The 435,522-nt window shown below is 42.2% G+C and overlaps 13 protein-coding genes and 3 long non-coding RNA genes across 33 annotated transcripts; 7 read left to right on the top strand and 9 right to left on the bottom strand.

Annotated features, from left to right (window-relative positions):
• Nucleotides 1-21,038: 21,038 nt before the first annotated feature.
• Nucleotides 21,039-40,278, top strand: stk35 (serine/threonine kinase 35). Its single transcript, XM_071475102.1, has 3 exons — nt 21,039-21,761; nt 25,221-26,034; nt 37,115-40,278. Exons 1-2 carry the CDS (start codon nt 21,215-21,217, stop codon nt 25,961-25,963), a joined length of 1,290 nt encoding a protein of 429 aa, XP_071331203.1. The 5' UTR covers nt 21,039-21,214; the 3' UTR covers nt 25,964-26,034; nt 37,115-40,278.
• Nucleotides 40,279-45,011: 4,733 nt separating this feature from the next.
• LOC139619907 (uncharacterized) lies at nt 45,012-55,323 on the top strand. Of its 2 annotated transcripts, XR_011690682.1 has the most exons (4): nt 45,012-45,717; nt 46,695-46,786; nt 52,577-53,121; nt 53,290-55,323. It is a non-coding gene; the product is annotated as an uncharacterized lncRNA (long non-coding RNA). The 2 variants fall into 2 exon arrangements; XR_011690680.1 differs by lacking the exons at nt 52,577-53,121; nt 53,290-55,323 and adding an exon at nt 51,346-51,578.
• On the bottom strand, nt 45,658-47,912 carry LOC139619908 (uncharacterized). Its single transcript, XR_011690683.1, has 4 exons — nt 47,546-47,912; nt 47,348-47,407; nt 46,059-46,154; nt 45,658-45,787 (listed from the first exon to the last, which is right to left on the bottom strand). It is a non-coding gene; the product is annotated as an uncharacterized lncRNA (long non-coding RNA).
• A 7,423-nt stretch (nt 55,324-62,746) lies between the features above and the next one.
• Nucleotides 62,747-71,332, top strand: LOC139619996 (mitochondrial carrier homolog 1-like). 5 transcript variants are annotated; one of them, XM_071475098.1, is made up of 12 exons: nt 62,747-63,235; nt 64,454-64,538; nt 64,624-64,730; nt 64,927-64,986; nt 65,559-65,616; nt 65,941-65,992; nt 67,102-67,161; nt 67,266-67,359; nt 68,516-68,563; nt 68,645-68,712; nt 69,016-69,091; nt 69,445-71,332. In XM_071475098.1, exons 1-12 carry the CDS (start codon nt 63,083-63,085, stop codon nt 69,517-69,519), a joined length of 936 nt encoding a protein of 311 aa, XP_071331199.1. In that variant the 5' UTR covers nt 62,747-63,082; the 3' UTR covers nt 69,520-71,332. The 5 variants fall into 5 exon arrangements, with proteins under 5 accessions (XP_071331199.1, XP_071331197.1, XP_071331198.1 ...); XM_071475096.1 differs by having other exon boundaries at nt 64,912-64,986; XM_071475097.1 differs by having other exon boundaries at nt 62,754-63,235; nt 64,924-64,986.
• A 1,717-nt stretch (nt 71,333-73,049) lies between these two features.
• Nucleotides 73,050-86,939, bottom strand: LOC139619993 (serine/threonine-protein kinase 38). 4 transcript variants are annotated; one of them, XM_071475092.1, is made up of 14 exons: nt 86,769-86,939; nt 83,753-83,890; nt 82,711-82,762; nt 81,872-81,994; nt 81,275-81,358; nt 80,572-80,695; nt 80,267-80,421; nt 78,955-79,066; nt 78,663-78,724; nt 78,070-78,187; nt 77,530-77,653; nt 77,293-77,388; nt 76,957-77,051; nt 73,050-76,868 (listed from the first exon to the last, which is right to left on the bottom strand). In XM_071475092.1, exons 2-14 carry the CDS (start codon nt 83,881-83,883, stop codon nt 76,732-76,734), a joined length of 1,413 nt encoding a protein of 470 aa, XP_071331193.1. In that variant the 5' UTR covers nt 83,884-83,890; nt 86,769-86,939; the 3' UTR covers nt 73,050-76,731. The 4 variants fall into 4 exon arrangements, with proteins under 4 accessions (XP_071331193.1, XP_071331196.1, XP_071331194.1 ...); XM_071475095.1 differs by having other exon boundaries at nt 78,964-79,066; nt 86,769-86,891; XM_071475093.1 differs by having other exon boundaries at nt 86,714-86,785.
• Nucleotides 86,940-88,287: 1,348 nt separating this feature from the next.
• Nucleotides 88,288-119,787, bottom strand: LOC139619992 (DENN domain-containing protein 2D-like). 4 transcript variants are annotated; one of them, XM_071475088.1, is made up of 17 exons: nt 119,563-119,787; nt 111,003-111,063; nt 110,816-110,899; nt 110,646-110,711; nt 103,143-103,187; nt 102,601-102,696; nt 99,653-99,828; nt 98,456-98,568; nt 96,820-96,889; nt 96,655-96,732; nt 93,701-93,841; nt 91,227-91,375; nt 89,782-89,953; nt 89,574-89,624; nt 89,364-89,445; nt 89,022-89,270; nt 88,288-88,615 (listed from the first exon to the last, which is right to left on the bottom strand). In XM_071475088.1, exons 1-17 carry the CDS (start codon nt 119,578-119,580, stop codon nt 88,548-88,550), a joined length of 1,719 nt encoding a protein of 572 aa, XP_071331189.1. In that variant the 5' UTR covers nt 119,581-119,787; the 3' UTR covers nt 88,288-88,547. The 4 variants fall into 4 exon arrangements, with proteins under 4 accessions (XP_071331189.1, XP_071331190.1, XP_071331191.1 ...); XM_071475089.1 differs by lacking the exon at nt 103,143-103,187 and having other exon boundaries at nt 119,563-119,782; XM_071475090.1 differs by lacking the exons at nt 110,646-110,711; nt 110,816-110,899; nt 111,003-111,063; nt 119,563-119,787 and adding an exon at nt 108,021-108,236.
• Nucleotides 119,788-129,440: 9,653 nt separating this feature from the next.
• On the bottom strand, nt 129,441-133,242 carry LOC139619991 (uncharacterized). Its single transcript, XR_011690713.1, has 3 exons — nt 132,457-133,242; nt 131,077-131,247; nt 129,441-130,113 (listed from the first exon to the last, which is right to left on the bottom strand). It is a non-coding gene; the product is annotated as an uncharacterized lncRNA (long non-coding RNA).
• A 2,032-nt stretch (nt 133,243-135,274) lies between these two features.
• On the bottom strand, nt 135,275-142,594 carry igf3 (insulin-like growth factor 3). The gene is made up of 4 exons (XM_071475087.1): nt 142,445-142,594; nt 141,313-141,454; nt 138,631-138,821; nt 135,275-137,087 (listed from the first exon to the last, which is right to left on the bottom strand). Exons 1-4 carry the CDS (start codon nt 142,478-142,480, stop codon nt 136,872-136,874), a joined length of 585 nt encoding a protein of 194 aa, XP_071331188.1. The 5' UTR covers nt 142,481-142,594; the 3' UTR covers nt 135,275-136,871.
• A 2,752-nt stretch (nt 142,595-145,346) lies between these two features.
• Nucleotides 145,347-148,774, bottom strand: LOC139619988 (uncharacterized). The gene is made up of 3 exons (XM_071475086.1): nt 148,684-148,774; nt 147,516-148,067; nt 145,347-147,143 (listed from the first exon to the last, which is right to left on the bottom strand). The coding sequence occupies exons 1-3, from the start codon at nt 148,705-148,707 to the stop codon at nt 146,760-146,762; spliced, it is 960 nt and encodes a 319-aa protein (XP_071331187.1). The 5' UTR covers nt 148,708-148,774; the 3' UTR covers nt 145,347-146,759.
• Nucleotides 148,775-150,545: 1,771 nt separating this feature from the next.
• On the bottom strand, nt 150,546-162,800 carry lrif1 (ligand dependent nuclear receptor interacting factor 1). Its single transcript, XM_071474955.1, has 5 exons — nt 162,243-162,800; nt 158,542-160,162; nt 156,069-156,876; nt 152,574-153,154; nt 150,546-152,014 (listed from the first exon to the last, which is right to left on the bottom strand). The coding sequence occupies exons 1-5, from the start codon at nt 162,257-162,259 to the stop codon at nt 151,481-151,483; spliced, it is 3,561 nt and encodes a 1,186-aa protein (XP_071331056.1). The 5' UTR covers nt 162,260-162,800; the 3' UTR covers nt 150,546-151,480.
• Nucleotides 162,801-165,744: 2,944 nt separating this feature from the next.
• Nucleotides 165,745-176,237, bottom strand: renbp (renin binding protein). Of its 3 annotated transcripts, none has more exons than XM_071475081.1 (11): nt 176,079-176,237; nt 172,879-172,983; nt 172,686-172,761; nt 172,528-172,603; nt 171,476-171,654; nt 169,029-169,256; nt 168,747-168,828; nt 168,418-168,593; nt 168,126-168,257; nt 167,715-167,802; nt 165,745-166,657 (listed from the first exon to the last, which is right to left on the bottom strand). In XM_071475081.1, exons 2-11 carry the CDS (start codon nt 172,977-172,979, stop codon nt 166,584-166,586), a joined length of 1,212 nt encoding a protein of 403 aa, XP_071331182.1. In that variant the 5' UTR covers nt 172,980-172,983; nt 176,079-176,237; the 3' UTR covers nt 165,745-166,583. The 3 variants fall into 3 exon arrangements, with proteins under 3 accessions (XP_071331182.1, XP_071331183.1, XP_071331184.1); XM_071475082.1 differs by having other exon boundaries at nt 172,879-173,027; nt 176,079-176,230; XM_071475083.1 differs by lacking the exon at nt 176,079-176,237 and adding an exon at nt 175,889-176,072.
• A 986-nt stretch (nt 176,238-177,223) lies between these two features.
• Nucleotides 177,224-181,944, top strand: LOC139619987 (uncharacterized). Of its 2 annotated transcripts, XR_011690712.1 has the most exons (6): nt 177,224-177,586; nt 177,694-177,785; nt 177,870-177,920; nt 178,797-178,991; nt 179,072-180,092; nt 181,845-181,944. XR_011690712.1 is itself a non-coding variant. In XM_071475085.1 (5 exons), the coding sequence occupies exons 2-5, from the start codon at nt 177,722-177,724 to the stop codon at nt 179,677-179,679; spliced, it is 918 nt and encodes a 305-aa protein (XP_071331186.1). In that variant the 5' UTR covers nt 177,224-177,586; nt 177,694-177,721; the 3' UTR covers nt 179,680-180,160. The 2 variants fall into 2 exon arrangements, 1 of the variants encoding a protein (XP_071331186.1); XM_071475085.1 differs by lacking the exon at nt 181,845-181,944 and having other exon boundaries at nt 179,072-180,160.
• Nucleotides 181,945-186,069: 4,125 nt separating this feature from the next.
• Nucleotides 186,070-190,398, bottom strand: pex10 (peroxisomal biogenesis factor 10). The gene is made up of 6 exons (XM_071475084.1): nt 190,199-190,398; nt 189,719-189,799; nt 189,222-189,634; nt 187,720-187,889; nt 187,151-187,286; nt 186,070-186,447 (listed from the first exon to the last, which is right to left on the bottom strand). Exons 1-6 carry the CDS (start codon nt 190,308-190,310, stop codon nt 186,379-186,381), a joined length of 981 nt encoding a protein of 326 aa, XP_071331185.1. The 5' UTR covers nt 190,311-190,398; the 3' UTR covers nt 186,070-186,378.
• Nucleotides 190,399-191,115: 717 nt separating this feature from the next.
• Nucleotides 191,116-380,398, top strand: plch2a (phospholipase C, eta 2a). The gene is made up of 23 exons (XM_071475080.1): nt 191,116-191,471; nt 210,899-211,646; nt 330,539-330,685; nt 334,814-335,059; nt 335,820-335,947; nt 344,953-345,123; nt 348,267-348,360; nt 349,976-350,179; nt 352,279-352,399; nt 355,787-355,958; nt 358,456-358,563; nt 361,597-361,752; nt 363,697-363,795; nt 364,292-364,392; nt 364,659-364,747; nt 365,133-365,315; nt 365,412-365,519; nt 366,019-366,143; nt 366,495-366,579; nt 367,223-367,369; nt 368,274-368,353; nt 372,467-372,851; nt 377,561-380,398. The coding sequence occupies exons 2-23, from the start codon at nt 211,493-211,495 to the stop codon at nt 379,219-379,221; spliced, it is 4,764 nt and encodes a 1,587-aa protein (XP_071331181.1). The 5' UTR covers nt 191,116-191,471; nt 210,899-211,492; the 3' UTR covers nt 379,222-380,398.
• A 1,964-nt stretch (nt 380,399-382,362) lies between these two features.
• LOC139619983 (probable glutamate receptor) lies at nt 382,363-392,009 on the top strand. Of its 2 annotated transcripts, none has more exons than XM_071475077.1 (10): nt 382,363-382,494; nt 382,916-382,990; nt 385,337-385,368; nt 386,370-386,549; nt 387,833-388,056; nt 388,526-388,623; nt 389,742-389,959; nt 390,073-390,292; nt 391,245-391,495; nt 391,573-392,009. In XM_071475077.1, the coding sequence occupies exons 2-10, from the start codon at nt 382,927-382,929 to the stop codon at nt 391,669-391,671; spliced, it is 1,386 nt and encodes a 461-aa protein (XP_071331178.1). In that variant the 5' UTR covers nt 382,363-382,494; nt 382,916-382,926; the 3' UTR covers nt 391,672-392,009. The 2 variants fall into 2 exon arrangements, with proteins under 2 accessions (XP_071331178.1, XP_071331179.1); XM_071475078.1 differs by having other exon boundaries at nt 382,369-382,494; nt 382,904-382,990.
• Nucleotides 392,010-399,509: 7,500 nt separating this feature from the next.
• Nucleotides 399,510-421,245, top strand: LOC139619979 (homeodomain-interacting protein kinase 1-like). 3 transcript variants are annotated; one of them, XM_071475070.1, is made up of 10 exons: nt 399,510-399,765; nt 400,299-400,379; nt 405,296-405,432; nt 419,012-419,203; nt 419,362-419,543; nt 419,665-419,788; nt 419,880-419,999; nt 420,094-420,186; nt 420,300-420,469; nt 420,560-421,245. In XM_071475070.1, the coding sequence occupies exons 4-10, from the start codon at nt 419,090-419,092 to the stop codon at nt 421,035-421,037; spliced, it is 1,281 nt and encodes a 426-aa protein (XP_071331171.1). In that variant the 5' UTR covers nt 399,510-399,765; nt 400,299-400,379; nt 405,296-405,432; nt 419,012-419,089; the 3' UTR covers nt 421,038-421,245. The 3 variants fall into 3 exon arrangements, with proteins under 3 accessions (XP_071331171.1, XP_071331170.1, XP_071331169.1); XM_071475069.1 differs by lacking the exons at nt 399,510-399,765; nt 400,299-400,379; nt 405,296-405,432 and adding exons at nt 418,057-418,352; nt 418,460-418,514; nt 418,697-418,890; XM_071475068.1 differs by lacking the exons at nt 399,510-399,765; nt 400,299-400,379; nt 405,296-405,432 and adding exons at nt 418,058-418,352; nt 418,697-418,890.
• Nucleotides 421,246-435,522: the final 14,277 nt, after the last annotated feature.

Raw genomic sequence — 435,522 nt, 5'->3', positions numbered from 1 at the left:
CACAGAAATATAACATACGACAAATGCTGTATGTTCCTATATGAGGGTTTATGACATATATGAAATACCCATCGTAACATTTGTATATGTGCATATATTAAAAATATCTATATGATGATTTTTTATAAGATATACCATGTTGCAACCATATTTGTTAACAATATAATTATATTGAATTTTAATTTTGTTTCAACAAAAACTTCATTACAACAAAATACATATAAAAATTCTATATATTTATATATGTTTTTCTTCCCATTCTGGACACTGGTGTCAGACCCACTGTATGTTATAGCAACATATATTAACAGACTTTGGATGTATGTTTATTTACATATGTCTAGAATATAAGCATATGTATATAAACATACATATTTGTATATATTGTTCCAATTTCTAATGGGTTTTTAATTTCACTTATGTTTTTATTTTATATGTACATATATTTAATATATGGAAAGTCAATTTATGTACATATAACATTTGTGTATGTGTCTGCAGATATGTCCAGACATCCACCACTCACTGTGTCCAAGAGTCTGATCATAAACTTTCCACCATGTTCCATGATGAAAATAATAAATAATTTCTCTGTGGGGCTGTGAGGTGACACAAACCTGCGATGGGAAATGGTGAAACATCACGGCTAAACTGCTCAATTGTCCAAGGTCATGATGATAATGATGATACTGAAGTGGTGAAGTCACAGCTTTCTAGTCAAAACTTCCATTTGTCGATTGTGATCAAACCTGTGTAACATTAATGACGGCCTTGGTTGTCGGCTACTTGTGTATTTGAGGCTGAGAAATGTGTCCTTTCCTGGGCAGCAAGTGCTCCAACGTGGGGGTCCTCCATTGCCCAAGATTCATTGCACGCTGGTGATGAAAATAATATGGCAGCAGCCTAATAAACTACACTTTTAAAAGTTCAGATTGGGTTTCAGCTCAGTTGAACACTATTATTTGATTAATTGCCGTTAAGATTTTAACTGATTAAAAATGTCTTTATCAATTAACCGACATTACTTTTTAAAAATAGGTTTCATTTAATTTCTCTATTATTTCTCTAGAGCTCACATGCTGTGTAATTAACTTTAATGCAGATTTTATACACATTTTATATATATATCTTATAATGTACTTCACTCAAAATAATAACGTAACAGAGGAGGAGGGTCAAAGGTCAGGACAACAGAAATCTGAGGCAAGATGAAGCGGGCAAAACGTGGCGCAGTGCGGGAGCATTTTACAGCAGAAGAGGACAATGCAAAATGCAAATATTTCCACGTTTATCTCAAATACAGCTCCAGAACATCATCAGTGTTACACCACCTGACGGCTGCAGTGCAAGGAGAGAGAGGAATGTCCCAACAAACTATCCCCTCTGTGTTAGCTCAGAGAAGCTGCAGAGATGCATTCAGAGACAATAACTCAGACCATTAGCTTTTTGGTGGAAAAGGACATGATGCCAACAAACCTGATGGAAGGGGAGAGATTTCCTGAGCTACTGAACTTCACTGAACCATCGCCTCCCCTCAAGAAGTACAGTTATTAACCACATCGAGAGGGTGGCTACAACAACGGACTGTTAACTGCAGAGAGTTACATCACAGTTACATCACAGTTACATCACAGTTACATCACAGTTACATCACATCGACGAAAACTGGCATTTTATTTATTTATTTATTTATTTATTTATTCATTTATTTATTTATTGGGTTAACGTCTTAACAATTAACCGACTATTGATTGTTAACGTGCTCAACTATTGGTTAAGATAAATTCATAAAATTTGCATCTATACTGAAGTGTTTGCAAACAAAAAAAAGTTCAGTGTTGTCAGTGTTGCCAGGCAACAGGAGCCCTGCTTTGTGACACAGCTGAGGAGGCAAAGCGCAGATCCTTAGCAGGCCAGGCCGTCTCGTTTCAGTTTGGCAGCCTTCACAGCTGCGAAGGGAAGCTCCTGACTCAGCTGGTATCAGAGAGGCTGGCCTGACCGGGGCTAGCTGGTTAGCACGCTAACTTCAGAGGTAAAACAAGAGTTAATATTGCTGTTTTTTCCCACTGCTGGCAGCTCATTTAAGCTAAGATCAGAATCAGAATCAGAATCAGAATCAGTTTTATTGCCAAGTATGTTTTCACATACAAGGAATTTTTTCTGGTGATTGGTGCAATTGATCAGCAACAGTGGGGCTCTCTAGCCTTGTTGATGAGGCTAATAGCAGATGGGAAGAAGCTGTTTTTGTGGCGAGAGGTTTTGGTCCTGAAGGACCGCAGCCTCCTGCCAGAGGGGAGTGTCTCAAAGAGTTTGTGTCCAGGGTGGGAGGAGTCAGCTACAATCTTCCCTGCACGCCTCAGAGCCCTTGAGGTGTACAGGTCCTGGAGGGATGGGAGATTGCAGCCAATCACCTTCTCAGCAGAGTGGATGATACGCTGGTATCATCTTTTTATCATCCATCATCATGGATGGTAAAAACATAGGATACACACCTGTTCATCATGTTAGCATTGTCATTGTGATCATGTCACTATGGCTACATATCAGAATAAGACCAATAAATTCAATCAAAGCCTGAACATCTCCATGTCAAAAACGTTTTCAGTTCTTCTTCTTTTGTTAAAGTAAAAGACTGAAACACAATAATCAAAACACATAAAGAGTGTGTGGAAATAAATCAATGTTTGATTGGTATCATTTCAGATTAAGAGTTTTATAGAGATAGTAATGATCCATTTTTGTCTGTAATCAATCCCATGGCAGCCCGTTTTAAAAAAAAAAATATAATATATATGTAATACACATGCATAAAGTGTGATTTATCATTGAAGCACACACTCTGCTTCATTTATCCATCTGACATTTTTATTGTCTTAAAATAAAGACATTAAAATGAATTCATAGTGACAGATACCTAATAGAGTGGAAAGGGAATTATTTCCTGAATATGACTTGATGTATAAAATCCTAAATGAATTGAAATCTGACGGAGACTTTCTTCATTAAGCACAGGCACACGTACATACAAATCTGTCGTTACCAGGAGACCTCATTCTTTTCAGTTTCTTTGAAGCTCAAGGTCATTTTACAGCAGGGTAAATTTCATCGTGTGAATGTGAGCCTCCTGAGTCAGAGACACTGGAAACAGGAAAACAGGATGAAACAGGATAAAGATATAAAGGATGTGATACGATGGTGCAGTAAACGTTCAGGTGACTTCATGGTTCGGTCTCCTAGAAATTCAATTCACACTGTTTTCCCAAATATGTTGTGGTGGCTAATCATTTCTATTTTTATCATTATTATTAATCTTAATGAATGAGTGGGTGAAGAGTTATATTTATTCAAGGCAGCAGAGACGTTGCAAAACTGTCACAGCAGAGACCAGACTCCGCGTCCACAGTCCGGTCTGTGCTTTAGGCAACAGAAGCTCATATTAGTTGTATAAAAACATCCACATGCAAAGAGACATTAATCTCTGTATTATTCCTCCTTATATTCACCTGTGTGGATAATTTCATGTTCTGAATGATGACGCCTCAGACTGATTTCAGTTCAGCTGGTGAGCTCAGGTGTCTCCATCACTGCTGAGCTCCAGAAAACTCCAGCCAGGAAGTGTGTTGTGTTACTATGACAACTTGTATCTGTGAGTTGTTGAAACAACTACAACTATGAAACATATAGTGATTTTGATATTTATTGCTTTTTTTCTTCTGAAACTTAAAAGTCGTGACGGTTAATGTTGCGCAGTAAATTTACATCAGTGGTCACAGGGAGATTTGAACTGTTTGGTAAAATAATAAAGGCAGCAGAGACGGGGGATAAGGTCAGTGACAGAGATTTATGATTAAATGATTATTGATTAAGAGCTTAATTAACAGCTTTGTGGACTGTTGTTAACTTGCTAACCATGCTAACTCCAATGCTTTGTTTTTAACTCTACCCAAGCTACTTCCTGCTTCGCCTCACCATACAGGTACATTTCTCCAGGCAGGTTTCAGTCTGGATTTCAGACTGCAGCTTGCGGCTCTTGAATCTCTCAGGTTATGTTCAAATAGAAAAACGCAGCAGAGTTTCAGAGTTGAAGATGCTGAGGTCCTCCTCAGTTGACCAGTGGGGAGTCCCAGGCATTTAACTGGTTTTTGATTCTCCTATAAATAAATCAGGTGATTTGTTGCTTGTACATGTTAAACATCATCAAACATCCAAAACCTGAGGTGAATGTCCTGAGGAATGAGTCAAAAGCCTGGATCCTAAATTGTCCTGAAGGCCTAATTTTACATTTGCCCTTCGCTTCTGTTCTGTCAGACATGGTCCTCAGGTGCAGGACTAGTGAAGGTTAGAGTTAACTTTAAACCTGCACTAACCCTGAACCCCCCGGGTCCCTAATACTTAAATCGATGTAATTATCCCCTGCAGCCCTGACCAGCTATTTCACTTTAACCTGAACCATAAATTATTTATTATGACCCGGGTCTTTCCCCAACAGTCATCCTCTAGTTGTGATCTACGCAAACTGTAAAAAATGAGAACTTTATAAATATTGGACATTGATGTAGAGAAATGTTGTCATTGAATATATTCTGGGGTTTTGCAGAATTTTCCAATACCAGCCTCATTGATCCTTAACACGAGTTCACATCTTGTTTTGTGTAAAAACCACACGACTGCAAAGAGACCTCACAGTGATAGTCGTGGTTATTTGAGGTGGGGTTGTGTGAGGTTGTCATGTATAATCAGTGTGTTCCCTGCAGTAGATTCAGATCAGCTCCAGTTTAGAGAAGCTGCAGGAAGCTGAGTGATGAGCTGCTGAGGACGAGGTCATCAGAGAAAACATGTTTTAGACTCTTTTAAAGGACGAGCAACCTAAACGTCCAGCATCTGTTTAAATGTACGTTTCCTTTAGAATATTTTCAGAGCTTTATCTTCCTGTCAAAACAGCACTTTCCTTTAGTGCTACATTTGGTGAACTACCTTCACCTACGCACAAGCTCATCTACGACGTGAAGGTAAAGCACTGAAAATATTCTAAATATTAGGAATTATAATTATCATATTAAATATTCTCCTAACTGCTGACGTGTAGCTGCCCTCGGTGTGACCCCGCCGTGTCCTATCACCTGTCTTCCACACCCATCATGCTCTGGTCACACTGGTTTATTAACTGTGACGAACACACGCTCCTGATAGCTTCATCAGCACAACTGGGCTCGAAGGCTAACCTGAGGCTAATTAATTTACTGGCTAATTAGCGAGTTAACGTGCTATATAACGAGCCAGGTATGGTGAATGCAGACCCCAGCACTTGCTAATTAGCTGGTGCTAACATATGAATGAAATAACTCAGGGGCACAGACAGCCTCATGTTCTGTTAGTCAATGAACCAACAAGAAGTCAGATTATCTGATATCTGCAGAAAAATCTCCAAAAGGACCAACACCACAGACAGACAGCTAGCAGTCTAAAATTAAGCCATTTCAGTTCATTTTTTCCATGTAGTCAGAGTTAATATAAGGAAGGGAAGAAAAAAAGTGCAGTTCAGTGCAGCCTTTGTTTACAGCACACTGTGGAAATCAGTTCATTGAATCCACTCCTGTAGAAGTCAGGGTTCATCCTAATCCAGGGACGCTCTCCATCACAGGTGGTGCTTTCAGTCAAAAGCATCCAGATAATAGGATCTAAAAAAAAAACCCTGACCACTGAGTGCAGCCAGCATGGAGTGAGAGGAGGAGAGGAGGTCACCTGGTCTAACCTGGATATTTGTAAATGTGCTGACTGTCTGTTGTCCTCTGACCTGCCTACCTGTTTATGCTGTTGTGGTTTGTGTGTGTGAGGATGGAAGGACTGGTGGAGGAGAGATTTCCCACCAGTTACCAGACCTGAAGAAACCTCCTGTCTTCATCTCCTCAGGTCCAGTCCAGACCTGTATGAATGACATGAACCTGCTCAGACACAGGACTTCACCAATGAGAAAAATCAGAAAGTCAGATAGAAATGTAACTTTAGAGATAATATACAGATCTGAATTGTTTAGTTTTTGTTGGATTACTTGGAGCTTTTAAGCCCAAAAAAGAAACTGACAACTCATTTGCCTCCAGGACTTCATTCATCAAAACAGTCTGGAAAAAAACACGAGACCTTTCACTCTGAAGACACAAATAAACTTAAACCACAAAAAGTAAACAATATAGACTTAATTATGTAACCACAGAAGCCTGTATATGGAATATTTAAAGATGCTTGATCATGACAGAGGGCGGACGTGTTACTGATGCCACTCAGCTCTATAAAGACAGTTCACTCTCTAATTCTCCTCCAGCACATCGGCTGACACGAGGTGGAAATCCCCTTTTGGCATCCACCTCCCCTGTTGTATGTTTGAAGGAGATAACAGTGACTTTCCATTGTTGTGAGACTCACTAATAAATGATGCATCAGACAGTCACCTGCTTGACTTCCCACGTTTCCTTTGTGCAGCTTTGACGCAGCGTGTTGCTCGGACTTCCTGCAAGGCACCTAAAAGCATTTTGCCATTTCCTCTCCTGCTACATGGACCAGTTTTACCCGCTCACTCAATCCCAACAAGATCACTCAGAAATCCCTGCCGGATGCTGAACAGCAGGCCTTCACTTCTGCTGCATGCTATTGTGGCTATTTTAGTGTGTGACCCCACCTGACAAAGGTCGCTGTCAAACACATCCCACCATGTAAAAGTGAGAGATTCTGACGTTGTTGTGGATGTTACTGGTGTCATCCTCCGCACTCTCAGGAAGACCTGCACCCCTGGTTTAGACATCTTCTCAGGTTCCTTTAAAGGCCCCATATACAGTAATCTAAAGGCAGATGTCCATGTGTTTGTGATTATAAAGCAGGTCTAGGTTCTATATTAATACTGTGAAAGTATCAAAGCCTCAGTCCACAGAGAAATGCACACAGCCTGTATTCAGAAACTGAGCCTTAAAACCAGCCGTGGTGCAATCAAGTCATGTAATAATATAACATATAGATGTAGGTGGATCAAACATGGCCAATCCTGAACCAGGCCGTGGTTATCTCCTCTGACAGGCCTCCCTTCAAACACAGATGGTCCAGAGTGAAGGGCTAATGTCCCTGCACCGCTGGCTAAACATGGCCGCCTGAACCACAGTCAAGTCCCTAATGCTGCCGTCAGAGCAACTTCTTGGTCTGCACTGTCCTTGAACCAAGGAACGTCATCTGTCGTCACCATCCCTGCACACAGACAGTCTCAGGCTCCTGAAGTCTGTCAGAGCAGGGAGGTCTCTCACTATCTTCAAGAATCTGTTGAAGACTCCTCTCCTCTGGGAGCACCTCCTCTCCTGACACCTCTAGCTGGACGTGTGTGTGTGTTCTCACCAGCTGCTTCTGTCAGCTTTGTCTGTCCACACAGAGTCGGCAGGATACTTGAATGTTGGATTTCTTTTCATTTTTAATTAGTTTCTGATTTATTTTTGACAGAAATGCAGTTGCTCTCTAACCAGCACTAACCTGATCTCCTGTCGTTTATTGAAAACTGCACTGAGGCTTTAGTGATGTCTCTCACTGTGAGTCGCTTTGGATAAAAGCTTCTGGCAAATTAGTAAATAATGTAAAATCTTTAATGTTTAATGAGAAAACTAGAGATCATTAAGTCTTTTCATTACACGGTAAGAAGTGTATGGGCTGTAATATAATGTGAGGCTGTTCTCCCGTTTTTCCTCTTTAATTACTCAGTAAGAAACAAACAGACTCAGACACAGACAGTAGCTTTGAGTCACACCCCTGGTACTCAGGGCCGTGACTCAGCCCTCAGTACGTACAAACTGCCGCTAATACATATTATTGTGATTATTATTACACAGTTGAAACACTGCAGGGTGCAGCTGGAGCTGAGCAGAGACTCTGTCTGATCTTTAACAGTATTTTGGAGCAGCTGCCTTTGTTTTGGGCTCTGTTTCTGTATTTGCTTTATTAATTAATATTGTACATGTCTTGGTTGTTGAGTCCTTCCTCTCCCTCCTCTGCGGTGATCTGTTCCCTCTCATGTGCTCTGATCTCTGCCACTGTGTGTGATCTTTACCTTCTCACTGATAAGTCACATTTTGTTCAAGGTCGTTTCATTTGAATTTTAAAATCATAAAAAAATGTAATGAATCATTGATACAGTTGAACAAAGACAGTGTAACCCCTCCCCCTGCGTCCTGCTCAGACAGAGCCCTATTCCTGTTCTATTATTACTGTTCCACGTTTATAATCAGTCGATTCATTAAACAAATATTTATACATATGAATACATTCAATATGACAACTAATGCAGGTGAGACAAAAGGAAAACATAAATAGATATTAAATAAATGAAAATAAAAGTAAGTAAATGCATAGTAGATAAATAAAAATAAGAACCAAAATTGATCAATGTAAAAGTTGCAAACAGATAAATAAGTAATTCTAAATAGCATGGGGTCAGTTTACAAAGCTGAAGTCACATTTTCACCACAGTAAAAGAGTTGATATTGAAACCAGCTTCCTGCTGCGTCTCCTCCTCCGGTTAAAGACAGTAGCTGCTCTCTGCTGTGCGTGTTTGAGTTCTTCCTCTCAAACAGCAGGGGGCAGCGGTTGTTGACAAGTTGTCTCCGCATCTGTTCTCAGGGGAAACTATCTCCTATTACTGGCCTGGTGTCAGTCACCTTTTCCTCCAGCAGTTGACAGCCTGTTATCCTGCAGCTTCCTGTCTGGGTGCAGATGTGTTGGTTTCTCACCAGCTGTTGGTCTGTTTGCTTCAGTGAAACCTGTGAAGTCCTGTGTCAGGATTCAACACCTCTGATTTCCTCCTGGATGATTCATGTGGCGTCAGTCACAGAGGAGAGCAGAGTTACTGCAGCAGGCCCAAACACTCACATTCAGAAAAATACATTCCTTACATTTCTTCTTACAAGAAAAGTGTTTTACTGCACAAAGACAAATATCCATCGTGACAATAAGAAAGTTTTCTCATGGTAAAGACATGTTATTGAACCAAACAGGTTCAAATGTTGTTAAAACATAAAATATATTTGATGAAATACAACAGAGATTTTTAATCTCAGTGAGACCCCCCTGTTTTCTTTCTGGTCCCTCTCCTGGTTTTCCTCAGTATAGACTGACTGGAATTAAATACCAACAATAAATTAAAGAGGATGGAGCACAGACTTTATAAAGTTCAGATTTATTACTGCACAAATGGCCTCTGAAGCTGTTTCTTATTTCAATAAATCAGATGCTTGCAGCCCCTTGGTAAATATTCTGAGGCCCAGTAGCAGTTTGTGACCTGTGGACCTCTGCATTAAAGATCCCATAACTTTACACTTTGACTGCATTTTACTAAAGATACCAGATTTACCTGTGGTTTATCTGAAGTGTTGATATCATAAGAAGATATATTTGTGGTTTTAAGAACCAAAAACCATCTCAGTGTAGTTTTACATCTCCTCTCTCAGGCTTCTCTCTGGAGCTCTGGTAACAACAGGTCAGTCAGCCAATCAGAGGAGAGGATCTGAACCTCTCTTCTGATTGGATGACTGTTTTCTGAGTGATCCAATAAAAAATATAGCAGATTTCAGGTAAACACTCTTGTTGTGACATCACAAAGTTCCAGAAGTCCTGACGGCTGGTTTTAAGGCTCAGTTTCTGAATACAGGCTGTGTGCATTTCTCTGTGGACTGAGGCTTTGATACTTTCACAGTATTAATATAGAACCTAGACCTGCTTTATAATCACAAACACATGGACACCTACCTTTAGACTAAAGGGACCTATATGTGGTTTTCTTTGCAGCCCCTCACATGCTTCCAGCATCATACATGTTTAGCTGCTCCCTTCACTTTTCCCTGGGCCCTATTCCTCACTGTATTATGACTTATATCATCAGTATTTCAGTTAAATGTTTCCATGAATTTCTCAGGTTGCTCAGTCAGGAAGAGGTGAAGAACTGAGGTCCTCTCAGTAGAGAGATGTGGAGAGATAAAGGTAAAACTGTTGTGTAGGAATTTGATTAAACTTTGTGCACTTATGAATAATTAGTGTGCTTATAATAGATTGTTATTGTCAGCAGTAACAGACAAATGGTGTGTTTACACTCAGTTTGGTTGAGTTTGTGTGTGTGCCCCCCCCCCCCCCCCCCCACTTACCTGAGGAGGTGGTATGTTCCTGTAGGTGAGGAGAAGGTAAGAAGCCATTCAGTGGTCAGTGGGGAGGAGCGGAGGTGGCAGCTTCCTGTGAGGCTGCAGTTTTTATTGAGGTTATTAGGGCTTACATTTTTTCAGAATTCACTTTTCCTCAGTTTGTTAATATTTTTGTAATAAATATAATATTTTTTGAGGGATCTTATCTTATCTTATCTTATCTTATCTTGCACACAAGCTTCCTACAAGCTGCTCTAACTTCATATGAAAACAACAGTATTCGACCTGCCGATCTAACTTATGAGCCTTATTGTGCCTTCGGCCTGTTTATTAAAGTCATGAAAACTGAACAGCCTCCTTGGATAAATCAGTAGTACTGTGTGTGTTTTAGTGTTTTTCTCCCTGTGGAGAAATTAAGGGCTACGCATAAGTCGTGAGAACGACTTCATGGAGGTAGGCGCCAACTCTCACTTCATTGCCTCCACCCACTGTCAGCACCCGAGGGTTACATCACATTCATGTGATATAAACAACCGAAAGAAGCAGGAGATCTATGGCATAGACTTTACTGTTGTATCTTATCGCCGAGCTGGTCACAGTGTGGACTGATGGAGACCAGGGAGTGTGAGAGCACATGAAGACAAAGAAAAGGTTTGCTTGCTGGCAGAGACACACACTGATTAAAAGAATTGTATAAAGTCTGAAAAAGAAAAATCTGATGGTGTGGACTTAGATAGAAGTGAGTTTAGCAGACGTCCTGCAAGTCACTGCCATAGAAGTGTATTTTGGTGGAGTATTTTGGTTCAGTCTCCCAGATGCTAATATATGTAGATATATGTACAAATAAAATAAAAATATGTATGTAAAAATTACAATGCAACCTTTTAGAAATTTGAATAATTGATATATATATGTCTTGTCCATTCAAATATGTATGTTAATGTGTGTATGTTTAGAATTGTAGACATATGTTACATAAATGTATTGATATAATATACAGTGACAAGTCTTGTCCAGAATGAGAAGCTAGACATGTTTAAAATTAATCATAAATTCATGAGATGGACATATATAAGATTTATAGATTTTAGAAAAATGTATAAAGATTTTTTGTATGTTGTTTTAATAATTTTGCATATATAAATTAACATATATTAACTGCTATTTGGTTGCAACATATTATTCCATATAAAAATCCATCATGTATGTGCATGTACTAATTTTTCATATATGTTATAAACTTATATCCTCATGTATCCAGAGGATCTCTATATGTGATAATAACATATCCCCTTATAGGTGACAGGGCAACATTACTCTTGATATAGAAACATATATGTCATAGATTATATTTCTGTATCTCAACAGCCTTGTTTACAGCAGCAGGAGCTGTTTAAGTGAAAAATCCTCCCACTGCTGACTTAAATGTATCGGGTGGGCAGGAGCACATATGCATGCTAATGTTTCTCTGTTGGGTGTGTAAATAAACAGTTTTGTTTTTTTTAACACATTTGTCATAAAAACAAGAGGGTGATAATATCTCAGTGTTGTGTTTATAGCTTGTTGCGCTGCTGCCAATTAATTCTGCTTTAAATGCACATCAGATACAACCTTCAAGGCCTAAAGGTGCTGTATGAAAGTTTTTGGGGTCTTTTTGCTACGTGTTAGCATTAACAGCTGTTAACTCACCAGCATCAAGCTATAGCTCAGCCATAGCTGAAAAAAAACAAAAACAAATCCAGACCCCGCCTTCCAATGAATTATAGACCAATATCCAAGCTGCCTGTTGTGTCCAAACCAACACAGAGCCTGTATGAGTCCTTTCAGTTTGGTCTTCCTGACCTGCATTCAACAGAAACACCTCTTCTCAAAGTCACTAATGACACTATGATGGCTGCAGATGAAGGGAAGTGCTCATTATTGGTGTTTCTTCACCTCAGCTCTGCTGCTCACACGGTCCACCATGGTGTTCTATTAAGAAGGAAAAACCAATAGGTTGGTGTTTCTGTCTCTGTGGGTCAGTTCATGTCAGACCCACCTCCTCTGTGGTGGTGTCCCACAGGGTTCTGCTCTGGATCCTCTGTATATATCCTGCCTCTAGGACAGATTATTAGCAGCATCGCTTATCATTTTTATGCTGATGACATTCAGTTGTGTTGTTCTTTTAAAACTAACGATAGCAACCAACTTTCCATTTTAAATGAATTTCTGGACACTGTGAGTTAAATGCACATAAGACAGAAGCTCCTTAATTGCTCCTGAAAATTTAATTCCAAATTTCAAGCACTTTATGGGGTCGTAAGTGTATGTGTTCAGTGTAACCTTCAGAGTTTAGGTGGCGTCTCTGACCAGTCTCTGTCTTTTGATAATCGTGCTCTCATCTTTTTCCAGATGAGTACCGTTGCCTTGATTTCTTCTCGTTTAGATGATTGTAATTCTTTCTTTGCTCCTTCAAACTGTCTCCAAACTGCAGCTGTTCTGCTTTTTTAACAGAAATAACATATCACACCAGTTTTATTTCCTCTGTTCTGGCTTCCAATTAAAAACCTAAAACGCTTGGAGCCCTGCATGGTCACACAGCCCAGTATATTACTGACCTCCTGCTCCATTATACAGCCAATCCGGGCCTCAGGTCTTCTGAACACACTCATTATAAAACCAGAGGTGACTGTACTTTTCAAGCTGCTTATGAAAAGCTCTTCCCTCATGTTTGCCATCGCTTGACTCCTGTGACATCTTTATGAAGCAGCTGAAAATGTTTTCATTCAGACAGGCTGTTTGTTAGTGTGTCTGAAGAGCTGCTCCTCTATATTTATTGATTTTTATTGGCGAGTTTCCCCCTTTTGTGTTCGTACATCTGTGCTTGTTTATGTGTTTCGGTCCTAATTTGTTTGTTGTTGCTGTGATTTTACCTTGTCAGCCCTGTGCTGTATGGGATTTTGCATTTGTGAAAGGTGCTATACAAATAAACTTTATTTGTATAGCAGCCAGTGAACAGAGGGCTTTTAGAGCTTTTCTCTGCTGCTGGTGGAAATGAGGCTGATAAGAACAATGAGAGTGAAACAAAACAGTGAAGTTGTGTCGTAAAAACCCGAATAATGAGCTGAAAGATGCTAAAAGTTAAAGCATAAAGCTGAGTGGAGCTGCAGAGGTGGTGATAATTCTCTGTGGATTACGAGTGTGACACCATTTGTTCCACTTTGTTCAGTGGCAGCTTTAATAGTTGGGGTGAGGAGATCAGTCTCAAGTCTGGTGAGCAGCTGTTCTGGATCATTTTCACTATTTTCTTGTAAAAATTAAATCACTATAGAGTAAAAAAACCTCATAACCATATACATGAAAATATAAAATAAAGATAATATAAAAGATGGATGAAATAATTTAATCTCAAATTGACTTCAGTTGCTCTCTGTGCTGCATTCAATGACCTGTATCACCTGTTTTTTTAATTACCCAGGAAACTCAAGACAAAAGACAAGCATCTCCATATCTCTGTCCATGTAGTTCTACCTCAGTGGTGTCGGCCTTCACGTTACCGTGGTAACACCAGGCATTGAGATGTAGTTGTGAGCACATCTGAGTCAGAAGCTAAAGTGAGTGTCCCTGAAACTTGTGAAAGATAGCCTCTTTATCCAGGAGCAGAGCAGGCAAAATAATACAGCCAGAACATGGCTCCAACACAAAACCTCTGCAGGCAAACAGAGGAGCGGAGAGACGACAAGGTCAGAGCCACACACACACACACACACACACACACACACACAGACAGCTGTACCACGAGTGTGAATGAAGGATGAATATCCACCTCCACATGATCACGATGTTTCTCTCTCTGAACACACACACATACACACACACACACACACACCTCTTCCTGTGCGATATCATTGTGAATTTAGACTTCAGTCGGACGTTGGATGTTTGATGTTATAATGTTTAAGTCGGATCATTTTCATGTTTAAAGTATTTCAGTTTATCATCAGCAGGCCAGAGCCCCACTTTGTTTTTACATCATCGTTCAACTTACACTCACTCTTCTTCTGATGCTTTTATCTCAGTGTGTCGACTTTTCCCAGCAGGTGAAGCATGAATCTGATATATTTACATGACGGGAGCAGTTCCCATCATGTTATTCCAGCTCAGCCACTAGAGGTCAGGAGTGGATGCTTTTCAGGAGCTCGCAGCCTCTGTCAGTCTAAGCTCATTTCAGTATGATGCATCACATTATGTGTAGTGGTCCAAAAGAGGATTACTGCATTAAATGAGCTTATTGTATCTTTGAAAGAGAGGTGGTTTGTTTTTTTCGTCAGATAATCTTCTATTGTTTCATATTGTTCCACCTCTACATTTGTATTTATCTGTTATCAGTGATGAAACGTCAATAAGTACAATCACTCAAGTCCTGCAGTTCAAAACAAATTTAACTTTAGTCTTTCTATTTCCTGCTACACCAAACTTCAGAGGGAGATATTTTACTTTCTACTCAACTGTATTTATTTTACAGCTGAAGTCAGTGGTATTTTGACAAATCAGGGTTTTATATTTTAAAACTAGAATTATCGCTTTGTCTGCCTCCACCACTCAGACTAGTTTCAGATTACACCCCTGTTTATCCACAGTCATAGAAAATTTTAACCATTTGTGTTAGATTTTTTGGAGTTATGGCTAAAACGTGTTTTGTGAGGTCACACTGACCTTGACCTTTGACCTTTGACCACCAAAATCAAATAAGTTCATCCTTGGGTCCAAGTGAATGTTTGTACCAAATTTGAAGAATTTCCCTCAAGGTGTTAACAGAGATATCGTGTTCAAAAGGCTAAAACCGTGTTTTGTGAGGTCACCGTGAACTTTACCTTTGACCTTTGACCTTTAGCCACTTAAACCTAATCAGTTTGTCCTTGAGTCCAGGTGACCGTTTTTACCAAATATCACGAAATTCCATCAAGGTGTTACAGAGATACTGTGTTCACGAGGCCAGCACTGCATTTTGTGAGGTCACCTTGACCTTTAACCTCTGACCACCAAAATCTCATCAGTTTCAAGTGACTGTTTGTACTGAGTTTAAAGACGTTCCATCAAGTTACTGAGATGTTGTGTCCACGACACTGGGACGGACGGACATGATTAAACAATCCAACAAAATATCAAATAATTAACATCAGCTTCACCTCAACCGGCCGCAGCAGTAAAATGTTACTTACATATTAATACATCAGTAATAATCATCTGATAATAATGTTGTAATAATATGTTGTAACATGTTAAGTTTTCTGCCTTGAGTTAATTAATCAATTATTAATTTACACTTGAAGTAAAATTTGCTGATGATATTTTTATACTTAAATAACAGAAGGTTACAGACAATAGGAGGAACTGAAAACAGGACCGTTACAAAAGTTTTTTCTGAGAATAACAGTTGTAGAGGTCGTCTAATGTTGTGTGTTAGTGTACGTGTGTGTGTGTGTGTGTGTGTGTGTGTGTGTGTGTGTGTGTGTATCGGGGAGTGATAGGAAAGGAAAGGAGGCAATAAGCTCTGAGAGTAGAACAAAATTCAGTGACGTTGTCAGTGCAAGACTTTAACTTAAGTAAAGGAAATTAATGCTCCTCCCACACTGTCTATTATACATTTAATTGTTGTTAATTTCTCCTTTTACTTGCCACTGGAAATATCAAAGATCACAGAGAAGAAAATAAACTGAAAACACAAAGTCACAGCAGCTTTTGCAGAATAACTTAAACTGCATCACAGAGTTGCAGCTGCAGGTTATGTCTCTCTGCTGTGTGCAGACTGTACCTGTGATCACTACAGTTCAGCATTTAAACAACAGAAATCAGAGAAAACAAAAACAACAGCAAAACACATCAGCACTGCATTGTCCAATATTATCTAGCAAATGACAATGACGTCACTCTGAGAATGAACAAACACTACATCACTGCACAGATTCTTTCTTTCCTGTAGTCACTGACCAGCTCACATCAGATAAGCCCCGCCTTCTTGACAGCTGATAACCAATCAACAGGACAAATGACAACCTGTGGCTGTGACAGTTCTGAGCCGTGTACAAACCTACTTTTGCAGTATTGGACTTAGTTTTAGTTTTACCACTGAAGCAGGCTGAAGTGAGACAGAGAAGAAGCTGTTGCTGCCCACACAGTAGATGATACCGTTCATCTGTCTGCCTCCAGAAGTTTGCATTTCATTACTGAATATGTCAGAGCGGAGAGAGGAGGCCAAGGCTGAAATGGTCTTCAGGTCCTACTCTGTTCATCCTGTGCAGGATCTGGACCCTCACAGGCTGGTGTTACTCCAGTATCCTGCCCCTGCTGTTTTCTGAGCAGCATCTCTTCCTGCCTTCTCCTGAAAACGCCTCAGCTCTCAAAGTGTCACACAGAGTTCACTGTGTGAAAAAACACACACGGTGTGAAATGTGTTTGTTGCAGCATGTTGACATTATTGTTAACCAGAGGGGGCGTGAAGCAGAGCACGTAGAACCAGTCACGGTGCTGTGTTTATGAGATTTGTCCTGATTAGGAGCAAGTGAAGTAAATTTCAAATTGCATCGAGTCACATCTGGATCGAGACTGACTGGTGACGATAATCAGGAGCCTGATGAGACCAGAATCAGAGACTAGCAGACGTTTCAGAATGGTTAGCGTAGTTAGCTTCTTTTATTTGTTTATGTTGTTTGTTAGCTTGTAACTGGCAGTGGCTGACACAGTGTTAGTTGTTGTGCTAATGCTAACTCTGGCTCTCTGCACTGACAAGGTTTATTTAGCCCCGCCCCCACAAGTTGTATCCTCTTCTTCTCTCTTGTGTTGTACATCAAGGTCCCAGTTTAGGCCCCTTCATATTCTTCTTCTTCTTATTATATCCACAGGAGTCTGTTTTCAAATTTTTATCTCTATTACAATGTTTCTCATCGCTGTATTTTCCAACTCTACAGAAGTATTTTATTAGCTCGACATTCAATGCTGTGCAAATCATTTTTAAAATAATTTTGACACTATGTTTTGACAGAATAAGAAAACAATCTCTCATCTCCCTTTTATTAGCTGAAGCAGCTCATTATTTTACTTCCTCCATCTTTCCGAAAGCAGCCTCAGATGTCCTTGGCTCTTGGCTCTTTTTCTGTCTCCTCTCCTTGTTCTCTCACTATCGTGTGTGGTCCTGATTTCTCTCAAATGAAAGCAGTAATAGAGGTGAGAGCTGTGGAGTGAGTCCAGCACCACGACAGAAAACCAGGGCTGAGCAACTTTTGATGAAGAAATTTTTATATAAAAACATATAATTTTCTTATAATATAGAAACACACTGATTTAATATAAATGACTGTATGAGGCCAAAAGACATTGTAAAATACCTTGAGCTATACAAATAAAATTGAATTGATTTGAATTGAATTACAAAAATGAATACACGTGTGTAGAAGACCTTTTATTCTTCTCTCTCATTAATCATCTGATGATCCGTTTATTATTCGAGCCTGACCCCAGTTTAGGAATCACTGAACCAAACTACAGAGCTGTAACTAAACTAATTAAAACTGCTCCATCGTGACCAGCTACATCAGGAAAATGCTACATATACATTAATTCATCAGAACCAACATTTGAATAATGTTATAATGAAGATGATTTGATATATTAAAGCTGCAGTGTGGGACTTTTACATTTAAGTGAACATCTGCTGCACAAAGTGCTAATTAATCCTGTCAGCGTCATGTAAATCTCTCTGTATGTTGCAGGATACTGGAGTTTTAAGTCTGGTATCTGTGGTGAGATCTGCATCAGTAGAAATGCATTTCACATCAACCAGCAGTGACTGGTTTGCCAGAGACGGAGAAGGCTCCTGGTTTGGATTCCTGCAGTGTCAGTGGTTCAGGAGGTTTTTACTTGGAGCAGAATTATCCGGATGTCTCCTCCTCTACATAACAAACAGACCAAGGGATTAAAACCAGAAGAATCCCAGTTTCACTTTGTCAATAAAAGTCCATTTTGAGCCTCTGTCAGACAAACACAACACTGACACATGCACATAGAGGATATGATGTCATTGTCAGACGGCCAATAAAACAGAGCGTTACCATGATTAAAATCACAGATTTCTCTCGTTTGAGAATTAGTGAAAACATGTGGGATTATGTAAGAACACAACTCAACAACATATAGAACACAGGCCTTGTTGTTTTTAAGCATTTTAATGTGGGCAGTTTAAATTACTTACTCTATGCTCTACATTCATGGAAATAACAAAGCACTAAGTTGCATAATCACATAATCTATAAAACCCTGTGTTGTGGAGGGAGTGGTTTTGAAGTCTGCATTATTTGATTTTGTGTTGTTTATGTTGTGAGAAATAAACTCGTGAGGAGTGTATGGTGCTGCGTCCTCAGTTAGATTCCCGCTGATGGCTGTGCAGCGGCCTAAGCCTCAGTAAATTCCCCTTTTGATTAGAGCCACAAATAAAGCTTTATTGGCCACTGAGCTGTGACAATAGACGGTCTGCTCTCTAAATTCAGCCAGTCTGGTATGCAGGGTAATGAATGCTACAATGGTATGGCTTAATACAAAAGCAGGACTTGTTTTTATCTGACAGTAGTGGGTTTTTAGCTCTGCTACCAAAAGCACAGGGCTGTCAGGACGGCTGATCACTCTGATGGTCAGCTCCAACAACGTCAGGCCCGGTAGTGTCTTTATGGATTTATGGATGTCAGCTCTTCAGAAAACCACCAATATTATTACATTTGCACATTGACTCAAATACTTAAATACTTTTTCTTTTTCTGTCCAGTGTTTGCAGGTGATTCAATGTTCTGTGATGCAGCTGGTGTGAACTTGAAATCTGGTGTGTTTGCACCAGCATGTCCTCCAGCCTAAACAACCACATATGAACCATAGAAGAAGAAGAAGGGGATGTTGGGGTTATATACTGTGGATATCATAAAGCATAAAGTTGTTTTTCCTTTTGTCTCTTATGGAGACATAAGTACTGTAAGGGATGCAATTTAACAAATAAAGACTATAAAAAAACAAACTTTTATTTATGTTCTCATAAAGCAGCCCAGCACAACCACAGTGTGATCTTCTGACCACTGAGCAGCTCCACTGGCTCATAGAAACTGGTGCTAAACAAATCAGCTACAGGCAGCGAGAACCGTTCACAAGGTTAATGCTTCTTTTTGAAGCAGTGAAGTCGTCTATACAAGCCGGAGCAGTGACAACACACAAACTACATCGTTTTCCCACCACATGGTACCGACTCGGCTCTACTGGCTTGTGGAAACTGATGTACCTCTTTTATCATTGCAGATAGTATCAGTAGAGTAGCAGTTGGATTTAATAACAGGTTGAACTTCATTTGGCTCCAATAATCTGAATCCAGCTCCGATGATCAGACCAGCTCAACGTGACACTGATCGTCTGTGTTGAACTTTTGGAGTCATCTCAGCTGGACGCTCTCTTCCAGCGAGAGTAGCCACAAAACTGATTTCACTCATCTATGGACAGTTTGTCTCCCCTGTGGACGGATGAAGATCTAAACTCTGTGATGACTCTCTGACTCTTTCAGCTTCGTGCTCATCAACTACTCTTCATCCTCAGTCTCTGAGATCTTTGTTGTGAGGCCTGGCTCACATCAGCTGATGTTTCCAGGTCTGATGACTCCTGACTCCAGTGAGAATGTTTAAATAAGAACAACAAAATGATGTTGTGTGTTAAAAGTAAAAATATATTGTTTGTTTTTCATTTCATTTATTTATTTAAGTATTTGAGATCACTGAAGTTTCCCTCATTTGCAACGATGTTAAAATACATAATAAGATATATAACACTAGAGGCAGATTTTCCAAGTTCAGGGTAAACCTGCAGGACCTGATGCATAAGACACTAGGTTGCTCTGGTCCAGTCCAGCATAGATGTTATATAAGGTGGTGAATGTCCAATAAGGGTTTTATGGATGAAAGATACAGGTGTTTATCACACCTCTGCACTGGAGAGAACCAACCAACTTTGTTATACAGAATGCAGTGGTAAGGAATCACCAGGAGTGAATCTGTATGACCGTGATCCAGCTCTTTTTCCACAATGCAAGTTTTTGTTGTGATGAGGTTTTAATATGATTTTTAAATATAAATAATTCATCAAGCTAAATACCCAGACATCCATACTGAAATTCTTCATTATTGTACCTTGATGAAGATCTGATCATATTTGAAGATAAAATTATACATAAATGCAGATAACTCCAAAGGTTTTATTTACTTCCTCAGTACATCTCACATTAGATCATCACAGTAATTAATTATTCTGTTGACCTGCTTCAGAGTGAGTCCGCAATGTGGTTTAAAATAAAAATCAAAAATTAAATAAATATAAAGAAAAATAGAATAATATAAAACGTGTAACAGCAAAAATCTAAATTCAGTATATTACAATATTAACAATAGAAGACAATTCCTTCTTTTATCAGTTTTATTTTTATTGTCATCGTCATAATAGCCTCGGTATTTTAACCCCGGCTGCGGGTGCTGCGTGTTCCCGGGCCTGTGCTTGGTGCTGTGGGTAAACTGGTGGCTCCGTCCACGCCTGCGAACATGTGACCCGCCTCCCTCCTGCCGGTCCACGCCGCCACGGACCGGCCCAGCGCGGCTGGATGCAGCGCTTCAGGTCGGTCCCGTCGGAGCTTCCTCACGACCAGTCCCCGCTTTCGGAATCAAAACAAACGGAGCGTGTTCGCGTCTCGCTCCTCCTCTTTGCCCAAAGCGGGATGTCCGGGAGCCGCTTTTCTTCTCCGCCAATCACGGCGAGCCGCTGAGGAGGCCACGCCCCCTGTTCCCTGCCTGCACGAAGCTGGAACATCGTGTTTCCGAAGCCGCCCGAGCCGCCGCAGCTGGTCCAGCCCCGCGGCGCGCCACCGGCTCCGTCCTCCCACACGGCCCGACCTCCGCACCCCGGGCGGACGCTTCACCTTCCGAGCGGCAGGCAGGTAGACGTCAGGGCGTCAAACTTTATTAGTCTAGAGCTAAAGTGATGAAAGAGAAACACGTCCTCCCTTCATGCTTACTTTCAACAAAAAAGAAGTTATGGATATTTGCAACGGGAAGAAGAGGAGAAAGGTAAGCGGCGGTGTGCGGGGCTGCCGGCGGAGTGCGGCCGGGAAGATGAAGCGGGAGGCTTGCAAAGTCCTCCGCTCCCTGACGGTGGAGGACAACAACCACACCGAGCCCATGGAGGAGGAAGAGGACGACGACTGCTTCTCCATCAGCTTCCTCCGACACGATCGACTGGAGCCCCCGATGGTGATGTCGCCTCGGTACAGTCTGCTCCGCGAAGTCGGCCGGGGAAGCTACGGGGTGGTGTTCGAGGCTATCGCCAGGAAAACAGGGGCCAGGGTGGCGGTGAAGAGGCTCCAGTGCGACGCCCCGGAAAACGTAGAGCTGGCTCTGGCCGAGTTCTGGGCCTTGACCAGCCTGGAGAACCGGCACCAGAACGTGGTCCAGCTGGAGGAGTGCGTCCTGCAGAGGAACGGCCTGGCCCAGAAGATGAGTCACGGGAACAAGAGGTCCAAGCAGTACCTGCGCCTGGTGGAGACCTCCCTCAAAGGTACGCAAGCTTCCTGCATGCTTCCTGCACAGCTGTTAGCAGCACACAAACAATACAGGCACACAGGAGGGCTCCGCAAACTTCTGCACGTCTTTAAATCCGTCTCAGTCAGAAGTTCACAGGGCGATTGTGACTTTTCCAGCTTTAGACCCAAATACAAGCTGTTTTATTAAAGGCCCAGATGAGTCATGTTTTAATAAAATCACATTAAAGGGGTTAAAGATCTTTTCAGCTCATGCAATCTGTCACTATGAGTCTGTACCTGATAACAGTAAGTAATGCATAACATGATTCAATTTAAATTTAGAAAAAGTACAGTTTTTACAGTCATTCACAGTTATACCTCATCAATGTACTGTAATATAAAGATGATTTACATTAATGGTTTGAATGACATGTGGCTGACTATAAGCTGTTTGTGTGATGTAAGGCTCATTCTCTCAAAAAGGATTTTGTGAATGAAAAGTAAGTTTGTTTTTTCGCTGTCTGTTGGTGACGCCTCTATAGATTACCTATAGTGGGCACAGAGAGTACACTGTGTTGCCCTCAGCTCATGAGAGAACACAGTGTACTACTTGGAAACATGTTAACCCAGGGCTTGTTGAATGAAATCTCACACACTAAACAATGATGTTACAGTTTAATATGGGATATTTTTAATGAAATACTGCAGCTTTACATCTTATCACAGCTCTATTTTTACTATTCACTTCTATTTGTGTCATTGTTGTCATGAATCCAGTTTGACCTACTTATCACTTCCTTTGTTATTGCTCAGTAGCCTCACAGAAATAGACAGTAACTGTTAAATTTATCATATAAAATTGAAATTTCTAATGGAAATAGCACTGCTGACTTGTTCTGTTAAAAATCCATGGTTACATCTGAATCAGTGTTAACAATGTCAGTGTCTTTTCTTTTAATAGCCTGGCTGTTATGTAAGTGTCACCATTCAGGCTTTTGAAATGAAATATTAATCTTGAGCTGACATCTTGTGCAGCCATCAAGTGCAAACAGTGAAAACAGTCCAAATGACCTGCAGTTTTTCTCTATGCCCACTTAGCTTTTGTCTTAGTTTTTAAAGTGTAAAGGCAGCCAGAGACTTTGGGATGTTGTTATATTGAACACATCTGATCAGGTGGTGGACTGGATGAAGTGATATGTGAAAAAATTCACAAGGAAAGTCCAGTTTATTTATATAGCACCATTCAGACACAAGGCAAGTCAAAGTGCTTGGATATATAAAATATATTATAAATAGAACAATAAAAACTCATTTGCATTAATAAAGGCATTTAAATAAGTCATATCCATAAAACCAGGTAAGAAACTTTAAAAGAAGTGATAAAAAACATAAAAAACAAATCTAGAGATCTAATGTTTTCCAGAGATAAATCAGCAGGTAACAGATACAGATACAATATGTTGGTCTGGGCCTGTTTGTCAGCTGCTGAACAGTAGCTCCTTCGACGTGTTTGAGGTCGTCTGTAAACAGAGAGCACTCACAGGTTCACAACACTTCTTGGTCACAGTTGTTTGGATCCTTATGAAAATGTGTCTTTACTTAACAAAACACATATGAGCCCTGAGCTGCCTCGGCAGACTGAGCGTGACGAAGTTCGTGTGCCGCTGGTGTTGTGTACAGAGAAGGTTTGAGGTTTGAAATCTCACACGAGATTATCTTTGAAGTGGCATGACACAGCTGAAAGTATGAAATCGTGACACTAGTGGTTGCGTGCAATCACAAACCACAGAGAGTGGTGTCACTTCCTCAGGAGGAAAACCTCCGGTCTTGAAGCCGTCCCAGAACAGACCTGTGAAAAACCCATCGCTGATTTATTCTGTTTCTGAAAAGCCATCGAGTCACGAAGAGCAAGTGTCACGAACCTCAGACAGAAAATAATTAACCTGTCAATACTGTGATGAAACGAGTGAAAGCGGCGCTGTACCTGTGCAACCTTCACTTGTGCGTGATTCATTGTTGTGGTCTTGATGTATGGAGTGAGTGTTTTTACACTGGTGTCGAACCAGGACCTTAATGAACTAAGTTCCTGTTCAGACCTGCGTTAACATCCATGATCCGAACACCAGCGCACAGCTCAGCATACGTCAGTTCACACCTGGTGGCAAAACAGGTTTCTGCATGTGACGGGTAGAATCTCAGCGATTTTACTGTTTCAAATGAATAAAAACCTGATTTCACTGCAGAGCTGTGAACACAGCAATGATTCAGTTCAGTTGTATGTGTATAGAGCCAAATCATGATACATATTACCTCAAGGGTCTTTACAGGGTAAGGTGAAGACCTTCAATTAAAATAGAGAGAAACCCAACAGTTCCCACAAAGAGCAGCACTTGGTGACAAGGGGGTGGAAAAGCTCCCTTTCAACAGGAAGAAACCCCCACAGAACTGGGCTCAGGGTGGGGGTTGGGGATCTGCCTTGCCTGTTTGGGTTGGAGAGCAGAAAGAGGGCGTAGGGTGGGGGAGGAGAGAGCAGGAACAGTGGTATATACTGATGATTGTTAATTGTTAACAGTGAAAATAATAGTAGCAATACCCCCAGGTGATGGTGTTATTAATAATAATAGTAATAAATAACAGTAATAATAATATTAATGAGTGTTGTAGAGGCAGATCTGGATCCTTCTGCTCTAGAAACACAGATACCTGCAGAATGAGGACAGAGAGAGAGAGAGAGAGAGACAGAGACAGACAGAGAGAGAGGCACAAACTTTGAGTGAGAAAAAAAAATACAAAGTTAATGCAGAGAGAGAAAGTGCTATCAAACTCATATGAGTTTATTTGCACATATAGTAGGGAAGTCAGGTCAGATCACAGAGGTGACGCACTCTGAAGACGCCTCTGAATGTGGTTGAAGGGATCGGATTCAGATGCGTCCTCATCAGAATCGGAATCAGAATCAGTTTTATTGCCAAGTATGTTTTCATATACAAGGAATTTGTGCTGGTGTTTGGTGCAAAACAGTAACATAGGAAGAAGGAAAGAGCATAAACGAGTGAGAACAAGACACTTGAATATAAATAGAAGAATAAACTTAGAATAAAATTAAAGGTAAAATTAAAAGTTAAGAATTCAAATGAAATATTTACAACAAAGATATGGAATATTTACAATAATAATAAAGACGTGGGGAATGTAGTGCAAAATATAGAAAATATAAAGAATATATAACAATGTGTCTTGGGTGTGTTCACACCTGAACTTAGAGCTGTCCACCTGTGATCGGGTCACCTCAGACAGATGTTGATACCAGGACCGAACAGATCTGAACCAGTCTGAACAGATCTGAACAGGACTGAACAGATCTGAACCAGTCTGAACAGGACTGAACAGGACCGAACAGATCTGAACCAGTCTGAACAGGACCTAAATGCCACAGTTTGAATGCTTTTATCTCACTAATCAGGTCGTATCTTTCCCTCCTCAATCTGCTGCAGGGGAGCGGATCCTGGGTTACCCAGAGGAGCCGTGCTACCTCTGGTTTGTCATGGAGTTTTGCGAGGGTGGGGACCTCAACCAGTACGTCCTGTCTCGCCGGCCCGACCCCCAGACCAACAGGAGCTTTATGCGGCAGTTGACGAGTGCGGTGGCTTTCCTGCACAAGAACAACATCGTCCATCGTGACCTGAAGCCGGACAACATTCTCATCTCACAGAAATCTGGTTCTCCTGTTCTCAAAGTTGCCGACTTTGGCCTCAGTAAAGTTTGTGCCGGCCTGAACTCCAAGAACAGTGAAGAGCACCCTGCAGCCGGAGCGGGCGGCAGAGGCAGCAACCAGAACAACATCATCAACATCAACAAGTTCTGGTTGTCGTCAGCTTGTGGCTCAGACTTCTACATGGCCCCCGAGGTGTGGGAGGGCCACTACACAGCCAAGGCTGACATCTTCGCCCTGGGCATCATCATCTGGGCGATGATCGAGCGGATCACTTTCATCGACGCAGAGTCCAAGCGTGAATTGCTGGGCACCTACATACGGCAGGGCACGGAGATCGTACCTGTCGGGGAGGCTCTGCTGGAGAACCCCAAGATGGTTCTCCACATCCCTCAGAAGGCCAGGAGCTCCATGTCTGAGGGGGTGAAGAAACTCCTCCAGGACATGCTCGCAGTAAACCCTCAGGACCGACCGGATGCCTTCCAGCTGGAGGTGCGGATGGACCAAGTCACGTGTGCTGCATGACAGCCCCCACCTTTACAGAACCTCCCCTTTTTACCTTAACCAATCAAAGAAGGGACCTCTTTCCTTCCCAGGTAAGCTCCACTACCGTCCTACTTTATTTTCTTTAAATTGGTTGAGTTCAACAGAAGGAGCTGCAGGTTTTTAATGCAGACAAACCTTACAACAGGTAATTTTATTGATTGACCCGACTGTAACCAGGGAGGAGGAGCAGGCAGTGAAGCTGCTGCAGCGATTAGAGGGAATTAAAACCTGCAGGCTCCTTTGTGACTCAGGACTAACCACCACTGGCTTAAAGGGAACACTGGCCTTTGGTAACTCCGGGCTGAACGCCGGTAATCTTCCTTTCAGCTGACACCATTAGCCCTTCCTGTCCTGGTCAGCGGCTGGGTTAGGGTTAGGGTCCCTCATCAAGAGCTACCCACAGTGTGAAGTCACTGGTTGTTGTGGTTTACCACTTCTTAGTGTGTGTTTCACAAATTTCCTTCCCCTGCTCTGTTTTACAATCAAGAGGAGCTTCAGTAGCATCAGTCCAGGTCGACTGACAGACTCCAGGAATAAAACAAAGAAAACAAAACCAGTTCATCAGGAGGCGAAGCTGAACATCAGCCCACCTGAAACGCTGCTAATGACCCTCAGCTGTGTGCACCACTGCAGGTCAAAGCTGAACCTGAAAGTGGGTCAACAAACTGTGGGGGTCAGTTTTACATACGGCGCCAAATCATAACAGAAGTTACGTCTAGACTGTTTCTTCTGTGTCTAATGTTATTTACAGAGACACAACGTTTCCCTGTCAGACAGTGACAGACAGGTTGTGTTCAGATTGTTGTTCACTCACCTGCTTTATTATCTGTCACACAAACACCAGAGCAGCTGCAATGCAAAATATATTAAAATACATGTGATCTTATAAGACGTGCATGTTTTACACATCTTTCATGTATTGTTATATGATAGTTTTAGTTTGTGTCTACAGAGCAGTCTTCACTCTGTTTTTGTCAGTTTGTGTTGTTTTTTTAAATAATAACTTTTGAATCCTGCTGTTGAGGCAGAGGAGGAGATGACTCACTGCACAGCCGAGGCGTCTGAGGAGCGTTATTCTCCCCAGGTGGTCTCAGCAGGTAGTAAAATCACATTAGCAAGCAGCTAACGTTAGCACCTAGCCGAGATTACTGCTTCTTCTACAGCACTTTCATGAGACAGGCTGCAATGCATGATGGTCTAGCTCGATCGATGCAGCTTATATACTCTGTACAATACATGTTCATGTGTCTAGTGACGATTTTGCAGAGAAATATAAAGTGAGAGAGTGGGTGATCTGAACAGGGCCATAGAGAGAGAGAGAGAGAGAGGAGATAATAATAATAATAGTAATAATAATAATGATCATTGTAGACATTTGAAGATGTTAGATTGGGCTGATGGAAGTTTTAACAGGCATGGTCACTATTTCCTGATATTTTCTGGACTAAACTATTTTCTATTAATGGAGCAAATAATCTGCAGATTCATCAATCATGAAAGTCATAGATACGACAGACAGACTGAGAGATCATTTCACTGTTTAGCTTTTGTGTTCTCTTGCTTCTTGGGTAAAGAGTCCTTAAATCTTGACCTTTAGGAAAACTGCAGAGAAATGAACTGAACCTCCGTCAGTGAATCTGACAGGACGTCAGACGACCTAGTCCCTTCACTTCCTAAACTCGGCTGCTGCTGCTGATTTCTGCCAAAGCTTCCCACGTCACTGTCAGAGACTCAGGATTAAGGAGAGAGAAAGTGTCAGCTGCAGGGCACTGACGTCAAGACACAAACCTGAGCCACTGATATGGCTGACAGGACGAGTGAGGAGCGCACACGTTGTTCACAGCGACTGTTGTTCACTGCGACTGTTGTTCACAAATACAACAGTGTGCGTGAAGGTGGAGGAGGGTAACAGGAGGTGTGTCACGGCCTCAGAGGGTGGGGGGGAGGGTGGTGTGAGTGCACAGCTTTGTGAGCAGGAGGGAGGACAACTTTTAGATTGGTACACTCTGGACCTGAGGGCAAACAGCCTGGCTTTGATTAAACACACACAGTCGGGTGTGTGTGTGTGTGTGTGAGAGAGAGAGAGAGTAAGAGAGAGAGAGAGAAAGTTATCAGTTATTGCCAGAGATTCTCCAATAGTCAAAAGTTTTTTGGCATTAACCTGACATGTGTACGGGACATGTGATGTATCTGGTTCATATTCGCTCCTGGCTCTCTTCTGATGTCACTTCCTGTTGTGATATTTACCTCACTGACAGTGAACATTTATTCTGACAGCTGCATCACTACCTGCTGTTTGTTCACTCAGTCATTTGCATGTTTCCTGCTGAATGAAGCCTCTTAATTCTCCACCACTTTGCATTGTTGCTGTTTCTTTTTTAAGAATGAAGGAAGAAGATCGACTGTAACACACAGGGCTGAAACTTAATATTATCGAAATCTCAACATGGTCAAGTGCAATATCCAGATCTGCAGTTTTTTGATAAAATGTGTGTAAATTAAGCATTTGTTGTGCTACTGAGACGCCTTGTCTTACAGATCATATTCTCCAGATGTAAAGGATCATAGTTGTTTAGTACAGATGCAACAAAAATCATATTGTCATCAGTTTTTATATTTTCTTCAGTGAAACTGAAATATGAAAAGAACCAGTCCAACTGAAATCATGACTCATTGCATTATGATTGTTTTGCATATCATTCAGTCGTAGCTGGAACGAAACTTTCAGCCACAAAGGCTCAAACCGCCGTCTAAACGCAGATGATAAAGCAGCTGTATTATTGTTATTATTATTATTATTATTATTATTATTCCTGTTAGATCCAGAAACACAGACTAAAACTGTGTGGGATGAAAGTGTCTTTTAAAAATGAGACTAAAACTGGAGGAGTTATTATATGTTAGTTCTTCCCCACACTTTAATTCCTTCCTGCTCATCCTTCTACGAACATAATCATATTAAAAATCATATGGTGTTGAGTGTGGTGTTTACATTCTCCTTACTACCCACATTATGATCGGATCATTGGTGTGTATTTTAACACAGACAGTTATACAGTTAAATTACCAAAGCAACAAAGAGTTTCCCACTGCAATTTAAATTCTCATCACCTTGTCTTTATGTAAATATAAAGATTTTATTCACTCTGCCTGCACTAGTACTTTTTAATGTGATACTTCAGATCACGACAGAGCTTTTGGAAATGTTCCAACAGAACTCAGCTGACACTTTATACGGGAAAATTAATCTTAGCTTTTACTTTAAAGCTCCACACAGTCTAAAGGCAGATGTCCATGTGTTTGTGATTATAAAGCAGGTCTAGGTTCTATATTAATACTGTGAAAGTATCAAAGCCTCAGTCCACAGAGAAATGCACACAGCCTGTATTCAGAAACTGAGCCTTAAAACCAGCCGTCAGGACTTCTGGAACTTTGTGATGTCACAACAAAGCAGTCACTGCTCTCAGCCACGCCCCAAGCCCCGCCCACCTGGACCCACCATTCAACCTTGTGGATGGGGTTTAACTGAGTGTTTACCTGAAGTCTGCTGTATTTTTATTGGATCACTCAGAAAACAGTCAGACAATAAGAAGAGAGGATCTGAGCCTCTTTTCTGATTGTGTAAAACTACACTGAGATGGTTTTTGTTCTTAAACCACAGATATATCTTCTGATGGAGATCAACACTTCAGATAAAACACTGAGCCTTTAAGAATCATGACTCAACCTCACTGATTTCACTACATTCAACCCCCCCCCCCCCAAACAAACATGTAGACTCAGGAGGAAATAACTTAGTGTCTCTTCAAGATGTTAATTGTGTCTCTTTGCTATTTAGAGCAGAAACTCCTTGTAGCACATCAATCAGCCAGCGAGTAGATGCTCAGTGACCCAAACCATCGTCTGTTTGTTTGAACTTGACCCCTCCAATGACCAGTACTAATCCCAGCGATTGTTTGACAATTAGCTGTCCCATCCTGCAACCATCCTCTGTTAACTCCTCATTGTAAGAGAGGCCCCGCCCCCTCGACCTGTGACGTAATACCTCTCGGCTGTCAGCGGGGTCGGCGACAGATTGCTGCAGATTGGCCTCGTTCTCTCATGGCATGATGGGATAGCATGTTACGCAACAGGCCCACAGCACTGCACTGGTTCAATGGGAAAACCTGTCATCTGTTGGAGAGAGGGATTAAACGGGGGGGGGGGCAGTGGTTTCTGCTGCAGGAGAGTATTTATGTCAAGAGCTGTTGAGGTCGTGGGGAGGGACATGTTTCAGTTTTGTTTATTGTTGATTAATGCACCGCTGCTAATTAATTGATCATGTAATCTATAAAATACCCAAAGATGCTGATCAGCAGTTGGTCGTGGTGATGTTTTTAATTTGTTCAGTCTGACCAACATTACAACACCCACAGCTGTTAAACAGCTGCAGGGATGAGCTGTTTTTATAGGCCAGCCCTGATGTTAGCGCCACAAAAAGCCAGTGGGATTTTCACGTTGTCTTTTGGATTATTACAGAAAATAAACTGTGACAAACAACAGTTTCTGATCCTGACGGGTTTTGTTCAGCAGGATAACATCCACCCCTGAACTTCAACCTGTAGTCTGATTCAGCTCTGAGCTCTTCTACAGAAGCCTTTCCTCTGACAGAGTTAGTGACAGTTTGTAGAAACACAGCGAGGCTGTAAAGGTGGACTGGTGAGGAGATCGGTTTTCATGTTGGACTGATGACACTTAACGTCCCCGACAACCTCTGTCGTCTCATTTAGACTCTTGTTAGCAACCGGCCTTTTTAACAACCGGAGAAGCTTCAAGAATCAGGACTGAGGGATTTACTGACGGATCTGAAGTCAGAGAATCAAACCTGAAAATGTCTGAGCTGCTGTTAAACACAGACCTGATTTCAGACATCAACCAGAAACCAGAGGCTCAGGACCAGGGAATGAAATTCAAACTAATGTCCGGGTCTTTTTAAGCTGCTGTTCCTTAACGTCGGACATGTCTGAATTACTGTCATTTTACTTGATAAGTGGTTGTAATTATAAGTTTCTCACCACTCATTTGAACTGAACCGTGCACATGATAATGCGTATGAATCTGGTTTATTCCTAATAGACTGATCTAATGTAATGATTGGACCTGAGGCTATAACAGCACAGTTATAGTGATAATGATGATAAAAGACTTAATGGAAGTTTTTTCTTTGTATAACTTTTTCATATAAATCTATAACATAAATAAATGATTTTCAGATTTGCTTTTCAAAGTTACTTTTGTGACCAAGTTATGTTGAGCAGGTCATTTTACACTGTGGGTCCTCACTGATCATCAGGGCTGCAGCTGGTGTTTGTTTTCATGACTTAACTGCTGATTATTTTGTTGATAAATCAATAAATCGTTTAATCTATAAAATCTCAGAAAGCATCAAAAAGAACCCATCACAGATCCCGAGAGTTTAATTTGACGTCTTCAGTGCATCTTGTTTTCTGGAAGTTTCTCCATCTCCACACAGGATCTCTGCTGCTCAGTCTCCTCTCTCACCTACACCCTTCTCCCTGAGGGCTCAGTTAGTCCTGGTCCAGCTCTAAAGAGTCCTGGTTGTTCCAGACTTCTTCATGAAAGAGTGAAGGAGGCCACCGAGCTCCTGAGCCTTCAGTGCAGCAGAAATGTTCTGTGATCCTGTCTCTGAGCTCTGCAGCAGCAGAACCTCATGGTTTCTGCTCTGATCTGCATCGTCAGCTGAGACCTGATCTAGACAGGTGTGTGTCTTTCCACATCCTGTCCAATCAGCTGAGTTTACCCCAGGTGGACTCGTATCAAGGTGTAGAAACATCTCAGAGATGATCAGGAGAGATGGAGGAACCTGAGTTAAATTTCATGTGTCAATGTGATATCTCAGTTTTTACTTTTTAATACATTTGAAATAAATTTGATGCATTAACTGAAACACTGAAACATTAATGTGAGACTGTGAAATACTGGATGTTTGATAACATGGATCAGGACTGATCAACATCATATCATGTGTATCTCTGCACGTCGCCCTGCCCGTCGGTCACACCCATCCTCCCTGTCCACCCCTCCCTCCCTCACTCCCTCCCTCTCCTCCTCCTCCGCTGGACAATGAGAGTGCTGCTCCTGCTTCGGGGCTTACGAAGGCTTCCATCGGGAACATTTTGTCCTCTTGCTGCCTGACAGCATGTGTCGCCTCAGTCTAAACCGGACCGGAGCGCCGTAAACCCCGACCCTCCTCACATCTACTGTCTTCACTTCAGGAATCCTTTTTGATCCCGTTGATCAGGCTTTGACAAGTTGAGGCATTTTCAGGGTGTTGCCTTGTACTTCACCCACGAACACCTCCTAATGAGTTTAGAGATGGCTCTAAGCAGGTTTCTCTCTTTACATGTTTTCCCTTTATCTTAATGCTCCCGTGCAGTGTAGATTTTAAACCCAGACAGTGGGCTCTGAGCGAATACTGGTCTTGCTCCTCTAAGGGAAATGTGATTGTTTGGACAGTGGTTTGAAGCCAGGGTACGGTATGTTCTGCGTCGGCTCAGTCAGTGGGGGGTATTATTGAGGGCCTGAGAAATGCCAGAGGGGGGCTACCTTTATGAGATTTTGGGAGAGGGTGTGATGAGCGCATTGGTGCTCTTATGCAACATGGTTGTAAAAGTGAGCGTTCAGCGGCTGCGCTGGTAGTAAATATTTCCTCAGGGCCCTCAGGGCTCAGAGCGAGAACTGCAAAAACAAGTTCCTACACAAATGATCGTGGGTGAGGGAACCACCTCTTTATGTTGTGTTTATTGAGAGGTTGAAAACTGGAGAGCGAGAGGAAAAGTCTGAGTTCTGTAATCTGACCATTTTCTTTCTATTTTTGAGACATTTGTCCATAAAAATCTGCAGTTAATGATGAACCTCCCAGCGCCCCTACAGTCCTGGACATCCTGCGATCCCACAGTGCTCTGTAATAACATGGATCCACATTTCTTCCACTCCCCTGTTCCCATTCATGGTGACTGTGTTGGATCTAATGGGTTGTAAGCTCTTTACACTGTGCTAATCTCATCACAGTCTGTGCAGCAATCGCAGCCTCGCAGCTCCCTGCAGCTGCTGTGTGCCGTCTGGCCTCTTGGTGGATTCTCTCTGGTGCTTCTGTGGCTTCACTGTTGTGTTGACGGTTCGTTTTGTTTGTGTGGCTCTAACAAAGCTGACAGAGTTGGTTTTCACACATGAATAATAGATGAAACGAGGTGTGGTCGGCATCTGTTGCAGAGCAGAGATTTTGATTTGCTCTGTCACTGCTGTTATCGACCGTGCAAACTTCAAGATGGCAGAATCACCTGAGGGACCCACATAATGAGACAAACCTTTAACCAATATGAGGCTTGGCCTTGGAAAATATGAGTCACCTTTCCAGCTCCTGTTTTTGAAACTGCAGAAACTCTGGAGATATTTGTCTGAAGAACGTTTTCAGAATTTGGTGAAATTAATTTTTGGGCTCCAAGATTATTCTCGGAAAAATATCTGTCGAGTTTTTGTTTGCTTTATCGATAGACTTGATTATCACAATATTATGATACCGAATTGATTCTCTACTCTAATTTTTAATTGATAGTTTACATGCAAAGGTAAGAGGCAGACAGTGGTTCATTTAGTGTTGTGTTTAAAAATGTGCCTGCAAGATGTCAGTGTTGTAATCTCCAGCTGTTTGACTGACACAGTGACAGGAAGTAGCGTAAGCGTGTACCGCTAATGTTAGCACCACCACTGACGGCTGAATCTTAAAGAGTTGGACCGGCTCCTGCAGTGAACAGAGCTGGAGAGAAAGAAGAAAAGACCTGTTGAAGTCTTACCTGCAGCACTGACACCTTCCAGTGTAGTTTCGGCGTCGAGGCTGAATCTGAATATAACACATGAAAAAATATAAATATATTTATTATGAGAAACAGACATTTTATTGACCAAACCAACAGTCATTGATTACAGTGTTTTCCATATGGATTTATGTGTGACAGCTCGCCACAACATCGACACTGACCTCCATATATCGAGTTTCTATTCTTCTTTTTTTTACTTTTTCAAATGGGTGAAATCTTATTTCATTGCAGAGCTGTGTGCGCTCAGACCCTCCTCGGCCCACTTTCTCTATTGTTCTCTCACAAACACACTCGCAACAGTCCCGTCTGTAATTGTTTGACTGGACGTTGGGAGCGGCCGGAGAAAACCCTCCACATCAGAGGGCCGTCTGTCTCTTCACTGACCCTCCCTGTGCCCATCAGTCAGGGTGCGCAGAGCGAGCTGCATGTGTTTGCCAGGACTGGGTTGTTATTAGTTTGACACAATGTGAAGCAGTAGATGTATATATTGGAAGGTCGGTGGTCTGATTCCTGGTTCCTCCAGTCCACGTTTGTGTCCTTGGGCCAGATACTGAACCCCAAGTTGCCTCTGATGTATCTTTGTGATGTAAATGTGTGTGAATGGGTGAATCTAGTCTCCATAAAGTGCTTTTGAATAACACCCAAAACACTGGAGTAATTGAAAAACTGACTGACAGATTAACAGATGCTCTTAGTGGCAGCTCTGATCCCACTTTGTGGCGTCCAGGCTGCAGGTTTTCCTTATGTCAGCCTTGCTTGTCTCCTCATTTTCACCCCCCTCTGTCTCTCTTGACATTTATTTACAGGACTTTAGTAATAGCAACACCCGCAGTCAGACAGTGGTTATTCTAGACACCTGATCACTATAAATGACACCACACCTGTTTTAATGGCAGCTTTGTTTTATTAGAAAGCATAAAAACTGTTTGACTAAATGTTGTTGAATTTGCTCACTGGTCATCAACACTAACTGTCATCCTGCCCTTTGTCCTGCCTCTGCATTTTCTGGAAAAGCTTTGTCAGTTTTGCATCAGGGGGAACTTGGTGGTACACACCTAAACATACATAATGAGCAGTTCTTGTGAAATGCCAGCCGTGTGGAATGCGTTGCTTTGCATGCCACGCAGCCACAAAACCACCCCGAGCTCGTAAAAAGCCAACACTCCCTCTCCAACTGGTAATCATACAGAGCTGCCACAGTGTCCCAGGCTCACAATAAACCAGCCCCCATCACTTCCCCACAGATACCGGTCTCTGCTGGTTTTTAACAAGTCAGTCTGCTTTGTGTTATGTAAGAACAAAAGGCTGGGGGGGTGGCTGAGGAGGCTGCAGGCCCGAGTCAGTCCACTATTTGCTGGGCTTCGACCTTTGTCTTGTTTCCCTAATGTTGCTTATTTATGCAGCAGTAATAACTTCAACAGAGAAATGATTCGCTGACTTCAGCAAGAGTCTGACGAGACGTTAATATGTCGGAGCGTGTTAGTTTGATCAGGGTTCAGTATTCAGAAGAACAGACTCTGACTGACTGTCTCTGCTAAAACAAAATATTAATCTGAATCAACAAGAGGCACAAGCACATTTCTACAGTCTGAACACATTTATACACTTTTCTTTAAAGGTCCAGATTTTACTCTTCTTCTGTGTTTTATTTTAAGTGTTGATCTCCATCAGAAGATATATTTGTGGTTTTAAGAACCATCTCAGTGTAGTTTTACATCTCCTGTCTCAGGCTTCTCTCTGGAGCTCTAGTAACAACAGGTCAGTCAGCCAATCAGAAGAGAGGCTCTGAGCCTGTCTTGACTGCTTTGTTGTGACATCACAAAGTTCCAGAAGTCCTGACAGCTGGTTTTAAGGCTCAGTGTCTGAATACAGGCTGTGTGCATTTCTCTGTGGACTGAGGCTTTGATACTTTCACAGTGTTAATATAGAACCTAGACCTGCTTTATAATCACAAACACATGGACATCTACCTTTAGACTGGATGGAGCTTTAAAAACACTGACAACTGAAATCCAGAACAGACAGAAGTCTGGTCTCTGCACAGGTGAACACGTTCACACACATACTTTCATAAATCTTTGTCTGTGTGGGCCCCTGTGGTCGTTTCAGTGGGATCAGCAGGATGCCAATTTAGGTCTGGCAAGTAATATGATTCTTTACTGCTGTGTAGAGGTCAGAGGTCAGAGGTCAGGGTCCTCTACAGAACAGCACTAATGGAACTGACAGGGATTCAGTGTATTTTTGTAGGACAGGGTTTGGGACTTTAAACCATGTCCCCTATGTCTCTCGCTCTCTGCTGACACCCAAACAAAGTGGTCGTCCCACAGATCGTCCTGACTGTGGGTCCATCATGGCCACACACTTTCTGTTTGCAACCAAATACAGCGAGTTGTGTAACGTATCTGTGGCGGGGTGTGTACTCAGGTATGAGAGGCATGCTTGTAAAACGTGTGCCTCAGGTCACGGAGTTCAGAAAGTTCACACAGCAGGTACGACAGTGTCTCAGAGGGGACGCTCAGAGCTGCTTCTGTAAAAACATGGATCACTGAGCCCGAGCAGCTGCAACATCAGCCGGACCTGCCAACCACAGGAAAACAGGAAAACAGAGTTCACATCAGAAACTTTTGTTGTCCCAAAGCTCGGAGACGAAGAGAGGAGGTTAAACACAGGAGGACGGTGCCTGGTTTTCAACAGGACAAGCTCTGACCTGAGTGATGAGTTTTATGTTTTCAGAGCCAGTATCTGCTTCCATCTTTATTTCCTTTAGGGCACATTTCCCCAGTAGCACCACATTGTGAGTAGTAAACTATATTTATGTACATACGTATTCCTCAACAGTGACATAAGCACTTTCCACTTCTCCATTCAGCACATCATCTCTAACATGCGTGCATCCTGAGCTGAGCTAAGCTGACCCACTTGTGTTTGTACCATGTGCTGTGAGGTTATGCAACCTGTGAAAAGAGGAACACGCTGCTGCTGGTCAGAGCCATGGCGTGTCAGCCGCTGGGCTGTGGAGCGCAGCGCTCAACTAGACCTGGACACATCCACAGGCGGGAAACGCACTCAGGTGTCAGGAGGATGTGGAAACGCTGTCACTACTGTCAACCAGCTCCAGGCTTTGTTTTGTTTTTCTGATTGTGACGCTGCAGAAATCACATTATATCCAAACTGTTTTTAATCAGCTGTGACAATAAAAGCTTTATAGTCGTTTTCTCCTTTTCTGACCTGTTTTCTTTGTGTGTCTCTGCAGCTTTGTTTACGACATGGACTCCAGTGGAAAAAGGGACTCTGACAAACTGAACTGTGAAGAATCCACAATCACAATTTTAGCAGGAAGTGATGTTTCGCAACAGAACGAACAACGGGCCATGGCAGTGAACCTCCAGAGCTGTGCAGTTACAGTCAGTGGCCCCTTTTATATCACCCTGAAGAAGACCCCTCGTCACGCTGCCTTTGCTTAAACACTGAACCAAGCAAAGCCGTCATGATGCCCCTGCCCTGCCCCCCATGACACCACCAAACCTCGATCTGGCTCTGTGACTACCTCCACATCTCCACACCTCACCGTCCTCCCCCCGATTCCATGCTCATACAGGATGGTGAGGGTGAACACAGGCTGTGTAAAAGGGGCTACAGTCACGTTAGAGCAGGATCTGCAGGACCTGCTTTATGACGTCTGTTATTTTATATTCACTAACTCTTGTTCCCAGCAGCCCCAGTATGAGGCTGCCCCCCCCCCCCCCGAAAAACATCTGTACTGTGCTGGGCTGTGGCACGGGTCACTGGACTGTATCAGTGTTAAAACAGGGGCCAGCCAATGTTTTACTGATGATGGTATGTGAATGCGTGTGAACAACGTCACGCTGCCCCGAACGTCCTCGTGCCTTCAAGATGATTCACACCAAGTGCGATTGGATTTTTAAATGAGATGATTTTTGTGGGAAACTGTGAGAAGATCGTAAACAAAGACAAACTTCTTGCAGCTTTCTGTCTGCAGGAACGCGCAATCAACCAATAGACTCTTTTGCTTTCAGTGATGTCACAGACTTAAACAACACCCCAGGCTGCGGTGACGTGGCGTCGGACTGTGGTCACTCGGTTTCCTTCCTCTGCCCAGAAGCTCCAGTGGAATCATGATGCTGAAGATCCAAACGTTTCTCTGTCAGTGTCACGTGTTTGCTCCTGTGAAGGAGGTTTACAAGGTCAGGCAGAACAAATGTGAATATGGTTGTTACGTTGTTGTGAAGGTGTATTGTATAATTCACAACTGCACTCAGTACTGTGCAACTGTTACCAAACAATGTCCAGCAGGAAAGTCCGACTGGTTTTATTGGGCACCAGTTCCTGTCGAATCCAAAGAGCATCTGTTGGACAAATACTGTACGTCTGTGCATCATCACTGCAAAGATTAGTATTAACATATTTGCTGAATTAGATCATGTATCTAACTTTGTACTGAACTGAGTGTGACTCGACCCTGTGATCACGTGTCACTAAGAAATACTGAGCGTTGTTCTACCTGTCGAAGGTGTTGGGTGGTTGTGGTGCGAGCGCGGGGTCGGTCTGACACCTGAGCAGCGTGGAGCTGTCTGTGGCTGCATCTGACTTGAGGACTGTCACAGGAAATTTGAAGATTTCCCATCTGGAAATAATCCCCAGAAGCAGCCACAGGATGCCCATCCTCACTGTCCCCCTCCCTCCACCTCTTTGCTGAAGAGCTTCAGACTTGTTGCAGTGGTGTGTAGCTGTAGAGCACATTCAGGCAGTGGTTGGTTGTCGCCTGCTGTCTGTGTTGGGAGAACAGCCGGTGCTTCCTTGGTGAGATGGTAGTTAAAGGACGAGTTTAAATGCACAGACCAGCACAGACCAGAGGAATGACCAACGCCTGCCTGTGGTTTCATAGCACTGTGTAGCATTCAGGTTGAGTTCAGTGACTCTGCAGTAGATGTAGATTTTGGTCCTGAATCTTCTTCCCTCAGTCTCATTGGTAAGTTTGTCTTATTTTCTGATACTTTGCTGGAGTGGGATAGATGTTTACCTCAGACCTGTGACTGACTTCTCTGTGCGCTGTTCGGCTTTACTACAGTAACAAAGAGCTTTTTTCTTTTATGTCCACATCACATCTGCAGCATCTGTTAACATCTGCATTTCAGAACCACAACCAGACTACATTCATGTTGTTTCATTTCTACAACTACAGCTCCCATAAGGCCATAGAAGCGTCTACACCTGAAGGCCTCAGTGTGTTTAAACAAATTAGTATGACAGACAGTACGACCATTAGGCTTGGGCCGATATTCAGTAATATTGAATAAATGTGATATTTTTCATAAGACTGAAAAATACAAACATTGAATTTATTTATTTATTTTGCAGTTTTGCACACTCTGCCCTGCTGCCCAGTCCCACCCTCATTTCACTGCTTTCAATACTGTGCATTGTACCTGTGCATGTGACAAATACAACTCTGAACTGCTGTTTAGTGACAGCATCACTTACACCTGGAGCATAAAATGCAATAATATAATTATATAATAAGAAAAAAATAAAAACATGCAATAATTTCATATATTGTGATATTTGGGCTGGACTGTATTGAGATATTATATTTTGGATGTGGCCCAGGCCTAATGACCATATCTTAGCTTCCCTGTGTCCCACTGCCTCCCCAGTGGACCAGTGTGTGAATTTAGTGAGTTTTTGAATTTTTTTCAGTTTGATTAAATAAATTTGACACTGATCCTGGAGGTGTCAGTGCAGGAGCAGTTATAATTACAGCACAACAAAGAATTAGCATGTTAATGATCAGTGTAATTGCAGCCTGACTCTCACAGGAGCTGTAGTTGTTGAATGAAGGTGGTTGATTTTTGTCTTTGTGCTGAAGGTCTAGTGTTGCACATAGAGAGTCTGTTATTTACCCTTTGGGATGTTGAATCTCAGCAGTGTTCAGTCTTCATGTGTCTTTAGGCGTTAAACTAACGTGGTTGAAAGACAGTATGTGACGTTGGTGTGTTGATAGATCGTAAGATAACAGAGGATCTTTACAGTCATCACTAACCCGTGTTGTCCGCTTCCCCTGTTCTCTGTGTTTTTGTATGAGCTGCGGTGTAGCTCTCTTCCACTTGAAAACACTTTACACTATGCAAAATGTTTCACTGCCTCACTAAACGCCGTGCAGAGCCACGCCCCTCTCAAACAGCTGTGTGTAACATGTGGGACTTTATTCTTTTAGTGCATATTTTTCAGTGTGTACAGAGATGCTGATTTCAAATGATGTGTTTAATAAGAACTGTTTTTGTTAATGAAGCTGTCAGGAGCCATTAGATGTTTGAGTAAGCATCGCACAATCTTGTTTTGTTTTTTTTGCTGTAAATATGTTTGTCAATTTTTCTTGGAATAAAATGATCAAAACTATGACTGTCTGGATTATGGATTATTCTGTATGAATGTGTGTGTGTGTGTGTGTGTGTGTGTGTGTGTGTGTTGGGGGGGGGGGGGGGGGGGGTCAGTGAGAGCAAGTGGTTCTCAAGGAATTATTTTTCGTGATAAAAAATTTCCCCTTAGTGTGTGTAAAATAATCAATAAAAACGAAACCAAACAACAACAAAACAAAATGAAACAAAAACAAACCAAACAGTGGCATTATGTAAAATAAAACAACCCAAAACAAGACATTTAAAGGTTAAAATCATGACAGTTATTGAATATTAAGTGTCAGGAATGCTGTTGATTTAAATAATGAATTCAGTGGAAAATAATAATATCCAATATTTTATTGCTTTTATTTATTTATTTATTTAGATGCAGCCATTTTTGTCCTCTAAGGTCATGAGTTTGACTTTTCTTTTAAATCTGACACTGCCTCAAAAAAATGTATCAAAATCAGTGTGTTTGCTTTTCCATTTAGCATTCAGTACATGGAAAACAGTTCATTCCTTTTTTTTATTAGAACAAAAGAGGCATTGCGTAAACAAACTGGCAAACAAATGAATAGTTGGTAGTTATGATCAGGACTGATTCAAATACGAATTCAGTGTAAGTGTAAAAAAATATGAATATATTTTTATAGCAGTTTTTTGCTTTTAGATGGATGCACACGGTTTGAGAACGATAGGCTACTTGAGTAAATATAGTTGAGGTGGAGAGCAGTAAATCTCCATCTGTCACTTATTGAAATTTTTAGTTTTAAAAGAGAATTTTCTGTCCATGATTTGTGCCTTAAACCACAGTGACGAGGTCGGGTCTGATATACTGAGAGGACAGGTAACCAAAGAGAGAGAGAGAGGGATGGGAAATCAGATGAAAAAAGATCAAGAGCCAGATGTTCTGTACTTCTAAGCCTGGATCACTGAATACTGAAGTAAACAGATGATTTTAAAATATTTTTTTAAAACAGAAATTCCTCAGCGCCGACCTTACAGTGGAAGTGGAAGGTGTATTTTCAGATTTGAGCTCAGCTGCACCGCGAATTTCCTCCTGTTCTCAGTTTTTATGCTAAGCTAAGCTAAACATGTCTCAGGCCTGTGTCTGTACAGGACACAGAGACTAAACTGACATTGATTTTCCATCTGGCAGCAAACCAGTGTTTTTCTGAGAGGAAACTGATGATGTACAAGCTGCTGAGTCGTTTTATGATCAGCTGTTACCGACCTCTCATCTCTTTTGACTGACATTCAGTTAAACAAGCTGACTGTAACTGTTTGATTTGTGTGACCACAGCATCTCTGTCAATCAAGGAGATCCTATCAAGTTGCATTATGGGAAGTATAGGATACAGTTTAAACTCATACTAGGGACTGAAAGTGAGGAGGTCTGCTTCAAAGTCTTTGTCTTTTTGCCAGTGGTTCTCAAAGTGGGGTCTTTGGACCCACAAGGGTCCTTAAAGAGTTTCCTGGGGGTCCCCAGCGAAAAAGGGGAATAATTTATCTTCACCATAATCCCATCCATAAATAACACAATGACAGAATGTATGACTATTTTATTCATAGGTTTCAAACACTTTCTATAATAAAACATCTCAAATCAAAAATCTTATCAGATGGAATCTGTGGTTTAATTTGTGTCAGTTTTGGGTCGATGTGAGAAAGTTTGAGAACCTTTGCTTTATGTGAATAAGTGTCTGCTGTGTGAGACGTCTCCTCTGCAGACCTCAGGAAGAGCAGCAGCTGATGAGACTGAGACAGAACGAACAACAGCAGCACTGATCCTATTGACTGAGAAAGTGGGATACCCCCCGCCATGATAAGTAAGTATGAAGCTGTAAACATCTCTACGGGAGATCAGCGCTCGCTCACAGTCCTCGTTAGAAACAAAACCCAGCTCCGGTCTGATTAGCCTGGTGGATTAACTGGAATGTGTAGATTAATGGTGAGTGGGGGCCAGGGAAACCCCAGCGACACCTCCTACAGTGTAGAGATGCTCATACAATCCCTCACACACATGCACAGCAGACAACAATATGTCAGTGTTGTGTTCTCCTCATGTTCAGCTGGGTACACAGTGTACTGAGAGCAGAGGAGCAGGGAGGGGGCGGGGGGGAGGATGGGAGCAGCAGCTATAGAGTAATGCTGCTAAGAGATGGGGGAAGTCAGGGAAGATGGAAACAGCTGTGACACGGGCAACAAGCAGCCAATCAGAGCGCAAGAACTCTCGAATACCAGACAAGACAGACAAGGATCAAGAGTCAGTACTCTAATATTTATGATGACTCTTTTATTATCATTCATATTATTGTGCAGAGAAATCATAATTTTTACATTTTTTTCTGTCTTATATAATGTAATAAATTACAATAACAAATATATATATATATATATATATATATATACACACACACACACAGTTTTGCTTCTATATACCATATATATCCCTCCACCAAGTTTTGTGCAAATCAGTTCTGTACGTTTTGTGTAATTCCACTGACACAGAAACAGACACACATGAAAACATATGGAATCATATTTTGTTTGGTTTGACAGATAAAAGTGAACATTTGTCTTTTTCCACAGTCAGATCTGTTAAAGCTGCAGGTGTCAGTTCATTTCAGTCAGATCTGAGACATGTATGAGCACATGTGCTGCAGTCTGAGGATGTGTTGGCAGAGTTTTCAGGCCTGCTGCCAAAGAACAACATGTTCCTGAATGTATAGAGCAGAGGGGTGGGGCTCAACCTACACACACACACACACACACACACAGAGAGAGAGAGATAAAGAGAGGATGCATGTCAGTGGTGTCCGTACTAATACATTAATACATAAACACACGTCAGCTGGCTCTCAGTGTAATGCAGAATAAACTCGTCCTCATTCAGTTTTATTATTTACTCTTTCTTGAAGAATTCCACCAGTTTCTACATGTGTGTGTGTGTTGTACCACATGTATGACAAAGTTGTAAAAAGCCTTCAGTCCCAGAGGAAGCTGTGTGTTGTTGTTCTGAAGACTGAGCTCCAGTGATCCTACACCTCTACACGGATTCCTACTGTAATTGATATTTATATTATCATTCACTGCACTGTCAAACTTTTCATTTGAACATTATCTTTACTATTTTTATTGACGTGTAGTGAGACAGTCCACAGAGGCAGCTCTGTTTACAATTCAGTTCAACTTAAAGCTTAGATTTACCTTCACACACAAATATTTGGCAGCTGTGAATGTTTGATTTTGACTCTGAGGGCAAAGAAATTAAATATTTTAAACGCTGTGGAGACATGACAACCACAAGTAATCAGGCTGTTCTCTGTCTCCATGGTTTGACCACAGAGGCGACTGCCAGGCCAGTTCCAGAGGACTGAAAACACCTGAATGAGTTTTCAGGTGGGCAGGATTTGATCAGATCGACCAGCTCTGGTTTATTCTCCACCTCCTGAGAAAAAGCTGCTGAGTGCTCCACTGTGTTCGCCAGCTGGTCTCCACCTGTGTCTGTCAGCTGGTGCGTACAGTGGGTTTACAGTGGGTTTATGGGTGCAGACAGTTGCTGGCTGATTACTGTAAAACCAAACAATGAGCAAAAAGAGGCTGAAAGCTTTGCAGAGCTGAGGGACACTGGTCGGTGATAATTCTCTATGGTCTTGTATATGAAGCCAGGCATCGCCACACCCAGGCCCCCGACCCAGGCCCCCGACCTGCTTCCACTGCACCCTGACCCAGTCTCTGTCCTTGCGGGTGGTGGGCCCACAGGGAGGTGGCTCCATGTAATTACTCTGGGCTGTGCTGGGCCTGTCTGGCTCTGGGGACCGGAGTGTGTGCTCAAATTATCAGGGCAGCCCACTGCTCAGCCTCCTGGAGCTTGGAGTCGAGCCACTGCTCCTCCTACAAAGGAGCCAGTTGAGGTGGTTCAGGCATGTGGTAGGAGGCCTCCTGGGCTCCTTCACTTCCAGCTACGTCCAGTGGTAGGAGGCCTCAGAGAGATTATGTATCTGATCTGGCCTGGGAACACCTCAGGACCCCCCAGGAGGAGCTGGAAGAGAAGGACGTCTGGAATAATTTACCTGACCTGCTGCCCCCACGACCTGACCTCAGATCAGCAGAAGAAGGTGGATGAATTCTCTGTAGGATGAGTGACACCTTTCATATTACACAGTCATTTGTGTTGTAGTTATTATAAAAATATTGTTTCGTGAAGCTTGTAGTACAAAAAGATATTATTATAATGATATACTCATATTAAAACCTGTTGGAACAGATATTTTAATTAAAAACATTCATCAATGTGTTCATGTAAAGTCGCTCTTTTCTTTTCAGTCCTCTCAAACCTGCAGACGCTTCTCAGACGTGAAGCAACGATGTCAGTTCACATCGATTTCACCGAACGTCTCTTTTTGTCAACAGCAACGTGTCTGCTTTATAACAGCTGCTGCTTTCAGCTGTTCATGGGATTCATGAGCACAGCTGCAGCTCCCATGATGCTCTCTGACTGTCTGATCACAATAACTGTCATATAATGTTCCTGACCTTTAACCTCCAAACTGTGGGTTTTGGTCATCGGGAAAATTATTCACATTTTACTTTAAAATTGTCTTTAAACTGTTGGAGTTTGTTGTATGAGCAGGACATTCTTTTCTGATCCATCACTGTTTGGAAAAGACAACACAGAGAGTCACAAACAGCTTTAATCCTTCTATGTGAAGAAATAACTGACCCTCGGTTTGGAGAACAATCAAACTGATCAGACATTTGTTGGCAGATATTATGAAAGTTGACAGGAAGTTGGCCAGACTGATGCAGCCATACAGGTTATTATAAGGCAACTTACAGGATTAACATCCCCCAGATATCAGCTCCAATAAGTAATAACTGAACTATATCTGGAAACATGGTGGAATCACAACATGTAGGTCCAACAGACAAAAGTCTGCACACCTGTCATGTTGATAGCGATCTCTCAGTGTAGATGAAATCTTATCAGTTTACAGTAACGGCTGAACCAGGAAGTAGCTCCGTAAACTGTGAACAGACCTCACCTGTTCACCTGTCAGGGTTTGGACCTTGTGCTCTTTTCCTTTTCCTGTTGATTTCCCTCCCTCATGTGTTCGTTTGTCCCCAGTTTGTTCCCTGTGCCTGTATTTGTGTGTGTGTATGTGTGTGTGTTCAGCTGGGCGTGGCTTCCTCCATACACACCTGCTCCACATCATGCAGTCACCTCCACAACCAGCTGCGGTATAAAGGACCAGTTGAACTCGCCGTTCTTCGTCAGATCTTTCCATCACTTGATGTGGTACAACCTCTGTGACCAAGCTCTGTTCCTCAGCTGTGTTGCTCTGTGTCTTCTGGGCTTTTGGTGATCTGTTCTCCCCGAGCTTCAGGTCCATACTCCAGCTCAGTCGGTTCCTGTTTGTTCCTGTCTGCCCAGGTCTGTGGATCCCTGTTTTTCTCCTCCATTATTCTGCCAGCCTGTCTACAGCCACTCGCCCCATCACCAGCTCCATCTCACACATTTCACAAGAATTACAATAAAAGACTGTTGTTTCACTAGGACTCTGTCTTCTGCCTTGTGGGTTCAGATCTGTACAAAAACCTACCATCACCTTTAGCTTTTATTCCAAATGAGTTGGTTTATTTGTAGTAAAATAACATCAGCCAGTGCAGTGTTATCATGACCAGTGGCCACGGCTATGAAAGTACTAAACAGTAGTTTTCCCTCACATTAACATATTTCTTCAAAATCAAAGAAACAGGTGCACCGGTGCTCACCTGGTAGGGCTGAGTCTCTGCTGCAGTGGCTGGGGTTCAAATCCAGCCTGAGTCCTTTGCTACATGTCGTCCCTCCTCTCTCTCCACTGTCACTATCTAATAAAAAAAAAAAACCCCAACTAATTCCCAAATAGGTAATCTTAAAAAAACCAAAACTGCCTCAGTGTCGACTAAAAACGATGCTGGTGGGACTGATGCATCAGTCATTACTCAGTGAGGTTAACACAGTTGGGCTTTTGCTCACCAAATTGTAATATTTCTATTGATGCAATTACTAAAGCATTTAGCATGATCAATCCTGTATAGATAATCAAAGGATCTATAGCAGATTGTTTGCCTTCCACTGCACAGCTCATCAGCTCATGCACATTGATCCATTATAAGACTGAATGTCAGTTTAAAAACGTCATCAGTGTTGTGAAGCTGTTCAGAGAAAGTGTTGCTGTAAACAGTCACACCATCAAATGATTTCTTCATCTTCAAATAATCCATTAGGTCCTGTACTTTCAATTTCATTCTCTGATTTCATGCTCAGTCTGGACTCTTTACAAAAGCAAAACTAATGCTCTTCATGTGCTGTTTGATGTAGATAACGTGATAATTAATGGACCTAATGGCTTCTCTCTGTCTGTTTAGGCTTCATCTCCTCCTAAAAGAAGTATTGATCTGTGTTGATGCTTTATTACGTGTTCAAAGAGAGCGTCACGGACTCTGATGAGGACATCAAGGTGAGTCATTTTGTGAAAGGAGTCATTCAGGGTTTTGTGGCTTTTTACACATGAATGAAAAACAGCCTTGTTCACATACAGCTCTTCTTATATTTATGAAAGTGCTTCATCAGCCCAAGAGTGGTGATATTCACTAAAACTGATAGAGAATCAACAGAAGTTGAAGTTGGAGGTTCTGGCAGCAGGACTGACACCATTCATTCAAACTATTGTTCAAATGTGACAATGATTAACATTTCTAAACAACAGAGAAAGTCAATGTTCACAACAAAAGTCATATTATATATCACTGACAAAAACATACTAATGGAAAAATCACAATAAATACTAATTAAATCGTCCACCTTAGTTAGCAAACTTAAACTTTCAAAAAAGAAAATGTCACCATGCCAACAACCTCTGCGTTGCCAAGCAACATATCCATGGTCTGAGACAGAAACTTCAGATGGATGGTTTGCATAGTGAGTACACAAACTGTCTTGTTGATGTCAGTAGCAAAGGTTATGCTGAACACAACATCACATCAGTTGGAACCATGTTGGGGAAACGTGTGGTACATACCTCAACATGGACAAGGTTGCAGTTGGTTGGATCTTCAAACTGAGAGGAACTCTGATGAAACTGAGAAAGAAATTAACAGTTGCAAATACTATAACCATCTACACAGTCTACAAACCAGATCCAATTCTAGAGGAAGAGTTTGGAGACAACTAAATAAAGCAGCAGTTTCTGAGGATATAAAACATCCCCTGATCTTACCTGACGACCGACACAAACACCTTATTCTCCATCATTTCCTTTCTCGATACTGAATATGATATTTTGTTTTACATGGTTTTCCCACATAAAAAAAAAGAAAAAAAAAAAAAAACTGGTCTGAAGCTCATCTGCTCTGACTTCCTGATTTATAAACCTGGATCAGGCCTTGGCCCCGCCCACCACCTGCTGGCTCCAGGTGTCCAGATGAAACTCTGGCTAACTCTGGCTTTCTGTATTGACAAGGTTTCAGGTGTATTTAGCCCCGCCCCCCGTCCCCACAAGTTGACAGGATTGGTTCCTCAGGTTCTATGACGTATGAATCCCTGACTGTCTGAATCTGTTTTTATGAGACTGTCATTGGTTCAAGGTGGAAACACTCAGTCATGGTGTTGACTGATTATTATATATATATATATATATATATATATATATATATATATATATATATATAGAAAAACATCATGTGGACATTGATTTTCATCAGCGGGGTCTTTAACTTTGGGAGATATTCACTTGATGTGTTAACAGACTGCTGACATCTAGTACATTTAACACGTTTATTATTCCTGTAAAGATAAGTTTAGACTGCTGCAGCCCTGATTTAAGGAGGGGTCAGACACTAAAATAAAACTTTCCAAATTTTGCTTGACAAGAAAACAATTTTGGAAACACTGAAGCACAACACTGCTTTGGAGTTTGTCCAGTTTAAAGAAACACAGTGACAGAAAATACAGAGCGAATCCAAAAATATCTGTTTAACACACAGGCCAAACAAACAGGCTGCAGAGAGCTGCTGTCTCTCTCAGACCAGGCTGACCCACTTCTCCTGTGGTGCTGCCTTGTTCCAGGGCGGCACGTGGAGGACACACACACACACACACACACACACACACACACACACACACACACACACACACACACACACACACACACACACACACACACACAGACAGCTGAGCTTTCCCTTCTGTTCATCCAAATCTGCCTCATCCAAATCTTTGTGGCTCCTCCCTGTCTGACTGAAGGGTCGAAATCAGATGTTCTATTTCAGCATCAACGTGTCGCGGCTGCTGTTCATAGAAATATTCACACTGTCACTGAACTACGGACGAATGAGGGGAAACTGTTTGTTTTGCTGACAGAATAAAGAAAATTTCTTATATTCCCATTTTATATTGTCTCTATTGAACCAGTGTGTAATCGCACTGTCAGCTCCCTGAGCTTGTTATTTAAACATAACATAGATATAATATAACATAAGATAACATCAGGTTGGAAGAACAAAGTGAAACTAAATGTAAATTCACTTACAGGCTACAGCTTAACTGTGAATAAGCTGCACTGCTGCAGATCTGGGTTCAGTTTTAAAGATGAATTGTACTTTGTGGTGAGATCAAACTAATTCAGGGGCCACAGTCCACAGAGCTGTGGCCCTCTGTAGCCATCATAGACCAAGCAGGATGAACTGAAATGAGAGGGTCTGGCCTATGAAGGATTTCTTCTTTGTGTCACCAGCTGTGTCGTTACTGTTGTCACGAAGCAAAGGCTCTCTGTCTGTGTAATTTGCTTATTTTCATTACCAGCGAACAATGAATCTTGGAGCCTTTGTTGCCCAGGAGACGAAGGATGCATTTGAAGGAGCCTTTGAAATGAGCCACTGTGACGTAATCGATCTTTAAATGCTGCCTCCAGAGGATGTGGCCCCTGAAATGAGACACAGCTACAGTCAGACTTCAGATAAACATCTGAATTCATCTGTTGCACAAAGCTGTCTAGTGTTGGACAGACTTAAGCAGCACTCATTTTGTGACGTCATTCTGTAGTCTTGTTGTTTGTAGATTGTTATAATCCCCATCACTGGAGGTGGAGCTGAGACTTTGGTGAGTATCAGTCTGTAGCGGGCGTACACTCACCCACCTGTCACTCAAAGAGGCCACACCCCCAATTCACCATAACTTTAGTCCTTAATAAAACGTAAACAGGTGAGTTGTATAAATTCAGCCGTACAGGTGTCATGAAGGAGGAAATGATCTCCAGAGACCAGAACAGTTTCTGTACCAGGCTGTAAACATGTTTCTTTCTGCTGTAAAGTTGGACATTTGAACATGGGAGAAATAAAGAGCCAGTTTTAGCTTCTCTATCATGACAGGGCAAAAAATGAGGGTGGAAAAATGTGAACTTTTACCTGGATCAGTATGACTGATGTCAGTCTTTGGATCTGACCAGATATGGCCATTATTACACTGAATAGTCATATAATTATTTATACAAGTGCTGTATCATTAAACTGCATGTGTAGCTCTGCTCTGAGTCATATTTTGAATAAGAAAAGCTAAAAGGTGAAAAACTGAAAGCTCCTGTGTCATCACTTCACCTCCTGCTGCAGACTGTGACCTCCCGTCCTCTGACCAGGTCACTGCTTTATTCCCAACACACTCTTCACTTCCTGACCTCTCTTTGTCCCACCAACACTGAGGCTGGACGTGTGGGCAGGTATACATAGATCTGACTAATCCTAATCCACAGGTCTTTAATCTGCTGTGAGAACAGGCTGTGGCTGTGACTCGGCCTCGACACAGCCCTGTCTGGTCTGACCCGGCCTGGATGATGGGCCTCGGTAATCTTTCCACTGAGGATGACGCAGCAGGAAAAAGGAGTCAGCACAGAGAGAGAACAGCTCAGATTACACCGCCCTCCCTGCCGTCCACATGTTCTCTGCTGATTGAGTTTTGTTTGCTTGTTTACTTGTGTATTTTTAGGCTGCGTGGCTTAAGCTTCTTTTCGTTTGTGTTGTCATCATGTTGGCTTTTCTCTTCCATTGTGTTTTCCTTGTTACTTCTCATGACATCACAATTCACTACAAGTCACATTCATCAGTTTCACTCATGTCATAATGAAATGTTATTGTGAAACAGAAATATTCCAAAACAAGTTTTGATGCTCGGCTGAAGTGGGAATAAAAGTTGATGCGTCAGTAAAAGCAAAATGCGACAAAGCGCAGTGGAAACAGACGAATAAATGATGACGTACATGAAGCATGTGACTAAAGCTCCCACTCACCTGAGGAGATAGAAAAATGGGAGCATAAAGATCCGTCCCTCAAACAAAGACATGAAATATTAAACTACCACCATGTGTCCTACAGGGTTTTCCACCATTCGAGGTTTGACTGACACTCAGTCATCGTGTTCACCTTCTTTTCCTGCAGTAGTTTAATGGTTTGATCCAACAGGAACTGTCAGTCTGGACAAACCAACTCCTAATATTCACATGACAGCAGTGGAAACACACACTCTCGCATTGTTCTCACAATTTTAATATCATACACTCTTATTATTAAATTAAATTAAATTAAACCAAATGAGTTGTTGAGTTTGTGATCAAGGTTTTTGATGTGAGAATAGAAATGATGTGCATCTCTCTGAAAATACTTTATCTACTTTAATTCCAGTTAATGTCTGAAGAATAATATTATCTACTGTATTAAACCAACCAACCCAGATGCACATTTCAAATGAAACTCTGCACTAAAAAAAACAGACTGAACAAATAAACAATGTGAAAAATCCACTGCAAAATAATAGATTTCAAATAAAATATGAAGGATATGAAATTCTACATAACAAACAGTGTTCAGTGAATGAATGTGACTACTGACTGGATTCCTGAGGTGCAGACAGTTTCACAGGACAGCAGTTCAGTCTTTTGTCTCTGTGTGTGTCTGTGTGTGTGTTTTTGAGCAGCAGTACACAGTGTTCAGTACACAATGTCCCAGCACATTTACAGCTTTGTGTCCGCAGCCTCGAAACTGATGACTCGGAGCTGTATGACGGCTCAGCTCCACCGTGAGCCTCAGCAGCAGCATGAGAGGAGCAGTGCTGCCCCCGTCTGTCAGCACAGGAAGGACCACATCTTCATTTGACACAAACACTCGTCCCTTGTGATAATTATTTTATGTTAAATCTTCAATTTCATTTTGATTAATAAAGTCAATACAGCTTAATTCGTTCAAGGCCAATTAACAACACATACACTGTGCAATTGAGTTTATATATTTGATATTTTTGAATGAACTAAAAATGGCTGTAACGTGTTTTTATATTCATATGAAAAGTGATCACTTTTTTGCTCAATAAAAATTTTTATTAACATAAAAACACAAACTTAAGTAAAAAGTAAATCAAAGCAACTTAAGTTTTTAAGTTGTATGCAACTTAAAATCTGTGCAACTGTGCAACAATTGTGCAACTTCCACTTCGCTGTGTAACTTAAAATCTTACATCAGTGCCTTAAATATTTACTGTTAAAACAGCGTATTGTTAAGCTCAGACATAGATATTGAGCACTGTGTATAAATGTTTGTAGTTGTTTGAACTTGCAAAATAATGTAAAAATATGTTTAATTTTTATTTGACTTTCTTGTTCAATTAAATGAAAGATTTTTTTTTATCAAGGTTTTTTTTTAGCTCATATACTTTAGTAAAAATTTGTCAAAGCAAATGTTCTAAATAGTTCCTAATGATTATGTCCCTCTGTCAGTCTGTCCAGGCTGAGACATTTCAGCTTGGACAGACCGCCATGAAATTTTGTTCACACATTCATTTCCCCGTCAGTTCAGTGACCAAACGTTCCCGGAAGTGGTTAATGAGGAGAAGCTGCACCTCTGCCGCTGCTCTCGTGTTCAGAGAGTCCTGAGAGAACAAACTGTTTCACCCACATGTCGTTTAGGGCAAGGACATCGATTGCTTTAACAATCCCTCAGGAAACACAGGTGACGCCAGGACTTCAGTTATACTTTGACACTTTTAGAGTGGAAATGGAAAGAGGACATGTTTGGTGTCTATTCCAGAGTGTTTTAGCTCAAAGTGTCACTGATGAGTAGTTGATTTGTAACTTCCAGGTATGTTTCAGTGTCCTCCACCTCCGCACAGTTTTTCAGGTCATGGTTGTTCCTTGAATCTTGTAGAACCTGCTACAGTTCTTCTGTGGATTTAGGCTGACTCAGTGTCTTCTGTCTCTGCTGCCCTTCAGCCTGCACCTCCGTCGAATCCAGCTGACGAGCTTCCTGTCTGGTCCTGACCCTGAACACCCTGAGCGTGACCCATATCTCCCTGGGTCAGAATCCCTGTAGGGAAGAGTGGGTCACGGAGATGTCGCTCCCCCAAGCTGCCCATCGCTCCTGAACTTACGCCGCCCAGGCTGGACCTTGAGTTGCTGTCCCCACCGACATCCTGTCTGTTCTTGAATCACAGGTTTCAGCTGATGTCTCATCTGTCTGTCTTCACCAACCCACAACCAGACCTCCAGCTGCCCGCCTCCAACCCTAAACCCTGACCTGAGCTGCAGCTGAAACTTCTCACACCAGTCTCCTTCACTGACCTCCTGCCTGACCTTCAGAGGGAACCCACCACCACCATCGCCCTCCTTCCAGAGAGGACCGCCCTTTGCCTTCAGACTCCAGAGAGGTCCTGCCTCTGTTGTTGGCCTCCTGTTCGAGTGGTCCTGCCTTCATCCCTGCCTTCGCTGACGCCCACTGAACCAGCTCCACCTGTCTGTCCTCCGGAGTGGCTTCACAGGTCTGTCCACCTGAGACCCCCCCCACCTAACCCATTATCATGTATATACATTCATTAATGCACATGCATTGTCTTACACTTTACTGTTCAACTATAGCTTGAACTGTGAAAACTTCAGTCCTGCTGTTTGCAGCAATGTCATGAAATCATCGTCTTGTTTGTTGTCAGGTCTGAACTGGTCGTCAGTCAGAGGTTTATGAGCTTAATGTACCAGTGATGAACCTGTCTGTCAAACCTGGTGGTGGACTTCACAGATACAGACTGCCCCCTGGTGGCCAATGATCATCAGTCACCAATCACACACTGCACATTCACCAGTCTGATGGATCAATAAGTGATTAAGAGGAACTTCTTGACCTCTGATCAGGGTCGTGTTCAGTCTCAACATTTGTCCTCTGAATTTTCTTCCACTGCCAGAGCACCAACACTAACGGCTCTTTAAATCATCAGTGTGCTGCAGACACAGAATGATTAGATTCAATCAAAGTCAGAGTCAGTGAAGCAGGTGATTTATGCAAATACAGTCATGACAACAACACTGCAATGTTTTTTATATTAATCAAAGATGACGTTGGTTCTTCCTGCGATGCGTATGTTGTTTATAATTGTCTCCAGTTCTGAGTGCATGATGGGATATTTTAAGCAGATAAAATAGTTCTGTAGGCACACAAATTATATTTTGCTGATTTTCTTTGTCATTCAACATATAATTATCTTTGAGGGATAAATGTCCTCAGTAAATGTTTTTGTGTGTTTTCTATACACACAGAATAAACTGCTCTCAGTCAATTTAACTCATTCACCTGCTGATTTCTGCAAAAAAAAAAAAAACCTTACAAATCTGCAATTGAAGATTTAAATAAGTAAAATTGAATTGAAAACAAGTCTTTCAGATTTTTCACATTTTATTGTTTTGTGGTAAAAACAGAATTTTTTTTGCAAATCTATTAAAAAAGGCAAAAGTGAGATGGTTCTACATCCTGATTGGAGTCCACCTGTGGTAAACTCAGCTGATTGGACATCACCTGTCTATAAAAGGTCTCACAGCTGTCGATGCAGATCAGAACAAAAACCACGAGGAGGGAGGAGCTGCCTGCAGAGCTCAGAGACCGGATTGTGTCCAGGCTCAGATCTGAGGAAGGAGACAAAAACTTTTCTGCTGCTGGATTTTTCCCATAACTGTCCACCTTGTTAAAACCGAGCAGTCAGGGAGAAGGATCTTGGTAAGAGAGGTGACCACGGAGCTGGCCGAGCTCCAGAGATCCTCTGTGGAGATGGAGAAACTTGCAGAAGAACAACCATCATATCCGTTTCCTCCAGACTTGACTCTTAGAACTGAGGCCAGACCGTTCAATGGTTTCATCAGAACAGAGAATCAGGTTTCTCAGAGTCTCTGAGTCCTTTACAACGTTTCACTGGGGAGAGGCTTCGTCTGGACACTCATATAAAGCCAGGATCAGTAGAGCTGCAGTGATGTTTGTCTATCTGCTGCTATGTAGATGACACCAGCTGTATTAATCTATGAAGCCAGATGAGACAAATCAGGAGGTCAAACTAAATACTTTATTCATGGTTCTGATGATGTTTCTCATAATTAAAATCTCTGTTTCTTTCACATGAACACACTTGTACCTGGACAGGTAAACCCAGGGTTAAGTTAGGCTCAGTTAAACCAGATAATGAAACAATGTTAAACTTTTCTTCAGGTCTTGGCCTCTCCCTGTGAAGTGCCCTCAGATGATGTACGTTGTGATTAGAGGCTATATAAATAAAAACTGGATTCATCTGAATTGACCCTGTTCAGCAGCTGATCTCTACCTGCTTCTGTCTGCTGTTTGGTGCTGAGCAGGTTGATGAGAAATCAATTAAGCTGTGGCTGTAAACCCAGAAGAGTGAGGTAAAAAAACTGCACAGTTAGTGATAATAACCTTCACATTACACTTAACCTGGTGTTTACATCAAAATTGTCGTGGTCTCTTTTATTGGATTTAATGTTTGTATTTTTGTTTATTTCCTGTTTTACTTTGAAAGGTTTCCCCTGCGCTTGTTTCCTGAGTTTTCCTGGTGTCTCCTCGCGCTTCGTTCAGTTTTGTTTTTTGTTACTTATCCTTTAAGTTCCTAAGTTCTGGATTTTGTTTTTAGACTTCCTGGCCACCCTTCACTGGGTTTGTTTCTTCAGTTAAGTGACACTTTTTAAGCTTTTCCTTGTTGAATAAATCACTGAACTCTACCAGCTCAGTTTTTTTGTATAAAATATACAAAAATATTATTGTATAAAAAACATAAAACATTATTTCAGCAGCAGGTGGTCATTATGATCCTGTGGTTATAGTGCAAAAAAAACCCAAAACACAACACACAACAGATGAAGCTTTGTTGAAGCTCTGTACTGAACTCTTTAATAAGTGATAACTCATTTTTACAGCCATAATAATAAAGTTGTATTTTCATATGATGGTTCGTATACATGATAATGTCACAGTCATGGAGGCGTCTATTAATGAGAATTTAAGAATTGGTGGTTTAATCATCTACAGGGAGTCTAAGAGCAGTGTATGTAAACAGACCTTTATGGACATTGTTTATGTACTGAGTTCAGAGCAGGAAGTGGAGCTGGAAGTCTGTTTTATAGGCCTGTGTAAATTGGACAGAGCTGAGTCTTCCTGATCTAATCCTGCCTGTATTGGTCTTTCTCTCCAGAGCAAATAAAAACAAAGCTTTCGATTGATCTGGAGAGACAGTGAGCCGGTTTGATTTAGGATGAGGCTAATCTCTGCAGAACAGCTCCCACTGCTGCATCTGCTTCATCCCTGAACCAGAGCAAACAAGGAAATGAATCTAACATGTTGTTATTAGACTCTTCTGATTGGATTTACTGAGTTTCAAATATCTTATATCAACGCTGTGTAAAATTTGCTGTGTGGGGACGTAATCATGTCTTACACCATCCCGTCATACATATGGTGTTCATGGTGTGACTCATACGCTCATGGACGGTGACCGTTCTTAACTTTCCTCATGGGACGTTGCGTGATATTATACTGTCGAGCTCCAGCTGCTCCACTCAGAGTTCAGCAGGATTAAGACCAAACAGATCGATGCAGCGTCACCACAAACCAAAAGGGCCGACACACAACAGGCTGTGAAAAGATAACAAACAGTTCACTGGTTCACACAAAGCTGAGTGAAGCGTCAGTGTGTGTCGGACTGTCATCTGAAACATCTTCCCTCTCACATGTGGGCGCTGCGTCCAAGGAGATGATCTGACACTGAGACCGGCTGTGTGTGGAAGTGAACGCAGCTCCTTCTCTCACTGTGTACGTTTTTCAGGAGACACCGCTGTGGGTCGTATCAGAGGGGTGAAGAAAACAACCTGTGTGGTTGTTCAGGTTGGAGGACTGGTGGGTGTCTCCCCCTCTTCATCACTTTTAAAGTGATTTTAACTCTGAATTCTAACCAAAGGTCCACTTTAATCATCATTTCTGGAGCTTTCAGTCATGTTGACTGTGAGATGATGTCATCATAAATACCTGTTATCATCACTTTATTGACCTTGTCCAATCCTCCCATTTCTCCGTTTGTCCCATTTCCAGTTCTGTCTTTTAACATCTGGTTACCGTGAACTCTTCACACCGCCCACAACTATGAAGAACGACATCATGAAATAAAAGGTGACATCAAATAAAAGTCTCATTATGAAATAAGAACCATCTAATGAAATAAAAGTGATATTCTTAAAGTAAGAATAACACAGTTTTCATATTCTTAAATATATTTTAAATTCTTAACAAATTGTTTTTCATTTTATATTTTGCACAAATTGTTCCAAAGTTTATTTATTTTACAATACTTTATTAGAACTGAACATTCTGGGCTTCCATACCTGTGAGAGTCAACGGGGGAGTGATTGTGTGTGCTGATTCCTGGGCTATAGTTTGTCTAACGCTGTCTGTGCGTGCAGCTGTATACTGTAACTCCCTATAGACTTGTTAAACAGAAGAACTACGACAGGACACACACGTGTTGTTTGGATGAATCCGCCTCCTGACATGTTTGTGGCCGTGTATCAGATCCTGACACTGGACTCATGAGGAGTGAAGATCAACACCAAAGGCTTCTTACCACAGTTCCTGCTTCTGTGCAGCTTCCAGGTCTTTGCGGCTGATGAATTTGTCACATCTCACAGACGAGGGCACTTTTACTAATTAACTTAAGCAAACGTCCTCCGTCCTTGTCCGTGCACGGCAGCACCGAGCTGTTGATTCACAGGCCTGACTGCGAGTGGCGCCTCAGCCTCATCAGGACATGAGAGGGACGTTTAAATGGCCTGATAAGAACAGAGCACTAGAACAAAGGCATGATGGGAGAGAAATGATTGCAGCCCAGAAGACAAAAAGAGACGTTCAAGGCTGATGGATCATATCGTGATTGAGAGCGAGCTGAATATATTTAGGTGAATGAAGCCAGTGATTAAGGCTGGTGTCCATTCACTGATGTTCTTAGTGAAGAGGCCAAATATAATGTGGGTCACTGAGGGTGAAATGAGTCACACGTTATGGCTCTTATAAAGGAGGCGGGGCAGGATGCTGCTGTAGCTGTTAATCAGGAGGTAACAGAGAAAAATATGATTCCTTTATAAAACATTTTTTGAAAGTACGGGCATTAAAATGTCATTTTTATTTGATGTCATCAAATGAGAGACATTTGTTTTCTTTGTTTGTGTTTAGAGGGAGCGGGGTGGGCCCCAAACACCCCCCCACCGGAGAGAGCCAGGCGTGTGTGTGTGTGTGTGTGTGTGTGTGTGTGTGTGTGTGTGTGTGTGTGTGTGTCGTGCTCACATGGTGCTTTTATCTGCGACATTACAAGCTTTTACTGGTGTTTAACAAACATTAGCTATAAGACTGATCATTCTGAGACAGAATGATCAGGTTTGAAAGACTTGTGTAACTCACGATCTCCTTTTGACTTGACTTGACATTGAACTTTGACCTGTGTTTCAGGTTGTTTTTGTCCTTTCTATAGAGACACATTCTTTCCCCCATGTGGTCGGGTCAGTGTCCGGCTCTGCTCTGATTGGTTCAGCCTGAGGCCAGTTTGACTCAGTCACGTAGATCACAATCACCTGAGTGGAAGTTACTGGGAGCTTTTAGCACAATGTGTGGATCCTTTTTTCTGACTCTTGCCTCAAGTTTGAAGTTTTTTTGGATCCAGGACCTGTGAATGTCCCTTTGAATGTACTTTACAGCCTGTTTGCTCATTCTTACTCCCAACCATGAAGCTGTAATTGGTTGATTCTTGCTCTGACCAGGCTGAACAGAGGAACTGCTGAGGTCTGCAACCAGGCTGTCGACTGGTTTGGGTGGATTTACTTTTCTGTTTTCATGAAAATCTAAAGGCTAATGTTTGATTATGACTTTTTTTCATCCTTATTTTCATTTTTTTAATCCACTGGAATTTGATAGAGCAAAGTCACAATGTTCCCAGATCTGAGAAAATACCTGGGTGAGTGAAATATAACGTCACAGAAAGTAATAATATCCAGAGCTGCCATCCGTGTACTTGTATGAAGAGACGACCAGTTTTCTGAAGACATTCCCAGGTCTGGTGCTTCATCGTGGTGCAAGTTTTCACCTCCTCCAGTCAGTATCATCATCATCATCATCATCAGTATAAAGGCAAGAGTGGATGGTCATTTTTCCTGCAGTGCCACAGGGAGTCTGTTCTGGCTGTTTGCAGGTATTTTAATGAGGACGGGGAAAACTCGTTAGTTGGTGTTTGTATTATCACCATGAGACTCTGGTGAATAATTATCTTCACTTCAGGACCATTGGAAATGTGGGAAACTGCAATAATGGAGAAGTTATGGTTCATCTAAGCAAGAAATATTAATGCAAGTTGTTTTTAAATTAACTTTTGGGTGCAGACACTCGATTAGAAGTAGAATTACAAAATCTTTGGTACTGCACAGTGTGGAGCAAACAGCATGTGGCAAAGTTGTTGCTGCCTGTTTCAGTGTTTGTGTAAGATGATCTATTGTCTTCTTCATGTACTTCTTTATTTTCCTTTCCAGATGTTTGAACAAATGTCATCTTTTGAAAAATGTCCGTTCATGACAAACATTTGAACGAGGGGCAGCAGTTCGAGCTGCTTTATATCAATTTGTGCTTCAGACTTTTTCATTTCACGGGACGCAGCCCAGACACCACTGATGTAACTGCATCATCCAGACTCCTCCTGTAGGACTCAAATGTCTTTATCACTGAACTCACTTACTCAAGGGCTGCAATACTGCAGAATTTTATAAATTAACTTTAAAATTAGCTCAAAATAGACCGATATACTGACTCACTCTACTGTGCAAGTGTTGTTCCTGTGTATGTTTGTCCTGCACATGAGAGCCTGGAGCTTAGGACCAGTGATTTTAATGAACGTTGCTCTCCAGTGTATGTTATTGCTCTTTCTGTTTCAGATATTATTCCAGATATTTTCCATTTCTTTTGAAATTTCTCTCACTGACATCATTGAAAACGTTATAGATTGTCATGCTGAGTGCAAAAGCTTGTCAGGCATAGCAACAGTAACCGGGGGGTGGGGGGGGGGGTCTTAGTGTAAGGTCAATTGGATAAGAAAAACAAGCATGATTTAATAACCTAATAGACATATTGTTGACCTGCTTTCAGACTTTGACCCTATTTAAACCTGAGGACCACCCCACTGACCTCACACAGGCTGGAATCCATAAAGCACCGATCCATCCAAACCCTGTATGACCACCAGTTAATGAAACACACAAGCTGTGTGTGTATATGAGAGCGCTGAAAAATTATGTCTCTGGGATCAATAAAGAATAGAAAGAGAAGAAGCTTTTAATTAAACCGAGCTGGTCGACCCAGCTCTGCAGAAACAAACAAGCAGCAGAGGCTCCATCATTTAAATTTATGACGAGCTGACGGACACAGATTTAATTCAAACCTAAATCTAACAGGGTAGAAGAGGAAGGCAAATCCACACCTTTACTCAGGCTCATGTCAGGATTTCCTCTGCCCATTAAAATGTTCAGTTCAAAGGCATTTTCCTCTACAGCAGCCAACTACAGGTAATATTTCATCATGTTGTCTTTGATTAGCCGTGCTAGCAGGGCAGTAATGTTTCCAGCAGTCAGTTCTGTAATATTTTATTTTGAAAATCAGCTCTGTCATTCTGAATGTTTGTTAAATGTAAACTAATCTGACTGAAAGACCAGGTCGGCCTCATATTATATATCTTATAAATATAAGATATATGCATTAGGCCTGTGTAGGACCAGTAATATTTGCTGTTAATTGTAACATATTTTTTCTTATGATAAAATAATAACAAATATATAATAATGACATGATCTCACTCTGGTCTACTCTACCTGCTGGAAATCAGCTGCTCCAGGACACAGTTTACAAAAGAAACTACAGAACATGACTGTTTATAACACAGCAAACAGCTGTGTTTTGACACATCCACGCATCATATCTGCCTCTTCAGCTGCTCCACAGTGTTCAGCAGGTCGTCTGTCTGCTGTTTGGTGCTGAGCAGGGAGTGTGCATCATTGCTGTCTGCTGCTGGTAGACACCAGGGTGATGAAGACAGTAAAGTCGTGGGCTTTAAAACCAAAACAGGAGCTGAAAGATGCTGAGGAGAACTGGGCGAGGAGACAAACATCACATTTCACATTAGATATGGTCTTTTGATAAATATGTTATTTTACAAAACTATGATTATTTCACATCTCTTTGATGTGAATTCACAGCAGACACTACAGTGTCGGAGCAGTGTCAGACATACAAGGACTGAAGGAAGAAAGGATTGGTTCTTAAAGCCTCCTTTTTACTGCCTCTGCACCACAGCTCAGACAGCAGCAAATAACTGATGTATCATCTGTCTGTCAGTGGGCTGAAACCAGCATCTGTCATAATGACTGCAAATCAACTGACCCACAGCAGCTGCCTGTTAGCTTACACTTGTGTGTGTGTGTGTGTGTGTGTGTGTGTGTGTGTGTGTGTGTGTGTGTGTGTGTGTGTGTGAGAACTCCTTCACTACAATCATTGTTTATTCCAGACCCATCAGATCAGTGTGACATTATGCTCTGAGTGTGCACCTGAACTGATTCAACGGTTTTCCATGAGTGACGTTGTGATGATGAACAAACAATGACACCAGATGAAATGTAAATTAAAGTGTCCTGTTGACATTTCCACAATTCAAGCTGTAACAATTTCATCCATCAGGGAAGATGCTCTATTGAATCAGTGTCTTAGACTGTATTTTATCAGGCAATATAGAAAAATAAAGGTCTATGTGTGTGTGTGTGTGTGTGTGTGTGTGTGTGTGTGTGTGTGTGTGTGCGTGAAGGAGCTCAGGAGCTTATTTCTTGTTGGCTTCAACAATGTTTAATATTATTTTATTTATCCTGTTATCGTGTTGGTTATCATCATCATCATGACTGTCAAACTGCAAACCTGCACAACACCCAGTGCCAACAGGAGGTGGGCACCACCCAAACATATTTTCATATTATTGATTCTAGTGGTCTGAGGTCTGTTTCAAGGTCATAAATAAATGCTTATATAAAATGCCATATATAATCTTTATATAATCACTGACCAGCAAATAATAATAATAATAATAATAATAATAATAATAATAATAATAATAACGACTTCACTTTCAATTAAGAATTGTTGGATACCAGTCCAGTTGATTTCTGTAAGTTGATCCCAACTCAGTAAAAGACTAGAGGGGCACTTAGAGAGCGCAGACCTCCACCAAGGCCGTTGACAAACAACACACACCAGACGTCAGAGAAAAAAAGTCCTATTCATAGTAAATGATCCAGATCTGCCCCAATATTTAAGGGGATCCTCCCTGGCTCAGCCCCCATGTCCACCGGTGGTTTTTATGCGATCCTGCTGAAAAACAAACAGACACAGTTTAAAACATAACCTCCATGTAACTCACACACACACACACACACACACACACACCACAAACATATTCAGCTACAGCTATTGAGGGATTGAAGAGGCGACACAAAGACCATCGTAAGGCTCATAGCGCCACCTGCTGGAATTAAAACTCTCATTTGTTCAAATTCATCTGTTGAAAAACAGCCATAAAATGCAAATGAACAAGGGTTAAATCTGACAGCTTTCCTTGCAGTTGGTAATTTATATGTGTTGATAGAGATTTATTCAGAAACAAAAGTCCATAAAAAGTCTGATGATGGATTTTTACTCAAATTATCATAAAAAATAAAGTTTGCAATATTATGTATAGATTTCTCTACAAATTAAAAAAAAACAACAACTTTTGTAAAATAATTCTGACAGTAATGTAATTGGGATTTATAAGCACAGATATGCAGCAGGGGACTCTCCCTCCTCACTAATATGACATGATCTTGAAATCTGGTCAAATTTTTTACATTTCTCTCCCAGCTTTAACTTGTAGTCCTCTACACCCAGGACTACAATTCCCTTGATGTCTAGCCACACAAGTTCTACCGATTGACACAAGTGTTATGCATTAAGGCTAATCACGTGATGTTCCCTCAGCCCTTTACACTGCTGCTGCTACCTGGTCATGCCTTGAAGAAAGTTAAAAACTTTTGACCCACTGGTTGTTGACAGAGGCGAGTGCGCCCATGTGTCTTCAGGTGACGTCACCAGCTAAGCCCCGCCCCTGTGTTTTGGTTCCACCGGCACTTGACAGATAAGCAGCTGCCAAAATAACTTATATAACCATCAGTAAGACACCGCTCCCTCCCGCGGTGTCTGGTAGACGAGCAGCACTTATTATACCTGCATTTTATTCGCTCTCACCGCCGACGCACACAATATTATTTTGAAAGTTCTAAGCGGAAGTAGTTTTTCCTGTGGTCGCGCTTGACTCTGGCCGGTGATGAACCGTCTCTCTCCGGTGGTGAAAGATGGACTCGTCTGAAAACCTCTCCGGTCAGGCGGCCGGTGTTGAGCCGGGCACTACACCGACCTCCGTGGATGTGGACACCGCGGTGTTGCTGCTGGGGGCGGGAGTAACAGCCCTCACACACCCGCTGCTGTACGTGAAGCTGCTAATACAGGTAGCTGATGTAGCTAACTAGCTAACTGCAGCCATGACTGTCTCTGACTCCTCCAAGAGTTCCCTGCTCCCCTCCACCTCGGCCTCCTGCATATTTATTAACGTGTAAACATTTCCTGAGGTTGACCGAGGGTGGAGGTGAGAGCACCTCCAGCCCTGCTCTGTGTGATGGAGACAGGTTGATGCTGGATATTCAGAGAAAATTATCCTCAGGAACTTTGGAGTGAGATAATCTGTCATCAGATTTGTTCAGCATTAAAGCTTCACGGGTCCTGTTCAGGTGATGTTCTTACTTTACGATGTATTTAGAAAATGATGATGATGATGATGTGATTTTTGCTGGGCTCTGTACCAAACCCTTCCCTCACATCTGGAGAGTATGATTGTAGGCTAAAGCATCTCTGTGGCACCACAGTGCTTCATTGTGTAATGAGACTGATTCTGACCTTTAACTAAATTTGCTTTTAAGCATATAACAATTTTTCAATAATATTTTTATTAAATGTTCAGCCCCACCTCCATGTTCACGAAAACACCAAGCTGCTTTTAAGATTAATCCAATCTGGACACCGTGCTCGGGTCAGAAAAACACCAGAGACTGAGAGAAAAAGATGCATTCTTCAGTTTAGATATCTTTTTACAGCTGCTTTTAGTCATCACAATAAAATGAGGTGGAGCTGGCATCATCCTGATCACTGTCCTCCAGGGAAAAACGAGCCCACAGGTCGTCTGTCAGCAGGTTATTATGACCCGTAATTAGGTTCTGTTGCTAGGCAACATCTAGTGGTCGTAGTGATGATGACAGGAGCAAAGGGAAAAGTGCGGTGACGTAGTTTATAGAGCGACAAAGTCCACGTCAGGAGGAGGTTGGGGTGGATGGATGAATATGACCCAGGAGAGCGGTGTTCGATTCCCATGTGACAGGAGCAGCTTATGTTGTTGTTATTGTAACCATGACAACAAAGATCATCTAATGTTGAGGAAGAACTGATTTTAATCCAAATCACCTTATTTTCCTAAAATAAGGTGATTTGACTAGACATGACTAGACATGACTGTTATTATAGTAACCGTGGAGATGAAGGTAGGTGCGCCGCTCTTTTGGTACAGTCCGCATGTTTATTATTGGACCATAACAAACAAGGTCCAGTACACCTGGACACCATCATCCCCATGAAGCAGAGAACCTGTTCTGAACCTCAGTTATCGTTGTTTCCAGGTGGGACATGAACCTCTTCCTCCCACTGTGGGGACAACTATGTTTGGAAGAAGAGTCTTATACCTGCCTGGCTTCTTCTCCTATGGTGAGTGAGCTGTGATTATTCTCTGTCTTATTGTCTCACTGGACGTAAATGAGGAGCAGGTGACAGGTGATGGGTTTGTTTTCAGCACAGCACATTGTGAAGGTGGATGGAAAGAGGGGGCTCTTCCGCGGCCTCTCACCTCGTATTATATCCAGTGCCATCTCCACCATGGTCAGGAGCAAAGTTAAACAGGTGAGGACTGACAGTAAGACACTACAAATATCTTTACAGTTCAACTTATTTGGTGATACGATGCCAATATGTTTTTAAAACATTTTGTATTTAGTAGTGACCAACACACCTGAGGATGCCGCCTCCTAAAGTGGCTGAGTCAGTAAAGTAAGTGGGTAAAAGGTTTTCACAGTAATTGTAGTTCTTTATTCAGCAGGTGGAGCTTCTGTCCAAGAAAGATGAGCTGCAGACTTCACTCAGGAAAGTGGTCAAAGAGGTGAGACGTCAGCTGCTGCTGAGTGACACGAACTCCTCTGTGTGACTCAGCTGATTCAGGTTCAGTGTCTCGTTGTACTTGCTGCCTCCTTCCTGATCGACAGTTTGGATTTAAGTGGTCCAGTTTGAAAGAGTCTAATGGTTCTCAAACAGCTGCAGCATCAAGGATCAGATTTCTGGTGTGTGTCTGCAGACTCTTATGCACACGATAACACACAATGTAGTTTAGTCACACAACCAACATATTGTGTTTTTGAAAGTGAAAGTGTTGCAGCAGGAGAAACACAACAGGCTCCTCTGTGTTTATGTTTATATATATATATATATTTATATATATATACTGCTTATACTCAGTACAACACAGAAGGTAGACTGTGTGTGTAAAAATTATAATGATGTAATAATAATAACATGATTTCAGTGTGTGTGTCTGTGCGTTTTGAACATTTTCAGCACATTTTAACAACACTGTGATGACACTGATAACCACTTTTTTTATCCTGATACTGAACATTAATTTAATTTAATTTACTTTCATCATTAAACTGAATCCTCACATTGTTTCCTCTGCAGACCACACATGAGATGATCATCCAGTGCCTGTCCAGAGTCGCCACTCATCCTTTCCATGGTATGTCCTCATAAACTTTGTCTCACCGTACAAAGTGTCTTTGGTTAAACAATCAAAACTATAAATATTGATGTTCGTTCATTAGTTGTGAAACTATTTTTAGAGTTATTTTTTCAATTATTAATCTATATTATGTCGAACGTTATGAGTCCAGTGATGTCTTCAAATGTTCTGTGTGATAAAAAATGTTGAGTTTGACTTAATGCAGAAGCTAAAATTAATAAAGTTGTTGTATTGTTTGCTGTGTTGTTCCACCAGTTTGTGCTTTGTTGTCAGTCTCCTGCTGTTTTTACAAGTGACATACGTTTTGTTTTCCCTTGGCAGTTATGTCAGTGCGGTGTATGGCCCAGTTTGTTGGCAGAGAGATCAAGTACAGGTAAGACTTAATGCTGCAGGTATTTGCCACAATGTTTCCTTCAAAGCCTTTGAAAACATCTGTCTCTTAAACATGAAACACTCATGACTAAATGAACAAGCATCAAGGTTAAAGTTATTATTTATTAAAGGTAAAATCCTTAAGTTTCTCACATCATAACCTGTGTAATAAATATATAATGTTTCCTCTGGCTGCTTCAAAATATACTGTACTTCAAAATTCACACATACATATACATACAGTACAGTACAGAACCAAACAGCTGTTCACTACAGAATCTGTCGTCAGGTCTGAGATGATTTATTCAGTGTGTTTGTGTTCGATATGAACATTTCATTATCATTAGTTTAACGTTTAGAAACTCAGAGCTGCCTCATCAGGACTCTGTGGGTATGATTTGATCACGTCACCTGTTCACACCTGGCATTTACATGTGTCACGAGTGACCATTTATAATTGGCTGCGGTTCAGCAGGTAGAGCAGGTTGGTGGTTCAATCCCGGCTCCTCCAGTCTGCATCTCAAAGTGTGATGTATCAATGTGTGTGTGTGTGTGTGAGTGATTGTGAATGTGGTGTGTATTGTAAAGTGCTCCCTGCTCTATAAGCAAATAGACTCATGGATGCTCTGCTCACAGCTCTACAGTGAAAATAGGTTTTATCCATGAGAAATAGTAAAGTATTTTGGGTTTATTATGAAACCGTGATGGGACTGAGACTGTGTTAGAGGACGTCAGTAGAGTATTTGGTCCGTCAGCGTGGTCCAGACCACCTCTGAATGTGGTCTGAGTGATCGGATATCAGATCTGTGTTCGTCTCGGGAAAGTTCACACCTGAACCTCAAGCTGTCCACCTGTGACGGGATCACCTGAGACAGATGTTAACACCAGGTCTGCACTGAGTGTGAAGAACCCCCTGCTGTGATTGGTGCATTAATGTGACATCACCCACCTGCTTCACACCTCTGACAGCAGCACAGAGGAAACAGACGCAGAGCTCATGAAGAGCTTGTTAAAGTCAGTAGATAATCGTAGAGTCATGGAGGAGCCTTTGAAAGGATCTAACGTGTGTGTAGATGTTTACAGGTGAACTTGGTTGTTTCTCCTCTGCAGTGGGATGTTCAGCTGTATTACCAGGATTTTTAAGGAGGAAGGAGTTTCTGGATTCTATGTGTGAGTCATGTTCTAATTTTATTCTGCATTTGTAACACTCATACGACGTGTTTACCTCGACCTTTGACCTCCAGCGGTTTGAGTGGTGTTCTGTGTGTTTGCAGCGGTCTCATACCCCACGTGCTGGGAGAAGTGCTCTTCCTGTGGTGTTGTAACCTGCTGGCTCACTTTATTAACACCTATGCTGTAGACGAAAGTGTAAGTCCCCCCCTTCACTTCACTCTTACTAACACAACAACACTGTTCAACAGGAGACAGACCAGCAACAACAAGCTGCTGTCATTTATTTCATTATATTAAAAAACTATTGTATCACAAAAACAAAGTGGCAAAGCTCAGCTGTATAAGACAGGAACATCTGGACCAGTCCACACCTCTTCACTTAGATCCTGGGTCACATCATCATCATCATCATCATCATCATCATCATCAGCAGCAGCAGTGTTGTGTCATAGTTTTATTTCCAGTTGTAACTGTAACAGAGAAAGTTACAGTTACAACTGTTAGATACAAGACTGTTTTTTATTCACTGTCAATGTAAACTCAACACTTCCTCCATGTTTAACTGTCATCTTGATGAATTCACTATAACAGAACTTATTCACTCTGCTGACACACACACACCACCTGCCACCTTCTGTCCCTGTAAATCTCACAGGACTGTCAGTGTCTGTTAACACGTCTGCAGTGATGAGAGAAACACGCCTCGCAGACACACGCGGATGACAGTTTGATAACTTCTGCATCACGTGTGTTTGAGGCGGAGTGTGGAGCTCAGAAGTGAATCAAACTGATTCCTGCTCCTGATGAGCTTTTAATGTGGAGCACTTTCAGGAAGTGTTGACTTTCATTGATGGGAATGAGTTATCAGAAAATGAAAACAAGTGTGTGTTTGTGTTTTTGTGTGTGTGTGTGTGTGTGTGTGTGTGAGAGAGTGACGTGGCTCTGTTGATTGTTCTGTGGAAGTGGTCATTATACTGAGTTTTCCATGTAAGCTGTTTTAGTAAAAAAGCATCAGCAGGAAGTCAGTCCAGTTCTCAGTAATGCACTGAAGTCTGACTCATAGGAAAAAATATTTTATCAGTCACTCTCCAGAGGTGTCTGGGTCCTGACCGGGTCCTGACGTTTGTCGCTTCAGAAACTGACGTCCTCACAGCGTTAAAAAATTAAATTACTGTAGAACCTGGACCTGCTTTATAATCAGAAAAAGACATGGACATCTACCTTTATATTACATGGGGCCTTTAAAGCAGGTGAATTATAAAGTGTTGTCAAGTCAGATTAAATTATTAGACGATTACATTTTAGTTTAATTGAACTAAATGGCACTTTGACGTCTGTGTTTGTGTTGCAGTTCAGTCAGGCCTCAGCAGTAAGAAGCTACACTAAGTTTGTGATGGGAGTAAGTTCAACATTCACACTCTGGTTTGAAATGTTTCTCCTGTGTCGTCACTTCAGACTGATGCAGTGTGTTTTTCTGCAGATCGCAGTGAGTGTGCTGACGTATCCGTTCATGCTGGTGGCCGACGTGATGGCCGTCAACAACTGTGGGTGAGTCAAACTTCATGTTCACACATGAGCTCAGAGGATAATGATTCAGTGTGTGGGAGCTCGTTGGGTTTTCAGTGATGGTTGAACTTCTGTGGCTGATTCACACACATTTAGAGTTAACACACTTCACAAAATACACGCAGGTTCATTTCTTACCAGGGCACAGGAGCAGCATTCAGACCTTCATGTAGGGAAATAACATGCACAGAAACTGTCAGAATTTCCTTTTGGGGGTGTGTGTTTCTAAAACCCTGGCTGCAGCCCTGATGCTTCGTTCTGATTGGCTGTGCTTTGTGTTGTCAGTCTGGCTGCAGGTCTTCCTCCTCACTCTCCTGTCTTCAAGTCCTGGCTGCACTGCTGGAATCACCTGAGCCAAAAGGTACGCTCCCTCCTCCCGTCTCACTCTCTCGTTTTCACAGCTCCAAATCATAACAGACTTTATCTCAAGGCTCTTTACAGGGTCCGGTCAAGACCGTACAATATTATAGAAGGAGAAAAACTGTTTCTTTAATGTTGTGCGTTCAAGCACAAACAGGACAAAGTATTTTTAGTTTATTCAGGATTTATGATGAATTATACGCAGAGATAGAAAGTGTACACAGTGTTTTATTTATATGTATTTATAACACTGTTCATAGTCCTTTAGTCTGACCAGGTGTGTTTGACATGATGCTCTTATTTTGAACTGGAGTGGAGGATTTCATGTTAGTTTGCCCCTCCCCCTCCTGTCAGGGTCACCTGTTCAGAGGATCCAGCTTCTTTTTCCGTCGGGTGCCTGTAACCTCCCTGCCCTCCACTGAGGACTGACATCATCATCATCATCATCATCACCTGCTGGGATGTTTGTCCTCCTGCTCAGAAACATTTTCCAAAGACACCCCCCCCCCCCCCCCGCCTGCCTGTGATGTAGCAGGAGCAGCGGAGACGACTCGGCTCACGGTGCCAATGAACTTTTCCTTACAGGAGCTTTGGTTCAGTTCAGGGTGAGGACGGAGGTTGTTACAGTGTTTTGTTTTCGACTGCAGTGACTACAGCTCTGATTTCATGGCTTCGTCTCCATAGCAACAGATGCTGAGGCTCATGGGTACAACAGTAATTAATGCTGTCATGCAAATCACATATTCCTGTTGACCTTGCTGACCTCAAGCAGCTGATATAATGGTATTATGATCGCAGTGTCGGAGCACTTCCTGTTTCTGAACCACATCAGGTCAGTGATGTCATGAATGAGCCTGACTTTAACCCTTCAAAGACCAGACCACCCACTTCACCACCGCCCACTTGTCCTTCACATCGACCGTGTTGTCTCTGAGCTGCCACAGTTTTTCATTCATGCACTTGCAGTTTGAAACTCTGTCAGAGATGTGTCATCTACGGTGGCCCTGAGAGCTCAACACACGGCACCTAAAGAAAACACATGTAAAAAGACAAAACACAAACAAATTCAAAAAATATCTTCATGAATTTGACAACACATGCACTGCAAATTATACAAATTATACACAATCGAATGGGAAGCGCTTGTTCAATGCTTTGTGACTTTTCAAGATAAAAGCACAAGTGAACAAGTGCACGTGTGTTATCATACATCCACGCAGGTGCATTCGAACCTGGTTCAACACTTTTTAGTGTCCCCTGAAACGCTTCTGTTGCGTTGTGACTATTTGTAGTACAATTCTAAATTTGTTTGTGTTTTGTCTATTTGCATGTGTTTTCTTAAGTTGCTGTGGTTTGGGCTCTTAGGGCCACCGTAGTCATCCACCACAGTATCAGAGGTTTAAATTTGACTGTGATTGAAATATGTCATGTAAAAATAACCACATGATGTTGACTGGGTTGGATTACACAAGTCTGCTGCTTGATTTCATATAGTTACAGAGATGAATGGAAAAGTCCATCAATTATGAAACTCTGTGTTGCAGCCACGAGTGATAATTACAGTTTAATCGAGCGTTGAATTCTCACTCACGTCTCAAGACTGTGCTGAGTGTCCAACAGCTGACCTCAGGTCTGTGAGCCAGTGGAAAGAGCGTGAGGGTCTCCAGGTGTAATGACGGCTGTGGTTGATTTGGGCTTCGACACTCAGATGTAGCCTGTTGAATTTTGAAGCTGCAGGTTTGGATCAGACAGGACTCACTTCATCTGAGAGCTTCATGTGTCTTTGTTTCTGTTCATGGAAACATTTTTTTAAGTTTAAAGACAATGACTTAAAGACAGAGCACATTGGGGAAAACACACACACACAGATATATATATAAATATATATGAGTTTGAGATCTCTTTCAGACCCCTCTGTGTATATATACTCGATATGTAAGTATGTAGATGTATACAGTATATTTCTTAAATTTTAATTTCACGCCCTGAAGTTTTAAGAATTTTAGTCTTTAAAATATTTTTGTGCTAACAACTTTTTTTATTCCATAACAATCAATCAGTGTCTCATTTAAATGTCTTAAAACCTACAGGTCTTCTTCTTGGACGATGTCTGTCCCCTAACAGCCAATCACATGCATGCTCATGTTTTAACTCCAGGCTGTGGTGTGTGTTTTTATTTATGTCTGTGTTGTGGTTCATTCCTCCTCAGTTGTTACACTAATAAAATATTTCCTACTCAGCAGTACTGAGTTGTGTATTTACTGTACTTAATAAATAATTTACTCATGATTTACATACGTTACGCTGCTACGTTCACAGCTACACTGCTAACTAACAGGCTAGCTCTCTGTTCCTCTCTCTCCCGATCCACACACACAACCTACACGCTGACCTCCCCCTGGAAGGAGCTGCTCTCCTCCTGTAGCTATGTTCTGTCTCAAACTTCTCAAGCTCACTGCAGATGTTGCTCAGAGATCATAACTCAGTGTACTTTGCTCGTTTACTTGCTACTGCTGCCTCCTAACGCTGAAAGCACATGTAGTTTCCACAAGTCCGCGCATGCGTATGACCCTGCTGTATCATGACTGACCTTATAACAGCGGAAGGTGAGGCATGGACAGCTTCACAGGCACAGTCTGGCTGTAGCTCATCACCCGTCAAAGATCCCAGAATTATCCCGATGTCCTCTCCGCTTGACAAGCTCCAGCTGTTGTCAACGGGACACGTCCAAAATGACAGAAACCATAGATATGATTTATTGTGGGAGGACAGTTGGTACTCAAGTTATCTTTCAGAGGCAAGACCCTGCTGCCACCGCAGGCAGGCAGTAAATCACATGATGAATGTGAACAGCCAACAGATCCAGAGATCAGGTGTAAGGAGGGATGTGGCTTCTACTGCAGTATCATTTAATGATGTCTATGTAATGTATGTATGTATGTATGTATACATACATACATACATACATACAAAGTACACAAGCAAAGTACACAGAGTAATCATCTCTGAGCAAGATCTGCTGTGAGTTTGAGAAGTATGTATACATACATATATATACACACTATAGACTGATATATACACACACACTCACACACAGATACACATTTGTAACTGCACAAATGATTATTAATTAAAAATCTAAACGGTTTCATTACACACACTAACTCCCTCAACTAGTAGCTAGTAACTAAAAAATGTTTTTAAACGCACAATATGTAACTTCTGCCGCTAGGAGTCTCTCAAGCAAAACAATCACAAAAGACGGCGTGGATGACGTCACGAAACAGCGCGGGATCATGGGAGTTGTTGTCTTCAACCCCATTGCCGTAAGGTTCTCCCGGTTTGAATTTCTTCAGTGTCCGCGGTTCAGGAGGTTTTTACCGGGAGCCGAATTATCCACAGAGGTAATAAATAATCAGACAGGTAATTATAACCGTTAAAAACACGGAAAGCAGTTTCACATTTAAAGTCAGTGTTTCGCTGTGCGGCGGACACGGGACGTCAGGGGAGGGTCGGGATCTTAGACTACTAATCTAACTAACTGCTAATTTCTGAACCAGACGTTCAAGAGGTTTTTACCGGCAGCCGAATTATCCGCAGAGGTGTCCTCCCGCCCGTAGCAAACGGAGCAGGGGTTAAATCCGGTAGAAGCACCGAATAAAGCAGTGTCACTTTAAAAATCTGTGATTCGTGGCAGCGGTACGGCGGACACAGGACTCCAGGGAAAAGTTGGGAGCTAAAACTGCTAATGTCACTGCTAATTTCTGAACCAAACATTCGGGAGTTTTGTAGCGGTAGCCGAATTATCTGCAGCGGCCTCTTCACTTCATAACAAACAGACAAAGGGATTACAACCGGTAGAAACACCGAATAAAGCAATGCAAGGATAAAAATCAGCGATTTGCCGGCGCTGCTCGGCGGAAACGATCGACGTCTCGGACTGGCTGGAGACTCCTTACCTGTTTCTTTGATAGACGTTTTCACCGCGTAGCCGCAGCAGCAAGTCCCGGCCTCGGCCTTCACTGCAGGTCCCGACCAGGGCAGTTTAACTTCATAAATCAGGGATTCACCGACGCTATTTTTATTTCCTGGCCGTTTTCTCTAAGATCTTAACTCCAGACGTCCGGTTAAATATAGTTGAAAAGGTGTAAAAGGTGAATCTTAAAACGAGGCTTAAAAAAAGATGAAGCTTAATTTTGAGCCTCTGGCGACGACAACGCTTTAAAAAAAAAAAAAAAAAAAAAAAATCTTAATAGAATAAGATTCAGGGGAACCGCGACGCTGACGCATGCGCATAGTGGATACGACATTGACAGGCCACCAGATGAGACGGACCAATAGCAGGACTGCAGTCATGATTTCTCATCATCATTATTTCTCTGGTTTGGGAATTGCTAGAAACATCTGGGAACATACGTACAAATATACAACATAGGTCTGATCATTTTTAGACATTTGAATGTGGAAAAGTTACATCATTTGAATTAAGTGATAAAGCCACACCCCTCTTAGTGACCTCATTAATGACCAGCCAACAAGAACTTATGTCCTGTTATAGCCTGAACTAACAGAACTGATCAGCAGTGAATTATAATGTCCATTAACCCAATAATGGCCTTATTAATGGTTAATATGTCATTTACCAGACATTTAAGAACAGCCTCTGTGTGTTTTGCTGAGTTCATTCATTCAGAGTAAACGTATCTGCACAAATCTGGGATGAAGTCAGCTCTTGTGAAGTTTTTCTCTGACCATTCAAATGAACAAACTTTTTTCTGTGTGTGAGATTGATTTCAAAGCTTATGAATTAAATATTTGTGGTCACACCTGTCACTGTGTTTCTCTCTACCTGGAGTTTAACAGGTGGTCAAAACTTTACACTACAAGATTTAGCTAATAATTAATTTTCAAATGAAGTCAAGTTTGAGTGAGTTTTGTGTCAGTGTGGCCTGACTTCAGACCCATCACCAGACCCCTGAGTGCTGCAGCTCCAGCGTCCTCCTGCAGGGGTCACACCACCTCAACAGTCATGAAGAAGTCACCAAGGAAGACGCAACACAGTAAGTGCAGAGTAATTCATTGTCAAATAGCAAAAAACCAATACAACAGCCACACGCTACAAAGAGAACAGTGGTTTAAATAATGCACACACACCTTCCCAGAAACCCCCTCACCTCTGACTCTCTGTGACAACACAAACACACACACACATCTGAGCATCATCTGTAGAAAACAACATACAGACCTCCAAGCAGTTCAACATTGCATTGTTGTTACTGAGCATGATCACAATCTGAAATCTCACACACACTCACACACACTCACACACCCCAAGCGTCATCGTCAATAAAACCATTCCACGTGCTCTATTGCTTTACACTGACTCGACTGCTGTTCGGTAGAAACATGCGGCGCAGGAGCAACAACAGTTTGTTTTAAAAAATCTACCCCTCCATAGAAAAAAGCTCCACCGGGTGCTTTTACTAAAATATGTTAGAATGTACTGAGCTTCATCTACACACTACCTGAATACACTGAGATTTATATGACAGACACAGAAAAACCTTCAGACTGAACTGTTACATACAGAAGCTCATTCCTGCCAGAAAATGATGAAATGTTAGGAATGAAAATGAGGATAAGAAAACAAAATTTAGATTTTTAAAGTCACAATTATAAAATACTTTAAAGTAATTCTTTTAAAGTCAAAATATATAACATCTTAAATTAATGTAAATCCTAAAATATGGTCCGAGACAAAATTCTGACTTACTAATAACTCTGACTTGACTTTTTAAATTTGGTTATAAGACAAAATTATGACAAAGTAAAAATCTTAAAGATCTACTAAGTCAAAATTATGACAATTTCATTTTAAAATGAATTTATATTTCAGTAAAAACTACACAATAAACCCAATTTCTTACTTGAGTCAAGATTATGATGCAACTCAATATTAGCACAGAAAATTTTGACTTAGTGCCAAACCTGTGAGAAATCTTTGACATTAATTTCCCGATAGACAATTTGAATTTTGACCAAAATTATCATGTAAGAAATTTTTTTTGCTAAGTCTAAATTATGAAATTTATTATGCAGACACTGTAATAATAAGTGTCATAATTTCGACCTCAGATCTTTTACTTTAACAACCTGTTTGTGTCGTTTCCAGGGGAAACAGGCTTCCACAGTTACATGACACACGTCATGTGTCAGAGCAAACATAAGAAACTAAAGGTTCAGGCAACATTCACACAAACAGCATTTTGGAATTATTGTGGCAGAAAACTTTCTTTCTCCATGACTCCATAAAACTTAATTTACATTCATTTTCAATGACAGCATTTTGGATATTGTGTTCACTGGAAAACGTTTAGCCCTGTGCTTCCAGAGTTACAATGAACCCCACACTGGATCACACTGCTGCATCGTGGAGTTATTCTTTAAGATGCTGAGTGAGTGTCTCTCAGAAGAAAACCAAACTAAACAAAAACACACGCACACAGAGCAACAACCTGACAAAAGCAATTCTAAAAGCTGAAACCAACTTCAAACATCTTGACCTCAGGAATGAACCACCACACTTGTACACACAAAAACTAACAAGTTCATCAACCAAACAATCCAATGTATTGTGTGAATCTACAAGAATTGCATTAGTTTAAGTTTGAATGGGGAGATGTATTGATGTGTTACATGTCTGTGTCATAAAAATAGTTAATTGTGGGGAAACGGTGACTTCAGTTTTTAGATACCACCGTCTCTCCTCCTGTTAAAGCCATGGTGGAGGCAAGTTCTCTTTCCCAGTCTAATAAAAACACCCAATCCAAACACAAACAGCTGTGGGCCGGCCCAAACATCACATAAGGTGCTAAAGGTAACTGAACATAAGTGGGTCATTGCAAACATGTAACAAGACTCTTGTGTTTGTTCCACAAAATGCATGATTCTCATATATTCACGCTTTCCAACAAATCTGCTAATTTCAGTCTATAAAAGGACAAGTGTAAGATACAAGATGAGACGTGACGGAGAGATCGAGCAGAAACATTCAGCTCACAGTCTTTGGTTAGGTCATCTGAAGAAGCCAGCAGCACTTCAGAGAGGCCACATAGTGAGCTCTTTCAGGAAATGACAAGAAACATTTGGACAGAATCCCTGAAGAGCACCTGATTCACTTCAAGTGACGACTTAATGCAGAGTTAGAGTTGATAAGTCAACATGAAACGGTGAAAAGAGTGGATGTCCTGGGTTAGAGGGAGAGGAACCCTTGGTAGGTCCAACAGACTGGTGCTGGTTTGTAGAGAGGGAATGTAAATGATGCTGGTATCAGGAGTGAAGACGTCCCTCTGCATCCACTGTGGAGAGAACCACAACCACTTTAATCCCAGTTCAGTTCTGAAGTAGAGAGGTACCCTCGGAAGCGTCAGAGAAAGTGAAGACCTGTGGAAGTGAAGGCAGCGGTTCCTATGGTGGAAAGCAACGGAAGAAATTGAGCCCCTTTATTATTTGACAAGAATCATCAGTCAGGTAACGCGGAGAACAGGGAGCATTCTCCTCTGAGGTTCCTCAGACAGCAGGGGTTTGGACGACTCGTTCAGGTTTCACGGTGGTGTCGCATAAAAGCCAGTGTGGAGGTGCTCATCTCTTCCCTGACTTCATGTAGGACGGTATCGCTCCCCGGGCGGTCAGACCCTCGAAGCGTTTGTAGGTGTAGTTGATGAAGACCCAGTCCTTGTTCTTCAGGTCGGCCTCAGTGTGGTTGGACACCGGGGCGGCTGGAGGAGGAGGAGGAGAAAGGTTTTTAATCATTTCACAGCAAAGACACAAAACATGAAATGTGTTACTCAGGGACAGGAAGGGCACCTGTTGGTGTGAGGATGTCTGAGTCAGGGAACTCGTCAAAGTTGGAGGTGTCGTCGATGCTCTTGATCTCTATGGGAATGGCAGCAGGTCTCTCCCTGGACAACAGCAGCGAAGACAAGTCGTCAAGTGAAATTCTGCATTTAAGGACTCAGCAATCTGAGCTAACATGTCAGCGTGATCTTGTAGACCAGGTATGAGGACAAATGGACCACGTTCCAATTCATACACCACACTAGTGAGCGTTCAGTGTACTACATGAGTGTACTGACTGAAGTATCTGAGACGCAGCACCAGGTTGGATTTCAAATGTCACATGATCACATGATTAGTCCTCACCTGATATGGTCATAGTCCACGCCCTCAAAGAAAGGGTTGGACTTGATCTCCTCCACACCTGTAGCTCCGATCCTGTGCTCCTCCTCACAGCAGAACCTGTTCACAACACATGTTCACTTAACATCACACACACACAGCAGATCAACACAAACCATTTCAGGTGTTTTGTGCTACACAGGTACAAAAATCAGTGGCTGGCTGCTGCATCAGCTCTATGAGAAAGAGGCGAGTTCCTGCCTGAGGATGAGGTCTTTGGCCTTCTCTGATATAGGAACTTCTGGAGGGAAGATGAGCGTCTCTCTCCAGTTCATCACCTTCCTGTACGTCTCCTGTGGCGTCTCTGAGCAGAACGGAGGGTAACCTGCAGACAGCAAAGACCAACCGTCATTTATACCACAGCACCAACAGCAATCAGCCCTGTCGAAGATCATCATAGAAGAAATCACCCTCACCGTCATCTCTTCTCGCCTGGATTATTTTAACTCCCTGTTTTCTTGTTTAAGTGATTTCACTATTTCAGGACCACAGTTGGTTCAGAGCACAGCAGCCAGACCCTGAACACATCGCCTTCATTCTGGTCCAACTTCATTAGCTAAGATTGTTCTTTATGCCTTATCTTGTGTGTGGTTTACATATCGTTTTTAATTGTTGAGTCTTATGTATTTTTATGACTAACTGTGAATTGCTGTTTTGAAAAGTGCTATTTAGATAAAGTTTATTATCACTATGTAGCCTGGTCTGGCCTGACTTTGCTCCATCGTGCCTCCGAGTCATTACCTATCAGCATCTCATACATGATGACACCCAGGCTCCACCAGTCACACAGTTTGTTGTATCCGTTCTGCATGAAGACCTCTGGAGCGATGTAGTCTGGAGTTCCCACTGTGGAGAAGGCCTGATGGGGAGGGGGGGGCAACACAAAGAGAATTAGAGCCCGTTTGCTTTTAAGTAACAATAAAACACACAAGTTCAGACTAGAATGTGATTCATGACATATTTGTCGGTTTTGTTGAGGCAGAAAAAACTTTACGAGTCTGGGAGTTCAGCAAGTCATTGCTCTGCTCACAGCTCTTTTCTATCCATTTGAAACTGGAAAATATTTTTGGTTCATGATGAAACTGGACCAATCAGACTGTGTCAGAGGCCGTCTTTCAGTGTGGCCAGGACACAGTGATTGGATCTCAAATGTGTCCTCGATGCCTCTCAGGTGTGAATTTAGAGAACTGAACTGAGCTGTGATGTTAATACCAGGTCTGAACAGGTCTGAACAGGGTCAATCTTCAATCATCCAAAGGAGGATGAAAATCCAGGTCTTATAACATGTGACCATAATACTGTCAAAGAGTGACATCACGCGTGGTCGGACCTACCAGCTGCCTCCTGTTCCTCTTCCAGGTCTCTGCTTTCCTCTTGGAGTTCATGTTCTGAAAGGCTGTGGAGAGAAGACGACGCACGGTCAAGAGCTGCTACCGAAACAGCAGGTGAACATCTCACTGCTGCTTCTCTTTGAGCCACATACTGTTTACAGGGTTGACTATGAACAGTAAATGTAAAAATAACAGGTTGGCTTTTTTACTGAATTGAATCAGACACATGAATAAATGTGAGCAGCTGAGGTTTCATGCAAGCTACAGTTGGAATAAATGGAGAAGGTTGCCTGACTTTGCTTACTGAGGTCACTGGGCAGGCTGTGGTTCAGATTTTTGTAGAACTCGGTGCGGTGGGCCCTCTTCAGCCCAGTGCACAGGCCAAAGTCCGACAGCTTCACATGACCCTGGAAACACAAAACACACTATTAGAACCACTGACGTCTGCAGTGACAGTGATTTACTCCCCAGTCACACAAGTCTACAGTAGCCACAGGTATTTATCGGCTCTGGCTCTGATCAGCAGTGATACAAACAAGACGCCGGGTGAAGACACCTGTGACGTCCTTCAGAGCACAACACTGTAAACAGACCTGTCACTTCCACAGCACGGCGCTGTTAAAACTAAAAACACCTCCTGTTAAGAGAGACCTGGCCTGGTGCTGCAGGAGCGAGAGCAGCCCAGAAATAAGTTTTAAAAACACAGAATCTGCGATCGAAGTGTTTCACACGGAGGCTGAGACACTTTCAGGAGAGCAAACGCAAGGATGAGACATTCAACCAGTCTGCAAAGCAGCTAACAGCTGTGTGTGTGTGTGTGTGCTCTGTAACTCTCTTATTCTGGTGTAAAATTAGCGATCAACCAGTTATCAATGATCAATGTAGCATTTTTACATTTTTATGTCACAATTATTTTGTTCAAATGACTGCTGATAAAAATGAAGCAACTCTGGCTCTGATCCAGCCGTCTCTCTCTGTCTGTGTGGTCTTGAGCAATGTCCCGCCCACATCATCAGCTGATTGGTTACATATCATGAGTAACAGCCCACTAACACTGAACACAGACGGGCACAGACTGGAGAAGCTCCGGTGAGCGAGTGGAGCTGTGAGTCAAAGTAAGACAGCAGACATCGCACAAGTAATAAACATCACAATCATCTACACTGAAGTTACAAAAACACCACAATCTTATCAACAAGTTCATTTGTTGATCCAAGACACACTGAGCAAGAGAGGCCATTGCTAACTGCTAAGCTAACATAACTATCAGATCTGAACCGCATGTAAACACCACAGAGCTGTGAGCACCTGAGCAGAACTAGAGTAAGTTCAAATGTACAGCAGGTAGTTAGACACCTGGACACCATGGCAGGTGTCTAGACCACATGAAGAGAAAAAGATCCATTGGTTTTGGATCAATTCAGCACTAAATTATAGTATGTTTTTAATACTTGTGTATTGATCTCATGGAGCACAGAGGCAGCTTCAAACTGGTTAAGTTGACATGATGCAATAATTTAAAATCATTTTCAAATAAGATGAGAAGACTCAAGGTTCAGAAACTGTCCTGTACTAAGTCTAATGAAACCACTGTGATGGAGACGCACCCTGGAGTCCAGCAGCAGGTTGTCTGGTTTGATGTCCCGGTGGATGAAGCCCAGCTGGTGGATGGAGTCTATGGCCAGCACCGTCTCTGCGATGTAGAACTGAGTGGCCTCTTCCGTCAGAGTGTCCTTCTTCATCAGCAGGGTCATCATGTCTCCTGCAGAGACCACAGAGGAGAGAAAAATCGTCCCAATCAAATGATATGGAACTTTTTGGAGGCGGTGCCAGTACGCCGGTTAAGCCAACCGCTGGCTGGCCTGTTCATGTTTCCTCGCTGCATTGTGCTGTGGTGGTTAGAGGCTCATACCTCCAGGCAGGAACTCCATGATGAGGTAGAGGTTCATCTTATCCTGGAAGCTGTAGAACATTTTGACCACCCACAGACTGTCTGCCTCCACCAGAATGTCCCGCTCAGCACGGATGTGACCAACCTGACAGACACGCAGGGACACACACCAACACACCAACATCAACGTTCCAGTGAGAAGCAGAAATGAATCATAATCATGACCAACAGTCGAGGCAGAACTAAAATCTCGTCTTCTGTTATTTATGCAAAATGTCAAATGGAATAATACACCACACTAGAATATACAGGTTTTTGTCTGGTCATCTGCTGCTGCCGAGTCCACAAACAAACTGTAAGATGATGATAATGATATTATTCTGTGTGTGCTCCCATCTACATCACACAGACCAAGAGGAGATTTTCTTTCAGAAGGTCACAAAAAAAACTGGATGAATCTCACACAGATGTTCTACTTCTTGTGCATTTGTGACAATCTTGTTTTTGTCCTTGTTGTTAGTTACTGTTGTTTAATGTTTTACATGTAGAGCTACTTTAATCGTTTTCTGTGTTAGGTCCGTTTTATTTTTTATGTTTGCCTGATACAGTTTGATTTTAACAGTTGTTTTATTTATGTGGACCCCAGGAAGACGAGCCACCACTGTGTGGAAGCTGATGGGGATCCTAATGAAGAAATTCCAGTGTGTGTATTCTGCTGCCTCACCTGTTCTTTCTCCAGCATGTCAGCTTTGCGGAGGATCTTCATGGCATAGACATGACCAGTGTCTTTCTTCTGCACCAGGCGAACCTGCAGGTAAACACAACACAGTTCATACCAACCTGACGGAGGCTTCACCTGATCTGGTGGTGGTGGACATGGCTCCGTGCCCTCATGTACAATAACTGTCAATGCAGAGGTGAGTAGGTCGTCCTCTGCTATAATATGCTGAGAGAAACTTTGCTACTATTATTATCTCTATGTCTCCAGACACATGGACGTGTTTACTTGCTGTCAAAAAGTCACCAACACGTTCAAATGACAGAAGAGCCTTTATCTAAAACTGTGAGAAATATTGTTAGAACTATTCAGCTACAATAACACTGACACCTTCTTGCCAACTCATTATAATGGAGTGTTTTGTTCCACCCACGTTGTCACAGATAATTCTGTGTGTTCTCCACTGTGATAAACAGGTGGCAGATTTCTGAAGGTGGGTTGATTATCAAAATTAAGCAGTGTAATGTTTGTTTGAAAAGAAAACCTGCACTTTTGGAATCACACTTGCACAGAGGAGTAATGTTTAACGTAAAAGGTCTTCACCTCTCCAAAAGCTCCTCGGCCAATCACCTTCAGGGATTCAAAGTCCTCCAGACCCAGTCGAGTCCGTTTCAGACGCAGAAACTCTGTCTCTTTCCTCGCATGTTGAGAACGCCGGATACGTTTCTGCAGAGCACAAACCCCACTTTCATACACACAATCCTGTGCGATGCAAACTTGCTACTAAACACCATGCACAACTGTACATTTCCAAAGCATTTGCTAAGATTCACTATTTCACAGCCTCTCCAGGAATTTTAGATCTTGTGATTGTTGTGCAGCAGCTTCGAGTTTTACCCCAAAAAGAGGTTGAATTGAAAGAAGGCAAAATACTGAATAACTACTGTTTTCACTGTTAGTGAACACTGTTACAAGCTCAGTTCCAAGTACATTAGTGCAGTTGAACTTCCTTGTGCATATGTTATTGTCTCGGGGAATGTCTTTGCCCCAGAAGTTGCTACTTCCAGGCTGTGTTTTGCCCCAAACAGAACTGTACTCCATTATGTTCATCATAATAAAAAATAATCAAAATCTACCAACCAACTACTCACTTGAAAGATGTAAAATAGAACAAAATAATTAATAAATAAGTTAATAAAGTGCAAACTATTTCTTCAAGCTACATTGTTTTGTTTATATATTATAAGAGCTCTGCCTCATCCGTGTAGTAGTTCACTGTTCACTCAAAGAAAAAAACACATCAAGCACTTCACATCACTGGTCCAGGAGCTTTAAAAATCTGACCACCGCTGTGACAGAACAGAGAACCTCAGTTCCATTGAGTGATTTCTCCCATACTGCAGAAGGGCATGCTGGGAAAACACTGCAGATTTGTCACTCACCTCTTCATCAGCCAAGCCCTCCTGATCCATCACCTTCTCCAGCTTCTGCTGTCTGAAAGGATTTAAAGGACAATTTGACTATTACCTTTATTTTATAGCCACAGAATAGTGTATGCATATCTAACAATAATAATAACAATAATAATAATAATAATAATAATAATAATAATAACAAAAACACTGAGATACTTGAGTGATGTTATCATAAAAAAACAAAACACAATATTGGCAGCGATTCCAGGGTCAAGCCCTTTTGCACCAACAGGGAGGAACATCAGCTACTTTCATTCTGTTTAAACAAGGGTTGAGACGTCTCAAAGCCTGCAGCATTTCTCAGTGGCACGACTGAACACACCCACTTGCTCCACTCAAAATGGCACTTCAGGTTTTGGAAACTAATTGCCTCCAGAGCATGCACAAATAAACTGGTGAAAGTCTGTCAACAAGGGTATCTGTTGTTGGTAAATGTGCCCCTGCCCTTGCCCCCCTGCCCCTCCCCCCTTCTTCTGATCAGCTTGATCCAGTGATGATCTACAGAAACGCTGGTGGCAGTCAAACCTATGTCTTAGGAGGAGCTATCAAAACTGTGTTTTCCATTTTTCTTTACAGCACTGGTCACATGACGCTACACTTGATAATGAAACCTGTGTTACAGGATGAGGGTTAAGTTATGAGGTTTAAAAGATGTAAGTCGTGAGATTTCCTGTGCAACATATGTACAGAATTTCCATTACACTCAAATTAACGTCATCTGCTGCTGAACTACAAAAAAAAAAGGAAAAAAAAGTGAACTCAGCTTCAATAATGAACCAATCAGGACAGTTCTGAATATACACTGATGGAACAACAGGAAGTGGTTTTCCTCAACTTAACTAAACCACACCCCCTGGTGAAAAATAAACACATGAAAAACTAATATGGTTTTTTGAATGTGTGTGTATTCAAGATGCAGAGGAAGCAATCACTTTTCAGTTTCAGTATGAATTAAGTTGTCAGTGTGCTGTGCTGCAGAGACTCAGAGTGTAGCCAGTCAAAAAGTTACCTCATCTCTCTCTCCTCATGCTGGGCGATGAGGTTGCTGTAGAAGTTCTCCAGGGTCACTTTGGCCATGGTGACCCGCTCCTTAGTGTGGTTACTCATGGAGGAGCACGAGCTCTGGCCGGTCATCGCCATGCTTTACCTGAAAACGCACAGAGACGACAAAGTGAGCAGAGAGCAACACACCCTCAGTCAACACCACTGGAAATTCATGTCCTGTAAAGTCTGTTAAAATGTACCTCGTTGTTGTATGAAATAAAACTCTGGGCGGCCCAAAGAAAGAGGAAGGAAAGCTGCAGGCTCTGTCGCCTGAGCAGAGCAATGCTGATTAACATTGTGACAGAGCAGTTACGAAGAAATGATTAGGAAATCTGATTTGTGCAAGCAATGATGGTAGAGTCCTTCTGTGAGACTGTGTCTAGACTTAGACTTTGCGCTGGGGGCTGACAATGGTGAAAAAAATAAATAAATAACTGTACCACAGGTGCATTTGTACCTGCAGCCTGTATAAAGAGACAATGGACAACTTATTTTGTTTTAACTTATCACTATAACGGTAACGTGACGACCCCACCCTCTCTTGGCTGTTTGTCCTTGTCTTTGTGTTTTGTGCTGCAGATGACCAGTAGCTGGGGTCAGGACCACCTGGGTCCTGTATTCCCACATCGTACCCCACTTGTGCCGTGCAGCAGAGATAAAGGGGAAACTCTGCTCCTGCTGCTCCACGCTCCCTGTTCTTGTTTTTGTATCCCTCATTCTGATTTACTGATTTACTGACTGCCACGCCACATGCCTCATTTTTTGACATTTCTATCTATTGTTATGAGATTTAAATGAACAAATGTTGTTGTTGTTTCGCTTTAACTCCTTGTGTCACTTCCTGTTATTTGTCAAGCTTTTGATCCAGTCATGACAAATTGGGCGGGCATGGAACAGCATGGACACCCGCCTGAACCATGTGCTGGGAGGGGGTGACAGGCCCCCTTCAGACCAGCGGACCAGAGAGAGGGAGATGCAAGGCTTTTAAATAAGTGCCGTGTTTAAACCCTGGGCGAGCCGCCGATTTGTCATGACTGGCTCAAAGCTATGACAGATAACAGCAGATAATACAACCAGGTGTTGTACTTCTTTATCACAGCACTCGTGTTTTCTTGCTCAAACTGGGATTCTTCCATTGTTCCTTGCTTTGGACAGAGACCAGGCTGACAGCAGTAGCCATGTTATTTACACAACTGCCAGCAGCCAGAAACAAATGATTCATTGTCCATTTGATTATCTAAACAAACAACATGTTTCCTGGTGGTGCCTTCTATTAAACGAGCAGTGGTGAAACGTCCTATATTCTTCTTTGTGACAGCAATCCCAACATTAATCTGCCACGGGTCCTAAAAGGTGTAGTGTGGGTTTACACACACACACAACACATCAAATTAACCACAATCTTCTGAAGTACCATCAAACCTGGGCCACGGAAGAGTCTTCTGATTGGACTCTGCTTTGTGATTAGGTTGTCACAGTCCTGTCACACAGTGTGGGAACTGTAAGTGCTGGGTTTTTACACTTTACACCGTAGCTGATTTCCACAGAAGACAGTCTCAAGTGCTACTCTGTGAAAGCGAGGTCGGACTTTCCGTTCCGCTGTAACTTTTTCTCTGAGCGGTGGTACCGCTGAAACCACAGCACAGTCTTTGACTCTAACTGATGTGTTTGGTGACTTTGTTGGACAATTTTGCAGTGATAAAAATCTGGATTATAGAAGCTCAGAGGACTGCATGGAGTCTTAACAGGCCACATTTAAGTCTCTATTTCAAACTTATTCTGTTCCCTGACACCAGAAATAGAAAAAATGTAAATGAGAACAGCTTTATTGTGAATTCAGCTGTATTAAACTACTGTATGTGAGCGCTGAGAGCTGATTCTAGGGAGAAGGTCTTGTTGGACGAGTGGCTTCAAACATCACTTTTCTACATGTTACTTGATGTGAAGAAAAATATGACATAGATTTCTGCCATAAATAACAATGTCACTTAAAGTGCGATGTCGTCAGTGGGTCTAAATAGAAACCATCATTCATCAGCCTACCAACAGGGACACCATGAAGGGGCACTAGTGATGCTGATACTGACAACTTCACCACAGACGCCATGTTTTAATTAGATCAGTAATTGCATGTCAATGGAATGAACTGTGAAAACAGAGAAGGGGTGCCTTATGATTATTTATAATGAAAAATGTATTTAGCATTTATTGAAATGTGAGTTTCCTTAACGTTACGTCTGTGCAAAACTCCTGGTGTCTCTGTGAGTAAAAATAAACCAGACACAGATTTAGAAACCTGAGTGACTGATTCTCTCTCCTTTTGCTCAGCCGACCCAGTCGGTGTCTTCAACACGTAGCCTCAAAAGTTTTTCGTTTCGGTTGCACCGTAGCTTTTCAAGCCACAAATCACCTACAGAGCAAAGGACTGTGAACAGATCATCATTTAACTCGAAACTTAGCGCACTTCCACGTAATCTTGGTTCAGTTGTACCTGTAGTGTTACGTCTGGGCAGTTTCAGTTAACCTGTAGCCTTAAAAACAAAAACTTTACCCTGCTAACATTAGTTAGCTTGCTAGTTAGCTATCAAAGTTCCTGGCTGCATGAAGTCAGCGGAGAAAGTATGAATAACACCGGAAGCTTCATTCAAAATAAAACTGTCCCCTTTTTAGGAAACGCCGTTTCATCCCCCTTTCGATATGAGGAACTTTATTTTGAAAGCTGTCATCGGAAACACTCGCCTTCCATTTCCACGAACTTGACAGGCCGAAGTTACCCGAAGCAAACACCGAAGGGAAAGTTAGCTAGTCAGCGTTAGCTCCTTATCTGCTAAACAGCCCGAGTCGTTTGCTCCGAAATACAACGATAAAAGACCGGGTACGCTGGCGGGTCAATGATTAGGATGTTTCACTAAAGAAAAGGGCCAACCTGCTGTCTGTCCGCCCGCCTGGTCTGTTTCTGTCGTGGGTCTTTGTTCGCTTACCTTGGTCGAAGGTGCGGTGTCTGCCGTCTCTTCCTCTCTGTCACCCACGGTTGCGTCACCGTCGGTTCAAACTCACCGCGACACCTGGCGGCCAAACCTCGAGCGGCTCCTCCTCCCCAGGTGTCCGGCGCACCCGCCTCACCGGGCCGCTGCCGCCTCCCGCTCAGGCTGGGATCAATAAATCAATAAATCAATAAATCAATACAAAAACGTTTTGTACAAACTGTCAGTTCGTCGGTCTGAGCCTGGAGACTCGTTCAGTTTTAGTTCAGTTGGTGAAAAACAGGATGCAATTCTTAAAATATAACAATCTTTGGTTATCATATTGGGCTCAGAGCATTCTTTCTTATTGATGAGTAGCTCTTCAAGTCCGTTTTGTCTAATTTAGAAAAGCGTTTTTCTCTCCTGTTGGGTTTATAAAGAAAGCCATTGAGATGCAGATGCACATGAAGACGCCGTCTGATTCTTCATTTGATGGATTAGTTATAATACAACACACATTTTATTCTTTAATTAGTCCCCCCCCCCCTTTATTGGCAATTTTTTCTATGTGTAACTGAATATTGTCTTGTTTTATATTTGAAGATAAAGGGAGATTATTGTCCTTTTAATTGTATCTATGATGAACACCTCTCCAGCGTTTACAAACTTCCTGTAGCACACACACACTGATCACAGCTACACTGCCAACTAACCAGCTAACACACTCTCTCTCTCTCCTGATACACACACAACCTACGTACCGACTCTTCCTGAAAGGAGCTGCTCTCCTCCTGTAACAATACTCTGTCTCAAACTTCCTGCAGATTTTACACTTAGATGATAAATCATTGCAATTTGCCCGTTTATTATTATTATTCCTGCTGCTGCCAGTTAACGCTGTTTAGTTTCCACAGGTCTGATGCTGCAACATCATCTCACAACGGTAGAAACTGAGTCAAGGACAACCCGGCAAACACAGATCCAAGGATTATCCTCAATGTGCGACCCCCCCCCCCTCGACAAACTCCAGTCTCTGTCAGCGGGACACGGTCGCACCGTCGAGATTCAACAGCTGGAAGTTAAGTCAGTTTTCAGAGACAACACCCTGCTGCAGCCACCAGAGGGCAGCACATTACATGAAGAATGCAAACAGGCACCAGATCCTCTATGGGACAGAAAACTGTTCTGAGATCAGATGTAAGGGGAGATATTTATCCTCAAATTCAGTATTGTTCTAATTAATGTCTATTCTTAGCTTTAACTGGGAAAACACTGCTCCCCCCGCCTGCCCTGATGGCACCCCACATTTTCATAAGTACATCTTTTCAGCAAAACGACTGTTTTGCAAACGATTTGTTGGCCCACTAACAATACCCCCAGTGGCCCCGGCCCCTGGTCACTTGTCAGTGACCAATAAAGATACAAAGAGTGAGATGAGAAAGACTGGAAGAGAATATTAGACAGAAAAATGGACAGAAACCAACAGGGACAAAGGCAACCAGCCACTGCTGCCTAAAAATCAGAGACTGCAGGTACATGGACTTAAAAAACAAGTCTTTATTTGAAATGATTTTCCTGCTCATCAGCGACACACTTTGGCCACAGGCTGAGGACCAACACGAGGAAGTGAAGTCTGTCATTCCGCCAGTGTTTCACAGAGTAGCAGCAAGAGAGCCATACAGTAATTCACACACCGTTACACACATAATTAAAACCAAACTGACACAGAACATAAAACACACAATATTCACATCTTCTCCTATGCACTCCTTTATACACACCCAGGGTCCCTGAGAACTAGTGTTTCTTTGTCTTATCCCTTTTCTTCTTCTCTTGGTATTCAAGGATCTTTCTGTGAAATATTCCTGCAGGACAGAAACAGGAGCATGAATCAGTGCACTGTAAAAAAAAACACGTCCAACAAGAGCTCAAGCTACAAGAGTCAGTAACTAAATTAAATCTGAAATGGTTCTGAATGTGATTAATGGGCAATTTAAGTTGATCAGACTTGACACACAGTTAAAATAAGGGTGAGCTGATTTCATTAAATTGCTGAGTTTTCTGTGTAGACATACACTGTAAAAGCTGCAGCTGTTGAACGCAAACAAGGAGCAGCGACCTTTAGTAGCTTTAATGCTACAGTGTGTTTTGTCCCATGAGTCCAATAATATTCTCGCACAGAAGAAGTGATGACCTGATCTCATAATTATAAGATCTGTAGTTAAATTATTGTGTGTGTGTGTGTGTGTGTGTTGTCTTTACAGTGCTCACCTGACGGCTGTTGTCCAGGCTGCTGCTGCTCCACCTCCTGGATGAACAGGTCAAACATCTGTGTCTGGATGAACTTCTTGACAAAGTGTCGAGTGGTCTTGGGCTCAATGGCCTTGTAGAACCTTCTCTTTTCAAACACCCCGCACTCTCCAGAACCACCGGATTTCACATATGAGCTGTAATGGCCGACTGTTTTTACAAAGAAATGCAGGAAGGCTTCCGACACCACCCGGTTCAGCTCCTCCACCGCTGATTAAAGACAGAAAACATTTGGGATGATGGATCTATGTTTCTGCTGCTAACTGACACACCTGTGTTTGGTTTTAGTTGTAATTCACTCACTTGATGTATTTTGTCTTCTGCTTAGTGCCTCTAGTATTTCAGCTTGGAGCTTCGGGGGCACAATAGAGCTTTCATCACCAATCTGAAAAGGAAGATTTTACAATCTTATACAAACGTTTCAACTTTGACAACATGGTTGTTTCCTGTGAAGTTCAAAATCATAACTGATAATTAAAAGATTCACTACATTTTTGTTGATAAAACACCTACCGAAACAATGAAGGTCTTCTCCTTGTCCTCAGAGAGGTCGACCACCAGCAGCTGTGTTACAGACAGAAGAAGAAGGCAGAGTGAGGAGGTCACTTCAACATGATTTCAACTGAATTATCATTCAAGTACACAAAACCTGCCTTTGTACAAATTCAACCAAGTTACAGTCACTTTAAGATGTTCTGCTGTGTTCTCAGTGATAACTCACATCACTCTGGTCCGTGACCAGGTCCAGCAGGCGTTTCTGGACTCCCAGCAGGTAGGGGGTGGGTGCCATCACTACATCGATCAGGATCTCCGGAACAATGGAGATGAAGGTGTGCTGCCAGGTGAAGGGGTAAAGGAGGGCTGCCACTGCATGAATGACCTGGGACAACGTGCTGCAGAGAGACAAGAAAGCTGATTATCAACAAACTCTCCTGGTCTGATGAGCCTGTCTGTTTGATTGGAAGAAGTCAGTTCAGTTCTTCCTTATATTTGTGCTCCAGAGTTTTGGCTACAAAGTGATAATGAGGTTCATTCAATGCTGCCTCCATGTCAGTGATCTGGACACCGGTTCAGCCTGGTGCATGAAATCTGTGATAAAAACCAGGAATTAAACATGTTTCTAATGATAGAGGCCAATGAAACATTTACGGCGGTTGAGTCACATCACAATCATCACTCTACTGGAAACTATTTCTCTTCTAATGCTGCTCTTACTCACTGATTAATTCCACCTGCTTCTATTTTGCGCATTTTTTGTTTTAAGTTAAGGTACTGTCATTTATACTGAGCACTTCCTGGAGAATTTCACACTAAAAGCCAACTAGGAGAGGGAGCCCTCTTATCTGCTGGCTTTTTTGAGACTTTTAGTGTGAAACTTGCATGAAAAGTTGAGTTTCAGACCTGGAGGAAATTAGTTTACATTCAGTGGAGAAGGGAAAATGAAGAATAAAGACCTGTCTCTCATATAAGCCTTTAACGGCTGTCTGTCTCCACCACTCTGACTAGTTTCAGGTTACATCCCTGTTGATCCAAAATCATATAAAATTTTAACCACTAGTGTGAAATTTTGTCATAACTTCTGTAAATTCTTGAGCTATGGCAAAAACTGTGTTTTGTGAGGTCACACCGACAGATTACAGTTACAAACCAACCAACCAATCAGAATAAAGCTACAAATGAGCCAATCAGAACCAATCAAACTAACTGATTAATTTGCTTATCATATTTGATTGATTGATTAATTGGTTTTGTGATACATGTCCATCACAGTTTAAGTGTCTTGATTTGTCCGACCAACAGAACAAAATCCAAAGATTTAAATTTACAATCATAAAAAACAGAAAAGTTTGAGTTTCATCTTTGAGAAAAATGTGTTTGATGGTTGATGATTCAATTCAAAATCAATTATCAAAACCTTTGCCTTCTGTTGACTAATCAGGAGCCTGTGACAACAGCCTGGCAATAAAAACCTTTTGGAACCATGACGATTTCCTTTGATGCCAGCACTGATTCTTATTTATTACAAGGCAAACCAAAGATTGTTTTTCTTCAGGAAGCTCAGAGTCAGAGTTGAAAAGACTGTGCTGTTCTTATTTTATTGAATAAGCTTGAGTGTGACTCCAGGGCATCTTTTTCTATGTGAGCGGACAAGTCAGTAAGTAATACCCCAGTTCATCAGCGATGAAAACGATCCGTCTCTCCAGGACAGCTGCAGCAAACACCAGCAACACCTCGTTATCTGTCAGGCAGCCGAAAAGCGTGGCGAAATCGACGTGTTCCAGCCAGGAATCCAGTGGGCGAGTCAGACTGATGATCTAGTGGAGAGAGAGAGAGAGAGAGAGAGAGAGAGAGAGAGAGAGAGAGAGACTGTCACAAATGTGCCAACAGTGGTACCAGCAGGTCATCACTGCCTTTCAGCTCTGACTGTGAAGCCACTGCAGCCTTGTTCAGCTCTGACGGATGAGATGCAGGATAGTTTCAGTGCCGTTCATGATGTATTCTTCCACCCTCACTGCCATCATGAAAGGGACTCTACTTCATCAGGGAACCATGTCTTTGTCCTTCTTTCACCCTGAGGGCTGGTCACATTAGCAGTGTACTGTAGCACAAACAATGGCCAGAGTCAGTGAATACTTGAGATGACTGAGAGCTGTTCAAACATGGTATGTGGCCCGATGGGAGAAGTGAGGTAAAGGTTGGGTAATGCAGGACAGGTTCAGACAACTCCACACGAACACACCCACCTGGAGGATCTCATATGTCACTGGGTTGCTGTGTGTAGGTTTGTGTGTGTGAGTATTTATTGTCTTTGTTCTACTTCACAATCTTTTACAGAAACAGAGTAATGAGTAATGACTGAGTAATGACACCAGGGGAAACCTCCATGCTTATCAGCTTTGAGGAGTTCGGGAACTTCTTTCCACCTCCACAATTCTTTGGAACTAATTTTGTTTTTCTCTTGTGTCACTGAATGTAGTCATACGTCCTTGATGAAGCTTTGCTGAAATCCTGACTGGTCAGTGTTGGGACATCCCCCACATTACCGAGGAGGAAGTAATCCCACTTGCCCTCATTATTTTGGCCCGCCTGTAATCTCTGACATATGTGTATCCTGTCTCGATTAGAGAGAGCCAAAGTTTTGGGATCTGGCTTTCTTTTTACAACCTTTTTAGCACCACACTGAATGATTCTTAATACCTGTTAAGAAACAAAATAAGGTATCTGGCACAACTTCACCTCGAGGAAGGAAAAGGTCCAAAGAGGTCAAAACAAGACGAGAGCTCTTAATACCTGTTACACAGTTATACTGAGTATGATGGAAAACCAGTCGGGACAATGTGGCTCAAGAACTACTAATAATTATTTAACCCTTCTGAATGATATAATTAATAAAATCAACAAAACTTGGCCTCGCCTCCAGGAGGATGAAATGGATGGATTAATGATGAAGAGTGATTCATTCATTGTTTAATTGTTAAATCTTCACCTTCCTTTAATAACCTCCTGCCTGGAGTTCACTTCACTGGCCTATAATCACACTTACAGTCCGCAATCACACACAAAACATTTTATAACATCACTGCCACAAGCAAGCAAAAGAAACATTTAAGACTTCTGCCAAATTTAATTTGGTTAAATTTCAAACTTAATATCTTCTGAGGCATTTTTTGAGAAAAGTGAATTCAGTGCTTTTTAAGATTTTTAAAGACTGTAATATGATGAAAGCAAAAAACAGGACCAGCAGGACAAGAAACCTGAGCAGCAAGACAATCAAACAAGGCAACACTTTTATCAGATTATCTAAAAACACTTTACTTGGAGGTAGAGCTGAAAGTGCACAAGAATTTAATACTTAAAAATGTAATAATTCAATACAGTACAGCCCAATATTTGGGATTCATATTGTTGTATTTTATATTTACGGAGTTATCTATAATAGTAATTGTATTTTTCTATTTTATGTTTCAGGTAGAAGTGATGCTGTTCAAAGTTTTATTGTCACATGCCAAGGTACAAAGTAAACAAAGCAGTGAAATGAGGGTCGGACTCGGCAGCAGGGCAGAGTGGGCAAAACTGCAAATACTTTTTTTTTTGGTTGATATTATGAAAAATATTGCATATGGTGAGAAACATCACCATATTCATGATTGAATATCAGCCCAAACCAAGCACACAGTGGTGACAAGTCAAAGTTTAAGCAGGAGTCGGGTCTATAACCTGTGATGGATGTTTGCAACAGACAGTTTGAGTGACCTGGGGGTGTGTTTCCAACCGCTCTGCTCTTTAGACAAATAACTTAGTGAGATCAGTGTTACTGTAGTTGATAGAAATGATGATGGAGATTAAAAAAATATAGATATAATAAAACGTAGTTTTCCTTGGAATAATATGAATGGCCTTCATTTGAACGAGTTAAATGCCAAACAGAAATGAAGTGTACCTTTAAATATCACTGGGCTAACTGATGAAACTACTGTAAACTGAGCTAATCTGAATTTTTAAAGTTAAACTCCATCAGATCATGATACACTGCCACCAAGACAAGAAGAGAATTTACTCTGTGGATCTGCATAATCTTTACTGTGACACAAAAACTTTAAGTGGACTGTTCAGAGCGTGAAGGAGGGTTTTGGTCTGACCTCAGTGCCCGACTCAGGAATGAAGCTCTTAATCTCCACAGTGTTTCCCGGAGCTGGGAACGGGGCCTCCCGCAGCTTCTGCATGAATGGGTAGATCATAGCCATGGAGATCTGCCGCCGCTTCTCCACCTCGTCAAATATCTGCACACACACAGGAGGACACACAGTCGTGATACAGTACCAACAAATACTGATAACCCAACTCATTCTTTATTAAATTCTAAATCTATAAAACTGTAAAAGGACTTTTTTATAAAGCACATTCTAAAGCATAGTAGATGAGGAGCAGATACAGTATCGGGCAGTACAGACTTTATTGTCAGGCTGCAGTCTGAACTTCTGTAGCTTGAAGTACGGCTTGTTGAGAGCAGGATTTTATTTATTCAGTTAACTGGTGAATTATAATGTCTGAAATTTTATTTCATCTTTAAATTCAAAACACACTGAATCTAAAATACCAGAATTAACCTATAAAATATTAGAGAGCAGAGAGTAAACTTCACCCAGTTACTAAAACCCCCCAGTTTCCAGAAAATTCAAGAGGATGTAACTTCCTCATTGTCCTCAGTGGCAACTACTGTAGGGCCTTTATTCAGTCATTTATTCACATGTTACCATGAGCCTGAGCTTCAGGCTGCATTTAATCAAGTGACTCACACCACTAAACAAACACACAAGCACCTGACACAGGTGTGTCTCCTGTTAGTAACCAGCAGGTAAGACGCCCTTCACACACTCATAGTTCTGTTAATATTAAGTCCCCAGAGCTTCTCTGACATGCAGCGTACTTCAATACATGAATGGTGATGATATAATTTCATAACATGCAGAACTGTACAAAAGTCTTCAGCACTTTAGATGTTCAGATTTTCATCCATCGCTCGTCTCAGATTCATCCACCAACCAACCTGACGGCTCAAACCACTGTGGCTGTCGCTAACTGCACACATGCAGAGCAGCTACACTGTGCTCACATTAATGCTTAATGCCTGCTCTGTGGTTACATCTGAACAGCACTGTATTTCAGTAAAACAAGAAGCCTCCTGTGTGGTCACAGCCAGACGCTTAAAACTAAGTGTTCATGTAGAAATAGTTTTTTTCTATAAACAAAGGAATCTGAGCAAATCTGAAGTTGCAAAAACATCAAGTAGAAACCACCAGCGTTAATTTCCTCTTTCAGACACAGAATGGGAGGGGCTGTACATGAAACCAATATGGACGTATAAATAGTGCAACCACCTCAGGGTGTTACACAATGCAACAGCCAGGTTACACCAATGGATGTATGTTTGGTTGCTCTTATGGTGCTGAGCTGCAGGTAAAACACAGGATCAGCTTCAGCTTCCAAGCACCAGATATTTTTAACAAAACACTGTTATACTTTCACCACCGGTTCACAGTTCATCTGAAAGATCCATCTGTGTCGGAGCTGCACATACAGAAAACAGAGCCACCACTTCCTGTACCTTCTTTTGTTTTTCTGACATTTCCTTCTTCATTTCTAGTATTCAGTTCCCTGCACGACAGTTTCTGTGTGGAAACACCTTTAATTTATCTCTGACAAAGTCCACATCTTATTTAGTTGACTTGAGTCTTCGGCACAGGCTGAGCTCACTGTAAAAACAGAGCTGTCAGATAAAGGCTGAAGACAGGAAAATCGCCTTCTCACTCACAGAGCACAGAGAATGTTGTCCTGGACTTAGTGCATTGTTCATCGTGCATGAAATTTGAACACACTAATGTTTCAGTTGAAGTCCTGCATGAAAGAGCTTTAACTACACTGTACAGTTTCCCTGGGGAGGGAGCAGACAGACATTGAGGGCCCTTACACCTGTTCTTAGTCCTCATGCAAAGCAGCCCATCTGAGCCCCCATGTTGGTCTTAAAATGAGGTGTGGTCAGGAGCGTCGTTGGTGCATTGTTATCTTGAGGCAGTGGAAAGTGACTGACTGACAAAAACACTGGTCTGAAGTCAGTGGTGCAGTATTTCACTGTTATTTTACAGATGCATTATCAAGAGAGTAATACGCTCCTAAAAGGTGGCCGCACAACGTGCACGCACACTGCATGTTACAGACCAGCAGTGTGTGCCGCAGGGTTTCTCATTCATCACAGACACTAAACTTGTCCACCACAGTTTCATATTGAAGCAAAAATTTATTTACACGTCTCATCATAGAATATAAAATGTGTCTAATCTTGTGATTTGTGTAGTTACTTCTCTGTAGAGCTGTGTGCAGCACATTGATTCACTCAGGACGCACAGATCTGCTGCTGTGTGTCAGGACTGGGCTCACTGCTCAGGACTGGTCTATCTGATCAGTCCCTCCATTTGAATCCCAGCTGGCCGGACTCTTTCCTGCACGTCATTCCCCTTCCCTCCGTCCCCATTTCTTGTCTCTCTACATTTGTCCTATCAAATAATAAAGGTATAAAATGGCCCAAAAAATAACTTTAAAAAATATGTGATAAACTCACCACAATTAGACAACTAGAGTCTAATTCTGTGTGAAACACCGCAACATTATGATAACAATCTGCCAAGGTGGAAGAGCTCCATTTTAAGAAACTATTAAGAGACAATTAAGGAGACTAAGTACAAACCAAGAGAATTATATTATAAATTACATAATAAAAAAGTAAATCATATATAATGTGTAAAAATCTTATATCTACTAAACCTAACTTGGTCAGTGTTGAGTCAAAAGAAGGCCTTCTCCTGGTAAATCTAACAAAAGTCTAACAAGCCACATACTGAACCTGTGAAGCACGTATCAGGAGTAAGAGCAGAACTCAGACTGTTCAGAATGACTGGACCAGAGGACAAATCTGGACAAGTTTGAAAATGTCAGACAGCTTGTCACAGTTTCACAAGTGCTGCTCTGTATTTAGAGAAGTGCAGCTGAGTAAATAAACTGACGCTCACAATGTTTCAGAGGTGCTGGGTTGACTCACCTTGGAGAAGAGGCCGAAACAAGCCAGACTGCTGATGATGCAGTACGCCTCAGGTGGGCGAGCTCCCTTCCCCCCAGGCTGCAGGTTAGAGGGTGAAAATAGAGAATATTTAATGAGCATCAGAAAATGATGACACAAAGAGACGGTTTAAGACTAAACACTGACCAGTAACCTCCTGCAGTATCCGTTTCTTCTGCTGCCGTCAATCTCCGTCAGAACAAAGGAGAAGGTCTCACTGCGAACAGAAGGACCAGGGATTAACACCGATGTAAAGTTGTGTGCTGACGCTGTTTGGCTCATAGAGCAAATTACATTGTGCTGAATTTTGAAGTGAAAAGAGCAAACATCAACAGTAATTGTGTCCTGTGCAAAAGTTCAGTCACCTTTCTATTTGTGAGGCAGTGAAAACTTCCTTCGACCTGATTTAACCCATGAGGACGTGTAACACAGGTCATTATCACTTACAGAGCTGATAAAGTTTCTGACTGATGTGGTAACAACAACCACGACCTCTGCCAAGCCAGTGGTTCTAAAAGTGGGGTTCTTGAGGGGGTTCCTAGGAATTTCTAGGAAAATTCACTTATTTTGCTCTAATCCCATCCATAAGTAACACAATGATAGTTTACTGAGTATATGTGTGTTTTTTTAAATGCTGATAAACCTGCTAATAGACACCAAGTGACCCCATTTCCACTGAGTTTGCCTTTCCTTTCGGACTGAGGACACACACAACTCGAAGATCATGCCATCACATCACTTAAAGAGCACACACACACACAGTGGAGAGAGAGTGAGATGGTGTCCACCCTGCAAACTGGTAAAACGGATCTGACATGCTTGGATCAGTGATTGTGTGTTTTTGAAACTTATTTCAGGGCTGCAGCTCACTCTTTCATCCCTGAGTGCAGTGCAGCTGTGGTGTTTCTGGTTTAACTGCACAAAAGCCCGATGTTAGCGAGTCTTACCAGGTCTTCTGACCAGTGGAAAAGGGGCTTGACAGAATGTTTGACTATTTTGCTCATGGATTTCAAACACTTTCTGAAATAAAACATCTTAAAGCAAAAATCTTTTCAGATGGGGGTCCATGAAAAAGGGGAGGCTATAAAAGATATGAAAGTGATTCCATCTTGAAATTTCCACTGTCTGAAATGTCATTAAGTGTTTAAGCTGTGGAAGTCAAGGCAAGATAAGCCAGAGTGGTTTTGGAAACAAGTGCTGTGGACGGGTGAAGGTCAAACTGAGCTCTTCAGCTACAATCACAAGATGTGTTTGGTGAAAAAATAACCAGTATTTATCAGCTGTTCAGCACGGGGGTGGAAATATTCTGCTTTACGGTTGTGTGGCAGCCAGTGGCACAGGAAACACTGCACAGAGAGAGGAAACAATAGATTCAGACGTTCTGCAGAGAAAGCGAAAGTGAAATCCAGCGTGAACAACTTCAAGAAAAACAAGTTGAACCTCCTGGAGTGGCCCACACAGTCTCCAGACCTGAGGGTCACTGAGAGTCTGTGGGGACATGTTAAACCTGCTGTGTGAGCAGGACAGACTGAAGTGATCTGCAGACAGAGGCTGAAAATCCCTCAGTTAGAAACAAAAGAAGATTCCCAAACTTGCACATGACACAAATACTGTTTACTTTTTGTTCAAATCTAAAGTTAAAGTTCACAAATTAAAAAGTAACAGAACATTAACATTTGAAGAAAGGCTTGTATTCAGCGTCTACCTGGTGCAGGGTTTGGATTTACTTCTTTTCAGTTCAAATCAGATACAGTTGATCAAACAGCCGACAGAGACACTGTACCTGTGGTATTCTGTCAGAGGAGCCCAGTTGATGCCCTCTGGGAAACAGAACAGAGTGATTGCCTTCAGCGTCTTCTCTTCCTCCTCCTTCTGATATCTCGCCATCAAATCTCTCTGAAAAGACACACAATCACCTCTGTTCTTTAAAAAAAAATCTAAACATACTTCAAAACAAGAACATCTCTTCATTTGTTTTTCCGCTGTGAGAAAAAGTGTCTGTATCTGATTTTACTCTCATTTAAACATCTTGAGCGAATTATTCAGGCTGATGAGCTGAGAGTTTAGTTATTGTTGGACTGAGTTATGGCACATGGGGGAGCAGACTATGCTTTTAAACTTTGTGTCCTGTAATGCTTACATCAGCATGCAGGCTTCTTCTCTTGTGTTTGTTGCACATTATGGAGACAAACAACATTACAACAATCAAAATTTCCACACAGAACCTTTGTAGCAACAGAAAAACCTCCTACGGGCTTGAAATGTGGTTGTTGAAGTTTCCAGTCCACTGTGAAAACCAGTCACCAGTGTGCTAACCACAGGTCACAGTCACACACTTTTACATAAAGAGACGAAACAAATAGCACCTTTAAACAGACCCTGAAAATGATCAGCCAAACAAGTTCTGTTCAGTCACTAAATACTAAATTAATAAATCCACTTCTGTTATCAATGCAGGTCAGTCAGAAATGTCTTTTTAAGTCATGTTGAAATGTTGATGCCATTTGAACTCCACTACAGTGGTACAACAGTGTGTACAGAGACAGAAAAGGTCGAGCTAGTTAAAATAATGAGCTGTGCAGGTTGTATCAGTTTATCACAGTTTTTCTCTGTGAGGTCTCAGAGCCAATCAGAAGACAGGCTCAGATCCTCTCTTCTGATTGGCTCCAGAGCTCCAGAGAGAAGCCTGAGAGAGGAGATGTAAAACTACACTGAGATGGTTTTTGGTTCTTAAAACCACAGATATATCTTCTGATGGAGATCAAAACAGTGTAAAATCCTTTAATTCTGAGAAACAACAAACTTTTGTTGTTTGTAGTGGTTTAAACCACTGCTGAAGACCATCAGCTTCAATGAACCCGTGCATCTGTGGATGTGAATATATAAAGGAGAGAGCGTGATCATTGTAACTGTCTCACTCTGCAAACAGTCCAGGTTTATTTTGTTAGGCTTCCTGTGTACAGTCCACAGGGTTACTAACCTTGGGAAACTGGTAGGTGATCTGAGGTTCATAGCTGCTGCCATCCTTGGTCTTCTTGAGGCTGACCACCACCAGATACTCAAAGAAGTACTGACCGCTGACATAGCGGTGCTGCTTGGATGAGTTGTCTGCAGCTGCTGGGTCCGCTTGCTCTGCAGGCTCCAGGTCTTTGACTTCTACACAGAAATGGAGAAATACATTGTGCTTTAGCACGATGGGTTCGCGCTGTAGTCCAGACGGAAAGGTTTAAAGGCCTCTTAAGATCTGCACTTGACCCGTGACCTATGACGGCTCATTTCACAGCAGTGCCATGCCCTCAAACACTGACTCAGTTCAGGTCTGTGGCCGACACTCACTGCTGCTGAGACAGAAAACATTGATAGCTCCAGTCAAGGTGTAGAAACCTCTCACTGATGATCGGGAGAAATGGGACGAACCAGAGCTAAATTCAAGTGTCTGAATACTTCTACTCACCTACATGTCACCTCTGTTGTGAAAAGTAGTTACTATCACTTAAGAACCATTTCCAACCTTAAACTGATTCTGTCATGGAGAAAGTAATCTACGCCTTTATCACAACTCCTTCCCAAATCTTCACTATCTTTCTTGCAGTTGGTCCAGAATGCAGCTGCAAGGATGTTGACTGGTACTAAAAAGCACAAGCACATCACCCCAGTCTTAGCCTCCCTCCAATGACTTCCTGTTCACCTCAGAATTCAATTTAAGACCCTGCTGATTACCTTTAAGGCTCTTAATGAGCAGGCTCCACCTTACATCTCAGATCGTATCCCCTGACACTCAGCTCCTTGGTCTCTCAGATCTCAAAGCTCACTCCTCCTACATGTGTTCACATATGTGTCATATGTGAAACTAAAAGGTGACAGAGCTAAAACTAAGGAACCTTTTGCCACTTTATATCAGATGTGCTCCCTCCTTCTCCATTTTTAAATCTTGGCTAAAGACACATTTTTATTTACTGGCCTTTTTAGTTCACTAGCCTCCTAGTCCATTGACACGCTCAAACTGTGTATTTGCTCCTTGTTGTTTTCTTGTTTTTGTTAGTATATTTTTGTGTCTCTAATACAATATATTTAACTGCTTTCCTTGTGTTTATGTACTTCAAACATTGTTCAACTTGCTTTTATTTATTTTCTTTGTCCTTTGTGCAGTACTTTGGTTGGCTCAGGATGTGTTTAAATGTGGTCTAGACATAAAGTTGACTTAACCCTTTAAAAACGAGTGTGTCGTCGACGACACATTTGGGCAGGCACACTTTGGATTACCATAACTCTGTCACGGTTTGAGCAATCGGAAAATTCCAACGGTTTCTGAAAGCTAAGACCTTGCGCTTTAGGCATATAGGTGTCATTACAGTAATTTCACCAGGTGGACATTCTGAGGCTCCGGTGTTAAAGGATTAACTTGACTTTTGACAATGTGATATTTCAGTTTTTCCCTTTTTTTTTTTTTTTTTTAAAAGCAAAACTTTCCAAAATGGTGTTTTGGTTTTGTCATCATGGGGCACTGGGTACTCTACCTACCCCCTCTGCTGCTTCCTGCACTCTGCTGCTCTGTTCAGGACCATTCGCCACCCTCACACCAACACCACCAGCTTCATCCTGTCTCCTTCACGGTCTGCCAGCCTGTTCATGTGTTCTCTGCTGCATTCCTCCCTTTTTGTTAAAAATAAAAGCCCAGCAGCACAGAGCTTTTTCTTAGCTGGACAGCCTAATGTCCCTGTGTGTTGTAGGCCTGCTGGTATGAACCCAACCACACTTACATACACGAAGAGTTTGTGTTGACCAGTGTTCAGTTTGAGGACTGTTAGACTTATTTTGCCTCACAAAGGGTTTGAATTTTTTCCACCTGAAAAACCTGTTTCTCTGAGGCGACTCTCTGAAGGTGGTGGTTAATACTCAGCTCAGTACAGTAACCTTAAAATATTTATTTATTTTAATTAAAGCTGTTCTTTTCCTATAAATGATAAAATAACACATATCTATTATTAATATAGAGAAGGTATTGCTGTTGTTTCATAATAGTTATTATTATATAGTACTGTTACCCTGTGCCCCACTCCTCACTTCAAATTTGGACCTCTTTGAATTTTATTTGAATATCCTGCATCATTTCAACAGGGTAGATTTATCCGTGAAAACATGAATAACAGCATCAAAAGTTTCTATATTTATTCATCATGTTTACTCATAACATTAAAATGATTAGATATGATAAAACACTGTTATTTTTATCTCGGCTCAGTGAACCCAGTGAACCCATGATCCAACCATCACTGGATCACAGTGAGACTGATGGTTCTCAGCTAAGTTCTACACTTATAGTTGTTTTTATGATTTCTGAGCAGATTCATGACAGACATCGTAAATATGATGATATCTTCAGAAAGTGTAAATCACACCAATATAAAAATGCGTGCATCATGTCTGCGTGTTCAGATTTGACGGCCACTGGGCGCTAAAGGTTTGAAACGACCTTATTTGTCTCCATGAGCTGTGTGACGCAGTCGCTGCTGCTCATTCAACTGCTGACTTTGTGTTGCTAAGCAGCCAAATCAGCAGTCAAATTACCATAACTAACTTCCTGTTGTTTTCAGAATAACTGACTTACACCTGTCCCCTTCACTTCTCTCCTTCCTCACCAAGCCCTGGAAAGGTGCGCCTCACACCTCGCCTCAAACCTCTAGATATAATAAGAAGTCATTTAACCAGCCTTGACAGCGAGGAGGAGATGTGAGGAAGGGAAACAAGGAAGTTGACAGTACCCAGTGTCTGCAGCAGTACTCAACAGTTTACAGAGAGTGTTTGAAAGGTCTGTTCAGAACAGCAGAAAATATCAGTGTTCATGTGACCTCTGATAACAACCTCATCAAATGTCCAGACACAACCTTTTCAAAAACCTGAATCATTTTTCTACGATGTCATACTCACTGTCTCTTTTGCCTTTGCGGAATGAGGACCACATGGCACTGAACCTCTTGAGGGCCCCTTGTCGTTCACCTTCATCTTCACCTGATGGGATGGCACCTGAAAAACAGAACCAGCAGCTGCTCATTACTGGAACCTTGCACATCCACGCGTATTTGCAGTATTCTGGTTGGTTAGACCTCTCTTCAGGTTGGAGCCAATGACACTCGTAAGGTCAGAATTATGTCACAAACATCCGCACTGAGAACACAAACCAAGCATGGAGGAGGTGACTGTGCTGGAGAAATGGGTGTTATGACACCTTTTTTGCAATTGGAAGATACAGTAACAGCTAAAACTTTAGAGCCATTTTCAGGCCTATAGGTGTAGAGTATAAAGGGCAGAGTTTTGATGGAGTAATCCTCTGGGACTGATTAGATATAAAATGACAAAGTTATATTTAACTATCCAGGGCAACATGAAAAGAAAAGTCTTATCTTTTCAGTCAAAAGGAAAGCGAACAATGGGGAAAAGAGTCCTCGTTGGACTCTAGTGACTTTACTTACTGTGTTTCTCAGCCCCAGAGATGAGGTTACCTTTGGGCTGCTCACCTAGACAACACAGTGAAAAGGTTGGTGAATGAACAGCTCTGAGACCCTCTCTTATCATCCCTGATTCACTGATAGGGCTTTTAAGGTATCATCGTGATACGCCACGCCACAAACAAACTCAAATATAGCTTCATAGAATGACGCTTGCTACACAAGTAAAGCTTAACTAAGAGAAATTGGAGTAAATCGGTGCATGGCGCAATGAGATCGACAGGCGTTGCAGCGTCGGCGGGAAAGAAGACGTTGGACTGGACCGTTGTGGTGAGGGAGCTGAGGGGGAAGCAAAGCTCTTGATTTACCAGTCGATCTTCGCTCCAACCCTCACTTATGGTCATGAGCTCTGGGTAGTGACCGAAAGAATGAGATCGTGGATAAAAGCGGCAGAAACTTTGTAGGGTGTCAGGGTGCAGCCTCAGAGACAGGGTCAGGAGCTCGGAGTAAAGTCACTGCTCCTTCGCATCGAAAGGAGCCAGTTGAGGTGGTTCAGGCATCTGGTCAGGATGCCTCCTGGGTGCATTCCACTGAAGGTCTTCCAGGCATGTCTAACTGGTAAGAAGCCTGAACTCTGAACCTGCTGGAGAGATCATATATCTGATCTGGCCTGGGGACACCTCAGGATCCCCCAGAAGCTGGAGAACGTTGCTGGGGAAAGGGACTTAACTTCTATCATTTCTGCTATTTGTTTTGTACGGTTGTACATCTTATTTGCTGGAAATACTGTTAAAATACCTTTTTAACAAAAGTATGTCTTGGTGTCTGTTACATTCCTTTACTTTCATTCTGTTTAAAGTTAAAATAAGAGCAAATGGAAATACTACACAGCATAACAGTATCTTACCATCGCAATGAGGCTATAGCTATGAGTTACTTATTAGCTTTATTTTAAGCAGTCAAATAGGCTAAAGCAAATGTTTGCAGAGTATCTGGGAGCACAGAGTGTGGTCTGGAATAGTGGGCAGATAACTGAAACTGACAAAGGTCTGAATTTTGAATTTTAACATAGTTATTACTGAAGCTGAAATAAACTGTGCTAAAGGTCCTTTGAGGGGCTGCTCAGTGCAGAGTGCTGTGTTTTGGTCTGACAGATTTATTGTAATGCTGATTAAGCCTGAAAACTAACTTGGCCTGAACTAGGCTCGTCTGGAATGTCAGACTCATTTAAACCCAGCTTACGTCAGTTATCCTGATCTTTCAGAAACACACCTCAAATATACAAATACCTGATAATGACTCAATGTCTCAGCTGAGCCACCAAGAACACTCAACCACCAACACAAAAGCAGAAACAAAAGTAAGCTGCAGTTGAACAGTGACAGGCGATGTCGTCCCAGAAACACATACTGCAGCTACTCCAGCACAGACTGTTGCAGACTATAAACTTATGTATTTAGATTGGTAACCACCATGTACTAGAGCAACCATCAATAACATCTCGCTGTTGTCTAACAGTCTGCTGAATCATTTGTTTACTTCAGGCTCTCAGGAAAGAATTTTCACAGTTGTGCTGCGTTCAGGTCATGTGGGATAAAACAGGGTTCTACAGGGAAATGTCTCTCTCATGTTTCTGATGGAACAATAGAATAGAAAAAATATAATAAATACTCTTCAGAACTTGCCATTAACATCAGGCCTCAGTATCTAACTATGTTAGGAAATGTTCTTTACCTTAACTTTCAGACACTTAACCTCACTTGGAAACTCAAGAGTTTAGTGATGGACTGGTTTTACAAACAAGGAAATACCATAAGTTACAACTCTTAAAATGTCACTTGAGAAAGAGACAGAATAAAGACATAGAAGAAGAAAGACACCTTGCTGGAAACTGGTCTGAGTAAAAGTGAAATTGAGCAGATGCAGTAACTCTGCATCTTGAAAGTGTTCAGTTGTCTCATGTTTGGTGCTTGAAAGTATCAAAAGTAAAAGTAAGTTGTAATTATTCAAAATTTAAAAAAAAATTCAGATGCACATTTTCTTTTACATTTAAAGGTACAGGTTAATCTTACTTGGCGTCACTGAACAGTTCAAGGGAAGGCCAAATAATTACTTAGTAAAAATCAACAGTCAGAATATATGACCCATTGAGTAAGGTTACAAATTCATGACATAAAAAAACTTAGTACACTGCGGTAACATGTGGTCCAACATCATTACTTTACACCAGTCAACCTATCACCAGAACTACTTTCTACCAAAGAAACAGTCCCTATAAAAACTGCTGACAATGGGTTCTACCCAGAGTTCCTGGGACCTTACACGAGAACGTTCTCCTGTTCTTAATCAAATTAAATCGGGGATGTTGCCGTTAATGTGGTGTCTGGCTCAGACTACAGGAGTTTTGGGCATGATTCACCCCTCCTGACAATCAGCGGAGAAATCTGGTCCTGGACCTTGGTTGGTACCGATGTTTGGCACAGATGTTTGGCACAGATTATCTGAGCAGTTCACAGATCCAGTATCAGAACTCCTGAATTGCTCACAGACTCATCAGGGACGCCCCAATAATATCAAAAATGTTCTGATATTTAGTTAAAATCTGGATGATTATGATTTTGTTTTTAGTTGTGTCTGAATTCAGGGTCCGCATCCTTCTGAGGACACAGTCATGCCCGAAATGAGAGGGTCTGACCTACAGAGGATTTCCGCTTTACATCTGCCCTTACTGCTGCATCACAAAGTGCCGCTCCTGTTGCCTAGCAACCTAGACAACACGAAACTTTTTTTTTTTTAAAACAAAAACTTGAGGTTTTAAGGTTCTTGGTTTTAACAGTCATACCGTTAGCTGTTCAACCGAGCTGAAACCAAATACTCATCTTTAAAAGTGTAATTCTTGAGCTCTCTGTCGGTGTTTGCTGCCATATTATTTTCATTAATGGCGTGCAATGAACCTTAGGATAGGTTGTGAAACAAAGGATCCCCCGGTTGGAGCCTTCGTTGCCAAGGAAAAGGACACATCTCAAGGAGCCTTTGAAATTGGACAGCCTTGTCACGCCACTAATGCTTGATAAGTAATACAACATATGCAATTAGTTAAATCCAAACAAAAACCCAAGTGTAAAAACAACACATTGTGGTTTTCATGTACTGGACTATTTCTTGGCCAGGAGCAGTCACTTCCTGACGTCAAGTTGCCAGACAACCTCATGACAAGATCTCAATTAAACTAAATTTAATCTAAATTTTTCTTTCTTCGATGAAAATTAAATATTGTTCAGAAAGTTCATCTTTGTTCGTCACTGTTGCTAAAGATCCCACTAATGTGGGTCAATGTCAGGTTGCTTTGATTTCATTTTCTGTCCAGTTCATCCGAAACCAGCTCCATGGGGTTCAGGTCTGGAGAACGTGCTGGTTCTTTTCTCCTAACGTTGCTGTAGGATGATCTCCAGTCCAACCAGTCTGTCCTCCTTTGTTATTTCCCTTTTTCTCTCCACTGTGACAGCATTATCTCTAGACTCATCGACCACTCAAACCGCTTTACACTACTACAAGCCACATTCATTTACTTCCATTGCTGCAGGAAAGCTGTAACTTCTTGAGTCCTGAAAAAAGACAAGGCACTTTACTCTTTTGCTGAACTTTACACCATTCAAGGTTACATAGGATGGGAAAGAATCAAATTGCACATTGCCCTAGTTTCACTTTTAGTCTGCCTGCTGACAACAACCTTTACATAAGCCACAACACATAACCTTTGTTGACAGAACAAGGTGTTTGCACTCAGTCAATAGCAGAGGTTCCCCGCCAACGCCTTGCAGTTGCACAACTCTGCACCCAGTTAGCTGCAACACAACACAAAAGCCGGAAGAGAGAACTGTCTTAGTTTGTAGCATCATTTCTTTTCCACTCAGGGACAAATACATCAGAGCAGACTTTCCCTAAGCTTACATGCTTCTGCCTGGTTGCGTTGTTGCTGCTCAGCACTGATGTGGGTGTAAATAACAGTCCTGTCGAACAGCTTCACACCCTGAGGCTCCTGAACATGTTACAACACCGTGCTGTCCAAAGAGCAGAGGAATGGCACAGTCACTAAGGCCCAACTAAAACTATCTGAATCCTGTTCATGTGTCCTTTTAAAATCAAGTATCTGAAACCTGTTTATTCCAAATAACAATATAATGTCCCTTATGTGTACTTGTCCACATTAATCTAAAATATAGCAAATATAGAAGTATAATTTCTAATTCTTTGACTTAAAATATGAAAAATGTCTCGATTGAACCAGTGTTTCGAATTGACTGTTGTTGTTTTTTTTACAGATATTTTATTTCAACTCTTGATGTTTCAAAGTAATCCAAACTGTACAAGTGAATCAGTTAAACAGGTAAGATTTGATGGACTAAGATCTAAGACAAGGTCACAGGTATTCAGGGTTTTAGTTGGGAAACTTGCCAAACGTCTGATTTTGAATTGACACAGTTAGTCACGTTGTTTAAAAGCTGGTTTACTGGGGTGTAACATCATTTTAACTTCCAATTTCCGCCTGTTGCCAAAGCAAGTCACACAACCAAACTGCGTTTAGTAATGAGCTGAACTCAGCGCAGCTCTAGAAAACGAATCATCTCTCCTGTATCTAGTTTAACATGTTTACATTTCACCGAGCTGCACTTTATAGTGTGTCGGTCCCCAGCATCAGCCACAGCAACAGCCTGGTTCAGGTGGTGACCACAGACCCGGATACACAACCGGGCACGAACCTGCTCGACACAAGCCCCGGCGCACGTCCCGACAGGTCCACGACCGTCCGCGTTTAGTCGGTGAAAAAACAGACGCACAGCCGCGTTCAGCAGTAACGCGCGGTGTTTCCCTCCACGTGTGTCAGGTGAGCCCGGTACTCACTCCATCTGTGCCTCGCTGGTCCTCTCCTCCTCCGCGTCACCGTGTCGCTCATCGCTGCCTACCCCGCGGACCCCCCGCTGATCTCCCGTGGACCCCCCGCTGACCTCCCGCTGACCTCCGGACACGCTCAGTCACGCAGCCGCCGCGTCTCGTGGGATCCATTCCGGTACATCCTCGCGCTCAACACCGGTCCGCGTGAGGCTCGGTCTGACGCCGCTGAGCGCGAGCCACGGCGGAGCTCTGCTGTGCTGCGTTCAGGTCATGTGCGGAAAACGGAGCACTGGCCTCTGTGTGTTTAGTTCAGTATCTATTGTTCGTAATGGGGAACTGGTTTGTTGCCAGTAAACAGAAGTAACTGACAGATTCGGGTAAAAACACTTAGGCAGACACAACAGACTTCCCAGTAAGCACTCCAGTCCTGATAGTGAACTAATGTTCAGGCTCAATCCGACAACAACAGCAGAAATAAGACATGATTTTGTTCTTCAAGTCCTTCCAGCTGTAACCCTGAAACAAGGAGCAGGCAGACTCCTTGAGTTGGCCAGAATAGCTTTTTATCTTCCTAGGAACCTGTTAAATGTCAGAGAGCTGAATAAGTTTACTTTAATGACCTCCCCTGCACTTTGAAAAACTTCACCACATAAGCTGTTCTGGACTCTTGCAATGGTAAAGCTAAACAAATGTAGCTGGATTTCCACTGAACACACTGCTCAGCACCACAGTACATCTGACTGGTTAAATTAAGCCATTAATGTCAAATGGTGATTTGACAAAAAAAGGCTCCGATACCTGAGGAAGCTTTCTGCAGATTCTGCTGGAGAACTAACCCCCCAGCCCCCCCTAACCAATGCATGAAGACTGAATCTTAGTTTAATAAGCAATATCAGCAGAGTAAAGGTGTGTTCAGACAGAATGCAAAGAAGACTTTCCCTCTGTGTTCTGTCTGAACACACCTTAATAGCTAAAGTGTCAGGTTATAAAGGCAGAGCTTGATGAATATGTTGAGGTTTTACCAAAGATACTCTGTAACAAAGATGACGCATTACATGCAGCACCAATGGTATGAAATGATAAACACTTCCTGTCCCCAAAGTGCAAAAAGTTGCACAAAGGTCTATGCAACTGGAATGAAATGTGACAGTAGCTGATATTAATATCCAGACTCACTTGTCTGTATCCTTTGTGGAAGAAAAGACAGATTATTACAACCTATTCTTGCACAAATCTTGGGTATTTTTTAAAGAAAAAGGATTATTCAGCAAAGCAACAGTTTTATTTCAGTTTTAACTTTTAATTCACGGTTTGACTTGTAAGTCCCTCTACACTTCTGTTTATGGGGTTGGAAAGCGACATTGGCAGCACTGCAGCAGTGAAACTGGACCAAAACCAACAGAGAGAAGAGTTCAGTTACCAGATCTCACAGGGTTTGTTGCTGAGGCAGAGGCAGGTCTCTGAAGTTAATTTTCTCTTGATTTGTCTGAAAGAGTCATTTCAGTTTCATAATCTTCTGAAGATCTGTGGCCTTTGTAAAAATTGATTTAATATTTATTTCAGTGACTATGGGGCGAAAGAATCAATCTGTGATCAGGTTCTTCTCCCATTGAAGGGAACAGACTCAGACCTGTTGCTGGTCTCCCAAAGAGACGAGGAGGTGGCAGAGCCCATGTGACACAGATACAGGAAATGATTCTACGTGCCTCATCTCCTTTCTCAACCATCTCTGATTTTACTAGTCTGCTGGCGGCCAAGCAGCTAACGAGTTAGCCAGTGGCTCAATCCCAGTGTCCACACTCACAGACTCAGACTTTGAAGTCCATGAGGACTCAGGGCCACTGTCAAAGCATTAAGTGCATGAAAGCTCTCTGCAGACATTTTGAGCCCTTACACACGCTAAAAACTGCTCTGTTCTCCACTGCCTTCATTTAATCTTTTAATCTTGCACTTTAATTAGATATTATCTGTTTTATTATAAGTGTTTTTACTGTTTTCCTATTGTTCCTTTTAACTCTATTTCATGCTTCTTTTATTTTCTGTTAAGCACATTGAATAAGCTCTGTGTATGATAATGTGCTATACAAATAGCCTTTCCGTAAACCTGCATTTCTGCAGACTTTGGCTGAGGGAATTACCCAAAGTTCATAGTGTTGTGATGTTGAATATTAGGTTACCATGGAAACCAGGGGAAGCTCGGAAATGTAAAAAAAAAAAACACACAGTAAACAACCTCCATAAAACAGAAAATAGAAGACGAAATAACGTAAACATTATTGTGTGCAGCTGTTTGTCCTACGATGACATGATGATGAATTACAAATATACTTATCCAACAACACTATTTTGTTTACTATCAGGGAGTACAAACAATAAGTGCTATCTCATTCCTCTTTACACCATTTGAGCCCCAGCAGCCTCTCACACTCAGTCACTTATCAGATGACATCAATAAAGCCTGTGAGGGCTCAGGGTTCAGGCTTTAGGGAGGACATTGGAATTGGGCCAGTGATTGCGAAGCATGAAAGAAGCAGCCGATCAGATAAGTGCCACTTCAGTGCTCCGCTGTAGGAAACAATATGGACCATTTAATATGTCACACTTTGCTACGACCACATCATGTTTATTACATACCTGTCCTCTTCATCTGGTCCTGACTTCTGTGTAGATGTGAGGCACCATCGTCATCTAGGTCCCGCTCTAGGATTACAATACAAAAGCAAAATGAAGAGTCTATAAGATTTAACACAGCACTAGGAGCCGACTGACTGTGAATTATGAAAGTACTGTACATCATTGTTTACCCTTTCTCGTCTCTCTGACTGATGAAAAAGACAGCAACCCTCTCCTGTTTGGAAATCCACCCTCTTCATAACTGTTTTGCCTTTCTGTAGAAAATTCACATTGACAAGCAGTAATGAAGAGTTATCAGTGAATAAAAGGCTAATTTTACATCTCTGTGAATGTGTATTATATGATCCACTTTCTTACTTTTGACACGGAGAGATGAGAAGCTGAAACTCCTCCTTGTGTTTGGAGGCAGACCCACGTTCTGAGGGAAAAGTCAATAAAGATACATTTAAATAAAATATAAGATATAAATATACAAATCAATTTGTGAAAAGAAATATGAATATAATTTTCCACCTTGCCAGCAAAAGAAATGAGGATGTTTGTCACCAAAATATCTTTTTTTTCCTTAATATTCTATTAGGACCCAGCACAGAGGGAGGGAGGTGAGTACTTTATTGAACCCTACAACATCTGGTGTATATTGGCCAGTAGTTCACACTTTTGCACAAAGCTAATAAATACACCAGAGAGTTAATTGAAGTGATGCTTAACTCATTAGTTTTTTTATTTCATGGTCAATTCAGAGCTGTGTCATGTGACATCCCCCAGTCATTCAGATAACAACCTGGTCTTGTTAGCCCTAAATAAGCACGCAGGGGTGTTGCCAAGATGGCTGCTGAGTGAAGAGACTTCCATATAAGGACTTTGAGGCAGTTCCTGTGCTGGAGGGGCAGTAAAACAGCCTAATGATCATCACCCACTTACATTAATGCGACTTTGTGAAATTTTAACTCACACACTCTCATGTACAACCATTTTTGAGGACCTGAATACAGGAGAACTTTCTCATTCTGAGTAAATCAAGTCTTTGTTATTTTACACAAGCCTGATGTCTTCCCCAATTACAAAGTAGCTAACCCACCATTTGTTGAACTTTTACTTAAGCATTAATCTTTTAAATACTTTTATTAACCTCTAGTGACTTAAATATCTCCGTTCTGTAAAATAATTCTGCAGATTTGCCACTGCCCCCCTCCAGTTCGGTGTAAAGTAAAGTAAAATAGATTGTCATCCTGTATAAGGACTTATGATTTATGTTCCAACTGCTGTCCCTGGTTCTGAGTTTCAGTGATGACTAAAGAATCACAGTGTGGATACAAGCAGCAGAGATGTGAGTGAAAGGTGTCTGGGCTGTCTGCTATAACCTGCTGCCATGCCACCGCCCCCGGGACCTAAAGGCTTTAAGAAAGCAAAAAAAATGCAGCTTTAATTTCTTGTAAAGTGTTTTAAATGCAGTGTTGGGCAGTAGTGAGCTACATGTATTTAAACTAGTAGTTTAACTATAATTTGCAGTAACCTGCTGATAGTTCAGCTACATTCATGTTTGCATAGTGATTCAAGTAGTTTACTTTTTGCCAGTTTTGTGGAGATAACCAGTGAAACTACAAACAATTGTGTATATAAAAGGAAAAGAAAGAGTTTTTAGTCTGTCATCCTGAACACTGTGAAGGCAGCTCTGTCAGTGTGTTCGTCGGGCAGTGCTCACCACACACTTGACCTTACTGTAGTGTATGTGTTAAAGCTAAGGGTGTTGAACCTCCTGAATGAGGAAGAGTCATCATGGCCATGTAAGCTGTTATTATATACAAACCTGAGCTGACAGTACATTCATATGAATATTTTATTTCATTTTTTTGTTCATTTATGACCTGTGAACCAGCAGAGACTTCACGTAATCAATTCAACTGAGTGGCACTTTTTGCTGGCATGTAACTTTGTAGTATTTTGTCAAAAATCAGTTTGATCATTTCTTACAAAGTAGTTTGATCCTGTGTGTTCCAGTGTAATTCCAGTGTGAAGTAATGAGTAGCTTGCAAAGCTATGGTTTCAAAGTGACTTCCTCAACATTGTTTAAATGTGACAGTGTGTATCCCCACTTTTTTTGTCTTAGTTACTCGCAAAGGGCATTTTATGTAAACAGTATACTTGTCTGAGTTTATCAGACCTTGTGTGCAGACTCACACTGTCTGGTCTTTAACATCTCTCTGCTTTAACAGCTTGTTTGCTCTGCTCCGACCTTTAAAACTCAAGTCAGACAACTACAAGATTATTACCAGTACCAGCTCTTGTTTGAATAAGTTTTGCTATTTGTACTGTACATGAACATTACTGGTTCTGCATGGGAAGACACAGCCACTATTTATAGCCAACTGAAATGACAGGACATGACGATGCCCTATGGGAAAACTCCCCAGCAATATAAGCCAGCAGTGCACAAGTGGAATGCATCGAGGCAGAGTCAGTGGAGCATAACATTAAGTATCTGTAATATTAGTTGGTTAAAGTAGTAAAACTATGTCTTCTTTCAGCTTTTGTCATCAGTGGAAATTCATAGATTCAATTATTGAAACCTATTTAGTCAGTCATTGATTTTTCCTATAGAAAAAAGTGATGACTTTTATGCTTCTTGTTTGTTTTGAATAAATCTAAGGGAAACTGAGTAGTGAGGATGTGGAAACCAAGAGCGCCACCTACAGTGGTTGTAGAAAATCTCAAACCATCAGATTTGGAGAAGTGTAGTACGAAGCAGCTCTGCAATCAATGTTTATAAAAAATGGAGATTAAAATAAATTTTAACAATAAGCAGGAAGCACAGAAAAATCTGAAAAGCTTCTGAATCTGAGATATAAACTGGCTGAAATCTTACTGATTAAATAAACCCATTAATTAGTATAAAGACGGTAAACATTCACTGAGAATCATGACTTTCCTTCCTACCATTTACACTAAAACACCCTGACAAATCAAAACATTAAAACTACAATTTGTGGTTTCAGGGAGAGTTTCATATCAGAGCTACATCTAGTGTATCCATCCAACCAGCTTGGGACAGGTTCAGGCTTTGGTTATGGTCTCTGTACAGACACGATGGGACCAAATTTGACCGCGATAAGACGACAATAAACTTTGCCGAGTTACTGCAGCCGGCTGGTCCTGGTCAAGAAAATAGTTCCAGCACACAGCTCCACCTAAAACCACACACTGTCATTTTTACACTGTTTGTGTTCAGATTAAACAAACATGATACAGATGCTTTAAAGGTGTCAGACTGAGGCTACCTGTTCCCCACTGCTTCAAGTCAAAATGCTAAGCTAGGCTAACCACATCCTGACAATGCACACTGCAGACTAACACCCCCCACCCCCAAAACAGACAGAACCTTTAAATAAATGTACCTGATTTTGTTAGAAACTGATTTGTATTCTGATTATCTGGTTTGTTTTGTTTTGCCTTTGTAATCTGGGCATCACTGAAAATGAGGGTCAATGTTTCTCTGAGAAAATAAATAAAGGTTGATGATGATGAAGAATAAGACAGTGTAACCACATCCGTGCTCCAGATCTAGGGGACTGAAATGAAACTACTACAGTCGTCTCTAACGCAGCACATCAGACCACCGACATGCAGATGGTGCTCGAGGCCTCGGGTCAGTGGCTGTCGAGAAGCTTTGAGGCCTGTTCACACACGTCTGTCCTCTGGCTAATCATTCACTTCAAACAACAGATGGCCTCTGGCAGACACAGTGACCACACCTACGAACACACAATACCTGACGTTTATGACTTAGGTGCAGTGTGTTAGTTTAGTTTATCTCTACAGCTTCAATAAAGTGGGATCATTGTTTTCTGATGTATCTGTGTCACTGACATTAAACCGTCACTGGCTGGAGAACTTTTGAATGTGCTTCATTTATTTGAAGCTTTCAGCTGTTTTCTGTTCCCAGCGTCCATTTTTCTGAAAGCAGGAGCTTTTACTTTTGACACTTTCAGTAGATTTTGATGATAATACTTTGTAGAGTTAAATTATGAATGCAGGACTAACCATCTGTAAATCATTGGTACTTTTCAGATTAATAAGTAAATATTAAAAGTACTTCTACTACCACCGACAACCGCCCCAGGGTCACAGAGTCTGAAGGTCTGAGGGCTCCAGGTTCAGTCCAGGTTTTATTTGATTAATTGCAAATGTATTTGTTAATAATGTGTGAAAGGTGGAGGAAGTCTGCAGGTCATTTTCTTATGTAACACTAAAACTACAATGATGTAGTTGATGGACTCTGTTACAAGTAAAAGCTTTCAAAATCTTACTTTAGTAAATGTAACAGTAATAGTAAAGTATTAAAGCCAAATGAATTCTAATGGTTAAAAGTGTGATCAATTAGATGGGTCTACTTTTACTGCCTTGACTTGACTTTTGCCTGTCAGGTGTTTCCATTTTATGTAACATAGAAACAAATAAATTAATGTAGAAATACAGAATAAATATAAAATATAGAATTATCTTTATTCATTAACAATTATTTTTTATTTTTGCATTTATTTATGTATCTAGTTATTTATTTCTGTGTTTATTCATTTATCTATATTTGTTGTCACCTCTGGGGGGTGAGGGTTTGTACAGACAGAAGCACAGCTGTGTCATGGTGCCATCACTGCAGGCTGCCTAATGTCTTCATGGAAGAGCAGAGCTCTGACCTTCTTCACACGTTTTCACTGGTTCAGGGATGTGGATGACACCTGGGTCAAAATCAAAACACAGGAAGTGGAAGCCTTCACAGAGCACATCAGTGCAGCGTGCAGTGACGTTATGTTCACTCAGGAGGATGTCACAGGAGTCTGGCACACACAAAACCCACACACAGACCAGTATTTCCTCTGTGAGTCTCACCACCCACTGGAGAACGAGCTGGGGGTTGTCAGATCCCTAAACCATCGAGCTCAGGATGAGCCCAGAGAAACAAAAACACATCAGGGAAAATATGTGGCTACAAAGCAGATAGAGAGAGAAATACAGAACAGAGACCAACAATAAACAGAACAACACTGTCATTGCTGGAACATCTGAAAAAAACTCAATTTACCAAACACAGAATCCTGACAGGGTGTGTCCTGTCCCCCCTCAGGACGAAACAGCCAGGTACAAGCAGAGTGACGAAGTGTACGCAGCACACACACCTGTACACTGAGGAAACAGAACAACCACTTCACAAACACACGGCACAGCACAGGAGATCCAGCTCCTCCGGTCAGGACCCAGAGGTCCACCGGGACCGATGCTTTATCAGACGCCATCTACATCCAGCAGGAACGACCATCACTAAACAGAGCGCACCATGACTCAGGTGAAACTAACGGCTCACATGTGAGGTTAACTGAAGGGAACTCCCCACCAGTCAGTCAGAGCTGAAGAGGCCTCTCAGCTGAGAAGTGAAACCAGTCTTCTTACGGCTCAAAGAGGAAAGTAAACCAGATTACAAAACACAAGCATCACTCACAGCACAGCGCAGACCAACAAATATGTTCAAATATTTTTAAACCATTTTATCACTTGCATGTTATTAAAGGAGAAGGTGGAGGCCAAATTTGTACACTCTATTACTGATGCTGTTATCAAAGACAGACTCTGTGGACAGACAGAGCTGGAGCAGCAGCAACACTGGCAGCCTGGACACGTGTGAGGTTTGGTCTCAACATTGGATACAACAGCCCCCCAACAGAGGACTGTTTAATGCTGTCAGCTGAATGATTTATTAAATATGATCTGTATTCAATCAAGCTCTAGACGGTATAGAACGTGTTGGCATGGACAGACTGAAGTTATGTGCACTACAGAGGACAGAGAGTGATCTGAAACACCACATTTTCGCCCATGTCTGAGGTCTGGACTGAAACTGATAACTTCCCAAACACTGATCCGCCCCCACCTCCTCCATGTCTACATTAAGTACAATGTTGGTACATAACATGAGCCTCCAGATAGCCCCCGCCCTTCCAGCCAATCAAATGCGACCATGCCTAAAATTGGTTGTCCTGGAGACGCAGCCTCTGGGAGAACACATGGTAATAATCTAATGACCTCCCTCCAAACATAGTGAGTTCACTCAAATATTGGCAGGGACGTGTCCCTACTGTCCATATGGAAACCTACACCCCTGTGAGCCGCAGTAGCCTGAGGCACAGGTGAGGTAAAAGGTGTGGCCCAGGTGTGAGAATCACACCTGAGGTCTGTCAACTCATTCCTGCTCACTATACTATCACTGGTCAAGTTGACCATTTACAGCTCAGGTCAAAACCACCCAGGCCACTGAGAAACGTCCCGGTGCCCCCGAGCCGTCCGCCACTGAGCTTCTGTACTCTGAACCAACAGAATACAGCGGTTTGTGATGCTGGAATTATGAAAAAAAAAATTACTTTCTAAGTTGAAATATTCTTACTAGATATTTTTCTCATAAAGTTGCATATACTGAAAATATTCAGCAAAGTGTGTAAATTAACCATTTACAGCTGTTAGAAAAATGCTTCAATAGAAAAATGCTTAAGTGCAGTGCTTTAGTACAGTGGTTCTCAAAGTGAGGTCTGAAGCATAGACTGTATATGAAAATGGGCGTAGACACACAGCGACCTGCCGTGTAGAGCACAGAGCATGTCAGCTCCACCCTCACTCCTCCTCAGCTCCACCTTCTCATCCAAATATGGGTTCTTCTGGTTTCAAAAAACCAAGATGGTGATGGACAAATTACAAACTTGAGGTTTCAAAACCTTAGTTTACAAACCAATGAGTTACAACACGGTGGGTTGACACTCGGTCTGAAGCAAAAAGGGGAATCATTTATTTTCACTATCATTCAATCCATAAATAACACAGTGACAGTGACAGTGAGAGCAGCCACAGAGTCCAACCTTCAACTTATATATCTAATATAGTCACATATTTGTATGTGTGACTATACTATAGTCTGCCAATATCTGCATATCATTATTATCAATATAATTATTATAATATGCTTGTGATCATTATCATTATTATAATACAAATTCTTATTGTTATTATGGTATACAATGAACTCTCACCATCCTACTAAACACACACACACACACACACACACACACACACTTAAATATAATTTTATTTACACTTCGTCTATTATGTTTTATGGCCAAATTAAAAAAAAAACTCTCACAGCCCTAACTGTATGTGTTGTGGGTTCAGGTTGGATCAATGGGGTTGATTTACTTCACAGCCAGTCAATATCTGTAACTAATGTTAATTTAGATGTAAATGATACCATCTGAATAACACGTGCACGGTCAAGGTCATGTGAGGACAAAGGGCTGTTGATATGGAAACAGGGGGATGGTGGGCAAACAAGGAAACAGCACAAATAATACAAGTGGTAGTAAAGATACAGAATAATTTATGCAGACTGTACTAAACTGTGACCTTATCCAAGACAAAAGATATGATGATTGATTTCAGAAGACGAGCCAACGTACATGAGGTAAAGGTGAGACAGAGGAATGTGATAATCTTACAAATACCTTGGGACAATTATTGAAACAAAACTCAACTTTGAGGCAATTTTATTGAATTGTTTTTATCTCTTCCTCTGGCTTCATGGTTTGGAAATGTGTCTTTAAAGAGCGGGAATTCTCTCAGTCTAATTGTTAAACAGTCCATTGAGCTGATTTATGAGTTACAGCTCAACCAAATGTCCCTGGACACCAGACAGTTACAGCAGAGAGCTGCCTCCATTTTAAATAACAACTCAAAACCTTTGTACGGTGAAGTTCAGCCTCTTCCTTCTAGACGAAGGTTCACGGCCGTAAAGTTCGGAACAAAAAGGTATAAACAGAGCTTAGTATGAATAAGTTGTAGCAACACTGCATAGAAGCAAAGTTTGTGCACATAGTGTTGTCTGTGCTGTGTGTTAAAAGTCTATGTGTCAGACTGATGATGTAACCTAACCTACTTTGCTCATGGGTTTAAACGACTTTCTGTAATAAAACTAAATCTTATCAGATAGGTCTGTGGTCCAACTCGTGTTTCAGAACCACTGGCTTAGTAAATGTACTTTATTTCATTTCATTTATTTCTTTCCACCAAGATAAAATCTAGTTTGCTAAATCAAGTCACCACAAAGTAATTAGTACTAACTACTAACTAATACCATAAACAGAAAGCGGGAGAAGTAAGAGTCGATTAGCACGTCAGTCTGCACCTGCTGATGCCCGTGTGTTACAACACCAAACATTATACTAATATAATCCAACTGTGTTAGTGTTTCACTCATACAGAGATGGTATGAGTGAAACAGTGAAACAGAGCAGACACTGGTCAGCAGAATACCCTTTAAAATGAAGTGATATAATGCATTTTATACTAGAATAAAGTATTTACTGCATCATTTGTAATCAGTTCCGGATTTTAAAGGACGACAATAAATTGACGTTTCATCACAGAGACATTTTTCTATCTGAGACAGGTGCACAGGAAGTCACAGGACCCCCTGGTTTAGTTGTTTTTTCAGGGTAGTTTCACTGAGAGGCAACCTCTTTTATTTTTTGCAGGATACCAATATTTGGTCATTACAACCTCCCCCCCATAAGGAGAGAATGGCTCTTGAAATTCTCACCACAGGAAGTAAAAGTGAAATTGTCAAGATCAAAGTTCTCTATTCCTCCTGTCATGTGATATCTACAGGAAATGTCAGTTTCTCAAATGTTTTCCCACTCATGTCTTAACATCTCACTGTGCAGCTCTGTTCTGGTTTCCTAACTGTTGCACCGCACCTTCATCCTCTGATACTGAATTCAGTCAATCTTTTGCAATATCAGTATAAAATTGTCATGTTATGAGAATATTCAAACAAATAGTGCTGCCTAAGGCTCACAACACAAAGAGCATTAAACACACTCACCACCTGCTGCTGTGACATCTTGTCCGTTTGTCTTAGAAGAGCAGATTAAAGAGATATTTATCCACTGGATCCACTGTTAATGTGCTGATTGTAGCATATCTCTGACTTACTTCTTCATCAGTAAATACAGGCTAAAAATTCACCCAGCTCATGCAGTCGCCCCGTGTAGCCGCAATTAGTAACGATGAAGCAGCAAGTGTATATGTATGAGGAAGTGTGCGTATTGAAACGTGTAGTTGATGGACTTCAGTCTCAGGCTGGGATTTCCTCTTTCAATGTTAAACCAAAGTACAGTGACGCAGATACCACAATGTGGGTGTGGGTATGTGTGTGTCTCTGCATGTGTGTGTCTGTGTATCGGTGTATTGTGTAGTGAAACCAGTTCATCTACTTTTGAAACCAGTTAAACCATATATTACTTGGGAGTTTTATGACCGTTTATATTGTTTATATTCACACTACAAGCCTGAGTCTGTCTGAGTCAGCCAGTTATTTTAGATATACAGTGTAAATGCACACACACACACACACACACTATTGTCAACACTTTGTTGTTCTGGATAACTTCATTCATTCCGATCCACTTTGCTTTGTCATTTTTTGATAGCATCTGGCTGCTGTCAGAATACCTGCAAATGTTTCACAATAAAAGACCTGAAAACATATGAAGGGTTTCCACTGAGCATCCACTGAAAAGCTAGAGGGCTTTTAATTTAAAACTTTTACAGGAAGCATTCAGTTTGTTATTAACAGTGTAATATAGTAACTTAAACAGGACAAACGGGAGCAGATCAAAATGAAGTGTCCCACCAAAATATGACCAATTATACTCAGACAGGGAGAATGAGAAATAAAGGCCTGGTACTAATGAACACTTCTAACCTTCTGCAGTTGAGGTAACTTAAGGTCACTATTTGAAGAAGTACAATAGCTTCTCTTCACCTGTCTCTCTTTAGTCTCACAAAGTCAGACCTATCTCCAGAGTGCTGTGTCAGAGCTGGAGACTGTCTGGCTGCACCCATTATTGTTCTGCTCTAGAACTAAAATCACTGTGGCTTGTTTGCATGTCAGTCACAATCATCTTGGGCGGCGCTGAGCCCAGGCTGTTGTTGTTTGTTGTTGTTGTTTCCTGTTGCAAAGGAGATTTTGCAAAACAGTAACAGGCAGGGGAAGGAAAGCGGGGAAATTGGCGCCCAGTGGCAAGTTTTATACTCATAGCCTACATCTGGTGAGTCAGGCTACTGAACTAAACACCATGACACCAAAGCATCTGAGAAACCTGGGGTAACTATTAGTAACTAACTAAAGTTATGCATAATTGAGGGCATGGCTGCTTTGAGTGACAGGTGAGTGAGTGTATGTTTGCCACAAAGCACCAAGCACCAAAGTCTGGGCTTCACACACACCCCACCTCTTTGCCCATTTTTGGATACGCCAGGAGTTTGGTGGAGTCGGGCACTGCCAAGATGGCAACGGTGGAGCAGCTCACTCTGAGCTATAAAACCACTCCTCAGAAACCGGTGGGTGACGTCACAGAGGCTACGCCCATCTTTATTTCTTTATTTACAGTCTGTGGTTTTTTGAAAATGTTTGGTCTGGGAAGTTTCAACAGTTTATTGAGGTCCCTTATTTTAAATGAAGTTGAATCTGATATTTTCGAAAATAACGTTTTCTGTGTTCCATGAGCCAGTACCAGGTCCAGATAAGACAGACAGAGAAGATGATTGGCCAGATGTTGTGATAAAGTCATTTATCACTAAAAGAGGCCAATGAACAAAAAAGAAATTGGACCACGTTTGAAAGTGGAAGTAACAGGAGCAAAGAGCAAAAATCCTCCAAGACAGGAAGAAAGACAGAACAGATCCTCCTCGCTGAAATTTACCCAAAGTTTAATTTTGGGGAAGACCCTGTCATGTTTCAACTCCATCCACAAAGCCAGGTCCATAAAGACATGCTTTTCCCAGTGTGATGTGGAAGAACTCAACCCCATTAAACCCCTTTAGGATGAACCAGAACGACTGTAACCAGGCTCCACCTCCAACATCAGAGGTGGACTGACAGGACAGTTTTTCACACCTGTGAGAAAGAGGAATTGAAGTGTAGGGAACCACACTGCAGAGTTCTCTGCTTTTGTTATGGACACGTTCCTTGTTTGCAGTTTTTAAATTTAGCAAAAATAGTTCTTGGACAGTTATTGGAGGGATTCTTTCCTTCTGTCCATCCTGCTTCAAAACTTACAAAATAGAGACTTTGCAAAGTTCAGATACGACAAAATAAATATTCTTACAGTGAAGATTTGAATGAAAACCTACAATAAATAATATTAATGCCTATTTTTTTAAACAGTAAATGTCTGTACTAGTGGGTGATCCGATGATCTTATATCATGGAGAATCTTACTTTGGCATATGATCTATGTTCCAGATGACTCATACAGATCGCATCATTAAAGGTGCTTTATTTAGATCTTTCATTTTAAAAGTTCAATAGCTGCTAACCAGCCCTTTGTTAACTGTTAAACAGCTCGCCCACTAACTGTAGCAGAAAGGGTGACTGGATGTGACACAGTTTGTAAACAGAAGAGCATTGTGGGTAAAGAGTAGCAGTGAGCAGATAAACATCCGATAGAAGCGTTAAAGCAGCGGAAAGATACAAATCACAACTTCCAGTCAGGACTTTCAGAATAAAATCAGAGTGGAAATAGGGTGCAGATCTGGATTCAGACTGTGGACTGATTCTTCCCAAAAAGATTGTCAAATGATCTTTTGGCCAGATCGCCCACCTCTACTTTGGGTCACGAACTGTTCCTTTCTTCTTCACACTTTCCTCTTTCCATCATTTTGATTTTTGTTTCATCAGCCCATAGAACTTTGTTTTAACCTGTCTGCTGTACGGGGGATAAAATGAGTTGAACAGTAAGCAAAGTGAAAATGCCTGACTACAGCCTATTGAATGAATGATCAAATCATCAGAGGCTCCAGGCTACAGGTGCTTATCAGTATTATGGTCCAGGAACAGGAACCAAGTACTGGTCCCATCTCGAGCTGTGATCACAGCATCATTCTTCCTTCAGCTTTCACATACAGCTGCAATGTTTTGGTCTCAACACACTTTCTTCAAGGGTCCACTTTCTGTCCATGAAGTGCATGTCTGTTGCTATCAGTAAGTGAGGCATATGTTATACCCCCCATCCCCCAACCTCTTAATTATTAACACTCTTTGTGCGTTATACTGCATAACTGACACAAGGTTTACTCATCTCTTTCTTCCTGTGAGAAACTTTTCTTCCTCTTCATGTCTTCAGAGTGTTTCTTATATCTTTTCTAGGTGGAGATGATAGTGTGATGATAAGGTCTCAGTAGTAGTGTAACACACAATTCACTACCTCTGGTTCAAGATCTGACTCTGCAGTCAGGTTAATTTTCTTAGATTAAATCATTTGGCACAGCAAAGGAGTTTATGCAAATCAAAAGCTGTTTTTCATCTGTAAAGAGGGTGTATGTGAGTATGGGCGCGTATCACACTGTTTACATGTCGCACATCTCGAACAGTGTGAAATGTGTGCAAATACTTGTAATGTGTGCAGCATGGTCAGAGACAATAGCAAAAACTGACCTTCTCAGGTTGGACAGAAGGTGTTGAGAAGATGAGTGTGGAGCTGCCGTCTCTGTGGCAGGAACAGTCAATGGTGTCGTTCTTCCTGAGCAGGTTTGGCAATCAGCTGTGTCGCTGGAGGTCTGTAAACCAGAGCCAGAGCAGAGAGGAGCTGGTGCAGAGCTGCTGGGCCCCGGGGCAAAGGAGGCAAGGCTGCAGGAGTTCAGAGATAGAGGCTTTTTTTTTTAAAGGATTCCTTTGTATGGGTGAAGAAAAGAACTGCTACACAGATTACAGTAAACTGTAGGTGCTCTGACTTGAGTGATGTTGCATTGGTTAGGAAAGAACAACATTTATGTGCAACAGTCAGTGCTGTAGACATACAGGGAGACTTCTTGGGGGATCTGCTCCACAGTGGAGGAATGCTCGTGCTTCTGCACTTAATCCAGGATTCACCTGCAGACCCTCGTACCTTTGGAACATATTTCCAGGGCTATCAGTGCAGAAGCAGGACAGATAACATGATGATGGCATGATGACGACTCTACCCATGATACCTGAACAACAGCGAAGTTAAAACAGAATTCTCTGCTAACTAGCGAACTAACTCTCTGCTAACCAGCGAACTAACTCTCTGCTAACTAGCGAACTAACTCTCTGCTAACCAGCGAACTAACTCTCTGCTAACCAACGAACGAACTCTCTGCTAACCAGCGAACTAACTCTCTGCTAACCAACGAGCTAACTCTCTGCTAACCAGCGAACTAACTCTCTGCTAACCAGCGAACTAACTCTCTGCTAACCAACGAGCTAACTCTCTGCTAACTAGCGAACTAACTCTCTGCTAACAAACGAGCTAACTCTCTGCTAACCAGCGAGCTAACTCTCTGCTAACCAGCGAGCTAACTCTCTGCTAACTAGCGAACTAACTCTCTGCTAACCAGCGAGCTAACTCTCTGCTAACCAACGAGCTAACTCTCTGCTAACTAACGAGCTAACTCTCTGCTAACCAACGAGCTAACTCTCTGCTAACTAACGAGCTAACTCTCTGCTAACCAACGAGCTAACTCTCTGCTAACCAACGAGCTAACTCTCTCTCTCTCTCTCCCTCTCTCTCTCTCTCTCTCTCTCTCCCTCTCTCTCTCCCTCTCTCTCTCTCTCTCTCTACACACACATCCTACGTACTGACCTATCCCAGAATGAAGCTGCTCTACTCCTGTAACAACATTCTGCCTTAAAATCCTCAGACTTACTGCAGATCCTGCTCAGAGAAGATAAATTAATGTAATTTGTTCACTTACTTGCCAATAACGCTCAGTTTCCACACACGTCTGCGCATGCGTACGATGCGTACAATATCATAACTGATCTCAGAACAGCACGGTGCCTGGAAGTCAAGCTGGTTTTCAGAGACAACACTGTGCTGCCACAACAAGAGGGAGGTCAATCACACCATGAATGCAAACAAGGAGCAGATCCTTCATGGACAGGGAGCTGTTCTGAGATCAGATGTAAGGAGAGATATCACTTACACAGCGCCGGGCCCCTGTCAGACAAACAGCACTGACACACAGAGGATGTGATGGTGGAAACATTTGGGATAATGTAAGAACACAACTCAACAACAGTTGTTTTTCGACATTTTAATGAGGAAAAGTTACAAATCATAACTTTAAGGCTTTAGAAAACTCAAATCTCAAGTATTCCTCTAAGAGAAAATGCAGCGAACAATTATCTTCAAGTGTTAGTTAAACATTCATAAACGTCACCAGGACCCACTGGCTGGATCAGATTTGATTGACAGCAGTCAAATAATCAACCAGCTCAATCCTGATTGGTGCATGAAAGTAAGTGACATCACAGTCCCTCACATTTCAAATCTGTGGAAAGAGAAAAAACAAAAACAAAGAGTAGTGTGTTCGTCTCAGGGCCTTTGAGTGATCCCCGTCTAGAGACTGGTGGAGCGTTTCCGTCTGGCCCTCAGGAGTCAGAATCAGAGTGGAGCTCCTCTGTTGTTGACATTAGCTCACACGAAGCCCAGATACAGTCATGTGATGTTCCAGCAGTGGCTGTTTCTGAGGCTCTGGAGAGTCTGTTTCATATATATCTGCCTGTCCTGCTGCGTCGCTGCAAAACAGGGCCAAGTGTTGAACACTGGGGCCCTCTGCTGGAAAACATTATCACATTTTACTGTGTAACTGACATTAATTTGCTGACTTGTCACTTTCATTTATTTGTTTTAGTTTTACACGACAATTACAATGTCTCACTCACACACACAAACACACACATGGTTTCTCTCCTCTTACTTGACAAAGATCCTCTTCTCAGGACTGTGTGGGTGTCGAGACTCTGACTGACTGACAGCTCTCTGGCTCTTCTTTTGCACCACTTTTATACCAGATTTATTAGATCATAACAGATATAAATGAGATATGTCCAAGATGGATATTAGATTCATTCCAGACTCCAGCAGAACTCTGTTTATTTAGAATATTTCACATGGGGTGGAGAGGTTTTGGCAGCAGGTGGGGTGAATGAGGGCCCCAAACCAAAAACACAAACTGCAACCGCAGGTATATAACAACAGAAAATAGCCAGTCACTAGAAACATGTTATTTAGTGAAGTGGTACGTTGCTGCACTGGAATTTAGAGGAACAGAGAGCATGAGGGTCACCTGGGACCGGACTGCTTCATCTAAACATCCCCTTAATGTTTAAAGTCTCAGAGACTGTATCAATCACTCTGAGACCAAACATAATGTGCCAATACAAGGAGCCATCAGGGGCCCCCTTTCCCCTGTGAGGGCCCCAAACATTTGCTTGGTTTGCCTCTGTCTATTATTTATTTACTAAAATGTCCATTTGATATTTTATCTGGAGCCGAGATGACATGTCAGTGCTTATATTCTTAACTTTAACGACCTGCACTTCGTGAGGTTGTTCAGCCTCCTCATCTGAACCGCCTTCAGAGCCCAGGAGAAGCAGGAGTCCTGCTCCAGCTCAGCAAATCCTGATCTCATTCAGGTTTTTTCTGTTCACTGCACTTTGAAGTTAATTGATAAATAAAAACTATTCATTGCTTTATTTTTTAAAGCATCTTCACTTTGTTTTTAGTGATTTTTTTGCACAATATTGTAGATATATTAAACATCATATATAAATGACTGACTCACATGACTGTAACAATAACCTTGACTGTGTGAAATTGTCACTTTATATTTTTCCTGAATGAACCAAGATGAACCTAGAAAATGAGAAAACAGGAAGAAATGAAGAAGGAAGAGGAAGTGAAGAGGAAGATGAAAAGTTTACTATCAAATCAGCTGACCAATCACTGACCAGCTTCACAACGATGGGGTTTTACCATTCAGGCGAACACTCCTCTCTCCTCAGAGACACAGGCTGCACTTACTTGGATTGTTTTTTTTAAACCAACTTTATTTAGAACCAATGGATGATATAAATACTCCTGTCCTAACCACAAAAACAAAACTAAAATAATCAAAAAAGAGAAGGAACTGAGTAGGGACCAGAATAAATTAGGCCTATATTCAGACACAAGCAGGTTATATTGAGTTTTACCCTTTTTTTTTCTTTTTTAATAAATTCGTTAAGTAGAGAAAATTGATTTTTTTTTTTTGTGCAGTGAGAGGTTTGAAACAACATTTACATATAGATTGTTATGATGATGATAATGAAGATGAAACTTCTTCTTCATGAGGACTCCTAACAGCCAATCATATGAGAATTTCCACAAGTTTTGGATCATGTCACAAACATAAAACAGCTGCTCTGTTGTTTCTACATTTACTTGGATCAGCTGTGCTGAAACTACTGTTGTGCATCACTTTAAATGTTGCTGCAGCAAGGAATTGTGGGATGGCATTTTCTCCTTTCCTTAGGTAAAGGAAAGTCCAGTGCTCCTCCATCCTCGAGGACGGCAGGAGGCTGCCTATGTTGCTCCCTCCAACATTTTCATTGTATTGGTTGTAATGAACATTTCAGTCACTAGGGGGCACTATCAGGAGATAAACTCTCTGTTGGAGGTGATTGTACAGATGTTACAAACACTGAAGATATAAAAACAGAACATGCAGTGAAACTGACCCATGTGGAGATAGACGGGCAGAAATCCAGACGACATGATTATGTCAGTGTGATATCTTCAGACGGAGGTGTTCCTGCCTGTCACTCGTCCTGTACGCTCAGATGTGATAATGCTCACACTGGATCAGGACGTCACTCAGAGCCACACAGTCTGGATGTGTTGGAGAAATGGGTCACAGACAAGCACTAATCACAAAGTCCTTGTCCCACAAGGTGGAGTTTCATCGTGTCTCTGGTCCAAAAGCACGGCACTGAGCACATCAGAGATAAATCATTTACATAACGCCTGCTGAAGTTCACCCCCCTGACAGCTCCTGTATGAGCAGAGCAGAGAGTATCACAGTATAGATACTCCAGTACAAGTAAAAAGTTGTTCAGTAAAATTTTTACTTGAGTTAAAATACTGCAGTACTTGCTTTTGAAAATACTTAAGTATTCAAAAGTATATTTCCTATGTCAACATATTTACAGAACCTAATGACTCTGAAACATCTCCTGACTGACTGACTGTGGAACCTGTACAATAAAAAGCTTGTAGAATATGATGCAAACACTGTAGAAATGGACATAAAACACAACTGAATCAACAAAAAGAGTTTTTTTCTTTTTCTTTTGTAGACTGTGTTGAAGTTTGCTCGGGGTAGAGATCTTTCTTTGTGTCTAAAATTTCAGACATGAGGCAGCAGTGCTCTGGTCGAGAATCCTCTGCCTCACCTTTATCAAACGTAGCATCTGTTCAAAAACGCAGACAAAAACACAACATGACTGTAGGAGTTAGCTGTGATCGCTTTTTTAGTCTTTAACCTGCATCTGACAGAACAGATTCACTCGTAATCATTTGAAGTTCATTTGTGCTACACGTCCACAAAGAGCTCAAGGAATATTTTACACTTAAAGTCAGTTTTCATGCATATAACTACAGTGACTGTGTATAGATCCCGTCTTTGTGCCTAAACCTGACGCTGAAGATTAACACAACTTAAAAAAAAGCTTCAGGACAAGAATACTTAAATATCTTTGCAGGAGGCCGGTCAGCCACTTTTGGTAAAGATTTAAAGATTTTGAACTGTTGTGTCATTTCAATTTTATTTTACAGAGATGTCTGGAAGAAGTTATGAAAGCAACAGATAAGAGAAAGGTCAAAGACTAAGTGACTAAAAAAATGTTCATGAAGACGATCATCAGCTCTGCTCTTCACACTTGGTAATCATCTGTGTTTTTACATCCTCACTAATCTTAACAGTGTACCCAAACACTTATCACTATCAACTGTGCACTTGTTCTGTTATATTCACTTCAACACTGTCATTCTAGGTTTCCATCTGAGTGAACTGCAAATGAGATAAACACCTGGTGGAGCCCACAGAAGAGGCTGCTGCAACATGACATAACTGAGTGAATCTTTGAAGTCTACGACGTGCTGAGTGCATTTCCTTCCTCATAAAACATTTGCACAGCTGACTCCTTCAGTATTTTTAATCCTGCATTACATCCATGTTTATCAGCTTGTCCTCCTCTTCTTCTTCTTCTCTGCCTTTGCTGGTGCACTGCAGTCTATCTTAGTGTGTTATGAAATCTGATAAACCGGCCTCCACCTTGTAATTTCTGACAGCGACAGTATCTCCCTCAGACACGTCAAAACACTGATGGCAGGAGGCTGCAAATCCACCACTGCTGACAGTTACATCCAAATAACATCCTTCACACTATCTTAACACTTATTCAATCCACTCACCTCATTATAAAACAGCTTTGCACTGTTTTTTTTTCGTATCTGGTTCCACTTGATAACAAAGTGCTACAAATAAAATATGTTACACAACAAAAGAAGCTAATTTAGGCAGTTAATCTGGTTTGAGTTTAAGGTTAGCTCTGAAGCCAACCACCTTGGCAAAGATGCTCTATAACTAAGATGATTCATTACTAGGTGGCATGAAATGGTGAACACTGCCTATCTCTGAAGTGTGCGTGGTCAGCTGGTATGAAATGTGACAGCAGCAGGACAGAAGATACAGTACAAATTTGTGAATTTGTCGTTCATTTTTATCTTAATAAGTGCTCAACCCAGTGCATGTTCATAGCAGTCTAATGATATTCTCTATTTTTCCCTCCAAAAACAATAAAATAATAACAATAATATTATTGATAAGCGAAGAAACACAAGTTTTATGTCATTTTTAACTTTTAATTCCTGGTTTCGCCTATAAATAAATAAATCTGAGCATCTAAACAGAGAGTGAGACACACACACACACACACACACACACACACACACACACACACACACACACACACACAGTCAGGCAGGAGAGAAGCTCTTCCTTGCAAGTCATCAAGGCGATGGTCCTTAAACTTCTTTGCATAAGAAATGACGACCTGCTGATCCAAAAAAACACAAAAAGCTCCATGTTATAAATTCATGAGGATTTTATAAAGATCAGCTCTACAGGTGATTAAAAAAGATCTGCCACCTTGTCTAGTTTCACCCAGACACTCTGAAAAAGACTCTGTAGGAAGTGGAAGACGTGTGGTCTCCTCCGGTCTGTGAACATAGTGTGAGCGTTGCTGCCCTCCAGGGAGCTGAAGCTCCACTGCACCAGGACGCCAGCAGAAAATGTCTGCTCCTTTGGACAGAGACGCCTTCTGAACTAGTGTGTGTCTGGCTGCCTGAACTGGACCTTCAGTGCAGACACTGGCCTGTGTTGACGGCAACAAAGCTGAGCAGGTGGTTGGTGGTTGGAGGCCAGTTTGTGCCGCTGGCTGAATCAAGCATGAACACAGCAGATAGGGAATCTCAGTCCAGCACCACAGACGGGACAGAGCGGGACGGCGTTCACCGTCGTCTCACTGTGAGGAACAAAATGTGATACCTTCAGACTGGATTTTTCTTCCTGTTCAGCACTGTTGTTGTCAAGTGTGAAAATGCTGCCGATAGTGTTTTATTAAAAGTGGGATCTGGTTTGTGTATCTAGGCATTAATATCACCAGAAACCTAGAGCTTCTTTTTAAGCTCAGCTGTTTGGATTTGACAGTAGTTAGTGCTGTCACCTCACAGAAGGAAGGTTCTGGGTCTGAAGCCCGGGCCCTGGGGCCTTTCTGTGTGGAGTTTGCAGTTTTATTCCGGCTTCCTCCACAGTCCAGGGACATGTACACTAGGTTAAGTGGTGACTCTAAACTGCCCAGGGCTGTGAACGTGAGTGTAAAAATGGTTGATTGTCTCTATATGTCAGCCCTGTGATAGACTGGTGTCCACACCCTGGCCCAATGTCAGCTGGGATTGCCACCCCCGATAAATGTACGGATAAATGGTATAGATAATGGATGAATGGATGATAAACTTAAAATGATGATAGATAAATGGAAACTCCTCCCTCTTTCTTTAATAGGACGTGTTAATATTTTCATGTTGGACCGATGATTTACGTCCCCGACAACCTCTGTCGTCTCATTCACACACTTGTTAGCAACTGTCTTTTTTAACAGATGCAAAAGCTCCAAGAAATCAGGACTGAGGGATTTACTGACGGACCTTATTTCAGCCATCTATCCAAAAACCCAGAGACTTCAGGACGAGGGAACAGGAAGTGCTAAAATGCAACTAATTTCTGGGTTTTAGGACTCATTCCTGTGGGACTGTTACATCACATAGAAATCTGTCATCTCTAGCTGCCAGTTAAAAAGCTACAGTTGAGCTTTTCCACTGCAGAGCTTCTAAACTGGCTCTGATGACCCTCTTACTGTAAAAATAACATTAGCTTAGTTAGCAAGGCCACCAACGATGCCTCAGTTGTTTATGTTTTCTCCACCTACCTCATTTGCATATTGTGATCACATCACAGCAGCTTGTTGTCGTGTTTGCAGCTGCTCTGCTGCAGATGCAAATCTGCTGATACATGAGCAGGACAAGGAGCATCCAGACCCTGCAGCAGCCTTGACGGAGGACACAGCCTCCCTGTGCTCCCGCGTCAGAGGCAGGTGGATCTGTTGACAGACCATGGAAATAACTTTGGGAACAGAAAAAAGCAGGATCCATTATGTGCCACTGTGTGAATACACTGCAATAAATGTCTCTGAAGTATTATTTTATATTTCTAAAAGTTACTCACATCAGTAAGTAGCATAAAATACAGCATAGTGTAAGTGCTGCACCAAGCATGACAAGAGATCCTACTGACCCCCACCCCTACCCCCACCGCCACCAAACCACAGCTTTCTTCTTTGATTGATCACCTGAGAAGCACTTTGAACTCCACTAACCTGTATGAAGAGTGCAGTGAAAACTCCCTGTCATAATGCCACTACTAGCAATGGTAATGGTATAAAACAAGACAAGCTAAATACTTTTCATGCAATATATTATTATTACATCAGTTCACCAGGAGCCCACAGCTACTTTTCCCATTGCCTGCTACATAGAGGTGGCAGATCAGAAAACACTCGTGAATTTTTATTATTAGTCATTTGTAACAGTTTTGGAAGGTAAGAAATGATGTTTCCTGATTTCAGAGTGAACGCATTATTTATAATGATGGACTTGCTCATTGGTCACAATGTGAGACAGTGGAACTGTAACAGAAAAGAATGAAAGCAGCTGCAGTGTTGTCTGCAACACTCATGTCATTTGAAGTTTGAATCTGTACATCTCCATATGAGACGCACTGGAAACAACTGAAAACCAAAAAAGGCCATTATACTGAAAATCAACTGTTCCTGAAGAAAGTTACAGCGTTCCTTCAACACAGACTTGTTAATCTTGTCAAAAATATAATCTGTGCAACAAGTTACATTTGCCCTTTCAGTCTGACAACAATAGCTCACTCATGGCCATGAGAAGCAAATGTGAGTGGGGGCTTTATTAGAGCAGCTCCGTATGGGAAGAGATGGGAGTGAATACCACTATCTGACTGTGACGCAAGCAGCTGCAAGGAGAAAGCTCTCCCCTACTTCCTTATCAAGGCGTCTGTGAACAGCTGTTACTATGTTGTGGGTCAAAAGGCCAGAAACACCTTCCTGCCTGAGAAGAGCTTGACCAGCCCACATTAAGACCTTTTGATTTCTCTACCATGAAATTTTTATAGTATCATCAAGTTTTACACGTCAGCACAACCTCAGCTAATTATGTCTGTCACTCGGCACAGGCTTCTACCATAATGGATACAAAACAAACAAATCAACAAACAAAAAACTGACCTTTTTGTTTTTACCAGGAGAGATGACACAGTGCAGTACATGCAGGTGAAAACAACCTTCCAGAATTTCCTGCACTGAAGGAGAAACCATGTTTTTGGTCCAAAAAGCCTCCAAAAAGAAAGAGATGGGACCAGAGCACATGTGGACTGACCATGGGGACCACCGGCTCAAATCCCGGTCGGCCGGTGGACTGTCAAAACTTCCAGAAAGTTTTTACAGGCTCCATCAGTGTCATTTGTGCGGCCGGTCCCAGCGGATCAGTCCAAGGCTGAATTTCTTTCCCAGTCTGACCGTGGAGTCAGCCCTGGTCTGTCTTTGCTGAGATGGAGAACTTGAGGAGCTGGACTCAGAACTTCTGAACTGGTTTTCTTCTCCTCCATGTGTAAATAACTTGATGCTACCTAACGTTACATGTCTGTTTCATTACTGACGCAGAAGCTGCAGTAGCATGATAACGTCAGCTAACTTGCTGTTGCCTATATTATAAATATGTTCAGCAAATGTTGCTATCGCTAGCTAGCTAACTGTTGCTGTGGAGCGTAACAGCGATGCTAGCCTGGGCTAATGGTTGAGGTTAGATTGTTCTTTGTTGGCTCTTGTGTTCACAGAGAAAGGTCACTCAGTTGTGCGTCCTGTGTGTGTTTAGTGAAAGCTTTCAGAACGTGAGAACGTGAGCGGAGGCCTGAGATAGGGCCAACGAAGCGTTTGTGTAGGTCTGAGACGCTGGTGGTCGACTGCAACATCTAGTGACGCTGACAATCGCTTACAGAACCTTTAACAACTTTTTATATCGGTAAAAGTGTTATTTCTGCAAGTGGTGCAGTCAGGAGGGTTTCTGAGTTCATAATGAAAGGCTGTTGTGATGATACTGTACTGTTTATTGAGCTCACTATTATTGTTGACTTGATGTAATTTAATATGAAATCTCTGTGGTGTGACCGCTAACCAACAGTTAGCTGAATTATTTTCTTCTGTGTTGTAGCAGTTTCAGGAGCTCATTCCTACAGAGCTGTCTGAGAGAAACCTAACATGAATCTGTTATTATCAGAGCAAACCAGCTGATTGGCGCCATAAACAGTGACGATTGTGCCTGATTTATCACACAAGAGAGATTACACAACTGCTTAATATAGGTGGGGTTTTTTTTATTCCCCCAGGAATTGTGATTTTTTGTAATTAAATAACATAATTTAACCGGACCCAAGCAACAGGAAGAAGTTAACAGCGTTTATTTGCAAACAGTCAATAAGGTGGTGCAGGGTCAAATACTGAGAGAAGTCCTAATATCTAATTGTGGCAGAGGGTGAGGGAGTTTTCAGAGTCCGGCTGTGAATCCAGGTGGTGTCCTGGGCAGGTGAGACAGCAGTGAAGATGTATGTGCAAGCAGGAAACTGGGGGACGGCGTGTCGGAGGAAGACCATGCAGACCAGGAGCAGCGAGGTGGGTGAGTGCGGACCTGAAGCAGATGCAGAGTAAAATTAACACTGAGGAAAATCACAGACAAAAAAAGAAATTAGACACAAGAGGTTGAGATTAATACTACAAACGTAGCAGAGACGACAATCTGGTGAGGAGTGGTGAGAAGGTCCAGGGTAAATGTACAGGGAGGCTTGATTAGAGATGAGCAGCAGGTGAGTACAAACAGCAGGTGTATGACATAAAGTAAATCTGGGTGGAGTAGGCTGGTTGCTAGGAAACCGAGTCTACCACAGCATGCTCTGAAACACACACACACACACACACACACACACACACACAAGAAAGACAAGGGAGGAGGAAACAACTGTCCCTCTAAACATCTTCTTTTTTCTGTCACTGCAATGAACTTAGACCAACTTCTCTTTGCTTTGCGCAGGTGTTAATCAGTCAATACAGATGAGCTCCGACTGGGTGAGAGAGGACAACATGGCAGACTCGTCTCCACTGAAGTCACAGGTCTAAAGGCAGATGTGTGGTTGTATTTCAGATTTAAAAACTATGAAGACAGTGGAGAGCTGGAAAAAATCAAAGCCATGTGCAAGATGTGAAGCAGTTTACCTGTTCCTGCATGGTGTAGCTGATGCACCAGCAATACACATCACTGACCTACCCATCATTTCCTGATGCTGTGAGACTGAGCTGTTTGTCAGGTTAAATAAAAAGTGCGTTAATGTAACTGCTTTGGGTCCATTCATACTGGAAAGGGTCTGTAAATGACAGTTACCACAGTGTTTACTTGGTCCATTCTTAACTTTTTGTGTTTACATTTCTCATTTCCTCACAAAGCAGGTGGTTTTCCTTGCAACACAATCATTTCATAGTTTATTTCCAACTCATCCAGCTCCACAAGTGAAGACGTCCAGATACTCTACCTGGCCACGAAAAAAGACAACAACTTCCTCTACAACAACCCCCCCCCCCCTCCAGAAGTATAGAGGAGTCCTTTGTTTTATCAGCTGCTGCACACAGAGGGATGAGATGGCCTTCACAGCTCTTGGAAAGAGAAGATAACTTCAGCCATGTCAAAGTAAAATGATTCAGCTGTTTATGATCGCACTGTACGTCAAAACAAAAGGTCAAGTTGTGTTAAATATTATATTGTTAGAAGATGTTTTGCAATTCAAAACAACTGCCAGTGCAACGTGAAAAACAGGAAGAACGGCTCAAACCTGAAAAGACTGTCTCAGTTTTCTCCTGCAGCAGCTTCAAGTCAAGACGTAACAATAAGAATCCATCACAAACAATGATGAAGGTTTGATATTTATTACAGTCATAGTGAAATAAATAATGAATGCATTCAAAATCTTTTATATTAAACACAAAATTTGAAACAATAAACAACATACTAGATAATCTCAGACATAGGAAACATAAAAAAATCTTTACAAGTGAAGTAGAAATGAGAAGTTCAGTCAGACCCACTCAATAAGCTCAGTACATTCTGCTCTGCTAATGTCTGAATCCACAACTCAGGGTAAAGCTCCACACTGTCCTTCAGTCGAAGTGATAGAAAAAGGATCAATGCAGATGAACAGATGCAGTGAACTGTCTTCAAACAGACTTTGCACAAACTTTAAATATTAAAAAAAACGTATGTGTAAAACAAACTAACGAGAAAATATCATTAGCTTCAGTGGCTAACAAGCTAACACTTCAGTGATGTGATAATTAGCTGTTAAAAACAGTATCTAAATGAAGCATGTGTAAGTAGGTACAGCTCAGCTGATCTGAGCCGTGTACTGCAGCTCTTTAACACTGCAACATTACATGGAAAAGCCACAGTCCACTTCCTGCCCATTTAGCAGCTAAAAAAGAGGAAATATAGGAGGTAAATTTGTCTAGTGGAACAAACACAACTCCAAATGAATGTTAATGTTGTTACATGTCCGCTAAATATGCACATAAGTACTGATTCTGAACACATTCATGACACGTACATGATAATGTGTATTTTTTATATATAAATCACTACTGCTTTGAATAAAACTGGACAGACAAGGAAGCACCTCGCACCAAAAGATCCCGAGGGCCTGAAACGTTCAGGTTACTGGAAGAATCAAGGCACCAAGTTGCAGCAGTGGAAAAAGGCTGATAAAGAACCAGAGTGAAACCAGAACAACCAGGAAAACTTTGTGCACATTCACACTGGCATTTCTAATACAGCAAACTAATAAAAATCAATAGTATGTCGTGTGGTTCACTCCATTTGTGTAAACAGGATGGTAAACAATGTAATGTTGCGTGTTTAACATTAAACACCATTTCCCATCAGCCCAAAACCATTGTGGGTTAAACATCACCAGGTTGACAGATGAAAGCCAGTCAGAGCTATTAGATGGACCTGTAGTAAACACATTTAAAGCTCCACACAGTCTAAAGGCAGATGTCCATGTGTTTGTGATTATAAAGCAGGTCTAGGTTCTATATTAATACTGTGAAAGTATCAAAGCCTCAGTCCACAGAGAAATGCACACAGCCTGTATTCAGAAACTGAGCCTTAAAACCAGCCGTCAGGACTTCTGGAACTTTGTGATGTCACAACGATACCTTGGTCCTGCCTCAAGCCCTGCCCACAAGGACCCACCATCCAACTTCATTTTTTGTTGTTTTAATCTTCTTCTAAAATACAGGAAAGGTGTAAAAGATGGGACCTTTAAAGCTAAAAACGCAGTAAAGAGGGTATTAGAAAAGAGTGTGGGTGGGTATCATGGATAAGGAAGAGGAGCTGAGGACGTCCAATATGGCTGCCAGAGGGTACATTACGTCACATCTTTGTTTTCCCTCCAAATCTGTTGATAATCTGGTGCTTTGGGATGATTCGATTTTCCACCACTGTTATCCAGAGAATGTCTTTCAGTTCAGTCATCATCAGTCTTTCAAACTCGCTGGGTCCAATCCCGTAACTATAAATATTTAGCTGACCATGAGGTCAGAGGTCACGATTTGAACCTCATTGTTCTCTGAAGGGGGCTCCCAGAGGCTGAGGGGGGGCTGCTGGATGTGTTCACTCTGTTAATCCTCCTGTTTGACGATTTGCGTTTCCGCTGTCCTGAAGGCTGTGTTCTCCTCCTGTAAGCGTCCCTCTTCGGGCTGCTGGGAGCCCCCAGCTGCTCTGCAAGTCTCTTGTGAAATACTGTTTGGAACTGCTGGGCCTGCAACACAAAGATATAAACCAAAACAGGTTGATTCAAGGACCTGTGGCTTGGATGAGGCGGGTGACCTTGGCCCTGTGGGGGGCTTGCACTGGGATAAATCACTGATATCAACTTTGCTGTTTTTTTTTTTTTTTAACTTTCTCATTTAATATTGTGTTTCTCTGAGATAACTGATTAAAATCTACACCCAGTGGATGTTTTAGCAGAATTTCTCTCAGATTTTTGTGGTGGTTTTTGCCTCATGTTATCTGTGAAGCCTGCACTGTATTTAACTACAGCAGTGGAGCCTGACAACAAATTCTTAACTCTGCTTTAGTTGTCATTACATTGAGCTCTGCCCATGTGACGACAGGTGGTTGTAATTTAGGGGAGATTATAAACCTGGATGATTCATGCACACTCCTACGTTTTCATTTTACACCAGTGTTTTAAAATGAAACTGATCTGAGTGTTTTATCTCCGCATCAGAAATCATCTCTGTCCACAATACCACACCTGAAAATGCATATCACATGACCATTCACATACGGTGCCAACAGGAAGCAGATTGTCTACTCTGAGTTCATTAGTTGCAGAAAATCCTCTGAACGAGGAACAACAAAGACATTTGTAGAGTTAAAATGCAGAATTGAACTGAACAACAGCTGCTGCATAGACAATAAGGTCAATAACCGCTGTAATTCATTATCAATGTTGCTTTCCCAACTGGAAATCAAAGCTGATAAGATCCAATCAGGAGGTGAGGCAGGTGTCTGAGTCATTGTTTCCAAAGGTCTCTGTTTCTGTCTGTCCAGACGGCAACACAACCTGGAGTTTTCAAACAGGTCCAGCAGTGTTTCTGAAAGTCTCAGTTTACGGCCTCGAAAACTCTGGAGTCATGTGGACGGCAGGAGTGAACTTAACCAAAGAGATGAGTTTTAAAATGTAGTAGCGTGGATGTTTCCCTGGTCTGTGGATGTGCTGAAGACCATGAAATGTGTTTGACAGTAAGTGAAGAAGATCTACATATGCAACATACATTTTCTTGGAAGGGACATTTGCCATTACACGTCTGGGGCAATCCCAACCAAATGTCGCTCCCTCCCTCCCATTTCCCCTCCCCTGCTGGGCAGAGTCTCCTTATCATACTCCTTTGTTTACCCTCCCCGTCTCCGCTCCCCTGCTGACCGAGCCTTGATCATACTACCTGAGTGTCAAGCCTTTGTCCTTTTGTTTCTTTGTCTCTGACCTTGTCTGGGAGCCATCCCTGCCCCCCTACTGAGTTCACCCTCCTGTAAGACAGTTACCTGTTGCTCATGACTAACCAATACACATCCACTATACGATCCATTCATGAACTGTCTGCGACCACACCTGGGGACAGTGTATATCTGTTCCCTGGCCCTGCATTCTAGAGCAGTTCCTGATACCAGACCCACTCTGTGTCGGTAGGCTCACCATGACCTGGAACTCCAATAAACTTACACCACCACAGCAAACTTGGAACTAGACTCTGAGTTTTCTTTTCCTCAACATAAGTGAACACTGAGTTAGATCTTACCACGTCTAGCTGTGTGGTGGTGTGTGCAGCTGCTGTTGTTGTGGTTGGGTAAGCTGTGGTGCGCTGCTGGCTCTTTGGTTTGGCACAGTACATCTCCAGATGCTGAAGTTCACAGCCGGCTGGTCGGCAACACTGATCCACTATCCCCTTCCCTCTGGGCCGAGCACCGTACCCCGACCAGGAACCTTTACCTGCAGAGGTAAACAGGAAGCTCATGTCAAACCTTCCTTACTTTAAGAAAGAAAAAAAACAGCTCAGTTTTATTGTCGTCATGAGGTCAAACATCCAGTGTGTCTGACACATCTGGCCCATACTCGGGCCACACACTTGTGTTTCTTCTGGCCCGGTATAGTCCCGGTTCCACGGCCCAGGTCTGGCCCAAATACAGCCTGACAGTCAGATCTCCACATCTGGACCAATTCTGGCACATAAACATAAAATCTAGTATACGGGCCAGACTCGGGCTGTGGGAACGTGGTGTGAACAGGGCCAGAAGTTTAATTTAGTTATCTGGGAACCACACTGATGATTTAGCTGTTTCCTGGAGCCTTTCAAAGTAAAGGAACTAAAAATGAAATCTAGAAGTTGGTGCTGGAGCTGAGATCACTGGGTCACAAAAATCAAAAGGGTTCAACCTCTGCAGAGCGTGAATGTGATCAATAAATGTTATGACAATGCAGCCATTAAAAATATTATATATTATATCATCCTGTCATTCTCCAGGAGAGATGTTAATCTGATGACGGCATCAAAGGAAGGACATCAGGATCCTTCCTGTGGGGACCATGAAAATCCACAGACAGTCAAGACATTTTCTTCAGCCGCCAAATTTTATGTTGATGTGTCACCACTTTTACACAAGATTATTCTTCTACTGTATATTTTTCATACAGTAGTTTGCTACCACTTGTATTTTTAGCTACAGTGGCTGCAAAGCTGAAGGGAGAACAACATCTGTAAGAGACTCTTCATCCAGTTAATCTTCAACCGACCAGTGAAACATCTCAGCATCTACTGGATATATTAGTAATAACTTGTGAAGGCTGTCAAACATAATTTAGTTTCAGATCTGTGTGAAATGGGCCATAACCTCGTCTGTCCTGTGAACTGTCTGTCTGAGAGGCTCTCTGCTCCTCACTGATGCCTCTTTCTGCACCTTTCTCTGTTATTAATGTGAAAGCTGAACCGGTCTCAGATAACAAGTGTTTTAACAACAAAGCTATCACACACTGAGGCACAGTGTTCTGGTTGGTGCACGGCCATTTTGGTGGATTGCCACCACTCAGATAGCAGATGGAGAAGGTGGCCTTGGTCAGAACAGGGTAAAGGTAATCAGGTGAAAGGGCCTCTGGGTAATGCTCTGTGTGCAGTGGGAGAAATTATATTCTACTAATAATCATAATAATAATGAAAAGCTGCAAGACGCCTTACAGTGAGGGGTCTGCTGTGAAGTGTTTGGCCCCTCTTGTATCTTCTAATGATGAACCATTATTGTATAAAACCTTTATTATTTTACATTAAATGCTGAATTCGTCCCACTTGCAGCTGAGACCCACAGTGTGGAGCTGATCACCTGCTCAGAGGTAGATATTCACAGGGTGGAATAACCTTGATGTTGCCTCATGTTGGCTTGTTTTCATAGTAAGGTCCAATGTAATCTATGTACATATACTGAATTTCCATATAGGAAATATATGTACAAATAAAATAAAATCATATAAATTGGAATAACGCCATATATGTATTGTTACATAAATATATATCCATCCCAAAGCCTGTCAGTATATGTTAATATAATATACAGTAGGGTCTGAGGATATAAATATTCAAAATGTATGCAAATTAAGAAGAAAAACATATAAACATATTATTTTTTATCTATATTGTGTGAATCATATTTCATATATAAATTCTATATGTATATAAATTAAATATATATCATTAACATATAAGGTCACAACATGTTATATCATATCAAAATGCTTCATATAGATATTTTTAATATATGTACATATGTTGTGATATCCAGAGGAGGTATATATGTGATAATAATATATCCTCTTGTAAGTGACATATGGTAACATCACTTTTGATATAGTGTGATGTGATGTCATATATTACATTTATCTATGTTAAAAGTTTTACACACTTTAGATTGTACCTGCACCTCAACACTGAAGTGACAGAAACAGTCTGATGTGGATGAATCAGACACAGGGATGTGAATAACCAGGTCTCTTATGTTCCGTATCATATCCTGAATATTAATCGTAAATATGTTCATGATATCATAAAGTGAAGTTTAATGTTAATATTAATTATAAATGTCATAAAATCTTAGAAGGAAAAGATCACTCCCTCATCAGGAGCCAGTGGATGTCTCTGCATCCAGGTAAAATAAACAGGTGAAAAATGTATTGACAAAACTTTGAGAAGCTTTCTGAGGCATTTTGCATTTTTATGACAGTCCCTAAGTTCAGCTTGTTATGATGCATGGCATCAGCTCCAACATGGGATTATGTCCAAATTTGTTTATACCTGACTTACATTCACCTGCATCCCCGTTTCTCCTCCTGACTCATCCATTATAACAGTTTTATCTGGTGTGGAAGAAAAGTCTAAATCTCAGTGGCAGCTTCTTCAGAGACGTTTGACAAGTGTACAACATCAACTCAGACTCACCTAAATAGATTCCTCGATCCCCGCACACAAATATGAGGTCACTGAGGAGATCAGAGCCACAGCGGAGGCGGGCTGCCTCTGAGGAGAGCGGCCAGCCAGCCAGACACAAGGCCGAGAGCACACACATCTGAACACACAACACCTGAGGAGGAGACGACAAACTCTCAGTACACAACTGTAACACAAAACATCCAGCATACAAAAAGGTGGTGGTTTTTCTGTCCAAGCCTCCGATTAAAACACAGTTAAATTAATAAGATAAATGGCCTGGCTCCATTTGTTCAACGCCTTTGTTGCATGTCATTGTTTAAAAAAGGTAGAGAGGTGGTTGAAAGCTCTGGATAAAAGCTGGAAAAGAATTTTTTTTGTTAGTCCTTAAATGATCTATGAATTATTTGTTCAAAAAGATTTTAAAAGAATAATAATGTTGTATTTGCATTTTCCATGAGAAATATATCACATTATGACAATAAATAGATAAATTACAATAGTATCATATTTGTAATATATCTGTCGTATAATCTCCTCCTCCCCCATCAGCATATTAAGTGACTCAAGAGTCAAACCTCGGTTCATTTTGTATAAATTGGTTATAAAATAGTGACGTCCATCAGCAGTTCACAAAGTTAAAGTCATGTTATTCAACAGTTCAAAATTCAATCTGCCCACAAAGAGATGAGGTAAGTCTTTATTTCATGGCTCCATATTTCCCCCAATAATTTCCACGGATGTTTCCTGGTAATAACATGATAATATGATGGTTTATTAGTAATTATAGGCAAAATAATATCAATAACCAAATACTTTGGTTCAGTTTTTCATTACTCTGCCTGTAAAGCGTGTGACAGTGTCAATAAACTTGAACATTCGTTGTTTATTTGCTGTTGGAAACTGACCCTCCACATATGTTGAACTGTATTTTTGTACATTTCTTTTTTTTCTACTTTTTCTAATTTTGCATGTTTCGCTGACCTGCTGAGCTCCAGGAAAGAGAGGAAACTATTGAGGCCCTTTAATAAAGTGTTCGCAGTGAGAAGAGAAATCTTCACTAACTTCAGCTCTACGGAGAAGAAATACACAAGACATCTGCACCACATCAGCTGAGGATGAGTGCAGTGAAACCAGGTCTTACCTGCGGTCTGGCAGACGAGCGGCAGGAGGAGTGCATCCTGTCTGTGTGTCTGACTTCAGCAGAGCTGCAGTCTTATACCGAGGCGGCAGCAGGGGAGGACCACAGCTCCGAGGTTTCCTCCCTTCACTTCTCACACTGTTTCACACTCGTATCTCGTATCAGATGATTTAACAAACTGTCACTGTCACTGTTCTGCTGTGTTCTTGCTGTGTTTGTAACAGGATCTTCATTCACAAACATTATGTCCATTTTTTTCTGAATGGAACCAGTGTTCACTGGTGTGTACACCAGACCACGTACCTTCATGAAGGTTATAATGTTCAGTTTCTACCTAGAGCAGTGTTGATTTAAGTGCATGATCATTGTGGAGGATGTAGTTTGGTGCATTAAGTTATATGATGAGGTGTTTCTATTGTTTTTTATTTAAATGAGTTGGACAAAATAAAAAACCACAGACCTCCTCCTCCAGAATGACCGTGCAGCTGAATGTTAACGTGCGTCCCTGAGAGCTCAACACACTGCAAGTAGACAAAATAAAAGCAAATCCTCTTCATCAGTCTGATAACACGTGCACAGCATTTAGAAAGAAACCACTCAAAACACTTTTTTAACATTGTGATGTCATGATTCAGATACTGTGCATGATTGTTAGTAATTAGCAAAAGGCTAATGCTATGCTAACAGCAAATATCTGCAAAAATATCTGAATCATACAATCACAATGTTAACAAACACACACACAGAAACACACACTGTCTGATCGTCCAGTTTGCATATAAACAACAGAACATATGTTATAATGCTCTCTGTGGATTTCTCAGGCTCCTTCACCACAGAGCGCCCCCACCTGATGGGACGAGCGCTGCTCCTAATGGGCGTCAACTCTCATCTGATCCTCTGGGTCCTTTCATCTCCAACAGGCACCAGGTGATCGGAGCTCTGCTCCTCTGGAGCCCCACAGGGTTCAGGGATCTCACCTGTGCTCCTCACACTCGACACTGAACGCTGCAGCAGCTCACACCCAGAAACAGCCCCCATCATACTCCGACCACACAGTCACAGTGGACACGACCAACTCTGAAGGACAGGTACCAGCTGAGAGGGACATATTCTCAGAGCGGTCACTGGCACGCACAGTTCAGCATCCCCACACTGGCGGTCAGTGGCCAGGCTACAGCGCACAAACAGCTCAGCACCACAACTGACCACAAACTCAGCTTCAACCCTGACTGTGAAATCTTCTCATCGCCTCCTCCGCCTGAGGAAACTCCAGTGGGTCCTGCCTGGTGCTCTGAGTGACATCCACCTTCATCCTCTCAACAGAATCATCAGAATGAGCAGCACAGTCACTGGACTGGGGCGAGAACCAGTCAGCAGCATCTACAGCAGACACACAAAGACGAAAGGACAACAAACAGCTTCAGATGCTACAAACACACAACACAACCAGACTTCTGCCTTCAGGCTGCAGGTACAAGTCAGTCACACTCAGGACCAAGTGGGACACTTTGAGCCCACATCCATCAAACTCATTACCACCTGGGGCGTGACCTCACTGACCCCATTCACCTACTACTATTAACCTACGGACAGTTTTAAGCACATTCACTATTTTAAACTGTTTTGCATTAGCTGTGTTGTGTTTAAAACAAAGTTATTTTTTTATTAAAGTATCTTTTTATTATTTGGATTTCCTAGACGTCATTATAAATGAAGGCCTTGCCCTCAATGACCCTCGAGTTTAAATAAAGATGATATGTAGATAATATAAGATATTTTTGAGTTTATTTTTTAAATAACAAACCAACAGCATGTGCTAGGTGAGTGTTGTTTTACAAAGTAACAGTGAGCACAGTTTTAGGCCACTCCCACCTGTGCAGGTGACACAGGACTGATCAGTGACATCACAAGAGGAAGGTATGGTGCCACTGACGCAACAACTGTTTCAAACATTCACCACTTTCCTCTGGAAACTACCTGTAACATTTCTTTATGTGCTGTTTTCTGACTTTTTTTTCTAGATGCTGTTCTGAAATTGATGATGTTTTCTTTTCCCGCTCTGGTCTCATGGTCCTGAGAGCTCCACACACTGCTCACATGAAGAGACAGACACTGAGGCCTCCTCGATCCACAGAACTGTGACAGGTTCTCCAACATGTCTGGAACAACTTACCTGCCAAGTACCTGAAAAACTGTGTGCAGGAGAACTGAGGAGAACCAGAGCTGCTTTAAAGACGAGTGATTCAGAGCCACAACCCGTGCAGTTATTTGTCCTCTGATGACACGATGATGAATCACAAATTTACTTTCATCACATTTTATGCAATTACATTATTACATTATGTTTACAATCAGGGAGTAAAAAATGTAAAAAGTCTCAAACCCACAACATTATGAAACGGGTTAGTGAGGTGATATGTTTCAAAGTGCTGTCCCTCTTTATACCATTCAATCACTCAGTCACTTACCAGGTGACGTCCATTAAGTCTGAGGGTTCAGGACTCTGGGGAGGAAGTTGGGACTGGGCCCCGTACAGCCTACACTCCCTGAACGAGGTCAGGCAGCCTGTTTGTGGCCTGAGAGGCAAAACCCCGGGCAACATATGTCCCAAGCACTTGTCACACAACTCGACGCCGTCTCATCTGGATGATGGTGGAAGAACAGTAGAGAACTTTTTTTTTTTTTTAGAGATTTAAGTTAAAAAAATGAGCCTGAAATTATAAAGGTGAGGGGGACACGTCCTCCCTCCCAACCCTCGGAGGAGATGATGCCCATTGAGATGTTACATTCCTACAGTATAACACAGTATCCCAGCCACTGTATGGGAGCAGATGGGTGCAGATCACTGGGGAGATAATCTATGATGGTGAATGATCCTTTAAATAAGAACAAACAGACATGATCCTGTTCTCACTCGTTTCTTTATTGCAAACATTAACAGAATTACATCCTCTGAGAGCTCATTTAAAAAAGTCACACACAAAAAAAAAAAACTCGGCCTGAAATGATTGTGTCTGTTAAACATAAATTAAATTTGAGGCACGAGAACAAAGCAGCTGGATTTTAGCAATTCATGGTAACAAACTCAACGACAGGTTGGACATATAGGTATCAATATATAAAGGTAATAAGGCTCAACTGGACATGAAAGTCTCTTGATTGAGTCACTAATTCAACAGAAGAGCAAACATTTTTCAGTGAGGTGCAGAACTCATCCCAAAAGATCCCAAAATAAAGATTCATCTCAGTCTAACGAGGTAAAAGATCATCACAGTAACAATCAGGGATCTCAACACAACTCTCAGAAACATCTGCAACCTCACTCAACAATATAACAACACAAAACCCAGGTTCACAGGTGGCACGACGGAGAGTAAACAGCTACACATCATTTTGAATGTGTGATGACGTCTGTGGGCTGGAAACAGTCAATTGCAGGTGAAAAGTCCCAGTGGTGACGATGTTTGTCGACACCTTATGAATATGAAGACTCTTGTGTATAGTACAGTACAGGGGTGGGGGAGTTTTACTGCCTTTACTGTCCTGCTAGCACACACCTGAATCTCTTCCAGAACAGTTAGTGGTTGAGTTGCATTGTGGGTAATGTAGGCACCAGGTTTTGAGAAGGAAGAAGAATGCATTGAACTTAAAAAGTGTCTGGTTCTGCTTCGTCAGTGTTGATCCTTTAGTAAAAACTGTCCACCTGAGTGCGACGCTGGGCCCGTGGAGAACATTGTTCTCGTCTTCGATCCTCAGCAGCAGCAGCAGCAGCAGCAGCAGCAGCAGCAGCAGCAGGGCCACTCGTCGAGGTCGGTGACAACGGTACCAGAGGACAAGTCAGGTTCAAAAAGAAAATAAATCACACTGTGGAACAAATGTCAAAGGGAATGTGCTGACCTTTAAGATGTCTGGTACGTTTACATGCTCACAGTGTCCTGTTTTTCTGTTAGTTTTGCTCATATTCTGGGTATCACATTTATATTGGACATGAGTTACTTAGTTAATCATCCTTCAGACATGATTCTGGGGGGGTCGGTACCTCAGCCAGCCTGGATTTGGCTTCTGTCATTTCAGTGTGTAGACCATAAAGATAAATACATGATATTTATGTGTAACCTCATAAATAAATGGGATAATAATGTATCTGTGAACAATCTGCTCAAGAATAACTATCTCTAGATTTTCTCTCTGGACTAAAGTGCTGAATGCACAGAGCGATGCCATGACTCATCTCCAACCTTTGGCCTCTTTAGAGAATTTAAATGTTTTCTAATAAACTTAACCTGAGTTTAATTGTTGTGGATCTGATGTGTTGTTATAAAGAAGGGAAGTTGCCGAGAGCAGGTTCTTTCTGTCTGAGTTTAGTCTTCATCAGAGCGATCCTCTCGTCCTGTGCCAGCTGCTCAAAATCAAACTCCTTCATCTGTGACGAGGAGGCCTGAGCTGCAGCCAGAGGCTCCGTCCCGTTAACTTCACCACCGTCGATTTGATTGGTGTCCACGTCGCTGTTTCTGCCGGTGCTCTCAGCGTCTTCGCCGTCCAGGTCCTGCTCTCCTCCCCCGTCCCTGTCACAGAGGCCGTCCACTTTGTGTTCACTTCCAGTGGACTGGGGGACGGCGCGAGCCGTCCTGGACTTGTTCTTACTGGGTGTTACTTTGCGTGTGTGTTTCTTCTTGGGCCTGTTGTCATTCAGCAGCTTCTGTAGGACATGCAGAGTAATATCATGATAAACACAGAGTCCACAGCAGAGACTTACAACAACATGAACATCCTCCTTTTCTTTGCTTCGTACAGTTGAGTGTATTTTACTCATCACTCTGCCGATACTGTTTTCATTCACTTACTATTACCAGTGGTTAAGAATAAACTTAAAACTCTGCTAACTTAATGTTAGCTTAGCACAGCTTCAACAGATGAAGATGAACCAACACTGTAAACTATTCACTTTACTAAAAGCAGTACTTCTACCATCGTACCGTCTCGACAGCTGCTACTTTCAGTCACTGATTAATCAATTAATCAGTTAAATCTAGTGAATTGGACTCCGTGTAGTCTTGTACAGGCAGCTTACCTTCCTCTGGCCTTTAGATGATGATGTGGAGGGACTGGAAGACCGGGCAGTCGGCTGTGGGTCACGTGTCTCTCGTTTCCTCTGGCTTCGACTGGGCCTCCTGATGGACAGGTAGATTTTCCCACGATAGATGACAACAGCCGTTTGGTAGATCGGTGGTGCCAAACCCTGAGGCAACAGGGGATCTGTGTGAGACCTGTGTGCGGAGACCCCTCTCCCAGGAGGGACATCCTTCAGCAGCTGGTAAGCTGTGAGGTTAAAGACAGAAAAAGACATTCGGAGGGGCCCCGGGGCAGCAGTAAACTCTGTGCCCAGCACTGAGGACATGTTTTCTGCTCCTTTCTGCCCTTTCCTCCGTAAGGTTACTGGACAAATCCATATGCCCTCTGGAGAGCCTGCAAGCTTCGTGGAGCCCTCGGAGTCAGACGGGGGGAGGCCCATTCTTCTGAGCACTGACTTTGGTAAACTCCACAGAGGGATGTTCTTCACCTCCGCCTCCGCTGGGATGTAGATTTCCAGTCTGCCAGGAGGATCCATGTCGTGTCTGTTCCCCTGAACACACATTAAAAGTTGATCAGTTTGGGTTCAGGCTCAACAACAGGTCGTTTCAATCACAGTTCCTGTTAGAGAGCCCCACTACGCCACCAGCTCCCATTATCTCCTCCCTGCTGCTCATGGATGGACGAGACTTCACCATCACTTCTCTGCTCATTCCACATTAGCTGGTTGACTTTAACGTTTGTTGTTTACAAGTTGAGATGAGACTGATCATTAATAAGCTGCTTCATTTACCGAGTTTGCACAAATGTCCACAGTGTGGGTTTGTTTTCACATCACCATAAACTCAACATTATTCAGGATGTTCGATTATGTTGATTATCTGGAGCTGAGGATGAGAACAGGAGGGACAGAGGCCGACATGATGGAGCACGTCCCGGGCAGACCCCCCCACCCTCCCCCACCCGGACCGGACAGTTCCCCCGGGTGCTCCTCCTGATTCCACCGTCTCCGGGTGTAGCACCTGGTCGCCTGTCGCGATGAACGATCAGCAGAAACACATTCACTCCTTCAAACGACCGAGAACCACCGACGACCTGCCGTTTCCATAGTAACAACATGTACCGTTGCTAGGAGCTGAACAATGGCGGGCAGGTGTTTCTTCACTGACCGTATCAGGACGAGGCTGCAGCATGAGACCGCCGCCCGCGCTTCGTTGCGTCTTCACTTCTTTGTAACACAACCGGATTTCCGGGTAGAGGTTTTCCAGAATAAAAGCGGCATCTCAACACATCTTATGACTCATAATAATTTCACACCACAAGCAGGCTGTAATCGAAACTCAGACAGTCCCCATGACCTTTAACCCCCAATCACATGTTAAAATAAAGATAATATAATCATAACAAACACTATTTATATAGCACCTTAAAAACACAGTTACAAAGACAAAATTGAGGATGAACATTAAAAATAAATGACAAAATATCCAGATTAAACAACATTGGGGAGGAAATATAAGACAAAGCATGAAAACAAATTAAAGTAAAAATGGGATAGAACATTCTAAATTGATTAAAAATAATAAAGAAAATAAGAATAAGGCGAATTACTGAATATAACAATTGATTTAAGAAGTAAGAAGTAAATTCAGACCACAAGCCCTGAGGATGCACCAGACACCAGACAGGCTTTAAAAGTCATCAATAAAATCTTCAAATCAATTCTAAAATCTATTGGAAGCTAATGAAGACATGTTAGAATGGGAGTAATGTGCTCTCTTCTTTTGGTTTTAGTGATAAGTCTTTTTGGACAAACTGTAATTTTGGCTGACTGTTGGCTCAGACGTGTATAGTGAGAATTACAGTGGTCCGAACAGGAGGAAATGAAAGCATGTATGACAGTCTCTGGATTCCTACTGGATTAAATTGGACTGACCTTGGAGACTCTCCTGAGCTGCAGAAAACAGTCCTGTCCTGTACTTGATCTACGTTAGTCTCAAAATGAAAGCACTGTCCAAAGGAGGCTGACTATCAGAGCAGGCAGTTTGTCTTAAACCACTGCAGATGATTAATTGTTGTTACCAAGAGGTGTTTACTGACTTTAATTGGTTCCTTTGTAATCAAAGATGATGGCTTTTTGGACTCAGCCCTGACTAGTTTATAGCACAGACAACAAGGAAGACTGGTGTTGTAGTTTCATTCATTCCTGGGGCCAGTTGTTGATACCTGGGTTTCATTAGCTGGCTTTGTTAAATTGAAACCAAAACACATATCTGCCCTGTTACATCACTCCAACTACTTGAAAAATGAGAACGCCCCACTTTTATTTTGAAGTCACCTACCGTTCGTTCGCAATTGCTTTACATTTTTATTTCCGATTTGGAAAGTTCTTCATAATAAAAGTAATCACAATACTGTAATTGTATTAGGTTATAGTAAGCTATATTTTTTCGTCACTTTCATTTTAAGAAAATCTCAAAACTGTTTGATACAGCTTCTATTTGTCATGTCTCAATATTTAATTAACATAGGAATAAAAAATATTTAATAAACACTACCGAGTGTGAGGTTGTGCTTTTATTTGGAAACAAGCAGCAGTGTTTTATGGCGGCTTGTCGCCACCATCTGGACGGAAGCCGGTTGGGGCAGTAAATATATCTAAATATATCTGACAATGTCTCTTATTAAGCTCTTTCCTGAAGAAATAGAGGTGGGAGTCAAGACAAAGCAACCACAGGTCACTGCAGCTGTCTGTCTGTCAGGGGTGATAGTGTATGAATTAAGGAACACCTCGCCAACTTTTGAGGAGATGGACATTTTATTCGTACAGTGAATTCCTACTGCACATGTCATGGACTTGCAGCCAGTAGTTGTTCAGGTAATCTTCGTTTGCAGGAATGTGTTGGACTAAAAGAGTGATGGAAAGACTGACTGACCCAACAATATCACCATTCTTAGGCTGCACTGCCAAAAACACAACAATAACATAAATTATCTGTGCAATCATTTCTGCTGTCTAAAGCTCGCAAGATTCATTTCAACCAGGGAATTTATTTGCACAAGTGACCTAATAAAATCTACATATTGCATTAGTATTTCATGACAGATGATTGAACATGACATTACATTTATAACCAGACTCTATTCACAGATCATTCTGTTCTTGACTTCAGGATCCGTGTGTGACATAATAATCTTAACTAAAGGTCCAGGTCATTATTTCATAGCACAGTCTTTGAAGAAGATTGGAAAACAAATTGAAATTATTTTATCGTAGAGCTAAACCCTTATCTTGCAGGATTTGGTTTCTCTTAACCTGAAATCTGCTATATTTTCATTGGATCACTCAGAAAACAGTCAGCCAATCAGAAGAGTGAGCCTCAGATCCTCTCCTCTGATTGGCTGACTGACCTGTTGTTACCAGAGCTCCAGAGAGAAGCCTGAGAGAGGAGATGTAAAACTACACTGAGATGGTTTTTGGTTCTTAAAACCACAAATATATCTTCTGATGGAGATCAACACTTCAGATGAAAACTGGAAAAGTGTAAAATATGGGACCTTTAAAAACTTTCAATAAATATAACCTTTAAGGCAAAAGGCAGTTTCCTCATCATCTGATATGTTCCGATTCCCTGTAGACACATTAAAGGAATATGTTACAGGGCTTAAACTAAATTAAATAGTGCTGTGATTATTATTTTTTTGTTGACTTTTTCATGCAGTCCTGCTGAACAACAGAGCACATCTCCTGCTGCCTTTGTGACATGTATTAGAACTAATTAATCACACAGTTCAGGTTGAAACTGGTTATTCTTATGCACACAATTGAAATTGGTTAAATAAACCTGTAATCATTCCCCTTGTTCATGATATTGTTTTTCATATCCTTGTTCATTTCATACCAAAAACACCAACTTTCAAATCTCTCCACTTTCATTACTGTCGTTCAGTCTGCCTGATGTGTTGTTAGAGAGAAGGGAAGTTGCTGAGAGCAGCTTCGTTCTGTCTGAGTCTGGCCTTCATTCGAGCGATCCTCTCATCTTGTGCCAGCTGCTCAAAGTCAAACTCCTTCATCTGTGACGTGGAGGCCTGAGCTGCAGCCAGAGGCTCCGTCCTGGTGCTGCTCCTGTTAACTTCACCACCGTTGATTTGCATATTCGTGTCCATGTCACTGTTTTGATTGGTGCTCTCAGCTTCTTCACCGTCCAGGTCCTGCATCTCACATTCACCACTGTCTGTGTTCGCCACCGCTGCCGCTGCCGCCGCCGCCTCCTGAGTCTGAAACCACGCTGGCTCCACAGCTGCTGCCTCCTCTCCTCGAGCGTCTGTGTGACAGTGGCTGTCCACTTTGTGTTCACTGCCTGTGGACTGAGGGACGCAGCGAGCAGTCCTGGATGAGGATACATCTCTTACCTTGTGTGTAACATCTTTCTTGTTTTCACTGTGTGTTACTTTACATGTGGTGTGTTTCTTCTTGGGCCTGTTGTCATTCAGCAGCTCCTGTAGGACATGCAGAGTAATATCATGATAAACACAGAGTCCACAGCAGAGACTTAAAACATTGAAGGAGAGCTGCCATATTGTAAACACACTGAGACGTTTTCATTTCTGTCACATCTTTACTGGTAATGGTGGATGAACTGTGTCTGTTTGTCAGTGTGTAGACTCATTACTACAGCTAACATCTGACACATTGGTGGCAACAGGTGTCTTGTCTCTTTAAGGGTTTAACTCCTGTTTTAGCTTTAACTGACCCCTTTCACAAATCCATGACATGTATTCAACCTTTAACACATTTGCTGTCACGACACTCTAACTGTGGAATGATTCCACACCACTGCTCCTGTCCTGTACGTGCTAAACATCAGCAAAGATTAATCATTTTAGACTTTAATTCACATGTACAATTTCATATTTCTTGGCGTTAACCTGGCTGCAGACTCCTGCAGAGTCTTCTTTCCTCTCTAAAGCTAAAGCTACACATGTCATGTTTTACCCAGTTTTACTTATTAAACTGGTTTGTTGCTGTGACCTGATTGTAAATGAAATGTCACCTTACCTTCCTCTGGCCTTTAGATGATGATGTGGAGGGACTGGAAGACCGGGCAGTCGGCTGTGGGTCACGTGTCTCTCGTTTCCTCTGGCTTCGACTGGGCCTCCTGATGGACAGGTAAATGTTCCCGCGATAGATGACAACAGCATCTCGGTGCATCTGGGCCCCCAAAGCCTGAGGTGTCGGGGAGGTAAGAGATCTTTCTGCGGAAACCTTTTTCCCAGGGACATCCTTCAGCAGCTGGTAAGCTGTGCGGTTGGAGGAGACAAAAGACATTCGGAGGGGCCCCGGGGCAGCAGTAAACTCTGTGCCCAGCACTGAGGACATGTTTTCTGCTCCTTTCTGCCCTTTCCTCCGTAAGGTTACTGGACAAATCCATATGCCCTCTGGAGAGCCTGCAAGCTTCGTGGAGCCCTCGGAGTCAGACGGGGGGAGGCCCATTCTTCTGAGCACTGACTTTGGTAAACTCCACAGAGGGATGTTCTTCACCTCCGCCTCCGCTGGGATGTAGATTTCCAGTCTGCCAGGAGGATCCATGTCGTGTCTGTTCCCCTGAACACACATTAAAAGTTGATCAGTTTGGGTTCAGGCTCAACAACAGGTCGTTTCAATCACAGTTCCTGTTAGAGAGCCCCACTACGCCACCAGCTCCCATTATCTCCTCCCTGCTGCTCATGGATGGACGAGACTTCACCATCACTTCTCTGCTCATTCCACATTAGCTGGTTGACTTTAACGTTTGTTGTTTACAAGTTGAGATGAGACTGATCATTAATAAGCTGCTTCATTTACCGAGTTTGCACAATTTTTAAAAATGTCCACAGTGTGGGTTTGTTTTCACATCACCATAAACAACACAGGCATAAATACACACACATACATATTTGTATGGGCTCGCAACTAGAGTCTACAATTATTATGTCCGTGTGGTGCAGAGTCCCTGCATTCAGAGTTCCGTAAAAAGAAAAAAAACAGAAAACACCTGAAAGAGAAAGACGCCGTTCATGTAGATAATAACAGCAGAGAATAACACGGACTAGAAGAAATATCCGCTGTGACAGAAGCCGATATGATGACACACATTCACCACCGGCCCGGACAAACCGGCCGCAGTGAAGTGAAGAGATGTCGGTAGAGTCGCTCGTACCTTGATCGAACAGTCACATCCAGCTTTAAAGACCACGACCTGTGTTTTGATAGAGTTTCACTTCCGCGTAAAACAACCGGATTTCCGGGCCGAGTTCTCCAGAATAAAAGCGGCATTTCAACAAATCCCGGCCCCACTGACTCCGAGTTTATTCACGCAGCTCGCAGGATAAAATCCAGACCTCCCATCAGCTTCGCCAGCTACAGTGAGCTATATTTTCTCTCCATTTTCGTTTTAATAAATATGCACAATAATTTGATGGAGCTTCCATTTTACGTGTCAATGTTTGATAAATATGAAGGAGTGTCAGAAGGCTTTTATTTGGAAAATAAAAGCCTTCTGGCCGGGTAGGCAGTAAATATGTCTAACAATATCTCTTTTATTATTGAAACTCCTCCATGAAGAAATAGAGGTGGGTTCATAGGATGAAAGCAACAACAGGTCACTGCAACTACAATTTCTGCTGTCTACAGCTCACAAGACTCATTTCAACCAGAAATGACAGAAATGACCTAATAAAATATATCAGAAACATTTCATACACATTAGCTTTTCAGTGAGAGGGAAATCATTTGTTTTACAAACTTCTCGTAGCCTAATGACAACTCACAGACCATTTCGTTCTTGACCTCAGGATCAGTATATGTGACATAAAAATCTTAACTACTTCTTACCACTTCATAGTTTTTTTAGAGCTTTTAATTGTATATCATGGTCTGCAGGTTCATATTAGTTTGTTATATATATGAGGATTTATACAAGAAAACCCTTATTTTGGTGGCATCGGTCAGTCAGGTGAGGACAGTTTGGTTTGTTGGTGTCCTTTTAAACACATCAAGGCTGCGGCTGAAAAGTCAAACTAATCATAAGGAGTTCATAAGGACTTAGGAAACACAACTGCAGTACAGAGAGGATCCTACTGCACTTACACTAGGATTGTTTTTTTTAAACCAACTTTATTTATAACACATGGACGATATAAATACTTTCCTAACCACAAAAAAACCCCCCCAAAAAAAACAGGTTTGAATTGTTGAAATAAGACAACAAAAGAAAGAAATATACAAGTAGAAAGAACTAAGCCATTAAAATAATAATTACATAAAAATAAACAACTGAGAAGGGGCCAGAAAGAATTATATTCAGACATAATTATGTGACACAGAGTTTTGACTTTTTTATACATTTGTTAATTAGAGAAAATGTATTTTTTAGTGCAGTCAGAAGGTTTTAAACATTTACATGTAGATTATTATGACGATAAAGATGATGCTTGTTCTTCATGACGACTCCTAACTGGACCTCAAAGAGAATAAACCCTGTACTTATGGATGATGGATTTCCAGAAGTTTTGCTTTGTGTCAACATAAAACAGCTGCTCTGTTGTTTCTATGGGTCTCCTGTGGTGAAACTACAATCATCTGTCGTTTTAAATGTTGCTGCAACAAGGAATTGTGGGACGGCATTTTCTCCTTTACTTTCATAAAGGAAGCTCCAGTGTTTCTTATGCTACAGGAGATAAGATAGGAAGCACTGAAGCTCCTTTCCTTATTTAGAGAATTGGACCAGCTCTCATCACGGCCGCCGCTCAGATACGTTTCACTCAGTTTGGAGCCTTCATAAGAAAAACAGACTTCTCGACCGCAGCCCGTGTGCCTGAAGCGGAGGTAGATCAGTGCGCTTTGGATAAAGGGAGGCTCGACTGCACTTCTGTGCCACTGACACGTTCAACATATGATTTCTTAGATATTTTCAATCACTACATAACTTTTAAGGCAAAAGGCAGTTTCCTCATCATCAGATATGTTCTGACTCCCTGTGGACACATTAAAGGGAAAATGTTCCAGAAGTTAAACTTCAGGCTTTGATTTTATATTTGTTAATTAGAAAATGAAAAACAGAACAAATCTCCTGCTGCCTTTGTGACATACACATAATCAATAATGCAGTTCAGGTTCAGGCTGCTGATTTTTTGTGCATTTTAACAAACATTCAACCACTTGAATTAAAGGAGACACTTTTATGTTGTAGGACATTTTTCTTTACTCTCGTGTTTCTCCTCAGATTTCTGGGGCAACTTGGTCTGTTCTGTGTGGATTAGATACACAGAAAACTTTCATGCTATAATAAACAAAATGGAGCGAGTGCCAACATTAATCACACATCTGGATGAGCAGTGATGAAGTTCACGTCAGGGGCTGAAACACCAAGTATGTTACACCACACCACAGCCACTGTGACATTCTTTATTGTGACTGATGGCAAGTGTAGAGTCACTTTTAGTTACAAAAGTTATATGTTAAAATATAATTAGTAAGAATATTGAAGTAAAATGTTGGGTTTCTAGTCTCAGCTCACAGTGTCACTCATCAGCTCTTTCTCTAGATGCTCTTTGAGTCTTCTGACCTGTTTGTGTCTTGTCAGTTTGTCAGAGTCCCATGTTGTTGAGGGTAAACTGTCAGCAGCTGGAACCTCGTCAGTTTTACATTTCCGCCTGTTCCTGGCTGTTAAACAGCTGATTTCACACGTTTTTCCGTCTTTTCTCGGAGCCTTTGTTCGTCCCCCTTTTTTACTCATGCCCTCCGTCATCCACGTCCACCTCTCTGACTCATCTAACCTTGTGCTGGATTTTACTGCAGGCTCCAGGAAACCAGGGACACAACATGGACACATTGTGCGTTTCCTTGTCCTTCCTATTCTCCTTGTGTTTGTGTTCAGATCCACACAAGTCGGAGTCTGTAGCTGAGCTGTTGTGTCCGGTGACCCGTTGGAATCTGTGCTGGGGAAATCCTCATCGATTGGTTCCACGTAGCCGATCACTGGTGCACTGTCAACAGCACATGATGCTCTCTTCAGTGACCTTTGACCTGAATGGCACTTACTCTTCACAGCAGAGAGAGGATTTGTCTTGAGTTTTAAAAGAGCAGTCTTGACATCGATGAGACGACTGCAGGTGTCAGTTTGTTGGTTTTTACAGGAACCATGAAGGTTCTGTAAAAACAGTTCTGAGCTGAGCGACTCGCTCTGTGAGGCCGAGGCTTCATCAATCCTCTGCAGCCCGACTCTCGCCTCAGCTGTGATACCAAAGATCTGCCTCAGCTGATGGTCGTCCACCTGACAGGGATTTGAAGATGTCCCGCCTGGTGCAGCGTCTGGAATGATCTGCAAAGAAAACACACAATACTGACAATACATAAAAACGCACCGATGGTGTAATCTGGAAGGACGACACAAATAATCATAACTTCACATAGACATCTTCACGTCTCATCTGGTTTGACCACAACTCCAAGCACCTTGCATTTCGTTTGCAGTAGTACAGTTGTATGTTGAAGTGTAAATATTCTGCTGATCTGAGCAGCCGATGAAATCAGTATTTAGTCAATGAATCACAGAAAATGGATTTTCAGCTTTTATCTCCTGTTATAAATTATCCACTAAACTGTAGTAATTGTTTTGTGAGTCCAAAAACACCGCACCGTACAGAGGGGAACAGTGACCAGCAGGGCCTATAAATAATACCACAGTATTTTCAGGCTACTGCATTTTGTGATACACGATATACATCATTATGTTTTTGTCATTCTCCTCTAAAGCTCTTCATAAATGTGTGATTTAAACCTTTGATGCATAAAACCACAGCAGTATGACGACTCAGGTCCCTGCAACATTTGTCTGCATTCAAACAGTCTTGTTTCATCTATGGTTTCTACTGGAACAACTTCAATTTGCAAAAACAGGGAAATCAACACCAGGTTAAATGTTGAGGTGGTTCTCCAGGTGGAGAGCATACCACCAAGGCAGTCCTTACTGCAGCACCCCGGGTTCAAGTCCAACCCGAGGACCTTTGCTGCCTGTCACCCCCCCTTTCTATCTGACTCTCCAGTCTCTCCCTCACTGTGCTCACTGCTATTATAAGGGCAAAAAACTTCAACAAAAAAAAAATCTAAAAGCGCCCCTCTGGAATAGTTATTATTATTTACTATTATCATTGCGTGCCCCCTGTTCCAGGTCTCTGCCTCCTCACAATAAGCTCTTTTAATGCCACTGTTGCCAAGTGCTTGCTCATGCTGGGAATAGTTGGGTCTCTGTACAGTCCAGACCTGCTCTATTTGAAAAGGTGCCTCAGGCTAACTGCACGCACACACACACACACACACACACACACACACACACACACACACACACACACACACACACACACACACACACACAAAAGCTTAAAACGGTTACATGATCCATCGAGTATGTTCATCATGTCGCTCACCACTAGGTGTTTGGATGCAGGTTTAAAGTCAAAGGAACCAAACTTCACTGGTGATGAGCTCAGAGCAGAAATCAGAGGCTTCAGGAAACTACAGGAAATAATCCCAGTGACAAACACTTGATCTTGTGGCTGTGGTTTTCACACAGTGCTACAGTGTGAACACTGTAACCTGGAACCTCCAAACATCTGGCTGAACTCGTGCTGGCATTTCTTGACTGACTGGTCCTGCAGAGTTTTGGGGCGAGTGGTTTGATGACGGACAGAACATTTTAACAGCAAATCTTCTTTGCCAAAAATGTGCAGTTTCCCGTGTGTTTCATCTTTATGTCATTACACTAAATGACTGCACCTTAACAGGGAGCATCTGGTGTCTTCAGACTTTAAAAGCACATTTCCATGTTTGATTTCGTTTTCTTAAAGCGCTCAAAACTGTGGTCGAACATTTTTCTGTAATTTACGGTGAAGTGTGGTGCGATTTCTCTACCGCTCATTGTTTTATTGAGTGTTACATGGACCCCTGCTTGAAAACAGTTCTATCAGAAACCCTGAAGTGCCCTCACCTCTGTCCTGTGGGAGTCCTGTTTGAGAGGGCCCGCTCCGCTGCTGCTGTCGGTGCTGGAATCTGTGTCAGCTTCCACTCTCTCCACCTGTTGGGTGGAGGTGCTCTCGTTATCATCCATGTTCATCACTGCTGAACCACAAAAACGTGGAACATTTTTGGCCGTGCTGACCGAACGACTCTGGCCTGACTGTCCTCCTCTAACAGCGGAGCCTTCGTCGCTGCCACTTCCACCGTCCAGCCTCTTTTCTTCTGTCACAGTGTCCGAGCTGCTTCTGCTCGTCTGCTTAGTTTCCTTCTCGAGTCCCGTTTGTGTCCTCACTCTCAACCTGTGTCTGGAACCAGCCTCAGATTTGGGCGGAATATATGACACAAATATGACGTTGTCGTCATCCTGAAGAGAGACTGCTGACACGTTAACTGAGGCTGCTGGTTGGGACGAGCCTTCCTGAGCATCATCATCATCATCACAGAGATCTATCACTTCATCGGACTCGTCTGGAATAATCACCCTGAGGTCCTGCTGCGTCTCAGCTGCATCTGACTCCAGAGATTGTTGTGTTGCAGGTACAGTGCTTTTGTGGCATTCGTAACTATCGGTTGCTGCTGTGGGGGGGTTGCTTTTCCCCATTGCTAATGGTAGGTTGCATGCTTTAGCCAGAGAAAAGACCTTCCCATTGCACACGACCAAAGCGTTGTCCTGTCTTTGTCCACTTTGACTCGACTCAGAGTTTTTTCTAAAGTCGTCACTGGGCTTTCTTGCGTTTTCTCTCTCTGCCACAGTTCGAAGAATCTCTGAAGTGACAGAAGATGGATCAGGAACAGTCAGATTTGGAGCCGTTGAGCAGTCCTCTTCTTCAATCACCCACTTTATAGGGCTGTTGGGCCTTTGCGAAACCTTTGGAACCAATTTTAGAAGCGATTTCAATCCTTTTGCTGGGGGTCCAGATGGAGTCTTATTTGATGTGTTAGAAAGCAGGTTGAGGGAGGGAAGTGCAGAAACACATGGTGGAGTAAGGTCTTGATTCACGGTCATGACCGGGGACACGTAAACCACACTGGATAGTCCTGGACCCGGGGAGGAGCTGGCTGATGTAGTAAAAATCTGTTTCTTGATGAGCACAGGAAGTTGAGGTGCTGGGACACCTTGGACTTGTGCATTATGGGGGATCTGGAGGTACTGTCCAGTGGGGAGTGCTGGAGGTTTCACTGTCACTGGGAGCTGACACGGAAGTCTTACTAAATTCCCAACATTTGTTGCAGGTATTGTGATCACAGGTACTTTGGCCCTTACATTTACAGCCTGTTGCAGTGGTGGCTGCTTGTTTAGTGAATTACCAAGATCCAGTCCTGCTTCTTTAGGCGGGGGACTCCTGAAGGGAACCTGCCTGCTGACAATTTGCTGAGTGGCAGGAGGATTCAAAGCTGCCTTCTTTTCCAAGTGAACAGGAGTTGAAGAAAAATTTATGGTTACAGGTCTCTGTGGCGTAGAAACCATTCTCGCTTTGCTTATTTGTGTTTGGACAAACTGTCCATTGACCATTTGTACAGGAATCAGTTTCATGATTTTCTTTCCATCAGCTCCAACAGCAGGCATGGCCTGGTAAAAGACGCCGGTTCCACTGAGAGAAAAAAAACAACACAAACATGTCAGACAACAGCTGTAAAGCTTAGAGGCCTTTTGTCAAATGAAATTTTGTCTTTTATTTGTCAAATGGCAAAATTCACAAACAATGAAGGTTGAGGTCATTAAAATGCTGCGGTAATGCAGGAGGAATAGTTCAACATTTTGTGAACACACTTATTCTCTTAGAGGACTTCTGTAACTTTGTGATGTCACAAGTAAGAGGAATTTTTATATGGTATAACATGTCATGACCATATACACTCACTGGCCACTTTATTGGGTACACCTGTTCAACTGCTCATTAATGAAAATATCTAATCAGCCAATCACATGGCAGCAACTCATTGCATTCAGGCATGTAGACATGGTCCAGACGACCTGCTGAAGTTCAAACCGAGCACCAGAATGAGGAGGAAAGGTGATTCAGGTGAGTATTTCAGAAACTGATGATCTACTGGGATTTTCCCGCTCAACCATCTCCAGGGTTTACAGAGAAGGGTCCGACAAAGAGAAAATATCCAGTGAGTAGTTCTCTGGGAGAAAATGCCTTGTTGATGTCAGAGGTCGAAGGAGAATTGGCCAGACTGCTTCAAGCTGATAGGGGGGCAACAGTAACTCAAATAACCACTCGTTACAACCAAGGTCTGCAGAAGAACATCTCTGAACGTACAACACGTCGAACCTTGAAGCAGATGAGCTACAGCAGCAGAAGACCACACCGGGGGCCACTCCTGTCAGCTGAGAACAGGAAACTGAGGCTACAGTTCACACAGGCTCAACAAAACCGGACAATAGAAGTTTGGAAAAACGTTGCCTGGTCTGATGAGTCTCGATTTCTGCTGCGACGTTCGGATGGTGGGGTCAGAGTTTGGTGTCAGCAACATGAAAGCATGGATCCAATGAACCATCTTCTGATTCTGCTTCCAGCAGGACAACGCTCCAGGTCACAAAGCTCACATCATCTCAAACTGGTTTCTTGAACATGACAATGAGTTCACTGGACTCAAATGGCTCCACAGTCACCAGATCTCAGTCCAGTAGAGAACCTTTGGGATGTGATGGAACAGGAGATTCGCATCACGGATGCGCATCCGATAGATCTGCAGCGACTGTCTGACGCTGTCATGTCAAAATGGACCAAAACCTCTGAGGAAAGTTTCCAGCACCTTGTTGAATCTGTGCCACGAAGAATTAAGACAGTTCTGATGGTAAACGGGGCCCAACCAGGTACTAGCAAGGTGTACCTAATAAAGTGGCCGGTGAGTGTATGCTAATGAAATATATTTTTTTATACACACATTTAATTTACCTATATAAGTTTATTAAAACAACATACATATAAAAATTCTATATGGTTATGTATGTTTTTCTTATTAATTATAAACAAGTTTATCTTCCCTTTCTGGGAAACTGGTCTTAGACTGTATATAATATTGACAGGTTTTGAGATATATATTAATTTAACATAAGTTGACAATGCAAGAATACGTACATAAACATACATATTTTTATGGGTTAGACATATGCCAATATAAGAAAACTGTTCCAATTTCTAAGAATTTTCATATATAATTTTTTGCATGCGTTTTTATTTCACATGTACACATATTTCATATATGGAAATTCAATATATGTACTTGTATTATATTTACGTATGGGCAGCTGTAAAACATATACAACTTGATTTCAATGTGAACCTGATGAAGGAAAATTATGGTCAGAAAGAGAAATAAATGTTGGATCATAAATGTGTTCAGGATATGTGAAAGTCTCAGTCAGCCTCTGTCTGGGATGATCAGAAACAGGGATCTGATTTGTGTTCTGTAGCCTATGAATATGGAAACATTCAGGTTGATTATTAATGAAGTCCTCACAGGAACTAGTGCACTAATGTAAAAATAACCCACTGATTTATAGGTGATGCTAATGACGTGTTACAGACCTGAAGGTGAGGTAATAAAGTCTAAAGCAATAAAATATTAAATCAGAATAAAATATTAAATTACACATTACAAAAGATCAGTTCCGCAGCAGCAGGAAGCATTCACAGGTTTTTAACTTCCTGGGGAGCGTACCTGGGAGCCGGGTCCATGTCGGTACCTGTCGGCCGCTCGGTCCTGCTCCCAGGCCGCGGGACGCGCGGAGGTCGAGGCCGGTCCAGCTCGCGTTGAACCCCCGGGACGTGAAGAGTTAATCCGTGGTAACGTCGCGGCGCCGCGGTTATCTCCGCCGTTACTCAGGTCCTCACGGCGTCAGGGGAAACTCTCCGGAGCTCCTCCATGATCTTAACGCTCCACTTCGTGAACCACGCTTGATTTGGACCGACTGAATGTTTCAGATACGGTCCGCTTCGGCCGCTTCGCCTCCCGGCTTCCGTTTCTGCTTCGCGTTTGTTACATCGAACTTCCGGTCTGTTACACGGTTGTGTTCAACGTAGCAAAACCTGGATCACATTTCTTTTGGCGTCACGTTCATCGAGCTGTGTGTTTTTAACCGCAGACTCCACGTTCAGGACAAAACAACCCTGTTGTGTGTCTGACGGAGGCTCTTGTGTTTACTGACGCCGTGTAAATCAGGTACAGTAGCGTTACTGAACGCTGGCAGCTCTGAACCCTCCTCACCGATCACTTCCGCTCCACCATTACATGTTCCGCTTCCGGTCTGTGAAACGTGAGGTGATTTATTTTGGTTTGCGCCTTTGCAGCAGCATCACGTGGTTTTCATTTGAAATCACTTCTGCTGCTTCTTGAGTTTGGGGAAATTTCACATCCACAAAAACAAATGGGCCAAATCCAAACCGAACATTGTACCTTTAAACATGAACTGCACCTCATGCTGCCAGTCAAGGGCATTAGAAATAAGAAGGCTGCCAAAACGTGCTCTATTATGGAGAAATCCTGTGCAAGTGATCTGTAAAGACCTCTGGCTGTATAACATTTTTATGAACTGATTTATGATTTCTGGCAATGTCTGGTTATGTTTTTTCTGAAAAAAAAAAAAAAAAAAGCATCATGTGGTTGAAGAAGACGGTTTGTACGCAGACATCTCAGCTGAGGCGACTGTCCAGCAGGAGTCGACGTTTGTGGCAGTAAATGTGCGCAGTTATTAGAGCAGTGTTAAAGGAATGTTATCCTCACCCAGTAAAAAGAAGTGAAGATATATTTCCTCTGCCTCCTAAACCCATACAGAAATGTAATATATGACATATAGGCCTATGTCCCTATATCAGGAGTGATGTTGCTATACAGTGGGGCAAGAAAGTATTTAGTCAGCCACCAATTGTGCAAGTTCTCCCACTTAAAAAGACGAGAGGCCTGTAATTTTCATCATAGCTACACTTCAACTATGAGAGACAGAATCCAGGAAATCACATTGTAGGATTTTTAATGAATTAATTGGTAAATTCCTCGGTAAAGTAAGTATTTGGTCGCCTACAAACAAGCAAGATTTCTGGCTTTCACAGACCTGTAACTTCTTCTTTAAGACGCTCCTCTGTCCTCCACTCGTTACCTGTATTAATGGCACCAGTTTGAACTCGTTATCAGTATAAAAGACACCTGTCCACAACCTCAAACAGTCACACTCCAAACTCCACTATGGCCAAGACCAAAGAGCTGTCAAAGGACACCAGAAACAAAATTGTAGACCTGCACCAGGCTGGGAAGACTGAATCTGCAATAGATAAGCAGCTTGGTGTGAAGAAATCAACTGTGGGAGCAATTATTAGGAAATGGAAGACATACAAGACCACTGATAATCTACCTCCATCTGGGGCTCCACGCAAGATCTCACCCCGTGGGGTCAAAATGATCACAAGAACGGTGAGCAAAAATCCCAGAACCACACGGGGGGACCTAGTGAATGACCTGCAGAGAGCTGGGACCAAAGTAACAAAGGCTACCATCAGTAACACACTACGCCACCAGGGACTCAAATCCTGCAGTGCCAGACGTGTCCCCCTGCTTAAGCCAGTACATGTCCAGGCCCGTCTGAAGTTTGCTAGAGAGCATTTGGATGATCCAGAAGAGGATTGGGATAAAGTCATATGGTCAGATGAAACCAAAATAGAACTTTTTGGTAGAAACTCAACTTCGTCGTGTTTGGAGGAGAAAGAATGCTGAGTTGCATCCAAAGAACACCATACCTACTGTGAAGCATGGGGGTGGAAACATCGTGCTTTGGGGCTGTTTTTCTGCAGAGGGACCAGGACGACTGATCTGTGTAAAGGAAAGAATGAATGGGGCTGTGTATCGTGAGATTTTGAGTGAAAACCTCCTTCCATCAGCAAGGGCATTGAAGATGAAACGTGGCTGGGTCTTTCAGCATGACAATGATCCCAAACACACCACCCAGGCAACGAAGGAGTGGCTTCGTAAGAAGCATTTCAAGGTCCTGGAGTGGCCAAGCCAGTCTCCAGATCTCAACCCCATAGAAAATCTTTGGAGGGAGCTGAAAGTCCATGTTGCCCAGCAACAGCCCCAAAACATCACTGCTTTAGAGGAGATCTGCATGGAGGAATGGGCCAAAATACCAGCAACAGTGTGTGAAAACCTTGTGAAGACTTACAGAAAACATTTGACCTCTGTCATTGCCAACGAAGGGTATATAACAAAGTATTGAGATGAACTTTTGTTATTGACCAAATACTTATTTTCCACCATAAATGCAAATAAATTCTTTAAAAATCAATGTGATTTTTCTGGATTTTTTTTTTTTTTTTTTTCTCATTCTCAAAATTACAGGCCTCATCTTTTTAAGTGGGAGAACTTGCACAATTGGTGGCTGACTGAATACTTTCTTGCCCCACTGTATATGTCCCCTATATTATTATCACATCCTCTGTACATATGAAGATATAAAATTTTAACATATGAATTACCCATAGTAAAATGTATATATGTACGTACATTAAAATATAGGATTAAATTTGATAATTTAACATGTTGCGGCCATATATGTTAATGATATATATTAATTTATATATGCAAGTTTATTAAAAGAACATACATATAAACATTTGTATATGCTTATATGTTTTTCTATCCTCCCATTCTGGGAAAGTGGTCTTAGATTTTTATATATAATATAATATCAACATATATTGAGTTTTTGACTTAGATTTTAACGCCTAAGATTTTGCAGGAAGCGAAGTCTGTACCCCCATAGATATGTGTTCCCCTGATGTTAACCTGAACATAAGTTCCGCCTAACCAGTTATCTAATGTTGACCGTCCCTTTACCACTGAGACAAACATGACCATGCTCACTCTGCACCACCGTCCTGATTACACATTTCTGGTATCTCAGGCAGGACACTCCTGTGACAGAGATTTTCATCTCAGTGACGCCCTCTACTGGTAAAAGACTATTTTGTTTATAATATATATACACAGTTGTCTATTTTACTTTGCATATATTCCATACATGTATATACACACTACTGTGCTGAAGTTTGAGGCACCTTACATGTTTAGATTATGATCCATGATGCAGCGTCTTCACAAAATGTCCTGCAGTCACCTGTCATACCTGAAACCAATGTCATTAACTGACTAATTACAAATGAATGCAATTAAATAATTTGCATCATATTCACATTTAATCATCAGCTATAATATTTCAAAATACAATGTATAATGTATAATGAACATTTACCGGCCTGCAAGTCTACAGATGCCAAGCATGTAACTAGAAGTCAGATAGTGTAGCTTTAATTTTTCTGACATTCGTTACAGTTCACTCGTATGATAGACCAGCAGTCCAGTCTGGAATGAATAGGATGTAAAGATACATGTTCTTTAAAAGGTCAGTGTGCATGTAGAAGGCACAATATAAAGGTATTTTGGTGACAATGTCGATTCCGGGATCGATCCAGGACGTTGAGGTGTTTCTGAGCTTCCTCCTGTATTTGTGCGGAAGCAGCCAGGTGAAGTGAAAATCTAAACTGCATATAGACACCAGTGTGAGCCTATATGACTATATGCCCCGATGCAGGACTGTAACATTAGGTATCTTCCTATAGTTTGGCCATTTTAGTCACTGAGCAGCTCACAAAATTCATTACATTCAGAAACTCATCAGATGGTATCTACTTAGCAACTTATAGGAGAAATGATTTCATCCTAATGCTGAAAGGTGTCTTATATTAATGTTAACACAAACTGCCACTGGTGCCAGAGGACATATCAAAAAGACTATTTCCTGTTTGCAGCAGTTGTGCTGTAATAAAACTTTCCAACAAATCCTATGAGCAGCTCAGTGACATTTGTGTTGAGGTGAGATAAGTAACTTTACAGAAATGCATATTTGAAAATTAGTGCAATTTCGCTTTATAACCTGATTATTATGGTTTGATTTATTGAACACATCCACAAATCGGAATCAGTCCCATTATTATAAAATCCACGTCAGAGCGCTCAGTCCTTCTTCGCCAGCAGATCGTCCAGGACACGCTCACACATGTACAGGCAGCGAGGCACATGGAAGAACCCTGAAGAAGAGAAGAGAAACCGTTATCTTACGGGCCCCAGGGCCCCTGAGGCTCCAGGGTCACTGAGCAGGAATGTGTTTGTTTATACTTTATGCACCACAGTATAAAGGGAAATGATTTCCAGGTTCTGGGGAGCTCTGCTGCATATGTGAAAAGAGTTGTATAAAGCTTTTTGTGTCTGATAAACGTCCTTGAGTGATGTCACTTGAGTCACTGTCAGTTGGATGAAGACGACAAGTTTGAAAAGTAAAAAACTCACGAGAGCTCTGGACACCGCTCCTCATCTCTGCTGCTGGCTCCAGGTTATGCTAGCTGCTACTAGCATAATACACACCTGAATCTCCAACTTAATTATGATTATTAATTCCAGCTGCATTGTGGGTAATGTAGGAACCAGTATTGGACAAAGAAGAATAATGCATGGAACAGAAAAAAAAAAAATCTCTGACTCCGCAACATCGACTTTTTTTTTTTTTTTTTTTTTTAACCTTCTGTTACTCAGTTGATACTGATTCACAAATATTATTCAACTGTGGTAAAGACACTTTTTAGGTTAGTTTCATGAGCTGGTAAAATTTTATATCATATAAGTATAAACATGTGAAGGTGCCAGCGCTGTGATGAAAACTAGATAGTACTGAAATTAATATGGTTGTCAGTGCATTTGTATTTGTATTTTGGAAAATACACTTTTCTGTTATCTCACCCACAGTAACATACAAGTTGTTAGTACTCCTGTGACATTACCAGACTAATGATGGACAGAGAAAAAAGAAAGGATTTAAATTGATGCAGCAGAACCAGAAATGTCATCTTTTTTATTCCACACATTCTTCTTCCTTGTCAAAACCTGGTGCTTTTGTTACCCACAATGCAACCTGACCACTGACAGTCTCGTCCGAGAGTCAGGTACATTATGCTAGTAGCAGCTACTGCAGCCTGGAGCCTGCAGCAAAGATGATGAGCATCACTCATAACTTTCATTTTCAAGTTATTTGACTGTTTTTCTCTTTTTCTTTAACATTCAGTCAGTTCCACATCTCAGTTATGTTCTTACCTTTAAAGGGGCCTCCTTTAAAATCCAGTGCTACTTTCCCTTCTTGTGTCAAATAGCCAAACCACTCACCGCTCTTAGCATCAGGAAACTGCACACAATCAGGCACATGTACATTATATTACTAGAACTGCAGTGCATTCAAATATACAGATACATGTGTTTTGTATATTAAGAAAATAAACATGTTTCAAGTGTCAAAGATCGAGTCAGCTACATAAACAAGTGATCTTTGACTGAGGGCTGAATAATTGATATATCGAAATAGTATCAAAACTGCAATACAGTTAATATCACAGGGGCTGCAAGGTAAAAAAAACACATGGACATCTACCTCTGTACTACTGTATATGGACCTTTAAACTAAGCGATGATAAGTGCAGCCATCCTATTGTGCCTGCAGTGAGAACTCACATGGCTGAAGGTGTATTCATAAACCTCAGAGAATCTGTCCAGCAGCTCGGGCTTCTTGGTTTGACTGTAGGCCATCAGGAAGGCGATGAGAGCCTCACAGTGAGGCCACCACAGCTTCATGCTCCACTCCAACTAGTTGGATACACAGCAGAGTCAGACAGCCATTAAAAAAAAATAAAACTTAGAGATCAACCAAATACAAACAATATCTACCATTTCAAGGAAAATGTAAAAAGCATCCAATCCCTAAATGAAAACCCTATCGTGTGTATTCTGTAGATGACTGAATCACCTGTGTGGGGCAGTGACCATCCACATCCAGAAAATAGAGGAGGCCACCATGCTCTTTATCCCAGCCACACTGATAAGGCAGCTCCACAAACTTGTTAATGGCAGTCCTCTGGAGCTCCTCGTCCCCCCACTCTGTGCTGTACTGAAGCAGGAACCAGCCTGCTTCCAGGGCATGGCCTGAGTCAGCACAGGTCAGCATGAAAGAAAGAGAAAACGCTGAGGTAGGCAACTGAGAACAGGAAGAAACAGTTCGACCGTAGCTTCCTCAAGCACTCTCTGTGCTCTCTGCTGTTATCTGGCTGACTGGTCAGCAGGCAGCGCAGTGTTTACCTGGGTTCTGCAGTCGGCCCTGGCAGCCCGGCAGCTCTGCTCCGTCCAGTGACACGTTCTCTAAAATAGCTGTGCCGTCTCTCTGTTACAGAAGAAGTAAAAAGATGTTTCAGCATATTAACTGGACCATCTTTGTTAACCCTAACCCTGTTCAACTGTTCAGAGACACCATGAACTAACCGACCTACATCTCATCGCTTCATGAAGCACGGACACAAACTTCAAATCACAAACTAAATATGAATATCTGGCCTGTCACTTTAACATCCTGCACCTTCGTACCTGAATGTGCTGCAGAATCTGCTGTACACACCAGCTGCCCAGCTCTCTGTACTTCTGAACCACCTCCTGACCCCGGCCCTCAGTCAGCTGACGCACCAGACACAGCAGCATCATGGGAACTGCCATGCTGTTGGTGGGAGCGTCCCCGGGAAGCTGGGGCCGGCCCAGGCCTGACGAGTCCACTCGAACCCAGTGGATCAGCTGCGCCATCATCTGCTCAGCCTCCAGCTGGAAACACAACAGAGCAGCGTGATGATGGGATGATGATGAATGAATGAATGAATAAATGACTAAAAATATTCACAGTCCCCAGAGGATGAACCTTAAGGACTTTTATGATCCCTTGACTTCTCATCTGTCACCACCACGATGTTGACATTTGAAACATCTCGACCACTATGGGATGGATTCCCATAAATCCTGTTTCCCAGAGGAACACATCCTTCAGTTCATCCCTGACTGTTCATCAATCATTTCCTGTCGTCCAGCTGAGCACCCACGGGTGTGTTGGTCTTAAAATGAGGTGTAGTCAGACACATTATTGGCGCTTTGTTATCTTGAGGCAGCAGAAAGTGACTGACCAACAAGAACCTGGTCTGAAGTCAGTGGTGCAGTGTTTCACTGTTACTTTAAGGACAAGAGAGTCACATGAGCTGACACAGGCGAGCGCACAACACACACACACACACACTGCACAAACAGACTGCGCTGAAAATGCACACAGATGTGTGGATAAATCAAGTGGAACCTTATAACACATGAGCGGAGCGTTCATTGTCATGTGCCATGGACGTCTGCTGGACTGTGATAATGAAACCGGGCTTCAGAAATGAGTTGTTTTTACTTATTCACACCACTGTGAAATGTCTGTCTCTGCATGGTTTTGTTTTTTAGTTTAAACATTTTTTATGAATTCAAACTGAAGAACACCACAGTCTAATTAATAGTTTGTTAAGAATAAGAAAAAATTTAGTTTGAAAATTCACCTGTAGATTGACAACAAAGTACAAAATATACAAAGTAAAATGAATATTATGAATTTGCTGTAGGTACATTTTCATACATCACTTCAGATAAGGTCTTTATTCACTGGACTCCTTCAAACATGTCACTGTGTTATATTGTTCTGGCTCTGATGAAGTGACATTATCATGAAAATCTTCAGTTTGTCTCAACAAAGTCAAAATGAGATTTTTGGGGAACTACTTTTATCTTGACGAGTTTCACATCTGTTTCTGTTTATACACAGTCAGCATTAAAGTCCCATAAACACAACACATGGAACATCTGGTATAGCACAGCTGTGTCACTTTGAATCTGCCTCATTAATCACATCTACAACAGAGGAGGTCTGTTCATGAAGCTAAAACCCAAAGCAATCGCTCCAGAATACTGCATTGTGCATGTCACTAAATGATGAAGCAGGAAAGATCAGGAGCGTCAGTTACCTTTGAGTCCAGGCATTTTCAGACCATATTTTATGGAAATCTGATCAATAGTTGTTCCAAACATCATCAAATATCAGTGTTTGACAAAAACTGAACCAAAACTAACAAACCAAGAACTTGTGATTTCTATCTTTGAATAATACACAATTTAATTTATAGTAACTAATTATGTTTTACCCACAGCTGATGCTTGGATTCTACTTTTCAGGTTTCAGGTTTATTGTCTGATGTCTGATGTAGCTGATCATGTGATCCTCTGATCCTGTGATCATGTGATCCTGTGCTGTTTTGTTCCTTGAAGACTGGTTGTCATCAGAGAAGCTGCTTTACACTGTTTACATCATATTTATCAAACTGAGCTTTTGTCAGAACGCTGACGCCTCTTCACTGACCTGTGGCGTCGGCCAAGGCTCTGTACCTGGTCCCCTGTTGTTCTCAGTAACCATGTTTCCACTGGGACATATTATCCACAAACACAACACAGCATCTCCTCATATCTTGTTTCTGCTCCAATCATGTTTTTATCATCTATGAATTATCACCACTCCTGTAACTCCCAAAAATCTCCTTGTTGTCGACTCCTAAAGCTCCACAAACTGTGATCCTGTTACACCTATTTAATCCTCCCTACACTGGCTGCCTGTGTTTCTTAGGATTGAGTTTAAAATACATTATTATCACTTTTAATTCTCTGTGTGGTTTGACACCTTCTTCTATCTCAGAGCTCTCGACCACTATACTCGACTTGCTAACTGACACTTTATCTCTTTTCTCTGTGTCTTTTAATGCTTTATTCTGTTTTCATGTACATACGGCATGTTGTAACTCTGTTCTGAATATTTAAATAAAGTTATTATTATTATTATTATTATTATTATTATCAAATATCAATCCTGCAGCCAGAAACCTGAATAAACATCACAGGAGCTGTTCAACCCAAAAACGATGTGGAGCTTTGAGCTCGGTGCAGAGACAGTAGAGATCATTTTTCATTGATACCTGTGTGTCCTCGTCACCGGTGACTCTGCTCAGTTCATCCATGGCCATGATGTAGAAACACTCACTGAATATTGTCCTCTGAACCTTGACTGCTTTACCATCTCTTGTCAAGCAGAAGGCACATTTCCACTGAGCGCTGCTGCTGGACACACGAGCAAACCGCCTGAGGAACACTGCTCCTGCACACACAACAACACCACAACAGCAGCTTTTCATCAGACACATCAGTGCGAAGACATGAATTCATAACACCCATGACTTCATGAAAGACCCGTTACATGTGTTTGTTATAGTTTTATTCAAACACGACAACAATCTTATCTCTCAGGTAAAAGAACCTGTGTTCCTGCTGCTGTAAAACCCTTTTAAAGGGTTAGTGATGATGGTAAAGTTAAAGCACTCCCGTTTTTTTTCCTCCAATAAAAGAAACACTTTGCAGGTCGGGAACGTTTCTGAGCCTTGTCGATAATTAGCAGAGAGCACAGAGCAAACATGACAGTCATTAACGTCATTAATCACCTGGAACAGCGTGTTTCACCACCTGTTGCAAACATTTACTCATGGATGTGTGAAATTTCACATTAAACAAAAGCTCCACCTTAACAACAACAAAACACTAAATTTTAAGGTGGAAATTTAATGGCATCAAATCACCTGAATCAACAGCAAAGAACTAATTAGTGTCTCCAGTTTGTTCAAAAAAGAACATGGAGAACATGGAGAACATGGAGAACATGGAGAACATGGAGAACATGGAGAACGAGACGCCTGCTAAAAATCAGCATGTCACTGAGAGCGTGTTAGCATTCTGACATTAGCATTTAGCTCAAAGCACCAAAGTGTGCAGTCTCAGAGAGCTTTACTCTGCTTCATGGGTCTGGTCCAGTTTGGGTTCATGTCAGCGGTGGGAAAAATCACATGTTCAAGTCTCAAGTTACTGAAATTCTGATGATCTCCTCCAGTTTCCACATTTAAATCCGTGAAAGACAGACGTCATGAAAGTCACTCTGAACTTTACTGACGCTGGTCTGGATCTTAACACTTCTACTCACCAGCTTTTGCAGCTTCAAGGATTTCAGGCCTGCGGAAGCGATCCATGGTCCGGTACAGGCGGCAGTACATCCACACCTGAAGGAAACAGGCCGGTTTACTCACATGACATCTGATGACCAGGGCACACCGCCTCCGCCCGCCCCGAGGCGTAGCCTACCTGTCGCCCCTGCAGCCAGACGTACTTGAGCTCATCATAAACCGTCCCATCTCTCCCAATACAGGTGAAGAAGCCTCTGAAACAGGAAGCAGAGAGTCAAGCTCGTCAGGTGGACACGCACCGCCTGGCCTGCAGGTTGATCGCACAGACAATGTTTTCATTTCAAAAGCACAACTACAGTGAACTACAGTACCCGTGGACGGTGTCATGAGAGTGTTTGAGCCAGAAGTCCACGACGTTATCCAGCTCTGTGCGAATCCGCTCCCGAATCTCCTCCAGCTTCACCACAGACATGGTTCTGTCAGAAGAACACACACGTCAGGTGGTGGTGGACGGTATAATCTGGAATACACCACACCGGTGGTTCACAACCTTTTCCAACTCATGGCTGACTTGAAAATGTGGGCGGCTCACACCCAACACCGTAACGATACGGAGGCCAAATTATATCCTCTCTGATCACTTTTTATTTCAATGATAACAAGCATTCAGAACTGAGCTGAAAGCAGAGGAAGCTCAGTTTTTCTGGTTTGTTTGACAGTGGAGAGATCAGGTGTCGATTCACCATCTGTCTCTGACTCTTTCCTTTTTACTCTTCCTGTTGTTAACCTGCTCTCCATTTTGATTCTCCAGTTTTTGCCATGGACGTGATCACACTGAGACAGCAAACAGGTACATGATGTGGTTCGGGGGCAGCAACGGAAAAGTATCTGTCATTGGCTTATTGTTAAAATGTTTTTTAACATATTTCAGGATACATGGAAGCTCTATAACACACTCCACAGGTCAGGCTGCAGGTCACATTTAAAAAAGATGTTATATATATATATATATATATATATACACACATATCTTTTCAACAAAATCGTAGTGTTTTGCAAATGATTTGTCGGCCCACTGGTGGGCCCCAGCCCACAGGTTGGGAACCACTGCTCTACACTTAATGGAACAGGAACTGAGACTGAATCAATCCTGTGTAACGGCTCCGTGCTCTGAGCTCATCACTGACTCATTCTACAGTAAGTCGAGCGTCTTTGCCCAGTTAATTATTCTCTGATCGCACATGTCGACTGTTTATCATCAGAATTAAACATTAACGCCACATAAGAAACGCTGACAGTGCGTTGTGAGGATTAACCAGTGAGAGACTCTGTTTCTGGAAAGATTTCGAGCCCCTGAGTTGAAACAGTAAAAGCAGGAGCACATCAGCAGTGGTGGAGAGTAATTTAAGTCACGTACTTCAATACAACTTTGAGGTACCTGTACTTGAATATTTCCATTTCACTTCATTTCATAGGGGTCATCATTTGTTTAACAGCTGGTTACTGCTTATGTAGTAGATTAACACTTTACACACGTTACACAAATCAGATCCATAGGTTACGTACAAAGATGCACTCTGACATGTCACAGGGCACATGTGGGTCAGCATGTAGGGATTAACACACCATGAAAAACAGCATCAGTTAACATAATAAATAAATACCATCTCTCAAAACTGAGCATCTTTGTTTATGGAGCATCCGACTGCTCTTTTAACCCGTCTTATTGTCCACTGTCTTATTTTATATCTAAACTGCATATATGTGAAAGCTGCTGGACAATTGATTTTTCCCCAAGGGGATAAACAAAATATCTATCTATCTATCTATCTATCTATCTATCTATCTATCCATCTATCTACTTAAGTTCAGGCACTCATCAAGGTAGGTCTTTATAAAAGGGCCCCAAAGAGACATCTACAGCCACAGAACGCACATCTTTATCCAGCTACAATGACAGGTTAGCCTAAAATGTTATATAGAAAAACACTATATAACATATGATATATAACATATGATATATGTTCACGTGCTGACAGGAGGCAGCACGTGAAGCTAGGAAAGCACGTGTCTGACTCCCAGACCATCAGCACTGGATCCCCACAAGGCTGCGTTCTTTCTCCTCTGCTCTTCTCCCTGTACACCAACACCTGCACCTCCAGCCATCAGTCTGTCAAGCTCCTGAAGTTTGCAGACGACACCACTCTCATTGGACTCATCTCTGATGGCGATGAGTCTGCCTACAGGTGGGAGACTGACCGTCTGGTGACCTGGTGCAGGCAGAACAACCTAGAGCTAAACGCTCTGAAGACAGTGGAAATGATAGTGGACTTCAGGAAGAGCCCAGCCCCACCCACCCCCATCTCCCTGTGTGACTCCCCCGTGGCTACCGTGGAGCATTTTCGCTTCTTGGGAACCACCATCACACAGGATCTCAAATGGGAGCTAAACATCAGCTCCCTCATCAAAAAAGCTCAGCAGAGGATGTATTTCCTGAGGCAATTGAAGAAGTTCAACCTGCCAAGGACTATGATGGTGAACTTCTACACCTCCATCATTGAGTCCATCCTCACCTCCTCCATCACCATCTGGTACGCTGCTGCCACGGAGAGGGACAATAACAGACTGCAGCGTATCATCCACTCTGCTGAGAAGGTGATTGGCTGCAATCTTCCATCCCTCCAGGACCTGTACGCCTCAAGGACTCTGAGGCGTGCAGGGAAGATTGTAGCTGACTCCTCCCACCCTGGACACAAACTCTTTGAGACACTCCCCTCTGGCAGGAGGCTGCGGTCCTTCAGGACCAAAACCTCTCGCCACAAAAATAGCTTCTTCCCATCTGCTATTAGCCTCATCAACAAGGCTAGAGAGCCCCACTGTTGCTGATCAATTGCACCAATCACCAGAAAAATTCCTTGTATGTGAAAACATACTTGGCAATAAAACTGATTCTGATTCTGATTCTGATAACATATGATATATAACATATGATATATAACAGCCCCCAACGCTTCAAGGATTCATGCAGCATCAATGCAAACATCTCCAGATGGACACAATAATCAGGTCTCATTACATTAACTTCGTCCATATCCATCCACATCCAGCCGAATAAGGAAACAGGTTTCACTGAGTGATCGCAGCTGAAGCAGCCTCCATCATTAATGCTGCTCACATGAAAACACACCTTCAGTAACATGAGGTGAGTGACACCAGCCTGCAGCTCCGGCAGACGCTGCACTTTTACGACTTCAGAGTATTTCTACTTTTCAATACTTTGATTACTGCGTTTACTGAAGTAAAGACAAATTCGACAGATTTTAATCAGACAGAAGTTGTGTATGTTGTTCATGAGAGGTCAGAGCTGAAGACTGGACTCACAACCCGGAAAACTGCCGCCTCGTCTCTGCAGGACGAACGTTTCTCCATCAATAATCGATAATCAGTCGGAGAGGCAGAGACGCAGATCGGCGGACTCTTCTTCGTTGGTCTTATTAAAAGTGAGAATAAAATCCTCTGTCAGCCACAAGCAGCTGCGTCTCCAGCTGATCGCGCTTCAGCGGACTCTCACCTGCAGATCCAGGTGAGGCTCAGGCGGCAGGAGCTGTGTCCAGGCGGTGGTGAGCGGGTCACATGACCAGGGCTCCGGGGTCCCGGTCCCGCTGGCGCTCCTGCTGTCTGCTGATCTTCGGTTCCACTTCCTGTTCTCCACCCGCAGATGCGTCACTTTCAGGGGACGCGTCCTACGTGTGTGTGACGTGTGAAAAAAACGTAAACAAAACCAGTTCATATAAAACATGACGTGAGTTTATATTAATAAAAGACGTGTTTTTATTTAGAGCCGTGACGGTGTCTCAGCTGTTTCAAGCCCGCTCAGGTGACTGTCAGCTGTTTAACACCTGAGGACTGTCCGCCATGTTGGCCACAGTCACACAAGCAGCCTCACACCGGTGAAGAATACAGGAGCAGGGCCACCTCAAATACTTTTCTGTCTTTCTTTATTATTATTATTATTATTATTATTATTATTATTATTATTATTGTTTTATTTAACTAAAATGCGCACCCAAACACATGTCATGTGACTGGTCATGTGACCAAGCATCACTCACCTACATCCACAAGGTAGAAGATAGAAAAGCAATCAAGAAATATAATGTTTGTTGATTTGTAATTAGTTTCAGTGGTTATTGTAATGAACGTGCCATTTCTATCAGGAAATAACAGGATTATATGGAATCAACATTAGCTGCTGCGATATTGTTTGGGCCAGTATTTATCCCACACATCTCCATAAAACCAGAACAGGTTTGTTAGACCATCTGCTTCTCTGTTTTATACACTTAAAATATTAACTTTTTTTATGTAAACAACCCACATAAATGTATTTTTATTTACAAGGAGAGATTTCCTTTTTATGGCCTCCTGCTGCTGGGATCAGCATCAGTAGTAGCATTTAAAAGCAAACTCAAAAATTTATTATGTCAACTCAGTTAACTTTAACTGAATTTAATAAAACTTTTATTTCTATATTTATTTATACATTTTAGGCTGTTTTATGTTCCTTTTATTCTAGATTCTGGATGATTTTCCTTTTAATTTCCTTATTTATTTTATTACTAATTTTTATCTCTGGTTTTAATCACTTCAAAATATCTCCTTTATTTTTAATATTTCATCATTTTATCTAAATCTTTGCTTTCCAGTCTCCTCAAAGCAAATTTGTGAGATTGATGATAATGTTTCCTCATTTCCTGTGATTAATGTCTTATTTTTTAATTATGTTTTTATTAATAACTTTGTAATTTATCAGTCTGTGTGTGATGCTTTTATTCTGTGTTTGTGTTACATTGCATGTATGAAAAAGGCCTCACAAAGTCCGGTTGTGGCAGTGGTGTTGGTGAAGTGTTGCTGTGATGTTGTGATGTCGACTCAACAGAGGAAAATCCTCACTTACACACTCTCTCCTGAGGTGTTGCAATGAGTTTCGTGAACACATCTCTTCAGAGACTCACTGAAGAGTTGAGACACAGACAACTGACTCTCAGGTGTTTGAACAGACCCAGCGCAGGACGGGTGGTAAGACGCATTTACCTCTTCAGTTTATCTCATTAACAAGTTTTTAACGCGGCAGTGTCAGTTTGTTTACCTGTGGTGATGGAGCAGATCTCTGTCTTTCCCCTCAGATCACTGTAGACTGCTGTGTGTGTCAGTATGGCAGGAAACGTCCAGTGGAAATGTTTGTGCAGTTTCCTCAGTATAGGTGGTTTTATTGCAGGTAAGTAAATGGAGAAAACAAGCAAAGAATGAGAACAACTAGATTTGTAAAGACTGAATTTGACTTCTCTGCATCCTCCCTCAGGAATCATCACTCTCTTTGTAGCAGCTCTTCCAGTTGCCCAGATCACGATAGGTAAGTGAGCCTCTGAAACGTCTTTTCTGTTGAACCTTACAGTTACACAGTGAACCATCGTGGTGAGAGGCAGGAATGTGGTTTTTACATGTTTTCAAATCCTTTCTGCTGCTCTGCACGTTTCAACACCTTAAACAAAGAGGAACAAAACTGTGGTAAAATAAATTCTGTGTACACATCATATAAAGTGGGTTTTAAATTGTTGTAATCTCTGCTATGACTGAATTTGAATGAAACTGAATCTAAATGAAATTCATGTTCCCTTATTATTTACTTGACGAGTAGGTGCAGCTATGGAAGTTTGCCATGTTTTGATAAATAAATCAAAAGAGAAATGCGATGGCTTAGTTTGGACGATGGATTCTTTTGCTGCTTTAAACCACATCCCCTTTTTGATTTAGATTTTATGTCAGATTTAAATTAGTTTGAGGACAAACAGCCCCAACAGGAGATTTAGTCAAGGTGTTCATTATATGAATAACTTTCTATTTACTGTTTTATTAGAAAGTAATTAAACTCTGGATATAATTTAAAATTTAAATCTAAAAGTCTTTTTTGCTCTCAATTTGAAAATGTTAATAAAAATCAGTTTTACATTAAATTACAATATTATTGTGGCCATGTTACGTTTACAATTACACTGAAAATGAATGAATGAATTTTGGCAGTAGTTATACATTTTAAAAGCATGTAAATCATTTTTTTTTTCTTCAAATTTTATTATACATCATGTGGATACAAATATAAAATCCAAGTTAAATCAAATAATATATTTTCAATCTTGGCAGCCTCTGACTTCCATAAAAGGAATAAATGACTTTACTCCACTTCAGCATTTGTAGGAGCAGTTTTCTGAACGCTTCTCTTTGTAAACAGGTGCAGTGAACGTGTATGAGTGTCCAGCTGCACCAGTTATCCCAGTGTACGTGCTGGTGTGCGGGATACTGGCTCTGCTGCTGATGGGCCTGATCGCTGTGCCAAACTTCCTCTGCCCATTAGAAACAGGCAACAAGATCTGGACTGTGTTGGTCCTGAGCCTGGTCCTGTTTGCCTTCATCTGGTTCTTCTTTGGTAAATGACACGTGAGAGTCTCTGACTGTGTTCATTCATTCATCTATTCATCCATTCATTGAGTCTCTCTCTGTCCTCAGGTAGTTACCAGGTTTATTCTGTGTATCCACCCAACTACAACAAGAACATCACCATCCACAGCAGAGTCAACACCAGCATCTACCCTCCCACTGCACCTGGTAACAAGCTGGGCCCCACCCTGCAGAACCAGAGCCAGAGCCTGAACCAGAGCCTGAACCTGAACCAGAGCCAGAGCCAGAGCCTGAACCAGAGCCTGAACCTGAACCAGAGCCAGAGCCAGAGCCTGAACCAGAGCCTGAACCTGAACCAGAACCAGAGCCAGAGCCTGAACCAGAGCCTGAACCTGAACCAGAGCCAGAGCCAGAGCCAGAGCCTTCCAAACCTTAACCACACCCAGATGATCAATAACAACCAGACTCTCAGAAAACTGATTCAGACTTTGGCCAGCATCTACATCAGCAATGGGACGCACAGAGAGCACCTGAAGGCACCACAAGGACACCATGTCCTGGGTGTAGTGCCTTACTGTGACAGGACTGTGTACCTATTTGCCTTCTGGACCACCACACTGGTCTACATATTGGCAGGAAATGCCCTGGTGATGTTCATCTGTTTGTATGGTTTCATGAAAATTACAAATAAGATGACAGAACTTCTCACCACCTGAACTGAGCATCACGTTAAACTTTGACGCAGCTCTGTGATGGTTAGAAACAGAGAACCAAAGCCCTTTCTTCTTTTGTCTGAGTGAAGCTGTATAAATAATTATGCTTTGTAATGAAATGTCAGGACTCAAATGCTTCAAACACCCTGAAGCACTGGAGGGTTTGGACACTACACTTCCTCTTCTGACTCCTCTGACTCAGACAGGATGAGGAAACACAGGCTCTATGTTGCTTCAGCTCATATGTTGATGTCAGTGATTTCTTCATACAGTACACTCCAACCTACCCGTCAGCTCAGGGTTGTTTAATACTGACGGGAAGGTTTCTCAGAGGATGTTGAGTTGGCTCAGACGTCAGCATGTGACCCACAGCTGGAGATGGTAACCTCCTGTCTCTGTCTGGGACTGACGCTTGGGTAAAGTGGTGTTAACAACCTTTTTCTTCTCGTAATTAAAATGTAAACTGTGTTCCTGTCAGATACCAGCTCTGTTTTACTGTTCACTGATCACTTTAACCTTCCTGCTATTACTGCTTCATAGCACAAGCTTTCTACTGGTAAACCAACTGGATGCTTTTATTGTGAGGAATTATAAGAAATACAATGTGTGGAGCCTCATTATTGGCACTGTTCTTCTGTAAAAACAAGTCTGATTGGCCAGATATGGACATAATTCTTTGCTCTTTAGTCAGCAGATCAGTTTTTGATATTATAAAAAAGACAAGTAGAAACAGAAACAGCTGCAGGTGATATGCTCCTGTGACAGGGAAACACGTCATCAAGGTAAAAATAATAATAATAGACTTTATCTATATAGCCCTTTTCATACACAGAATACAGCTCAAAATGCTTTGACTAATATAAGATAGGGAGTTAAAACAGGGAAATCATTCAAATGAATAAATAGATAATTAAAAGCTAAATTGAACAGGTGGAAAGTGTTTAAATGAAAAGACATGAAATAAAATGACAGAGGAAAGGGTTCTACTTTACCAATACCTAACCAATATCTGTCACATGACCTGACGTCATGACTTCCCATTGGTCAGTCAGCGATAGATCTCCTGCACTGTCTGCAAACAGCATCTATTGGGGTGTGTGTGCACATAAAAAGGGCAGAAAGGATCCAGTTTGTAGTTTCAACCTGAAAAATTCTAAAGTATAGTTAAAATGCCACAAAAGCACTCGACATGTTGACCTGCCTTTTGTGGAAAGGCCCAACATCTTGTCTTTGTTTCATTGGCCTAGAAAAAGTAAAGGTCAGTTCACTTCACTAAAGGTGGCGAGCAAAGCTTGGTGTCTTAGCTGCCTGTGGGTAAAGAGAACAGAAAGTTAAATCGGACTCTTAGCTGACATTATCCAGTGTTTTATCATCTGCAAGTGATTACAATGGAAAGTATTTTATAATTGTAATATACAGAAACTAATGAACAGCTGAGTTTTACCACTGCTGGACATTCAATCACCTGCACAAATGTTTCCCCTGAACACATCGTCACTCAGTTGGCTCATGGCATCTGGGCAACAACCATGGTGCTGAGTCTGACATCGTTTTGATTTCGAAACAAATGACAGGTTTACATTTTTTCGTTTTTAAATTAGACATAAATCACAGATCATCGGCTGGTACCGACCCTCACAGCCTGCACTCGCTCTCTCTGTCCACTGGGTGGAGCTCACTCTGCAGCTGACAACATCCACAGCTCTCCCTGCAGGCTCCCTGAAGACACCGACAGAAAAGTTTCATATTTTCAAATTAATACTCTTTTCAGGGCATAATTGATCATATTACACAGCCAACTGCCTGGCTGGTGATGATGGGGGGAGATAAGTGGGGGAGCAGCAGACATCCATCATCGCAGTGTCCTAATAGACATGATTGAGCTCGGGGATCAGTGCTACCACGGCAGCATCTGCTTCCACTCACAGCCATTTTCTCCAAAGAGGGGAAAACCTGATTATCCAAAATGACAGCAGTGTAAGTGAATTGGCTGAATGTCAACAGGAAGGAGAAAATGCCACTAGAGTGTGTTGGGCCTGAATGTTTCGATGTAAACACTTCTCAGAGCTGGCAGTTGGTCCGGGCCTCGAGGAAGCTCCAAGAAGTCGTTAACATCTTGAGTTTTGCAGCTAATGCTCCTTTAAACAGCATCTGTTTGGCTTCAGCAGCGTCTGCAGGGGGTGCTGACCGGCTACACATCGCTGTTTGACTTCAGCAAAGCCTCATCTCGACATCCACAGTCTGCTTCTGCAGTCCACTGAGCAGAGTCCCTGCAGGAGGAGAGGATATAATGGTTTGCTTGCTGGTCAAAAACAGCCCCTGGTGTCCACAGCCTCTGTCAGGGCCCTGGAAAAAGAAGGGAAATGCACACAGTTGTATTGGGAAGATGAAACAATCATATTTATTTACAGAACTTGCAACAAAAACTATACTAAACATATAAAATGATATTTGTAACAGAAGAAATTTTTTTTTGTTGCTGAAATGTCAAACAAGTGGATGAAACAGCAGAGAAAAGACTCAAAAATAGTCTTAACATTGTCCTTTAATATCTTCAATTTCAATTTTATTATGTTCTGCAATTTTCAATAACTGCTCTTTCATGCACTTTTTGCAAAAATCAGCGATGTCACCACCAGAAAAGGCCAATAAATGTTAAACACACTAACCTGGATGTGAAAGATAACAACTGTGCGTGTGAAGCCTCGGTATCAGCCAGGCTCAGACCGACATTCAGCCCCGAGCGAAACGTGACAGCACATCTTATCTCATCAGTCATCTCACTGTTCATCTGCCTGCCAGGAGAAATAAAGACTTCCACATCCACATATGACTTCACGGCTGATCTCTGAGCATCCACAGCAGCCAGCGGTTGGAACATGTCTACGCACCTCCCACTCTTTCTGTTCCATATAACACACACTGTAGGACTGTTTCAGGGCCATGCCAGGCCTGAGGTGTTTCTGCAGCAGCACTGAAACACAGAGTCCAGTTTAAAAGCCTGTAATTATAAACCATGGTGTTTTCTTCACATGACCATATATCAAGACAGAAATAATAGAGAGCAGCATCCACAAATATCTGTTAAAAAGAGTGAGTGTGGTACCAAGTGTTACTCCACCCCTGCTTTGTGTACTTACTGAACTTTCTGAAGACATCTGAATGAATGAGGTTTTGATACAGGAACAATAAGTACATGTGTTCAGGGTGAGAGCCAGAACTTCTAGAAGTTCCTCCACTGAAGAAACCAAGCTTTTCAGTATAAGAGAGAGAGATGAGAGCAGAGCACAGGTGGACCATGGGGACCACCGGTGGTCTGACGGGCCGTCAGAAGTTTTCAGCAGCTCCATCAGTGTCATTACCGGCCCTCTCTGTGTGCCTGCTGTTCGTGCAGGCTGGTCCCAGTGGAGACGTCTGACTGAATTTCTTTCAGCCCTGCGAGCTGCTAAAGGGCTGCAAGTTGACCCAGAACTGCCTTGTTATGTCATGTCAGCACTAATTGGCATGTATCTCTGTCTAGCTTGTTAGCTAGCTTATTAATCAGCAAATGAATTAGCCTTAGGTTAGCCTTCAAGCAAGATGCCTGGATGCCCGTCTATGCTCATGATGCTAAGGGGAGCACGGAGTTATGGTTAACATTAGCTAACTAACCGATGACATGAATTTGTTCGGCAGATGTTGATATTGCTACTTGGCTTACTGCTCATCACCGCAGCGTGGGCTCATGGTTGTGGCTGGGTTGTTTTTTGTTGGGTCTCATGTTCACAGAGTAACTTTATGAAGCTGTGCTTGTCATTGTGTTTTCAGTGGCTGCCTCACTGGGCTCCGTAACCCCTCCCTGAGACCAAGAAGGGAGGGGGGAGGTGTGACAGTGACATGGTCAGAAAAAAACATTACCATGTATCAATAACCCACGTTCTTCTAAAATATTTTATACATAGTTGTGAGAAGGTTATGGTCAGTGTTTTTCCACAGTAAGCAGATCTCCAACCATGATGACACAGAAGCAAAACCTGATTACCGGTCAAAGCAGGCGACTGCCCCCAAAACCTGGAGGCTCGAGCGAACCCTGAGCTTACATTCTTCAGGTGGCCACAAACATGTGTCTGTCTGCTGGGTGTGTCAGTAAAATAAAATAAAAACTTTATATGGTGAAAATATGAATGAAGTGTTCTGCTGTCCAAAAATAAATAAATAAATAAAACAGCTTAACTGTGTGATTTTTTTGGTTTGTGGCTCTGTGTCAAGATTTGATCTGTTTTCTAGTTAAAGCTGTGATGAGGCATCGTTCTCCAGGAGGAGTAGGAGTCCTGCTTGGGTTGGGTCTCTGGCCATGTTCTGATACTGGCCATGAGTGTATTAATCCAGCCAATGCAGATTTGTAGCTGTTTCTTTTCTCCCTTGTCTGGATTCTGAGCATCAGCCGCCTCTGTGAGGAGACTGAGGAATTTCAAGCAGGAATCCTCCTCGCCCGTCTCGCCTCCCTCAGCAGTAAAACCAGCAGCGTGCTCCCTCTCTGTGCATGAATGGCTGCTATTGTCAGCATTTTATCTGATGTGCACCAGCACCCTCAGGTAATGATGACATAGCTTTCCGGAACATTTTGCTCCTTTGTCCTGGTTTATTTAACTCTTGGTATCTTTCTGAAGCTGTTTCGTCCGTATTCATGCAGCTCACGCGGTTTATCTTTTACAGCACATTCATCTGAACTTTTATGTTGCACTTTTTATGAACCAAGGGCCTCTTCAGACTTAATGTTTTCTTTGCATGACTCCACCTGACATCTCAAAATTATATAACAGTATTTAAGTGGTACAATTAACATTAAAACATTATAACATTGAGCAGTTAGCCAGCTAGCACTAGCAGCATTTTCAGAGCAAATAACAGCAAGTTAGCTGCAGTGAGGGGCCCGTAAAGACACTGATGGAGCCGGTAAAGACTTTCATATATTTATGGATGTTCTGATGGTCCACCAGCCGAACCAGAATTTGAGCCACTAGTCCTCACGTCCAGTCCTCTGTCCTCTGGTCTCATCTCTTTCTTTGTTGGAGGCTTTTTAGGCGAAAAACATGGTTTCCTCTTCAGTGGAGGAAATTCTGGAAGGTCGCTCTCACCTGAACGCAGCGTACTGCACCGTGTCATCTCACCTGTAGGCGGGGCCTGCGTCTTTATAAATGTGGGGAGGGTCAACGGTTTAACATGAGGACTCACCTGTACGCACATGCTCAGACTGGACACTGCACAGAGGGGGTGTGGCTTCATTCTCTGCTCAGGACGTTATTACTCCTCTGTATCTTTACATAGAAAATAATTGTTTGCTGCTATGTTATTATTTAAAAATGACTCCTTGTAAATGGTCACAGTCCACTGCCACTGACACACAGGAGAGAGAGAGAGAGAGAGAGAGAGAGAGAGAGAGAGAGAGAGAGAGAGAGAGAGAGAGAGATGTTGTGCTGTGTGTAAGCTCCTTTTATTATCTAACTTCATATCATTCACTTCAGCAGTTTAACTGGGACAAGTTTCCTTTTTATTAAACAAATCTCACTTTAGCAAAATGAAAAATCCACTTTTGATGATCCACCATCTGATTGTGAATGACAGAAAAAAATAACACCAGCTAAACTAGTGGTAGCAACAATTACAACTTCATCCCTTGACACAAGTAATATTCATATAGTTTAATGTGGTTAAATGATTTTGAATCGTGTATTTGACTGTATGAGATTATAGATTCATTTATTTTTGTGGTTCATACATTGTAATGGGCCGTCAGAGTGTCAGAAGGCTGGGTGCAGTATCTTATCTGACGTTCCTTTTTCGGTGTAGTGAAACACAGTGGTGATGCTGGACTGTTTTACTCAAACACTCTTGAGAAGATTATCTGTTGGTTTGTAAATCATGAACCAGATGTTTCCCATCACATGACCCATGTGTGCTGCTGGACATATGACTTCATGGCAGCTGATCATGTGTCTGTACAGAGACAGTGACGGTCGGTCAGAGCATCGTGACATTACAAGATACAACAGGACAACAAGACCTGTTATGTAATGAGGGTTTTAGGGAGGTGGTCAAAGGTCTCCAGAGATATTTGGAGCCTGAGGCTGTTGAAGAGATGCGTGATGAGATGTCTCGATGTGCAGCTCAGTCGTCTGCAGGTCTGTGGAGGTACAGAAGGAATTCAGCAGCTCCTCGTTAGGGTGGAGATGTACAGTGTGCAGACGCCTCGATCTGTTTTACTATACTTCCTGTTAATCTCTCACCATACAACAGTCAGACTCAGTTGATGACCAAAAACAACAATAATCTGTAAATATTAAGATACTGTAGGAATCTGTCCATGTTCATTTTCAGCTTTAAATCAACCTCAAACAGAAACCAGACAAGTACTGAGATATTCCCTGCATTTTATTAACATCTGTGTCAGTTTTAAATAGAACTATTAGCAATATTTACACAACTTGACTGATGCAATCCAAATTACATTCTCAATCAACAATGATTCTTTAATTAATCTAAAAAGAATGAAAAGAACATAAAGGAAGAAGTTACAACATGTTGGCACAAAGTAAACAGTGTCTATGTTTTCACAGGTTCCTGAGGGGAGCCGGTCTGCACGGGTGGTAAGAAGCAGTACAGTCCATTAGCAGAGTGTGTGCGTGTGTGTGTGTGTGTGTGTGTGTGTGTGGCTCTGCAGTTCTAGCTGTAGTTCCTCAGGTACACCAGTCTGTGAGGCTGGAACTTCTCCCGACACAGGGGGCACTCCGCCTGTGAATAACAACACACAGACACGTGGCAACGTTACATTTACACACAGGTGAGTTCAGGTGAGGAGAGAATCTGTACTCTGGATTCTACCAAATGTGTCTGACCTCCACTGTCAGGTTATCACCACACGAGGGATCAGTGGTGTCCAAAGGCTTGGTTTAAATTTGGGACCTAGAATCCAGTGTGTATATATTCAATGCAAAATACAACACACAGTATGACCCCTGTAATTTACATTGGTCAGTAACCAGCAGTCAAACAGTGTTATTTACATCCATGTTCACTGGCTAACTGTCTTCTTCCCTGCGTTCGTTGACACATTATCGCCACCTGCTGATCAGTGTGACAGTGTTGGTAGAAACGTCACCCCACAACCATGAGACAATCACAACGAGGACCCGATCATAAAACCACAGCTCTGCAGAACGACGACAGGTCAGAATCTCCACAGAGAAGTTTGAAAACAGCAGACAGTCAGACACTGATGCTGGGATCTGATCTGAGTAAGAACATATAACATATGAATATGGCTAAAGGAGGCAACACTGTCTTTGTGAAAAAGGCTTAAGTGTAGCAAAATGTCTCTGCTAGGAAATAATCCTTCAAAAGCTGTTATCTTAAAAAGTCAGTGCTGCAGAGTGGTAACAGACGTGCACGGCCGGTAAACAGGCTACATCTGGGTGAGTCAAGACATGAGCCTGACCTTGGTGTTGCACCACTCTGTGATGCACTCCCAGCAGAAGAGGTGTCCACAGGGGGTGGAGGTGGAGTGTCTCCTCTCCTCCAGACAGAGGATGCAGCGTGCAGCTCTGGGGCTCGAGCTCCGTGTCCGCTGAGGACTGCAGACAGACAGTTCAAAGGGTTCAGCATTAAACTCATCTCGGTCTTTTACTACAGTGCTCCAGTTACAAAAGGTCCAGTAGTTCTTGCAGTGGCCTGGCTATGTTTAGAACAGCATCCAAGACTTCCTGTGCTATTCACCTGCTGCTGGAAAACCAAAAGAAACGACCTGAACAAAAGACTTTCAGTTAACTGTTGTCAGGTCAGTTCAAGATCTGCAAAAAACAGGATCTCAAATATGTCACAAGGTCCAAAGAGGCTGAATTCTCATGACTCTGGTGAGGACACTGTTTAAAATACTGACAAAACACTGTTAATGTCAACACTGAAATATTTACTGTGGAAAACCATCATATGTTTTAATCTAAAATTCTGCTCCGACCAGATGGAGATGGAGTGTAAGTGGGTCTGGGTCCGGTCCTGGTGCAGTACCTGAGGTTCCTGTACAGCTTCCACTCCTGCCTGGCTCTCTGTCTCTGTCTGAAGTTGTTGAGCTGGAGACTCATGGTGATGAGCAGCTGAAGCAGGGACAGGGCCCCCAGCAGCCTGTAGCTGCTCCTGATGGTCCCATCACTGCTGCTGTTGAGCCCCATTACACGCAGCTACACACACACACACACAGACACACACACACACACACACACACACACACACACACACACACACACTAACTAATATCAGGGCTTAAAGCAAAGCAAACGTCGGAGCCTGTGAGCCCAGCCCCTGAACACACACGTGTCACGCTGTCATGCCCACAATGAAAAACAGGCCCACACGGATTTATGGATTTCTTTTGGGATCTACCAGCCCACCAGGATTTGTCCCAGTGGCCAGTCAGTCTACGACACGTTTACAAAGAACAAACAATAACAAATTGGGCAAAACACACAAAAACATAACATGCACTGTGGTATAAGATGCTGACAACAGAGCGCAGCGAGCTCTGACTGATGACAGGCTGACGACGGCTGTGAAAACCGGATCTAATCGTTTCTAAATGTGAATCCTCACATTAATTTGAAAAGGTCCAAATGGCTGAAAAACACATCATCTACTCAAACTTTCCTAAAACCTTTTCTAAAGTAGCACAGTCTCATTATTCAGCTGAGACTTTCCTGAGCCGCAGTGTAAACTAAAGTTTTTATTAATAAAGCAGGTCCACTTTATTGGTACAAACTATAGGGGTCCTTATGGCTGTATACATCCATATACAAACATATACAGCCATACACTTGCTGCATATTACGCAAGAATATTTTCCACAGAAATATAATTATTTATTTTGGAATCTAAAGCTGGAGCTGTGACACAGTGTCACCTTTAAGCCCTGACATAAATGTGACAGGCATTAGACTGTTAGCTTCAGCAAGGTGAACCTAAAAAATGTCAATAGACTGTGTTTTGCAAAAAAAAAAAAACAAACCTGAATGCTTCTTGCAATAATCACTGACATTATGGGCAAACTCTCCTCAGGATTATTTATTACTGTGCATCTCATACTGTGAACCTGACAACTCAACAAATGTAAACTAATGAACTTCCTTCTAACAGTGTTTGGAAAAAGTTTTACAAAATGTAAAAAAGCTGAAAAACAGCAAACAGGAAATAATCAGCTCAAACATGGTGGAGAGTTTGTTTAACATGATTATATGTGTGTTGTGCAGGTTTTGGCCTGAGTGTGAGCAGGTCTGTGAGTATGGAAGCTCCTACTCCTTAAAAAACAAATCCCTGCACTACTTTATGGAGATGCCTATTTACTTATATATCGCTTAATATTTTGTTGAGTGAGTGGATTCACTTGAGTGAAGTATGAATGCAGACATTTAATTATTTACATTTTGTACTTATCAATTAAAAATATAACAATATAAATGTTTTTTTTTCTATTCTATATCATATAAAAAACCATAAAACATGAAAAATAAGTCACGTACATAGGAGATACCAGCCATCCTCTTGGACAGGTGATAGAAAGAGCCGCTGATGTAGAACAGAGCCACGTGGAGTCGGTGCAGGAGGGTCAGACCCTGCTGGAGGACGAACACGGCGGGCACGCACGCTCTCCTCTGGGGCTCTGACAACAGCCCCACCGCCCTCTGCATCCACCTCCTCAGCCAAGACTCCAGGCTCCATGGCCTGGATGTGGCCTGGCGCCGACTGACACCGCTCAGGCTCTCCTGCCCACAGTCCAGCTCGTTCTCCAGGCACACCAGGACCTTGTCCAGGAGGTAGGGCAAGAAGGCGTGGCAGAGGACAAAGAGGCTGCGTCTGGCCCGGGAGGGGATCCGTCGTTTAGAGGGGTCCACCTGGACGATGCTGACGTACTCTTCACCCAGAGTTTGGTAACCTGGGGAGGAGGAGGATTCAAATCAAATACAAATAGTTAAACGTGCACTGAGTTCGATTTCCTGTTGTTTTGGTCGATATCTACCTGAGAACGTTGTTAAACCGTAGTATATAAGGTCTGAGAGCAGCTCTATCTCTTTCCTCCAGTCCAGCCATCTTTTGGATCCTACAGGAAATAAAACACAGAGTTCAACAAACTTTAATATTAAACAAATGTGCTGCATTTCCTCCACAGACCACAGCCTTTATTCTGAGGATAACCAGCTCATCTAAAGCTCAAAAAGTCACATGACCACTTCACTGAAACCCACATTTAAAGGAAAAACTCATCACACTTTTGTGTTAACAGCTGAGAGCTGGACAGACGTATTGGTCTCACAAACATCCAAAAGTCCACATGTCCTCTTATTAGTCGTTAACAAATAATAAGAATGAAGGACTGTGTCCACAAAGTGTGTTTAGCAACTATCCAGACTATAGTTAGCTATAAAGCTACATGCTAAAGTGAACTAAGCTAGCTGAAGAAGACGTAACTTCCCAGTTTGTTAAATCTGAACGAACTCACCAGCGAGTGTCTGGAAGGCTTCGTTCGCGTTGTTCCTCAGGAAGCTCTGATAATACTCGTCCTTCTGACTGGACCGGCTCAGCTGGGCCGGGTTTGCCGGGGCGAGAGGCATCGTGAGCGAGCATCAGGGCGCCGGGTCAGGCGCTAGCAGACGCGGCCAGGATGCAGTTCATGGTGAAACATTCAGTTCATGGTGAAACATTCAGTTCATGGTGAAACATTCAGTTCATGGTGAAACGTTCGTGTCGGTCACTTCAAGCAGGGAAACAGCAGCTTGTCAGTCCAGTCAGACACAATCCTGATGCCACTGGGCTGCGAAACACACCCAGCAGGAGAACCAGGCTTCATGTGCTCAAGACACCTTTTCTGCTGTCAACAGACTGACACCCAGCCTCACAGCCCACAGCGCCCCTCACCGGCGGGGGGGGGGGGTTACAAGCCCACTGTCTATTAGAAGAGTTGACAGGGAGTGAACCCTTCACCCTGAATGTCCTTACTCACGTTTTCTGCGTCAGTACATAATCAAATTATATTTTATTTCACAACAACTTTTGTCTAAGAGGTGAAATTCCAACTCAAAGTTTTTAATCGACCCCTCCAGGTTGACACCACCCACAATAACCCTCAGGTGGGTTCATTCTGGCCCATGTAATGGCCTGGAAAATGTCTCAGCCAGGCTCCAGTCAGAATGTTTACAATGTTGTGTCCCTCTTATTGGATTATAAGTAAACAGTAATACAAATGAATAAATATCCAGACACCTGAAGCTGTTTTAATAAAGTTATGTACCTTTTAAATGCACCTCTAAAACTATATCTGTGCAATATTGCAATTGCTGCTCCAGTGTCTCAACGCCTCTCTTCTGCCTGGGTTACACGTTCATTCATTTATTCATTCAAACCTCAGGGACCTGTGCTGTGATCTGCCTGAAAAGTTGCAGAACCAGTTTCTTTGTCTCCTCAGTGCTGCTCCCTGCGCCGGTTAGGTGTACTCTAGCCGCTACGGAGAACATCCCTTCATAAGCCTACTCCTGTCCTTTCACTGTGACTTTTCTGAGCACTGTCGAACGGTCTGTCCCACCATCCTGCACACCAGGAAGTTGAACTTTGCTCTCAGTGTAGAAGGGAGGAGCTGGGCTTTCCTTTCCCTCCTCCTTTTAACTTGGGAGCTACTTGCAACTTGTTCCAGATTAAAGTTGGATGGTATGGGAAGCACTTTGCCGCTTGGACTAAACCACTAACAAGCACACAGGGAGAAACTGAGATTTCAAAAGGTAAGACACAAACCTGACTGGCTGCATGTACCTTGTGTTTGTCTACCTGCAGGTTTCAGGTGTTTTACATAAAGTATATTTGTTTGCTAAGCTGGTTTCAAGGCATCAGCCTGTACAGGATTTGGAAGGCTGATATCAGTGCTTTAGTGATCACAGCTGCTGTGATCAACATGTTTAAATTAGACTGTTGGTGAGCTAAAGTTGTTGAAGGAAGGTAAAACTCCTCCTTGACACTCAGGCTGTGCACCAGTCAGTTCAGGAAAAGGTTTTCTGTGGCTCTGCTGGATTAATGGATTCTGGATTAAATAAATCAGGTGCATTATATTCAACATAACTGAGCTGGATGACTGAGCTGAGCAGACCAGGCCAAAAGATTTAACTCAGGAAGTTGCTAAAACATAAACACCACCACGCTTACTTGTGTGTTATCACTACAGAAATCACAGTTGCGGCTTTCAATACACTGTGGTCCCGTTTTATTAAGAGATCCCGAATCCATTTGTACATAAATACCAAACACTGATAGTTTATACTTTCATTTCAAGGGTTTTTCACGAGGGGTAAAAAATAAAAGTTTCCCTGAGGTTTGTATCCCTTCAGGTTGTGAAACAACATTTTCTATGAAGGTAAAACATCAAAAATGAAACCGCACGTTCCTGCATGTGTGAAATGCAGTTTCACATGTGGTGTGGTTACTGCTTTTTAGCCATGTGACATTGTTGTTTTCATACGTGATGTGTATTTCACATCGAAAGTATGAGCATGAAAATGACCCAAATTTCATACGTGAAGTCATTTCACGAGTGAAATTTCTGAAAAGTAAATTCATCAAGTGAAAAGTTTTTTCACATATTAGATGTTAAATGTAAAGTTATTTCCCATTTAATTTCTGAAAATCCCATCTGCCAGTGAGGTGAAACGTAATATCACATATCAAATTTATGTTTTTACATATTGTATGATGTGGAATTTTTGAAAATCACACTCCTATAAAATGTGAATTGATCAATAGTGCAGTGGTGCTTCACGTTCTAATAATCACACGTACCCACATCAGGTTGATTTCTGTGGCTCAGACCCGGCGACAGCTGTGGTCAGAGGCATTGTGTTTTCAGGTTGTCCGTCCGTCCGTCCGTCTCCTTCTCGTGAAATCTCAGGAGATTCACTTTGACTTAGGGATGAACTGGTTGAATTTTGGTGGTCAAAGGTCAAAGTTCAAAGTCACTGTGGCCTCACAAAACACATTTTTGGCCATAAATCAAGAATTCATACACTATATGACTAAATACACTTAATACATTTTTTAAAATTATATACTTTTATGTGAGTGACATTATGTGAGTCTGGACAGACATAGATGTAAACTGCAACTTGACTGGTTGGTGGAGGAAGAACCATGAGGTGGTCACTCTAATTCACAAGTGAAATAGTGTCTCATATGTGATATTATGTATGACATTGATGTTTTCATGTGTGATATCAGTCATTTCACATGTGGAATCTCTGGTTAATGCCTGTATCCTGTAAATATATCACATAAGAATCTGAACACAAAATGTCCTGTAATGTGGATCGAACACATATAAGCACATTCACAACTGCACCACTGAGGTTGAATCAGTGTTAAGGCCAGATGTTATTTTTAAAAGATGCCAGAATCAGTTATTGTTGCTTATATCAGGGAGATCTGATCTTTAACCTGTGGTAATGAAGCTAAACCTCAGTACAAAATAACAATAGAGGACACAGTAGCTGTTGTAGATGTGTGGGTGGCAGGTTGTTTGTGAAAGGACATCCTCAAAGGACCACACACACACACACACACACACACACACACACACACACAAACTGGACGGAAGCAGGGGAACTGAGGCGACACCTGCTGAGGAGACAGAGACCAAGTTATTTCCATAATTACCTCAGACAACATCTGTTTCACCTTCAGCATCAAACACATGTCATGTCTGGGATTCACCCGAACAACACACACACACACACACACACACACACACACACACACACACACACTTTACTCTTGTGTGCCATATCCTTCATGTTGGTTGCCTTAGAGGTGCTTTGGGGGTCTGTGACAGAACTCCAGGAGTCGTTGAAGGGCTTCAGGAGGTCCTTGTGGGCTCTCCAGATGTCTTATAGGGGTTCTAGAGGACTTTGAGTGTTTTAATAAGGGCTTCATGAGGTTGTTGTAGTTATGTTAGTGGCCCTTTGGTGGCATTTACAAATGCATGAGATGGGATCAGTTACATGATGCCAGAAACTTATTTGGAGTTTTATTTCACGAATCCACAAAAAATTGTTCCAGGTTTTGGAATTTTCAACAGTCAAAAGTTTTCAACTTTTGTTAAATGCTCAAAGTTGTTAAACAGAAAGCAGCTGTGTGACACATGACTCTGTCTGTTGGGAGCAAGGGGAAGCGAGTTGGTGCTGTTACACAGCCACAAAACCCTGTCGGGAGGAGCTCAGGCTGGATGGATGGGATGATAAAGCGTGTGACTGCCGTTCACTTCCTGTTTCCTTCCTAGTTTCTTTTAACCATGAACACAGTCATTCCACAACCTCAACCAAGTAGTTTTTAAAACCCAAACCATGACTTTCCCTGACCCTGACCAGGATGTTTTTATGCCTAAGGCAATGTTCAGACTGACAGTGGGCCTGTGGGGGGGCAGAATAGCAATGTGTCACCTGCTGCATCATTCAGCAAGGTCCTGCACTGGCCAATCACATGTGTGCAGTGCGAACTGCTGGTATAAACCTCTGTGCAGCCCCATGAATTTACACAGGGCAGATTTCAGTACAGCCTTTGTAGGGTACTGATAACTGACATTGGCCTGCTGATTGGCCCATCAGAGTTTTTTGTATTTCTGTCATTAAGTTTTCATGGACTCGTGAGAGACCTCAGACTCAGTGGTCACCTCAGTCGAAAGCTCTCCATGCTTCATGCTGTCAGAACGTCTAACAGCATCTAAAAGCCCTTTCTGACAGTGCAACAGCCAATCACACCCTCTTCACAACAGGCCAGGTTTTTGGTTTTGTGTTTGTTCATTCTTCACACGCACACACCATGTGTGCACAGTTATTAGCCTTTATGATTCGTCCTCCATCCTCCAGCCTTTCTCTCTTTATGACAGCCTTTGAATTGTGGCCGATGTGGTTGAATGACATGTTGTACTTCATTTGAGGCACTGAGACCATTTAAAGGAGCTATTATTAAGTTTTGCTATTGCCATGTAGCCAACGTTAGCATTAACAGATGCTTTATATCTTTACTTGCCAAGAGCTGTCTACAGTGGTGCAAAGCAATGTCAGTGTTAACTCTGTCTCTATCATGTCTTTTCTTCCACTGAGATGCTAACCAGCTAGCTGTGACCCATCTTGTTACTTTCCAATAGCGACTCAACGTGGCGTCCAAACTGTCCTGAAGACGTAGCGCTGCTCAGACGGCATATTATATCCTCTTTTGTATTATAGAGACAATGATCGCTGAAACTCACCACCACCTGCTCCAGAAGAAACCACATTCACTCACAGATAGCCCCTTAAATGTTCCTACCATTGTACCGATGGTAGAGTGTACATTTATTACAAATTCATTAATTTAAGTTTGATCTTGACTCCTGACCTGCAGTAACCAGGGGGAAAATATACTCAGTAAATCTTATTGAGCCAGTTTATGTCTGAGTGACTTGAAAACATGAGAGGAGCCCTGCCACATTCACCACACAGACTGACATCAGAGAACAGGTATTGTACCATATGACTTTTTATGAGGCCATAACGTAGAACAAACAGAGGTTTGTTTGGAGCTGATAGGACTGTGCACTCTCAGTGTTACTGTACGAATTATAAGGCACATAGTCAAAAATGTGGGGAGAAAACTCTTCGTTCACCCTTGATAAATAATAAATATCCCTAATTTGTATAATGGGGCATTATTATTATTATTATTATTATTATTATTATTATTATTATTATTATTATTTCTGTGGACTTCCAGAGGGTCTACTTGGGCACAGACTTCACTGGACTTTGCTTGGAAAATTATTCATAATTCATAGTGTCTATGTAAAAAACTAAATTAATGCACATATCATGCATGAGTTGCCAACATCAATGCTGAAAGAAATATTCAGAAAAAATACTTTGAAAAGAGTCAATCAGTTTATCTCCATGGAAACACAGGAGGTTTCTAAAGCCCATTTCACAGGGCATTTCATCCCCTCACAGTCCAGCAGCTCGCAGATGTGGTGACAATGAAGACGTGACTGTACATATAACAAAAGTCTGAAAGGTCTCGTCCACAAGTCTAGAGGATGCACATTTAAACTGAGCCAGAATAAACTACAGTGTTTATGTGATGAAGGACCATGTCATCCAGTGCAACACTGCGGCTCACTGATGTGTTTTTAACTGTTTTTGGACGACGAAGGATGCACTCATTTTCAGTTTTGATCTTTTCACAGGGTTTGTTGACCAGCACCAGCATCAGGGTCAAAAAATAAGCTTTCTCACACTGTCTACTTAACAGCGTCTACATTTCAAAGATGATTTATTGGAGGAAATGTTTCAGAACTAATGCCTTCTCTGACTGTGTGTGAGACCTTATGCCTTTCAGTTATTAACTTATTCAAAGTGTGACATTTCTTTTGCATCTTGAATCACAGTGAACTCCCCTAATTCATGGTTCATTTCAATGAATATCAAACAGAAAGAAATTTACATTTGAGTAAAAAACACAAAACAAACAAACAAAAAAAAAAACAGTTTTTAAGAATTGCTTGAAAAAACATTTTTCTGGCATGAATCTGACAATCACATTTTTTACATTTAAGATATATTATATCTCAGGCTGCAACAGGAAAATTATGTTCCTAATAAAGTGCTTGTGTGTGTTTTTTTTCCTGCAGAGGACTTTTTATGATGACTATCATTAAGTAAACGACTTTGAATCATTAACACAACCGGATGACTTGTTATGCTGCCAGTTCCCTGGCACACGAGCAAGTGGCAGCATGTGTGAGTGTTGTGCTTCCTGTGTAGTGTGCTATTGCTGTGCAGTGACACCACCCAACAGCCATCACATTAGAAAATAATCACAGCTTAAAAACTGAGCAGTTGAAATAGTAATTAACACAAATCTGTAATCACAGCTGCAGCAAATCTAGATGAAAGTGACAGCAGGTTCCAGCACAACAAAATTACATTTACTCTCTGAGACACTGACACCACACTTTATGTTATTCCTTTGAATGTGTCAGGGAGGGAATGTCATTAACCTATGCCAAAAAAACAAACACACTGCATAATCCCAGTGTCTCTGTACGTCTGGAGCACACTTCCTGACCTTTTCAGAACTGCAGCTTGTTCCTTTTTTCTCCCAAATAAATTCCTACTTTTACTCTTGTGCCTCTGGTTCTGAATTATGATGACCTTTTCAAGTATGTTGCCCACATGCCGACTGCTCTGGACCATCTGGCGGACCATATAGAAAGGAAAACCTTATCTGACTTGGAAATGAGCTGTGAGATAATTTGCTGTTTGACTATCAAATGTCTGCTGGTGAAGTAAAACCTCAGGTCTCTGTAGAATGATTCTTTTTGCTGAGTATTGTGTGCTTCCAATGTTAATTTTGACAGCTTTTTATTTTAGGAGTTTGATTGTTAGTTTTAGTCAGTGGTGTCGGGGTAAGCAAGATAAGCAGCGTTTGCCCAGTTAAAGCTGAAATAGACATTAATTAGAGCGATACTGCATTTGAAGTGATATCTCTCCTTACATCTGATCTCAGAACAGCTTTCTGTCTCATTAAGGATCTATTGCCTGTTTGCATTCATCATGTTTACTGCATGGATACATCCATGGTTTACTGCCCCCTGTGAAAGCGGCATCATTTGGAAGTTTGCGCATGCGCTTTAAGGATAACCCTGGGCTCTTTGAACTGCACCTGTCAAACGTCATTGACTCAGCTTCTACCGTTATGAGAGCTGTAATGATGGAGCCTTATTCTACGCATGCGCAGATGCGTGTGGAAACTGAACTTGCGCAGTAAGCGTTAAGCGGCAGCCATAGAAAGTAAATGAGCAAATTACATAGATTTATCATTTCTGCGCAAGATCTGCAATAAGTTTCAAGATTTTAAGGCAGAATATTGTTACAGGAGTAGAGCAGCTTCATTCTGGGATAGATCAGTACATAGGTTGTGTGCGTAGCGAGAGAGAGAGAGAGAGAGAGAGAGAGAGAGGAGATGCTGGCGACCGGAGCAGAGAGTTAGCTCACTGGTTAGCAGTGTAGCTGTGAACTTGGCAGGTTAACGTTTGTTCACTTTAGGCTGTTTGTCAGTAAATAAAAGCTGCGACTCCTCAAGACCGAAGTTCCCGCGTCTCTGAGCTTCAGCTACAGGACGATTAACAACACTGAGGCGGGAAAATACAGGATTCTACAGTGTCACTGGAGTGTGTCAATGTCGGTTAATGGTAAATATGTTGAAAATAATCATAGAAGTGGTTTTCAACTTTTTTCGTCTAAGCTGCACATTTGAAATGTTGACTGTCAGTTCAGAAGAATAATCCTAAAACTCGTTCAGACAAGAAGGAGAAAGGTGAAGATGTCCAGACAGAGCAGCAGGATGCAGGAGAGACTTTCAGCACAGGACAGACAGACAGCACAGAATCATGAGACAGGACAGGACCTCAGTTTAAGAGAGCTTTGCCACTGCTGCTGTCATGAAAAGGTTTGTGTCAGTCTGGTCTGTACTTCCTGGTGACAGTGTGGTTCACATCTGAACTGCGTGGTGTTGGTGAGTTTGGGGGTGTGGTTAATTGGCTGCTCCATCCTGCTTGCCTGCTCCACAGGTTTTAGTCCATCAAAAGGTTATTGGAAAAGCCTATTGTTCCTTCCGGACTGTAATACAATAGACTTATTATCATTTTTGTGTATTCTGCGTTATTGTTGCGCTGTGCTCTAAAGTGCACGGAGCGTTCAAGAGCTGGAATCACTGACCTGTCCACATAAACATGAAAGAAACCAAATTGAAGGTAACATTAAAGGAGTTTTTTTGTAAGTTTTCTATTGCTACAAATACCAAGTATTGACAGCTGTTTACTTAGCGGTCTTAGCCTCTGTGACGTCACCCATAGGAACTGAAGATGGCCATGCTCCACCATGGCCATAGATAACTTCAGTCCTTAATAAAATGTATTACTATATTATGTTATATAAAATTCAGCCCATACAATTGTCATGAAGGAGGAAATTAGCTCTAGAGACCAAAACATGTGTAAACATGTTTATTTCTGCTGTGAAGTTGGATGTTTTAACATGTGAGTCTATGGGGACTGACTCACATGTATTTCATAGACATGATTAATTTCTGTGTGTTTCTGCCTGATAATTCCTGAAACCAGTTCCTGTGACATTCTCTCCGTTAATCCCAGTTGAAAGTGATTCTTACCAAAGTCTGAATGTTGATTACATCATTCTGACAAAATCATGCCCTTACCTTAGGGCATTGATTTTGTTCGTGTGTAAAATGCCCAAACATGCCCAGAGTCAGTATTTTGGAAAGGTTGAGCTCGGCACTCCTCTTATTATGAAGGTCCAAGTCTGTGCAGTTCTCACATTTTCATCCTGTTCATTGACTCATTAACCTGAGAGTTTGAGACACAGAGACAGATCACAGAAGAACTTTGGAAAAGCATTTGTGCTTGATAAACAAGTAGAAATATACAATTTAATCTGATCTAATACTTTGACACAACTGATCTGAGAACTGGCGTGCGCTCCGCTTTTGTCTGACAAAGAATTTTCGAGGTGGTGGTGTTCATCACTGGTGAGACACAGCTGATTGCTTCTGTGGAGACACTTGAACACAGACTATTAAAATCCAGCCTGAATACACACGAGCCACAAGTTTTTCTAGGTCTTGTTTAGACACGACTCTTAATTCTCCCTTTTTAAAGTTGCAGTGGTCTGATTTTGTAACTGTGTTAATGAGGCTGTTACAACAGCAATTTAGGTCTGACTCTGTTTTATCTGTGTTAACTGGAGGGAAACTGGAAGAACTACTCTTCAGTATGGATGACTATGGCTCTGTGTGGATGTGTGTAGGCACAGTGATAATTTGAGCTAAATGCTGATGCTCAGCAGATGATGAACCTGAAGCTGAGGGGATTGTCATTAGTGTGCAGGTATTAGCTCATGACTGAAGTTATTACAGTGAAGTTAAAAGTTGAGTAGAAAGATTTCACAAAAGTGATCTGGACTGTTTTTTTTCACCCTGATAGCACAAAACTTTACTGGTGTGTAGTTGAGATCAAAATGAAGGATGAAGGTCACTGACTACTCATGTAATAATGTAGTATTAATGTAGTAATGACTAATGAGTACTCAAGTTGTAATGTAGTAATAATGTAGTAATGACATCTGAATGCTTATGTAATGATATACTAATAATGTAGTAATGACTAATGAGTACCTATGATGTAATGTAGTATTAGTGTAGTTATGACTAATGAGTACTCATGTAATAATGTAGTATTAGTGTAGTAATCACTGATGAGTACTCATGATGTAATGTAGTATTAGTGTAGTAATTACTAATGAGTACTCATGTTATAATGTAGTATTAGTGTAGTAATTACTGATGAGTACTCATGTTATAATGTAGTACTAATGTAGTAATAATCTAATAATGACTTGATTACTGGTGGGTCAGAGTGTCATGTTCATACTGTGGGGCTGTGATGCTCTCATCTCTTAAAGCCAGAGGTCAGTGGTGTTTCTGTTATATTACAGTTCTCAGTGAAGAACAGCAGATGTTCACTGTCAGGTGCTTTCACCAGCTACAGGACTGTGCAGCTGCTGTTTCAGAGAACTTCCCCTGTGCTCTCCTCCCAGCACTGGCCCACTGACGGTCTGAACTGTCCAGGCTTCTCCCACACGCAGCATCATTTAAAGCAGCATCAGTCCTGCCAGGCCACTCAGTGATGCGGAGAAAATGTTGAAAGTGTGTGTTCTCCGCTGTTTCTCTTTATCTATCACACTTTTTCATTCTCTCTCGCCTCAGGTGAAGTGAAGAACCTTAAAACGTGTTGCTTGGCTTCGTGACAGAGAACAGTAGTGTTGGCTCTCATTCTGAAAAACTTTTCCACATCCTGTTTGATCTTCGCTAGATCAGCTTCACATGGACTCTGTCTGTGTTGTGTGTGCTTGTGTGATTTCTTGACTTTGTTGTGATGATCACACATAAACTGCTCTCTGTGACATGCTGCTGGCCAACTGCATCACCCAAACTTGGCAGCTATGAACACGAGTGGGGTTTGATGGGAAAATCCGGAGCTCTAACCCTTTGTGGGGGCTTGTTTTTCAGCAGGGTGTTGGTTTTCAGCCTCTTTCAGCTCAGTCACGGGGGATTTAACAGCACTGAAACCCAGCACCCTACCTGGGAAAGACCTGAGAATGAAAACAATTCAACCCTCTGGGAAAGTGTGCTGCTGCTGTTGCTGCTGGTGTTGGTGCTGTCAGTGGGTGTACATTTACTCATCAGACCGAAATGTTGACTCAAATAAAAGCTTCCTTTTGGTCTAAGATATAAAACTGAAACTATTTCTTGCATGAAGAATTTCACAGCCCACTTCACTGTAAAAATAAATTAGGCTTGACGGTGGTGCTAGAGGTAAAAGCTGGGGGGTCACCGCAAGGGTCAACCAGTCCTCCAACCTGAACAACCATAGGTCGTTTTTTTCAACCCTCTGATACGACCCACAGGAGAGTCTCTATCCCCGACGGCGGCAGTTGTGGCAGACCTTGGTTGTCATGGTTACAATAATAACAATGAACGGTCATGGATAATATAAACAACATAAACTGCTCCTGTCACATGGGAATCGAACACGGCTCGCCTGGGTCATATTCATCCATCCACCCCAACCTCCTCCTGACGTGGACTTTGTCGCTCTATAAACTGGCTTGTTTTTAATTTTTTGTTTTTACAGGTTTTTACAGTCTCATTTTAGGAGATGTTTTATTATGATTTATCATTTTTGGACCCTTCATAGAAAATGTTACGAGTCAATGTGGTGCACTGGTTTATTCCAGTATTGGATTTTTATATGATTTTCACAAAGCACCTTAATTTGAGCACTAAAATCTATGTTTAAACTTTAGATAATGCGGAAAATTTAATATGTTATTTCATCAGATATATATATTTAACCAGGCAAACCTCAATTACCACAGTGTCTAATGAATTACAATATTAAGTCACAGTTAGTTACACTGGAAATTTCCTGGATGAGAGAGAACAGCCTGTTTTATTGTTTCATTAGATGATGGAGAAGCTGTAGGAATTAAGCATCATTTCTTCCTTTCAGCAGCATGCACTTAACTGTCACGTACATTATCTTGGTTGCCACTGATTGCACACTTTCATGAAAGTATGTGCACTCAATGGATCCTATTGTGGAATGCTTGTGTTGTGTGGAGGGAGCAGTCAGGTGGGGAGCGTGGAATAAAGAGCCTTTGTGTCAGTTTGCTTTGGACTGTTGGTAACATCTGGCTACCGGCAGAGACACTACATGTGCACATGTGTAAATGCCACAAGCAGAATGATCAATGTACACCAGCCTCTTTAGCCTGTACACACACACACACATATCCAGCAGCAGCTCTGACAACATCAATCAGCTCTTAATGGTGTGATAATAACAGTGTATATCCACTGTATGTGTGTCTGTACACGTCTCCCTCTCTCTCTCACTCTCTCACTCACAGGCAGCTTAGGAGAGCAGCCAGTTCTGCAGAGGACAGTGTGTGTGTGTGTGTGTGTGTGTGTGTGTGTGTGTGTGTGTGTGTGTGTGTGTGTGTGAGAGAGAGAGAGATGAGGTAGTCACAACAACACACAGCAGTCCAAATCACATGCTGAAACACACTCTGCAGAGAGCTGGACAGGCTGACTCACTCTGACAACACTGTTAACACATTATTCAAGCTGTCATTGTGGCCGTGCAGTTTTCAGTCATGAGAGTCGTCCTGCGCTAACGGCGGCCGTGGCGACTGGACTGATGCTGACTGTGATGTGTTTTGTCCGCGGGGTGTGCAGTACATGCGTGGTTGTGTTTCACTCACAGGGCTTGATGTGAACGCTCTCTCCCTGTAGCCAGGGTTGGTGTTGTGAAACGGAGGCTAAGTGCATGACCGTGCTTGAGCTTGTATGTAACTCGCTGTACTTTGCAACAAAAAGGGTGTTAACCTACAGTTTAATGTTACCGCTCTCAGGAAGTCTTTTGTTCCACTTTACAGTTTTTTTACTTTCATGATAGCCTGGCTCAACATGTGGTGCTGGTGCACGTATCTGTACACAGCACTTATAGTAGTACGGAGTTTTAGTGGAACTAACATCTACTGCTAAATAATGATGGAACATTTTGATGTGGAGGAAAAACTCACTCAAGTTTAAATTCCCTAGTAAGTTCAACATAATGTCATTTAGGGCGACTGGATACTTCAGGTACCAACACACCCAATACCAAATTTTATTTTTAGTATTATTAATACCAGCATCAATTAAACATATACATTTTCTTCCCTTTTATCAAAGAGACAAGAAACTGGATGATGCTATTTTCCCCTCAGCTCTACACAGCAGTTTACCCACAGTGTCAGTTATACATTAACAATCGGGGGGCAAATTTTTGTCTGGGGTAAAAAGGAACCAAAGACAGAGCAGGCGCGTGCTTCAGTGAACTGAAGTGTTAAAAGTCCTTACAGTATCTTACTTGTTTAACTAAAGCTATCAAATAAATGTAGTGGAGTAGAAAGTAAGTTTCCCTCTGAAATGTAAGAGTGGAAGTATAGAGTAGCATTACATGGAAATACTCAAGTTACAAGTACCTCAAAATTATTTTAAATGACTGAAGTACAGTTCTCAGAGTAAATGTACATATCACTTTGCACCACTGCTAATGCATTTATTTGGCTTTCAGCACACGTGTTTTAATATTGTTCAATTACCCAACCAGGTAAAACTCCTGAAAAGAAACTTGTGAAAGGAAAAAGGGTAAAGATATCAAAACAGTAGAAGACTAATGAAACCACCAAACTCACACAAGACCATGAAGAGAAATAAATCCTAGATTGATGTTAAACAAATCTCTACAACAACTAATCTTCATGACTGAGCAGCAGTGTTCCCTGAAATGGGGGGTCCATGTCTCAATCTGGGGGTCAGATCACCAATCCCCTCATAATTTTAGCCCTGATTTTGATGTCTTTCAGCCACTTATTTTGGTTTCTGTTGGTTCAGTCACCTTCATGACCATTGTGATAAAGCCACTGTACGTTACCTGCTCAGAAGCAAACAGCTGGTGAACACAGGAGCATTTAGCAGCTAAAAGGCCAGATGTTTCCAACCATTCGAGGCAGACGGCTGCCCACCCTGCGCCCGGTCTTGTTGGAGGTTCCTTCCTGTTGAAAGGGAGTTTTTCATAAAGAGAATATCTCATTTTAGACTGAAAATATGCAAGAATATGTGCTATGAAAATATTGTGTAAAACCATTGGAAGTCCTGATCTTCTCAGAGATACGTCATAGTTACAGCAAGTGAAAGGTGGGTTGGGTTCCCATGCAAACCCATAAACACACAATAGATTGTTCTACTGAATGTAACTCATGCAGTAACACATTGCCTCATAGTATTTTATTTCACAGTTGTTTCACCAGGCTGTGTGGTTAGGACTGAGGCTCTTGTTGCAGAGATAACAAGCTTGAGTGTCTTATAAAATAAAATGATTCATTGTGTGACTGTAACTGATTATGAAACCTTTGAAGTAATTAAGTAAGTCAACTTTATTTATAGAGTACCTTTTTAAACCAGGGTAACGAGGTGCTGTTCAGTGTAAACATTTAAGAAAAGTACAAAGTAAAAAAAAGGAGATAACAATATAAAAACAATAAAAAAGAAAATAAATGTGACACAGAGGACAATCACTGATTACAGGATGAATACATATGAAAAAGGTGAGTTTTTAACAGCTTCTTAAAACTGTCGACTGAGTCAGCTTTTTTTTTTTTTTTTATAACTAAGGGAGGACGGTTCCAGAGGGTGGGGGCCACAACTGCAAAGTCACAGTCACCTTTGGACTTAAAGGTTCCATATATTACACGTTTCCAGTGTTTTATCTGAAGTGTTGATCTCCATCAGAGGACATACTCGTGGTTTTAAGAACCAGAACCATCTCAGTGAAGTTTTACATCTCCTCTCTCAGGCTCAGAGCCTCTCTCCTGATTGGCTGACTGTTTTCTGAGTGATTGAAGAAAAATACAGCAGATTTCAGGTAAACACTCAGAGAAACCAAATCCTGCAAGGTTGGATGGTGGGTCCAGGTGGGCGGGGCTTGGTTCGTGTCTGAGGGCGGTGACTGCTTTGTTGTGACATCACAAAGTTGCAGAAGTCCTGACAGCTGGTTTTAAGGCTCAGTGTCTGAATACAGGCTGTGTGCATTTCTCTGTGGACTGAGGCTTCGATACTTTCACAGTATTAATATAGAACCTAGACCTGCTTTATAATCACAAACACATGGACATCTACCTTTAGACTGGATGGACCTTTAAGTCTAGGACAGCCAGAAGGCACTTTTCAGTGATCTCACTGTGGTCAGTGGACAATATAAAGTGGGCCCAGCCCATGTAGCACTTAACAGGTAATTCAAAGAATTTCAAGATCAATTCTGCACTCTATGGGTAACCAGTGTAGATTCAGCAACACAGGTGTGGTGTATGACCCACCCTGTGTATTTGTTAACAGTCTAGTGGTCATGCTTTGGACCAACTGGAGCTGAGACACTGGCGAGTGACTCGGGATTTGTGACGAGTGAGTTACAACAATCAAGACAGGAGGAGAGAAAAACATGGATAATTTTTTCCAGATGTTGAAATGATGGTTTAGTTTTGATTTTATCAGCAAACTGTATTGGACCACTTCGTTTATGTGCCTCTTAAAGTTCATGTGTTGGGCAAAGAAGTTTTTTCGAGGCTTGCGTAACGTTTGCCGCTGAAGGAACAACACATTCATTTTCTCAGAAATTCTCTCCTGTTTTGCTGTGGTTAAGTTGACATCCAGTCCTTGATAGCTGTTAGTCTGTCCTGCAATTCAACTCAATGAGGTCATTTGAATTGAAGAGAAAAGAACGTTGAGGGATAAACAGGTACATGTGGGCCGACACTGTCATGACAACAGCAGCAGCAGCACTGATCAATCAGATGATCAGAAGAACTCAGAAACAGAATCAACAGAGCAGCCTCCTGATGGATGGTAATCTGTTCAGACACGCTCGTACCGGCTGAACTTTGGATGTTGTCAGCCATTGTGTTCATGCTCTTAACAGTACTAAGACGAATGACAACACTGTGTTGACACGCAACAGTAAAATATCCACGAAAGACGCCCTGATCTCAATCCTGGACAAACAGACTAGTGTGGCTTGTGGAGAACGAGTCAGCACGTGCTCACGTCAGGACAAGTCAAAGATAAGTGGACAGACTAGATGCTTATCTCACATTTAAACTATGAGGCTTTTATAGACACAATCTTGTACCTGTTATCTTTTTGTTTTTCTATTGCTAAAGCACTTCCAGCATCCAGAAAATGAGTCACTTCCAGCAACATGTTCATTCATTCATCCACTCACTGTGCTTTGGTTGGTTCACTCCTACTCATAGTGTGATCAGAGGTCAGATCACACATTCACGTGCACTCTGCTGCCGCTCTGAGCAGCGTGCTTTGCATCCACAGTGTGATACTGTCTCGTTCTTTCTTTGGTCTAAACAAAGACGACTCCTCTTACAAATGAAAGCTGAATTCATCACCAGTTAAACACATCGTCGCTCATTTCAACAGTGTTGGATTTATGTGTGGGGTTTATACTGATGCCTCCCACACACTAGAAGACTTTGAAAAGACTAAAATCTGACATCCTCTCACATCTAAAGACAGAGTCTATAGGTCAGAGTTTTTAAGTTTCGCTCTATAACATTTTAAAAAGACTGGGGATCTGCAGGGTCACTATCTGCAAGATGAGATTCCTTTGAGATTATTTCCCATCATGCAGCTGGTGAAATTTACAGGAAGAAAAACTGTTTTCTTTGTTGCTGAAATCCTATATCATTATTATTATTGTTATATAAAGTTATTAACCGAACACTGTAATTGTTAATTGATAAAATGACTGTGTTTGGACCATGAATTCATTATTTCCTGTTTTATTTTGAAATTATTTTCCTTGCCCCCCTCATGTAATTAATACACCACTCACACTCTTGCTCCTCCCTGGAGTCGCCTCCATCTTCACCATCAGCTCAGTTTGCTGCTTCCTGTTTGTTGTTCACGTGATTGAACATCACCATCTGCATCAGCCAAGACAAAAAACTTCTTATTGGAACATCAAGATGAAAAAAGATTGATTTAAGACAGCTCGGACGATCACCTTACACCAAATGATGGAGATGACGGGATCGCGCCTCAACTCCAGCAAAACTTTATTTTGACATTGGAAATTTGTCGGTGACATCGAAATCGCTTGAAAAGTTGTGTGGTGTGAGGTTGACATTACTGGGTCTATATAAAGTTAGAAAATTTTAGATCGATGTTGCTGCTTAGCTAACAATCAATCAATTTAAACCTGCTACTGTTGGGATATACAGGCACGACTGTTGATGGCTGTTTCTATAAATCTGTGCATTTCACCACAGATGTTTTGGTTTTTACTGCATCATATTTATCTCATAATCCCGAAAACTGAATGAATGGATGAAATTCTTCTGTCAGTGTTGGAATTACCAATTCACATTCCAACTGTAGCCACACACACACACACCTTCTCCTGTGTCCAGGTGGAGTGTGTATGTGTGTGTGATGGTAACAGGAACGTGCCTGGACCTGCAGCTCAGGCAATCTGACCGCCAACCTTTCAAAAACAGTTCTCAACACGTCCTCCGGCCAGCCCACCACGTCTAGCCATCCATGACTGACTCCCCCACCACACACACACACACACACACACACACACACACACACACACACACACACACACACACAGTGTTCAGTCCTTAGCAGAGAGGTGGATCACATACACAACATTAAAGCTTCCAACTTAAAAAGCTGATTTAAAGGAGTCTTTCAAGCTGAGCTGAGCTGTACTGAAGCTTATCCGATCCCCACGCGGGCGGGTTTCTGTGACGGGTGTGTGGCGGAAGGCGGCAAGGTAGGTAAACAAAGGAAGTTTAGGTAGGAGAGGTGAAGTGAGCCTGAGGTGTGGTCGAACATGCCGGCAACTGTCATTCTGCATCGCATACACACTGAAGTTGTGTCTTAAACCGGAGCAGATTAATGTGAAATTCTTTTTTTTATTTTTTTTTAATTATTTGTTTTCATTCCTTAATTTGAATCCAATAGTTTTTTGCTTCTCTCTGCAGTTTATCCTCTGTCTTATTCTCTGCTCTCTCCAGGTTTCATTTTTATCTGAATCTGAATCATTTTATATGTTTGACTTGTGCTGTGACATACAAATACAGCAGCACTTTTTTGGGGCATTTTCATGCCTTTATTTGACAGGGGAAAGAAGACAAATGAAACATGGGGGCAGAGAGTGGAGGGTTGACATGCAGCGACAGAGGACTTGTTGCTCAGGGTCATCAGGTTAAACTAGGTCAAATGACATTTTTAGTGAGCCCAGGGGGCCTGGGAATGACCTACAGTGACCCCTGACAGCCAACAGAGGTGGTCATCACGCACACTGAGAGAGACACAATAAACCAGGATGCAATTTCATGTGCAAACTGATAAATGGGTCTGATATTGGCTTTTTGTAGATGGTTTCTTCAGTTTCATTGATTACATATACAGTAAAGTATGTTGTATGAAGCCCTTGTGTCTGCAGAACGAGCTGTGTGAAGTCTGATAGAGGTTTTGAGTTTTCAAACTTCAGACCCAACCGACACCAACATCTGAGGGTGTGGAGTAAAATGTGATCTCAGCAGCGCCCCCCCCCCATCTCTGCTGTAGGCTAGAGGAGACATTAGATTCATACATCTCTGAGCAAACTGGATTATGGCGTTGTATTACAGGTAATGTGCTGTAGGTGCCAGGTTTTGACTAAGAAGAAGAACATGTTGAATAAAAAAGGTGAAACCTCTGCTTCTGCTCCATTGATTTGGATCCTTTGAGTGAAACGATTAATCAGACTAAACCGTTAAGACTAAAATGTTGTTTGTTTATTCTTGTTTGGTCTCAATCAGCTCTCATCTTCACCAGCTAGTTGCTAACGCTGTGGTGCTAGGTAGGCAGTGTACAGTGAGCTGAAAACAGCTGCGTGCTACATGGTCATGTTTCCATGGTGTGTGTTTCAGATTGTGTCCCTGGTGGTTACAGCATTAATATCTACTCTGTGTTCTGGGTAGAGGCTGACAGTCTTTCAGGAATCCTGTGGGTCTACGACATTTTGCCGCCAATACTTCTGTACTTTTACTTAAGTAGCAGTTTTCATTCAGGACTTTAACTTGTAATGGAGTATTTTCGAGTTGCTGTATTTTTACTTTTACTTAAAGTGACAGTTGTGGTTATTTGACGTGGGTTTGTGTGAGGAGCTTCTCTACAGCCGGTGTGTTCCCTGCAGTAGATTCAGATCAGCTCCAGCAGCAGGAGCTGAGGGATGAGCTGCTGAGGACGGGGTCAGCCACAAAAACGTGTTTTAGCTTCTTTAAAACATGTCTACAGAAAAAAACTAATATCCGTTAAAATGTTTATTTATTTAAATTAAAACTACAGTTTGTGAAGCGTTGCACTGCTGTATTACTACACACAAACACAACTACGACACTCACTCTCTTACTCTGCAGATCAGCTGTTTGAGTCAGGCAGAGCTGAGTGTCCGTGCACTTGTGTGTAGGAATGCAATGGTTCAACGGTTGAAAACATGTAGTTTTAAAGGGAAAGTGCTGTTTGACGGCAGATAAAGTGGTGAAAATATTCAATATAAACCGAACACTTCAACTGATATTGGTTTTTGCTGTGAGCATTTTTTAAAGTGGCTAAAACACATTTTTCTGCTGACCCCGTCCTCAGCTGCTCATCACTCAGCTCCTGCTGCTCCTCTAAAGTGGCAGCGCTGAGATGAATCTACTGCAGGTAACACACTGATTACAGATAAGTACCTCACACAACCCCCCGTCAAATAACCTGAACTCTGAGTAAAGGCTCTGTATACTTCCTGCAGCACTGAAGGTTTGCCAGTCAGATTCATATCCCTCAGAATCTTCTCCTTTCTGGTTCTCTGATTTCATCCTTGCACACCAGAAAACTTTGAGCTAATAATAACTGAAGTGTCTCTCCAGCTGATCCAAACCAGCACTTGCCACCAGTCAGTTGGTGTTACTGTTCAGGCAGAACAGTGTGTTTATTATTGTGATTAAAAAGCGGTTTTTGTTGGTAGTAGTTACTATAATCATGATTAAGAAAATTACTGTAATTGTGATTCATAAAATAATGTTAGTGGCATTCCTGCAGTGCTCCTCTGACATTCTGTGCTCCAGGCAGCCGCCTATGTCGCCTGAACCACGAACCGGCCCTGGGTGGCATTGTTAAAACACACACACACAAACACACTTTATTGTCTTAAGGTAAAGGTCAGTTGCTACGTCCAGTTTTTTTTTTTAAAGGTCTTGTTATGAACTTTATGCTTTTATTTTCAGTTTTCAAGAGCCAACAGCAACAAATGTCCCAGACCAGAACTGAAACAGATGTGTAGAGTCCTGTCCTCTCATGATCAGACCACCAGAGCCTCCACATTTCTCTCACTGGCATCTACAGTCCATTTCTGTGTCGTGGTGATCAGTCCATATTTAAAAATCCACGTTTCATGGCACAAGCTACACGTGGAATATGACACACCCACTCACTCAGCGGTGGAGGTGTAGTGGACACCTGCACTGTGTCTGTCATCCTGTCCTTTGTTTGTGTTGGTGATGATTTCTACAGTCGAAACAGTCCGACGGCAGCCGTCACAGCAGAGAGCTCAGCTGCACTTCCTCTAACGACCACTAGATGCTGCCTCCATGCAGACTCACTGTCCTGACGTCTGTTCATGAAGCCCCAGCTTCTGTTTTGTGCTCATTCTTCTCCATAAAAGACAAATCACTGAGCTCCAAAAACACTTTAAATTCAAATACACACATAAATTGACATGTTGGCTCCTGATGGATCGAACACACATAAGAGTTTTTGTAACTTTTTGACTGAGTAAACTTCCACATTTGTAGTATTTGTTGCCATTTGTTGTTTGTCCTCATAAACAATGTGAACTCTCATGTTTCTCTCATATGTCTCACCCTCTCTCCCCCCACCTCTGTCTCTCTCCCCCCCGTAGGTGACTGTACCAGCTCGGCCTGTGATTATGGTTCAGACCAGGAGGACCAGAGGTTTTTTGGGTGACGGCCTCTGACAGACGTCAGTCCTCATAATCTGCTCTTCACAGAGGGAAGACCAGACCTTCGACCTCCTCAGCTTCCCGACACAAGTCAAACGTGTCATTTGAGGATCTTATTCAGCATCTTTTCTGGAAGGTGTCAGGGAGTTTCCTGAGTGTTGGACTGGACTGAAGCTGGACAGTTTGACAGCGTTGGATCGCAGTCATTCATTGAATTCTGGTCCGGCCCAGTCCCATGATGTCTGCGGCTTTCCCTGACCACTGAACTTCAGTTTGAGGAACCTCTCAGGCTGCATTTGCTCCTACACCCCTGGTTTTACGACCTGTGACTTTACGGAATATTTTTGACAATGAGGTCTGTTGTTTCTTGAGCTCCACCTGTGGTCATTTTTTTTATTGCTGGACATTACCACAGTTTCTTCAGGCACTGAGACACTGACTGTTTGAGGTGTGAGGTTGGCAACTACATCCTGAAAATCTGACAACAGTTTGAAACCCCAGGACTTTACACTTGTCCATCATCCATCAGCAGTCATGGAGTCTGTGGCAGCCAGAATGGCCATGGTCACTGACTCCCCCAACCCGTCTCTGAGGTCGAGGACTACTGTGACGACCGACGGCGACTCTTTTGTGAGCACTGCCAGCCTTCCCTGCAGCCACTTCCTGTCTGCCAACTTCATCGGTGTCGGTAAGTGTTTTCCTCTGAGCTTGTTTCACTGATGAAGAGTGAATCTGTGTGAAGTGTGAATGTGTTGGGCTCATGCTGTGCTGAGTTCTCTGTGCTCTCTACTGCCTTGTGGACAGGAAGGGCGAAGCTGCAATTTCTTCTTGATCTGACTGCAAATCTGCACCAAATGATTTCCTAAAGGTTAACAATCATTTTAAGGAGTGACAGAATTTCTAAGTGTCCCCTGTGACACCTGGGTTTGATGGCTAGTTTGGCTGTGCTGTGTGTGTGTTCATGTTTGAGTGTGCACAACATGACAACAGCAGTGGAGAAGCAACAAGTGGCTGCAGAGAACATTGTTTGCCCAGACAGTTAAAATGCTGAAATGAGCTGAACGTAGACGAGACTGAGATTGATATTGATCCCACTGACACTGACGAGTCAATCTTCAAAACGAGACTTAGTATCTGTAGTATGATGATTTGGGATCGAGCTGCCTGCTCCTAAGGGAGGTCATGAACTGGAGGCTGCAAGGTGATTGAATCTCAGCCACTTCACGCATCCACCCGTCCAGTACATTCACACACAGAACACATAATCTTTACCTCTAGAGCAGTGATCTCACTTGTAATTGTAAATATCAAAATTCCCATTTTCATGCCTGGAAGATTCTAAAGTTGAGCTAATGTTAGCCAGTTTTAACTTTAGCTTTAAGTTACAGTTTAACTAACTAATGTTAGGTCGAAGCAGACCCCCCCACCCTGAGCCCGATTCTGTTGGAGGTTTCTTCCTGTTAAAGGGAGTTTTTCCTCCCCCCTGTTGCCAAGCGCTTGCTCTTTGTAGGAACTGTTGGGTTTTTCTCTGTAACAAAGTAAGGTCTTGCCCTGACCCTGTAAAGAGCCTTGAGATAATGTAGATTATGATTTGGCGCTATACAAATAAAATTGAATTGAATTGAATTAATGTTAGCTAGTATCTAACTTCAGCCTTAAGCTAACTAATATCTGTGCCCCTACATTTCCAGTGTTGGCTGTCATTTCATTATCAATATTATTGATAAAATGTCATATATTACGTAATGCTAATGAAACGATAGGGTTAGGGTTAGGATTAGCTGTTGTAGAGATACATTTTAACATCAATCTAGTTTATTATTTCATTTTAATAATCTGTGTGGCAGTGGTGTAGAGAACATACAGCGCAGCAGGCTACCAGTTATGATGAGTTATGTCCACAGAGTCACAGATTCATAGACGCCTGTGCTTGACTCTGGAGGTGAGGTGTTATATTTGTGGTGAATTGCATCAATCTGGAGGTCAGGGGAGCAGGGTCACGGTGATGCTTTTCATATGTGTGCGTATTCAAATGTAATGTATTGGGGAAAACACCCTACACCATTAACTTCCTTTTGACTAGAGGGAATAATCTAAAGAATCCCGAAGAATAAGTCGTGACTTCCTTTGAATAAGGAGAGGAAATTTGCATTTTCTCACATGAACATGAACTCTGGTCCTAACAAAGCTGTCCTCAGTTCACTGAGCATCATGTTTCAGAGCGGCCGAGGCCACCAGGCCCCCCAACGCCGTCAGGTACAGTTTTCTGGTCGTAAGGGTGCTCTCCCACTCTGAATGCAGCTGATTGTAAACTGTGGTGTCTGAAGTGTGTCCACTGCATATTTCTCTCTGTCCTCTGTGGTCATGTGGGGAAGAAGCTCTCAGACAGGGTTTGACTGCAGCTCAAGCATTTTACCATTCAGGAAGTGATTATCAGTGAGAACCTGCTGCTGTCAGGTGTCTCCTGTCTGTTGCAGCAGTGCAGAGGTGGAGTGGTTTTATATCTATATATATATATATATATATATCTCACACAGTCTCCTCCAGACAGTTAATGTTGAGATGTGTCTGCTACTTGAACTCTGTGAAGCAGTCGTGTAGCCTCTAATCTGAGGTGCTGTTGATTGGTGATTTCTGAGGCTGGTAATGGAATGAACTTAAACTAAAATCTCCCTCTCATCCCTGCGTGGGGGTGCTGTGTGTCATCCTGGAGCTCAGGGCCTCTACTGGGGGCCTGAGAGTTTGAGGGTTTTTCAGTATCTTAGCTGTTCCTGGGATTGCGCTCCTCTGGACGGAGTCCTCAGATTCCCTCTCTCTCCTTGGGCCTGCTCTTATAGTTGTCATAATCAGCCCTGAGGGACTCTTTGTGTTTGGACTTTTGAAGTATGTTTGGACACTTTATATTTGATTGATATTTCCTGTTGTATTTTGTCAATTCCTGTCTTTTTTCTTGTGTTTGTTTCCCCCCTTATTAATTGTCTGCCCTGCTGTAATGTGGTTCACCTGTGTTTCAATCACTTGTGTAAAAGATAAAAAAAAGATAAGAAATACTGTCTTTATGCCTATAGGGAAATTCTCTTTTTCTTTTTTTCTTTTTCTTTTTCTTACAGAACAGTTTAATAAACACAGTTGTCAAATGAAAGGTATGTTTCTGAGAGGCTGCGACCTGCTTGACCAGGGGCAGCGATGATGATGTGAATGCTCTTCAGGAAACAATTATGACAGTTAACTGGAATGAGAAATAATCGCATATAAAAAAGGGAACAAGGTAACTAAAAAAAAACCCCACAAAAAACCAAAAACCTGAACAGCAGAAATACAAATTTATGCAAGAGCAAATACAGTTTAAATATAAACAAGCACATCTTCTTTCACTTGTATTTAATATTTAATGTGTATTTAGTCTCTGTGCTCCCATTTGTTCAGTGACTGCTGGAGTTTTGACTTCTGTACATTTTGTTTTGGCTCACCTCCCCAGATTCAGTTAGTTTTTTGTGTTGGCATTATTCAATAAACCAGTTTTCTGCACAAACTCTGCTCAACTGTCTGCAATTTGGACCAGTGAACCTAAATCCTGACAATAGCAGCATTCCATCAGTTCATTATTCTCTGGTGTGTCTTGTTCCAGTAGCCCACTTATCATTGGCATGTCCTGGTCCCACAACATCTGACATGGACCAGGGCGATGTCTGAGCCATTATGGCTTTATTTATGGCTATATTTCTCTCACCCATATTCCAAGGTCGGCTTGTGTAGGGGTCTAAGTCTGGGGACACTAACCGGGATTTGAACCCTCATCTGCTGTTCCAGAGGCAGTGAGAGTAGAACAGTTACACATAACAAGTTGTAAACATTCTCTAAAATATGTTCTGCATCAGTGGAAGTGTCTTCGTCCCTTTACCCAACATATTTTATACAATTTCACTGCAACAAACACACAACAAATATTGCTTTTTGAGATTTAAATTATATTTGCTGGTTGCAGAAACCATCCTGATTATATGTGGACATGTTTCATTGACATTTCAACATCAAACATGTTTCTTTTTCTGATGTAGTTTTGTCAGTGATGGTGGTGATGATGTTGTGTCTGTTTGATGGTGTGTTCAGAATAATCAGAGCTCGATGATGACAGGCTCAGAGGCAGTAAAAACACTCATTAAAACCTCAGGTAGAAAACAAAATAACCTGCAAGAGGGAATCTGAACTGTAAGGCCTGAATATGACAGGCTGCACGTGAGATTCACTCTTATCATTTATAAAGGAAAAGGCAAAATGTCTGTATTCCCAGAGCAAAATTCTGCATCGCAGCTTAATCAAGCTAATGTATATTTTTATGCTGCGGAGCTGAATGCTGCAGAAATAATGAAACTATTGCAAAGGTCAGGGGGGATAGAAGCAGCGCCTGTGTTTCTGAACAGAAAGCTGCTGCAGTGGCTTTATGTGTCTGAAAAGAACAGAAATGTCATTGAGCAGCAGGGAGGCTGCAGATTATATAAACCTTGAATTTTTGGGCTCAAGACACACTTGACAATATCACCAACATATGACACAACATATGACGCACACTCTGACAAAATAAAACTTCCAGCCACAAAAAAAGACACACTGCTGTGTTTCTGTCCGAGCTTCTATGGTCTACATCGAGCCGTATTGTTCTTAGATTCAAGTAGTGCATTTCTGCTGCTGGTCCGGAGTCTGTGATAACAAAGATATACGTGAGTCATTTTTTGTTTTCTCCATCTCAGGTGGTTTGATATGATTCAGAACACATTTACAGCAGTTAAAGAGATCAAGAGTGAGCAGTGCTGAAAAATGAACCATTAAAAATCAGGAAATCAGATTTCCGGCTGACAGATAATATAAGAAAAGAAAAAAGAGAAAATAACAATAAAAAAGAAGGGAAACAGAAAACAAGTTTATTGATTATGACTTCTGAAGCTTTGTCTTCACAACATTTATTTTCACATTTTGGCAATTAAAGAATTATGAACTAAATTAAATACATAAAAAAGCAAACACATAAAAAGCTGAATGGAAATAAATAAATATAAAAACACAGAAATAAATACAGAAAAATCATTTAATAAATTGATGTGAGGTTGTGGGGTGTAATGAGCTCTGCGGCCTCTAAGGGTCACTAGCAGGGCATCAGACTTCACTCTGCGTCCCGGAGCTTAATGGATCCACTGTGAGTTGAAACAAAGAAGCTCATTCAGTGTCCAACTTTATATCATCATCATATTAAAGCTCAGGGGGAAAACTGAAAACTAGTAGCAGGAGCTGAATAAAGATGCAGATATACAGCATCACACACTGAGGGAAAACAGGAGCTGGTGTCTCACTGCATGACACACACTGGTGTTGATGAACATGCTGTAACATGATTGTATATGTTGTGATATTTTGAGAGAGACACCTCCTGGTTTGGACTGGATGCAGTGTGGCTGCGGAAAGTCCACGTTCTGCTGTATTCTGTTGGCTGGTCATGTGCTCTGCTGCAGCCTGTGTTTATTCCTCCAGGCATGTACTCCTCTGATTCGCTGTGTGGAGGAATTTGAGGATTACACTTTGTGCTGGGAGGAGAATCAGGGTGTTACTGCAGGGGGAGATTTGATGGTCTCAGTGAACACATAAATCACCTGTAGTGTGGTGGTTTGTGGTTCTGATGGGGATGTTGTGTTGTAGCCTTAATTGTTATTGGGGTCAAACTGAGTCAGGTGCTTTAAGTCGATTGCCAGTCAATGAGCGGTCAGTTATTTTTTTCCCTGCAGTCTTAAACACAATTGGCTCAAATAGGAATTGATGGGGGCTGATGCAGATCAGTAAAGCAGAGAGTGGATCCAGAGGTGTGGACTGAGGATTACATGTTGGCTACAGTCTCTCACACTAGCTGCTATGAGCCTCTGCAGCAGGCAGGTGTCAGGAGCAGTGCTGCATCAGTAATCTAAACTGTTTGATTATGGTCTTGAATTTCTTAATTTGTGCGCACAAGATCATAATTTGTGTTCTTGAATGACTTCATCTGTGCACACAAATTTATTGAAATCATTTTTGAATTACTTCATTTGTGCTCACAAATTAGCTTGAACTAATAATAATTCTTGAGTTAATTTGTGAACATCACTTAGAATTTTCTCCACATATTTAAATCTTGCTTTGATATCAAATCACAACTGAGTCATTTCTGCTTTCACATTAGTTTAATCACACTCTCAAATTACAAGTTAATTACTTAAAGGTCTCATATAGTCTAAAGGTAGATGTCCATGTGTTTGTGATTATAAAGCAGGTCTAGGTTCTATATTAATACTGTGAAAGTATCAAAGCCTCAGTCCACAGAGAAATGCACACAGCCTGTATTCAGAAACTGAGCCTTAAAACCAGCCGTCAGGACTTCTGGAACTTTGTGATGTCACAACAAAGCAGTCACCGCCCTGCCCACCTGGACCCACCATCCAACCTTGCAGGATTTGGTTTCTCTGAGTGTTAAACCTGAAATCTGCTGTATTTTTATTGGATCACTGTTGTCACTAGAGCTCCAGAGAGAAGCCTGAGAGAGGAGATGTAAAACTACACTGAGGTGGTTTTTGGTTCTTTAAACCATAAATATTTCTTCTGATGGAGATCAACACTTAAAAAAATACACAGGAGAACAGTAAAATATGGGACTTAGTAATTTAATTACTTTAATTTTACTTTTAAATACTTAATACTTAATTACTTAATTAACAGCAAGCTCATTACTTAACTAGTCTTCACTAGTAATTTTTGATTAAAGAGGAGCATATAGAGTATATGATGCAAACTCAACAGTGATATTTGTCTCATAAGCAGAGACCAAGTGTTTTAATCCTCAAGAGGCAACGTAATATTTTCTGTTCTGACAGCATTGTCTCAGTTACCCAGAATGCAATGCAACCACAAATGATGGTTCGAGGATAAACTACCGGCTAAATTTAAGAGGAAATGCTCGCCTTTGACTAACAGCAGTAAATCCCCCCCCCCCCTGAGAAAAGAAGATCAAGCACACTGCTCTTACTCAGCGTCACAATTATAATGCTAATGTTTCGTTCCGTCAAAAGTAAAAATAAAAGCAAGAGCAGTGTGAGGGATTTTGTTTTCTCAAGAGTGAAGTGACACTTTCCAACACACCTGCATCTGACGCGTGAATATTTCCCTTGAAAAAAAAAAAAAAAAAAAAAAAAAAATCAACCCATCACTGGAAAAAGAGACACGACAGTTCCTCTACTTAATGTACCTCCCTGAGGGTTGACTGTAGTGTGGCGTGTCCCTGCTCAGCTGGTGAAGAGTCAATCAGCTTCCTATGATTCATCAGATTCTCTGCTCTTTGCCTTTGACCTTAAAGTCTTCACACACTGAGCCCGAACTGAAAATCTTGTGCCAACATGTGAAAGAAAATGTGTGTGTATAATTTTGCACAGACATGTGGAGTTATCTTCCTCTTCCTCTGGATCCTCATCCTCTGGCTCACACTCGTCATGGTCAAGGAGCTCCTTGAATAGCGAGGCCGTGTGGTAGGGTTGTGAACGATAAACCGATGCGACCGGATATTCGGTTCAACAAGTCATTACAAGTCATGGCGGCATTACACACGCGCCAGGTCTCTAAAATAAGGCGAGAGCTGCGGCTGCCCGCGAAACGCCGTAGCTGCCTAGCTGGTATTAGCATGAGTGATAAACAAGGGACGACACGGAAAATGGAGGAGGTGGAGAACGAAAGCGTCAGCCTGACCGAAGGTGATAATGCACCGAGAAAGATTTCCAACGCATCGGGGAAACAGAAATCCAAGGTGTGGACCGTTTTTGGGTTTTATAAGAAGGAAGGGAAGCTCGAACAAAGTTTGTTGTTCCTATTCTGTGCTACTTTTACCTCTGGAGTTCCCATCCAACGATTCAGCCAGACTTTTTTTTGGTCCATGTCTAAAAATAAATACATTGACATGTGATTTTGTTGTTCTGTTTTTTTTTGCCAGTGCCAGTCTTTTACATATTTAAAAAGAAACTATTGTACTGTCACTTTCATAGACTTGGCTTCTTTATTATATAAAATATCTACAACAAATATTAACCATAGAATCAAATCGTATCGTTCTTACACTGTATGGAATCGATTCGTATGGAATCGGTCTGTAATAAAAGGATATCGTTTTTGAATCGAATCGTAACCTGTGTATCTAGATGCATATCGAATCGTTTATCACAGAGAGATGTGCAACCCTACCATGTGTGGATGCAGCATTTAGTGGCTGTACACACAGAAAGGAGAAGAGACTGTGATAACACTCGGCTCCTGATAACACATTAGCAGCTTGATGAAAAGAACCAGCTCACAGGATTCACAACTGGAGGAATACAGTTACAGTGTGTGTCACACTCGTCTGATGAAACGGAAACACACTGAACAGTATGCACACACTGCGTTATTCTCCAGGTCTTTACACGTGTGGCTCCAGTGATTGTGTGTTGTTCTCTGAGTGCTCTCCTCATCTGTAGAGATGGTGTAAGAGTTAGCTTGTCTTGACATGTTGAACTGCTGTTGCTCAACTCAGCTAACAAGTTAGTGCTAGCTAACAGCACAAACATGGACACGTCAGGACACATCAAACTCCTGACGTCAAACCGGAGAATATCCGGACATGTGTGTTAATGCATGTGTGGGAATGATGGCTGGAGCGCAGGCTGCAGGTGTTTGGTGTGGGCTGGAAAACAGTTGCTGTGTTTGCCTGATTCCCAAACCCTCTCATTTAGCCTCATCTGCAGCCTGATGCTGCCTTCGGACGCAATTAGAAACCATCTGCTGAGTCCCAGGGTGGATGGAGGTCTGTCAATCAAACTGCTGTGTGTGTGTGTGTGTGTGGGAGGGTATAGTGTCAGTGTTGTAGTGAGTAATGGCAGGAGGGGATGATGATACTGATGCTGCATATTCAGAAAAATGAAAATCAGTGTGTTTATTAACCTGTTATCCTAACCTTAATGAAGTAGCAGTTGTGATCCAAACAATGCATCAACCAGCACCAGTCTCCCATACGCACGCATGGCATTGTGGGTTTGTTATGTGACAGTCACTACATGGTGCTGCTCTGGAGATTTTCCAGCCTTCTAAAACCCTTTTTACAGCAAAGTTAGTGCATGTAAGTGGGTTTTTATGGCGATTGACTTCTTTTACACTGCCAGATGAGTTAGCCTTATTGTTCACAGCGATGTCAACACACATGGCAGACACACATATGCAGGAGAAAAAGAGCGAGCTGTTAGCCTCTAAGTCTCCATGTGCGATACTGCAGTCGGTGATTGTGTGTTTTTAAAACTTATTTCAGGGCTGCAGCTCAGTGCAGTGTAGCTGCTGTGTTTCTGGTTTAACAGCACTGTGCTGGACAGGTGACAGGTTTGTCTACAGTTTCTGTGCTCTGACAAATGTTACAGCTCAGAAAATAATAATGATAATAATCATCATCATTATTATTATTATTATTATTATTATTATTATTATTATTATTATTATGAATGTTGAAGTATGTATGGTAGTGATTTAGAAATGAGGCAGGAGAAGGGTCCAGCTCTCTCACTGTTCACTCCCTGTTTTTGTTTGCGTCTCTTCCCTGTGTTCCTGGTACAGAAGTAATGCACTGTATTGATTTTTCTGGAGGCACTATGAGAAATTCACCCATTGCAGATGTACAATGATCTACAAACTGCCTCCATGTTGAAATGCAACACAGCACTAGAAGACTTTAATATTTGTGATTTATTCTGGTGAAGATGAGTTTTTGTGACAGAAGTTCAAGGTTTGAAGCTCAATGCAATATTTATCAAACTAATGGAGACAAGCAGAAACAGAGACTGTGTTCGTGTTGGTGATGATCATAAACTGGATCTGAGGAGACACCATGTCTTTTCTATTTATGTAATCACGTTACTAGATGAAGGCCTAATTTACACAGCTGTCTGTTTTCATGCTTATTCTGCCGCTAATTAACACAGTAAACATGATTTAATCATGAGGAGCTGGAATTCTTAATTACACTCTGTGTTTTCTTCTCTTACTTTAATTGAAAGTGGAGCCAAAGAAATATGATACATTTGAATGTTTCACAGTCTGATGCATCTCGTTCCTCTGAGCCACGGAGCTCCATTAAAACACATCAGTGAGCCACACTGCTGTTCCTTCATCACCGTGCACACACACACACACACACACACTGTAGTTTATTTTGACTCAATACCACACATATTGTCCTGCTGCCCCAGATACTCACTAGAATGCCAAATGTGGATTCATCCGCTGCTGAAAATAGTCCCCAACAAATTCTCTGTTTCTTCACCGGTACAAATCACATCTTGAGCTATGAGAGATGAGTTGATTGAGCAGAGGTGTGGACAGCTTTCACTTGACCTTGGCCAGTATTTGACAACATTGAATATCGGCGTTTCCCGCCAAAAAACGTCTGTCTTTTTTTCTTGCTGTTTAGTGCCAGCATCATTTATACCTGAAAGATAAAATACTATAATAATTTTATATCAATAACCCCACCCACCCACCACCGTGATGATATCGTATATTGCATTATTTGGGCTGGACTATATCAAGATAATAAATTTTGGATATCTCCCAAGCCTACCCTTCACCTCATAATCTGTTTATTGATACTCTCATGGGTCTTTATTGATATTGACCTTTTAATTCTTATTCTGACCTTTAAAGATCGAATCTTACTTTACTTCTGCAAGTGATCAGGGTCTGTTGGACCGTACTGTGAGACCAGTACGGTCCAACAGATAGTGGATGTCTGAGGCAGATACTAATATTTGGAAGTTAAAAAAAAAACTGATAATGATGTTGGCTGTATTTTCTCTGAAACACTGTGGATGAGGGAGCATGTCCTCACTATTATGGTATCACTTTCACTTAGTTTAAATCTTGATAGTGACGTTACCAAGAGCAATGCAGTGTCTCAGTTAACCTTTACAGCAGTGAGTGATCAGTGGCCTCTTGACACATGTTCTTTGGCTAAAGAAAACATTTAATCTTGTTCATTTAGTGTTAGTATTCTCCTAAAAATGCCCTAGAATTGAATACAGTCAAAGATGAAGCAGTATAAAGCTCAGTGCTCTTTACAGGAACTATAATACTGTTAAGGAAACTTTCTGGCCTAAGTTACTCTGTGTTTCCGTCACAGAGCATTTATGAAAACCCTGGGAGAAAACTCATTTATTTTATTTTCTTAGATTTCATTTCCAGCTGTGGATTGTATCTTCACAGGTATTTTTCCGAAGCCATACATCCTCCCCTCTGTAATGATGAAAAGCTTGGCCAGGGCTGTGTCAGGACCCAATGATTGCAGGACCCATATGCGGACACACATAAAAGCTGTGTTGCAATTTAGGATCCGCATTCTTCAGAGGACACAGTCTGCAAAGTTGTGGCCTCCAAAGACTGCGTAGACCACGAAGGCCGAACTGAAATGAGGTGGTCTGGTCTATGGGGGATTTCCTCTGTATATTTGCAGTCCACCTTATTCTCTTTTTGAAAAGTGATTCGTCCCTGGAGCACAAAGAATCATGATCATATATATATATATATATATATATATATATTTTTTTTTTTTTCCATGTATGTCTCATATTCAGATTCAGCCTAGACATTGAAACTATAGTATAATAACTATATATATATTAAACTATATATAAGGTGTCAGTTTTGTGTAATGTTGCTGGTATGATGTCATTATAACAACAGGTCTTCTCTCCGTCTGTTTTTGCATGTAACACGTAAAAAGTAAATGAGACACTGAATCAATAAATCACACAACGCTGCCAAAAGTCACATCTGACACCAGCAGTGTGTCCACTCTAACTTGTTAACCTGCACCGAAATGAAAACCATGATGTTCTGTTCAGTCAGGCAGGTGGGAAAAACTCCGGAAGATGAGCAACAGAAGCATGAGGTGCCACAGTAGTGAGGGGAACACAGAGCAGGTAATGGGACACAGGTGCAACACATTAGGGGCGAGCGGGTAATCACAGAGGTGGGAAACACACTGGAGCAGGAAGGAAAACTACAACAGACACATAGGATAAGAAATTTCAAAATAAAACAGGAAATAATAACACAGTGTCGTTGAAGGGACAGATGGTGACATCACTGAGTGACATACGCAGGGCTGAGGTCACATGGGGTCAGTGTGAGACAATCTGACCTGGGTGAAATACAGTGGGGCGATAAGCTGTGCCAAAAGCTTTTCACTGACAAAATAAAGATTGTTGCATCACTTCATTGTTATCTTCAGAAAACCAACCACCCTCCTCATTTAGCCTTAAATTACCTTAGAATATAGAGAGTGTATTATCCTCATGAAGATTCAGCTTCTGTATTTGAATTAGTAGATAAATTTTGTTGTGCAGTTTTTTTTTTCCACTCTGCAGGACACACAACCGGAGGGAGGCGGTGCAGCTCCCTCCATATTTAAACCCAGTTCCTCTGCTCTGTTCAGAACCACTCAGCATCATTTTCCTCAACAGACAGAACCTTAATGAAGTCATTGTCTTTGCATCAGATTTGTCGTAATGGAGAGCTGATTTCTTGATGGGTGCCCTCATTCGTCTCTGTGTTTCCACTGTCTGGTCAAAGTGAAGAGATCAAGGTTAATGAGCTCATTTCCTCGCTGCCTGACCTGAGCTCTGAGGGGGGAGGGGTTTCTGGAAACCAATCCCTCTCCAGTAATGGCTGATGCAGTGATACAGGAACACAGAATTATGTGTGTCAGTCTGGATTGATAAAGTTGGGAAGAACAAAGAAAAGTGTTTTATATAAAATGTGTTTAGCTTTAAAACACAGAGGAGAACTAGAAACTAAATCACCTGTGTTGTGGGAGTTAATGAAACTGTGTCTGTATATGGTGACACCTACCTGTCCAGCCAAATGCATGCTGGGATATTGGCCATGCCTCCCAACATGGGGGTCAAGAGTCCCACGATAAATCTGAGTGGCCACAATATGATTAAATTGTGTTGATTCTAAAGGTTTTTCTAATGTATTTCAAACCTGCCACCAAACAGAAGCTGAAATCAACCAGTCAGGGTCAGTATTCTTCAAACAAACCCCTCCCCACCAAGCAGAAGCCTCAGGGACCTGCAGTTCCTCTAACGACCACTAGAGTCTGGCTCCAGCAGTGAGTCAGTCCCCACAGACTCCCATGTTCAAATGTTTTTACAGCAGAAAGAAACATGTTTACAGCCTGGTACAGAAACTGTTCTGCTCTCTGGAGATCATTTCCTCCTTCATGACAAATGTACGGCTGAATTTATACAACTCACCTGTTTACATTTTATTAAGGAGTAAAGTGATGTATAAATGAGGGCGTGGCCTCCTTGAGTGACAGGTGGGTGAGTGTATGTTTTCCACAGTACGACATGCACTGAACTCTCAGCTCCACACACGCCTCTTTGACCATTTGTGAATTAGCCGGGAGGTAGGCGGAGTCAGGCACTGCCAAGATGGCGATGGTAAAGCAGCTCACTCTGAGCTGACACTGAAATTGGGGCCTTGTGTCTGAGTGTGCACGCCAATATCTAGATTAAAAAACATGAAAAAGACAGAGATTTCTGAATGGAGACAGTGTGCTGAGCTCCTGTGGAGAGAGGTCACAAATAGGAACTATCCAGAGGCTCCTCGAACGACAGATCCCCCGAAAGCTTCCGGCTTAGGCCACTTCCAGACCGACTTCATCCCCATCATCCATTTGAATGAAGTCGGTCCAGTGGTGCAGCGGCAAATTAAAAAAAAATGCGGGATCATATGACAGAAAAGTTGAACCTGGCTCACACATAGCGCTTCACCGACACAGCAAACCTGGAGGGGCAGCTGTGCACAAGCTGTACACATTTATAGGGGGTGGGAGTAAAGGGGTTTAATGAAGGCACAGAAGCTCATTACTTGCCCATTAGACACTGCGTCTAAGGTTGTATGATATTCATTCTAAAGTAAATGGACTTAATGCTTCTTAAAAAGTCATATCCTGCTGTCCGTACAGCACCGCAGCGTCCACCAGCTCAGAGTGAGTTGTTTGCAGATGTTTGGCTCATGTATGTTCTCTCTGCAGACATGTCTGCAATGGATCTGTAGTTAAATGAGCCCCCACCCCCAGAGGATGGCTCTCCTTACACTGACTCTCATTATCCAAAGCAATTAGCACCAATAGCACCTCCAGCTTGCTGAGGCACAACTGCTGCCATTTGCCAACAGCCACATGCTAGGCTAATGAATAATATAGCACACTATAATGGCAAAATATCCTTATGTGCATGACATGGAGCTGGCGGTGGAAAGGCGCGAGCTGATACTGAGGCGATAGAGAGATAATGAAGATGATATCATGAAATATTGAAGAGCATGTTGAATGAGGCAGGGGGTGATGGTGGTCTAACCTACATACAACGTCAAAGACTCCAGGGAATTTTTTTTTACCGGAGGAGCATGGTACACTTTGTGTTGGAGTATTATGTGTGAATGTGTGTGTGGAGCAGTAATTATGAGGATCTACTCGGGATTAAAGCAGCTGGAAGCTTTTATTTATTACATTTGAGGGGAACTCCACAAATTTCACACATGAAGATCAGTCATCAGATCTGAGAACCATAACCCTGGTGATGTCATCAGACTGAAACTGAGCCTGCTACGTATTAACCAGGCTCATGTGGCTTTGCAGTAGAGGTTGCAGTTGTGGTCTCAATTATTATGGAAAATATGTTGTTGAGTTGTGATTTTAATCATGGTAACGCTCTGTTTCATTGGTCGCCTGTCAATGACAGCATATGTGCATGTGTTTTAAGCCTCATTTTTAAGATCCACTTTTCTGCCTTGGTTTTCAACTATATTGAACCAGATGAAGGTTTTTAGTCGTCAGACGTCTGGATCTGAAGTTATCAGAGAAACAAGCTGAGTAAATGTCAGACAGCTCCGCTCCCAGTCGCTCAGAGATGTCCTGTTTCACTGAAGATCATCTGTGAATCAGTGACTTTAAATATTAAACTTTTATTCACTGTTTTTACTGGTTATAATCAGCTGTCTGTTTGTTGTGGAGAGGAGGAGACTCTGTGGAGGATTCAGCGACTGCTAGAAAAACCTTTTGAATGTCTGGTTCATAAATTATCAGAGAAACAATTGAAACAAAGGTTAGCAGCAGCCTCAGCTCCCAGCCCCTCCCTGACATCCTTTGTCCACTGAAGAGCGTCGGCGAACCTGTTTGATTCAGTGTTTTTACTGGTTCTAATCAGCTGCTCTGTTGTGGAGAGGAGGAGACCTCTGTGGAGGATTCAGCTCCAGGTCAAAACCTCCTGAACCACTGACACTGAAGGATCCAGAGCAGGAGAAGCTGAAGACAACAGCTCCTGTGATTTGTTATTGTTTTGATTGTGGCAGAAGTTACATACCGTGAGTTTAAGCGCTGGAAATCTCAAATCTTATTTCAGCTTAACGAGGATAAGACAGATAATTATATTTGTCTCATGCAGCCCGACAGTCTGTCTGCCAGAAATCTGGGAGTCACTGAAACTGAAACACTGAAGAGTACAAAAGGACATTCAGTCTTTTATCAGTTGAGAAGCATCATCATAAAACCATTTCTATCTGTAATTATTATCGTAATAATACAGTTTACATTTTTATTTTTAGTCACAATAATTGTGTGAACATTTGGTGCTAGTTCATCCCAGTGAGGTAGAGGTCTAAGAAAGTGACCGTGTAACGATCTCCTGACTGGAGGAACCTGTTTCTGTTGTGAGCCTCGCCACAGGTCAGAGCGAGACGCGTATATTTGATCTACGAACCCTGATGTCAATCAACCAATAGGACGAAAAAATGACTCCATGACACAGTTTGACTGACAGCTCCTCATTTATATAACAAAGCAAAAATGCATAAAGAACTGTAAAAATAAAATACAGAAAAAATAAGGTTGTGTGTGTGTGTATATGTGTGTGTGTGTGTGTGTATAATAAATAAAATTATTTTTGATGCATCTAATTATAAATTAATTCATTTATTTATTAATCATTTATTTATTTTTGATTTTGACAGTTTCTGGCCTCCATAGATTTGGAGCAGTCAGGATATCTTGTCTTCTGACCCCAGTGTCTCCAGTTCAGCTGGACCACTGTGTCATCTCTCCACTGTCATTATCAACATCATTATCAACACAAGCATAAGATGCACTGTAAGATGATAATGATAATGTACTGAAGAACAATAAAATGATAATAAGATAAAATAAAACCTTATGGAAGCACAAGATTACATCATTAAACAACCTCTTTAAAATTCCTCCTTGAGATGAACATGAGACACTCAGTTCTAACGAGATTCTTTGAGATGGTTTATCAGCTCTTTGTTGCAGGATGAGACAGACATCGCTGCAGCTCTCAAGCCAATTAGCTGAGGGAAATATTCCTCCATATTGTAGTTGGATGACAGTGATGCTCTGATATGCTGGGTTTAATAAAAGACCCACGTCAACCTCAGGTATTAGCAAACCACTAATTACGTCAGTCTGTGAATCAGACTTTTATATATAGTTTTAAATTTATATAAACTATAAAGGAAACTTGAGGATCTTCTTTGTGTCATCAGTCACATATGATCAATGCATCTCACAGAAGCAAATCATTACCACCAACACTGGACTCTTCTCATATCCAGACTCCTCCACTGGTGAAGCTGCTGTGTGACTCTCTGCTGCTTTTACTGTTTCCCGTCACGTCTGCCTCCCAGACTGTGATTGTCATCTTATTAAAAATTTGAAACTTTTTATGTTAAAAAAAAAAATTAACTCACTCAAGCAAGCTCATTCCTGTCTTAAATTAAGCTCCAACCTATCAAAGAATGGGTCACTTAGCATTAATGTCACCCCTGATGACAAATGGAAGAGGGAATCAAGTGACTTGCCTGAGTGCACACACACACACACACACACACACACACACACACACACACACACACACACACACACACACACATCAATACATCAATAATCAGGCAAACCTATATTTAGTCAGTGCAGGCAGCTTTAGTTGGGTCAGACAACGTGAAGCTGTGCAGATGGAGGACCAGGCTGATGTTACCTCCCTGACTTATTATTGAACCTTTCAGGTCCTCACTTGGTTCCATGTATCTGAGAACCACTGTGACTAAATCAGTTGGGGTCCAAATTCTAACCAAAAAACTACATACCACAGCTGTCAGAGAAATGTTTGTAAAAAGAACAATAACCTCCTCTGATATGTGGTGGACTACAACTATAAAGTTGCATAAAATGAAAATACTCAAGTCAAGTGCATGTATCTAAAATTTGTACTTAAGTACTCAAGTAAATGTACTTAGTTATATACCAGAAATGCAAATAAATGCGGTGGAATAGAAAGTACAGTATTTAAATTAGCATAACATGGAAATACTTGAGTACAAGTACCTCAGTCTGTGAGTAACTGATGCAGTGACCTACAGCTGCTAACCAGCCAATAGGAACACAGCACCAGGTACATTTATGTATGTGTGCATTTATGTTACCTCAAGCTCTCTTCTCCTGAGCCACAACCGGGTCTTCATTCTCCTCCTCCTCGTCTCTGGACGTTTTTCATAATAAACTGGTTAGTTTACAGAGTTCACACTGTGAATGATAATAACGTCCCAGTTTTTTTGGCGACAATCCAGATCCAAGTCCTTTGAGTCTGATCCCGGTGTCACTGTGACAAGCTGAGGAGGAGGAGTGAGGGGAGGAGGATCTGACCTGCTCTGTCCTCTGTCCTGATTGTCAGGCAGGTCCGTGTGTGTGGTGCAGTTTGTCAAACACAGGGTAGCCCCGCCCTAATGCATCCCCTGCTTTATCGTCTATTTCCTCTAAATTGGACCATAATTTAAAAAATGAACATCATGTTGAATTGAAGAAGACTTGAAACTAGAGACTGAGACATAAACTCATCAGGAAAACTTTTACTGAGGTGAGAATCAGTGAGAAGTAGAGACATTTTCACATAGTCTTCAATACAATCAGACTCTGTTTACAACCAGTGGAGTCGCCCCCTGGTGGTCATTAGATAGAATGAGGCTTTAAGGCTCTTCAGCACTGGCTTCACTTTTCACACCAGGAGTCTACGTCCAGGTTAATAAACAGTCTGTGGTCTGACCTGATGCTTCTATCCTCCAAAATGTTAATTAAACTTCTATCTGACACAGTGAAATCACAGCTGTAGCTTATTTTTCCAAACAATGAAGCTCCTGGTTCAAAACTATTAACTTTATAAGCTTTATAATCTTATTGATAGGATATGATTAAAGGTTTTAGTGGGAGGATGCGGCTGCAGAAACCGACGTGATGCGATCAGCTGCAGAGAAGATGTCTCATTCTGTTTGTTATTGGGACTACAGAACTTTTGACTGAAGAGCTCAGTATTGTTTGCATATGGTGGTGAAAGAAGTGTAGACATGCATGGCATTCGTCTTGATTCGGCAGGTCGTGGAGCCTAAAAGAGGAGCCGAAGGTGGGGATCGCACTGCTCTCGTCCCACCTTTAGAACCCCCACACTTTTAAAATTGCTCCACTCCCACAAATTAGTCACAGATGGAAGATTACTTAACGACAGCTTATACGACCTGAAACATTTGTCAGCGCCCGCTACCTGAATGTTCCCCACACTGGTGATGATTAGCATCGGAGCTTAGGGGAATCTGTGTGTTTTGCCGACTGTACAGAATCACATTTGCTCACTTTAATGTTCCCTCTCACATGCAGTGAAACGCTGCAGCGTAGAGCAGCACTGTCTGCACACGTAGTCTGAGGATAAAGAAACAGGTTCAGTAAAGGAAGGATTGGATTTTGATCAGGTTTATTTTAGCTGATACAGTTTCTAATATTTTTATTGTGACACATGAGCATGATTCATAATAAAAGTCGTAGAATGGATGAATTCCTTCAGTTCAATCGCATAACAGCAAATAAACAGCAAAAGGGACAGAGAGAGAACAAGTGAGCAAAGACCAACAAAAAGCAACACTTAAACTAACCAATAACCAATAATCACCCCTCCTATCACAGAGCAGGACTAGCCGTAGAATCAGCTCCGGACATCTCCGGTTCTTGTTATTTAACGTTAAGCTGTTGTGTATTTACACGACTATGTGAGCGAGCAGGTTATTATGACCCATAGTTAGGTTTTGTTGCTATGCGACATCTAGTGGCTGTCGTTATTGGGGTGAATGGGTTAGCAACACACAGGAACATGACACAGGAGAGCCGTGTTCGATTCCCATGGGACAGTAGCAGTTGATGTTGTTTCTATTATCCATGACCGTTTGTTGTTATTATCGTAACCATGACAACAAAGATCGTCTCATGTTGAGGAAGAACTTATTTTAACCCAAATCACCATCTGTTCCTAAACCTAACCAAGTCACGACCGTTATTATAGTAACCATGGTGACGAGGGTAGGTACAGTCCACATGTTTATTATTGTAACCATGACAACCAAGGTCTGTGTCGCCGTGGGGGCTCTATTTCAGGAGACAGTGCTATGGGTTGTATCAGAGGGTTGGAGCACTGGTTGGTTTGATGGTATCAGTATCAACACTGGTGATTCTACTTTTGGTTTGAATTGTTAATTGATCAGAAGCAAATGTTTTGGTGTTGCCCAGCCTTAGTCCTCTGTCAGAAGAATTTAGACAATTTGCTTTTTCTTTAGTTTTCTTTATGTAATTGTTGCCACTTTGTAATATGAAAAAGCCTCAGGAAATAAACTGCTGTTCAAACAAAATCCCTGTGGTACTATTACAGATTTGTAGAGAGGAGTAATTAGCTGTTAATCCGAACAGTGATGCCAGAAATAAAATTAACACACAGTACAAAGGTACTGAGAAACAAGGAGAATGACAACCCCAAGAGAAAGGAAGGAGACACACAACCATGACAGATGGGAAAGGGAGGACAGCCAGGTCAGACATGAAATATAAAACAGGAACAAGAGGATAAAGGAGAAAGAAAGTGTGCAGGCAGAGACAGGGAGGAGTCTGCAGTGTTCTCTGTGGAGCTGGAGGGGATGTGCAGCATCTGCAACTGGAGCAGAGAAAAGAAATCTGTCCTCAGCTGCACCGTGGCCACCGTTAATGAATGGGACTGCAAGCTCTGGAGAGGTTCTTGACCCTCTGAGTGAGTGTGTGTGTGTGTGTGTGTGTGTCTGTGTGAATATGCACGCGCGCACACACACACACACACACACACACACACACACACACACACACACACAAGGTAGTAGAGTGCATTTCATTTGCTTGCAGCGTGATAATATTTGGAAGAGTGTGTGCATTAGAAATGGAGAAGCAAGAGCAGAACAGGACAGACACACGTCTCACTTTAACTTGAACATTATCACATTCATATTAAATTTCAGTGTGACATCAACAAATCCGGCCCCTGCTGAGAGCACTGTCGGGCTCCTCTGGGCTTTACACAGTGTTTTAAATCATGTTCCACTGGGACATTAGTCAAAGAACAGAATGAGGGCTCAGTTCTAACAGCGCGGCTCACAGTGTGTGTCTGTTTACCCTCCTAAAGAGGAACTTTTAATGTCAAATACATCTTCTACTGGGGAGAGAAGCTGCTGATTTGATTCCAGTTTCTCCCCATTGAATTCCCATTTGAAATATTTAGATACATTTTTATCAGCTCTCTCCATAACGTTGCACTAATCGATTTAGGACCAAATGAGAATGCGTAAAGTTATCACGACTTCTACAGTTCCTCTCAGCTTCTTTTAGCTCATATTTTACTTTTCCAGGCTGCAGACTGCTCTCATCAACTTGATTTCCAGCAGCAGGCAGCTGTTTTCATTACCAAAGATCTGATAAACCCACAACCTGCCCAGCAGCATACCACAAACAGACACAGTTAGCTACGAGCTGCTGAACATAGTGGCTAAAGAGACAGATATTTTTCTGCAGCTATTTAAATTTTGTTTTTTTTAAGGTTGGGGTTAAAGTCAAAAAATTTACAATATGTACATAACATGCTCATGACAAGATACATTAAAGTTTGAAGTTTAAAGTTCAATTTTAAGAAATGTCAGAAAAATGTCAATTAATATTAAAATTTGTCATTAGATAAAAATTATTATATGAACTTTAGATGAAAAAGTTTTATCAAGTGTTGATCTCCATCAGTAGATATATTTGTGGTTTTAAGAACCAAAAACCATCTCAGTGTAGTTTTACATCTCCTCTCTCAGGCTCCTCTCTGGAGCTCTAGTAGCAGTTTTCAGAATGAGCCAATAAAATATAGCAGATTTCAGGTAAACACTCAGAGAAACCAAATCCTGCAGGGTTGGTTGGTGGGTCCAGGTGGGCGGGGCTTGGGGCATGGCTGAGGGCGGTGACTGCTTAGTTGTGACATCACAAAGTTCCAGAAGTCCTGACAGCTGGTTTTAAGGCTCAGTTTCTGAATACAGGCTGTGTGCATTTCTCTGTGGACTGAGGCTTTGATACTTTCACAGTATTAATATAGAACCTAGACCTGCTTTATAATCACAAACACATGAACATCTGCCTTTAGACTGGATGGACCTTTAAATCAGCAGTCAAATGTCCTGCTGCCTGCGCAGAGAGCAGCTACACACACAATATGAATTGGATTGTGGGTATGCTCTATCCCCTCCCCAACAGTAGTAACATTCTTTATGTAGTCTTCAGTCCAGCTCATGCATCCTGCAGCTTCCTTTGGTTGTGATGTGGACAGAGAACTGCTTAAATGTTAAGAGTGTGAAAGGAAGATTATTGAAAACTGAGTGTTGCTAGGTTCAGTCTCAAAAGATGGAGCGCAGACCTCTACATGTGCCCTACAAAACACTAAAGCCACACACTGACGTAAAGACTGCGCAGCATCCTTTGTGTGAAACACATCAGGCTACATCTGCTCTTCCAGATAAGCTCATGCTTTATGTATGTGTTGTTGTAGTGTGGTCATTGAATCAAGCCCTTTATGTGTTATCAGCTGCAGCTTTTCCAGATCAACAGGAGGCTGACATCCTGGGCTATTGTCTCTTAAAGACGCTTTAATTTGTGAATTTCCTACATATTTTTCTACACTTTGAGTCGATCTCATCTCTCCAGAGCCCAGCGACTCGGTCCTGCTGTTGCAGAGTTGTGCTGTTCCCAGGTCTTTGTCTCCACATCACTTTGCTCACTTTGCAGTAAATTCTGGCAACTGATCACATTTTCTATGTCAGTATTTTGTGTTCTGCTGTTGTTTCCCAGTTTCACCCCCACAGGCTGTATCATATTTTGCTGTTTTTCTGTCACAATACAAACTTTCACAGTGAATAAGGGGATTTCTTCCATTTCACTTGCACATAGAAATTCACTTAATGTAGCTATGGTCCAAATACTGTTGTGCTTTCAAAACACTTGATACAATACTCAAAACCACAAACTGGTGTCTAAAAAGAAAACTTGGCAGCATAAAATTCCCCAGTCAGGAGAGAAGAAAGCGAAGCCACCATCTTTTTCAACAGTGCATCAAAATGAGACCGTGCTACAGTGGCCCTGAGAGCTCAACACACTGCAACTCAAGAAAACATATCCAAACAGACAAAACACAAACGCAGCAGAACAACGCTGCAAGTAGCACAGACGACAACGGAAGTGTTTACAGGGGACAAAAAAAAATGATGAACCTGGGACGCACTTGTTGTTCCATGTTTTTAGCTTCAAAAGTCCCAAATCATGATTAAAATCATTTCTGTGGTTTGAGAATTGATGGAAACACACTTGGGATAATGTAAGAACACAGCTCAACAACATATAGAACATAGGTCCAGTCAGTTTTAGACACTTTAATGTGGAAAAGTTACATATAATAACTTTAAAGCATGCTTCGTATGCTGCCTGTGTCTAGCATCAGTTTATACATTCATATTCTCCCTGGTCACACACCTGACCGGCACAGGTTTTGCAAACTGCCTTTCTATGTGAAAATTGTGTGAAACTTGGAAAGAAGTGTGTGAAGAGAAGTTGAAAGCATTAAGAGTTCACCTCAGTGTATTTCAAGCTGTGATCATGTCATTGCTGTATCTGTAGTTTTTGAACAGAGTCAGAATAAATGCATCAAATCAGTGGAGAAAAGCAGGAGGAGGATCTAGAAGAACTTACCCTTAATCCAGTTGCTCCTGACACAAAGCCTCTGTGTAGGAAAGTAGAAAATAAAAACATAAACCAGAAGAAAAAATAATAAAATCTTTCTTGCAATGTCGGGCTGTATCACTGTCATCACATTTTCACCTCTTCCCCTCGGGCAGATGAGATGAGATCAGTGCCATTATTATGTAAAGCAAAGATATTATGCATAAACCTCCTCTCATTGCTTCCATTAAATAAACATTTGTTCTTGGCCCAACACCTCCTGAATCACAGCGCTCACATTTAGTCTGTGCTGCTGGCAAACGCAGCGACAGTGATATCGATGCACAAACATAGAGAATCATAGGCTACATCTCATTTCCTCTATTTGATGGTTTTTGAAAATGGAGCCGTCTGTCTGATTGGCTAAAAGCAACACTGCCGACCTCTTTATTCACACATGAAGTGGGGAAGTGAGATCTGATCACACGTGGTCACTGGAGACACGTTTTAAAGCAGGCGTGAACAGACAAACTTGGAGCTGACCACGATCAGATCACTGAAGATGTTTGTTAATGCAGGTGTGAACAAGGCCCTAGATTCACACACTGTTACCTGTTGATGGAGAGAAAATAGCATCACCAATAAACACTGTGTTCGCTGGTGGAGGCCAACTTTAGCCACAAAAATAAAACTTAATGTCTCAATTAAAATCAAGTTAAAATGCAAATTCAGAATGATGATTTATAACTTTTGTCTGTGATTTTTTTTGGATATAGCATACATCAACAGTCAGCTTTAAATGTACAGGAGACAATTGTAGAGACAAGTATCCACAGGAAGAAATTAGAAACAACAACTTTAAGAAGAAAAACTAATAAAACTAATGATTTCAGCTACAGGAGAAAAACAAGTCCTGAGAAAATAAAAGGGTGAATCTGAACTGAAATGTGAGTAAAAACAAGAGTGAAGATGAATATAAATGAATGAAAATGAAGGAAATCAGTGTAAATGTTGATGGCACCTGATGAATGAAACTAAAATGAGTTTGCAGCATGTGCTCCTTGTGCCAGAAGAGCCTCTCACCACTCGAATGAATAAATCAATCCCTTAATGCTGCTCTCCTCCCTCCTCACTCAGGTTACATCTGGCTGCTCAATCAGAGTTGGAGCCAACTAAGAACTAATCTGTGTCCCCCCCGGACCACTGAGCTGCATCAAAGCTAATTTAGGAGATACACAAAGGAAAAAAACAAACAAACAGCAAATAAGAATTACTTACTATCAAAACACAACAGAAACACAAAAGAAAAGAAAAGCACGAGCCTATGTAAATATCTTTTCAGGAAAGAGTCAGTATCTCTGTGTGACAGAAGATAAATTAGAACACAGAGGTTGCCCTACATACAGAAATACCTCTGAGATCAAAACTGTTCCTCCACATTCACACAATGGGGACGATGAAGGTAAAAGTTTGAGTTGGCCTGGATCATTTTGTAGGAAATACCCAGTGTAACATGAAGGTGTATTCACAGTTGGTCAGCGCACCAGGACTCCCAGTGGGGCTGTATTAAATGATTCCATCTTTGCTACAGTGCTAATTTTGTGAGCAATAGAGCACCAAGTTTAAAAAAAAAAACTGGAAGCATCTGCCAAGCAAATCTGTTTTTGTCCCACCATATGGCCAATTTGTTGTTGTACAGCTCTGGATGTTCAGAAACACAGGTGAAGGGTGGAGTTCCCTTCAGATGTGAGGTGACTGCCTGTTGTAGCTGGTTCACCTTTGGAAACCATGTCCCTGACAGTTTCCATGATTATAATTTTGGATCAAAATAGAAAAAAAAACCAAAACTAGTTAAGGTCTTACACTCATGTCAGTTGGAGTCACAGCTTTTTCATGCAGACTTGAGGTGTTGTAGCTTCCCCACCAGCCTAAATGAACCAATCTAACATCAATGTTTCTTTGAACTCGACCAGGTCTGAGGTGAAAGCATCGGTTCATATTCTGCTCATACAACATTTGGAAGGCTGGAAGCATCCAGTTGAATCATCTGTGCAAAAGGGGATGAAACTGTGTTAGAAATCATTTGATTCCATGATGAGAAGTCAAAGCTCCAAGTGTAGGTGAGGAAAGAGGTAAACTCGGACTCTTAGGACCCTCTTAGAGCAAGACGCAGGCCAACAGACGCAGCTTTTGGAGCCTGCTAGACCAGTGGTTTCCCTCTGCTTCTTTGTGTTAACCTGGACTACACCCTTTCTGGATCTAACTCTGTGCTGGACACATTAAGATGATATATTATTGTCTAACTCTGGGTAAAAACAAACATGTTTCTCTAATACTGGATTGTCCCATGTGATTGATTTCAGAAAATGACGTAACTTCCTCAGCATGTAGTTCTTGTCAGGGTAAAAAATGTAACTGCTTATGAAACAAACAGAATCTACTCGAACTGCCTCAGTGAAGTCGGGTCAAATTATGCTTCTCATTGGTTATGACTCTTTAAAATCGATCGAAGGTCAGTGAGTCACAACTACCTGACTACATTCATCTCCGTTACCTCCATCTCTGCACGTTCCATCTCCTTCTTCATTGGCTGTCAACATTTGTTCCTCACACAGCTCTACAGCTCACTGGTCTGTGTTGTTTCCAACATCAACCCACTGGTCAGTCATCAATCAGTCAGCCTGCTCTTAGTGAAGAGTAACTGTTATTGGCTGGTATAAAGTGGTTCATTAGATTCTCACCAACCTATGGAGTTGTGTTGGCTTCACTAGTCTGTACCTGCAATTTTCAACAGGCCCCCTGCAGCAGTCAAGTGTCGAGTTTCTCATTGTGGCAAACCAGATTTAAAGTTGGTACTTTTCTGAGACTGAAGCAGATTAACTGTCCACATGAGTCCAAGAGCACTCCCTCACTTCAGGAAGACTATGTCACTGTTTGAAATCTGGTCAAACCTGATGCCAACATCCCAGCCCAACAGGCAAGATGACTTCTGAGGGTACAGCCTTCAGAGGATTGTGAGGAAGCCACTGCTTCTTAAGTGTGTCTTCAATGGCCAAGACTCAGTTAATAGATGGCCAAGAAGCTCTATCGGAGCTGATTAGACAAATTAGCATAACTTAAACCAGATGGGGATTCATTAGTGAAACGAGCTGCTGTTTATTGGCTGGAATAGATATCAGCTAAAGCCAAGGTCACACTGCCAAACGGATCAAATGAAGCTTTCAGTTCAGACTTGAGGTTTTACTGAGCCTTGCTCTGTCATTTTGAAAGGTAAAGGCAATAATTGAGCATGAGGGATCAAACATTACCTAATTCTTTAAAGGGAGTGATGGTTTGTTGAGTGATTAACTATTCTATCTAACTATTGGGTGGATTTCCATGAGATGTCAGGTATTCCAGTCTCCAGAGGATGAATCCTAATGACGTCATTGATCCTCTGACTTATATCTGTTGCCACCATGAGGTTGACAATTTTGGTTCAGTGTGAAATGTCTCAGCTGTTGCATAGATTGCCCTGATGTTTAATGCACGTATTCATGGTCACCAGAGGATGAATCTCTTATCAGTAATCACTGATTAATCCCCTTACTCCGATCGAGCACAACAATGGGAATTCCAGCCACCAGACAGTTTGAAGGAGCTATTTGTAGGTTTTGCTGTTGCTACAGAGCTAACATCAGCATTAAACAGCTGTTTACTTGTGAAGAGCTTCTCATATGATTGTGTTTAGAAGACAAGAGGTTATAAAACACCCTCTGAGCAGCTACTTCTTCAGGGCAGCCTGGATGCTACAGTGACTCGGTATTGGAAAGTGACGAGGCAGTCCGACCGGGCCGGGGATAGCAGGTTAGCATGCTAACTTTGCTAAGTTTGATGCTGAACTTGTTTCTTCTTAAGCTGATGATTCAGTTTTCATTCTTATCTCTTCACCTCTAATTCAAATGTGTTCAACTAAGAGGGCGAAGATGCTAAATATCAGCATGTTAACACTTAGTGTGAACGCGTTTACAGCCTTTTGAAGCTGCTGGCATGGCTGTTAACAAATCTGATGCTATGGGTCTGCTTGTTTTATTGTCTACATATCACTACACACTCCATTCTGCACTCTGAAAGTAATTCAGCCTACAGCTACCAAGATAACAAAAGGAAACTTCTGACCCCAAGATACAGTGTACCTGGGTCCACAGCCCTAGTCTGACCGTATACTTCCGTATCTGGGCAGATTCTGGCTGTTATCCTCCTGCATTGTCTCACAGTTGCACGATTTCTGTGTGTGTGCTGGATTCTGTCCAGATGTGGAAGTAGCATCTGACAATATGAGCCAGAACTGGGTTTATACTGGGCCAGAAGAAAACAAGCATGAGGCCCAAGTATGGGCCAGATTTATTTTGCTGCCTGGGTCACGAGTACAGCTGGCTCGAACTGAGACACAATGTAGGTGGCTGAAATAGACCGGTGAGGTTGACCGCTGGGCTGAAAACTCTGATATTGGCATTTCCATCTGTTTACATCACAAAAATGCACATCTTCCATTTGTATTGTCACACCTATGCACATGATTTATACACACTCACAGATTTAATTTGAAGTTTCTACTCAGTGTGACAGCAGTGAAACCGCAGACCAACTGAAGGTTTTGTTTGGTGGATTACGTAGAATTTGCAGCTCAATGATCTGCCCTCTGCTCGCTGTGTGTTGGAGAAGAACACAGTGTTGTGACTGGATGCGGCTTAACTGAGGAACACAAATGGGAGTTGTGTCAGATAGTTGGTGCTCTGGATTAAGCGACTCCCTCTGGATAACTGCAGGTGTTTGTTAAAAAAAAACATAAAGCAGTGGGAAATGAATTACGCAGGAAAACGGTATAATTGAAGTGTCGGGGGAGAAGGAGCTCTGTTGTCAGGCCTGTGTGACATCCTGCCATGGAAACAGTCTCATTTCATACCCCTGCACCCAAACTGTTTGTGGAGGGGCGTGTGTGTGTGTATGTGTGTACTTTCACCTCCGTGTAAAAATGGCAGTAAGACTTTCAACACCAAAACAATTAACTTGGCTCACATTTAAACAACTTAAATATGAGTAAGATGGTCTTCAAATGACCTTCAGTCTGTCTCAGTAACAAAGCAACACTGTGCAGTAAATGTGCAGTAAAAATGTGTGACTCAGAGCAGGGAAAGTGTTTATTGACTTAGAGAATTGTAAAATCAATTCAACAGCAACAAAATAAAGGAAATAATGAATGAATCATTTACTGGATATATTGGATTATCCAAAAAATCACTTTTTTCCCTCCAGCCCTACATCTGTCACAATGTCTGTCAACCACAGACTATATATAAAGATGGACACAGCCTCTGTGACGTCACACACAGGTTTCTGTGGAACGGTTTTGAAGCACGGCGTGGGCTGCTACTCCACCTACCTCCCACCTAATCCAAACAATGAACAAAGGGGTGGGGTGTGTGTGTGGAGGCGAGACCTCAGTGCCTGCTGTGGCAAGCATACACTCACCCACCTGTCACCCATGGTGATGCACCCTCAGTTATGTACGACTGTAAGTCTTAAAGGTCCACACAGTCTAAAGGTAGATGTCCATGTGTTTGTGATTATAAAGCAGGTCTAGGTTCTATATTAATACTGTGAAAGTATCAAAGCCTCAGTCCACAGAGAAATGCACACAGCCTGCATTCAGAAACTGAGCCTTAAAACCAGCTGTCAGGACTTCTGGAACTTTGTGATGTCACAATGAAGCAGTCACCACCCTCAGCCATGATGGTTTTTGATTCTTAAAACCACAAATATATATTCTTTACCTATATCACTTCTTATATATTTAATCAGGTGAGTTATATGAAAAAATTATATCTCTAGAGACCAGAACAGTTTCTGTACCAGGCTGTAAACATGTTTCTTTCTGCTGTAAAGTTGGACATTGAACATGGGAGTCTGTGGGGACTGACTCACTGCTGGAGCCAGACTCTAGTGGTCGTTAGAGGAACTGCAGGTTTTGGCTCTTCAGTGTTGATGCTTCATTTTTCAGCCCCGGAGGTCACTGCCTGGCATCAATCCATGACATGCATTTTAACAGTATACAGCTACACCACCTTCCATGTGAGTCAATGATCCAGATAAGCTGCAGTTTCCCCACATTACTGTACACTGACTGTTCTTGTGTCTGTATGGTTCATCCCCTGTGTTAAGTGTTAAATGATGCAATGCTGCACACACTGGCTGACTAAGAATAGCTTTATGATTATGAGTTTGTTGTTCAGTCTGTCCGGCACTGTTATATTGTGGGCCTTAATGAACATTGTCTCCTGTGGCTGCTAGCAGGGCTTTGTAGTCTTGTTCTACTTAAATTAGACCCAACTTTATATTTTTCTTCACCATCTGTTTCGATTTTCCCTCCTCTTTTCGATCCGTCTCGGTCTGACTTCACACACAAACATGAGAATGGGCTCAGGTGTAAAAGCATGTCGTTACCACTGTGGCATTGTCCGGACCTGTGTTATAGATGGTAACTGCAAATGAGCTTGAAACCACGTGCTGCCTCCATAATTGCACAATAATTGCTCTAGCGAGCTGTGGGCAGTGAAAGCAGCATTGTCATCACTCAGCCTTATCATATCCTTCCATCTGATTCTAGTCACAGTGGAGAAGCAGTTTGGGAGCATCTTGCTTCCTTCATGTGATGTATTTGCAGGAGAAACAAAACATTATTAGTTCTATAAAGCTCAGAGGTTTAACAATGAGATTTAACTCTGAAAAATGACTGCTGAGGGTTGACTCAGCCTTGCAGTTGAATGCTCCACCATCAGCCAATAATGGGGAGATTTTATGATAATGTGACTCACTGCCTTTCCAAACTCATATCATCAACTATTTGACAGACTTTCCAGAACAGCAGCTGTCTTTATCTAGATTATGTAAACTCCAAAACAAAGATCAATGACAGCATAGTCACTTACACAATTACCCCAAAATGACTTAAACTTAAACAGCTTAAAATGAAAGATGAAGGCAAGCGTATTGTGAATGTCCATAATCATAATAATCATGATAAGAAACACGAGCAGTGAGATGATCAGACAGGTTGTGAACAAATCTTCGGGTTAAAGAGGCTTTATGTAAGTTTCCTCCTCTGCCAAATGTGATTTCTTGGTTGGAGCAGGTGGTGGTGGTCGCCTGCCAAGAGCTTCAGCCATCATTGCATTTACAATATGTTATAATACTCCCTCTGATACATCTTCAGGTACATCTACATCTTCAGCTAACTGGTTAGCGTGCTAATTTCAGTAGAAGATGTATAGAAATAGCAGCAAAACAAGAGTTAACATTGGTGTTGCTTTCCACCTCTGGAGACAGCTGTTGGTGAGTAAAGTAATAAAGCTAATAAAGCTAATAATGCTAATGTTGGCTATATAGCAATAGAAAAAACTTAGGCCTTCATGTAGCTCCTTTATTTTGAAGACGGATGGTAAAATCACTGTAATCTGACTCTGCTGTGGTTTAGGCACAAACACTAGTTGATTGATGTTAGAGAGTTCATGTGCTCATTTTCAGCTTCACCTTCATACAAAGTGGTTTAGACAGTCTGGACAAAGTGCTGGTTTGATTACGACCAACTCAGTCACTTGATTACTGTTTGTTATGAGCCAGTTCTGTCTGTTGTCAGAGTGGAGCCTGTATCAGATCATCATCTCAGCTGATTACACGCAGCATCATTTTCCTCACAGGTAAACAAGACTAATAGTCTTCAGCCAAGCTAATGGCTCTGTGAGACTGTACTTAGCACTTTAGCACCAACCACAAACATCAGCTGAGGCTGAGTTTGCAGAGATTAGACAAATTAAAATGTTGATGGAAAGTAAGGTGAGGTTCACCAGAGGTATTATGATTCACCCTGAGGGGGGTGTGAAGGTCTGTCTTGGGAACCCATCGTTGGTCCACGACCGACCCCTTGAGGTCCATGAGTAGATTTGTTAAAATATCTTATAAAGTTAGTGTTTCTCAAGCTGCCTGTGAGTGACCACAAAGCCCAGTTGTGAGTAGTGTATATGTGTTGTGTATCAAACAGTGTTGTTCCAGTGTTATTACAGTGTTGTTACAGTGTTGTTGGACGTCAGTAATGTTACCTGCTGGTCTACTCATGTAGCTCCACCAGTTTATGGTTTATGTTTCAAGATTAATGTCAAAAATGATCGGTGTGACGTTGAAAAGGAAACGCAGAGGAAGCTAACCGTTAGCAGTTTTACTAGCGATGTCGTCACCACCACTGGGACTCGTGGTGTGTTTGGTGACATCCAGACAGTCTTCTTGTGTTTGATAATTTTGATGTTACACAAAAAGCTCCACCTGAGTGTGAGAGGCACAGGGGACTTAAAACTGAGTCCCAGGTGAGGTTCTTCCCACAACCTCGCCTCAATACTGAAGCAGGAGGTCATGTTGGTTTCAGGGATGTGTGGGGAGTCAGGTGGTCTGTGAGTTTTATTTTAATGGTTAAATCTGAAAAGTTTGAGAAACACCGACTTTATAGATGTTGAGATATTTCAGAGTAGACTGACTGATGGACCCTGGAGCCAAGTTCAGGAAAAATATCATATTTTCTCTGTTTGCTGTTCGTAACTGCCGGAGCTGTCAGTGCTGGTGTTCTCTCTCTTTGGGTTTGATTTTCCTCAGCTCTATTTGCACCGTTGTACTTTGATTGTCTCCATGTTCCCAGATCCCAGCAGTTTGGTTGGTTAGTACAATGCAGTCAAAACAAAAAAAAAAACAGAGTTAGAGCTAGAACCAGGTCTATCCATTAAGTCACAGGACAGTGACACAGGCTGTGTGATGCAGGAAGCTGAGCTGTGTCTCATCTGAAGCCGCTCAGCAGGACGTCAGGACCATTTCTGTTCTGCTAAACTTCAGGAAAGTGTGAGGTTGAGGAGCTCAGGTAAATGTCACAGGACAATCCAGTGATCCCATAATCTGTCTACCTCTACTTTGTAGTGGGGAGTCTCTACACACGGCTGGTGTGCATGGCAACCAAGGCTGCTGGAGAGAGAGAGAGAGAGAGAGAGAGAGAGAGAGAGAGAGAGAGAGAGAGAGAAGGGAAGAGGTAGAGTGAGGTTAGAAGAGGAAGACTCAATAGAGGGAGAGATGAAAAATGAGAGGGTAGAAAAAGAGGAAAATTAGGTTAGCAGAGAGACATCCACGCACACAGAGAGAGAGAGAGAGAGAGAGAGAGAGAGAGAGAGAGAAAGTGAGCGAGCTTGGCAGCGTACTACTCCCTGCTCTCTGCCTCTTTGGTGTCAGTTGCTTCAGCGACTCCGCGGTGAGCAGCATGGAGCTGGAGCCTCAGCGATTCAGTACGTAATCCTTCACTCCTCTTTCACTACTGCTGCCTTTTGTCTGCTGCTGCTGTTTTTTTTTATTCTTCATCAAACTGTCAAATATCTTATTTTTTTTTCGAGGTGGTTGAATTTGAGGGGTTTTATCATGGTCGTGGTTTTTGTTGGTTTACTGAGCTTGTGTGTTTCAGGTAAAGTTGGATTTTCAGTGCGCTCCACCTGTGATATGATGGATAATTATGATGCGTCTTAGCGGAAGTTTTTTTTACCCTGAGCTGATTCTGATGAGGCATTTTGATCCGCTGCATGTTCTTATTCACTCATGAATGTTCATGTTCATTCACATTAATATTTATATCATCATTTCAGAGTTTCAGTGTCTCAAAATCTTAATTGTTTTTTCTAATTTATTAATTATATCCTTTCTTAAATGTAATTATATCCTTTTTGGATTGAAAATTTGAAGACATTGAAATTTCAGGTAAAAGAAAAAAAAACAACATCACACCATTATGTTTGTTATCTTTAAAAAGCACGGGAGTACCTGTTGAACCTTGTTACCTCTGATCTGTCATGGTGCAGGGCTTCATGTCATGGTGCAGGGTGAGGTGGAGGACTGAGGCTCTCTGTGCTCGTCAGTTTGGGTGTGTGCAGGTATTTTGCTGGTTGCACTGAATGTTGCGTTTGCCCTCTGTCAATGACACATTTTTTATTCTTTTTCTAATGTGAATGCAGAGATAGAGACAATTTTCGCACTTTTAAAGGAGAAAAATAACAAAGATTTTCATAAACTTACCACTAGGAACATAAAGCATCATTATAAGTGACTATTGCAGCAAGAAGAGAAGGAGGCTCAGGACACAAAGGTTCAGTGTGAGTGTGTAGTAAAACAGATTTCCATCTCTCAAATGTTCCTCGTGAGAAATCTGCAGAACCAAACGATGCACACTTGTGCTACAACACAAAGGTGCACACGGTTCATCATGTTTATACGTCCCAGGGTCCAAATAGAAATGAAACAATAGAAATAAATATAAATAATAAATACGAGAAACAGGACGGGAGGCCTCACATGATCAGACATAAGAGAACTCTAATACAGTAAACCCACATTAACAGGCTGTGAGGAGCATGTTCTGTTGGACCTCAGTGTCCTGAAATAATGAGCCTCAGAACCAGGATCATGTGGGATCAGTATATCTGATAGAACCTGTTAGCTCTCACACACACATGCACGCATGCACGCACGCACGCACACACGCACGCACGCACGCACGCACGCACGCACGCACACACACACACACACACATTCTTTCTCCTCAATCTCCATTTTTAAAGGTCAGATGACTGCGTCAAAAATGTGCAATGCAGTCTCACGTCAGTTCATGTCCAGGAACAGGGAATTTAATCCATTCAATTCATTTACCTGTACAGGAAGTGATCACGTTGGAAACTGTTTTTCTGAATGAATGACGCGCTAAATCCATTAACGACAGGAGGCAGCTTAGGCTGGACGGCGGCCGCAGAAAGCCACACCAGAGGTCTGGGTTTACATCCAGAGTTCTGGTTCTGTTCCAGTCACTGTGAACTTCTGCTGTAAAGCAGACCACTGCTTGTCCCTGACATTACATCAGTGCTCAAACATCACTGTTGAAAAGTTTAATAATGCTGCAGCCATTTGAATTAGATATTTTTCTGTCACAAAAACAATTAAAGTTCCTGTAAATGTAAATTTCTTTACTGTTTCACAACAGTCCTGCTGACTGTCATGAAAAAATGAACGTGTACCTGGACACAAACTGAAGTGAGGCCGGGTTGAAATGTGGAGCTCGCACTGCTCCAAAACCCCAAGAATCCAGACTTTTATAGGTTCTTGCAAGAATCTGGACCATATCTGGAGATTTTTTGATACGACATTTTACAATGCAGTCTCTGTCATAACTGCTGCTCTCTCAGTAAAGTCCTCAGTGGAGTCCTTTGACATTTGCTTGGTGATCTTCTCTGTAAATCCTTTGCTTGACTGGTGAACAGGTTGCTGTAGGTGACTGAACTGCAGAATATGAGAATAGAAGACCTTAAAAAAAGCAGTTTGATGCTTGTTGTCTAATCAGTGTCTCCATCAGTGCTTCATCTGAGGATAACCTGCCTCTGTTTAGTCACAGTTATGTCCAGTCATAATCATCGTATTGTTTTAATCTGTGTTTGAGATAAAACCTGCATAAATACTATCTATCTATCTATCTATCTATCTATCTATCTATCTATCTATCTATTGGGTTGTGTTTGACTTTCTTGTTGTCCATCATTGTGACAGACAAGGTCATAAAATTCCATCATAATCTTTTATTACCCGTCATTTTAATTTTAATTTTAACGATAATGAGACAGAACCTGTTTGATAGCTTTTACTTTTAAAAAACCTCCTCAGATTATTCATTTAGGAGCAAAGCAGATGAATAATTTCTTTTTCACACTGTGACAGTGGAGGACGCTGAAAAACTGCAGCCAATGTGTCTAAAGAGGAAAATATGAAAAATGACATTTTACAGAATTAGAGAAGTACAATTAAAATCTCAACGAATTATTGACAAGAATTTAAATTGAACTTCACTTACCTAAACTCAAACCTTCCTCCAGATTTCTGCAGAGATGATGTCATGAGGTTTTTCTTCTTTGCCTCAGACAGACGACGTCTCATGGCCGATTTAATTTCGCTCTGAAGGCTGAACTCGTCCTGCCACAGTTGAGACTGGAATTACCAGCAACACTTCAGCCATAGTATTAAAGTTTGGGAACATTTATCAGATGTGGATGACACTCTCTGAACGTAGGATTTCCTGAACCTGCAAGCACTTGCTTCACCGGGACAAAAACCTGCAGCATGTGCTCCTTCTGCACCAAGGCTGCACCCCCCTGCGTCGTGGTCTCAGACTCACTCCGAGGCCTAAGGCGCTGTCAGCTCCTGGATAGTAAGAGGCGTCGCTCCGAGGGGAATTTAGTTACCTCCTCGATGTAGTCGATGCTGTCAAACTCTGCTTTAATCTGTCAAAATGACGGACGGCCTCCAGATTTTTCCATCATTGTTAAAAAAATCGGTCACTGATGGAAAATATTGGGTTAACGTGACCTGTGGTGCTGAGCAGGTCGTGTGTAGGGGGGATTATCAGAGCATTTTCACTGAAAACAGCAGCAACTGAGACTCAACCAAAACAACAGGCTACAAGAGCTAAAAGGCTAAAAATCTCTGCAGAGCTGAGGGGAACAGATTCTTCATCACTATAAACTTCCTCAAACACCAAAACAAAGTCCTGGTATGTTGGAAAACCTACTTGGGAATTAACCAGATTCTGATTCTGATTCTCTTTCTTATAACACAGTCACTTGATTTAACGTTAATATGTAAAATATTGATCAGTGCAGCTTTAAAACAGTTATTTTCAGAGTGAGCCTTTTTACTGCTCTGACAACACCCACATGTTTCTAAAACACACTTTTCCTCGACCATTTAAAAACCAAGATTCTTTGAAGAAAGGAACATGAATCAGGGAAAATCAGCCAGAGCTCTTCCGTCAAAATGTTGAATTATTACTGGACACAGTTTAGAAAGTAACTCTAATTGAGTTTTGGCTGTGGCTGCCTGACTTCTGTATGAAAGCACAGGGGAGAGTTGGTGCTGCTGTTTGGCCTGACCATCAAGCTTTATTTGATATGCTATGAGAGAGCTTTAATATTAGATCAGGCCGAAGCTCTTTGATGAGAGGGAGGGAGGAACAGAGCTTTGGAGAAATGGATAAAGGTTCATCTTTGGAGACTGAATGAGCAGAGAGAAATTCTAATAATGGATGGATGAAAGGATAAGTGAGCAAACTGGGAAATTAATGCATTAATGGAAAGATAAGTGGAGGAATTGTAGACAAGATGTGGGATTGGGAAACACTGAGCTTTAAAGATGCTCTGCCTCAAAGGTGAGGTCAGGAAGTGGCAGCGTGTGTTGTCACTGCAGCGATTTCTCACACGTCTGAGGGTGGGAAAAAAGCAGAAAAGCTAAAACGCACAAAAACAGTCAGAGCAGTGTGCCTGTCACTTCGCTCAGTGATAACAGGTATAATGGTGGGTGTGAAATGGAGGAAGCTGGTAAAGAAAACTACTGAGAAAGATTTCCAGGAATCCAGATAAAGCTGCTCCTCCGCACTTAATTCCACGTTTGTTGTTGTTACATGCAGACAATCTGCAGAGAGAGCACTGCAGCAGGAACTAGTGCTCATGCATTTTTCATACAAAGTAGTCCCTCAGAGTTTAACCACGAGCTGGAGGGCTTGGACAGTCCACACATTCAGGGCTTTTCTACCAACACTGATCAGTGGACGAGCTGTACTTCATGAAATAAAATAAAATGTATTATTATTATTAAATGTATCATGATCCACCTGCTCTGTCTGATGAATGTGGTTTTACATTAGAAAGTTTTCAGTCATGAAAAAACAATAAAGACATTCACACGTGGGCACGTAAACATTATAACACAACGTCCACCCTGAACGACCATGCAGGTCGTTTGTCCCGAGCCTCTGAAGGAGCCAGCAACAGCACCGGACCTTTGTCGTCATGGTAACAATCACAAACACACAGTTAAGGTTGTGGAATGGCCGCCATTAAAGTTAAACTGAAATCCATACGTCAACAATTGTTTTTATTCCTGAGAGGAAAACGTGCATTTGGAGATGAATCAGAAAAACATCTTGAAGGTTCTCGTTGACAGCTGAGGTGACAGAGGCCACAGTGTAAACACACGCACTCTGCTAACTCAGGCTCCTGGGTCAGGGACAGACCTCGACCTCAGCATGTAGCATCTAAACCGAACAATGTCGACATTCACAGGTTTTCTAACCTGTTCAAAATGTTGGCAAACGAGCCAATTACCTGCAAACTGTGCAACACAAGACATGTCAGTGTTTGCTGATTAACAGGAGACTGTGGCTCTTTTTGTCGCAGCTGCTGGTTGTTGGCCGGTGTCACCACCAGCCTGTAACAGAGCCGACGTGAAACCTGAACCTCCGTTCAGCCTTCAGCCTGAAATTCAGCCTTCGAACAGAGACGTTCTCAGCAGAGTCGCTGGCTCTCTTCATACCGTTTGTGTCGATAAGGAAAATTCTAATATTGTTATTCATTCAGTATTTATGTTTTTTAGCTGCCATTAACAAACAGCTTTTCCCATAAACCCGAGGGATTCACAGGTTAGACGTCATGGCGTCATGCAGAGGTGTCGGTCAGTTTCATGGATGTGGACAAACCCACGTTATGATGACTTGAGTACACGTGACACCACCCTGGCAGTGAAGTTGTAGTTTTTCATGCGTCCACAAAACATTGATGTTGCTTAACGTTGATAAATCAGAAAATCTTCACTTTCTAATATCAGCTACTGTATTGGAGCTGATTTGGTCTTAGAATATGGAAAGTAAACCCCAGGAGGAGCTTCATCCTCTCAGAAAGACTGATGAGAGAAATGATTCATGAGAGACTGTTCTGAGACAAAGAACAAAATGAAGAAAGATGTGACTTCATGACTTCATCTTTCTGTAACAGCAGGGTTACTGCCTTAAACTCTGTCAGTCTGATCACAGACATTAAAGAAAAACACATACTACCAAATGGACAACATGTTTAAAGCTCCGTCCAGTCTAAAGGCAGATGTCCATGTGTTTCACTCAGAGCCTCTCTTCTGACTGACCCGTTTTTACTAGAGCTCCAGAGAGAAGCCTGAGAGAGGAGATGTAAAACTACACTGAGATGGTTTTTGGTTCTTAAAACCACAGATATATCTTCTGATGGAGATCAACACTTCAGATAAAACACTGGAGAGAAAAAACTGAATCACTTTCATCCCGACATGATGTAATATGCTCGACTCTGAATCTGCTCACTGAGATATCAGTGTTGAACAGGTTCTAAAGTAGATTAACTCATCACAGTCTGCACCAATAACATTATAGAAGAGTTTCACTCACTAACATCTGAGCTGCAAAATTACATTCATTTATTTTTGATTACTTCTTCTCAAATAAAGTTGTGCTGTGCCTGTGCAGGTTGGTATGACTGCACTAGTTGTGTGTGTGTGTGTGAGCACAGTTTGTGTGTTTGCAAGCAAATGATTCCTCTGGATGTTAAGCTCTCATGTTTTAAATATAAGATATAAAACCACGTGGTTCTGCTGCTTTATTTGTAAAAAGCGAGTTGAAGTGTAATATTGAGGCAGATATTTTGTAAATTTATCAAATATCTTCAGTAGAAAATGATCCACCATTAGAAACCCTATTTGTTGTTAGATATCACCAGTCTGTGATGTTTAATGTGTTCTTGGTTAGTTTATGGTAATTAACTTTCCTTCCATTAAGATGTCTCTTCTAATTCACTTCTTACATTTCCCAGAATGCTTTTATAGACCCAGAGAAGAACTGTTGGAAATTCTCAGCTCTGCACCAAAACCTCTCTGACACATGGTTGAACTTTACATCACATGTTAAGAAACAGTAAAGCAGACAGAAAATGTAAGATCTCATATTACTGTTCAGATGATAATGGACACTTGAGGAGAGCTTTCTAAAGACAGTCCAGTGTGTCCTGTCCTTCGCTGTCTCAGGTGTGTTGAATCGTGTTGAGTTCAGTTGTGTTTGTCTGCTCTGAGCTCCTGACCATGACACAACCTCTTTACACAACATAAATGTCTTTACTGGACAGAAAACACTCAGTGCTGAATATTACTGGATGGTACAAATCTTAGTCTGGTTTCATGGTAACCATGCTGTATTAGAAGCTATAGTCTGGTTTGCTCTATTGCTCTTATATTCTTAAGTCCTTGGAAACAATTTATTCCATATAGATTTCAAAAGTACATTTACAATAATGTCAATGTTTGAAAAAAGACATGACAGAATTGCTGTCAGGGTTTCAGCACCACAGTTGGTGAACAGCTCCTTTCAGATTGTATGCAGCCGTCTCTGGGACTGTTTCCCAGACCTGAGCCCATCACAACTGAATACTTCACCCTAACCCCCGACCCAAACCTCATTCTACCCTGGACCCTAAAAGCAAGTAACAAAAACGACCATTTAAAGATATAATATGTCATTCTTCTACATTAAAATGTCTATAAATGACTGGACCTGTGTTATATATCTAGTTGAGCTGTGTACTTTATCCCAGAGGTTTCCATCAGTTTTCAAACCTAAATCTCTCTTTTTAATCAAGGTGACACTTTCCAGATCTTGGTCATTTTTAACTTTATATTTGAACCAGATGAAGGATTTTAGTCATCAGACGTCTGGATCTTAAATTATCAGAGAAACAATCTGATGCCTTTTGTTTTGTGCAAAGCCTCACAAAAGTAGAGCACTGAGACACTTTCATGTTTTTCTTTTTATCTGCAGTCTGACAGGGCAGTGAACTGAAAATGTCCCTGGTCGTTCATGCTCTTGTATGTGTTAAAGGAATGATACTTGCTAGTTCACACTCGACTAAAGCAGCTTTGCGTTACGATGGGGAAAACACTTGTCTCTGCCTCTTCTCCACCCTCTGCTGCGTGTTGTAGTTTTGCGACTGAATTTGGTTTGACTTGGCACAGTATATAATATCTCTCTTGGCAGCAGTGTGTGTTCCCATGGCCAGCTTTCCAAGACTCCTGAGACACGTTAGTAAACAGAGATGGAGGTTGTGTGTGAGATAGGACGCCACCACAGTCCGGGATGTGACATACTGATGGCAGCTCTGTTGACACACCAACAAAATCCCTGACAGGTGGCACGATCCACGCTGCCTCCGACAACAGGCTCCCAGACAGCCTGCTTAGCCTCAAAGACAAGCTTCTCAGGCATTTAAAAATCCTGAAATGAGAAATAAATTCTGTCAGATGAAGGCGAAGGGTTTTGCAATATTGAATAAGATGGGAAACAAATGACACCTTCTTCTAACAGCTAGGGGTCTTGTGGGCGGGAGCTGCCACAAGGTTTAAAGGCTGTGTGTTGCCTATCGGCTCGTGACTGGAGGGATGGCTGCAGGGATGTTTGTGAAGGTGCGATCTGTGTGCATCTGGGGGATACAGAGGTGGAGTTAGTTCTGAGGTTCATCTGAGATTCATTCATACTGCAGTTTGAAAAAAAAAACATGCAGTTGTGAAAAAACTGCATCAGTTTCCATCTGCTCCCTGCAGAGAGTTTTAGAGAGCTAACTGCGATGCTTCAGAAGTTCTCTAAAAGAGTCATGCTGCCAAGAAGCCGAGGCTGGGGGTCGTTTTCTCTGCCTCTCATGCATAAGACAGTAGAGGAAATGCTAAACTGGCCAACAGATGCTAAGCTCAGGCACTTTTGGACTGTGTTACTCTCTCAGCTGCAGGAGTCAAATGAAGTGGAAAAATAGATTCTCCTGTTAGGGTGTTCACCGACAGAAACATCTGCCTCTTCAGCTTTTTGTTCTTCCTCTTACATAACACACAGAGGAATCCACTCATGTCTTTGTAGTATACAGTGATCTGGATGTACTGTGCACATATCATAGCTGCAGTTTTTTCCTTTGTATATCTGTTGTATCACCTTTCTCCCCTCTGCCAGTTTTCTGCTCTTGCTTTTGGCAGACACGGTATTTCATCATTCTTACACTCTGCATCTACACTGGCACAAAAGTTAGAGCAGAGTGTCAGTTACTGTTATGAATTAAAATATAAATGATGTTTGTAAGGTGTCCAAAGCCTTTAAATTTTATTTTATTTGCCGATGACATGAATCTGTACTGCTCTGGTTTGTTACAGCTTCTGAATTCAGCGGAGGGTTAGAACTGAAACGACAAAGACATGGTTTCATACCAACAAGTAATTATATAATAAGTATATAATAAAATCAGGATTAATGACTTTGAAATTGAGTGTATGAAAATAAATATCTGGGTGTCATTACTGACTGTAAACCATGTTGGAAGTTGAGTTAATAAAAAATATAAAGACAAAATCGTCTAAAACTGTCGCAGTTTTGCATAAAGTAAAACATTTCAAACCAGAAATCACTGCATACATTACACTGCTCTCTCATCTTAACATAAATTACTTATTGTGTTGAGATGTGGGGAAACACGTGTAAAAAAAATTCAAATTCAGTTTTCATGCCACAGAAGAAAGATTATTATCAACCAACCAACCCACTGTTTATTCATTCATATGCTTTTTAAATGTCATGATCTGTTTGACTTTAACGCTGCACTTTTTCCTCTCTCTTTTGGCCTCCGTCTGTTTGACATGCTGGGACTGCTGATCCTGCTTCTTCTTCAGTTTTTATTTTTTAATAGTAAAGAATTTAATCTTAGCGCTGGAAAGTCTCTTTCTGTTTTTGCTTCTCCTTGTTCCCATGTTCTTTGAAAGGATGTTGCCCTGTAGCGGGAGTGTTGTCCATTCATGTAACATCATGTAGAGTAGTTATGTTTTATTTGTAGGTGTATTTACTATGTATAAATATTAATAATGACGGAAATACACTGAACTGAACTGAAATTAAACTTTTCATTTGTAATTGGAAGATTGTGTCATTTCTTCCATCAAAAGTTGAAGTCTCTCAGTCTCAGGACCTGTTGTCACTTCTGGTTGTCAGCAGCTGTGGACCCACATCAGTGGGAATCCACCAGGAGACTGATGGGGTTGTTGGGGATGTTATCAGGAGAGTTAATGGTTCTCCTCTGGGACTCCTGCTGTTACCAGCCATGATAAATAAAAGCCAAGCAATCACACCAAGAACAGAACATCTCCCAGCTCCCATCAGACTATTGTCATTACTGAAGTTGCGCCGCTGTGGGAGGCTCTGTTGTGCTCAGTGTGTCAGGGAAAGAGACAATATGTGGGAGACGAAGGGAAAACAAAAACAGTGGAGCCCGAGGGGCAGTGAAGCAGTGACACAGCAGGGAGGGGGTTGGGGGTAACAGGCAGAACATAAAATAAGCAACGCATCTTTCCCTCATGCAGCACATTTTAACCTGCCAACAATATTCATGTTATGACAATCTGTCGGCCAATCAGTGCCAGCTCAGTCTGACCCACACAACTCCTGTGTGGCGCATCAAATGTGACAATACAACAGCGATCTTTATTCCCCCAACCCCCCCCCCTCCAAATGAAGGACTAGGAGGACAAAATCACAGGAGTGGGTGCAATTCTGAATCAATTCACTAATGGCAAAAATGGATTTTTGTAATAACAGTGACTCGCCTGTGAAGGTGCAGCTCAGAGCCCGGGCACTGTGCACATACTAGAGTAACCTTGTGGTGTTTGGATGCATTTTGGCCTTAAACAACTTTATAATTAGCTCTAAAGACAAAGGTGACGCACGTGAACACTTGATGCCGGGCGACACGACTTCCAATCAGTATCACCTTCATTTCAGGCTTTTATCTCTGTTGCGATTAATGAACGATTACTTTGGCGTTCATCAGTCTCGCTCTTCTTTTGAGCCACACACTCTTTACATTCTGCAGTGTGATTGTGTCTGGTCATCGTGAATGATGAGACCTGGAGGAGGAGGGTTTTTACGTCATAGTTTCCAGAAGTCTCTGTTTCTGCCCGTCTGGACTACAAAGCAACCCAGTGCAGACTCAGGCATAAACGAAGCAAAAGTGATGTGATTTAAAACCAAAACGTATTCGTGTGGATGTAACCTGAGGCTCTTGAGTCGTTCATATCTCCAGCTTCACTTTGAGCAAACGTGGAGTGATGTTAGTTGGCCGGGGCGGAGTCATGTGACTGAACATGAGGTAGTAATTTAAAAAGACACGTCATGAATGCAGCATCGGGGAAAGTATTAACAGAATTAACCAACATGAGCAAGATGAAGTCAGTCAGAGGATCTAAATGTCGGCTTTGATTATTTTTTTTCAGGAAGTTACATCAGGTCATAAGGTCTGTTCCTAACTTACTCTGTGTTGTCTGAGTGATGGTGTTCTTATAGTCCAAGTCTGCAGTGGTGTCAATATGATGTTTTATAGAATCAAACAGGACACAAGGACGTTAATCACAGATCATCCTTCCTTCTTCAGAGTAAACGTCTATAAACAAAGTACTGAGGAAAAGTTTGAGACGTGAGCTGCCAGAGCAGTGCAATGATCTGGCTAAAAATATACAAGTCTGGATACAAAACAAAAACCTCTTTGCCAAGCCTGTTATATTTCTGCAGCGCTTTCTCTCTCCACTCCTTAATTGCCCACTTGTGATATGTGACCTGTGGTGTGTGCAATGATCCAAACATCACTGCAAATTGACAAGACAGAATTCACGGTGGGCTCGGTCTACACTCTGTGTCACAGCCTTAATTGCCCAGGCCTCAGCAGGGCGGTGGGCCACTGGAGTTTTATCAGCAGGCAGACAACCCCCCCCCCCCTCCACACCCCACTGCATCAACCCCCCCACCATCCTCTGCCCCACTGCTGCCCGACGAACGCCTTGCTAAGGTCCCAAATGAATTCAGGCGGAGATCTGCTTCTCAGAGAAGTCTGGCTCTCCCCAGGCGACGGGGAGGAAGACTTAATTGGTTGGTTCGCTCTGCAAGTGGAGTCCAGGATGTTCAGTGTTGACTCAGTGCCAACAGAACCAAGTGTTCCTGCACATGTGACCTGCACAAAGTTATATAAGAGCATCAGTACATGATCTAACTACTTCACTTTACACCTCTGCAGCTGGGCCCCATCACAGTGGAGTTCTCCTGTGTAGCTGTGCACCATCATCTGCAGCACTAAATCAGAACATTTAACAGAACCAGCAGTTTGAACTGAGGACGCTGGAAATCTTTAACTTCTGATGACTTTACCGTCTCTGATAGTGAAGGAAGGCTTCACTTAAATCCACTGTCTTCAGGATTTCAGCCATGTCAGTGGGTCACAAAATGATGAAGGAGCATTCTCTGGAGATCATGTGATCCACACTGTACAAAAACTAACACTAGCTGCTGAAGCCAAAGCTTAACTGCCACTAAATGCTGGTCATCTACCAATAGTGTGTGTGTGAGACATTCAGGGAACCTCTGTAAATTATAGTGTCTACTGCCGATCTGCATGTGAGGTGTTTGGGGAACATCCGTTAATTGTAACATCTAACACAAGTCTGCATGTGAGGCATAAAGGGAATGTCTGTAAATTGTAGCGTCTACCATCAGTCTGCCTGTCGGACGTTTAGGGGACATCTGTGATCTCTGTGTCATACAGTGAATCATACAAATGGGAAACAGTCTCTCTCTTTGCTTTTATGGTGTTACACTCAGTTCTAGTTATATGTTATTGAAGTAATTGCATGAATGGAAAAAAAAGAGTTTAAGAGAGAAGTTCAAACCCTGTTGACATTCTCAGCCAGACACTGTTAGATGAAGCGCTTAGTTCAAAGCATGCTGAGGTCCTCAGTATTCCCTCAGTATTCATTCATCTTAAGTATTCCCTTAAGATGCCCTTAAGATGCCCTTAACCACCAGCAGAGGTGGTTTGGGCATCAGAGACTCAGCTTGTTGTGGAGGTGTCTCACACCCATCTGAAGGAAGAGTGGCCGAGCTTGTTTAGCCTCCTTGGTCATGTGTTCTCATGTCTAAATGTGTGTGTTTTTTTAAATAGACACGCTTTGGTTTGTGTGTTGCAAAGTGGCCACAAGTCACAATGCAAACAGGTCTATAAGAGAAAGACTCTCCTCATCAGTTTAAGGGTCAATAAAATGATGAATATGTTTGCGTTTACTGCAGACTGAGGGCAGTTAGCTGCTGGAGCAGGAAGCGTTCTGTGCCTGGTGACGCCACTCTGAGCTACACCAGCTCTGACACTACACCACCTCTTTTCACTTTCAATCTCAGCCTGTGCTCTCATGCCCGTCCTCCTGGAAGCTCATCACGGTTACCTTACACGGTCCTCAGGTAGCTCCGGCTGCTGTGATCAGAGAGTGTCCTATTTCCACCGGCACTGGATCTGTCAGCCTACACAGCGGGGAGACGAGGACATGTGCTGTGGGAGTGGGAAAGGTGTCGTACCTGCCGCACAAGATTATACCGTGTTTACATGAGTGGAGGTGTCACACAGCAAGGTTCAGGCTGGTGCTGAAACTCTCTGAACTACAGCAGTGGTTAGAAAGGCTCAGTTTCACTGTGTTGATCACAGAAATGTTGGTTCGTCTCACACCTGTGTTTAAATGGAGGTTTAGGTTCAGGATCTCTGCTTCAGGAGAGATGACCTGTACAGGAAGCAGAGACAGTTTCCATACACAGGTTCACATTAAAGAAAATAATGACAAAGCATTCAAAGGAAGGAAGAAAGAAAGAGAGGATTTCAAGGTTTTTGTAATTTATTCCCTGTGTGAGGAGAAATTAAAACCTCCTCATCTTTTCATGCAGGTTCCTGCCTATTTAAATAGCAAAGTTACAATGAGATTTATGAAATCATAAAACCAAGAAACAGATCAAAGTGGAATAAAATTATTTTAATAAGGTGAAAAATAACTGCATTAAAAACAGAACAGAAATAATTCAGTGTGAACAGAAGGTCTCACGTGATCTTTTATACAGTTTACACAGTGTCACCATAATCAGCTGAAAAATAACTGCAGACGTGTCTTGCTCAAGCGTCCTTGAGCAACACATCCATCCACCCATCAGCTCCACTGTGTGTACTTCAGGGGTGTAAGAAGGTCGGAGCCAATCCCGGCCGGCATCAGGCGAGAGGTGAGGTAGAGGCGGCCAGTCTGTCGCAGGGCTGACTCATCCAAACAGACAAACATTCACACTCACATTCACACCTACGATGTAGCGTGGGCGGTTAACCTGTGGACTGTGGGAGGGAGCCAGAGGAAACCCACACAGAACAGGAAACATGAGGCCCCTGCAGGTTCCAGCCCAGAACCTTTTAGCTGTGAGGTGACAGCGCCTCATACACTGACCTTCAGTTGTTCCCAGCAGCTGATGCACCTTTCACTGCAGCCCGCTCTCACTGGTGTGTGAGGTATAATCAGAATAATGTCGGTCTTGAACTTGGAAGTTTACCTGTAGCCGTCCCACCAGTCATTGTCCACTTTAGGTTACATGAACATATTGCCCACTATCACTGAACAGAGGCTCACAGACCGGGGCCCAGATGCATAAATACACACAAACACCACGTGTGCACCATTTTCCACACACGAACTGGTCTCTATGACGACAGAGTGTGAGACTGTGATCACCTCATCAGTCTTCTGACTGCGTGCACATGTGGTTTTTAGAGCAAGTCAAGTTCGATATAATGAAGTGGAAAGGAGAAAGATGAGCCGCAGAATTTAACATAAAACAAAACAGACAACTTCACTGAGCTTCATTCATTATTATGATACGTTTTAGAAAACAATTTGATAATTCATGAGCAGAAATAATTGTCTGTGCTCATTGTTCAATATGATTTCCTCATTATTTCTGTGAACTGTTTCCAGACTGTTTGAATATTCACTGATCACAGTCTGAGCCTGTCTGGACCCGATGAAGACTCTGGTCCTGACAGATGAAGGTCAGAGTCAAACAGGACTTTACAGTTATTGATCTTAAGTTCACTGATCAGCTCCTGATTGTGATCCACCAGCAGTCAGTGAAGTTTTCATCCATTTATGGGTAACTGTGGGAGTGGAAATGCAGCTGGTGCACATGCGCTCAATTTCTCAATGAATAAGATTTATATAAAGAATCATGTGAACGCAGCACATCAAGAGTGTGAATGAATGTTTCTGGTTTTGTGCGTTCACATAGTTGTAGACACGAATCTACAGAGTTTTAAACATCTGGCTCAGGTAGGGAGGAGCCTCACTGATCCCACAGGTGAAACACCTGAGTCTGTCACGAGAAACAAAATAGTAGTGAGGGATTCATAGTGTGTGGTGAAACCTGCAGTATGGACGTGTGTTACATGTATGTTATGAGTGTGTGTTTGTGTGTGATCTTTATTGTGGTTAATCTCTGCATGAAAATAATATTTTTACTGATGAATATTTTAGTTACAACTACTGAGCTAGAAAATCATTTTTCACAGAGAATAATTTATCTACTGAAGCTGGAACCAGTCGTGTTTTCCTCTCAGTTCATTGTTATTAGAACCATTTTATTCATAAAGATGCGTTTCCTCTTCTCAGCGACAGTCTCGTATCTGCCGCCGCTCACAGCTCCACCACCAGTCTAAGAATTCACCTTTGTGATGTCACTCCGATGTCACTTCTTGAGTGACGTTCTAAAAGCTCCTCTGCAGCGACAGAAGATTCAGGTTGGAACAACTGTTTTCACAGTTTGAGCAGTAAATTGACTGATCAGCGGAGCAGCGCTTTAAACATGTTGTGTGAAGGTCTCGTGTTAGATCAGCATCAGTCAGATCAAAGTAACAGAGATTAAAACAGAGGATCTGCTTTGGGAATAGTAGGGTCCAATTCAGGTCAATTTAGAGAGGCTGTAATAACAGTTTACCCTCGGCTGTGACTTGTTTCAATCTCATTAGCACAAGCTCGTCAGGAGCTGATTAATACTGTAACCAGGCTGTTCATGGGTTTAAACAGGAGCAAGAGAAGAGCGTCAGAAACATCCATGAAAAACACACTGAGCTCAATGAGACAAAATAGCTTCAACTTACGGACGCTGAGACTTCAGCCCTGGCTTTTCCTGGTTTGTGTCATTATACTTTAATAGTGTTAAAGCAGTGGAAGCTTCATGCACCTGCAAATGTCAGGGTGCACCACAAACCCTCACACACACAGCACTCACACTTATGGTTCCTGCCTACATCAGAGTATTAGCTTTAACAGGATTATCGTGCCATTAGTGTGTTATTTTAACGAGGGAGGGGGGACCCTGTGCAGAACCAGAGCAGATAGAGCCATCAGCGGGATGATGTTTAAATTTCACAGCTGGAACCTGAATTAGTCTGAACATCAGCCTGAAGTTTGAGCAGAACAGTGCAGGTGTGTTTTCCACTGATGCAGAAAAGTGTGGAAATACAACAGCTAAATTAATAACAATAAGAATATGTCTCAAATATTTGTCTCAAAGAAGTTCTTACATTTTTCTGAGGGTGTACACAACCACAACATCCCTGCTTCCAGTCCACACACGTTAACTAATCATGAGAACATACAAACGCAGTGTTGAGATGCACAGAACTGCTGCTGTCACATCCTCGTGAATATTTTCTCAGAAGTTCATGGAAATTAACAAATTCACATTTTATTCAGCAAAACGTCACAAATTCAGTTAAAACATGTACAACATAACTAGTAACTTGTGCATGTAGATGGCTTTGGTTTCTTCTAACTGTCTGCATGTTGATGACGGGCGACCGTGTGCAAAATGCTCGTGGTCTGACTGCTGAGTAAATGGACTGAAAATCTGTCCCTCGAGTTAGTTTTGACAGTCGGAGGAAACAGAGTCATTTAATTCAAAAACCAATTACCCATCATCTGCCTCATTATATTAGACTAAACTCACCTGGTCCATCTGTAGGACGTGTTCTGTAACTGTGCCCACACGGCTCCTGTAGAAAACGTGTCCATAATTCATGGTGTTTGTAATTGTAAAATAAAAGCACTGCCATGTAAGGTTAGTACCGGCCTGCCTGTTCAGGAAGTAAATATCCCATGAGGCTTTTGAATGTGGGGCATGGCTGCCTGCTTCCAGCTGAGGCCGCACGTTACAGAGGAACTGCAGAGACAAGTGGAGCATCTGCACGCTGCACACCGGGACGCCCAGAGCCTGGTCCCGGGTCCCGGGTCCGTCTCCAGTCTGGTCTTCACCTCAGACTCAGGCTTGTCTCTGACTTGTGGGATTTTATTGACTTCGACTTGTCTCAGTCTCTTGTGTGTTTGACTTGGATCTGCCCCCCCCCCTCTCTTGGAGACACACACACACACACACACACACACACACTGCAGGGCTATCATGTTTTCTCTCAGTAGCTTCCTTTGACTTTCACTCTGTGCACCAGGTCTCTCACTGTCTGTCTGACCTCCCTTCATCTTCCACCTCCAGCTCTTTTCTCCTCTTCACCTCTTTGCTTTTGTGCTTTTCTCCTTTTCTCTCCTGTGCTTTCTCTGTAGCAGCTGATAAAGGAACTAATAGATAAACTAATAGAAAAAAAACATCTCCAGAATAAAAATGTATAAGCTTTGACAGGTACAATCAGACTTTTCTCTTGGTGAGTGGCTCTGTAACTGGAGACTGTTGCTCTCACCGCCAATTATTTTGTCACATTAGTGGTGGAAACCCACAGAGATCTGTAAATGTCCAAAGAAAAACACCAGAATCAGACCATTACCCTCTGAATTACAACTTAAAAAAAATAAAACAATTTAGAACAAACTTAGATTTTGGTTGCATCTCAAATTGAGCCCAAGACACAGTCCGATTTCAGGCCAGAGTCCAGAAGAGTCTCGTCTGTCAGCTGATCCTCTGACTTACTGATCAAATTATATCCAACACTGTCTGACCTCAGACCAGCACTGGTTTCCAACCATTACTCAGAGAAAACTTTGCTATGGCCCTAAACCATGACTGTAAACTCTTCACTGTCAGAGAGGCAAAGCAGAAACCAGGAAAACGTCGGCAGCACAGTTGTGTTCTTCTGTGGTCGTGAAGATAATACCTGTTGATGTCTGAGCCTCTGATCCACCTTCCAGTGCCACCACCAGGTCAAAATGTCAACTCTGTACAATCAACACAATGAGGTGAAAATTAGAGGCTGGATTCCTGTGACATTTATTGTGAATATTCAAGGTCCTTAGACAATGAATCCTTGTACTTAAAGGGATTTCTATTTTAAATGTATGCCTCCACGACCTTTTCCTCGGCTGTAAGAAAGTAGGAGGATTTCCAAGGGCTTAGATGTTTGGCCCAGTAAGTAAATTGGCTCCCTCTGGTCAAAAGCAATATAATATAAAGGTTTGTGAGTTCCTTGAAAAGTTCCTGCAGGGGAAAAAGACCATATATCTTCTGTCAGTGTTGCACACGGCAGAATCTGGGACAACATGTTCATAAACCTGATGCTGGAGAGTCTCTACTTTATTCCTGGATAAGAAAAGACATGGACTTCTTTATTGTGATAAATTAGTCTGGTATATAGAGCAATGCATTGTGTGTGGTATGTATTTAATTGCACTCTAATTGGGTTATACTATGATATATGATATATATATCATTAACATAGTGGCATTCAAGGACCTGCAGCTGCAGATCTGTTCACAGCGTCAGCGCGGTTAGCCCTGTGAAAAATGGCCTCAGTGTGTTAGTGGATCACACCGTTTTTCACCACATACCTGGAATAAGTCCAACATGGACCCAGATTGATTTTGCATTGCAACACACTTTTTGCATTGCAGCAGAATTTAGTGGTATTCTGCAGAAAGAGATGCACAGACACGATCTCTGCAGCATGCAGGGTAATTGTTATTAAAACCATGGAGATACATTTGCTACATAGAGCAGAGGAGCTAATTATTTCTCCTCCACAGAGGATTAAAGCAAAAAAGCAAACAAAAAAAAAATACACACATAAATCACACATTGCTCTAAAGCTGAGAGGGTGGAATAATTGTCTGGATGAGGCACCTTTAAAGCTCCAGCCTGTCACTGGCGTCAGACACATTATTGACACAGTTATTACAGAGGATGTACAGACTGTTCTATAGTCAACCATGATATAAAGTTTTGAGGAGGCCTCTTCATATTATCTATATAACACAGTCAACTAATTTTATCTAAAAGGTCCATATTTTACACTTTTCCAGTGTTTTATTTGAAGTGTTGATCTCCATGAGAAGATGTATATGTGGTGTTACATCTCCTCTCAGGAGGATACCCCCATAAATCAGCTAACAACAACCAGTCTGAACACAGGTCAGACCGAATAACAGAGTAAAAGTGAATAACGGGCATGTATCTGGTAAGTGTTGTGGAAATCTGCCCGTTAGATTTTCAGATTAGACAAATATTCCGCCTCCATAACAGCTTGATGCTTTGGCACCAACATACAGCAGCGAATTAAATTTATAATTTCAGGATGTGGAGCCTTCTGGAGAAGGAAATTACAAAGTCTATGCTGAACCACCTCTTTGGCATGTTTTTTATTTAGCTTTCTAATGAACACTTACTATTTATACAGGATAATAACATATGGCTTCAGGAAGGTAAAGGTCCTCTTTCACCTGCCTGTCAGCTGTGACAGGACCACAGTTTAAAAAAACAGCAATTTAAAGCAAAATCAATGAAAGAAACCAACATAAAAAAGAATGCGACACAACAATCAAGACAAAGCCATGTTTCAAGATGGGTTATTGTATAAAAAGGAGCCTCTCCACCGCCACCTGCTGACAAATTGTAATTGTAAGTTGTTGTAGTTGTAATTACTGACTCGTAAAGTCTCATTATGCTCAGTCTGGAACAGCGAGCAGTACAGATAATGAGAAATTTATTTACTTGTCTCACCACTTCCCTTTCCTCCAAATGCAGGACGATGAGTCGGAAATTGGTTTGAATACAGTGTGGATCTGTTTGTTCCAAATGTCAATTGTTCACTTTATGCTTCAATGATTAAAAAAAGAGAGAAACAACACGAATCATAAACAAGTTACAGAACCAGCATCAGTAAAGATTTTATACTGGTAACAGTATAAAACAGTCACTAAGCCTTTTTACAGACGCATCAACAGGATCTGATCATCATAATATTTTGTGGGTAAAACAGGACAAGATGACTGTTCCATTAAATACCACACTGAAATTCAATCCATGTGTTCAGATCAGCTCAGAGTAAAACCTAGAATTACTGAATATCACATCTCAGAACATCCTAGAAGTCCAGTTTATATCAAGAACTCTTAATAATATAATCTATTAAATGAATGCAAGCTGCACCCAGATAAGCAACAGAAGATGGATGGATGGATTAACTGATGAAAAATGAATTTAGGTTTTTCTCATATGCTCACCTACAACATATCACACAACATGTCTGTGCTGCGAATGCACAGATTTCTGCACAGACAGATAGATACTTAATTCATCCATGAGTTAAGTAAGAAATGCATGGGCTTTTTTTTCATTTCATTTCATGTTATTTTACAGAAATCAGAATAGAATTTAAGTGAAAGCAAACAGCTAATGGTTAAAATGGGACACCACCCCACCCCACCCCCCTCCAATAACCTTTAGAAGCTTGTGAATAGTGGCCTTCTAATCATCTGGTAAATTAGAGGATAATGTTTAAATCAAAATCGAAGTATTTTAAATCACAATTTACACATAATTATGCAGAACTTTAGAGGAACTGCAGCTTTGTCACTTCAGTGTTGGCTTCATTTTTCAGCCCTAGAGGTTGACGCTTGGTTTTTACAGTGTTTTTCCTTTTTTTTTTACACTTGTAACTGTTTATGCAAGTTTGTGAGAGATTATAGTTTTGGCCCTGGATCTCATTAAAGATGATGAAGACAGTTATGATGATAATAATTCATAGACTGTACCTTGCAAATGCAAACTCATCAGTGCTTCCCCTCTGATTTATACATAAAGCAACATGTTTAATAATTCTGTGGTGCCAGTTGAAATCATCAACAACAGCAAACCAAACATGACATTATCATTATGGATTTATGTTTATTTTATTTTATTTTAATTTCGAAGCCCAAATGAAGAGGATAACTTTTGTTTCAGTCAGCCTCACAGATCCAGATCAGCAACAGGCGCCCAGCCCAAGCTCTCTGAGAAGACGAGGAAAAACTCCCCATGAACCCGAGGACAAGCTGAGGAACATGGGAAGAAACCTCGGGAGAGGCAATTCAAAGAGAGATCCCCTCTCCTCGGACGGCTGGGTGTGTGGGTTTGTATCCTTGTGAGGACCAGTTTGAGTTTCACACCAGGAAAGTGAGGATGTTTTGGCCTCACTTCCCTGGTGTGAAATCAAGTCTGAACCCTCAAACAGCTTTTTGAGAAGAGGCTGTTCGAGGGCTCACAATGCTTCACCTGATCCTCACAAGTATACTTTATTTTCTCCTTGTTGCTGAAGGTGGAGTTCTGGAGCCAGTCATTAGAAGAATTTTCTGTACCATTTCTTCTTTTTCTTCTTGGAGACCTTTCTCTCCAGTTCCTCCAACCGGGCCTTCAAGCAGGTCTCTGTCGTCTCCATCTCCTGCTCCTTCTCCTGCACAGTCCTCATCAGCTCATTTGAGGACTGCAGGAGGGATGAGGTCTCCTCCTGCTGCTTCAGACAATTTCTCTCTAACTGCAGTTCAACTTCTTTCAGAGCAGCCACAAGCTCATTTGTGCCCTGATCAAGCTGAAGCTGAGAGAGAGCTCTGGACCTCTCCATCTTCTCCAGCCGGGAGGTTTTTGCCTGCTGCCACTGTTTCTTCTCATACAGTGTTTCCTTTAGGTGCTTGTTCTCTTCCTCTGTCTCCAGCAGCTCTTCGGCCTTTTTGTGCGCTGCTCTGAATTTGCTATTCTCTGCTGTGAGTTCCTCCAGCTGGGCTTGCTGGGAAGCCTGGAATCTTTGCTCTGTCTTCTTTGCATCCTCCTTTTCTTTCAGAAGAGCAGCCTTCATCTTGTCCAAGTTCTTCCGGAGCTTCTCAGTTTGAGCTCTCTCAAATGCAAGATCTGCTTCCAGATCTGCTCTTGAGTGAGCCTCAAACTCTGCAGTGTCTTTGTCAAAGATCTGCACCTGAGTGGTGGTCTGCAGTTGTTTTGGTTGGACCTCCAACTTCATCGCCTCTACTTCATCTTGAAGGGCCTCCTTCTCTCTCTGCAGGGCCTCAACTTTGAGTTGAAGGTCCCTGTTTTGAGAGATCTGCTCCTGGAGATAGTATTGTACTCTCTGCACAATCCTCTTGGTCTTTTTGAGCTCAGATTGCAGAGTCTCGGTTCCATTCTGTGAAGAGTGTATATGTTTATCCTGAACCTCATTCAGCAGGGCTTTGAGCCGACATATCTCCCTCTCCATCATTTCTTTCTCCTGGCTCCAGTTGTTCCTCTTTTTCGGTTCCTGGAGCTGCTCAAGGAGATTTATGAGTGAGTCTTCTTGGATGTCAAGGAGGACTCTCCCCTCAGTGCTGCTCTGTGTGAGTCTGGCATTGCTGTCCTCCAGCTCACACTTCACCTGTTCTTCCAGGCAGGTGAGGTAGAAATCTAATTTCAGTTCAGTGTCTTTCATGTTTGCAAGTTTGAACCCAGTGGTTTCCTCCTCCATCGTCTTCTTCTCTTGTACTCAGTGAGTGTTCTGTTGTCGAAGTGAAATCTGTTTGAACGTTATAATTATTATCCACTCAGACCAAACCTCCAGCATTCATGAGTAGAACCTTAGATGTCACTATATCATCATCATGCATTCTATTCATTTAATCTCTGTTTCAAATGGTTATGATTCTATTCCTTTGATCTTGTTGCTGTTGGAAATCAGTTTGTTTATGTTTAAATATCTTCATGTAATGACAAACTGAGATAATCCACATTAAATGGTTTTATCTTATTTGCACAACAGCAGGAAACAGCTTCTAGCTGTACCTCATCAAGCTTGTGTTCCACAAGGGTCTAGTCTTGGTCCACTTCTACACTCTGTACCATACAGTGGGGTCCAGAAGTCTGAGACCACATGGCCTCAGATGATACATCTCTTCATCTGACTGTGGTGCAAATCTACTGTCAATATCTGATGCATTTAGGATCACACTTTTCAGACCTCTGTTTTTTTTTAACTAAATCTATCAAGGATGGAAGTTACTGAAGATTATTCTTCCTGCTGCCTTGTCCACAAATCTGATTGGACAGGAAATATGCATAGAGACAAATCATGTCTCTCATTTACCAGCTGGAATAAACTGTAAATTGCTGCATTTAGACACCACTTTTTATCCAAAGAGCTGAAACATTTGCCTCACATTCACCCATTCGCACACTCACTCACTCACATTGGTGATGGGCACATTGGTTCTTTACAGTGAACTGAATCATTAGAGACAGTTCATTAAAAATATTTGTTCTAAAGGTTTGTTCAGCGAATGGTTGAGCGGCGCTCCGACTGCGTGGTCCCGCTGACTCGACTGAAACACGGCCGAACATTCAGTTCAGCTCACTAACTGATCACGGTCGAACATGAAAGAGAAGTCAGTGAGCTGAGGATTTAGCTGGATAAAGATCCCGTTTGCAAACTGAAATCTATTATAACAAAGTCTCATTATTTACAGCATATATATTTTTGCAACACCTAATTATTGAATAAAATATCTGGTACTAAAGCTTAACAACATTCTGTATCTGACCAACATCTTTTATCTCTGGAACAAGCTCCTACAAAAATTACACAAGTAAACTGCAACAACAAATCCAGCTCGTTCTGTAGGAAACATGATGATGTTCTGGGGCAACAGGATGTTGAATGAACAGCAGTGGATTTGCCAGAGGTGTTTGGGGTGGATGGTGGGGGTACTGTCACACCAGAGACCAGGTTCACATCCAGAGTCCAGGTTCACATCCAGAGACCAGGTTCACATCCAGAGTCCAGGTTCACATCCAGAGACCAGGTTCACATCCAGAGTCCAGGTTCACATCCAGAGACCAGGTTCACATCCAGAGTCCAGGTTCACATCCAGAGACCAGGTTCACATCCAGAGTCCTGTCTGTGGTTTGGTGATGGTTGGTGAAAGATGGTGAAAAAGTTGAGTCTGAAGTCACTGTGAAATTTTTGGTATTAAACCAATGCTGGAGTCACTACAGATGAACATTGTGCTGCAAGATCAGATACGTCTGAATACTGTGTTGTCAGGTCGTCATTGTGTTTACTACAAAAACATATTTTCTGTTGCAGTTCAGTTGTACAGAGATGCAATTTTTCAGGAGACATGGTCACAAAGCTGCTGCAGTTACTGCACCTTGTTGCACCAGTATGTTGGAATAAGACAACAAATAAATAACCTTGAAAAGCAGATTTAAATGGTGGCGAGTTGATAAAGATCCGGTTGGCTCAGATGATGGTCTGAACTGAACTGAATTAAATAGATACAACTGGTTTCATGGTTGTGATGGGAGGAGAAACCATGAAGAGGATTCTGTTGTCACAGAGATGAGATCAGATCTTTGATATGCAGTAGCATGTTGTTTGGTGTCCTCATTATAACTGACCGCTCACCCTGGTAAATCATTGGTAATCTGAAGGTAGTTAGTTTTGTTGTTGTTAGTGAGAAGCTGAAGAGTGCAGGTTTGTGTTGAAGCACCAACAGAAACACTTTGGTGGCTTTTTGTTGCACTGTGACCCTGTGGTCAGCTGGCAGAGTTCAGCTTCATGAATGAAACCCTCACTGTGCAGCTGGACATCGACCTCATACATAATGTACCTGAATGAAGTGAGGCTGAATGAAGTCAGTGCTGCACACACTAGACTTGAAAGCTGCATTAATAACATTAATATTAATAAAGATATTGACCCTTGGAGGATGTGCAGGGAGCAGCTGAAGGTTCAGTTCTTCATCTTATTGCTTTTATTTTGTTGTTTTTGACTCTTCATCCTCACAGCTGGAGAGTCACTGGTCTGTATTTAACTGGTGTTTTTGACCATGAGCCAGTGCCTGGGTTTTGGCTGATTTCCTGTCCTCAGACAGTTTCACTTTGGTTTGGAGTTTAAGCTTGATTGAGACAGGAAGTCCATCACAGTCGTCCGGTTACCATTGTGTCAGTGCAGCTGAGATCAGAGACTGTTTTGAAAACCTGGTTTCTTAGCTGTGAATTCAAGGACGTTCTGACATTCAGCTGAGTTTAGTCAGACAAAAAGCAAGAAGTAAAATCTGAATGTGTTGGCAGCAGAGCCTGATCAGTGGCGTCTGCATGGACACACAACAGGAAGCTTTTCTGATGTCAGCAGACATTAATGATCATATGGAAATCTTAAATCAAGAGGCTAATAAGGGCCCTTGATGCACTGCAGCACTGTAAAGAAGGAGGGCACAGAGTGGCTGAATTTAGGTCAAAGTCAGAACATGTGTATCTGAACATGAAGCCGGACACGACTGGATTTACATTTCCATCACCTCAGGGTTTCCTGCAGCAGGAGCAGCACCTTCAGGGCTCTCCCGCAGAGGGACTGCATAGAGGTAGTTTATGAGTATATTCAGTAATATATTGTATATTCACAGTATGATAATGAGTTTCCTGGTGATTTTTCACTTGGTGCAAATGCTGCTTTTGTAGAATTTTAATATTCATCAGCAGTTTGAATATGAGAGCAGCAGAAACAGGCAGCCAGCGACAGATCCTGGCTGTGTTACAACGACATAATATCCTCTATGCTCATGTGTCAGTGTTGTGTTTGTCTGACAGAAGCTTAAAATGGACTTTTATCCAGCTTTAACCAGCTTTAAGTCATATTTTTAAGATACACCTTGGTGGTTTTCAGCTCTGTATTTGACCCAGATGAAGGATTTTAGTCGTCAGACGTCTGGATCTGAAGTTATCAGAGAAATAAGCTGAGGAAATGTTAGACAGCTCAGCTCCAGCCAATCAGAGAAGAGCATCAGTGAACCATAGCTTTTTTAAGTGAAGTTCATTCATTGGTTCTACCAGTTTTAATCAGCTGGTCTGTTTGTTATGCAGAGGAGACCTCTGTGGAGAATTCAGCTCCAGGTAAAAACCTCCTGGACGTCTGGTTCATAAGTTATCAGAGAGACAATAGAAACAAAGGTTGGCTGCAGCTGCCGGTGAAACAGCTCAGCTCCAGCTGCTCAGAGACGTCCTGTCTCACTGAAGAGCGTCGGTGAATCACTGACTTTAAATATGAAACTGTTTTATTTTTACTGGTTCTAATCCTCTGCTCTGCTGTGGAGAGGAGACTCTGTGGAGAATTCTCTAGGTCAAAACCTCCTGAACCACTGACACTGAAGGATCCAGACCAGGAGAAACTGAAGACAACATGTCCCATGATCCCACTCTATTTCATGACCGCACCCAGCTCTGTCTGTTGTTATTGTGTTGACGGAGAGACGCCTGGAGGCAGAAGTTACTGACTGAGTTTAACTTTCTCTAAGAAAGAAAAACTTCCTGCTGAATATTCACAGTGTCCAGCACAGTAAATGTTCTGCTGGGTGACAGGTCTCATCCTAGACTCTAAAACTCAGAGTCAGCTTCAGTAGCAAAGAGATTCTGTTTCATATTAAACCCCTAAATCACAGTTTACTGTGCAAAACCGTCTCTGCTGTTTGTCCAACACAGTCTGAAAATCAACTCCTGGAATCTGCTGAGGAAATTGATCACAAGGCTTTTACTGTTCTCCACCTTCTACATTATGATGCAACAACATGCTAATGTAACGAGAGGAGAGGAGCAGCCCAGCTGACTGCCTGCACCACAACAGTGGAACAGTTTGTGGTGGAAAAGGAAAACAGATTAACACGATTGTCTGTCACAGTTCTCTGAAGTCAAAGAGCCTTGTTCCAGGACTTGTGTTCATTTCATGGATGTTTCCACCAGCTGGAGGAACAACTGACCAATCAGAGACGAGGGGGTGTCATCTTCCTACATCCTTGAAAAATGAAAAATAGAATTGAAAACAGCAGGGATGATGTTAGCTGCAGGGGCAGGACATATACCCCCCCGCCGCAGCAGCACGAGGTTGAGTTCACTCCCACAGAAATCCACAAAGCTGAAGCACATACAGGACATGACCTGGAGTTATTAATACTGAGATATTAAAAATCTATGTGAAGCTGTATTCTAAATTTAATTTTGAATTATGTTAATATGAGTTACGAAATATTAAAATTAAAACTGGCCATAAGGGGCTTTAAGCAGAATATATTTGATGGATGATTACCTGAAACTCACCTGTGTAGGTGCTGATTGTGTGATGTGATCCTGGCCCCAGCTGTTGGATTTGTTGGCTTGGTTATATGATGATGGAATCATGTTAAAATCCTGTGATGGATCTTGTTGTTTGACTTCAATATTATTTAATAAATATAGTTTGAGTTATTGAAAATATTAGGTCTCCGTGCATGCGTTTCAAGTGTGTGTGCCGGTTACTCCAGCTAACCTCTGGTGGTTAGAATGACATTGACTGATGAGCCACGAGCGAGAAAACTCACTGAAAGACAGACAATTTGTAAAGGACTGACGGGACTGCAGGGACGAGCTGTGTGCTGTGGAATAGAAGGACACGCTGATGAATGAAGTAATGAATGAATGAATGAATGCATCATGTTTGTGAATTACTATAGACAAGTGAAGAGTGAGGGGCTGTTGTGTGCTGCGATAAGATAATAAACACGACTGTCAGTAAATTCTGCTCTTGTTGATGTCATGAAGGGAAGTAAAGCAGAGGACGTCTGTGCACATAAACATTACAAACAGAGAAATGGGTGAAATGGTGACTTCATCTAATTAAAAGGGATTCAGATGGATTTTTATAAATGTGCTACTGTGACAGGGAAACTTCATGAAATAAAAGCTGAATTTTGATTAGACTAGTCTTAAGCTGCAGTGTCTAAATGTGTGTGATGTGTTTTCTTCAGTTACAGTGCAGCGAGGTCTCTCAGCAGATGGAAAAATAGATTAAAAAATCTGAAATACAAGGGTCAGTAATGTTAAATATACATGAAGTGTATTAAAAAGGGGCCAAAACATTCAAACCTCTCCTCTGGTCTTTTGGTCTTGAATGCAGCCTGGAGCTAAGCACTGAACATTTGAAAATGCCAAAGGTTGAGCAGCAGTCACATGACTGGTAAGTGAGATATTGGTTGTGATAGATGGACATGGATGAAGGAACACTGTACATTTCCGAGCTGATTCCATAGTGGTGACATGTTCAGCTCCAGCTGGGGACTGAGCCGACTCTTCTGTCAATCCACTGTGTCACTGCATGATCCTGTGACCGGGACTTATTGAATGACACCATCTTTCAGGTGATTCCTTCCAATTCACAGGAGGATTGAAACGTATGTCCTGAATCTATATTGTGCAAAGGAAGAATGATGCATTTGTTGATGTTTGTAGAGAAACGCAACAGAGGCCAGAATCGAAACCAGACGAGGCTTCTCGCCGGCGACAGTAATCAATCTCCTTTCAGCAGGCTTCTGATGATTTGGTGCTTACACAGACACTGTGCTATTATTAACGATTAACAAGCACAGGAGGCTGTATTTCATTTTCCAATTGAAAGTGACAACGGAAATATACAGATGGATGTAAACACAGGCTGGTACGTAGTGGTTAGCACTCATACTATTGAATTCAATATCATGAGAAGACATAATTCAGTTTTAATATAATTTAAAGAGCTTCACCAGGGACAAATTAACACTCATTAAACACCTGCACTTCTTGGTCAGAATGTACCTGAGTCACAGGTCCCATGTTTTATCTTCTCCTGTGTTTTATCTGAAGTGTTGATCTCCATCAGAAGATATATTTGTGGTTTTAAGAACCAAAAACCATCCCAGTGTAGTTTTACATCTCCTCTCTCAGGCTTCTCTCTGGAGCTCTAGTAACAACAAGTCAGTCAGCCAATCAGAAGAGAGGATCTGAGGCTCTCTTCTGATTGGCTGACTGTTTTCTGAGTGAGCGAGTAAAAATACAGCAGATTTCAGGTGAACAGTCAGAGAAATTAAATCCTGCAAAGTTGGATGGTAGGTCCAGGTGAGCGGGGTTTGAGGGCGTGGCTGACAGCAGTGACAGGAAACTCATTTGGAGAATGAGACAGTAATTATCTCAGCTTGAAATGAAAAACTGGACACTCCATAAAAGCACTTATATTACAACACAACAGTGATGCAGTAAATACCACACTGATGAAGCCGGCAGCGTTGTGTTTTTATTGACACTGGATGGTTCAGGGTATTTCCTGAGGCTCTGGATTGTGGTGTTGTGTCAGTTTGCTTTACATTGTTAGATGTTCCTCTTGCAGGGTCCACCCCCAGCATGTTACAAGGCCAACTTAAGTGTTTGAAACAGAATGAAAGGCTGAAGGTATTTAAAGCTAAAGCCTGGGAGGGGGGGTGAAAGAGCAAATGTGCTAGAACACAATCAAGGACAAAGACGTGAAGACTCTGAATAAGCCTTTCATGTGCATGAATAGAATCAGCTCTTACATTTAGACCAGTCCATGTTGAAACTGGTCTTAGTGTCTGACTGTTGCTTCTTGCTCCTCTAAACTTTGCTGCAGTGATGTCACCTACACTGTCTGATGGTTGTAGCCTTCATGACGAGCAGTTTCTGAACCTGCTCTGCCGTCGCCATCTTGGCAGTACCTGACTCCACCTGACTCCCAGCTAATCCAAAAATGGGCAAAGATGGAGGAAGGTTTGTGGAGACGAGACTTCGGTGCATGCTGGTCTGTGCAGTCACACACCATGGACCCATGTGCAGACCACAGAGGCAGATACTCCAGAACATGAGCTGCAAACACTGGGGACACTACCAGGAGTTAACTTTTTTTCAGCTTTTGAAACTTGTGAGAAACTGACCAGCCTTTTTGAAGGTGATGGGTCACTCACCTGCACAGAGGCACTTGCGTATGGACCAAAAGATGTTGTACAGAAGTGAGATATCCCTTTCAGTGCCTCTTGCTGCTTCTCTGTTTCTGCTGAGTAATGTGACCTGTTGTTTTGATGGCGCCATCAGCTTATGCACAGAGCAGCAGAGGGCCAATTAACGGAGCCCCTGTGTGGCTGCTGTAACAGGGGGATTGCAGGGGGATACAAATGTGGTCTGGCTTGTGTATAAAAAGGATTGTCAGCAATGGTGGCCCACTCACTGTGTGTGAGCAGTCATTAAGACAATATAACATATTCCAGCGAAGCAATAAGAAGATTGGCTCCATTTAGTGAGTGTTTCAGGGCAGTCTGAACGTACTAGAGCGTAGCAAAGGTTGACAAATGTGATTTATCTGCTCATTTCAAAAGTTGGTGTGAAGCCCTTGTGAGAGAGGCGGCAGGTTCAAGAGAAACAGTTGGAAATTAAAATGAAACTTCATTCATTCAGCTGTGCGCTGTGGTTCCACTGTGAATGGAGAGTGAAGCAAATTACCTTTGAGTCTGCAGAGATTTGTTTAATCACTTCAAAGCCCAGGACAAATAAAAGGCAACGGCAGACACACTTCCTTTGGACGCAGGAGATTTGAGGTGTCGACACAGCAGCAAACACAGCATCAGCTGATGGCTGCTGGAGTTTGTGGACACCAAGCCTCTCTGCAGGTTGATGGTTCCCCTGTGTGACGCTCAGAATATGAGCTGACGCCTGACACCTCAGCCACGGCCAGTAACAGGGATGTGTGTTCAGTTTGTATCTGTTGACTGAATTATTAATATGATTCAGTTGTTCCAAGTAAATCATGCTTATGGCTAAAGGTAAGAATTGTTAAAAAACTTATTTGGCTATAAAATTATTACAACACAGACAGCATGCAGACTTCTCAAAATAGGATGAACCAAAGCAGTGCATGCTGGGAATGTAAAAAAGACATGGGCACTTTTCTGCATCTCCTCTGGGAATCCTCCGTGGTCCAAATGGAAATTTTGGTGGCGTGGTTGGGACGGACGCTGCCAGTTTCCCCACGCCTGTGTCTACTGGGAGATAAAGCAGAAATACTAAATGTGACAAATAGTGCATGTTCAGTTCTGATGGTTGAGATCAGTCTCTGCTGCCAGATTTATATTGAGACGCTGGAAATCACCCACACAGCCAACACTTTAAGAGGGAGACAGTGTCACTGAGTGAAACTGCATCTTATGGAGTGGGGGGTGGGGTGGGGGGGACTCGGAGATTGGAAGTATTTTATGTTTCATATTGGTTCACATTCATTTTTTTTTCTCATCAGATTGATCTTTTAATGACAGCTGTGATTTTTAGTATCCAGCCAAAGTAAATGACAGACACGCTGCTGCTCTTATGTATGTGATGCGCCTTTACATTATGGAGAAATTAATTAAACGCCGGCTATAGTAACTCAACATGTCTTCATCATCATCGGGTCGGGCTTCCTCACCGCTCACATCTTCTACCTCACACTCATTCTGCTGTGACATTATGTAAATCGGTCGTCTGTTTACTGCACAACAAAAAAGAACATTTAGTTCACTGGCAGAACAAAAGGAAAGGAAGCGATTACAGGATGAAGAAGAATTCAGAAATGTTTGAAATATTCAGCCAATCTTCTTTGATGTTTACTGTGGCAGAGAGCGCATCATACCGTTATGTTTCCGCATTATCTCTCAACTATTTCAGAAAGTCATGGAGCAGCCTGAAAGAGCCTCTGCATCCTGCCTCTGAATAGACCTACGGTGTCCTGTGAACTGTTCAGGCATCTGTCATGTCTCCATCTGAGCTGATGCACAGCAATAAATGAATAAATAATGCATCACTTCCAGGAGTCATATTATATGCAAATATCACAATAACAGCATCCGGATGTACCAGATAATAAACATGGCTTTCGCTCTCGCTGTGGCAGAAATCAAATTGTTCAAATATTTAAAAGGTCAGATTAACATAAAGTGTTTAGTGGCACAACAGTAACATTTAGGCAGGAAGAGGAAGAATCTAAGTGAGGGAGTGCATCACTTAGAGAGAAGAAACACAGAATAATGTCCTGGTCTTAGAGCTGCACTGAAGACTGAACCGTAATTGCTGCTGTATGCAGTAAGACCAGAGTGGATGCTCGGGTTATGTTCAGACAGAGCCTGTAACACAGAATGTCTGCTCTTTACTTTTCTGTCCATGGTGATTTTAGTGCCATGGTTCTGCTGTCAACAGGCTCCAGTGGTTGTTCACAGATTGTGTCTCCACCCTGAACCACCAGCAACCTCTGATACCACCCACAGGAGTGTCTCCTGATATGGCTTCCCTACAGCAGCAGGTGTGCCGGACCTTGGTTGTCATGGTTACAATGATAAATATGTGGACTGTACTGATAGTGGCATACCTACCTTTGTTGCCATGGTTACTATAATAATGGTTAGGTTTAGGAAGAGGTCGTGTTTTGGATTAAAGAAAGTACTTCCTGTGGTGACCTGATAGCCGAGTGGTTAGGTCACAAACCACATGGGTGTATAAGGTCAGAGCAGGCGGGTCAGAGTCTCTGCTGCCTGTCTCTCTGTCTCTCTACACTGTCACATCTAATAAAGGTGTAAAATGCCCAAAAATAACTTGAAAAAAAATTAAGCACTTCCTTAAGATTCCGAGATCTTTGTTGCCATGGTTACAATAATAACAACGAACGGTCATGGATAATAGAAACAACATAAACTGCTCCTGTCACATGGGAATCGAACACTGCTCTCCTGTGTCATATTCAGCCATCCCAACCTCCTCCTGACGTGGACTTTGTCGCTCTATAAACTACGTCACCGCACTTTTCCCTTTGCTCCTGTCATCATCACTACGACCACTAGATGTCACCTAGCAACAACTGTGGGTCATAGTAACCGGCTGACAGACGACCTGTGACCTTGTTTGTCCTGATCGTGATCTCACGACTCTGTCACCTTCTTCCACCTTCAGCCACCAACCGCGACTCAGGGTTAATTCATGTAAAACCACCGACATTAGGATGTGAGATTTCTAAATCTGCCTGAGGAACTTCAAAATAAAAAGATCCATAACATTAAAGAAGGGCACCAACAAAATAAAAGCTTGCAGGAAGTGGTTACATTATTAATAGACCTTTTAAGAGTCATTTACAACAATTTGTTGTATCACAAACAAACACAACAGTGTAGATTCATTAGGAAAAGTGCAGCAGTAGATGACTGTGAGGAAACCACCACAGCTGGACGTGAAACAGCCTTGGGCTCCTCTTCTACCTTGACTTCTTTTAGTCTTTTTATTGAGAAGATATTAAAGTTTTATTCTGATTCATTGCAGCAAACACAAGTCGTCAGAGGACAGGTTTTAAGTCCTTCTACTCAAAAATGTGTTGTGCTTATTTCTTCTTCACTTGGGTGTTCAAGGTTTCACTCTGCAGAATGATGTATGTGCAGAGTCTGACACTCAAAGGCTGATTTCAAATTCCTCTGCAGAGGGTGGAAAGTTTCTGTGCACTCACCTTAAATCACAGCGGGAGCAGCTGCATGCACGTCCCACATCAGCTCTGCTCAGGATTCATCCCCCACACCCAAATTTAGATTTTCTTAGCAGAGAGCTGTGAAGACAAACTTCTCCTGAAAAACCCATGGTAGCTGTAACAGTCACTCGCTCCATGTTTCCTACTCTCAGAAATGATTCCCTGTCGGCCGGACAACAGAAAGCTTCTTTTGTTTTGACCTCTAATTGTGAACAACTGATTCAGCCTGTTAGTGCAGCTTCTGCTGTCAAAATAACGTCAGTGAATGGATGAATGAAGAAACAAAGTATATTATGGAGCTCAGCCCACAGAGTCCACACAGTGTTTATTGCTGGAGTCCCAAAAAGATAATAATAATAAAAGCTGTTTGTGCATTTCTGAAACAGAGCTTAAGAACTCTTTTCCTTCATTGTTGGAGCAGTGGAGAGCTGCATCCCCTCTGGGTCTGTGATTACTCAGTGAGTCAGTAGCCTGAAGTGAGACTGGAGCATCTATTATCATACTGTAGACAGCTGCAAGGATCCAGGAGTCTTTGATTCAAGTTTAACACAGCCAATTACTCCTGTCAAACACATTCTGCTAGACTGTGATCAAATGGACTCTAACGTAGAGCCCACATGCACAGGGGTGCCCTCAAATCCTTGGATTTGCCTCCAAGACACTGTTGAGGTGTTGACATTAAATATTGTTGCAGCGGAAGAAAGTTTGGAGCTAAAACAATCTTTGAAGAATCTCCACTTTTGGTGTAAAGCATCGATTGCTGTGGTATTTCTGTCCTGTTCTTTCAGGAGCTATAGGACAAAACTCCCATCTGTTAAACACATTTGTGTGAACTCCTTGACTTTGGACTCACTGTAACTTTTCCTGTAGAGTTCAGGCTCCAATCTTTCACACAGCATCTCTCTTACTCCACTGGCTGATGACACTCGAGAGACGAACTGTTTTGCTGTGGTTAGTTGTTCATCTATAACATTTCGACTGATGCAGCTTTAAATCAACTGTGGTCTGCTACTTATTATACTATAAATTTAAATATTCTAAATACTTGGTGGGATTTATTTTGTGATTCAGTAACCGGTCTCCCAGACGACTCAGGTGAGAGGAGAGGAGGAGGAAAACAACAGATACCAGCTGAGTTGTAGCTGTGTGCTGTTGTGACACTGCAGTGGAAGCAGGATATTGGGGTCAGGAGGTCAGCATTCTTCACTGCCCCTTCTGTGTGTCTATAGGCTGTTCCTCTCCCAGACTGCTGTGAAACTGTGTCCCACAGAGTTTTCGGGAATCAGAGACAAAGAAACCCAGAGTGTGTTTGTGTTTGCTGTCATGCAGTTGAAAAGACAGAACGCTCTGCACAAGAGACAGATGCTGTTTCACCTCGCCCCACTTCCACACACGTACCCTGTATATGTGTGTGAAATGCAAAGACACACACACAGTACACAAACACCCATGGCTTGATTCCCTTACAAAGCAGGTAGACCAGGTAGGCTTCTGAAGTGACAGATCCAACTGGAATATTTTTCTCAGCTGTGTGTTATCTTCAACTTCAGTACTCAGTAGTGGGGGGGGGGGGGGTCTGTGCTGTGTAGAGTGGTGGAGAATGAAGAAGGAGATGTTCACATGTTAGATAACGAAAATGAGTCGGACCTCTTCATAGATTCTGTGTCCTCAGGAAACTTTTATTCAGAGCTCTGACTCTAATCTTAAGATAAAAATGGTTTAATCGTCCTAAACCAGCAGCCTGCAAATACTGTATTGAAATATAAATAGTGCACAACAATAAGTGACAAATAATTTGAGGATGCAATAATTAATGTGCACAGATGATCAGAAAATATACCCCTGATAACTCCTGGATTCTGTACAGACCATTTGTTGACAAAGATTTTGTGCTGGAAGAAATCCAAACCCCATAGTTTTTTATCCGAACTAGATGCACATTTTGTACTTACAGCTGCATCTTTTTGGGATTTGTTAGAGCCAAAAAATGCCCAGAACCTACAAAATCTATGTCCTGAGTACTTAAAATAAAGAGGAACGTCGCTGATTTTACACCTCAGAGTCTGTTCAGGGGTGCAGGAGTACTGCTGCAAAGTGACAACAGCAGTGTGAAACCACCAGTGTCTCCAGAGGAAGCTGTGTGACGTCCGGTGAATGTCCTCAGGTGATCGAGTCAGTGATGGCTGGAGCTGAAGACAACGTAGTTGATGTCTGGTCTGTGTTGGGTCAACGTGCACTGATGAGGACGTGGTTGAAAACTGTTGTGGAGCCGCTCTAAACAAAGCCTGCTGCAAAGTCACTAAATATCACAAGATGATGTATGATGATGTGCTAATTGGTGTATTCATGACATCATCACGTCCTGTTTACAGTCAGCCTAGTGTCATCAGGTTTCAGCTCTTTATCTGTTTCCTTCTCTGTGCTCACATACAGTAGTTTAATACAGCTGAATTCACAATAAGCTGCTCTCACTGACATGTTTTTCTGTTTCTGTTGTCGGACAATGGAATGAGGTTGAAACACAAAGACTACATGTTAACCAGCAGTCACTTCCAAGCCATTCACAGGGAATCAACCTACTGGCAACTCTCTTCTACTGAAAGTTGATGAGGTTTTGTCCAAGAAGTTGCTGGGTTTGATGCCAGGTGGTTGCTAAGAAGTTGCTAATGGGATCTGAAAAGTAGGTAAATCTAGGTGCTAAGTTGGCAACTCTGTCTCTTAACTCCCCCAATGACGACAATGACCAATGGCGAAACTCCAACACTGAGCTGTCCACACAGTGGTGTAACTTCATCAGTCAGTCAATCGACTCCCTGTTGTGGTCCATCCAACAGCCTAACTCCACCCTCTGAGGGCGTGGAGGCTCCATAAGCTGCTACTGGTGTAAAACACCTGAATCTGTTGGCATCGTGGTCGTGTCTGGAAGGAACGAAGGATGTGTGGATTAAAAAAGACAATATCTCTGGTTTTACTTGGTTTAGAAAAATATCTTAACTTGATATATTATAACCATATTCTCTTAATATTACAACTGTGCTGTATGAGGTTTCTAATTAGAGGAGCTCATTGAGCTTGACTTCATCCAGGAGGTGCTGCTGGTGCCCTCTGGTGTTGTTCCTGGGCTCTGTTCATTCATACAGTGTTCACCGACCAGCCTCAACATTAACACTGGCAACTGCTTTTAATGCCTGAAAATAACATTACTGCCATAGTGATAGACTACAATTATAATGTGCTGTTATTACTGAACAGAGCCCCCCCTAACCCCCCCCACCCCACCCGCCCCACCCCACCTACCCCCCCTCTTTTTATTGAATTTCCTGCAACATTTCAGATACACTGCACAAGCACTAATTTCTTCAGTTGCTGTTACTGCCTTTCTTCCCACCTCTCCTCACTTACACACACACACACACACACACACACACACACACACACACACACACACACAGCGTAGTTAATAATTAGCTGGATATGGCTGAAGCCTGTGGTGGAATCAGATGCTAATCTGTTCCCATTGACTGAGCTGAGAAAGCAAATTAAGCTGCTAATGAGCATCATGACATCATTCAAATGACTGTGATCAATCTCCACAGAACAACCACAGTCAGCACGCTACCCCCCACCCCCACCCCCCACCCATCCCACACACACACACACAAACACAGATTGTCTTACTACATTTGTGCAGACCCTTCATTGACAATGCATTCCCCAGCCCGTCACTTTAACCTTAATTTGCTGAATGTGGGTTTTTGTCAGGAGTGGGTGGTGGTGACTGTGGCTTGACAAGAGCTTCAGCCATTGTTGTCTTTATAATACAAGAAGTTATAATCCTGTGTTTTGGTCCCCACAAAGCTGCTGGACCTCACAAATATAGTGGACTCCCACTTTTTGGACTCAACGAACACAGTTAAAGAAGGCCCCTCTCAGTACTGTGCCACCCAGCCTTCAGTCCCTACTGAACCCATGAAAAGGCTCCAACAACTGGAAGCACGAGCCCACTGGTCCCTCTTACACACCTGAGACACCACACAGATATTTTCATTTTTAGAGGAGTCATTTCCTAAAGCAGCTGCTCACTGTACTTCTTACCAGAAACTGCTCTAGTAAGTGGAAGTGCTGCACATAATGGGGACTATTTTTAGCTGCAGAGTACAGTATATGACACGCTGCTGCACTGTATGGCTCCTGCTTAGTCCTCGGCTTATTAAATTAAAATGAATATTGGTCCTGTCTGCACTGTGGGAAGAAAACTTTAGAGAGGGTGTGATGTACAGACAGGCCCAGGGCTGATAACCACTCTCATACATCACTGATTGCTGTGCAAGCTGAGCTATTACCATTAATATGGCTTTCTGTATGTAAGCCCAGAGGAGCGGTCTAGCTCCTAAAGTAGCTACAGCAGCACTAACTCATTATAGTGACTCACTGTGGCTCCAACAAATATGAGAAACACTTAAGCTTGGAGCTCCATAATAATAACTGTTCCTTTAAATTACCGTAACGTCATACAGTATTATGTAGCATATCAGCAGGCAAGATCACTATTGATTCACTGTACATGATTTATTCTCTTACTCAGCACAGGTTCAAATCAATTTGAGATGCACTTTCAGTGAATTACCTGTGACAGGTATCAGCTACAGTGAAGGCAGCTGTGTGAGATAAGCCATGACACGACTGCTTCTTGCTGCAGAGGCCCAATTAAAACCTCTGTTATTAAATGTGCATGTTTAAAGGTCCCAAAGGTAAATGTCCATGAGCTTTTTGTTTCTATATTAATACTGTGAAAGTATCAAAGCCTCAGTCCACAGAGAAATGCACACAGCCTGTATTCAGAAGCTGAGCCTTAAAACCGGCCTCAGGACTTCTGGAACTTTGTGATGTCACAACAAAGCAGTCACCGCCCTCATCCATGACCCAAGCCCCGCCCACCTGGACCCACCATCCAACCTTGCAGGATTTGGTTTCTCTGAGTGTTTACCTGAAATGTTATTTGATCACTCAGAAAACAGTCAGCCAATCAGAAGAGGGGCTCAGAGTCAGGCACAAAGCTTTTACCTGTAAAGTGGTTAAAGTTCTGCAGTTGTTAAATTCAGCAACTGTAACACTATTGGTCAGCAGTTTGAGATGGAGTGTATGAATATAGAAATGAAAAAATGAGACAGTTTTAGAGAAGCTGGAAGGCATATTAAACATTTCCTTGTAAACTTACAACAAATTACTGGCAGCACAGTCCCAGCAAGTTATTTTGACTTATAACAACAGTATATAGAACAGTACTGTATTACTACAAAATAATGTTTTACTGTATCATTGCAGTAATTTGGTGTGTTTCTTCTATATTTTATTATAGGCCTACTGTATTGAATTGTACTCTAATATATACAGGTAATGTTGATATATGCTATTTATTGCTAATTATTACTAATTATGCTACTTACACAAACTATTACTGATAATTTTATATATTATTGAAGATTATAGTTATAAAATAGTAATAGTAATCTCCAGTTACTAATATTGTAATATCACTATACTTCAGAATAACGTTACAGTTACAATCCTCTCATCTCACTCATGTTCTAAAATGTTGAACTGTTCATTTATATACATGAAGATGCTGTGGACAGGGAGTCTGTGTCGGTGTAGTCAGATGAAGACGGCGATGAAAAGTCTGTTAGTGAAAATAGAAAAGTAGAGAGAGGTGAGTTCAGACTGTGGAGGAGCTCAGATTAAGAACATTTCTGTTTCACACATGAGAGGATTTTTCTTCTTTCATAAACTGAGCAGACAGACGCTCACACACACTGTGATTTCACTAGAGATCTAGAAATGACACTGAAGTAGGTGAATGAAATATGATATTACATAAATTAGTTATTATAACACTGCTGAATAATACTGCAGAGATACTGTCCCAATAACACAGTAATGCTCTCACACGCTCACTGTTATGAACACACACACACACACAAACACACCATGTCGGCAGAGTTTATTTCAGTGCAATAGAGGGAGCACTTGGTCAACCAAGCATCAAAGGGATGGACCATCTCCTACACACACATACACACACACACACACACAGATATATTTTAGTCAGATGTTTATTATTTTTGAGTGGAACCCCTGTTGTTTCACTCAAGGACAATTTAAAGCCAACAACCCAACCTGTCCTTCCTGACAACCCTGAGAAATCACATTTCTATACAACTAAACCACAACAGCAAACACGTTTCCTACACAAACACACTGTTTTTGTTGTTTAGTTGTGTAGAAACATAATTGTATCTGAATGTGTTCTCTTCTCTGCGTGGTTGCATTTCTGATGATTACAGCAGTTTGTGCATCTCAAAGTGTGCATATGAGTGAGTGACAAGGTTGTAAATGGTTCACTGTCGACACCTCCATTTGTCAATCACTGGTAATGAGCCTTTGTAATCAGCCTTTGTGAATAATAAGATGTCGACCTTTGACCCCTGTCAAGTTACAGAGGCCACTTTGATTTTTGTAAAAGCTGATTAAAAGGTATTTTCAGTGAAAGTTTGTTCTTGAATTTCATTCATTTTCAGCCACATTTTTTGTTGCATAGGATGCTGTTGTCAGTCTGTAGTTCTTGGTTTTAACTGGTCTTTTCCTAAATTCTACATACGTACTATAAGCATTTTAAAATCTGATCACATCACACATCAGTTATCCAGAGAAAAAGTGTACATTATATATTTGCATGTAATCAACAAGCTTTTGTGAAAACAGTCATTTTCCCTGCACAAACACAGCTGCGTGTGAGTTCCTACGACCCACACGGCTGAGAGCTAACGTCTTGCTATTACAAACCTTTGCTGTTTGGGCTAATGTAGTAATTACACAGCAGAGACTGGAGCCTGTGAAAGTGGGTCTGTGGGTCACGAGAGGTTAATGACTTCAGAGAGCTTCCATCAGTCCACCGTGTGTGATGACATTTACATTTCAAGCCGTCTGGCCTTGAGTTTGCAGATATGCAGACTGGAGAGTCTGTGAAGCTCGAGTCTGATTTTCTTCTCATTTACAATATTTCTGACCCTGGACAGCACCGCTTGCCTCTGATCATAAAACCAGTTTATTTGAAGCATCTGACTGATTCTGCAAAATTTCAGATGTATATTTGTTGCATTGCTGCATTAAGAAATCTGAGCAGTAGTTTGGTTTTGTAGGTGCACAGCTGTGCAGCGAGCTGAACACACACCCAGTAAAGTTTGAAGACGGCAGCCTTGAGGTTTATACTGGAAGCTGTGGTGAAACCTCAGTGCAGCTCCACACTTAAGAGAATACAAATTTGTCTGGAGTTCTGTTATAGAATTAAAAATGAAACTCACAGGTTTTTACTGATTTAACTTCAGTTTTACTTGATAATTAAAGTCAGTTATTTTTTCTTTGCCTTAAATAGCTGTCAGTTGAAATTGCCAAGTAATATACATGATAATTACAGAGTATTCAGTGAAATTTGATTTTGAAAGTATATGCTTTTAGAGACCTGGGTGCTTTGTGTCTCATTTGTCCTCGATACCTTCACATGTGAACACTGACAGGATTTCAGATGTCTGTTTCTCAGTCGCTTTTTCATGGTTTATCTCAAATGATTGGTTCAAAATGCATCAGTCAAACTGTTGTGAGTCATAAGAGCCCCCCCCCCCCCCCCCCGCTTGAGGGGGCAAGCAGTCAAGTTTGTGTGTGATTGTGTGTAAACATAGTAATGTGGATTCACTGCAGAAATAGAGTGAGCGCTAAGCAGGAAACTGGATTCACCAACGTATCAACAAGCTGTCAGATTAGCTGCATCGTCCGTCATGCTGGGGAGAAACAAAGTCTCCAGAGAGAGCAGCCAGACATCCACATATCCCACAGGAAGAACAACACACTCAACAAATCCAGTCAACAAACACAGGGAACCCACAGGGGCCAGGAAACTAGCAACAATTAGCGCAACAGAAAATGAAGTTATAATGTTGTTAGTAACATATTAGCCTCAGACGAAGAGCTAATGACTAGCTTGGTTAACAGTAAACTGAAAAATTAAACCAATAAATCAAAACAGAAAAAAAAAAGTTTTACACACAACTAGACTAGAATCCATTTTGCATTTAGTCTGAAAACCAAATAAAATCTATGCTGAGTCTTTATTGCTCCTTGTGATGAAATGATGCTCCTCCACATGGAGCCAGCTGCATGGGAGCACCGCTGTGATCAGTGAGAAATATGAGCTATCTATCTATCTATCTATCTATCTATCTATCTATCTATCTATCTATCTATCTATCTATCTATCTATCTATCTATCTATCTATTTCATTCTCATCTTTGCGAGAAATGGACATAACCAAGACACTTTACCAGAGCTGATGTGGATCAAACATGAACCATTACAGAGCTGTGAAGTCAAAAGAGTCAGTTTCAGTTTTTAAAGTCGGGTTCATTTTGTACAAAGGCAATGTTAGGTGACAGTTAAACAAAATGAAAAACAAGTAACTCTGTAGAAAATGTCTGGTTCTTTTAGTAGATGAGGAGACAGTCAGCTCCATTTGGGACCTTCTGCAGCACCAAACCAGCAGGAAAAAAAAACATGGTTTCTCACAAAGAAAGTTTCAACTTTTGTCAGATTTTTCCCACATATCCAGTTCTGGATCTGGCCTACGGTAGCCCAGATGGCCCCTGGCCAGATACATAATGTAAGTCTGCCCCAGGGTCTTGCCAGTGTATGCAGCTGTGGTCAGCACAGTGCCAGACATCGCACCAGACCCTTTGCAGGGAGCAGGCCTGTGTGTCAGTGACCACGTTTTTCAGGCTGAGCACAAATGAGCCTCAAGTGTTTCTGGTGAGGACAGAGATTCAGACAGAGAAAGTTTGTTTGGTGCAAAGTTATGGTGCAAACATTTTCTCTTTGGGGGGGTTTACAGTCTGCACTGTTGCCAACTATTGTTGCTAGATTTAGAGACGAGAGGTCGAGCCACTTTTTGGACAAACCTTAGCTACTTAGAGGAGGGTCACCAGTGAGTGGCAGAGAGGCTGGGCAGCAGTTCGTTACCCAGACAGAGGCTGGTCCAACATATGCCCAGGTCCTTGGCCCAAGTCTGGCCCACACACTTCCACATCTGGGCAGAGTCCGACTGGTATCCTCCAGTACTGACTGACAGCTGGGAATGCCAGAAATGGTCCAGATGTGTGAGTAGCATCTGACAGTCATGCTGTATCTGGGCCAGATTCAGGCCATGCTACCTGGCATATACTGGGCCAGAGGAAAACAAGCATGTGGATTTATTTTGCTACCTGTGATGTGTGAGAAACAAAATAACTTTAACTTTATCTGTGAGTGATCGTTTTAAATCAGCTGAAATCTCAGCTCAGTCTTTGTCTTTAACTGATGTGTTTGGCGATTTTTATCAGACGACGTTGGGGTTATAAAATCAGGATTTAGCAGCAGCTTGAAGTGACTGCTGGTTAACGTCGTCTTCATGGACCACGTTCCAGTCACTGAAACAGAAACAGAAGAATATGTGAGTGAGAACAGCTTTATTAAAATACTGTATGTGATACAGACATGAGGAGAGAAGCAAACAGATCAAGAGGTAAAACCAGCTGAGACCAGTCTGAATGAAATGATGGGGTCAGTTATTTACAGTGGCTCCACAAGAGTTTTCAGCTACGTCCTGAACCTTCCACAGTCCTGACGTACACTCGGCCTTGGAGAGACTCAGAGTCTTGTGTCCTGCCTGTTGTGTAATACATCTTTATGTAAGTTTGCAACTATTTTTTTTCTTAACCTGGGACAGCTTTATTGTGTTTCTAAAAAGCCTTTTTAAACCTGTAGGACATTGTTTTTCTTCACTGTCAGAAAAGTAAATGTCCTCTCTAGACACTCATTTATTTAGGAAAATACAGATTCCTCTTTCAGCATGAGGCGCTTTCATTTCCTGTCTGTACTTTACTCCCAAGACACATTAGTCTCGTTTTTCATCTAAACAAACCCATATTAGCATAACACTGCAGAGCTAGGCTTCAGTTTTAGAAGCTGTTATATAACTGTGGCGACCTGGGAAGAAAAGCCCTGAAATCAGCTGTTTGAGTTTTGAGTGAGTGTCAGGTGTCAGACGAACAGGACGGGGCAGAGTGTGAGACCTGAGGCCTTCAGTCAGATGAAGTCTGTCCCTGAGGATCACACACTTTACACATTATTTCCTGTAGAATTACCTTGATACTGAATCACATGCATGATCAGGGTTCACCACCATGCTCCGTTTGTGACTGACTCTGTGTGTGAGCAGGCTCACATTGTAACGTGATGTTCTACATCAGCGCAGCGAGGCGGGACACAAGCTCGTGCTGTACAGGGGACACCAGAGAGCAGACAGATCCAGCAGCTACATGCTCATTCACTGAATTTGGTTTTGGACGTTAAAATGTTGTGTGATCTTTTTGTAGCGTGGTCTGTTGGTTAGTCCTTCAGTCCAGGTGGAAACGTCTCAACTACTGTTGGTGGACCAAGTGTCAACCCAACTTGACGTCACCCACTGGTTTGAGAGCTGCTGTTTTGAAGCCTCCAGTTTGTGATTTGTCCGTCGCCATCTTGGTTTTTTGAAACCAGAAGAAACCATATTTGGAAGAGAAGGCGGAGCTGAGGAGGAGTGAGGGTGGAGCTAACTGCTCTGCCCTCTATCCTGATTGTCAGGCAGGTCGCTGTGTGTGGTGCAGTCTGTCAATCACAGGGTAGCCCACCCTAATGCATTATGGTCTATTTTCCTCTAAATGGACCATAATTTAAAAAATGAAGCCACCACACATGTGACACGGAGGGTTTCCTGGTTTTAGGCTGATTTTCATGTTAATGTGTAAATGACAAAAATTCAAAAGAGAAAATTTTAGCGGTCTGGCCTGAGCAGGATTCCTGCTCTGCATCACCAGCTGTGCCCACCGGTACCATCATATCACAAAGCCCCGCTCCTGTTGCCTAGCAACCTTGACAACATGAAACTTTCTTTTTTACAAAATCTTGAGGTTTTAAGGCTCCTGGTTGTAACAGTTGAAGTAGCTGAAACCCAATTCTTAGATTTAAAAGTGTAATCCTCAGGCTTTGTTCGCTGAAATATTATTTTCATTACCTGAGTGCAATGAATCTTGGGATATGTTGGGCCATGAAGGACCCACCTGTTGGAGCATTTGAAAAGAAGGACACATCTCTCTGTCACACTTGAAGATGGCACCACTGTGACGCAGTCGGTCTTTAAATGCAGCCTCTGAAGGATGAGACCCCTGAATTGGGACTCAGCTATTTTCTCAGTCCGCCCTCTTCATCTGCAATAGTTTAATGGCACCTGACAGGAAAATTGAGAAGCACCAGCTGCTCCAAATATTTGCATAATGGCAGTGAGTAGAAATGTGCATTAATTAGCATTTTATTTTGGTGATTTTCTGGAAAGTTGGTAAAAATTGGTGATTTGTGTTTGGATGGAAACTTACAGAATATTAGAATAAAATACATTTAAAACTATTGCATCAGTAGTCCTAATTTTAATAATTTATTCTTATAATCTTATGACCACAATGTGTGGCACAATAATCTCAACTCAACCCAATCAGGTCCTTGGTAAATGTGTGTACACCAGGTTCATCAGGAGCTTCTTCTTTGCTGTTGGAAATGAGGTTGATAAGAGCAGGAAAACCAAAACAATGAGCTAGAAGGGGCTTAAAAACTCAGTAGAAGCTGGAGATCATCCTCTGTGGGTTTGAGCAGACACTTTCACGTACAATCATTTTATATATTTATTGATATGTAGATTTTTCAAGCTTTAAAGTCACAGAACCAGGTTTATACGAACAGTACAAACTGTTGTATTGTTCTAAATGTCACAGAGCTGCAAGGTTGTTAGTTCCTCAGCAGTTTTCCTCTAATTCCAGTGCTGCCGTTTTCTGACAGCCTCCAGTCAAGCTACAGAACTGACGGAGGCAAACTGTCCATAGAAAAGATGGATAACACGCCACTGCAGCAATATAAAGAAAAACACAAGCTGCTTTATGACAGAATCTGTCAGCTGCTGCAATTTGCCCTCACAGCGCTTCACGCTTGTGCCGACATGTGAGTCTTTCCACATGGAGAGCTACTGGATTAAAGAAGGGCTGTTTAAGAAGGTCGCCTCTAGAGAAAATGACTTAGAGAAGTGGGGCTGTAAGGTTAGACCTGGAGCATGATGGGAGATAAATAACAAAAAACATCAGGATACAGAAAAAAAACTCACAAACAAAAAAAAAAGTGACTATTTTGCCTTTATTGTGTTTGTGTCTGAGTCATTTTGGTTCATTATCACCTTTATTCATTCTGACTGTTTAATTGCAAATGAAGAGTTTCCTCCTCAGCAGAGACCAGAACATCAGGAAGTTTCGAGCACAGTAACAGTTTCAGTTCTAGCTTTAGAATTTAAGCTTCTCAACTGTTGTTGTTAAAATGGTGAAGCACACAATCAGCTGCAAACTCTTCTTCTGTGGGACATGAGTTGTTGTAATGCTCTCAGCCTTGTTGCTGAGCCTTCGGGTTTCTGGGGGCACAGGGACACAGCTGACAGGAGGGAGAGGTGAACACACTAGAGAGCGCTGAGAAAAGTTACTGAGATTTGAAAACTTTGTATTGTATTTCTTCTTCCTCTGGAGCCCCTGATCACAGAGGAGTCACTGTGTAGTTTTATTGCCTTATAGAAGTGAAATGGCCGATTGATTCATCAGTTAATTGACCCACAGAAAATGCCGGTAATCAATTAATCATTGAAGTCACTCTTTAATGAACCATTTGAACCATCCTTCACATGGACAATTAGCTGATTAATCAGTGATGAAAATAATAATCAGTTGCTCCCCTGATATCTTTAATATTTCAGTTGATATTATACTTAGTGCATATTCTTCAATAAATCTGGATGCACTCAAAATATCCCGAAACGAACGCTTTGGTTTGGTGGGGGGCCCGATCAGGGGCCAATGAAAGAACCCCCAGCAGGTTGGCGTCATGTTGATCAGCCCTGACTGTCTCCCTGCTGTTCGCCCTGTACTGGAATCCAGCCGGGTCTCAAGGTTACCGCTGTCCTCGTTAAATGAAACCTAACCGCTCCTGCAGACGTCTGATTAAAGTCTACGTTAAATACACACTACATATTAACCACGTACATCGATTAATAGGCCAGGTCAACCTTGTAGGTTGACCTAACCAACCATCTGACCACACCACTCTGCACTGTCTAATGAGTGATTCTCACCAACCGGTCTAATGAGCTGCTGTGTGTCAGGCGGCTGCTAACTGCTGATGACGCAGACTCATTTTCACTGAGAGGAAAATAATGACCAGAGGGTAACACAAGATAATGGCTGCTCTCAAAGTGGCCAATCACAGCCACTTTATATGCAAAGCATTGTGGACTGGATGTGTTACAACATCCTCTGAAGATGCAGCCATTTGTCAAAGTGTCAGAGTTTATTCCGCACAGCATGTCTGCAGCTGGAAGCCACTGCACCACCTCCCGCTGTCTGGCCATGTTTAACTCTGCTTCTTCAACACTGCAGCAGCTGTTACCTGAGAGGAGTGGCTGTGCTTTGGACAAGGACATGTTCCCTGTTTACCTCTATCCACCTATTCAAGGTTTACATCCAGGTAAACAGAGACATGTGCCTCTGGAAAACTAAGATGTGAATGTGTTTATCTTCACCAGAAACCTGTTCTGGGTGTTTCCCAGTGGAGCAGGTCTGGAAATAGGACAGATGGAGGCTGCAGTGAATGGTACTGTACTAATGCAGATACAGAGGTTACATAAGTGCATATACAAGAAAAAATAACCTTAAAGTTCCTCCAGACATGTTTTAAACTCCATTTAACATGGTTTCCCCACAAAAGCTCATCTACTCATTGAGAAACCTGGATCAGACCTTAAGCCCCACCCACCACCTGCTGGCTCCAGGTGTCCAGGTGAAAGAGCAGAGAGGATGAAGATGTTAGAGGAGGAAACATCAGAGAGACTCCGCCTCATGTTGGAGCCTCAGTCAGACCCAGACTCAGAGGAGGAGTCTGAGACCAGAATCAGAGACTAGCAGACGGATCAGAACCGTTAGCGTAGTTAGCACCTTTAATTTGTTTGTGTTGTTTGTTAGCTTGTAACTGGCAGTGGCTGACACAGTGTTAGTGGTTGTGCTAATGCTAACTCTGGCTCTCTGTACTGACAAGGTTTCAGGTGTATTTAGCCCCGACCCCCGTCCCCACAAGTTGACAGGATTGGTTCCTCAGGTTCTATGACGTATGAATCCCTGACTGTCTGGATCTGTTTTTATGAGACTGTCATTGGTTCAAGGTGGAAACACTCAGTCATGGTGTGGACTGATTATTTCACTCATCATATGTCTTAATTATAGAAAAATGAACATAAACGAGGTGAAACACCTGATTTTCATTCTTTAATAAAATGCATAACAAAAATGAATCTCACTCTGTCCTGAGGATCACAGTGTCTTAGCAGGGTTCCCAGACGTTTTCATACATCTGCTGAACAACAGCCAACATTTATCCTCTTTTACTGCCCAGTTCACTGCGTGACAACATCACCTCTGGGGCCACATCTGTAGTGATGTGCTGCCACTTTCCAGAAAGTGACCGATCATGGTCAGAGGAGGTGACAGTTAACAACTGGGTGATGTTTTTATCTGTCACGTTACAACTAACAACAGATAGAAGAACAGGAGATGTTTGACTCATAATGTGACACAACAGTTAACAGTGCATCACAAGACATCTGCTCTTCCAGCTGCTCGTCACTTCAGCTGTCACTGCCACAAACACGGACCTAATGAGAGCTGCCGTCAGATTCAGAAATAACCACTGAGAGCTTCATATGTTTAACTCGCTGTCCAAACATGTTAGACAGAGAAAATGCAGCTGTCACAGGCCAGGCGCCACACACATGAAACCAATTTGACACTTTTGCTTATCAGCCAGTTATCAGGCCTCAGCAGCCCCAGACACTTAAGGGGGGGGGCTGTTCTACGAGGCCCTGAGGTCAAACTCTGACAGATTCTCCAGGACACTCACATGCGTGTGCGCTCATATGCACGCATGACTGGATGCATGTGGATAGGAGCATTACCAATAACTGATACTTACACTGTGGTGTTTTCATATTGTCTTACATGAACTGATCAATAAGAAACAAGAGTAAAGAAATATGGAGTTCACACATACACCTGGGGCCACGTGCATGAATGATGCAGACACACAATGTTTCTATTTCCCGCACATAAAGTGGTCGTCACACATTCTTTTAACCATGTGTATACACGGTTTTTCTAAAGTGAACCAAGTTAGTTAAGAACCAAGTGGAAATAATTGTGTTTGTGTGCTTAAAGTTTTGTTTAGCATATCATTTTTATAATTTATTCTGAGGCTTTCTGTAAACTGTTTTGATAGTGAATATCGACGCCTGTCTGGAGGCCTAATCAAGACATCTCCTGGTCCTTCAGTTTAGACAGAAACAACTACAGTGAATCCAGTCTGATCACTGACCTGATCCACCAGTCTGGGCCCAACTATTCTAGTCTGAACTCGGTTCTTGTATCACAGTCCCCACTGACGTGGAACATAATGCCACATGATGTGCAGTATCTCAGCTGCATCCTGTTCTTTCTGAAGTGTGTGTCTCGTTGCTTGTTGATGCTTTTATCTCTTATGGCACAAATTCAATCCCCTGACGTTATGTCCTCAAGCGTTCGCATTTGAACCCTGTGACCCTCAATCCAGACCTGGACAGCCTGGAAAAGGCACTTCTTTTTTAATTTGCTTCAGGCCACCTGCACACATGCACACATGCACACGTGCACACACACACACACACACACACACACACACACAGACACACACACGTACAAATACAGGCACATTTAATAAGAAGTCCATGGAGGGCGCAGCTGGCTCCTCTATTCACCAGCTGAGGTTATTAGGTTCCACTCTCTCCTCCATCACCATTTATAACATGTAGGAACGGTGCTGAACACATCAGAGCTAAACCACGTCAAAGAGACATTTTCTGTCCATTCAGCTGCCAAAAATCTTTCTATGCAGATTCAAATGTAAATCCAGATTCAGATCTGGATTCTAGGTGGAAATGACAAATTTCACTGAAAACTGATTTCACACTGACTGGTTCTCTGACAACCGTAACAGCGGGTTTGTGGTTTCTAAGACTGTGTCTGTCAGTGGTGGCACTTCTGGTTCTCCCACATCTCTGTAAACCAGCGGCGGGCCAGCAAGCTATTGATCACTGTTGTTGCTCCACAGCGATCTTATCAGCCCTCTGCTCTTACAAGAGCTCTGGAGATAACCTGCTGCACTGCGAGATAATGGAGCTGCCACCGGTGACCTAGAAGTAACACAAAGTGCCACCAAGAAGCTTTGAGGGCCACACTGATTGGATACAAGCTTTCTTGTTCCTGCACCTTTTCCAGAGTCTGCAAATAGCACCAGTGGCCTCCTGCTGCAAAAAATCACCTTAGTATTTCTACAGAATGTGACCATCAGTAACATAAATGTTTAACTGTGCAGAAACTATTACCTTTGTGAAATTCTTCATTAGTGCAGATGGATTTTTTTATGGTTCCAGACCATAAATGCAACATGCTTCGTCTTTCTACACTGAGTCTGCCTTTACTTTTGTTTACCCTCAATTAAAGCAAGATGCTCACACACACACACACATACACACAAGTGAGAGAGAGAGAGAGAGACAGAATCGGGAGAATACTGCCCTCACCTGTTAAATTATTAGCATGATATAATTATGACCTACATTGGGTTTCTGTGGTGATCATATAGTACACATGGCCTCCACTGTCCCTGCATGCAGCTGTTAAAATGGTTAAAAATATATTTATATATTTTCATGTCTGTGTCATATTCAGACACAACCTTGAAACCAAAGGTGTCAGTTTTAATGTCAGGTCACATGACATCAACAAATCTTTTCTCTGTCTAATTTTGTTTGTTTGCTCTAACCCATGAACGTGGGCTCTGAAATGAAAACCTGGCGCAATTTTTAACTTCAGTTTCAAGAAAATTCTCAACAGAAAATGCAGATGAATGCCTGCTTCAGTGCAAATAATTATACAAATGTCAGGAGTTTATTTATATAAACAGCTGAATTTTAGGGCAAATTTACCAGTTGGCTGAAAAACCTTTTTGCAAATGTTTTATTTTTATTTTCAGCGTTTACACTCTGTTTTTTTTTGTTGTTGTTGTTTTTTTTAATGCAAAGTGAAGAAGACCATAAAAACAGGTGGACTGTAACTCTTTCTTTAGTGGGTGCAAATCAGAAAACACTCAAATTAATATTTTTCTCCTTTTCTCTTTTTTTTTTTTTGGAATGGCCATAAGTGTCATTTTCGGTGCAGAGCAAACAGTCCCTTGACTGAAAGTCTCACTGTTCATCCTGTTATCTGACATCGGTGTCGTAGTAACACACATTTCCACAGTGAACTCACACTAAAGTCTGAATTGTGGTATTTTTATGACACTAACTCAGAGCGACAGATCTGTGTTAGGAGTCACTAGCTGGCTGCTCAGTGTCCACCGGCCAGCTGCCGATCTGCAGCACACACGTCCACATCAGCTGTTTTAGGCTTCAGGTGACTGGGAGTGAATGTGTGTGTGTTTGTGTGTGTGTGTCTGTGTGTGTGTGTGCAGACGACATTGAAGATGAGAGGGAGAGGGGATGTGGGGAGAAAGAGAGATTATTATTTTACTCATTCCATTGGAGAAAATGTATTTTCCACAAGAGCAGGACTTATTTATGAGATTTATTCATTTAGAGACTGTATTTGACTTTTGGACAGTTTCCTGTGTGCAAGTTGGAGGTTTCAGGATTCTGCTGCCTGAATATTCTCAGAAAGATTTAATTTTCTTCTTTATGACATTTTATAATAAAGTATAATATTGTAGTAATAATGTGTTGGATGCTGAGACAGATTAAAAGTGACCAACATCACAACCCACGCACCACAGTGCTGGAGTACTGTGAAGCTGCCTGAACTGATCAGTTTCCTGTTTCTGTTCACATCTTAGCCACTGATTTTTATCATTGATGCTGATGCAGAATATATTTGTTTCTGTTCCCCAGCAATGGTCATATTTTACATAATCTATCTGTCCTACTTCTATGACAGTAAAAGGTACATGGAAAAAGCCCCAACCCCCCAACCACAGTAGAGCCCTTTGCCATCCCTCAGGGCCCTCATGCACAACCCCCACTACCAACCCAAACACACACACACACACACTTAAGAGACCATTACACTGGTCCGTAAGGACTGCTCCCATGCTATTAGCTAACTTCTGGCTGTGTTGGAGATGGCCTGAAGCTGCAGCTGTGTGAAACAGGTTCAGTTGCCATACCACTCAGTGGACAGCTACTGTAGCATGTCCAAAGCTCATTCGAGCAGCAGGAGGTGTTGCACGCTAACGTACAAAGAGGACACCAGTGGATAAATGAAACGTGACTTTTGGTTGAAGCGAGGGTCTGGGTGGAGCTCCTGGGGTGCTGGAGTATGATTTTGTGTAGGCTGAGAGCGGAGCAGCGCAGGCCCTTTGAAAAGCCATGAACAAAAGAGCAGAGGTTGTTCGTTCGTTCCTGCCTCATGAAACATGCATGAGGTGAGACAATTCACAGTGTGTATTATTCATGCAATAGCTGAAAGTTGCTGAAAATATTATAAATTTTGTTCTGTATTTGATGATGATGCACTGTGACTTTAAATATCCTTGCTTCCTCTCCAGCGGCCCCCTCGCAGATTGCAAGGTGCATTCATAAATTAGCTCATGAGCTTTGGTATTAATAAGCCGTAGCTGCCATTATTGTTCCACTTCATTAAGCACCCACTGTATGTGTTTGTACTGCTGCCACCCCACTGCTAAACGCCTCAGCCAATATAGGTCAATGAAGACGAAGACAGAGAGATTGAAACTGAAGCTGCTGACAACAGCTTTTTCTCTGCAACAGTTTTATAATGATTCAAGTGTTGAGTCTGTTCAACAGAGCTGCATCCAGAAAAGCATGTGGAAAATCTCTATTAAATCAACATAAATCAGATTAAAGGTCCACACAGTGTAAAGGTAGATGTCCATGTGTTTGTGATTATAAAGCAGGTCTAGGTTCTATATTAATACTGTGAAAGTATCAAAGCCTCAGTCCACAGAGAAATGCACACAGCCTGTATTCAGAAACTGAGCCTTAAAACCATCTGTCAGGACTTCTGGAACTTTGTGATGTCACAACAAAGCAGTCACCACCCTCAGCCCTGCCCCCAAGCCCCGCCCACCTGGACTCACCATCCAGCCTTACAGGATTTGGTTTCTTGATTGTTTACGTGAAATCTGCTATATTTTTATTTGATCACTGAGAAAAAAGTCAGCCAATCAGAAGAGAGACTCAGATCCTCTCTTCTGATTGGCTGACTGACCTGTTGTCACTCGAGCTCCAGAGAGAAGCCTGAGAGAGGAGATGTAAAACTACACTGAGATGGTTTTTGGTTCTTAAAACCACAGATATATCTTCTGATGGAGATCAACACTTCAGATAAAACAGGAGAAGTTAAAATATGGAGCTTTAACAGATCAAACAAATTAAATATTCTGTTTTCTGTGTGATGTGGTTTTATAAGTTAGAGTCAAAATATAAAATTACAAGATTTTTTAGGAGGGCTATAACTGTCTCACACATCATCAGGGCTGCTCCTACATTAGGATTAGGAGTAATTAACCAAACGTGTGAGCTGTGTATCTGAAGAAAAAGTGTGAATAACTCCTCTTTAACCCACAAAATGTTTTTTTTTACATTTCTGTTTGTGTGCAGATGAAACAAATTAAATCTAACATGTTGCTGTGTAGTATTTTGAACTGCTGCTTCCAGTCTTCATGTATTATCCAAAGTGTTGCCTTAAAATAAATGTCAGTCATTGACTCTCCAGCCAGACTTTCCCAGACCTGAAGCTGAAGGCTGCTCGTCCTCCTTCTGGCCTCAGAAGTGGAGAGAAGTTTATTTTAACCCTCCATCTGTCTCCCCCCTCTCAGCTGACTGCTGGGACAAACCCGTCCATGCCTGACTGGTCCTCTCTCTCAGAGGCTCCGTGTTGAATAAAACATGCGTGCCACACGCTGCGGCTCTTCGTTACTTGCGAATCACAGCCACCTTGCCTCCTTCACACCTCTCCCATCCCTCTCTCTCTCTCCTCTTTCTCTTCACACTCCTCCTCTTTATCTCAGCACATGCATCTCAGTCCATTTCCTCTCTCCGTTTTCTCCTCCTGCTCCTCCTCTTTTTCAGTTTTCCCTCCCCCCCTCCCTTTTTCTGTCTTCTTTCCCACTTCTCCCTCCCTCCTCCATCTAATAGCGCTCATTCTCCCAGGTGATCGGCGTTGAGCTGAGCGCTTCCCCCCTCTCGTACAAGAGCCGTGAGTGGTTGACTGCACTGAGCGCGTTCCCAAAGCTCTCCAGGCAACACCCCCCTCTCCCTCCAGTCTGTACAGTAGAGGCAGAAGAAGAAGTGTGCAAGACCACACTATTGTCTTTGCTGCTAACCCGCCACATTAGCACATAGAGAGAGAGGATGGGCTTTCATGAAGACAGAAAGCCAGAAGAGAGGCAACACTGTGCAGCAAAGGTAGAATAGAAGAGGAGAGCGTTGTAAGTTTTCCCAAAAGCGTTTTCTGTCACACCTCGGATGATGACACCCGTGGGGCGAGGCATGCCTGTGACAGCAGCAGCCTTCCAGATGGTAGTTAGGCTGAAGCCAGCCCCTCCATCCCTGTTTTAGCAGCACATGGAGTTCTGTCTCTTCTGGGAATAGACCAATGGACAATTCCAGCAATATCCGCAGCCTGAGTCCAGAGCAAGGTAAGAAAATCAAGCCCTACAGAATTCACACTTTTGACTTGCATGTGGGTTTGGAGAAATAGGCCAGGTGGGGATGAAGAGTGCCTGGTGCTCATCAGAGGTGAGAGAGGGGGGAGTGACGGGAGAGTAGTTCCTGCTTGCATCAGCCTCCCAACTCGTCTTCCTCAGCTCTCATGGAAACACATTCAGTGAGTCAGTTTGACTCCAGCTCTGTCTCTGGCTTCTCTTCACTTGATCTCAGTTTTTTTTTGGGCCTGCACAGCTGCCTTCTTGGCTTTGTCACTCACCACACATGCTCATATGAATATCCACTGCTCTCCGTGGAGCCAGCAGATAAATCTTTCAAAAGAGGCTCCTGCTGAAATGTGCAGGTGGCTCACGTGCAGCTCGTGGTTCTGGACTGGATGGGTTTGTTTTTTCCTTCATCGGGCTCAAACTGTTAATTGTCACCCGCTTTCAAAGACATACCTGTTGTAAATTTGATCACCTGGTGAGCACCTGCAGTGCGCTGACAAAGCTCCTGATGAAGAACAGTTGACAATGTCCCATTCTGGGTTGATCAGCCTCAGCGGCAGAGATGGAATCAGAGAGAGACAGAGAGAAGGGGGAATGGAGGGAAAATGAAAGGAAAAGCAGGCAAAATGAAGTCATCTATCTTTGACAACTCCCCATCAGGGGCTTACTGACTCCTCCTCCCCCCTTCCCTCTCCCTCCCATCCTTGCCAGCATTCCCCCAAGCCCCAGTAACCATAGAGCGAGTCATTAGTGTTGGATCACCTCGGCTCACAGGAGCAGAGCAGTTGGAGGAGCAGCTATAATCAGACTTTCACAAAGCCACACAATGGAGCTCTAATGCCCACAGTGCTGCTCCACGCTGGGGTGTTCAGGCTCGCAGCGGTGTCACCCTCTCCCTGAGCTGACATGAACATGTTTAACGCTCCTCAGAGGTAAACCGGCCTGGTCCACCACTAACATGTCAGAGCTGATGGACCTTAAATTACCAGTTGTAGAAAAGATTAATCATAAAAGCCTTAACTTGAATTTAAAAGAGAGTTTTTATTACTTTCCCTGTCCCTTTTCATTACTTTACAGTTATAATACTGTCAAGTTTGCATTAGTTATGGTTGGCATTTTTCATTGCCCCCCTTTATAGCATGAAACTTAAATTGTGAACCCAAACAGACATACTCGTACTGGACAAGATGCAAAAGACAAGGTTGGTGCATATGTGTGTTTCACCTGATGCAGAACAGCTAATCTTTTACAGTGTTGGTTCTCTTCAGTCTTCTTTATTATTATTATTATTATTATTACTTATTTATTTATTTAGTCATAATGCAAATTCTAAGCCCTCAGTTTGTTTGACTGCACTGTAACCAGATGCCCAAGTTGTTGTTCTTCTGTTGGATTTCTGAAATTTTTGAATAGAAACTCAAAATCAAAGGGGACGTGTGTTGTGAAGTTGCATATGTCATTTCTTCTAGTAACTGCAGGTGTTGCCAAATAAACTAGGACTGAAATGGTAAAGGTTATAACTTTCATGGTGATATTTTACAGTTTCTTATTGTCAACCAATCCAGTGAAAAAGAGATAAATAAAGAGATAAATAGAGCCTTATTCCTTCTCAATATGTTCTGATTTCCCTCCCTGTCTGTTGCCCATTGGTTCCTACCGAAGACACAAATCTTTAAAGGAGCTGTTTTTAAGTTTTGCTATTGCTATGTTGCTAACATTAGCATTATCAGCTGTTTACTTACCAGTTTAGAACAAATGTTGCAGGTTCAGCATCAAACTTTATTTCTTTGCTCACCAACCACTGTCTCCAGAGTTGGAGAGGAGCAGTAATCTTTTCTACCAAAGTTAGCATGCTGAATAACTAGCCCTGGCCCATTCCTGCCCGTCTCGTCACTTTTCAGTAGCAACTGGTGTAGCGCTGCTCAGAGGGCGTATTATAACCTCTTGTATATAAAGATGGTGATGGCTGAAGCTCTCGCTGAGCGACCATCACCACCACCTGCCGAGCTCAGCACCACATAAAACTTACATATAGCCTTTTTAAAGACAGCTCAGTTTTATCTTACTCTACTCACTGGCTATTTTCAGTGGTGGTGTAATCCACACAGTGAGTTTTCTGATAGCAGGGCAGTGAGTCACAATAAACGACAGTGTGTGACAGTGGTAATGCAGGTGAACGTGTGACCCAGTGCAGCAGTGTGGCTCCCTGATGTGTTTTTAGTACTTTGTGGACAACAGTGGGGCTCTATGATATGTCAGGCTTACCAATCAAATATATGGTATCATCAGATTTATACTTTAAATGGTAGTAGGTGTTGAATAAAGTATTGCTCTTACTGTATTATTAGTGGAGTAAATGAACCAGTGTTATTACAGCAAGAAGCAATTAAAGTGCTTGTGAACCTAACCTCTGCTGTCTGATTTTATGAAGAACCCTTGCACAGGTCATTGACCGGCTCTCCTGCAGGAATATTGATCAGCTATATGGCCATCTGTGATGACCTCCCCTCCATACTCTCACTATTATTACCATTACATTTAATGCTAAAGGACCATAGCAGAGTATATAACCATAATGCAAATATCATAAAGAAACTATCTAAGTGTTATATTGTACTGACAGACCACATGGGATACTGCCAGTGTTTGATGAGCATGCTTTCATGCTGTTCGTCAGCCCCCCCGGCATGAATATGATTCTGCAGTCTGTTTAATAAAGCTCAGGTTGCAGGATGAGGCTGTTTGACAGGAATGATAATGACTTTTTTTGGACACATCAGAGGGATTTTGCCAAAAGGCTCCAGGGGCAAGAGTTGAATCACCTGCCACTGTCTAGGAAATCTGCTGCTGTTTGATATTAAAACCACAGCAGGTAAAGTGAAGAAAGTATGTCAACCTGATATCACTGAGAACCAGCTGCATAATATTCTGAAGCATGTTTCAATATTCTGTGGGAGAGGTTGATGGATGGATGTTTCTCAAGGCCGATACCTGGCCCTGGTGAATATTTAATTTTAATGACTGTTGTGCTGACAATCAATGAAGTGTTCTTGTCAGATTGGAAAAGCTTTCAAAATAAAATTCATGAATAGCAAGAATTAACATGACAAACAGTGTTTAGAGAGTTCAACCTCCGGAGGGACACCAAAACAACTACGACTTATCCTCTGGGGGGTATATATGACATATATATTATTATTATATATGAAATATTTATATTTGAAACACCTCTTCATACACTGAAATGTTGATTAAAGGGAATGTTTGGACCTTTCACTGGTGCGACAGAAAAGACCAGAGTGGTCATCGAATCCTCTGGGAACCAGGAGTGGAAATCTGATCAGTAGCTGTGATGATCTTCATCTTACTGGGTGCCAAAATGTTGGACGAGACCATAAACGTTGATTGAGGTGTGGACTGATGGGACACGTCCTCATCAATGTCAAGGCACTGCTGTTGTCCCTGTTAATTTTAGCAATTTTACCTCCAAACAACACAGAATCACCAGGGTTGTGTGTTCACTGCACTGAGCTGTTGTAATGAAATGTGAAAGAGGAGGATCTGACCTGATGATCTGGCTCCCAAACCTCACCTGAGTGAGCTACCTGCAGCAGCAGCAGCAGCAGCAGCAGCAGCAGCAGCAGCAGCAGCAGCAGCAGCAGCAGCAGCAGCAGCAGCAGCATCTGAATGGTGATTTAAAACACTACAGAAACTGCAGCTGATATTCTATTTAAATTTCAGGTGTGTTGGTTATTTATTGCTTATCATTGCTCAGTTTTTAACTTTATTATCAGACAATAATGCCTCCAAAAGCAAATCAGGTCCTTTGAAAAAAAATAAAAGAGTAAAAAAATTTAGATTTAATATTTATGGAACACCATCCTGAGCTCATGACTGTACGTTCATGAGCTGATTAAAAAATAAATACAAGTGGAAGTTTTGACTGGTTTTAAGATTGATGTCAGGTTAATGTGAGAGCATTGCTGTGCACCAGTTTATTAACTTCATGAAGCGCCTCAGGTGAGGTCTGAGCAGAACAGAGCAGAACATCGACTGCAGGTTTTTATCCATTTACTCTCTTGTAACATTTATTACAAAAATCTATCATATGTAAAATTTTAGTTTTAGTCCCAGAGTTATATCAAAATAAATAAAATGTACGATATTAGGGAATATAGAGAAACTCCAACTCACTCACTTGACATTCAGCTGACCAGTCAGTCAGTCGTGTGTATTAGGCTGGCCACACACACACACACACACACAAAAATCATATGCTACAAGCCCTGTTTTAGACAAGTTAAATAAGAAAATACATATTGAATGAAGTAAAAGTCTGTTCATGTGAATTAGAGGAAATATGTTGTAGAGCCTCAAACCCTTGTGAGGGGGAGGGCAGCTCGAACGGATGGCTAAACAAAGATGGTTCTCTAAAGTTAAGACAGCCCCGCTGATAACTCTGACCCTCACAGCTGGAGACTCTGGACAGAGAGAAGGACCGATCGAGGATGTAGTGACGTCATCAATATCATTATTGAAAAGCCAAGTGTACCTGCATCTATCCTGTCCCTGCAGACACCTAACATCAGTGCCATGGCAGACAATAAGAGAACAAGTGGAGCCAATCATCTCTAACTCAAAGCATCTCCATTATTTCATGTTTTCATATTGAGAATAAAAGAGCTCTGTCTCAGCCCTGCTCTCTCTCTCTCTCTGCAGACGACTGGGGGCTTTTAGTTTGGGTCACTAAAATCAAGAGGCTCTTCGTGATGCAGGTCCAAATTATTGGAGGGAACACTGTGCATCAGCCTGAGTGTATCCTCATGAAATATTAACTGGAGAGTGAGGATACACACTCTTAGTCAAGTGTAGGAACGAGCTTTAGAGAAAATTAAATTGAATTTAATAATGATGTTTTTGTTCTTGATGCACATTTATCTCCTCTGGGAGCCGCAGTCTGGGAGCATGTCGTGTTTGGCAACAGATTCGCTTTAAAAATATGACAATGACAAGTGACAGCGTCTTTTGTGATCCCCAGTGAATAGCAGTTATCATCTTTGCTGTCATATCACAGGCCCACAGCATGCGTGTGTTTACCAGTGACGAAAGCCAGCGTTTATGGCATCTTTAAGATCCTGTGATTGGCTCACCTGAAGCAGTACCTGAGTCTGGAGATGCTGAGTGGCCTGTGCTTCAGTCCAGAGTGAGATATCTCCACAACTACAGTAAAGTCTGACAACAGTCAGACTTTACATACTGAGCTCCACTACTGAAGCACCATAGTAACATATGTGTAATATGTTGTTAGGTACCAGGTATTTACCAAAATACTAAGACTTAATACTATATATTCATGAATACACGACATCTTATGGCAAGGTGCACTGAAAAATGCGTATATGTGAACAACTGAAAGATCAATGTCAGTTTATTGATACAGTCATAGTTCCATATTATATAATCAATATCAACAATTTGGAATTTAATGTAATTTAATTACATGTTTACAGCTGGATTTGTTTGCACTGGTTGTCTGTGGGAAACTCAACCAACTCAAATTGAATATGTTTCTCAGCATTCAATTTTTATTACTCTGACTAATATTGTAAACATTAGTTTTCAGGAATTATTGCACATAAAATGATAAAGATAATAATTTGTCAGCATCAGCAGCTTCAGTTCAAAATTTCTGACACTGACATTCAAATCTCCATATGGGTTGAACTGTAATGTGACCCGTTTCTGTGTGCAACCATGCATGTGTCTGTGTGTGCGCGCATGTCTACGTCTGCTGCATGTTGCCATTGTGAAAATGTCACATTAGATCTTGGGTCAGGAGGCAGTAGTGCCGGCGGGAGGCTCCCGATGTGAAGCAATGGAGCATTTTATTGACAAACTTTGTTGTTCATGTTACATCTTGTTTCCCTCACAGCTACTTTTGAGGTGGAGACGCTGACAGTTCACTCTGCAGTTCTTACAAAATAACACTGATAAATAACTTGCTGATTTATTGGCTGTTGAAAAGTGAAATTCTTTTTTTTTTAGAAATACTCAAAAATAATCAATTTGACGTCTTCCATGGTCAAGAAATAATTCTAAAAGCCAAAAAGTGGATTTGTATATTTGGCTGCAATAGTCATTGTACTCATAGTATCAGTGTATCAGACATAAGACTTCTTCACAGAGGACTCGTGTTTGTGATTATAAAGCAGGTCTAGGTTCTATATTAATACTGTGAAAGTATCAAAGCCTCAGTCCACAGAGAAATGCACACAGCCTGTATTCAGAAACTGAGCCTTAAAACCAGTCATCAGGACTTCTGCAACTTTGTGATGTCACAACAAAGCAGTCACTCTGGGGCCTCAAGCCCCACCCACCTGGACAACCTTGCAGGATTTGGTTTCTCTGAGTGTTAAACTGAAACCTGCAGCCAGCCAATCAGAAGAGAGGCTCAGAACCTGCAAACTAAAAAAAGTAATGCAAACACACAAATTTTGAAAAGACTCCCACAAAATATGTATACACTTGCACAAGCTAGTTCTTCAGACTAGTCAACACAGCAATATTTTGTAGGCTATTATCCCAAAAACCCCTGATACCAGGCTGCTTACCTTTCCATCATTACATGCACCAGACGCCTTCGTCGCTTTCCATTAAATACTACAAAGGTTATTGTGGTGGATGCAATCGACCCAACACTGAGCAGATGCTGTAAATCTGTCGTCATGTTTAATTGGAATGAGATCACAAGAGGAGAAAATCCAGCTTTATCCAAATAACATCACTCAATGGAAACAGACACATCTTTTTATCCCCTCTTTGGTGTTAAACCTTCATTCTGTTTGACTGATGGGATTGATTTGCATTTGTTTGGTCCTTTCTCTCCCTCCACACTGTCAGTAAGAAACAGAATGAGGTTGGTGCAACAGGTACATAACATTCACTGAACCATGCTTGTTCTTTGTCACTTCAGCTTCCAGGAACTTGAGCTTGTCACCTCCTGCTTGCTCTGTCCTGCTAATCCGTCACCTGCTGAAGTCAACTTTAAACGTACAACTTCAACTGCATGAACACAGCCATTCACACACATTTGAAAAAACCCCCAGGTGTACGCCTGTCTCCAATATCATGATATAAATCGCTGATCCATTACAAAAAACGGCGTATTAAATATCACATTTGAGATTGCATTCAGGAATTTCTGCAGATAGAATGAGAAGGAAAATTAATCCAGAACCCACATAGGTCTCACCTCACTGAGCAGGCAGGGCTGAGTTGATTCCTGGGTGAAATAGCTTTGTAAGCCTCTGCACACTGGTGTTTCATTAGCAGCTATGTGAGAAGAATACCCTAGCAGAATATGAGCTGTTTTGTTGCGCAGCCCCTTTGAAAGAGTTGACAACCAAGCAACAGCAGAGAGCTATTATTAAAGCTAACCCTTTCAGCAGGTCAGGATGAACTCTGGGCTCAGCGTCCAGAGGCCTCACTTCTTTCCTGTCTTTGATCGCAGACGTTGACTCGGAAAAGTATCATCTAAGAGTTAAATCGAAGACACAAGAGAAGCTCAGGATTAGAAAGGAGCTGCTGTCGAGGTGTGGAAGCAGTGTCAATATCGGAAGGATTACAAGATGACAAACAGCCCTCGTTCAGGTACCAGTTAAGTGTTTATTGGAGTGTTTGAGAACAGAGTGGAGGTTTAACACACTGTCTCACTCCCTCTTTCCTCACTTGTCCTTCTCGCTCTCTTTCTCTTGCTGTGTATGTGTGAGAACCAAATAAAAAACAGAACAAAATTTTAAGTCAATAGCCGAGAAAAACAGTCATTTATATACAGTCACATGTCTTCAGAGACGCTGCACAAACAGATAACAGAGCATTATAAAGACAAAACCTTTTAGGGAGGGTGTTGGGTTTAGACTCCCCTGACTTTAATTTAAGGAATTTACCCAAAATGCTTGAAACAAAGTATTTGGATTGTCAAACAGTGTCAGACCCCACACACACATTTTTCTGGAGTTTGAATTGAGGTGGGGTTTTGTCTGACAATGCCTCCGAAAACTTTCTGAACCTTCCTTAACTTTCCATGTGTGTAACTAAGCGCAATTCATCACTCCTCATTTAGGTGAGGCAATTCAGACCCGGTTTACCTTTAGAAATAGTTTTTAAAAACTAGTTTGTTTTACAATTGTACAGCTTCAATCTTAACCAAGTAGTTTGTACTTGGATTAGTTTATGGGGGAAAAAAAATAGACGCCATTGTATTAAAAAGCCAAAATGTCATTGTGAGACAAGACCACAGACTGTAAATAAAGATGGACGTAGCCTCTGTGACGTCACCCACAGGTTTCTGAAGCTCAGAGTGAGCTGCTTCACCGTCGCCATCTTGGCAGTGCCTGACTCCGCCCTTAACTCCCAGCTAATCCAAAGATGGGGAAAGAGGTGGGGCGTGTCTGGAGCTGTGACACACAAATGCTCCTGTTAGCATCGTTAGCACAGCTGGGCACGTCTTGCTCAAAGGTTAACCCGAGGCTAGTTATTGTGCTGGATTTCTGTGGTTTACCACCTCAGCTAAACATTTAACAGGGGAGAAATGACAGTGGTTCCCTGCCTTCAACAAAGCAGTGTCTTCCACGGATCTTCGTTTTTTTCTCAAAAGGCCATTTTGTAATGTAAATAGAATTTATTTTAATTTAATTTATTTTTATAGATATTTTTATTTTATTTTTACATTTTTCTGTGTTATGTGGTCAAAGCTAACTGATGCCTGCTTTACTGTGACACAGCCACAAACAAGTGAAATCAGCTGCTTCTGTTCACTTTCTGTTTCTTAGATGAGAAATTTGCTCAAAAATCCTCCGGGAGATATTTCAAATTAAAGTTTTGAACATTACAGGCTTCTGTAATCGCTCAACCCTGTATGTTTGCTCAACTGTACAGCTGCTCCACTGCAGGAGGCCTGTAAACGCTGCTCAGCCAGCCAGCAGGCAGAAAAAGGAATGGTTAGAGTTCATTTCTAAAAGGCAGCATTTGGATAATGGACATCTTCATCTGGAGTCCTGAGTCTTTGCAGCCCGCAGCCCGACACGCTATTACAATATTGGCCTTTGATTATTTTCCTTGTGTTAAATTGTAACATGCAGAATGCATCTACAAACAGCTACACATCAATCTTTCATTCATCATTGCTGCGTCCAAGCCTTGATGATCTGCTGCTAATAGAACAGCTGTGATAATGTGATGAGGCTCGCTATTTGTGGTGAGTTATAACCACTGGCTATTGGTTGTTATGTTAATAGATTTAATGAGCGTTACGCTGATGATGAGAGCGAGCACCTTATCCAGCTGATAAAGATGCTTCATAAGAGCTGCCCACGCTCCTTTAATCTGGAGCGTCGCTTCAGCACGAGGGGAGTGAGAGCTGCTCCGTGGTCGACAGCCATGTATGTGGGAAATGCAGCGTTGTGTTTAAGGGGTGCTTGAAACAATTTGAAGTGTGTGTGTGTGTGTTGGCTGAGAAAAGCAGTGGGCTTCAGGAGGATTTAATCACTGCTTACAGAGCTCCTCTCCAAATCTTCCTCGTGGATTTTCTTTGTTTAGCTCGGGAGTCAATAGCACTAGTGGGAGTTCCTAACAATACCCATGATGGAGGATGCTCCATGGGTTTGACACTGCATCTATCCAGGACATCGAGGACACAGTGATTCTTCAGTGTCTCTGTATAGAAGCAGCTGCAGCAACGACAAAGAGGCAGCATGAGGCCCCTGTGGAAGCTAATGTCAAAACTTACATTTATTTTGCCATTAGCCGAACTGCCTCCGATGACTCCAGGCGGTAGAAAGCAACGCTTGCTACTACAGAACTGCAAATTGATTGATGCAACGGTGAATTGAAACTGCCAATGCACGTCATTAGCTCTGTGTGTCTCTGAAAACCACAGGGACACTGCTCACAGATGCCACGTCACAGTGGCCTTCCAGACGATTCAGCTCTGCAGCTTTCTTCTCTCTAATAGGCTCTTGTTCCCTCTGCTGAGGTTATTGCTTTGCTGTGTGTGAGAGCGATGAATTCACACTGAGCTGTACCTGGAATAAACCTGTTTGACTGCTCAGGCTCCCAGGATTTTTACAGCTTGTATTCTGCAGATTCTAAATGAGAAGTTATGAAAAGTGAGAGTCAAACTTTGCTTCATACAAGTAATTCTCTCTTATTCCTCATAGCAGCCTCCCACCAGGCGACTCTCACCAGCTGAGCAGTTTGCCTGATACTGTTCTGTTAAGTGTCCAGTCTTTCTGTGTGGAGTTTGCATGTTCTCCCCGTGCCTTTGTGGGTTTTAGGTTTAGGTTAATTTGCAGTCAGCCCTGTGATAGACTGGCGACCTGTCCAGGGTGTACCCCGCCCTCACCCAGTGTCAGCTGGGATTGGCTCCCCCCTGTGACCCTATAAGGATAAGCGGTATAGATAATGAATGAATGAATGAATGATCAGAGGCATCATGGCGACTGAGTGGTCTGAGGCTGAAGCTAAATGAGGTGTGATAAAAGCAGAATGGAAAAGCTGGTGAATATTTATCGTATCTTTCCACCTGAGCAGGAATAAAAATCCATTTTCAGCAGACTTTAACCAAAGTGCTTTACTTGTCAGAGGCTTAATGAGATCGCAGGACTATAAAACGAGTGTGTTTGTGCTGTTTGCAGACGCTGGTCTGTCAGCTGCAGAGCATGTTTGGGCCTCCTGATGCTCTCTGACAGAGGAGCTATTCTTCACTGCTTGGCGAGGCTTTGCTGTGTGACAGTGATAAATGTTGCTTGAACAGACAACGTAAGCCTCTGGCCTCAGGAGATGGTCTAGCTCCCTTTGCAGAAAAGATAAGACTAAATCCATTGTTTGATTGCTCTCAGGCCAAATCATATTTAGTTAGGTTAAGCTAACTTCACCTGCATCACAGAAAATGATGATAACTTCCAGACTCAACCAGCCATTTGGCCTCATCCCCAGCTCTTAGTGAGTCGGGTGCTAATGGACCCAGCGTTAGTTCCAGCACTGAGGCTTGCTGAGCCGCAGCACTCAGGCTGCTGTTTGTCTGGGTTGCAGTGGGAGGCCAAAAATCATGAATTAAATATAATATTTTAGCTGTAACATTGGTTAAACTTGACTTCTACTGTGGCCCATTAATATTTACTGAAGTTTTATTGGTACAACGAGACCAGTACTTTGAAACAAGCTGGTAGTTAGTAAGGTACTTGTCCAAAAATCGCACTGGAATGCAGGTCAAAGACAACACATTTAATTTGAATGAATACGAATGTGCATAAGTCAATAGGGAATGTCAAAGGTCAAGCTGACAGTGACGTTGCAGAGCGCCCTGTGCTGGACCACAAGGCAAACCACTTCAAACAGCTGGAAAATCTGAATTTGACCAGGTCATTACAGTATTTTTTCCCCCACATTCGAATGAAAGATCAAATTTGAAATATAAGGTGACTTATGTAGATCTTTCAACGGACAAGTGTCCATCATCTTTTTTGCACAGTAAATTTTGGAGTACAAATTCCACCACTGCGTTGCACACTGGAGCCAAGATGCCTTTTTTGAAGAGACAAATATGAGTGGGGCTGTTATTTGGTGTGTGCTGGTAATGACAGTAATGAGCCAGTCAACAGCAGATCAGTGGACAGATCGGAGCAGCTCCTGGCCAGTCGCTCAGTTTCTGTTTGAATTAAAAAGCTGAATGGAGCCTGGAAAGACTGAGAGCGACTTAATGATTTATTCAGTGTTTCTGGGGCACAGATATAATTGGCCACTATAACCAGTGAGACTTCTGTGTTATTTCATCTCTCAGAGTAAAGCTGATTTGAATACAGCGGTGACAGCTGTTGCAGGTGTGAGACGGGGGAAGGCTCTAAAAATAAAAGTAAGAGGGAGGAAAAACAAAAAGTCGATTTAACAGATAAACTTCAAAGGGGAAAATCTGTTGAAGTGGAGGAGTTGTTTATGCCGACGTCTCTCTCCTCTCTTCTTCCTCGCCTGCTTCCTCCTTCCTCTGCTCTGTCCACGAGCCTCTGCCTCTGAGGATGGGGCCTCTGGCTCCCCTGAGGAACCTGCGATAGATCCTTTGAATCCTCTCTTCTTTGATAACCCTGCTGCTCTCAGGTTCACCACCTGCTGGATACTACTCTGCTTGTTCTCCCTCACTTTACATTCCCTTTCACCTTTCACCTGTGCAGACATAAGGCTCTTTTGTTCCCTACGTTCTGACATTTGTTTAAACTTATTTTTAGTTAAGGAAGAAAGAAAGAAAGAAAGAAAGAAAGAAAGAAAGAAAGGAAGAAAAAGTTTTAGGAGTAAAGTAAATGGTTTTTAGGAGTAGGTTGCATCTGGTGGTTACACTTATATCATAATTGAATGATGTGTTGATTGTTTGTTTAATGAATTGATTAATCTTTTCATTTATAAATATTAGAAACCAGTGTTACCTCTTGGTCCGACAAAGAAGCCCAAACTGTCGGATATTCAAGATACAATGACATGAAACAATCACATGTGAGAAGAATATTTGACATCTTGATAAACTAAGCGTTTATCAAAATTTTTGTTGTCGTCAGTTGAGTTTCTGTCGATCAATTAATTTATTATACAACTGATGGTTTCAGCACTAATTAAGAGCCAAGGTGAAGACCAGAGATGATTCATGGAAATAAGCTTTTCACTCACCTTTGTTGTGTTGTGGTTAAAACCTCAATGCGAATGATCTGATAGATCTATATTTCCTGATATTTAATATATTTAATAATTTTGCTAAGTTCATTTTATTTTTCAAATTTCACCCTGTGTAAGTGTAGACTAAGAAACTATTCAATGTATTGTTGGAATAGTGTTGATGATGGGGGCGGGGTTTGTTTTACTATATTTATGGGGTCAGAAAATTAGGAGCTCACCACAGTTGCTTGTTTTATGGGGAACAAAATGCTAAATGGCTGTTTGAGGGTTTTACCTACAGACTGTAAATAAAGATGGACGTAGCCTCTGTGACGTCACCCTCAGGTTTCTGAAGCTCAGAGTGAGCTGCTCCACCAATGCCATCTTGGCAGTGCCTGACTCCGCCCCTAACTCCCAGCTGGACCAAAAATGGGCAAAGAGGTGTGGAGCCAAGACTTTGGTAAATGATGGTTTGTGGCAAGCATATGTTCACCCACCTGTCACTCAAAGAGGCCACACCCTCAATTCTCCATCACTTTAGTCCTTAATAAAATGTAAACAGGTGAGTTCTATAAAATTCAGTCGTACAGGTGTCATGAAGGAGGAAATGATCTCCAGAGACCAGAGCAGTTTCTGTACCAGGCTGTAAACATGTTTCTTTCTGCTGTAAAATTGGACATTTGAACATGGGAGTCTATGGGGACTGACTCACTGCTGGAGCCAGACTCTAGTGGTCGTTAGAGGAACTATTAGCTTCATGTTTCAGACCTGAGGTTAATGCTTGGTTAAGACTTGATTTTAGGGTTAGGGTCAGAATAGGGTTGGGGGTGGGGGGTAGGGGAACGGGCAAGGGAATAATTTATGTCAATGACGGGTCACCAGGGATATAGTAAAACAAGGGTTTGTGTGTGTGTGTGTTTGTGTGTGTGTGTGTGTGTGTGTGTGTGTGTGTGTGTGTGTGTGCGCACGCAGCAGATTGAGGCAGGATTTCAAAGCGAAACGGTGCAAGTGTGTGAACATGTGCAGGTTGTGTGTTTGTGTGCACATAAGAAGGTATCAAGGGATTCTGCCGCAGCTAATCTTCTGTATCAACTCCTCAGTAGGAGCCACTAACACACCATCACACACACGCTGCGACGGTTGTCGTGCCCCTGCAGAGCTGAGCAGCAGGCCTCAGCTCCCCCCGCGCCACTGTATATGCCATCTGGCAGCTTCAGATGGTTTGGTAACTGCACACCGGGGTCCTGCTCTTTCATCAAGTGGAGCCAAGCCAACAGAAACAAACGGCTCCTCGCTGAACCCCCTGAAAACACACAGGTCTGGCAGTGCAGATGTAGCCATGGAGGAACGACAACTATTTACTACAACTGAATTTCATATATCAGATTTCAGTATGAAAACATCCAGATAAGACTCTAAAGTTTCTAGATTTTAAACCAGCTTGTAGCATCTACTTGAATACAGCAAAAATAGTGCACATTGTTTAGTGGTGTGTGCTTGGACATCTCTTTTCCCACTCTTTCCTCTTCTGTAAGAGGATGGCTCATGTGTTTTTCTTCCCCTGTTTGAATCTGGCAGTGAGGATGAGAAATAAAGGGAGAGGAAGGACGGAGCGTCTGTCTCTTTCCTCATTAGTGTGGGCAGCAGCAGAAGAAGTGTCCCCTCTTGTTTTTGTATAAGACACGTTGGCTCGTCACAGTCCTAATCCACACTGAGGGAGTGTGGGTGGAGTATGTATGCATTCACACACACACACACACACACACACACACACACACACACACACACACACACACACACACACACACACACACATACATACATGTGCAGTGTGTGAGAGGCCATACGAGGGTTCTTTCTCCTCTGTGACTGGAGGAGATGCTGTGACTATGAACTGTAACAAGTGAGTGATAGTTGGGACATCCTGGAGTGTGAATGTGTGGGTTTTTAATTAACATGTTGTCGCAGCCCGGCTCAAGGCTGCACAAAGGAGGGAAGACCACACATGACTTATAACTAAAAATAAGTCTATTGCACATAACTGAAAAGGAAATTATTCGAAAGACAAAAAAAAATACAACCAAGACAAACACAGTGCAGCCGGACCAGGTGAGCTGAGTCCTCCTGCTGACTGAACTCCATCCATCAGGCTCCTGCAGCGAGAGGGCTGCTCAGAGAGAGTCATGTATCATTCTCACTTATGAGGCAGTGTGTATGAGAATAATTCTATTTAATGCAACGGTGCCTCCATAAAACCAGCTGTCTTGGGTTTGGATGTTTCAAAAAAATTAAAAGGAAAACATTATGGTGTTGTTCCACCACAAGTCTTGGCAACTGCCCATCAGATTATTTTGATAATCAGATTTTTTTTATCTCACAATATCTGACTGATAGTTATAGCATCCAAATAGAGAATCTGCCCCACCTGAAGATGATTATTATACTTTTATCCACGTTGAGAGAGAATGACAGACACAAACAGTCACATCAGGCTGCACTGCAGTCAGCGCACAGCACCCGGTGTTAAAATAGATCTCCATGATTTTATTTTTTTTTTGCAGCAATGCTTTATTTTAAGATATTGTGAGCTTGCATTCTGAAAAGTTCTGACAGGAAGCTCCAGAGGTTCTGCTGCTTGCTTGCCTCTGTGTGATATGACACCAGTTCAGCAGATCAGTCAAACATATAACATGTGACTGTGGGTCACAGAGACAGTCAGTAAGAGTAACAGAGCAAATTCCAGTTTAATTTTTATCAATAAACTTCTTAAATGAACCTTTAATTGTTCTGGCTGCCAAACTTACTTGCCCCTGTACTTCAGTGCTGCTTGTGAGGGTTGTGGTTAGACTCCTTGTGGTTCTCCAGGTGTGTCGAACTCTACTGAAGGGATGATCCTCATGGTGGAGAGCCAACCATGCCTCCTTCAAATTCTATAATATACAACTCATTTACAACAGCACGCACATTCTGAGGGAAACATAACTGTTGATACAGCTCGTGTCAGTGAGATGTTCACAGACAAGTGTGTGTTCACGGTCTGTCTGTGCTGGGTGACTCAGAACTCGCCAAGACTTTCAGTTCTCTCTCCTTTTTCCTCTCAGAACATTTATAGAGTCATGAAGATCAACTGTCAGTGTGCCTCACACTGTGAATTCACACTCGTGTAGTAGAATTATTTACAGTTGTGTTGCCTCTAAACTAGACTTTGTGTTCACTGTAAACCAGTGGTGAACCATGAGTATTAGAGCTGGGACTTCATCTGAACACTGACCGACACCGGAGAACTGAACATATCTGTTTGCAACCAGAGGATGGAGGTGATGCACCTCGAAGCTGTTTTCAAACCGCCAACAAACCACAGCAGAAGAAGAAGTGTGTTTTACAGAGGCACCATAAAGATTTACAACACCCAGCATTCAAACTGAAATCATAGCATATCTTTCAACTATTTTATGTTTTTGAACTGCGGCATAATTTAGTTGACACTGACTAAATAAAATTCCCATTGTTCTACAGTTTAGCTTTACAGCGCCTCTTTTTTCTCTTTCTGCAGAATATAAACTGAATGTAGGGCTGAACTGCATTTGTAAACTGATCTGTTTGGAAGTGAAACATTGTCTAATTGGTAAAACATTTACTCACATTGATTTTTCATGGCTTCTCTGTAATAATGCGGTCGTGATCGGGGGCTGGGGATGGAAACAGAAGAAATGAAAATGAACTAGTTCATTTTAATCTGTGTGAAGTTGGACTCCGCTCTGGTGAAGTGTGAACTTGCACAGCACTGGTCCTCACATTATGAGGTGGTGAATGGTGCACACTGTGCCTGCACTTTGAAACAGATCCACATTCTGACTGCTGAAACCTTTCATGCAATAAGAAGTAATAATGCTAAGTGCACGGGGGCATTATAAACAGACGGGCTCCTGCCCTAATATGCCCTGTGCCCATGCAGAGGCTGATGTAATATCCTGTTCCTGTTATTTATAGCCACCAAGAGGGAGTCGATTGCTCTCTCTCTGTCTTTCTCTCTCTCTTACACACACACAAAACAAACTGTTTCTTCTCTTTCCATCTTTCTCTCTCCGCTACTTCAGGAAGTTTTAAGACTGAGGTTTTTTTGGGGTTTTTTTTTTGATATAAATTTCATCAGACTATTGGTGCATCTGTTTCTGGGTAGGCTTTCACCTTGCATTGGGATCTCAGTATGAAGTGAGGTTCTTGCCTGGTTCCACCCTCATTATATCCAGGACAGTGCTTTCAGGAGTAATCCCTCCCAGCAACTGTCAGGAAAGATGTGGATCTCTGTCTGCACTGTATCACTTTGGAATCAAAGGCAGGATTTTATGCCCCCTGCAAACTGTCGTCCATCATTACATTTCATTATTTCTTCTCCCTGCTGGTTTTCATAGGCAACTTTTTGGTCCACCAGGTGCGATATCATTTTTTTTTTTTTTTTTTAGTTTGCAGGATCCAAAAATTAGACCAAATGACAGAATAGAGCAGGTAAGAGCAGAGAAGTGAAGCATCATTAACTGGATACACATGCAGCTGAGCCTGGCTCATGAACGTAGCAGTTCCATCGTTTGCAGGAGCCAAACCACAGTCTCCTCATTATCATGTCATTTATCCTCTTCTGGATCATTAGTCCTTCTAGTTTGAAGCCCTGCTCAGGTGTTTAAATAAAGTTTGTTAGTTACGAGTGAATATTACCAGCTCTTGGTCTTTGCTGCTTTCACTATTTGATGGTCTCATTAAAAGAGAAATGAAATTAGCATTTCCAAGTTCTTCTCTAGACAGGAACAACAAAGCACAATTTGTAAATGACTATAAAAGGTTTTACATTGAAGATTTTACATTGAATCAACACTGGATTATTATTGTGGTAACATGAAAATGTACTAGATGTCATATAGATTATATAAAAATATGGATCAATTATTCTACAGATATATTGACAGGCAGGTGATTGATTGGCATACAGACCTTGACAGCAATTTATCACATGTAAATCATTTCTTAAATCAGTCATAATATGTTCATGCTCTGTGATATGACTTCAGTTTAATAGAGCTTATTTTGTGGAGACATCTGTAGTCAGGGTCACTTCTTCATCATCAGCTCTAATTCAATAGGTGTTCACAATCCTTTTAAAATAAAGCATTAGATGAGAGCAAGCTCATCAAAATGTGTGAACTTAAAACAGCACTTGACCTATTAAGCATTTCAACCTGTGATATCGTCAGACTCGTTATGGACAGTTTAATTAAAAAGGATCCAAATCAGCTGCAGGAACCAACATTACATAAATGTGTAAAACTGGTGAAGTTCACCTTTAATGTTTGAGGAGAGGAAACCTTAACTGTCATCACTACTTCTTAAAAGAAAAACTTTTTCAAAACCTAATGAAGAATATGAGAAAGAATGAAACTGAGCCTTAAAACCAGCTGTCAGACCTCTGGAACTTTGTGTTGTCACAACAGAGCTCTCATCCACGCCCCCAAGCCCCGCCCACCTGGACCCACCATCCAACCTTACAGGATTTGGTTTCTCTGAGTGTTTACCTGAAATCTGCTATATGTTTATTGGATCACTCAGAAAACAGCCAATCAGAAGAGAGGCTCAGAGCCTTGGGGGCAGAATCTCATATATTCGGCGCAACATCAGGTTTAGTCTGTTTGGAGCATTTCAGCACCACGGACAGTTCACCTCCACCTAAAGCAGACGCTGGCACACAGCAGAAAGGCCTCTCTGTGAGGGAAAACTGATTATATCCCAGAATCCCTCAGGGCGCATTCCCACTGCTTGTCCACAGTAATCAGACTTGAAGGTTACCCATGTGTCCACTTTAATGGTCAAGTGCCTGTGACCTCTCACTGATTGGCTGACTCCAGAGGAAGCTGTTACTCTCACAAACAGGCAACACAGTGTAGGGAGATGTTTCTCCCAGTAAAATTAACCACCACTGCTTTGGCCTACTTTCCTCTGGCCTACTTATACCCAGTGGGCACACACTCCACTTTGTTGTATGAGGTGATGAATTAGTTTATTGTCTTGAAGACCAGCACAGTTCAAAAACTGTATTATATCGTATATTGTACTGTATATCCCAGGTTTTACTACCGACAGCCAACAGATCAGCTAAACTGTCTTTGAAATCTAAAGACAGAGACTTATGTTTTATGATCAATGAACGCCACCGTAGTACAACAGTCAGCAGACCTTGAGTTCCTAACCATTAAGTGCAGACACTTTTACCTTCCAAGAGAATTGGCATCCGTTGTTCTGACTGCTGTTTACTCACAATGCAGGAATAATATCTCTGCCTGTAACAGTGGAGACAGTGAAGAAACTGCACAAAGAGATTGTAACATCTTCTATCTACCAACAACCTCCAGAGAAGACAGATTACAAACCAGAGACCGTCTTGTGTCAGGATCACAGCAGCAACATGAAGTAGTACTCAGCTCTCCTCTCCACCCAGGAGGCTGAGGCCAGGAGGCTGTTCAAAGACCTAATCTATCTGTCTATCTATCTGTCTATCTATCTATCTATCTATCTATCTATCGATCGCAGGGTCAAAACCACAACCACACAAAAAGAAGCATAGAAATTACAATGTGTGTACATTTTCAAGTTGTCGCTCTCAGCCATCAAGTCATTAAGGTTGGTGAAGTGGAAAATAGTGAAAATGGACAACTGCAAATAGCCAAAAGCTTCAGTAAGCACAGAAAATATGCAGGATGCATGTGTGTGTGAATGGGTGAATGTGGCTCGTGGTCAGTATGATTAGAAAAGTGCTGTATCCATGTCCACTTTGCTTTCAACTTATTCCTCATCTAAAATCAGTTTTCAGAAAATCATCTTTGTGTGAAAAAAAGCACAAATAAACTAACATTATTTATTTATTGTGAGGATCAGCCACAGAAGTGTTGCCATGGTCTTTTCTCCTGGGAGCTGTTGTTAAATGAAAACAAAATAATTGGTCTTTCACCTTGTTCAGCTCATAGTTCAGCTTTAAATTTCAGTTTTTTCCCCAAACAATGGTAGATTGAAATACAACGAGGAATCTGGATCATTAAGGCTAAATTATTTATTTGAAGCCTAAAAAGAGAAATGTTTATTTAATCCCAACCCAAGTGAAGTGTTGTATGTCTTAACAGCTGAACTTAACAGCATTTCATAGCAGTGCTCAACATTTTTAAACGGGCACTTTGTCACGGAAGCGACATTTCCCATTTTCCAACGTGTGCGGGAATGCAACACAGGTCTGTGCAGGTGTGTGAGGCCCCTGAGTGAAGAGGCCTCAGGGATGAGTTGGCCCCGCTGTGTGTGGCGTTCATGCAGGACCTGGCTCCTCTGCCCTGGCTTCAGCTGAACTCTCTGATAATCGTTGAGGGAAGAATTCGCCGGTTGCTCGGTGTGTTCATGAGCCTCCTCGGCTCGGAGCTGTTATGCCGCAGAGTTTCCTGGACTCCGCTAATCTCTGGTATCTCAATGACAAGTCGTCGAAAATCCACATTTATGCCACTTGGTCCAAGGTGCGAAAACGACACAGCAAACCCAACCTGCTGTTTGAAAACAGTGTGTCAAGATGTCTGCCCAGCGGAAATGTGGAGAAGGTCCGGCCCCGGGGCCACGGTGAGTTAACGAACAGCTGTTCTCCTCTGACTCCCTGTGACACGGGTTCACGCCCGGTGTGTTCTGTCCTCTGCTGCTATTCCAAACTCCATTAAGATTTCTATAAATTTTATTTTTACCTGCTTATTTCCATTTGTATATGAGACAGTATGACGCAGTGCGATGCTTATTGAATTATCAGTGGTCCTCGGTTGAATTCGGCGCTGGAATTACCCATAAAGCAGCATTCATTCCATTTTAATTTTAGATTTTTGGTCGGCTCACTCTCCTCACCAGGCTCTCTCTGCATGCAGCCTCTTACTGTTGTAGATTTGGGGTCACATGTGAATGAGCATTTATATCTGATGAATGTTTTGAAGGACTTCTGTAGCATTCAGTGATAGACTTCAGTTAATGTCCACGGAGCAGTGGTGACAGGCAAAGTAGTTAGGAGTGGGACTGCACTGGGGCGGTGGTGGAGTCCTCTCTCTGCGGTCTGGTTTGCCGACACAGACGGGGGTCCACGCTGCTCTGGTGTGGATCACTCCCACATAATTTTAGGTCAGGCTCTCTGTGTAATAATAGATCAGAGTGGGAAGGTAAAGCCTGATTTAACAGTTTTGCTGTTCTAAATTGGAAGAGCTTTAAGCCTCAGCTGTGGGCTGATCACGTTTGTGTTTGTGGTGATTGTGGTGAGTTTTACTTAATAGAAACTTTTAATGTGTCAGGGTGAAATGTCATTCAGCTGTCTGATTTGGTGATTTTTTCAGTATTACATGTGGTTATTGTTGTGTCCTTTGCTCATATAGGACAGCCTGTGGTATATGGAGGTCAGTGGCTGTTGGTATTAAAATAAAATAAAATAAAACAAATGCAATTACTGCCAGAATTGAAATAAAAGCATTCTGACATAATACACTCAAAGTATTTGTTAGTTGATTCATACATATTCAAACATGACAATATATAAACACCTTGCAGTCCTGAAAAATGATTTTATTAATGTTGTGTGTATGAGATAATAACGTGTGCGCTTAAGTTATTATCATGTGGGTTTTCCCTATGGCCTGTTGCTTAGAGTTCAAACTACATAACTGGCTGGGGGAAAATTTTTTTGCCACCTTAGGTAACTAGAAGGACACAGAGCACAAACCTCTGCCAAGTGTAATGTCAAACAACGTACACCAGACTTCAGAGAAAAACTAACTGACGACGGTTTGATCACATGAAAAAGACTTTAACTTTGAAAATACTCCAAAAACTGATAAAGGTCCAGTGTCAGTGCTGCAGACTCAGTGTTTCACTCCGCCTGGAGTCAAGCCGGCCGGTCTTGGTCAGACCGTCTCATTTCTCAGAGATGATTCAGTGTCTGTGGAGCAGAGATTTCTCTGATAGTGATCATGTATGTGCACTGTATCCTGACCTCCGCTGCTGCCTTGGTTTGAACTTTGGGATCATCAGTGACTGAACGGTGTCCTTCTGCTGATAAATCCCATGTTACCTTTGTTTAGAGCATGAATCTGCTTTCAGCTGCTTTGTTTGCAGTTAACTGAGATGTTGAACCCTGAGATATACCTGCAGTGAAGGTTTGCAGGATTTCAGAGAGACTCACATTATTGTTGTTATAAAGACTTGGGTGACTTGTTTTTATCTTCTTTATGATCTGAATGTTTTATTTGATTTGTAAATTGTCCTTGGATGGCTTGAAAGGTTCTTATAGATAAAAATTATTATTATTATTATTATTATTTTCACTGAAAAACATGTAAAAATGATGATGGTGTGATTTTTGTTGGGTCATGTTGTTTTACATCTGGAGAATATGACTTGTTGGCCGGGGCGTCTCTACAGCACCACAATGGTTCATTTATGGTATAGTGTGACACATTTGACCTTTATCAAAACATTGCAGTTGGTCAGTCCGGATTATGCATATTCCTTTTTATAAATATGGTAATTTCTTATATCCTCTATAAAATAGTATGGAATATATTGATATTTTTTATATTCTTCCCAGCTCCAAACCCTGATGCTCAGCTGTGTATCCTGTTTTGTGGTTTCTGACACCAGGAGGGAGATGAAAACTAATTCTCACACCGAGTCCTAACTGTCAGAATGAAATATATGTCATAAAAACTGCAGCAGCGTTCCCTCCTATATGTCTTGAAGACAGGATTGTCAATTTATTATATATGCTGTCATGTTTTGTATTTCACTGCAGAATAGGCTGGAAAGTCGGAAAGGAGGGGAGTGTGTGTCTGAGCCATGTGACCTGCTTTATGTGTTAGCAGCAGCAGATATCTCTGACTGAAGTGAGAGGTGCAGCCGCCTCTTGTCCTGTGGTGTGTGTGGTGCTGTGGGAGCAGGAAGTTGTGATGATACTATGCGGCGCCCTCTGTAGACGAAGACACGTGTTCAGCCTGTTAACCATCGCTCTGCTACAGTACACAGAAGTGTGATGGTTAACAGGCACAGCTCTCACTGTCTGTTAAGACCCCTGCTGTTTAAACATTTTAATAGTTAATAGTTTAACATGCACAGAAAAAAATACGATGATAGGGTTAGGGTTAGGGTTAGGGTTGAACTTGTTGACAGTGTTGGAGTCTCTCTGTGCAGGGCTCAGGTTTTCTCTGTTGTGCAAGAGAAAGTCTGGCTGGTCAGAGATCCAGGTCTTGAGGTCTGACGATGTTTGGCACCACTCAGCGTGCTCGGACTGCTGCATCCCTGTCAGGAGTCGGCCTGGAACTACGTTTGCATCACCCTGTTTTAGCTCATGGTTAAACTAATAAGAGCTGCTGTAATTGCTCAAGTATGCGTGGTTAAAGGATTTACATGCAAACTGAAAGAAGGAAAGTTCTGATGATGACGGGCAGAGTGGGTGCAGGTGGTGTGTTGTGCAGGCAGGTGTGCAAACACCGGACATGAAACAAACTTTTTAATTGGTCCCAGAGAAAAAGAAGCTCTGTCTTTATTAGGGGCCTAATGTGTCCTGCTGTCCTCCTTCTCTGGCGTTTTCCGTGGGTCACTGCATTTCACTCCACACATTTAGCAAATCTCCTTGACCAGGATTACTGCTTCCTAAGGACTTAGGATTTCTGCCTGCCCAGCACATGTTGCACAGTTACTGCTGGTGTGTTGTGCTTCCCTGTCTTTTCTGCTTTCACATCCACGCAGCCGGAGTCTCTCTCTCTGTCCAGCGTGACTGATAAATGCTATCTGAGGGAAGAAATAAAGAAGTGATGGCACAGCATGAAGACAAATTGTAGCTTTGAAAACACACTGCTGCATCTTTTTGGTCTTTGCGATGGAAGAATATTGAAGAGATGGAGGAGCAATAAGCAGGTTTACTGGGGCAATAACATCACGAGATTATTGACCAACTGTTGATTCCATTTGGAGACAGAGGAGTTTTTTCTGAGGGTTTTTTCTTTGGATTCTGCCCTGAAGCTACCAGCAAGTGATTCTGTTGGTGTGTGAGTGTTTATAGAGCAGAGTAACAGAGGATATAGAACATTTACTCAGTAGTATTGTAGTTAAATATCAACTTCACGTACCTAATTTACTCTCCAATGACATTTTCCTGGGAGCATCCTCTTGACTTTTAGGCAGGAACTTGATATTTCAGTTATTCTAAAATGAGCACTTCCAAGAAGAACAGCTTTTTCCCCATGGGCCCAGTGTCCTCAGCCCTGATGTGCGCCACTGCCACGGCCCCCACCGCAGACAAGCCCGGACCTCCGGCTAAAGGGGCTTTCTCCTCAGAGGGGGACAAGGACAAACAGAAGAGCCAGAAGCAGGACGCTCAGTCCTGCGTGGTGGAGGAGTTCTTCTGGATAGGCAGCAGCATCGTGGCCTTCTCCAAGTGGCGGCTCGGCTACATGGGTAAGATGAGGACGGTGTGGTCGCGTTCACACCTGCAACCCTGAGCTTTTCTTCGTGGTCACTACAGGTGAAACTGGTCAGCTGTGGAGACTAATGTGGCTTTTTAGGGCTCTTAACAAAAGGAAAAGAAAATGTTGGGCTCATACAATCTGGGCAAGGTGATGAGAGGGTGGTGTGTTCACCTGACCGGCAGATGTTTGAGAGGTGAGCCGCATGTTTTTATCTGTTCACAGGAACATTATCTTTATCTGACAGCTTTGACTGTGAGCTGACTTCAGCTCATGCTGACGACTTGGTTCATTTACGATATGAGGTTTGGACTTCTCAGAGTGAGAAACCAACTGTTCTGCATTGATCATTAAACAAACAGATTTTAATTGGTTAATTGACCATTTGTGACAGTGAAAGCTCAGACGTTATGTCAACAAGCTCTGAGTGTGTGTGTGTGTCTTCAGCTTCTCTTCCTATAATTTGCTGTGTGTTTAGTGTGAACACATCTTTACTGTTGCCTGAAGATGATGCACTTCTCCTGCTCAGGTTTGCTCAGTGTGTTGTTGGAAGGATCTGCTCCTCTACAACCTAAAGACAAAAATACCAGCAGTCGTTTTGAGCTCGGCCGACCTGTTGCCCCTGGCAGACGGGTGTTTTTAGTATGAGTCATAGAAGGGTTTGCAGGTCACTAGATGCCGACTTCAACACTTTTATAAAAACATTTTCAAACTTTTATGGTGCAGAAAATGCAGACTCAGACTGTTGTTCATTCTCCCATCCCACAATAATCGAAGAGGCTCTCTGTGTTTTACCTCTACACCTCCACCCTGTCAGTCCTCATCAGGTTTGCTGCTTCAACGTCAGCAAAGTGACCATCTGCACCATGGAATCACCTGTGTGTGTGTGTGTCTGTGTGTGTGTGTGTGTGTGTGTGTGTTTGTGTGTGTGTATGTGTATGTCTGTGTGTCTGTGTGTCTGTGTGTCTGTGTCTACAACATATGGCCACCAGACAATCCTTCTGGACTTAACCTGGTCCCCTGACAGAGGCGAGTAGCTAACTCCACCTACTTGGCCCATATAGTGACAGCAGGACAGCAGCCACCCAGGTCACCCCGCCACGTCACCGAGGGGACGCCCACTTGTCCCACTTGGCCTCAGCCTCGGCTGTGTTTCTGTGGAGGGCTGCTACCTCGCCTGCCACAGGTCGTCTGCTTCCTGCTTTAACCCCATTAACAACCCTCAGCAGCTGTGGCCTCCAGCAGAGCTGCCAACGCCTGTTAAATACTGAAGGCTTGATGTAGGTCGCCTCGTTACAGTGCCCTTCCAGGAAGACGCCTGACGTGTACTGGTGCTCATTCTGTGATAAATAATCTGACACCAACAAAAAATGTATAAAATCTGAACATTTTTTAAAATTCCAAATGTTCAAATTATAAGAATTCAAAATATAAATATAAAGAACTTGAAAAACCCTGTTATTTTCAAAATATAGATTATAAAGAAGAATAAAAACCTGAATAAATAACTATTGTGAATAACCCACATCAAACACATAAAGCCCCTTAGGAGGTTTTCTACTGAGTGGTGATTTTCTCTCTAGATTTGGTGACTTTTAAAACAATTTAGCTACTTTTTTTTTCATAAAAGCATTTCGAACTTATCTAGAGAGGGATCTCCTCTCCCTCTCAGTGAAGAAGCTCTGATGTGGCTCTGGACTGACAGTGTCCAGTGGGTGGGACAGAGCAGCAGCACGTTCAATCGACCAATCACTAGCCAGACATAGACGTGAATGAGCTGTGAATGGGGGTACCTAACAACCAATCACTGATGCACGTTGTTTTTGTTCTAAATGGGGCCCCTTCAGAGAAGCCTACTGAGATATCATTGCAAATCATCTGTTGGTTGTTTAAGGGGGAGAGAGACACATTTTAAGATTTCTGATCTAAGATTTAAGATTTTACTCATTTGAAGTTATGAAAAAATAGAACAACAACAACGATTCTTTGAGAAATTCACAATCAGCTGTTTTGATAATTGAGTTTTAAGGTAGAAAGTCTTCAGTGAATCAACTTATGAGGGAAGGAAACGACAATAAAAGAAGCTCTGAGGAGGGAAGCAGTGGAGATAATTCACAGAGTAGAGACAGAGTTGTAGAGTTTGACAGTAGAAGAAAAAAGGAAAGAGCATGAAGAGAGAGCAGTACACACATGTAAAACACCTTGTAGAGGTGGAGAGAGACAAAAGTGGAGCAGACACAGAAAGGCAGCGCGCTCTCTATTTGTGGGGGTCTGGCCCTGTTGCCATGGATACAGCACAGATTTAAAGTGTGCTGATGTGCAGAAGATGCATTTTTGGAAGGAAACGCTGATGTTGAAATGGCTGAAAACAAGCTCAGATCTGATCTGCACACTTGATTAATGAGAGCACGCAAGAAGCCTGAAGAGCATGAAGACACAAACGCTGGCTTCAGTAGATGAGGAGAAACCTGAAAATGCTGTTTTACACACATGGAGGCTCAGAACAAATCAACAGCACAGATGGCAAGTTTTTAATTAGGACATAACACATCAAAGTGTAAATGTTACTAATTTAAAATTAAAGGTTCATACACAACATTGTCCAAGTACATTCCTGTTAGAAACACTAATAAGTGATTAAAGGACCAGTGTGTGGGATTTAAAGGGGACTATTGGTAGAAATGAAATATATTGAGAATTATGTTTTTATCAGTGAACAATCACCTGAGACTAAGAACCGTGTTTTCATTAGTTTAGAATTAGCCTCTCATGTCTACATAGGGAGCAGGTCCTCTTCCACAGAGCCGCCATGTTGCATCACTATGTTTCTACAGTGGCCCTGAACAGACAAACGAAACACTGGCATACATATAATATATATATATATATATATATATATATATATATATATATATATGCAGACAGTGTTGAGGAAGCTACTTTGAAAACATATCTTTACAAGCTACCAATAACTTCTTACTGGAAGAAGTTGAACCACAGCAAAGCTACTCCAGGATAAAATCTAGCAGTTCCAACTGCTTTGTAAAAAATGATCAAATTAATTATGTACTGTACATCTGACATGAAATTATAACAATATATGATATAAGAAAGTCATGTGCTGGGAAAATACACAGGTCATATAAACATAAACTCCACCATTCTTGGGAAAGTGCTGGAATTTCAGCTTTTTTTTTAGAAAACTGCTGTATAGTATATCTGTGGAGATTCAGGAGGTTTATCCATGTTAATGTTGTCAACTTTGTGTGTGTGTGTGTGTGTGGGGGGGGCGGGGCATCTAGGTCAAGATTGTTGTAATTGCTTTATAGACACAGGAAGATTGCAGGAGCCTCACCACCATGAACACACGTCCCAAACCACTGGACTGTTCACTGATTCCTCCAGACTTTATTATCCAGGTTGAATCAGCCTTCCTTTCCACCACTTACTGCTAAACAGGTGCAGGTCTGTGCTTTTAGTTGTGTGTGTGTGTGTTTGTGTGGAGTTGCCTTTATAACTATAATACATATAGTTACTCTAAGTTACTATTTCATGGTATTCAGTAATGTTTTAAATGATGTAATGATGTTTTGTGCAGTATCGTGAGCATCATGTAGCTGTGGGGATTTATTCAAATCCGTACTTGAAATATGTTTCAGTCTCTTGACTCTTGATTAATTTTATTTGTGGGTTGATTGCCTTTTATTTCCGCAGTGTTTCACTGCTAAAGCACCATCTGGACACCTACAGCCTCCCCTGACAGGCTTTACTTCACCCTTGGGGTGCTAGTTCTCGGTGAGTGCTTCTTAGTGAAGAACAGTGGGAAGATATTTCAAAGATTTAGTTGACTTCCCAAGGGGTTTCCCACACACAGCCAGCTACATCACATGAGCAAACATTCTCCTTTTAGCCGACTGGCAGGGGGAGTGTGAGCAGAGCGTCGCCTCCTCCCCTGCCTCTTCATCCCTGAGTTAATTGTGTTGAAGGCAGCAGCAGACCAGAGTGTGTTCCACGTTGAAACTGTTCTCTTTGGTGGCAGTTTGATTAGATTTAACCTCTCACTGCACTGGTGAAATCAAACGTGTGTGCAACGTGACTAAAAAGCGACTGCTGTTTTCTTCTAAACTTAACTCCACTTAGTCTCGACAATCAGATAATCCGTCAGTTTCCTTTTAATGTCAGTTTATCGAACACATGGTGGGTTGGCAGTGGGGCTCTGAGGCTCGGCAGGCAGCGATAGCAGCAGATGTAAATGTTGGCCAACAGGCTGTTAGAGAGTGTGCGGCTTATCTCTGACAGGAGGATGAGGATGAGGATGAGGATGAGCCACTCAGATCGCTGTGAGGAGATAGTTTTCAGCCGTGCGCCATCCTGACCTAAGAGCCCTCGGGGTCTGCAGGCTCTCATTCCAACCAAACTTTGACAGCAGCGCATTTCATGGATTACTGCCCCCTCTCTGGCTGAATATAAAGTATAGATCCTGAGCTCTGCTACAGCCGCTGGTATCAGACGCTGCAATCAGTTGGCAGCTACAGAAATAACTCTTCCCTTCAAATCAATAAAAAGCTGCTGCAGCCATGTTGCATTTATGTCACATGAGAGAGTCCAAGCTGTAAAATCATTAAGGGTCAGTTGGTTATGGATAATATGCTCCTTTATTCTCCCACAGTAAATTGAAACCCAAACACATCAGTGATGACTGATTTGTCCTTTGTAAAACGGCTCATGTACAGATGCACTGAGTGATTATACAGTGAATATTCATTATACAGTCAGGACAGATTTTTGCATTTGGTGCATCAATATTGATATTGACAGGGCTGTGATTCAATACTGTTGAGGATAGAATACCTGTGGATCAGCACCAAGACTAAATTACTAAGTACTATTTTTCCTTGAACAGCTGTTTGAAATGTTAAACAATGGGAACAGTGTGGGGTCATTTTTAGGCTTATAACCAAAATTCAAACAAACTTCCCTTTTAAAGCTCCATATTTCACTCTTCTGCTGTGTGAACACTCAGAGAAACCAAATCCTGCAAGGTTGGATGGTGGGTCCAGGTGGGCGGGGTTTGAAGCATGTCTGAGAGCAGTGACTGCTTTGTTGTGACATCACAAAGTTCCAGAAGTCCTGACGGCTGGTTTTAAGGCTCAGTGTCTGAATACAGGCTGTGTGCATTTCTCTGTGGACTGAGGCTTTGATACTTTCGCAGTATTAATATAGAACCTAGACCTGCTTTATAATCACAAACACATGGACATCTACCTTTAGACTGTGTGGAGCTTTAAGTTGTGGCTCCTTGGTCATGTAGTCAAATTTGCACATGATAATTATAATTACATATTAACATTACATAGCACACATGGTTTAACATGTTTGATGACAGCAGAGACACTTCGACCTGCTTTACAAGCAAGAGCTAAACCAGCTACCATAGTTACCAGACAACAGTAGCAAAGCTGCCGAAGCTTTCAAGGTAGAATTTTCACCGAACGCGGTTTATTCTGTGTCAGGTGCTCACAGGTGTTCTGAAAACAACAGAGTTCGTTTCTGTAATTTGCTGCTGATTTGGCTTCTTATCAGCACAGTCATGGAGGATATCAAGGTACTTTAAAACCATGAGCCCCCCTCATTGCCAAAAATCATCATCCTTGTCTGAGTCTCTATCAAATCTGAACACACTTATGTTTTTAGATTCAGTGTGTCACTTTGTGAGGATATCATCATCATCTCGGATTTTCAGTTCAAATAAATGTCCATTAATCTGCTGAAGCATGTCTTCAGGGTGTCTTAAAGGCTGAAGGCCACAATGAGAGACTTTAAAAACCGCTGCATTAGTCTCATTCAGCAGAAATGATTTTCCTCACAGTGTGCACAGAACCAAAGACCTGTATCCACCGGTTCAGAATGATCACACATACTGTTTTATGTTCAAATATAGAATAATATTATGTCAAATTCTTAAATCTTTTTTTTTCCACAAGAACTTTGATGACAATTTGTGTTTTACCTCTGTCACGTTGATCTTTCTGTGGATTTGCAGATAGTCACCTGAAATTTGACATTATGTCCTGAAAACAGATTATTTTCCCAGAATTTGCAAACAAAAGTTCATCATCGTGCCACTGAGGATCTGTGAACTTCTGGTCTTGGCAGAGAGTGGATAGCGAAGTTGTATTTCCTCCTGTCAGCCATTTGTACCCTTTGTTTCTCTTTCTACAGCACAGTGTGTAGCAGTTAGGATGATACATCGAGACCTTGTGACACCACAGTGAAATGTTTGTGTAGAAGTGGTGAAGGCTCAGAGAAGAGAGATAAGCTGTGTCTCAATTCAGGGGCCACATCCTTTGAAGGCTCCGTTTGAAGGCCGACTGTTTCACAGTGGCGTGACAAGGCTGTCAAATTTCAAAGATTCTTTCAAATGCAGCTGACAAATGCGTCCTTCGTTTCCCGGGCAATTAAGGATCTAATGGGTGGATCCTCCACAGCCCAATCTATCCCATGATGCATTGGTGAATCCGGATAAATCACTCAGCACATTAAACAGCAGCCCAGGGAAAGAAGGAAATCCTTCAGACTGTCTGATTTTGTTTTGGCCATCGAGGTCTACAGAGGCTGCGCCTTCTTAGACGGCCTCCTCCCAAGGATGTGGCCCTGAACTGAGACACAGTTAGTGTAGAGACTTCACCCAGCTGAATGTTTCAAAAGCCTCATTACATCATAACGGTGACAGGATTCAGGCTCAGAGTCTTTCAGAGGACTCTCACCTGGATCCCAGAGTTCAAAGTGTCACTGTTTGTCTGTGACCCTCTCAGTGGTTCAGTGCATTTTGTCCTGAGACCTCCTGGTCATCTTGGTAGTAGTCATCCATTACACACTGACACAATGTATTCCTTTACCAAGATTTCAAAGAACTGATGTTTAACTATTGGTGGAGGCTGCACAGGCAGCACAGTGAAATGAACCAGTCTTGTGTTGGTGTGTGTAATCAGCCTGAGTCTGCACTGGTGGCTGTGTGGTGGAGCTGTGCACTTTGCTGATATGGTCCCGAGCAGGAATTCAATAGCAGAGGTTAGAAGAACAAGGCTGAACTACATTAACAATGCCCTGGGGTGTGGGCTCTTTGCAGGGAGACCACAGCTACGCCAAATCGATGCTCACTTAGAGCAATCCATCACTGCTGGTTTGCATTGTTTATTCACATAGTAGAGGATACGGATGTATGTTGCATTCAGGTTAAATAGGACAAAATGTGATCTGGGTTAAAACAGTTTTCTGTGAACTTCATCAAACATGACGTGCATTCGTTTGGTGTTGTTAAGGATCTTAATTTAGAAACACAATGAAAACAAGGCACATAAAGAATATTGGATGTTAATTTACGTCAAAGATCCAGTTTAAATCAAGCTCAAAATGTCTTCCATCTTTTCCTATTTTGTAGTGAAATTCAACATAATGCACATTTCCACACAGTATTTCCACCTACACAGCAACAGAGTCATGAATCATGTCTCTGTTTGTTTTCTCCATTAATATTAACTATTATTTTCTATTCCTGCTACTTTACCACCATAAGTTACCATCAAAAAAACTCAACAATTCATGCAGGTTTTTTTTTTCTAATTAAGATAACTTGTACCCCTAATCCACTGGGCTGAATTTACTATGTTAACAAATATAGCAAAGGCAGTAGTAGTATAAGGAGTAGTACTCTCATTAGTTTACCAGGGTTTTATTAGTGACCATCCTTTACTACTTTGTGCTACATTATTTAAAAATTACATCATTCGAATATCAGCTTTTGTTTACACCATTTACCAGGCTGAATTTTCCAAAATGCCTTAAATGCAGCAGGACTCGTACAGCAGGCATGTTGAATGTCATGTGTCAGTGATTGCTAACCTTAATTAGAAACATGTGCATGCTGAGTTGGCCTGATTTCCTCCTTGTTGTGGGTGTTAGATGGGATGTGTCAGGCAGCTGATCATTGATAATATGGCCACATAGGGTGAGACTGCGTCCCAGGGGCATGTGGCAGTCCACATCAGCCAGACCAGGCCGGATAGCCACACCGTTGTACTTCCTGTGGAGGAAATTTCCAATTCTCCCCCAAATTAATGGCAAGGTCACAAAGAGGCTTCATGCCAGTCATGATGTGTGTACGTCTCGTGGAAGTCAGTCCTCTCTTCTGGGTGTCTTTTATTCCTGGAAGTTGTGCAGGGACGTCTGTAAAGTTTAGGCCACAGTGTGAATCCTCACATCTAAAAAGAGCTGCTGGTTGTATTGATTGTTCTGGTTGTTGCTCTGTCATCGTATCTGTGTGCAGTAGAGGTCTTGTTAAAGGGCTTTTCATGGAGAAATTGCCTCTCGCTGTCGTCTATCTTCCTCCACTTTCTCTTCCTCCCATGAGACGAGCAGAAGCCTGTTGGCAGTGACGGGCTTATCCAGAGTGTTTGCTTTGCAATGCTGCGTGTTCATGTGAGTGTATCAGTAAATAACTATGTGAAAATGTGCACGTACACACATTGTCACAAGACACTTTTGGGGACATTACACAGACTTAGATTCATTTCTGGGAGACTTTCCCCAACTGTAACATAAACTTAACTTATCTATAACCTTAACTTAATCTTAACTTTAACCACTGACCCAAAAACCAGTTTTTCCCAATTGGATAAGCCTCAATTAACTGGTCTTTAGCCTGAAATTTGTCCCCAAAGGAAGCTTATGACAGAAATACACACACACTATCAGCTGCACACTCCAGTGGTTTCTTTTTTGACAGCTGTCCAATCTTTTTTTTTTCCTTCTGTCTGGCTTCAGTGGAGAAATGTATGAGCTCCATGCAGATGGGAACCCAGATGGTGAAGCTCCGTGGCGGCTCCAAGGGACTGGTGCGGTTCTTCTTTCTGGACGAACACAAGTCCTGCATCCGCTGGAGGCCGTCGCGCAAGAATGAAAAGGCCAAGAGTGAGTGTCTTCCTCCTTCTCACTGTCTCAAGGGAACATTTCAAATCTGTCTTGTTCTTGTACTTCAGTGCCTTTAATATCCGAGCTTATGGAAAACCATTGTGCCATATTTTATGTGACAGGCAAGGGCTTATTCAACGTTACCGGGCATCCCATAAGCCCATTTTACTCTGAATACCAAATGTCATCCGTCCAGGGGCTCAGCTGCACTTCAGTTTGTCTGAGTGACTGTGGCAGCTATTCTTAACCAAACTACTGCATTTCACTGCAAACTACTATCAGTTAATAGTGTTTTAATTCATCTTTCAAACAATCACTGGTTAAATCTAGGAAATCAGGAAAAGCTCATTAATCATTTCAGCTTCAGTGTAGACTGTCAGCTTTAATTAAAGGTGTTTACATCCACATTAGATGATATAAGCAGTGTAACGTGTACACCATCTGTTCTGCTGCACAGCTTTAGCCATAATAAAGCAAATGAAGTTGAATGCATTATGTAAAAAAAGAGAAACAATATAAAAAACCTTCAGTGTGTCTGTTGTGTGTTGTTAAATACTTTACATTACATTAATACAAAGAAAACCAGTTAAATAGTTAAAATAGCTTTTACATTATTGTGTGACACACACCTTTCCTTTTATTACTCTTGTGTACTTGTTCTACTCTGTGGATAAATGATTGATATGTTAATCTAACATACAGTAGGACAAGAGTCTTGGGACATGAAGGAAAATTCAGTTTGCTGTTGTCTTGTATTCACCACTAGTGGCCACAGTGGGCACTGATGAGTAACTGTATCCTGAACTGTTCATTGCTCATTCATTGCTATATTTATAGGGTATATTTGGAATGGGGGTTTTATTTTTGCCACCCTTATTCTCCAGTGCCTGTCTCTCAGGTGGCTTTTAGTTCTGCTAGAGAAAATTTTTGCCCCTGTACATTTTGCCCTTTGCACCTTTAAGGCATGAAGTGTTTTTGTTATTCAGAACTGGACATTTACTTTCCACACACAGTATCTGCAACAACCAAACAAAATGGTTTCCTGCTGTGTTTTAAAATAAAAGAGGGCTAAAGGACTTCTTAGCAGCAGCTCCCAGGATAGCTGGGTGTCTCATGGGGGCTTAGGGGCTCAGTTTCCTGTTGCTCTTCCTCCTCTGTACCCCTGGATTTAATTAGCCTCTTAAGTCGACTTAATTATTCATCAGCTTTAATCTGCCCAAACAGTCTCTTATTCACTTGCCCCCAAATGAAAATGATACACACACACTTCACTAGCAGATCAGAACACACATCTATTATCTGTCCATCCATTTATTCTGCTGCTTATTCGGAGTCAGGTTGCCGTGGCAGCAGGTTAAGCCAGGTAGTTTAGACGTCCTGTTTTAAAGCTCCTCCCAGGGATCCTGAGGTGTTCCCAGATCAGATAGTTTCTCCAGTGTGTTCTGGGTCTACCCCGTGGTCTCCTGCCAGTGGGATGTGCCTGGAGAACCTCCAGTGGAAGGTGCCCTGAAGGCATCCTGATGAGGTGCCCGAACCACCTCGACTGGCTCCTTACCCTAGCTACCAGGGACAGCCCAGCCACTTTATGGAGGAAACTATTTTCAGCTGCTTGTATTCACGACCTCATTGTCTCGGTCACTACCCAAAGCTCACAAAGCTCTTTTTATTACTCACTGGAAATATAACAGCTTGTTAAAGTTTTCATTTTCATATTGCAAATCACTTTTTTTATCAGCTCCATTATATAAAGAGTTTTGTCAAGTCAGCATCTCATCCTCTTCCTGGAAATAAAAGGTTGGGGAATATGATTTGTTAGTTTCCATAAATCTTTAACTTTCCTCAACATAACATTACTGATTGACTGAAACCAGTCCAAACCAACCAAAAAACAAATTTTCATTATCTGCTCAGCAGTCAGTCATGATCAGAGTGTATATGCATATCAAAAATTTTGCATGACAGGATATTCAGAAAGAAGCCCAGTGAGACAATGTCACAATGAATTCATGTACAAATCCATAAAGTCTGCACAGCAATAACATAAACTCCTATTGACTAGTGCTTGTGCAGTTTGTGGATATACACATCAACATGCAAAGACTGAGCCCTCCTCAGTCACCTGTCCTTGAGTTCCTAGCCTGTCCAAAGCCATTCCTAAAATGAGGAAATAATGTGTGATACTGGTCACATTATACCTCTGTAACTCATAATCATGACTTTATAACACCAGTGGCACATTCTCTGCAAAAGATGAAGCGAATTTACAAGAAAGTCCAAGTGAGAAAACTAATCTTCTGCATCAGACATCCTACTGAAAAGTGACACAGATTTCCAAAGCAGCACTTAAAATAATTTGTAGCACATGGACTGAGAAGATATGGGGAATTTACCAGATGGAACAAATTCCTCAAGGCTCCAAAAAGATATATTTATTCAAAGGTGGAGCCCTGCTCTGGGTTTCCTAATACAGTGATCTGAATCCCCAACATAATCTGAATCATACATATGTATAACATCTTACCTCCTTGTACATATACATTCTCATGCCACTCTATTTTTTGTATTGTTTACATTTTTGTTTCTTCTGTTAAATTATTTATAAAGAAAGTAGATATGGTGGAGAATGGAGAAAAACATTGTGAAAATTGTGAATATGAGAGTATAAGTTGCTGAAACTGAAATAAAAACTAAAGAAATAATAATTTGTAGCTAGTGAGCAAGGCACTAAACTCGCTGGCAGAGGAGATACTATTAAAAGTTATGGTCCATGAGCAGATTCAAAAGTTTATGACCACAAGCTTTTCAAACATGGCGTCACATTATTTTGTTTGTGCCTTGGTAGCTTGAATATCTACAACAGACATCATGTAAATCTGGCCACCAGTTTTCACCATGAATTTCTGCTTATTAGACTGTGATATATCATCGTACAGGAGGAAACTCTCCTGATGACGCTCCAAAGCAAATGTCAGAAAGTCAAAACAACCGTAACTAATCTTTCTATGAGCACTGACCACATCGACCTCAAGCTTTCCTGCTAGCAGCTCATGAAATATTCCAGACAGTAGTAGTGGTGGTTACTGCTCTACTACCTATCTACCAGATACCTGGTGTGTAGTACACTCCTGCATGATTTATAGAAGTGCTGCAATCAGGACAGCACACGTACACAGCAGCTGCAGCCACATGGGAGCTCACGCAACACAGCACAGGCATGTTGACTGTCATGTTAGATGCATCTCTGACAACCAGTTGTATATATACATACAGTAATACACAGGTTCTATTCTCAGCCTGGGGAAAGGTGTGTGTGTGTGTGTGTGTGTGTGTGTGTGTGTGTGTGTGTGTGTGTGTGTGTGTGTGTGTGTGTGGCATGTGGTCATAAGGGAAAATGGTTGCCTGTATATCACTGCATTATGTATTATGTATGTAAATAATGTTTCATCCATGTACTGTATACTGTGTGACTGAAGGACAGAAAGAGACACATAAGGGGGAGGTTATCTCCTCTGGATATTTTCAGGCACTGGGGAATTAACCTGCTCTGCAGAATTTCCAAACTAGCACAGGATCTGAACAAGAACCAGAGCTACTCACCATGTGCTCGCTGTCAGGGGCAAATCCAATGAATGACTCCAGGCTGTGTCTTCCAGTAAAATGCTATTACCATCTCATAAATGTTGTGTCCTGATAAACACAGCTCTCTGGGCACTGCTCCATGAGTATTCTTAAGCCTGAAATCAGACACAAGAATTTCCTCATTAAACTGTCAACAACAAATAATTCAATATTATGTAAGAAACTCTCAAAACTAGTGGAGTACTACAGAGAAGTTGTATTCTTATTGGCTTTTGACACTCCACAATACTCTAAACCTGGACGTCTACTCACTCCACTGGTGGAAGAATAATCGAGACAGTTTACTGAATTGAAGTGTGAATTGAACTGCATTTTTATGATCTGGAGGTCTGATGGAGCACACAAGTGTGGTTCAAAAATAGACTTGAAGTAATCATGTATCACCACAGGTGTGGCCAGAGATAAGGAAACACAGATCTGCGAGGCTGCTACTCTAACTAAATGTTATATTGCATCACTGACTCGTTGACTTTCTGTTCACTCCCACAGTCTCCATCGACTCCATCCGAGAGGTGTGTGAGGGGAAGCAGTCTGAGATCTTCCAGCGCTATGCGGAGGGCAGTTTCGACCCCAACTGCTGCTTCAGCCTGTACTACGGAGAGCACATGGAGTCCCTGGACCTGGTGTCTGGCACCGGAGAGGAGGCGCGGACCTGGATCACAGGCCTCAAGTATCTGATGGCAGGCATCAGTGACGAGGACAGCCTGGCCAAGAGACAGCGCACCCGCGACCAATATCCTTCACTTGCACAGTTACACAGACAAGTTGTCAACTAATTGGAACAGTGATTTTAAAGGTCCCATATTTTACTCTTCCTCTGTGGTTTATCTGAAGTGTTGATCTCCATCAGAAGATATATCTGTGGTTTTGAGACCCAAAAACCATCTCAGTGTAGTTTTACATCTCCTCTCTCAGGCTTCTCACTGGAGCTCGAGTAACAACAGGTCAGTCAGCCAATCAGAAGAGAGGATCTGAGCCTTTCTTCTGATTGGCTGTTCTGAGTGATCCAATAAAAGTATAGCAGATTTCAAGTAAACACTTGGATGGTGGGTCCAGGTGGGCGGGGCATCGGGGATGTGACTGCTTTGTTGTGACATCACAAAGTTCCAGAAGTCCTGACAGCTGGTTTTAAGGCTCAGTTTCTGAATACAGGCTGTGTGCATTTCTCTGTGGACTGAGGCTTTGATACTTTCACAGTATTAATATAGAACCTAGACCTGCTTTATAATCACAAACACATGGACATCTACCTTTAGACTGGATGAAACTTTAAGATGCAACTGTATCCATTGCATAATGTAGAAATGCACCAACATTAGAGAGGGTTTATGTAAGAATGTAGATAGTCTGAAAGTTTCAGTTTAAAGCACAACAGGCTGGATTTATCGACAATATTGACACATGTGAGTACAAACTTCCAAAAGCAGCAGCAATAAAAAGAGTAAATGTCCTGAATCTTCATGCTGACTTTCCCTAACCCATCATGTCATCACATGGCTGAAGCAGACCTTCGCTGAGGCTGATAAGAATGGCGACGGCAGCTTGAGCATCAGCGAGGTCCTGCAGCTGCTGCACAAACTCAACGTCAACCTGCCCCGACAGAAGGTCAAACAGATGTTTAAGGTAAGGAAACAACAAGGCCACATCAGGGACAGTCAGGACCTGGGTACATTCATTGGGCAGCCAGTGTTTTTATTCCAGTGTTTTTTCTGCAGTTTAGTATTTTCTCATTATGGGAAAAGAGGAAAAGTCCATTTTGTTCAGAGTTTAATGAAGCACATCTAAAGATGGTCTCACAGTCGTACTGGCTGCATTCAAGTGCTGAACTCTTTTCACTCGGTGCCTGTTGAGCAAGGTAGAAACATGAGATGATGAAGGAGAAGGTGAGGCCACAGTCTTTAAATCAATCTTTAAACTGAAGAAGTTGTGCATGACCTCCACACTCTTAAGTGAAGAGCCTTTCAGTGCTACACGGTGTCAGACTGACTCATTTCTATCAACACTGTGGATGCAGCACAAACAAAGAAACCTTCAGAACAGTGAATGATGAATGACGTCGTTTTTCATCTTCACCACTTGACAGGAGCTAGGTAGAAAAAAATAATTGAGTTCACTGTCCCGCTCAGCAGGTACCGGCTGCTATCAGCAACTTTTAAAGTAGAATGTTTTCTTGCATGTTACTCAAGGCATGAGTTGACATTGTGAATCAATCAGTACACCTTAAATGTCAGCATGACACTGTTGACCATTCGTTGTTTTTATTGGCTCTTGTTTGACATGATCGGATCCTCAGAGATGTACATGAATTTCAGTCTGATGATGTGAGCTGTGAATATTCAGTTTCCTCACTTTGAGGAAAAAAAGAGGTGGAGGTTGAGTAGAGAGACCGACGCAGTGATAGTAAAAACTATCATTAATAAATCATTATTTCATGGTGTCAGCATCGTCTCAAACATTCAACATAAATGCAGGTTAATGACAACTGCTGTGTGATCGGCTGTATGAATGTGTAAAGGAATCGAGAACCGGATCCAGTTTAGAACCGGTTCCTAGTTGTCCGATCCATCAGAATCATTCTGTGACTTTGTGCCTGACAAAGGTCAGAGTGAAATACAACTATGTATTAACATTAAGTTCAACAGGCGACAGTGTCTGTAAACTGAAGCTTGGAAAAGAAAACTGTGTCTCATGTGAACAATGTCTATATGTGCCCGGCAGCAGCGTCTGTGAGGACCAGTCCAGATAAAATATAACATATCATCTTAAAACAAGGTAAAGTTTATCTAGTCTGACAGTAAACATTTGGTTACAACTGTGGACTAATGCAAGACGGAAAGCAACAGGTTGACGCTGACTATTGATTAAATAATGAATTTAAAATGATTAGCTGGGCATATGGATGCACATCTTGCAGTAAATAATCAGCCAAGCGTCGTATAAATAGTATTTTATGATGGAACATTTCTAAATGGTAATCTGGGGGAGCCTGTTTAAATGGGTCTTATACAGCTGATATAATTAATGATAAAGCTGCAGCCACAGTCTGTAGACTTATGTTTACATTGTGAAGCCAAAGCTAAGTCCAGTGTGACTGAAATCATTAAGGGAATCGATAAAGGATCAGATCGATAAGCAGAATCAATAATGACACATGTATCAATAAAATCGTATCTTATTCCCGTCCCTGAAAGTGAGCGATCATCATTTTGTGTTTTCTCTGTACACGCTGAAACACCAAGTGGCTGTTTTAAGATTTACACACTCCAGAGGCCATTTTGGAAAAGGGGAGACAAACACTTTGCTTAGACAGAAAAACCGACTTGGAGCGTTTTCACACCTACAGTTTATTTTCTCTGGTCTGATTGAGTTGATGAGGCTCAGTTTGAGAAATTCACGTGAACCAAAATGCATCACTACAAAGCAGGTGAGAGCGTTCACTCCTCTTATTGGTCAGATTGTCTGGCTGTGACTTCCTGTGCAACATCGATCAGTGCCAGAAATGAAACATCGATTCACTTCCACACATCATCATGATGCTGCACAGACTCTGACTCTGATTGGACGCGCTGCTGTGAGATGTTTGAGTTGACTGACTCCTCCGCAGCAGAGGGATTAGCACGCTGCCTGGTTAAGTTTTAGCCTTCCTCCTACAGAGCAGCTAGCCGGCTTACTATCACTAAGTCCAGCAGCCTGTTGACGGTCAGCCATATGGTGCTGCTGGGACACAGATGGCCTCTGGTGTAATGCATGGTAAATACACCAAGGACTGGTCAGGTTGTGTGTGTCTGTGTGTGTGTGGGGACATTCATGAAGATTTGTGCGTTGACAATCTCTTGGCTTGTTTCTTGGCTTAACCTACTTACAGTGAAGAGGAAGAACCTGTGGACTTGACCTGTTACCCAGTCTGAGGTTGACTGGTGAGCCTGTACTGGGACACTGCTGCACATATCTGCATATTAATGAGCATGAAGTACTACCTTACATATACAGGGTTTTCTTATTCTCTAATATTTGTCCAATGCATTTAAAGTAAATTATGGTGCGCAAAATAATAACACAATGCAATTCAACAACACCACAAAATCCAGTCTCTAATATGACCATAAACAATCAACAACAAAAATGAAACGTTAGGATGATGATCAATTAAGAAACTCCACGTCACTTTTTTAAGCTCAGATATGTAAGTACTGATCAGAACAAATTAGTTTTTATCATTCAAATAGGAGTCAAAAGCAATTTAGCATTGTTTAGTTCAATAAACTTTATTTGTCCCACAATTTAAAGGGCCCATAGAGCAGACGTTAAAAACACACAAATACACAACAAAGAACACACAACCAGTGCAAGACAAACTGTACACATCAAGAAAAAACACTGACAGTGACATGAAGAAGACAACATCAGTGCAAAGAAAAAAAACATGGTGCGAAACAAAACCAGTAATATTATAATGAGAATGACAGTAACCATAACAACTAGTACAAAAAAATAATTGTACACATTTTGATAAACATCAGGCTATATGACAGATAATCCTAGTGCAATAAAAAAAACTGTTACATATGTACAGTAAAGGTGTGTTTTTGACATGAGGTATATGAACATGGAGTGTGTGTGTGTGTGTGTGTGTGTGTGTGTGTGTGTGTGTGTGTGTGTGTGTGTGTGAGACAGGTGATTAGTGCATGATCGTTAACTTTATTGTGTCAGTTTATATCATACAGTTTATATTACAGACATTTATAAAGTCAATTACCCACATACATATACACAAACATACACAGCCATATAGCTACTTATATACATACACGTGCATACAACTACATACATAAGCATAAACAGTACACACACGTATACATATGAACAGGGGAATGGAACAGTAAATAAAGAAATTAAAAACAAAAAATGGACATGTATGAATAAAAGAAAGAAAAGCAAGATAATGTCTTTGGTAAATTAAAGGTTTTGATATTTCATGTTAGAAGTGGACCAGCTACTGCATTTTTATGTAGTTTCACTAGTTGTGTGTGTGTGTGTGTGTGTGTGTGTGTGTGTGTGTGTGTGTGTGTGAGAGCCTGGGGGGAGGAGGGCTAACAGTCTGCCAGTTGTGTTGTGGTCCACTGTATTGAATACAGCACTAAGATCCAATAATACAAGACTGAAACTTTTCCACTGCGTGTGTTCAAACAGATGTTATTCAGGAGAAGTCTCAGTGTTGTGGTTGAAATCCTGACTGGAAACATCTGGACCAGGAAGCAGAGGCTTCTATAGAATAATGTAAATGGGAGACAGTTCATAGGTTTCTCTCTCAAACCCTGCAGTGTCCTCTCCCTCACTGTCATGATCATCAGCTCTGGTCACAGATGGTGTTATTGTGGTAGTCTCACCATGGACTTCCTGTTTTTGCTTCCATCCCTCAGGGTATTTCCAGTTTTTCTATAACTTTCTATCACTTTTTGTTTTGTAAAATTGTCCAACTATAAGTATTTGCTATTCTCTCTGGTGCAATTCAATCCAAATTATCTGTAGTTGTTTTTATCATCAATATGTCGTGAGTGCAAATCACAGGATTTTATGATTTTCTCATATGTGCACCAGGAGGCCTTATCTCTCCACAGCTCATTTAACACTGACAGGAGACATCCAGAAACAGAAGCTGTTAGTGACTAACCTCTAAACAGTGACAGGGCACCTGATAATTTAACATAGTCAAAATGATCCCAGCTGGTTCTGTCCAGTGTGAATAATATAACATGGAATGAAGTAAATCTAAAATACTTTGCTTTTCCACCGGCATCAAATCCATATCTACATTTTCCACATTAAAACAAGGTCATTTATCTTTTCAGTCAGAGAGCAACTCCTCCAGGCGTTTACTTTTGATGGGAAGCCAAGTAGACACACTTCAGCCTGTATGTGCCCATCTGATGTGATTTACTGTGGCGGAAGCCAGAAAGAAAGCTTAAGTGGTTGTTGTTGTTGTTGTTGTTGTTGTTGTTGAACTGTGTTCAATAGAGAAGCAAAGTGTTGGAGAAGCACATAATCAGAAAGTGAAGTTATTCAGGTTCATCCAAGTAAAAAAAAAAAAAAAAACAGAAACAAAGCAAAAACCTGCATCCAGCATCAGTGCTGATAGTTCTGATTTAATTTGCTCCATCAGAACCTTCAGATTCTGAAATCTCCCCCAACCTGAAAGTAACTTAAGGAAACTAACAAGGAAACTCCAGCTGACCCTGCAGCCTGGGAGCTGTGCATGGCCTGAAGACCTTTTCTAGTGACAGAGCAGAGGTGAGGTGCGTCGTTGGTGCAGCTGGTTGGATGTGATAGATGAAGGTATTGGCTCCTCCAGCAGAGGCTCTGCTCAGCGATTTCTCACAGTGGAGACTTGCATATGTACACGAGGAGGGGGGGCTTGGTAGGAAGAGCAAACTGTAATTCTAACTGATGAATTAAATCGTGTTAGCTGAGCTAAAACGCAGAGCACAAGCCTGCGAACAACTTAAGAGCCTGGATTCATTCATAATGAATGGGAGTGAATGAGGCTGGATTGATGTTTTTTCAGATGTTCTCCGGCTCTGCTGCGGCTGTGTGAACCTCCTGGGGCTGAGATGTGTCCTGAATAAGACGACTGCTTCTGAAAATAATTCCTTTTCCTCAAAGGAAGAATAACGATGCAGGTGAACTGCTGCTGTGTTTTTACCTCATCAGTGATTCTTGGATGTGTATCAGAGCAGAGCTCAGTGTCTGATAACTCTTATCTCATGAGTAATACTGTCTGTGCCTGTCACTCGTGTGACACTTGGTCACAACTTAAGCGGCAACTTAGTGACATTTACGCCAAACCAGCAGCTGAGTGTGGTGATGTGTGAGTCAGCTGGTGGTGGCAGTTGGGAGGCGAGATGTGTTAGTGTAGCAAGTTTTAAGTTCTGAGTCCTCTCTGAGAGTGACCAGGCTTTATGAGGGTCTGTGCAGCTTTTTTATCCAACTTCCCTCGTACTGAGACAATGTCCCGCATTTTGATTGGCTGTAGTTCTCAGTCAGTGCTGCAGGACAGATGCTTTTCTAAAATCAGCAGCTGTGTAGGAAGCAGAGAAGGCTGTCAGGTCTGTGCTGCTAACGCTACGCCCAACAGGGACAATTGTGACAAAGTCAGAAGCTATGCAGATTTCAGCAGATTGTGATCGACCACAAAGGAAAGGAAATGCAGCTGTAACAAAGACCGGGGAACTACTTACAACTGGGTGAAGCTGGTGGAAGGTGATTCTCAGAATTTTTTCCCAGAGTTATTTTTTTCATTCACACAATGACATGAAGTGACACAGAACATGAGTTTCACAGGGAACGTGAGGCTCAATCAGAGACGTGCTGGTCTATAGATGCATTTCTGCTGAAACCCGGAGATAATTTCCAGACAAAGGGTACCAGCAGCTGAAATTTCACGGTACAGCCCAGCACTGGTAACATGTCCCACATTGTCCCACACAAACATACTCTCTGTCCCACATTTACTTTGTTGTGATCGGATCACCTGTCTTCTCGGCTACAACCTCATCCTGTCAGGAGTCACAGTCTCTCTCTGATAACGAGGTTTGTGCTGTGGACTAATGAAGAGACCAGGAAAGATCCATTAAAACTGTGAACCTGTGGATTCTTTTCCAGGGATGTCACAATACCAGAGTTTTGGTAGTTTTTACCAACACCATTGAATTTCTACCATTCTCAATAAAAACAGGAAACAGCAGAGGCTGCTGCACAGTGTGCTAACACACCTCCATACACTGTCGTAGTGTACAGCGGTGGTTTAAACGTATACGTTACCTGTGGTTCTGGAGAAAAACTACCATCACATTTTCACAATTTGGCATCGACTTGGTGCCGAAGTCTCATTTCTCGTGACATCTCTGTTCATTTCTAGAGATGCACTGAACCAATCCACAGGATGAGCATTGGTGCCATTAGCCATTACTCACACAGTTTATTCATTCAGTCACGTCAGGCCAAGGACTTAATGTTTACATTTCATATATTTTACTCTTTTCTCGGTGATGAAGCCTTGAGGATTTAATGTTTACAGCCCAGTCTCTTCATTTAAAGCTGTAGTAATGAAACTCTGCAGCAGGGGGAAGGTGGGTCGCTCTTCAAACACACAACCCAGTGCAACACTTCATTTGTAGCACACTTCATCTGGGAAGCGTCTCCTCCCCCAAAACATGAACATTTTTTACATGAAGTTCTTTATTAAAGTATTCTCACACCACACTGAAATTATTTTTACCACCATGTGTTGCAGTCAAATAATAATAAGCCTGTAGAATCACATCCGCTCACTGTGAAGGGTGTGGCTCTCTGACACACTGATCTCAGGCCAGCATGTGTGTCCTATACTGAGCTGCTCAGAGGCCGAGCTCCAGCCAACACAGACGTCATCGCCCCGCGGTGAATGGCTGCCTCCGGTGCTGCTTGGCATACGGAGCCGGTCACAGACTGTCGCAGTAAACTGAGGCAGAGGATTACACAGGTCATGGTGTGACCCACTGCAGAGCTCCGTTAACCTTGTTCCAGGTCGCAACCGTAGCTGTGGCCCTTCATCAGCTGACTCAGGAACCTTCCAGCTCGTTGCCCCCAGAAAACCAAACCTGTTGTTATAACACAATAATGATCATGACGGAAGATGTAACATCCAGACTGGTGTTAGTGTCAAAATATATTCATTCAGAAAAAGGACCAGATGGGTTCTTTCTTTCTTTCAGTCTTTATTAAGGACACAGCTCATTTTAGCAAGAAAACAACGACAAACAAAACAGAACAAAAAAAGAAAGATACAAGTCCACAAGAATCAGACGTTTGCCTACAGGCTGCAACTTCAGTGCTTCCACAGTTCGACTAAATTGTAAAGTAAACTTAAATACACTCACTGACCAAAAAATTAAACATCACAAAGCCTTTTTTCCCTCAAACAGTGGCTTTAATCCATGATTTCTTTTTCCTGCACGCCTCAGTTCTCCTCTCAGTGTCCCACCTGCAGCGCTGGAGCTGAGCTGCACCCTGCGGCCTCTCCACCAACAGGGAAGGTGTCAGAAAAACACGACTTATAGCAGCAGCAGCGGCGGCTCTTTAAACCAAAAAATGAAAAGGTTCAGAAAGATTCAGTTCTTTATTAAATGACCCTCAGTGTGGTTTTATTGTCTTTTTGACCTTGTTTTGTTTCATACATGTGAAAGCGACACTGTTGGATGGTTGTGTTCAGGTTTTTTCTGAATAATATACAAATGTAAACACAGCACTAATTTTTCACGTGTTGAAATAAAATATTTTTCTCTACACACACAGAGGGTTTATTTCTCCTCAGTTTTATTCACTAATGTTTTTTTGAGACCAGCCCAGGTCACACCTGTGCAGTGATCATGCTGTGTAATCAGCACCTTCATATGTCACACCTGTCAGGTGGACGGATGATCTCAGTAACAGAGAAAAACTCACTAACAGATATAAACATGTTTTCTTAGAAAAATCTTGAAGATCTTCAATTTCAACTCGTGAAAAATGGGAGTAAAAACTAAAGTGTTGTGTTTATATTTTTAGTGCATTTTCTTGTCAGCATTCTGAACAGGTTTCATCTCTGCATGTCCACCAGTTATCCAGCTTCAGACTAAACTCCAACCAGAGCTCATGATCTGAAGCTCATGGAGCAAATGCATTTGTGTCCACATCATTTTTGTTGTTTTAACGGCAGAAAAAACAGTTGCTGCACCAGGCGCATGGTGCAGAAGTCTTTTAATTAATCATGGGAGTGTTTTGGGTGTAACATGCAATAAACCAATCAGAGTGCTTAAAAGCCAGGATTGTTATTATAATGGCTCAGTGTTTCACAGAGAATTTGATTCCGTTTGCAGTCAGTTGATGACATAATGTGACCAGTGAGTCCAGTCCTGACACACACAGCAGCAGCTCTGTGTGTCCTGGGGGGGCAAAGAAGAGCTGAGTGAATCAATGTGCTGCACACAGATCTGCAGAGAAGTAACTGCACACATCACAATGTTAGACATATTTTATATTGTAAATATAAATACATTTTCAGTTTGTTGTGGTGGATTTACCAGGTATTAAGAAAGAATGCGTCTCTGCAGAGCCTCAATTATGTCCAAGACACGTCCATGACAAATGACAATGAACGCTCTGACCTTCTGAGGCTGTGTTGTAATTTTCCACTTGACACATTTTACTCTCTTGACAATGTCCTTGAAATAACAGTGAAAAACTGCACCACTGACTTCAGTGTATTTGCTATTTCAGTAACGTGGACGCTGGACAGGAAGATGACAACTGTGTCTCTTTGAAACCAGCAAAGACTTGTGTGTTTCTCTTGGTGCCAGGTGTCAGATGGAGCCCTCAGAGTCCATACTGTCTGTTCCTGGAAGTTATTTACACACATTTGATGTCAAGAAATTATTGGAAAGTTAAGGACATTTTACAGACGTTCAGCACAAAACAGCAGAATGGATTTTACCCCGTCTGTTGCTTTAGATGCTCTAAGTACAAATGTAGAGAAGCAAACACAGTTAAGTTGTTGTTTAGATTTGTTGAGAAAAGAAACCAAACTAAAGCTGTTGCTTGTACCTGGTGTGCAGGAGGCAGACACCGATGACAACCAGGGGACGCTGGGCTTCGAGGAGTTCTGCTCCTTCTACAAGATGATGTCGACCCGCAGGGATCTGTACCTCCTCATGCTCACATACAGCAACCACAAAGACCACCTCGACACTGACGACCTGGCCCGCTTCCTGGAGACGGAGCAAAAGGTACACACTGATTCTCAGACTGGCAGTCAAATGTTAACGCTGATGTAGCATCGCAGTCAGTGGAGCCAAACCAGAGATATCAGGTTCTTTTCATCCCTACCTGCCACAGTGCTGATCAGTGAGTGGAGCCATCAGTTGTATTTAACAGGCTGCAGACTGGTAGAGGTGGAGACGTCCATCCACTGTGCCAGATGCTTTGGATTAAAAAAAATACCGTTGTCAGCTCTCATTGAAAAAGTTTAATGTAAAAAAACGGATGCAGTTGATCTGAATCTTCTGAATGAAACCAGAGACGTCACTGAGCTGAGAGAGCACAGTGTTTACTGTCACTCCATCCTGTGGTGTAACCCACATTATCTGCCGTCTGCAGGCTTGATTATTCACACAGGAGCAACAGTAATTCTGCAGTAACACATCCTGCTACATCAGTTTATTTGGACCCTGAGGGCTCTGAAAATCAGTGTTTGCAGGTCTGGAGCTGATCCACAACTGTCTGTAGGTGGCTCAACAGGTCAGGTGCCAAATCTGCTGAACATTATGAACCACCTCAGGATGGTGAAGACAAGTTTTACCTGCATTAAGCCAATAAGACCAGGCTGGTGCTGGCAGCCACAGCTGGGATCAGACCGCTGTACCTGCCTCATTCACCGGGCTGTGTGATCATCCACCTCTGCATGTTCTCTCCCAAACTGGGGAACATGGAGTTAACACAGGAAATGAATAGATCACGTTCTCTTCTCTCCTCGTGTCCGTCAGAGCTTCCTCATGTCACTGAAACACTGGTAATGGTCCATGTCTACAGGAGGATGTAGCTCTGTAGGTGACTCAGATCCTCTCCTCTGATTGGCTGACTGACCAGTTGTTACTAGAGCTCCAGAGAGAAGCCTGAGAGAGGAGATGTACAGAAAGTGACTGATAATGAATTCATAGTCTTTGTCAGTTGCACATATCCTGCGGTTGTTTCTTTATATTTCAGCTACAAAACAGTTGCTCCTTTGAAATGTTTCTCTGTTAAGGAGAAAACTGAAGCCATCCACCTGAGCATGAATATTTCCATCATTTTCATCCAGATTTACTAAATATATCAATTCACCGATGGCCAATCAGAATACCCATTTGCTGTCAGAGGTGCTAAAAAGGTGCTTTCTGAATATTTAACAGCCCCCTGCTTTTAACTTCTGAGATGGGAGGTCAGAAGCTTAATTGAGTAGCCATCGGGCCCCTGATGTGTGAATGTATGAGGCCCCTACAGGGATATTAGCATTATTATCATTATAGCGCCTGAGTAGCGGTGGGGTTTTTGGATGAAGCACATCTCCTCACTAATGATACCACTGTTACAAAGAAAAAATGCCTAATGAGAGTAACAACTCATTTTCCTTTTTAACACCCAGCAAGCGCTCTTCAGCTAATTTACACTCCAACAGGCTATTTGAATGTGCTGATCCAGGCACTTTAAGAGCAGAGGCTCTGTTTGGATAGCTAGACATCGGCTCCTCTCAGATACTGTTTTTCGTCTCCAATTACAGCCAGTGTTGAGCTCTGATTCTATCTTTACTCCTCCTGTCACTGGAAAGTGGTGGCAGCAGTTTCATGAGGCCATTTGTTGAAATGACGTAGCAGAGTTACTTTTGCTGATGTTCAGAACTACACACTTTGTTGGCATCTGTTTCTTTGTCCCTCAAATAAGAAATGAGGTGATGTGTAACACTCCCATGTGTCTGTTGGAGTCTGTGTTTCTCTGGAAGTGATAACAGCCTGAAATGTGTTAAAGGCAAACAGCAGCCACTTACTGTTCCACACAGTCCAAACTGAACTGTGTTCCCACAGCTGGAGGTTTGTTTTCAGAGGTGGAGAGAACACAGTGAGGTTAGTTTGTTCAACCTAACACATGATGATCATTATGATCTTTTCATATGAGAGAAAATGTAATACATAAATAAGATTTATTTTTGATAACAAACCCTACTGAACAACAAGTTTCATTTCATTGATATAAAGCTACTGTTAAAGCTCCATCCAGTCTAAAGGTAGATGTCCCTGTGTTTGTGATTATAAAGCAGGTCTAAGTTCTATATTAATACTGTGAAAGTATCAAAGCCTCAGTCCACAGAGAAATGCACACAGCCTGTATTCAGACACTGAGCCTTAAAACCAGCCGTCAGGACTTCTGGAACTTTGTGATGTCACAACAAAGCAGACACCACCCTCAGCCACGCTCACCTGGACCCACCATCCAACCTTGCAGGATTTGGTTTCTCTAAGTGTTTTTTATTTGATCACACAGAAAGCAGTTAGCCAATCAGAAGAGAGGATCAGATCTTACACACAAAATAGTCAATATGATCATTTTGTTTGACCTCATGTGTATTGACCCCTAAACTTTTGGCTCTATGTCCTGAACACATTTCTTTAGACTGATATTAACCCGGCACTTAAGTCTTCATTATTTTTTTCAAACTGAAGCTTCAAGAACAAAGAATGTCTAACTGCCCACATACTGATGGTCTGGACTGTATCATCTGCTTTTAATGCTGAACAGATATGAGTTCACATAATTATGCAAAGAGGAAAAGTTTGGTAACACGATGTGTGTGTGTTTTACTCTTTACTTTCAGAGAAGTGTGTGTGAGAGTGTGACTGTCGAGCAAGCTGACAGCAGCCTGGCAGCTCTGCTGCTCGGGCCACAGTAACAGTGGTTATGGGCTGAGTACGTCTGGATTCACTCTCCACACTGCACCTCTCATTCTCATGCACCCACTTCAACACAAATGTAGACGCTCCCCCCGCTCGGTGCTTCAGAGGTGGGGAGGAAAAGCCTTCTCTAAAATGAAAATAGTGTCACCAAGTTAAAGCCTCACTCTCTCACAGGATTTAAACTGTCACGAACACACTGACACAGCTCAGGGGCGAGGCCACTACGGCCACACCCCCTTTAATGATTAACAGAGATGGGAATTTGATTGACCAATCAGATGGTTTTAAAGAGCAGCTTCCAGAGAAACGGCTGGTTTCTGCAGCCAGGATGGAAAGAGACATGACATCTCTGTGAGCATCCTCCTCCTCACGTTGGTTTATTTTGTTGTTTCTTGTTTTTAGCACATGCATCATATTGTTGCTTGACACATGTTTGTACTTCGTAGATGACCAAGGTGACCAAGGACCACTGTCTGGAGATCATCAACAAGTTTGAGCCGTGTTCGGAGAACCAGAAAGAAGGGGTTCTGGGGATTGATGGTGAGTCCACTTTGATTTCACTTCTCCATCAGCCTCTGTTGTGTTTGGATCTAACTGAACGTCGTTAGTTTCTTCTAGTGAAGTGTAAAGGAAGTTTTTTACTTATCAAATACTGTGTCTGCAAGTGTCCTGCAATTCCAGGAATTTCCTTTTTTTACTGATTGACAGTGGAGATTCACTTGGAAATGTTTAATCTGTTCTGTTCTGTCATTTAACCTGAATTGATCAAACCAGATTATTATTTTTCTTGAAATATTTCATTCCCTGCCGTTAGCAGATGCTTTTGTCCAGAGACTCACAGTGAAATCGGGATCAGTGCTGCAGTTTGACATCAGTGTCACTGAAAGACTAATATATAGATATGTGCAATGTTAATGGAGGCCATTGCAAAGTATTGATTAGTATTAGTGATGTTTGCAGATAAAGCTTCAGTATGTGTTTGGTCCAGTGGAAGCACAGTCACAGTCTGTGCAGTATCACCTGCTGCTGCTTGAAACAGGTACAACAGAAATCGTTTTCCCTGGTTTCTGTGTTTGGAAAGAGATTTTCTTTTTCAAGAATCAATAAATTCATAAACTATCTACCTGCTGCTGAATCAGAGAGGAAATCCTGTCGTAAAGAAATGTTTTTCATCTCTGTGTTGATGGAATATTTCAGTCTCTGTGAGAGGAAAAAAAATCCAAGAACAAAATCCAAATATTTTGACAAGTTAACTGATGTGTGAATAAATGTATTTCAAGGTATTGGTCATAATTTGATTAGACTAAAGGCAGCTGACAGTGTACTGCTGTATTTGCTTACATCATAGCTGCCACACACTAAGACTTTGAAAAGACTTAAGTCTGAGACCCTCTCACATCTAAAGATAATTAGTTTTTAGTCTCACACTTAGTTTCTCTGAAGACTGGGAATCTGCACAGTTATTATTGGCAAGGTCCTTTGAGATCATTTCCCATCATACTCGTTTTTTGCTTTTTAAAATTCTATAAAGTTAGTAACTCAACAATATAATTGTCGTGATAACATCACTGTGTTTAGACTTTATATTTATTATTTCCTGTTTTATTTTGAAATTATTTTCCTTGCCAGCCTCACATCAAACTCACACACAGTGTTCACATCATTGAACGGCACCATCTGCATGAGCCAAGACTAAAAACTGACTGTTATATTAAACATGTTTGATTTTATCAGAACATCAAGATGATAAAAAAGACGGACAACAAACAGCTTGGACGATCGAGACGAAGAAGGCACCGCACCTCTAGAAAAACTGTCATTATCTTATTCCAGCATTTGAAATTTGTCTGTGACAGTGGAATCACTTGAAAAGTCGTTTGGTGTGAGGCCGACAGAAGTTACTTCACACTAATTTCTGACCAGTGTTTGATTTTGCAAATAAATAAATTATCAAATATTTAACTTAATAAATCACATTTCAATAAATGAAATGTGGATAAAAGTAGAATCTGAGTCTTTGTTGGCTTTAAATTGATTCATTATTAATTCATTCTGGACTGTTCACTCTGAGCCGCACTGCGTCACTTCAGAAGAGATTTCAAAGTAAAATAAAAAAAAGTGAATGAACCTGCAGTAAAAAGCTGTTTGTTTTCAGGTTTTACGAATTACATGCGCAGCCCAGCAGGAGACATCTTCAACCCAGACCACTACAGTTTGAACCAGGACATGAACCAGCCGCTGTGCAACTACTTCATCGCCTCCTCGCACAACACCTACCTGATGGGCGACCAGCTGATGTCACAGTCCAGGGTGGACATGTACGCCTGGGTGCTGCAGGCCGGCTGTCGCTGTGTAGAAGGTCAGCACACACACACACCTCCAGGATACAGGCACAAGTCAACATTGAGTTGAGACTGATTGTCGTCTTTCATGTGCATGAAGCTCACTGTGGTGTGCAACATCCTGTCTGATAACGCAAATTACCTTTCCATCTGTTTCAGGGATGGAGTTTGGTCTCATTTTATCAAAGGTAGTTTATTTGTTGAAATAATAGTGAAGCTGTGGGTACAGTAACATTATATTTACATTATATTACATTTACTCATTTAAAAGATGCTTTTATCTAAAGCGACTTACAGTGAAGGACATGACAGATGATATTCATTGGAGGAACACAGTGGAGGAGAAGGAGCATAAGGCTGAATGGCTGAGTTGAAGGAGATGCTGCAGACCCAGAAGTCGCTCTGAACTGACTTGGATTTAGTTCAGGCTGATCGAAGAGCAGACAGGCTGCTGCATTCAGTCCATCTGTGAGGGTTTCACTGTGTGTGAAGGGAGGCCTGTCAGAAGAGCTCTACAGTAGTCGAGGGCCTGGACCAGTAACCCTGACTAAATAAATGTTAAATAATTACTTCAATAATTAGTTACTGTTTTAGTCTGTCTCTCTCTACTACACAGTTTAGAAACATGTGTGTTGGGGTGCGTCACGAGGGGCGGCAGACACGGTGGGGGACGCCTGGTATTATCTACTGTAAAAAGGTCACCGCCCACTCCACTGCCTGAGGACTGAGCGCAGCAGAAATCAAAGCTGACTGAGGTCCATGCAAGTGTCTCATGAACACATGCACAGGCTCTGATGAAGGTCAGCCAGACTCAAGGTTTGGTTGAAGCTGCACGCACAGGCATCATGGTGCAGCCAGTGACATTTTATCTCACCCAGCTGCAGGAGGAATTACATGAAACATAAAAATATTTGAATAACAGAAAATTAATTTTTTACAATTTGAATTTGGGTCTGTGATATGCACCACAACTGAAAGGGACACAGTTAATGTTCTAGTGAGTGTTTGTGGCAGCTGGACAGAGTGTGTGTGTGTGTGTGTGTGTCTTTTCATGGTAAAGAAGGAACGTACAGTGCAACAGTGTGGCTCAGTGATGTGTTTTTGGCTGGACCTCAACAGCGGGCCGAGTCCTGACTGATCATTGGTTGGCCAGCCGAGTCTTAGAGTTTCCCTATTGGTTGTTGTTCTTTCTAAATGATTTGGTGTTGCCAACTTGAAGCCTTTGTCGCTGAATATTTTTGGACGAACCTTAGCTACTATCCAACAAAGAGTTGCTGAGGTCAGACGGCAAACACATCAATGAGAACAGCTTTATTGTGAATTCAGCTGTATTGAAATACAGCTCTGTAGAGAGCTGCAGGGATGATGTGTTCCTGTAGTCCAACCCTGACGTCATCATCACCTGGTTCCCTCCACTAACAGCCAATAGGATTTCTCCGTGGTGTTTTGGATGATCAGAGAAAATCAGCAACAGTTTCTGATCCTGACAGGTTTGGTTCAGCAGGATCATCTTCACTAATGACTCCACTTTATGATGTTTGAAGCCTAAATACAACCAGCAGCAGTAAAAAGCTCATGTTAGGCTCTAAACCAACGACACCACGGTCACATGACTTCACCGTCACCACCACTAACCTTCAGCCTGTAGTCTGATTCAGCTCTGAGCTCTTCTACAGAAGCCTTTCCTCTGACAGAGTTAGTGACAGTTTGTAGAAACACAGCGAGGCTGTAAAGGTGGACTGGTGAGGAGGTCGGTTTCATGTTGGACTGATGACGTTTAACGTCCCCGACAACCTCTGTCGTCTCATTTAGACTCTTGTTAGAGTCTTGTTGTTAGTTTAGACTCCGGCCTTTTTTAACAGACGGAGAAGCTTCAAGAATCAGGACTGAGGGATTTACTGGCGGATCTGATGTCAGAGAATCAAACCTGAACATGTGTTGAGCTGCTGTTAAACACAGACCTGACTTCAGTCATCAACCTTCAGGACCAGGGAGCAGGAGGTTATAAGATGCAACAAAGGTCCAGGTTTTAGGACTCACTCCTGCAGCTCTGTGTCAGTCAGGGCAGTTTTTACATTAACTGTTTTTGGTGTCTCTTCTTCTTCCCTGTCCACAGTGGACTGTTGGGACGGTCAGGACGGCGAACCCATCGTCCACCACGGCTACACACTCACTTCCAAGATTCTCTTCAAAGATGTCATCGAGACCATCAACAAGTACGCCTTCGTCAAGAACGAGTACGTTTACACACACACACACACACACACACACACACACATACATGTTCTCGATGTTAGCATTTTCTCATTTTTACATTCATTTATTCTCTCTCTTGCTCACACATTTCATGTTTCAACATCTTAATGTTTTGATGGTAACTGACAAACCATAAAGCGTGTGTGTGTGTGTGTGTGTGTGTGTGTGTGTGTGTGTGTGTGTGTGTGTGTGTGTGCGTGTGTGTGTGTGTGCGTGCGTGTGCAGCTTTAATAAGCATGTGGAAAATAACTGCAGCAGTGTGGACGTGTATGCTGTCAGTACTCAGGGTGTTGGATTGTAAAACATGGAGATAAATGGAGGAAGTGAGGCTTGGAGGACGATTGCTCAGTCAGGAGGCTTTAATACAAACTTACAAGCTTTTGAAACACATCATGTGTCTGGTTGGACACGTGTTCCCTGATAGGCTGATGTAAGAAATGCATCTGGAGACAGAGACAGGGCTGTTGTCAGAGGTGCGGTGAGCTTTTCTGAGAGCCGAGAATTCACAGGTTTAAGTGTGACTGTTATGCGTGCTCGTGTTTTTCTTCTTCTTTTTTTTTTTTTTTTACAATTCTTTTTTTGGAAGATAATTGAGAACATTTAAAAGTATTAGAAGTCTACAGCGAATGAACAACATGGCCAAGAATCGGGAAGCAACCAGAGCCTAGTTATATTTTTTTAACCTGATATTAATACACCATGATGTTGAAGTGGGCCGGTTGAAATAAAGGTGTTAAACTGGAAAGATATTTCTGTATTAAATATGCTCTCTAATGTTTTGTGTATCTCTGTCTTATTACTGAACATTCCCACTTGCTCGGGTTTGTCATGGTGTTATTTTGTCGATCTTCTGTCTCATTAGTTTTCTGTTTTCTCTTTGATATTCTCCTGTTGCACAGTTTGTTTCCTGAGTACACAATGCTTTGTTGTGTATTTGTTTAATACCCTCTGCTTTGTTGAGATTGCTGTAATACAACAGTGACACTGAGCCGGTCAGACTGCTTGTCACTGGGTTCCTGTATCTGCACTGGAAGTGAGCGGAGAAGGAAACAACTGTGTGCTTCTCGTCCTGTGGGCATTCAAACAGAGTCTCTCCTCCGGTTGTTGCTCACATTGCATCATAGCACATTTGCATCGACTTTCCCTCTGCACTGCTCCTTTTTAAAACTCTGTGGCTCAGTGGGACTGAAATGCCAGGTCCCATTAAAAATGAATAGCAGCCCATGACTGTCCAAGTCTTTATATGTGAACGATTCTCAACATGTCTCCCCAAAATTCCTCACGGCTGGTGAGTTGGGTTGAGAGCTGGTTTCATCATTTTCATCATAATCAATCCATTCATCACCTTAAACTGCACTTGTTATGTTTCCTGACTAATTTATTTATGTTTTTCCTTTAATTTGTGTGCAGACCATAAACCAGCCTGTGCAGATACAGACACACACACAGACACCCTCCTCCTCCTCACAGCATCAGAGGGTGATAATCCCATCGACATGCACACAGTCTAGAGGATGCAGAGAAAATCTCTATTTTTAGATCCTGTCTCTTCGAGTAAAATGAAGGAGAAACACTCCCTTTGTGTGCACGTTCACCCTCAGTGTGTGATTTTGAAGCCATAATTGTGGACACAATATTCCACAGATGATTGGCTAAAAAAGGAGCAGGGTGAAAGGCTGCATTCAACATCAAAGAGCGAACACATTTTCCAGGACGCTGAATAAAAACAGGCTGTGCAGAGAGCTGACAGGGACAAACATCAGACAGACTGGGAATCAACACGGTCCACATGTGTGCTCCGACTTGTTTTACATGCTAGACCACAACCAACGCTTCATGCAAATAGAAACTATTGATCAAATTGTACCGATGTGCGCATTTATTAAATTTTCATCTACAGATGAAAGAGAATTCATGTTGGAGTCATTTTACAAGTGATGATAAACTTCATATGATCGATATCTTTCCGAGCTCTCTGTGGAGGATATTTACATTTTTTAAGTGGCTCTAAACCAAAGACTTTTTTGAAACCATGATATAAGAAAATAAGGATTAATGAGACGATACTGACATGAAAAATAAAAGCTTTAAAGAGTGGTGAGGCTTCAATTTAACTGTAAAAGTTTTGGTTTCACTGCTACACAAATACATAAAGATATATGTTATGTAGCTAATGAAATCAGACGTTAACTGTATAAATGAAATGAAATGAAATAAATACTGTATGAATGTGAATCTTGCTCGTGTGGCTGGTGGGGGTCCAGACGTATGAATGAATCTACTGTTAGTTCAGATTAAAAGATTTTACAAGTTATTTTTCGAAAGACCAGAGGCTGTATTCACTAAACAGTGATGGGTGATCAGATGATGTTATAGTGTGGATGATCTTACTTTGTCATTAGATCTACATTTCATACAGATGGCATCAATAAAAGCTGCTACATTTATATATTGAAATCAGTCCACCACCTACAGTCAGTTCAAAATGCTGCAGCTCGGCTCCAAAAACTGTGTTTACATCACCTCAGTCTCTGCAGCTCTACACCGGCTGTCTGTTTATTTCAGGATTGACAGTTCCTTTAATTAGTCTTCAGGCCAGGCTTGGTCTGGCCCCTCACCACATGTCTGAGCTTCCACCTCTGTATGAACCAGGATGCTGTCTGACCCCCTCTGGTCGTCCACTGCTGGCAATTTCAAGGTGTAGGTTGAAAAACAAAGGAGACGGGGCCTTTGCTGTCTGGGCCCCGAAACTTAGGAACAACTTGCCAGAGGAGATCAGACTCACAGACTTTTATTTGGTGAGAAGATGTAATGATAAAAATAAATAAATAAATAATGTTTTTTTTAATGTTTGAAAATGAAATGATCTTCAAAAACATTAAAAATATTGAAAAACTACTTTAATTTTTTCTTGATTAAGGCTGATGACTGTGAGAAGCCAATGACAGGAACTTTAATGTTGTCGTCAGCTGTTCCACATCATGTACTTGTCTGGTATCTCTGATTAATAGATTACATCTGTGGCAGAAACTGGAGAATCTAAATAGCTCATTAGCAACAGGAATAATTAAAAGGAAAGAGTCAAGAGACAGATGGTGAATCAACACGCGATCTCTCCCCAGACTTTTATATTTGATCGTTATCGTTAAAATACAAAGGCCTCGAAGAGCGTATTGATGAGGTCAGATATGGGAGATTTTCAGGTAGAAGCGCTGCCCAGAGCCACACAGATATCACTGTTAATCATAAAGGTGTGAGAGTGATGCACAAAGCATCTTAAATCTTGACTTTCATACACTCTAATGTCCTCGTGTCCTCTTTCACCTTTCAGCCGTGTAACTCCAGTCTGTTGTGTAATTGTTTCTCAGCTACCCGGTCATCCTGTCCATTGAGAACCACTGCAGTGTTCCTCAGCAGAAGAAGATGGCCCAGTACCTGATTGAGATCCTGGGGGACAAACTGGACCTGTCCAACATCAAAGCTGAGGAGTCTGGACAGCTGCCGTCACCAGAAACACTGAAGGGCAAGATCCTCGTTAAGGTAAAGTCCGGGGGGGGGGGGGGGGGGGGTTTATTATCAGGAGCTTGAAGCTCGGCACAGACTTCAAAGGCAGGCGACAGTGGTCAGTGATGTGATCAGTGTTTGAATCTTACGTGTTCAGGAGAACAGAAGGAAAAAGTCTGCACTGTTTCTGGACTGTTTGTGTGTAGCAGCAGCAGACTGCTCTGTGTTATCATCTGTGTCCAGCTGTGGCACATAATTGGTGAAATGTGTTGGTGGCTGCAGGTCAGCAGCAGCAGGTTCAGGTAGTCAGCTTGACTTCACAGCTGATAGGAGCTCTGAGTTGATAAAGATGGTGATGTATTGATCTTTGTCACTTTCAATTGATTTAGTTCATTTACAGCAAACTCTGTTAGATGTGCCAGGTGCTCAGGCCACGTAATGATTACCAACCCTTAACCTGGTGCTTCTCATAGTCTGAACATTTAAAGTTTAAAAAAGAAAAACTGGTCTGAGGCTCATCCACTCTGACTTACTGACTGAGAAACCTGGATCAGGCCTGGGCCCCACCCACCATCTGCTGGCTCCAGGTGACGCCTGGACACCTGGACACCATTATAAATGAATGGGACTGACTACGGCATTTAGTTTTTTAGGTTTGATTTTGTGATGGCAGTTTCGTCCTGCAAGGTTGGATGGTGGGTCTGGGTGGGTGGGGCTTGGGGTGTGGCTGAGGGCGGTAACTGCTTTGTTGTGACATCACAAAGTTCCAGAAGTCCTGACGGCTGGTTTTAAGGCTCAGTTTCTGAATACAGGCTGTGTGCATTTCTCTGTGGACTGAGGCTTTGATACTTTCACAGTATTAATATAGAACCTAGACCTGCTTTATAATCACAAACACATGGACATCTACCTTTAGACTGGATGGAGCTTTAAAATCAATGAAAACTAAGGCAACACGGGGCTGTTTTCATAGTTTCTACAGTTATGTGTAACTATAGAAGAACAGCTTCACTGTGATCACTACTGGAACCAAAACTTGCAGCTTCAGTTGGTCAAAGTTAGTTATAGTGGTCACAAACAGCACAGCATCTCATGTGGTCGTTGTAATGCGTGTAAACTATTGAAGAACAGTCACTTTCACACTCGGCTTCAACCAGCAGCAGGGGAGCATGTCTGTTAGCAGGGGAGGGAACAGTATTGAGGTTAATGAGGCTTTATTGACACCAGATGCTTTCGGTAAAGAGGAGGCACCTCGCCAATACCTGGCACGCTGAGGACCGCTCTGCCAGCTGTTACACCAGCACCACTACTTGTGTGTACACTCAGCAGAGTGTGAGCACTCCGACAAACACCGACATGCAGCTTCCCCACTGCCCTGCAACACTCATACTGTGCAGCCTCACTGTGGGTCAGACTACTGTCGTCCACATGGCGCTGCTGCAGGCCGCCACCTCCATGACACTGTGATTGAGAATGATTGCTAACCACGGGACAAACTGCCTCGCTTGTTAATGAAAAATCCATCACTCAGGCAGCGAGAGTGGGCACATCTGTTACAGCTGAGTCTGTCTCTTCCTGATATCTCTCCACTGAGGCCTGTCAATGAGAGAGAGGGCAAAATACAATGTTAACGGGCAGGGTCTACCCACGGCCTCATCAGCCACTAAATCCTCTGTGAGACTTTGCTGTGGTGGTTTTCAGAGAATCACGTCGACCATAAGAACAGGCATCATATGAGCCACTTTGATTTAATTGCTTGACAATGTAGATTCAAACAAGTGACGTGACAGATATGGAGCTATTTCTAACCAGTCATATAAGATTCTCAGTAGTAACAAACAGCCCATTTATCAATATCAAGTTATCAGATGGATCATTTTTTTCATTTTCACTGAAAAAAATGTAAAAATGATAATGATGTGATTTTTGTTGCACCAAACAAACATGTTCCCTTCTGGACAATATGATTTGTCGGTCGTTCCGTCTCTGTAGCACCGCAACACTTATGGTGCTGACAATGTGCAACAATGTTGTGACACATTTTACCTTCATCAACAAAAGTGCAGCTCCCGCAGTTTGGGTATTGAAACTTGGCCATATTGCGATTTTGATTAGATTTCAATTTCAGTGATATATTTGACACAACAATGCCACTTGTAATGCAACTGTTTGGTGTTGCAGAAAATCTAATGGACAAATTTGGGGGGAAAAAAACAAAAACAGTGGACTTTAAATGCTTTGTGAAACAGAAGAGGATGTTAACTCACCTGAGAAATGGCAGCAAAGACAGGTACTAAGTTTCTAACCTGACACACGTCCGTCTTAAAAATCAAGCAGAGTGCAAACACTTACTGTGTCACACACCAGCACACACAGCCAACCCCGAGCACGAACAGCGAGGCACCGACTTCACATCCTCCTGAACGTGTTTGGATCATATACAGAGAGGTGACTGAGAGGACGGTCTCTGACTGGACTGATCAAATCAACAGTGCAGCTGTTTGTTCCACTGACTTGTTCTTCTCTCCACCAGGGGAAGAAGCTTCCTCCCAACATCGACGAGAACGCAGAGGAGGGAGACGTGTCAGACGAGGACAGTGCTGATGAGATGGAGGACGACTGCAAGCTGATGAACGGAGATGTATGTTCACTGTTGGTGTTGTCTTCCACTTCACCATGTTTATTTCCTCTTTCTGCCAGAATGACCTGCAGGCTTGTCCTTGTGTCCTTGTGTCCAGCAGATGAACAGTGAATTGTGTGTCTTTTTCCTGTTCTTGATGGTTCATGTTTAAACTGAGCAGTGGTGATGGAGTCTCCTCCCACCATGTCTTTGTTGTTGATCACCTGTATCTCTGCTGTTTGCTGCCTCTCTCTCTCTCTCTCTCTCTCTCTCTCTCTCTCTCTCTCTCTCTCTCTCTCTCTCTCTCTCTCTCTCTCTCTCTCTCTCTCTCTCTCTCTGTGGCTATTTGTTCTCATTTCCTGCTCTTCTCTCTTCCTGTTTGTCCCTTCTCCTTCTTCTTCTTCTTCTCTTCAACTGTTGCTTGCTTCATTCAAAGTGGAAGGTACTGTATAAAAAGCTCATCCTCATCCACCTCAGAAATCTCACCCGCTCATGTGCCACATTCTCTCATCCTGCCTGTGAACATGTGAAGTGGTCGCCCCAGAACACTGTGCAGTGACACATCTGTAAGATGCTCCATGCAGGAGTCTTTATCTGAAACCTCAGCTGCACGGGGACAGGTGTCCTATCGGTCCTAAAACCAGTTGAAGAAGCAGGAAATGTGTTGGGTCTTCAGCTCTCTTGGTCCTGGGGTTGGGGTCCAGCATGTGACCACAATCATCACTCATCTGTAGTGACTTAAGTGAATGTTTTACTTTCCTGTGTGTGTGTGTCCCCTGTGTCATGTGACATGGAAATTAAGTCGTCATCGCCATTTTCACAAGTTTGAAAATACGTTGATGGTCCCTCCCCCTCCGCTACGTAGCCAAGATGGCGGCCGTTGAGGCTGAGAAGTGTTTTACACTCAATTATCTGATAGTTTTGAGTGAAGCATCCAACCGTTTACAGCAACTGCATGTTGCTGTAAACAGCTCAAAACAGCAGGAGTGAGAAAGGAAGTAAGCAAACTGAGAGACAGTTGATGTTTTAAGAGGGAGCTTCTCAAACATGTGGGAACATTGACGATCTGAAGAAGAGAAATTTTAGGCTGGAGCGGTGGGGCTACTGGGTAACATATCAGGACCAACACTGATGAGACAGGCTAATGTTGCTCGTCTTCTTTCATTACCTTTTGCAACTAATGATCAGATAGTGATAATTGTGATAGAATATCTTGATCAGTCTCTAATGTATCAGTCCTGAGGCTTCAGCTGTTCTCCAACGTTCATTCAGAATCATTGCAAAAATATTCAATATCTGCCCAAAATATACAGCACCGTGCAAACGTTTTACATACATACATACATACATACATACATACATACATGGGTAGGGTTGAGGTTAATCTATCCCCAACCCTCATCCCACATGCAGAGACAGAAGACATTGAGACAGCTGAAGAAAATGTGGCAGGTTCTCCAAGATGCTGGAACAACCTACCTGTCAAGAACCTGAAGGTCTGTGAGCACGAGGAGAACTGGAGCTGGTTTAAAGACCAACAGGGGTCACAGCAAATACTGATCTGGTTTAGTTTTTCTCTCTTTACTGCACTTTGTATGAGGTTAGGTGATAAATAAAAATCAAAACTGTTCATTTCATTATTTTTAAAAGCATCCTCACTTTCCTCTCAGTGCCTAAGACTTTTGCACAGTGCTGTGTTTCTTTGCTCAGGTTAAAGGTTTGTGTCAGTCTAATATTTCTCAGTTCTATGTGTGACCCCTGCGTCAGATCAATCATGTGAGACAGACAGCACTGGTTCAAACTCTCCATTAATTAAAGCTCAATACTGGTCCTAACATGTAGACAGAAAACTCTTCCTGGAGCATGTGCTGCTGCCTGTGCTCCACTGACGCAGACACACACAGGAAGATTCTGGGTACACTCTGCCACCGTGTGGCTGAACTGAGCATGTGCGAGGCATTCAGGAGCAGCAATCTCTCAGTGAGGACATCCTTCATTTACTCCACTGCATCTGTATGAAGGATGTCTCACCGTCATTCTCCGTCATGCAGCCACATCTGGAAATGCTTACACATGTGAAGGGTCCATTCATCATCCGCCGGGGAGGCTCTGCTTCATGTTACATAATGTGTTGCTTCATCTCTGCTCCTGATGAAATGTGGGGATCCTGCATGATGTGTTATAAATCTGAGTCTGGTCAGAGACGATGGTCGGCGCTTTCTTCATGTAAAACCAGCTGATTTAAAACTGTCAGTTTACCTAGATTATAAAAAACATAACATATATTTACTTTTCTACTTCTAGTTGTATTCTCCATACAGATAGTTTGAGTTTTGTTATCTCAGGTCTTTTTATTGATGTAATATTTCAGTGAAAACCGTTGATGCCGTCAGATGTGATGCAGATGAACTGACTCATTATTTGGCAGGAAAACATAACATTATTTGTACCCTAAACATACCATCATATAAATATAATTCACCATCACACTCTCACATCTGGAATGAGTTACATGACTAAAGCAGCCATTTGTCACATGGTGCGGGAGGAGACTTTAAACTTATTATCACACTGAGACATTCACTGTTTGTTCTCGTCATAATTGTTTTTAAAAGTTAATAGTGTAACAAAAACTGATCGATCAATCTATTGATTTTATTTTATTTTTTTCAAATCTGTAAAACATCAGCAAACAGTCAGAAAAATGGCTGCACAAGCTGCTAAAGTCCAGAGTGACGTCTTCAGATGACCAACAGTTCAAAACCCAAAGATGTTAAATTTACACACATTTAAAAACAAAGTAAAGCAGGAAATTCTGACACTAGACAAGTGTTTTAGTGTGTTTGGTATTTTTGCTTGATAATGACTTGATCAGAACTGTTTCAGTGCCTTGTTCATATAAAACATCTTCAGTTATGGAGCACACATGTAAAACGTGTCACATGAAAAATGAGGGGTAACTCCCAGGATCTGCTGAGCGTTGGCCTCACCTCATGTGTCCTCTACGATCTTATATAACCACCGTGGTTCTCTCTGTAACTCCTCCTCCTCCAGACGTCAGCCAACAGAAAGCAGGTGGAGAACATGGCCAAGAGAAAGCTGGACAACCTGATGAAGGAGTCGAAGATCCGGGACCGGGAGGACCCGGACAGCTTCACCATCGCAGCCCTCCCTCCCACTGGGAAGCCCTCAGGCAAAACTGGCTCCAAGGTAAACACGGGGAGATGGTGGGTCCTTGTGAGCCAAGATTAGCTGATTAGCTGGGATAGTGCTGTGTGGCTCATTCCCTATTTACAGAGCCAGGTCTGTGTAGGAGCACCAGAGAGCCAGCGGACAGTGAGGAGATATTAACCCATTTAGACCTGAGGCGCCCGTTAAAACCTTCTAAACCTGACGCTCACTAAAACATGTACTTCTCATTTTTTGAAGGTTTATTAATTTAAAAAAAATTGATGAAAACTACGATAAAGGCAACCACAATAAAAGTCAAAGGTTTAAGGTCTCAGATAGTTTTTATTTCATGTCTCTATCTGCTTCAGAGGCTGAGAAATAAAAGTTTTAGTGCCAGCTGTGACACTGGCTCTCTGATCCTCCACCTCTTCCTCCAACCTCTCTCACTCTGAGCCTTGACTGGCTGGTTAGCGTCTTAGCAGGTTCAAGTCAGTGTCTGAATCTTCTAAGTCATTGTCTTTGTTGTTTTTATCCAGGTAACTGCTGTAATCTGTATCACTCCCCTTGCTCAGGTCCTCAGCCACTGACCAAACATTTTTTTGGGCTAAAACCCCCCCCAAAAACAAAGGAAATAGATTTTCCATGATGGATTTCACCTTCCTGACACAAATTTTAGCGAATCACAAAACATATCATCGGTCACATGTTTTTAAAATGATGTAATCATATGTACGTCACATCCGCTCTTAATGGGTTAACTGAATCTGATGAAGTGTGTTGGATTAAAATCACTTACTCCACCTTTAATGCTACAAGATCAAATCAAAAACACCACAACACAGAGACCAAATCGAGGAATGATGGAGTCTGGATGAGTGAGTGATTTATGAAGAGACACAAAGCTGTTGGTTGGGGTTTTCAGTTGTAGCTGGAGGAAAGACTCAGTTTACTTTAATTCACATGAAGTGAAAACAGACACTAACAAAAGATTTAAATGTGAGAATACATTTTATGTTTTGGTGCTTTTCTGACTCGCTGCAGAAAAAAAGTGAAAGTCAGCCTTCCTCCTCCTCATCTACACGCTCCTCCACTCGCTCCTGAAATTAACAGTGTAGAGGTGATAGACTCAGGATCCTGACAGAGCTGTGACTGTGAGTGTGAGTAATGGATTAGTCACAACTACTCAAACAGAACCAGAGCTGAATCTGAATACATTACCTGGATAAAAACAGATATTTAAAATTCATTTTTAATCATATATGAAATTTATTTTTACCTGCTTCTTCTTTATAAACAGTGACCAACACGTAACCCAGTGAGCTGCTGTTGAAACCATCCTCATCCTGTCCACTTCCACAGCTTTTACATGGAGGCAGAGTTCAGACACAGATCTGACTTTATTATTTGATGGTTCAATATTATTTTGTTTTGTAATGAGTTCATATACAAATACAGACAAAAATGAAGAGGATTAATAGATGCAGATAGAAGCTTTGTACCAGACACTGTGAATGTGAGGTAGAGCAGCACTGGGGAAGAAAGTGGAGCCTGTGCTTCTTCACTTTCCCTCAGTAAATGTGGAACCTAATGAAGTGTTTCTCTTCAAATCTTCCTCCCAGTCCACTCTCTCAACCTATTAGCATACAAATGACTTTCTTTTCACAAAGAAATACAATCTTTGACATGTAATTAGAACAATTTCTTTCTGTCATTTCCTCAGAGTCTTTGGAAATTCAGTTGCTGATGACTCTTCTCAGTTGTCCACATTTAACTGTAGGTCACAAAACAGTTATAGTGGAGTGATTTCTCTCTAAGTCTGAATTGAATTCATCCCAAACAAAACAAAACAGAAATAATAATTTAGTCCAATAAGTGACAAGTGAAATGTGGCGTGGACTTCAGATGAAGAAGAACTAATCAGTTTGTTTTGTTCAGTTATAAATCTTGAAAATGTTTCCTTTGCTATTTCCTTTCCTTTGTTAGGGTAAAGGTGAGGACGGGACGGACACAGCTGACGAGGCTAATCCCAGCAGCAACAAGCACACAGGCCGCTCCTTCATGGGAAATTTCTCCAAACGCAAGGTTGGCCTTTTATTTCTGCGCTCTCTGCTTCTTAAAATCATCTTTCTGTGTTTTGCTCCACCTGTATGTGTCTTTAACTGCTGGTGATTTGTTATTATGTGACACAATGGATTGTTCCATTCAACAACAAAACTGGATCAATATCAGACATTTAGAAAACTTTATATTGGAATGACTGAAATGGGTTGGCTTCTAAAGCAAAAGAACAATATTGATCTCAGTTCATTTACAGTGATAATCTCAAAGATCTTAATTTAAACAAGTGTTTCTTTAAGTCACAGTCACTGAATGAGGTAACACAATGATGATTGAGCATGTGACCCACTGATCCACCCTCCTGACCCACACATCAGTGGCTCATATAATTTCATCAGTGGGTCAGTGGGCCTTCCATCACCCATGGGAGATTTCAATATTTACCCATGACTAATAATCTCTTAAAGCTTGTTATACACGTTACATAACTCTCTGATATTCTTTGATCCCTCGTCTGCAGAAAAAGTCGACCAAGCTGAAGAAGACATCGAGCTTCGAAGACACAGACACAGATCAAGAGAGCACAAGCAGCACCTCCCGTGCCACCTTGCACCACAGCAAGTATGCTACACACACACACACACACACACACACACACACACACACACACACACACACAGACACAGACACAGACACACCCCTCTAGGACAGTATGTTTAACCAACTATAAAAGTAAGCTCTTATTAGCTTTAATATAAATAAATCCAGTTATCCATATTATCACATGAATATAAATATAAACACTGTCAGACTTAAAGAAATATCATCTGTCTGTTCAATTATATAACGTGCACCTCTGTAACCTTTGACCTTTGTTGACCTCACAGAAAGAAGAAGACCATGAAGTTATCCAGAGCTCTGTCTGATCTGGTCAAATACACACGGTCTGTGGGTCTCTATGACATCGAGGCACAAGGTGAGCAGCTCTGTTCACTCTGCACAGGTGTTCACAGGTGTTACCTTTACTCACTGATAAACCTCATAATCACTGCTAAACAGGGAAGGTGTAATATCTGGCCTTGCTGGTATCTTTCAGTTGAGAGTGATTCTTTGATGTTGAAGGTGCAGACTGCCCTTTAATATTGGAAATCAAATCTGAAAAGTCAACATCAGATGTTCAGTCAGATTCTTAGTCTTGTTTCATTTCATTTCATTTCATTTATTGAGACCATATCAATGATATTTACACAAACTATTGTCCTTCAGCAGTTTAAATCTGAATGAATCTCAGGCAACATTTGAACTTGAAGTTTATGAGCCTGATGCAGAAAACAAAGATAACTTTGTGATGTTCCCGGCAGCCAACTGTAGCTGGCAGGTGTCGTCGCTCAGTGAGACCAAGGCCCATCAGGTGATGCAGCAGAAAGCGACATCCTTCATCCAGTTCAACCAGCGACAGCTATCCCGCATCTACCCTTCCTCTTACCGCGTGGACTCCTCCAACTTCAACCCCCAGCCCTTCTGGAACACCGGCTGCCAGCTTGGTACGAGCTTAACCTGACCCCCCAGAGTCAAAATGGTCACATCTGTCGGTCAGCTGCAGTGTCACTCACCCTTTTGCTCCTGTGCTTTGATTTCAGTTGCGCTCAACTACCAGTCAGAGGGCCGGGTCCTGCAGCTCAACAGAGCCAAGTTCTACAGCAACGGCAACTGTGGCTACATACTGAAGCCTGCCTGCATGTGTGAAGGTCAGCACTTCAAGAAATATTAATTCGGTCCTTTTAGTAGAAAATCTGAAGTTTATTTTCAGCATAGACCTCAGGAATATTTTCATTTTGTGATTTAAGCATTGCCCTGTCATGCACGGGTCAGTGGGCCTTGCTGGGGCCATTGCCAAAGGGTGGTAACTGCTTTGTTGTGACATCACAAAGTTCCAGAAGTCCTGACAGCTGGTTTTAAGGCTCAGTTTCTGAATACAGGCTGTGTGCATTTCTCTGTGGACTGAGGCTTTGATACTTTCACAGTATTAATATAGAACCTGGACCTGCTTTATAATCACAAACACATGGACATCTACCTTTAGACTGGGTGGAGCTTTAAATGTTTCCACAAGTTTGACATTCCAGGTAAATGTGACTTTTAGATACGATTACAGTGTAAAAAGTTACAATGAATATGGATTTACTGTTTAATTTTGTAAGTAACGGATCACACATGAACAGTGTGCTTCATTTCTACCCACTGCAGGTGCCTTTAACCCCAACCTGGAGGACCCGCTGCCGGGTCAGATGAAGAAACAGCTGGTGTTGAAGATCATTAGTGGACAACAGCTGCCAAAACCCAAAGACTCCATGTTAGGGGACAGGGGAGAGGTAGGACACACACGTACAACTCAAGTGTCTTTTTTATGTTAATTAAAAATATACAGACCAAAAAATTTACAAAACACAGATACTGTAATATATCATGTGTTTCAGTTGGTCTGTGTCTGTGAAATGTTTTAAAAATATAAGGAATAAAGAGTCTTTTAGATTTATCTCTCAGTTCATCCCTGCGAGTTTTACAAAGGGTTTTACAGGAATATGGCAGCATGTCACCTTCACACCCTCACTCACTGGTGATGGTGATATTTCAGCCGAAAACCAGGAAGTAATGGTGTGTGATCATTGAAAGTGTCTAGACACTTGCTCTGTTACCTTCATGCTGTGTGATGTCTCTGTCAGATCATTGATCCCTTCGTGGAGGTGGAGATCATCGGCCTCCCGGTGGACTGCTGCAAGGAGCAGACCAGAGTGGTGGATGATAACGGTGAGTTAATGGAGAATTAAATCGTTTCGGTTCATCTGTCTTCATAAATTTCAGGTATAAATAAAGCTATTTATGGACTTATTTTACCAAGAGAGGCCTGTACACATGGTTGAATGTGACTAAATCAGTCTCTTTGTGACTGGACTTTACCTGGTTTAAGATAAGTCATCAGCTACTGTGGTGGATACTGTGTTCTCTGCTCCTCACTGCTGGTCTCTCACATGATGTCCTGGTGTTTACTGTGGTTTGTGACACTCTAGTACTACTCTTTCTGTGTGTGTGTGTGTGTGTGTGTGTGTGTGTGTGTGTGTGTGCGTGTGCGCGCGCACGTGTGTGTGCGCGTGCGTGCATGTGTGCGTGCACACTATCCGTATGGTTTCTGATCTATAATTGATGAGCTCAGCTTGAGGAGACGTGCACAGCTAGCACCTCTCAGTCAGCACACACACACACACACACTCTGAATAATTGATGAATGCTGAGCTCGCTCTCTAACTTTGTCCTGGACCATCCGCTCTCTGTCCTCTGTCTCTATCACTCTCTCCTCTCTTCTTATTTGCTTGTCACACTCTTTCTCCTGCCTCCTCTCAATTTTCCCTCTTCCTGCCCCCCCCCCCCCCCCCCCCCCCCGGCTTCCCTGCAGGTTTCAACCCAATGTGGGAGGAGACTCTGGTGTTTACCGTCCACATGCCGGAGCTGGCCCTGGTGCGTTTCCTCGTGTGGGATCATGACCCCATTGGCCAAGACTTCATCGGACAGCGCACCATCGCCTTCAACAGCATGATGCCAGGTTAGACAAGCTGAGTCACCTGCTTATAGATGGACCTGATGGATACAGATCATGTTTCTGCCTTGTTTTGTTTTTTGTTTCAGTGATATAACTTCTATAGATAGGGATATTTAGTTTACTGAGAATAAGAGAAATACAAGGGTAAGTTGAAGGTTTATTAAAAATCAGGCGTTGAGCATTGTTGTTTTTCTCTAATGTGATTATTATGATACATTTTGAAACAATATATTTTGATCAGTGCTGCTCCGGTTAAATCTCAGAATGATTCTGAGACCAGGACTGTTTGAGTTTTTTAATAGAATGAATCAGCACTTCAGAAAAATTGCTCATTTTCTTTCTTTTAGAGAATGGGATGACAAGATGGTAATTAGTCTCATGTCTGTCAAGTACACTGCTCGAGTAAGGATGTAGTTAGCCTAGCTTAGCATAAACACTGGAAACGGGGAAAAAGCTAGCCACCTCTGTTCATAGTTAGAAAAGGCACCTACTAACTTAGATTGAATGGAAACAGAGAGCTGAGTGTCATCTGCGTAGAAGTGGACATTTATGCTGGAGGCTGCAAATTTATTATCCAGCAGAAGCCTATAAACAGAATACCTTATAGTATTAAGATTACCTGTTATCCACTGTTTGTCAGATAGGATCTGTACCACTAGAGTGTTACTTTATGGATGCTATATGATGCTATATGTAATTTTGATCGTAGTAAAATGATCTGATTTACGGTGCAGGCGAGGAGTTTGAGGCGATGGCTGGATGTAGAACACTGATCATAGAAAAAGCTGTCAGTGTGGATTGGCCTTTGTTTCAGTTCTGATTAATACGACACATATTTATCTATTTGCATTGTTGTGTTTGAGTTACTGATAATGTGACTATGTGTCTATAATGCGTTTGTGTGCAGGTTATCGCCACGTGTACTTGGAAGGTATGGAGGAGGCTTCCATCTTTGTTCATGTAGCTGTGAATGACATCACTGGTAAGGTAGGTACTGCAGTGGACGCCAGCTGAAAATACATGAAAATCAGTTGTCTCTGAATTTCTCATGAATTAGCCATATTGTTCATTATATTAATATTTATCCATGTATCCATATTAATCCAAAAAAACTTTCTGATGGCAAAACTACCTACTAGAGACATTGTTTCCAATTGTTTCTAATCTTAAATGGGTGAAATATTTAAAGCTCAAAATGATTAACACCATGCACCATAGAAATAGCATAATGATAAGCAAAATAAATAATTCAGAATAGTTCAGGAATGATCAGTAGACCAGTTGTGTGATCAGTATGATTTGTTCACTGGTAGCTGCAGGGCTTCCTGTTAAAGGTCCATCCAGTCTACAGGTAGATCTCCATGTGTTTGTGATTATAAAGCAGGTCTAGATTCTATATTAATACTGTGAAAGTTTCAAAGCCTCAGTCCACAGAGAAATGCACACAGCCTGTATTCAGAAACTGAGCCTTAAAACCCTCCATCCAACCTTGTAGAATTTGGTTTCTCTGAGTGTTTACCTGAAATCTGCTGATTCAGGTTAACACTTACCTGAGTCAGTCAAGAAAAGAGGCTCAGATGATTGGTCTCAAATAAAACAAAACAACAAAATATGGTACCTTTAGGTGATCTGCAGGACAATAGTTTTTCAAGGGCAAAGCTATTGCATAGGGCTGAGTAACATCTGTAAAACTCTGGTCCTAGTATCCTTGTACCAAAGTATCCTTTTGGCTCTGAATTTAACATTTTTCTGCCCCTTAGTTCCAGTGAATTGAAATCTTACTCTAAGAAATGGTTTTCCCACTTTGTTGGGATGCAGAGGAACCCTGTGAGACCTGTTATATTCATGCAGTTACAGTAAATTTCAGATGAAATGATAACTGAGGAAAATAAAAATGATGCTGTGGCAGTTTCTGTTCATAAGACTATTACCCTGTGCTGGGTGTGTGTGTTATTGCAGATAGTTCTGTTTCAAAATGTTATTTGTGGTCATAAATAATGCAGTTGTCACTATCACCACACAAGCTTTGGTTTTGTGCCTTTGATCCTTTGGTTTCAATGCACTCAGCTGTCTCCAGACATGTTGTAGATGACCGCTCTGTTCTTCATTGTCCTTGCTTTGAACTCCTCTTTCTCAGCTGTGCCTCCTGTTGTGATTCTCTCTTATTCCCCACCCCACCCATTTTTTTCTTTCTTTCATCCTCCCCCTCTTTCTGATTTTCGCTCTCTTCCTGTGTCTGTTTGTGATTTCAGTGGACCCCTCTTTTTCCAAACGCTCCATTTAAAGGCAAGAAATTTTTAGGAGCCCTGAAGCTGCCGCTCAAAACACAGGTGTAGTGAGACCCAGTCGGCATCTTGCATGAGCCACACGCTCCACCCTCTTTGCTACCGAAGTGACCCCCACCACCCCCCTGCACACACCCCTTTTGTCAGCCTACTGCAAGCATTAAAATGATGAGGCCAACTCATGTCTCACATGAGTTATGATGGCTTGACTTACCTGCATCTCCATTGACCCCCCCAAGTAGATCCAATGTCATCAGCCGGCTCAGTTAAAGAGCTGGAGATGGAAGTCAGGGGCTCTGCCAGGCTGCAGTGTCATCTCTCTGCCGCTGTTTTTGCAGAGAGCAGTTTTTCAGAGTTCTGCACTGCAGGGGTGCACAGCTCCAGTGCCTTTTTTCTCCTATTTATCTTTACACATTAACTTATTGCATCATGTCTTGTACCTAACACTTGCCGTATTTTGGAGAATTACGTTGCTCTCAACACACTAGTTTGTAAATTTTTTTCAGCCACACTGCCTGCCAACCTGCAGTAGCTGGAGATGTAGTACCTCATGAATGATGGATATTTTCTAGGACATGGCTCCAAAAACCCAAGACGTCTGACCCCATTTGTATCTCCAACTGCGTGGCTCTAGATGTGGAGATCCTTCAGTCTCCTGGTCCAACATGTGAATCCAGGATCAAACTCTTTACCAAATTTCACAGTAACACATCCAAAAGTTGTCAAAATTATTCACTGAAGCTCTTGAAACGTGTATTGGAACTTCCAGTTTTTGACCCAAGCGAGGTCAAACATTCCTGGACTAAGGTATAATAATAATAATAATACCAAGTTTCTCATTGGCCTCTGGTTAAGACTTCAAACAAGTGTATTTCTCATAATGTTGGAGAGGCTTAACCCATTAAGACCTCAGGCTTCCTCTAAAACCTCAGCACTGTTTGAAAACAACCTCCTGAAACCTGAGGGTTTTCTGAAAAACCTTTATGATACAGCCTCTGTAGCAGATTTAAGGTTTCTGATGGTTTTTATTTTGTGTCTCTATCTGCTCCAGAGGCTGAGAAATAAAGATTTTAGTAACAGTGTTGCATCAGGTGAATCTTCAGCTCTGGTTAGTGAATACTGATACTGGCTCGCTGATCCTCCTCCTCCTCTTCCCCCTCTTCCTCTGACATGTCTCACCCTGAGCCTTGATTACCTGGTTAGCAAATTAGCAGGTTGAAGTCAGTGTCTGAATCCTCTAAGTCGTCTTGTTGTTTTCATCCAGGTAACTGCTGTAATCTGCTTCAGTATCACTCCCCTCGCTCAGGCCGTCAGCCACTGTCCAAACCACAACTTTAAAAACTTATATGCAGCTAAAAGTCACAACACATCCGGTCTTAATGGGTTAAAGGCCGAAGGAACCTCCCTCAGCAGAACATGATTTATTGAGCTTCACCTACTGGCAGCTTAACAATCATCATGTGCAGTTCAGCCCACATTTCCTGTTTTTTCACTCAGACAGACTCTTTTCTTTATCGTTTTGTCTTTTTGTCTGGACTGTTACTTTCCTTTTGACAGAGGGTCAGCCAGACATTTGCCACAGTGATCATGGACTATTTGGATCTACTTCTTTCACATTGTTCAAACAAATAATAGCAGTGGTTGTAGGTGATATGATATGATGCCTTGTTCCACTAAAGCTCTATTTGGATTTTTCTGTCAAAGTGAGTTTAACAGTCATCAGAGTCATTGTCTAAATGTCCTCATCGTTATTCGTATCATTTTGGCCTCATTCGTTGTGACTTTTAATAATGTGGAACCTAAACGCACAGCAAAGGTTCATTCAGCATTACATCAGCCTGTGTAATCTGAATATTTAAAAAAAAAAGCTTTGCTACTTACCTCTTCTTATTGGTTATACAAAAAAAGATGTCTGTCGGAATCAGGATCTAAAAGCCACTATGTAACACACAGCAACATCAGTGCCGTCGCTGTACTGCACTGATGTACTCTGTACTGTACTCTAACCCATTACTGCAGTGTCGTAGTTGTCAGGTGTGGTTCTACTACAGGGACAAAATTGGAAATTTTCAGTTCCTCCTGGGGATGTCACGAGAACTGATACTTCGGTACCAGGTCAGAATGTAAAGTCAGAATGTTCAGTCTGTTCACATATAACACTGACTTCTTAAATAAAAATTTTCACACGATGGGACAGATACCACGTCAGTCAGTTTAAACTACTGCTCTACACTGACTATGTGGAGGCGTGTGTTAGGAAACTGTGTGCAGCAGCAGCCTCGGTTGTTTTCTGTTTTTACTTTGGGAACAAATTTTGTATCAAGAATCATGGAATTTCAGTGGTGTTGGTACCGACTACCAAACCTGTCATCGTGACATCCCTAGTTCCTGCGCTCAGTCATTTAACGACACTGTGTTTAGCTGTAGAACACAGCCTGAGGTGCTCTGTGCGTTTAACTTTGACAGGTAGCTTCAAGCACATGTTTGTCTAATTAATATTTTCCTGCTGGGACGACAGCTGCTGTATACAGATGTAGAGGCAAACACTTTGAATCCAGATGGAATTCAAAGCTTCAGCATGGATTCTAGCAGAATGATCATGTTAAAGACTGAGTGATCATTCACAGGAACATTCGTGGATATATTGATGGAATTTGTTAGTTTTGAAGCATGCTCACTGTACAAGAACTTGTGTCCCATGTCTATGACAAATATCTTTCTTGCACAACTACACAGCCTCTCTGTGGTTTATTGGTTTTGCTTTGTTAAGATTCATTGTGTGTTTGACAAGGATATTCTCTTGTGTTTTTGTCAGGCCAAAGCAGCCAGCGGCATAAAAGGGCTCTTTCACAGAAACCCAAAGCAGGCTTCCCTGGACAGCCATGCTGCTGCACACCACAGCCGTAAGCACCCATTCGGTGCCCACCTCCTGCGCCGCACTGCCAGTGCACCCACCAAAAGCCAGCCCAAAATCAAGAAGGGCTTCCCAGAGATCACCATCGACACCAAAGACTACAGCTCAGAGGGTGCTAGTGAGGAGCGAGAGTCTGAAGACAGGGACAAGGCCTCTGCTGCCACCTCTCACCAATCCACACCACCACAACACCGCACTGGGGATTCACTGGTGGCCTCCCACCAAGCCAAGGGGCCCTGGGACCGTCCTGACACCAATGGGGCTTTTCACCCTGAGGAGGGTAAAGGTAAGAGCCCACTTTTTGCTAAGCGACGACCCATGAGCGAGCCTCTGAAACGGGCCAGTCGGCTCCGCTTTCATGACCCACTGGACATGAAGCCAGGGGTGTTTGCCCGCGTCGCACTTAACAGCTCAGGTAGGGTGGGGATGTCCTCCAACTGCATCACATGTGTGATCGGCTCCAAGAGTCCAGAGGCTGAGAGAAAAGGTCAGGTTGAGGACAGGCAGGAATGCAAGTCCAAAATGGCAGCTGCGGAGAGACAGGAGAAAAGTAGTCGCTCCTCTTCAACCAAGAGACAAGTTCAGCCAGAGCCTGTAGCCAAACCCCAGCCCCTGGCTGCCCAGCCAGACTTACAGCAGTCTTCTCCCAAACACAAGTCCTGCACTGAGGCCCAGTTTCAGTACATGCCCCAGGCTCTCTGCCAGCCTGTCCCCTTCCCCAGGTCCAAAGCCAGACAAACTCTGGGTACCCAGCACATCCGAACTGAGCATCATGCATCTCAGAGGAAGCCTCGGTCCTGCAGTGTTCCCCGTAAACTCTCCCCCAACACTGTAACACCAGCGCCGAGCCTCACACCAGACTGCAGGACCAACTTCCGTTGGCAGCAGACAACACCCCCCAACTATGGTGCTGTTTGTGGCTCAATGGTCACCCAATTCACAAACGGTCACGCAACTGAAGGTCTCTCGCTCAGTGACAGCAGCAGCTGTGACAGCCTCTGCAGTCTGAGCAGCTTGGAGTCGCCTCCTATGCTTCCTCCCTGCTCTGTCCTGGACAGCCGCAAGAGGGCTGTAGGCACCCTGCAGCGCGAAATGAACGCCCTGTTCGCTCAGAAAATGGAGGAGTTGCGCCATAAGTCCCCCATGTTCTTTGCTGGTAAGATGCATCTGAGGCAGCCTTAGCAGGAACCCAGTAGCTGCTGTGTAGTGGCTGTAGTGCACCTTTTACATACTGTAGATTCCCATGTAGCCTCTGTACAGGAGGACAAGGACTAGCACCTTGACATCTCAGTGTCCCTGAGTTCCATCCTAAACGTTGTCACTGATTCATATTTTTCCTCTTCGCCTTAAAATACTGAACCTGAAACTACCCACCTGCTGGGCAGATGAGAGAAGTGGTAAGTTTTAACCTAAAATTGATAGAACTGTGATATGTTCCCCCCATTTAGTCCACTTCACCAGCCTACAAATAGTTGTTCCTCCCAGTACCAAACACTGTCAGTCTAGTTCTAGGCTTTTGTGTGTGTATGTATTCAAAAGTGTGTTTCACCTAGAGCTTGATGTTGTGTTCGTTTTTATCTGTTAGCAACGCTATGCTAGTTCTGCTCGACTTTCTCTGTAAACTCTGTAACCTCCACAAAATTAGCATTTGAAAACAGCCCAACACTGGTTTCTCTGCAGACAAGCAGTTTAGAGCATCTTCATCAGTCAGTAAATCTCTGCAGGAGCAGCTGCAGAGCTGAAGTGTATTTCAAAGAGTAACTGTAGCTGTTTGAATGAATGGTGACTGCAGACAGCAAAGATCTAAAGAATTTTTAATCTGAGCAAATATAATTTACAATTAGGGATCCAAACCAACCGGTAGCCGACGCTTAAAAAGATTAAAATGTACAATCTAGAATAGACGAGTGTCTGTAACCCATGAAAAAAATACAAACACTCATTGGTTAAAGTAGACTGGAACCACCCAGAACAGCATCCTGCCATCTAGTAGATAAGACTAATTGTCCAAACAGAGCGAGACAGACAAGCAAGAGAGAAGCCCCTCTTGACAGGTCATCACACAAGAAGAAGCCACGCCCCGCTGATCCAGGAACACATAAAAAGCTCTGTGTTATAAATTCATGACATTGATATAAAGATCAGCTCTACGTGTGATTAAAAAAGAGCAGAAGAGCAGAATCACTTGTTGATTGATGAAGAGAAATGAGCTTGAGTAAACAGCCAGGCTGCTGCTCACAGCGTTAGAGTCAGACAGGCAGATAAACAGGCCAGGCCGTTCAGCTGATGAAATGTATAGATCTGTAAAATTTCTTACTTTTGGTTAATAATTAAGTGGTTAATTGTGAACAACACCATGACTTTATTCTTAAATATGACTTTGTCTTTTCTTTTCTTTATATTCTTTATATTAAGTCATAATCCTTTTTCCTCAAAATATTCCAACTTGAACACTGGCTGTAATATTCCGTCAAAGTATTAGTGGTGGTATTTCAGCTGTTTTAGTGGCTACATTCTACTAAAAAAGTGATTCTAATATTTTGGTAAAACTAAAACCTGTCAGTATAATGCAGTCCAATCCACCACCAACTCCAGTCACATCCACAGGTGTTGTAGTTTACCTTCACTCAGTCTTAAACCTCAGTATTTGGGGTCCATGACCTACAACTACTGGCTGAGCTCTGGAAGTCACAAGACTCTGACGTCTGTGGTGCCTTCAGGTGACCACCCCCTCCTCCTCCTTCACATGACAGATTTCAGGGGAGTTCCTGCTGAACAGCAGCTGCTCTACAGAAACCCCCTCCTCTCAGCCTCTCAGTCCATCATGTGATGGCCATCAGTGTTTTAACTATCAAAATGAATCTCGTTGGGAAAACTAACTATGTTTAGGGAGTTGAATTGAAGTTTCCTTGCCTCCTTACAATAGCTGACGTGTGCTGACATCTGTTAGTCATATGATGCTGGCAAATAGTGCACTTGTTGGTAAGTCATGTGATAAGTCTCTGTGTCAGCAGCTTTATCTCTTGTCTTTCTTTTCAGGGTAAAACATGCCATGTTTGTTGATTTGGAGAAGGATAAGATGCTTTCTCTGTCCTGTAAACTGTTTCCTTGCCTTCATTCACCCTCTTCTCTCCAGTTTTGCTAAACTCCTTTTTTCCTGTCTGTCCCTTTTTGCATGCTTTCTCTGTTCCTAGTGCAGAATTGAGGGGATGACCAGAGCCAGGTAAACTGCTGAATGCATGAATGCAACCTTCAATACATCCTTCACACCTTCACCTGCACTTCACCCATCATTCTCACTAGCCCCTTTTACACAGCCTATTCAAGGTGGAAATGTTGCGTCTTTATTCCACCTCTCTGTTCTGTATCAAAGGTGCAAACACAGACTGGGGGGGGGGGCATTATTGTTCCACATTAATAGCAGCAGTGGAAGCCGTCACAGAGCTGGATTGATATCTGTGTAAATGGGACAGACACCAACGCTGTTGTGTTACGAGTCACACCTCTGCTGCCTGAACCTGCTCTCCAGAATCTCACGTAGTGACGGCATCACGACACCTCTGTTTGTTTTAGTGTAAACAGGCAAAGGTGTCACAATGTGTCGTCTTCTTAACAGCAATACCACAATATCTGTGTAGAAGGGGCTTCTGTCTCACCAGCCTGCTTCTCTCATGACCCATGTGTCACACCTGTGGGGGTGAGTTGGGGTTTCAGATCCATATTCTCCTTCATTTTCACATATTCTTGAAATGCGCTAACTCAGAATGACAATGGCGGAAATAATGAGCACCTTTGGCTGTTCACATGAGTGAATAGGGTGCAGGTCTGGACAGAGACTCACTGTGGGCCAGTGGAAAACAGGCCATGAAGCTTGTGAAGTGTGCACAGAATCCCTTCACAGTGTTATGGCCTGGACACTGTTTTGAGAGTTAAAGGGTAATTCCAGTCTGTTAGTATTTGGGCAGTTGCACATATTTTGTTTTCCAGTCTCAGCTTTCATTTGAGTATGTTTGCATTAATATAGAAAGAACTGTGAAGGAGATGTGACTCTTTAACACATGAAGACCTTACACCCAACTAACACCCAACGTAAAGCAAAATGCAGCTGTCTTTGCTAGTTTCAGACCGATACAGTTGTCATTCTCCCATCCAGCACTCACGTTGTTTAAGTAGCAAATACACCTCCACCTATCTGAGCACCCCTGGGTGTTTAAAATGTTGGTTGAGGTGTGGTCTGGCGCATTGTTGGCGCATTGCTATCTTAAAGTGGTGCAGTACTATCAAGATGGTTTTTATCAAGATGGTAATAAGCAGCTACATCGTTGGTTGCACAAGCAGAGTGGAGCATCAGAAGGTCGGAGCAGTCTTCGTCATGTGTCAGGGATGAGTCTTGAACATAAATGGGGCTCTGCAGAGAAGTGTTTTCTCATAAGTAGAAGCTTTGTATATTGCCTGGTATCATGTTAGTATCATGTTATTATGAGAAACAAATTACCTTTTATTTTAATTACATAATTAACCTTTCACAAGAGAGAGCAGAGAACAAATTACATATATACAACAAGACCATGCGGTCACAGGAGAAAATGACATTTAAATTGTAATAAACTGAAATTATTGTTTATGGTTTGAGCAAAAAAGTGTAATTGACCAAATAATCTCAACTGGAGGTCAGTTTATCGACCTTTTTCTGGAGCCTTAAAGGTCCCCACAGAGCCTCCATCAGCAAATGTACTGGCCATGAGATGCAGTTGAAAGTTCAGGGAATGGACAGTAAGATTAAATAACTTGGGCTCTCTGTGTAGAAGTGATCCGTCTTGGTCAAACGTAACTTAAGGCAGAACCCTCACATCATCTTCTTAACTTCAAGTGATGACCGTACAGCAACATCCACATCACTCCAGTTGTGCGTTTTTAAGCAGATACCGTGTCACAGCCAGAAGATTTTCACCACTGATGATGGTGATGAATTTATTTTTATTTTTCTCTCCACAGAATGTTCCACAGTGCAGGGACCAGCTCCCCCTCTTCCATTCACTGTGCTGAACTCTGAAGACGCCAGGAACACACATTTCCCCTGCTCTGTCTCTGCTCCAGAAGAAAAACTGTTCTCAGATCATTCCTCATCTACACCACTGCACTCACCATCCACAGCAATAAATGCAGTCTCCCCATTGGCTTATCCTTCAAATGGGGTGGTGGACAGTCCCATCAAAATGAGCGGAGACCCTAAGAAACCTCCTACCCTTTCCAGAACTACGTTGCTCCCTCTGACGAACCCTGCTGAGAAAACTGTCCCGTCACAATGCAGTCAAGACACCCTGAACAACAGAAGCACTCACTCATTCATGGAAAACACATCAAAACAGAGGGAAAACCAAGAAACTCTCACAGAGAAGAAAACTGATCCAGCAGTGATAAAGTCTGACCCCAGAGTGGAGCCTTCTGCTGCTGCAAGGTCTACTGCAGCCCCTGCAGCTCAGACAGCCCAGGCCAGGAGGGCACCTTTCAGCAATCTGGCATCACACACACCAGTAAGAAGAACAAAGAGTGAGGGCCATGTCCGGGTGGCTGTAGCCTCAGCGGGACAGGCCCAGTCAGCAGTACCAGAAGTCTGCACAGATGCTACCATGAACGACCGCCTTTGGAGCAAGCTGGAGCCAAGCAGCCACCGTGACAGCATGTCTTCCTCCTCTAGCATCTCTTCCAGTGACACTGTCATTGACCTGTCCCTGCCTAATCTGGCCAGGAAGAGCCTCACCAGCCTGCCCTCAGCCAGCGGTACCTGCAACCCTCCCTGGGTCAACTGCCGTCACTCAGCATTAGTCTCTTATGATGCCCTGAGAGTCAGCAAGAGCAAGTCAAACCCCAACCTTCAGCAAAGCGAGTGCCCTGAAGACGAGCTTAAGCCCCGACCACTGCAGCCCCCGCAGGTAGCTTCTGTGGACTTGCCCAGCAGACTGACTCAAAGACGGCACACCTGGAGCCGGCTCTACATGGAGGGGCTCAAGCAGTCTACAGCCAGCAGGCCGTCCCCCGCAGCTACAACCCCAACAGCTACAGCTTCCATGTCCAAAAGCCTCGGGGATCTGACCTCCGATGACATTTCCTGTAACTTTGACAGCAAGTACCGCAGCATCAGCCGCAGCTTCATTGTTAGGCCAACCAGGGAACAGCTCCGCAGGGGCAGCCCACAGAAATCTCAGCCACACAGCAACCTGACAGAGCAACTCCGGAAGTTGACTGACGTGGAGCCCCTGACTGCGAGCGACTTTGCCCCAGAAAACAGGCCCAGAGAGTCTCAGGAGGAGCCTGTGGATGAGACCCTGGTGCGAAGAACCTCCTCAAGGAGCCAAAGCAGGGTGCGGTACATTGCAAACAGGGCCAAGAAGGCCCAGGAAAGGCAGAGGCTCCAGGGTCTGATCCAGGGTAGGAGTGCAAGCTTTAGCCTTGGTGGTAGCATTGGCAGGGGAAGTAGCGCTAGCCCCATTGAAGAGCGGGGAAACCCCGAAGGGGCGTGTTGCGTGGCACGCAGTCCCTGCACCAGCCTGGACCTGCTGAGTCAGCTCACCCCCCTGGGATCCCCCTCTCCCAGACAGTCCCAGTCCTCTCCAGACCCTGAAAACAGTGAAGTCTTTTTCATGCTCAAACTCTAAGAACTGGCTGACTTGGAACCGAGCGTGAGAGACACAGCTAGAAACTTGTTTGGAATACAGTCCAGTTTTATGTCAAGTAGAAATCTTTTTTTAGAAAAGTTGCATATCTTGCAGAATTTCTCACAGAAAACTGGTTCATAATGCAGATCATTTCAACAGTTATCTCACAGAGAAACTGATCCCACAAACAAACAATTCTTCGTCTTGAGTTTGTGCAAGATCCATTTTATATCCTGTGCATTCAGAAAACATCGTCTCCACGCTTCTTTTAAAAGCAGCTGCTGCAGCACTGTCATCTGTTTGCACCAAATGTTAGATCATTGCCAGAATGTATTTAGTGAAAAATAACCAGGAGTTTTTTTTATATGGCTGTTTATGTTGACTGTGATCTACTCTCATGTTTGAGAATTTTTTTTTTTTTTTTGGGAAACTTCACATGAGAAGACAGTAGCAATAGATCACAACTAGAGGACAGGATTTTAAATGATCCATTCTTTTTATTTACTTCAACTGTAATGATGTACTTTGACTAAAATAAATACTTCATGTCAAGGCGTTGTTATCAGCCCATTCATCCACTCGCAATATTTTGAAAATGCTGGCATGGTATCATATTGAAGGTAATGTACAGTCTGAGGCTCGTCTCTTGTGTCTTTGAAAAAAATGGAAAGGCAGGAAGAATGCTCTTCATTTAGTATTCTCTGTGTAGTGGTTACATCGTAATTTGACGGAACTGCCAATATTTTGCGAACCTTCCTGACCTGTGGCATGTCACAGCACTGACATCCTGTACTTAAAAGCCGTGGTAGACTCCTCCGTACCAAGTTTAGCCCTTTTTTTTTAGTTGACTGCATGTCTTTTATGCACTGTAATGTTTATTCTAAGGCTGTGCTTTATTTTACAAATACTTTTTTTTATGAAGATTTGTTAATATTCTAAACTCCTTTTTGGGACTGTCTGATTGGTGGTCACAAGAGCATCATGTCTGAAACCCCCGTGTTCACATCAGTCCATAGTACTAAAACAAGATGGAAATGACCTGTATGGAAGCACGTTTATTTGTTGACCTGCTGTATTGTTTGCACTGCCATGCCAGTTCTTTGTGCAAAATTTTAGGGATGATATTTAATTCAAACATTGTGTAATTATGACCTGAATAAATCTCAACTGAATATGATTGAAGGTTTCACAGCTCATTTGTTTCATTTACTCTAAATCTATCAACAGCTGTCTCAGTACAGACACAAAGACGAGTCATTAACAGAGCAGTTAAAATGAGCCTTATACAAGCTGACATGTAAAAGCCTCTGGCCTTGGTTTTGGCAGCGTGTGCTTGCTGCTGCTCTAATTATGGACTCTGCTTGGGTCTGTGTTTACCAGGGGTCACCTCTCTCAACCTCTCTTGCGGAGAAAAAAAAAAAAAAGCAACCAGACCCCCTGCAGGAAGGAAGAATGTCCCAGAACAAAGACAACAAGCTCAACCAGTCATTAAAGGAGAGAAAAACAACTTTTCAGTATCGCCCGCCACCCGAGATCAGATCTTCTTAGTCTACAAAACTATTTACTTAGACTTTCTTAGACCCTGAAATGTGGCTCTGAGTGGAGTAAAATTCACTTATACTTATGTTTCCTTCTGAACTTATATCTTAGCAAAATTGATAGAGAGGCTCAGATCCTCTCTTCTGATTGGCTGACTGACCTGTTGTTACTAGAGCTCCAGAGAGAAGCCTGAGAGAGATGTAAAACTACACTGAGATGGTTTTTGGTTGTTAAAACCACAAATATATCTTCTGATGGAGATCAACACTTCAGATAAATCAGATCAGTAACATATGGGACCTTTAAAATACTATAATAACAACATCAGAAATGGATTCATGCAGACCTCTTGACAACCACTGAAACACTGATCAATTCTGAAAAAAACATTTTAATGTGGACGACAATGACCTGGTAAAATTGACCTAAAGTTCAAAGACCTTTGGGCTTAAAAACCAGAGAGAAATTGGTGAAACATGCAGTCCCCTCCATGGACACTGATTTGTCTGTCAAAGGTTTGTCCATTGTCAAGTCTGTGGTTTCCAAAGCTGACAGCCACCTCTGGCGAGCTGTCAGATACTGCCAGTCCTCTTCCTCAGCTCTCTAAGACTTTGTGAAGCACGACATGCTCATTTTAGCGCCACAGACTCTTCTGCGCTTCAGCCAGCACACAAACACAAAAGACGGCTTCATTAGGATTCCAAGAAAACCACCGAGTCCCTTTTAAAGCTGTATTTATCTAGACAGTTTGGCACGGGTTGGCCTCTCAAAAAAAACCTCAGAGGCCCGTCTAGCACTTCAGGCCTGAGAGAATGTTTTTGTCTCAAAGAGTGATTCAGTCTGTCCTTTCAAGATGAAATCACTGCCTGTTTTTGAAGGTTTTGTGTGGATAAATCAATTTAGTTTGCTGATGCTAAAAACTGTAGAAACAGGACGTAGCTTTTGAGGACAGTCCTTTTTAAAATGTACTATAAATTATGTAATTTATAAATGTGGGGGTTGGAGGAGTCATAACAGATGCCAGGGATGGTGTGACCTGCTCCAACTGATGGCTTCTTTACATTAACGGATGTATCACTGGAAAGATTGAGCTTATGTTGAGGAGTCCCTCAGGGTTCGTCAGCAGGGAGAGAAACTGTTCCAAAACAACATCATCTCCTCCTCCGACTCCCTGGGACCTCCAGTCCATCCATCTGTAAGGTCATTGCATCCACCCCCATCCCCAACGCTAACCCCTCCACACCCCCTCCTCCGCCTCCCTTAAGATCCTGTTACGTAACCTTGCAATAACAAGTGTATGAACTGCTATGGTAATTACAATCTAGAAGTTGTAGCCTAAAAACAGATGTCCTGCCCCCCAGGCGTGCAGAACAAATACTAAGACAGTTGTATACTGTATTTCATCCAGTCCATTGCTTTTTATCAGTTGGTGGTGGAAGAAGAACATGGTTTATTGTTCCTGTTCATGAAGGTGCTCGAATAATTCGACACTAGAATACATCTGGCTCCAATAATTTCATATCATCTCTCTTCAGACTTTTCCTCTGCCAAAACCTCTGCCCCACAATCATGGATTTATTTTCCCTGTGAGATCCTAATCTCCTCCCTCCCTGTGCTCCCCCATATAAGACCCCACTACGTTCTGCTGCACAGAACCCTCCCCACCGGCTGTTAGCTACAGTACAAACATTGTCCTGGAGTCGTCCCTCCAACCTTTTAATCCACATCACTGAGGTAAGAAAACTCTTGTTATATAGACTATTTTATATATTCTTATATATATTATCTTATATATTATCTCACCAATATTAATTGGTATTAATTAGAAAACAAGTGACGTTGACATGACATGACATGACTGAGAAAACAAAAAACTTCAAACATAATAGACAGTTGGCACAACTAGTGAAGACTGGATTGTGGATGTTGTGGGTAGTGTGTTTGCAGGGTGAGATGTTTTAATAAAGGTCTGTGGAATATAATAAATCATTGTAACAATCACAAGGAATTTGCAAATATATTCACAAAAGCCGCAGTTTCTATGTTGAATTTTTGACCACAGTATTTTTCTGTTTCTATCTATTTTTGTAAATGTTATAAGCTTTTGGGAAACAAACTGTGTTTAAAGAAATGTGTTAATCAGCCTCATTTTCAGGTCGTGGCAACATGAGAGGCTGCACTGCTCTGGTCTTCTGTGTGGCAGCCATGACTGCATGGGTGGTCACTGCAGGTAAGACTCACACACACACACACACACACACACACACACACAACCTGCCCCTGCAACACATGGTGGAACGTGGGTCATTTAGATCAGGGTCCTGGGTTGTCGATTGATGTTTCTTTTATACCTGCTGCACTGAGCATCACTGCTCTTCTCTCCTCTGTCAGGACAAAACACCACATCTGCTGCTACATTCAGGGCTGCGTTTGCCAAAGAGATATAAAAAAAAAAGTTAAACTATTTTAACTCCCTGTCTTGAAGAAACAGGCTGGCTCTGTGCTGCCTTTGTTCCCTCTCGGCCGTTCGGAACAAACACAGCAGCGCCTGCTCTTTTTTTTTTCTTTCTTCATTCTGCAAAGTTTTCTTAGAAGCACAACTGCTGCATTGGAAAAAGCAATGTCACTGACTTCAACCTCACTGAGCAGAGAACAGAACAATACCTGAAACCAGCGAAACCAACCTGTGAGCTGGTGCTGACAGGAAATGATAGACAGCAACAGACTCACGGTGAAAATGAGTAAATTTAGACAAAGGGAAGCTTCAGGACTTCTCAGGCACATTCACACACAGCAATGGATATAGTTAAAATGCCTTTATTGTGTTTGGGTACATCAGAATAAAATGTGCAATAAATCCTTCACAGGGTGTGGTTGGACAGAGAAGAGAGTGTTATGGTTCCTTATATAGACACATATATATATATAGTCCCAAATAAGTAAAAAGATTAAAAATTTAAAAAACAAACAAAAAGGGAGTGGAAATACCTTTTCAAGCATTTATTGATCTACTTTTCTCTGAGCTGTGGAAGTGACTGCTCGAGTTAGATCTTTCATCTTGGTTGCATGTTGTGTTGTGGCACCACTGTGTCTGTTACTGAGGGGTTTACATCTTCATGCTGGCACTGGTTTAGGAGGGGGGGGCTGATTAGCCCAGTGAAGTGGAGGCTTCAGCACCTCCTGATTTACATCCAGTGTCAGTGCAATGGGAGTCCAGAGTGTGTCCTGTTAAAGAACCACAGGTCGGACATTTTTACCAGCTCACATCCTGAAAAGCTCTGGGGGTCAGTTGCACAGAACACCTTAAGTTGTCTACTTACGTAAAATTCTGCTGTTTCCATGGAGACCATTTGTTTGATTTATCACCATAAACTTGGTCATATCAGAGGTACCTTTAGTTATTTTCCTTAGTTTGGTTGCTAAGGTCTTTTGTGCAGCAGTTGGACTAAGTGGTTCCTTAAGTGTAAGAGAAAACTTATGTGAATATTTGAAGAAAACCTTACGATGGTTTGTGCCACTGGCCCCTGGTACTCTGTGGCTTCACATATTAAGGTTTGACCCCACCAATGAGATGCTTTCCTCCTCCATAGCCCCGCCTCTGAGCACTGTGTGCAGAGTAAATGCTCAGCTCAGTGCCAGCGATCTCTGGCCGACCTATGAGGCGGGGTCTCACTCCCAAATCATTCCTCACACTTGCCTCTTCCCCCCACTGGCCCTGTTGGACGGCTGGAGTCCCATCAAAGCACAGAGGGGGCATAATCCTCTGTGGCAGCGTCCCATTTCTCACCAGTGGAGGGGCTGCAGCCTTGCTACGGTCCAGAAAGCACTGTGATAAATCAATTAACCATGTGGGGGGAGGACTCTGCAGGCAGGCGGTGAACTGACAGGCATCTCCGCAGACTGTAGGTCCTGCCATCTTCTCTAGAGGAGGCTGACAGGGTGTCAGGGGCTTTATATGACCCAACCGGGTCTGCTTTTGTTATTGTATGCAGTTATGAAGAACTTGCACCCCTGGCACCTCCGCCCCCCCCCCCCCCCCCCCCCCCCCCCCCCCTTCTCACATCGACCCTGGCAGGGCATGTTAGGGCCTGCTGGTCATGCTGCGAATGCCATTGGTCACAGCTACAGCAACTCTTGGTGTGTGGGGCGGGGGGTGGGGGGTTCAAAAACAACGGCAAAACACATCCTTAAGGACGGGTCCCCACTTTGATCCCCCCCGCCCCCCCTTTCCCGACTTTGTACCTTGCAACTGTCCGCTCTCAGTGTGGAGCTCTTTTCTCAGATCTCCTGAAAAAGAGCCGACAACAAGACTGTCATTGTCCCAGTGGCTGTTTGGCTTCGCTGCTGTGGCTGAGAGAAAAACACATGAAGGGGAGTCAAAGCAACAATTCGCCTCATTAAGCTTTCAGAAGCCGCTCTGCACATAAGCTTGTAGACCTGAAACCAAACCACTAATCAGCCAGAAGAAGTGGCTCCAAGTAAATCCTCTCATCTTTGTACTGATGCTTGATTATGTTGATTCGCTTCATTACAGGAATCCAGAATTTATTGTGCTGCTTGTTTTTTTCCATTCTAGATGCCAAGGAGTTATCCATCACCACCATAAAGGTATTGTTCCTTTGTGTTACTCCCTCCACCAGAACGCCAAGGTGGCAGCGGCCTCGTGCAGCTGTGAAACGCAGTTCTCTGAGCTCGACCAACACTTTGTGAAACAATAAGTCTTGGTCTTTGCCAGAAGGGTTTAACTAACTTTCTCTCAGGAATAAATAACATAACTTTTTCTTTCAAACCTCTAGTTCTTTTTAACTTTAAAATCATTACGTTAGTAGAATTTTCAAAATATAAATTTAAAGAATTTTAATAGAATAGCTTGTAATTTTCAAAATATAGATTAAAAAACACTTAAATAAATAACTTTTCATCAACTATTCATTATTAGTCATTATAATAAAGCCAGTGTTCATCAACACATAAAGCCCCTTCAGGGAGGTTTCCTGCCGAACGCTGTTTAGCTTTACTGAAAATAGACAACACTGTTCAACAATGTCATTGCAAATTGTCTATTGGTTGTTTAAGGGGGAGAGAGCCTCATTTTGAGTCACTGCTGTGGAGTTCAGTTTGTCAGCAGTCAGGAGGCCCCATCTGCCCACAAGTGGATGAGCTCAAAGCACACACTTTAATATCTATATAGGCAACAGTGTTAATCACAACTCAGAGAAATGATGGACTAAACTAAGAAAAAAAAAGACCCAAGCTGTGTATTTTCTGAGGTTTTTTGAGGATCTGGATCTTAAAACAAGAAAATGAAATTGCTAAATTAGAAAAAAAGCTGAAAAGAAGACAAATGATTTATGTGAATATTGCTGTAGCACATGAGTTGCAGTGTAATATTTAGTAATATTGCAGTATAATATAGAGATTTTCCTGATAGTAAAACAAAGGGATGAACAAATTAAAAGTGGCAAAAAATCAAGTCATAAGATTTTCACCTAAAAGCAACAATTAGATTTTACAGTTCTGCAACCTATGAATCACTCCGTCACCTTTGCTGCTGTAACCCAGTTCTCCCACAGCGATTAAACATGAGGTCGTTTGTTGTGTTTCCTCAGCAAGACCCGTACACCATGAGCAGAGGCTCTGAGCTGGAGGGCTACTGCATCGATCTGATCTCTAAGCTGTCCAAGAAGCTGGGCTTCAGCTACAAACTGCACCTGGTCAAGGACAATCGCTACGGGGCCCTGGACCCCAGCGGCAACTGGAACGGGATGATTGGTGAGATCATCAGAGAGGTACGTCAGAGACTCAACTGTTCAGCACAGTAGAGTCCATGTAAACACTTTTTCAAAATCATTTTGTCCTGACACAGACACATTCTCAGGGCACACATGCTGTGTACAGCAGTGGTTCTCAACCTGAGGGCCAAGGCCCACTGGTGGACCACAGAGGTATTGCAAGTGCCCTAACAAATCATTTGCAAAACAGTTACAATTTAATCAACAAAATCAAAGTCCTAAAGTCCACTGAGTAGACTACTGAAATTGTAATTGTATATATTTATATATTTAATTATATATATTGTACTTAAATTTTTTAAAACAAAAAAATCTTTAAAAGCATTAAAAATTTTAACCTTGTCACAATATGTTTTTTTTTCTCTCATATTAACGCCTCTCACTGTGATCAGCCAATGACAGGAGGTTTTATGGCATCGCTGCCGGACCACATCGTGTACTTGTTTGCTATCTCAGGCTAATTTTGTGGAGAATCAGAATGGAGAGCTGGGTAACAACAGGAAGAGTTATAAGGAAACAGAGTCGAGAAACATTGTGAATTTACAAGTGATGACTTCTCCGTCAAACTAAGAAAAACCGAGCTTCCTACATGTTTCTCCTGCTTCCACTTGAATCCTGAATGTTCAGTCATTATCATTAAAATAAAAAGTAAGAAGGCATTATTTGGATGTGGGCCACCAACATATTTGAGATTTTTAAATGGACTAAGAGTTGGAAAAGGTTGAGGACCAGTGTTCTACTGTATTTGATGTGCAAAAGGTAAAAAAAGAATGAAAAGGCACCAAATCAGGTACCAACACCTTTAACTGTGTAACTACAGTACATCACCTACGTAGACTACTGAAGGTTCCAGGTGTTCCAGGTGTTCCAGGTGTTCCAGGTGTTCTCAACACAGTGTCACTTCTTTCAGCTTTATTCCAACACATTCATCAACAGTTACACAAACATTTTATTCACTTAGTTCCACCTGTCTGAGCTGGTTCCTGTTACTTTTTAGTTCTGCTTCTTTATTTGCTCTTAATTCACCGGAAACTGAGATTCATAGTCTGTCCCTGTAGTGGGGGGGGGGGTCCTGTATGTCCTCAGTGACAAGTTCATGAGCATCACTTCCCTATGAAAGCAGGATGCAGCACAGGACAGGGTCAGAGAAGGTCTCACTGTCTTGTCTTTAAAGACACAATGTAAATGTACATTTCTCCCTCATGACAGTTTCTGCTAAAATAAACTGAAATCATTACACAGAACAGATCATAATTTCCTTTGCCCCTCCCGTCCATCAGGAGGCCGACCTGGCTGTGGCCCCTCTGACCCTCACTGCAGTCAGAGAGCAGTATGTGGACATGACCACCCCCTTCATGCAAACAGGAATCGGCTTCATCATGCGCAAAGACTCGGCCTCTGAGGAGAGCACCTTCAGCCTGCTGTCCCCCTTCTCCACCGACATGTGGGTCGGCGTCCTCATCGCCTTCCTGTTGACAGGTCTCTGCATCTTCCTGGTGGGCAGGTGAGCGCAGGCTTCAAAACGTCTCCACAAGAAGACATGATGTCTCCGTGTGTAGCTTCCAGGACACAGAGGCCGCGTCCTCAGCGCTGTATTGGGGAATGTGGGGGTTGTTAGAGCATGAGGAGGTGTTTACACTTAGAGATACCGCACCCCTTCTCAGAATCTGATTGGTCAACCCTGGTGCCCCTCCCCACCAGAGTCAGAAGGGACATGGATGGTTTACTGAACAGGCCCCAGGCCCCTGGATTGATCCTCTGTATGAAGCTGAATTTTCTTCAGTTCAATCAAAACAACCACAAAGAGACACATATAATAAATATTATAATATTTATATTCATTGATTTATCATAACTTATAACAACACATGTGGAAGATTGTGTGGCAGTTTTCCTGTCAGTATCTCCACTGACATCAGATACAGACATATGATTCTTGCTGCTGTGAGATCTGTGTTTGTGCTTTTCTGCAGGATCAGTCCCACTGAATGGGCCGAGCCGGACGCAGAGGAGCACAGCTTCACCTTGCTGCACAGCTTCTGGTACATCACAGGAGCTCTCACCCTGCAAGGTGAGCCAGCAGTCAGCTGGACGGGGCCACAGCCACTGAGACACACACTGCCTCTCTCTGGACTGTGCTGCAGCCTTATTATTGGATGGTGATTGAAATGTTCAGTGTGGCAGCTCCAGGTTATGAATGAAAACTCAGTAAATCAGTGATGTGAAGCACACTCCCATTAATTATTCCATCTCCTATCATAAGGATTTACAACAGTACTGTAGAGGAACATTATCAGTATTTACCATCAAACAGTAAATTCAGTAAAATCATTTCCAATACATACAATTTATTCATTTATTGCTGTTTCTATAATCTTGGAGGAAATTGCATTTTTTAACATTGTTTGGTGAACATATACGATGGTGCGATGCTTTGATAAACATGCTGCATCATGTACGACCTTCCATCCATCAAGTGTCGTCTTTTTTCTGTTCTGCATCAGCTGAAACTGAGCAGAACAACACTGTGTGTTAAAGCTCCAGGTTTTACTCTGCTCCTGTGTTTTATCTGAAGTGTTGATCTCCATCAGAAGATATATCTGTGGTTTTAAGAACCAAAAAACATCTCAGTGTAGTTTTACATCTCCTCTCTCAGGCTTCTCTCTGGAGCTCTAGTAACAACAGGTCAGTCAGCCAATCAGAAGAGAGGATCTGAGGCTCTCTTCTGATTGGCTGACTGTTTTCTGAATGGTCCAGTAAAAATACAGCAGATTTCAGGTGAACAGTCAGAGATACCAAATCCTGCAAGGTTGGATGGTGGGTCCAGGTGGGCGGGGCTTGGGGTATGGCTGAGGGTGGTGACTGCTTTGTTGTGACATCACAAAGTTCCAGAAGTCCTGACGGCTGGTTTTAAGGCTCAGTGTCTGAATACAGGCTGTGTGCATTTCTCTGTGGACTGAGGCTTTGATACTTTCACAGTATTAATATAGAACCTAGACCTGCTTTATAATCACAAACACATGGACATCTACCTTTAGACTGTGTGGAGCTTTAAGGTTTTTGCAAACTGAACTGCACAGAATCCAGTATCTCTACCCTGTCTCTACTTTTTTAAACAGAGCATGAATTTACAGTATATTATGAATAAGAGAGTTTTCAGCCAAACCTCAGCTGTCTGTGGACTCTCAGGTGCTGGTCCTCACCCTAAAGCCCTGTCGGGTCGTCTGGTCAGCGCCATCTGGTGGGTCTTCGCTGTGATGCTGCTGGCCTGCTACTTTGGCAACTTCAACGCCATGTTGCACTCCAACAGCAAACACGTCTCCATCAAGAGCTTCGAAGACCTCGCTAACCAGGATGTGATGGACTACGGCACAGTCGAGGCTGGATCCACCATGCAGTTCTTTAAGGCACGGTCATCAGCTCCTGACTAACCAGATGTTTACAGCTGTTACAGCTGGTGTGAGACAGTGAAACACCAGAGGGTTAAAATGTTTTATTTTTTATTCTTTTTCTTTCACAGAACTCCAAGAACAACGTGTATCGTCGTATCTACCAGCACATGGAGCGGAAGAAGAGCTACGTGTCCAGTATGGAGGAAGGTGTCCGCCGTGCCCAGGAGGGAAACTTCGCCTTCATCGGTGAAGCCGTGTCTCTGGACCTGGCGGTGGCTCGCTACTGTAAACTAACCCGATCGCAGGAAGTTGTCGCTATGAGAGCCTATGCCATTGCAGCACCTCTGGGTGAGTCCTCATCCTGGGAACTCACTCACTCACCACCACTGTGATGTAGGTTGGATTACATATGAATCACAGATCCTGTGGATTGAAGTTTGAGGTGAACACTGCATCTTTCAGAGCTTCCACAGGTTGGTTTCTGTCTCCAAGGTGCATGGAGAAAGGAAAAAGTCCAGCAACACTTGCAGCAAACAGAAGAACTTCATTTAAGCAACATGTTCCAGGACCATCAGGGTGATCAGTGCATGTGTTGCTGGAGTTTTCACCTCTTTCTTTACAGGGTTTCTGTTTGCTTCAAATGAAGCACCTGTGTGACACTGCACAGTTGCTTCTCGCTCAAGCTTTCTTTTTTTCAATCTTCATCACCACCAGCTCTGTCAGGACAGACTGACACGTGATCTGTTAGTCCAATTTGTACATGTCATCAAATTGAGACTATTAACTGCTACAATTACTAAGTTATTGATTTTTGTAGATCTGCATTTATACCTGGTGAATTTATCCACACTATTTCTTAATTTGTCATGTTGTAACCTGTTGTATAAAATAAAACATAAAAACAGCTAAATGATTATTATTATAATTATTTTTAGCTTCTTTCAGCTCGCTCTTTTTTCAGGTGTTGCTCATACAGCCTGAAGGAGATCTTGGCCTGAAGGAGGCAGGGGCAGCTTTTATGTTGCCTAAGGGGCAAAATCCAGGGTAAAAGGTCTGTAAATCTCTCACTACTGCTGGTGAAGCTTAAATGTGATGAGCAGGAAACTCAGATGAGAGAAATGATCGCCCCAGTTTGGTTTGGGTGACCTCAGGCCCACCCAGCACCTCTGGGCTGAACTGGAACTGGACTGGAGTGTGAGCCAGACCTGATCAGGATGAATGGGAGCAAATCCATGTAGGAGGCTGTTAGAGCAGGTTCATGTCCATCGGTTTGTTAACAGCCTCTTTGTTTTACCACCAGGTTCCCCGCTGGTCAAAAACCTAACCATGGCCATCCTGGAGCTCAGCGAGTCCGGCGAGCTGACGTACCTGCGGGACAAGTGGTGGGCCAGCAGCTGCATGGGGGAGGAGGGGGACCACGCCTCCGAGGCCCTGCAGGCCAACGATCTGAAGGGCCTCTTCCTCCTCCTCGGCCTGGGACTGAGCATCGGGCTGCTGCTGGCCCTGCTGGAGCTCGTGTCCAGAGCCCACCACCAAGCCAAGGACGGCAAGGTAGAGAAAGGTCTCACAGGGTGTGATCACGTCACGCTCCGAGCTTGTTACTGACCGTTTCCTCTTATCCTCTACAGAAATCGTGCTGCTCGGTGTTGACAGCAGAGCTGAACCGGAGGTTCGGCAGCGGAGGGGAGGGCGCAGAGCAAGACTGCCCCGAGAAAAGTAAAGCCTAAAGGGAAAGTTTACACATTAGCTTTTGATAAGATGAGAATAAGCTGAGAAGCTCTGTCCTGTTCACACCAGCTCTCTGTGTTTCTGTGTTTCCACGGGTTGTGTGCTTGTCCAGTGTGTTTTGTACTCGTCCAGAACAGCGGCTATGCAGATTAGGCCACAAACCAAGGGACATAGAGCTTCAAACTGCAAACACTAACCACTCTGACTTGTTTATTGTTCGGTGTTGTATGTTGCCCCACTCCTGACTAACATGCATACGTCTCCTCCAGAGCTACGATAGTTTTATAACAGTTTCTGTTTGGTTGTATTTTCCAAATAAATTCCTCAATATCCCAAATGCTCCAGTGATTATTTTCCAGAAAAGCAGTAAACATAACCTCAGATTTAAAACTGCACTGATCAATATTTTCATATGAATATCGATCAGATCAGATCAGATCAGATCAGAAAGATGTTGAGAGTTATCACCAGCTCTGCAGCTCCTCTCTAACAAGTCCCTAGATCACCACAAAACACCAGATCAAATCCTTCAAAATAAAATTGGTTGTTTCTCCGCACAGTCACAAGCCCAGGTCACCGGTATTTTCTACTGAATACATAATCTCCCAGCAGCTCTACAGATTTACAATTACTGAAAACTCCACCTTCAACAAGACTCTTATAAATATCAGATCAACATCTACTAAAACCTGCACTGATCAGTGGTCTGGGTGTGGTCAGATCACATGATCTCTTACCACTATATGAAGTTTCCCCACCTGGTTTTACCAAAGTCTGTGTTGCTAAGGTGACTAAACAGTTTAACTTGATATTACCTGCAGCAGTATTACAGCCATCTCCATCAGCTGTCAGCTGCTTGGTCCAGGACAACAGACTGTGACCGGTCCACCTGAAAACCAGGTCCTCACTCACAGTTTGTAGAGCTTTAAACCTTCATTCTATCTACTGACCATCAGGGGGCGACGCCACTGGTTGTAAACAGAGTCTGATTGTATTGAAGTCTATGTGAAAATGTTTCTACTTCTCACTGATTTATCACCTCAGTAAATGTTTTCCTGATGAGTTTATGTCTCAGTCTCTAGTTTCAAGTCTTCTTCAACACATCATGATGTTCATTTTTTAAATTATGGTCCAATTTAGAGGAAATAGACCATAAAGCATTGGATGCATTAGGGTGGGGCTACTGTGTGATTGACAGACTGTACCTGACAATCAGGATAGAGGACAGAGCAGGTCAGCTCCACCCCTCACTCCTCCTCAGCTCCACCTTCTCCTCCAAATATGGTTTCTTCTGGTTTCAAAAAACCAAGATGGTGATGGACAAGCAGTGACATCACAAACCAGTGGGTGACATCACGGTGGGTTGACACTTGGTTTCACCCAGTTTGAGCTTGAGCCCACCCACTGCAGAGGTAACACGTCTGACCTGATTCTGTCCTGTGGGGTAGTGGTTCCTGATCTGACTGCCTCCCCTCATCATCACATCTGTCCTTGTAACGTTATTGCTGATGTATTTACCACCCTCAACCTTTACTGCTGTTAGCCGTTACTGAATAACATCAGTAACAATAAATAAAATCCCAGATTTCTCTTTGACACCGTGGCCAAATTTAAATTTTTTAGACTTTTTCTGCAGTAAAGTGGATGAGATTATGCACAAAGTTAGTTCTTCATTGCCATCTTCTTCCATAGAACCAGTCAAACGTTATGTTGAATCCCAGATTATCGCTGTTTTGACAGATTTTGAGATTATATCTCTTCAATCATAAACTGGTGTTGGCTTTGAAACTTACATCCTGCATCCTCAACCCTCTCCCAACTAAACTCAAACACCTCTGGCCAGTTTTTGGACCTACAATCATAAAAATTATTAGTTTACATGGTCCCCCCCAAGCTTTGAAACTGCTGAGGTTAAAGCGTTACTTAAGAAACCACACATTGATCCATGGTCTCTGAATAATTATCGACCAGCCTCAAATTGTTGTCCTTTTCAAAAGCACCAGAAAGTGTTTTGTATCAGCAGCTTTCAGTCCATATGTGTAAGACGTGACCCCCCTCCCACTGTGTTGGAGGTTGTCCTGGGCAACCTGAGCAGGTAAGTGGTTGACGCTGGAGGTCCGTCAGCTGATGCACTTCACCTGGGCCTTCCAGACTATAAATGCTGGCCCATGTGCTCACTCGCTCTCCTCTTACGACGCTCATGGCTGAACTCTCTGGTTATCTGCTTATCTGTCTCACTTTATAGTGATAAAATATGGCTTGTCTTTGACAGTCTGTGACCAAGAGAAATATTTTTAGTTCTCTGACACCTCACTGGCTCTAATGATGCACCAAATCATAAACCTCCCCTGTCGTCGGACTGTCTGACTCCACTGAAGCATTTAATCCAAACTTAAAACTCATCTTCAATGAGTGATCTTCTTTGATTGCTCCAGATCTTGAGCCTGTTACTGGCTGGTTGGTCTCAATCTCAGTGAATCTAGGCTCTGCACTGGACAGTCGGTCGTCCTGGGACGATGTGCTTGGTTTTGTCTCCTGTGTCTTTGTGTGGTCTGTCCTCTCTCCAGGTCTTCATGGTGGAGAGGAGCTGGTGTAACTCAGGTCCTATTTGTTTCTCTGTGTCCTCACAGATCATGTTCTTCATATACATTTAGAATCTATGATGTTGTCTCCAAATTGTAAATCTACAACTAACAACTGCTGCATGTCTGTGTGTCCTAAGCCCCTTGAGACAAATTTATGGTTTGTGATTTTTAATCCAGGATCTTTACACATGTAAAGATAATTTTCCACACTTTTCTATATGAATACACAGAAATACTTACCTTCCCTTGTATATTCCAGGTTTACGGCTGGAGCAAAGTCATTTATTGATGTAAAACCGTTAATGATTAACAACATTCTGCTCTGTTCACGTCGCCTCTCAGTTCACAGCTTGTTATGCAGCTAAGTGACCACTTGGAGGTGCTATTGGATTTCTATTGGTGTGAAGCTCAGTGGGTTTTGTCTCACTGATCATCCTGTATATATGAACTCACAGTGGACGCGCTCGCCTTCAGTCTCAGACTCAGTTGATAGTTTTACTGAACACAACGTGTGAGTTAAATGCTGCTGCGTGTGACCTGTGGTGCAGATATAACTGAGCAGCTGTGGACACCAGTGACACTTTCATAAATAAGATGAAAGATGAGCTCCAACCTCGACTTAACAACAAGGCAAAGCAGGAGGTTGCCAGGGGCCCACCCTCAAGGGCCCCAAAGGCCCCAGATATGTCAGTTTGTTTGTAGTAATTTGATTAATTTAAAATTAGTTTGCTTCAGTAAAGCTCAGTATTAAATAAAATGATCAGGGAGCTAAGATCCTGCAGATCCTGTCTCTCTGTGATTCTTTTTCATTTATCTCCTTCATCTAAAAAAAAAATTTTTTTTGAATATTTTTATATTAAAATGCATCTTCCCTCTTCCTGTAAAACAATATTTTTGACCATGGAGGTCACTTAAATGTATCCAATCAAATGTCTGTACTGTCTGTCTAACCACATCGTGTAAAACCTCGCCTGACTGTCAGTGTATCCCGGTGAGCAGTGTCACTGCAGGAGCTGTGTGTTTGGTTTTCAGCTGATAAACCTGTGAAAACCAAACGTGGCTGAACGAGGAACGAGGTCTAATTAACTCGCTCCTGCTGCTGCTCTGACAGCACAGGTGAGGCAGGTGAGTCCTCTGCAGCTCCTCACGAAGCTGCAAACTTTGCAAACTTGCCACTTGTTTTTGAAAAACTTGCACTTCATTATTTTCTCCAAACCCCGGCCACATTCATCCAATCACATCTGAAGGATTTGACTGAAATCCCTCTGATAACTAAACCACCCTCACATATTCCATTTCCAACGCAACATTTGAAACACGCCTCATCACTGGAGACGCAGACGCTCTAACCTCTGTTTCACTGCGACTCTCAGGTTCCTCTGTCGCTCTGAGGAAGACTACGCTGAGGAGGCAGCTGCTCCGTTCAGTGTGTGGAGGAAGATTTCCAGGCAGCGCTGTCAAAACGTCACCTGTGTTCTGCACACAGTCGTTCCAGTTAGTGTGAGTCTGTTCTGTGTGGTTGTGTGAAATGACCTGTACTTGAACCTGCTAATCAGCTTCAGGAGTCATTGATTTAGCACCGGCAGGAGAAGCTGACGGCTGAGGCTGAGACGACAGGGGGTGGAGGGTGGAGGCATGAGAGAGACACAGAGAGGTGGAGGAGAAAAAGACTGGTATTGATTTGGTGGCAGGCAGCTCCTGACAGCTGCACTAAGCTTGCACGTACTCCTCTCAGCCACAGTCTGCAGCTCGGCCGACGGGGAAGTGCCTAAGCAGATTAGGCTTTATATCCCACAGATTTCCTGCCCCCCCCAACCCCGCCTCTGTAGCCCCACCATCCCATCACTGCACCAGCAAACACACTGTCGCTCTTCCACAATTAAAAGCTTATTAATGCATCTGAATGCAGATATGAGGATGTGGATGATATTCATTTAGTCAGCATCTGTGTTTGAGTGTTTTAAAGGCATAAAAAAAGGTGTTTTTTAAAATCATGTGGTCAACATGACTCTTTATCTACTGATTCTATAATTGCAAATTAAAATATTTGCCTCTGGATCTTTTCTGCCCTAAATCAGGACAAGAAGCTCTGACATTTCTGCATGAAGCAGCTGAACTGACATTTGGACCCAGGTTGTATCAGGCAGAAACTGGTTTTGAGGATGGTTTAAATTTGCAGTTCATCTCTTGCTCTTGTTCTCTTGCTGAGGACCAGATGGATCCTTGTATGAAAGAAAATATCATTACTAGGGAGCCCATTGAAGGCAGGACATGAAGGAAAGCCAATTTGCTATTATGGATCTGAATGCTGCCCTAATATAGTGCATGATAATAATGAAGGAGGTGGAGGAAAGGAACCCCTCCCACTCCCTATTATTTTCTTTATTTTCTGTGTCAGGACAACTTGAAGCACTTTGTCAAGCTATTGTTGATCTGGTTACCTGCAGTTTCATGTACACGAACAAACAGAGGTGATTTCAACCTGAACACCTGAAACATCTGATTAGTTTAAAGAGAATTCATGTCCTTGGTTTAAATGATAAAACATCTCATCCAGATCCTAAACATGACTCCAGCTCCAGCTGCTTCAATTCCAAAGGGAACTATTAGTTTATTTTTGACAGTGCAATTTAAAATCTAATCGTACACTGTGTGTCTTCATGTAGAAAACAAGCTGGAGCAGAGCTGTCAAACGAATATAGTGGAAAAAAAACCCTCTGAAATGTGTTGGAGTACAAGTATGGAGTAGCATAAAGTAAAAGTACCTCATAGTCATAGTACAGCACTGTAGTAATTGTACTCAGTTACTGTCCACCACTGGCTGCAGGTCCTGGGGTTGTGGCTGCTGGCTCACTCTCATGGTTTACTGGGACACTTGCTGGAACTGAGTCACTGGCCCGGTCCCAGGGTCCCCTCTAAGTCCTAAGTCCTGAACGCTCACAGACTTAGTTGACATCACCTTCGAAGGCGGTTGAGTGTGAGAGGCTGCGAGGGAGCGCTGTATAAATGGTATACAGAGGAATGGGACAGCGCTTTGTGATGTATCACGTTACTTTGACCGTGGGTTTGGGACTTTTGATTTTTCCTCCCTTTGCTTCCTGTTTGGTAGCAAAAGACAATGTTGGATAAGAGCTGATTTGAAATTCATCATCATGCCATCACAGGACAAATAACTACTCATAGTTCTGGCTTGTTTTATGGTGGTTGTTTACCATTCCAAGCGTCCCTTGGTAACCATGGTAACCACATGTTTGACATCACAACACCATGAACTGTGGGAAGTTCCCTCAGGCAGTTTGCAGAAACCTGGACTTATGGAAAGTGTGCATAAAGGGCTCAAAATGTCCCCATGCACTTGATGGTTTTACAGAGGGACGACGAGGACGAGGAGGGAGGACATTGGGATTACATTAATGATTAATAATTCTGTTAATATTATTTGTCTCACTCACCTGTCCTTTACCTGTTTTCACCTGTTCCTAATCCCCTCTCCAGCAGACACACCTGCATCTTTGTCTCATGTCCCTGTCCTGTCTCAGTGTCCTGTCCTACCAGCTGATGGTTTGTTTTTGTTCTGGTTTTTTGTACAGGAGCATGTTACCATGATGGACACTCACCAGGACAAACTCTCAGACCCAGTTTGGAATTTCTTATTTACTTCATTTTCCTGTAACTGATTGACATACACAGATGTACCTGTGATGAGCCAGAATTGGCTGATTTCTTGGCCTGGCTCTACAGCTGCCCTAGGCTTCTTCCACACTAATACACATACTAATAAAACAACCTTTTAAAATGAAAACATACATAACCATTCACCATGAACCATGCACTGAGCATGTGCGAGCCGGTGTAAACAGGAAGCAGATTGTCTGCTCTGCAGTGACAAGCAGTGGACGAGGAACAGCACATACAAAACTCCACAACAGCTGCTGCAAAGACAACAAGGTCAGTAACACTGATTCATTCTCCATGTTGTTTCACCACTGGTAGTCGAGGCTGATAAGAGCCAATCAGGAGCCACCGTGGGCGTTTGTGTCCGTCCAGACTACAACACAACCTGGAGGTTTAGACTAAAACGGGTCCAGGAGCGTTTCTAAAAGTCTCTGTTTTAGGGGCTGAAGAGTCTGGATGAGAGTGGACGGAGGAGGAAACAGAGAAGAAGAGATGAGTTTAAAACTAAAATGTAGAAGAAGTGATGTGTTTTAAAACTAAAACATTGTAGTGTAGACGAAGCCATAGCCTTTTTTTTTTTTTTTGCTTTGTTTGCCTGTCGTGACTGACACGGATCAGTGCTTTAAATCTTCATAACCTTGCTTTTAACTTACCTGTCTATCTCTTAAGCATCTGAGGTGATCTGCAGCAGAGCAAAGTTTCCACTGTACAATAAGTAAAAACATTTTGTGAGCAGCATTCACTTCCTGTGTTGTTTCTGATGAAAACTGTCAGAAAAGGAGTTTGAAAATCAGCATAAATGAAACTGTGAAGCTTGAAAGCTTCTGACCGATGCCCTGTGTGTGGGGCTTGAGGAAAGATGTGAATGAATAAATAAACGATGTACAATTAAAGAGAGGAAGTTTCCAGGGTTTGCTTGAACTTTTTAGGACTCATGTGAAAGCAATACAGGATGTAGACTTCTGAATAATACAGGAATAAAAAAGAACAGTATACAGTAATCTCTCTCTCTCTCTCTCTCTCTCTCTTGCGCTCTCCCTCTCTCTCTCTGAGCAGTGGCCTAGATTCCTCTCAGCCCGGTCTCTGCCGGTGCCGTAGCCGTAGGCCTGTCGATGCGATCAGAATTAGAAATTCTAATGGACGTGTCACCACTTTGAACTGCAGGCTTGAAGAGCTTTGAGTCTGGCGCTCCCTTGGATATGCCAGGCGAAGTCTGCACATTGATCCCTCTGAATTTGTTTGACTTTGACAGTCTCTTTCATTTTACTCCCCTCCCCCCTCCTCTCCCCCACCAACACCCCCCCCCCCCCCCCCCCCCCCATTCATTTTCTCGTGTGCTGGCTTGTTCTCTTTCTTCTTCTCTTCTTTCCTCAGCACTCGTTTTTACGCTGTTTAACACAGGAGCAGTCAAAGATGTGAAGACACACACACACACGCACACCGTTCATGTACATTACAAATGATGTGCAGACTTCAGCAGTCTTACTGAAGTGCAGCTCTCACTCAGTCATTCAGGGACGGTTTTCAATTGACTGTCTTTGACTCCAAACTTCTTAATGGGCACATAGTTGGGATTTCACTTCTTAATGACCCCAGGATAGCATTTTCAGATTAAAATAAATAGTGTTGGTGTGTTCTGTGCTGGATCTTCATCAGATATGTGGTGATGATAACATGGGGCTGTATTTCTCCTGACAGAGAGCCCTCCACAGGGGGGGTCAGAGCGCAGCAGATCTGAGGCGTGCAGGGACTCAGGGATTTGCTCAAGGACATTTCAGCAGAGTCCTAGCTTTTTCAACACCCGAGCTACAACCAAAGACTGAAGACTGAGAGGTTCGCTTGATACAAACTCTTCTGAACAACCACATCTCAAGGCACAGGTGTTTATAGGCGGGAAAGTGCTGTCCTCGCAGGGAGTGGTGGGACACGATGATGTGTGCAGATGGGAATAATGGCGCACACACAGGACAATACTTCCTCTAAAGCATGGAGGTAAACAAAAAGGGACAAAAAAAAGTTAAGTTTAAGTTTGAAGAGTTTCACTACAAAGCAGACTAAAATAAATGAAGTCAAAAAAATACTTTCTCACCTCAGAACGAGTTTTTAAATGATCTGTGTCAGGGTGATGCTTCCTCACATGTGGACTAAGGACTAAACTGAGCCCATACAGAGTGAATCAGGTGATTCCTAACTTGTCCCTGATTGGAGATTCAGAAGTGTTAAAACTGACCCATATTACGACCATCCCCGGTCTCCAGCTCCAAAGATGTGAGGCCACAACAGAAAAGATGTTATCAACCACCAGAGTATAATGACCTGTATGAAATGTCTCGTTACTTTTATCATCCATCTTAAATGTTTTGCAGATGATCTCCTCTTCCATGTCTTGCCCAAGCTGGCTGGAGGTCGAGCTCTAACACCATGAGCTGCTGATGGAGAACACACATGTAAGTTCAGATTGTCTGGTCAAATCATGTTTCATGATGCCGTGTCTGTTCTGCATATCTTCCAGAGTGAAGACCTATGAAACGTGTCCCTTTCAGCTTCTCTTTCTGGGGGGGTTGAAGTTGTACTCTTGTGATCATACAGCAGGAAACCTCCGCTCTCAGCTCTGTTCCAGGACTTAGCCTCTGTGCGTATGTCTTACTGCTCTTTGGCCTCTCTCCTGTTAATACACATGTCCTACAGAGGCCCCTTGCTCTTTTCCTCAACTGCCAACAGACTGACTGACAGCCGCGGTGGAACAACAACAAGTAGGCGCTGTTTGGTGTTGGAGCCCCTCGTGAAAAGCTGTGACAGTCTAAAGGGGATCCAGCTGACACCAGGGGCACCCCACGGGGATGACCCTGGGAACCCCTCGACCCCCTGCCTTTTATATTGATGTCTGCAGATGTGCCTGCCTGCATGATAATGGCCTCCACTGGAGGAGCCCCTTACAGTGCCCATCTATAAATCACGCAGGGGACACAGAGCGAACGGGACCTTTTATGTGTGTGTGTATGTATTTTCAAGACTGTGTGTTAGGGCCTGTTTGTGTGTCTTTATATGCTTTATGTGTGTGCATACACTGCTTGAGGAGCTCCATGTTGCATTATTGATGGCCCTCAGGGAAGGTTGAAAGTGTGAATAGTGGCTGCGAGGTGGAGGAGGAAGAGGAGGAGGAGGAGGAGGAGGAGGAGTGGGGGCAGTGGTGGCTGGAGACAGATACACTTGCTAGGCCCACTATGCATTGACGTCCACACCCAGGGACAGCTATAGGTTTCTATAGAATCTAATGCTAATAGGTGAGGTCCCTGGAGGACGCCGGGGCAGAGGGCTAAGGAGGAAGGAGCAGAGCCTGGGATGTGATGTGACATCTGCTTGGCAGGTTGTGAATGAACTGGTAGTGATAGAATAAGGTTAGACTGAGGGAGACAATGCTATATGTTGTTCTTTCTGTAATATGATCAAACATCAACCTCCGGCACTGAAACATGAAGCATCAACAGTGAAGAGCCGAGAGCTGCAGTTCCTCTATGACCACTAGAGTCTGGCTCCAGCAGTGAGTCAGTCCCCACAGACTCCCATGTTCAAATGTCCAACTTTACAGCAGAAAGAAACATGTTTACAGCCTGGTACAGAAACTGTTCTGGTCTCTAGAGATCATTTCATCATCATCATCATTTTTTCAAATGTACGGCTGAATTTTATAGAACTCACCTGTTTACATTTTTGTAATCGAGGGCGTGGCCACTTTGAGTGACAGGTGGGTGAGTGTATGCTTGACACAAACCGGCCTGCACCGAAGTCTCAGCCCCACTTCGTTGCCCATTTTTGGATGGTGATGATGGAGCAGCTCACTCTGAGCCTCAGAAACCTGTGGGTGACATCACAGAGGCTCCGCCCATCTTTATCTACAGTCTATGAATACGATCCACTCTACTCACAGCTACAGAGCAACTACAGACAAATTACTGGAAAAACCTGGAGAAATGAAAAAGAAATATAAATACAGATTCTTCCGTACATGCACGAGGGGTTTGGTGAGGATGAAAACGATGTGAATCATGTGTTAAGGCCGTCACAGTCATATGGCTGAGCTCAGACACACTGTTCCTGCATCCAGAGCCAATGAAAAGACACGTGTGCACACAAACAGATGAAAATTCATTGTGGGCAGTTGCGAAGCCTCATGACTTGTGACAAGAGTCAAAAGGAGAAAGACAGAAGTAAAAGATAAGGAAAAGTCTTCCATATAATTCATACAAAATCACATTATTATTATTATTATTACTATTATTATTAATGATAAGAAATGACAATGTTAGCCTGATGCATGCTGGGATAGGCCTCATCCGCACATGGATAAATGAATGGATGACTGAACCCTTTTTTTTTAGCAGACACAGTTTCATTCACTCCCTGCTGAGGATTTGTGCTATCAGGGGTACGGGTGCTGTGCATTGTGGGTATGCATATGCATGTGCTGTATGCCCATATGTGATGCACAGAGTTGAATGACTGGGTGTGTGCCTGCCAGCAGTATGTTAATGCAGCGTATATTCCTCTGTGTGTACAGATGTGTGCGTGCTTACACTGGGTTGTTATGGCCACATGTGTACATGGACGGTGTCAGGTGGGCAGCTCTGCGCGCCTGATTCGTTGGAACCTGCACAAGCCTGACAAGGGTGTAAATTGCCCAGATTAGGCTTCCGGCAGCCGTGGCATCTGTTGGCGCTTCATGGTAATGACTGCTGTCAGCAAGGAGACCCCCCCTGCCCTGGTTATTGATCTTCCCTCCCATTTCTCCCGTCCCCATTGTTTCACAGCCTCCTCCACCTCCTCCTCCTCCTCCAGGCCGATCATCACTGCTTATTATGAGTCCTAATGTCTGCTGCACCTGTGCTCCTCCTCTGCTGCTCGTGACTAGGTTGTTGAGGGTTTGCAGGTTTATGAACTCTGGACTCTTCTCAATCATACTCCACAAAGTAAGACAACTGAGATGGAGTGAGCAGAGGCTGTAGGTTTGACTGATGTGTTTGTCAGACTGGTCACAGCTTCTCATTAAATCCTGGATATTTGCCAGCGTCGCTTTGCTCCTGTGTGACACAGATATGAAGACATTTGTCTAAATAATCACTTTTCATTCGGTATGAAAGGAACAAGACATGAAAGTGTCAGTGAGATACTGACCCATGGGAGTCATCCTCTCCCCCAACTGTAGCTGCATTCATCTCATGGTGTAACAGGATCTTATTGAATATTGAATATTATTCTGTTCTTTGTCAAAACAAAGACAGAAGCTTTAGGTCTATTCAGACTAATCCACTAGTGGCCCCTGGGGCCTCTAACCCCCCGATTACTGACCCTCTCTACACTGTGCATATTGTGTGACTAAACACACATTGATATAGGAGTTATAGGAGATATAGGAGTATCATACACATATTTTGACCTTCAGCCTCTTTGCTTCATTCAATTTGAAATCAAACATAAAAGTCTCAGCTTTAACTGGAGCAGGTTTATGTGAGTATAGAAATAACTCTCTCTTGAATCCACCTCTTCACCATGAAAAGCTCTTTGGTTTCTTCTGCTGAATGTTTTAGATCAGTGTCCTGCTGAATGATGAAATTTCATCCAGTGAGTTTTGTCTGGCTCGGAGCCACAGACCTCTCCTGTAGATGTCTGTGTTCATCCTGCTGCTTCTGTCAGCAGTGGAATCATCAGTAAATGTCAGCGTGTCACTTCCACTGGAGCCGTACCTGCCCACTATGTTTGACAGGTGAGGTGGAGGCTGCTCCCTCCTCCTCCACACTGTCCTCCTCCCATCATTGTCATAGAGGTTGATTTGCTTTCCATCAGTCCAAACAACTGAACTGCAGCCTTTCTGATTGTGAGGTTTAACAGGGGTTTGCCTCTTGTGGTGAATCCTCTCCTGAAATCTCCTTCCAGACCTTGGTTGTCATGGTTACAATAATAAACATGCAGACTATAGCCATGGGCGGCACATCGACCTTCATGACTTGGTTAGGTTTAGGAAAAGATGGTGATTTGGGTTAAAATAAGTTCTTCCTCAACATTTGATGATCTTTGTTGTCATGGTTACAATAATAACAACGGTCATGGATAATAGAAATAACATAAACTGCTCCTGTCACATGGGAATCGAACACCGCTCTCCTGGGTCATATTCATCCATCCACCCCAACCTCCTCCTGACGTGGACTTTGTCGCTCTATAAACTACGTCACCGCACTTTTCCCTTTGCTCCTGTCATCATCACTACGACCACTAGATGTCGCCTAGCAACAAAACTAACTATGGGTCATAATGACCTGCTGACAGACGACCTGTGGGCTCGTTTTTTACATGTCCGCCTACATCCTGGAGAGCGTTCTTGACTTGCTGTGTATTTTCCTGCAGTTTTAGAAAATAACAAACTGTTGCACAAACACATTGTCCCAGTTCCCCACTTGTCACAATTTATCACAAATTTTCCTCCATGAGTCACAATCAGCACATTTCTGTGGGTTCAGGGTCTGACACTGAAGGTGACTTATTACTGTAAAACATTTAGTCACAATACACAGAAACATTCAAAATCTTAAATTTGCGGTTCACAGTTTGATGACCTTCTGCACAGCTCTTCAAACTCCATGTTACCAAGTCCTGTAAAGAGAGGTCTGGGTCCCCGGCATCGATATTGATTTTCAGCAGCAGCAAAGTACAGCAGCCTTGATCTGAAAAAAAAAAATCAATTCATTTCACTTTGAAGTCTAAAGAATTCATTCATAGTGAAGTGAATGTGGTAGAAAACCAAAATCAAAAAAAAAAAAGGTGCAGTTGTCCAGGTTTCCTCTCAGCTCCATCATGTTCACAAATCCTCTGGAAACTGTCTATAAAATGTTTCATCACGACGCAGAGCGACACGACGCAGACTGTGATGCTCACTGACAGCTACACAACCTATCATGATGTGATCACTTCATACCACAACATGACATGACATGACACAACATGACCCATTTTGTCAGGCAGATAACTGGCGTGCATGCTAATAGCACACAGTGTATGCATGAGCTGGGACCTGCGCGGTCTCCTGGACGCCTGCTGCCCACATCTGATGTCGTATGCTAATCCGCTAACCTTGAGGGCGCCCTGACTGGAGACCAGTGAGAGCGAGGAAGGAAGAGCTGCCTTCTCTGCACGAAAAGCTTTGACCCGATCCACTGAGTTTCCAGCTTGCACTCAAGTGCTGTTAATGAGTGTGTGGAGTTGTATAAAAACCACAGTCGGTATAGAAACAGGGTTTTTTCAGCATGAGGCATGAGGGGAGAAAGTGAATGGTCTTGATTAGACATTGAAATCTGTTTGTATGTGGCAGGTGGCGCATCACAGACGGTGGAGGGAGGTGACATCTTGGAGGTCATCCAGGACTGAAGCACAACTGCAGACAGAGGAAGAGAAGAAGACAACAGGTGACGGACAAAAGAGAAGCTGCTCGGCACACAATGCAACCTGGTAACCTCTGCACACAACAAGCAGTGGTTCACTTGTTTCTGTGAAAGAGTCTGAGTTTCTGAATAGAAAACCACATTCGCTCTCATGATATCTGAATACTTTTCCCTTGGAAAATATTAATTGCACCATTCATAACAGCCTGAAGGACTCTAAGATGAACAAAAAGCGAAAGAAAACCAGAGGAAACATTAAAATTTCATACAGTCGACTGAGGTTTGATACTTTTAGGAAAACCAACTGTGGAGTTGTTGTAACTTGAAATGACTTTGGTTGTTTTCTTGTATCGTTAAAGGATAAATGCAACGTGTTACAACTCAAACCCTGAGTGAGAAAGATCCTCTACTCCTGATTGTTGTTTGACAGAATAATCCTGACTCAACATCGACTCACAAGCTTTTTGTAAATCTTTCAAAATCTTTATCAGGAATCTGAGTTTGAGTAGTTACTGTGAAGATAAGAGATGAAACTTTGGTCACATGATCAGGTCAGGTGGTCGTGCACGGGGGAGATAGTAACCTCTGTCTCTGAACTCTCTGGTATCAGACGTGAATCCTCCTCGACCGTCCTGTGACTGTCCTCTGACCCCTGGTCTGTGGTTCAGGTGTGGTGTTCACAGACAGCAGATATTCTCTGTTTCCAGTGGTCGTCCAGTCTCTTCTACAGGCTCCTGGTTCTAATACTGTTGTTGGCGTTGGGGTTATTTGTGCTGACACCCCCCACTGCACCACTGGATTGGTCTAAAAGACAAACCATTGCGGGCTGATTCTTTGTGCTACGGCAGCGACCTTTGTCCCTGCACTGACGCAGTCTTTGCTATAGATGCCGACTGATGCGGGTCAAAGAAAGAACATCACAGTTTACAGTTTACCTTCCTGCTTCAGTTCTGACCTTCTACACTTTCTTTTGTATCATTGACTTTGAACATCATACATCACTTCTCCAACGTCCCTCCCCCCAATACTCACTGAACCACCAACTACCAACTTGCTTATACACATACCTACATACCTGTATATTGGACAAGAAAAAACAAGTGGTACAGTCTCCAAATTTAAGAAGTTTAAGAAAATACGCAAAGAATCTCATATTTTATGAAAAATGTGACTTTTTTTTGTTTGCTTGTGTGTGGAAGCCTTTCTATGAATTTGTTTTTCCAGGAAGATTTTTTTTTTTTCATCTTGAAAAACAAATTATTTTGGAGGGTGGGGATCCTTTGCCTTATGGGGGTTGTTTAAACAGATGGAAAAAGAAGCTTAGAAAATGAAAAAACTTTATTTTGCCTCCCAGAGGTTGTTTCACAGATGAAAAAAAATTTATGAATTTCTTTTTTCTAAGTTTTTTGTTCTTATTTTTTTCATCTGTGAAAACCCGTGAGAGGCAAGTGAAATAAAAATCTGTTTATCTTTTTTAATCTGTTAAAAAAAAAAAAAAAAGGTCAGGCGGGTCATTTTTTTCTTTCACTTGCCTGTCAGGGTTGTTTGTTCAGGTGAACAAGAGCAATGATCCTGGCAATAAAAAAAGAAGAAAAAAAAACTCTTACATCTCAGCTTATTTTCACAGATGAACAAAACTAAACCTTAGAAATTTTTTCTACGGTTTTCTAAGGTTATCTTGAAAAAACGTTCACTTCCCTTTTAGGGCATGCGTACCTTTCAATCAATATTCAAGAAGAAAGTTAATTGATCCAAAGATTCAAAGATGAAAACACAAACACATTTCCAATATCAGGCAATAAGACATTTCATTTGTAATATGCAAAGGTTAACCAACAGACCACGATTACACATTTCTGAAATTGTAAATTGAAATCGACACTTTCTGTGTTCTACATCTTAAACAACTGTCTGTGAAATTATGATTGAATTAATCAAATTTGATCAAGTTTCATACACATTAAATACAAATATATATATAAAAATTATATGTGAAACCTATTAGAAATCTGAAGTTCATATATTGACATATCTGTCTAGCCCATACAAATATCTATGTTGATCATATATTGTAGACATATGTTACATAAATATATATCCATCCAAAATCCTGTTAATATATGTTGATAATATGTATATTAGGGTCCAAAAGTCTGAGACCAATAAAGATGTTTAAAATTAATAAGAAGTTAATAAGGAAAACATATATAAGCATATAGAAATTTTATATGCATGTTTTAATAAACATATGTAAAATCTATACATAAAATATATGTATTTTCATATAAATATATACATATAAATATAATGTATAAATATACAAATATAATATGTATATTCATATAATATATACATAATATATATATGTAAATCCTTCTATCTGTGTAAACCTGTTGCGAGGACATCAAAGCAGTGGTGCAGTGAAGCCATAGAGGATCTGCGGGCATGTTTGGACTGCACTGACTGGGAGGTGTTCAGGACTGCTTCCAACAGTCTGGATGAGTTCACAGAGGCTGTGACGTCATACATCAGCTTCTGTGAGGACTGCTGTATCCCATCACGCACCAGGGTGAGTTATAACAATGACAAACCCTGGTTCACAGCTAAGCTCAGTCAGCTCAGGAGGCAAAAGGAGGAAGCTTTCAGTAGTGGGGACAGGGACAGGTTTAAAGAGTCCAAGTACAGGTTTAGCAAAGCGGTGAGAGAAGCTAAACGACTGTACTCTGAGAAACTTCAGCTCCAGTTCTCAGCCAATGACTCTGCTTCTGTCTGGAAAGGGCTCAGACAGATCACTAACTACAAACCTAAACCCCCCCACTCCATTAATGACTTCCGTCTGGCCAACGATCTGAATGAGTTCTACTGCCGCTTTGAAAGACAGTGGGACAAGCCTGACACTAACCTCCACATCAGAGCCACATCAGAACCCCCCTCCTCCCCTACCAAAGGAACGTCTCTCTCTATCCTGGAGAGAGATGTCAACAGGCTTTTTAAGAAGCAGAACCCCCGCAAAGCAGCCGGTCCTGACTCTGTCTCTCCATCATCCCTGAAGCACTGTGCTGATCAGTTGTCTCCAGTGTTCACAGACATCTTCAACACCTCACTGGAGACCTGCCACGTGCCAGCCTGCTTCAAATCCTCCACCATCATCCCTGTCCCCAAAAAACCAAGGCCCACAGGACTAAATGACTATAGACCCATTGCCCTGACCTCTGTGGTCATGAAATCATTTGAGCGTCTTGTCCTGTCCCACCTCAAATCCATCACTGACCCACTCCTGGACCCCCTGCAGTTCGCCTACAGAGCCAACAGGTCTGTAGACGACGCCGTCAACATGGCTCTCCACTTCATCCTCCAGCACCTGGACTCCTCAGGGACCTATGCCAGGATCCTGTTTGTGGACTTCAGCTCTGCCTTCAACACCATCATCCCGGCTCTGCTGCAGGACAAGCTCTCCCAGCTGAGCGTGCCTGACTCCACCTGCAGGTGGATCACCGACTTCCTGTCTGACAGGAGGCAGCACGTGAAGCTAGGAAAGCACGTGTCTGACTCCCAGACCATCAGCACTGGATCCCCACAAGGCTGCGTTCTTTCTCCTCTGCTCTTCTCCCTGTACACCAACACCTGCACCTCCAGCCATCAGTCTGTCAAGCTCCTGAAGTTTGCAGACGACACCACTCTCATTGGACTCATCTCTGATGGCGATGAGTCTGCCTACAGGTGGGAGACTGAGCGTCTGGTGACCTGGTGCAGGCAGAACAACCTAGAGCTAAACGCTCTGAAGACAGTGGAAATGATAGTGGACTTCAGGAAGAGCCCAGCCCCACCCACCCCCATCACCCTGTGTGACTCCCCCGTGGCTACCGTGGAGCATTTTCGCTTCTTGGGAACCACCATCACACAGGATCTCAAATGGGAGCTAAACATCAGCTCCCTCATCAAAAAAGCTCAGCAGAGGATGTATTTCCTGAGGCAATTGAAGAAGTTCAACCTGCCAAGGACTATGATGGTGAACTTCTACACCTCCATCATTGAGTCCATCCTCACCTCCTCCATCACCATCTGGTACGCTGCTGCCACGGAGAGGGACAATAACAGACTGCAGCGTATCATCCACTCTGCTGAGAAGGTGATTGGCTGCAATCTTCCGTCCCTCCAGGACCTGTACGCCTCAAGGGCTCTGAGGCGTGCAGGGAAGATTGTAGCTGACTCCTCCCACCCTGGACACAAACTCTTTGAGACACTCCCCTCTGGCAGGAGGCTGCGGTCCTTCAGGACCAAAACCTCTCGCCACAAAAATAGCTTCTTCCCATCTGCTATTAGCCTCATCAACAAGGCTAGAGAGCCCCACTGTTGCTGATCAATTGCACCAATCACCAGAAAAAATTCCTTGTATGTGAAAACATACTTGGCAATAAAACTGATTCTGATTCTGATTCTGATTCTGATATGAATTAAATATATATTGCTAACATACAGTATATTGTCACATCTTACACCACATCAAAATTCATCATATAGATATTTTTAACATATGCTCACATACAAATTTTACTATGGGTATTTCACATATGTTATAAACTTATGTCTTCATATATGTATGTGATAATAATTTATCCCCTTATAGTTAACATATCTGGCAACATCACTCTTTATATAGGGACATACATGTCATATATTACCTTTCTGTCTCCTTCTGTACTCCTGGACACACACAGGTTTCCTCTGAAGTTAGAGATTATGACCAACATGCTGGATGTGCTGAGTTAGAGCTTCCCTTCCACACAGTGATCTAGATCACTGGGCTGCACTTGGCTTGTTTACAACGTGTCTGAGCATCAGACTGCTGCTGCTCCAAATCTCAACAATTCTGCTGGTGAAAACGATTTTATCAAAAATAAACCTGAACGATGCTGTAAGCAGCACTTGGAGGTGCACTTTGGATGCACTGCTTATGAGTTTCTCTGAGCCAAGGAGCAGGGTCCTGCAGATATCAGCTGGCATCCAAATGCCTGATGTCTCTCCAGACGTGGTCTGCCAGCCTGCTGAAGAAAGCCAAGGACATCAGAGAAACCGCTATCCAGACACCCTCGTAGGTGACGCTGCTCCGCGCCAGCTTTGGATTTACACAGCAAAATGACACGACTGTCTGAATTGGATACCTGACACAATCCCTTCAGTCCGTTCATTATGAATTAAAGAAAATCAGTGGATTGGTGCATTGCTCCGAGCCCACACTCAAACTGATTCAATGCTTCTAAATCCATGAGAGGTGGGGAACAAATGTATATGTCAGGACAGAAAGGACTCAGGTTTGATAGTCTGCCAGCCTGTGTGCTCCTACGCTCCAGTCATGTTTGTTGGTGACTAAAAGGCAGTGACACCATCCTTTTGAAAAATATCACTCATGCCAGTATGTCTGTAATGCCATCTTCTTTTAGCTGTTCAGACATGGCTGCTGTATAGCTGCCTGACTTTAATCCTGCTTTTGGCCCCATTCTGTTGTGAGCACTTCTCACAGAGCAGGATGTACTCAGGCTAAAATGCTATTGTCTATGTCTCTGTTGTCAAGTTTGCCAGAGGGATTTCAACAGAACCTAGACAGAAATCTTGGCTTTATGCATCCATGTGATTTAGTCAGGGTTGGACTGATGTACCACTTTCCCAGTAACAAATCCACTTCAGCCTTATTTCAAACACTGAAGGGGAATGTTATAGCCCTTATTCACACCTGTCTGTTATTTATGTCTTTGACTGTTGTACAGTAGTACAAGTTGTACATCTGTTCAATAAGTGGAAGGACATCAGTGAAGGTTCATAGTAAGAGCTCGTTAGACATGTTAGATGTGTTCGGAGAGGAGGTGCTCGCTGAAGAGATGAGTTTTCAACAGATTTTGTTGCTAGGCGACATCTAGTGGTTGTAGTAATGATGACAGGAGCAAAGGGAAAAGTGCGGTGACGTAGTTTATAGAGCGACAAAGTCCACGTCAGGAGGAGGTTGGGGTGGATGGATGAATATGCCACAGGAGAGCGGTGTTCGATTCCCATGTGACAGGAGCAGTTTATGTTATTTCTATTGTCCATGACTGTTCGTTGTTGTTATTGTAATCAGAGGGTTGAAAAAATGACCTTTGTGGTTGTTCAGGTTGGAGAACTGGTTGTTTATTCAATAAGTGGAGATCAAGTACAGAAGTGAACTGAAAGTCACAGTTAGTCCTAGTTAGTCCTGTTCGAGGTGTTAGGAGAGAAGGAGCTCTCAGAGGAGGTGAAGATAGAGAGCGACACTCCTGCTCATGTAGCATCTGGTTCTGACCCAACACAGTCGTCCTGGTATCCAGGTGTTTCTGCTGCAGTAACAACTGGTGATGAGTTTGTGCCAAAAATGATCAAAGTGCAAAGTCATTGAGTTATTCTGGAGTCATTCATGGTTTTGCACCAAAGTGAAATCAGGGAGCACAGAGAAAAGGAGGATGAATCATGAATCATTAAAACACAAAGTATTTCATAAGTACAGAACATAAAAGTCTCATGAAATGTGTCATCACACCTTGAAAATATCTAATTGCATTAGAGTATCTTCCAGAAGCTGCCAGCATAAAACCAGTCCTGGTTGGTTTCCAACCACAAGTTTTAGTGCCTGAGTCCCGCCCTGACAACAACACATCTGTAGCAAAAACAGTCACTTTATGAACTTGGTGGGAAATCTCAGCTCGTCTTGTCTGCCTTTAAAAACCTGTATTACTCAAACTTCTGTTCTCATAATGGCAGAGGCAATCTCCCACTCTCTGTCTGTCTCTCCACAAAGTCTCGTGTCCTCCACATTTCCATCTCCCTCTCTCCCACCCATACTTCCATTACTCCTCTCCCACTACAAGCACACTCACTCTGTCTCTCTCTCTGCCTTCACTTAGTGGCTTTCAGGTTGTCATCCAGCCTTTGATGGAGAGGGCCTGTGAAAGCTCCAGAGGACCTGCTGCTCTCCCCCACCACGTTAGCGTTAGCGGTGGTTAAATCAGGCCTGGTGGCGGAGGCTGACTCGATGCTCCTGGAGGGCGAGTGGGAGTCTGGAAGCTGATCAGACAGCCCAGCGCTCGGGGGCGGAGGAGCTGCCACCTCCAGCTACCTGAACGCTGAGGGGAGATAGTGGTGCATATGGCAGCAAGCCCTTTAGTCACACTCACACTGACTCATAAACAGGCGGCTGGATTCAATCACCCCTGTTCTTTGCGTTAATGCAGCTCATTCTGTATTTTCTTTACATCATCCTGTCCTGTTCTTCTAAAACCTTTATTTTGTAGTCAAGTTAAGCTGATGTAAATTTATTGAAGGCAGTGAAATATATTTTTTAACTTTGTCCTCCTGTGTTAATTGTAAATTTTTTTTGGTTTATACATCACAAGCCCTCTTTTTCACTCTCTGTAAAATGTTAAAATATTTTTTATTATTTATCATGCACTTGAGGAAATAAACATACATGTTATACAATCAAATATAATTTGGTATCAACAAATCCACTCTAACCATTCAGACTACAATAATGTCTCAGTCAAACTCTTGGACAAACTCTTATAATAATAATAATAATAATAATAATAATAGAAATTTATATGTATCGCACTTGTCATACAGGAAATGCAGCTCAAAGTGCTTCACAATAAAGAAATTGCATGCATTGTGTGCTTCACATGAAAATAGCCATAAGAACAGAAATGAAATGCTATAATTAATGTAGCATAAGATATTACATTAATAAAAACCCACTTTATAATAAGAAACATCTGGATGAAAAATGCATAAGATGGAAAATAAACTCATGTAGTAATATATTAATTAGAATAATACAACAAAAATACATTTAAGAAATACTATGCATAAAATCAAGTGTCAAAAACTTTCTTTTAAGACACTTAGTGAGCAGGCTTCTCTATATAGGTTCCTATAAGTAGTGTGTTCTATAGCTTTTGGCCTTAATTGAGCTGTTGCTGTGAAGCTTCAATAAACCAGCAGAAGATGATCACAGTGTTCTTGCAGGTGAAGAGTTAGCCAGGAAATTAACAATGTAGCTTGGTCCCAGCCCATTAAAGGCTTTGTATATAAGGAGGAAAACCTTGAAGACCCCTTCCAATGAAAATCAAGTTTTTCACCTAGGTGACGTCCATATGATGTTTTAATATAATAAAGACACATGATGAGTGAAACAATCAGTCGACACCATGACTGAGTGTTTCCACCTTGAACCAATGACAGTCTCATAAAAATAGATTCAGACAGTCAGGGATTCATACGTCATAGAGCCTGAGGAACCAATCCTGTCACCTCGTGGGGATGGGGTGGGGCTAGTATATATATATATATATATATATATATATATATATATATATATATATATATCAAGATATTTTTTTATGAAATGATCTTCGCATCTTTTTTTCCTCTCATTTAGATGATCAGTGTGATCAGCCAATGATAAGAACTTTATTGTCACTGTCGGACCACTTCATGTACTTGTTTGCTATCTCAGTCTGATTCAGCGCTAAAAGATCATCTAAAAACTGGAGAATAAAATTGGAGAGCTAGTTAACAAAGGGAGGAATTAAGAGGAAAGAGAGTCAAGATTGAATCGACTCATGTCTGTCAAACAAAAAAGAAAAATGGAGCTTCCCCTGCTTTTAGTTCAGTCCTGAATGTTTGTTCTCATTAAAATAAAAAGTGATCAGGGGAGGTAATATTTGGCTCTTCGGGGTCGGGCCGCAGACACTTTTGAGATTTACATTTGGAAGAGGTTGGAAACCGCTGCTCTCGTGTGTTGCTGTAGAACAGTTGACAACATGAATGATGGCGAATGGCACATATTGTAAAAAAGACAGCTTTGCAAAGCTACATGTCTGTACAGTTTGTCTTGTTAGCTAAGTCACTTTAAATCCTCTTTTTTTGTCATCCCCCCCTCTGTCTGTCTCTCTCTCCTCCCTCTCTCTCTCCCTGAGGGGCTTATTTCAGGGAAGCCAGAGAATTTTACAGGGCCAATTGCCGTGAGAGCCTGCAGCTGGCTGCTACCACAATCAAAAAATGCCTAGAGTGCCACCGGCTCTGTTAGTCTTTCCTTAACTTCACTTAAAAGGCTGCTTGGTCTCTGTGACACACTTATAGGATTTCACTCAGGGATCCCATGAGTTTTGGGGGGAAGATGTGACTCTATCAGGATTCGCAGACATCTCAATTAGATGAGGAGGGAAGGGCCTCGCAGCACAGGGATACCACAGCTCTGTGTGTAGTTAGGAGCCAGTGGGCTGGTTTGTGAACAGGAAGTGGAGGAGGACATTCAGACAGCAGAAAACTATTTTAGGAACAAATACTAAAGTACTGGGAACCAGGAAAGTACATTAAAAGAGCTGAGGAAGCTTCAAACCATTAATGTTTGAACCTGAGGGTTCAACAGTCTGAAAAACAAGATTTTTCACTTTCTCTTTAGACTGAGATAAGAAGATAGATATCAACCTCATGTCTGTGTGTTATGTGGGATTTCTCGTCTAATGCTAAAAGATAAAAGAAAAAGCAGAGAAGCTGTTTTTTTTTTTTTTTTTTACATAAGCTGAAATATTTGTTTACAACAATAATGTTGTGGTACGTACTGAAACAAGGCTCGGAGCAAAGCCACATTTAGAGCAGCAACATGATGAGCTGACCAAGATGAAGGGCTCTATTTGAACAGTCCTGATGTCAGTCTGATGACCATCAGGGGGCGACTCCACTGGTTGTAAACAGTCTGATTGTATTGAAGTCTATGGGAAAATGTCTCTACTTCTCACTTGATTTATTACCTCAGGAAACGTTTTCCTGATGAGTTGATGTCTCAGTCTCTAGTTTCAAGTCTTCTTCAACACATCATGATGTTCATTTTTTAAATTATGCTCCATTTAGAGGAAAATAGACCATAAAGGGGATGCATTAGGGTGGGGCTACTGTGTGATTGACAGACTGTACCTGACAATCAGGATAGAGGACAGTGCAGGTCAGCTCCACCCATCACCTCACTCCTCCTCAGCTCCACCTTCTCCTCCAAATATGGTTTCTTCTGGTTTCAAAAAACCAAGATGGCGACGGACAAATTACAAACTGGAGGCTTCAAAACAGCAGCGACGTCACAAACCAGTGGGTGACATCACGGTGGGCTGACACTGGGCTCTGCCAGGCACATGGTTCAAAAGGGTTGTATTTAGTCTCTTAATTAATCTGTGTTTTGGTGTAACATGCAATGAACCAATCAGAGTGCCAGCTCCCCTTCCCCTTTAAAAGCCAGGCCTCTTACACCTTGGTATATTGTTATTATAATGGCACAGTGTTTCATGCAATGAGGTTCGTGTTCCTTGTGATTCACAGATTCACAGTAAATATTTCTTATTGCAGTTTCTTGCAGCTTTCCTGTTCTCTGCACTGCCACTTTGCTGCTGTAACACTGTGAATTTCCCCACTGTGGGACTAATAAAGGCGATCTTATCTTATCTTAAAAAAGAGGCTGAGCTGTATTCTGATGGAGACCACGGTGGGAATGTGACTGACTGCTGCCTGAGCCTGATTGAGACAGAGTACAGCTGCGATTCGGACTTGGGATGACGGAGCTTTGGTCATTGCTGTGGTGGCTGTGATTGTGGCTGTAGTTGGGCTTTGGTTGTTATCATTCTGGCTGTGACACATTGGTCTATAATGGGTGTAACTACATGCAGTGTTATACAGCCACAGTTTGTGCTGGCTGGGTTAAAGCTTCTGTGTTCCTGAGCTCCTGTGGTGTATTGGTAACACAGCTGTTGTATCTGGTAGAAGCTGAAATGTTGTGTGGCTTTACAAAGCTTTCTTGGCTAATGTTAATAGGACCAGTAAAGAGATGTCATGGTGCATCTACTGTAGACATAACCATAGCAACACAGACTGAACCACAGCAGCAGTAACCTCAGCCACAGCTTCAATCAGCGCAGCCAAGCAGAGCAACTGCAGCTTTACTCACAGCCACAGGCAACAGAGTTCGGCCTTTTATCTGAGAGTCATATCTGCAGAGGATTTCTCTAAACTGGCAGAACAGGACTGGACTGAGGAAACCATCCCAGTGTAGTTTTACATCTCTTTTCTCAGGCTTCTCTCTGGAGCTGGGTTTGTTTTCTGAGTGATCTAATAAAAATATAGCAGATTTCAGGAAAAATCAGAGAAACCAAATCCTGCAAAGTTGGATGGTGGGTCCAGGTGGGCGGGGCTTGGGGTGGCTGAGGGCAGTGACAGCTTTGCTGTAACATCACAAAGTTCCAGAAGTCCTGACGGCTGGTTTTATGGCTCAGTTTCTGAATACAGGCTGTGTGCATTTCTCTGTGGACAAGGGTGACCAGGCGTCCGGCTTGACTTTTTGAGTCAAACAGGAGGACAAATACGCGTCCGGCTTGACGCCAGACGCCGGACAGGGCATTGAAAATCCGGACTGTCTGGCCTAAAGCCGGACGCCTGGTCACCCTACTGTGGACTGAGGCTTTGATACTTTCACAGTATTACTATAGAACCTAGACCTTTATAATCACAAACACATGGACATCTACCTTTAGACTGGATGGAGCTTTAAGGTGACACAGAAATAAAAAATGAACTGAACTAAACAGCACACTGTAAAATCGATCCACTACAAGTCAAGGTACTGAAACTGTTACTCAAACAAATGAAATACGAGTATAATCAGGAAAATGTATGTTTCAATTTCCAACAATAAAAGTGCTCATGCAGACATCTGTGACAGCAACAGAATTTTAATAAAAATTTTATTTTATAATAATTATTTTATTGATGATTCAGTTGATTGTTTTGTTTGTAAAACTTGGTCCAACAAATAGCTGAAATATTATATTAAGTGCATCTGTCTCTACCTGTATTTCTACCTGTCTCTCTATCTGTCTCTCTACCTGCCTCTCACCTGTCTCTGCTTCTCTCTACCTGTCTCTCACCCGTCGTGCAGAGTCACAAAGACTTCCTGTGTCGTCCTTTCTCAACCATGATCACTGAGTCTGTGATTGTTCAGGATTTGTCTGCGCTGTGCATCTGACAGTAAAGACTTTACATTCTGATAGACAGTGTTTGTTAACGTGGTCATTTGGTTTCCTCTGATTCATGTTTAGACAGCAGTGCTGGTCTGAGGTCCAAAAGTTCTGGGTATTGTTTGATCAGTAAGTCTCAGGTTGTGGTAAAATCTGCCCCCTCGTCATTCAGTTCATTCATTCTCTCTTCCTCAGTTCAAGTAAATTCAATTCAATTCAAATCAAAAAGCTTTGCTGGCATGAACAGAAACATGTTGTTGCCAAAGCAGTTTACACAATATTTTTTTTTACAATGCAATCATCATAAATATGTGTCATATACTGATTTTATAAAATACAATAAAATATAATATTATTCAATACAATAGAACACAATTTTATTCATTTATTTACATGCAATCATTTATCATATAGATGTGAAGTGTAGTGGATGTTATGAGTCCCTCAGCCTCAGGCTCTCTCTCACACACACACACACACACACACACACACACACACACTGTGTCAGTGCTGTAGTAGTAATACTTTGTGAAAAGTATTTTAGTTCAGGGACAGATTTTCTTCACACCATCAGGGGCAGGAGTGTGTTAGAATAAAAACGTGTTTCTCGGCCTGTAGCTGCTGTATTTTAACTTGTGTGTCACTGAGTTCTAAAAGGAACACGACACAACAGTGAGTTCTACATGACATTGTGATGTCAGTGAGTCACAGGAGCCTCAGGTGTAGAAGCAGATGTTTGGTGGATTGTGGTCACTTCAGTCTTGACACTAAGAGAGAGAAACACACATTTGAGACAAGAGTCATTTGTCAGAGACAAAACACACTTTGTGAATTTAAGAAGACTGAAGCTTCATTCTCAGCCTCAGACAAACTAAACTGAGAATGTCATCGTGGATGAGCTCAGATGCCTTTGGTGCATCAGGTAAGACAGACTAAACACACAGTGATGCTGAATTTACACCAATTTGTTTCCAAAAATCTGGTCCTTAAATGTAACACAAGACAGAGCAGCTCTGTCACATTCTGCAGGACAGGAAGTAACAAACAGAAACCTGAACCACACCTGGATCTGTTCTCTAAAAAAGTAAATACATTATATATTTTTTTAATCTTCACATGGTCATAAAATGACAACCACAAAAACACAAGGACAGGACTCATGGTTCAGCCATGTGTTTGCTCATGTTGTGTTGACTGAATGACCCACACACACTGAATACACTGACTTCATGTATTTGTCTCCATGTTCACCATCTGTCTCCACAGTCACACTGACACCACCCAAGGTTCAGGCAGGTCAGACTCTGTTCAGCAGCTCCTCTGGTTACTCCGTCCTGGAGCTCATTGGTGAAGGCTGCTTTGGTAAAGTGGCCAAGTGCCTGAATCTGGCAACAAAAGAGACAGTGGCTGTTAAGATCCTTAAGCAGGACAGTGATTTTATCCGGGACACAGAGAAAGAGGTAGATCTTTGGACTCTCTGTGATGATACTCCTGCGCTCAGGTTTCTTCTGCTCCATCACTCAAACTGTTGGTGTTTAACTGTAAGATCTATATTTGTCGTTTCTCCCTCTTTCTCTCCAGGTGTCCATATTAAACGTCATCAGTGTCCTGAATCCAGACCACACTAATGTGGTGAAGTTCTTTGAGCGGTTTGAACACATGGGACAGACCTGTCTAGCATTTGAGATGCTTGACAAGAATCTCTATGACCTGCTGCAAGAACGAGACTGGAAGCCTCTGTCTCTGAATGAGATCCGACCAATCGCAAAGCAGGTAAGTAGCTGAAATCAGTTTATGATGGGACCAATCATCTTTTATTCTAAATATCTAATACTCATCAGTGGAGGAAACCCTAACCCTGAACCAAGCCCCAGACAGCAGCACCTTTGAAAACCAATTCCAAACATGTGTTTTCTTCTTTTGTCCTGTAGCTCTTGGTGGCCTTGGACGCCCTGAAGGGTCTCGGTATCCTGCATACTGATATCAAACCAGACAACGTTATGTTTGTTAACAACCAGGACCAACCGCTCAGGGTCAAATTAATAGACTTTGGTGAAGCCATTCCAGCTTCGAAAATCCAGCCTGGGTTGGAGCTTCAGCCGACTGGGTATAGGTGGGTACATCCTGCACAGTTCTGTTAAAGATCTGTTAATCTGTTAAAGTCACATTATTCTCTCAGTCTTGAAAGCTGTCCAACACCTTTCTCACCTTTGACTCATGACCTTCCTCCTCAGGGCTCCTGAAGTTGCCCTCGGCTTTCCCTTCACCGAGGCTATAGATGTGTGGGGAGTCGGCTGCGTCCTGGCCTTCCTCTACATCGCTCAAAACCTCTTTCCTGTTGACTGTGACTATCAGATGGTAGGTCAGCTACCTCAGACAAATGTCCAGAACCAAGTAGAAACTTTATGCAGAATGTCAGCTGATGTGATTCTTTATATTCTGTCTGCAGATGAAGTGCATGGTTGAGCTTCTGGGTCAGCCGGAGGACCACCTGCTCCGTGCAGGGCTGTATACCCAGTACTTCTTCATTGAGGAGGAGGCTGCTGATGGTCCAACGTGGAGGGTGATGGTAGTGTAGCCTTGTTCTTCTTTCTCCAACCTGGTTTATCAATTTTTATTTGAGCTCTTTTGAAACTTTTCTCACATATATGTTGTTCCTTCAGACACCAGAAGAATATACAGTTGCAAACAACATGAAACCAGAAGAGTGGAACAGCTTCACTGAGCTGCCCAGCTCTCTGGATGACCTGGTTAATGTAGGTATTCTCCGCTGTGTTGAAGGAGTAGAGACTGAATCACTACCAGTTATGTATCTGTCTCTGGGAGGTAGGAGCTGGTTTAGCCGAGCTGAATCTGTGTCCAAATCCAGATCTACGCAGAAGGGGAGGCTGCTGAATTTAAGGACCGGAGGGCTTTTGTGGACAACTTGAAAGGGTTGCTACATCTTGATGGGGATCAGAGAATCACTCCCTGTCAAGCTCTACAGTACTCCTTCATCACAATGTCCCACCTGACGGAGCACCTTGACAGCAGAGTCTAGTAAGTGACCACATGTCTCTTCACACTGGTAGTAGATGGTTTTATCAACTGATTGACTCATCCACTAATTGATTGTCATACTTCATCCAGTCTGACCACCTCCCTAATTATGATGGAGGGCTCAGCAGACAGGGTACACACCTCTGCAGCCAAGAGTCATTTCAGAGGACGACCCTCTGGCTCCAAAGATGATGCTGCAGCCACCAGGTCATTTTATAGAACCAAAGCCACCTCCTATTATAAAGACCCGGCTTCCTGGTTTACTGATGGAGTTCGAGGCACTTGCTCCTATGATAAAGACCCGGCTTCCTGGTTTACTGATGGTGTTCCAGTAACTTCCTCCTATTATAAACACCCAGCTTCCTGGTTTACTGATGGAGTTTCAGTCACTTCCTCCAATGATGAAGATCCAACTTCCTGGTCCTCCAATGGAGAAAAACCCACAGACTCCACTGCTGCAGCCTCTTCCTCCTCTGGTCACATACAAAAATTGCTGGAGAGGATTCACAGGTTCTTCAGTCGAGTCTCAGCTGCCTTTTGCTGCTGGCGTTCAGCTGTGGAGGATTGATTTCTTATCCAAAATTTCTGATATTTGTGTCTACTGTGCAAATCTTGTCACTTTTTGTCACAAATACAGTTGATTGATTGATTGCACCGCAGACTACCTTCATTACTTAAATACATCCTTTTCTGAATATTGCACTTCTCTGTGTCTGATTTGTAGCCGATGGTCAAAAAACAAATAAAAGAACTGTTGCTGCTTTGCATGTGCAGAAAATTAAACATCTGCGTGATTTGTTCAGTAAACAGATTCTTTTGTCAATGACACAAACAATTAGTCATATTCAGAATGTGTAAATGTAAAAGTATATATCAGCATCTGTCTTAGATTCAAAATAAAATTTAAAACATAAGCTATTAAAAGGTTTAATGCTGAATTCTCTCAAACATTTTACCAGTGATGTTACTAACACACATTTCAGACACCATCATAGCTTCTTTCCGTCATCTTCAGCTCGAGGAACAAACAGTTTCAGTGATCCTGGGTGTTCTTGAGTGACACTGATTAAACTAAACATTGAACCTCAGACAATGACAGAAAGCAATTTTGTTAATGTTTTATATTAATCATAGTGATTGATTACATAACAAAAGTTCTCTAATCTCTCTATCTCTAATCACCTCTAATAATCTAAATCTATACCCAGCGGCACAGTTTATGAACAGGCAAGGCAGGCAATTGCTTGAGGACCCAGGCTGTTAGGGGGCCCCTGAGGGCTGACAAACTTTGCTCATAGCAGTGTCTCAAAATGCAGCTCCCTCCCCTTTAAACAACCAATGAATGATTTGCAATGACATCATCAAGCAGTGTTGCCAACTATTTTCAGTAAAGTTGCAGATACACACCAGATCATTATTATTTTAATCTAAATTAAACCAAACTCACTGTAACAACCAATATAATTAGCTTTTTTTTGAAGCAGGCCCTCAATGTGCATCTAAATTTAACACTAGCACTTTTCAAAGTGCAGGAAAGTGAGCCTCCCCTCAGAGAACATAACCTGCTTTAATGAAAAAAAGGTAGCTACAGGTTTTTAAAAGTCACGAAATTGCTGGTTAGTTATAGTCATTTATTTAGGTTTTTATTGTTCTTTATAATTAATATTTTAAAAATTACAAGGTTTCCATTGTTCTTTATATTTTAAAAAATCTACCAATGAGAACATTTGTAATTAGGAAAAATGTTTAGATTTCATACATTTGTCATTGTTGTCCGATTATTTATTACATAATGGTGATGAACGCTGGTTGGAGGGGGCCCTGGCAACTTTTTAGACCCCAGAATTGATGTTATTATAATTTATATTTTTTTAAGTCTATCTAAGTCATGACTGTAACAACTTCGCCTCTACACTACAATTTCCTTACAAAGCAGCAGCAGAGGGATAATAACCCAAACTGGGAACTTTGCGCTAAATGGAATAACTTCAGAGATTTTCTACTATTTTTATTTTTTTAAATTAAGCCACTGTCCATAAAACTGAACAGTGCACAGACACCGTGGCCTCTGCCACAGACTGCACCAGTTTTGAAAAAAATTATTTCATTTTTAAATAATTTGAAAGATGCAACATAATCACATAAACTTGCAAGTTGTCTGTTTAAACTTTGGTCTTCATTCCATTTTTGTAGCGATTTGAATCCAATTTTCACATTTTAAAAATAATGTTCATTGTCATTTTTTTAACTTTAAACCAAATTTTCACCAGCACCTTCTCATTGCAAACCAAAAAAAGTCCAACAAATTCCTGGATTATTTATGATAATTTTTCAGAAAATAAAAGCTGAAAATAACAAACTCTATCCATATATGTACTTATTTTTAATGAGGGACTGACAGAATGACATTAACTTTGCAGCCTGTATCTCAACATCACATCAGTGAAGCAGTGACTGTAGAGGAGGAGTCTCAGCAGAGGCAGCAGGCTGTTTGATCCATGTCATTAATGTCTCTTAAATGCTACTGTACATATCTGCTGGCAGGTTAAATTCTGTTTTAACCTCAGCGCTCATAGCCCTCCTCCTCAGCCTCATCTCCCTCCACCTGCTCCACCTCACGCCTCAGACAATTACTGCTCTCAGGATCGCAGCCTGCTCAATATTTCACAGAGCTCCATTAAAGGCACGAGAGGCTCCTTCTCTGTCTCTCTCTCTGTGCCTCAAGTTCAAAAAGGCTCGGCTGCCCGCTGCTCAGAATGTCAATTAATATATATATATATATATATATATATATATATATATATATATATGTGTGGAGAGAGAATATACATGACTTTGTATGTGTGTGTGTGTGTGTGTGTGTGTGTGTGAGGTTGTAAGTGTTTGTACAGATTATCACCAAGGAAGGAAATAAATAAATAAAGATAGAAACAAAATCTTTATTCACTTGGCTGGAAGCTACAAACTATATGATACACACATTCAGAGTTTCCTCTCCTCATTAGTGCTTCACATGTGCACCCGCACAATGACACACACACACACACACACACAATAAGTACAGTACAAAAAAATTAAATTAAATTAACATGCTCAGCCTTTTGAACTTGCAGGAGAGCAAAAGATGGAGCCTCTTGTCTTTTAATGCCTCCCTGTTTGGTGAGGTAACTAGAAGATAATGAACTAAACAAAACTTCAAGTTATTTCTAATTAACTGTCTTGTGATTAAATTGTGCTTTATATCCAGGTCCTGCTCTCATTGCTAATTTGAGCAAGTGTCTGATAAAAGAAAAAAAGAGTTTCAGGAACCAGTCTGGTGTCTGTGGGTAGCTCTGATCTATCTCTGATGCCACTTCCTGCTGCTGCTGATGTCTCCTTTGTCTGAAGGGCTGTGTCGTTTCTGGAAATGTCATGAATAGCAGAGAAGAAGTGAAGTAAATATCTACAGCATCTCACATCTCGTTTCCATCGACCCTCACAGATTTGAGTGGACCAGTTTTCTGCCTCCGAAGAAGAGGCCCTTGTCTTGTTTATCTCCACCCTCACTCCCTGAGCCATCTCTCGCTCCACTTCTTTTTCTTTTATCTGCTTCTGACATCACCCTGTTTGCAGCTCACCCCATATGTCTGAGCCACTCGTGCCTCATGAACAGCTTGGGAGTGAGAAGAGGCTTCAGTCAGTGAGAGTTCAAAAGCAGCCCACTCTCTCTCTCAAGAGGAAATCCACTGGAGGGATAATCCTTGGCTTGCCATGCCGGCTGAAAGAGACCAAGAGAGAGGAGAAGACTGACAGAAGAGAGAGGAGAGAGGGAGTGTTTAGCCGTCCACCAGACAGGAAGAGAATAAACAACAAGGCAGTTCACAGGCAGGCAAAGTCAATAAAAAGAGGACGAATGGACTGAGGTGAATGCAACATTGTTCTAGGTGTCACAGACAAAAGGCCGAGCAGGAAAGTAGAGCATCAGTTACCTCTTTGTTGAATATGAGGTACAGATACGATGCTCTGTTTAATTGGAAAATGTGGTCGTTCGGAATTGCATTGACTTTCTGATGGATCTGCAGTTTTTCAAATGTCAGGCATCGTTTCACACGACTGTAACATAAATCACCAAAACGTAGGACCTCCTAAACTTTACCCCAAACACTACAAATGTTATTTCTGTGTTTTATCTGAAGTGTTGATCTCCATCAGAAGATATATTTGTGGTTTTAAGAACCAAAAACCATCTCAGTGTAGTTTTACATCCCCTCTCTCAGGCTTCTCTCTGGAGCTCTAGTGACAACAGGTCAGTCAGCCAATCAGAAGAGAGGATCTGAGCCTCTCTTCTGATTGGCTGAATGTTCTCAGGTAAACACTCAGAGAAACCAAATCCTGCAAGGTTGGATGGTGGCTGGCCAGGTGGGTGGGGCTTGGGGCGTGGCTTAGGGCGGAAAACCTATGGACATGGAGGAACTTTTTGAGGAGAGGCCTCTTTTCATTGGCCTCACAGTCCACTGCCAGCTCCACGCTGCCTCTGCCTCTTTGTGAAGAGGGACAGTGGGGATCAAAGTCTGACACCATTTTCTTTTTCAAGTGGTGTCACTTTTGGGCCCCACTGTACATTACGACGACCTCCTCCACCGTCGCCATGTTTGTTGTGGACTTTTGACTCTGAGCCGCCCTCTAGTGGACGTAATGCTGAACGTCCAGGCCGAGGTAAATGAAACATCATAAGTACAGGGGGCACCCCTCCCCCGCCATTTCCTGTCTCCAGCAATATATTTTGTCATCGGTTTGGACTCAGGATTCAGGCGGCCTCCATAGTGTGAACAAAATAAATGTCAAATCCATCTTTCAGCCAACAGTAACACAACGATCATACAGCAATGGGTGCAGCAGCCTCTTTGCTCAGTCTCTGCCTGAATTTCCTCCAACAATGTTGTTGAAATGAAATGGAAATAGACATTTTCATAATCAACAGTCACAGTCAGATGCCCATCCAAGAGCTTTTCTTTAGCAGCTGGACTGTCGCCACCAATCAACTGAATTGTGCAAACCCAATGGAAATGTGTGTATCATTGCCTGTAGAGTGACCTTCTGTGTGATGATGAAAAAGTGGTTTTTACTGACTTTCAGTTTTTTCCCCTCTGACCTTACTGCAGTGATGCACAGAGGTGCTCCATGACACCGTGACATCATTATTGAGTGTAGGTCCAGGTGCAACAGCTCAGATCTGATCACACCATCAGTGAGGCGGTGGACAGAAGTAAATGTGCTCTTAAAATAACAGTGAAGTGCTGCACCATTGACTTCAGACCCGGTTTTTGTTCGTCAATTGTGCAATCACGCGTGCATTTGCAATTTAAACAATGTGGGCATTGGACGGGACGATGACAGCTGTGGGTGTAAGATAGGGCCCGAACAGTGGAACAGGGGCCAACCACACTCATCATCCCTGCAGTCCCACATTGTCATGAAGTGACACCAGATACCTGTGAATATTTCCTAAGATTCTTCATTAGCAGAACTGACACTAAGAAATGATGCGGCTGCAGCCAACACCTCCCCTTGTTTCTGACCTTTCCGGTGCTTTCTGTGTCTGCCAAGTAGGATGTGTGGTCCCCTGAGCAGGGTTGGCTCTAGCTGCTGGAGGCATTGCTCATCCTCGTTCCTGCTTTCTGTCTGAGCCAAGGATCCTGATTGGAGAGGAACCCAGTCCAGCTCTCCAATCAAGATGATGCAACTTTGGGATTGAAATGACAAAACCTCAGCCAGCCTGTCACTGGAGCTTTCCTCAGCTCATCACTGTGCATCTTGTTTGTTTGAGCTCGTAGATGGTGACTGTGTGGATTTGTTATACTGAGGTATTTGTTAAACGACCTGGGGACTGGTCCAGGTACAGATCTGAAAACTGATCACATACAGGTAGAAACCTCTGTCTGCCCTGATCTGCCCCTCTGTGTGATGGACTGCTTCCTGTTTATTTTGTAATCACTTCTCTGTTGTGTATTTACTTGTTTTACTTCCTCCTTGTGTGTTTCCCGCCTGTTTGACTGCCTTTCCCACCCCAATCAGTTTCATGTGTTCCCTATGACCTTTGCCTCCTTGTGTGTTGAAGTCTCTGTCAGTTTGTTTACTTTGTGCATTTGTCAGAGTCTCAGGCTTCTTTTCTTCTTTAGTTTTTAAGATCATCTTCACTGTTGGTTTTCTTTGAGGCAGCTGAAACCCTTTTTTCAGCCTCGTTTTGGTCATATTTTCTACTTAGATTTAAACCACAGCCTTTTCCCCTTTTAATTTCCTCCCTTTGTTTGTTTGCACAAATTCTCCAAGCTTCCTAAAATAAATTAGTTTAATGAATTAAAAAACTCTAATGTTGCCTCCCCTCCCACTAACGAGCTCAGATTTCACTGCTCGTCTACGATCCGTCAGTTAAACTGCTTCTCAGTCTTTGTCAGCTCTGTAACCCTGTGTGTGTGTGTGTGTGTGTGTGTGTGTGTGTGTAGACTGGTTTATGGGGTGGTGAGCATGGCCTGGTATCCTGTAATATAATAGTGATGTATTGCAGGACAAAAAATATGATAATATTCAAAAATAATATAGTGTAAAATAAAATTATAATAGTGTAGTAAACAGTATAGTATTATTATTTATATAATATAATACTCCTAAGCATGTTATATTATAATAATATAACATTATTATTGTACATAACAATTATAAAATAACAACATGTAGTTATGGGTGTTGAGATGAGGTCGGAGGACACTGGTGTGACCCTGTGTGAATCTCCTCCCACTTCAGGAAGTCACCTCTCAGTAACTAACAGCTCTCTGATGTCTCCTCTTGCTTAAAAACTGTTGCTGTCATTCAGCCTCTGATTGAAAACCTAACTCAGGTCCATCTCTTCCTGATAATTACCGACCAGTTTCAAAGATTTATCCTAGATTCTTGAGAGTCGGCCTTCTTGAGAGTGACTAATGAGTCGTTCTTATTCTTAAACTCCCTTGTGTTTGGCTCACCAAACACAGGGAACAACATCAGAAACAGACAGGCATTCAGGAGAGCTAAAATATTGATGGCACTGGGGGTGAAGGACTTCAATAAGTTTTAGTTGCCAGGGGGAGTCTGTGGTGCCTCCCAGAGTTCAGAGGCTTAAAGTGGCTCTTTGCCTCCTCCCTCATACTTTCTATAAAAACATTGAGTCAAGGCCTTTTGGGTTTTGTCAATTGTTTACTTTCTTAATTTTTTTAAAATACCTTTTTACCAAGATGAAGTCTGGAGAGGTTAAAGGATTTCTTGAACTCTCAGATCATGTTATGAAGCACTAACAAGCTGTATTTAAATTTAAATGCTTTAGCCTAACCTTGCATGGGAATGAAAAGACTGACTTCACCTGTTTCATCCAATCATGTATCAAGTGCGTAACAGAGGGAACCAACTGTGCAAATGTTCTTTCTTTCTCAGAGTGTGTGAACCCCACAAGACCAATTTGTTCAGTTTAACAATCCCTGCTACAAGAAATCCTTGATTTCAGAAGTGAAGAGGCACAAATGGAGTTTCAGGCGCTCAAGGCAAAAACACATTTTTAAAGTTTTTGCCTTAATATTGTGAAATATTAACACAAACTAGATCCACAGAATATTTGTGTCACATTCAAGACCATCATTGTTTTTCATGGACTTTTCTCTTGTAGATAATCAAGCATTTGTATGTTCTCCATCTGTGTTCTCTCTCTCTCTCTCTCTCTGTGTGTGTGTGTGTGTGTGTGTGTTCCCTCAGTTTCACAGCCAGGGCCCAGTCCCACAGGAGTGCTGCTTCATCAAGTCTGGTAGTGAGTAGCAAAGGGCATCATCATTAGATTAGTCTCTGATCACTCTCCCTGAGTAATTATCCTCCTGCCCAGGCTCCTGCAGCACGCAGACTTAATTGATTTAATGGAGTGTGTTCTCTCTCTCCATGTCTCTGACTTACTTCTTTTTTTCCCTGTGTTTCAAGAGCACATTTCCTCCCATCAGAGTTTAGGATTCAATTTCACAGTCAATGAGGTGAAAGGGCCCTGCACTCGAAAATGCATTCCAGCATGAATGCTTTTGTCTTTGGTGTTTTTGTAGTTTTTTTGTGTTTTTTCCTGTTTGTGTTGTGTTTTTTCAGCCACATCCCATCACCTTCTTAATTTTTGGTTGTGTACATCAGCACATGTTATATCAGGTACAATCAAACATTAAACCAAGGTCAGTGCTCAAAGGATGAGGCTTGAAGTTATGAATAATCGGGGGCGTGGCCTATTTGAATGACAGGTGGGTGCCTGCCAGCTGTCTGCTCACTGTCACTGAACGTGACCTCTCAGCTGTGTTTGTGGTTTTTAGATGATTTTTCATGAAAATATCAGACTTGTTGGTTAACAGAACATGAGGATGTCTTTGCACTCACTATATCTGGCTTGTTAGCTTAGCTCATTGATGAATTAGCATTGGGTTAACCTTCAAGCATGACCACTAGCTATGCTAATGATGCTAACAGGAGCGTATGCTCCTCTGTGTCACGAGATGTATCCTTCTGATTTAGCCTTGTTCTGTTTACTTTATATAAGTTTATATTTTAAACTTATATAAGTTTAAAACCTTTTTCTCTGACAGTCAGTTTTATCTGTAGAGAAGCTCAGGGAGTTCACTTCATTCAGAAAGTATTCACACCCCCCCCAACCCACCACTGTCATCACTGTCACCGGTGTCGGGTTCTGCCATGTTGTCATTACTGTGATAAACACACACACACACACACACACACACACACTCCTGTCCAGTCCTGAACCCACTCTGCTGCTCAGAGTTTCTGCTGCTAGATGCTCGACTGTTTGAAGCTTTTTGGATTGTTCTGGATTTTCTCTGAGCTTTTTTTTTTGTTTTTTTTCAGGTTTGAAGCCTGCTCTACTGGGCCAACACAGCGCTATCGATCCCTCTCTCTCTCTCACTCTCTCTCACTCTCTCTCTCTCTCACTCCATCTCTCGCCCTCTCTCTCTCTTTATCATAAGTTTTTTATCATAAACCACCGGTCCGATAGCACCCTGCTAAAAGCTGCTGTGTGAAGCTGATGTTGAATAGAAGTCATAAACAACCTAGTGGGAGCCAACATGATCTGTTTATAAAATGACTGTGTTTTCAGACCCTGCTGCCCACCAACCAACCACCAGCCCCTCTGTGCCTCAGCTCTGCCTCAGCATCTGATCTTGGTTCCTTCCTCCTGTGCTGTTGCATCGAGTGTCACGCTGTAAGACTGTGAAACATACAGAATTTTCTATTGTATTAAACAAGAAATAAAATGCATTTGACTTCAGTACTTTTGTTTAAAGTTACAGCAGAATAATGGTTCCATCGTAAAATGTGGTCTTGGATTAATCAGATTAATGATTTACAGGGTGAGGACGTACAAACTGGATGAATCGATGTTAATTTGGGCTTTGCCTTTAGATCTGGACAGATATGAGTTCTCTCTATCTCTCTGCTGTCATGATTTCATGTTGACGTTTGGTCTGATCTTCCTGAGTTCTGGAGGCCTGGCAGGTCCTGTAGGAGTCAGTTAAACCTATATGTGGGTAAAGTAAATGTAGCATTTATATACAGCAACCTTTCAGTTGGCGTCTCAGTGTGTAGGGCCCCACACAGAGTCTCAGCCTGCTGTCAGACCATGACTCTACTGCTGTGTGATCATCTTTGGCATATTGATTTGGCTTGTTTAAAGATCGACTCTGACATGAGCAGCCGAAGCAGATGCTGGGCTAAGTGGTATCAGCAGCCATGAAAATCATATGGCTGGGGGCTAATGCTCGACCTTATTGCTGCTTAATGAACCGCTAAGAGACAATCAGTGCCATTTGCCCACCTCTTTGCGTCTCAGATGAATCATAAGCACACTTCTGCCAGCCGCCGCGCCCTCAGCGCTGCAAACTAACTCTCTGTTTTTACTGGACGGAGGGTCAGAGTGCTTCCCGGGAAACTGTGCTTCCCGCAGAGCAGCGGCAGCAGTGACTTCACCAGCTGATGTAATTAAATGTACAGCATAAGCAAAAACAAGCACGAACGCCATCATGCACGCGCATACACACACACACATGCACACGCATGCACACTAATCCACACAGCCTTTTGCACAAGCACTTGCTTTGCTAGATGAGATAATGAGGCCACAGTGCAATTACTGAAATCAAAGAGGCAGGTTTGGGCAAATTCAGCCCTGCATGGGAACAGGCTCCATAACATGGCATGTTAATTGGCTGGAGCACCAGGACACACAGACAAACGCAGCCCGAGGGAGCAGATTGAAACAAGCCCTGAAGGATTGGACACATGAAGACAGGCGGCAGTAACCTCCACGTCAGTGCCTTTATGACTAAGGACAAAATGGGTGCTGGCAGGCAGTGCTTAATTTGAAAATTAATGGGCCATGGGATTTTCTATACCTCTTAAAACACTTTGCAGCTCCGGTGCGGTTCCCTCCACGCCGCCCTCTCCCCTGCGTGAGTTTTACGGCTCTTCAGATGGCCGAGGATGAGGAGACCTTGCACATGCTGCAGTAAATGCATGGTTAATTTGATTAAAGCCTGCTGCGTCCTTGTTGTTGGTCAGGCAGAGATGCACATCCTGGATGACCTGTGCAGGCTGAGCAGTGGCCTCCTCCCCATGTCAAGTTTAAGGAACAATAATTGAACTTTTGGTCTTCAAGGGAAGGGTCTGCAGAGCTTATTTTTTAACTTTACAGGTGTGAACAATTTTCTTTTTTTTTTTAATTTGATTTTCTTCTCTTATGTTTTCTGAACTGTGTTTTCTTAGGCTGCAGTGCATTGAGCTCCCAGGGCCACCATCATCATCTTTTTAAAACTCCTGATGTTGTTGTATATCAAATTTAAGCCTCTTTCATTCATTTTAATTTTCTAACTTTCTTCTGCACCAAATGTGGCCCACTGATGGCAGTTGTTGTTTCTTTGGTGTATGTTCCAATTTTAACCTGAGAAAATTAAAGACCAGCAGGTTGAGTGCTTTTTATTTTTTTTAAACTCAAAAAAGTTAATGACTTTTTTAGTCCTGAATGCCCTGACATGGTAAGAGCAGCAAAATTGGGTGTCTGCAGGTGTAATTACATGCTTTGGTGAGCTGACACTGGAAATGGGAAATTATGTAGCATTTTCCCCTTTCAGAGAATTTGTCATTTTTCTTGGAACATGCAGCAGGGACCTGGAGTTGGACTCTGCTGAAAAACTTGTATTTTTACCTCAGAATAGCACAAAATGGAAATGTTCCATGGCCTTTTCATGTCAGGTCAAAATGATGGTTGAATAAATCTCCGTTGAAGACGCTAACACAGACCTCTAACAGAACATTCAGCTGCAGCAGCAGCAGCGTGGTCGACTCCTCCAACCCTTTTCTTCATGCTGCAGACAGCAATGATTTAAAAGAGAGAACAGAAAGAACGTTTGTTTGCCAAAACTTGAGACATCAAAGAACTGCAAGCATGACACCCGAAAATTGGTGGTGGGCGAGTGTGCTCTTGTTGGTTTCATTTTTTCCTTCCCTCCAGCTTAATATGTCGTCTTTGGCTGGTTTTATTTTGAGTGGGTGACATGCAGACACGAGTAATATTGGATTGTAAAAGCTTTTTTCTAATTATTCAATCCCACTTTCTGGGTCAATAAAGCCAATCAGTTTCTGTCACGAGTGAACCCCCTCGTGAGATGATGAGTCGCTCATGAAATGGTGTATAATCAAAGCTAATATTCTGCAATTTGAGCTCAGAGTGGGGCTCTATATTACAGACGCTAATGTGTGGAGTTCATCTTACTATAAATACATAATATGCCCGCTCTAATACACCCTGGTGTGTCTGACTCTACCTGTTCATTTGACTATCTTTACTGCTGCTTTTTTCTGTGCCCTCGTGCTAGTTTCCTCCTCCTCTTCCTACTTTGTTCTTTCTTTGCCTCTTTCTTCCCAGCTTCAGCCAGGATTTGTCTTGTTCTGTTCTGTTGTCTTCCACATTATCATCTTTTTTTTTCTTTCCCCTGAAAACGTCTCCTTGAAAGCTGCATTTTTTTCCAGATATGTGCTATTTGATGAATATCAGCTCCATCCAGTCTAAAGGTAGATGTCCATGTGTTTGTGATTATAAAGCAGGTCTAGGTTCTATATTAACACTGTGAAAGTATCAAAGCCTCAGTCCACAGAGAAATGCACACAGCCTGTATTCAGAAACTGAGCCTTAAAACCAGCCGTCAGGACTTCTGGAACTTTGTGATGTCACAACAAAGCAGTCACTGCTCTCAGCCACGCCCCAAGCCCCGCCCACCTGGACCCACCATCCAACCTTGCAGGATTTGGTTTCTCTGAGTGTTTACCTGAAATCTGCTATATTTTTATTAGATCACTCAAAATACAGCCAATCAGAAGAGAGGCTCACAGGCTCCCTTCTCTATTGGCCAAGATTCCTTCTAAATAGATCAGTGGCCAATCAGAGAATCCAATCAAATGAAACTAAATTTGTGAGACCATGTCCTGTCTTCAAAGGCTTCACCAGTCTGATAAATAAACAGATCCTGATCCTCCCAGGTCGATGATCTTAGGCAGAGGTGGGGGACTCCAGTCACATGACTTGACTGAAGTCCGACAAGCCATAAATTTGAGAAACTTGAAACTTGTTTGACTGAGACTGAGAAAAAAACTGGAGTTATTATATTATTATTATACTTATTATTTATGACCTGAGACTTAAGACAGATGACAGAGGAGAGGACATGACTTTTTTAATGAAATATTTACATTTTTCTAAATCTTCTTTTTTGATATGTTACATTTGGTTTTTGGAGTCAGAAATTCAAAAACACTGAATCCTGCACTTCCCATGATGCATCTTGATATCATCTTTCGTTAGCTTCTCTCTGCGTGGTGCAGGCTGACGGTCTTCAAACTCTAGCTTCAAACACAGACTTCCCCCTGAAATGTGTCACCCTCGAACCCAGACTAGGATAGCTGAGGTGCAGCACAACAGAAAATACCACAGGTGTCAGATTTTCATCTGTTGTAGGTTATAAATGCATCATGGCTGCATTTACACTTAGATTTCTGATCATACTTATGTAAACACAAAAATCTATTTCACCATCCCAGACTCGTTTTGGTTGGAGTTATGACTCATTTGAGGGAGATTCAAAGAGAGACAGGCAGACTGCTGCTAATTAGCTTCTGCTTAACCCAAGCTGAGAGGTCAAATGATCTGAGCTACGTCTCAGCTTGGTGGAGAGGAAGACAGGGGGATGTAATGCTTCTCTCCTGCTGTTCTGTGGTCTCAGAAGGAAGATCTCTAACCTTTCTCCATCCGCACATCCCCAATCACTTCTCCTTTCACTCTGTCTACTCATCATGCTGAGTAGTAAGTAGGATATGGTCTTTCCTGTCTCCACAGCCTGCTGACTCTGTCCTGCTGTCTTCAGTCTGCTTCTAGAATGGAGACAGTAAACAGCTCTGTGCACTATAGACAGACTTTCTGGAGATGACAGGAACATTTCTCTGTTGGTCAGTCCAACACTTTGGCCTAGAGGAGTTTTATGGACAGCTGACATGAACAAAGCTGTGTTTCATGTAAGTTTTGTGTTCATGGTCCCTGGAGCAATAATTTTACTTATCCCCTTTAATTTAGACCAAAATCTCTCCTTAACCCCTTATTCATCCATGACATAATGTACATAACAAGGATAGACAATCATGCTGTCCGACAAAGGCCAAACGCAGAGCGTATTTGGTCTGCATCTGACATCTGTGTCACTGTATTAACAAGACAAGGTAAAAACCTCGTATGTGGCTGGACCTGATTTTATAACTGTGATGTCATCTGACAAAATCACAGAATACATCGGTTAAAGACAGAGACTGAGCTGTGATTTCAGCTGGATTTACTGTAAAATGATCACTCACAGAGAGAGTTAGAAGAGACAGTATTTCTTTTTTTTAAGTTATTTTTTAAGGCTTTTGCCTTTTTTACAGTCATCATGAGAAAGTGAGAGAGAGAGGGAGACAGAATGACACACTGCAGAGGGCCACAAGCTGGACTCCAACCCGGGCTGCTGGGCCAAGGACTAAGCTCTACCAGGGCATCTGCTCTGAGAAATACTATATTTATTATTTTGTCTCTCACACCAAGCACAGCCTCCGCCTGGGATCCACAATCGTTTAGCTTTTATTTACATCCAGCTCCAGAGTGTCACAGACTTTTGTGACTAACTGTCTCTGTTTGACATGTAGAATTTTTCTTAGCTGTATTTTACTGATGACTCCTCTCACTCCCTCCCTCTCCTGCTCTCTCTGCTTGGTGTGTCTTATGTTTAGTTATTCCTCTGCCCAACAGCCTATGGACAATGATGATCCTCTCACTTATTGAACATCAGCATGTTTAGTGCCCTTGTAGCTAAACACAGCCTCACAGTTTTGCTGGCGTGGATATGGACTCTTCGTCTTGTTCCTATGCTACTATTATTTCTGTTTGTTTGTAGGACAACTTCAATTAAAAAAATTCATAGACTTGGAAAATGTGGCTATAGATCAAGTAACAAAGATGATCATGTTACAACTTTAACATTGTGATATTAAGCTTTTCTGGGATATTCTCATGAATAGGTGTTTACCTGAATGGAAGTAATGTGTATTGTGGAGATCTGGATCCAGATGCACGTTAAATAATTATAAACTTTCTCTTATAATATAAGTTATGATCTCCAGAATTCAAAAGGCAGCGTTTCTTAGGCTGATCAAACAAACCTTATCACAGATCTGATCACACCCTGAAGCTGTTTATTATGACCTCGGATACAAACAGACAATGATAAAACTCAATCACAGACATGTTCAGGTTACGCAGAACACTAAACTCCTATTCAACATCAAGGGAAATGCAACTTTTTGAGGGAGTGAAAGATAATAACCATCTTTTAAGCCTTCTTCGAGATTACATAATTTCCAAATTGCACTCAGGATCTGATTCATGCCATTTTCTTCTTGCCCTGTCAACACCTACAGTACAATGCCCGCAATAC

The sequence above is a fragment of the Trachinotus anak genome, unplaced genomic scaffold (assembly GCF_046630095.1).
Source record: "Trachinotus anak isolate AG129_WGS33_773 ecotype Australia unplaced genomic scaffold, CSIRO_AGI_Tana_v1 ptg000004l, whole genome shotgun sequence".
Classification (NCBI taxonomy): Eukaryota; Metazoa; Chordata; class Actinopteri; order Carangiformes; family Carangidae; genus Trachinotus; species Trachinotus anak.
Note: the sequence above shows the minus strand (reverse complement) of the source record. Positions and strands in the feature narration are given on the sequence as shown.

Excerpts from the sequence above, each read along its gene's own strand:
- LOC139619979 (XM_071475068.1), top strand. The coding sequence starts at position 418,313 with ATGTCATCGTGGATGAGCTCAGATGCCTTTGGTGCATCAG. Across the intron at positions 418,353-418,696 it reads AGATGCCTTTGGTGCATCAG|TCACACTGACACCACCCAAG; the intron begins GTAAGACAGACT and ends CTGTCTCCACAG. Across the intron at positions 419,544-419,664 it reads CTTCAGCCGACTGGGTATAG|GGCTCCTGAAGTTGCCCTCG; the intron begins GTGGGTACATCC and ends CTTCCTCCTCAG.
- pex10 (XM_071475084.1), bottom strand. The coding sequence starts at position 190,310 with ATGCCTCTCGCCCCGGCAAACCCGGCCCAGCTGAGCCGGTCCAGTCAG. Across the intron at positions 187,890-189,221 it reads GGATGGCTGGTATCTCCTAT|CTGCGTGTAATGGGGCTCAA; the intron begins GTACGTGACTTA and ends GTGTGTGTGTAG. Across the intron at positions 187,287-187,719 it reads AAGCTGTACAGGAACCTCAG|TCCTCAGCGGACACGGAGCT; the intron begins GTACTGCACCAG and ends GTCTGTCTGCAG.
- LOC139619987 (XM_071475085.1), top strand. The coding sequence starts at position 177,722 with ATGGCAGGAAACGTCCAGTGGAAATGTTTGTGCAGTTTCCTCAGTATA. Across the intron at positions 177,921-178,796 it reads AGTTGCCCAGATCACGATAG|GTGCAGTGAACGTGTATGAG; the intron begins GTAAGTGAGCCT and ends CTTTGTAAACAG. Across the intron at positions 178,992-179,071 it reads CTTCATCTGGTTCTTCTTTG|GTAGTTACCAGGTTTATTCT; the intron begins GTAAATGACACG and ends CTCTGTCCTCAG.
- LOC139619983 (XM_071475077.1), top strand. The coding sequence starts at position 382,927 with ATGAGAGGCTGCACTGCTCTGGTCTTCTGTGTGGCAGCCATGACTGCA. Across the intron at positions 385,369-386,369 it reads TATCCATCACCACCATAAAG|CAAGACCCGTACACCATGAG; the intron begins GTATTGTTCCTT and ends GTGTTTCCTCAG. Across the intron at positions 390,293-391,244 it reads TGCCATTGCAGCACCTCTGG|GTTCCCCGCTGGTCAAAAAC; the intron begins GTGAGTCCTCAT and ends TTTTACCACCAG.
- igf3 (XM_071475087.1), bottom strand. The coding sequence starts at position 142,480 with ATGCACTCCTCCTGCCGCTCGTCTGCCAGACCGCAG. Across the intron at positions 141,455-142,444 it reads GCTCGTCTGCCAGACCGCAG|GTGTTGTGTGTTCAGATGTG; the intron begins GTAAGACCTGGT and ends TCTCCTCCTCAG. Across the intron at positions 137,088-138,630 it reads CCACCACACAGCTAGACGTG|GCCCAGCAGTTCCAAACAGT; the intron begins GTAAGATCTAAC and ends TTTGTGTTGCAG.
- LOC139619988 (XM_071475086.1), bottom strand. The coding sequence starts at position 148,707 with ATGCTGCAGCCTCGTCCTGATACG. Across the intron at positions 148,068-148,683 it reads TGCAGCCTCGTCCTGATACG|GGGAACAGACACGACATGGA; the intron begins GTCAGTGAAGAA and ends ATGTGTGTTCAG. Across the intron at positions 147,144-147,515 it reads CATCTAAAGGCCAGAGGAAG|AAGCTGCTGAATGACAACAG; the intron begins GTAAGCTGCCTG and ends CATGTCCTACAG.
- stk35 (XM_071475102.1), top strand. The coding sequence starts at position 21,215 with ATGCTTACTTTCAACAAAAAAGAAGTTATGGATATTTGCAACGGGAAG. Across the intron at positions 21,762-25,220 it reads GGTGGAGACCTCCCTCAAAG|GGGAGCGGATCCTGGGTTAC; the intron begins GTACGCAAGCTT and ends AATCTGCTGCAG.
- plch2a (XM_071475080.1), top strand. The coding sequence starts at position 211,493 with ATGGAGTCTGTGGCAGCCAGAATGGCCATGGTCACTGACTCCCCCAAC. Across the intron at positions 345,124-348,266 it reads TCCTGGAGACGGAGCAAAAG|ATGACCAAGGTGACCAAGGA; the intron begins GTACACACTGAT and ends TGTACTTCGTAG. Across the intron at positions 355,959-358,455 it reads AGGGCAAGATCCTCGTTAAG|GGGAAGAAGCTTCCTCCCAA; the intron begins GTAAAGTCCGGG and ends TCTCTCCACCAG.
- lrif1 (XM_071474955.1), bottom strand. Across the intron at positions 153,155-156,068 it reads GCTGATGAGTGACACTGTGA|GAACCCAAACTGATCAACTT; the intron begins GCTGAGACTAGA and ends GTTGTTGAGCCT. Across the intron at positions 152,015-152,573 it reads CATCTAAAGGCCAGAGGAAG|GAGCTGCTGAATGACAACAG; the intron begins GTAAGGTGACAT and ends CATGTCCTACAG.
- renbp (XM_071475081.1), bottom strand. The coding sequence starts at position 172,979 with ATGTCTGTGGTGAAGCTGGAGGAGATTCGGGAGCGGATTCGCACAGAG. Across the intron at positions 168,829-169,028 it reads AGATTCTGCAGCACATTCAG|AGAGACGGCACAGCTATTTT; the intron begins GTACGAAGGTGC and ends CTTCTGTAACAG. Across the intron at positions 168,258-168,417 it reads ATGGTCACTGCCCCACACAG|TTGGAGTGGAGCATGAAGCT; the intron begins GTGATTCAGTCA and ends GTATCCAACTAG.
- LOC139619996 (XM_071475096.1), top strand. The coding sequence starts at position 63,083 with ATGGACTCGTCTGAAAACCTCTCCGGTCAGGCGGCCGGTGTTGAGCCG. Across the intron at positions 65,617-65,940 it reads CGCCACTCATCCTTTCCATG|TTATGTCAGTGCGGTGTATG; the intron begins GTATGTCCTCAT and ends TTCCCTTGGCAG. Across the intron at positions 68,713-69,015 it reads ATGGCCGTCAACAACTGTGG|TCTGGCTGCAGGTCTTCCTC; the intron begins GTGAGTCAAACT and ends TTGTGTTGTCAG.
- LOC139619993 (XM_071475092.1), bottom strand. The coding sequence starts at position 83,883 with ATGGCGATGACCGGCCAGAGCTCGTGCTCCTCCATGAGTAACCACACT. Across the intron at positions 82,763-83,752 it reads CATGAGGAGAGAGAGATGAG|ACAGCAGAAGCTGGAGAAGG; the intron begins GTAACTTTTTGA and ends AAATCCTTTCAG. Across the intron at positions 81,995-82,710 it reads AGGGCTTGGCTGATGAAGAG|AAACGTATCCGGCGTTCTCA; the intron begins GTGAGTGACAAA and ends TGTGCTCTGCAG.
- LOC139619992 (XM_071475088.1), bottom strand. Across the intron at positions 110,900-111,002 it reads CTCATCTCTCCGTGTCAAAA|AAAGGCAAAACAGTTATGAA; the intron begins GTAAGAAAGTGG and ends AATTTTCTACAG. Across the intron at positions 98,569-99,652 it reads TCACCTACCAGTTTCCCAAG|AGAGATTTGATGGCGAGATA; the intron begins GTTAGTAACCCT and ends GTGTCTTTTCAG.